Source organism: Giraffa tippelskirchi, chromosome 7 (assembly GCF_054371585.1).
Source record: "Giraffa tippelskirchi isolate mGirTip1 chromosome 7, T2T-mGirTip1v1.2.pri, whole genome shotgun sequence".
In the NCBI taxonomy this organism is placed as follows: Eukaryota; Metazoa; Chordata; class Mammalia; order Artiodactyla; family Giraffidae; genus Giraffa; species Giraffa tippelskirchi.
Genome location: NC_137281.1, coordinates 14,424,010 through 14,911,102, shown reverse-complemented (window position 1 = coordinate 14,911,102; position 487,093 = coordinate 14,424,010). Strand labels below are relative to the sequence as shown.

Sequence of the window (487,093 nt, the reverse complement as noted above, 5' to 3'; positions counted from 1 at the left end):
ACAGCATTTTGCCGGGAAAGCACGCGAGCCCCACCGGGCAAGGGGGCGGAGCTCAGACTAGCGCGGAGCTGCGAGTGACGTGCGTGCGCTGGCGCCCACCCAAAGGCCCTGCCCCCACCCCACGCCCCACTTCCCACACCTGAAGCCTCTAGAGGCTTGCTTCGCCTTCTCCCGCTTGGTGGCGCCCTGTCTTGGCCTCTCACGCGCTCTTCTGCTTCTTTTCTCCACGGGCCCCGCGGTTTTCCCGCTCTTCAGTTCAGAGACAACCAGAAGGGAGGGACAGAGAGACCCGCGTGAAGGGGTGGCTAATAATACGCGATCTCCTTCTGGACGGGAGGTTTCGTCCTTCCAGGCAGGGGACTTGGAATAACACCCACGACGGCGAGTGAACTACGACTCCGGTTTGGGCGGCGGAGGCGGGACGACATTTCCCAGCGTCTGTGCAGCGCTCCTTAGGCCAAGTCTTTCTCCGTCTCCTGGGGATGTGACGGCTAGAAGTTTGGATTTTTCCAGTGTGCTGCTGAGTCATGCAGTTTCCAATACCATCCGTTCCAAATTTCGTTAAGTTCCGCCTTTCACTCCCCGGCCATACGAGAGGAGGGAGAGGACGGCGCGGGGGGTGGGGATCCGGGCGGGAAGATGCGGCTGCAGCTCCGGGATGCTCATGGGGAAGCTCCTTGGGGTTTACCTGGCCATCAGGCCAATCCACCTGCCTGGTGTGGCCTGCGGCAAGTAGGTAGCTGTGAAGGCGGTGTTGGGAGTGGATGGGAACCATAACCCCTAACCTACGCAATGTTGGGAAACTAGTTCCAGTGTGCTTCTTGCGTAGCTCCTTGTGTTTCTTGGAGACGGCCAGGGAATTACAGCTCTCTGGAGACCCTGGGGAGAGAGGGAGCTTTCCCAGGAGGCCCCGCAGGGTCACCTCTCTCCTTAAGTAGTCCAACTGGACCCCGACCCAACCTCAAATCATTAAAAAATTTTTTTTTTTATTGTGGTAAAAGTCACATAAAACATACTATTTTAACCATATTTAACTGTATAGTTCAGTGGCACTAAGTACATTCACATTGTTCTGCAGCTCTCACCATCATCCATCTCCCCAATTTTTCACCTTCCTAAACTGAAACTCTGTCCCCATTAAACACTAACTCCTGATTCCCCCTTCCCAGCCCACCCCATCTCCCACCCCCAGCTGCTGGCATCTGCCAAGGTACTTTCTGACTCTATGAATTTGACTCTTCTAAGTATCTCTAGGTATAAGTGGATACAGTATCAAATGGTTCCCAGCACTTTTTTTTTTCTAAGTCCATTCACTGCCATACCCAACTTTTCAAATACATACTCCCATTCCCCTTCCCTCAACCAATAACCCTGCTTTTTTTTTTTAATTTATTTTTTTACTTTACAATATTGTATTGGTTTTGCCAGACGTGGACATGAATCCGCCATGGGTGTACATGTGTTCCCCTTCTAGAACCCCCCTCCCACCTCCCTCCCCATCCCATCCCTCTGGGTCATCCTGGTGCACCAGCCCCGAGCACCCTGTATTATGCATCGAACCTGGACTGGCGATTCATTTCACATATGATAATTTACATGCTTCAGTGCCATTCTCCTCTATCATAACCCTGCTTCTCACTTCACTGGGAAAATGTAAGCTCTCAGAAAAGAATCTCCAGACTCACCCACCTACCTACTAATCTACATCTGTGCCTATGTATGTACACTCCTCTAGTGCTCATCCCATAACTAAACCATGATTTGATTTAACTCTAGTCTCTCCACTTGGGCACTAGATCTCACCCTTTTATTATTTTAAAATTTTTAATTTATTTGGTTGCACCAAGTCTTAGTTGCAGCATGTGGAATCTAGTTCCCTAACCAGGGATCGAACCCAGGGCCCCTGCATTGGGAGCACAGAATCTTAGCCACTGGACCACCAGGGAAATCCAATCTCACCTTTTTTTGTTTATCAATTTCTCTCTCTTTTTTTTTTTTGGCCAAGTGTCTTGTGGGATCTTAGTTCCCCCACCAGGATTGAACCCTGGCCTGCAGTGAAAGCCACCAAGTCCTAACCATTGGACCACCAGGGAATTCTCTATTTATCAAGTTCTTGACTCCAGAAATTCCCTTACCTTGAAAAAAAACACACACACACGATTTTTATTTCCTTTCTCTCATCAACTACTGCCACATTTCTAGCAAAGCTACTAGAAAATATCTATATTTCTTGCTTCCAATTTCTTTTCTCTTGTTCTGTCTTTAAAGCAGTCTATTCAGACTTTTGTACTCATCACTCTACCAAAACTGCTCTTGTAAGGGTTACTAATAATCTTCATCTTGCTAAATATAATCACTGACTTTCAATTATTTTCTGCTTGACCTGTAAGCAACACTTGATACAACTGATCACTCCTTCCTCCTTGGTACACTTTCTTCGCTTAGTTTCTGTGACACCAGAGGTTTCTTGATTTTTCTTTCTACTCATTAGCGTTCCTCAGTTTCCTAGGCTGACTTCTCCCTATCCTTTTAATGTTAGAGCTCCTCAGGCTACAATCCTTGTTTCTCTTTCCTTATCCACATCCACTTCCTTGGTCATCTCATCCAGTCTCTTGGATTTTTTTAAGCATCGTCTATACACCAGCAATTGCCAAACTTATGACCCCACTACAAACCTATCTCCTAAACACCAGACTGATATCCAGTTGCATTCTGGACATCTCCTCTTAAATGTCTCATAGGCACATCAATCTCAATTCATCCAAAGCTGAATTCATGAACTCCTAATCTTCCTCCTAGTACCAACTCCTTGTTAATCTTCCCCAACTAACTTGATGGTGCCTCCAGCTTTCCAACTGGTCAAGTCCCAAACCTTGGGGTCATCTTTGACTCCTTCTTTTTCTCCTGTTCACATCCATTCTGTCAGCAAATTCCAGTGGCTCTACCTCTGCTGCTGCTGCTGCTAAGTCGCTTCAGTCGTGTCCGACTCTGTGCGACCCCATAGACGGCAGCCCACCAGGCTCCACCGTCCCTGGGATTCTCCAGGCAAGAATACTGGAGTGGGTTGCCACTTCCTTCTCCAGGCTCTACCTCTAGATGGGTCCAAAACTGCCCAGTACTCCCCACTCCTATTGCCTCTTTCTCCCTGGTTCAAACCCACTGCCCTCTTTCCTCTGAATTGTTGTAGTAGCCTCATCATTAATCTCCTTGCTTCCATTCCTGCCCACAGCCTCTGACTCCCTTACCACAATCTATTCTCCACACATAGGATGGTTTTTGAATATGAAAATTTCAATTGGTGGAGTTTTTTGGCCGAGATATGTGCAGCTTGGGGGATGTTAGTTCCACAACCAGAGATTGATCCCTTGCCCTCAGCAGTGAAAGTGCAGAGTTCTAACCACTGGTCTGCCAGGGAATTCCATGTAAATTAGATTTTTATCACTCATCTTCTCAGAACCTATGGTTTCCATCAAATGCAGAGTAAAAGCCAAAGGCCTTAAAATGACCCCAAAGTTGTTATAAGATATATGAACAATCTGTATGGTACCCCAGAACTGAGAGAGAGTACCTGGAGAAGAACAAATTTGGAAGAATGCCCCCTCTCCAAGGCAGTGGGTGGAGGAATACCTTGCACACACCAACAAGTCTTTTTAATCTAATTTCAGAAGTTTCATGCACCCCTGAAGCACATCCAGCTCTCATTTAGCAAAACGCTGCTCAATCAGAAAACTACATGGGAGAAACCTAAAGGATAACTGATTCAGTGTCTTCAACAAATCAATGGTGTGAAAAAACTAGAGAGGGAGGAGTGTAAATATTTAAGATTAAGAGTCTTCAGTTCAGCTCAGTAGTTCAGTCGAGACCCCCTGGACCGCAGCATGCCAGGCCTCCCTGTCCATCACCAACTCCCGGAGTTTACTCAAACTCATCTCCATTGAGTCAGTAATGCCATCCAACCATCTCATCCTCTGTCGTCCCCTTCTCCTGCCCTCAGTCTTTCCCAGCATCAGGGTCTTTTCAAATGAGTCAGCTCTTCGCATCAGGTGGCCAAAGTATTGGAGCTTCAGCTTCAACATCGGTACTTCTAATGAACACTCAGGACTGATCTCCTTTAGGATGGACTGGTTGGATCTCCTTGCAGTCCAAGGGACTCTCCAGAGTCTTCTCCAACACCACAGTTCAAAAGCATCAATTCTTTGGTGCTCAGCTTTCTTTATAGTCCAACTCTCACATCCATACATGACTACTGGAAAAACCATAGCCTTGACTAGATGGACCTTTGTTGGCAAAGTAATGTCTCTGCTTTTTAATATGCTATCTAGGTTGGTCATAACTTTCCATCCAAGGAGTAAGTGTCTTTTAATTTCATGGGTGCAATCACCATTTGCAGTGATTTTGGAGCCTAGAAAAATAAAGTCAACCACTGTTTCCCCATCTATTTGCCATGAAGTGATGGGACTGGATGCCATGATCTTAGTTTTTTGATTGTTGAGCTTTAAGCCAACTTTTTAGGAAGCATGACAATAAAATCCAGTATGTAGCCCTTGTTTGAATTGATTCAAACAAATTAAGCATAAAAGGACACTTTTGGGGACAACCAGGGAAATTTGCATAGAGTATTGGATAATAGTAAGGGATTACTATTTTGTTAGATGTGAAAATTTTTATATAGCAAAATTTTATTTTTTAGAGATGAGTATCCAAGGACTTAGGGTCCTTTGATATCAAAGACATCATGATGTCTGGGGTTTATTTTAAAATATTTCAATTAAGGAAAAAATAGATGAAGCAGTTTTTGCAAGATGTTTATAATTAAGTGATGGGATGATAGGGATCTGGGGGTTCATGATAATACTCTCTTCTACTTTAGTGATTGAAATTTTCCATAATAAAGAGAAAATACAAACAAGCCCTGGTCTCTGCCATTCTGGTAGAGGCAAAAGGATATCCAGGTCATGATAGCCATAGTCAGTACCATCCATAGAATTGAAGAGCCATCTATAGACTTCCTGACTCTGGGGCAACAGTTAAGACTATTTCTTGTCACAGTGTTTTATTTGTTGTTTGTTGACCAGAAGACCCACTGAAATCCTGCAAAATAGATTTGATAAGTATTACTATTCCCTTTCTGGATCTTTCTAGGAATTTGTCCTTTTCATCTGTGTTGTCACATTATGGGCATAGAGTTTTTCATATTAGTCTTTACCCTTTTAATGTCTGTTGGGTCTGTAGTGATGTCTCCTCTTTCATGCCTTATATTTGTAATATATATTGTCTTCTTTTCGACACAGATAAGTAAACAGAGGCCAGAAAAGAAAAATGATTCAGGTCAAGGCTGTAGAGCCAAGTGGACCATCCTTACTTCTGCTGCCTTGCCTGGCTGTTGGGTTGATCATCCTTTTTGAGACTCTGTGTCCCCAGCCCACAGCCTGCATATACTCCATGAGGCCTAGTATGTAATCTGATGTGGAAGAACCCAACTACATACTCAGGGCTCTTGTTACTCTTGGCCTCCAAGGTGAATCCAACTTCTCAAAATGTTCTGTTGCCCTCTATTCCTGGATTCCCCACAAAAGGAAACTCAGGTGGAGGGAATAGAATAAAGGAGAGGTTGGGATGGAGGGTGGCAAATGGCATAGATGGGCTACTTGCTAGAATCTGTTGGTTCGGCTTACCTGGAAAGAAGCAGTTTTGAAGTCTTCACAGTGGGAAGAGGAGATCGGGGAGGATCACCATTACTGTCAGTGACAACTTCCTCTACTTTATTAACTCTTTCCCTTTAACTTGTCCTTTTTTTTTTTTTTTTTAAGATTTACTTATTTATGGCTGTGGTGGGTCTTCGTTGCTGCACACAGGCTTTCTCTAGTTGCAGTGAGCACGGGCTTCTCCTTGTGGTGTGTTCTCTTGTTGTGGCATGTGGGTTTAGTTGCTCCATGGCATGTGGAATCCTCCTAGACCAGGGATCAAACCAGTGTCCCTTGCATTGCAAAGTGGATTCTTAACTCCAGACCACCAGGGAAGCCCCTCTTGTCTCCTTAATCACTAGAGGGAAGGATCATAAGTCCCTAGAATGTCCAGGGCCTATTAGAGTTTACACCTAATCTTTCAAATTTTCATTCTATCATCCTCCCCAAAACCCATGTCTAGGTTGGCAAAGGAAGTGAAAGACATAGGCTTCCCTCCTTTGCTTTCTGCTTTAACCTCAAATGGCCTCATCTTTTAATGCCATCCAGTAATGAAGTCACCAGGTGGTACTGGCTAGAACTTGAAGTTTTTCCCATATTCGGAGGATTTTCTTAACACCCACCACACTGGCTGTTTGGGAATTAAGGCATCAGCATGCAGAACTATGATCAGGGAACTAGAGTCTGCCTCCACTGTGTACCCCCAAAATCCAAGGGCAAAATGCTAGGTCTTTTGATTCTAAAATCCATTTTCTTTCCATTGTATCAATGCCTCTTATATTAATGCCAAATATACATTCATTTTTGTGCCAGGTGCTTCCCTTCTTCTGGTCTTTAGGGGAGAATGGTGGGGGGCAAGGAAGAAAGAGGACAAGCACAGACTCTTCTGCCAGAAGGCCGCTGGAGGGTGAGCACTGCTGGCTCTGGGGGAGTTTTCCCACTCTCAGGAGTGAGTGTCTGGTCTCCCTGGTAACCTTCCTAGAGAAGCAATGTTTGAGGAAAAAAGGACCCATCACGGTGCTTGTTGTAAATGAGAACCTCCTCTTTATTCCACGTATAAAGGCTAGTTTCTGGAACTGGCCAGGGAAAGAGCTTTGGCCTGGCTCTACCTCCCTGTGAGCCCTAGGGGTAAAGGTCTAGATCCTGGTGACAAGGCCTTTCTCTAGGTAGGAAAGAAAAGTCCCGCCCCTCCAGTCCCAAATCAGAGAGTAGGAGCAGCCACATAGGGCAGTTCGTTGGTGAGGTGTAAATCAGCTTCCGGCAGGCTCTTCCAGGCAAGCTCTAAGATCCCATACTGGGCAATGCCCATAGGGAGCATGGTATGCACATTGTTCTGCCCGGGGAGGGGAACCACCTCCTGGAATGCCAGAGGCTTTTTAGGGGCTTGAGAGCCACCACAGAGCAGGTGGTAGAACAACCGCTCCCCAGGGGCTAGCTCCACGGCCCCTAGGGCCTCTTTGTAAGTGACCTCTTGGAACTGGGGCTCCTCTCTCAGTAGCAGGTCCTGCATCAGCTTCTGGATTCGGGGAGACTTGAGCTGGTATAGGTCCATAAGACAGTTGAACTGTTCCATCCACGCAGCACTGTCTCTTGCATATCGCTCCTGCAACATCCGCAGAACATGGTACAGTGCCACAAACGTCTCCCACAGAGGCACTTCCTCCTTTACTTTAGAGATGGGTCGTGACTTCTTCTCCAACTTGGGCAACCTGCCAAACCTGCCCTTATTCTTAAAAGCCCAGAAGTCTTTCTGAAACATCAGCGCCAGGGTTTGTTTTTCAACAGGGTCCAGGGCACCTGTGAAAATGTCTCTTGTGGCAGAATCATAGTTTCGCATCTCCATCCCCCTGAGAGCAGTGGCTATCTGCTTCGCCCGCGCACTCCGGTAAGGCTCTCCCAGAAGATGCCAGTTGATAGCCTTCGGGTCTGGGATCCCTTTGGTAGCTAACAGTGACTTTGGTGTGGAGACAGCCAGACGTTTGAGCCAGCTCTCCTTTTCCCTTCCTTTGATGGGAGGGATCACTTTCAGGTATTTTGGACCCAGGGTCTCCTTACTGGGCTTGGAGACATGTGTGCCTCGGGATTCCATGATCTGCTTGTGATGGTACACGATGGCTTCGAGCTTGGCCAGGTGCATCCACTCTAAGTTCTCCTTTGCCGTGAGGTCTTTGAGAAGCTGGCACAATCGGTGGAAACTATCCCTGGAAAGCTGTTCTCCTGCCTCCATCTTTTCTAGGACATGGTGGATCCACTCTACATCCGAGACACTGACGTCTGTGTAGATTTCCTCAGCCAGGATTTTGGACAAAGGTAATTGTACCTCACTCTGTTTCTTCAGAAATGGATGACGCTGCAGGATCCACTGCCACTTGGCCCCCAGTGGTTTGCCTTGGAGTTTCTGAGCTTCTATGGTCTTCCTCAGTATGTGGGATAAATATGGGGTCTCTAAGTCAGGCTCCTGGGCCTCCAAAACTACATCCAAAACTTGTAGAGGTATGGGCTTATATTTCTTCAACAGTTCTTGTTTATCTATAAACCCTGCCCCTGGGAATACTCCAGGCTTCCCAAGTGCTGTGGCCTTATCTTCCCAGGATATTTGTTTAGTTAGCACTGGCTCTGATATCTTCTCTTTGCTTCCCAGAACGACTGAGATCAGTTGCTTGGAAGGGCTTTGCAGAACTTCCAGTTTTACAGCACTGCCTTTGATGTCAGGGATTCTTTTTTCAATAGAAAGGACTTCTTCTCTTCCTCTTAAGTGCTTTTTTCCTCCTTCTGGTAACTTAAATATTTTTTCTCTTTTAAAAATTGCTTTTTTTTTGTCTACCTCTTCTTCTAACAAGCTTCTGTCTTCTCTTTCCTCTTTCTCACTCAAATGTTCCATCTCTTCATCACTCGTGCTTTCCTTCTCAACCGCTTCCTCTTTCTCCTCTTCCTCCTCTTCCTTTTCCTGCACTTTCTTTTTTTTCTTTTTCCTTTTCTTCTTCTTCTTCCTCTCCTTCCCTTCCTCTTCCTCCTCCCCCAACTCCTCCTCTACCATTTCCTCCTCCTTCACCTCCTCTTCTTCCATTTCCTCCTCCTCCTCTTCCTCCTCCTCTTCCTCCTCCTCTTCCTCCTCCTCTTCCTCTTTCTCCTCTTCCTCTTCCTCCTCTTCCTCCTCCTCCTCCTCAGACAAACTCTCTTGCTCTATTTCATCTAACAGGCGTTCCATTTCTTCAGAAGAGCTCTCCTCACTTTTCACACTTTTCACCTCGTCCTCTTGACTGAGTATCTCTTCCTGTTGTGTATTGGCTGTCTTTAGCTTTTCTCTTTTTCTTGACTTTTGTTTAAGGAATGACTTTGCCTCTTCTTCCTCTGTTGTTTCTTCTTCCTCTGTTTCCTGTATGACATCTCTCTCTTGCCTGGCCAACACGCTTTCTTTTTCAGCCATATTTTTCTCCCTCTTTATCAATCTTCTAATTTCCTTGGCTAGTCTTCTCTGCCTCTTAGCCAGTTTCTTCTCATCTATGGTAATTTCTGGTTGTTCCTCAGAAAAATCCCAGTCCTTGGCATCAAGTTCATTCTGTACCTCGTTCAGTTCCCTTTCCTTAAGGATGAATAACCTCTTTAACTTTGTCATCTCTATTTCTTCCTTGGTTAGTTGCCTTTCTTCTTTAATAAGGCCTTGAAGTGTCTTTAAGACTTTGCTGCTCACTTTTAATGGTTTCCCGGAAATGCTCTTGCTTTCTTTAGCTAATTTCCTTAGTAACTTGGCTAGCTTCCTTTGTTCCTGGGCATATACTCTCTCTCCTCTGGTAAATTCCAGTTTTCCTTTGGCAATGTCTGTTAGCTCTGTGGCCAGGATCCTTTCTTCATACAGCAACATCTTTTCCTCTAGTGACAGTTTCCTCTTGATTAGCTCTAGTTCATCCTTAGTTGTTCTTTTCTCTTTGGAAGTTTCTTGAGTCTCTTCCTTGAAGAGAATTTCCTTTTCCTCAGCCAGTGTCTCTTTCTCCCAGGCCAGTATGTTCATTTCCATGTCCAGTGCCTTTTCTTCCCTGGTAACAGACCAGTCACCTCTGAGCTGGTTCAGTTCTTGGAACACTGCCCTCTTCCCCATGGCTAATTTCATTTTGTCATGGGCTACTTTGCGCTGTTTCTCAGCCAGGCTTCCCTCTAATTGGGTCAGTTTCTCCTCTACGGTGGCCAGTTTCTCCTTCTTCTGGAAGAGTTTCTCCTTTTCCTCCATCAGCTTCTTCTCTATCTGATCCAGCCTATTCTTATACATGTCATGCTCCTCCTTCTCAGGGACTGATTTCTTTCTGTTCTGGATGAGGTTTTCTTGGAGCTGGATTAAGTGTTCCCTCCTCTGAGCCAATTTCACCTTCTCCTGAGCCAGTTTCTCCTTCTCCTGGGCCAGATTCTTTTGCCTCCAGGCCAGTATTTTCTTGGTTTGGGGAAGTTCTTCCATGTTATGGACAAGCTTAGCCTTCTCCTGGGCCAGTTTCTGCTTATTCTTTATCAATTGCTCCCTTTTCTGGGCAAGTTTTGCCTCCTCCACTGGCAGTGTTTCCATGTTCTGGGCCAGTTTCTTCTCTTCCTGGATCAGTAGCTCTTCTTCTTGGGCCAGTTTCTGCTTTTTCTTCATCAGTTGCTCCCTCTTCTGGGTAAGTTCTTCCTTTTCTCCAGGAAGTTTTACCTTGTCTTGGCCTAATTCGTTCTCTTCTTGGATCAGCAGCTTTTCTTCCTGGGCCAATTTATGCTTATTCTCCATCAGTTGGTCCCTTTTCTGATCAAGTCCCTCCTTTTCCTCAGACAGATTTTGTTTGTCGTGGGCCAATCTCTTCTTCTCCTGGACCAGCAGTTCTTCCTCCTGGATCACTGCTTTCTCTTCCGCACCCAGTTTCTCTTCTTGCGATGCCAGTGTCATCTCTTCCTGATCCAGCCTGTCCCCTTCATTGATCAGTTCCTCCTCTTCCTGATTCAGTTCCTCTTCTTTCAAAGCCAGTTCCTCCTCTTCCCAGGTCAGATCCTCCAATTCCTGGGCTAGTTCCTTTTCTTGCCATGCTAGATCTAGCTCCTTCTGGGCCAGTTTATCCAGTTTCTGCATCATTATCTTTTTGACCTCAGCTAGCTTCCCTCCTTTCTTTGCTATCTTCTCTTCTTCTCGGGCCAGTTTCTCCAATTGCTTGGCTAGTCTCTTCCTTTGCTGGGCCAATTTCTCTGCATCCTGGCTCAGCATCTCCTCTGTTTGGGCTAGTTTTTCCTCATTCTGTATAAGCTTCCTCTCCATCTGGACCATTTTCCTGTCTTTCTTGGCCAGTTTCTCATACTCTTGGGCCATTTTTCTCTCTTCCTGAGCTAGTCTCCTCTCTTCCTGTGCTAGCTTCTCCTCTTCCTGAGCCAGCTTCCTCTCTTCTTGGGCCCGTCTTCTTTCAGCCTGGGCCCGTTTTCGCTCAACCTGGGCTCGTTTGTATTCTTGGTGGATCTGCCTCTGCTCTTCCATCATCAGCGCTTCTCCTTCTTCTTCTGCTGTGGCTTCTGCTTCTTCTCCTTTCCACTCCTGAGACGGTTCTTCCTCCAGAGTCACTTCCTCCTGAGTCGCCAACATCTTCTCCTTGGCCCTGGCTGACATCTTTTCCCAGATATGTAACCATTCATCCCATGTCCGCTTCACCTTGTCCCTTCTGGCTTCTCCCTCTTCCACATCCAGGAGCAGCTTCTCTTCTTCCTCAGGTAGTTTCTCTTCTTCCTGACGATGCTGGGTTTCCCATGTTTTCTTCCATTCATCCCACGATACCCTTGTCTCACCGAAAGCCTTTTTCCATTGATCCCAGGACTTCTTCCACTCCTGCCAAGACAGTTTTATCTCATCCTTAAGTGGCCTTCTTTCTTGCTCAACCACTTTCTCCTCTAATTTGGCCACCTCCTCTACTTCCTGACTCATGCCCCTCTCTTCTTTGGCTATCTTCTTTTTTTTATCCACTTTTATCTCCTGCTGGACTGCTTTCCTCTCCTGCTTAGAAGGCTTAGAGGATTTTTTCTCTCCTTTCTTTGATATTCGTTTTCCCTTGCTTAGGACTGGTTCTGCAAAACGAACTTTGTTTTTCTTGCCTTTTTTTGGACTCACGTGGGTTTCCCGCAGGTTCTGCATGTCCTTTTCTGTCTTTCCCTCTTCCATCTCTCTTGTCTCCTCTTCCATGCTTCCGATCACCATGTCCTCTCTAATTGCTGATCCGTGAATGAAAACTGGTTTCTCCTCTGGCCAGGCTACATCCCAGTCAAGGTCCTCAAGCAGTTCCTCACTGTCTTTCTTCAGCAGAGGGCAGATCTCCTGAAAGAGCTCCCAGCTGGGCTGTCGATCAGCCAGCATCTCCTGAGCCGTGCTCACTAGTTCATTGTTGAGAGCTTCTAACATTTCTGTCTGGGAACCAGATATCCTCAGGGTCATAAGACGACACAGGTCGTCCCGCCACATCGAGCTATCTTTAGACCTGAGGCCAGGAGGTCCAGCGGCACCCCGCCCTGTGACTTGCAGCACCTTCATAATTGAGTCTGTCCTTCCAGTATGTGGAAATCCCTCATCTGTAACTTCAGCGTCTGTTACTTTCCTTTTTCGCCTCTTCATGGTTTTCTGAGATACTGATTTCCGGCCTCTTTTGTCACGTGTCTTCCTCAACATCTTCATGGTCAAGGCCATGTGATCCTTTGAGGCATCTACCTGTGAAGGTTCTTGTTCATCATCTTTTGCAACCTTTAGTATACTAGAGGTTGAAGGCCTAGCCTCCTCCACCTCAGTGGGTGCAGCTTCACTCTGATCACCTTCACCCTCTAAGGGACCTGGCTCTGTGCCAGTTTCTTTGATCTTCTTGAGGCTCCGCAAAAATTTTCGGGCTATAGGGAAAATCAGGAGATGCAGATAAGGAAAGCATGGGAGGCTTAGATAACACCCTTCCCAACTGAGCTGAGATGAACTGACATAACAGAAGTAGTGACAGAGCGGGCTGAGGCCTTTAACAAGAAGGCCTTCTCCTTGCTTTATCCCCAGTGCCTTCCTTCCCTCTTCCCCTCTCCACCCCACCTCTGCCGAGTCCTACAGAGATAGGTTTTGGGGTCCCTCTTAATTTGGGTGGATCCCTCCTAGGATCCTTTCCTGTGAAAGGATCTTTCCACTTATCTCTGTTCCTCTATGATACCTCTTGTCTCACTTTAGCCCTAACTGCCCTGCCTCTTGGGGACCCTGGGGCATGAACCAGATTATCCCATACATACTGTGCTTTCTGACTACTGGTCGGCCCCGTCTTGGGCCTTTGCTGTGCTTGAAGGCAGCTTCAGGTTCTTCAGGGACAGTATCGGTTTGCTTGGAAAGGGAAGTAAGTTCAGAAGCCCCTGAGACATCTAAAGTAAAAGTAGGCTTTTCATCACCCTGGTATAAGCTCAGGTTTTCATTCAATCGCTGCACCACTTGAGTATGAATGATTTGGAGGTCTGGGGCTCGCAGTCCCAGCAGACGGTCCAAGGTTTCCTCCCCAACCATTTCCTGCCTATGAAAGTCAAAGGAGAGAAAGGACCATGCTGAATCAGGGATAAGAGGGAGAACAAGAAGGAAAGAACTGTTATAGAACTGGCAGGAGACTGGGGCAATGTAACTCACAGAGACAGCACATTTAGAGGAAATGATGGCCAAGAAGAAAGAAAAAGTCTAGGAAGTCAAGATGGCAATGAATGGAGTGACCTGCATGGGGGCTTCCGGGGTAGGAGAAAAGGGTGCAAGGGGTACTTAAAGAGGCAGGGGACAAACAGGAACAGAAGAAATGGAGAAAGGAGTGGGCAGTTAGGGGATCATCAGGATAGTCTAGGAATGGGAAAAGACTATGAACAAGGAAAAGAGACAGGAAGAGCTCATGAACAGAGATGAAGAGACAGTGAAGGAAGGGAGGGGGAAAATGGGGAAGAGGAAGAAGAAAATCAGAAGCTAGTAAAGAACGGAGGAAGGCACAAAGAACTTACTGCATCTCCCGGAAAGTCTCTCGATTCTGGACCAAGTTCAAGAGTGAGGTCTTAGAATGGATTCCAGTCTCACCCATGAGGCTCAGGGCCTTATTCCTCACTCTGTCATCTTTGTCCATTAGTCCTTGGGCCAGAGGCACGGCAAAGAGATGAGTAATAATTCCTAGACGCTTCAGCCCTTCCCAGGCCAGCTCTCGAATCAGTGGGTTGGAATTGGTTGTATCATCCAATAGACGGTGGGCTGTTTCAGAGCGCAGGGGTGGAGACACCTGGTAAGAGGCAAAGATCTGCCCGAGGGCACCAATACAGCACTGGTACTTCAGTGGAGGGGCATGGATCATAATACCGAGAATTGTCTCTATCAGACTATTGATAGCAATTTCACTCATCCTTTTTCCCAGCCAACTGCGGTTTGCTGAGTCTGTAAGAACGGTGTAAGTGATATCTTTGGACGCTCTTGTGAGGAGGAAGTCTTCATCTTCCTTTTCATGTATGTGTTGTCCCACATCGCTTATAGCTCTTGCCCGGCTGTGCCAGAAGAAGAATTGTTGAGACTTGTCCCATTCCAGCTCCCGCACAGGTGCGTGCAGGCTGCACTGCAGGTATATCGGGCTGCCCTCCGGCCAGAGACGGGCCCGGATCACCGAGTTAGGGATGTAGCAATCTGGAGCCAAGAGCCATTCCCGCCCATGACCAAAGTAGCACCGCAGTATCTGATAGGGGTTGAGTCCATCCCAGGTAGTCAGCTGTAGCTGGGGAGGAAGTATATAATGGGAATAAGGTGGTTTTTTCTCCTGCGATGCATCAGCTTCCTTATACCTGGAATCATGTTTGAAGGAAGAGAGTAGCACAGGGCTCCCTTGTTCGTCTTCTTCAATGACATGTGGCACATTATGATCAAAGGCAATGGCCCGATGATTGACAAGACTCTCCAGACCCACCAGTTGCTGCTGCCTGTGTCCAGGGTAGATATACTTGGGCACAAACATGGTCTCGAAGGAGAAGAAGAAGCTTGGTATGAAAGGCTTAGGGACTTCGAGCACTTCATCTGTCAGACCCATAAAGGAGAGACGAACCAGCAGGGTTGCAGGAAGCAGCTTTAAACAGGACACCAGATAAAGACTCTGGTTGAAAGTTACAAGCAGGTCACCCCGGTCATTTGCAAAGCAGAGTGGGCCAAAGTGCAGTGATGAGTCCAGCATGGCTATGAGTTTCCCATGGAAGTTCCAGATCCGGACAGAGCCGTCACTGCCACCCGTGACAAAAAGACTCAGGGACAGGCAGACATCAAAAGAGATGATGGTGCATTGGTGCAGAGGCAAGGTCTCTATGAACGTTGAGCCATCCTGTGAGCCAGAAGACAGAAAGTCATGGAACTTCCAGAGACGCAGGCAGTTAGTCTGGGTGATGGCACCCACTGACTTGGGCAAGAGTATCAAGTGTGTTAGCTGACAGCTGCAGAGAATGCTGGCAAGGGTCTGCAGTTTCACTCTGACCCCTTCAAGCACAGCTTCTGAGAGGTGTATGTAGTCATCCATTCCATAGGAACAGAGCAAAGAGTTTTCTCGGCTACCGGAGAGACCTCCGGGCAGTGTAGAGAGGGCTAAGACGGCCCCAAAGTGCATGTAGGTCTCAATCCGGGCACAGCTGTGCTGGGAGAGCACTCTAATCACACCGCTCTGGTATCCAGAGAACACGAGTCCTTCTAGACCCCGGCCCAGGTGAAAGTACCCATAAGCCAGGCACTGTACCAGGTCCTCAGAATCTGGTGAAGTGCATAAGAGATACTTGGCCATGCAAGGGGAGCGGGTGGTGTCAAAGACCAGCACATCTGGGCTGCCTGTTGCTACAAAGAGCTCCTCTTTATTGGGGTCGTAGGCCCAATCTGTGGCCTGGTCCAGGATTGAGAAGGGCCAGGTGATGACCAGGAGATTCCCCGTTAGCGGGGACAAGAAGCGCAGCAGGCCGTCCTCAGTGGTGCACAGGATCCGGAACCAGTTACTGCCACAGTGGACCCGGCGCACCTGCTGGGGAGCGGAGCCACAGACATTGAAGAGGCTATAGAAGAAGGGCAGGCTGCGCAAGGAGAAAGAGTGGGTAGTCTGGCAGAAGAAAGTGGTGCCATCAATAAACTGGAGCCGATACAGCTCCTCGCCCAGTTCGAGCCGCCGCAGCAGATTGCCTGAAGTCAGGTTCCACTCCTTGATTATGCCTTCCTGGCCAGCTGTGAGCAGGGTGTGGGCTTCTGGCCGGCTGCGGATACAGATCACCGAGGAGAAGTGGGCCTTGAAAGAGTGGAGGGAGTGGCCCCAATTGAGGTTCCACACTTGGATCTCCCCAGTCTTGTTTCCGGCGTAAAGAAAGCCCTGCTCAGAACAGGTGAAGCAACAGGTGATCGAGGAGCCACTGATGGTGGAAGGGAACTTCTTCACTTCTGCCAGGAGGCCACGGCCCTGGCGCTCCAGGACCCTCACCACATTCTCGCACATGGCAATCAGGGAGCCGTTGGGGCCGTTCAGCACGATGTCATGGACCAACTCGTCACCAGGCAGGGTGACCATGTGGGCTATGTGGAGACCCCTACCGCTGCGCCCAATGGTCCAGGTGACCACTGCCCCCAGGATACCCGACAGGAGCATCTTCATTTCTGGGTCATAGCAGAGGCAGGTGATGTTAAAGCAACAGGGTACTACCCCCAGGGATTTGAATGACCGAAAGTGGTCCCCGAAGAGCCGCAGGAGCAGGTCACCACAGTAGACCACGAGGATATGAAAGGAACCTGCGTGGACCATGGACTGGATGGGTGGCAGTCGATCTGTCATGGAGAACGTTCTCTTCTCCACCATGTCCTCAGTCTTGCTCTTCATCCATACTACAGCCTGAGAGAAAATAAGATGGAAACTATCTAGGATAGATAGTAGAAGAGGAAAGGGCAGAATAGTCAGCTATTTTTCTCTTGCTAAGGAGAAGTTGGAAGATCCTAGAGTGACTTTACCCACTGGTTTGAGGAGGTGGAAATACTGTAAAATCAGGAAACCTAGGACTCTTCCCTAACCTTGGCCTACTTTAGGAGAAGAATAAAATCTACTCAACATGGAGATGGTAACTGGAGAAAGGATGAAGGAGGACTCCTGGGTCCAGGTCATGTTCACTCAAAGGGTATATCTTCCTGGATTAATCTAGGATCAGAAGTTACATGGGCATGGCCCCCACTTAGAATGGGCTAAGGGGAAGAAAGACTGAAGAGCTTTACCTGTATTTCTTTTGTGCTTGTTGTCACCCAAGAGAGGGAAGAAAAGAAGTGGGCATCACTGAAGTAGTAGCATATAAGCGGCATGTTTTGAGGATGGCGAGAGTCTTTGAACAGGATCTGGGACCGGTCACTCAACACAACTACATCAGTCTTTGGGTCATCTAAATTTTGCTGGGAAGAGGGATGGCATTAAACTCAAGACCAGAAACACACATACACTAAATATGTTCTCACACAAGTCACAATCGAAACCATTGTCAAAGTTCTGCCTCAGCCCCAAGGATCACTCCTGTGACACCCACACATGCAGTTTATCACCTGTGGGGCACCTGCACTACACCAGCCGGGAACAAAGCCCTCAGCCCAAGGGCGAACCAAACCACCGCAGGGTCTGTGTGGGCATCGGGGGAAACTGATGTTTCTTCCAATGTGAAGTTAGCTATAACTGTCCTTGAACATTCTCCCTTCTGTCTAATAGGGTACACATGTCATAAAAGAAACATTTAACAGATTATCAAGGCAAGTACACTGCCATATACCCACATGTAAGGTAACAGGGTGTCCCAAAATTCACTGCAGCTTTATTAAAGCCTAAAATTGCACTAAGTAAGACTTTTAGGACACGCTACCTGGCCTTTAAATTTGACAGAGGACAATAACCTATCTATACACACACACATACACACATATGTATATATGATCCCATGGTGATAGAGCATGTGCCATGAAACATGCATCTGGCATCCTTCTACAAAAAGCCAAGCCACAGCAAACCTGAGGTTGGCAAACGTTCTCTCTGGTGTCTTCTTCCTTCTCATCTGGAAAAATCTCTCTTCCCAGAGGGTGAGTTCTTCTGACAGTGCTCCAAAGTGTTCACCTCTCACTATCAAAATGTCCCAGCAAGAGGTCTCTAGGCTCACTTGGAAGTTGATGGCTCACTTCCTGCTATGGGGATAGTTGTCCTTATGATCTTCCCTACCTGCTTCCTCTTTCCATAGATGATCTGTGCTTCTCTGAAAGGCTCATAACTGTTCTAACAGACAGGGGCCAATAACATGTCTGTCCTACTATATATTACCTTGCTTTTCTGTATCATGTCACTTAGAAGGTATTTAAAGTCCTTCCACAGGGGGATGAGTCTGGAAGAAGTCATCACGTCGATTATCTGCTGGTCCTCCTCAGGACTGCTGTTTAAAAACCTGTGGGAATCCAAAAGAGGCCAGCTTAGCCACAGCTGCTTTTTGAGAGCTGGAAATCAGAAGTCCAGAGCCATGAACTCATGTTTATTGGACACTTTTTGAATGTCAGGAACTATGCATAAGATGTACGATCTTAGGAGGAGAAGGGGATGACAGAGGACGAGATGGTTGGATGGCATCACTGACTCAATGACATGAATTTGAGCAAGCTCTGGGAGATGGTGAAAGAAAGGGAAGCCTGGCGTGCTGCAGTCCATTAGGTCGCAGAGTTGGACATGATTGAGCGACTTCACTTTCACTCTTCACTTTCATGCATTGGAGAAGGAAATGGCAACCCACTCCAGTGTTCTTGCCTGGAGAATCCCACGGACGGGAGGGCCTGGTGGGCTTCTGTCTATGGGGTCGCACAGAGTCAGACACGACTGAAGCGACTCAGCAGCAGCAGCAGCAGAGCGACTGAACAACAACAACAGCCCGGGGAGGTAGATATTACCTCATTTGAGAAAACTGAGGCTTGGAGAGGGTAAATAAAGGAAATGGGGCTTGAATCTTAGCATGGGCTGTCAGATCCAATAGGATATTCTAGGGGAAGGAAGCAGAGAAACTTAAAGGGGCTGGAAAGGAATACTGTCACCGGCAAATAGTTATTCTTTGCTGGTAGTGGGCTGTCAAGAGAGCTTTTTGCAAGGCCTAGTAGTTCCCAAAGTGTGGTCCCTTGACCTCCTGCACCATGATTCCTGGGGGAGAGGTTCGTCTTAAAATGCAGATCCTTAGGTACAGAGGTCTTCCTTGATAGCTCAGTTGGTAAAGAATCCGCCTGCAATGCAGGAGACCCCAGTTTGATTCCTGGGTCAGGAAAATCTGCTGTAGAAGGGACAGATTACCCACTCCAGTATTCTTGGGCTTCCCTGGTGGCTCAGCTGGTAAAGAATCCACCTGCAATGCTGGAGACCTGCAGTGGGTTCGATCCCTGGGTTGGGAAGATCCCTGGAGAAGGGAAAGGCTACTCACTCCAGTATTCTGGCCTGGAGAATTCCATGGACTGTATAATCCATGGGGGTCACAAAGAGTCAGACACGACTGAGCGACTTTCACTTTCAGGTACTGAAGCAGAACCATGGCAGTGGGATCCTGAGTCCTTCTCTTGTAACAAGCTCCCTAGGTGACTCGGTGGACGTTTAAGTTCGACTCCTGAAATAGGAAATCAAGATAAAAGGTGCCTAGGACTAAGAGTCAGCCCCATGTAGTCCAGCTGGAGAAAGAATCCAGCCACTCAGCCATGCAGGCTTGTGGAATCAAGTCACTTTCTTGTGTGTGATACATCTGCTATTCATCATCTTCCTCCCATTCCCTTCTCTCTAGCCTTCATGAGGATAAACCTCTACTTTTTCTGACTGAATGTGAATAAAGCCTACTTTTAACAAGTCCCCTTTGTCAGGGAGTCTATCATTACTGGTCTGACGATGGACTTGTTTTCCTCATTTGTTTTGATAACATGAAAATACCAGTCTCACCTACTTCACAGGGTTGTTGCAAGGATCAAAGTTGATAATTCCTGTGAATACCTTTTAAAGTATACTCTGAAGCAACAGACAAATATGACTGCTGTTTTTAGGCTGGTTTGGTTCTCCAGGGAAGTAGTTATTTCCTCCCAAGCTATGCTTTGTACTTTTCAGTTGCTCTGGAAACATTACAGCTAAATTTATAGTCTGGCCAGCAGGGGGCAGTGGAAGCCATCCTTGCACCCGCCAGATGAAGGAAAACTGGTGGACTTTAAAAAAGTAGTAGTCCCCAAAGGGCGATCCTCAGGACAGCAGCATCAGCATCACCTGGGAACATGTTAGGAATGCAAATTACCAGGCCCTACCCTCAACCTACTAAATTGTAAAGTCCTAAGGGTACGGCCCAAAATTGAGTTTTAAGCAGCCAATCTTAAAGTCTGGGAACCAGTGGTTTGGAGAACTCTTGGAATTCCAGGGCATTTGGCCTGGGCATCCTGAGGTAAGGTCAGCAGAACCCACCCTCTGGCATGGCTAAGCCTAGACTGTGTGTTTCCACAGAGACATGATGGCTAGATTTGGGGCAGGGGAAGCAGCAGGCAAAGCTTATCATCATCTCATGTGTAGGGTGGGTAAGAGCCCCCCCGCCCCGCAAAAAAAAAAAAACCCACATCAATCACTTCATGACTTCTCAAAAGAATTCTGAGAGGCAGATCCCGTCACCTCCATTGTATGGATAAAAAATGTGAATTCAGAGAGGTAAAGGATGCAAACAGAGCCACACGTGGTAGGCTCAAGACTAAGACTCAACCCACAGTTCAGGATTCTCCTATCCTTTCAGAGAAGCAGGAGGTTCTCCCAGCTGATGCTAAGTGAGCTCTCTGCCTCACAAACCCACTGATGGGAGCTGGGGACTGGCTTTCAGACATTAGCATCCTTTCTTCTCTCCCGAAGGCTGCGCGCTGCTCTCCTGCTGTATATCTTTTTCCATTCTATTTCCCTGTGACCCTGCACTTGCTGACCGCCTTTGAGGAGCCACTGTGACCTGCTGAAATGGGTCGGGGGGTGGCCCCTCAGGCCAGGGCTCCATAGCCCAGAACTACACCCGCCCCCGCAGCTCCTTCTTGAGGCCCCAGAGCTACTGAGAGAGTGGTCACTTGGAGTCAACAAATCCGCCATCACTGCCATCAGTTTCCAGTTTTCCTAATATCTCCTCTGGGTTCAGTTTCTCTTGACCAGCTTATAAAAAGCAAGTGGTTGGGACCCTTGGGGGCATATTCTTTGGAGGTAAGTAAGAAAGAAGGCCTCCAACCCCAAACCTCTGTTTCTTGTTATTTGGGGAAGTTTTGTTAGTTCATTTTTTTGTGGGATCTTAGTTCCCCGACCAGGGATCAAATGTGTGCCCCCTGCAGTGGAAGCATGGAGTCCTAACCACTGGAATGCCAGGGAATTCCCTGTTTTTTCTGTTGTTCTTTAGGCCACTTTCTCCCATCTCATTCACTGGTCTCCTTAGAGGAAACCTCTCCTATAATCTCCCACTTTGATTCCCTAATCCCGTTACCTGTCCTTAAAAGCAAGTCCAGAGTGAGCTTCAGATGCCTTAAGCCCAATGGTTTTGACTTTTTAATATCTTGGTAACTGAAAGATGATCTAATGGGAAGTCATGCGGCCAACCTAGGGGAGTCAGTATTTGGGGGCCGAGATATGGTAGGTAATACTGACTACGGAGACAAACCAGGTTTATTATTGGACACTGATGCTGGCATCACATCCTTTTTCTTAACTGCAGTCCATTCCAAGGTACAGTGCTGTTGATGGTGGTGGGATGGAAGGCCAGCATCCTGTGAGCCCTGCCTTTGTAATACAGAGAAATGACTCCAGGGGGCACTGCACGCCATTTCACTGTTGGGCCCTGTTTAAGAAGGAAAATAACAAAAGTGTTGTGTGTGTAACAAGGAAACCTGACCACCCTAAAGAACAGTGATGTGTGCTCCAGGCTGTGAGGTAAAGCCCTGCATGGATCCTATAGCCTCGCAGGTGGCTCTTATGTTTGGGGACAGTGATGCAGAAAGCCCAGCTGGCATCAGTTGAGTGTAAAGTCAGAGGGACTGTAAAGCCAGAGGGCAATCTCGGCTCATTCTGGTTTTTTTTGAATGACATTACTAATAAGGAGCTAAAGTCCATCCCCAAGGCCTGGGACTACTACTCTGGTCTTGTAAGTGATGTCACAGCTAGGGCTGGGACTGGAATGCATTTAACATACTTTATGGAAAGAAACAATTTTCCAGGCTGAAAAACATGTACTACCAGAGTGGGCAAGTTCCTGTTGGGTGAAGAGTTATCCATCCAGCATGGGAGTAGTGATAGCATCTAGAAATGATTAAGGTTGTAAAGTGGTAGCTAGGTATTTTACATATATTGTTTTAATACTATACAATAATTCTGTGACTTAGCTATCATCCTCCAGTAATTGATAGCTAAGTCATAGAATGGATATGGTAAAAACATTCAAAACATACTAAGGAACATATACTGAAAAGAAAGTCACTTGTCCTAGTTCCCCTTCAGAAAGGTAACCCTGGTTGTCTTTCTACAGGTGTTCTGTACACACACAAGGATGTATGTGGAAAAAATACTACTTTTCTTACACAAGTGTTAATATGCTATATGGTTGTTTAGTCACTAAGTCATGTCAGATTCTTTTGCAATCCCAAGGACTCTAGCCTATCAGGCTCTTCTGTCCATGGGATTTCTCAGGGAAGAATACTGGGGCCGGTTGCCATTTCCTTCTCCAGGGGATCTTCCAGACCCAGGGACTGAACCGGTGTCATCTACATTGGCAGGTGGATTCTTTACCACTGAGCCACCAGGGAAGCCCAGGTGCTATACACTGCATTTTTCTCACTTAATAATCTTAAAGATTAACTCATATGAAAACATATAGTTCTGTCTCATTTGTCAATAGTTCTCAGTTGCATGGTATTCCATCGTCTGGCTGAACTATCATTTATTTATCTAAACGTCCATTAATAGAAATTGGGCAGTTTCCAGCCTTTTGCTATAACCCATGCCACAAATGAATATTTTTGTTAATGCCTCACAGATTTAATTAACTTAAAATTTAAAACTGAAGCAATGTAAACCTTTTTTCATTAAACAACTTATTTTAGATATACTGGCTTAAATGATAAAATTTCACCTGTTTTTTAATGTAAATTTTAAAGTTGCAGATTTGGCTTGCATTGTACCTCTATTAGACAGTATTGCTTTAGATTATCACCTTCCGATGGTGGTCTGGACTTCAGTTCCTTGAGAGTAGGAACCGAATCTATCTTGAGTTCTCCCCTGTCCTGATAATCATCTAAACTGCCATGAAGTAGGTGCCTAATACATTGTTGTTGAATTAATGAGCAAATGAATCACCCTCTGCCCCTCTCTCAGGAAGAAGAAATAAATACTTCCCAGCTCAGTCTCATTCAGCATCTTCTTGGAAGGAAGGATGGGATGGAAAGGGTATTGACTGGGTTTTCTTGACCAGAGAACCTTGCGATTCCAGCTAGTTCCTTCGGTAACCCCTTATGGAGTAGCAGGAATGCCAATAAAAAAAGGTCGGATCCTTGATTATGTCGGCAAGTGGACTAAATTTGAACAAAATTTCCCCAGCCATAGGTACTCAACAAACACTGGTTACCCTAAGAATGTGCGATCAACGAATGAATGATGGGTAACATGGCCTCCGGGGCAACCCCCTGGGTGCTGGTCATGAAACTCCCGTCGAAGGCAGAGCTCCAGAGACTCCTACTACGGGGAGAGGCGACCAGACCGGAATCCCAACACATTCTGGCATCCCAGCTCTCCGCGTGGGAGGGAAGAAGGGCGTGTCCGCCTCTTCAAGGCTGGGGCCGCGCCTGTTACCTGCGACGACTGGGCTCCAGAAAAGGGACGGGTACGGCGTGTGTGGCGGCACTCCGAAGCTATGTGAGGGGCCAGACCTAGAATAGGAGCGCCAGAGGAGCGACCCTGGGGATGCTGCGGGAGGACTCGGCCAACAAAACGGTTAGCTCCCCAACCCCGCGCCCGGCGGACTGACCAAGGCTAGGGGTGTGAGCGCGCGTGCGCACTGGCGCGCGCCCGGCAGGAAAAAGCCCAGCGCGAGACCCCGCGCGCGCGCGCTTTCGAAAGGAAAAAAAAAAGTCTTTCCCGCGGGGGCCCGCGGCAATTTAGGCCGGAGTTGGCCGGCGAGCGCGCGTGCGCGAGCGCGCATAGACGCCTTTCTCCACAGCTCCCCTCGGTTGGGGGTCTAGCGCTGTGTTCTGCTGCTCCTGCTTCTTCAGAGGCTCGCGCCCTCGGGGTAAGTACCTCGCGCCTCGCAGAAAGGGAGAAAGAGGGTCTACTGAAGGAAGGGAGGAGGCGGACAGAGCTGGGAAAAAGGAAAAAACCGCCTTTGCAGAGCAAGGAACGCAGTCAACGGGTTGGAGTCTACAGAAGACACACCTCCATCCCTCACGCCCCTCGGGGCTGCGGAAGTACTCTGGAGACGAGCGGCACGGAGGCGACAGGTGGACTACCATTCCCAGAAGGCGGCGCGGCGCCGCGCCTACTGCTCCCGGCAGCACCTGCGCGTCAGGCTTTTTTCAGTTTGCGGCCGCCTACGGCGAAACTACAGTTCCCAGGAGGCCTCGCGCGAAGCGGCTTGGAAGTGGGCAGCCTGGAAGTCACTCGGGCCACTGGAGCTGGCGGCGTCTCCAGCAAGCGGCGCGGGTCTGGACGCCGCGGTCTTGGGGCCCGCGGGGCGGGCAGCCGGGACACCCAGGTATGTGGCTCCGGGTGCAGGGTTGGCCTTGCGCTAGGGTAGCGGGGAGTCGATGTCCAGTCGGACCCCGAGGGTCAGCGCGGGCGAGCTACCCGGCGGACGGCCGGGTGTGGGCACCGGCTGTTGGGGGGCGGCGGCGGCACTCTCGCCCTCCGGACCTGGCCGGACTCGTGCCCGCATGCTTCAACTTTCCAGACGAGCTACCCGGCGCTGTTGCGGAAAAAGCATGGCATGGGAGTCGGGTAGCAGTGGGTTCGCGTACGGGCTCTGCCTCTCGGGAGGTGCGATCTAGGGAAACCGCGCCGAACCTCAGTTTCTCCTTTCGGTCAAACCGGGGAAGAATAGTGTCTGTCTTATGCTGGGAATTCTGTTGAGATCCGATGAATAAAGCGTTTGGTACATAGAAGACACTTAGTACTTGCTTGCTTTATTGTTAGCTCCGGAGAAATGGGATGAAGGTATTATCGACTGAATGTGGTAAGTTGAGGGTGAGCCACATGGTTAGTACTCGGTGCAAGGTGGCTGTTGTTAGGCGAAATTATTTTGCTAAGAGCTTCGGTTTTGGAGGCAGAGCCAGGTTCAAATTTAGGTTCTACCTTTTACCAGCTCTGTGACCTTGGGTGACAGACTTCACTGCTCTGTACCTTGGTTTTCTGTCTACAAAATGGGTCTTTTTTAGTAGCAGCCACGTTGTAGAGTCGTTTTGAGGATGCAGTGAGAATACCATTTGTGAAATGCTTAGAGCAGCAGCTGGCACATAGTCAGCATTTAATAAATGACCGTCGATTCAGCATTTTCCCGGTTTCTCAGAGACCCCATGAGGGTGGGGCTATGCCTGTAGGCTTGCTTTTCTAGTGGATCAGACTTATAACTGATCTGGTTGACTTCCTCTCCTGCACCCTCAGGTTCCATCTGTGTAAAATGGGATAACAATATCAGCCTCAGAGGGTTGTAAGGATTTGCTGATACCGTGTTCCCAGTCCAGAGCCATCTCTCACTAAGTAGCAGCTTTTATATATTATAATTGTTCGTCTTCATGTGCTCCATCTGGCCCAGAGCTTGCCTAACCGTGGTGGGATGTGACATGACAGCCCTGAGCTCCCCCACGTGTTCACTCCCAGCCTCAGTGTCCCATCTGTGAAATGGTAGTCATAGGACATTTGTGCCAGGGTTGTTTCAATGAGAAGAAATGGCACTGACTAGCTACTATCAGCAGGCCACCCGCCTTCCCCCCAGCTCTCACACACTCCTGCCCCCAAATCAACCACTCTAGGGCTTTAAGTGTTGTACCACTGCTGCCCGCACTTGACTGTCTCAAAGCCCCATTAGCCCCCCGAGCTCCACCTCCACATGTGGGGCCTGTGCTCCTTGATGTCCTCTGCTGACTTGATGTCCCCTTGGGTGCCATGAGCTCCATATGTTAAATCGAAGCTCCTTTTCCTCGCAGACCCGGTAGTTACCACCTCGGCCGATGGGCCAAGCTGGAAACCTGGGAGTCCTTCTTCTCCCCCAGGCTTCCCAGATGCAGTTGATTGGCAAGGAGGATGGTGCTGTCATTCCATAGCAACCATTTTGTTGGCCTGTCTTGGTCTCTTGTCTTGTGGGCCACTGAAAGTCCCCCTTGGCTACTGAAGGTAGCCTTTTCCAACACGGTTGAGTTGTTTCTTTCAAGCCACCAAGGATGAATACATGTCAAACACTGTATCAGTAGGAGACAGAGAAGGCACTGCAGATGTGGCCAGATGGCAGTGGCCACAAGTATGGACTAAAAGCCCTGGCTGTCAGGGAGTCCATTTCTAGCGTGGCTAAGCTCGGCTGAGTTGCTTGCTTTCTTTCTGCAAAGTTACCCAGTGTCAGCGGGTTAGAATATCCTCTGTGCAACAGGCCATCCTGAGTGTTTTGGGAGGCAGCACACACACCCAGGAAGAGGCTGGGCAGGGAGTATGTTAGCTCTCCGTTTAGGGTGAGTCTGTCATCAGATCTGTCATTATAATGTCTTTTTTTTAAAAAAGATTTTATTTATATATCCTTGGCTGTGTTGGGTGTTCTTGCTGCACGTGGGCTTCTCTAGTTGCAGTGAGCAGGACCCAATATTGTGGTGCATGAGCTTCTCTTTGCAGTGGCTTCTCTGATTGCAGAGCACCGCTGAGTAGTTGTGGGCGCATGGGCTTAGCTGCTTCTTGGCATGTGGGATCTTCTCAGACCAGGGATTGAACCCGTGTCCCCTACGTTGGCAGGCGGATTCCTAACCCCTAGACTACCAGGGAAGCCCCTGTAATTGTAGTTTCATCTGGTGATGGGAACCTGTGGTCACAAATTTGTTTTGACCGCTAAAATTACTGAAGTGTGTTATTATTTTTTTATTAATTGATTGAATTTTTTTTTTTTTTTTGGTTGAGCCATGTGGCTTGTTGGATCTTAGTTCCCTGACCAGGGATCGAACCTGGACTTCAGCAGTGAAAACTCCAAGTCCTAAGAACTGGAGTGCCAGGGAATTCCCCCTAAGTGCTTTTTTTGCATCTGAGGAAATAAAAAAATGACTTTAAAACAAAAATCTTGGTCTTAATTGTTAGTGACAACAGCACATGGGTTTTTAGCAGTCTGTGTGGAACAGCTAGAGTTAAACATGAGCCTGTTTTTCAGACATTGCAGTTGTTAGGCGGTAAATCAAAAATGGAATTTAGAATGTGCAGTGATTGGCGCCTTTTTATTCCCCTGTGAAAGTTATTTTGCTTATATTTCAAACTTTAGTTTAAAAAAATGACCCAGGTTATGATAACAGCTTAAACTTGTTGTGTGTATAATTCCCCAAATCTAAATTAAATGTCTATATGTTTTGATAAAATAATTGAGCAGTCATTGCCTCTAAAGTAAAGGGTTTTTAGCAGTTAGAATGAGAGGCTATTAGGACCGGTTTGTGCATTTGTGCTTTCTTTAAGACACTGCCTCTATTTCTTAGGACTTCTCTGGTCATGGCCTTAATTTGTGTGTGTGTGTGTGTGTGTGTATGTGTGTGTGTGTCTGAGGATTGGTTGAATTTGGCTTTTAAAAAGTTATGCAAAGACATACATACTCGTAGTAACCTGTCAAACATTACAGAGATAGGCAAGGGAAATAATAACTGCCACCCTCCACTCCAAAATCCCATCCCCCTAAGAAAACCATTTATTCAGACAGTGAGTGTTTACTAAGTGTCCAGTGTCAGGCTTTGGAGATGTCGGAGAGAACAAAGTAGATTTGTTACCTTTGGAAATTTAGGGGTGGATGCTCTCACCTTTTTCTGTGCTCGTTGGATGTATGTATGCGTATAGTGGGGCATCATCCCTGGTGGCTCAGATGGTAAATAATCTGTCTGCAATGCAAGAAACCCAGGTCTGATCCACTGGAGAAGGGAATGGCAACCCTCTCCAGTATTCTTGCCTGGAGAATCCCATGGACAGAGGAGCCTGGTGGGCTATAGTCCGTGGGGTTGCAAAAGAGTCAGACACTACTGAGTGACTAAACAGCAGCAATGCGTATATTGACTGTTTTCTTTCTTCTCCCTCACCATTCCCCAGAAGAGGAGGGATCAAGCCACACATATTTGTAACTCGATTTATTTTAATATTTGATATCGCATATCTCTTCAAGTCATTACATACAGATCTGACTCATTCTTTTTAACAGCTAGACCCACGTTCTTCAGTGTGGAGAGACCATGCTCCACACTGCTGTTTCCCTATTACCGGACATTTAAGTTCTTTATGGGATTTCTTTCTTTTTAAAAATTTATTTGGTGGGCACCAGGCCTTAGTTGCAGCATGTGAGATCTTCAGTTGTAGCATGTGAGATCTAGTTCCCTGACCAGGGATTGATCCTGGGCCCCCTGGATTGGGAGCTCCTGGATCACCAGGGAAGTCCCTCTGGGTTTTTTCTTACATCCACAAACACACATCCAGTAAGCATTCTGGAACGTAGGCAGTACAGCATAGTGGCTGAAAGCATAAATTCTGGACAGCGAATAAGAGAGACAAGATCCTTGCTCTCCTAGGGTTTACATTCTAGCTGAGGGAACACGCAGTAAACAAGGTAATCTCAGGTGGTTTTGATTTCAGATGGAGGAAATAACAGCATGAGGGGATGGTGTAGACTGGTGATGGGAAAGGGCTAGTTCCTTTAGCTTGTATGACCCCAGAAAGCCTCCTAGGCCTCACTGAAGGGGAGTCATGTGAGCTGAGACTTGAATGAGCAAGAGGTACCAGCTGTGCCGAGAGCTGGGGGAAGACCATTCCAGGCTGAGGGAACAGGAAATGCAAAGGCCTAGGCGCGGGAATGTAATTGCTACAAAAACAGTATCATCGTAACTGGAGAAGGGTAAATTCCCACTGTTCAGGCTCATGCTACTTTAATTTTTGTAAAATAATAATAATGATAATAATAACTGGAGAAGGGTGAATTCCCACTGTTCAGGCTCATGCTACTTTAATTTTTGTAAAATAATAATAATGATAATAATAGCAGCTGACATTTCCTGGTACTTTACTCTGTACTCGGTGCTTTTCTAGGCATTTTGCACTTTTCCCCAATTAATCCTCACTCTAAAAGAAGGGGACGACAGAGGATGAGGTGTTTGGATGGCATCACTGACTCAATGGACATGAGTTTGAGCAAGCTCCAGGAGTTGGTGATGGACAGGGAAGCCTGGTGTGCTGCAGTCCATGAAGTCGCAAAGAGTCGGACACGACTGAGTGATTGAACTAAACTGAATCCTCACAAGAGTCCAGTGAAGTAGATAAATGTATGGAACTCGTTATAGATGAGGATGCCAACTCCAGGGTCCCAGATCTTGGCCCATATGCTACACTCCTCTTCCCAGGCCCTCTTGACCAGGCTGAGGCAAGTTTAAGAAGTGGGTGCAGCGTTTCCTTTCCACATTGTTTGACATGCAGAGCTCTGGGGACTATATTTAGTACCTCATTCATGTGGCAGCAGGAATGGTCTAGGGATGTGGCGTTGTTTCCACAGTAAGACACGACAGGGTCAGTTTCTGTAGGGATGTTTAGTTGGTTGGTCATTGGTTACTTCAAAAGTAAAGGCCCTTCAGCAGAGCCTGTCCTCAAATAAAACAAGATTGGTGGTGTGGCCGCCACGCCAGACGCAAGTTAGCAAGAAATGAGGTGTGGTGTTGAAGGAGTGCAAACAAGGAGCTGTCCCATTGAGCTTGCAAAGGGTGAGCTTTGCAAGAGGACTTGGACCAGCTGGGGAAATAGTGTTTCTAAGCACTGGACTAGTATCATGGACTGTTAAAGTTTTAAAATACCATCCAGTTATTAAAGCACTGATGTCTGGCCCAAGTAGGGGCTCCGGGATCCTGTTCCAGCCACCATGACTGTGTCCATTTTGATCTGGTATAGCTTGGACCTTAAGAGTTGTTCAATATTTTGAGTGAAGGGCAGACCTGGTTAGATGTGAAGATGGTGGTGGTTGCTTTTAAGACCAGGAAAAGCGTGGAGAGCATCTTTCATCCAGCCATCTATGAAGCATGTTTTTCTGCCCAGCCTGTGTGCCAGGCACCATATGTTAGACACTGACAGTATGACGTCACATAAGAAGGCTCTGGTTCTCCAGGGTTTGCACCAGTACTGTCCATTAGAAATATAATGCGAGCCACCAATGTGGGCCATATATGTAATTGAAGATTTTATGGGGATCACTTTTAAAAGAGTAAAAAGAACTAGGAAATGGACTTTAATAAGAAATTTTATTTACTCCAAAGCATATCATTGCAACATGTAACCAGTATAAAATTATTGAGATATATTACATCCTTTTTTTCTCACACTTCCTTCAAAGTACCATGTGAAATCTACTCCTTCAGCCGTCTCCATTTGCACCAGCCATGTTTCAGGTGCTCAGGAGCCACATGTATTGGACAGAGTGGGCCTCAGATGTGAGACTCAAGTGTAGATCAAGATTTACACTGATGGGTCAAAGATGCCATCCCTGTTTTATCTTGGTGAATAAGGGCAGATGAGTGATGAAAAGCATGCTGATCAGAGGCAGGCCTAGCTAAACTCACAGCTGTCATCCTTCAAAGGCACCTCGGGCCTGGTGTTGTGCTTGGCGCATGTCCCCTGTGTTCTGAGGTGGCCGGGACTCTGATCATCCCCACTAAACAGATGAAGCTGAGGCCTGGCAGCAAGAGGCCACTTGCTCACAGTTAGCAAGTGATGAGGGCAGAATTTGAACTCAGGTACAGAGACCATACTCTTAAATCTCTGTTGTGTCTGTGTTGTGTTAGTGTTTGAGGGAGGGTGGGGTCTGAGCTTTGAGCCACAAAAATACCAAAGGAAGGACTCATCACATAAAACAGACTCCCAGGGTTCATCAGCCTCAGTCCTCGAGTTTCTGTTGGTGCTGTAGTGCTGGTTTAGACCTGAGAGGTTGGCTGACCCCCTCCTTACATTGAGCCCCAGGTTTGGTGGCAACAGATCTTTCCTTCCCAGGAAGGGAAGGGGAGGGGTCTTCGGGGACTGAGGACAGTAGGCAGGATGAGTGAAGGAAATGAGAAAAGGACCCAGCCTGTTGAAAGTCCATTCTAAGCAGCTTCTGTAGGCATGAAGCCTCTTTTCTTTTCTTTTTAATATTTATTTATGTATTTGGCTGCATGAGATTTTAGTTGCAGCATGAGGGGGTCCTCCTTCATTGCGGAATGGGGGCCTGGTTGCCCCACAGCAGGTGGGATCTTATTTCCGACCAGGAATCAAACCCACATTCCCTGCACTGCAAGGCAGATTCTTAACCACTGGATCACGAGGGAAGTCCCTGAAGCCTCTTTTCTCTTTCATCTGCCTCCTCTCTCTGTCCCTCTTGACTGTGGCATCCTGAGGGAGCTTCGTGGCCTTTTCCTCTGAGCTCAGCGACAGCCAAGTTTACCCAGTGTGTGAGTATTGCCCTTGCTTGATCCAGAGGCATTGCTGGGTGGGGGCTAGCGGGAAGGGGACTCTCTCATCTATAGGAGTCATTATTCTAGAACTTCAGTTACTCTTTTGGTTCAGGATTCCCCCTCTCAGGAGCAAGGAGTGTCTGGGCCTTCTACCCAAACAAGGCAGGTGCTAGAGATTCCGAGTCTGTTCATGTGCCCAGATGACCTGTGCCAGCCCCAGTGGTTCCTGAGCGCCTTCACCTCTTTACCTCTCTTACCTCCTACTGCTGGACAGTGCCTGGCCGGTAAAAGATGCTCAGTGTGGGTTTGTTGGCTGAATTGCTGATACGAGCCAAGGTTCCCTGAACTCTTACTGGTACAAGTCTCTGCTCTGGGTGCTTTTCATGTAATATCTCATTTAATCCTCATAACTCCTCCATGGTGTAGGTATTCTTACCATTCACATTTCCTACGTAAATAGACTCAGGTCCTGAGAAGTGCAAATCACAAAGCTGGTGAGTATCAAAGTCAGGATTCAAACCCAAGCCAGTCAAGTCCGGGCTCTTTTTTTTTTTTTTTTTTAAGTTTCATTTATCTGCTTTTGTTTTTGTCTGCGCTGAGTCTTCATTGCTGCACACGGGCTTTCTCTAGTTGTGGCAGCTGGGGGCTACTAGCGGTGTAGTGGCTTCTCTTGCTGTGGGGCGCAGGCTCTAGAGCACAGATATCAGTAGTTGTGGCTCATGGGTCTTAGTTGCTGTGTGGCGTGGGATATCTTCCTGGACCAAGGATTGAACCTGTGTCCCCTGCATTGGCAAACGGATTCTTAACCACTGGTCTACCAGGTAAGTCCCTACGTCCAGGCTCTTAAACTCCCAGTCTGCAGTCTGTCCGTGGACGGCAGGTGGCTGAATGGGGTTGGGAGGCAGGGCCACACTGACGAGTTGCCGTCTCCCCACTCCACACGTGGTCTCTGGTCTGGGGTAGTCCTGCAGCAGGTCCCAGACCCCTTTGGCCCTGGAGACTTCACCATCACTCTGGCTGTGAGGTTTTTCTCTGATTGTGGACTTGAGGGACTCCTCCCTGGTGGTCCAGTGGCTAAGACTCTGTGCTCTCAATGCAGGGGGCCTGAGTTCTATCCCTAGTCAGGAAACTACATCCCACATGCCACAATAAGACCTGGGGAGTCAAATAAATAAATACAAATACATATTTTTAAAAAAACAACCAAAAATAACAAAAATGCACTGGATATTTGACATTACTAAGGAATTCTTGTTAATTTTTGAAGGTGTGATAAGGATACTGTGGTTCTGCTTAAGAAAAGGTCCTTATTTTGAAGAGTTACAGTCTGAAATCCCCATGAACTGTTAAGACGTCTGAGATTTGCTTCAGCTTAATACGGATGGGCAGGGAGGTAAGGAGGCCAAGTATATGGGCGAGGAAAGAGATGAAGTAAGATTGGCTAGGAGGCAATGCTGTTGAAGCTGGCTGGAGGGGAGTTCTTATGCTCTGCTTTTCACCTTTGTGTGTTTGCACCACGAACATCTCACCAAGAAAAATTAGAAGCAAGTATAACAAATGCCACTCAGCATTTGTGTGTTTCAAACTCGAGTGTAGTGTGGAGGGATTCCCTGCCTCTGCCCAGTCCACTTATATAATACAAAGGTGGTATTTTTTTTTCTCTTTTCATCATACGAGTCAATCTTTAGCACCTGGCTTTGGAAACCCCTTTGATAAAGTGGTGTCCTGCTGCGGCCCCAGTGGGGCTCCGTCGGCCACATGCTCCCCTGACTGCTCTGAGCACCATGGCGCTGGTTCTCTGAGTCAGCTCACAGAGGTCCTTCTTTCCCCAGGTCTGGTTCTCTCCAGCATCTGAGCATGGGGCCCCTCCTACATTTTTTCCAAAGACGAGTTCCAGCAGGAGGCCTCAGATCCTCCCCCCCATCCTCCCCTCAGGACAGATGAGCACAGATCCTTCCTCTGATGTGTCTCTGTCAGCTGCCCCCCCCACCCCCACCCCACATGGAACCACAATCCAGCATTTGGTTTTGCCTCCAGCGCTGCAGCGGGAGGCAGGGAAAGTGCCCCCTTTCAGTCCTGACTTTTGACAAAGCTGCAAGATGCAGCATGTGATGGTGCCATGGACCTGATGATATTTCTCATCAAGCCAGCAGATAAAACTACTTTAGAACATGCACACACACACACCCCCTCCGCCCACCCCTTCACATCAAGCAGAAAGGCTCCTGTTGCATTTGTTCTTTGGGGGGGGTCTCTAACTGCGAGTCAGCAAGGGGCAGAAATCCATGTGTGAAAATGGCAGGAAAAGCAGGCACCCTCGTTTAGGGGTTTCTGCTTGTGGTTTGCTTGCCAGAGAGGGGTAGAGATGTGTGATGTGAAGAGGAACTCGGGTCTAGCCTTGCTCGTGGCTGGTGCCATTGGCTCTGGTGATGGGCTCTTTCTCTGTATCACACTGTTGGTTTGCAGGGAGGAAGGCAGGCCAGGTCCTGCAACCCCCCACCCCCCGCAGGCTTTGCCACCTCTCCCCCCGACAGCAGTTCTGCTCTTAACTGTTCCTTTGCAGGCTCTGAAGCACGTCTAGCACGGAGAGCACATTAGGATCACTGTCACCAGTTTAGGCAGCCTGCTTTTTCCGGGTTTCCCGGTTTAGACCTGTATGTGTTGAATCTGAAGGTGGCAGACCCCAAACACTGATACTGATTTTTTTTTAATATTTACGTATGTATTTGGCTGCTCCAGGTCTTGGTTGTGGCACGCAAGATCTTTGATCTTTGTTGCGGCATGCAAACTCAATTGTGGCACATGGGATCTAGTTCCCCGACCTGGGATTGAACCCGGGCCCCTTGCATTGGAAGCACAGAGTTTGAGCCACTGGACCACCAGGGAAGTCCCCTGATTATGATTCTTAAAATTACTTATTCAAAGATACTCATCCAGCTGAATGCTCTTCCAGGTACTAGGTTTGTAGCAGTGAGCAAGGCAGACAAGGGTTCTCCCCTTCTAGGGCTCTCATTCAAGCCAGGGATTCAAACAATCAACAGATAAATAAGATGTATACTGTGTTAGGGCGCTTCCCAGGTGGCAGTAGTGGTAAAGACTGCTTACCAATGCAGGAGACATAAGAGACCTGAGTTAGATCCCTGGGTCAGGAAGATCCCCTGGAGGAGGGCATGACAGCCCACTCCAGTACTCATGCCTGGAGAATCCCATGGACAGAGGAGTCTGGTGGGCTATAGTCCATAGGGTCGCAAAGAGTCAGACACGACTGAAGTGACTTAGCACGCACACATACTGTGTTTGATGGTAATAAGTTCGAAGTGGAAGAGATTAAGAAAGGGGATGTGAGATATTAGGGTGGAGGATGTTGACAGTTTAGACAGGGTGCCAAGGGATGGCCTCCCTGGGAGTGACTTGAGATCAGGCCTGAAGGAGGCGAGGCAGCGTGAGCATTAGGGGTTTCTTGGCAGAGGGAGCAGCCAGTGCAAAGGCCCTGAGACAGCAGCTGGAGCAGAGTGGAAGGGGGCGTGAGTAGGAGGGCACGAGGGCACAGGAGTTCACAGATCTCTTGGCATCTAGTGCGGCCTCGTCTTTTCTCTGAGATGGAACCATATTGCAGGGTGTGTTGAGTTATTAAATTTCATTAAGGGACTTTCCTGGTGGTCCAGGGGTTAAGAATCTGCCTTGCAATTCAGGGGATGCAGGTTTGATCCCTGGCCAGGGAACTAATATCCTGCATGCTGCAACTAAAACCTGACACAGCCAAGTAGATACATAAATAAATATTTTAAAACATTTCATTAACTTTTGATTAGTGGCCACACGTGCATGGAACCAAAGGAACAAAAATAAAGCACCCAGTTCCCTTCCCCAGAGGCCACCACCATCCCTCGTTCTTGTTGGTGACCAGTTCCTTGGCACTGCATTATTTGAGTCATTTCCTGGCCTGCATTTGGTCGAACCATATGAAATTGCCTTTTTTGTGGGTCAAAAAGAATGGTTGAATATTACCAGTTTGTGAGATTCAGCCTGATAGCTTCCTTTCCATGGCCCAAGGAACTTGACCCATCCTTTCTTTGGAGCTTCCCTGGTGGCTCAGACGGTAAAGAAAATATCTGCAATGTGGGAGACCCGGGTTTGTTCCCTGGGTTGGGAAGATCCCCTGGAGAAAGGAGTGGCTACCCACTCCAGTATTCTTGCCTGGAGAATCCCATGGACAGAGAAGCTTGGTGAGCTATAGTCCATGGGGTCGAAAACAGTGGGACACCATGAACACTTTCTTGCCTTAGGGGTTGGTGGTCAGAGGTCGGGACCCCGTTGCTGCACTTGGATTGACTGGCCCAACAGTGTCCATGATACCAGTGTGTGTAAACCCCCTGCCCACCCATAGCCCCATAACCATCTTGATGTTAAGCCTGACAAGCTGCCTCTTCCTCCTGGGATGGTATCTGGGGGTGGCATTAGTCATTCTTTGGCTTTCAGCATCTTGGTGCCACCAGTTTTGAAATCACAGATAACTTCCAGAGGGAAGGGCACCCCTGGACTCTTGCCAGGTATTTGGCATGACTCACATGGCGGGACTGGGCAGAGTAGGTGGTAGAGAACGAGCCCAGAGTGTCCAGGAGGAGGTACTGGGACTGTGTAGGCTCAGGCTGTGGAGGGGAGGGCTGAAGAACAATGGTCTGGACTTGGGAGAAAGGCCTTCCCTCTCCTCTGGTGTGTCCCCTCCAGAGAGTTACACATCCTGAACCCCAGAGCCCTGGGCTGGGTCCCCCAGATCTTGCTTTGGGGGAGTTCCGCCAGAAAATCATTTCAGTTGGTTTGCCTTTGGCTGCCAACAATAGTAATAGCAACAGCAGCAGCAAATTTGGTTTTTTTTGGCCGTACCACATGGTGTGTGGAACTTCCCTGACCAGGGATCGAACCTGTACTCCCTGTAGTGGAAATGCAGAGTCTTAACCCCTGGGCCGTTGGGGACACACCAGCAAATAGATAATTTATACAGTGTCTGCTAGATGCTAGGCACTGTGCTAGGTGCTTCCGCAAAGTGACTCATTTAAACCTCCCAACAACCCTGTAAGTGCCCTTATTATTCCCCTTTTGCAGATGAGGCCAACTAAATAACTTGCCCAACAGCTAGAAAATGGTGACACGATTTGGATCCTGGTAACCTGGCTCCAGAGGCCACATTCTGAACTCTTAATCACTGTGCTCCTGCAGTGGTTCTCAAACCTGAGCAGGCACTGGTGTCCCCCAGAGGGCTGCTTAAAACACAAGTTGCTGGGCCCCACCCAGAGTTTCTGATTCAGTAGGTCTGGCTTGAGAATATACATTTCTAACAAGTCCCCGGGTGATACTGCTGCTCCTGGGCCTGGGAGCACATGTTTGAGAAGCACCGACCTACTGTAATAGGAACTTCAAGTGAAATTGGCCCCAAATCAGGAGATTGATGATCTGTAACAAGGAAGCCCATAGATAGGCAGTACCAGGGTAGAATAATTAAGCCTGTAAGGAGACCAGCCCTCTCCACTAGGTATGTCTCCTGTGTCCTCAGGCTCCCCTCTTGGCCACAGGATGACATCATTCCCTGACGAGGCGATATCCAGCAGCAGAAATATCCAGCCTCTGGAGGCTATATCCAGAGCATCTCTTAGGAGTGTGGAAACTCTTCCTAAAAGCCCCGCCTCCCAGAGCCCCCTCATATCTCATTGGCCAGCACTGTGATACCTGACCACACCTGAGCAAATCACAGGCAAGAGCCAATCAGGATTTACTGTCAGGGCTGGGGCTGAAGCACAGGACTATGTAGTGCTGTTTAGGAAAAGACTGGGAGGGGGGATGGATATTGGGTGGGCAGACAGTTGGATCTGCTGCAGATGTTAGGGGAACAAGGTGAAAGCCTAGTACCTATCCATTTTTGTGTCACTGTTCTTACCAACTTCCTTTTGTAATTACCTGAATCAGGACATGGCTTTTTAATTCTCTAATCATTTCCACCTTTAAGAATGTGTGCACAGAGTCCCTGTATCATAGGAGCTCTCAGTCCTGTCGGGAAACCAAGTATTTCATCTGAAGACTCAGGGAAACCCAAGCTGGGTGATGAGGCAGCAGTCTGAGGGGCAGTGTCTGTGCTCCGTGACTGCACGCACTCTGCTCAGCAACACTTGGGCCTCCTCTCTCTGCTTCTGACCAGTTTTCCTATTCAAGGTGCTCCTTGCAGAGGCTCAGTTTCCCCTGTGAGGACTGCCTTGTAGGGTGGTTGTTAGGATGAAAGGAGAGGATGTAAGGAATTTCCTGGCAGTCCTGTGGTTAGGATTCTGCAGTTTCACTGCCGGAGCTCAGGTTTAATTCCTGGTGAAGGAGCTAGGATTCCACAAGCTGGCTTGGTGGGAAAAAAAAGGATAGGATGCAGGTCAAGTGCTTACCCCCAGTAGCTGGCTCATGTTAAGTGCTCAATAACGTGGCCCCTGCTGTTAACATATTAAATTTTACTTACTAATTGAATAGGGCTTTTCTGGTGTCTCAGGCGTAAAGAATCTGCCTGCAGTGCAGGAGACTTGGGTTCAATCTGAGGGTCAGGAAGATCCCCTGGAGAAGGAAACGGGCAACCCACACCAGTATTCTTGTCTGGAAAATCCCATGGACAGAGGAGCCTGGTGGGCTACAGTCCATGGGATCGCAAAGGAGTCATACGACTTAGGGACTAAACAATGACAATTAATTGAATAGTATAATTTAATAATCCCGCCCTTTCCTCCCAACAACACATGAAAGTGACCATTCGTTTTGCAGACTGACATTTCCTGTGAGTGCCTGTCGCTGCTGCTTACGGACCCAGCATAAAGCTGTTGCCCTGTAGATCTGCCAAGCGACCGAGGAACGAAGTGCAGGCTGTGGAGCCACACCATTTGGGCACAAGTCCTGGATCCATCTCGGGCTCCCATGTGACCACTAGGCTTGCAGTATCTTGGTTTCCATATCTTTAAGGTGGTAATGAAACCGTGTAACTCAGATTGAGATTTGAACCCGTGAGCCCAGACTCGAATCCAGCCAAAATCCAGATGGGGACTTGAATCCACAGTCTTTTAACTGAGATTCCACACCTGGTCTCAGGACATAATGAAGCTCAGGTTCTTGATGTCTCCTTACAGAAAGAATTCAGTGAAAGACAAAGTGGTGGCTAAGAAGTTGATTTATTTAGAGAGAAACACACCCCACAGACAAAGTGTGGGCCATCTCAGAAGGGGAGAGTGGCCTCGAAATACTGTGTTGTTAGTTTTTATAGGCTGAGTAATTTCATAGGCTAATGAGTGGGGGGATTATTCCAACTATTTTGGGGAAGGGGTGGAGACTTCCAGGAATTGGGCCACCGCCCAGTTTGTGGTCTTTGATGATTGGCCTCAAAACTGTCACGGCACCTGTGAGTGTGTCGTTTATCTTACGCCTGTGTGTTACAGTGAGTGTTTACTGAGGCTCAGGGTCTAATGGAAGTTGACTTGTCCACCATCTTGGACCTGTTTGGTTCTAATCAGTTTATGATGTGTCCTCGGGCTGTGTCATTCTTACAAAGTCTGCCACCTCTCCTCTGAGGTTGATGGGAGAATTGCATTCAAGCGCACAAAGCATTTTTGAGCACTGCAGCCCCTGGCCCACAGTGAGCACTCAGTATATCCTCTGTATCTGCTGTTCTTTGAATATTTGTGCCAGTTTATTCACAGGGGACTATGACTTCTCTGGTGGCTCAGTGGGAAAGAATCTGCCTGCCAATGCAGGAGACATAGAAGATGGGGGTTCAATCCCTGGGTCAGGAAGAAGGAAATGGCAACCCATTCCAGTATTCTTGCCTGGAAAAATCCCATAGACAGAGGAGCCTGGTGGACTGCAGTCCATGGGATTGCAGAGTGAAACTCGACTTAGCAACCAAACAGATAAATAAGCTCCTTGAGGGCAGGGTCTGTGTGTTTTTTGTTGAAACCACTGTGTCCTGAGTAGGTGGATTATATATCTCTTTTGTGGATGAAAACAAGGGCAGTAAGTCATCCTTCTTTTGTTTTCCCTTCAGCTGCCCAGAATTTAAACTCCGTGACTGTAGTAACCTCCTGTTTTGAACCTGATTGAATTTGGGGGCAGCATGTGATGACTGCAGCTGGTGGTTATTGAGAGTTTTGTGCATTAGGGCTAAATGCTCTCTGTAAGCCCTCACTGACTCTTCACATTCACCCCATTTTACCAATGAGGAATCTGAAGCCCTGTTGAGGGTGGGGCACCTGTCTTTCCTCTGGAGGAGGTCCAGTGCCGAGGTTAACAACTGGAAACCCAAGAGTTGCTCTGCTTGGCTTAACTCTGCCCTGCCACTTTCTTGCTGTGTGACCTTTCGCCTGTGACATCTCTGTTCTTGAACTTTCTCATATGTAAAGTAGGAATGCTAATCGTGCTTACTCAGAGAGGACGGCTGTGAAGGCTGGGGGAGAGGGGAGATAATTCGCGTCACGGCAAGTGCAAAGTGTGTGTGTTGGGGGTGGTTCTGGGGCTGCTATTGTTGGGCACACCCTTTCCTCGGTGCTTCCCAGGCTGGCCGGAGGAGTCCGGTGGCCGCGCTTAATCATTAAGCTGCGCTGCTTCGGCGAGCTCGCTCCCCGTCCGCCCGGCGAAAAGGAGCCCATCTTTGGATCGTGCGGTTGTGAATGAAGCGGGCAGGGGAGGCCGTGGGCGCCGATCCAGCCCTGGATCGGTCAGCGAACAGGTGGCGCGTTCCTGGATCCGAGGTCACCGACCATCCGCCTTTGTTATCTTGAACTTTCACTCAAGCCCATTCAGGCTCCTCAGACCACGTGTCTGATGAGTAAGGAGCCCTTTTATTTCCCTCCCCCGAAGGGACCGCTGGCAGAACAGCCCGCCTTGGGGACGCGCGCCTGTTCGCCGAGACCAGCCTCCTGTCGGGGGGAACTCCGGTGGCCGCCGGGTCGTTGCTGCGGCTGTTGAATAAGTCGCTGTGAGGAGCTGGCACGGCAGGTTCCCGCTTCCGCATTCCAGACACCCACCGCGGGCGGGGGAGGTACCACCCACCGCGGGGAGGGCGAGGGCGGCCGCGAGCGCGGGCAGGCAGGTGGCCTTGGCCCGGCCCGGACCCAGGACGGGATTCGAGAGCCTGGAGCTCCTCTCCGGTTCACCTGCCGACTTTGTGATCCCGGCCGGGCTCGGACGTCCTTCAGGTGAGCGGTGTTGGTTAAGTTTGGTAGGAACTTGCAGAGAAAGTGAATAGTGTGTTTCCTTCTTTGGGGCATGAGACTGGTGGTTTTGTGTTTTTTTTTTTTTCCCCTCCTCTCCCATGAAATGTTTACCTGTCTGTTGCTAACTGTGAAGAAAGGGTGGGCGGAGTGTTGAGAGAGTGAGAAGGAAATGGAGGAGATTTCTCCCCGGAGGAGATTTCTCCCCGGAGAAGGCATGGGTGAATGCTGAACTCCGCCAGGATGCCACCTTCTGTACCAGTGGGGCACCCTAGCCTGGTCCAGATGAGCTGTGTGGTCTCAGGTGAGTTCCTTTCCCTCTCTGAGGCTCAGTTTCCTCATCTGATGAAGTGGTAAATAGGAGCAGTACCCACTCACCTTCCCAATGAATCATTGCTCACAGCCTGGGTGCTCACAGCTTGGGCACAGACTGGTGTTCAGTGTCAGCTATCCCTACCCCCACCCCAACTCCTAGCCCCCCTGATTCCCTGTCTGACCTTATCTTGGACTTCTCAGCTGCTGCTAACTGCCTCCTGCCCTTCCTCCCTCAGGGCTTTTGCCCGGGCTGTTCCCTTTGCCTGTAGCATTTCCCCCATATCCCCAAAGCTCCCACCCGCTTTGGGACTCGGCTCACATGTCACCTTCTCAGTGAGGCTTCTCTCCTCCCTCAGTAGCACCTTCTCCATCACACTCTAGCCCTTTACTCTGGGTTCGTTTTCTTCATAGCATGACCACTGACATGTTTATTCTCCCACCTCCCCTTCCATTGTTGTTGTTTAGTCACTAAATTGTGTCTCTTTGTGACCCCGTGGACTGTAGCCCGCCAGGGTCCTCTGTCCATGGGATTTCCCAGGTGCGAATACTGGAGTGGGCTGCCATTTCCTCTTCCATATAGTCTTGTTGACCCAGGGATCGAACCCGGTTTTCTCCTGCATTGGCAGGCGGACTCTATCCCTGAGCCACCAGGGAAGTCTCCTCCCCTACCGCAGGCCCCAGGAAAGCACAGGTACTTCTGTCTCTCTTTGTGGAACCTCCCTGGCATGTGGTAGGTGTGCAATACATTGTTTTATGAGTGGATTTAGGATCATGTCTGAGGAAGGGTGGCTGTTCCTATCTGGGTTTTGAGAATATCCTCAAACCTGTGGCTGAGCGTGGGGCGGTGGTGTGCGCACACCCTCTCCTTGGTCACCCAGGGTCCTCGGGCCTCCCTGCAGTGTCCAGCCCTCTGGCTTCCTGTCCGTCAGTCCCTCCAGCGTGTGCACCCTGGGTCCTGACAATGCCATGGGTGTATGTGGCATAGAACAGATGGCCTTGACCCTGGCCTTGGTCCTCATGAACACAGAGGATGTGTGCAGTTTTAGCTCAGGTGAGGAAGGCTTTGTTGAAGACACTGCACACACTCCCCCACACCCCCCACACCCCCACCTTCCCATATATATGGAAAGCTGACTCTATTATCAGGCCCTCTTGAGTGTTCCTGCAGTAGTAGGGGGTCAGGGAATACCTTGGAAATAAGAATGAACTGGCCAGGCAGAGTTTATCGGTCTCCCCGGCTTTAACAGGCAATCATTCTTGTTCTGGAGCTGAACAGGCTTTAATTAAACAGTGAGCTCCACGAGTCTGACCGTGTAAGAGCTGACACCTCCACATCTGTCTCCTGGCTCCCGGTGTCAGCAATTGATTCTGTAAAAATATCCCGGGCTGGGCTTCCCCAGGCTCCACAGAGTGAGGTCAGTGGCCCTCTTGGATTTCTCCCAGCAGCACGGAGGGCCTGAGGTGTGCTCGGCCTTCACACACATCCTCACACCTAGGGGCCTACTGCTATTTTAAGAATGTGCAAAGTGTCAGAGTTGCTGCTCCCGTAACCTCTAACTGTGTCCTCTGAGCTCCAAGTGCAGTGGGTTTTAGAGTTGACCCTCTTGCATAGTAGTGCTCCCAGCACTGCCTGAGCTCTCGGCACAGCACTTAGCTTCTCTGGGCCTCAGTTTCCCTATCTGGAAAATGGGAATAATTAATAGCACCTGCATTAAGTGAGCAGTTTAAAGTGCAATGGAGTGACCTAGTTAGCACTGTGTCTAGTGGATTGAGAGCACTCACTTAATGGGCATAATTATTTTTACGATTTTTTTTCAAGTCATTTAAAAATGTTTCCAGTCCCCTTTTTTGGGGTTCCTCTCTACTGCATCCCCATGCCAGCATCCTCCCACATCCTTCACCCATGGGAACAATCAAGCACTGTATGTATCTTTCCACGTGTTTCTCCACGGTTATATAATCCTATTGGGGGAAATATTACCCTATAAGGGATAATATTGCCCTCATTTTCCTGCAGGTTGCTTTTCTTACATGGCAGTACTGTGTGGAAATGGAGGCCCAAGTCCTCAGGTTATGCTCAAATTTGCTCTTGTTAATGTCTGTGTAACACATGGAGGTGTGGGTATACCAGAGTTTATTTGGCCCAGCTGTTACTGATGTGCATTCCTTTTGTTTCTAGGTTTTTTTTCCCCCTCTCCTTATTATTTTTACTGATAGCTTTTTAAAATTAGGTTGCAGACATCCTACCTGCTTAGCCACCTTGTGGCTAAGCCATCCCACCTTGTTAAGCTCTAAGCCTTTGAGAATGAACAGGAAGTACCATTAGTTTAATGAGGTGTCTTGCCCAGATAGGAGATGTATTTTTGGAGGGTTCTCACCAGGTCCAGCACAATGTTGAGCCATCTACTTTAAATGCTTTTTAATTATAAAAATGATTAATAGATTCCTCATCCTCTATACAGACTAGTTGTGCTTAATGAGTAATTATTACCAAATAAGAGACGGAGAAAGTTCTTTTTTTTTTTAATTAATGATCTTTGTTGGAAATCAGAACACACAAGAGATCTTATTAGAGTTTGTGATCTATTGGCAAGTTTCCTTTTAAGGTGGTACTTTAGTAAAGGAATATATTTGGCTTCCTGAAACTTGTGCAGTGGTGTACCCATTTAGAGGTCTGTTTCAGTTCTCTGCTACATAACCAGCCACCCCAGAACTTAATGCCTTAAGGGGATGGAAGTTTATTATTTCTTATCAATCTCTGATTGACTGAGGCTCATCTGGATGGCTCTTCTGCTGGTTTTAATTGGGGTCTCTCATGTGGCTAGAGTCAGAAGATGGATGGTTGTACTCACAAGGGCTTCTCTGGTGTTTCAGCAGTAAAGAATCCCCCAGCAATGCAGGAGACACTGGTTCAATCCCTGGATCAGAAAGCTCCCCTGGAGAAGGACATAGCAACCCACTCCAGTATTCTTGCCTGGGAAATCCTATGGACAGAGGAGCCTGGCGGGCTACAGTCCGTGAGGTTGCAGAGAGTCAGACATGACTGAGCTCAGAGCAGCAACTCACATGGCACCTTGGAGACGCCTGGCCCTCTCTCTGAGGTCTCAGAACCTCTCCTTCCACATGGGTCTTGTCATCCAGTAGCTGGACTTAGAACATGGCAGCCCAGAGCTTCCTAAGTCTTCTTAAGGCGTAGGTCTAGAACTGGCCCAGTGGCAGACAGAAGACGTGAGTTCTGGAAGGTATGGCCTACTGAGGGGCCGTCTTTGGAGACCACCACAGCCTTCATTTTCTCCCAGAAGGAAAAGTGCAGAGGTCATCAGGGCCAGGTGGTGTTGCTGTTTGCAGTACCCCAGTCTCTTATTTATCTGCATTGCTGCCCTTAGCCTCATAGTGAGAAGAAGGCTGCCCCATCTCCAGCCTCACATCCTTGTTAAAGGCAAAAAGAAGCAAAGCTCTAAGGAAAAGAAATAGCACCTTTGTCAGGAAACCAAAGCCTTCCTTGAAATCCTTAGCAGACTTCTGCCTCGCCTCTTTGGCTAGAACCTTGTGACAAGATCACGCTTTGCCAAAAGCGTGGTCTCCCTTGTAGATGTTTGGAGTTAGACTTATGATCATAGTAATAGCCAATCTCATTAAGGATTTAATTTGTGAAGAAGAACTAAAGAACCAGCTCATGTTATCTCATGGCCCTTTGAAGTAGGCACTGGTATCATGGACCCCCTTTTCAGGTACAGAGACAGATGTACAGAGAAATGAAATAACCTGCCAGAGACCTTATGGCTAAGGAGTAGTAGAGTTGACATGCCATCCCTCTCTGGTGGTCGGCCTCCAGAGTCTGGGCACTGAACCACTGTGCTATACTGCTCTAGTTTGTTTATGATTAACCCAACATTTCTTGTTGAAATGAGTGTGTAAGTGACAGAGATAGAAACCACTTACTACTCCATCCATTCCCTCCTACTTCATGCCTTATTGGTCTTATCTGTCAGTAACTTGGTGTATGTTCTTTTTCACCTCTTTCTATATGCATTTCATTTTTTAAAGGTGACCTTTGGACACAGAATTGGATTAATCATAATCCTTGGTGCATGATACACTGGTATTTTTGGTCTGTACAAAATGTTTATTACAATGAATAGCCATTAGCCTACTCCCTGCCCAAGAACTAGAACATTACCTACCAGTAATTTGTATGCTGCTGCTGCTATGGTATTTCCCATTCAGTTCCCAGACTGCTCTCTCAGCTGTGACCACCATCTTGAATTTTTTGTTTAACGTTATTTGTTTTGAAATAGTTATTTTTGAATGTCTACAACAATATCAAACTATACATAGTCTTCTGGGACTTGTATTTTTCTTTTAATATTGTGATTAATCCAGACCATTTGGTAGAGTGGTATTTCATTTTTTGTTGCTGTGTAATATTCCACTGGCCGAAGATACCACCTGTATTTTTAGTCATTTCTGTGGCAATGCATATATCATTAGTTTCTGGATTTGTTTTTGCTATTCTTGGGCTACTGTGAATGTTGTTAAACACATTTCCTAAGGTGCCTGAACAAGAATTTCTTTGAGGTATGTAATGGGCACAAGATTGGTGGCTGTAGGATGTGAGCATCTTTAATTTTGCCAGATATCATCAAACTGTTCTCAAATTCTCACCAAGGATGTGTACGAGTTTTCTGTTGTTCTGTATCCTGTCACAGTTGGTTTTATAAAGCTTTTTTATTTTTGCCAGTCTGATGTGAGATGAAATCTCATTATGGTTTTAATTTGTATTCCGCTGAGGACTAGTAAGACATTCTTTTCATTTATGTTTCTTCTTTTGGATATAGCCTATTCATCCTCTTTGCTTCTTTTTCTTATTGATTTGTAGTCATTCTTTATATAGTCTGGTTACTCATCTCGAGGCTGCAGCCAGACCTCATGAAACATTTATGATTCTCATGTCCCTGTTTCCTTTGTTGTCTCCTCGTCCACTCTCTCCCCAACTCCATGATGCCTCTTTGTGTACTCCTGCTCACAATGATTCTCCCCGGGACAGTCCTCAAATTATGGGTGTTTTTATACGTTTGCATGGGTATATGACTATACCTGTTCCACCCATTGTACCATAGCTTTGTGATCCCAGGTGTAGCAGGATTAGGTTCAGCTGTAGGTAATAGAAAACCACTTATAAAACAAACTGACAATGGCTTAAACAAGGTAGAAGTTTATTTCTCTCTCACGTAGAGGAGTCCAGTGATAAGGAGGCCCAGGCTGCACTCTAATCAGGAACCCAGGTTCCTTCTACCTTCATGCTCCACCATCCTTTTACTGTCACCTCATGGTTCAAGATGGCTGCTTAAGCTCCAGCCATTATATCTCAGCAGGGGATGAAGGTGGACACTTCTGCTTAATGGAAGTTTCACACTATAGTTCTGCTTACAGACTCTTGCCCAGAATTTAGTCACATATATAGTTATAAGGGAATCTAGAAAATGTATTTCACATGACTTTGTTCTTAGCTAAAAATCAGATTCTATTACTGAGTTAAAAGGGGAGACTAAATATTGGATTAGGCAGCCAACAACTTTACTAGTTCTGAAAAGTTCCCTAAAAATGGCTCTTAAAGGAGTTGCCAGACACCAGGATGGCGCCTCTAGATGATGCCCCTTTTGATTCTTTGATTTGTTACACAGATGTTTATTGAGCATCTGTTTTGCACAGGCACTATTCTGGGAAGCCAGTAATGAACAAAACAAGTGAAGTCCCCACCCTCACGGAGCTTATTTTTATAAAAGGGAAGATAGATAGTAAACAGACAAGGAGTATAGTGAATCAGAAAGAGACAACAGGTGTGAAAAGAAATGCAGGAGAAGGCATGGGATGAGGGTGAGTAGCATGTGTTGCTGTTTTATGTTTTTTATGTTTTAAGGATGCGTTTATTTTATTTTTGGCTGCACTAGATTTTCATTGCTGCTTGTGGGCTTTCTCTAGGTGCGGTGAGCGCAGGCTACTCTTCCTTGCGGTGTGAGGGCTTCTCATTGCAGTGGCTTCTGGTGGAGCAGTAGCGCTCGAGGCTTCAGTAGTTGTGGTTCGCAGGCTTCATTGCCCTGAGGCATATAACATCTTACCGTACCGGGGATCAAACCCATGCACCCTGCTTTGTAGGCATTCTTAACCACTAGACCACCAAGGAGGCCTTCATGCTGTTTTAGCTGGAGTGAGTGGTCAGGAAAGGCCTCCTTCATGAGATGACATTGAAGCTGAGATGAAGGAGGCAAATGAGGGAGCCATGTGGATCTCTGGGGGAAGAGCATTTGGGGCAAAATAAGGGCCAGTGAAAGGCCCTGGGGCAAGACAGCTACCCGCCTGCTTGAGGAGCTTTGGGGAGTGGTCAGCAGGGCTTGAGATTGATGAGGGAGGGCGGTGGTGGGAAATGAGAGGAGAGAGGTGGTGGGGCAGGTCGGTGAGGGGCGGGGGGAGGGGGCTTGTGGGCTACAGTGAAGACTTTTGGCTTTACCTGGGGTGACATGGAGACGCAGAAGAGATCCGAGCAGGAGGAAGATGTGATTTGATCATTAGCACTTGATAGTGAAAGTGATCTTTCTTTTTTCTCAGTTCAGTTCAGTTGCTCAGTTGTGTCTGACTGTTTGTGACCCGGTGGACTGCAGCACACCAGGCTTCCCTGTCCATCACCAGCTCTCGGAGCTTGCTCAAACTCTTGTCCATCGCGTCGGTGATGCTATCCAACCATCTCATCCTCTGTCATCCCCTTCTCCTCCTGCCTTCAATCTTTCTCATCATCAGGGTCTTTCCAATGAGTCAGTTCTTTGCATCAGGTGGCCCAAGTATTGGAGTTTCAGCTTCAGCATCGGTCCTTCCAATGAATATTCAGGACTGATTTTCTTCTCTGAGCACCCTACATTTGTCACTTCCAGACACCTTTTGAAAAAGTAAATAGCATCAGGGGGACTTCCCTGGTGGTCTAGTGGTTTAAAATCTGCCTTGCAATGTAGGGGACGCCGGTTTGAGCCTCAGGCTGGGAAGATCCCATATGCTTCAGAGCAACTAAGCCTGGGCAACTAAGACCTGACAGAGCCAAATAAATAAATAAATACCATCAACTCTTATTAACCGCTCTGGTTTTATATATATCTGCCACTGACCTCTCCCACTGGATTATTTTAAAGCTAAATATTTCAGTATTGATCTCTGAAAGATAAGGATTTTTTAAGGACATAATGACAGTATTACTATCATGATTAAAATAACTACCAGTAATTGAATGTCATCATCTAGTGTTCAGTTAGTGGTTCTTCTCATAAATATCTCTGTAGAATTGATTTGTTCCAGTCAAGACCCGACAAGGTCCATGGTTGGATTTGGTTCACATGCCTATTAGGTGTCGTTTAATCTATGGGCTCTCCCTCCGCCCCACGTATTTTGTTTTTGTTTTTTCCCTTTCAATAGTTTATTTGTTGAGAGAAGCCATGTCATTTGTCCTGAGATTTTGTACATTCTGTGTCTGGCTGATTGCATATGGGTGGTGGTATTTAATGAGTTCTTCTGTCCCTGTGTTTCCTGTGAATGAGTAGTAGGATTGAGACGGGAGCAGATTCATATTTGAGATGTGCACACACACACACACATTTGTGTGTTGCTGTGTTTGTATATACATTGTTGTTGTTGTTGTTGTTTAGTCATTACGTCCTGTCTCTTTTGAGACCCCGTGGACTAGAGCCCACCAGGCTTCTCTGTCCGTGGGATTTCCCAGGCACACCTTCTGGAGTGGGTTGCCATTTCCTCCTCTCAGCGATCTTCCCGACCCAGGGGTCAAACCCATGTCTCCTGCATCTCCTGCACTGGCAGATGGATTCTTCACCACCGAGCCACCGAGGAAGCCCTTGTATATCCATCAGGTCTGTAAAGCCTGATATCTCTTTCTGTGATATTCTGTAGAGTTAACTGCTGTAAATGACTGTTGCCTAGACCCAGGCTTTCACTTGGGGGTTGCAAAAATTGTGACATTGTAACTCAACCCTCCTCTTCACTTATTAGCCAGAATATTCCTCTAGAGAAGAAACCTCTCTCATCTATTATTCAGCTATCCCGAGGGTACTGACTCTTTTCAGGTTTTGTTTACATTAGAAATGAGTAGTGAACAACTGGGCTGGTGTCTAATCAGGTGGCTTTTCCTTCCGTGATTCTAGCCTGTGTTTTTGTGTTCATGCGTTTTGTGATATTTACTGGCCTCTGCTACTGCCCACATCCAGATTTGGGAACGAACAGATGAGCAGCAGTCACAGTCATCTCATTGTGTAGGCATGGCTGCCTCGGGCCTTACCTTTGACCAGGTGGAGCCCTGTATGCTTGTCAGTATAACCAGGAGGAGTCGACTCTAGACTGTTGACATTTTCTTTTTTTTTTTGCCCTCTCCTGCCCTGGCCATGTATTTCCAAACCAACAGCCTCTAGAGAGTTCTCATTCAGTGCCAAGGGATTAAATCTTTCTGCTTGGGGCAAGAGGTTTTTGAGCATTTGAATTTCTTCTGATGTGAAACTCCATTCTTAACACAAAAGAACAATAGAGGGCTCCTCTCCATTGGAAAGGCCAGCCCTTCTAGTAGCCTGGCCAGGGGCGAGCTCTGACCCCAGCCACTGTTGTCTGGGTCATAAATTCTTTAGGGCACTAGCCCGCTTGAAATCACTTGGATGCTTTGTGATCAGTTATGCACTGGGTACCTGAGGGTTTTCTTCCCTCCTGGAGATTACAAACACATTTATTCCCACTGGGTGGGGAGAGAAGATTTGATGTGGAGTGATGCAGAATTCATTAATTCCTTCAGCCCCTGACTTGTTCATGTGGCAAATATTTATGGAGCCTCACGTGTTCCAAGTGCCGGGGCAGAGCCTAGGAAGGCCCATACTCTGGGAGTTTACGTTCATGCTGAAGGACACAGGTGGTAAAGTGGTAAACAGACTGATCATATCCTTTCAGGTGAGGATGAATAATGCTCTGAAGTCATGGAAGCAGAATGTGAGCCGACACACCTGGAAGGTGGAGGGGGGCTGGGGGAGGCCAGATAAACTGGGGTGCTCGGGAGAGAGCCTGCCCGGGGTGGTGACACGTCAGCTGAGTTTGGGAAGGTACGAGGTGACAAGCCTTGTGTAAGACCCGGGGGAGAGCCCTCCCAGCTGAAGGGGCAGCGAGGGCAGGGGTGGGAGTGAGCTGGGTGTGTCCACTCTCTCATTCCCTCTGGCTGCTGTGACAAGCAGAGATGGCAGAGGTGGGGGCGGACGTGGGGCGATGAGGGAGGTGGAGTGAGCAGAGGGGTGTGGAGCCAACTTGAGTGGTCTCGCTGGCGCTGGAGAGAAGCGCACGGCCCCACAGAACGTGCCAGGAGATTGGTCAGAGTGGATGGTGAGTGGGGTGGAAGCTTTTCCAGGGGCTTTGGGCTTTGCTGGTTTGGGTGACAGTTGTAACAGTCCCAGGTACCCTCAATTTATTTAAGTTTTTTTTTTAACGTGGAACATTTTGAAAAAATATCCTTTTTGACATGTACATACTGCCATATTTATTTATTATTTATTTACTTATTTTTGGCTGTGCTGGGTCTTCGTTGCTGCATAAGGGCTTTCTCTAGTTGTGGAGAACGGGGGCTACTCTCTACTGGTGGCGCTCGGGCTTTTCATTGCAGTTGTTTCTGCTGTTGCAGGGCATGGGCCCTAGCTGCACGAGTTTTAGTATTTGCAGCAGGCGGACTCCGTAGTTGTGGCTCACTGGCTCTAGGACTCACAGGCGTCAGTAGTTGCAGCACAGGGGTCATATATTGTGGCTCTCCATCTCTAGAGCCTGGGCTCAGTAGTTGGGGAGCACGGGCTTAGTTGTGGAATCTTCCACTGTGCCACCAGGGAAGTCCTCGGGTTGTTTTTTTTTTTTTTTAAGTCTTTATTGAATTTGTTACAGTATTGCTTCTGTTTTGTGTTTTGGTTTTTCGACTGCCAGGCATGTAGAATCTTAGCTCCCTGACCAGGGATCGAACCTATACCTCCTGTATTGGAAAGTGAAGTCCTAACCACTGGACCACCAGGGAAATCCCCCAGGTTCCCTTTAAAATGGGCTGAGGGTCCTACTTATCCCTCATTTAACCATCATTTCGGTAGACTCTTAGTCCCCATTTCACAGATGAGGATACTGAGGCCCAGGGAGGTGAAGCCCTTGATCCTTGTCGCCCAGTTCCTTGGGGCCTGGGTTGGGAGCCGGGTGGCTCATCCCAGAGTCTGACCTTGGTTGAGCTACCTGACCACAGCTGTTAATTCATGATGTTGACAGAGTCTGTGCCTAGCAGGAGCCAAATGTCAGTGTCCTACATGTATGAAATCAGGACAGGGGATCAAGTCCACATCGGTGGCCCTTCCACCTTCCTGCTAACCTGGGTCCTGACACACCTTTTATTACAGTGTTTATTACAGGGCAGAAAACAAAGACTTTCTGGTTGCTGACATGTTCCTAATTTGACTTTGTAACTTGACACTCGGGCCAGATAAAAAGTGTATATAGGCCCCGGACTTCGAGCTTCTGAGCCTGCTTAACTGATGAGGCTGAAAGTCTCCCCAACCATCAGATCCTTCTTATCTCCCCCTCCAGCACTCCACGGGTCAAGGGGGCTCACTGCTTATGTGGCGTGTCCTGTGTGATGCCTCAGCCAGACTCACAGCTGTATTTGGTGTCCCCTAGGAGAGAGGCTTGAGACGCCCTCCCTGCCCCCACCCCGCATCATGGCTCCTGGAAAAAGAGTTTGGTCCTGCTTACCACTTACCCTTTAACGGTGCTGATGGACACTGATCATCTGCGCCTACCTGCATTTAGGGTGGGCAGCAAAAATTTTCTATTGATAGGTTTTTTAAAATTCTGTTTTGGGGCTTCCCTGGTGGCTCGGTGGTAAAGAATCCCTCTACCAATGCAGGAGATGTGGGTTCGATCCCTGATCCGCAGGAAGTGCCTAGAGGCCTTGACGCAGCTAAACCTTCCTCACCTCAATGAGAAGCCCGTGCCCTGCAACTAGAGAGTAGACCCTGCTCGCCACAACTAGGGAAAAGCCCTCATGCAGTAACAAAGACCCAGCACAGCCAAAAATAAATAAAAATTTTTTTAAAAATCTATTTTAAAAATATTGATTTAAAACTTACAGAAGCCGCTTGCTAGTTTTAACAGTTCAAAGAGCAGAGCAGCATGTAAAACATGGAAGCTCCACATTCCCATTGTGGCCCTAGCACCTGGCCTTCTCCTCGCCTCCCTCACTTGCCCAGAGGGATACCACGTGTGCCCTTCCTTGCTGTGTGTACGGGGGATTGTGTGTGCTAAGAGAGCGGGCTCTGGAGCCACAGTGCTTGGGTTCAGATCCCAGTTTTGCTATGTGTGGACTCGGGCCTTGACTTAATCACTCTATGCCTCAGTTTCCCCCTCTGTAAAATGGAAGTGATGGTCCTAACTTCTTGACTGAGGATTCATTGCATTAAGTATGTAGCAGTTAGAGTGGCACCTTGCACGTGACGAGTACTCACACGTTAGCTATTTTTATTACACAGGTGTATATGGGTATTGTTTTACAGACACACTTTTTCCATTAAAGGAAAGTATGCACTTTCCTTTAATAATCGATCTTGGAGAGCCTCCCATGGTACTCACTGGGTCAAGGTCAGCCACATTTTTTTTAATGACTTCACAGTGTTCCATCCTGTCAATGCCTGTGGTTGAATACACTGGTTGTTTCCAACCTTCACTGTTATAACTGAACATCTCACACACCAAAACCTTTGTTTGCTTCTTAGATTTTTCTTAAGACAAAGCTCTAGGGTTGCAATCACTGCCACAAAGTGAATAAACAGCTTAAAGACTTGTGATATTTATTGCTAACTTGTCTTCTAGGATCTCTTTATTAACTATGTGTATTCCTTGTTAGTTGCCTGTTTGTTCTAGGGTTTTTTTTCCATATAGATTTATAGGGGATCTTTACATTATTGAAGGTATGATTCTTTTGTTATATGTTGCAAGTTTAATTTTTCAATTAAAATAAATTATTTTTTGCCTGCCATGTGGCTCGTGGGATCTTTAGTTCCCCAACCAGGGATTGAACCTGGGCCCAGCAGTGAAGGTGCCAGATCCTAACCACTGGACTGCCAGGAAATTCCCTATTTTGTGAGTTTAAATTCCTACTCAGTTTTACTTTTGATTTTATTTTATTTTTATGTTGTTAAACATATCAAGACTTTTTTTTTTAAAGCTTCGTTCTTAAATTTGGGATAAATATATCCCTAGTTATTTTATGGCTTCATCTTTTACATTCAATATGTGGAATTTTTTCTTGGGGTTAGATGTGGGATAAAGATCTTAAACCCACCCTTCACCCACCCCCAAGCAATAGTTAACCAATCATCTCCTTCATATTGTCAGAGTAATACATCTTTCCCACCCATTTGAAAAACTTATGAGCCAGGCCCCAGTCTGTGTCTTAATACTTACCTCTCAGTCTCCTGCCATAACTCAATGAAGTAGGTTGGTAATATCGCCATTCACTGGAGGAAACCAAAGCACCCAGAGGTGACCTTGCTTGCTTAATGTCTCACAATGTGGATGAGGCAGAGCCTGGCTTGCAATCTTGTGGATTTATTCAGTAATGAGCTTCCTTATTTTTATTTTCAGCAGCTTTTCCTGCAGTTGCTTGGCAGACCTTCCTTTTATCCACTAGTAATAGCCATTTGCATTGCTCCTGTGCTATTCCCTGCCTCCTTGCCTTGGCCAGGACTTCTGTGACAGTGTTAAATACCAGTGGGGGGTTGCCGACATTGTGGGGGGCCCCAAACTGCAGGGCCCCCCTTGTTGGGGGTCTAGTTAGGCAGGGACCAGAAAAGTGGCAATGTCAGACAATGAAGCAGATTTGATCTGAGGTAGAGCTGATGTGATAATAATTGAAATTAAGTGCACAATAAATGTAATGTGCTTGAATCATCCTGAAACCAACCCCCCCTGCCAAGTCCGTGATAAAACTGTCGTACATGAAACCAATCCCTGGTGCCAACAAAGTTTGGGGACCACTGCAGTAAAGGACTCATCTGTCCCTGTGGCTGGGCCAAACCAGGGAAGAACCTGGCTAAGACTTGACTGGCTGTCTCCATCCCAGGACAGGGGGTCTGACTGGCCCAGCCTTGGTCAGGTGGCTCCCTCTCATCCAGAGCTGTGGCGAGGCAGTAAGCATGGTACTCACACCTCTTATAAGATGAGGGCTTTCAGAAGCCCAGCAGACCCGCTTCTTTGCACTCCTGGCCTAGGACATCATTCCTCTTCTTATATATGAACCATCATCATGCGGTGGTTATGCACATAGGCCGGATGACTTGGATTCAAAGCTCAACCAATTGCTAGTTCTGTGTGTTTACCTTGGTTTATCACTTCACCTCTCAGGGCCTCCCGATTCCTTACCTGTAAAATATGAATGATAATGGCTTCTACCTCATCGGGCTACTATGAGTATTTAATAAACTTATGGAGGGGACTTCCCTGGTGGTCCAGTAGCTAACACTCCACGCTCCCAATGCAGGGGCCCTGGGTTCGATACTAGTAGAGAACTGGATCCCGCATGCTGCAACTGAGACTCAGTGCAGCCAAAAAAACTTTAAAAAACTTATGAAAAGTATTTAGTCTGAGCCTGCTACATTGTAAGTGCTCAGGAAGTATTAGTTCTCATCACCATCATCATCCTTATTTATTTTTTTTTCTGAGACTAGGTAGGGTTCTATTGTTCAAGCTTGGGCTTCGGAATAAGGAGTCAGGAACTGATCTCAGCTTTCCCAACTAACTCGGTGACCTTCGCCGAGTGAGTAACTTCTGAAGGAGCTTTGGGTTCTTCATCTGCAGAGTAGGAAGAATCACAAGCTGACAGGGCTCCTTCCTTGGATGTTTCATGTGCTGTCTGTTGTTTGGGGCGATTGTGGAGAGGGAAGAGATCCCCGGTGTCTGGACTCAGTATAGCCCGAGCTCCTGATCACACACCCTACAAGTGTGACCTGGTGGTGAGGCTGATGTTAAGACCTGCCTCACCTCCTTCACAGAGGCTTGTGCAGGGCCTCTCTGCACGTGATATGACACCACACCTGTTCCCTGGAAGCCCATCTGCCACCCCTGGACTATGAGAGCAGGACTCAGATCTGACCCACCCATTCCTGTCCCCTGGCTTCAGCCTCAGGTGGGAGTACAGAACGCTCACCCTCATCAGGCTTCTTCTCTGTTAAAAGACAGATCTGGACAACAGCTTCTCAGGAAGTGCCATGTTTGTATTTGGTCATATCCCTTCCCCAGGTGGTGATTCTGAAACCTGGCTGGGCATTCGCATCACCTGGGAAATCTTATTAACAGTTGGGCTTTTCTGGCTTCTCTCCTGGAGCTCCTGTTTGGGCAGGTGTAGAAGATAACTCGGAGAAGGCAATGGCAACCCACTCCAGTACTCTTGCCTGGAAAATCCCATGGACGGAGGAGCCTGGTAGGCTACAGTCCATGGGGTCGCTAAGAGTCGGACACGACTGAGCAACTTCACTTTCACTTTTCTCTTTCATGCACTGGAGAAGGAAATGGCAACCCACTCCAGTATTCTTGCCTGGAGAATCCCAGGGATGGCGGAGCCTGGTGGGCTGCCGTCTATGAGGTCGCACAGAGTCGGATACCACTGAAACGACTTAGCAGCAGCAGTAGCAGAAGATAACTGTCTGCTGGTTTGGCTGCCCGGCAACCATTCACCATTTTTTGAGATTTTCCCTTGGGGAACTGCGCTTCTGCCATTCAGTCCATTTATTTACTGAGCTCTACTGTATATATGATGGTGGCTTCCCTTGTGGCTCAGCAGTAAAGAATCTGCCTGCAGTGCAGGAGACCCAATCTCTGGGTTGGGAAGATCCCCTGGGTTCAATCCCTGGGTCAGGAAGAACCCCTGGAGGATGGCACAGCAACCCACTCCAATATTCTTGCCTGGAGAATCCCATGGACCAAGGAGCCTGGCGGGCTATAGTTCATAGGGTCACAAAGAGTTGGAAACGACTGAAGCAACTGAACACGCACTGTATGTATGACACCAGTGACTGTAGCACTGGGGACCCGGCAGTGGATCAGACACTGAAAGCCCTGCCCTTAAAAATGAAATGAGATGATGGTGTCTCTGCTTTTTAAATTTTTTTCTTTATTGTGATAAAAGTCACAGAATATAAAACATGCTATTTTAACCATATTTAACTGTACAGTTCAGTTACATTAAGTACATTCATATTGATTTGCAACTCTCACCATCATCCATCTTCCGAGTTTTTCACCTTCCTAAATTGAAACTCTGTCCCCATTAAACACTAACTCCCATCCCCTCTCCCCATCCCCTGGAATCTACCACTGACTCTGTGAACTCGACTATTCTAGGTGCCTCCTGTAAGTGAAATCAAGCACTATTTGTCTGCTTCACTGGTGGCTCAGATGGTAAAGAACCCGCCTGCGATGCGGGAGACCTGGATTTGATCCCTGTGTTGGGAAGATCCTCTGGAGGAGGGCATGGCAGCCCACTCCAGTATTCTTGCCTGAAGAATCCCCAGGGACAGAGGAGCCTGGCAGGCTACAGTCCATGGGCTCGCAGACACAGCTGAGCTACTCAGCACACACATGATGTATATTGAAATGCATGTTTAAGGTCAACTTAATATATGGAGATAATTTATAACTTACAAGATATTATCATCTTATAAGTTACATATTAGATTAGATACATTAGATAGCAATCATTTTCTGATTTCAATAATTGTACTCTGATTAGGAGAACATCATTGTTCTTCGGAAACAGGTTCTGACTTGTGTAGGGGTTAAAAAGAAGAACCAATTCTTGGGAGAAGGACAAGCAAATCAGTATTGGCTGAGCAATCATAAAATGGACTAAAATATTTATCCTTTTTCAGTTTGGGGGTAATAGTCCTGAAGACTCAGCCATAAGGAAATGCTTTGTTTTATAGAATAGGTTTCTATTCAAGAAGTCAGTGTGCATATGCACAATTTTGAGTTTAAAGGTTCTAAAAACATTAGGAGGTAGGAAGTTTATAGATTCTTTTCTTTCTTTATACTTTTGTGTATTTCTCACATTTTCCAGAAGGAACTTTTGGAAATAGGAGTAAGAAGCAGCTTTAAGGAAAAAAAGCCCCTCCTCCCACTTGTGGAATGTTCTGGTCCATATGGTTTGGCTGTGGAACCGTGAGCAGGCACGGGTCCTTCTCATCGGCCCCCCTTCCTGCTACAGTGACTGGGTCAGGAAGGGGGGTCTCGTCAGACCACTCAGAATTAATACGTATCTTTTGCCGGAAAGCACCAGGAAAGAGGTATTTTTCTTTCTGCTGGGATCTGAAGTTGTGGGGCAGAAACCTAATGCCACTGGGGACCGTCTTTTCCAAGGGGTCAGACAGAAAGAAGATAGAAATGATTAGTTCCTGATAAACTCTGGAAGTAACTGGTGTTGGAATAACTCCTGCACTTGTCAGCATGGTGACCCAAAAGGTTTCTTTCTTTCTTTTTTTTTTAATCCTCCAGCCAGTTTGAGTTGGGTCTCAGCCACTGGCAACCCAAAGAGCTCTGTAAGTGACGAAATAATCTTAGTGGGCCCTAGAACCTGGAGCTTAAACATTTTCCACAAATGATTCGCGTCAAGTTTCAGAACCACTTTGCTAGGGTTTTCCGAACGGTGATTCTCAGACTTCAGTGAGCAGCAGACTTGCCTGGAAGTCTTGCTAAAAATACAGAGCCTCTCCTCTGTTCCTGACTGCTGGAGATTCTGGTCTGGAGCCTGAGGCCAGGGGATCTGACTTTTGAGCAACGACCACTCTGACAAAGGGTAGAGATCATGCCCAGTCTAAGGCTTTACCCCTGGTTGGGGCCCAGGGTCTCTCTCAAATGAATGAAAAGTAAAGTCTGAGTCTAGATCATCTTTGGAAAATCATTCCTCTCCTGCCTGTTAGCCAGCTGTGCACACTGCATGATGTTTTAATAAATCTAACCAAGGGACTCGGAGAAGGCAATGGCACCCCACTCCAGTACTCTTGCCTGGAAAATCCCATGGACGGAGGAGCCTGGTAGGCTACAGTCCATGGGGTCGCTAAGAGTCGGATACGACTGAGCGACTTCACTTTCACTTTTCCCTTTCATGCACTGGAGAAGGAAATGGCAACCCACTCCAGTATTCTTGCCTGGAGAATCCCAGGGACGGCGGAGCCTGGTGGGCTGTCATCTATGGGGTCGCACAGAGTCGGACACGACTGAAGTGACTTAGCAGCAGCAGCAACCAAGGGACTTCCTGGTGGTCTAGTAGTTACGACTTTGCCTTCCAGTGCAGGGGGTTTGGGTTCCATCCCTGGTCGGGGAGCTGGGATCCCACATGCCTCAAAGTCAAAAAAACCCCAAAACATAAGAACAGAAGCACTATTGTAACAGACTCACTTTAAAAATGGTCCACATCACCCCTGTGCCCACATCACCACTGTTGAGCCTGGGAACCTCAGCTACTGAAGCCCACTCGCTCTAGAGCCCACGCTCCACAACAAGAGAAGTCTGCGCATCGCAAGTAGAGTAATCCCCACTCACTGCAACTAGAGAAAGCCCACGCAGCAATGAAGACCCAGCACAGCCAAAAGTTTTAAAAAGTGATCCACTTCAAAAAAAAAAAAACTTAAGAAATCTAACCAAAGGAACTATGGTTAGATATGTGAGCTTCATTAGTGTAATGGTTTAACCAGCGTGGGACCCCTCAAGTAATTTGGAAACAGCTGGATATTGTGCAAGCTGAAATTGTTGCTTCAAATTCAAGGCAGTCTGCTCTTGAAGAAAGATTTTGGCAGTAGTGGAAAATGTTCCAGAGGGTAATTACTCACTGACTTAGTCTGAGGTAATTTATGGTGAATGCTTCCCTCACGTGTGTGTTGTGTGTGTGTGTGTACATGTGGACCCATACTTACTTGGAGGTGAAGGAAGGGCCATAGCCCTTTTACTTGGGTGGAAGGGAATCTTTTGAGTTGACCCATCAGGCCAGAAAATCCCTTTTCACATACCTACTTGTAGCAGCTTTGCTCTTGAGGCCCCTGAGAGCTGGGGGAAGAAGGATGTGGAGCCTGAATGAAATGCCCTGTTGGCCCTCACCCCAGGCACGTGTGGCTTTGCCATTGTCTAAAGTCTTCCACCCCCACAAGGATTTGTACCCCACGCTGAGTTCCTGTACCTCAGCCACCAGGAATTAGGGCGTGGGTTGGCCATGATTATGCAAATTTAAACTGATCATCTTCAGATATTTTTGTTTGTGTCCCCTCAAGAGAATTCTGATAAACCACACCTCCTTTTACATAATAAAGCTAACATCTAGAATGATTTTATGGTAACGTAAGATTTTTCTTATTTGTGGTAGAAAGACAAGAGTGCATATTTTGTAAGATAAGATAAAGATTGACTAATTGAAATAACTATTCTAGGATATGATTAGATAAGGTAGGTTTTTCACTCAAAACATGCAGACTCTGAAAGAAATCAGATTTGAGAATTTTTTCTGGTGGATTTCAAAAGGTTTGGTGGTCCTGCAAAACATTCCATTTACATGAATCAAGACCACTAACCTTCGACAGTTCTGAATTTAGGCAGTCCCAGCATGGACCAAAATATCCTGTTTTTAAGGCCAAGTTTCATATCTCACAGAAATATGTGTAAGTCAGGGAAAGACAGGCAAGTCTGGGAGCTTAAGGAGCTTTATTATTCATTAAAGACTACTTCTCTGAAACCAGTGTTTTGATGCTTTCTGTTGTTTGGAGGCTTAGAGATTTATACACCCCGTTGGGCAGTGGTTTTTGGGAAGAGGTGGGTGGTTGTGCAATGAGGGCTGGACAACTGAGAAGGCTGGCTGGTTCACAGATCAGTCTCAGGAAGGAAACCTGTGGCAGTTGATGTTCTCTTCCCTTAGAGACATTTGTGTTCTTGGATCACTTGAAAGTCTTCTTAAACCCCTGGGGAGAAGCACTTCCTCTGAGCATGAAGACTCAACTGAAAGAATTTCGCTATTTCTTATCTCATAGACAACGAAGTCCAGAGGTATCTAGGTTACCGAGAGGGTAGACTGGTTCACCACCGTCACCACTACTTCCATCATCATTGCAGATCCAGTTGATCTCATCTCCTGGCTCAGCAGGCTTCCTCCTCCTGCGTGCATGGTCCAGGGGGCACTTCTGCAAACCTGGGCATCCTGGCCAGATAGAATAGTGTATAAGGGAGAAGGAAGCTGGTATCTGTCCCCTGAAGCCCCAACCAGTCTCTTCTTGCTTCTTGTTGGCCAGCTGGCTTAGACCAGACCATCTCCTACAGAGAGGTAACAAACTATCATGTTAGTATGTAAAAATTCTAAATATCATTTCCCGATCACTAATTAATATGGTGGCTAAAAGCCAGTTGTCACATGCCTTTACACCGTGATTCCCCTCTGCTGCTGCTGCTGCTGCTGCTAAGTTGCTTCAGTCGTGTCCAATTCTGTGTGACCCCATAGATAGCAGCCCACCAGGCTCCGCCATCCCTGGGATCCTCCAGGCAAGAATACTGGAGTGGGTTGCTATTTCCTTCTCCAGGGGATGAAACCCTACCCAGGGATCAAACTCCCATCTCCTGCATTGGCAGGAGGATTCTTTACCACTGAACCACCAGGGAAGCCCAGTAGCCCTGGTATTAGACAGACCTAAATTCTAATCCCACCTCTGCCATCTTTTAGCCTTGATTAATTTCCTAGTAAAAACAGGATTAACTCTAAAGGTACTGAATCAGTATGGATAGGCTATGTTATGCTGCTGTAACAAATAACCCTAATATCTCAGTGACTTAAAAGATAGGGATTGTTTTCTTTATTACTACCACGTGTTCCTTATGGGTTGATAGTATTCCCTGTTCTGCATCATTCTCATTCAGAGATCCAGGTTCTGCCATCTAGAAGATGTTCACTCATGCAGGAAGGGGAGAATGGAGGGTTGTACATAGCTCTCAGAGGATCCCATGTGGAACTGACCCACATTGCTGCCGCTTCTATTTCATCAGCCAGTGAAATATAAGCCTTCAGTGTGGTAGAGAGGTGTAGTCATACCCTGTGCCTAAAGGGTGAATCAGAACTAACACAATTGCTGTGTGGTTTAAATAAGAAATTTGTGAAGCATTTAGCACTGTGTCTTATGTTAAATAGGAAGTGTAAGTGCTGTTTTGTTATGGTTGACAATGATGATAGGAGAATAAGTGGTTATTACTTTCATTCTGCAAATTTGCAGTGAGGTCTAGTGGTTGAGCTCTGTGACTAAGGTGCTGGCTTGGGTTGCAAAGTCAGTGACCCTCCTTGCTAATAACCCTGTTGTTGAAGAGTGGTTCTAGTAGTGAACTCCTGGGGACGTGGGGATGTGATGTTCGTGCACGGAAGGGACCAGTCCAGAGCCTGCCCTGGACACAACCAAGAGTAGATTGTTACTGTTGTTGTCACCCACATTGTTTCATTAGCTGAACCCGAATTATCCTACATAGAGTAAGTTTAAAATTACTTAGCTTTTCTCTTTTGCTTCTTTTCCCCTACACTCTGTTCACTCCACACATACCCTACAGATTTTTGCTTTGTTATTTACTTATTTATTTGGCTGTGTTGGGTCTTCGTTGCAGCACACGTGATCTTCATTGTGTCATGCAGGATCTTTCGTTACATAGCCTGGACTCTCCGGTTGTGGAGTGAAGGCTCTGGAGCACGTGGGTTCAATAGTTGTGGTGTGCGGGCTTTAGTTGCTCCAAGGCATGCGGAGTCTTAGTTCCCTGACCAGGGATCTAACCTGAGACCCTTGCATTGCAAGGCAGATTCTTAACCACTGGACCACCAGGGAAGTCCCAACCCTACAGGTTTTGATATGTCATTTCTTATGAATCATACATTTTAAAAATGATTAGCAATTTTAAGTTACCTTTATTGAGGTATAACTTTTTATACCTGGGTTCTGCCACTAGCAGTCTGTTTTTTAGGCTCTCCATGTTTTGACATGTTTTAGTTCACTCCTTTTGTTGCTGAATAGTATTCTATTGTATGAGTATACTGTCTTTTGTTTACCCATTCACCAGTTGATGGATATTTGGATTGTTTCCAGTGTTGGGCTAGTATGAGTAATAACTGTTACAAACATTCGAACATTCACGTACAAGTCTCTTTGTGGACATTTGTTTTCACTCCTACCTAGGAGTGAAATTGCTGGGTCATTTGATAACTCTGTGTTTAACATCTTCAGAAACTGCCAAATTGTTTTCCAAAGTGACCATACTGTTTTACAGTCCCACCAGCAATGTATTGAGGATTCCAGTTTTTCCATATTCTCATCAACACTTGTTATTATAGTCATCCTAGTGGATGCGTGGTGGTATCTCATTGTGGTTTTGATTCACATTTCCCTATCGACTAAGGATGTTGATCATCTTTTTATGTGCTTGTTGGCCATATTTATATTTTATTTGGTGAAATGTCTCTCTGAATCTTCTACTCATGCTTAATCTTGTTTTCTTATTTGGTTGTAAGACCTTTTTTATGTTGTGGATAACAGTCAGTCATCAGATATATAATTTGCAAATAATTCTCCCAGACTAGAATTTGTCTTTTCATTTTCTTAATGATGTCTTTTGAAGTGCAGAAGTTTCAAATTTTGATAAAATCAAGTTTATCAACCTGTTCTTTTATGGAACCTGCTTTTGTGTCATGTCTAAGAACTCAGCCTGATCCAGTGTCAGATTTTTTTCTTATATTTTCTCCTAGAAGTTTCATACTTTTAGTGTAATTTGACCTAAAACCCTATGATTTATTTTGATATCACTTTTGTGCATTATTTGAGGTAAAGATCTAAATTTATCTGTTTGTATGTGATTGTCCAGTTGTCCCAGCACCGTTGGTTGAAAGAAACCACATGATTGCATTGAGTTGTGTTGGCACTTTTGTTGAAAATCAGCTGACTGTTCATATAAAGATATATTTCTGAACTCTCAGGGTTTTGTTTTTTTTTTTTCGCCACAGCACATGGCTTGTGGGATCTTAATTCCCTGACCAGGGATGGAACCCGGGCCACTACAGTGAAAGTGCCAAGTTCTAACCACTGGACCACCAGGGAATTGTATTTGCAGATGTTAAACCAACTTTGCATTCCTGGGCTAAATCTCTCTTGGTCATGTTGCTAGATTTAGTTGCTAATATTTGTTCAGGATTTTGGTATGTATGGGCTTCCCTGGTGGCTCAGAGGGCTTCCTTAGTGGTTCAGACAGTAACGAATCTGCCTGCAATGCAGAAGACCCAGGTTTGATCCCTGGGTTGGGAAGATTCCCTGGAAAAGGGAATGGCTACACACTGCAGTATTCTTGCCTGGAGAATCCCATGGACAGAGGAGCCTGGCGGGCTACAGGTCATGGGGTTGCAAAGAGTCGGACACAACTGAGCGACTAATACTTGGTGTACATATTCCTGAGTCATAATAGTATGTAGTTGATTTGTTTTTTTATGATCTTATCTAACTTTGGTAGTAGGGTAATACTGGTTCCATGGCATGAATTGGAAGTATCCTCTCCTCCTATATATTTATTAGAAATTTATGAAGGAGTGATTTTATATCTCCTGTAAGCCTTTCACACAATTCACCAGTGAAAGCATCTGGGATGAACTTTTTTTTTTTTTAATTAGTTTATTTTCCATTTTTCAACTTCACAGCATTGTATTTGTTCTGCCATACACTGACATGAATCCACCATGGGTGTACATGTTTTCCCCTTCCAGAACCCCCCCTTTCACCTCCCTCCCCATCCCATCCCTCTGGGTCATAGGATGAACTCTTTTTTATGGAAACATTTTTAATTACCTCTGTAAAATCATTTTCTTGTTAGGTCTAGTCAGATTCTTTTTTTTTTTTTTTTAATGCAGGTTTTGATAATTTGTGTTTTTTTAGGGTTTTGTCCTCTTCATCTAAGTTGACTAATTTGTTGGCATAAAAGTTCATAGTATTCCCCTATATTCCTTTTAATGTCTGCAAAGTTGGGATATTTTTTCACTCCTTATATTTTCTTTTCTCTCTCTTTTTGGTTAGTCTAGCTAAAAGTTTGTTCATTTTGTTGATCTTTTCACTAAGAACCAACTTTTAGTATATGTGCTGCCAAAGCAAGCATAAGAACTAACTTTTAGTTTAACTGACTTTTCTGTTTTGTCAGTTTTTAATTTCATTGATTTGTTTTTTAATTGAATTATATTGACAATATAACATTATGTTAGTTTTAGATTTCAAATCATTACCATTTATATGTATTGTGAAATGATGACCACAGTAAGTCTAGTTAAATCTGTTATCATACATAGTTAAAATTTTTTTCTTGTGATAAGAACTTTTAAGATTTACTCTTACTAATTTTCAAATATGCAATGCAGTATTATTAACTATAGTCACCATGCATTACATCCCCATGACTTACTTCTTTTATAAATGGAAGTTTGTATCTTTTGACCACCATATCCCCACTGCCCACCTCTGGCAACCCCCAGTTTGTTTTCTATATCTGAGTTTATTTTTTGTTCGTTTGTTTAGGTTCCTTATGTAAGTGAGATCTTATGGTATTTGTCTTTTTCTGACTTATTTCACTTAGCATAATGCCTTCAAGGACCCATCTATGTTGTCACCAATGGCAAGATTTTATTCTTTTTTATGACTGAATAATATTCCATTGGGTGAGTATCACATTTTTTTGTTTTTTAAAGTTTATCTATTTATTTTTGGCTGTGCTAGATCTTCATTGCTGCTGCTTCTCTAATTGTGGCAAGCCAAGGCTACTCTCTAGTTGTGGTGCTTGGGCTTCTCATCTTGGTGAGTTCTCTTGTTGTGAACCACGGGCTCTAGGGCATGTGGGCTCAGTAGTTGTGGCTTCTGGGCTCTAGAGCACAGGCTCAGTAGTTGTGACACATGGGTTTAGTTGCTCTGTGACATGTGGAATTTTCCCAGATCAGGGATCAAACCTGTTTCTCCTGCATTGCAAGTGGATTCTTCACCTCTGAGCCACCTGGGAAGCCCTGTATCACATTTTCTTCATCCATTCATCCACTGAAGGATATTTATGTTGTTTCCGTATCTTGGCTGTTGTAAATAATGGCTGCATGAACATGGGGGTGCATATATCTTTTTGAGTTAGTGTCTTTGTTTTCTTTGGATAAATACTCAGAAGTGGAATTGCTGGATCTTATGGTAGTTCTATTTTTAATTTTTTGAGGAATTTTCTCATCTGTTTTTAGTTTCTTCAGGTGAAAGCTTAAATTATTGATTTGAATTCTTTCTTATTTTCTAATTAGGCATGCAAAGCTATAAATTTCCTTATAAATAACTGATTTGACTGCATTCCATACATGTTGATATGTTTTTATTTTATTCAGTTTAAAATATTTTTTAATTCTCCTTGTGATTTCTTCCTTAACTCCTGAGTTATTTAAAAGTGTCTTATTTAATCCAAATATTTGGAGGTTTATCAAAGTTCTTTATGTTGTTGATTATTGATTTAATTCTGTTGTATTGGAATAACATTCTTTGTATCATTTCAATCCTGTAAAAAATTAAAATCTCACAGAGAAATGCAAAAATACCATAGGTGAAACAAGTGGTTATCTTCATGCAGAAGAACAAAGTTAGATTCTTACCTCACACCATATACAAAATTACCTTAAAATAGATCATAGACCCAAATGTAAGAGATAAAACTGTTAAACTCCTAGAAGGAAATATAGGAGTATGTTTGTGACCTTGGGATAGGGTAGTGGTTTCTTAAATATCACTCCAAAGGTATAAGCAACAAAAGAAAAAATAAATATATTGGATTTTAATCAAAATAAACTATTTAATGTGATTCAAAGAACACCATCAAGAATATAAAAACACAAACCATAAAGTGGGTGGGAAATGAGCTGTTGATTGATTTGATGCTCCCTGTGTCTAATAACCTGTTTCTTTTTTCCTGCTTTAAAGATTTTATCTTTGTCTTTGTATTTCAACAGCTTGATTATGTGTTTCTAGGTGTGAGTGTCTTTTTAGTTATTCTCTGTGTAGTTTGTTGGGCTTCTTGGACATGTAGACTGATGTTTTTCATTAAATCTGAGATGTTTTTGACCATTACTTGTTAAGATTGTTTTTTTTTCCCTTCCCTTTTCTGTTTCTTCCTCTTTTGGAACTTTTATTATACCTGTGTTATTGTCCTTCCTTCATTTCTCCCCCCATTTTTTACTGTTTCAGATTGGATAGGTTTTGTTGATACACCTTTAAAGCTCACTGGTTATTTCTTTTGCCATTTCAAATCTGTTGAGCTCCTCAAGTGCAATTTTCTTTGCAGTTATTATAAACTTCAACTTTAAAAGTTTCTTTTTTTTTTAAAAAAAAGTATTTCTTTATTGTCTCTACTTTTAGTTCTTCAAACGTGATTTCCTTTAGTTGTTAACTTATTTACAGTAACTCTATTAAGTCTTTGTTTGCTAAGTCTAACTTCTGAACCCTCTCAAAGACAGTTCCTGTTAGCAACTGCTGCTTTTCCTGAGTGTGGGTCACACCTTGCTGTTCCTGTGCGTGTCATATGCTTTTGTTGTTGTTGAGAACTGCACATTTTAGATTGTATATTGCAGCAATTCTGGATTCTGATCCCTTTTTCCACAGACCATTGTTCTTCTAAAGTTGTTTTGTTCTTTTTATTCATTGAATGCCTTTCCTGGGCTAATTCTTTGGTGTCTCTCTCTCCTGTTGTATAGAAACTGATGCCCATGCTCTTTAAAAAAAAAAAAAAAGGCCTTAATTATAACCTTTACTTACTAGATGTTGTCCTAGGTTCAGAATGATTTGGTGGTGGTGGTTTATTCGCTAAGTCGTGTCTGACTCCTGTGACCCCATGGACTGCAGCCTTCTCTGTCCATGAGATTTCCCAGGCAAGAGTACTGGAGTGGATCGCCATTTCCTTCGCTAGGGGGTCTGGACCCAGGGATCGGATCCGTGTCTCCTGCTTTGGCAGGTGGGTTCTTTACGTCTGAGCCACGAGGGAAGCCCTCAGTCTGGTTTAGTGGCCAGCTAATGCTTGATCAGAGGTTGTGCTGAAAATCCTTGAGTCGGTAAGGCAATCTTTTATGTGGATTGGGTAATATTTTCAAAGTTTAAACAGTCTGTGAATTTGCCTCTGTTACTTCTTTACCCCTGGTCATCTGGTATCTTCTTTGCACAGTCTGAAGGGCTCGTGTTCAGCCAGGGATATGTGGATAGTGAATGCCCTCTCTTGTGTCCCTGGAGCTTGCATATGGCCTTGTATAAATATACATTCTTCAGACAGCAGGGATACCCAGGAGCTTACAGGCCCAGTATGGCTGTCTTATTCTCTGGATCTTCCTGTGAAAGTTCTGGTTAGTCTGCAGGTCCATTGCTTGCTCCAGCCTGGTTGTAAACACAGTTCTGCTGTGATGACGGCCTCTCCCATTTGTTTGCTACTGAGACTGCTACTGTTTTAATAATGCCCAGGGGTGTGGGGTTTTGCCTTGCCCCTCTCCAATTCAGTCAGCCTCTCTAGCAGTGAAGTTTTCATGGCTTGCTCTGCTTTGATTAAACTGTAGCGCAGATGGAGCATGTGATGGGAGTAACCTAAGTTAAATACCACATACCTCCACTGTTCTTACTCAGAGTTCAGCAGTTTTTCTTATGTAAATGCTTCTTAGGTTATTGTATGCCTTTGGGTGATTTCCGATGTCCTCAAATGTTTGTGTTTAGTAGTTTTGTCCACTTTTTTAAATTGGTTTTTGGGAGAAAGGATTTTCTGAGTTCCTCATTTCACCATTCCAGAAGTTTGATTGACACTTTTGACTTTTGATTTCCTATTTAACTTAAGACACCCACAAGTATTTGAGAATTTTGTAGATTTCAATTATGTGACCCTGGCTACTCCTTTTGATCTGCTGGAGAACTTTTATTTATTTATTTTAAAAGGCTGATTCATGTCAATGTATGGCAAAAACTATTACAATATTGTAAAGTAATTAGCCCCCAACTAAAATAAATAAATTTATAAAATAAAAATAAATAAATAAATAAATAAAATAAAATGCTTTTATTTATTTGGCTGCCCCAGGTCTTAGTTGTGGCATCGGGATCTTTAGTTGCTCCATGTCAACTCTCAGTTGTGTCATATGGGATCAAGTTCCCTGACCACAGATTGAACCTGGGTCTCCTGCGTTGAGAGTGTGGACTCTTAGCCACTGGACCACCAGGGAAGTCCCCATTGGAGAACTTTTTAAATTGCTTTTTTGTTTGTTTTTTACATTTTACCTGTTATCATGAGCGGTTGCCAACATGTAGAAGTACAGCATATATGATCTCGTCCTGACCAATCTCACCTCATTAGTGTTCTGATTGTGCCTGCTTCCCCTCCACCATTATTTTGAAACAAGTGTTATACATCATATCCAAACCACAGATATTTCAGTATGTAATTCTAAAAGGAGAAGGTTACTTTTTGAAAACATAACCACAATGCCATTATTACAACTAAAACAATTAATAGTAATTGCGTAATATCATCACATAAACTTGGAGAACTTTGAAAAATAAGATGCCCAATCCAATGAAATCAGGCTCTCTAGGGCTGAGGTCTCGGCATCAGGATGTAGGATTAAACTCCCCAGGTTTGTTCGCTTGTTTATTTTTATATTTTATTTATTTATTTGGCTGCCTCAGGTCTTCACTGCATCATGCAGGATCTTTCGTTGCTGTGCACAGACTCTCTAGTTGTGGCGAGTGGGCTTAGTTTCCCAACTAGCGATGAGCCCACATCTCCCACATTGCAAGGTGGGTTCTTAACCATTGGACCACCAGGGAAGTCCCCACTGCCCAGGTTTAGAACCGCTAAGTTAGATTTCTTTTTATCCTTTTGCAAACTTGTGTTTATTTCTAATTTAAATGCATTAGGATCAGTATGTTGTGATAGGAAAAATTCTCTTTGGGGGAATTTGAGAATTTTCTTAACATAGGGTCAGTTTTTATGAATACAGGGGATATTTTATAAAGAATGAATCTTATCTGCTTTCAGGTAAAGAGTTTTATATCAACCTTTAAAACCAAATTGCTACCAACAGGGACCTACTGTCCAACATAGGGAACTACTCAATATTCTGTGATAACCTAAATGGGAGGAGAATTTGAAAAAGAATAGATTCTTGTATATGGATAACTGAATAACTTTGCTGTACACCTGAAGCTAACATAACATTGTTGATCAACTATGCTCCAATAGAAAACAAGGAAACCAAGTTGCTAGTTAACGTTATCCAGCTTCTCTGTAGCCTTATGATTTGGCCACATGATCTATTGTTACTCTCCTGAAAGGAGTGTGTGTGTGTTTCCCACAGTCATTATGATTTTGTCTATCCTTATATTTCTAACGGTTTCTGTTTTAAGCATTTAATTTTTTTTTTTTTGGCCACGTGGCATGTGGACTCTTCCCCCAACCAGGGATTGAACCCGTGCCCCCTGCATTGGGAGCAAAGAGTCTTAATCACTGGACCACCAGTCCTGTTTCAAACATTTAGATTCACATTTCCTTCATAACTTTCTGCCACAAAAAGTTGAGGAAAACAACAGCAGACTGTCTCCTACCCACCCACCCCTCCGTTCCTGCATTTCCAAATCCTTAATTGTAGTTGGAATGTTCTCTGATGTCGGTGTCATCAAATGTGTCGGGCGACATCAAATGCCATTTCAGCCCTTCTCTAACAGGCCCTGTCAATCCAAGGTTCATCTTAAGGCCCCAGCCTTTGACTGTGCCTTAGAATGTCTGGACGTGGCCACCTCCTGCCCACCTCCAAAGCATCTGCCGCGTTTCTGATTTTTGTGCATGGTGGGCACTTAAGGGAAACATGTATATTAGAAACAGCAAGCTGTGTGCGATTTAACACCTGATTGTTCGTGGCCCGGGTGTGTGCTGGGCTCGCTCTCCACTCCCGCTGTTAGTACCATTTGGTCTAGACACAGAGTGTCTCCCCCACCCCCAATCCCCTGCTGTGTGATCCACGGCTCAGTGTTTTTCCCCCCCAAAATAAGTGCTAATTGGTTTTCAATTCCTCTTGGATTTTAATGCTGCCCACTTCAGCCTTGGTCCAGAAACACTGATCCATTTGAAGAGGTGCCCCTCAGGAGGAGGAGTCCTCATGGCAGGGAGCTGGCAGGCTCTGCCCTTCCCAGCTTGTCATGGTGGCTGTGGGCCCCTGCCAGCCACACGTGCCACCTGCTCGGACTCCTCAAGGGGTGTTCTGCAGAGACCTGCTCAAGTGGTGAGGACAGGTTTGGACAGAGCTTCTTTGCCTCCGTGAGTGGAGAGCGACTGGGCCTTGATGGGTAGGGGCTGGGGGAATATCATTCAACCAGCTTGGGGTGGTGGGATGGGGACTCCTGATCCGAGAGCATTCTCGTGTCTTCTGGACGACTCCTGCCAGAGGCCCACCGCCCTCCTCCTTGCCCATCTGGGGTCTGCTCTGCTCTCTGAGCTGCTGCCGTGCCAGCCATCTGGGGTGGGGAGGTGGTTTTGATCCGCCTCCACCCTCCTCTCTGGTGTTTACTTCTGTGCAGAATGCTGTCCGGGATTGCCCCACTTCTGGGCAGCCCATCTTCCCTTCTCACTCCTCCAGGCCCTGGGGGCGTGGGGAGGCTGATATCAGTCATGCTGATAGAGACCAGGGCACAGGGAGGGTCGGGGCCATTTCTAGACCGCGGGGTTGGGGAACAGAACGGTGGTTGGAAACATGGCCTCCCAAAGTAGACAGATCCAGCACCTCCCCCTCCAGCCGGGGCATTTGATGATGGTGACCCCAACCCTCCAGGCCTCAGGTTCCTCTTCACAGTATTAGTTTGCTTGAGCTGCCATAACCAAGTACCATGAACTGGGTGGATTAAACAACTAAATGTATCATCTTGCAGTTCTAGAGGCTACAAGTCCAAGATCCAGTGTTGGCAAGGTTGATTCTTTCACAGGGCCATGAGGAAAACTGTTTGCCTCACTCCTAGCTCCTGAAGGTTTGCTGGCAGTGTTTGGTATTTCCTGGCTTCTGGTGCCTCATTTTGAACTCTGTCTTCACTTTCACATGGTATATGGTGTTCTCCCTGCATGTATGTCTGTGTCCAAATTCCTCTTTCTTCTAAGGGCACCAGTCACACTGGGTTAGGGGCCCACCCAATTCCAGTGTCAGTTTGTGAAGTCAAAGTGTTAGTCGCTCAGTCACGTCCTACTCTACGACCGCATGGATGTAGCCCGCCAGGCTCCTCCGTCCATGGAATTCTCCAGGCAAGAATAATGGAGTGGGCTGTCATTTCCTTCTAGCATAATTGGTTACATTTACAACAACTCTGTCTCCAAATAAGGTCCCATTCTCACGTGCTGAAGACTAGGACTTCAGCATATGAGTTTTGAAGGGGACACAGTTCAACTCACACCAGAAGAAAAGCCGCTCTGATAATACTACCCATGCACTAGGGTTGTTAGGTTACTAAAGCACTCAGCTCAGTTCCTGTCACATACTAAGTGCCCAGTAAATGTTAGTCTTGTTAATAGGCTCTGGTGACCTCATCTTTCAATGAGACTATTGAAGTAGCCTCCTAATTGGCTCACTGCTTCTATTCTGGCTTCCTCGATTCATTCTCCAAATATAGAAATAAAGTCATGTTATATCCTGTACGTGCTTCCCCGGTGGCACAGTGGTAAAGGATCCGCCTGCCAGTGCAGGAGATGTGGATTCGATCCGTGGGTTGGGAAGATCCCCTGGAGAAGGAAATGGCGACCCCCTCCAGCATTCTTGCCTGGGAAATCTCAAGGACAGAGGAGCCTGGTGGGCTACAGTTCACTGGGTCACAAAGAGACACGACTAAGTGACTGAGCCCACGTGCATACCCCATATATAAACCCTCCAGTCCATTTCTGGTAGTCAGGAAACTAGGATCACGAGAAGCAAAACCCAATCCAAACTGGCCTGAGGAAGTTCAGAAATCATTGGTATGACATGATTTTTTTAGTTAGTTTTTATTGGAGTATACAGTAGTTGCTTTACAATATTGTGTTAGTTGGCATGACGTAATTGAAGTTCATTATGTCATGAGCTTCATGCTTTAGATGCAACTGGATCCAGAGCTCGAATTATGCTATCACCAATACTGAGTTTTTCTCCTTGATCTCTCAGTTGGTTCCTCTGAGCTGTTTTTACTCATAACAGTTCTGACACCAAATGTGTGGGTGTTTCCCTCATAACATCCAGTCCTTCAGCTCTCTGGACAGTAACCAGGTGTCCCACAACTCAATCCAGTTCTGAAAATAGCTACCCTGAGTTGGCACAGACCCCACAGGTGAAGGGCTTAGCTCCCAAGGGTGCCCCCACTTTGATGCCAGGTGCAAGGCCCGGGTGGCCCCCTGTCCTGCTGACCAACTGACTATAAATTGAGGGTTCCAGTGACTCCGGTTTATAGTTAAACCCTATAAATTGAGGGTTTCAGGTTTGATATTGGATTGGCTAAAAAGTTCATTCAGGTTTTTCCTTAAGATGTTATGGAAAAACCCAGTCGAACTTTTTGGCCAACTTAACTGTTTTCTAGATGGACTTCCCTGGTGGCACAGTGACTAAGAACCTGCCTGCCAATGCAGGTGAGACATGGCTTCGATCTCTGGTCTGGGAAGATCCCACATGCCTTGGAGCAGCTAAGCCCATGCCCCACAACCCATGAGCCTGTGCTCTAGAGCCCACTTGCCACAACTCCCAAAGCCCAAGTGCCTAGAGCCTGTGCTCTGTAACAAGAGAAGCCACCACAATGAGAAGCCTGCACACTGCAAGAAAGACCCAGTGCAACCAAAAATTAAAAAAAAAAAAAATCTGTTTTAAAAAAAAAGATAATTTGCTGTAACAGCTCACAGAAGACTGGAAAACACGTTATTTAGCTTTACCGGTTTATGATAAAGGATGCAGCACAGGATGAGTCCAGTGGAAAGGATGCACAGCGTGGAGTGTGGGAGGAGGACCACAGAGCTTCCATGGCTCCCTGGCACCACACTCCCCGTGCCTCCACCTGTTCACCAGCCTGGACGCTCTCCCAACCCATTGTTTAGGGTTTGATGGAGATCTCAGTATGTAGGCCCAGTTGATGAAATGACTGGCCTTTGGTGGTTATCTCAACCTCTAGCCCCCCTCCCTTCCTGTAGGTCGAGGGTTGAGGTGGACAGTTAACAACCCTTTGATGATGCCTTGGTCTTTCTAGTGTGACTGGCCCCCATCCTGAAACTCTCAGGGGCCTCTCAGTCAAGAGTCACTTTATGAGCATAAACTCAGGTATCGTTACACACAGCAAGATGTTCCGATCACCCCTGTCATTCAGGAAATTCCAAGGGTTTTAGAAGCTCTGTGTCAGCAACTGGGGACAAAGACCAAATATATATTTATCACAGTTCCAGTCTTAAATTGGTTGTTCTCTGATAGTTATGATTGCAACAACTCTAGCCTCAAATTATGAGGCTCAAGTCCAGCGGAAAAAGAGCTTTCTTAGGCCTTTTTTTTTTTTTTTTTTTTTGGTGTGTGGGAATTTCTACAAAGTTCTGAAGTTCACTGGGAGCCAGCAGAGGTCATGTCTGCAAGTATTACCTTCGGTATGACCTGGGGAAGGTGGGACGCCTTGATGAACTTAGTCCTGGGTCAGGGCTGGAGCCCCACTGACATCTCCTGGCCTGCAAGTGGGGGCGATATGGGCTCCAAGTGCAGATAAGGTGCTTTGTGGGAAAAGAGACAGTGGCTACCAGTGGGAGCAAAGAACAGTTACCTACTAATTTACTCCTGTACCAACAATAACTTTCAGAGATCCTTTTCATGGCCAGGACTTCCCTGGCTTTCCAGCGGTTAAGATTTTGCGTTTCCACTGCAGGGGCATGGGTTTGTTCCCTGGTCAGGGAACTAAGACCCCCTCATGCTGTGTGGTATGGCCAAAAAAAAAAAAAAATCCTTATCATGCCCTACAAGGTGCCCTACAATACAGCCCCTGCTGACCTCACTCACAGCATATGAGCCAGTCTTTGATTGAGTTTCTGAAGCAAGCCAAACTTTTCTATCCTCAGAGCCTTTGTTCATGCGCTTCCTTGTCCTTGAAATGCTTTTCCTGATGGCTTTTCTCCTAGCTTTGGTTTTCATCCTGAAGATTGCAGCTTAATAGCAAGGCTTCTAAGAGTCCTGCACCATCCTGATTCTAAACTAGGCCCCCTGTTATCCTTGCCTGGCAAATCTTCAGAGCAGTTATCATAATATTTAATTATACGTTATGTTTGCCTTCACATGTTTAATGCCTGTCTTCTCCACTGGGCTGTAAACCCCAGCAGGTCACGCCCAGGCCTGTTTTTTATTTCCTCATGTTGCATCTGCAGTATATGCTAGGTGCTTAAAAAGAAATCTTTATTAAATGAATGTGGTGGAAGTGGAAAGGTTTACTCATTTAAAATTATGATTAACCTGTCATTGAACTGGGACAGGAAACAGTGACTGACCGGAAGTTTTTTAAACCCTGGCAGTGAAATTTCAGAGTGAAAGTTTTACTAGTAGATTAAATGAAATGCCTGCCTCAGCTATATTTTTTTATAGGCCTCTGGGTTTTAAATGATACCCAAAGTGACCTTCTTTTTGGAGTCTTGGGGCCAGTTGAGATGGTCCATCTCCTGACAATAAAAACTTCACCACGTTAACTAGAGAAGGAGGAGGAACACACATTTTTAATTAGCCTGTTAGTCATCTTGTATCAGAAGAGGCCAGAGAGGGGGAAGCTAAAGTCAGGCGTTTTAACACTTGGTTACATTGTCCTGAATCTCTGCAGGCCATGGAGTCTCCTGCACTTGGAACCTTTTCCCATGTGGCTCTGTTCTCTGCTAAAGCCACAGTCAGCCTCTCGGTGCACAGTGGAGAGGTCACCAAACTGGCATGACAGCCACAGTGGCTGACCCCTCCTCTCCTGCAAGAGGCAGGGGTGGGGACACTTGAGGTTGGGGGGTGCGCCTAGTGGCAGAGTTAGCTTTGGCAGTCATTGAGTAAAGCAGAAGCACTTAGGGTCAGATGACCTTGAACTTCCTCTTAAGATGTCTAGTATCACTTAAAAATATGTGGGTTATTTTCAAGTATCTTTTGGTATTGATTTCTAACACAATTCCACAGTGACAAGAGAACAGACTCTGTATGATTTCAATACCTTTAGACCGTGAATTTTTTGCACCTTGTTTTATGTCCCTGGATATGTTCCAGTGTCTTTGAGTTTATAGTCTATGGGAACTGGAATCGAATTTGTACCCTACTGTTGTGTGAAAATTGTATAAATCTTCATTATGTTGAATTGGTTCATGGTGCTTTTCAGGTCTACTGTATACTTTTCTGTATATTCATTCTGTTAATTTTTGAGAGTTTGATATTGAAACACCAACTAAAAATTTTACTTCATCTACTTAAAAAATAATTGTAATATATAGTGGAACTGTATGTAACTTTGTTCTGTATTTTCCAAGTCTCCTGTAAATGTGTTATCATACTTTCACAATTTAAAACTTAAAAGCAAAGAGAAAAAAAGATGTTGGGTATTAGTTGAATATGGGTTTGGCTGCTGTAACAGACCCAGAATAGCAGTGGCATCAATGAGGGAGCAATTGATTTCTCTTTCCTGAAACATTTGAGAGTGAGCAGCCCAGGACTGACGAGGCAGCTCCACAGTCTTGAGGACCCAGGCTCCTGCCAGCTTTTTGCTCCCCATTCCTGGGATGTTGTCCTCATCTGCATGGTCCAGAAGGACTCCCCACCATCACCACATGTGCCTTCCAACCCACAGGTAAGGGAGGATATAAGAGAAAGGGTACCTCTCCTTCTTCTTAAAGCACTAGTTACTTCTGTTTTGAGAGAGAATTCACACACCATAAAATTTACTGTTTCATTTTTAAAAAAGTTTTTTTAATGTGTACCACTTTTAAGAAATTTATTGAATTTGTTATAATATTGCTTCTGTTTTATGTTGTGGTGTTTTGGCCAGGAAGCATATGGGAACTTAGTTCCCTGACCAATGATAGAACCTGTGCCCCCTGCAGTGGAAGCATGTAGTCTTAACCACTGGACTGCCAGGAAAGTCCCAAAACAAAATTTTTGAAATAGGAAGATAACAAATTTGTGATATAGTGTGGCAAAACCCAATGACAGGGCCAATAGCTACATGATTTCAAAGTACCAGAAGACACTGATACTGTTTTGAGATGTTTGTAAGATGTTTGTGTGGTTAAAAAAAACAACACCTGTGATTTCTATTGTAGGTGACAAATTCACAGGTATTGTGAAAACTACTGTGGTTTGCCTGTGTTCATAATGGAAGGAAATACTGAATTTCAGTTAGAAGCTAGTGAAAATAAAAGAGGTAATCTTCCACCTCTAAATTAATGGAGCTCCTGAATTCTATCACACTTCAATGAGCTGACCCAGAAATCAAGCACAGCTCTTCCACTTCTGTCCTGTTGGGCTGAACTTAGTCACATGACCACACCTAGCTGCAAGGATAGCAGGGAAATGTAGTCTGCATTCACATCAACCATGTGCCTGGCTAACATGTAAGGAGTTCAGTAATTAAAGGGAAAAGGGAGAAAGTGTACTGAGGAAGGTGTATTAACAGGAAGTTAATATTACACTACATCCCATACAGCTGATTTCTTGCCCAGGTTCAGAACATGCATTCTTCTTTCTGACAAGTGCCTCCTGAAGGAGCTGGTTTGCCTCAAGAGGCCATGTTTTAGGAAAATGTGCGTCATGAGACACTGGAATACTGCTCAGGGTGGTGAGCTGCTAGCTGAGCCTGCCTGAGGAAATAGTGTATGCTTGACTCCCCTCTCATATTCACACCAGAACAAATGCTCATGAAGTGGAATGCTGAACACCTGTCCCACCTTAATGATTGGTCCTTTGGAGGAAGGAAGGGGTCATGTGCATTGTTGAGTGTGTGCGAGGTAAACATTTGATACAACCTCTGGGTACCTCTGGGCTGCTCCATAAGATGTGCGGTTGGCTTTTCAAATGCTGAAGTGGATGTTACATTGAACGCTCGATCTTAAGTGTCAGAACTCATCTTAGATCACACAGGACTGGAGAGGGACTGATTTGTTGGCTCCGAGTCCAAGGATTTTGGCAACAAAGAGAGCGGACAGCTTAGGCATTAAGGGTAGGAAATTGCAGGTCCCATTGGGCCCATTGTCTCGGTCTTAGGGCCAAAGAGCAGTGATGCTGATCATGATGATGGTAACAGCTAGTCTTCATTGAGCGCTTACCGTGTGCCTCGAGTTTATGAGTGAACCATCTTATGAGCTGAATCCTGCTGTGTCCCCATTTTCCTGATGCACAGGGGTTAATTGGCCCGTGCCTGAGATCGTATAGTTATTTATTCATGGCAGGGATGGGATTTAAACACAGAAGGTGTGGTTCTGACCTGTGCTCTTAATTAACCCTACTGTCATGAGGAGAGAAAGTGAGCACAGGAGTAGAAAGCTTGAAATTCTGGAAGGAGGAGTATGTTTACTTTCATGCTTTCATTTCCCTCGTGTTTATTTTGTTGCTGACTTTTGAGTTGATACCACATTGGTACCGTCACAGACTCCCCTCCTTCTGCTGCAGCACCCAGGGGTGCATCCTCGCCTTCTCAGCTCCACCACTGAAATGCTTAAGTGACTCTGTTGATCTCGTTGCCTCCTTCGATTCTAGGCCACCCCTTCACCCTGGTTTTGGTTTTAACAGCCAGTGTTTTGCTGTCCTAGTTTTAAATGTGAATTTTTTTAAAAGTGGTTGATTTGTTACTCAGCTAGTATTTCCAGGGGTCAGATCTGAGCCACCAGACACAGGTACATCATTAAGCAAGTCCCTGCCTTCATGGAATTGACAGTCGGGAGGGGAGGCGAAAGACTCAGGCACTCAACAGATAACTTCACCAGCGCCGATTGCCGCAGTGACAGACACCATCAAGGAGAAATACAGGGAGCTTGGAGAGCATGTGAGGGTTTTGCTGGTGGCTCAGTGGTAAAGAATGCACCTGCTGGTGCAGGAGGCACAGGTTTGATCCCTGGATTGGGATGATCCCCTGGGGAAGGGAATGGCAACCCACTCCAATATTCTTGTCTGGAGAATCCCATGAACAGAAGAGCCTGGCAGGCTACAGTCCATGGGATTGAAAAAAGAATCGAACATGGCTTAGCAGCTAAACAACAACAGAGAGCATGTGAATGTGTGGAACACAGGTCCTGGGTTCGGGGAGGGTGGTGAGGAGGGGCAGGGCTTCCTGCGGAGGCATGTGTCTGTCTGTGCTGAGGCCTAAAGCTGAGTGGTGGTGTGTGGGCAGCATCTGGGCAGAGGGGAAGCAGACCACCTTCACGGTGAACTGGGAAGCCGGAGACACTGGTCATAACCTCACTGGACTCTGAGGAGACTGCTTCCAAGCAAGGCCCCTCTACCTACGAGTGAGACCTGCAGCCTAATCAGGCTCGGTTTCCTCATCTGTCAGATAGCAGTGACCTTGGTTATGGTGCCCACTTCATTGGTGGCTGTGAGGATTCAATGAGTGGCTGTATGTAAGATGTTTAGAACAGCTCCTGGCATGTAGCAGGGGCTCTCTCCGTGTTAACAGGTCATGAAAACTTGTGTGTTGTGGGACTTAAAACAGCTAATAGAAAATCAAAGAACCCAGCCTAGGGCCAGAATCCAAGCTCGGGAAGAGCTGGATGGGGGCTGCCAGGCCTGGGGACTTGGTATGGGTGTTAGGGCAGCAGCCACTGGATTCCATTCCCAGGAGGCCTTCAGGAACATATGGGGGTAGGTTTGGTCTCACACTGAAATGGCAGGGACACCACAGGAATTTAGGACCTGGGGACCAAGGATGCTGAATATCCTGCAATGCAGAAAATTAGTAACAAGAGGGCCACTCTCATGAGTTTGTGTCATCTCCATATATTAAGTTAACCTTAAACATGCATTCCAAAATACATCGTGCTTGTGCTGAGTTGTTCAGTTGTGTCCGACTCTTTGCGACCCCATGGACTGCAGCCTGCCAGGCTCTTCTGTCCATGAGATTTCCCAGGCAAGAATGCTAGAGTGGGTTGCCATTCCCTTCTCCAGGGGAATCTTCCTGACCCAGGGATCGAACCCTTATCTCTTGCATTGGCAGGTGGATTCTTTTATCACTAAGCCACCTGGAAAGCCCAGCAAAGGATTATGCCACCCAAAATGCCAGTAACAGTCCCACACCCCACCCCCTGGAGAGAGCTCTCACCTAATGAGTCCCCTTGGTTCTCTCCTTGCTCTCTGTTTCTCCTCCCTCCCCTCATCCCCTTCCTCCCCACTGTGGAAAGAGCCCCCAGTGCCCTGACCCACCAACTCCACGTCCTCAAATGTTCATAAGCTGCCCCTGCCCTATAGCACTTGGAAGCACTCTCTGACCATCTGGCAGAAAATGTGAAACCAAGTAAGTATTCCGGGTTTATCAGTCCGGTTCTTGGGTTGCAGGCAACAGAAACCAGCTGGGGCCACCTGCAGTAAAAGTGAAACCGGGGTCAGGCAGCTCGGGGGCGCCTCGAGGTGGGTGTTCAGGGCCATCTCAGGGGCCGAGGGACCAGGGGATGGGAGCTGTGAGGAGCTCTGACTCCATAGCTGGCCTCCCGAGGATGAATCCCAACCTCACTACTTACTCAGAGGTTTCCCAACCTTTCTGTGCCTCAGTTTGTCAGCTGTAAGACAGGGAATAAGAACAGAAGGATTGGGACTTCCCTGGTGGTCCAGTGGTTAAGACTCCATGCTTCCACAGCAAGGGCCGTGGATTTGACTCCCTGTTGGTGAACTGAGACCCCACATGCAGCACGATATGGCCAAAAAATAAGATAACAATGAGATAATAATTTTTTAAAAAGAATAGAAAGGTTGTTGTGAGGATATAAGTTACTATTTGAGACAGATTTAGAATAGTGCCTAGTACAGAGTATGTGGCTTTGATAAATATTACCTGCTTTTGTTTTTATTTTATTGCCATAATTACCGTCGTCATTATTTTTATTGAAGTCCAAATTCATGAGCAAGAGCAGCTGACTGGCAGAAGCTTGTGTGGTGTTGGGGGGAGGCAGGGTCCCATGATTGACAGCCCCCTCCTCCCCAAGCTAGGAGGAGCTGGGGAAGGAGCTCTTCTCCTAGAAGTAGGCTGCTGTCATTCAAAATTGGGGCAGGCCCAGACCCCAGATGTCCTCCAAGCTCAGTAATTTGACCCCATTAACGTTGGTTATTTGCCTGCTCTGTACCATGACCCGCTCTAAGGACAGAGGACACAGAGGGAATGATAATGAGCAAGGTCTTTTCCTGACAGGTCTCCAAGTTCAGAGGGAAGCAGCTGAAAAACAAGGGGCCTGGTTAAGACCAAGTACCTAGAATAATGCCTGGCTCTTCGGAGGTCAGCATATATTTGTTGAATGAATAAACACACAGGAAAAGCACAGGATTGTAGGAGCACACCACCAATGCATCTGCCTTCCCTCTGATTCCATCAGTTTGTTTGTTTTTGGCTGTTCTGTGGGATCTTAGTTCCTCGACCAGGGATAGAACCCCTGTCCCCTGCAGTAGAAGCTTGGAGCCCCAGCCACGGGACTGCCAGGGAAGTCCCCCATCAGTTAATTTAAAAGAAGCCCATGTTTGCACCTGCAGCCTCCAGGGCATGGTGCAGAGGGGTGTCTACCTGCATGCCCTGGCACACAGTAGACATTTAATAAATGGGCACTGAGTGGATGCATGTCGCAGTCCACCCCGTGTGACACTCAGGGACAGACCCTGTGCTGGGAAACTGTCCTCCTTCCCCGCCAAACAGGACATGCAGACGTGGCTCCAGGAGGCATCTTTGTGGAATGTGGTTGCTAATACAAATGAGCTTCCTTACGTCACAAGGCATCCATTATGTGGACAGTCGAATGACTCGCTGTGGGACTGGGCGGACTCTCGAGGGGAATTTTACAGCCGCAGTTATGTTTCAGGCTTCCCTTCGGAGGAAGGCTCTTCCCCATGAATGACTCTTAATGAGGATAATAATAGCCAGCACTTTCCAGGTGCCTGGCGCTGTGCAAAAGGCTTATTAACCCGTGGAAGCCTCCCAACTGCCTGTGAAGCCAGTACTGATGTTATCCCCATGGTGCTGGGGCTCAGAGATGGAAAATAACGTGTCTGTTGGGTCCACAGCAGGTGAGGAAGAGTTGGGATTCCAGCCATGGTCTCTAACTTCTGAGCATGGGCTCTTCACCCCATGCACAGCCTCTTTTCTTGTTTAAGTATTAACTTTAAGACAGCGCTTTAATTCTTACATGGTGTGCCATGTGCTAAGTTGCTTTAGTCGTGTCTGACTCATTGCAACTGCATGGACTGGAGCCCGCCAGGCTCCTTTGTCCATGGGATTTCCCAGGCACAAATACTGGAGTGGGTTGCCGTTTCCTTCTCCAGGGGATCTCCCTGACCCAGGGATTGAACCTGTGCCTGTTAGATCTTCATTGGCAGGCGAGCTCTTTACCACTAGCTCCACATTATTTAAAAATTAAAAAATGAACTTCCTGCCTTATCCATCTCTGAACCCTGCATAGAATCAGCCACTGTGACCTGTCTCCTTCCAGAAATTCTCTGTGTGTATACAACAAGCACACACACGGTAGCCATTCTCTATACCCAGGGCGTCAGACTGCAGACCATGGGCCACTCAGTCTGCTGCGTGTTTCTGGATGGTCCAGGAGCTAAGAATGATTTTTACATTTTTTTAATGGTTAAAAAAAGAAAAAAATCGGGACTGTCCTGGTGGTCCAGTGGTTAAGAATCCACCTTGGGGAGTTCCCTTGTGGTCCACTGGCTAAGACCCTGCACTCCCAGTACAAGGGGCCTGGGTTTGATCCCTGGTCAGGAAGCTAGATTCCCACGTACCACAACTTAAGACCCTATGCAGCCAAATAAATAAAAATAAGTATTAAAAAAAAAAAAAAGAATCCACCTTGCAACACAGGGGATGCGGGTTCGATCCCTGGTCAGGGAACTAAGATCCCACATGCCAGCGAGCAGCTAAGCCTGCCAGTACCACGACTAAGACCTGATGCAGCCAAATAAATTTTTTAAAAAATCAAGAGTATTCATGACATGTGAAATTAGATGAACTTCGGGTTTTAGTGTCCGTGAGTGAAGTCATGTTGGAGCACAGCCGTGCTTATATTGTCAGGGCTGCTCTCACACAACAGGGCAAAGGTGAGTAGTTGAAACAGAACCATGCGACACCCCCAGACTTAAAAAAGATTTACTCTCTGGCCATTGACAGGAAGAGGTGGCTGACCCCTGAACCACACTCTTTTCTTTCAGCAGCATGTCTTAGAGCCCTTTTCTTGTACAGTAATTGTGTTCCCTTCCTCCACACTCATTAGTTTATTTCATGGAAACAGGCAAGCAGTGGGCTAAGCTCCGGTGTGCAGCGGGTGGTGAGTTGAATTGTGCATCCGTTTCCGCTCACTCTGAGCATTTCTCAGGCAACAGCTGCGTGCCAGGCCCCTGGCTGGCAGCCGGAGGGGGTCCAGACCTGACCTCAGGGGTCCTGAGGGCCAGTGAGTGAGCCGGACATTATCGAGGAGTCCCACAGATGGATGTGTTCAGGTTTGTGGTCACAGTCCATCTCTTACCCTCTGCCCATCACTCCTGCTTTGTTTTGTTTTGTTTGTTTTAAATTTTATTTATTGATTGATTTTTGGTTGTGCTGGCTCTTCATTGCTGCGCGGTTGTGGTGCACGGGTTTCTCATTGCTGTGGCTTCTTTTGTCGTGGAGCACAGGCTCTAGGGCATGTGGGCTTCAGCCCTTGCAGTTCTCGGGCTGTAGAGCACAGGCTCAGTAGTTGGGGTGCGCAGGCTCCGTTGTTTCACAGCATGTGGGATCTTCCCGCACCAGGGATCGAACCCGTGTCTCCTGCATTGGCAGGTGGGTTCTTTAGCACTGAGCTACCAGGGAATCCCCCCTGCTTTGTTTTCAGGATACTTTTTAAAAAGTAGGTCATACATCTGTAAACTTCAAAAGTCAGTTCTGTGTGCATGCCTCTGTGCATGTGTGCGCATGTGTAGACGTACACACTGAGCTCTCTCCTACCCCTTTCGCTGCCTACCTTGTCCCTCCACCCCTTAAGTAATCATTTGTATTAGTCTCTTGTGTATCCTCTAAGGTTTCTTTATGCAAATGCAAATATCTATTTTTATCTTCCCCTCCTTATACAAAGTGCAGCCTACTCCACACCCTGTTCTGTACTTGGCTTTTTTATTTGATTTTTTGAAATCTTAGCAGCAGGTCCCGGAGCTCTCTTGTTATCCAGCCCAGTGGCTAAACATTGAAGGTTGGGTAGGAGTTAATTAAGGGAAAGAGAACAATGTGTAGTGGGGCAAAGGGAGGTGCGAGGAAGAACATTCTAGGCCAAGAGAAGAGTGTTTGTTGAGGTTCTGGGGAGCGGGGCTTCCTCCAGAGCAGAGACGAGGCTGTGAGGCTACAGTGGCGGGGAAGGGCCTGTTCTAGCTCCAAGGCCCTGAGGGTCGAGGGAGGGACCATGGCCTTGATTCTAGGAGCAGCTGGGTGTGGAGTTCTGCTCTGTTTCCTTCCATGCCCTGCTTTTCTCTGTGGCCAAGTACACGTGGCCTTTATCACACGTGGCCCAGGAGAGGCCAGTAGTGTCCTTGAGAACAGGTTATTGAGTGTGGTTAATAGTGAAAAGAAATGTCTCCTGCAAGCTATTTCCAAGATCTGTGATCCAGTGTCTAGGGGTTTACAGGCTTGTACCTCTGATCTCCGTGGTCCTTACCAATCATGTGATAGAGGTCAAGTGTAGTCACCTCTCAGCTTTTCAGTGAACATGGTCATGATGCTGAGCACAGGGGGTCTTTGGAGGGTAACACACTATGCTAGGCTCTCAGGTTGCCACATAGTAAGCGCTCAGTATGTGGTAGCGATAATTTTGACTATTTTTAATAATCAAAGGCAGCCTTGTGCTCATACTTTGTTAGTGTAGCTCACAATGAAGGCTTTATTAAAAAAATTTTGTTTTGGCCGTGCTGGGTCTTTGTTACTGCCTGTGGGCTTTCTCTAATTGTGGTGTTCGGGCTCCTCATTGCAGTGGCTTCTCTCTAGTTGCAGTGCACAGTCTGTAGGCGCAGGCTCAGTAGCTGTGACCCCGGCTTAGTTGCTCTGTGGCGTGTGGGATCTTCCCGGACCAGGGATCGAACCTGTGTCCCCTGCATCTGCAGGTGGATTCTTAACCACTGGGCCATCAGGGAAGTCCACAGTGGAGATTTTTGGTTAGGAAGCCTGGTCACGTGGGTTCTGATAGGTCCTCTGCCACTTACTATCTACATCGGGAAAGTTACTTAACCTCATTGTGCTTGACTTTGGTCGTCTATAAATGGAGATGATAATACCTGCCTTTTGGTCCTGTGCTGAGGCTGAAATGAGTTATCATTTGTATTGCACTTAAAATAGTGCACAGCAAGTAGTGACAAAAGGGGTTGCCAGCAATTATTATTACATCACTGGACACCTTCTGCTTTCCATCCAGAGGTCTGTATGCTGTATATTCGGGAGGAACTTGATGTCAGGGAGGACAGTACCACCACCATTTCAGGAGAGCACTGCCCTCTCTGCATTTGCAGTAACATCTCACTTTTTCCAAAGACCATCTGCCTGCAAATACCTGGAGAAGATTGTCTATTTAATCAGGAATGTAATTCCACCAGACTTCCTTTTATGTCTTTGGCCATATAAAGTCACGTGACCACTCTTAAGTGCAAGGGCAAGTGGGAAATAGTTTTCTAATTCTCTCTCTCGGTAGAATACAAATAACATATTCACAGGCAGGCTCAGTAAATATTTGCAAGCATAGAAACTCATTTACCAATCTAGCTATCATGAGACTTCCCCGGATTTTGCACATGTCCATGTTGTGGTCAGTTTGCAGAAAGTGACCCATGAAATGTGGCAAAACAATTGGCCCCCAACCTGAAGTGCTAGAAGGAAGCTTATGAGGGACACAGTGTTAAAGCCTCTTGAGTTGTAGCTGTCTAATCCGGGAGATAATTATACCTCCTAGATCAGTGTGGAGGGGCAGGCTCTGGGAACTGAGCCCAGAGCAGCCAGAGAAAAGCTGCAGAACCAGTTTCTTAAACTTTTGATTGCCAAGGGAGAAGGGAGGGGGAAGGGATAAATGAGATTGGGAGTGACACAAACACACATGTAAAATAGATAACTTGTAAGGACCTACCATATAGTACAGGGAACTCTAGTCAATACTCTGTAATGAAAAAAAAAAAAAAATTAAAAAAAAAAAAAAATACTCTGTAATGACCTAGATGGGAAAAGAATCTAAAGAAGAGTGAATGTGTGTATGTGTGATTCCCATGCCTGAGATGGTAAAGAATTTGCCTGCAGTGCAGGAGACCTGGGTTCGATCCCTGAGTAGGGAAGATGCCCTGGAGAAGGGAATGGCAACCCACTCCAGTGTTCTTGCCTGGAGAGTTCCATGGATGGAGGAGCCTAGTGGGCTGCAGTCCATGGGGTCGCAAAGAGTCGGACATGACGCTGCAACTAACACAACACAACATAATTGATTCAATTTGCTGTGCATAAGAAACTAACATAACACTGTAAATCAACTATACTCCAATAAAAATTTAAAAGAAAGGACCAGTTTCTTGCACAGGTCAGTTTTACCTGCTTCTCTGATGCCTAGTGAACAATCCCATTGGCTCCCAAAGGCCTCCCAGGTCATCTCCTCCCTTAGACTGGGCCTCTCTTTGCAAATGGCTAAACACCCTGGGGCCAGGGAGTGCCTACTGTGTGCCTGGTGCTGTCCAGTGTGCTGGAGATGAAGTAATAGTTGACATTTATTGGGTGCTCACCATGCCAGGCACTGCAGGTGCTTGGGTTAACTCATTTAATTTTCTCAGCAGCCCCATGAGGTGGGTCTTGTGTTCGGCCCATTATAGATGTATAAAAAACAAAATACGTGGGATTTGGAGATGTTTTTGTTTTTTCTCCTTTTTTCCCCCTTCATTGAAGTACAGTTGATTTACAGTATTATGTTAGCTTTAGGTGTACAGCACAGTGATTCGGTTATTTCAGATTATTTTCCCTTATATATTATTGAAAGATATTGAGTATAGTTTTCTGTGCTATACAGTGGTCCTTGTTGGTTATTTATTTTATATATAGTAGTGTGTATATTGGAGAAGGCAATGGCACCCCACTCCAGTACTCTTGCCTGGAAAATCCCATGGATGGAGGAGCCTGATAGGCTACAGTCCATGGGGTCGCTAAGAGTCGGACATGACTGAAGCGACTTAGCAGCAGTGCGTATATGTTTATCCCAAACTCCTAATTTTTCTCTCCTCCCCTTTCCCCTTTTAGTAACCATAAACTTGTTTTCTATATCTGTGAGTCTATTTCTGTTTTGTAAATTAGTTCATTCATATCATTTTTTTAGATTAAGTTTGTGGATTTTTTTAATTGAATTATAGTTGATAAATTGTTATTTAGTCACCCAGTTGTGTCAGATTCTTTTGTGACCCCATGGATTGGGATTTTCCAGGCAAGAATACTGGGTTGGGTTGCCATTTTCTTTCTCCAGGGGATCTTCCAAACCCAGGGATCAAACCCACATCTCTTACCCACGTCTCCTGCTTTGCAGGCAGGTTCTTTAATGCTGAGCCACTGGGGAAGCCCATGGTTGATATAACATATTATCAATAGTTCCAAGTATACAATGTAATGATTTTATATCTGTATATATTGCAAAATGATCCTAAAGTCTTCATTAAAAAACCCTTATTTTGTTTTTCAATCAGTAAGTCATGTCCGACTCTTTGCAACCCTATGGACTGCATCATGCCAGACCTCACTGTCCCTCCTATCTCCCGGAGTTTGCCCAAGTTCATGTCCATTGAGTCAGTGATGCTGTCCAGCCATCTCATCCTTTGCCAACCCCTTCTGCTTCTGCCTTCAGTCTTTCCCAGCTTCAGGGTCTCTTGCAGTGAGCTGTCTGTTCGCATCAGGTGGCCAAAGTATTGGCGCTTCAGCCTCCAGTCCTTCAGCATCAGTCCTTCCAATGAATATTCAGAGTTGATTTCCTTTAGCATTAACTGGTTTGATCTCCTTGCTGTCCAAGGGACTCTCAAGAGTCTTCTCCAGCACCTCAGTTCAAAAGCATCAGTTCTTTGGTGCTCAGCCTTCTGTATCATCCAAGCCTCACATCCATACATGACTACTGAAAAAAGCCATGGCTTTGACTATACAGACCATTTTTGGCAAAGTGATGTCTCTGCTTTTTAATATTCTGTCTAGGTTTGTCATAACTTTCCTTCCAGGGAGAAAGGGTCTTTTAATTAAGTCTTCATTAAAAAAACTCTTATTTTATATGATGCTTAATATTTTTAAATTATGAATATTTTTTATCTCAGAATAACATATGCCTTTTCACTGATGGCTTGTTTTATTATGATTGATTCTTTTTAAAGTAGACTTTACTTTTTATAGCAGTTTTAGAGTCATAGCAAAAATTGAGGAGAAGGTATGGAGACTTTTCATGAATCCATACCCCACTCTTGAGTAACTTCCCCCATTATCAATATCCCCCACCATAGTGATACATTTATTATAATTGATGAACTTACATTGAAACATTGTTATCACCCAGAGTTTATAGTTTACTATAAACTGTTAGGGTTCACTCTTGGTTTTATACTTTCTGTGAGTTTAAACTAATGTATGCTGTGAGTCTACCATTGTGATGTCATGCAAATTTTCACTGCCCTAAAAAATCCTGTGTGCCCCACCTGTTCATTCTCCCTCCCCCCAACCTCTGGCAACCATTGATCTTTTTACCGTCTCCATAGTTTTGTCTTTTCTGGAATGTCATATAGATGGAATCACACAGTAGGTAATCTTTTCATATTGGCTTCTTTCACTTAGTAAACATCTTTAACTTTCCTGAATGTCTTTTAATGGCTTGATAGCTCATTTCTTCTCTGTGCTGAATAATATTCCATCACATGTATATTTCCAAGTTTTGGCATTTGAGTAAAGCTGCTATAAACATTCTGTGTGCACAGAGGTTTCAACTCCTTTGGTAAATACTAAGGATCATGATTGCTGGATCATATGGTAGAAGTATGTTTACTTTCCTGAGAACCTGCCAAGGTGTCTTCCAAAGTGGCTATACCATTTTGTGTTCCCACTAGCAATGAATGAGAGTTCCTATTTCTTCATATCCTTGTCAGCATTTGCTGTTGTCAGTTTCTGGTTTTGCTGATTCTAATGGGTATGTGGTGGTATCTCACTGTTTGTTTCAATTTTCATTTACCTGGTGAAATGGAGCATCTTTTCATTTGCTTATTTGCCATCTGTATATCCTCTTTGATAGGATGTTTGTTAAAGTTTTGGTCTATTTTTAATCATGTTTTTCTAATTGCTGAGTTTTAAGAGTTCTTTATATGTTTTGGGTTGCAGTCCTTTATCACGTGTGTCTTTTGCAAATATTTTATCACAGTCTGTGACTTGTCTTCTCATTCTCTTAACGCTGTCTTTCATAAAGCAGAAGTAGTAAATTTTAACAAAATCCAGCTTATTGATTCTTTCATGGATTGTGCCTTTAGTGTTATAGCTGAAAAAGTTATTACTGTACCCAAGGTCATCTAGATTTTCTCCTGTGTTGTCTTCTAAGAGTTTCATAGTTTTTATTTTACCTTTAGGTCTGTGACCCATTTTGAGTTAACTTTTGTGAAAGGGGGAGGATCTGTGTCTAGATTCTTTCTTCTTTTATTTTTTTTGCATGTGGATTTCCAGCTGTTCCAATACCATTTGTTGAAAAAGATTGTCTTTGCTCCTTTATCAAAGATCAGTTGACTATACTTATGTGGGTCTATTTCTGGGCTTTCCATTCTGTTCCATTAATACAGTTGTCTGTTCTTTAGCCAGTACCACACTGTCTTGACTATTGTAGTGAGTCTTGAAGTCAGGTAGTGTCAGTCCTCCGACTGTTCTCCTTCGATATTATGTTGGTTGTCCTGGGTCTTTTGCCTCTCCATATAAACTTCAGAATCAGTTTATCAATATCTAGCAAGTAATTTGCTGAGATTATGTAGAATCTATAGATCAAGTTGGAAGGAACTGATATCCTGACCACATTGGAGCTTACTGTTTATGAACGTGGAATATCTCTCCATTTATTTAGTTCTTTGGTATCTTTATCAGAATTTTGTAATTTTTCTCATATAGCTCTTATTGGGGAATTTTATTATATCCTCACCTAAGTATTTCATTTTGCAGGGTGGTAATGTAAATGGTAATTATATTTTTAATTTCGGATTCCACTTGTCCATTGCTGGTATATAGACAAGCAGTTGACTTTTTAATATTAACCTTGAATCCTACAACCTTGCTATAATCATTTCCAGGAGTTTCTTCTTTCCCTCCTCAATTCTTCAGGATTTTTGACATAATAATCATGTCATCTGCAAACAAGGGCAGTTTTGTTTTTCTCTAATATGTATTTCTTTTATTTTCTTTTCTTGTCTTACATTAGCTAGGACTTCCAATACAGGGTTGAAAAGCAGCGGTGACAGGGGACATCCTTGTCTGGTTGTTGATCTTAGTGGGATCAACTAAGCTCAAGTTTTGAGCTTCTCACTAGTCAGTATGATACTATGAATATGACTTTTCTCTTGTTAGTTCCCCTACACCAGACATTTGGAGGGTGGAACCTTGCAGCTACTTCCTGTAGCCCAATCCTGACCGTGTAATTGATTTTAAAAACATGTCAACGAATGAGTAATAAATGACGCTAGTGGCACAATGAACAGCTAAACAGAACTTTACCTGCAGTTATCTTCTGGGCAGATAGAGGGTAGTGATTGTCAGCAGAGTCTAGAGCCATGAGCTGGTGTTCAAATCTGCCTCTGCTGCTTTCTTGCTGAGTAACCTTGGGCAAGGGGCTGCACTTCTTAGGACCTCGGCGCTCTCATCTGTGAAGTGAGGATACTAATAGGACCTGCCCCATGAAGTAGTTGTGGGGTTTAAATAAGTTGGGAGTGAAGAGTGTCTGGCACACAGGCACAGAGGTGAGCGTTAGCTAGGGCTGTCACAGTGTTATGTGGCAGTTTCAACTGTAAAGAGTAATTTGTGTCTTGGCTTCAAGTATGTGGAGAGACAAGCTCAATTCCAGGGAAATGAAGTTCAACCCGTGAACCTGAGAGCCAGCGATTTCAGCCCCAAATTGGCTGCTTGGCGCTGATGTGGAATTAGAAGTCCAGCCCTGATCAGTATGCTTGCTCATTAGTACAGGTGTGATGAAAGTTGGAATTTTGGGAGTTGTGTTCTTTGTGGAAGAAGTTGGGAGAAAGACACAGCCTGCTTGAATCTCCTGAGAACATTGAGGCACTTTCCCAGATGCCCTGTCATTCCAGTCTCAGGAAGCACTGCCGTATGCTCTGTGCAGGATGGTGCAGAGCAGTGGTTAGACAGAGCTCAGCACAGTATTCCGTTCTCGCTAAAGTGTGGCCCTGGGCAAGCGACATAGTCTTCCAAGCTTTGGTGTCCATCTCTGCAAAATGACAAAAAGAATAAGATGCTACATCCTAGGCCTGTTAAAGAGCTTTGAACTAGTAAAGCTCCTTGCAGTTTCTGTTCCTTGGAAGAAAAGCTGTGACAAACCTAGATAGCGTATTAAAAAGCAGAAACCTCACTTTGCCGACAAAGGTCCATCTAGTCAAAGCTATGGTTTTTCCAGTAGTCATGTATGGATGTGAGAGTTGGACCAGAAGGAAGGCTGAGTGCTGAAGAATTGATGCTTTCAAACTGTGGTGTTGGAGAAGACTCTTGAGAGTCCCTTGGACACAAGGAGATCAAACCAGTCAATCCTAAAGGAAATCAACCCTGAATGTTCATTGGAAGGACTGATGCTGAGGCTGAAGCTCCAATACTTTGGCCACCTGATGTGAAGAGCCGACTCATTGGAAAAGACTGATGCTGGGAAAGATTGAGGACAAGAGGAGAAGCGGCCAACAGAGGATGAGATGGTTGGATGGCATCACCTACTCAATGGATGTGAGTTTGAGCAAACTCCAGGAGACAGTGAAAGACAAGAAAGCTTGGCGTGCTGCAGTCCATGGGGTTGCAAAGAGTCGGACACCTCTTGACAACTGAATGACAATAGGCAACTCTGTAGCAAACTAGAACATCGTGGTCTTGGTGAACCCTCAAGAAGATAATATTTATTTCATTAACCTGAATAGAAATAAAAGATTCACCTATTCACTCAACAAATATATATATAGGACTTATGTTGTGTGCCAAGTACTGTTGTAAACCCCATGTCCACTGTGGACAAAACAGACATAGTCCCGTGTACTCCTAGAGTACCAGGTCTGGTGTGGGAGGCAGATTAGAAATAAACAGCATGTAGAGGTGATAGGTATTGTTAAACTAAACTAAAGCAGGATACTGAGATGTGAACAATGGTGGGAGGGGGACTTTTGCGAGTGGGGTCAGGAGATGTTGTTTGAACTGAGATTTGAAGGATAAAAAGGCGCCAGCCATACAAAGAAGTGAAGAAAGAACCAAGAGAACAGCAAATGCAAAAGGCCCTGAGGTGGGAATGAGTTTGGCAAGTTGGAGGAAAAGAAGGGAGGGAGGCATGGCTTGAGTTGGGTGGACAAGGGTGAGATGGTTGGGGGAGGGATTTGTGGGCCCTGAATTTGCTCCCTGAAACCTGTGCTTTCTTGCATCCCTGGGAGTGTTTGAAGAGAAGGGCTATGGAGAGCTGACTTCAGCACCTAGGAAGAGGTGTGGGGGGAAGCAGAGGCTTGGCTCATGCCTCAGCTCTTACCGACCTTCTCAAAGCCCTAACCCAGGGACTCCAAGCCAAGATGAAGAGACCTTTCACCCCGTGGCTGGCTTCTCTGACTTCCAGCCAAGAACATGGTTTACATTTTTTTCTTGTCTCCAATGTGGCCTAGCTGTGCTGTCAAGCACGGCAAAGCCTTGATGCTCTGTGCCCGAAGTCCATTCTCCTCTTCCACAAAGTAGGACAACTGAAAGCTAGCTGCCCTGGAGAGGTACCAGGAAGCACCCTGGCCAAACCCCCCTGCCTCTTTGGGGACATGGAGGATGCTTTGTGCCAAAGGGAATAGGCTGACAGGTCAGGTGCTCAGTCATGTCTGAAACTTTGTGACCCTGTGGACTGTAACCCACCAGGCTCCTCTGTCCATAGGATTTTCTAGGCAAGAATATTGGAGTGGGTTGCCATTCCCTCCTCCAGGGGATCTTCCCAGGGATCAAACCCGAATCTCCTGCGTCTCCTGCATTGGCAGGTGGATTCTTTACTGGTAACTCAGCTGGTAAAGAATCTGCCTGCAATGCAGGAGACCCCAGTTCGATACCTGAGTCAGGAAGATCCCCTGGAGAAGACATAGTTACCCACTCCAGTATTCTTGGGCTTCCCTGGTGGCTCAGACAGTAAAGAATCTGCCTGCAATGTGGGAGACCTGTGTTCGATCCCTGGGTTGGGAAGATCCCCTCGAGGAGGGCATGGCCACCCACTCCAGTATTCTTGCCTGGAGAATCCCCATGGACAGAGGAGCCTGGCTGGGCTACAGTCTGTGGGATCGCAAAGAGTTGGACACAGCTGAGCAATCTCTGAAGCCCTGTGCCCCAGGTCTTGGTGTGAGAGAGCAGTTTCAGCAGTGAGGACTCTGAGTTTCAGCTCTCGCTTTACCACCTATAAGCTGTATGATCTTGAGCAAGTAACTGACCTGTGCCTTGCCTTAGCTTTCTCATCTGTACAATGGGGACATCAGCTCCTGTGCTTAGAAACAGGCACACGGGATGGGCTGGCTATTGTTAGTATCACCTTCCAGTTTGAAGTCACAGTGAGATAAGTTCCTCTTTCTTCTTGTTTCCTGTGAACAGTTAAGACGCTCGGATGTTTTACTCCTGTTTCTCCACATCGGCCTAGTTCCTGTCCAGGAGCTTGGCATCTGGCAGACAGCATAGGCTCTGGGTGCCAAAGCACCCCTGCTTCTCAGGGACCAGGTTATTCAATGCCAAGGACCCAAGAGTTGATAGGATGTTTGTCACCAGAGGTGGGCGACTGTGTGGGGCCTCTACGGTGACGACTGCTCCTGCCTGCCAGGGAGAAGACTGCTTCCTCCAGGGCTGTGCTCTGGGCTTCTCAACCCTGAGTTTGAATTGGTACTGAATTGGGAAGGTGGAGCTGGACTGTCAAAACCTGCCCAGTTGCCCCACTCCATCCTGTCCCTACGTAAAAAGCTTGAGACTCAAGCATGGAAAATTTTTTTCAGTGCTTCCTAATTTGCCACCAAGATTCCCTGAATGTCCCATCACTGAATGTACCTGAGAATCTTGTTTAAAATGCAGATTCTGGTAGATAGCTAGTGGGAGGCTGCTGCATTAGCACGGGGAGCTCATCTTGGTGCTCTGTGCTGACCTAGAAGGTGGGACGGGGGTGAGCGGAGAGGAGGCCCAGGAGGGAGGGGATACATGTATCCTTACAGCTGATTTGTGTTGATTTGTATTGTTGGACAGAAGAAACTTAACACAACCTGGTATAGCAATTATCCTCCAATGAAAAATAAACTGAAAAAAAAAAAAAATGCAGATTCTGTTTCAGCAGGTCTGAGGAGGAGTGATGGTCTGCATTTCTAAGGTGCTCCTGGGTGTTACCGATGCCCCTGCTCCTTGGACCATGACTTTGAGGCTCACAGGCCTAGAAGTTGGCTTCACAGACTAAAGAATCTCAGATCACCACCACCGCACTCCCCCCACACACTGAATTCCAGTCTGCATCTTTACCAACTCCATTGGTGCTTCGACATCCTTTTATAGTTTCTGAGCCTGGAACCAGGGTTGCTCAGCCTCATTTGTCGACCTTTGGGGCCAGATCATCCTTTGTTGTGGGGCTGTCCTGTGCCTCGTGGGACATGGAGTATCGTCCCTCAGCATTGCGCACAAGATCCCAGTAGCAGGCACCACCCCCAGTCATGATGCAGATGTCCCGGGGTTGTTGTTCAGTCGCCAGGTCATGTCCAACTCTTTGCGATCCCCTGGACTGCAGCATGCCAGGCCTCCCTGTCCCTCACCGTTTCTCCGAGTTTGTCCATGTCCATTGAACTGATGATGCCATCTGACCATCTCATCCTCTTTTGCCTTCGTCTCCTTCTGCCTTCAATCATCCCCAGCATCAGTCTTTTTCCAAGTCGGCTGTTCACATCAGGTGGTCAAAGTCCCAGGGCAGGGGTGGCAGAACGCCTCCAGAAGCAAACCAGGGCCACAAGCTCTCCAGCTTGGCCATGCCTGGGAATCTCCTGGCCAGGAGGGCGCACAGATGTCCAGGTCCTGAGGCAGAGGTCACGGCTGCTTTAGTTCTGGGTGGGGTTGGAATTCATACAGAGAATAAACACACAAAGCGCCAGACCAGCCAAATCATTACAAGTGGACTATAATTACTGCTGTCTCACAGCTGGTCAGCAGGAAACCGAGAACCCTGCCCCAGCTCTAGGCTGCTGTGCCCTTCGCCACCAGCAGGCCTGTGGGCTCCTTTGAGAGAGCCTGCTTTTAAAAAAAAGAAAAAAATTGTGCAGCTGGTGGATGATCACAGGGTTTCTTAGAGACTGAATGGCAATCTGCCTTCCCAGTGGGCATGAATGTGTTTAATTGGGCCGCTCTTACTACAGCAGCAGATACCTTTTTTTTAAGTTTATTTTTAATATATATTTATTTTTTAATAGATTTAGTTTTATTTGGCTGCACCAGGTCTTGGTTGCAGCATGTGGGATCTTTTGTCTTTGTTGTGGCATGCAGTATCTTTAGTGATGGCATGTGGGAACTAGTTCCCTGACCCGGGATTGAACCCTGGGACCCTGCATTGAGAGCTCGGAGTCTTAGCTTCTAGATCAGCAGGGAAGTCCTATACAATAGCAAATATTTGTGTAGCTCTAAGCACCAGGTCCTATTCTATGTATTTTTACACAAGAACCCTATGACATTGGTACCATCATTATCCCCTTTTTCAAAAGTGGAACCTGAAGCACAGAGAGGAGAGGTAACTTGTCTGAGGTCCCATAGTGAGTAAGTGGCAAAGCTGGGATTTGCACCCAGGCCATCTGGCTTCAGAGTCCTTGCTCTTAAACACACTGTGGACATAGTGTAAGGTTGGAAAGAACCAGGATTGCTCACGGGTTGATCTGTTTGGGGATGTGAGGAAGCCCTGTGAGTGCAGAAGTGAGCAGTCCCAACTCCAGACCTTCAGGGAAGAGACAACTCCCCACGTCCCAGAACAGAGGCCATAGAGTACACCTAAAACTCATATACCATTGTTAATCAACTATTGCTGTTGTTTAGTCCCTAGATTGTGTCTGACTCTTTTGCAACCCCATGGACTGTAGCCCACCAGGCTCCTCTGTCCATAGGATTTCCCTGGTGAGAATATTGGAGTGGATTGCCGTTTCCTTCTCTGAGGGATTGTCTGGACCCAGGGATCAAACCTGCGTCTCCCGAATTGGCAAGCAGATTCTTTACCACAGAGCCACCAGGGAAGCCCCTAATCAACTATACTCCAATGTAAAATAAAAGAAAAAGTAAACTAATAGGAAAAAGACAAGATTATTCATTAAAAAAAAAAAGAGAATGCGTAAAGAAAATTAAAAAGCAAAGGAACACAATTATAGATGCTGCAGAGATTAAACATATTGTGAATAACTTTATGCCAGTCAAGCTCAAAATTCACAGGAAACAGATCCATTCCTAGAGATATGAAATGCACCAAAAATCACTCTGTAGAAATAACAAACTGAATAGTACTAACATAAAAATTACCCCAAATTAATTAGATATTGATGATTGTACAACATGGTGCATGTGGTTGATGCCGCTGAATTGTCTGTTTAAAAACCATTACATTGCAAATTTTATGTTATATATATAAGAAAGGTCATGAATAGGAGTAGAGATACAGACGTAGAGAATGGACTTGTGGACACAGCGGGGGAAGGAGAGAGAGGGACAAATTGAGAGAGTAGTCTTGAAGTATATATATATTATCATATGTAAAAGAGCTAGTGGGAAGTTGCTGTGTAACAAGGAAACTCAGCCTGGTGCTCTGTGATTACCTAGAGGGGTGAGATGAAGGGGGTGAGAAGGAGGCTTATGAAAGGGAACGTCCGTTTGCCTATGACTGATTCTTGCCTGGGAAATCCCACGGACAAAGGAGGCTCGCAGGGTCAGACACAGCTGAGAACACACACACATGACTGATGCACTTGAGTTCAGTAGGCTCGTTACTGAGGTAGGGGGACAGTGCAAAGCAGCAGTTACCAGGCGGTGTGCAGCTGCCGAGCTCTCTCCTGTCCTGGGGATTGGCCAGGGCTCCCGGTCACCGTGAGACCCAGTAACAGAGATGACAGTCCACTGTGAAGTGAATACTTGGAGCTAGAGACCGGTTTCTCTTAGGGGGCTTGCTGGGAATAGGGTAGAGATTTAGGACATGTGGAATTTGGGTGTGAGGCTGTGGATCCTTGCAGCTAAGGGCTTTGGAGTCACACAATCGGCACCTGTGTCCTGGTCTGTCTTGCACTAGCTGCGTGACAGATGGGACTGCACATCTCTGAATGTCAGGCTCTTTGTTTTTAAAGTATGCACCTTGGGAATTCCTTAGTGGTCCATTGGTTAAGACTCCAAGTTTCTAATGGAGGGAGCACAGGTTCGATCCCTGGTCGGGGAACTAAGATCCCACATGCTTTGAGGCCTGGCCAAAAAAATGGGGGGAGAAAAAAACAACAAAAAAAACCTCATCGAGGTTTGTATACGAAGGTGTGGAGGTGGGAAGTCATTGAGCCCAGAGCCCGGCACCCCATGAGTGCTGAGTGCACAGGCGAGATTATGTTGTGGGAGGCAGTGTTGCTGAATGGTTAGGGCAGGGCCTCTGGAGCCACCACTCCCAGCTCTGTGCCCTTGGGCCGGTGGCCTTAGCCTCCGTGGAGCTGCATTTGCTCATCCTAAAACAAGGATAATGCTTGTCCTTACCTCATAAGGATGCTGTGAGCATTGGGTGAGTCAGAACCTGTGAGGCAGTTAAATTAGCACAGGGCCTGGTGCTCTGGTGTTCGTACCTGTCATGGTTTAATTATCATTAAAAATGTGGGCCTGAAGCCTAGCAACCAGGTGAGGAGAAACCTTGCACAGAAGAATGTTATGAATGGGCTGGTTTTAGAAAACTCCACTTAGGTCACCCAGCTTCCCTCTAGGCACAAGAGACAGTGATGTGAGGCTCCTTTGGTTGTGTCAGGGCCTCTTCTCCTTTGAGACGGGAGTTGGCCTCTCAGGGCTGAATAACGTGAGCTAGAAGCAGGCAGTGAGAAAGCCAGGGAATGAAGGTGCGCCAGGGCCTCGGGCCCGAGTTCCACTCGGGTTCCATGAGGTGCTGGCTGTGTGGTCGGTTGTGAGGGTGAGAATGCGCTCCAGGATCGGCTGACCTGGATCCCAGCTCTGAGCGGTGTGACTTCAGGCGAATTCCTCAATGTCACCGTTCAGTTAGCTCGGAGGAGGTTAGTCGGCGCTGGCTGTTCTGAGGTCAGCAGGGTGGTGAGGAAGTTAGGAAGGTGGACTTGGATTCAGCCTTGGCTATGTCACGCCCCCGCTGTGGGACCTTGAGCAAGCGACTTAATCCCTTCTGAACCTTAGTTCCCTCGTCTGTGAAAGGAGAGTGACACTGCTTTACCTGGGGCCGTGTGAGGATCCTCAGTTTGTCTTTGTGTGTGTGTTGGACCCTCAGTCGTGTCTGTCTCTTTGAGACTCCATGGACTGTATAGCCTGCCAGGCTTCTCTGTCTCTGGAATTCTCAAGGCAAGAATACTGGAGTGGGTAGCCATTCCCTTCTCCAGGGGATCTTCCTGACCCAAGGATTGAACCTGGGTCTCCTGCATTATCTATATAAAGTCCTAAAGCAGGACCCAGTACAGGGAAAGTCCTTAGTGCACATTGGTGGCTGTTCTTGTTGTTATTATTATAAAACCATCCTGGAAGACAGTGTAAGTGAAAGAATGAACCGTGGATCCATTCCAGGGGACAGAGCCCTAGTGAGGGAGTTTAGGGCTCTGCATCTGAGCTTTGGTGTTTCTAGAATGTAAGTGAAAAGAATGTGCAAAGGAAGGGGGGTGGAGGGGTAGGAAACTGCTAACTAGGAATGATGTCTTACTGCCATAGGGACAGGTTTCCCAAGGTCGAATCATTCCACTAGATAATTTGAGGTGGTATGAGTAAATACCTTAGTTTCATAGTCGTACTTTTATTTTCATGCGTAACAGGAAAAGAATTTCAATAGCATATCAAACCCGGTATTCCATGGCTGTTACTGCTTTGTGTGAGGCTGGTGATGGTATGTAAGCCAAAATAAAAAGGAATGCAATTAAAGAAAAGTACAAAGTAAGTCATAGTACCAGTGGTCTGAGGATATGGCAAAAATGGTGAAGGTGCCTACAGATCCCGGCAGTCAGGACATGTGCGTTAGGAGAATGGGTCTGAGCTAGTTTTGTTGTTAGTTTTTTTTTTTCTGGCTGCATCAGGTCTTAGTGGCGGCATGCAGAATCTAATTCCATGACCAGGATGGAATCCGGCCCCCTGCATTGGGAGCATGGAGTCTTAGCCACTGGACCACCAGGGAAGTCCCGCCAGCTGGGTTCTAACCTTGTTTTTCAGTGTGGAAAGGCTGAGGCTCCCTCGGGAGGCTGCCAAGCTGTTGGGCCCCTTTCGCCTCTCTTCTCCTTGGCTCTTTCTTGCCCGTGAAGGAGGGGTTGCAGCCGCCTCAGAGAGGGGCCGCAGCCCTGGCAGCTGTAGCTCCCTCCGTCTGGAGTGGCAGGGCGGGCGCTGAAATGTACCAGGTGTCTGCAGCCGGCCCCTCCTCTCTCTGCCAGGGGATGTGGAAGCTGCGGTATGGCCACGAGCAGCTCACTATGATAATGGTAATAATCTGTAAGCAAGATTGAGTGAGCGCCCAACAACATCCTAAGTGCTTTACATGGGTGATGGCTTCACACCCCTGATCTGTGAGGCGATGTGTCAGTGAGGATACATCAGGCTGCAGGTAACAAGGTGCCTGGTGAGGACTTCCCCCATGGCTCAGTGGTAAAGAACCTGCTCTGCCAATACAGGAGACATGATTTTGATCCCTGAGTCAGAAAGATCCCCTGGAGGAGGAAATAACAGCCCACTCCAGGATTCTTACCTGCGAAATCCCATGGACAGAGGAGCCTGGAGGGCTACAGTCCATGGGGTCGCAAAGAGTCGGACATGACTGAGCGACTGAGCACCCACCTCACGTGTAGGTTTCAGGGCAGATTCTGCATAGTGAGTGTTCACCAGTGTGGGTAGGGAGTGTGCTGTGGAACCTGGAGCAGTGGCCTCCCACGTGGAAAGCCCAGGATGTTACCTTGCCAGGATCCCGTGTTCTCATCTGAACCTTGATTGCTTGCTTTCAACTGTCAGCTCTGGCACATAAAAGCTGTGTGTTGCTACTGCTGCTAAGCTGCTTCAGTCGTGTCCAACTCTGTGCAACCCCATAGATGGCAGCCCACCAGGCTCTGCCATCCCTGGGATTCTCCAGGCAAGAACACTAGAGTGGGTTGCCATTTCCTTCTCCAATGCATGAAAGTGAAAAGTGAAAGTGAAGTCGCTCAGTCGTGTCCGACTCTTAGCGACCCCATGGACTGCAGCCTACCAGGTTCTTCCGTCCATGGGATTTTCCAGGCAAGAGTACTGGAGTGGGGTGCCATTGCTGTATAACCCTGGACAAATAACGTTGCCTCTCTGTGCCTCGTCTACATTGGTACCAGGGAAAAAAGTGCTTAAGACATTGCCAGGCACATGAGAAGCATCAGTAAATATTTTTTTGTTGAGTCCACGAATGGAAGAGCCAAGTCAAGATACTTGCTGGTTGTCAAGGTTTTTGGAAACTGTATTGCCAAGAGCCCTGTAGAAAGACATTTTTCCGTCATACTAGCTGAGGTGACCCACTTCCCTTCTCCTTAGTCAACATGAGGTCTTACCTTTTAGGAAAAAATTCATTGTTATTTTGATTAGTTAAGAAACCAGCTTAATATTGTGGACACATAAGGACATGTCTGCATACTTCAGATATACCAACTGAAACATGTAAATGTGAAAGGACCTGATATCTAGGATTTACTTTAAAAAGCTTCAGACAAAAGGAAAAGGGGTGGGGGAGAAATAGGGAATAGATGAAGCTAATGGGGCAGAATTGATAATTACTGAATCTGCGTTTGAATAATTGGGAGTGCATCACACTTTCTCTCTCTACATTTTTAGAATATTAACAAAACTGAAAAAAACAGCCCCGCCCCCCAGCACACACACACACACACACACACACACAGCACCTAAAGCTTGAAGCAGGGTGAGTGAGACATTACTGAGCTCTGGCTATACAAAGGCATTTAGCAGGGCCCGGGGCCCAGGTGGGTTGGCTACATGGCAGCCTTACAGCCCTTGGTTACCCCTTCTCTGCATGGATCCTCTTCATGGGGAGACCGTTTTGGCTCAGCACCTGGAAGGATAGTAACTCTCAGACCCCAAGGCGCAATTTCTCATCTCCCTCCCTAAACTGGGCATTCTGAGACTTTTTCCTGAGTTGGAGGTTTTCCCTTCCTAGCCTGGAGGGAAAACAAACTCCCCAGTAATGAACTCCTGGGAAAACCCCCCGTGGTTGTGGGTCTGATTTTGCCGTGGGGTTAGAGGGAGTCACAGGGCTGCTTTCTGTGTGATGATGGCAAAAACATAAGTGGCTGATCCTCTGTGGTGATTCAGTGTTGACTCTAGCCCCACTCAGCCTCTGAACATGCCAGGAGCAGTCCCTGCCCACCCCTGTCAGACAGCTGTAGCCCCCAGCCCTCTCTAGATTCATGTGTAAATACACGGGGGGGCAGTGAGTTTTCTAAGCCTGTTTTCCAACCTCCTGGGAGGTGAAGTTTGGGAGGGGCTTTCACATCCCATCTGACACTAGGTGGGGTCTCAGTCAGGGGATTGTGATCCACCCAGGAAATGACCCCCAGTCCCCTCCAGAAAGGTCATCATTTAAGAATGTTTCTTAGCCCAACAGAGACCTACATGTGTGTGTGGTCAGCTCTAATTTCCAGCTATCTCACTTATGCTGAATTTCAACAATTTCTCATTTCCTTTAGGAAACAAAATGAGTCTGGAAAGAAGTATGAATAATCCTGATGACAGACTTGGCAGCAGGGACATTGGGAACCTTGCCCTGAAGCTCATAGTTGGTGTCATTGTTGTCAAGGTCTTGATAGTTGAACCCAGGGGAAGAGGATCCCTGGCGCCAGATGACTTGGGTTCAAGCACCACCACTTAACGGCTATGTGACCTTTGGAAAGTCACTTAACCTCTCTGCCTCAGTCTTCTCATCTGTAAAATGATAACAGTACCTGCCTTATGGGATTGCAAGGATTAAGTGAAACACTCTTTGTAAAAATGTTTGAAATGGCCTCATTGAAAGTCGTTGCTCAGTTAATCCTAGTGGTGGTGATTGTTATACCCCGTTACGGTCGTGCGGAGTTAGGATTGAGAACGACTGGTCTGTGGCCACTGGTCCCTGGTGGTCCCAGTGCAAGGGGCCCAGGCTCAACATTTGGTCAGGGAACTAGATCCCACATGCACATGCCCCAGCTATAAGATCCCAGGTGCCGCAACGAATAGTGAAGATCCTGCATGCTGCAGCTAAGACCTGGTGAAGCCAAATAAATGTATATATTTTTTAAAAAGAAGAAGAAAGAAAAAAGAACCACTAGTCTGTAATGGTGGTTCAGATGGAAGCAGAAGTTAGAGGATCAGAAGAAGGGGGCATTCTTCCTTCCCAAGTCTGTAGTTTGGGAAGACAGACTTAATTTCACCATTTAAAAATATTTTTCACTCGATGTTTAAAATCTAGAAAAGCACAGATGAAAGACTTAAAGGAAGAAAAACAAAATGTCTTCACTGCTCTATACATATACTGCTCATACTAGAGAAAAAAGACTAGAAGGAAATGAACTAACATCTTTATAGTTGTGGGGAGATTATGGGTAACTTTATATTCTTCTTGGCACATTTATTTTCCAAGTGTTTAATGTGTATGTGTAAGCATATATCACTTTCATAAGCAAAAATATTTTGAAAGGTAAAAAGGAATCATGTGAGCTGTGGCTTCTGGGGAAGCTAGGTGGAATTCTCCCAGAACGGAGCCGTCTGTCTAATGTTTGAGAAGCTTGTGTTCCTGCCTTCCTTGACAAGGTGTACTCCAACCCTATAACATTTCTACTCAGAAAATCCTTATTATCAAAGCTGATTCTTCAGCATCCAAGCCTCCACCTGCCCAGCCTTGCCCTAGGTATTCGAGCTCTCTCCCATCCTGTTCTCAATATGAAAGAACTCCAGGTTTTTTTTGGTGGCTCTGACATTGAGAAGGAGGCTCATTTTTAAACGGCCATGACCAGCAGTAAGTACCCCTTACATAGGTGCATCTCAGCTCACTGCTGTGTGGATACGGGTGCTTTCGTGTTAGCTAATGTTATGAATAACTATAAAATTGGGAACAAAGCAGTTGATTTATTTATTCAATAAACATTCATTGAAGACCTGTCCTGAGCCAAGTATCAATGAGCAAGGCAGACTCGGTCTGCCCCACCGCAGAAAGAGAGTGAAAGACCCAAGAAACACATGGCCACATGGCTAATCCCCAGCTTCTAAACATTCAGAAGAAGGATAAGATTTTTTTGAGCCATAGGACAGGCGCTTCCCAGAGGCTCCCCAAGGAAGTAGAGTTTAAGTAACATACTCCGGGTGCAAATGGAAAAAAATGAACTTGGTGTCCATCTCTAGATAACCCTCGCTTCCGAACATTTCCAGCTGTGGGCAGGGATCTCCAGATGGGCGTTGCCATGGAAGCATCTTCCAGTTCTCACTTCCTGGCTGAGTGTATTTCCGAGTTTCCCGCGCCCATGCCAGTTCCCAGCTGTGGACACAGACGTGGGGCGGAGGGGGGTGGGTGGCAGTCTGGTCTTCCTGCTGCCTCTTAGCTGTGCGGAGAGCGGATGTGGCTGGAAGCCAGCCCGGAGCCTCCTCCCAGCTGAGTTAGTTGTGGAACCTGCCGTGTCGTGGTTTCTCTCGCATCCGGGCTCTTTCCTTTGTCCGTTCATGGGACTGTGCCAGCATGTCCCAGCCCGTGTTTTGAAACTTTAGACCCCGGCTTGTATTCGATGGAGAAATGAACTCATGAGGGCTTCCTCTGCCACCCAGCTACAGAAGTTGAGGCTAATCTCTTTCATTCAAATTCCCTCACCCTCCCCTTGGAGGTTAGATTTGCCACCCTCCTGACAGAAACTGGGCTGGCTGTTTGTTCTTTGGGACTGTTAGTGAATAAAGGATTTGATGACCTAAACAAAGGAGTAGCAAAACAAGATGGGGGAGGGCTGTAGCTAATTGCTGTCTGGGATTGAGTCCTTTCAGCTACCCTTTGATGCTTTGGAATAATCATTGCTAACATGTTGAGAATTTACAATGTGTTAGGTATTCTTTAAATTGTTTCTAATCCTCTTAACCCAGTGAAGTGTTTATTATTATTATCCCCATTTTACAGCTGGATAAACTGTTGTTGTTCAGTCGCTCCGTCGTATCCAGCTCTTTTTGACCCCATGGACTGCCACACGCCAGGTTTCTCTGTCTTCACTATCTCCTGGAGTTTGCTCAAATTCATGTTCATTGAGTCGGTGATGCTGTCTAACCACTCCATCGGGGTAACTTGTGGCAGGGGGCAAATTATGTTGTCGGTCAAATTGCTTTATTGTTGTCTTAGAGCTCCTTAAGGCCTGCCATTTTAGCAGCTTTTTAGGCCAAAAAGGAAGATTTAACAAGAGGGTGCTAGGGTGGCCCAGAGAACCAAAGCAGGGCCTCGGGAAGGACTACGTACCAGTTACTTGGTTACAGGTAGCGGAAACACCAAGTCAGATGGGCATAAATCCTAGGGGACAAGATTAACTCACAACTGGAAAGCCCAGAGGTGAGACAAGCTTCTGGGCTGGTTGGCTCCAGAGCTCAGGGCCATCCCCAGCAACCCACTTTCTGTCCTTCCATTCTTTCCTCTGATGCCCGAGTCATCCTCAAACCTGGCTCTCCTGGAGGTAGCAGACTGGCTGCCAGCACTGGTCCAGGCTTTTGTCTTCTCATCCTTGGTCTGAGAGGTAGAGAGTGTCTTAGACCTCAGCCATACTACAAAGCTGCGGAGTTCCTGTCTGGTTGGATTAGCCCAGGTCCTGTGTCTCTCCCTGAACCAATCACTGTGGCGAAGGGCTGGGGCCACACAAACAGGCTGGTTGCTCCCACCCAAAACCACTCGTGGGGAAGGGCGGAGTGGGTGCTGGGCAGCAGTCAGCCTGTGGATTGGAACCAGCACACAAAGGCCACCAACAGGGTTCTCTTCCTCATTCCTGCCCCCTCCCCCATCTGTTTATTCATTTTCTCATATTCATAGTCTTTCTGCCTTTCCCTCTGCTCATTGACAACCATCTGCAGACCATGCTGTATACCTTGTAGTGGGCTCCCAGAGAGGCCAGAACAACCCAGGGTAGGGAAGGTGTCTCCCTTTGGACTCATCACCCAAGCCCAGGGAAGGGGTTCTCAGGATGGGCTTAGTTGAGGTCAAGTGCTCTCTCTGGACCAATCAGCTGTAGGCAGGGATGGAGTCATTGTTCCTTCTGTCCTCCCCTCACCCCACCAGGTGCCCTAATGTATCCTTCTCCCAGGACCTGTGGGCTAAGAGTCATTTAAGCAGGACCCCTGAAGACAGCTTCCCAGGTGGTGCACTTGTAAAGAATCTGCCTGCCAGTGCAGGAAATGCAAGAGACCCAGGTTTGATCCCTGGGTCTGAAACATCCCCTGGAGTAGGAAGTGGTAACCCACTCCAACATTGTTGCCTGGAAAATTCCATGGTATCAAAAAGAGTCGTACATGACTGCACACACACAGACACACATACATACACACACACACACACACACACACACACACACATGCACACCTGAGGACAGCAGTTAGGCCTCACTTCTTGACTGTAGTGACACTAAAACCTCATTTTATTTCCAAGCAGCTGGACATGAAGGGTGTCCCTGGCATTTTCCACATTCCTGGAGCTGTCCTCTTGCGGAAAGGCCAGCTCTTAAATCCCACCAGGCCGAGCATGCTGTGGCCCCTGCTCGCCCCTCGCCCCCAGTCTCATCCTGCAGGCCCCTCTATACTCCACCCTCCAACCATCTGGCTAGTTTTCGGTTCCTTCAGTGCATGACATTTGTTCCCTCTCCTAGAGAGGTTCCCCTTCTCCCCGGTCTTGCTCCCCACCCTCTCACCTCCGTTCTTGCCTCCCTGTGCCACTCCTCTCTCAGATTTCCCCTGACACGTTTCTGTAGGAGCTTACCTTGACCACACACCCTACTCTTCTTCCCAGAACTACTCAGCTGACATATTCAGGGCCATTCATCCTCTTAGTTTAAGGACCAAATCTATTTTGCTAAAGTTGTAACCCTTTCTGTCAAAGATATGCCTGACTAAGTTTTGCTGAGGGAATGAATGAAGCAGTAGTAACAGTAGTGGTCTTTTTTTTTTTTTTTTAATATTTATTATTTATTTGTCTCCACTGGGTCTTAGTTGCAGCATGTGGGATCTAGTTCCCTGACCAGGGATTGAACCCAGGCCCCCTGAATTGGGGGCTCGGAGTTTTAGCCACTGGACCACCAGGGAAGTCCAAGACTTGGTTAATTATGGCAATTGAACTCAATCTCTAGCTCCTCTCATCTCCTCAGAGGTTGGAGGAGGGACTGAAAGTTCCAACCCACTAATCCAAGTTGGTTCTCCTGGCAGCTAAGCACCTCAGTGGGTGTAGGGGTTTGGAGGGAATCCTTGGGTTTCCCCTAGGGACTTCCCACTAGTCACCCCATTAAAAAACTCAGGTGTGGTTGGAAGGGGCTTGTTCTGAATAACAGGACACTCCTTTCCCCTTTATCACTCTGTAGCTTCTTTAGGAATTTAGGACAAAACACCAATAATTTGAAACAAAAGATGTTCCCTTTGCTCTTATCACTTAGGAAATACCCAGGATTTTAGAAACTCTGTACAAGAAACATGAGTTTGAGCAAACTCCGGGAGATGGTGAAGGACAGGGAAGCCTGGCGTGCTGCAGTCCATGGGGTCACAAAAAGTCGAACACAACTGAGTGACTGAATTAAACTGTGCTGGAAACAAAGACCAACTACATTTCTTACTATAAATCACAACACCACAATACATGTATTCTATACGTTCTATGTGTATAGTCTACATATATTCAACATGGCACATAATAAGATAAATGCCAGTTAAGGTCATGCTGAGATAATAGTTTTCACCTCTCAGAGGCTTCCCTGGTGACTCAGATGGTAAAGAATCTGCCTGTAATGCAGGAGACCCAGGTTTGACCCCTGGGTCAGGAAGATCTCCTGGAGAACAGAATGGCTACCCACTCCAGTATTCTTGCCTGGAGAATCCCATGGACAGAGGAGCCTGGCAGGCTACAGTCCATGGGGTCGCAAAGAGTCAGACACGACTGAGCGACTAACACACTTTTGACTCCTCAGAAGGGCAGGAGCGAAAGGAGCTGCTGGCAGTGGGGTGGGGGAGCAGGAAGGCTGTCCAGGGCTGCCAGGGGTGGGGGAGCAGGACTGTTGTTTTGGAGGGACTTGGCAATGTCAGCCCGACCCTTGCACACCCCTTGAACTCCAGCACTCGCACTTCGAGGAATTTTTGCCTGAACAGATGTTCCCCAGTTTAAGAAGTGATCTCTGTCTAGCGTGGTTCATTGCAGCACCATTTGGCAGAGCAGAAGCTGGGAACTGCCCAACATGTCCCTCATTGTGAGGGGACTGGATGAATCAGTGAGGTTCATTGTACAATGGAACACTGTGCAACTTTGCAGGGGGCATGGGGTCCTGATGGAGAGTGCCTTTCGTGTCTGTGGTACACCGCCAAGTATGAAAAATTGAAGGAAAAGGAACACCATTCCTTTTACAAATGATATTCCATTGGGAAGGGCATTTTGGAACCTGAGGGGAAAGTGTAGGTGTTGCAGGAAGGGGGACCCCTTCCAGCGTCCGAGAGTGGGCTCTTGTCTAACCCTCGGAAATGAATTATCCGAGGAGACACACATGCTGATAAAGCAAGAGACTTTGTTGAAAAGGGACGCCCAGGAGGAGAGCAGGAGGTTAAGGGAACCCAGGAGAACTGCTCTGCTGCATGACTTGAAGTCTCAGGTTTTACGGTGATGGGATTCGTTTCCCAGTTGTCTCTGGCCAATCATTCTGACTCAGGGTTCTTCTGGGTGGCGCACGTGTTGCTCAGCCAGGATGAATTCCAACAAGGAGAATTCTGGGAGGTTGGTAGGACACGTGGCATCTACAGTGACCTTTCCAGAATTCTTCTGGTTGATGGTGGCTTGTTAGTTTCATTCATGTTCCTTACCAGGACCTCCTGTCATAAAATAACTCATGCAGACAATTGCTATGGTGCCTGGCCAGGATGGGTGGTTTCAGTCAGTGTGTTTCCCCTAATATACGTTTTTCGAAGATTCCAACCCCCAGGTAGCCCATGAGCACGAGTCACTATCAAAGTAGAGACCTTAGATTTCTATAGCAGGGGCTGTGTTCTTGGCTCTGTGCATGTGTGTATATTATGGATACAGCCAGCCAGCCATATCCAAGATTATGTATGTGTATGGGTATGCGTGTATATATAATTTCACTACTTTATTCAGGTCTCAGCTTGAATGGCCCCTCAGAGAGGCCTTCCCGAGAACCCTGTCTAAGACGGCTCCTGCTCTGTTTTCCTTCATAGCAACCGTCATCTTCTCTTCTTACACGTTTGTTTGCTTTCTGCACCATCCTCCTCCACTCTGAGAGCAGCAATCATGGGCCCATTCCTTGCCTTATCTCAGTGTCTAGAGCAGTGTCTGGCCCATAGTAGTTGCTTAATAAGAAGTCTGTGCTGAATGACTGTGAACGCGCCTGAAGAGTGAAAATTGTCCCCATGTTAGATGTGGACCTGAGGCCCACAGAAGCCTTGACCTTCTTTCATGGAAAAGACTGAGGGCCCACAGCTCTTCTGACTGAGGAAGAGGCAAGAAGTTGCCCTAGACTGCCTTTGATGTGGCTAAAATTCTCGCTTTACTTGCATTTCCACCTTGAGAGATACAGATGCAGGCCAGGGGGCTCTGCCTGTGAGGCACTGAGAAACGAGCCTGTACTGTTTTCATCTGATGCCCACTTCCCAGACAGTGTGGCCCATCTCTCCTCTCTGGCTTGCATTCGTGCCATGGAGAGTAGTTGATAGGGAGAGAGAATCTTCCAACCTGAAGGCTTCTCTCCTCTGGAGGACTCTTCACTTCCACCCTGTGCTTAAGATTATCAGAGTCCAGTTTGGCCAAAGGATGTCAGCAGATGTGAAGAGTTGAGAGCATTGTTTATGGTTTCTTTAGTGTTGGGGATATAACAGCTTTGCTAACATCTTTTAGGGCTCCCTCTGTGCCAAGCATTTTGCCAGTCTCTCAATCGCTTATTTAACCCTCCCAACAGGCTTGTTCAGGGGTGGACATGACCCACCCACACCACCCCCTCCTTTACTGATAAGCGGACTTGGACTCAGAAATATCTAGTCATGAGTCATGGGTCACATAGCTGCTGAGAGGCTGAGCTGGGATTTGATTCTGGCCCTCGTCGACCACCATGAAGGCATTCTCCCAGCCATGTGGCCTTACTGCTTTGGGTATTCTCCCGGTGGCCAGTGGAGGAGGGTCTGGTTTCCTACAATGAGATATGATGGATTGCCAGTCAGTCAGGTCACAAAACCCCACTGGCCAGCATGAGGCCTTGTTGAGCTGGAGGAAGTGGGTGGAGAGCCTTCTGCTTGTTTGTTTCTCATAGACATTTACCACACAAATGACCAAACTTCTGTTTCTCTTCAAGACTGGTTTTCATCTTAGGCAGGAGAGAGGGTGGGAGAGCAGCCAGGGAACCCTGTTAGCACCCCGTCAGATCTGTCTGTCCTGTGCTCCCTATTACCGAGTAGAAACCAAAGTCCTCATCGTCCCCACACAAACTGCCCCCGCTTGACCTGTGACTTCTCCTCCCACTCCTCACCTACCCAGCTCCTTCCATGGGCCTCCTCAGTGCTCCATAGACACCAGGGTACATGCCCTCATCAGGACCCTTGCTCTAGCTCTTCCTGCTACAAGGAAGGCTCTTATCTCATACCCACGCACTTCGCTCTCACATTATCTGCTAGGGCAAAATGTGCAAAGGCCCTGGGGTAGGAATAAGCTTGGAAGGGGAAAACAGGCCAGTATGGTGGGAGCATTTGGGTGAGGAGTAAAGTGGAAGGGGATGAGGTCCCTCGAGGCGCTGAAAAATTTTAAGCAGGAAAGAGATCTGGTCCTTGTTTGATTTGATCCTTCTGGTTGAGTGTGTGTAGAATAGAATCTGGGAAGGCAAGAGTGAACTCAGGGAGACCAGCAGGAGATGTTAGGGAGCTGTCCAGGTGAAAGATGGTGCTGGCAGCTTGGCCTGAGAAGAAGGAAAAGGGGATGCGGGGGGCTTTCCTGGTAGTCCAGTGGTTAAGTCCGCCTTCCAGTGCAGAGGGAGCTGGTCCGATCCTTGGTCAGAGAGCTAAGATCTCGCATGCTTCAGGGCCAAAAAACCAAAGCATAAAACAGAAGCAATATTGTAACAAATTCAATAAAGACTTTAACAATGAAACAAAATTAAAAAGGCAAAAGGAAATAGATTCAGGATGTGTTTTGGAGGTCCTGGCAACAGAGCTGGCCAATGGACTTGCTGTGGGGGTTGAGGGAAGGAGAGACATGGACTCTGCTGGGTGTCTGCATTGCACTTTGTTGGCTCGTCTCTGCTGATGGTCCCTCAGGTTGTCTCCCGTTTTCCCCATTCACAGAGGCCGACCACACCCTTGCTGGCCAGATCTCGAAGGATCAAGGGCAAGGGCATTCCAGGTGGAGGGAACCACTCCAGCTAAGGCTGGGACCTCTGTCGCGCCTGGCCCAGCTCGGGTCAGAGAGTGGGCTGCAGAATGGGAGCACAGGGCCTCAATCCACCACCTGAATCCTGTGGACCTGCTGCTGATTCGAGATGTGTTTTCATGCTCTCCCATCCCCCGCCTCCCCCTGAGTGGCTTTCTCATCTGGCCATGTCCAGTCCCTCCCCCCACCCCCACTCCCTGCCCCCCGACAGGTGAGTCCAGAGCTGCAGGCAGTGTGGCCGCAGCAGGTGTGTTCAGGTGGAGCGGCTGCCAGTGCTCAGGGCCCTCGCTCTCTACATGAGCTCAGCTTTGTCGTCCTGTCACTTGAGTCCTGGCGGGGCCTTTGGTTCTGGACCAGCCCTGCAGGCTGACGGGCCTGTAGGAAGGAAACGAGAAGACCTCTTGCTTCTCTGAGCTCGACTCTTCTGTATTCTGCATCCCCTGTTCCCTCCTGTCTTGTCCTCAGAAGACAGGGCCCCACGGCTAGCAGCTGCTCCTACAGCCTCCCTCGCCCTTCCTCAGAGGCTTGGGGCACTTGGGGGTCTCCAGGGTGCTCGCTAATGAGGCTGTTCAGCCAGCAAGAGTTTAAAACAGCATGACCTGCACCCCTGTGAGGAGAGAGCGTCCCTTCTGTCTCTGCCCTTGGTACCTTCAGGTCACTAAAGACCACCTCCCGCCCTGGCTGGGGTTTCTCTCTTGTGCTGTTGGGAGGTGTCAGCCAGACTGACTTATCAAAATTAGTATCTCTGGCAGTTTGCTTTCTGCCTGCCCAAGGGCTGTGGCATTAGAGGAATTGTGGATCTCACGAGCAGGTAAAATGTGACGTTTGAGCTTGTATTAGGTCAAAAAATGGGGGCTGGGGAGATGGACAGCCTTGAAGGAGAAAATTTAGGGCATTAATGAGCTCAACCGAGTCTTCTCCCACGTTGCTGGAGGACATGTGAATCATCGCAACCTTTTTAGAAGACAGTCTAAAAAAGAAACCTTATTTATTTTTGAGTGAGCAGTCCAGGCACGTGATAAAGCAGTCAAATGACAGAAAAAACCACGTATAGTGAAAATCAAGTCTCCCTCCCCAGTCCATTGTCACCCAGTTCCCCTCCCGTGAGGACACCCATTTCAGGTGTATTCTTCCAGTGACACTCTATACCCCAACAAACACCTGTTAAACACACAGCTCTATCCTTTGATCTCGGAAGCCATTGTCTAAGCTAACTGTGAAATACTCCATAAATAGCCTTTGATGCCTGTGAATCTACCCTGCGGAAAAAACGGCCCCCCATACAAAATGTTACTTATTGCAGCATTATTTGTGGTGGCAAAATGAAAAACAAAGCAAAACCCTGGAAGGAAAATGAACACCCATTTTTCAGGGAATAATTGAGTAAAATATGGCACCTCCACACTGTGGAATATTAGCTGCTAAGAAGAGCGGGTCAGAGCTCTCCTAGTTGATTTAGAGGCGATTCTGTAATGTAGTTAAGGGAAAGCAAGATTCCGAGAAGTAGATATGATATGATTCTGTTCATTTAAAATGCAATGAGAAAAATCCATATGTTGTGTATGGTTTTTTTAAAACAAAACAAAACATTTATGTATTTGCACTGGGCCGTAGTTGTGGCATGCGGGATCTTTAGTTGTGGTGTGCAAACTTTTAGCTGTGGCATGTGGGACCTAGTTCCCTGACCAGGGATCAAACCCAGGCCCCCTGCACTGGGAGTGCGGAGTCTTAGCCCCTGGACCGCCGGGGAAGTCCCTGTATGTTGTGTTTGAGTGGTGGCTATTGTACTCATGCTCTTCCACATCACACGGCCCGGCGCTCTGTTTTTGGGAGGCTTTGCAGTGTCCTCTGTTGTGGTCAAAATACACTCCACTTGTTGGACAACCCTAGAGGCCCCCTGGGGAGGGTCTCAAACCCACACCAGGAGAGCCCATGGATTTGGTGTTGGGAAAGGCACCCCTGGGCCTCTGTCGGCAAAGGAGGGGCTCATGTGGTATGTGGTGAGAAGTCACTTCTAAATGACAGTGGCAGGCTGTTTGACCTACTTCCCAGGCATTTGGTAGGATGAAATAAGCAGAGTTTGGTCAACTGTGTGAAGCATGCAGCGCCACCAAGTCTGCCCCTCATGAGAATAAACAGGAAGAGTTAGAGAAACGCCGAAGTCAAGGCCTCGGGTCCTGGGCTGTGATCCTGGTGAAGCTGCCCAGGGCAGGTGGCACAGGCAACAAGTTACCTCACGTCCACCCCCAGCCCACCCCACAGAGTCACAGGGTGGGACGCTGCTCACCCGCCCCCCCCCACCCCCCACCCCCACAAAACAGACCAGCCCTGTTGCTGGGGAGAGTGGACCTGGAAGGAAGCCGTGGGGAGGACACGGCCCCAAAGGACGTTGTGTCGCGCCACTCCGGGGGCTCTGTGCTGTGGTCAGCGATCGTGGTGGCCCTGGAGTTGTTCTCTCTAAGGCTCTGTCTGCTTCCCTCCCCCTTTCCTGCTCCTCGACCCAGAACAAGGATGCATTCCTCCAGGATTCTGGAGTCCTCTCAGGATGCATGTGGCTGTCAGTGGGTTGGGGGCTCATGACCCCGGTGAGTCACAGTTCATCTCCTCCTGGGCTTTACTGGGCAGTTGTTGTTCTGTTGCTAAGCCAAGTCCAACTCTTTGCAACCCTAGGGACTGTACCCCGCCAGGCTCCTCTGTCCATGGGATTTCCCAGGCAAGAGTCCTGGAGTGGGTTGCCATTTCCTTCTCCAGGGGATCTTCTCGACTCAGGGATTGAACCCAGGTCTCCTGCATTAGCAGGTGGACTCTTTACCACTGAGCTACCAGGGAAGCCCTCACTTGCAGTGGCTGTTGTTGATTGCAGCCTCCTCGCTCAGCGGACCACTTTTATCTATGGTGTTTCCTCCCTGCTCTTGACTGTGTTCCTTACACTTCTGTCACCACCAAACAGAAAGAGAACGCTTCCTGTTGCTGGATCAGCATCTCTTCCTCTGTTTCTTCTCCTACTGGTCATTCATCGGAAGTGAGAGCTCACTTCTCACTGCCTGATCTGTTCAGAGAAGGACGGACCTGATTGTTGCTGACTCTGAGTTTTTATCTTGCTCAGGGTGGGCATATATATATATATATATATATATATATATATATATATATAAAAGAGTATTCTCAGGTTTCTGATTTGGGTAGTTGATGGTATCTCATGGACCACTGTCCACCAGTGGATGGGAGAGAAGCAGGTACAGGTAAGGATATTATATATAGAGAGAGAGAGAAAGAGAGAGAGAATGTATGAAAGAATATATATATGATTGTACACACACATACATATGGAGAGAGAGAATTCATATCTTTATTGAAAATACAAAAATATGCCCTATAAAAAATCAGGCAGCGACTGTTCATTTATTGAATTCATTTAACAGGCATTTGCTGATCTGCTCTTCTTGTGCTATGCACAATTGGAATCTGGCAGAAAACCACTTTGGAAAAACTCATGAGACCATGTAAAGATCACTCTCGAATCTTCCTTTTCCGCTTCACCCCATTACCCCTTTCATGGCCAGGCCCTCATCAGGACTTCTCTGTCCTTGACCTGAAACAGATCATCACCAACCTTCTCTTCCATCCCGCTGCCCTCACCCTGCTCCCAGCCACCAGCATCTGTCCTTGGGTGTGACAGCAGCCACTTCACCCTTCTCCCTGCTTCTCTTCAACCCCGGCAGTCTCTGTGCAACAACCAGAGGGGTCTTTCAAATGTCAATCAGAACACACCATCCTCCTCCTCCTGGTCAGACTTAGAATAAAGAGCATATGGCTGGCTGGGGCTCACACAGCCCTTGAGCTTCTGTCTCATCTCCCAGCACCCCCTCCCTCCCTCACCACAGCGATCTGGGCAAGAGGGCCTCCTCTGAGTGTCTTTAACAAATTCCTTCATCTCCTGGAATATTCTTTTTTTTTTTTTAGCTTTCATTAGAGACTTTATTACCAATCTGGTAATTCAATCTGAGTAGCCCTTCGAGTGTCTTTTAATTGAGATATAATTCACATACTGGGCTTCCCTGATAGGTCCACCTGCAATGCAGGAGACCCCGGTTTGATTCCTGGGTCTGGAAGATTCCCTGGAGAAGGGATAGGCTACCCTCTCCAGTATTCTTGGGCTTCCCTTGTGGCTCAGCTGGTAAAGAATCTACCTGCAATGTGGGAGGCCTGGGTTCAGTCCCTGGGTTGGGAAGATCCCCTGGAGAAGGGAAAGGCTACCCACTCCAGTATTCTGGCCTAGAGAATTCCATGGACTGTATAGTCGATAGGGTCACAAAGAGTGGGATATGACTGAGGGACTTTCACTTTCCTTCTTTCACATACCATAAAGTTCACCCTTTTAAAGCGTGGTTCACAAGTGTGGTTCAGTGGTTTTTAGTATGTTCACAAGATTGTGCAACCATCACCAGTATCTAGTTCCAGGATGTTTTCATCCACACAGGAGACACCCTGTACCCATTAGCAGTAACTCCCCTTCCGTGTCCCCTACCTCCCAGCCCCTGGCAATCACTGGTCTACTTTCTGTCTCTGGATTGTCCTATGCTGGGCATTTCATATAAATGGAATCTCCTGATATGAGGTGGTCTTTTGTGATTAGCCTCTTTCACTTAGCGTCGTGTTTTCAGTGTTCATCTGTGTTGTATACACGAATCAGTACTACATTCTCTTTACAGCGGGGTAATATTCCACTGTATGGATGTGCCATGTGTTGTTTGTGCATTCTTCACTTGATGGGCATTCTGGGATATTCTTACTCCCATTCTTCACATGGCTTCCTTCTCCCTTCTTTTCAGTTTTGTGCTGAAACTCACTCAGGTTTCCTACATAGTACTTACTACGATTTGCACTTGTATATATATTTGTCCCCCTGTTTGTTTATCTTCTGTCCTCTGTTCCAGACTGTGAGTTCTGTAAGTGTGGGGACCCTGTCTGCTTTTTTTTTTTTTTTGGCTGCAGGGTCTTCACTGCTGCTCATCCAGGCTTTCTCTTGTTGCAACGAGTGGGGGCTACTCTCTAGTTGGGGTGCACAGACTTCTCATAGTGATGGCTTCTCTTGTTGCAGAGCACAGGCTCAGTAGTTGTGGCTCATGGACTTAGTTGCCCTGTGGCATGTGAACTCTTCCCAGACCAGGGGTTGAACCCGTTTCCCCAGCATTGGCAGGTGGATTCTTAACCACTGGAGCAACAGGGAAGTCCCGACTCTATCTGCTTTTGCTCACCCTGCCTCACTCAGTGCCCAGAATAGGGTAGTACGTAGTAGTTGCTGGATGAATGACTCAGTACATCTCATCCAGTTCTCATTTTATATCCTCTTAAGGCAAAATGATTATAATTCCTTTCTGTAGGAAATTCTGTATCTGGCTTTCTACTTACCTAGCTCTCTACTCTAAATAGTGGCAGGTTGCTGGAAGGATTCCTCTGGTGTAGAACACTGTCTCATCTGCTGTGTAAGGCCACAGTGTCATTTGAAACTGCACATGGCTGCCAGTAGCAGAGATGAGAAGTAACAATGGTGTAAACTCAATGGAAGGTGGTTTCTCTTGTGAGTAAAATGTCCTGAGATCTGCAGTCTGGGGCTGGGCTGGCAGCTCCATAGTCCTCGGGTAAGGCAAGATACTTCTATCTTTTTGCTTAACCATCACTGGCACAAAGCTTTCATCCTTAAAGTGGCTTCATGGTCCACTGTGACTGCTGGAGTCAAGCCAGTGAGTCTGTAATCCAGGTAGGAATCGGGGTAGAGAGTGTGGCACAAGAGTGTGTGTGTGTTAGTCGCTCAGTCGTGTCCAACTCTTTGTGACCCCACAGGCTGTAGCCTGCCAGGCTTCTCTGTCCAGGGAATTCTCCAGGCAAGAATACTGGAATGGATTGCCATTCCCTTCTCTAGAAGAACTTCCCAACCCAGGGATTGAACCCTGGTCTCCTGCATCTCAGGCAGATTCTTTACCGTTTGAGCTACAGAGAAGTCCACACAAGTATAGTCTAGCTCTTTGTTCCTGGTGAGCAATTTTCCTTGAAGTCCCATAACAACATCTCCCTACCTCTTGTTGACTACCCCTAGCTGCAGGTCATCTTACACTCTAGCAAAGTAATGCTCAAAATTTTCCAAGCTAGGCTTCAACAGTACATGAATCGAGAACTTCCAGATGTTCAAGATGGATTTAGAAAAGGCAGAGGAACCAGAGATCAAATTGCCAACATCTACTGGATCATAGAAAAAGCAAGAGAGTTCCAAAAAAAAAACCATCTACTTCTGCTTCATTGACTACACTAAAGTCTTTGACTGTGTGGATCACAACAAACTGCGGAAAATTCTTCAAGAGATGGGAATACCGGACCACCTTACCTGCCTCCTGAGAAATCTGTATGCAGGTCAAGAAGCAACAGTTAGAACTGGACATGGAACAATGGACTAGTTCCAAATAGGAAAAGGAGTACAGTCAAGGCTGTATATTGTCACCCTGCTTATTTAACTTATATGCAGAGTACATCATGCAAAATGCTAGACCGGATGAAGCACAAGCTGGAATCAAGATTGCCAGAAGAAATATCAGTGACCTCAGATATGCAGATGACATTACCCTTATGGCAGAAAGCAAAGAGGAGCTAAAGAGCCTCTTGATGAAAGTCAAAGAGGAAAGTGAAAAAGCTGGCTTGAAACTCAGCATTCCAAAAATGAAGATCATGGCATCCAGTCCTATCTGCTGCTGCTGCTGCTGCTGCTGCTGCTAAGTCGCTTCAGTTGTGTCCAATTTTGTGCAACCCCATAGACAGCAGCCCACCAGGCTCCTCTGTCCCTGGGATTCTCCAGGCAAGAATACTGGAGTGGGTTGCCATTTCCTTCTCCAATGCATGAAAGTGAAAAGTGAAAGTGAAGTCGCTCAGTCGTGTCCGACTCTTAGCAACCCCATGGACTGCAGCCTACCAGGCTCCTCCGTCCATGGGATTTTCCAGGCAAGAGTACTGGAGTGGGGTGCCATTGCCTTCTCCTATCACTTCATGGCAAATAGATGGGGAAACAATGAAATGGTGAGAGGCTTTATTTTCTTGGGCTCTAAAACCACTGCAGATGGTGACTGCAGCCATGAAATTAAAAGACACTTGCTCCTTGGAAGCAAAGTTATGACCAACCTAAACAGCATATTAAAAAGCAGAGACGTTATTTTCCCAACAAAGGTCCGTCTAGTCAAGGCTATGGTTTTTCCAGTAGTCAGGTATGGATGTGAGATTTGGACCTTAAAGAAAGCTGAGTGCTGAAGAATTGATGCTTTTGAACTGTAATGTTGGCAAAGACGCTTGAGAGTCACTTGGACTGCAAGGAGATCCAACCAGTCCATCCTAAAGGAAATCAGTCCTGAATATTCATGGGAAGGACTGATGCTGAAGCTGAAACTCCAATACCTTGGCCACCTGATGCGAAGAACTGACTCATTTGAAAAGGCCCTGATGCTAGGAAATATTGAAGGCAGGAGGAGAAGGGGACAACAGAGGATGAGATGGTTGGATGGCATCACTGACTCGGTGGACATGAATTTGAGCAAGCTTTGGGAGTTGGTGAATGACAGGGAAACCTGGCGTGCTGCAGTCCATGGTGTCATAAAGAGTTAGACATGACTGAGCGACTGAACTGAACTGAGCTTCGGGGAAGCTTGGGAGATGTAGTCTTCACTGAGCATCCCTAGAAGAAAGGAAAGAATGGCTACTCGCTGGACAGCTTGCACCAGAAGGTCCATTTCCTGCCCCTGGGCCCTGGCAGTCAACTTCTGCCCATTGGCCTGAGCCTTCAGGCCTGAGCCTTCCCTAAATGGCCAGAATCAAAGGAGTGCCTTTCTCTGTCTGATTGACCAGAGGGGGAGATTTTGAAGCCTCTTGAGAGCCTTTAGTCCAAAACACTGACGATGTCACCGGCATTAAAAATAACGTATTGCACCTTTTTGAACATTTAATACACCATCAGTTCTGCTCTAAACATTTTTCATGGAGTAATTTACTTCATGGGGCTTCCCAGATGGCTCATTGGTGAAGAATCCACCTGGCAGTGCAGGGGACACAGGTTCGATCCCTGGTCCAGGAAGATTCCCTAGAGAAGGAAATGGCAACCCACTCCAGTATTCTTGCCTGGAGAATCCTATGGACAGAGGAGCCTAGTGGGCTATAGTCCATGGGGTCTCAAAGAGTCAGACACGACTGAGCGACTGAACAACAACAAAAACAATTTGCTTCATCCTCATCTCCACCAGTTTCCAGATGGGGAAACTGAGGCACAGAGCAGTTAAATAACCCTAGACATTCTTGCTGTTAATATTTTCTTCTTCATTCTTCCCTTTCAGTGTATACAATGAACAAGAGGATTAAAAAATAAAGCCTGACCTATTTTGGTAGATTGACCAGTGTTCGGTCTCCCATCTGATGAGCTGAGTTCCAGAGAGTGCTTTGTGGAAAAGCACTCGGCAGTTGAAACCACATTGACAGGTTGTTTTCATAGGAGTGCAGGAAGGGGCTTAACTCTTGGCACATCCAGCAAATGCCTACTGACAGGAGGAAAAAGGATCCACAAGCTCTGCAGGATTTCCCCAGCCCGTGCCCTGCAGCCAGTAGACCTCAAAGCATTTCTGTCAGTGGGCAGGGCATGGCCTTTGAAACCATGGCCTCTGCGACGGCTCTTAAGGTCCATGGGGAGAAAGAAGGCCCTCCCCAGTTTAGATCCTTTGAGAATTAATTCAGGCACCAAGTTATCTTTCTGGATGCCTGTGATCTGGAGACAGTGAAGGACAGGGAAGCATGGCATGTTGTAGTCCATGGGATTGCAAAGAGTTGGACACGACGGAGCGACTGAACAACAGTAATGATCAGCCATGCTTGATGGAAATCTCTGATTCTCAGAGTTCGCCTCTGAATTGGGACTTTTTGAGACAGTGCCAGGCTCCTGTTAGTGACTCTTTACAAACTCTAGTTAGTGGTGTGATGGTGCCCTGTGATGGAGCCGGTGTTTCGGTCAGGAGTGCATTGGGCTGCAAGTATCAAGACGACACTGGTGGCATTGTCACTTCAGCACGTTGGAAGTGGTTTGTGTCTTATAACACCTACATGGAGAGGATGTGACTCAGTAACTTGGCAGAGTGAATGCCGGCGCTGTGCCCCATCATGGCCACAAGACGGCTGCTGCCCCCACCCTCCCCATGGGGCTGGGGCACCCTGAGAGTTCAGTCCTTCCCTTCTGGCAGAGTAGTGTTCTGGAGACGAGAGGGATCCTCTCAAATCCAAGTATCACATCCACGTTCCAAGCTGGAAAAAGGCAGACTGGTGTAGGGGCAGAGGGCCGTGTGGGTGAACCTCATTCTTTTCGTGAGGAGAGCAAACACCTTCCCAGATGCCCTGACTGAGAAAGTTCGCTTACGCTAGTGTGGAGATACAATTCTGCTTTATCTTCTAGATACACTTGTAATTTCCTTTTGCATTTAGGTCTTGGATCCATATGAAAACGATGTCTGAATGTGGGTTCAGGGCTGAGCCTTTTCTGTTAACTCTGTGTTTGGGATGTGGCATGGTTGGTGGTTCTGGCGCCAGACCCACTGGGTTCGATCCTTCCTGGCTGCACCACCTCCTTGGCTGTGTGACCCTGGGCAGGCTACCCCTCTGTGCATCAGTTTCCTGAGCTGTTAAAAATGGGGATGCTGGTAGACCCACCTTCACAGGCTTGTTATGATGGTTAAATGAGTTGATAGTTGACTTGAAAACAGTTCCCGGCATGTAACAAAAACAAAGCCTTACCCTTCAAGCAAGAGTGAGAATTCACAAGGTCTCATGGGCCTGGGGACTTGGCATGGAATCTCAGTCCCCAGTCAGTGGGGAAGGTGAAGCATGTCACTGAGGTCACTGTCTCTTTCTAAGAAATGGCCAGACTGTTCTCTGAAGATGACTGTTGCAATATACGCTCCCACTTGCAGTGACTTCCCCTAATTCCATAACTTCAGTACATTTGGTGGTGTCAGACTCTGACTTCTTAGCCAATCTGCCGTGCATAAGATGGTCAATCATGGATGCTTTACCTGAGCAGTTTCTCTGCAGAGGTATGTCATGTGCCACTCGACCAGGAGTTACTTGGGTTAGACTGGAGGCAGGACAGCCATGAGACGGTTCCCCCCACCCCACCCCACCCCTGGCACAGTGAAGACCTCAGAGTTCCATGCTCAGAGCCCAATACCAAGATGCTTCTCTGGGACAGGGTTGGGGAGGGGCAGAGGCTGAGGAGAGGACAGAAGATGAAGCTGTAAGATCCTCGTAGTGAGCGATCCAGCCTTGGTCATATTTGTGGACTGAATCTGTCAGTGAAAGAACCAGTGCTGAATCGTTAGTGTGTGTTATTAATAGAATATAGGTCATAAGAGGAAACATTTAATTACAAGAGGATCCCAGTCGCTGTCATACAAGATAGCAGTTGAGGGCCTGGATTTTCCCACGGCAAAGTCCTTTCTTCCCATAGCAGCTTTTTGTTGGCAAGCGGATAGAGGCTGTTCAGCGAATGGAGATTTTCCAAAGTTGCTGTTTCAGAGACAGGGTGGGGATGAGTATAATGGGAATCTTCTCTAAATGAAGGGTGATTGGACCACTTTATTAGTAGGTGAGTAGGTCCCTCATGCCCCCAATGTAAAGCTCTGGTAAAGTCTAAGAAGAAGAACGCAGCTTGTAGCTGAAGGCCCCTCCTGGACTTGGTTCTCGTTTACCTCGAATTGAAATGCCTAGACCAGCCACTTACTGACCTGTCTGCCACAATGACCGCCTGGTCAGGGGGGTGCCTAGAGGTTGGATGAACACTGGCCAGGATGTGTGTCTTGTTCAGTAAAAGACGGAAAGCTGCCATCTCTGGGCACAGGGAGAGAAAGGAGCTGGTAGGGCCTGGTCCCAGCCTTTGGGGCTGCTGATCCTGCCCACTGGGGAAGTGGGTGCCAGCACCAGTCACAGGCTCTCACCGGTCAGATTAGCCACCCCTTTACCCAGGTGGCACTAGTGGTAAAGAATCGACCTGCCAGTGCAGGAGATGCAAGAGATGTGGGTTCAAACCCTGGGCCAGGAAGATCCCCGGAGTAGGAAATGGCAACCCACTCCAGTATTCTTGTCTGGGAAATTCCATGGACAGAGGAGCCTGGTGGGGTACAGTCCATGGAGTTGCAAAGAGTTGGACACAACTGAGCACACACACACACACAGACTTCCTTCCTTGGTCTTTGTGAAGAGGTATGAGTGGATGACCTTTCCATGTGAGTTGAGATGGAAACTGAAGGGAAGAAGTGCAGGGACAGAAAGACCCAGGTGCATAGGCTGCTCTGGGGTCAGGAGAGCAGCGCCCGGGTTGGCTGGCCTTGCAGAAGCACCTTGCATGGAGCCATGGCTATAAAGCCGGCTTCACGGGATTTCAGTGAGGAACAAAGCCAAGGTCATTAACATGTAAGCGCCATGAAATGTGATATAAGAGATTGGTTTTCAGGATGTTGATTGTGGAGTAATGGAACTTTTGTCAGACACTTCCCTGAGAGCCCATTTTTAAAAACAGAAAAAAGTAGAGCTGCTGTAGGGGAATGGTGGTACGGAGGCCCCCTGCTGTCTCCCTAAAGGCTATACTCGGGGGAGTTCAGGGTGAAACCTCCTGGGGCTCTGAGGAGGCTCTGCGCCCAACTGACCCTGAGTCCCAAGCAAGACATCTCAGCATTCTGAACCTCAGTTTCCTTATCCACTAAGTGGGCAGATCAGACTAGCTTGAAGATTTCTTCACCCAGTTCCTACGAACAAAGGTTTCAGAGGTCTTTGACATCCCTGAGACAGTTTGGGGGGTGGAGGCAGGGAGGGGGCATTCCTAGAGAGACATGACATGGTTTTGTTTTGTCAGCTCCTCGGAAGGATTATGTTAATTGGAACACGAAGGAGCACTGTTGATTTCTGAGGTCCCTTCCAGTTCTAACAGTCAGTTATTTCTGTTGTAAATGACAGAATGAATCCTCCCAACTCAAACTGGCTTAAACTGCAAATGGGAAATTCATGGCTCTGGTACTTGAAAATCTCAGAGCTGGCCTGACCAGAGTCCGCACTCAGGTATTCTTGTCAGGAATCCACCCTACTCCACTTATGGATTCTGCCTCTTTTGGCTTTGACTTTATTCTCGGGTGACCATCCCCTCCCCCAGGGGGCAGAGAAAAACCCTCAGCAGCCCCTACCTTCCACCCTTTTCTTCCTCCCAGTAATCCAGCAAAATGTCCGGGCTCGACTGTGATTGGCCTTTCTTGGATCACGTGTCTCTCCCAAGAGCCAATAGCTGTGGCTGAGGGGAGGAGTCATCAGACTTGGAGGCAGGCCAGGATGCCCTCTGACCCCCAGGTTCTCTCATCCTGGCTTCTGTTTCTTGGTATAAACCCTAGGAAGCAAGGTGCGCAGCCCTGTGACTGTAGCCTCTGTGACAGGTGAGCCAGGGCTGTTGCTCTGGTGGGCGCTGGAATTGCTTAAGCAACTCCAACGGGGGTCCTTCCTTCCCAGGTGGTGTAAGAGGGGCTCTGGGCTGTCTGGGGTCCTGGCTGAACTCCTGGTGCTAAAGCCTGCCTTTGCTGCATTTCCACACCCCTTGGACATCTTCCTTTCTGCTGCAGCCCCTCCTGTGTATCAGGGACCCCAGACTGATGGACATCACAGCTTCCTCCATTTGACAGGAAATAGATTCTCAGCTCAGAGAGACGTGGCACCACCGCACGTCACTGCTGATGTGCCTTTAAAGAGCCATGAGCATCACTCTAGAGAAAGAAAGGGGGGAAATGAGTGGCAGAAAAGCAATTTCCGATGCAGTTAAAAAGGCACTGATTACAATTTTACAGGAGCTTTATTGCAGGTGCTTCCTGATCATCCCAAGAATTGTGTTAATGGAAAGTCTGGTGATAAAGGAAGGTTCTTCTTCTGGTTCCCTCCTGCCTTCCAAGCATGTTGAAAATCAAAATCATTAGTATTTCATAGACCAGCTTTAGGGACTGCAACCACCCAAGAGATTATTTCTGAGTTTTTACAGAGTGTATGTTTTTCTGTATTTGATGATTCTATGTATAGTAGCTGTTTCTAATTTTATTTTGTGCTTTCCAAAGTGTCTTGGTAGTGAGCTGTGGGAATTGTCAAGAACTGTACTCACTGCTTCCCTTCTGTGTCAGTTGAGAGTCATTCAGTTGTGTGAACAAGTAGAAATTCAGGTCAGCCTGCTTACATATGAGAGGAAATGTTTGAACTTGCAGTCTGGGACATTCTATGTATAACGACCTCAGGGGTGCCGGGACCCCATTTCCCTCTGTCTCCTGGCTCTGCAGTCCTCTGTTGGTTTTATTGTCAGATGGGCTTTGGGGCAGCTCCAGGTATATATCCAACTAGCTTAGCAGCCCAGGGATTTTCATATTATCCCAGCTCACGTCCTGAGACTCTCCTGTGGATCTCATCAGCTGGCTTTGGTGCCAGGGTCACCCTGAGCCATACCTGAGGTTAGGGCTCTGGAAAAGGGGGTGCGGTGACTTTATTGGCCAGGCCTATGTTTTTGTGACACCATTCCCTTCCCTACCAACCTATGGGTGGGGTCATCCTCACAGGAATCCCATGGGCTGAGTGAGAAAGATGAGGTTCTGAGGGCTGACCTGGAAATGGGAAGTGGGTACAGGGTGGACCAAAACCACCCAGTACCCAGGACCGCTTCCCATATGAAACTCAAACAGATCTGGATCTGCCCCACATCCCCTAGCTGTTACCTTCCCTGAACACCTACTCCACCTTTACCCTATTTCAGGACTAGCACAGGCATTCTTAGTCTTGGGTTTGTGGAGCCTTGAAGAATCCTTGGATGGAATTTAGAGGATCATGAAGTTGGCTGGGGAAAAATTACATCTTTATTTTCTCTACCATCTAACTGATATAATTTCCATTCCTTCTGAGCAAAGGCCACAAGCCACATTGTATTAGCAACGCCCATGACTTTGTCGCCACTCAAAAACTCAAAAGTATTTCCGTATCATGTTACTGTTGCGGACATTGCAGGCTATCATTTACACTCAAATGACTGTAGTTCCTGGACTCACTGCTAAGATCTTGTGATTTAAACCGTTCATTGTTGCTGTTGTTCATTTTCTCAGTCATGTCCAACTCTTTGCGACCCCATGGACTGCAGCATGCCAGGCTTCCGTGTCCTTCACTGTCTCCCAGAGTTTGCTCAAACTGATATCCATTGAGTCAGTGATGCCATCCAACCGTCTCATCTTCTGTCAGCCCCCTTCTCTTGCCCTCAGTCTTTCCCAACATCAGGGTCTTTTCCATGAGTCAGCTTTTCACATCAGGTGGCCAAAGTACTGGAGCTTCAGCTTCAGCATCAGTCCTTCCAATGAATATTCAGGGTTGATTTTCTTTAGGATTGACTGATTTGATCTCCTTGTTGTCCAAGGGACTCTCAAGAGTCTTCTCCAGCACTACAACTTGAAAGCGTCAATTCTTAGGTGCTCAGCCTTCTTTATGGTCCAGCTCTCAGTGGAAAAACCATGACTTTGACTATACAGACCTTTGTCGGCAAAGTGATGTCTCTGCTTTTTAATATACTGTCTAGGTTTGTCAAAAGCATTCATAAAGAAGCACAAAGATGACTATCTCAGAATAGGTTTTGTGTTACAGATATTTTGATATCTGAATATAACTGATTTCCTTTGTCATCTTGTGTATTGTATTTTGTATGTTTGAGCATGTGATTCTAAGAAAGAATCCACACCCTTCTTCACCAGGCTGCTAACAGGGGTCCCTGGCCTGAGAAAGGGTAAGAACTAAGAACTCCTTTTGGCTTCTCCAGCATCCGTAAGGGCAAGATTGTTGAAACTGTCCTAATCCTTAGGCTCTGGAAAGTAGGCCAGCTGCTTGCTAGGTTTCCTTCCTTGGAGGCTCGCTGAAGGATCTGGCTGGCATGTGAGGTCGGCCTTGGCGTGTGGATGGCATGTGGACATGGCAGCATCAGGGCAGGACGGAGAGAGTCCTTGCCAGCCTGCAGTTAGCCCTCTCTTCGTTGATCACCGTGACCACGTGGCCTGGCCAAGTGGTCAGGGACAGGCTGTGAGCAAGTGTGAGGGACCAGGCTGCCTGGGTTCATCCTCCCTATAGTGTACTTTTGACTGGCTGGGCAGCCTCAGCTAGTGGGCCCTTTACCCACTGTGTGCCTCAGTTCTCTCATCTGTAATATGGATGCAATAATGTTTTGTATTTCTTAGGCTTATTGGGCGGGGGTGGAGACATGAAATGAGCTGGCACGTTCTGCTGGGACAGAGCCTGGCACATGGGGAGTGAGAGTCTCCATTTAGCATCTGGGAAGGTTCTAGGTTGTCCTCTCAGGTCTCATCTCCCTGCCTTCATGCCTGGCCTCAACTGAAACGTGATGGTGAACCGTGCAGACGGTGGCTCCTCGACCCAGAGACATTCATTCATCCATGAACTATCCACTCAAAAATGCACACCCATACTAAATATTCAAAAACATAAATCAGTAATACAGAGTTACAAGTCAGGACAAGAACTTTTTTTCCACCACTCCTCTGCTCACAGTTGTCTAAAGGAGATGTCATTATAATGGGCTTTCATCTGTGCTCCTGATACCTCCATGCCCTCATCTCCAACAGGCACTCTGCTTCTGCTGCTCCTGAACACCCCCCCAACCCCAGCACACACACGCTCACGTGCGCACACACACTCCTGCCTCAGGTCACGTGCACCGGCCATCCCTGTGCCTGGAAGGCTCTTTCCCAGATAGTCACGCAGCTCATGGTCTCCTGTGTTCAAATCTTCGTCCTCAGGCCTCCTCTAACCTCTCAAGAAAAGCAGCAGCCCCCTCAGTCTTAGGCTCCATCAAGGCGCCTGCCACTCTCTGGCTGCAAGTTGTATTTGTTCAGTGTCTCCCTCCCCTGCTGCAGTGTCTGCTCCCTGTGGGCAGCGACCTGGTCCCGGTCACTGGAGTACCCTCGGTGCCTGGCATGCAGCAAGCGTTCGATAAATACTCATTGAGGGAGTGAATTCGTGAATAACGCATGGATACTACAGTAGGAAGGCTCATATTGGCCAAAGACATAACTTTGTGTTTTTTCCTTTGTGTCCATAGATGCACAGTCTTTGACCTCGGCTCTCCTGGGACCCATAAGGAGCACTAGTGTCCAGAACGTACCAAGGGTGAGTACTAAGGTTTGTTTGACTTTGGTTTGCTTAAGCTTTATAACTTGTGCATGCAAGAGTTTTTTTGCTTGTTTTTTAGTTTTGGATTTTTTTTTGTTTTTTCCTTTTTCTATTATTTCTTTAAAATTTTTATTTGGAAGAGTATCAAGGGAAAGACAGAAGTCTCCTTCACTGTCCCTCCCAACACCCACAGTCTGATGTCTTCCTTCCGAAGTAATGACTGTCAGTAGCTGGGTGGGTGTCCAGCCGGACCTCACTTCCTTTCAACTTTTTAATTTCCGTTTTTAAAATTTACACCAAGTGAAATTCAGTTTTTGGTGTGTAGTTCTTTGAGTTTAGGGAAATGCATACCATTGTGTAACTGCCACCACAGTTAGGATACAGAATGGCCCTGTCCCCCACCGTGTAGATGTGCTGTGTGTCTATAAGCTAAAAATGTCGTGCGAGTAGTTACACGAAATTAAAATATGTGTACACGGTAAGTACTTACCTGTAATATGAAGATTTCTAACGTGTTTTGTAGTAGATTTCTGGGTGTTTGGCTAGTGAGCACCCTTTTTGGTTTCTTTGGCCTAGACCAGATGAGGGGGGCCTTGGGGTGGGGGCTGTCCCAGCTGATAGTGGGGCATTCCTAAACAAGGACACCTACCTTTGTTGGCAGGATGCCACAAGGAGCTTGGGAGAGGAGGTGCTGTCTGACCCTTGAAGCACCAAGAGACCACAATAGTGTGGCAAGTGGGAGAACAGAAGATTCTGGCATCCAGGCTCTGGATGCAGATAGTGGTGTTGGCTGAGTTGCTGGAACCAGTCAGTCGAATTTGGGAACTGAGTGACTCTACAGATAGAGGGAATTTCCTGGCAGTCCAGTGATTAGGGCTTCAAGCTCTCACAGCAAAAAGCCCAGGTTTGATCCTTGGTTAGGGAACTAACATCATGTGGCCAAAAAACAATTTTTTTTTTAAAATTAAAAAATTCTAGACAGTATCTTCTTCCTTGTTTGTTTCTTGGGTCTCTTCATATTCCTTCATCCTGGTATATGGCTCTGTCCAGGTATGAAAGCTTGTTTGTGGGGCAGTCTCTTAAGACCAGATTTCCATTATGGGATGCTTCTTGGCCCCATTCTTTATTAACTTTTTTCTTTTAGAGGAATTTTAGACTTATAAAAAGCTACAAAAATAGTACAAAGAGTTCACATTATCTACCCTTCAACCAGCATCCCCTAATGCTACCATCTTATACAACTGTAGCACAGCTATCAAAACCAGGAAGTGAACTCTGGCCCAGTACTATGAACTAAGTTACAGGCTCGTTTCACTTGTTTTTTCACTGATGTCCTTTTGGTGTTCCAAGATCCTGTCCAGGATCCCTGACTGCGTTTAGTGGTTCCATCTCCTTAATCCTCCTCTAGTCTGCCTTGGTTCCTCAGTCTTTTCTTGTCCTTTTTGACTGTGACACTTCGGAAGATAGCGGTTCTGTTATTTTGTAGATTGTCTCAATTTGGGTTTCTCTGATATTTCTTCATGACTGCAGCATATGCATTATTTGGCGGAACACCTCAGAGGTGAGCACCCAGAGGTCCACGTGTCTCATCACTGGTGATATTAACCTGGATCACTTGGTCAGGTTGCTGTCTGCCGGGTTTCTCCACTGTCCAGTAACTGTTTTTCCCTTTGTAATTGATAGATATCTTGGGAGAGGTACTTTGAGACCACACGAGTTTCTCCTTAACCTTGCACCCACTCATTTTGGCACTGGTAGGGTGAATCTTGCATGCAAGTTATTACTGTGGTATTTCCCAATGATGATTTTTTTTTTAAGTCCTTCATTCCTTTTACATTTATGAATTGTCCTCATGATTAGTTCTGTAAGGAAGACCTGTCCCTTCTCCCTCATTTATCTCAGTTATTAACATATATTTGTATGGCCTTATGAAGTGAGGTGAAAGTCAGTCAGTCGTGTCCAACTCTTTGTGACCCCATGGACTATAGAGTCCAGGGAATTCTCTAGGCCAGAATACTGGAGTGGGTAGCCTTTCCCGTCTCCAGGGGATCTTCCCAACCCAGGGATCGAACCCAGGTCTCCCTCATTGCAGGTGGATTCTTTATCAGCTGAGCCACCAGGGAAGCCCAAGAATACTGGTGTGGGTAGCCCATCCCTTATCCAGCGGATCTTCCTGACCCAGGAATCGAACCAGGGTCTCCTGCATTGCAGGCGGATTCCTTACCAGCTGAGCCACCAGGGAAGCCCTAAGGCCTCATAGAGCCTCATTTTAATCTAGTGCAGCCCTTTTTAACATGGTAAAAGGGGGACTCCCTGGTGGCCCAGTGGTTAAACCTCTACGTTTCCAGTGCGCCAGGTTCTGGTCCAATCCTTGATAGGGGAACTAAGGATCCCACGTGTCGTGCAGCATGGCCAAAACATTTTAAAAAAGAAAAAAAAATTTTTTTTAATTTAGTATAGTCTAAGTTCCAGTTTCTGAGTGAATTCCTAGTATTGCCTCTCAAGCCACAGGAGGACCAGCATTGTTCCCACCTGGTAACCAGTACATCAGGGACTGGAGAGCAGGAGATGGGGTTTCATTTGTCCCTTCATTTGTTCCATTCATTCCCTCAACAAATAGGCATTTGAGCACCTACTGTTGTGTTCCAGGTACTGGGGATTCAGGAATGAACAAGACAGACAAAGTCCTTCCCCTGCAGGCACTGACATCCTACTGAAGGATAAAACAACAGACAAACAAGTGAATGTCGGGATAAGTACTATAAGGATGAGTAAAGCAGGAAAGGGGACTCACTGGGAGCAACTGAGGGTGATTTTATTTTATTTTTGGCCACACTTTGCGGTGTGTGGGATCTTAGCTCCCCAACCAGGGAGCGAACCAGTGCCCCCTGCACTGGGAGCACGGAGTCTTAGCTGCTGGATCACCAGGAAAGTCCAAGGGGGCGATTTTAGACCAGGCGATTCAGGAAGGCTTCTCTGAGGAGGCCCTGACCTAATTCTTGCACCTGCCAGCCAGGAGAGCTGAACGAATTAACTCACTTCTGAATAGGGTTTCGGGAATTGTGGCAAACAGGAAAACGTGTTCCCTCTTTGAGGAGCAGCCCCTACTTAGCTCTAGCCCATTTGCCGCCCTGTGGAAATGCTAAATCTTGCCAGATCTTCTGATATTTTTTTTCCCCAATAGAAGACAAAAATGAGGAATTTTTGCCAACCACCTGAACCCAAATTATGGTATATCAGTTAACTTTCAGAGATCAGTGGATGACTATCTTTTGTTCATTTTTATTGTGTTTATTCATTAAGTTACTTTTGTAGCAAAAGATACCAGTTTTGTTGTTTGAGTAAGAATGTAGATTCTACATATAAATATATGTGTATATATTCAAGTTTATTAAGCAAGTAATTGTATAATGGGACGTATTAATAGATGCAGCTGAAAAGGGAGGGTAGTACACAGCGACTCAGGTTTGGTGAATGCTGCCCTGTCTTGGCCTTCCATGCTTTCTTCTCTGAATCAGGAGTTCTCAGCCAGGGACGTGAACTGAGGCTGGCAGGCGGTTACCATGGCCGTGTGCCCTGAGCCATTTGTGTCATGATGGGTGCAGCAGCCTGGAATGGTTTCAGCTGCAAGAGCAGAAAACCCAGCTCACAGCAGCTTAAGCAGCAGCTTAATGAGGGTTGCTTTCTGTCCCATAACAACAAACCAAGAGGTACTTGGCTGCCAATGTTAGTTCAGAGGCTGAGTAATGTCTAAGCTGGGGCCTCGTTGAGTCCCTTGGCCTTTCCCTCGTGGTTCTAAAGTTGCTGCTGCAGCTCCAACCAGAACACGGAAGGGCACATCAATGCTAGCAGCCTGTTTCTTTCTTTTTTTCAGTTCTGAACTGCTCAGCACTCCCAGAATCCCCCTCCCCAGAAGATTCCACTTATGCATCCTTGGCCAGAAATGGGCCATATAACCTCCCCTAGTTCTAAACTATAAAAGTGTTAGTCACTCAGTTGTGTCTAACTCTTTGTGACCCCATGGACTGTAGCCCACCAGGCTCTCCTGTTCATGGAATTCTCCAGGCAAGAATCTTGGAGTGGATTGCCATTCCCTTCTCCAGGGGGTCTTCCTGACCCAGGGATTGAACCTGGGTCTCCTGCGTTGCAAGCAGATTCTTTACCATCTGAGCCACTAAGGAAGGTGAGAAGTTTCGTTTAGCTTTTCAGCATCTTCTGAGGAGGAAGCCAGAGAAAAAGAGAATCAAGAGTGTCAGTGAGTTAGCCAGCCAACAGTGTCTGGCTCCACAGGGGAAGAAAAACAATAATAATGAACAGTAATGGGTACTGACTCGGTGCCAAGCCCTGCTGTAAGCACTTTACATGCATGATCTCATTCACTCCTTCCACCCACCCTGTGATGTCGCTGCTGTGATCTCCCCACTGTAATGACTTAGAAACTGAGGCACCGAGAGGTGAAGCCCTTTGCCAAGTAGAGGAGCTGGAGTGGGAGTCTTTATTTTGTTTATTTTTTTTTAATTTTAAAAGATGATTTTAGTTTGGCTCTGCTGGGTCTTCGTTGCTGCAGGCAGGCTTTCTCTAGTTGTGGTGAGGAAGGGGGCTGCTCTCTAGTGTGGTGCATGAGCTTCTCATTGCGGTGATGTCTCTCGTTGCAGAGCATGGGCTCTAAGGCACACAGGTTTTAGTAGCTGCAGCACATGGGCTCAGTGGTTGCGGCTCCCAGGCTCTGGAGCACAGGCTGAGTTGTTGTGGCGCTCCGGCTTCGTTGCTCCGAGGCATGTGGGATCTTCCCAGAGCAGGGATCGAACCCATGTCTCCTGCATTGGCAGGTGGATTCTTTACTGCTGAGCCACTGGGGAAGCCCTGGAGTGGGAATCTTTACAGTGTCTTTAGACTGCTCACTCTTGGCCACTGCATTTGGTTGCTTCATAAAAGGTCCTGGGGTTCCAGAGTGCTAGCCGTCTGACTTCAGTTTAAATTCTTCTAGGAAGGGAGAAATCGGGCAGCATATTTGCTTTGGGGAAGTTTTGATCATTAAAAAGCTTCCTCGTGAGTCACATCCACTCTGTGTTCACATCTCAGTGGTTCTGGTCCCATCCTGGTGAGGGGCACTGGCCACACACCTTCCTCCTGAGGACTGTTTGTGGCTTGCAGATGGTGGAGTCGTCTCCTGACCTCCTTTTCCAAACAAGCTGTGCCTGTGCTTTCAACTCTTCTTCCCAGAATGGTACTTCCAGCCTTCCTTCCTTCAACACATATTTAATATGTGCCTCCTCGGTGCCCATCCCTATAGTGTAGTGGTGTGGGTGAGACGGCCCCATGGCTGAGTGGGCCCTGGACTCGGGGGGCTCCTCGTCCAGTGAGGGAGGCAGGCCCTCAGACAGTCACAGCCCAGGCTGTATGTGGCAAACCCAGGAGGTGATGGGAGCCCAGAGGAGGTGCCCAGACAAATGTGGGGGTCAAGGAGGTCTCCTGGGAGCAGCTAGGGCCCTTGAAGGAGACATAGAAATCATCAAAGAGCAATTTCTCTCTCTCCTCTAACTCCCCTTTCTTCAGGGAAACTCTTGCACTGCAGCTCTCATTGCTCCATCTCCACTGCCTTCCTGTAGGATGAAGGGTTTGGACTTGGGTTTCCATTCGTCCGTCCAGTGGACAGATCCCATTTGGGCACTGGGCTCCCAGGGCTGCCCTCTTGGATAGAGAGTATTCGGGGAAATCTCTGTAGATGCACAAGCCAGAGCGATGAGAGTGCTGAGAGGGGAGGCCGCGGGCCCTGGGAACTCTGAGGAGAGACACCCGACACTGCCTTGGGGCTTTGGGGCCAGCTTCTCAAAGGAGAGGAAACCTATCAGAGCGGGCTGACACGGTGGCCCGAGAGCACAGGCTCGGAGCCAGCCCACCTGGGGTCTAGTCTTAGCTTGATCACTGATGAGCCCCAAGTGGGGAGCCTAACTCTGGGAGCTTCTGTTTTCTCCTGAAATTGTCTTGGGAATTACAACATGACTATGAATGTTGGGGGCTTCCTTGGTGGCGCTGATGGTAAAGAACCTGCCTGTCAGTGCAGGAGATGTAAGAGATGCAGGTTCAATCCCTGGATCAGGAGGATCCCCTGGAGGAGGAAATGGCAACCCACTCCATATTCTTGCTTGAAAAATCCCATGAACAGAGGAGCCTGGCAGCCTATAGTCCATGGTGTCACGAAGAGTAGGACACAACTGAACAGCAACAACACAATGAATCTCAAGTACTTAATGCCTGGCCAAAGTAGTCACATAATAAATGAGATAGCCATGGTGGTGGCGGCGATGGTGGCCACTTTCATTCATTAGCCTTTACTGCGTGTCAGAAGTTAGGCATCCTTTAGTCCCCAGCCTAAAAGATAATAATAAGCACTCACTGCTGCTGTTAGGATTGTTTATTCCTCAGATACAAGTGTTTACCTTGCGCCTAGCTCCGAGCTAGCAGGGTGCCTGGACTATGCTCTGGAAACAGCTGAGACCTGGGCCAGAAATTTTATGGGAGAAGAGAGGAGTTTGTTCAGTATGTATTGGAAGCTGACAGCTTTCAGTCTCCCAGTCCCATTTCCATCTAGTCCCCGGGTCTTTCAGCGAGCGCTAGCCTCCAACGCATGGGCTGCCCTTGACCTCTGTGGCCAGAACGCATGGATGCTCTCTCTGCTCAGCCCATCAGCCGAGTCCCAAATTAGACCTGACAGTGTGATTTATTCTCTGGGATGGAGCCGGGAGGGCAGAGCCCCAGTGGGTGATTCCTAGGGAAGGTTGTCAGCCCGAATTAGCCCAGGCCCTTCATGCAGCCTTGCTGTTTCAGCTTCCACTAGCTAATAGGGTTTTCCAGGGTGTTGCTGGCTTCAGAGCGGCCTCCTCCCCATTCCCAGGGGCCAAGCCTTGGCTGTGATCCCTAAGGGGCTGTGTTTGATGAGGGCCCTGAGGCGGGCTGTGCCTGAAGGGAGTGGGGGCTCTGGGTCCTTTCATCTGCCGCAATAGGCACTAAAAGTGCTGATGCCCCAGGGAGCAGCTATTCAGTCTCCTCTTCTCATCCTTTCAGTGAGTCAGTACTGGCAGCTGAAGCCACCTCCCTGCTCCTCACCTCCCAGTCTGTAATCACAGTTGTCTCTGCCTTCATTCATCCACAGAGAATGCCAGTGAGAGACAAGATTCTGCTGCAGGAGCAAATTCACCCTGAGATCCTAGAGGGTGCATGCAACAAATGTCGACTTCTTACTCATGACCCAAGTCAGGTCTGCTGGGGGGCTTTACCTTGAACCTCAGGAACCCAAGACTGAGGGGGTGGGAGGCTCCCCTGTCTTGAACAGCGGGAACCTGCAGACACCAAGGTCACCACTGCAGGGCACGGGAACTAGAGGGTCACACAGCAGAGCTTAGATGCCAAGGCCAGAGTGACGCAATCCACCTCTGCACATCTGGAACTAGCTGCATGGCCTTGCCTAACTGCAAGGGGCCGGGATGTGGGTGCTCACGGGTATTCAGTGAGCAGTAAATATCTGCCACTGTAGGCAGGTGTGGTATTTATTAAGCACCTACTGTGTGCCAGCTCTTCTAAGGGGGCTCTGGAGATACAAAGGGGCCCCTGCCTTCTTGGGGCCTGTGGTTCCATGGAGGAAACACAGCCCCAGTAAGTAATCACTGAATGATCCGAGTCATTATCTCTGCACTACATGCCCTGATGGGGGAACCAGGAGAACCTATCCAAGGGGGACCTGCCCCGTTCAGAGAAGTCAGAGGACATCTCTCATACAGACTGCCATTTGAGGGGAGGCCTGAGGACGTGTGGCTCCCCACGTGGCTCAGTGATAAAGAACCCACCTGTCAATGCAGGACATGTGGGTTCAATCTCCAGGTCAGGAAGATACCCCTGGAGCTTCAGGGGTACCCCCACTCCAGTGTTCTTGCCTGGAGAATCCCAAGAACAGAGGAGCCTGGCGGGCTATAATCCATGAGGTCGCAGAGTCAGACACAGCTGAGCATGCGCACGCATGCACTGAAGGCTGTGTAGACCTTCGTGGATCAGGGCACATGCCCAGTAGAGGAAACAGCATCAGCAAGTTCTGGACGTAGGAAGGAGCTTGACTCGGAAGGAACTGGAAGGCAGCCAGCCTAACGGCATGATCCTGAGTTGGGGAGAGGAAGGTGGGGGCAGACCATGCAGGGTCTGCGTGGTTGTGGGGAGGAGTTCAGTGTTTGTTAACACCTACCTTTTGGAGCTGTTGGAAGAATTACATGAGCTCAATCATTCTTTCAGCAAAGGCTGATTTCAGCTCTTTGGCAGGCAGCGTTTCAGGTCCACAGGACATAGTGAGAACAAGATGGACACGTGTTCCTGTCTCATGTAGCTGGCATTCTGGAAGGTCGGGGGAGACAGATAAGAAGCAAGAAAAACAAGTAGTATCATTTTACCTGGTGCAAAAACTTCTGACCAGTGAAACAGTAATTTAATAGAGAGCATTTAGTTCAGATGCTTTTGGCCACGAGTAACAGAAAACCTGATTTGTGCCGACTTAAAACTGTCAAGAAATGTGTGGGCTCCCCAAATCTAGGTGTTCTCAGGGCTGAGGACTTGGCTACTCAATGCAGCGTGGAGAACCCAGGTTCACCCTGCGGCAGCTGGGCTGTCCATGATGCACCTGCCTGCACCTTAAGACAGGCCCCTCCCATGATCACTGAGTGACAGTTGAGACATCGCAGGCAGTCTCAGGGGTGGAAGCAGAAGCTTTTTCAAACTCTGAGTGCCCCAGGGATCTCCTTCAGCCCACCTTTGTGGGCTGTGAATTGTAGGGCCCATGGGAGAGCAGGAAGGCGGCTTCTGCTAGAGTCCAGATGGCAGAGGATGCAGGACAGAACCAGGGTCGGGGGAGTGGAGGGTGATGAGGGGGCAGGTTAGCAGGGAGAATGGCTGGGGCTTGCTAACAGCACGGCTGCTGGAAAGAAGAGATGCTGAGCACACACGCGCACATGCATGCACACACACACGGATGTCCGCCTTGCACTGTGTCCTTCTCCTGTAAAAATAATGGTGTATATTTGCATATTGCAGGCTCTGAGAAATCTTACAGGAAAGAAACCTGCTTCTTTGACGATGGAACCTTTTGCTTTTCTAAAAGGCACTTAATAACCTGTTCTGCAGAAAAATTTGAAAATTTTTGTTTTAATGGTGTCTCATCTTCGTGGCACCTTAGAGTCACTTGGGGAGCTTTAAGAAACCCCAAGGCCTGGGCCCCACCCCCAGAGCATTTCACTAGAGTCACCAAGGGTAGGACCAGGCGTGGGATGGTTTTTTTTTTTTTTTAAGCTTCCCAGATGTTTCCGGGGTGCAGCTGAGGGTGGGAACTATTGTTTTATTGTGTCCTTTGGTGAGCCTCACATTATAAAACTGTATTGTTTTTCTGTGTTGTCTGATTATCAAAGTAATACTTGCTTGTTGTTTAAAAAAAAAGAAAGAGATCAAAGGACCTAGAGTCTGCCAAGATAATCATTTTTTCAAGCCTGATGTGTTCCTTCCAGATTAAAAAAAAAATAAAAACTTGTACTTAAAAAAATATATATGTTTTGTATAAAATATTGTGTATGAAGTGTGTGAAGTGTGAAAGTCGCTCAGTCGTGTCTGACTCTTTACAACCCCATGGACTGTACAGTCCATGGAATTCTCTAGGCCAGAATACTGGAGTGGGTAGCCGTTCCCTTCTCCAGGGGATCTTCCTAACCCAGGGATTGAACCCAGGTCTCTCCCTCATTGCAGGCGGATTCTTTACCATCTGAGCCACCAGGGAAGACCAAGAATACTGGAGTGGATAACCTATCCCTTCTCCAGCGTATCTTCCCAACCGAGGAACCAAATCAGGGTATCCTGTGTGCAGCCTGAGCTCCCTGCTGAGCTACCAGCTGAGCTACCAGGGAAGCCCCCAATATTTTTTATATATATATATATATTTATATATACAAAAGCCCCTAATATTCTATATGTACGTATATATATATCCCAAAGCAAAGTGAGTGACTGAACTGAAAGCAAAGTAATTCCCCACCTTTCCAGAGAAAAGTTTTTTTTTTAAGTTTTGGGGTATACTTGAAATATTTAGGGATAATGATGACATAATCAGCAGCCTATCTATATTTTTCAACTTATTAATTTTGTGACACATTTAGAATCATGATATTAAAAATGTTGAATTCAAAATGTGGCTTAGATCCTCTCACTTCGTAAAATGTCACTCATACTATTCACAGACCTCCTTCTCATCACTGGAGCCCCTTTTCATCGATGCACGTTTCCAGAAGACACCATTTCCACCTGCCTCCAAAGTGCTTGTGATGTGACACTTCTTGAATATGTGTATGAAGTCATTTCTGGAAACTGTATCCTAAATAGTCTTATATCATTGGACAATTTTTTTCAAATTCCCCTTTTAGTTGTGTATTGGTGATCTCTAATGTGTAGCCAATAACTTTTACTGTGTTACATTAAGAAAGAAAAAAAAACAGATTTTTTAAAAGCAATTACAGAAAATGAATAAATGAAAAAATATGAACATATAAAAGTGGTTACATAAGCATTCATTTTTTGAGTCAATCAGACTAATGATTCCAATATGAATAATAAATGACAGTTTAGGAAAATGCAGTTTCATCCCACACAGCAGCACTTTGCCTCAAGATGGTTTTCAGTCTTACTTTACACAGCCTTTTTTTCAGTTTTCAAAATTCTAGTTTAAATGCCCCTTCCATGTATAGTAAGACTTTTTTTACATTGAGTATTTTGTTTAAATTAAATGATTTCTTTGTCCCTATCTTGGTTTCTGTCTTTAAAGGGCCTCTTTAAGTGACTTATAACACTTGGAATTGTGAGGTCAAGCCCCCCAAAACGGTTCCTGAGTCTGTTATACTATATCCCTCCTTTTTTATTGTTGCCAAAGCTAGCATCACTGAAATCTTGAGATGCTACTGTGGCTTTTTCCCAGATGGCACTTTGTTCAAAATGAAATTATGTGGAAACTCTTACTTCTGAAGATCATTTCTGAGGGGGGAAAGCTTGCTTTCTATTTGGGTAGATTTTATATTCAAACTAAATTGCTTAGGTTAAACACACAGAGTTCGCTCAGTGGTATTTCTATTTGATCTTCCTGCCATGAGCAGTAACTCCTTGGAAAGCCTGAGTTTTCTCTTTCCCAACTTAATCTCATTCGTTCATTCAATATTGATTAACCTACTATTAGCTACCCTAAGAACCAGGCTTCCCAGGTGGCTCAGTGGTAAAGCCACCTGTCAATGCAGGAGAGGCAAGAGACACAGGTTCGATCCCTGCGCCAGGAAGATTTCCCTGGAGGAGGAAATGGCAGCCCACTTCAGTACTCTTGTCTGGGAAATCCCACAGACAGAGATGCCTAGCAAGCTACAAGCCATGGGGACCCAAAGAGTGGAACATGACTGAGCGTGCACAAACCCACACACCCTAAGAACCAGTGAAGAGACGTGGGACAAAAGGCCTGTGTTGGAATCCCAGCCTCCTACCCGTGTGAGTGTGGCCACGGCACTTAACCTGCCTGTGCCTCAGTTTTCCCATCTGTAAACTGGAGATGATATCACTACCTCCCTTGTAAAGTGGTTGTGGGGATTCAGGGGTTTAATACAGATCCACAGTCCCAGGTGGAATGCTTTCCAACCAGGTTATCATCACTGCAGGAATAACAATGTGACGGATGCTCCCCGATACCCTGCTGGGTATAAGTTCTCGATCGCTTTTCTAAAACCCATATCATCCAGGATCCCAATACTCATTCGGCCTAAAAGGTTTGGAAAGGGCAGCTGTATCTATAAAACACTTACGAGTGCCTGGCACATAATGAGTTCTATGTAAATAGTAACCCTTCGTTGTGTGTGTGTGTGTTCATTTGCAAAGTCCTGTCTGTCTCTTTCCTATCTGATGGACTGCTGCACAGCCAGCTTCACTGTCCTTTGCTGTCTCCTGGAGTTTGTTCAAATTCCTATCTGCTGAGTCAGTGATGCTATCTAACCCTTCGTTATTATTATTGTTTAAATAATAACATTTTTAAAAAATAACGCTTTGTATTATATTAAGTAATAATATTATGATTTAAATAACCTTTCATTATTATTATGATATGAAGCACATACCTCACCATTCTTAATCATCACGTGGAAAAATGCACATGATAACCACGAGATGCCATCACACACCCACCTCAGTAGCTGAAATCAGAAGACAACACGGGAGGAGATGAGGTCAGAGTTACATGTGAGGCCTTATAGGGACCGAGGCTTTTTCCTGAATGTGTCATGGGAAGGTTCCAAGCAGAGGAGGTAGATGGTCTGACTCAAGTTAGCAGACTCCCTCTGGCTGTGCGTGGGAGTAGGGCTGGGAGCTCCTGCTTTGGTTCATGGTCCAGGCTGGCGGGGAGCCGGGGGAGGACCAGGGAAGTGGGCAGATACTCACTATAATTTGAGGGTGGGGCCAATACTAACTTTGAATGGACTGGATGTGGGGGTGAGAGAGGAGGGTGGAGGGTGGCACCAGGTGAAGAGTGAAGGCGTTGAGCTGAGAACCAGCAGAGTGGAGATGTGCAAGGAGCAGGTGAAGGTGGTGGGAAGACCAAAGATAGAGCTGATGGGAATGGATTCAAGAGAAAGAGAGTTTTAAAAGTATACAGAACAAATGATCATAAAGTACAGAGAGTTCTCACAAACTCCATCTCTCCCCACTATACTGCTACTGCTAAGTCTCCTCAGTCGTGTCTGACCCTGTGCGACCCCATAGATGGCAGCCCAGCAGGCTCCGCCATCCCTGGGATTCTCCAGGCAAGAACACTGGAGTGGGTTGCCATTTCCTTCTCCAATGCATGAAAGTGAAAAGTGAAAGTGAAGTCGCTCAGTCGTGTCCGACTCTTAGCGACCCCATGGACTGCAGCCTACCAGGCTCCTCCATCCATGGGATTTTCCAGGCAAGAGTACTGGAGTGGGGTGCCATTGCCTTCTCCACTATACAGTTTCCCCTTTTATTTATTCCTAACATTCCTGTTCGTGTGGTACATCTTTTTAAATTGATGAACCAGTACTGATACGACGTTATTAACTGAAGTCTGTAGTGTATAGTTAGGGCTCATGCCTCGTGTTCTACATGCCATGGGTCGTAACACATGTGATATGTGTCCACCATCACACTGTCATACAGGGTAGCTGCAGAGCCCTGTGCTCCACCTATTTGGTCCCACCCCTCCCCCAACCATCACCCCCCTCAACCACTATTGATCTCTACTAAAGAAGAACAGGACTTTTTATCTATCTGCCCAGCAGACATGAGCCTGTGAAAATGCAGCTCCACATGTTTTGTCTGTTGCTGTGTCTCTAGTGCTTCGGCCATGCCTGACACACAGTAGCTGCACAATAAGACTTACCTGGCGGTCCAGTGGTTAACACTCTGCTCTGGGGACGCGGGTTCAATCTCTGGTTGGGGAACTTGCTGCGCTGCATGGCCAAGAGATGAGAATAAAAAATAATATGCTCAGTTAGTGTCGTCTTGGATTGGAGAGGCATTAGAACCTGAAAGGGCTTCCCTGGTGGCTCAGGTGGTGAAGAATCTGCCTGCAATGCAGGAGAGTCAGGTTCAATCCCTGGGTTGGGAAGATCACCTAGAGAAGGGAATGGCAACCTTCTTCAGTATTCTTGCCTGGAGAATTCCATGGACAGAGGAGCCTGGCAGGCTACAGTCCATGGGTTCATAAAAAGGCAGACATGACTGAGTGACTAACACTTCTAGAACCAGAAGGAGCCCGTGGAATCAGGCTATACATAACCAGCGTGTGACACAAATGTGCTCTGTGGACCTGGGCTTCTGCTCCCCCGTGGGCTCCACTCCTCTCTACTTTGGAAATTAGGGGGCAGGAATAATCAGACTATACCCCCAACATCTGTGTCCCCCCTCACCCCCAAACTAACCATTTACAGAGTGCCTGGTCCCATGGACAGGACTGACGTGACCTCCCCATCCGTAAATTAGGGTAGTAGTAGTATTGACCTCACAGGGCTGTGGTGAGGGGTCACTGAGATAATGCTGTGAAAACATCGTAGGTGTTTAATAAATGTGATGAGCTGTTGTTAAAAATAATAATGTCACTGCCATTATTCTGACTTCATGGCACTCCCCATGTGCTGAGGGAAGATACATATCAGATAATCACTCAGATAACCACATAATTTAAACTGGTGGTTAAACTCTAAAGGAAAAGTTCAGAATGCCTTGACAGAGAGTTAACAGAGAGTTACTGGAATGGGGTTGGGAGAGTCTGAGAAGCCTTTTCTGGAGAAATGACCCATAAACTTAGACTTGAAGGATAAGTAGGAGCTCACCCAGGGGCGAGCTGGAGGCTGGGTGTTTTGGGGGCAGAAAGAAGAGCCTGTTCAGAGGCCCCGTGTTGTGGTGGAAGGGAACAGAGGCCCATGTGCCCTGAGCAGAGAGATGGGAGGAAGGGTCATTCCGGACCTGGTGAACGGTCCGTAACGATTTGTCTTCTTCCGGTGGCCCCTGAGATCGAGGAAGGGTTTTAAGGAAAGAAGTGATACCGGCTGACTTGGTTCTTTAACTCCTGTGTGCAATGCACTTTCACAGCCTGGCCTCCCAGCTACCTTCCTTCCCCCAACCCCCGGGACAGTTTATACCAGAGACTGCAAACCAGGATCAAGGTCAGAGGCTCCAACCCTCCCTGCCAGCTTGTGGCGCTTTGTGCGGCCTTCTGGCTGTTCGTCTGCAGGGCTAGAAGGAGCTTCACATAAGGTGCCCCGGTTCCAGACTCATCAGCCCTGCGGAAAGAAGCAGCTTGTGGATCCATCACAGGCCACAGGGAGGCCTGCGAAACAGGTCACCGCAGCAGGGCCTCTTCCTCAGAAAGGCTCGGGGCCTTGCTGACTCACCATCCCCTCCTCTCAGAGAAGGGACCTGGCCCCACCCGTTTCCCTGTTCCTTTTGTAAGATGCCCACCAGTATGCTTCTCTCAGTTCTCTCTTGTGGGCCAGGCCCTGGAGAGACCGGGGACAGCAATGGGGAGGAGAGATTCCAGATGAACTTGGTCTCCTCAGCCCGGCACAGGAAACGGCTATTTTGTGGCCCAAGAGTTTGGGGAGACCCCTGTGCCCGGCCCCTCCGTGAGGGCTCAAGTGATTCCTCCAGCCTGGGGAATGGTGTCAGATTTCTGGGATGCGGAGAGGTCCAGGTACCCTGAGCAACTCCTCTGATCCTGCCCTGGAGTCTCCTCTGCTGGTTTCTGGGTAAGTGGAGGCCTTGCTGTCCCCTCTTCTGCTGTGTCCCTGTCTGGCCATTCCCAGAGCTCCCAGAGGGGAACTCTGACCCATGGAGGGGGTTGGGGGGGGTCCTCTCTTCTGAGCACTTGGGGGCATCCTGTCTCAGGAAGCCCACAAAACTTTGAGCTTTGGCTTACCATTGCTGCCTGGGGTGTTGAGAGGCTTAGAGAGTCTTTTAAACTGATGGATTCCACACCCAGGGTCTGTGCTGCTAGGATCTTGCTCAGTCCCCCAACAGCCCTGGGAGATGGGTTCTCATAGCAAACCAATGAGGAAACCAGGGCACAGGTCTGTCAGGGCGCTTGCCTCAGCCCTTCAGCTCGGAAGTGGCGGATTTGAACCTGGTCTGTTTGGTTTCCTAATCACTGGCTGTGCCTCTGGCCAGCCTGCCCTTGTCATAGCACTCTGTTTATTTTCTTCTTAGCACCTACTCAGTTTGTTGACTTGTGTATTGCCTATCTACACACCCTTAGGATGTAAGCTCCTATTTGATAATACGAATTACACTTCTTGTTTGCTGCTCAATAAACATCTGTTGAATGAATGATGACAAGGATGCGGAGGAACTGGATCACTCCTACTTTGCTGGTGGGAATGTCATATGGTACAACCACTCTGGAAAATAGATCGGCAAATTCTTAAAAACTAAGTGGGCAACTCTCATATGACCTGGCCGTTTGACTCTTGGGCGTTTATCCCAGAGAAATAAGACTTGAGTTCACACAAAAGCCTATATACACAGTTGTTCACAGCAGCTTCTTCATAATAGCCCCACGCTGGAAACAACCTGGCTGTCCCTCAGCAGATGAATGGTTAAACTGTGCTACATCTATATAATGAAATACTATCAGCAGTAAAAGGGAACAAACTACTGATACACTTGCCAATTTGGATGAACCTAAGGAAGTTGTGCTGAGTGAAAAAAGCCAATCCCACATGGTTGCAAACAGTATGCTTCCATTTACATAACTTTTTTTGTTTTTTTACTATATATGCTATAATTTTATTTTTTCCCCTCATCATTGATAGTTATCTTTGTTTTTTATATATATAATTTTTTAAAGTTACACTCCATTTACAATTACTACAAAATATTGGCTATATTCCCCACGTTGTACAATACATCCTTTTAGCCTGTCTTACACCCAGTAGTTTGTACATCCTACTCCCTCATTCCTGTATTGCCCCCCCCATAACCACTAATTTGTTCCCTGTATCAGTGAGTCTGCTTCTTCTTTGTTATATTCACTAGCTTGTTGTACTATTTATGTATTTACTTTTGGCTGCTCTGGGTCTTTGTTGCTGTGCGTGGGGTTTCTTTAGTTGCAGCGAGAGGGGGCTACTCTCTAGCTGCAGTGCACTGGCTCAGTAGTTGTGGTGCAAGGGCTTGGTTGCTCCGCGTCATGTGACATCTTCCCTGACTGGGGACTGAACCCCATGCCCCCTGCCTTGGCAGGAGGATTCTTTACCACTGGACCACCAGGGAAGTCTGTTGTATTTTTCAGATCCCATACCTAAGTGAGATCCTACAGTATTTCTTTTGTCTGACTTATTTTGCATTGTCCTCCAAGTCTGTGCATCTTGTTGCAATGTGTAACATTTTAAAATGCCAAAATCATACAAATGGAGAACATATTGGTGGTTGTCAGGGGTGAGGGACATGGTTATGGAGGAGTGGGTGTGGTTACACAAGATAACACAAGGGATCTTTGGAGCTGTTCATATCTTGGTTGTATTGGTGGATACATGGGCACACACATGTGTTGAATGGGTGTAGAACAGGATTACACATACAAATGAATACAGGAAATTGGAATAAAGTCAGTAGATTGTTTCAGTGTCCATATGCTGGTTATGATACTGTGTTTCATTTTTGTAAAATGTTACCTTGTGCCAACCTGGGTAAAGTGTATGTAGTATCTCTCTGTGGTGGTGGTTTAGTTGCTAAGTTGTGTCCAACTCTTGCGACCCCTGCCAGGCTCCTCTGTCCATGGGGTTCTCCAGGCTGTATCATGTTTTACAAATGTAGGCAAGTCTGCAATGATCTCAGTAAAAAATGGCTATTTTTAAAAGTCACCAGTGAGACGGGAAAGATAGAGAAGGGGAAGTGGAGGATGGATCTCTCTGCAGAGACCAGGGAGATGGGCAGGCAGAGCACAGGGCCTGGAGGCCATGGGAGGGGTTTAGAGTTTACCCTGAGGTCAGCCCCTGAAGGGTTTCAGACTGGAGAGGGGCCTGGCCAGTTAAGTGATAACATCACACTTAGAGATTGCAGTCAGAGAAACGGGAGGACAGAGCCATGGCAAGGGGACCAGAATATGGAGGAAAGGGAGCTGGCTGGGGAGCCTTTTAGGGCTACAGCTGACGAGCCTCCATAGGAGCGGGTCAGTGATGACTCCTGGAACAAGGCACTCAGTTAATATGTTTGGTCAGCTAGCCTCCATGTCTTATTCAGAGTGTGTGTTACACGTGTAGACATGTGTCAAAATTATATATGTAAAACATACACACACACATACACAACATATGTGTTGTTGTTCAGTCACTCAGTCGTGTCCGACTCTTTGCAGCCCCATGGACTGCAGCACACCAGGCTTCCCTGTCCTTCACCATCTCCCGGAGCTTGCTCAAACTCACGTCCATTGAGTCGGTGATGCCATCCTCCCAGCTCGTCCTCTGTCGTCCCCTTCTCCTCCTGCCTTCAATCTTTCCCAGCATCAGGGTCTTTTCTAATGAGTCAGGTCTTTGAATCAGCTGGCCAAAGTATTGAAGCTTCAGCATCAATCCTTCTAATGAATATTGAGGATTTATTTTCTTTAGGAATGACTACTGGTTGGATCTCCTTGCAGTCCAAGGGACTCTCAAGAGTCTTCAATATCACAGCTCAAAAGCATCAATTCTTTGGTGTTCAGCTTTCTTTATGGTCCAACTCTCACATCCATACGTGACTACTGGAAAAAACGTATATGTTATTTATTTATTTGGCTGCTCTGGATCTTAATTGCAGCATGTGAGAACTTTAGTTATGTCATGTGTACTCTTAGTTGTGACATGTGAGATCTAGTTCCCTGACTAGGGTTCAAACCTGGGTCCCCTGCATCATCGGGAGCGTGGAGTCTTAGCCACTGGACCACCAGGGAAGTCCCCAAACTGTACACTTAAAACCGGTTGTGTTACTATATGTAATTATACTTCAATAATCGATGCATACATACCATCAAATCTTAATGATTAAAAAAAATAGCTCACATTTCTTAAGCCTTTACTCTGTGCCAGACTCCATGCTAAGCACTTTACACATATTCGTTCATTTTATCCATACAATTCTGTGAAGTGGGTACTTCTGTCCTAATTTTATAGATGAGGCAGCTCAAGTGAAATCACTCGTCCAGGGTCACAAGGCGGCCTCATGACTGAGCAGCCATTGGCACCAGGGCAGGCCGGCTCCAGAGGGCAGATCTCTTTGAGCCCCTTTCATCTCATTCAGGCCTTTCCCTTGATCCTAATGGAGTGATGGTACACCGCAGCCAGTGGGGTGTCCTTGCCAAGGTCCTCAGGCCGTGAGCCATTTCAGAGAGCCTAGCTGTAGTCATATCTCAGGGTTCTCAGATCCAGAAGTCCAGCCTTTGATTCAGGAACAGAGTCACTGCAGGAGAGCCAGGCTGGGCTTTCTTGTCCTTTCTCTCATCCTCAGCTGAGTCAGCTGGGGATTAACCCCCTGCTGAGTTCGGGACAAATAGAACATAGAAAACTGGCTGCAGCTTGGCTCTTATGAAGAATGAAGGAAAGGAATAACCCACTGCATAACGTTTCCTGAGCTCTTGGGCGCCAGGGACAACCGACAGCCTGTTTCTGCGGCATCCCGTGTGTGGTGTTGTCCCACCAGGCAGGGGACGCGCATCTTGAGACTTGTAAAACTTCTCGATGCCGCGTTCCTTCCTGTTGATGTCGCAGATGTCCCATTTCCCTCTTGCAGGATTTTCCTTTGTGAACAGTAGAAAAACAGCTGCCTACTTTGTGGTTTTAAGGATGCTTTCAGTTCCAAGTAACAAAAACCTTGGTATCATCTGGCCAAATGGTAAAGACATTTAATCCATCTTAGAAGTCTAGAAGTGAGTGGGTATCAGGCCAGGTAGGGTCAGCAGCTCAAATGTCTGCCATCTAGGTTCTCAACATTAGCTTCATCCTAGAGTGTTTCTCTTTCTCTTTATATATATATATATAACACCCATATGACTTCCCTGGTGGCTCAGACAGTAAAGCGTCTGCCTACAATGCAGGAGACCTGGGGTCAATCCCTGGGTCGGGAAGATCTCCTGGAGAAGGAAATGGCAACCCACTCCAGTATTCTTGCCTGGAAAATCCCATGGACGAAGGAGCCTGGTAGGCTACAGTCCATGGGATCGTGAAGAAGCAGACACAACTGAGCGACTTCACTCACTCACTTGCATGACCCATATGCCTCTTGGTCCCAAGATCGCTGCCAGTGACAGTCAGGGCCACCTGCTTTCCTGTCGACAGATATCAGGAGAGAGAAGAAAAAGAGAGCCCAGTCCCTCGGGGGTTATAAATACTTCCCTTTAGTCTAGAATTGGTCCAGCTGAGGTCATGTACTCTCCTCACCTGGCCAGTCAGATCACCAGAGGAATGCCATGCCCTGATTGCCTTTGACCAAGTTGGGGTGCATCTTCCAGGGGAAGAGGGGAGTGAGTATTGAGTAGACAACCAAATACTGGCCACGGCTGGGCAAGGCCTCCAGACTTGGTGACCGAGGCTAAGTTAACAAGTTGTCAGGCCCAACAAGTCGTGCCATTGGAGAACAAAGATTTTCTTTCGAAGAAGTGTAGTGATTCATACCCAGTTTCTGCCTCCTTTTCCACCCTCACCACGTGTACCATGTACTCAGTCCCTCAGTTGTGCCCGACTCTTTGTGACTCGTGGACTGTAGCCCACCAGGCTCTTCTGTCCCTGGGATTTCCCAGGAAAGAACACTGGAGTAGGTTGCCATTTCCTCCTCCAGGGGATCTTCCCGACCCAGGGACTGAACCCACATTTCTTGAGTCTCCTGGATTGGCAGGCAGATTCTTCATGTCAGGTCGGAAGCCCCCAAAGAAAGGCAGAGGGTTGGGTAACTTGCCCATGGTCACATACCTAGGGAGCAGTGTACCGGGAATCCACATATGAGTAATGGTAATAGCAGCTAACGCTTCCTGGTAGTTACCTGTGCCAGGCACTGCCCTCAGAGCTTTATATATGAACCCGCTTACTCTTCACGTCAACCCTCTGAGGGGAGGTACTTTAGTTATTTCCATCTTATAAGGAGGTGACAAGTCAAAGATAAGAATTAACATTTGCTTGCAAGAATGCTTTGTACCGGACTGTTTCAGATTTCTAGCTCATTAGAGCTGAGACAGATCATGGTGGCCACTTGACAGGCAAGAATACTGAGGGGAAAAAGAGGTTGACGGTGATAGCAGCTACCACCCATCCCTGGCATCAGGTCCTGTGCTAAGTGCTCCAGACGTATAGGTATCGACACTTCCTCTGGAATCCTATGAGGTAAGCCCTCACAGATGAGGAGACATAAGCTCAGAGAGCTGAGGTGCCCTGTTTGGAGCTGGAAGGTACTGTAGTTGGCACTCAGACTGTAGCGCCTGTGCTCCCAACAGTTGTCCGTGGTCACCAAGGACATCAGTGAGGATCAGTCATGAAATGTCACCTGTGTGCCTGCTGTGCCAGTCACTATGCTGGTGCTGAGACACAACCATGCACAACACTGGCATTGACCCCCTCAAGCTCACATTTAAGTAATTGGACACAAACAAGACTGATGTTCACCGTCTGTTCTGGTTGCCTGTTGCCTGTTACCATGTTGTTGTTTTATGTCTCAACCTGGTATATAAGTAATGCAGAGTTAACTCACAGTGGCTTATTGATCAAGAAGTCCAGAGAAAAGGCAGTTCTGAGATTGGTTCCACAGATCCACATGTCAGGGCCCCAAGTATGCACTCCTGAAATCATCTTGACCTTTCCTCTTGGTTGCAAAATGGTTGCTGTGGCTCCAGGTAACGTGTTCTCTCAGCCACAAGGCAGAAAGCAGGAAGCCAGCTAGGACTGCCATACTGCTTTTTTATGAGGAAGCGTTCCTACCTTCTAGCAGCCTTCTCAGCTGGAAAAGTGAATATTTAGCTTTTTCAGCCTCAATATTGGCAGGTTAACAAAGGAGAGGGGGTTTAAAATGTGGGGAGGCCAGTTGAGAGTGTTTGCTATGGCTTAGGGGGAAAAAAGTGAACTTTGCTTGCTGCTCAAGCCTGGCCCCAGGTGACTCTTCATGCCGTGGACATTTGCACATTTATTCTTGTAATGGAGGAAGAGCTCCTAGAGGTTAAAAGCAGGGACTCTAGAATCAGTCTGGAGGATTTGAAACCAGCTTTGCCATTAACCAGCTGTGTGACCTTGGGCAAGTTCCTTCATTCTATGCCTTAATTTCCTCCTATGTAAAGTGGGGTTAATAAAAGTACCATTCTCAAAGGGAATGGCAACCCATTCCAGTATTCTTCCCTGGAGAATTCCATGGACAGAGGAGTCCTGTCCTCTGCTCCTTTGGGAGCACCCACCACCAGCCCAGTTCAGAGCAAAGGAAGCTTGTGCTTCTAGTGAGGAGGGTAGACAAGCAAACTACTGAATGGAGAAGTAAATTGAAGCCAAATTTCCTGCAAAGCCAGTATTCTTCACTAAGATTCAAGGAGCTGTTGATACTATGAAGTGGTTAGAGTACAGGCTCACATTCCAGCCTTATCTCTTCCTGGCTGTACCTGACCTTGGGCTAGTGCCCCTTCCTCGAAGAGCTTCCATTTCCTTATCTGTAAAATGAGGATCTGGTTAGGACCTCATATCGAAACATAGTCTCTCTTGCACATGGGAAGGAAATGGAGTGTGGGTGGACTGGCACAGGGCCACTCGCTGGGAGAGAGGGCTCCTGAATCATTGTGTGGCTTTCAGCCTCACAGTCACAGTATGGCTGCCACACCTCCAGCTATGGCATCCACATTCCAGGAAGGAGAAGGATGCAGAGGATGTGCTCCTTTTTATTGGAAAGCAATAACTTTACCAGAAGGCCTCTTCTCCCATGCCCAGTGGACTTCCACTTAACCTCTTGTTGACCAGAATGAGACACCTATTTAGCCATAACTACAAAGGAACCTGAGAAGGCAGTCTTTTTTGGATGTACATCCCGCTGCTCCAAATGAATTCAGGAAGAAAATGGATTTGGATTTGACAGCCAGCAGTGAAGTCCATGGGCTTCCCTTGTAGCTCAGTTGGTAAAGAATCTGCCTGCAATGTAGGAGACCCAGGTTCGATTCCTGGGTTGGGAAGATCCCCTGGAGAAGGAAATGGCAACCTACTCCAGTATTCTTGCCTGGAGAATCCCATGGACAGAGGAGCCTGGCAGGAGTCGCAAGAGTCGGACACGACTTAGCAACTAAACCACCAACCACCACCACCAGTGAAGTCTATGCAGACACAAGTGTGAACCATTTAGCATGGGTACTTAGCACGGGAGCAGGCCTGGGTGGAGAGTCACAGTATTCTCACAACTGAGGGCCCGGATTCTTACTCTTGTTATGAAGAAACACCATGATTTGCGCCCAGTTTCCTTATCTACCCTTAAGGCTCCTTGCCTTAAGGTCTCCTGAGCAACACTTATAAAAGCCTGCCCAGGAAGGATTTTGAAATACTGCACATCCTACCCCATCAGAGGGTGGGGATTGGCTTTTCTTTGGAAACCTGTCACATTTCTTACAGCTGAACCCAGCCCTACCAGGTGACTGTCAGCCCAAACACATTGCCCTGTAATGGCTCATTTGCTCACCTCTGCCCCTCTGTAGTCTGAACAGCGTGGGGCTGAGAGCAGAAGTGGTGGCCTGCATCTTGGTGACCTGATCTAGCCTGTTCCCACCTGGTACTCAATCTAGGATTGAGTGCCCTGGAGTTCCTCCTGTGTGGGGAGGCAACCAGATCCTCTCCAGTCCACGCCCTTCCCCTTCTCTACATCAGCACCACCCCCGTTCTGGGCAAGGCCACTCCTGCCTTCCACGGGGATGGCTACCCCAGCTGCCAGGGGGACTGACTCTGCCACTTAACCGAGTTCATCATCTACATGGCAGCCAAGTTGGGTCACTGCCTTCTAAACCTGCCATGAAGGACAACTCTAGACTCCTCAGCACTCCGGGGTCTTTCCACTTGTTCTTCATCTCTACTCCTCACTTAACACCCTTCCTTCTCTGGTCAACTTCACATCCTTCAAGGCTTAAACGCCACCACTTCCGAGAAGGCGTCCTTGATCACCCACGCTGCAGCACCCTGTTCTTGTCCTCCATCAGCTCATTCTTTCTTCACGTCGCTTATTCTAATGTGCATGTTTGGTAAGGGCACTCAGTTCACGTTTATCTCCCTCTCCAGCCATGGGGCAGAGGGGGTCTAGTTCATTCACTGCTTTATTACAGAAACTTCAGGAAACATTCCTCTAGTGAAAGGAAATCAGTTAAATGAATGAAAACTTACTGCTTTGTTCCCCTGATTTTGAAAACATTTATCAAAGGTAATTGGGGACATACAGGAATGTTTAGGTATACAGAACACATTTTCAAAAATAACTGGGTGACTTCCCTGGTGGTCCAGTGGTTAAGACTCTGAGCTCCCAATGCAGGGGACCTGGGTTTGATCCCTGGTCAGGAACTAGATCCCATATGCTACAACTAAGACTCAGTGGAGCCAAATAAATAAATTAAAAAAAAAAAAATCCCTGGTAGTCCCAACTCCAAAACATAACCCTGGTGAAGATTTTGGAGTTTTTTTTTTCCGATTTTTTCTCTATGACTGCATCTGCATTTATAATAATAATAATAATAATGTGTGATGTCATAAGGATATATGGTAATATATTTAACCATTCTCCTGTTAGACATTGAGGTTGGTTCTTTTTTCTTCCCCCTTTATAACCAGTGTCATGAATTTTTTTCTTCATTTCTAACTGTTTCTTTGGGATCCATTTCCAGAAGTAGCTCTACTGGAGGGTAAGAACCTTTTTAAAAGCTGTTGCCAGGTTTCCTCTTAAAAGTTTCCACCAAGTGTGACCATTAAAAAAAATGGTTGTCCTGCAAGTGAGTGGCTCGTTTGCTGATGTCCTGGGCTCCTTTGAGCTCCCAGAGAGCCCCTGCCCTCGTCTGCTCACAGCCAGTGCCCCTTCCAGCCTATCTTCCTCAGCCTAGGCTTTGTTCTGAGTACCTATCCTGCATGCAGCCCTGGGAAAGGATGTTTGATTATGGTGTTGTTTAAACAGAGCTGCAGTCCTCGCTAGCTGTCAGCGGGTACGTGGGCCCTAGAGGAGGCTGTGCACCCAGTCTCGGGTCAAGAGCCCTTCAGAGCTCACTGGTACGGTGCAGGGGCAGGACCCCACCCAGCCCTGTGCCTGGAAGCCCTCCTGTATTTCTCAGGTGGGTGTCCGTCCCTCCCACTCTGTCCCCAGCTGTCACTTGATGACTTGTCCTGAAACTGATACTGTGAGATACCCCTCCTCTCCCTGCACCCGCCTTCCCCCCAGGGCTAGGAGGGAAGTACACGTTCCCTCAGCCTGCCCAGAGTGTTTGTGTACACACGGGTGAAGTGGCCCTGCAGGTTCTGGGAAGTGGAATCCTTTTACAGAGGAGAGTGAGCCAGGAGAGTGAGAACAACGGGTGTGTGTGTGTCCAGGTGTGTGTGTGTCCAGGTGTGTGTGTGTGTGTCCAGGTGTGTGGGTGTGTGTCCAGGTGTATGGGTGTGTCCAGGTGTGTGGGTGTGTGTGTCCAGCTGTGTGGGTGTGTGTGTCCAGGTGTGTGGGTGTGTGTGTCCAGGTGTGTGTGTGTGTGTGTGTTCCAGGAAAGTGAGAGCAACTTGTGTGTGTGTGTGTGTGTGCGCCAGGAGAGTGAGAGCAACACGGGTGTGTGTGTGTGTCCACGTGTGTAAGCCAGGAGAATGAGAGCAACTGTGTGTGTGTGTATGTGTGTGTGGCAGGAGAGTGAAAAGAGAGTGAGAGCAACTGAGATGTGTGTGTGCACGCACGCAAGCAACTGGGGTGTGTGTGTGAGACTGAGAGCAACTGGGGTGTGTGTAGGTGTGTGTGTGTATGCACCACCCACAAAGGCATAAAACTGATCCTCAGGTACTTCAGAGTGGGTCTGCAGAGATCAAACAGCTGAGACTTTCACATATATTAACCTGCTTTTTAAAATTACATAATATGAGTGCAATAATATATAATACTCATATTATGTAATAGAAGTACGATCTCATTTTTAAAAAGAATTCGTACAATGCAAAAGACTTTTTTAAAACTTTGTTACTGGGGAACGTAACATAGGCACAGAGAAGCACATAAGACGTAAATATACAGTTTGGAGAACAGTTATGAGGCAAGCACTCCTGTAACCCCCAGATCAAGGAGAGAATCTTGCCGGCATCCCCAGAAGCCTCTCCCTCCCCCAGAAGCCACCACTCTCAGGACTTCCCTGCTCACCATGTCTTGCTTTTGAAGTTTGGTCACCTGTGTAAACAACTCTGCAGATCATGGCTCCATTTTGCCTGTTTTTGAACTTTACCATCATGGAATCATAACCCATATTATGTCGTTCTCTGTCTGGGTTTTTTTTTCACCACCACCCCCCAGGATCATGTCGGGGAGCTGCATCCTGGTTTTGATGTCAGTGCATTTCTGGTATGAAAGCTCGTTCACACTGATGTACAGACAAGTCTTACAAAGGCTCTCATTTGTGCATTTTGTTTGATGAGTATTAGAAAAAAAAAATATTAACTTCAACACTGTTATTATTAAGGCTTTAGTGAGTGAGTTGGTTGAAAGGACCATCTTAAGTAAATAATAGCACACGTGGTCTGTTTAGTAAATAATAGCACAGGTGGTCTGTCAAGTACATAGGCCCAGGTGGTCTGTTTGGTGTCAGTGAAGGTGCGTGACTTCCAGAAGTTTGGGAGCTTTAGGGTCCAGGACAGGATGATCGCTTGTATGCATACCACCGCTCCCCTCCCTGGGGTAACCGCTTACAGCTGGAGCACAGCCTTCCAGATTTCAGCTCTGTGTGGACTTAGGTAGCTATATAGACATAGAATAGGTAGCTGGGGATTTTTTTTTTTATACTAATTTTTTTTTTTTTTTTGTAGAAGTGTGTGCCATTCTTCTAAATTACTTCTTGAAGTTTCTGAGTTTGTTCTCCAATTAAAATAGCCCATTTCCTTTTAAGATTGCACTTCGGGGTGGAGATGAGACTGGATATATGTACATATATGTATGTATATATGGTCTCAGGCTGCAGATGTTGGGAACTTGGAATCTGTAAGGAACTTAACAGAGGGACCAGGCAGAGACTGCCGGCCTGGGACACATTCCCCATGGTGAATTAGCACGGGATTGTGACTCAGGGATCCGACATGTGCAGGGCCGTGATGTGGCCATCTGTGCATGCACATGTGAGAGAGAGACACACACAGAACGAGGACAGGGACGTGGAGACGGGAACAGGGACGCAGAGAGGTGGAGCAGAGACACAGAAACGAGGGACGGAGATGCAGATAGACGGGGTCGAGGGCGCAAACTGAGACCAGTTCGATGGCTAACTTGCCAGGTGGCTGGTTGGTTAGTTGGTTATCTGGCTGAGTGACTGACTGGTTGCCCTGGTAGTTTTGGCTTGGGGTTTTCTAAATGGACTCAGGAATTCCAGGACTCCCTGGATTATGGAGGACTTGCCCTGATCTTGGAGCTGCTGTGGACCTGGGGACAGAGTGGTTGACAGTGGCTGCAGAACATCTTGGTGTCTGACCCTCCCCACCCCCATGAAGGTACTTTGAATGTAGCTGCTTTGTCTTCATTATTATTGTGTGTGTGTGTGTGTGTGTGTGTGAATCCTGGATGAGGATGTATGAGTGCTTATTAAGCACCGTTACTGTGGGAAGTGGGGCCTTACAGGGGTCATCTCGGGCTCCTCCAGCAGTCCAACAAGGCGACACTGTTAATCCTCTCCGATCTGTGTTGGTGCCAGGATTTGATCCCAGGAGATCTGACTCCAGAGCAGGAGCCTAATTTCTGCCATGAAATTACCCAGGAACAGAGGCCAGGTGTATACTGAAGACCCACCATGTTCACGGCTTCATGCCTGCTTTTTAGAGATGACAGTAGTTACGATGGCCGTAGAGTCACCCACCTGGGTTCAAGCCCCACCTTTGCCTTTTTCCTCACTGGATGATCTCAGACAGGTAACTTGCTGCTCTGAGCCTCAGTGTTCCTTTCTGTAAAGGGGGGAGAACAGTAAGGCCCTCCCCCTGGGAGGTGGTGTGGATTGAGGAGGGCCAGGCATGAGGCCAGTGCTTCTTAGCAGGGCCACCATTATTACATGTAGCTTAGGGGACTGAACCCTGGGAGCAGGCCTCCAGCCTGGGCTCCTGGCTCCATAAGAGCCAGATTTGGCTCCCTCTTTTGACAGCTTGTACTCATGTGCAGGGATCACCCTGAGTGATCTCGGGGCAGACGCTGGAATAGTGAGCCAGACCGAGGTTCAGACCCCCGCTCCTCTGACAGTGGGCAAGTAATGTCCCCTCAGAACCTTGCCTTCCCCATTTTGAAGTGGAGGTACTGAGAACACTGCCTCCCTAGGGTCATTAGGAAATTTAGGTTCAGAGTTCTGTGGCAAGTGCTCTGCAGGGAGCCTGCACTCTGGATGGGGGAGGGGTGGTTACTGGTGGCAGCTGGGCGCCACCCAGGAAACCAGGGCCCACCTCTGTGTGTCCCCCTCACCCCCTCCCTGCCCTCACACCATGGGGAGGCTTCCTGGTGTTCCTGGGAGGCTCCACTGCCCACCACCCCCACCGCAGAGCCGTCCTCAGGTGAGGACAAGCAGAGCCTGGCCCCCCAGGAGCAGGCTGGAAAGAACAGGGCTTTAACAGATGTTCCTTGACGAGGATTCCCTGGCTCTGTTTAATCAAGATTGTCAAATATTGATTTAATCTCCAGGCCCAGCAGATGTGATCTTAGCAGTGGCAATTAGCTGGGATTAGTTAGCAAGTCGGGCTCCACGCTGACAAGACATCATCTTCCAAAGGCAGCCTGACCTGGCCACAGGAGTGAGCCCTGCGAGAGGGGGACGGACTGATATTTAACCACCAGTCTGACCAGCAGCAGCCAGGAGAGCAGACTCAGAAGCAGGGTCCTGGAAGCCCCTGTGGGCCCAGCGTTGTCCGAAACAGTGATCATGAGAACACTTGGGGTTCAAGGCAGCAGCCGTTGACTGAAAAGCTTCAATATCAAAATAAATGGCACAGGGACTTCCCTGGTGGTCCAGTGGCTAAGACTCCACACTCCCAATGCAGGGGGGCCCAGGTTCGATCCTCGGTCAGGGAACTAGATCCCACATGCCACCACTAAGTTCCGGCACAGCCAAATAAATAAATGGCACGACCACACCAGTGCTTGTGGCATGACACTGGATGTATAAGCGGGACAATCCCTTGAGGGATGTCTGACTCCTGGAGAGGGGCTTGTGCCCCTGATTAAGTCTCCCCAGAAGGATCTCCCCCTGACCACAGAGGCCCCCAGCCCGGCTCTGTCACTGTCCCCTACTCCTCGAGCACGGCTGCAGTTCCTGGGTGGGCCTAGCACGTGTGCCTGGACTCCAGGAAGCATCCTTTTTTAATTGTGCGTTTCAAAGTCTCATTTCAAGCGAGCAGGACTGCACCCAGAATTGGAACAAGATGCTCAATCCACATGTGCTTCAGGGAGGTAGTGACATGCTCACCCGACCCACCCACCCCCCAGGCACTCGGCAGTGGGTGCCCCCCTGGCTCTGTGGCCACGAGGAAGGAGGGGCTTGTTCGAGGCTGGCCAGCCATGGGCCGGCTTCTGAGCCCAGAGGAACCAGAGTTCATTCCAAGGCCACATTTAGTCCTATTTGTTTGCTTGAGATATTATTATTACATAAATGAAAATGGTAATTTTCGTTGTTGTTTAGTCGCTCAGTCGTGTCTGACTCTTTTGTAACCCCATGAAGTGTAGCCTGCCAGGCTTCTCTGCCCATGGGATTTCCCAGGCAAGAATGCTGGAATGGGTTGCCATTTCCTCTTCCAGGGGATCTTCCTGACCCAGGAAATCGAACCCACGTCTCCTGCATTGGCAGGTGAATTCTTTCCCACTGAGCCACCTGTTAATATTTACATATCGCTGTATGCCAGGGTTATTCTAAGTCTCTACGTTCGTTAGTTCATAACGTCTCCAAGAGTTAAGCTCTATTATTATCTCCATTTTACAGATGGGGAAACTGAGGTGTCAGGCATCTAAGTCATCCGTCCAGGGTCTAACTAAGTGGTAGAAGTGGGAATTGAACCTGAATGGTCTTTGCTTCTAACCACTATGCTACTGCTGTCACATCAGAAAACATATCCGACATCTGGTGATAAGTAAGAAAAGCAACCATGGAGCTATTAACTCATTTATTTAAAAAAAGATTCCTCTCTGGATATAAGCACTTATTCCAGTTTAAGCATTTTGGGTAAGTGCTGTTTCCATTTCTCTGGGGAACACATGAGCCTGAGATGGGTGCCGCTTCCTTCCCAGAGGGGATCTAGGGGCAAGCATCCTGTCAGACCACAGGGGAATCTCCACTTGGAAATATGCATATTTTTCAGACTCCATGGCACTAGAGGCGAGGTTGAGCTGGGGTGGTTGTTGTTCAGTCACTCAGTTATGTCCGATTCTGCAACCTCATGGACTGCAGCACACCAGGCTTCCCTGTCAGCAGCATCTCCTGGAGCTGGCTCAAACTCACGTCCACTGAGTCAGTGATGCCAGCCAACCATCTCATCCTCTGTCGTCCCCTTCTCCTCCCCTCAGTCTTTCCCAGCATCAGGATCTTTTCCAGTGACTCAGCTCTTCGCATCAGGTGATGAAAGGACTGAGGTGGGAACTTGTGCTCAATCCAGGGGGTGGGGTGGCTCTTCCATTCTAACCACATGCATCAGGGTGTTTGTGGCGTCGCTTTCGCTCCACCCGTGTTTCCCTTCCCAGGCTCCACTTTTAAAACTGAAAACCTAATCCGAGCCTGAGTTGTCCCTCGCCTGTGCAGTTGTGAGCGTTTCCTTACTCTCAGAGAAAGGTCTGGAAGAAGACATGCAAGACCCATTCTTTCTAGGATTTGGATTTGAGACAGAGCCTCATAGGCATCTTGAAGAGGGCCTTGAACTTGCATGCTTGTAAAAGTTTATATATAGCCAGGGAGAATATTTTGTTTTTTTAAGTTTTCCTTTATCTCCATTCCATTTTACTCCTTAGAAGTAACTGCTTAACAGTTTGATGGATGTCTTCCTAGACGTTTTCTTGTCTATTTTATAGGATTTATGTACACACACAGTCACACTAACAAAATCTGCTCCCCCTTTCATTTAAACCTAATGGGGTGGGGGGGACTTCCCTGGTGGTCCAGTGGTGAAGAATCCACCTTCCAGTGCAGGGGACACAGGTTCAATCCCTGGTCCAGGAACATCCCACATGCCACAGGGCAGCTAAGCCCATGTGCCACAGCTACTGAGCCCGCATGCTCTACAGCCCGTGCACCACAACTAGAGAGATCGAGCGCTGCAGTAAAGACGCAGCATGGCCAAATAAAAAACAAACAAACCATACTTTCTAGCTGAGTGACCTTGGGCAAGTTACTAAGCCTCTCTGGACTCAGTTGCATTGGCTTTGTTTATTTATTTTTAATATTTATTTATTTGGCTGTGCCAGGTCTTAGTCGCAGCACCCAGCATCTTTGATCCTGTTGCAGCATGTGGGATCTAGTTCCCTGACCAGGGATCAGACCCAGCCCTGCATTGGAAGCGAGGAGTCTTAGCCACTGGACCACCAGGGAGGTCCATGCATTGTCTTTAAATGTCTTTAAAGGTCCCTCGGTTATTCCTTCCCTCACAGGCCGGTCACGAGGATGAAATGGGTGAATGTGTGTAAGCATTTCACCTGGTGCCCAGTAAGCACTCCATAAGTAGGAGCCAAGTTCATTCACTTCAGGCCATGGAGACGATTCCCCTGCATGACACAGCACTCCCTCACCGTTTATCACAGCAGCGGCACTTTCCCTGGAGTAAAGGCAGCCAGACACGCTTAACCCATCACCTGCTCCTGGGCACTGGGGCTGTTCCAGCGCTCCCGTATCACAGCAGTGGGGCTGTGTGAGCACGCCTGCGACTGAACCACCTTGAGCCTGTCTGTCAAGGTGCACTGGGGTGAACACCTGAGGAAGAAGGTCCTAAAAGGGGAATTGCTGGGTTCAAATAAAGCAATATGAGGACTTACCTGGTGGTCCAGTGGCTAACGCTTCATGCTCCCAATGCAGGGGGCCTGGGTTCAATCCCTGGTCAGGGAGCTAGATCCCACATGCGATAACTAAGAAGTCACATGCTGCAGCTAAGACCTGGTACAACCAACTAAATAAATATTAAACAACAACCAATATGCACACCTAAATTTTCAGTGTGTAATTCCAATTCATTCTTCCTATTCTTTCAAGAGGAAAAGACCATTAACTGATTTATATCATTAGAAACAGGATGAGGCACTGAGGAACTCTGACCTGTTTGGGTGAAATAGCTCTGTATGGCTGCCCTTGCCCATGTGGGGGCTGCCCTTGACTCCTAGGTAGGAACGTGGACCCCTCCTGGATGCCTGGGAACATTTAGTTAAAAACACCCATTCATGGGGCTCTTTGAAGTTAAATACTAAAGTACAGGTTCTTACCGTGTGATATTATGATATAATAAGAAAAATATTTTGGTCTTCATTCAGGTTTCTGGCACAAGGGCTTCTAAAACCCTTGACTGATGTGGGTGATACCATCTTTTTGTTATTCAAGATAAGCTCCTTTCAGTCATTACTTGAGTTTATGCTGAAGGGGTGACTCTTGGTGGACCCCTGAATAGCTTCAGGGTGGGCTGGTTGCTGGAGGCACCAACCACGTGCTTAGAGGGTTGACCTTTCAGTCCTACCCCCCTGACCTCTGGTAAAGGGAGAGAGGCTGCAGGTTGAGTTAATCACCAGTGGCCAGTGATTCAGTCAACCCTGCCTTCGTAAAGGAATCTCCATGAAACCCTGAAAAGGAGGGTTCAGAGAGCTTCTAGGTTGATGAGCTTATCCATGTATTAGGAGGGCACCGCACTCCAAACTCCCTGGGAACAGAAGCTTCTGCACTCGGGACCTTTCTGGGCTTCATCCTGTGTATCTGACTGTTCATGTGTATCCTTTTTAATAAGCCAGTAATAGTAAGTCATATTACTATATATAAAATAGATAACTGATAAGGACTGACTATATAGCATTGGTGGCTCAGATAGTAAAGAATCTGCCTGCAATGCAGGAGACCTGGGTTCCATCCCTGAGTCGGGAAGATCCCCTGGAAAAGGGAATGGCAACCCACTCCTGTATTCTTGCCCGGAGGATCCCATGGACAGAGGAGCCTGGTGGGCTACAGTCCATGGGGTCACAAAGAGTCGGACACAACTGAACGACCAACATTATGCCACTGTATAGCACAGGGAGCTCTATTCAGCACTCTGTAATAACCTAAATGGGAAAAGAATCTTTAAAAAAAGGAAGTAGTGTTTCCCTGAGTTCTGTGAGCTGTTATCACACAAGATGGAACATGAAGAAAGGCTCTTGGGAACCTCTGATCTGTAGCCAAGTCAGACAGAAGTGCGGGTAACCTGGGGACCTGCTTCTTGCTGTTGGGGTCTGAGGTGAGGACAGTCTTATCGGACTGAGCCCTTCACCTTTGGGGTCTGTGCTAACTCTAGGTAGTTAGTCTGAGGACTGAGCTAAGTTGTAGGACATCCAGTTGAAGAGTTGCTTGGTATGGAAAACCCACCCATTTGGTGTCAGAACTGCTGAGAGTACAGAACACATCACAGTAGTTTATGGCCATGGTCAAGGCCCTGCTCCTTGTTCTTTGGGCTGATGGAGCAGAGTCTCTGCTGTGATAACTTTCTAATGAGATTTCTGAGATTCCCATCCATCCCGTTTCCTAGGGGAGCTCTAAAGCGGTCCTGTGTTTGCTCAGATTTCCAATAAAGTGGGGAAAGATATAGGAGGAAGAAAACAGACTCCTAATCTGAAATCTGCTGAGCTGTTGCTGACATTCTAGAGCTTTGTCCTTATGAATTGATTCTGAAGATACATGTGTCACTCACGTATTCACACAGCACACTCATGGGACCTGCCATATCTTTTATTGAGAGTGTAGCAGGGAAGGAGTGGGAGCCAGATGTCAAGGTTTGCATCCCAGCTGCCCCACTTGCCAGCTTGTGACTTGGCCATGTTACCCTTGCCTCATCTGTAACATGGGCATGCTAGGCTCCCTACTTAATAGGATAATGATAACACACAAGTTAATATACCCCACGAGGGTAGCTCCACATGTGGATCCATCAGAACTCATAGTGTTAGCCTTATTGTTACAAACATCAGCACCATATTCTCCTTCCCCTCTTCCCAGCCCACGTAGCAAGAACACATATGTTAGATTCTAGTCCACCACAGACTTGGAGCTGTTCAAGGCCTGAGGAGGACAAAAGATATTCAGAGGCTTAAAAATCCAGTGCACTTGGGACTTCTCTGTGGTCCAGTGGCTAAGACTTCACGTTCCCAGTGCAGAGGACCCAGGTTCCCATCCCTGGTCAAGGAACTAGATTCCATGTGCCACAACTAAAACCCAGCACAGCCAAATAAATAAGTAAATATTTAAAAAAAAAAAAAAATCCAGTGGGCTAACTCTTACAGATGAATGTGTATGGAGCCCAGACCCTGGAGAGCTCAGCCAGGGGAGGACAGAGGTGAACCCTGCCCGGGGTGTGGGAGAGCTGATGGAAGGAAGCCATGGTGGGCGAGCAACACCAGGGCTGAGGGTTGTGAACTAGGCTCCCTGGAGCGGCAGTCCTCTGAAATACCTCCTGCAGTCATCACCAGTGCCCTTCGACCAATGCTGGTGTGTTCAGTTGCTCAGTCGTGTCTCTTTTCGACCCCGGGTACTGTAGCCCATCAGGCTCCTCTGTCCGTGACCTTTCTGAGGCAAGAATCCTGGGGTGGGTTGCCATTTCCTCCTCCAGAGGATCTTCCATCGCAGGGATCGAACCCATGTCTCCTGAGTCTCCTGCATTGGCAGGCTGATTCTTTACCACTGAAGCCACCAGGGAAGCCCTCTTCAGACCAGTAATCGCCACCAAAGGTGATCCTCTCGGCAGCATCCAGCCCTGTGGACCCCCTGGTCCTCCCCAGACCACATCCCCCTCCAAGCCCCCCTGCGTCACACTTGCCCTCCTGCCCCTCAGCCTGAGCCCCCTGGGACCGGTGTGCTCACTCCCTCTGGCACTTGCGGCCTCTCGAGGCTTGATGTCAGACCCTCCTCTCTTTGCTGTCTCCATTTTCTCCCTCTTGTCCTCAGCCCTGGCTGCATATTGGAGTGAGCTGCAGAGCTCTTAAAAGACGCTCATGCCTGGGCCCCACCGCCAGCCAGGTGATTCAGACACTCTGGGGAAGGAATGGGAGCACCTGTATTTTTACAAAGCTCCCCTGGTGCCTCTAATGGACAGCCGGGGGAGAGAACCATGGCCTCGGACGACCCCTTGTACACGGCCTCTCCCAGCTTTCCTGCCTGGACACGTCAGCCTTGCTCATCAGCCCTCCTGGAACACAACAGGCACCCTCTCTTGGTGCTGACCCCCATCAGAGGGCTCCCCCTCTCTGAGCATTCGGGGTGGGACCTCCCACCCTGTCACAGCACTGACTCGTTTATATGACTGACCTCCCTTTGAAGTTCCCTTGTGTTCTGTCTTTGTTTACTCATTCCTCTGGCTCCCTTCTACCAGAAGTACATTCTTAAAAGAAGGCGTGGTCCACCCTCTATCTTCAGTTCCTGCAACAGTACCACATAATAGTAGATGCTTTAAAAAATGTATTGAATAAATTAACAGATTTGAAGTGTTTGTGGAATGAATGAGTTATACATACCTAGTAAATGTTGAATGAGTGAATGTTTTTTAAATTTGTATTTGATACTGGAACATAATTGATTAACAATGTTATGTTAGTTTCAGGTGTATGGCTTAGTGATTCACTTTTACATAAACATGTATCTATTCTTTTACAAATTCTTTTCCCGTTTAGGTTATTACAGAGTATTGATCCCAGAGTTCCCTGTGTTGTACAGTAGACCCTCATTGGTTATCCGTTTTAAATATAGCAGTGTGTGCATATCAGTCCCAAACTCCCTCTCTCTCCTCCCCGCCCTTTCCCCCTCCTAACCATAACTTCATTTTCTAAGTCTGTGAGTAGGTTTCTGTTTTGTGAATAAGTTCATGTGTATCATTTTTTAGATTCCACTTCTAAGTCTCTGTCTAACATACTTACTTGGTATGATGATCTCCAGGTTCATCCATGTTACTGCATTGGCCTTATTTCATTTTTTTTAGTGGCTGAGTAGTATTCCATTGTATATATTAGCAAGTACCACAGCCTCTTTATCCATTCTTCTGGACATTTAGGTTGCTTCTGTGTCTTGGCTATTGTAAACAGCCCTGCAATGAACGCTGGAGTGCATGTATACTTCTGAACCATGTTTTCCTCCAGATATATGTCCAGGAGTGGGTTAGCTGGATCATATGGTAATTGTTTTTAGTTTCTTAAGGAACCTCCATACTGTTCTGCATGGTGGCTGCACCAATTTACATTCTCACCAACAGTGTAAGAGGATTCCCTTTACTCCACAGTGAAAAAGTTTTTAGTGCTTTAAGAATGTGGTAGATATTTGTTGTGTGAGTGAATGAATGAATGAATAAGTTTTAAGAACTAACTAGTTCTTACTGGTCAAATGAATGACTTATATATGCCAGAAATGGCTGAATCACCATTTGTTATATATGTTTTATTGTTGTTTCATCATGTAAGTAAAATGTCCAAAGGTAGAATTGGGTTGGCTTCAGGTTCAGGCTTGATGTTGAGACTCACATAGTGACTATAAGCCCCCAGATTGTCTGTAACCTCAGCCCCTTTCACAAACGATTCTCCCCTCATGATCACAAGATGGCTGCAGTGATTCCATCCTTCACATCCTCTCCTACTTGGGATAAGAGGAGAAAGCACAATCTTCAGCCCCAGCACTTCTAGCAAAGCCATCACTGAGTCTGTGGTTCTGATGGGGTCACGTGATTTGTTCCTGACCTTGAGAAGAAGCCCTTCTCTAGCCCATTGGATGGAGATTAGAGGAAGCAGATTCTCAAAGGGAATCTAGGCTGTTAGAAAAAGAAGTCATGGAGCAAACTACAAATGTCTTAACACTGGAAGACTTGTGTTTTTCCCTTCTGCTCTCCCCTGTGAGGTTCTGGTAGACATTGTGGCCCCACAGAGGGGGCCCTTCAGAGCCAAGATGCTAGGGCCATGGTGCTAGCCTGTTGGTCTGCTGTTCTAGCCTCCAGGCTTTGGGGGCCTGATAAGGAAGTGTCTTCTCAGCTCCAAGTTAGTTCCCCAGCATCTCACAAATGACAGTCTGGGAGCATTTACACAGATATACCATAAGTTGCCTGCTCTTCTAACAAACCCTGATGTTTTCAGGGAACCAGTGTGGCCAGCCCCAGATATAAGTCCTCCCTGGCCCAAGGGCAATCAGAATGGTCACAGATCTCGCTTCACCAGCTTCTCTGGCAAATAGAGTGGCCATAGTGACCACATTCTGGCCAATGAGACATAGAAGAAAGTCTGTGGAGGTAGGGGTAGTGTTCTGGCAAATGTCTTCATTCCTGATTAGAGCAGATAGGTAAGAAGAATGCTCTTACATCATCTTTTCTTTAGCCCTTGCCAATAGTGCAGCGAGAAGCATGACTGTGGCCGCCAGCTTGTGATCATGAGGCCGCAGTCAAAGCCAGCTGCGCACTGCAGGACAGCGGTGGGGGAGAAAGAGAAAGCGCATAACATCATTCACCTGGCCCAAGCCTGGAGCCACCATATCTGGCCTCCTCCTTCCATGAGATGATGAAATGTCTTCATTGCCCAAGACACCACTGGGTGATACCGTTATTTGCAGCCAAATGCCTCCCACCTGACTCACCCATTGTCGCTTGCTTCTCCTTGTGCCACTGCCCGGACCCCATTTGTTCCCCTCTGCCACTCGTGGCTGCCTTCTTTGCTCACAGCACCACATTATTAGTCAAGGTCCTCAGATGCCAGCAGCAGAAGCCTGGCTTGACAGTCTTGGGCAGAAGCAGATTTATCAGTGCCTCACAGAATCAGCAGGGGGCCAGAGGGGCAATCGTGGAAAGCAGGCAGGAGCCAAGCAACCCTGGAAGAAACCCAGGGACTTCCCTGGTGGTCCAATGGCTAAGACTCCACACTCCCAGTGCCAGGGGCCTGGGTTTAAATTCCTGGTCAGGGAACTAGATCCCACATGTTGTAACTAAAAGATCCTGCATGCCACAGTGAAGATCGAAGATCCAGTGTGCCACAACTAAGACTTGGCACAGCCAAGTAAACAAATACATATTTTTAAAAAAGAAAGAAAAGAACCCAAGCGTCCCTTGCAAGTCATGTGTAGGAAAAGCCAGATCCATATTCCCTATCACTGCAGGACACTCTCCAGCCTTTCATGCTCTGCTGAGGTCCTGTGCCCACCCCACCCCCCACACCCCCAGTGCGATTCTGTCATTGGGGGGAGGGGGACGAGCTCCTGCCAAAGAGACATGAAGGAATGGTGATAATAGCAGGGACCCTGAGCTAGAGGGTACTATCCCAACTTTACGGATTAAAACTGAGTCATGGTTTCAGTGACTAGTCTGTGGCACAGCAGTGTCTGAACCCAGGCAGGCTGGCTCTTATATTGTGAGGCATCCCCATCAGGATGATCAGAGGGCTTTTTGACAGAGGGAGCTCGACAGAGGCAGCTGGAAAGGGGCCCGTGTGTACTGGCCCCTGAGTCCCAGGGAGGCTGCAGGTATCACACACTCAGTCTGGGAACATCACGGGGAGACGCAGCGGCACCTGCTTGGGGACAGATTGGTGCAGAGAGACTGGGGCCTCGAGAACATCTGTGTGTTTTCACAGAGCAAAGCGAATTGGGGCTTTCTGACTGAGTGGGAACAAAATGCCATCAGCAAAGCCCATCTGTCAGAGGTGTTTGCATAAGCAAGTCAGGGTTGCTTTGCGGCCACTGTTTCTTCCCAACCAGCCCAAACAGGGCCTCTGAAGACTGATCCTCTGAACCCTGCCAGGCTGACCCCAGGACATGGCCAGGCTGCTGAGTGCTGCCAGCCTGGACCCCCAGCCTGGCCTTGGACCTGGGACCCAGCAGAGTATGGGGCTGCCTTCAGGCCCTCATTGCAGGCAAAGCTGAAGACCAGTCACGTAAAGTCATAAACCAGCAGCCTCTGCTTGAATCCGGCCCACATGCTGACTTTGTCGGCCCTCCTGGTGGTGTGTGTTGTAATACTGTTGAGAGGTATTCTGTTGACTAGGAATACATACAAGTAATCCAAATAGTCGCCAGCGGTGTGCAGGGAAAAATAAGGCTTCTTCCCACCCCTTCTTCAAAAACGCAGATCCTGGTGATACACAGGCTTCCCAGGTGGCACAGTGGTAAAGAATCCACCTGCCAATGCAGGAGATGGGGGTTCAATCTCTGGGTCAGGAAGATCCCCTGGAGAAGGAAATGGCAACCCTGGGAAATGGCAACCCTAGTATGCTTGCCTGGGAAATCCCATGGACAGAGGAGCCTGGGCTACAGTCCATGGGGTCACAAAGAATCAGACATGACTGAGCATGGGGATACACAGTAGCTCACATTCTTTTGCGGAGGGAGACAAGGGATAAATCAGAGAAATAAGTACTAAGGAAAATACATGAAGCAGGGGAGGGAGGGGGCTGGGAGTGGAGGGAAAAGATACCCAATTTCCCTCCCCAGAGGCAATCACCATGAGCAGTTTCTTGAAAATCCTTTTAGAGGTCATCTCTGCGTATAAATTTGTTGCTGTCATAGCTGCTGATTTTGTTTTTTCAAAACAGATCTCGCTTCACCAGCTTCTCTGGCAAATAGAGTGGCCATAGTGACCACATTCTGGCCAATGAGACATAGAAGAAAGTCTGTGGAGGTAGGGGTAGTGTTCTGGCAAATGTCTTCATTCCTGACTAGAGCAGATAGGTAAGAAGATGCTCTTACATCATCTTTTCTTTAGCCCTTGCCAATAGTGCAGCGAGAAGCGTAACTGTGGCCGCCAGCTTGTGACCATGGGAGATGTTACATACAGTTCAAGACTTCCAGTTTGTCTTGAAAAACCCCATGATCAGGCATTCACATTCCTGCAAGGCTCAGTTGCAGCAGCTGAGGCCCATCTGCCTCTTCAGAAGACACTTCTGCTGGCCAGGTCACCACAGCTTCACCTGGCCTCCATCTCCCTTAATCAGCCCAGCCCTGGGGACTTCCCACTTTCTTGCCCCTTCTCCACCCCTTCCCCTGTGTGCCTCCCTGCAGCTTCTTCAGGAATGCTCTCGTGCTCTTGGGGAACCAAGAAGAGTTTTGCTCCCCACCTCACATCTCTCCCCTCACCTAGTTCTCATTTTCTCAGAGGTTACAGGCTCCCCTCAGGAGGCTTCCCAGGTGGCGCAGTGGTAAAGAACCCGCCAGTCAATGCAGGTTTGATCCCTGGGTTGGGACGATCCCCTGGAGGAGGGCATGACAACCCACTCTAGTAGTCTTGCCTGGAGAATTCCATGGACAGAGGAGTCTGGCAGGCTACAGTCCATGGGGTCACTAAGAGTCGGACATGACGGGAGCGACTTAGCACACATAGGCTTTCCTCACTGTTTTCCTCTATGAATCTGCTTCATGCTTCCCACTCACTCCCTCTCTGCCAGCTAACTCCATACCTCTGGGCAGGAGTTGTGAAATGCTTCCTGCATGTGTGTGTGCATGCACGTGCACACACACACTCACACTCTCACACAGAAGGCCTTCAACTTCCTCACTCGGAAAGCACCCACAATTACTGACCACAGTGGCTGTGTCCAGCTCCACATTCTAAGGGACAGAAAAGTTGCGGTCCCCTTGAGTCAGATGCTAATCCAGCACTCTGCAGCCCTGTAAAGAATCAGTTCATTTGGCAGGAGGAAAGGGCACAGCTGCTGGGAGAAGCAGCAGGTTCTGCCGCAGGCCATGATCCACTTTGCCCTTCCTTCCTCACTGAGGGTTTCATCTTCCAGAAGCTCAAGGTGGAGACAAACGGAAGTGATCCTACAGAGGACTTTATATTGCCGGGCAGAAGGATGAACTTCCCTTCCCCAGAGGTCTGCAAGTCAGAACGCACGTACATATCAAGTTAGATAGAAGCTCTCTGTTCACTCATTCGTACACAAAAGAGTGAACGAGGGTCCTGGACACTTCTGGGAACTGGGGCTACATCAGTGAACAATAGGGACACCCCTGCCATTCTGGAACGGATCATTTAGTGATGGAGATGGCCAGTAAATAGATAATGAGCAAAGTAATTTCAGTTAGTGGTAACTGCCAAGGAAAAAGAAGAAAGAGTGACAGAGAAAGGCTTTGAGGGTGGTTTTGGAAGGCTTCATTAAAGAGTGAATGTCAAGTGAGGGAACCAGCCTGGTGAAAAACCGAGAAAGGATTCTCCACATATCCTGGATGGGGCTGGATGTGTTGGAAGAACAGACAAGAAGACTAGTGTGATGGGATCTTAGGGCTAGGGAGAGGCCTCAGGGAGAATGGCCAATCCTGTGGGGCTCGTGAGCCAGCAGGAGCAATTTAGACTTTTATTCTAATAAATTAGAAGCTACTGGGGCAATCTCAGTGAAGTAGTGATGGGAATTGGTCTACTGGCTCTCCTAGTATCTAGTAATCACGTAGATTTCCAGAGACAGTCCCTTCACAAAATCCACCAGTGCTCACGGTGATTCCTCCATCTTTTTCACTTCCTTTCTGGCGGGTGAATGGTCAAGTGGACTGGAAAACAGACAACGGTGCAGCCTCTGCATACAGCCACCAGTAGTCAGGACTCATGGCAGAGGGGGCGCAGGGGAACATGTTCGGGCACTACAGAGAATAGCCAGCCAGATCCTGAAAGTGGGAAACTCTCTGAGACAAGTGACGCTATTCCTTCCAGAAGTAAATATCATCAAGATAGGGGAGGGGGAGGTATAGAGTAGCAGAGACCTAAGAAATATATCTGCCAGAGCAGAGCAAAGATATTGTTTGGATCCTGATTTAAGCAAACCAACTCTCAAAAGACACTTCTGAGATGTTGGGGGGGAATGTAATTCAGTTGGGGTATTACATGACCTTAAAGAATTCTTATTTATCTAGATGGGTGTGATAAAGGTGAAAGTGAAAAAGTGAAAGTGTTAGTCACTCAGTCATGTACAACTCTTTTGCAGCCCTGTGGACTATAGCCTGCCAGGCTCCTCTGTCCATGGGATTTCGCAGGCAGGAGTACTGGAGTGGGTTGCCATTCCCTTCTCCAGGAGATCTTCCTGACCCAGGGATCAAACCCAGATCTCCTGCGTTGAAGGCAGATTCTTTATATTCTGAGCTACCAGAGAAGCCCCTATGATAAAAGGTATCGTGGTTATTTTTTTTGAAGGCCTTATCACCTAGAGATACAAGCTAAAGTTTTTATAGGTGACATGGCCCGATGTCTGGGATTTACTGTAAAATATCCTGTCAAAGGGCTTCCCTGGTGGTTCAGTGGTAAAGAATTCACCTGCCAATGCAGGAGACTCAGGTTCAATCCCTGGGTTGGGAAGATCCCCTAGATGAAGGAAATGGCAACCCAGTCCAGTATTCTTGACTGGGAAATACCATAGACAGAGGAGCCTGGCGGGCTACAGTCTGTGGGGTCACAAAGAGTCGGACACAATTGAGCGACTAAACAAAAGCAGTCCTGTCGAAAACAACGTGGAGGAGTAGGGGAACAGAGGGAAGGAATGAGAAATAGTTCATGGTGTTGAAGCTGGTGGGGTGTCTCCTCATGCTCTTCTCTCTGCTGCTGGGTACGTTTGAAAATTTCCATAATAAAAGTTGTTTTGTTTTGTTTTAATAAGTTGAAAAAATAAGTCATTCTGTGGCACGTTATAACCTCACATCTCACTTCTGTCTTTTCTCTCTTTTCAGCATGGCAGGGAAGGCCCCCCTGCAGCCCGCTGGCCCTCACACACAACTGCTGCTCGCTCTGCCCCGCTGACCCACTCAGTCTGGAGGCCCCGGGACAGCACCTGCCTCGAGAGGTTGTCCAGGCACGGTTGTCCACAGCGATGGTGGAGAATTGGACTCCACAGGCTCACAACCTTCCCGTCAGGCTTCAGGGGCCAGCATCCTTCATCCTAGGACTGGTGGCCCTGAACAATGGCTGAGGGCCAGGGGACCCCATAACGTTAGTCTACAGCTTTCAGGGGCCAGCAGCACTCCAGTGCCCGTGGACTATGACCACCTATCGGCCCATCCCCAGTGATGGTGTGGACCTGGCAGCCGGCTGTGGGGCCAGGGCGGCCGATGTCCTGCCCGGGCCGCACACGGGAGACTACGCTCCCTTGGGATTCTGGGTGCAGAACGGCAGCGTGCCCCAGCCCGTGGGCGAGAGCACGGTCAGCGCCCCCACCCGCCCCAGCCCCACCACCCCCGCCATGCCCAAGATGGGCGTGCGCGCCCGGGTGGCCGACTGGCCGCCCAAGCGGGAGGCCCTGAGAGAACAGAACAACCCCAGCCCCTCCCTGGACGCAGACGGCACGAAGGCCACGAAGGCGGCCCATGCCATGAGGAGCGTACAACAGAACGGACAGCCCCCGGCCGGTACCCCTACCCCGGCTTCCTCAGGGTCCAAAGCCTTGCACCGACTCGCCAGGAGGCGGTCTAAGGATGTGGAGTTCCAGGATGGGTGGCCCCGGTCCCCCGGCCGGGCCTTCCTCCCGCTGAGGAACCGCAGCAGCAGCGAGATCACCCTCAGCGAGTGCGACGTGGAGGACACGGCGGAGCCCCGGGCGGCCCGCCACACGGGGGCGCTGCCGCTCTTCCGCGAGTACGGGAGCACGTCCTCCATCGACGTGCAGGGCGTGCCGGAGCAGAGCTTCTTCGACATCCTCAACGAGTTCCGCAGCGAGCAGCCCGAGGCCCAGGGCGCCCCAAGCCTCACCGAGCTCCTGCGGGCCGATCCCGGTCCCCACGTCGCGGGGGGCGGCGGCAGCGCAGCCAAAGGGGAAGCCCGCAACGGGCAGCCCGCCAAGGACAGCCTGCTGCCGCTGCAGCCCCTGAAGGAGAAGGAGAAGGCCCGCAAGAAGCCCGCGCGGGGCCTGGGCGGCGGGGACCAGGTGGACTCGTCCATCTTCCGGAAGCTGCGGAGCAGCAGAGCCGACGGCGAAGCGGCCCGGTGCTCCGGCGAGGCCGAGGACGGCCGGAGCCCGCCGGAGGCCAGCAGGCCGTGGGTCTGCCAGAAGAGCTTCGCCCACTTCGACGTGCAGAGCATGCTTTTCGACCTCAACGAGGCGGCGGCCAACCGGGCGTCCACGGCCCAGCGGCGGAACACGACCACCGGGGCCTCGGCCGCCTCGGCCATGGCGTCCCTGACGGCGTCGCGGGCCCACAGCCTCGGCGGCCTGGACCCCGCCTTCACCAGCACGGAGGACCTGAACTGCAAGGAGAACCTGGAGCAAGACCTGGGCGACGACACCAGCAACGACCTGCTGCTCAGCTGTCCGCACTTCCGCAACGAGATCGGCGGCGAGTGCGAGCGCAACGTGAGCTTCTCGCGGGCGGCCGCCAGCTCTCCAGGCGGAGGCGGGGGTGGCAGCGAGGTCCGCCCACTGGAGCCCACCCTGAGCGCCTACCGCACCAACGCGAGCATCTCGGTGTTGGAGGTGCCCAAGGAGCAGCAGAGGACGCAGAGTCGCCCGCGGCAGTACAGCATCGAGCACGTGGACCTGGGCGCCCGCTACTACCAGGACTACTTCGTGGGCAAAGGTGACGTGAGAAGGCGGACGGGCGGGTGGGTGGGGCACTGTTCGTTTCTGAGATGCTCACTGCTCATTCATTCTCTATGTGCGTCCTGCCCTGGCACGGAGGATACAGAAAGAGGCAAGATCTCCTGCAGAGAGGGGATGGGGGGATGCAGTGAGCCCCGCCTCATGACACATGCTTCACTCTTTGAGCTGCGGGAGACAATAGATAGACATTAATTTAGCAAATATGTGCTGCGTTCAGCTACGTGTTAGGCACTTTCTAGAGCCAAGGTATACAATATTGACCAGGTTAAAGCAAAAACTTGGTCTTCCTAGCATACAGTGTTTTAGTGGGGTAAGACAAGCAATTGTACTAGATAAATATGTAAAGTATGTAAGGTGTCATCAGGTGGGAAGTGCGGTGGAGAAAAGTAAAACAGGGAGGCGGAAAAACGGTCAGTGTTGGAGGTTGCATTTTCAATAAGGAATGGTCAGGGAAGACTTTCTAGGTGGGCCCCCTTTGAGTACTGAGCTGCAGAAGGTGAGGGAGGGAGCCTGGCGGAGATTGGAGACAGTGTTTCTGGCACGGTAAACAAGTACAAAAGTCCTGGAACACTGGGGGAATAGGATGGAGGCCAGTGTTGCTGGGACAGAGTATGTGACAGAGTGTGTGACAGAGTGTGAAAGGAGACAAGATCACATGGGATTTTGTGAGCCATAGTGAGGACTCTCACTGTTACCCTGTGAATTAGAGCCAGAGGAAGATTCTGAGCAGGAGAGGGCCTTGATCTGACTCAGGTGTTCACAGCTTTCCTCTGGGGAAGGAAGCGGTAGGGGACAGAGGAACAGGGAAACCCAGGAGGAGTCTACTGCAATAGTCAAGACAGGAGATGGTGATGGGCAAGTCTAGGATGGGAGCCCAGGAGTGAGGAGGAAGCAGGCAGGTTCTGGATCCCCTTGGAAGGTGGAGCTGCTGATGTTGGAGGGTGTTAACATGGGGATCACACATGGTTAAACTCATTGATGCTGATGAGGCAATCCTCAGAGGCAACAGAGCATAGTGCAAAGACCACAAATCCAGGCAGCCACAGAGGCCAGGCAGGAGACAATAGGGGGAGGCAGACCAGGCAGAGGCTGTGTAGAGGGGAGCTCCTGCTCACTGTTGTCATCCAGGAAGTGTAGACAAACCCAGTGTTGCCATCCTTTCTAATTATCTAGATTCTCCTCAAATTCAGATTTTTTGAATATGGATTCTCCTGTGTCAATTCAGAATTGCTCGTAACTGCCAGTAACAGGCTTAAACAACATAGTTTTTTTTTCTCCACATAAAAAAGTCTAGAGATGTGCACCTCAGGGCTAGTATGGTTACTCCTCAGCATCAGTGGAATGCCAGCCTTAGTGCATTAGCCTCCAAGCCCTCACAGTGATCTCCTGATGCTCAAGATGGCTGCCTGAGTTCCAGCCACCACATTCATGTTTCCAGGCAAAAAGAAGGAGGAAAGGATTCAGACAGAATAGCAGATTTCCTGTCAAGTAAGCACTCTTCCCTTACCTTTTTATTAAGTCAGCCCCTTTTAAGAAGAGCATTCTCAGAAGTCCTAGCCCACTGCTTCTTTTTATTGGCCACTCCAGTCTGCAAGGCAAGCTGGGAAATGTTGGTAAGACATAACCTCTCTCTTTTCTTCCTCCAAGAACAGAGGGTTTCTCTTAAGAAGAAGGGAAGAATAGGTAATGAATAGGCAGCTAGTACTCCACAGCAACTAATTTAAAATTTTTTGTAAAGCAGTGTCCTAGTCAAACGCAACTAATGTCATCCCTCTGGGTCATCTCTCTGTCCAGAGTACAGTCTGTGGCGCTCCACCAGTGTTGGAGTCAGACAGCCTTGGGCTTGGGATGTATGTTTCATAGCTTAATAGCTGCATGACACATTTTACCCCTTGGACTCTGTGTCCTCGTGTGAGGAAAAGAGATGATTGTAGCAGTGTCATGTGCCCAGAAAAAAAGTGACACAGAGATTGGAAATTAAAGGATGAAAAAAGAAGTTCAGACAGTGCTAATCAAGAGAAAGCCAGTGAGGCAACATCAGTATCACACGAAATAGACTTCAAGGCTAACAGCATTTGTTAGAAGAACCAAAAGGACCATTTCATGTAGATTTTTAAAAAATTTACCAAGAAATTCTAAATAGTTGTGTATCTGGTAACCTGGTTGAGGGGTGTATAAATAAAAACTAATACGGCTACAGGAAGACACGAACAAATCCACAACCCATGGGAGAAGTTGACAGGGTCTTTCTTTGAAATTTACGAACCTAGTGGCCAGACTGTTTGGCTGATGGGATTTGAAAAATCTGGTTTTGCATTTATATTATATTAATTTTCTACCTAACCAGCAGAGAACACATTCTTTTCATTTAGCACATAGAAATATGTGCGTGGAAGGACTGTGGTAAGGATCAAAGAAGATTGTACGTCAAAACGCTCAGTTCTTCATCAGGCAGGTAGTAAGTACTTATCATGGAGCTTTAAAAAGAAGCTGTTTTCTTTCACAAAATAATTTCTTTGTAGCTCTGGAAGCTCAGAAATGTTAGTCACTGGTCAGTGTTTATTGAGTACCTAGTCTGTTCCAGGACCTCAAGGTACTGGGTATGCACTGTTGGAAAACAGAACAGCCCCTGCCAATGTTTCAGGGATAGATTGATATCTGTGGAGCACATTTATTCTGTTCTCTGACCAGTTGGGGAGATTGTGTAACCCACTGGAGGTGTTGTTCTGATTGGGGCCATTAATTAATGTTATTTGAGCTTTAGATAAGCTTTAATTCACAAAGAGCATCTCATGAGACTAGGAACCCTCTTTTAAACATGGAAAGCACTGGACTGGGAAGAAATTTCTGGCAGTGTGTAGATGCCGTCTTCATGGACTGAAGTTGAGACAGACTGCTGGTGGGCATGTACCAGAAGCAGGAGATACTTGGGTTAGACACCAGGAAGAACTGTGTGCCTGGAAAGATTGTAAGACAGCAGCATTTTTTTTTTAAAAAAAAAAGCAGAGACAGCTGTCATTTCAGAGAGAGAACAAATGACTTCCTCCATGACTCGTTAAAGGCTCAATCACCGTAAGGAAAAAAAAAAGAGTAATGTTGAAGTTTCCTACATCTATGGGAGCATGGCTCTGAAATGACAGCTGGGACTTCCCTCATAGCTCAGTTGGTAAAGAATCTGCCTGCAGTGCGGGAGACCTGTGTTCGATTCCTGGGTCGGGAAGGTCCCCTGGAGAAGGAAATGGCAACCCATTCCAGTATTCTTGCCTGGAAAATCCCATGGACAGAGGAGCCTGGCGGACTACAGCCCATGGGGTCAGAAGAGTCGGACATGACTTAGCGACTAAACCACCACCACCATGGGAGCGTGGCTAGATACAGGTGATGCTTAGGGCCTTGAATTATGGTCCTGTTCTGTGATGAACATCATGCCCTGAGGGTAGTAATAGCCAACACATCTCACTTGCTCCCTCTGTGCCTGGCTCTGTGCTCCACACTTACTAACCTATTTAATCCTCACAGTCATGCTGAGATGTGGATCCATCCTTCCTGTTCCCATTGTACTAATGAGAATGCTGTCAAGTGATGTGCGCCACATCTAATGAGTCCAGGGCCCGGATTTCAGCCAAGCAGAAGACACTTCAGACTAGAATCTTATTTTTTTTTAGACTAGAATCTTAACTGCTTCACGAGGGCTAATTGGCAGCTAAGCTGCGGAACATTTGCAAATACGAGATAATCACAACGAGAGGCTAAGTTTATTACAAGGCAGGCACCGCACTAAGTGTTTTTTTATTTGTAGCTTCAGTTTACGCTCACATCACCTCTTATGAATTGTGGGTAGCACTAGGGCCCCCTTTTTCCTAGATGAGAGCATGGAGACTCAGGGAACTTCTGTGACTGGCAAGAAGGTGCAGTAAGGTGGGCTTGACCTCTCATGATCTCTCCATCAAGTGTGGCTGCAACCAGGCATAAGGTTTGTGTGACCAGGACCCCACGGGTCACACAAGAGCCTTCCCCGGCTGTCCCCTCAGCAGGCCTGCCGTGGAACCTCACCCCTCCTTCCCAGAGAGCTGACTCTAAACTCCCTTGCTCTTCCTTCTCAGAGCACGCCAATTACTTCGGGGTGGACGAGAAGCTGGGGCCAGTGGCCGTGAGCATCAAGCGAGAGAAGCTGGAGGACCACAAGGACCACGGGCCTCAGTACCAGTACAGGATCATCTTCCGAACCCGAGAGGTAGGTCTCGTCACTCATGTTACTACGACATACGTCACAGCCACTCATGTCACTGAGCCCTTACTCGGGGCCTGGTCCTGTGAGCGAGTGCTTCCCGTGCTTCAGCTCCTATAATCCTTCCCACCGCCTCACAAGAGCCATCCCCTCAGTCTCCCCATTTTACAGACGAGAAGACTAAGACTCCGAGAGGTGTATAAATCAGTGGCCGAGATTAGAATCCGGTGGGTCTGACCGCAGAGCCCCGGATTCTGACATTTGCAAAAGGTTGAAGGTGGTGAGCATAAAAAATAAAGGGAGAACCGTAGGCGGTTCTTTCAGGATCGTGAGGTGTCCTGCAGAGTGGAAAGGCGAATGAAGGCCGCAGGTCTCAGGCAGGGCAGGAATTGGGGACTCTTAGGAGCGGGCACTGCTGTTGATGGGCTCAAAACATCCCAGCCCTGCTCTTTCCATTCAGAATAGAGGAGCCCCTTGTCCCAGCTTGGTCTGAGTCTTCCCCTGGAATAAAGGTCAGCTGTGGCTAAGGAATGAGGCCTGTTGGGGGCGCCCTGTGTGATTAGGTCAGTAAGTTTTAAGTGGCAGATAATCTACTTCTGTCTGGGGTTTTTTGTTTGTTTTTATTAGTTTGGCTCCCATAGACAGAGGAGCCTGCCAGGCTCGTTGCAGATTGCGAGATCTTTACTTGGGGCATGCGAACTCTTAGTTACAGCATGTGGGATCTGATTCCCTAACCAGGAATGAAACCCAGGCCCCCAGCATTAGGAGGGCTGAGTCTTAGCCACTGGACCACCAGGGAAGTCCCAGTTTCTGCCCACTTTAAGCCAGAAGTAGAATTCATTGGCTCATGAAACTGCAAGTCCAAGGGTAGGACTGGCTTCAGGCATAGCTGGATCCAGGCACTCAAATGACGTCACCAGAGCTCTGTCTTCCTATCTCTTCCACTCTGCCACTTTTTGCATTGTGGGTGTCATTCTCTTCTGTGACTAACAAGCTCTGTCCATGTCATGGGAAAACAGAGGCCAGCTGCTCAAGTCTTGTACATCTTTATACTTTCTCCTCCACACTCTTATCTGCTGGAGCTCTGGGAAGGACTCTGATTGTCTCTGCATGGATCACAAGCCCATGTCCCGGGCCAGTCACTGTCATCAGGGATGACAGAGGAATGCTCCACCCTGGGTCCGGGGACGGACAGGGCACTGTGGCTGGTGGTTCTGTCAGAGCCAACTGGCGGGTCCTCAGCAAAAGGAGAGGGGGACTTCCAAAAGACCCAAAGGAAGACTTTCCAGAAAAGAGGCAGTCATCAGCTGGGCTTTCCAGGTGGTGCTAGTGGTAAAGAATCTGCCTGCCAGTGTAGGAGACATGAGAGACGCAGATTCGATCCCTTGAGTCGGGAAGATCCCCTGGAGGAAGGTGTGGCAGCCCACCCCAGTATTCTTGCGTGGCGAATCCCATAGACAGAGGAGCCTGGCGGGCTACAGTCCATGGGGTTGCAAAGAGTCAGACGTGACTGAAGCGACTTGGCACGCACATCAGCTGGGCAGACCCCCAAAGTTAATCTCCCTCCCCGCATGCATTACCCCATCCCCCTTGCTCCTGGCAGACACGGGGACCAGCAGGCAGCCGCTGCCAGGGAGTTTGGCTGTGGGGCCGGCCAAACCTGGACCTCGTCCAGACGGCAGATGCCTCACTGAGGGCCGTGGCCCCATCCCCTCACGGAGACCTTCCCGCTGAGGGGGAACGAGAGGACACAGAGGCTTTGTGGCGGCACAGGGGAGGCAGCCCTGAAAACTTGGCGTCCCTCCCGCAGGTGGTCACCATCCCCTCTGTCTCCCTAGCACCACCCCCCACCCTGCCTTTCTGGCCAGATGAGCGCCAGGGCAGAATGTAAGATGACAGCTCACACTGCGTCAGTGTTGTTTGACATATGGGGAGCGGCCAGGTGAAGTGACAGGGGCAATCATATACTAATAAATAATACTGCAGCTGCTCTTACGTGGCAGGTTCACTTCACACTGTGCGTCAGGCATTTTCTATGCTTGTTACATACATTCACTCCCTTAAATGTCATGAGAGTTCTACAGTGAAGGCACTATACTCCTTCTCATTGTAATGATGAAACAGGCACAGACAGAGTAGGGGACTTACCCAGAGCACCCTCAGTGAGTGACAGGGCAAGGTGTCGGCTTATGCCCCGGCCGCCCCTCGGCCGCCTCTGGGGTTCCTCTGACTCAGCTCAGGCTGTATGTACCTTGGACCCATTCATGAGTTATGAACTCAGCTTCATGCCAGGGTTTTATTGTGTTGTTGGGTTTTTTTTTTTTCCCATAAAGACAGAATATGTAGAATGATTTTTTTTTTTTTAATGTACCTGACTTGGCTTTTTTGGTTTGGTCTTTTGTTTTGTTTTTTTGGGAATTTTTGGCCATGCTGTGTGGCTTGCAGGATCTTAGTTCCCTGACCAGGGATTGAACCCAGGCCTCAGTAGTGAGAGCACAGAGTCCTACCCACTGGACCACCAGGGAATTCCGCCAGAATTTGTTGTGCACACTGAGAGTGGTGGAGATGCTAGGTCAGGGCGTAATATTTTTCTGTGGTTCCTATTCAGTAGGTTTGAAACCGACTTGGTGCCTTTACTGGATTATGCCTACTTCCACACACTTCCCACCCCCAGTACCCATGAAAACTAGGCTCTGAGCCACCTCAGGCTGGACATAGGGTCCTTGGAGCTCAGGGACACAGGTGTGGAGTTCCTCCACTCGACAGAGATTCACTCAGCACCACCACCAGCCAGCCCTGCACTGGGCACTGAGGAAACTGCAGTAAATACAGCAGAGATGCTCATGGGACCATGGGGAAGGCAGACAATACGTAGATAGCCTAGTAAATTATACGGTGTGGTATATGATGACAAGGTGGAACCTAAAGCAAGAAAGAGATAAGTGTGGGCGTGGTAAGATTTTTAGACAAGATAGTCAAGGGTGGTGTCACTCAGAAGAGAACATTTGAGTAAAAGGCCTAAAGAAGATGAGAGAAGGAGCCATGGGGACATGTGGAAGAATGTTCCAGGTGGAGGTAACAACCGGTGCAAAAGTCCTGAGGCAGGAAAGTGCCTGGTACAATCACTTAGTGGTTGTGAAACTTTAGACAACTTCTCTCAGAGCTTCCGTTCCCTCCATGGGATCCCAGTCTCTCAGGACCGTGGCGTAGGCTTGGTGAGGTTGCCCAGATAAAGTAGGCAGTGCTGGGCCTGGCACTTGGGGAGAACCCACAGTTAGCCTTTGGCAGGGGTCTCAGTTTCCCATCCCTTTGTCACATTCCAATCAGCCCTGTTAATTTTGGCCCAGCGTGAGGTTCACAGCCACAGATGGGCCTTTCTCTGACCTCACACATGTGCAGGCCACATGGGTATTCAGTCCTGGGCCCAACCCCTTACAGAGCTGCCTGTTGGACACTCAGGCCTGAGGACCTTGTCATCTGCAGGAAGGGGCAGAGACCAGCGAGGTTTGCCTTGCTCCTTCCATAGGCCCTTCCTGGAACTTCCCTGGTGGTCCAGTGGCAAAGACTCCACACTCCCAATGCAGGGAGCGGTGGGTTCGATCCCTGGTCAGGGAGCTAGATTCCACATGCCACAGCTAAGAACCAACCAAACAAAGGCCCTGCCAGCTGTGGCAGCAGAGGAGTCACATAACCCAAAAGTAGGAAGGACAATAGTAATAAGAATAGTTAACACTTTTAACGCATATTCCTGACATGTCCTATTCCAAGTGTTTTATATTCATTGACCTTTCACATCCTCTCAGTAGTCCCTTGATGTGGGTTCCGTGATCCCCATTCTACAGATGAGGATTCTTGAGGCCTAGGGAGACAATCACTTGTCAGGGTCCACAGTGGCAGAGCCAGGGTAGGAACCCAGACTGCCTGCGTCCCCAGCCCATACTCTTAACCTCAAACCACTCACCACTCGCTGTGAAGCTGAGTTTGAACCCTGGCCCTGTGAACAGACAGCCTGGGGTTCGGTTGAGCTCTGCCACTCAGCAGCCTTGTGACCTTAGGCAGATGGCTTTACCCCTGGATGCCTCCATTTCTTCATCTGTGAAATAGACCTGTACTGTCTGTGCTGTCTCCAGGAAGGCGGGAAGGTTCCCCTGGACCTGCACACATGAGCTGGTAGCACATGGCTGCAGGGTAGCGAGTGCTCTGAGCGGAAGGTACTGTGATGACGCTGAGGTCGTGGCTGTCACTCTTTGCCGAGAGGTCAGAGGCCCATGCTGGGGCGTGAAGGTCAAGCTCACGAACAGAGTTCTGTCCTTCTCCTGTCACGCACTCATGTCTTGGGGGCCAGAGTGAGGGGCCCAGGCTGTTTTCCAAGCCAGCTGGCTGGCCCGCCCCAGATGGCCGCCCCCGGCCGCCAGGGAGACAGAGTGGGCCCACGTCTCCCAGCAGATGGGATGGGAGCGTTGGCAGCTCCAAGCTTCCCGCCAGGGCGGGAACAGACTGGAGCTGGGCTTCAGCACCACTCACCAGAAAGTCAGCCTCACCCGCCCTGAGCCTGGACAGGACAAGCTCCAGGTCCAGGCCAGGGCAGCCCTGCCCCGAGCCCCTGGCTGGCAGGACACAGGGACTGCCAGTAGCCAGGGGCCTCCTGGCCCAGTGGGTTCCCTTTGGCTCCCAAACACAAGTTTTTCACAGCCTTAGTTTTGTTAGGGTTAGAGGTTTGGATTCTTTTTCATTCTTTATTGAAAAAAGGAACAGTCACTCATTAAGGATTTAAACATATACACAGTAGAAAAGGAAGAATCTTGTATTAAGGGCAGAAAACAAGGGTAGCAGTGAACCTCATTTGGGACCTCACCTGTGTTCAATGGGTACCTCTGTTGGTGTGATGTAATCTCCAAAACATACTGTTAAGTGAGGGAAAAAAACAAACTGAAGCTTCCTAATAAGGTTAAATTTTCTTTACGTTTTTAACAACACATGTGGCTTTGTGTAAATACATTTGTGTACTGTGACAACAGCTAACGTACTGAGCGCTCACTTGTGCAGATAGAGTGGTAATAAGCACCGTGTAACTCTTTCGTACTGAGTTTATTGTTTTGACTGTGCTGGGTCTTCACTGGTGCTTTCAGGCTTTCTCTCGTTGTGGGAGTCAGGGCTACTCTTCGTTGCGGTGCACGGTCTTCTCATTGTGATGGCTTCTCTTGTTGCAGTTCCTGGGCTCTAGAGCACAGGCTCAGTAGCTGTGGCACACGGGCTTAGTTGGTCTGAGGCATGTGGGAGCCTCTCGGATCAGAGATTGAACCCACGTCTCCTGCATTGGCAGGCGAATTCTTTACCACTGAGCCACCAGGGAAGCCATTTGTATTGAATCTTTACAAGCCTTTATGGCAGGCACTGTTATTCTCCGTTTTGTCAATAAAAGGCCCAGAGAAATTCAGCAACTTGCCAGAGTCACACAGCTAGAAAAGGGGGAAGAGCCAGGATTTGAACCGAGGCAGACCGACTCCCAAGGACCTCCCAGGAAGAACTCCAGGAGAGTGGATCAGCACAGAGGAAGGCAGGGGTGCATGTGAGTCAGGGGCTGGCGGAGAACAGCCTGCGCGGGTGGGAACCTCCTTGCTGGCGTGGCCCTGAGGCCCTTTCACAGCTCAGTGAGATGATGCCAGGCGTCATCAAGGGTCTTGCAGGCCGAGCAGTGAGTGTAGATTTTATTGGGAGAGAGATGGACTGCTGTCAGCGGCTTCTGCACAGAGGAGAGACATGATCTGACTCAGGCTGCTACGGGAAGAATGGACTGGAGTCAGGGGGTGGCAGGGCAGGCGCAGGGAGACCAGGAGAAGGATGCCGTCACAATCCAGGTAGAACAGGACCAGGTGGAGGGCAGAGGTGGCCACACATTGCAGCCTGCCAGCGCCCTACTTATTATCCCTAGCAGAGAAGTACAATCTGGGAGCTTTTCAACTGGTGGCTTTTGGTCAAGTCTTCAGAGCCAGGAATGTGACGGTAGGCCACCTGTCTCCAGTATGGAAGAAAACGAGGACTTCTGGGCCACACTGTTTCTTGTCTCCAGCAGAGGGCGCTGTGGGACAGTGTGCGCAGGATTCAAAGGCACTGATCCTGTGGGTCCATGAGTGGAAATTCACAATCCCAGGGCCACCCAGATTGGCAGAGCAAAGCATCCATATCATGGCTTTTCATGATCTATTTCAAGACTATCCTGCCTATGATAAGAGAGAGTTGTTTGTTTATAACTGGGAACTCCCAGCCATGAGATCATCTCCTTCTTTACACGCATGCCTCTTGCCCAGGTCCTGTTTGGCAAGGGCAGGCTGTGTGATTAGAGGCAATGTTGTGACATGTTCTTTTTGCTGTCTCTTGCTTCTGTTGACTTAGGGTGAGCGTGTTTTTCCAGTTAACACTGAGCTGCCTCAGTCTTTTAAACTGTAGCCCCACGTGTGTTTCACGTGCTTAACAGCAGTCCCCTCGGGGGAGGATTTTTTTCCCTGTCCTGCTGTAGATCAGGGAGTCATCTTGCAGTGACGCTGGACCTGTGGTGCCTCGCCCAGAACATGGCGTAGCCTGGCGGCCAGCAGTGCTCTGTGGATGGGAGCCTGAGCTAGAGTCAGTGAGGGCGCGCAGCGGGGGCTCTCAGACAGAGCTGGCGGGTGTAAATGGGCACAGCCACTTGGAAAACTGCTTGGCAGTTCCATAAAAGTGAAAATTAACATGCCTGGTGACTCAGCAATTCCTCTCCTAGGTATAAACCCAGACGCAGATGTGTTCATGTGCTCTGGGAGGGGCTTCCATGAATGTTCCTAACAACACTGTTCACAGTTGTCAAACACTGGAAGCAGCTTCCACGCTCATCAGCAGTAGGATGGGTTAAATCCATCGTGGTAGAAACGGCAGCCTCGTACAGCAACCTGGTCCCATCTCCTAGCTGTGGCCTTGTGAGAAAGAGGCCAGATAGAAAGGGATACAAACACAAGAAGCTCAGAAACAGGCAGAAATAAATCACGGTGTGAAGTCAGGATAGGATTGCTCTTGTTCTTGTTTAGCCACTGAGTCGTCCCCGACTCTTTGCAGCCCCGTGCATGCACTATAGCCTGCCAGACTCCTCTGTCCATGCAATTCTCCAGCAATGCTGGGGTGGATTGCCATTTCCTTCTCCAGGGGATCTTCCTGACCCAGGGATCGAACCCACGTCTGGCACGTTGGAAGGTGGATTCTTTACCACTGAGCCACCAGGGAAGCCTAGGGTTGCTTTCAGGGAGGTGAAAAGGGACACAAAAGAGTGTTTTGGAGACTGGTAATATGTTTCTTCATCTGGGTGGTGATTACCTAGACATACACTCTGTGATAATTCCTTGAACTGTACTTAACATGGGTGGTGTACTCTTCTGGAGTACATTATATTTCAGAGGGGAAAAAAAGAGAAAACTCACGAGCTCTGGAGACGTCACACCTCGGGTGGGATCCTGGTTCAGCCACTTAGCTGCGGTGACCTTGGATAAGGCACCTAGCCTCTTAGAGCTTCAGTTTTCTTATCAGTAAAAGGGAGATAGTAACATTCCCCTCCTCCAACAGACCTATATGTATACTAGTAGTTATAACTACTATCATGCCTGAATACAGTGCAGTTGAACTATGCTTTCATAAATGTGACTTGTTATTGAGATATATATCTGTTAGAAACTACTTTGTCTGCAAAGTAACAGAAAACATGACTATAGCTAAAACAAATACGGGGTTATTTTAATTATCTAACAGGAAATCTGGAGGTAGGAAGTGGCAGGGACTGACTTCTATGTGATTTTGTTGTTGTTGTCTCATTCCTAATGATCCCAGAATGGCTGTCACAGCTCCAGACATCTTATCCTCATACCAGCGTCCTTAGGAAAAAATGAGCAGGTGGAAAGAGGCTTTTTAAACCAGGGAAGAAAAATCTTTCACCAGGAAAGAGAATCTGTCGCAGATGTCTTCCCCAAGCTGAATTTTCCTTCTCATTTCATGGCCTGGATCTAGTCATAGGGCCACCTGTAGGAGAAACTTGGAAAGCAGCATCTGAGGAAGGGGAATGCGATGGCCATGATTGGCTTGACTGAAGGTTTTGTTTTTTTAAGCAATTTAGACAATGTGTATTTCATAATTTACTGTTTACATTTCATCAGGATATTTGCTATGACAGTCCAGCAGCTAAAACATGTATCTTTGGAAAAAAAAACTTCGAATGCTTAGTTTCGTAACATATAAATATAATGCACATAACAAAGATATAGCAAGATACATCCCACAAATTGGAAAAGACCCTGATGCTGGGAAAGGCTGAGGGCAGGAGAAGGGGGTGGCAGAGGATGAGTTGGTTGGATGGCAACATGGACTCAGTGGACATGAGTTGGAGCAAACTTCAGGAGATGGTGAAAGACAGTGATGCCTGGACGTGCTGCAGTCCATGGGGCCGCAGAGTCAGACACCACTGAGCGACTGAACAACAGCAACAACCCAGAAATTGCTATATTCATCATTTCTGAAACACCTCTGTATTGGCCACCATGCTTTCAGCTCTAAGAAAACTTCAGTTTGTGAAGTACCAGGCAGTAACTGTCTTAGGTTCTGTGGGGCATATGGTCTTCTTCAGGCTATTGGACTCTGCACACGTAGTGTGCAGGCAGCCACAGGTAAAACAAACGAGTGTTTTTTTATTAGTTTGAATGTCACATAATTTTCACATCACACAATATTCTTTCATTTTTTCAACCATTTAGAAATGTAAAACATTGCAGGCAGTGGGCCAGATCCAAAGCACTTGTGGAAAAATGTACAACCCAACCAAAGCAAGGCACTGCAGCAGTGAAGTGAGGGGGCGGAAGCTGGTAGCCAACCTTTTATTTATTCATTTTGCAGCATAGTTCGAAAAATACAAATTATAATGATGATAGTATCTACCATAGAGCTCTTCCTATGTGTCAAACACTTATTCTAAGGACTTCAAAAATATTAACTCATGTACACCTCAAAGCAATCTTAACAGATTGTTATTATCACTTCTTTTTTATAGAAAAGGGAACTGAGGCACAGAGAGGTTGAGTGCATGCCTCATGCTAGAATCTGAGCCTGGGCAGTTGGAGTCCCGAGTCCATGCTCTTAACCTCTGTGTCTTGTTACTTCTACTAGAAAGATAAAGGTAGTGAAGACCATGTAGGATTCTCATATAATTCAGCTGCAGTATAAATTGCAGCCTGCTCTGCAACCTGCTAAAACAACACTTAACAGATATTTCTTTCTGTAGTATTACTTTTTTATTGTGTAGGGTGTTTTCAGCTTTTTTAAAAATTAACTTGTTTAGTTGCAAAGTCATTCCTGACTCTCTTGTAATCCCATGGATTGTAGCCCACCAGGCTCCTCTCTGTCCATGGGATTTCCCAGGCAGGGATACTGGAGTGGGTTGCCATTTTCTTTTCCACTGACTAAAGGTTTTAAAATCTGACTGCACATCAGAATTTCCTGAAAAGTATTAAAAGAGAGAGAATAGGTATGTAAATATACAGATATGTTAAGTGTGTGTATACTGCACACATATGTGCATACATACATACATGCCTGGGCCACAGCACTGACCAGCTGAATAAGAGCCGTTGGTTATGATTTTGACAGGAAACCAGTGCTACAGTTCGAGACCCACGATGGTACTGCTGTCTGGGGCAGGCAGGTGTTTTACCTAAGAGTGTGTGGTTATAGACTTCCGTGGTGACTCATGGTAAAGAATCCACCTGCAATGCAGGAGACTCGGGTTCGATCCCTGGGTCAGGAATATCCCCTGGAGAAGGGAATGGCAACCCGCTCCAGTTTTCTTGCCTGGAGAATCCCATAAACAGAGGAACCTGGTGGTCTGCGGTCCATGGGGTCTCGAAGAGTGGACATGAGTGAGCGACTAAGTACACGTGGTGATGCGTGTCCATGTGTTATTGTGATCATGACAGTGACAGTGTTTGTTCACGTGCTGACATCGTAGTGCCTGTCTTATTCACTGTACCTTTCATTACCTGACGTAATCCATCTCCCCACCTGCACATCCCCTCCAGGAAGACAGGGGTCTTTGTTTTTTCACCACATTAAAGAGGGCACTGGGACAGTATTTGTTGAGCAAACAGAGGCTGTGCCATCCACTGTCCCAACACTCCCTGGAAGCTGAGGTGGAGAGATAGGAAGTCACTTGGTCAAGATCTCACAGCCAAGGGGCAGCAAGTTCAAGTTCGTTCAGACCCAGTGCTTTCCGGCCCAAGAGTCCAAGCTTCTGACCATCACACGTCGCTGTGAAAACAGAACAGCCTCGTGGGCTCTCTCTCGTTCCTTCCCTCGTCCTGAGAGCCTCATCTCCCCCCCTTCTCCCTGGAGCAGCTCACCACCTTGCGGGGCTCCATCCTGGAGGACGCCACACCCACCGCCATGAAGCACGGGACCGGGCGGGGCCTGCCCCTGCGGGACGCCCTGGAGTACGTCATCCCTGAGCTCAACATCCACTGCCTGCGCCTGGCCCTCAACACTCCCAAGGTGACGGAGCAGCTGCTGAAGCTGGACGAGCAAGGGGTGAGCCGGGGCCCGGGAGGGGTGGGGGCGCAGGGGCAGCAGCCTGCAGCCCCACTGCCCAACCTTCTTCTGTCTCAGCCACTTTTTTTTTTTTTTTCCCTCCAAAGAACAGAAACCCACTCAGGCTAGTTCCAGTAAGAGGAGGAACCTTCTATCAAGTTCTAGGGCTGCCAGGAGCCAGCATGTGACTGCTGGGGCTCCCGGGGGAGATAGTCCAGGACTGAGGCAGCCACCTGGTCCCCGTATGTGTTGGTGCTTCTGCTCCCTCGCTGCATACTGCCCCCCCCCCCCCCCCCCCCGCTGCTCTGGCCCTCCCACAGCTCCCAGAGGTGCTGTTAGGATGCTGACCCTCAGTCCCAGAAGAGCCTCTCATGGCCCCATGCTTAGGTCACGTAACTGTCCGTGGTCCAGTGGCCAGGGCATCAGGGACACAAAACAAACATGGCTACCAGGGCTCACCCCCTAAGAAACGACGTCGACCCCACTGAGCCCTGCAGAATTGCCTTTTGCAGAACCTTAGCCAGTTCCAGCCCACCTACTGTGGGAAGCTGGCCAGAGTGACTGTCTTTCCTTCAAGAGAGTGGCGTCACCAGCCACCCTCCACGCTTGTGTAGAAAGCCTGGGCACGGTGGCGGGGCCCCTTGCAGTGCCTCTCTGGAAACGCGGAGAGGGAGACGGACAGCCGGGACACGCCCCCACACCTCTTTTCTTCTCCGGCTGCGGCACTGAACCCCCATGTAACCCCAGCAGCTGGGGAGAGCCCCCTCTGTCCCACGTCCTCCTCCATCTCTGCCTGGCCTGCCTCCCTGACGCCGCTCTCGCCTCTGCAGCTCTGCCGGAAGCACAAAGTGGGCATCCTCTACTGCAAGGCCGGCCAGAGCTCGGAGGAGGAGATGTACAACAACGAGGAGGCTGGCCCGGCCTTCGAAGAGTTCCTCTCCCTCATCGGGGAGAAGGTCTGCCTCAAGGGCTTCACCAAGTATGCCGCCCAGCTGGACGTCAAGAGTAAGTGGCCACAGTGGGTGGCCTGGCGGGGGGAGCCCTAACCTGCCCACTTATCCCATGGGCCGACGGTCCAAAGGCCTGGTGATACCCTGGGGAGGAGGCCGGGCAGCGGGCGCTCAAGGACTCAGCTGGTGACAGTGTGGGAGGTGCAGGCACTCTGGACAAGAATGTCGTATATTCTAGTAAAGCCTGAAGATGGTCCTGCTATGTGTCTCAGCACCTGCACTCCCAGACACGTGCTCTGAGATCCCAAGCACGTGCGCACGGGGAGGGGTCCTGAGGGGATCACAGCCACAGACACCTGCATGGTGCCCACTGTGCCCCAGGACCCCAGGGAACACAGTGCTCCTGGCTGGTCTCCCAAATCGCAGCCACCTGGAGGTCACCTGGCCCTGGTGCTGGCCAACCATGGCTTCAGTGACCTCACCTGTCACAGCTTCTCCCCTAGGATGTCAGCCCACAAGAACAGGCATTCCTCGGTCTATTCTACTGCTGCTTCCCTCTCACCTACAATTAAGTAAAGCTGGGGTCCTCAGTGCCCAAGGGGGCAAGGCATAGGCCTCCAGGGTGAGTGTGACACCCTGGGGTCAGTTGCAGTGCGGCCTATGGGTTCACTCAGACATGCAACAGAAACCAGCTCCTGACTGTCCTGCCCGGACAGGAAGGAGCAATTCAAGGTGATATAAGAAAATGTGGGGAACCTGACCTTGTATCAGGCCCAGGCCTGGACAACATGGTGTGTGACCTGAGAGGGGTGAGTTGGAATAAAAGAGACAAAGAAGGGACAAGAAATGCATTCCAAGAAAAAGAAACAGCACATGCGAACGCCCTGAGGTCCCAAGGCTTCAGGGAATAAATGGGAAGGATGAACTGAGGGAGGCAGCCAGGGGCCTCACATGCAGGACCTTCACTGCTAAAGATCCATGATTTGGGTCTCTTTCCCATGAGAATTTTGAAACTCATAAGAGGCAGCATTAAATACTATAAAGAAAACATTCTGGAGACTTTCCTCATGGTTCACTGGCTAAGACTTCACACCTCCCAGTGCAGGGAGCACGAATTCAATCCCTGGTGGGGGGACTAAGATCCCACATGCCTAATGGCCCAGAAAACAACAAAAAGAACAATGCATGGCATGTCCAAAAAGTTTTTAAAAAAGAAAACACTCTGGAGATAGTCAGATATCTGAGTCAGAAAACACTCAGATAGTCTGAGTTCCAGTTCAAGCCCCACCACTCACTGCAGTGTGTAAGCCCTGGGGTGAGTCACTTCATCCGTGTGCCTCAGTTTCCCCCTTGGAGTCCATAATCAGGTGTGTTTCTCCCCAGTCACAACACCCTGCCGTTAGAGAAGAATGTGTCTTGACACTCAGGATTATCATTTCCTTCTTCATAGTTTTGCAGTCTACATATGCATCTCTAAATAATGTAATCCATTTTGCCTGTTTGGGGATATAATGTGAATGGAATTATACAGTTTGTGCTCCTTTGTGTCTGGCATCTTTCGTCCGACATTGCATTTGTAAGATTTGCCCATGTGATAGCTGTGACTCATTCATTTTCATGGCTGTGTATTTTTCCACAGTATGAATTGTTTATCCCTGGGACTGACATATTGAGAACAGTTGTACCCATATCCTGGGGCACTCCTGTATGATTTCTCTAGGCTGTGATCTGAGGAGATAAAATGCTTGGGTCATCAGTGAAGCCTGTCATCAGGTTTAGCAACTATTACTAAAGTTTTCCGAAGTGATTGTACCAATTTACACACCTCACCAGCCGCACAAAGGGTTCTGGTTGCTCCACACCCTCACCAGCCCTTGGCACTGTCAGGCTTTGAAATGTTTACCAGTCTGTGGGTGCCTAATATAAGATTTCCTTTTTATCTTAATTTACTGAAATTTTATTGTCGTTGCTGTTGTTATTGTGGCTGTGTGACATGTAGGATCTTAGTTCCCCAACCAGGGATCAAACCCATGTGCCGTGCACTGGAAGGACAGAGTCTTAACTACCAGACCACCAGTCACATCTCTAAATTTACTGAGCTTTAAAGGGTGAAGTTAAATGAAAACATCGACTTAAAAACTAACACAGATGGCATGTGGGACATGGCAGGAGCCCAGAGGTCTTGGAGACGTGGTGCTTAACTGGTGTTTCTGTTTTAGCCGATTCCACGGGAACCCACTCCCTCTACACGACATACCAGGACTACGAGATCATGTTCCACGTCTCCACCCTGCTCCCGTACACCCCCAACAACAGGCAGCAGGTCAGTGGGGCCCAGGGTGGGGGCTCCAAGTGACTTCTGGTTGATGCCCAGCTGAACCCGAGGCAGCTTCCCTCCCCACAGCCTTTGGCTGCCCACCCGGCCCCGGCTCTCCTGGCGCCATCTCGTGTAGCAGGTGGAGGCCTCCGGCCCTGGAGACCCTCTCTACCGCGATCTCGTCACCTGGGGGTTGGAGACTAGGTCAGGCGTCATTTGATGTCACTTTTTTGTTCTGGCTATTCCTTGGCCACTCTGCTACCCCAGCTCCTCTCAAGGATCTCTTGAGTCATCAGGGGTCCTGTGGGGAAAGACCTAAGTGAATCAGTCAACATTATTTTGACTGAAAGTGACAGAGTACAAATTGAATGAGCAAAAGCAAAAAATGAGATTTACCGAGTTATATAATTCTCAAGTATAATTCCAATACTCTGGCCACCTGATACAAAGAGCTGACTCATTGGAAAAGACCCTGATTCTGGGAAAGACTGAGGGCAGGAGGAGAAGGGGGTGACAGAGGAGGAGATGATTGGATGGCATCACTGACTCAATGGACATGGGTTTGAGCAAACTCTGGGAGATGGTGAAGGACAGGGAAGCCTGGGCATGCTGCAGTACATGGGTTCGCAAAGAGTTGGACACGACTGAGCGACTGAACAACAGCAGTTCTCCAGTACTGGGAGAGGGCTGGCTTTAGGTATGGCTGGATCCAGGCGCTCAGAGAGTGTTAGGAGTTCTTCCCATGGCTTTAGGTATGGCTGGATCCAGGCGCTCAGAGAGTGTTAGGAGTTCTTCCCATTTCTCACCTCTGCTTTTCTTTTTAGTGGTTGTAGTCACAGATCTTCCCAAGGAGTGGCAGCCCTCACCTTACGTCCCACCAGCTTAGCTCCCTCAGGAGAAAGAGAGCTCTGCCTTGGAGGTGTCCCAGAAATGTTTCCAGGCTGAATCTCATTGCACCACTCACTTGCCAGGCTGAAGGCAGGGATAGAATGGACTGATTGGCCAAACCTGAAGCATGTGCCCACCCCTAGAGAGGGCCAGTGGGAGGTGCTTTCCCAGAGGGGATGGACACGGCTGCCTGGAGGAGGAGGAGATGCTGGGGGCACAACAGCTGCTGCATGCTGCCAGGGCCGTCTCTCCTGGACACGCCATGCACGTCCAGGAGCAGTTTGTCATGAGCAGAAACCCCACAGGCTTTTGATAGTTTAGGAAGTGTATGTATTTTTCTTCTCATTGGTACAGGTGACATTGTGGGGTTTCCCAGGTGACTCAGTGGTAAAGAATCCACCTGCCAATGCAGGAGACCTGAGTTCGATCCCTGGGTTGGGAAGATCCCCTGGAGTAGGAAGTGGCAACCCACTCCAGTATTCTTGCCTGGAGAATCCCATGGACAGAGCAGTCTGGCGGGCTACAGTCTTTGGGGTCACAAAGAGTGGGAAACAGCTGAGCACACGCACCATACCACCACAGGTGGCGGTGTACGTTTTACTGGCCAAAAACAGTCAAACATTAGTGATTTTTAGGAAATTCACCTAATAGCAGCTATATGAGCATTGCTCTCGCTGGACCTGAGTTGGCGTTCTTTCTCTGTCACTTCCTCGTTGTGTAATCTCACCTCACTAGGCCTCAAGTCCCTCCTCTGAAATGGGCAGAACAGTAGCACCCACGTCTTGAAGTCATTGGGAAAGGACGCTGCAGTTGTGTGTGAAACCAGAGCTCATGGCAGGGCCCAGCACAGGAGGTGCACAGGAAGCAGCTGAACCTACTCCTGGAGGCGTGGCGGGGAAAGCTTGGGTTGTAGGGTCAAGCAGAAGTGGGTTCGAATCATGACTCCTCCCTCCATGACTCTGGACTGGGGGCAAGACGTTTAACCCCCGTGAACCTAACTTTTCTCATCAACAAAAGGAGGTCAGATGAGTTAATCCCTCACAGGGCTTGTTGTAAAAATGAAACGAGGTTGCAACTTTGACATGTGTGTGTAAGACGCCTGGTTCAGGGCTGGTCACAGTAAAAGGGCACTTTAGCAGTTTAGTTGAATCCAGTGTAAAACACAGAGAGCTACCGGTTCAACAGTGTGCACCGTGCCGCTCAACGTGACCAGATTTCACACTCCGGGCCGCCTCACATAGAGTTGCATGCGACGCCCCCCCCCCAACCCCCAACCATTGGCAGGAATTCCTAATGGTTACGTGAAGACTAAACTTCTGTACCTAAGAACAATGTAGGACTTCCCTGGACATCCAGTGATTAAGACTCTACACTCCCACCGCAGGGGGTGCGGGTTCGATCCCTGGTCGGGAAACTAAATCCCACATGCCTGCACAGTGTGGCCGAAAAAAAAAAGAACAATGTAATTTTAGCAAGGAAGTAAAATGCCAAGAGTACATCATCGCCTTTAAAGATGACAGTTTTTCTCAGAGGCCATGACAGGCTGGGGGGAAATGACGGTGTTCCTGTGGGCTGGTCCGAGGCCACCGCCCCAGCCTTCCCAGCTTACGTAGCCAGAGATGGGCCCTGCCAGTGGTCTCGAGGCTGCCTCTGCCAGTGTCCTTCATGAATGTGAACTTGAGCAAGTCAAAAGCTGCCAGATCGTACTGTCCTCCAGCTGATGTTTATTGAGCACCTGCTTTGTGCTGGGCCCTTCTCTAGGCACTGAGGATAAAGCACCTGGCAGCGAACAAAGCAGACAGAACCTTTGTTCTGCAGGAGTTGCCACGTTAGTGGGGAAAGACAGACAAGAAACCAAAGGAAGAGGGGAAGCCACTTATTAATATGAGTGTGACGAGTAACAGACTGTTACTTAAGTAACAAAGGCAGAAAAGCAGATGGGGTGACATCATGGGTACGACAGACAGTCAGTGGAGGCCTCATGGGAGGGTGATATTTCAGCCCAGACCTGAAGGAGGGCAGGCAGGAGTGTGCCTTGTGGGGATCTCGGGGAAGAAATTCCAGGCCTCAGGATGGTCCTCGGGGGCCCCAGGGAAGGAAAGATTTCTGATTCATTCAAGGAGCAGCAGGAGGCTGGTGTGGCTGGGGCAGAGGGAACAAGGCGGGGCACAGCAGGAGCCAGCAGAGAGGTGACCGGGCGGGTCAGAACCTGGAGCCTACCCTGACGTTTTCCTCTCTCCCCCCGCCACCATCTCTCCACCACCAGCTGCTGAGGAAGAGGCACATAGGCAACGACATCGTGACCATCATCTTCCAGGAGCCTGGGGCGCTGCCGTTCACCCCCAAGAACATCCGCTCCCATTTTCAACATGTCTTCATCATTGTCCGGGCCCACAACCCCTGCACTGATAACGTCTGCTACAGGTACATGCCCCGTCCCGCCCCCTGCGTGCACAGGAGGTCAGGAAAGCTGGTTTCCAGCATCCAGGGAGCGTGGGGGTGGGGAGAGAGAGGGCACCGCTGGCCCAGGCAGGCAGCCTCCACGTTTCTTGTCCGTGCTTCAGTAGGGGAGCTCTACTCAGTCATTCCCACACTTCCTGAGAGAGTGGTTCTTAACCAGAAAGGGCCAGGTCATCCCAGTTTCGACAAAGAAACCATCAGGAATTTTTTTTTTGCCTGGAATCTTTTGGTTGCAAGTGACAGAAAACCCACCTCAAAAAGGCAGTCACAGGGCCCTCCTGGCAGTCAAATGGCTAAGACTGTGCGCTTCCAGTGCAGAGGGCACAGGTTCGATACCTGGCCGGGGAACTGGGATCCCACATGCCTCACGGTGCAGGCAAAGAACATAAATAAATAAATGAAGAGGCAGTCTTCTATGCTGGCTATCATAAACGACACATTCAGGCCCACCTGGAGGCGCTCCACTTCCCTGTACATCATTGCATTTGCCGGCAGCTCCAAGCTTCGCACCTTGCCAGCTGCAAACCCAGCAGAAAGAGAGCCTGCCTTTCCCAGAAAAAGAAGCCCCAGAACTGAGGCTCATTGACCCACGTGGGGTCACATGCCCATCCCAGAGCAAGACTAGCAGCTGTGCTGGGCACAGGGTGTGTGTCTGAGAGGCACTGGAGTATGGCCCAAAGGAAGACCAGAAGATGCAAGGATGGAGACAAGGTAGACAGGGGCGCCCCCCTCCGGAGGCAGAGCTGAGGGTTACTTTGGAGATCAATAAGTGACACGAAGGACTTCTCCAGTGGTCCAGTGGCTAAGGTTCCACGTTCCCAGTGCTGGGGGCCCGGGTTCAATCCCTGGTCAGGGAGCTAGGTTACTCATACCACAACAGAGACCCAGTGCAGGCAAATAAATAAATAAATATATTAAATAATACTGTGTTACAAGCTTCAGTCCCATTCAGCATCCTCCCCAAGCACCAGTCTCACCAGAGGACATGGCTGGCTCCCACAGGACAAATGGAAAGTGCTCTGGGTGTGGGGTGAGGAGAGTGCTCTGGTTCTTGAAAACCAGCCCATCAATAACCTGGACCCGGGCCAAGGTCTACATTGGTCCCTGGTCAGCATCACAGACACCAGGGCCTGGGCTTGGGAGTGTTAGTTTAGATTTAAAGGAAAAAATAAAAGTTTGAAATTAGATACAAAAGGTAAAACTTTTTTAAGTTAAAGATCAAAATTCACCTTTCATCTCTTAAGTTCTCACCATCCCATTGCCCTTGCAGAGGCAACCGCTGTTAGCAATTTCCTGATAACCTAGGCCCATACAGGCAGATGTGTGTGTTCATTTTCCACCCTTTTAATACGGGTGGTATCATATCCCACACACTGTTCAGTCAGCAGCCTTTGAGAACTTTGCACACCATCTGTATCTTTCCCTTCTTTATGACTGCTTATTATTCCACCACATAGATGCCTAAGAATCTCCCCTTATCCCTTAGCGACGGGTTTTGGGGTTCTTGTCACCTGTTGCTACATTCTCCCTTGCAGTGCTATTATTAACACATTCCCTCCATGTAGTTTTGTGAGGGAGGGGTGGTTGTTTGTTTTTAGCCACGCTATGCTGCTTGTGAGATCTTAGTTCCCTGACCAGGGATTGAACCCAGGCCCTCAGCAGTGAAAGCACTGAGTCTTAACCAGTGGACCACCCAGGAATTCCCCATAACCTAGTTTAGACTCTCATGGCACATGTGTCCAGACACAGCTGGGATAGGTAAGGTCCTCAGCATGGAGTTATTGGGCCAAACAATATGTGCATAGGTGCCCTGGGTGGACTCGATGGAATTGCCAGAATCTACCAGTTTCTTCTCATTTGACTCACTTGAAAAGACCCTGATGCTGAGAAAGATTGAAGGTGGACAGAGAAGAGGATGACAGAGGATGAGATGGTTGGATGGCATCACCAACTCAATGGACATGAGTTTGAGTAAACTCCAGGAGCTGGTGAAGGGAGGCTTGGCGTGCTGCAGTCCATGGGGTCGCAGAGTCAGACACGACTGAGCGACTGAATTGACCAGTTTCTTCTGTGAGCCAGATGTGTGAGAAGATGGAGGGGGATTCCAATATGCAGGAAGTGTTGTGGACCGCCAGGCTGGATGTGTTGCCGCTGGGAGCTGGCACACCAGGTGGAAGGCCTGCGGCCCCCTCCCTCACCCATTGCTTGTTCCCAGGACAGAGCACCAGCTCAGAGGGCTTGTGCCTCCAGGCTCCCTGTAGGCCTGAGGTTGCAAAGATAGAGTTGTTCTTGAGCATGCACACACATGTGCACACACACACCCTTACAGCACATCAGAGGCAGGAAGCTGCTGGGTGAGCCCTTCTCCCCTTTTTCCTAACCGTGAGCTCCCCTCTCCCACCTGGCTTATCACAGGAGCCTGCAGCCGACCTCCCCCCTTTCCAGGCCAGCCTTCATGTGGTTTCCAGAGGGATTTCTTTTTGTTCTGACGCACCAAGCTTTCTTTTTTTTTTTTTTTTCCAATTCAAAATATTTTCCTTATGCAACATTTCAAACGTTCTGAAAAGTACAGAGAATAACAGACACCCATGTGCCCACCACCAGATCTCACAGATGTTAACATTTTGCCGTCTTTGCTTCAGCTCTTGCTTTAATTTTGAAGAAAGAAAAGGTTAAAGATGCAACCAAACTGCCCCCTCCCACAACCCCTTTTCTCCCCTCCTCTCCTTCCGCACACACAGCTGTTCTCTGGACAGACCTTCCCCTGTCCCCTCTTCTCCCCATGACCCCAGACACATTTCTGTCATAGAAGTTGTCACACTGTAAGAACTTTTTTTTTTTTTTAAGATTTATTTTATTTTTTGGCTGTGATGGATCTTTGTTACTGCACATGAGCTTTCTCTAACTGTGGTGAGCAGGAGCTACTCTCTAGCTGCAGTGCATGGGCTTCTCCTTGTCGTGGCTTCTCGTTGCAGAACGTGGGCTCTAAGTGCATGGGCTTCAGTAGTTGCAGCTTTCGGGTCCTAGAGCACTGACTCAGTGGTTGTGGGGCACAGGCTTAGTTGCTCCAGGGCACATGAGATCTTCCCCGACCAGGGATCGAACCAGTGTCCCCTGCATTGCAAGGCGGATTCGTAACCACTGGACCACCAGGGAAGCCCCAGGAACAAACTGTTGACGTGGCTCTTGCCTCCCTCAAGGGTCACACCATGTCACACTCACCTTCATACATCTGTACTGGGCAGCCTTGTCATGTAGAGGACCCCAGAGATGCCCTTGACAACTAGACAGATGCCTGACCCAAACATCGTAGGTCCTGGGAAAATAGCTGTTGAATAAATGATTGTGAGTGTTCTAGAAATACTTACTGAGCTCCACTGACCAGGTGCCCCAGTGGTGACACCATCTCCTGGCTGTATAACATGGTACCACCTTTTCCCACTTCAAGTGCTCACTTACTGAATGGCACACCGGCACCCCCACAGCCTGTGGGCTGTGAACACCTCAGTTCCTCCTGCTGGGGAAATGAGGGACCAGCCGTTCTGATTGTTCAGAAACCTTCAGTAGCTTGCAATTCCATGATTCTTAAAATTATGAGTCAGGACTGTGGGAGAAGCCAGAATCTGTCACTGTGAGCAGTCAAGTCCTGAATGAAGAAGTTGCAGAGCTAGTCACAGCTGTAAAGCCCAGTCTGAAGGCACCATTAATTAGAGTAGAGAGACTGGCAAGGTCATCTTACACATCCCCTGGCCAGGAGGCAAGGCCACCCCCACAGGGTTTCCCACAGAAGAAAACCTGCCTGGTTTGTGCGGCCTTTGAAGGACCTCTCTCCCCGGGAAATGCCTTTTTCTGTCAGACCTACACATTGGCAGGAACCTGTTTCTTCTTGGTCTGTCCGTTCAAGTCTAAATCATGACTATAATCAGTACTGAACACCTGTGCCGGCCCTGGGGCATCCGTGAAGCCCAGGGTGGCACCTGTCCTCACACATTCCCGGGATGTGGCAGTCTCACTAAGCAGTGAGCTAGGGAGCACGGGGCTGGCCCTCCTGGGTCTGCAGGAGCTCCCTCCATGGTCTCTGCACACGCTCTGGCCCCTTCCTTCCCTTTCTTCATGGAGCAGCCACAGTGATCCTTGCAGATTGTCCATCTGGCACCTGTGTTCATCAGGGACCCACAGGAAGCAGGTGTCCCCCCTGCAGGGTTTTTTGGTTTTGTTTTGTTTTAATTTATTTGGCTGTGTCAGGGCTTAGTTGCAGCACACGTAATCTCCATTGCATCACATGGGCTCTTTCATTACAGTGCATGAACTCTTTAGTTGTGGCGCATGGGCTCAGTAGTGATGGGCTTAGTTGCTCCATGGTTGTGGGATCTTAGTTCCCCAACCAGGGATCAAACTTGTGTCCCCTGCAGTGCAAGGTGGATTCTTAACCAGTGGGCCACAAGGGAAATCCCCCACTCAGGGTTTTAACTGAGGGATTAATAAGCAGGCTGATAGGTGTGGGTAGGGCTTCCCTGCTGGTTCAGACAGTAAAGAATCTCCCTGCAATGCAGGGGTTCGATCCCTGGGTCAGAAAGATCCCCTGGAGGAGGGCATGGCAACCCACTCCAGTATTCTCACCTGGAGAATCCCATGCACAGAGGAGTCTATGACAGGCTACACTCAATAGGGTCACAAAGAGTCTGACAGGACTGAGCAGCTTTCACTAACAGGTGTGGGTAGGTTAAAGGAACCAATACAGGAAAGTGAGGCATCCAGGAACCAGCAATAGCAAGGAGCCATTACCCACCACAAGGGGTGAGGTCAGAGGGGATGGGAGACATTTCTGGAAACCAGGGAGAAGTATGGCTCTGGGAGAGGGGCCACCTCTCAGAAGCTGTGGCTGCTGAGCCTAGGACCGAGGACTGCAGCCACTGTCCTAGCTCGACAGGCAGGCAGCGAAGAGAAATACAGACTCCGCCCTCGCTCCTCTCCCGTGGCCGGGGGAACCGGTGAAGGTGACGCAGCCTGTGGGAACCCGCCTTCCAGGGCGCTGGGCGGGGCAGAAAATGGCAGAGGCTGGGTCTGGGGACGCAGATGGTGAATAGCGGGTCCAGATGGTCGAATGGGTGCTTGTTTTCACAAGCAGGATGCAGAGTGCTCGCTCACTGTCAAGGCCCTGCCTGGCCTGGTCCCTGGTGACCTCACCACTCGCTGGGCCCTGGCGCGCCAGCCTCCTCTCACCCTGCGTGTGCTCTTTCCTGTCAGGTCTTATACCTCCGATGCCCATTGCCTGCAGCACCCTCCCCTCTGCTCTTCCTGTGGCTCCTACTCAGCCTCAGATCCCAGCTTAATTTCTCTTCCTCGTAGCACCACACCCAGAACACGGACTCCCCGGGGCCCAAGGAGGGGGCCATCCTGGAAGTGCTGGTCAGACACATGCCCTGGTCAAGTTGGGTGAAGGGTCAGGAGTCAAAACCTAAATAAGCCTTACACCGTGGCTAGGTTTCATGAAATAGGTTTTAATCAAGAATCTCATTACTTTAAAAATTGTTTTACAGTATGTAGTCTCTCCCCAACACCATAATCACAAGCTGACATTTTTATAGAAGGTGAATGCAGTACTCTTTAAGAAAAACCTTCTTTTTAGTACTTCATACTGTTTTTTAATTGTCATTGTGTAACCAGCATAACTCACTCATGGTATCTCTCGAGGCTTTTTTTTTCCTTAATTGGCTACGTGATGCAGCAGGTGAAATTTTAGTTCCCCTACCAGGAATTGAACCCATGCGGTGGAAGCGCCGAGTCCTAACCCCTGGACTGCCAGGGGAGTCCCTGGAGCCGCTTTAAATTAAGTGTCTTCCCCTGCTCCCTGGGCGCTCACTCTGGCAGGTGCGATAGCCTTTCTGCCTGATCTGTGAAGTCATCTGCCCTGTAGCCACTGAGTCTCAACATTGGTCATTACAGCATCATAACTGAGATTCATCAGATCTGAACCTGACTTACCAGCCAGTCTCCTGCCTCCACCTGGGAGCCTCGGTGGATGGGGAGCCTGCATCCCTCTCCTCTGTTTCTCTGCCTTGCACTTCCCCTCCCCCAGGCTCACTGCCAGTTTCTGACCTGTCCAGGGTGGAAGCACAAAGAGGAAACAGGAAGCGGGAAATGATCACTGGAGCTGTGGTCACAGCTGCTGCAGGGACTCTCGAGTGCCTTTCTTTCTACCAGCTAAATAATTTCTGGGCTCTCTGGGCTCTTCGGGGGCTCCCTGCCTTCCTTCCAGATCTCCCAGGCAGGAGCAGCCACCAATCTCCTTCCAAATGTAAGGGTCACCAAGGAGGCCCCTGTTCACAGAGGGAATGGAGATGATGGGCCCACTTTCTCCGTGGATTTTCCTCCCAATAAGATTCTCCCTCTCTAGTTTGCATCATGGGGGAGGAGGTTCAGGAGTTTGGGGGAGAAGGTTTTTTTAGATCGTTTCTTTTATTCCTTCTCATTCAGTTGCAGTATGATTTCTGTCCTAACGGCAGCTCAGTTAAAACCAAAGTAGGGGACTGCCCAGGCGGTCCCGTGCTTAAGACTTCGCTTTCCAGTGCAGGGGGTATGGGTTCGACCCCTGGTTGGGGAGCTAAGATCGCACATGCTTCACAGCCAAAAGACCAAGGCATAAAACAGCAGTAATGTTGTAACAAATTAAAGATTTTTTAAATGGTTCACATCAAAAAATCTTAAACAAAAAAACCAAAGTAGGAAGGGTCCCATCCTAACTTCCCCTTGTAGTGAATTTTCAAAATAACCTTTGTAGAGATGATTTACAAAGCATGTTCATGTTACACAAGTGTCTGAAAGAAGTAAATCACAGAATGTTCCATATCAGTCTGACTTTGCTATAGTAACACTGCTTAACGAACCACCCCAAAAGTCAGAGGCTCACAAACATTATCATTTCTTCTCGGCTTACTCATCCGCGTGTTGGCTGAGGCCTGGCTGGCCTTGGCTACATGTCTGCTGCAGGCACCCTCATTCTCCTGGACCAGTAGACCCCAGAGCATGTTCACCTCACGGCGAGGGCAGGCACATAGGAGGCAAGCCTAGTGAACATGCACATTAGTGCCTTTATTCGAATGCCATTAGCCAAGTCAAATCACATGACCAAGCTTAGGATCAACAGGGCAGGGATGTACCTGTCCATAAAGGTAGAGAGGAAGGGATGAATCTTTGCAAAACTATAATTTACCACAAGCCTCTATGTATGTAAAACAAGAATAACTGAAGTTGAACAGTGCTAGGAAAATTATCCTTAGAATATCAGTGGATGTTCTAACATCTGCTGCATAGGAAGTAAAAGCGCATGTGTGTGCCCTAAGACTTTCTCCAGTTTCCAGTCTAGTCAGCTGGCAACTTACTAATTAGATGTAGACTTCCTTTCTTAGAAAGGAAACTCCTCTTTTTGATTGTATATTTTCTTTCTAAAGGGACTCTCAAGTGCCTTTCTTTCCACCATCTAAATAATTTCTCCCTCCTCAGTATGGCAGTGACCCGATCCAAAGACGCTCCTCCTTTTGGCCCCCCGATCCCCAGTGGAACCACATTCCGAAAATCTGACGTCTTCAGAGACTTCTTGCTGGCCAAGGTGATTAATGCCGAGAACGCCGCACACAAGTCTGACAAGTTCCACACCATGGCCACCAGGACCCGCCAGGAGTACCTCAAGGACCTGGCTGAAAACTGTGTCTCCAACACACCCATTGACTCCACCGGCAAGTTCAACCTCATCTCCCTGACCTCCAAGAAGAAGGAGAAGACAAAAGCCCGGGCAGGCGCCGAGCAGCACAGCGCCGGGGCCATCGCCTGGAGGGTGGCGGCTGAGGACTACGCTCAAGGGGTAGAGATAGACTGCATTTTGGGAATTTCCAACGAGTTTGTGGTGCTCCTAGACCTACGCACTAAGGAGGTGGTGTTCAACTGCTACTGCGGGGATGTCATCGGCTGGACCCCAGACTCCTCGACAATCAAAATCTTCTATGGGCGAGGGGACCACATCTTCCTCAAGGCTTCTGAGGGTTCTGTGGAGGACATAAGAGAAATTGTCCAGAGACTGAAGGTAAGGAGCCCCTCAAGGTGCAGCAGTTCTGTGGTCTGGCAGAGGCCTTAGGAACCGCTGAAGTGCCTCCCTGAGCCCAGTCAGTTGGACCAGGACGCTCGTCAGCCCCAAGAGAATCGGAATTGTCACTTTACACACCAGGGGTCTAGTGGGTTCTGAAGCCTGGGTTCTCGCTGGAGAAGGCTTGGGCCAAAGATCTGAGGCTCTTCATGTCATCAGCTTGAGAGGACAAAAGGCTTATTTACTCACTCTAGATGTTTAAACTCATGTTAAAAATGTAAGGATACTTTCCAGAAGAATTAAAATATTAGATTGGCCAAAAAGTTCATTTGTTTTTGTGTACCTTCTTACAAAACACTAAATGAACTTTTTGGCCAACTCAATAGAATGAAAGACTTCCAGACCTTTAAAATATAGGGGCGGAAGCAGGATATTGGGGGTGGGAGTGTAAAAAAGCGTAAGAAAAGAAAACAAAATTATGTGGCAGAAGTAATTCCACATCAGTAATCACAATAAATGTAAGTGGTTTAACATTCTCTGTAAAAGAACAGAGACTCACAGTCTAGATTAAAAAAAAAATCTTACTCTAACCTCTTGGCAGCTCAGGCTCAGACAGCTGCCAAACCAAAGGTAACAGATTGGTTTCAAGTCAGATGACAGTTTAGTTGGTAATGGTTGTTGGAAGCATTGGGCTAAAAAGTGCTAAGGCTACCTCAGAGCCCTGGGTGAAGGAACGCTGTGGTCAGTGATTGGCTCTCAGTGGGTTTAACAGAATGTCAAGCATGAAATAGAGAAGGCAGTACATCACGGGAGTTAACAACACAAGTTCTCAAGTCAGAAGACTTGGCTTCAAGTCCCAGCACTGCCACCTACCAACTGTGTCACCTCACCATGTTACTTAACCACTGGGTGACTCAGTTTTACTGTCTGAAAAATGGGAACAGTGACCATCCTACATCATGTGAAAGTTCTAAGGACTGGATGAGTTATGTTGCCCAGGCAAGCTGGCCTGATTTAAGAGGCTGTGATCTCCAGAGGCCAGTATCACAGCCAGTTCTCTTCACCCTTCTAGGCTTTTGCACTCGTTCCCTGAGTTCAGGTGGGATTGATAAAGACCAGCTTTCAGCTTCCCTGACTCCAAACTTCATGCCCCACCTTAAACTACAGCAACAGCTGGTGTGTAGATTTCCCACTAGGATGTGAGGTCCGTGAACAAGGGCCTCTGTTTTGCTCACTTGCTTATCTCATTTGTGTAGGTCAGGGCTGGCACATAGTAGGTGGTTATTAAATGCTGATTAGTTGATTAGCTGAATAAGATGATTGACCCCTGATTGTGTGCTCATGAGCGATGATCTCACAGCCCTCCACCCACCCTGTGGAGTGCAGGCACTGTTTTTACCCCATTGGACCCATGAGGAGCATGTGGCTCAGAGAGGTCACAGAGCCAGTAGGTGGCAGACTGGGATCTGAATCCAGATTTTTCTGACTCCAAAACCTATTTGTGCTCAAACTTGAGACTAATGACTAACTGATTACTCAACCTGTGAAAGTCAACATGTCTAAGAGCAAGCTCCTGATTTCGTTCCCCTTGCCTCCCGGGGTTCTCCTGTCGCATCAGAGAACAAGCCCATCACACACGAGTGGAATCATAAGCCTCAGCACCAGCCTCACTCCTCTGTCTCTCATACCGATGTCCAGTCTGTTGGCTCCACCCCCCGGAGGCAGACTCTGCTACTCCTGCCCCTTCTGCAGCCCCTCCTGGCCTGTCCATTAGCCTCCTCGCTGGTCTCCTTTGCCTCCTTGCTTGCTTCCCTGGGGTCTGTTCTCAGGAAGGTGTCAGAGGGATCTGATCATGTCCCTGCTCTGCTCAAACCCCTCAGCTCACTCCAGGTAAAAGCCCAGTTCCTTATGGTGGCCTGTGAGGCCCTACATGGCCTGGCTGGCTGTCACTCTTGTCTCCTTATTACTTTCTCTGCTCCAGGAACATAGACAAATATGTCCAGAGTGGGCTCGTCAAGCAGTCAGCCTCAGGGCCTTTGCACTGCTTGTGCCCTCTCGCTGGAACACGTTCTTCATCCCCACATGTCTCCTTCCCCTTCTGCATGTGTTTATTGAAAGGTCACCTGTTGGTGAGGCCTTGTTATCCAAAACTGTAAAAACCCCCTCCACAACCTGGCCTTGAGCTTATTCCACCCAGTTTCCCCGCTTTAATTTTCACAGTAGCACCTACCACCATTTGATGTGCATTTTTCCATGCTTGCTGTGTCCTCAGCACCTGGGCCGGTATCTGGCGTGCAGCAGGCACTCAGTGACTGTGGACTAAATGCACACATACGTGCTGTCTGTAGTGATAGCAAAAGTGGCCATTCACAGGGGGCCAACTATCTGACTCCTTGCAGCCTTGCACAACTTTGTGTTTCTTCTTCCCAAAACCCAGTGAGGGAGATACTATTATTAACTCAATTCACAGGACACAAGGGTGATGACTTCAAAGGAAAGAAGCGTTTTGACTCCCAAAGCAGAGGCCATGGTCTGGGATGAAGCCAGTCACGAGTTTCTCTTTTGAGGCATTAAACTGTAGGCTTTCCTTTCAAACAAATTTGCTTTAACTTTTTAATCATGGAAAATTTCAAACAGACGCAAAAGTAGAGAAACTCGCATAGCGAGCCCCTAGCCTTACCACCAGCTTCCGTAGTTATCAGCCCGGGGCCCATCTTGTTTCTCCCTTCCCTCCCTCCCTTCCCTTCCCCTGATAATTTTGAAACAAATCCTAGACATCCTGTCATTTCATCAGTAAACATGTCAATATTTATCTCTAAAACATACGGCCTCTGAAAAATAACTATTTTGCCTATTATATGTAAAAAAATGAATAGCAATTCCTTATTGACACGTAAACAAGTTGGGCCATGACATCACCCACTGGATCTCAGTAGGCGGTTTTCAAGGACAGAGTAGAAAAGAATGACGCACTGAGGAGGCACTTGGTCTCACGGAGCTTTGTCCCAGTTTCACATGTTTCCTCACCTCCCAAATTCTCACTGTCCAGACTAGCCAGGAACAGATGTGTTTACATCTTCAGGTAAGTCCTTCACCATCCACACTCGTTTCTTGCTACCCACACTCGGGAACGTCTGTGTGGATTGCAAAGAATATTTTTGTGTATGTGGATACATGTGTAAATGTATAAATATAAATGCACAGCATGGCTTGTGACATAAGATCCTTACTGTGCAGCTCTAACGAGTACATCAGATAGTATCATTTCTAACCAGGGAATGACTTCTCACAGGAGATATCAACTGTTACACAGATGCTTTCCTTAAGGCAGTTTTTAGGCAGGCAGATCTTGATGTAACTTGGTTAACAGCTCCAGTTTATTAAGTTAATCTTTTTATTCCAAAAAGAGGAGGGAATCCCTAAGGATATGCTGAAGCTCTAGGCGTTCTGTTCCGCGGCTTCTCCTATCTATGGTTGTACGTTAGTTAGCATCGCGAAAGTCTCCCACAAGTGAAGCAGGGAATAAATCGGGGGGAAGGCCCTCTCTGTGTGGTCTGGTTGGCTTCAGGATAGGGGACAATCTGAGGCAGAGGTTCGAAAGGGGTTTTTGCCTTACAGAATGAGGTCCTGAAGTAAAGAATATGGTGCCGAGCCCCCAGCCTAGAAAAGCTCACAGGGTCTCTGGTCTCTGGCTTCTCCAGCTTACTCTGGTTACGGTCACCGTATCCATCAGGGCTTCAGACAACAAAGGTTTATCTCACTCGTGCCACATGTCCGTCTCAGGTTGAGCTGGAGTCTGTGAACTCACAGACTCTAGCTGACCGAACACAATAATCTCTGGAATAATCCTAGTGGCCATGGCAGAGGGGAAAGGCCTGAAGAGGGTCTCGAATTGGCAATGAGATGCTCCAGCCCAGACAGTATGTCAGTCCCATTCACAACTCATTGGCCAAACCAAGTCTTGTGCATGCATGCTAAGTTGCTTCAGTCATGTCTGACTCTTTGTGACCCCATGGACTGTAGCCCTCCAAGCTCCTCTGTCTGTGGGATTCTCCAGGCAAGAATACTGGAGTGGATTGCTATTTCCTCCTCCAGGGGATCTGCCCAACCCAAGGATCAAACCCGAGTCTCTCGTGTCTCTTGCATTGGCAGGCAGATTCTTTATCACTAGTGCCACCTGGAAAGCCCAAAACAAGTTCCAAAGACCACCAACCATAGAGAGGGTGGGAGGGGGCGTGGGGAGAACACGACTCATGACCGCTGCCTCTGTATGAGGTGTCCATGTTTCTCCAGGAGTCAGGAGCCCAGGCTGGGACGAGGTGGGTGTCTGCGCTCCTGTACCCTGACATCACCTGGGAGGGTGGAGGGGGTGAGGGGGGCCTTTGGCCTCAAAAGGGCAGAATCTTCCCCCAAGAGCTGCCCCCGCTCCCTCCGAGCAGCTTGTGAAACTGGACCCTGTGTGTGGCCCACAGGTGATGACCAACGGCTGGGAGACGGTGGACATGACCCTGCGGCGGAACGGGCTGGGGCAGCTGGGCTTCCACGTGAAGTACGACGGGACCGTGGCCGAGGTGGAGGACTACGGGTTTGCCTGGCAGGCCGGCCTGCGGCAGGGCAGCCGGCTGGTGGAGATCTGCAAGGTGGCCGTGGTCACCCTGACCCACGAGCAGATGATCGACCTGCTGCGCACCTCCGTCACCGTCAAGGTGGTCATCGTCCCGCCGTTTGACGACGGCACACCCCGGAGGCAAGTCTGCCCCCCGGAGAGGTCGGCAGCCCCCCGCACACTGGCCCTCGTTGCCCTTCCTCAGCAGGCGGGGACAATGGTGTCAGGGTCCAAGCCAACATCTGGAACCCCTCCTGCAGGCGGTCCTGGTCTAAGCTCTGCACGTGCATGCTGTCCCCTCCAGCCCCCACCACAGCCCCAGAGGTGGGCACCCTCCTTAGTCGCAGGTAGCGGTCAAGTCCTTGCCTGAGGGAGTTCCCTGGCGGTCCAGTGGTTAAGATGCGCTTACACTGCAGGGGACGTGGGTTTGATCCCTACTTGGGGAACTGAGATCCCACATGCCTCGAGGCATAGCCAAAAAATAGTGGGGAAAAAAGACCTTGCCTGAAGGTACAATGTGCTTCATCATTTGTTCAGCACATATTTATTGAGCCCCTACTGTGTACACACTCCATTTGAAGTGTTGAATAGGATTTAGCAGCAAACAAAATAAAAGCACCCGTTCCCTTGGAGTTTGTGTCCTGACAGGCAGTCATGAAATAGGTGTGTAACACAAGACCAGGCAGTGATGAGTTCTGAGGAGAAAGAGCAGGGTCATAGAAGGGGCTAACAGGTGCTCAGGGAAGGCTCCTTGGTGGAGGCCACCATGTGGTTTTCCAGGCCAGCAGAACCCAGACCACGGACAGGCCAGGGCAGGGTCTCCAGAGTGTCGGCGTATGTAAGGGGGAGGATTCCTGCAGCACAGGGAGTGCGGTGTGGAGCACGGGGAGCAAGGCTGTGAGGTGGAAGAGAGGGACTGGGCGTGGGGGCAGACTGGGGACCCTTCCTGGACACAGTGCCAAGCTTGGGTTTTGTTCACTGGGAAGCCAGTGCAGGATTTGTTTCTTTTTGTTTTGTTTTAATGGAATATTTCAAATGTTTTTCTCTATTATTTATTTATTTGGCGGCATCGGGTCTTAGTTGCCACACATGGCATGTTTATTGTGGCACGTGGGCTGAGTTGCTCCATGTCTTATGGAATCTGAGTTCCCCAACCAGGAATCAAACCTGCATCCCCTGCTTTGGAAGGCGGATTCTTAACCCCTGGACCACCAGGGAAATCCCATATTTCAAGCATATTAAAAGCATGCTGAGTCCTCTGTTTCAACATTTGTCAACATGTAGCCAGTTCTTATTTTGTTTTTGTTTCTTTTTAATCCCATACCTCTCCACCTTAGATTATCTGAAGCAGCCTCACTCCTTCCACTGTATCTCTACCCCGTCAGGACCTTTAAAAAATTTAGCAGACCGCCTCAACTCCCCCTTCCATCTTTAACTTCTTGTATCAGAGAGAGATTTTTAAAAAGCAGTTGTTCTGTTCATCAGGCTCTTCCTGTGGCATTTGGTTGATGAATCTCTTTTTAAAAAATCTTATTTTTTTCTTAGTTTTGTTTTGGGAGGAAACCAGGTCACCTGTTTTTCAGTTTCCCGCTTCCTGGATTTAGCTGCTTGCATCCTCCTGGTGTCCTTTAACCTGTTCTTCTAGCTCATGTATTTCCCACAAACTGGAGTTCGGCATACAAGCTTGATCAGATTCTGGTTGAATTTCCTTTTGGTTTTTTTTCTTAAGATTTTTTTGATGTGGACCATTTTAAAGACTTCATTGAATTTGTTACAGTATTACTTCTGGTTATGTTTTGGTTAGTTGGCTGTGAGGCATGTAGGATCTTAGTTCCCCAACCAGGGATTGAACCCACGTTCCCCAGCTTGGAAAGCGAAGTCTTAACTGCCAGGGAGGTCCCTGAATTTCTTTTGGTCACAGTACTGCCCAGGTGTGCATCCATCAGGAGGCGCCACATGTCCGGCTGTCCCTGTGTGAGTGATGCTAGGGCTGGTCAAGAGGGTTCTGAGGGTGGCAGCCTGACCCAAACACTATACATTTGCTCTCAGCAGCCATTTGTGATCCTTGTCTGGATCCCCAGTGTCATGACGGGTCACACTGAAGTGATGTCCTCAGTTCTATCCTTCCTTCTTTATTTTTTAAAAAATGTATTTATTTACCTATCTTTGTGCTGCGTCTTTGTTGCTGCACACCAGGTTTCTCCAGTTGCCATGAGCGGGGTCTGTTCTCTAGTTGCAATGGGTAGGCTTCTCATTGCGGAGGCTTCCCTTGTTGCGGAGCACAGGCTCTAGGGCACGTCAGCTTCAGTAGTTGCTGCTCCCAGGCTCTAGAGCACAGCGTCAGTAGTTGAGGGTCACGGGCTTAGTTGCCCCTCGGCATGTCGGATCTTCTCAGACCAGGGATTGAACCCGTGTCCCCTGCGTTGGCAGGCGGATTCTTAACCACCGGCCCACCAAGGAAATCCTTTCTTCATTTATTGGCTGGAATTCTTCCAAAGAAAACATTCCTTCAGCAACCATTTGATTCCTCTGAGATATAATTTGTACAGGGAAGACAGGATAGATGTGATTCTGAAAAGAATGAATTGGTACCCTAGCAACCTCCAGCGATGACTTGGAAACAGTGGTTCTAGAATCACTACATCCCAAGTGCCAGAAGCACAGCTGCACAGAGGACAGTCCAGGCCTGGGCCCTCACAGCCCTGATGAATGGATTGGGGAAGACCACCAATAAGAAAGTAAGCCAGTGAGATGGTTCACATAGTCCAAGTGGAAATCACTGGGCAGAGTGGGAAGGCAGACCTGCCGGGAGGTTTTCTGCGTTTGAATCCAAGCTCCTCGTCTTATTAACTGTGACCCAGGGCGAGTGTCCCCCATCATTCTGTGCCTGTTTCCTCATTCGTAAGGTAGGGACATTAATGGAGCTTTTGCCCAGAAGTGGCTGTGAGGTTGGAGGAGGGGAGGCCCATCGAGCACACAGGACAGGACTTGGCCTGTAGGAGGCGCTCAGAAGACCCCAGCTCTGAGGTCCTGGATGTGAGGAACATTAAGGGCCTGGCCTGACGTTGGACTGGGTGGTCAGGGAAGGCCGGAGGGTGAGAAGGAACCAAGAGACAGGCCTGTAGGGAGGAGAAGGTAAGAACAAGAGGCCCTTGGGTTGTTGATGGACCAGAAAGAGGCTCACATGGCTGGAACAGGGTGAGCCAAGAGAAAGGCACGCAATGAGGGGATCCTGAGAGGTTATACACGTGACCTCCCAAGACCGGTGTGATCCCTAGTTTACAGATAAGAAAACTGACACCCAGAGTGGACCCCTGTCTTGTGCAGAGTTGCATGGCTACTAAGTGGCAGAGCAAAACTCAATCCAGGTTTCCCATCTCTGTGTATCCTGCTGCCTCTCAAAGCAGTCTCAAGCTGTTGGCCTGTGAGTCCTGGCTGCACTCTCCCACCTTCTTGAGTCTTGCTTGCTCTGAACTTGGTGGGGGACAGTTCTGGGCAGGGTTCAACCCTGCCACAACCCAGGGCTTGGCCAGCCAGGTGCCAGTCCCCTAGCCTTGGGACTCCAGTCAGGTCCCAGGTGTCCCTTCTCCCAGCCCTCTTCCGGGGCCTCCTCCACCCCTGCACAGGGCCAAGGCCGGGCCACACCCGCACCGAGCTCTGCAAGGGCAAGTCAAGCTGAGGTAACCCTTCTGCCTCACTGCATACACACACAAACACACACACACACACAGTAGCAGCCCGCCTATTGGATGACTCTCCAAAGCTCGGGAGCAGCAGAGGCCACACAGATGTCCTTGGACCTGCAGGTAGGGACCAGCCGAGTGAAAGGCAGCATCTGCGGGCTCCCTTCTCCAGCACTGGGGAAACGAGGCGAAGGAGGGTGTGACCAGACTGATGGGTTCCACTCCCCATCCTGTTTAGGAGGAAAGCTATCATCCGGCTCCCTTTACAAGGTGGCCTCCAAAACGGGACAGGTGTGGGTTGGGACTTGCATGGTGTGTGTAGCTCTTCAAGCGCAGAGGGGTCTGGCTGACCTCATTTACAGAGCTGATATCCCAGCTCTGTGGTTCCTCCAGCCTCTTGCTATGACCCTGGCCTCCTAGCCTGGGTGTCACGATAAGCTCTGAGGGGCAGCACGCCAGGATGAGCGCAGGCATTCTCCCTGCCACCGGCCAGGCTCTGTAGGGCCTGGGTTTCAACCCCAGGCTCTTTAGACACTGCATAGCATACAGGAGGTCATACTCACACCCCCAGACCATGAGGCTGGGGTTCTCAAGTGAGCCCTGCCCAGGTGGGCCAGGTACCCAGGAGGGACATCCTAGAGCCCCCGATGTGGTGTATCATAGTGACCTGGTGTGTTTGTACAGGCTCATCTCACTGTGTCTGTCCTGCCTGATGGGGAAGCTGATCCAGGACACCTTTGGCCCCTCATTTGGATTCAAGATATCTGAAGGGGAGGGGGTGCTCCTCCCTGAGAAGGGGAATTGAAACCCCACAAGTGAGTGAGTTGGAGAGAGAGAAAGGAGTCCCCATGGCCTCCAGAAACTAGGCTGTTGGGAATCAAAGAGAAGGAGGCAGATAGGAAAAGTGGTCTGTGAACCTGGGCATCCATCACCAGGCGTCTTCCGCACATGGATGAGAGGTTGGAGAGGGAATCTTCAGTGCAGCATTGTTGGTCAAGCAAAAGACTAGAAGAAACCTACATGTCCAGCCATAGGAGACTGGCTCAGTAAATCCCAGGTCATCCGTGTGATGGAGTAGTAATTGATTGTGTACAGAAAATGGAGTGAGCCAACAATATGTAAAAGCCTGGCAGCTGTGGGTGCTTCTGGTGGGTGTAACTGGTGGACAGAGATGCCATCTAATAACACTTAAATTTTTAAAAACAATCCCAAAACTGGATCAGTGAAAGGAGCTTCTTAAACTTTCTCATGTCAGCATCATCCCTGGCAGCTTGGTAAAATGCAGCTTCCTGGGCCCCACCTCAAAGAGGACTGTGATTCAGAGGAGCTGAGATGGGCCCAGCCATCTGCTTTCCTTTACTGAATGCTCAAGGTAATCTAGACGCTGATGGATCTCAGATCACAGGAAGGAATTTGTTCCAGAGTCCCTTGGTGGGTGTGGCTGGACTTCAGAAAATGGAAAGAAGGCTTCGGCTTTTGAGCTTGTGGGAATGGCAGGCAGAATCCACAGAATTGGCTGGAGAAGGCGACCATAGCAACAGCTCCTATGTGTTAACCACTTGGTATGCGCCAGACTTTCAACTAATGCTTACCACCACCCCCATTTTACAGATGAGGAAACTGAGGCTCTGAGAAGGAAACTTCTTCACCCAAGGCTACATAGGCCATAAGCAGCAGAGCTGAGATCTGAACCAGCTGCCTGCCTGCGGAGCCCTGGCTCTCTGTCACTCTTTGCTGCCCTCCGATGATTGTTTCCCTCTTTGAGGTTATGCCCAGGGACTCTTGGCCAAAGGTGGAGCTGTCAGTAACAGGCAGAAGTTACGGGCCCACGAATCTACCCACTGGCTCCCAAACCACTGTCCCAGTGAGCCAGTGTGTATGGTGGTTAAAGTTGTGGACTTTCGAGTCAGCTTACTAACTTTAAATCCAGTTTCTGGGAATTCCCTGGTAGTCCAGTGCTTTCACTGCCAGGACGTGGGTTCAATCCCTGATCAGAGAACTAAAATTCTAGAGCCACATGGCACAGCCAAAAAAAGAAAAAAATAAAAGAGGATAAATCAGTCAATCCAGTTTCTACCTCTTACTGGCTGTGTGACCTTGGATAGGTTACTTAACGTCTCTGTGCCTCAATTTACTTCTCTCTTCAGTGTATCTACTGATACTAACCAGCAACAGAGGTGAAGCAAAAGAGAGACTTTACTGGCTAATGCCCCTAAGAAGACAGGAGAGAGGGCAAGATTGAAATGTGGCTTTATGCAGGGTCTTGGACATCTTCATCAAGAATCTCTCACCTGTCTCATTTTCTGCATTGCTATCATTTTCAAGCCATCTCTTCCTCATCGCAGCTCCAGCTTAGGTCTCCCCAGTGCAGCAGCCCAGTGAAATAGATCATTTTCTTACCACCTCCCCCCCTTGCCCACCCCCACCCCCACCCCCTTGCAGCAGTTCCAGAATTGATGCTCACTGTCTTTGATTGGCTCAGCTTGGGGCACCTGACAATCCTGTGCCTGTCATCTCAAAGAGAGAAGTGCTTCTGATTGGCCAGCCTGGTCACATGCTCATACCTGGATCCAGGAAGTGGGATCCACCCCATCCAGAGCACACAGACCTGTTCTCAGGAGAAGGGGGTGTAGAAGCTAGGCGGGCAGGAGCAGCGGGTATGCACTGCCTGGGTCCACGGTGGTACCACCGCCACCTGGGCCTGGCGAATCTGCAGGTCCTGTTAGGTGTGTGTTCGCTGTCATTCCTCACCTGGCACCTGGTGAGGCGTGGGCACCTACTGACCCAGAGAAGCTGCTGGAAGGCGCTTCTGAATATCAGCTCCAACTCCAGTGCTGCCGAGGGCACTGTGTGTCTGTCCCAGGTGCCAGAGAACATTCCTGGGTCACTTTTTGATGCCTCCTTAGCAGGCATGGCCTGGGTCCACAGCCACCACGACCACCAGATCTTTTGCTGGATGACTCTGAAAGTGCCTCAGGCTCCAGGGGGCTCAAGAGAACCACAGAGGGTTGGCTCAGTGTGGGCCTGACAGCTTCCAGGCCCAGGGCTCCTACCAGCTCGGTTCTCACAGCCGCTGGGAGGTGGGTTTTGTGAGCACGGCCCCCTGCTCGGGCTCGGAGCCCCCTCCCACGCTGCACTGCAGCAGAGGCAGAGGACGCCAGCCCAGCCCGCGGAGCCCCCCACCCTGAGCCAGGGACATTGCAGCGCGTGTGCCAGCCTGGTCTAGGGGGAGTCACAGGCCGTTCTGCATCTATTTCAAGGTTCTGGATTTTTCGTGGCTTTTTTTTTTCTAACCACCCTGCAAAGTAGGTCACCTGCTCCTCTTCCAGCTGCCTTTGAGCTGCTTTGGAACAAGGCAGATACTGTCCTTTGATGCCGAGGGCATCCGCCTTTCTGGCCCTGAGTACTGCCAAGGGAGGGCGGGGGGGCCGAGCCATCCTGAGGAGGACACCGGCCAACTGGAGGCCTGGGTCAGGGCGAAGGAAGAGACAGGAGAGAGGAAGAGGAGGGGACGGGGAGATGAAGTAGAGTGTGCCCAGCAGTCGGGGCCACTGTGTTGGACCCTGTCTGGGTTGAGGACACAGAGCTGCTCCATTTCAGACCAGTTTGAAGGGTCCCCACTCGGCCTTTAAAATAGAAGACTGTTCAGATCTGGGCTGCGGAGCAGCAGCCCTGCGTGCTGGTGGGCCGGGGCCTTTCTGAGTAACAACGTTTTCCTTCCCAGGGGGTGGCCGGAAACCTATGATATGAATACCTCGGAGCCCAAGACCGACCCGGAGGGCCTGGCCCCGGGGGGCCGGCCCCCCTACCGCAGCAATGCTCCCTGGCAGTGGAGCGGGCCCGCCTCCCACAACTCTCTCCCGGCCTCCAAGTGGGCCGCCCCCACCACCCCTGGACACGCCCAGTCCCTGAGCCGGCCCCCGAAGCAGACCCCCATGGTCCCCTTCCGGGATTCCCAGCCCCTGCACAGCAAGAGGTAAGGACACCGCTACCCCCACCCCCAACCCCACCCAGGGGTGCCAGCCCAGCCCCCACCTCCCCCCTGTCCGCTGCCACCCTCTGCCTCTCTCTCTCTCCTCCCCTGCTGTCTGGTCTCCTCCTCTCCCTTTCCTTCTCGTTCTCCTGCCCCTCCCTTCCTCCTTGCCTTGAACTTGCCTTATGAGCCTCTGGAGCACGGACACAGAGCTGGGGCGCTCAGCGCCTGCGGTTGGAAAATTCACCCTACCATGTGTGATTAAAACCATATATTTGTTTTAAAGGTCAAGGGACTGATAAGTGCAAAATTTAAGAGAGTGATTACTTCTGGGGGAGACAGGGAAGTGGGGCAAGGAGGAGCCCACCCACGGGTACACATGGCCCCAGTTCTAGCTCTCGGGTCGGGTGGTAACTTCAGGCAGTTTGTTTTAGTATGATGGCATATACCTTACAGATAAGTGCTTTTGAATACATTATATTTTATTAAAAGGTAAAGAAAAATTTTTCAGAAATGAGCGAATCCAACTTGCAGAGGAGAGTCTTGTCCCAGGTGTGGGTGGCCCGTCCAGCCCCTGTCAGGCTGCAGATGCCGAGGGGTGGGCTCAGCTGTGGTGGGAGGGAGGGAAGGGGTGTCCTGGCCTCCTGAGCCCTTCACTCAGCAGCCCTGCCTCCATCCCCTCAGAGGAGAGCAGGTAAAGCCCACGGGTGTGGCTGGGTCGGGTGTGGCTGGGTCGCAGGACTGGGCCGGCTCTCCTCCTCGCTCACCCCCACCCCCTTCCTCTTTCCTGTCTCTGTTCCAGGCCCGTCAGCTTCCCCGAAACCCCTTACACAGCGTCACCAGCAGGGGTCGACAAAGTCCCTCCCTACCGACAGCCTTCTGGGAGCTTCTCCACCCCCAGCTCGGCCACCTACGCGAGATACAAGCCATCCCCAGAAAGGTCAGACTCTCTTCTCTCTTTCCCGTTAAGGAATCTGATGAAACCCAGCATCCTTCTTCCTCGGGAGATGCACTTACTCGACATACAGGTTTATTTGCCATTTTATGGGGCTCTTGGATTCCTCAGGGTCCTCAGAGGCCCGCTGGGATGGAGGGCTGTGTGTTAGGATGTGGGGCCACGCCGTCCTGGCCAGAACGCACCCTGCCGGTCCTCATAGCAGCATTTTAGTTGCCATTTTTCTCAATGCCTGAATCACTTGTCTGAGCACGCCCCTTCCAGCACAGCTGTTACCTGCCTGCAGCCTGCACTCCCCCACACCAGGCCCCCAACATTACCCAGTTTTCAGGGCCAGCCGGGCTTCAGTCCTGTCCCCTTCCCCAGCCTGGCAGCCTAGGGGATCTTCCCCACTCCTGCCTGACTCCCTGTGCCCTCGGAATAAACCCAGTTTTTCTAGCTTCCTCTCCAGCGGTCTTCCACTCCAGTGCCCAGGAACCTTCCTTCTCCTCTGGGGTGCCTGTCTGAGGGGTGGCCACACCACTGCCCTGTCCTCGGGCCAGAGCCATGCACCTCATCCTGGATGCCTCCCCTCCCCCGCCCCTCTACTGCAGCCCATCCCTTCAACCTCCTGAGCATCTCTGCCCCCGCCCCCTCCTCCTCTCCCCAGTGCCCTGCCCTGGCCACTCCCTGAGCCCTCAGCCTCTGTGCCACCTCCTCTAGTCCACTCCCCACTCAGTAGCCAGGGCGTCTTTGTCTGTCTGGCCATATCTATCCCCTGCTCCACACCCCACCCCTACGTGTCCCAGAGCTCTCATGACACAGCCTCTGCGCTTCACTGTGGCCACCGGGGACCCGTCCCCCTGCCCTGCCTCTCCAGCCTCGTGCAGTGCCCTGCACATCAGCCTCCCCAGCCCCTTCTCCCATCCAAGTAGTAACCAGGCCCGACCCTGCTTAGGTTCCAACATCAGACAAGATGAGGCGAGTTCAGGGTGGTATGGCCGTAGACTCCAGCCACTTCTGATCTCCTAGGCAGGCTGTGTGCTTTTCAGAATCCTCCCCGTGTTCTTCCCTCCACCCGGAAGTTCTTCATGATCTTCACCCCCATAGACTCCCTGGACCCCACTCTTCCAGCGTGAGTGCTGATGCTCCTCCAGGAAGCCTTCCCTGTACCCCCACCTCCCACACAGTGACATGCTGCCCCCTGTGCCCTTCACCTCCGTTTGTATTTTCCTGACTTCGGCCTTGAGCCCTCTCCGTCCTGCTAGCCCAGGGAAGGGTGTGTTCCTGCATATTCATGCGTGTGTGCATGAACAGGCCTGCTGCTCTCCAATATATAACACTTTTCTTCTTATGATCACCATCACACAGCTTATGGTCTGCTAGATCTTTGGTATATATTTGATGAAAGGATGGAGTGAATGAGTTAGTTTGTTTAAATAGCATGCCTCAGAATCACCCAGAGGGAGGGCTTGTTAAAATACCGATGACTGGGCCTCACCCTTGAGTTTCCAGCCTGGTAGGACTAGGGTAAGACATGCAATTCCAAGGCGGCCAGCCCAGGGAATGCACTTCGAGAGCTGCTACACTAAAGCACTGCTTGATTCTAAGCCTCTGTTGTAAAACTGAGGGAAACATCCTCTTTCATCTTCTGGTAGCCAGCTCTCAACTGCAGTGGGTCCCAAGAGCCCTCTGTGTTCAGGTGCCAGGAGAAATATTTGAGATACTTACCCCAGGGGTTCCTGTTATCAGCACCTGCTATGGTGAGAGAAGGTCTCAGAAGGGATGCACACACTGCCAAGAGCTCTGATAGACTCGGGCCTTGGAGGAGGGAGCTCAGCCCAACCCCAGGTCTAAGCTGGCTGCCCAAAGCAGGTGGTATTTGAATAGGGCTTTGAGAGACGAATAGGAGTTTGCTGCAGAGAAGAGGGAGAAAGTCATACCAGACAGAGCAGAGACCACAGACATCAGTAAGTAAGCAGAACGATGTGGAATGCAGGAGGAATGGAGAGGAGTCTGAGGTGTGGGGGCACTTGGGTGGCAACAGTGGGTGAGGCTGGAAGTGGCAGTTGGCATGGAGCCATCAGCCAAGAATAGAGGTGGTGGGGATGATGCCACTGGTAATTCCAAGGAGCTTTTCCCCCAACCCAAAGTCCTGGTATCCCCCTTCCTATCTTATTGTTTTTAAACTCTTTATTTGAATAATTATAGATTCACAAGTTTAAAAGAAACATGTAGGGCCCTCCTTGAATCCTTCACCGAGCCTCTCCAAATATTAACATCTTGCATAACTGATACAATATCAAAGCAGTTGACATTGGTACAGTCCACAGTGCTTATTCAGAATACACCAGTTACCTGTGTATGTGTAGCTGTGTGGAGTTTTGTCCACAGTTAAGACTCAACTGTGCCATCACCATGAAACTCCCTCCAGCTACCCCTTTATAGCCACATCTGTCCCCTCCCCCATCCCTCTGGCAACCAGTAATCTTTTCTGGGTCTCTTGTTTCATGAATGCTATATAAAAGGAATCACACAGTATGTACCCTTTTGAGATTCTTTTTCTCTCAGTTGAGAAGTCATCCACATTTTTGCATGTATCTGTAGTCAAATTCTTATTATTGCCGAGTTGTGTTCGGTGGTGTGGTACCATTGATGAATATTCAGGTAGTTTCTGGGTTTGGGCTGTGCAAATATTCATGCTCTGAACATGCGTGAAAATAAGTTTTCACTTCTCTGCAATAAATGCCCAAGAATGCAGTTGCTTGCCAAAATATAGAAACAACCTAAATGTCTGTTGACAGATGAATGGATAAAGGAAATGTGGTGTAATATACACAATGGAATATTATTCAACCATAAAAGAGGAAATCCTGCCATTTGCAATAACATGGATGAACTTTGAAGGCATTATGTTCAGTGAAATAATCAGAAAGATAAATACTGTACAATATCACATGTGGAATGAAAAAAAGTCAAACTCAAAGAAACAGTAGATAGAATGGTAGTTGCTTGGGGGTGGGGGAAATAGGACAGTGTTGGTCAAAGGGCACAAACTTTGAGTTATAAGATGAGTAAGTTCTGAGGATTTCATGTGTTGCATGGTGGCTGTAGTTAATTCTGTATTGTACACTGCTGTTGTACACTGTATTATACATCTGCTAAGTGGGTAGATCTTAAGCGTTTTCACGAAAAAAAAATATAACTATTTGAGATGTTAGATGTGGTAATTGTGGTAATCATTTTACAGTGTATACATATATCAAATCATTACATTGTACAACTTTAAGTATATTGTGATTTAATTTGTCACCTACACCTCAGTAAAGCTGGGGGTGTGGGGGGAGATGTTTCTCAAAGTGCTACTTACTCAACAAGTTGAGAGCATTATTATTTCAGGGAAAGGGTGTGCTGACCATTCTGTATTGTGTGTAGAAAAGTGTTTAGGAAAAAAAAAGAAAAGAATACAATTACATACTGTGTGGTAAGTCCATTTTTAGTTTTAAGAAGAACTGCCAAACTATTTTCCAGAGTGGTTGTACCATTGTACATTCCCACTGGCAAGCTGTGAGTCATCCGGTTTCTCCACGTCCTCATCACTATCTGGTGTCATCGCCACTTCTCACTTTAGCTGTTCTCATAGGTGTGTGATGATAGCTCATTGTGGTTTTAATTTGCATTTCTCCAATGGCTAATGATGTTGAACCTCTTTGTGTTTCAGTGTTTGTATATTCTAGACATAAGTCCTTTGTCAGCTCTGTGGTTTGCAGATACTTCCTCCCACCAGTCATTAGTTTGTCTTTTCATCTTGTTAACAGAGTCTTTCACAAAACAAAAGTTTTTAATTTTGGTGAGATGCAAATTGCAATTGTTTTCCCTTTATGGATCCTGCTTTTAGTGTTAAATCTTAGAACGCTTTCCTAGTCCTGAGTCCTGAAGGCTTTTTTTCCTAGAAATTTTTCCTTTTTTTTTTTTTTTTAGCTACACCTCTTGGCATGTTGGAATCCTAGTTCCCCGACCAGTGATCAAACCCATGCCCCTTGCAGTGGAAGCACAGAATCTGTACCACTGAACCACCAGGGAATTTCCCTCCTAAGAAATTTTTATTGTTTTATATTTTGCATTTAAGTCCATGGTTGACTTTGAGTTAATTTTTTAAAGCTAGTCTTTTCATAGGGTGAAAGGTTTAGGTTGAGATTCCTTCTTTTGCCTGCCAGTGTCCAGCACCACTTATTGAAAAGGCTCCTTCTCCTCCACTGTCCTGCTTTGCTCCTTAAAGCAAAAGCTCATTGGAAGGGGAAATCAACTGGGCACATTTGTGGGGGTCTATTTCTGTGTTCTCTGGACTGTCCCATTGAGCTATATACATGATCTCAGTGAGTTGTTTCTATCAATTCCATGAGGTGGGAAGCATGTCCCATTTTACAGAGGGAGAGGGAAAACTGAGGCTCAACAAAATGGATCCACTTGGGCGGGATCACTTTTCCAGGAACCTGGGCCTATGTGATTCCGAGGGACCAACTCTGACCCAGAGCTGTCCTCCTGCCTGTCCACAGGAATGGTCCCTTCAGGAGTCCCCACCCCCACAGTGACACTCGGTGGCTGTGATTCTGTGTTTCAGGCTCTCCGGCATTGGCAAGTGGAAAACTCTCACTTTCCCCTCAGATTCCAGCTCCTCCCAGCCCACCCCTCTCTCCCCAGGGCTCTCTGATGCTGCTCTCTGTGGCACTGGTCTCAGTATTTTTCATCTCTGACGGCCAGCCAGGTTGCAAGTCCTGCCAAACATTCCTAGCATACCTCAGCCCCTGAACCCCCCAGTGTTTCTCGTGGCTGGTCACCAGCCAGCCTTAGGAGGCCCTGGAGCAGCTTGAGCTGCCCCAGTGGCCTTTAGCCTTAGCTCCTTTCCCCGTTTCCTGTCTCACAGTTGACATCCTGGAGCCTGTGGGACCCAAGCCAGGCATTCCAGCCCAGCCACAGACATTTCCCCCTTTGGGACTCCTCTGTCTCCTGCTGTCTTCTCCTGCGGGCCTTGACCTGCCAGATTCATCAGGTTTTCAGGAGCTCAGAGACCCTCATAGACCAAACCTGTCCTGCAGCCCATCTTAGATTTACTGGGAGACAAGAGGACAAGAGGGCCTGCACTTTTATCAGCCATGTGGTGTGGGCCAGAGCTTCACCTCTCTGCCCCTAGGTTTGCTCACATGTAAGACGTCTGCCTCGGGGACTTCCCTGGCAGTCCAGTGTCAGGGCTCCACGATTCCACTGCAGGGGGCACAGGTTCAATCCCTACTCGGGGAACTAGGATCCTGCATGCTGCATAGCACAGCCCATAAAAGAAAAAAATTAGCTGTTTAAAAAAAAAACTCTTAAGGCTTCCCTGGTGGCTCAGTGATAAAGGATCCACCTGCCAATGCAGAAGACACGGGTTCGATCCCTAGTCCAGGAGGATCCCACAGCAGCGGAGCACCTAGACCTGTGTGCCACAACTACTGAGCCTGTGGCCTAGAGCCTGGCAGCCGCAACCACCAAGCTCACATGTCGCAACTGTGGAAGCCTGCTCGTTCTAGTGCCCGTGCTCTGCAATGAGAGAAGCCATTGCAGAGTGTGCCCCTGAGCAGCATTGAGAACATTCAAGGAGGGAAACTCTCGCGAGCACTCAGAACTGAGCCCAGCACACAGGAAGTGCTCTGTGAGGGTCCTGACTGTCACTGCCATGAGCACAGCTATGCCGGCCATTGCAGATGCCATCCTCATCCTCAGGAGTTTGCCACTCTTGTGTGCAAGATGAGCAAACGTCCAGACTTAGCCCAGAGCTAGGACAGAATTGTATGCCCAGCTCAGCACCCTACAGGGCTGGCCTGGACCCCAGACATTTGCTTATCGGGCTACCTGTCTGGCTTTTTTTTCCCCCTTTGTTTTCCTCTGCCAGTTCCATAAAGAGTGGTCTATCAGTTAGGAGGCATTTGACATTTTGGAGGGGGGGGTTGCTACTCTGGGTCTTCATTATGGTGCACAGGTTCTTCATTGCTGTATGTGGACTAAGTAGTTGCAAGGCACAGGCTTAGTTGCCCCACGGCATATGGGATCTTAGTTCCTGGACCAGGGATAGAAACTGTGTCCCCTGCTTTGGCAGACAGATTGTTATCCCCTGGACCACCAGGGAAGCTGAAACATTTGACTTTAGACAGAAAACCTAACTCAAGAAGGCATGAGCATTAAGGGGATTTATCATCATCACGTAATAATTCCAGAGGCAGGTGGCTCTCGGGCTGGTCAGTTGTATAGCTTCTTCCTCAGGGACCTGACTCCACTCATGACCCACAAGGGCTGCTGTGGCCCCAGGCAGAACTGGTGCCCTGCAGGGGAAGAGGGAAGAGCTGCTCTCTGTTTCTAAGGATGAAGGACCCCGGTCACTTGCCCACCCCTGAACTAACCCCCCCCACAACTGTCTTGTGTGCTTAGTCGCTCAGTCACGTTCGACTCTTTGTGACCCTACGGACTGTAGCCACACCAGGCTCCTCTGTCCATGGGGATTGTCCAGGCAAGAATACTGGAGGGGGTTGACATGTCCTCTTCCAGAGGATCTTCCCAACCCAGGTTTCCCGCACTGCAGGCGGATTCTTTACCGTTTGAGCCACCAGGGAAGCTCAAACCCTCAGAATTTGCTCAAGTCATGTGGTCGAGGGTTGGCTGCCAGAGCAGCATCCGGACTCCACCAGCAGGGACTAAGAAGGTGGTGCCTCCTAGAGTGGCAGCCAACAATGGCTGCATCGTGTGTCCACCCTTTACCCAGTCATCCTATAAGGCACCATCCCCAGCTCCACCCATCAGTATAGGAGACGGACAGAGCACGCTGGAGCCCTGCCCTCAGGACTCCACATCTGTCTTGGTACTTTCCTACGTGGCAGAGTAGGAAGTTCAAAGCAAAGATCTTGGCAGCCCAGGCCTGCTTCTGGGGAGTTTTGCCCAGAGCTGTGCACGGTGAGATGCTGGAATGTCCTAGTTTCATCAGCTTGACCAGGATTTGGCAGTGATACAGGTGGCCCCAAATGGGACATATTCAGCAACTAAAGAATGGTCAGCGTAGGCCAGTCAATTTGCATTGGGATGGGAAGAAGGCTTTTTAGTGAAAGAATTGTATGAGTGAACAAAGTACAGGTTTTCTTGATAGAGGACAGTTAGCTGAGAGATGAAGCTGGAAACATGTTTAGCTAAAGATAGTCCATCGAGGAATTCCCCAGTAATCCAGAGGTTAGAACCCTGTTCTTTCACTGTCAGAGCCTAGGTTCAGTCCCTGATTCGGGAACTAAGATCCCACACCATGCTGCCAGAAATTGTCTGGGAGTCACATGCGATGCTTTTATTTCATTGGCTGAAACTGCAAGGGAGTCTGGGAAGTGTAGTTTGTTAACCCATCACATTGCTGCCACCAATACAGTTTGGATCCTGCTACCATGGTGGAAGCAGAGAATAGACATTGAGGGAAATGCCTGCAGTGTCTGCCACTTGGACCTCCCTCTTACAAACCTAGCAACTACCGACCATTTTCCTTTAGCACTCAGGATTTGATTCGGGCGTTTTGAGAAAATGGAATAAACCCATCAACACTTCAACTTCCAGCAATACTGGAGTCACATTTTACCAGGAGGCTGTTCTACGGCTTGCATCAGCCATATATATACATTTTATCTCCTCCCTTTTGAGCCTCCCTCGCACCCCACCCCCAATCCCACCTCTCTAGGTCATCACAGAGCACCAGGCTGAGCTCCCTGTGCTATACAGCAGCTTCCCACTAGCTACCTGTTTTGTGCACACTAGCGTACGTATCTCAGTACTGTTCTCTCAATTCGTCCCACCCTCTTCTCCCACCACCCCCATGTCCACAAATCCATTCTCTACATCTGTGTCTCCATTCCTTCCCTGTAAACAGGTTCATCAATATCCTTTGTCTAGATTCCATGTATGTGCATTAATATATGATGTTTGTTTTTCTCACTTCACTCTGGTATGACACTTGCATCACTGTAAACAACCCAGTTTTGGTCTCTTTTATGGCTGAGTAATATTCCATTTTGTACATACACACACACGTATATACACCACATCTTCTTTATCTTATACACCACATCTTCTTTACCCATTCACCTGTCAATGGTGTCTTTTTTTCCTGGAGGCATTAGAGTTCAGGGCTTGGAGAAGTGGGGATAATTTGTGTTCTCCTGGCAGGTGAGGAAAGATGAGATTTCAGAAAGTCCAGTGCACCTCTGTAGCACTCCTCTGCTGCCTGTATACGTGAAAGCCAGGAGCTTAGAGTTGGTTTTCAGAGACAGCCCTGGCTTTGGACTGGCAGGGTGACCCCAGAGAAGTCAGTTAACTCTTCTTTTGGATTTTGGGCGAGGGATTCCAGTTTATTACCCTCTCAAGTTGCAAGTGCAGGCGTAGGAAACAAGTGAGGAATCACAGTATCAGCTTGATTAATGGAGGTTCAGTGACTCCTCCAAAGTCCAGGGCTTGTGTCCGTGGAATGCTTCTGGCTGCAAGTAACCAAACATTGCATGAATTTGTCATCTCCCAGAAAAGAAGGTTCAGAGGCAGAGCAGTTCCCAGGGAGGTTAATCCAGCACCTTGACAACATTATCTAGAGCCCAGTGGTTCTTCCTGCCCCCTCTCGTCCACACTCAGCATTGGCCTTGTTCTTAGACTGGTTGGGAGAGGGCGACAGCTGCAAGTGGTGTCATATTTGGACCCGACAACATCAGGGGTTGAGAGGCCATCTTTCCTTGTCATCTCCCTTTGGAGCAAGGAGACTTTCCCCACAACCTCTTAGCAGACTTCCCCTATCTCAGTCAGGTTATGCTGGTTAACAGACACCTGATAATTTCAGTGACTTAAGTCAGTGAAGGGGTTTCCCAGGTGACCCCCGATAAAGAATCTGCCTGTTAACAAGTTTGATCCCTGGGTCAGGAATATCCCCTGGAGAAGGAAATGGCAACCTACTCCAGTATTCTTGCCTGGGAAATCCCATGGACAGAAGAGACTGGGGGGCTACAGTCCATGGGGTTGCAGAGTCGGACACTACTGAGCAACTAAACAACAACAAATCAGCGAGGGTTTATTTTGCACCCACACTGCAGGTCCACCACCGAGTGGACCTCTTAGGACCCAGGCTCCCTCACAACTCACTGATCGTCACACAGCACCAACCAGCCAGTCTCAAAGGGCTGCAAGTGTGGTCCTGCCGTGTGTTTGTCAGGTGAAGAATCAGAAGTATTTCACGGGCGTCTTAATAACTCAAACCCTCTCACATGTCCTCTGCCTTTCCTAACCAACCCCAGTCAGAGAGAGGGTTTCTGCCATGATGGATTCTGATCTGAGATGGAATGGGTGTGGGGGAGGCGCCCACAGGCTCTGGGTTCACAGAGAACGTCACTGGGACCCGAGGCCACAGAGAACCTTTGCCAGGCCCTCTGTTAAATCTCAGGCCTTGCCTGTGGGTCTGGAGGGCCCACTTCCAGGAGAATCTCTTTGTTATTTCATCCTTCCACAACCCTGTGTAGCACTTGCCCAGCCTAGGTCACGCAGCTAGTGAGGGATGGAGCTGGGGTTGGGCCCAGACCTGCCTCATGCTGACTCCCGAGCCCTCAGTCTCTCCCCTGCAGCCCCTTCCTCCAGCAGAGAGACAGACAGACTCACTTCTGGCCCCTAAGCCAGTTGTATCACATGTCAGTCTCAGGCTATAAGCTCTGGGCACACAGGAACACATTCAGTCCTACAAGGAAGGACTTACTGCAGTTGCCTCTTGACAACTTGGGAAACTGTCGGAGCAAGGAAGTGATTGAACCTGGCTGGGCAGGAGGCCGAGGAGAGGTTTGATCCCCCAAGTGGCCTGCTTCCAGGCTTCCTGGACCTACAAATGGCTGCCTTGTTCTGCTCTCTAACATCAGAGAGAGAGGGAGCCCAAGACCAGCCTAGGAGTAGGGGTTGCTGACAGCAGCTCATCCCATTCCATAGCCAAGAAACGGAACCCCGGGGGACTTCCCTGGCAGTCCAGTGATTAGGACTCCGCGCTTGCAATGCAGGGGGCGATCCCTAGTCAGGGATCTAAGATCCCACGTGTCGTGTGGTGCAGCCAAAAAAAGAAATGGGACCCTAGAGGAGCCTAGGGACCTGAATGGCTTCTGCCCCGCCCTTTGCTTGAAGACCCCACCTGGCCCTGCGCGCCCTGCCACCACCGGCTCCCTGGCATGCTTCCCGGACAGAGCTCATTCCTGACCCGCCGTTAATAGCACGTTTTCAGGCTTACTCATCCAGCCTCCCAGCCTCAAGGAGCCTCCCGGGTATTTAAAACCCCCAGCGAGCAAGTCTCGAGCTCAAGTGGTTTTTGACACACCAGCCCTTCACCCTGCGCCCGCCTCCTCTCGCTCCCCTGCAGGTACACGGCCGCCCCACACCAGCTGCTGTCTTTCGATCCCCACTTCAGCCACGACGGGACATCCAGCGGCGACTCCTCATCAGGTGGCCTGACCAGCCAGGAGAGCACCATGGAGCGTCAGAAGCCAGGTAGGGCCCCCCCAGGCCAGCCGTGCCCATGGCCTCACCCGGCATGACCTGTTACTCACAGTGTGACGGGTGAAACCCCTCCCCCTGTCAGTGATGGATAAAACACAAAAGCAAGCTGTAAGTGCACCATGTAAGGTTAGAGAAGTCACCTGGGCGAGCGGTAGGGACCAGAGAGCTGGATCCGTGTCCATCCAGACAGGGCATCAGCAGGCGGGGTCTGCCGTTGCTGTCAATCAGGAACTGGAGCACAGGTGTGCAACACGGAGGAGGGGACTGCCAGGGGGCATCTGAAAGTGGTCCTCTGGGGGTGGGGGGCTGAGAGAACTGGCAGTGCCCTGAGAGTGCTCATTACAGAAAGCCTCCGATGCTGTTTCTCAGTTTTTCTGCTGAGACACGAGCCCAAATGCAGAGCACCTAGTGTGATAATATAATCACAAAGTGAACACACCCCTGCTCCACACCCAGGGAGAGAGAGACATGGCCAGCCTCCTGGCAGGCCCCAGCCCCTCCCACTCAGCACCCGCAAAGGCTACCATGTCCTGTTTCTCGGCCAGATTTAGTCTTGCCTGGTTTTAAACTTCACGCATATGGAACATAGATTCCCACTGGACACACTGTGTGTGTGTATACACGTATGTGACTTCTGTTGCTCAGTACTGTGTTGGTGAGGGCCAGCCACATGACTGTAGCAGCGCAGTTCTGAGTAGTATATCCACTGTCTGAATGATCCACAGTGTCTTACTCCATCCTAGCTTTGAAGGACATTGGGGTTGGACCAGTTTGGTGTTGCTTAGAACAGTGCAGCCAGGAATATCCTTGTACCTGCCTTTTCTGAAGATGTGCTCACATTTCTGCAGGGAATATACCCAGGAGTGGAATTGCTGGGTTATGCATTTAACTTTCTAAGAGATTGTCAAACCAGTTCCCACTCCCACCAGCGACAGAGAGAGAGAGTTCTTAGTGGCTCCGGTCCTCACCAGCCTTTTTCATTTCACCCTTCCCGGTGGACACATAGTGGTGCCACATTGTGTGTTTCATTTGCATTTTTCTGATGCCTGGTGAGACTAAACATCTCATCTGTTTACTCTCCTGTGTATAAGTATTAATCATGGCATGTACTCCTTGGATGAATATCTTCACCGTGATGTCTCCTACCTAACAAAGCTGTTCGCCCCTTTGAACTGTGAGAACCAGCAGGTGATAGGTGGGTTCAAAAGAAAGAAAATCAATGAAGAATCAGAGGGTGCTGACGTCGGAAGGAGAGGAGATGGAGATGTCCACACAGTGGGTGTTTGAGACTATCCAGGCAGTTCTCATGGGGGTTGACCATGTCTGCACATCACTGGCTATTCCCCAGGTGCTATGGGGCAAGGAGAGGTTGCTGCCCCAGGGTGAGCAGCCTGGAGAATTCCTCAGCACCTCCACCCCATGGTTCTCTCCCTCTGTATGTGTGTCTCTTTTTCTTTTTAAATTTTCTTCCTTCCTCCCTTCCTTCGTCTTTTGGCTGCACTGGATCTTCGTTGCTGTGCACAGTCTCTCTCTAGTTGCGGAGAGCGAGGGCTACTCTTCATTACAGTGCACAGGCTTCTCATTGCGGTGGCTTTTCTTGCTGCGGAGCACAGGCTCCAGGCACACAAGCTTCCGTAGCTGCAGTGCATGGGCTTCAGCAGTCAATGGTTCTGTTAAACCAGGGACAACAGTTGCACTTCAGCCAAGCAGGTTGCCCCCTCCCCGACCGTGCTTTCCCCACGTCCGCTGCCTCTGGGGCCTGCAGACACAGCTCTCTCCTCTGCTCAGCACACTTGATCCCACCCGCAGGTCTGTGATCTCTGCTCCCACACAGACAGATTCACTTCCTCCTCCCCACCCAGCTGAGAAAGAGAGAAACCTGTTGCTGGGAGTCGTCATCACACCAGGGTGTAAGTGGAGAGGAACTTTCCCAGCGTTCACTATTCACTATGGACTCCACATAAGGGGGTCACAGAAGCTCTCCATGGGCCTTCCTTCCTTCCATCTTCAGTCCCCCATAGCCCTACTCCCCTCTCACCACCTTGAGACCTTGTAAGTTGGCCGACATTTCCCTTGCACGCTCACAGGTCAGGGTGATCTGTGCTCAGAAGTCACCATAAAATCCAGAGTGTATTCAAGTCCCGGGTGAGGGGATCCAGCGGAGGGGATGGATGTGGGGCGTGCCCAGCCCTGGTCAGATGACTGTGGTCACAGCAGCAGTAGCACAGTTTCAGGTGCTCCACACTCCCTCCTGTTTAATCATCTCAGAAACACAGCAGAGGGGCCGCTGTGACCACCCCACTGGAGAAACGAGGAAGGTGAGGCCCCGAAAGGGTGTCCCTTGTCCGAGGTCCCGGCTGGTGAGTAGCTGCATTGAAATTTGGACCAAGACCTACTGGTTCTATAATAGAACCCCTCCTTGACCCACGCCTCCTGCAGATACCACCATAGTCCCTCACCCACAGTGTGAGCTGAGTATTAACTGGAAACAAGCACAGTGCCTGGAGAGTGATTTGTGGTGTTTGAGGAGGTCTCTGAACAAATCACATTTCAGGAGAGGCTAGAAGAGTGTGCGGGCGACAGCTGAGAGGAGAACATTCCAGGGAAGGGGAACTGCTGAGTGAAGACCCCCGGAGGGCAAGGGGTCTGGTGTTGGAGAAACAGGAAAGAGGCCAACGGGCTGGAGAAATATTGGGAGACGAGGCCAGGGAGGTGACGGGGACAGTGGGGGCTTTGTCCTTCACTCAGAACCATGGGGCTCAGCTCTTTTGAGCAGAGGGGGATGGGATCTGACTCAGGTGTTCACAGAGTCCCTCTGGCTACAGATTCGCATGGGGCAGGGCCAGTGGAGGGGGAGAGATGGGCAGGTTCTGGATACAGTCCTTTGGAAGTAAAGTTAGGATTTCCTGAGGTTCAAGGATGATAACTGGTTTCTGACCTGAGCATCCAAAAGGACAGAGGAGACGAGAGATGGAGGTTTAGGGGAAGATAAGGAGCTGGCTTTGGCCATGTCCAGTAGGGGATGCCCGGTATACACTCCATGGAGGTGTGTGGGCAGCCGTTTGTACAAGTCTGAAGTCGTGGGGAGATGTCCTGCCAGAGACAGAAATGTGGGAGCCATGGTGTCCTAGGTCGTAGAGAAGCTGGGTGTGACTGCCACGGGCTTGGCTCTCTGCAGAAATGTGGTCTGGCATTTTTGGCCCTCCTCCCAGCAGACCAGTGCTTCCTGGGCGTCTCAGATGCTTCCAGGAGGAAAAGCATCTCTGGAGGGTGAAGTAGGTGGACCTAGTGGGCAGTGACACCCTCAACTGTGTCCAGTCAGGCTGCTCTGTCTGTGTCCCTGAGTGCCCTGCCTGGCCCTCCACGCCCACCTTCCCCAGCAGGAACATGGCCCCAGAGCCCCCTAAGGTTGCAACAGGGGCAGCGGTGCATGTACGGTGCTGAACTCAGGCTCTGATGGGCCTGGTGGGAAGTTCTGAGTCAGCTGTATGACCTTGGCATGACCTCATCTCTCCCAGCCTCAGGTCCTTCTGCAGTGGACACCCTAAGTGTCTCTCCTTGCGGGGTGGTTTTGGGATCTAGTGAGATCACACCTGTCCAGCCCCAGCACAGGACCCAGCCCATCATTAAGAGAATGACGGCTCCAGCTTCCGGAGCGCTTACTCTGCACTGTTGCTGGTGATGTCGTCTCTGGGGAAGCACAGAGAGGGTGCCAGGGCTGAGAGCACAGGTCTGAAGCTCTGTGTGACCTTGGACCAGTTATTTAACCTTTCTGAGTCTTGATGTTCTCCTTCATCTATTAAACTGGTACTGATGTCACCTCATAGTATCACTGGGTAGTTATAGCAGGGTAATGCAGGCAGAGCGCTTATGGTAGTACTGGACACAGAACATGTGCTTAGTGATAATTATCATTATTATCAGTATTTTAACTACAGCACTGATCGAAAGTGTGAGCTCTGGGGTTAGACCACCGGGGTTTGGGTCCTCTGTTAGCGCATTGTGCGTTTGTAAGTTTGATAGATATTAATTAGCCTTCCATTTAGATTGTGTGTATGTATGTGTGTTAAACTTTTTATTTTATATTGGAGTATAGCCAATTAACAGTGTTTTAATAGGGACTTCCTGGTGGCTCAGTGGTAAAGAATCCACCTGCCAGTGCAGGAGACACGGGTTCGATCCCTGATCTGTGAAGATCCCACATGCCAAGAGGGCACTAAAGCCGTATGCCAAAGCTACTGAAGCCCACACTCTAGAGCCCATGCTCTAAAAGAGAAGCCACTGCAATGAGAAGCCCACGCACCACAACTAGAGAGTAGCCCCTGCTCGCTGCAACTAGATAAAGCCTGCATGCAGCAGTGAAGCGCAGCCAAAAGTCAAGAACTTTTTTAAAAAGGAACAATGATGTGATAGTTTCAGGTCGACAGCAGAGAGACTCAGCCATATACATGTATCCATTCTTCCCAGAGGTGGTGTGTTTTTTTTAAGATCTGATGCTCCGTTCAGACACGTTGACCAGCCTTGGGAGTTTAGACTAATTTACACCCATAGCAGCCATCATGATTTTCAACCTGTTTCACCTTTGAACCAGCCATTTCACTTGGAGAATTCTGTCCCAGACACAATTCCACATTTGCTCAAAGTTGAATGTAGAGAAAAGGCCACCAACATGTTAAGAAAAATTGAAAATAACCTGAATATCCATCAGTAGGAAACTGGTTAAATAATTGATGTCCGTTCAATGATGGAAAACTCTACAGCTGTTAAAAATAAGATAACTTCCAGTTCAGTTATGTGAACGTGTATCATGAAGACACACAGCAAAAAGCAAGTGTTCAGTGTATTTATCTGTAAAGTGAGAGAAAAATTGTCAGACAGTGCTTGTTACGATTCTGCTTCCATTTAACCGAAAAAATTGTGCATGGTTAACCAACAAAGGGATGCTACCTTGCATATATAAAGAACCCTGTTCAGGGACTTCCCTGGTGGTCCAGTAAGACTTGCACCACCACTGCAATGGGGGAGGAAGTGTGGAGGGGGGAGTGGTTCAATCCCTGATCAGGGAACTAAGATCCCGTATGCCATGTGATGTGGCCAACAGAAAAACAAAAAAGAACCCTGCTCACCAGAAAGTGGTCAGTTCCATAGAAAAATTTGTAAAGAGCGTGGACAAATAATTTATCAAATAGAAAATCCAGGTGGCCAAGAAGGACGAAAATGTGCTCAACCTCCTTTGCGGATGGAGGGTTGTTATAATAAGGCTTCACTAAGTTAATAAGCCATGCAAAGCACTGGCATGGTGCCTGGCACTTAGTAAGTGCTCAGTAAATACTCTGTTCATGAGTGTTGCTAGACGCTAAGACCTGAGTGGATGGGGGTCATGACCGTGTCATGGTCACAAGCTGAGTAGACAAGGTGGCGGAGGGATGGAACCATCAAAACCACATGTAGTGCCAGATTCTCCAGGTGAAGGCCTGAGTCACTTCTGACCGCCGGTGTGTCTCCTCTTGCACTGCAGAGCCTTTGTGGCATGTGCCCGCCCAGGCCCGGCTCTCAGCCATGGCTGGAAGCAACGGGAGCAAGCACGCCTCCAGGCAGGACGCAGCAGGCAAAGATTCCCCCAACAGGCATTCCAAGGTGAGTCTGGGCCCCGCCTGCCAACCCTGGGGAGCCAGGGCCGTGGGAGCCAGCTGCCTGTCCCGCCCTGGCTGCCGACGCCTGGACGGCTTCACAGCTTCACCTGGGCGTGCTCCTCCTCCGCCCCCTGCCACTCCAGCAGAGGGGCTAAATGCCTGGTCTGGAATTAGACCCAGCCCAGTGGTGCATCCTGGCTCTCGCCCCCACCATCCATCTCATCTTGAGCAAATCACTCACCCCTTCAAGCCATGATTTCCTCATTCCATCAGCTGTGGTGGGTGTCTTCACCAGCTTGGGCTGCCCTAACTAAAACACCGCAGACTGGGTGACTGATAAACAACAGTTACTGATTTCTCCCAGTTCTGGAGGCTGGGAAGTCCAAGGCTGAGGCGCAGGCAGATTCAGTGTCTGATGAGAACCTGCTTCCTGTTTCATGAACAGCCTTCGCCTCACCTCATGTGTGAAGGGAGCTCTTTGTGATCTCTTTTATAAGGCTATAAATACACATACATATGGATTTTATAACCCCCTTCATGAGGACTATATAAACATATAGGATAAATATGTGAAAATATATAGGGGTTTGTAATCTCATTCATGAGGGCTCCAACCTCATAACCTAATCACTTTCCAAAGGCCCTCCCTCCTAATACCTTCCCATCGGAGATTAGAATTCAGTGTATGCATGTTGGGGGACACAGACTGTTCAATCTTAAGCAATAGGTTAGCTGTTTTCCAGGTGGCTCAGGGTAAAGAATCCTCCTGCCAATGCAGGAGACGTGAGTTCGATCCTTGGGTTGGGAAGATCCCCTGGAGGAGGAAATGGCACCCCACTCCAGTATCCTTACCTGGAAAATCCCATGGACAGCAGAGCCTGGCAGGCTACAGTCCACGGGTTCACGAGAGTCGGACATGACTGAGCGAATGAACAACAAACTGCCGTAACAGACAGTCCCCAGGTCCTAGTGACCTCACACAAGAGAAGTTTATTCCCCTCTAATGCAGCAGTTCATTGTGGGTGTTCAGTGAGTCAGTTTCCGCAGAATTCAGGAGCCCAGGCTCGCTTCCTCTTGTAGCGGTTCCTCGGGGCACCAGAGCCCTCTACTGGGTCCCTTCCTCTTTCCAGCAGGTGAGGGAGGAGGGAGAAAGGACCTTTTTTGGCTCAGACCTAGACAAATGGCATAAGTGATGTGCACCTATAGTGTTACGTTGGCCAGGATGCTGTCATGTGGCCACGCATCACTGCAAGGGGAGCTGGGGGATATAGTCCTGTGTGCCCAGGAGGAGACTGAGAACTTGGCAGTCTCTTCACATCCATTCATTCAGTGAGTGAGTGATGAGCATGTACCATGGTCCAGGTCCTGGGACCCCAGGGATGAAGAGGACAGATGAGCCCCCGTGCTCACAAAGCTGACATTCCAATGTGGGCAACAAGCAGTCAGCAGAGAAACAGATTCATTATATAATGGTAAGAACTGATTCTTACTGTGAAAGAAAAAGTCCAGTTAAGGGAGAAGAGAGTGTCAGGCACAGCTGCTTTAGGATGAGGTGGTCAGAGAAGGCCTTCGAGGAGGTGACCTATAAACAAAACCTTGAAGTAAGAGGCAACCCGTGAAAATCATCTGAGGGAAATGCATTGCAAGCAGAGGAAACAGCAAGTGCAAAGGCCCTGAGAGAACAGTGCGCCTGGCGTGCTCAGAACAGTGAGGTCAGTGTGGCTGAGACGGAGTCATCTAGAGAGAGGAAGAAGGAGATGAAGTTAGAGACTGGAACCCAGAGCCAGATCATACAGGGCCCCAGAGGCCATGGGGAGGACTCTGGCTTTTCCCAAGTGAGAAGGAGGGTTCTGAGCAGAGAACGGACGCGAAGGGACATGCGTGTTCACAGCCTGTCTCTGGCTGCATGTAGGGCAAGGCTGCAGGCCGGGGATGAGAGGAGACAGACAGCAGTAGGGAGACGGGAAGAGGCTGCTGCCATCATCCAGCAGGAAGCAGTGGCGGACAAGACCGGGGTGGAGTCCTGAAGGGAGGCAAGCTGGCAGGTTTGGATCTGTTTTGAAGACACGGGCAACAAGATTTGCTGTTGGACTAGATATAGGTGTGAGAGCAAAAGCAAGGTCCAGAGTGACTCCACAGCTCTTGGGTAAGGACAGCCGAAAGGACGGAGGTGCCCTTAGGAGACAAGGAAGAGGCGAATTCAGGAGGGAAGGCCAGGAGCTCAGTTCCAGACACACTGAGCTTTTTGATGGCAGCACGTTATGTAGGCAGTGTCATTTATCCCTCTGAGCCACCCCATGAAGCAGGGTTATTATCAGCCCATTTCACAGATGTGGAAACTGAGGCACAGGGAAGTTCACTCAGTGGCCTGAGGTACCAAGGTCAGTAAGTCAGAGAGCCAGAGTTCAAAGCTGTCTGACTCCAGGGTTCACACTCAGATGTGAGGCGAACCCCAGTGGGAGGGTAGGTTGCCCCCCACCGCCTGTGGTCTAGGAATGATGATATAGTTCTCCTGCCTTCCAGGGGGAGCCCCAGTACTCCAGTCATTCCAGCAGCAACACCCTCTCCAGCAATGCTTCCAGCAGCCACAGCGATGACCGTTGGTTCGACCCCCTGGACCCCCTGGAGCCAGAGCAAGACCCTCTCTCCAAGGGCGGCTCTAGCGACAGTGGCATCGACACCACCCTCTACACCTCCAGCCCCAGTTGCATGTCTCTGGCCAAGACACCTCGACCAGCCAAGCCGCACAAGCCCCCAGGAAGCATGGGCCTCTGCGGGGGTGGGCGCGAGGCCACCGGGCGGTCTCACCATGCAGACCGGCGGCGGGAGGTCTCACCCGCCCCAGGCGTCACTGGACAGAACAAGGGCTACCGACCGAAGCTGTACTCCTCAGGCTCCAGCACCCCAACAGGCCTGGCCGGGGGCAGCCGTGACCCATCCAGGCAGTCCAGGTAAGGCTCCAAATCTAGCCCAGGTTCTTAAGGGGTCCTGACCACCTTCCCCCACAGTCCTGATGGTGGAGCTCCCCTCCCCAGAAATGTGCTCACAGATGGGTGTGCTCACACATTAGTTTGCTTGCAGATCTGGGATACCATGGACCACCCCTGGCTGCCCATCCACTGGCCTTTAAGGATCCCAGTAGAAGAAGGAGAATCCCTGACTGTCTCTGGTCCACTCTGACCCTCAGTCTCTTTTCTTTTTCTCTTTCCCAAGACCAGTAGTTTTTATGCCTGCTGGGAGTCACACACTGTTTCTATTAGGCATGGATTTGGCTGAAGGTAATAGAAAACCAGACCCACAGAGGCTTGAACAAATAGAGATTTAACAGTTCCCCATTGGGAAGTCCAGGGAGGGCCTTGAGGCCTGGCACCCTGTGACTTCCTGCTCCGTCGTCATCCTCGTACTGGCTGTGACTTCCTGGTCTCCAGATGGCTGTGGTGCCCCTGGGAGGCCTGGGGGCAGAGAACAGAGGGAAGATGGCAGCATCCGTGTTGCTCTCTGACTGTGGAAAAACCGAATGCTTTCCCAGAACCCCTTCCATGGGCAATGTCACCTGGCCATGTTAGCTGCAAGGAAGTCTGGGGAATCTTGGCTTAGCCTTCCAGCCTCCATAGTAAAAGGCAGTGTGGACCCCAGATGATCTCCACTGGAGGGCTGTTCAACACACATTCCCCTAACCTACTGGGCGGGGCCTACGAATGTATATTTGTACAGAGTTCTGTGTTGGTCTGGTCCCCAGACCGTGCTTTGAGAACCCCCAGTAGAGAGGCAGACAGGGGAATAAGTGAGAGTGAACAGGCACTGACTAACCAACAACCTGGAGTCTACACCGCATGGGCGTGCGTGCGTGCTCAGTAGCTTCATTGGTGTCTGACTCTCTGTGACCCCGTGTACTGGAGCCCGCCAGGCTCCTCTGTCCATGAGATTCTCCAGGCAAGAATACTGGAGCGGATTGCCATGCCCTCCTCAAGGGGATCTTCCTGACCCAGGGATCCAACTCATGTCTCTCTTAAGTCTCCTGCATTGGCAGGTGGGTTCTTTACCAGTAGCGCCACCTGGGAAGCCCGTGCACCGCATGCACTTTGAGAATCTGATGGAAGCCATGAAGTGCCTCCCAAAACAGTCATTCTGCCGTCACAGGACTCACCCTGATCCAGGGGCCCTCCAAGGTCTGCGGCCTTAAGTGTGGGTCCACCTTCCCAGGTCCACAGTGTGGATGCCTCCCTTCCCTGCCCTGGCCACACCCAAGCAGGGGCCAGGACCCCATTAGGGATCTTCATCTCCCTTGGCTTCCTGACGCCTTGGCCAGTCTCCAGACCTGTGCTTCCCTCCACACAGAACACATGTGCCTGGCAGTGGCCTCGGACCTCCTTGACCACAATCCCCAATGGACCTGGGTCTTGGTCTGTATAGAAATGTCTGTTTTTATTTTTAAAGGTGAAGCAGTACTTCTCTGGTGCTCCAGTGGTTAAGACTGCTTCAAATGCAAGGGGCACAGGTTGGATCCCTGGTCAGGGAACTAGATCCCATAGGCCACAAGAGATGGTCAAAAAAAATTTTTTTTTCATTAAAAATTTTTTTTAAAAAGATGGAGCAAAAATCTCCCTCGAAGTTCTTAGTGTGATGGTGCGAAGTCCTTTAGTCCAATCTAGTCCATTCAGAACGTTTGAGTGCTGCTCCTTCAAGGATCGCATGACCTCGCCGTGGTTCTGTTCTCAGCAAACTCGGGTTCTGCTGCTCGTTGCTCAAAAGCCAGTGTTTGAGAGACTGGCGTTGGCTGGAAAGAAAAATATACAGTAGTCTGAGGGTCCTGGAGCTTAGAGGTTCAAGTATAACTATATTCTCAGACCAAGGGGTTCCTGACACTCTGGCCGATTTGGAAACCTCCATGTCCGAGAGTGCCCCTGTGTCAGTGCTGTCCCTCACCCTGGCCCCGGTCCTGCTGGAGTCAGGAGCCAGGAGAAAGGTGAGTGTGGAGAGGAAGGTTCTCCCGGGGACTTAAGTCTCTGTCACAGTCTGCCTCACTAGACAAACCTCTTTTTTTTATTTACTGGCTGTGTCAGGTCTTAGTTGCAGCACACATTATCTTTCGTTGAGGTCCTCGGGCTCCAGAGTGCTGGAGCTCTCCAGTTGAGGCACATGGGCTCAGTAGTAGTGGCACACGGGCTTAGTTGCACCTCGACACATGGGATCTTAGTTCCCAGACCAGGGGTCAAACCCACATCTCCTGCATTGCAAGGCAGAATCTTAATCACTGGACTACCAGGAAAGTCCCTAGATAGATAGATCTGAGTCATTTGAACTCTCGGGCTCTTTTGAACAGCTCCTTCATTCATTTATCTACCCATTCATTTCATTCACAAATATCTCTCAGGGACTTGTTTTGTCCAAGGTTCTAGGCTGAGAGCTGAGGAGAAGGGACAAGCAAATTCAGATGAGACACCTAGCCCTCCCCTCACCCACCATCCACTGAGGGAGACAGACTAGAATCAGGTCATCACTGAGACATGTCTAAGGGCACCCACCAAGAGGGACTCGCTGCCATGGGGTGCCCAGGCCTCCCCTGCTGGGCACAGGCCTGTAGTAGTAAAGCTGAGTAGCTGAAGGTTTTTGAAATGTGTGCTATAAAAGCAGCAGTGCTGGGGAGTAGACCGTGGCTGAGGCAGGAGGAGTGGGTATAAAATTACCCTGTGTCTGAGAGAAGGATTTGCTGAACCCAGAAATGAAGGGAGTAAAATGGGAGAGGCACTGCTTCAAAAGAGGACCCTGTGGTTGGGAGCTTTAATTTGCATGCAGACAATTGATGCTAATTGCAAATCATTCTTATCTACTCATTAAAGCTGCTTCCTGAAGTTTTCTCCTAGGCAACCAGGCTTTAGTGTGGAGCAGCCTTTCCCAAAATGGGGTGCTCAAGGTAATTTGGGTGGTGCGAGGAGGAAAATGTTTTATTTAAAATGGATATTAGGAAAAGTGTTATCAACCCATCCCCTGATTTTACAGATACTGCCTTGGACAAGTTAAGGAAAATTAAATGAATTGATTTAAAGAAACAAATGTATTCACAGTCAATGAGACTGTGGACTGCAGAGTCAGCCCACTGGGGTTTGAGCTCTGCCTCTGCCTTGTCTTGGCTGTGTGGCCTTGGACAAATGACTGAACCTCTCTGGGCCTCAGTTTCCTCATCTGTACAATGGGGGCCCAGTTACTGTCCCTAGCTGATGCCCTGATGCTGTCATTAAGGTCCTGACACTGTCCCTAACTAAGGACCTGAGCTATTGCTAACTGATGTCCCAAACTGCCCCTAACTAAAACTTGACCCTGTCACTAATAGCCTGAAGCTGTCCCTAACCACGGCCCTGATTCTATCCCTAACTAAGACCCTGAGTGCGTGCTTAATTGCTAAGTCATGTCCAACTCTCTGCGACTCCATGGACTATAGCTCACCAGGCTCTTTCTGTCCATGGGATTCTCCAGGCAGGAATACTGGAGTAGCTAGCCATTCCATTTTTCAGGGGATCTTCCTGACCCAGGAATTGAACCTACGTCTCCTACATTGGCAAGCAGATTCTTTACCACTGAGACACCTGGGAAGCCCAGCTGAGGCCCTGACTGTCCCTAAAGCCCTGAGGCTGTCGCAGACTCAAAGCCTGACTCTGTCCTGACAACCTGAGCATCAGCATCTATTTAGGGACAGAGCCATTAGTGTTCAGTCAATGCGGGCAACAGATCCACCTCCAGTGACAGCCCATAGTGGTCATGGCCAGGGTGAGGAAGCCCTTGGGTTGTGGGAGCCCAGAGGAGGGGCCGGACCCAGTATGGGGGGAGCTTCCCTGGAGGAAAGAGGCTGAGCTCCTGGGAATGAGGAGGGCAGAGTGTTCCAGACAGAGAGGGTGTGCGGGTCCCACCTCACCCCGCTGGCCTTCCCACCGTCTTCCCAGAGGGTCCCTGAGCACCTGTGCTCAAGGGGCCCACATGTGCCTCTGATTGCCGCTGGCCCCACTGCCCCTCGCTTGGAGAAGCTCTGTGCTTCTGCTGTCATAGGCCCATTCCCTGGGGCGGGGCCGGAATGATAGCCTGCTGCCCAGTCGATTCCCCACAGGCAGGCACTGTGGAGCACTCCGTGGCTGCCCGTGTATCTGCTTCCGGGGCCTTTGTAGCCCAGCACTTCTTGCTCATTCACGTAGCAGGCACCAAATGTATGCACAGGTCTCCTGGAACAGACAGGGTGCTGGGGAAGACAACAGGCAAATAATTACAAAAGCAATGAGTGAATTATGCTAGGGGAGTGCCTGCAGTGCAAACCTCCTGGGATCTGAGGGGATGTGGTACATGGCTGGAGGAGTGTCTGATCTAACGGGATTGGTAGGGGGTAGCAGGAAGGGATAATTTTCCTGAGGAGGAGTCATTTCTTCCGAGGACGAGAGGGTTAAGGAAGAGGGAGCAGGTGAAGTAGTTTCTGGGGAACTGATGATTTCATCTTGATGCAGTTACGTGGGCGTTTGCTTTGTAACTGTTTGTTAAATTGTACATATATGTTTTGTACACTTTGCTATATGTGGGCTATTTTACAATTTTGTTTAAGAGAAAAAGGAAAGATGATGTATGGAGAAAGTGTCCCTATGAGCAGAAATAGCATGTGCAAAGGGCCTGGGGTGGGGAGGAGGGTGGATGCCAGCAGGTCACAGGCCCCTTGGCTCAAAGATGGAAATAGGGAGGGCAGCTGATAGGAAGTTAGGGAGGTTGGCAGGGGCCAGACCACGCAAGGCCCTGTCAGCCACAGTACAGAGTTTGGACTTAGTCCTAAGAGCTGTGGGCAGCAAAGAAGGGTTTCAGCAGAAAGGATGATACAGGCAGATAGATGTTTTGAAAGATGGTGCTGGAGGCAAGATTGGAGGAGAAGTGTCAGGGATGGGTCTGAGGCTGAGACATCAGTGAGAAGGGAGGAAGGGGGCCTGGACCAGAGGGCAAAGCAGCTGTGGATGTGTCAGCAGTGGTACTGCCAGGATGTAAAAAGGGAGGAGACAGAGGTCCAGGACAGTGCTGGTGACTGCTTATGTCAGGAGGCTACTGCAGATGAAGGTCTTGAGATTCTTGAGAGAGAAGAGAAGACTGGGGCTAAGCAGTCCCGAGAAGAATGTTACTCTTCTTTTTGGTTGTGCTGGGTCTTCATTGCGGCACAGCTCGCGGGGTTTCTCTAGTTGTGGCGCACGGACTCTCTAGTTGTGGCACACGGGCTCTAGAGTTCATGGACTCAGTAGTTGTGGCACGTGGGCTTAGTTGCCCCATGGTATGTGGGATCTTAGTTCCCCAGCCAAGGATCAAACCCATGTCCCCCGCATTGGAAAGCAGATTCTTAACCACTGGACCACCTGGGAAGTCCCCAGAAATGTTATTCTTACGTTTATTGTCATTTAGCCACTAAGTCATGTCTGAGTCTTGTCTGACTCTTTGCGACCATATGGACTGTTGCCCACCAGGCTCCTCTGTCCATGGAATTCTCCAGTTAAGAATACTAGAGTGGGTTGCCATCTCCTTCTCCAGGGGATCTTCCTGACCCAGTGATAGAACTCGTGTCCTCTGCGTTGGCAGGCAGATTCTTTACCACTGAACCGTAGGGGAAATCCCTATTCTTAGGTTTACTGACTCTAAAGCACCTACTGTGTGCCAGGTACCGTTCCAAACACGGTGACAGAGCAGGGGACAAAGTCGAGTCCATCTTTTGTGGAACTGACACTCTCCTGGAGAGAAAGCGAGGCAGACAGACAGACAGCTGAGCAGCCATGTTCTGTTAATATGCCAGGTGGAGATAAGGTCTGGGAAGAAAACCAAGCTAGGCAGAGGTCCCGGAAGGCCTCTTGGAGGAGGTGATATTTTGCAGGAAGCATGGAAGTGATCCAGGCAGGGGAAATAGCAGATGCCGAGGCCCTGAAGGTAAACTCATTTGCAGGGTTCTAGAGATGCTCTGCTGGCTAGACTGTCCGAATGGGAGAATAGCAGGAGGTCTGATTGGCATGGTGGGCAGGGACCCAGCTCTGGCAGACTTACCAACCAAGGTCAGATGCTGGGTTTTGGTTCTGAGAGACATGGGAGCCACAGAACATAATCTGACTTGTGTTTTAAGATCATTGTGGGCTCCTCAGGGGAATGTGGGCTGTCTCGGGGGTAGTGGGGATTGAGTTTGCCAGCACAACTCAAGGACTGACTGACTGCCAGGGAAGGGAAGGGCCCCGCCATGCCCAAACCCCCCACCCGCTCCCTCCGCGCTCCAGCCGTCCCGTGGAAACCACTGCAGCCTGTAGCAGCTTGTGCCCGTGGATGATTCCAGTGACTTCACAGACTCTCCCCCCAGACATTCGTCATGGGAGCCCGGCTTCCAGGCACGGGGCCAGGCGCCAGCGCCTGCTGCGGGCATGGCGGTGGGCTGAGCGATCCCAGGCGGGCAGCCACCTGGCCCCCCGCCCTCTCTCAAGGCAGCACACGCTCCAGAGCCCCCTGGGCTTCCAGAGCAATTTGTCGGCACTGTTTAGAGGCGAGAAGAGGCTCTCGGCTCCACGTGGAGCTGACACGGCCAGGCGTTCCTGGGCGGGCAGGCAGGCAGGAAGCCCACAGCCCTGCTTCCGCAGGCAGGGCCCTTGTCTCCGGGATCCCCTCCTGGGGGCACAGCCCTGAAAGGTAACTTGAGGCCTTCAGGGTCCACTGGGCCCCACCCCGCTGGTGTAGGCTGGGAAGCCAGGGTCAAGGGGAGAGACCTAGTCGGAGAGTCACGGTGAGCTTGGGAAGAGGAACTCAGGCCATCTCCAGAAGCTCCAGGGAAAGAGACCGTGCAGAGATCATGCGATGGGGCAGGGGGAGTGCAAAGGCCCTGAGGTGGAAGTGTGTCTGGTGTGTTTGAGGAATAGTGTCCATGTGACCAGAGCAGAGTGAGTGAGAGGGGGAGTGGAAGTTGCTGAGGGCAGAGAAGGGTCAGCCCAGATGGTGTGGGCCCTGTGGACCCGGGAGGACTCTGACCCTGACCTGAGGAGGGTGGTGATGGCTCTCAGCCTCTGGCTGGGTCTGGGGGCGAGGGCAGGAGGAGAGGCCACTGTGGTTGGAGGTGGGGTGGATGTGGCTGGTGGTGGTTGGAGTCCCCATTGATTTTGCACCATGGAGTTTTTGCCCCATATTGTTGCTGCTTCCACTTTCTGAAGACCTGATGTTTTTGCTCCCAGGCTGAAGGGCAGAATATTGCCACATGTGGCTCCTACACTGAGCCTGATTCATTCCAGCCACATGCAGGGACTCATTCAGCTCTCAAGCCCCTGCCAGACACCAGGCAGAGAAGGCCCCACAGGGGCCCCCCTGAGGGTATCTGCTGCTGCTGCTGCTAAGTCGCTTCAGTCGTGTCCGACTCCATACGATCCCAGAGATGGCAGCCCACCAGGCTCCTCTGTCTCTGGGATTCTCCAGGCAAGAATACTGGAGTGGGTTGCCATTTCCTTCTCCAGTGCATCAAAGTGAAAAGTGAAAGTGAAGTCGCTTAGTCGTGTTCAACTCTTCGCGACCCCATGGACTGTAGCCTACCAGTCTCCTTCGTCCATGGGATTTCCCAGGCAAGAGTACTGGAGTGGGGTGCCATCTGGTGAGCAGCATTTCCCAGGCTCTGGCCTCTGACTACCTGTGTCCAGGTCACAACTCCACCACTAACCAGCTGCGTGGTCTCCACCAGGCTCCTTAGTTTCTCTGGGGCTCAGTTTCCTCGTCTGTAAAATGGAGGTGAAGATAGACTCTGTGGTCCAAGGCTGCGAGGATACACCCACACGATGGATTTGAAGCAGCCGACACAGAGCCTGAGAGATAGCTGGTCCAAATACACCAGCTGCTGCTGGGTTCGGGTCTCATGTGTTATGTATTTGTCATGACTACCGTTGTCATCGAAAGTACAGGTTGGTAGTTAAACAGAGCATCTCTTGAGCCAGACTGCCTGGATTTATATCCTGGTTCTGTCCTCAACCAGCTGCATAATTTGAGGCAAGTTATTTAATCTCTCTGGGCCTCAGTTTCCCCACTTGGAACATAGGGAGGGTGGTACTTCCTGCCTCATGGGGTTGCTGGGGCAACCAAATGAAGTGATGCCTATGAGATGCTTGGAACAGGGCCTAGCTGTGTACACAGGCTCAGCGCCGGCCACTGCCATCACTACCACCTGCTCCGTCAGTGCTCTTCCTCCTAAAGGCAAAGGCAGGACTTCCCCAGTGATCTAGTGGGTAAGAGTCCACCTGCCAGTGTAGGGGACATGGGTTCTATCCCTGGTCTGGAAGGATTCCACGTGCTATGGGGCAACTCAGCTTGTGCTCCACAGCTACTGAGCCCCCACTCTAGAGCCTGCGAGTCTCAAGTATTGAAACCTGAGTACTCGAGAGCCCGTGCTCTACGACAAGAGAAGCCACCGCCACTAGAGAGTAGCCCACAGTCACCGAAATTAGAGAAAACCTATGCACAGCAACAAAGACCCAGTGCAGCCAAAAAAAATAAGGCAGGGGCACAGCTCCCTTTGTGCCTGTTGCCCGCCCGGTGCCACCCATCAGCCTCCTCAGGGATGAACAGACCAGAGCATGGCGCACTCCCAGGCAGCTGTGCAGTTTCTCCATCCAGCCTACAGTTTTTCAGCTTTCACTCCAACAAAATCTTAACTGCTCCCCCTGAGATACAGCACAGGTAAATGCCCAGCCTCTAGGGGAGGATGGGGTGAGAGTACAGAGCAGAATGTCCCCTCCCCAGCCCTGGCTGAGCCCGGAGCCCGGGCATTAGCCCCTGGACACACCGCATCCCTGTGTACCTGCAGCTGCAAGAGCACGTTCCAGTGCCCAGGCCTACGCTGAGCACTTTGTGCAGATGTGAGGCAAGTGTGTCGTTGGCCTCAATTCTCAGAGGAGGAAACTGAGGCTCATCGAGGGAAAGGGGCTCCAGCAAAGATCACAGCATGTCAATCAGGGCTGGGATTGAACCCCAGGTCAAGTAAGCAGCATGGCCCATGTTCTCATCTGCTGAGCGGTGCTGCCTCGTTTTTCAAGCTGAGGATTGGGGAGGGCACCTGGCCTTGCAGGTGCTTCAGAGAGAAGGTGTGTTCACTCTGTTCATTGGCAGGTGGGGTAAGAATTCCACCCTGTACTTGGCACCCAGCGCAGCTCATAGTCCAAGGGGAATGTGAGAAGAGACACCCATCTGAGCGGGCCGGGTCAAGATGCACGGCATATTCAGAATAATTCTTTGTGGCCCTGCTGTGTGGGGGGGCACCCATTCATGCCTGAGGCTTGTAGAGGTTGAAAGCAGGGACCGTCATGGGAATGCCTTTGGCTCCAAGCAACAAGAAGTCCCAGCTCAATTGGACCAGGAAGTCTGTTACCTCTGAGAACATGAAGTCCCACACCAGGGAGGGCCCCGCGATTGGGGAATTTACTGACTCAAGGATTCAGGTTCTTTCCCTTTCTTTGTTCTGTCTCCGTCGGCCTGCAGACTGGCTCCCCTCATAGTCTCAAAGTGACTGTCCAGATAGTCACGGTGTCAAGTGGAAGAAGAGGTGACGTTTACTACAAGTGGTCTATGTTTGTTAGTTTTCTAGTGAAGAAACCTTCCCCAGAAGTCACCTAGCGGACAGTCCACCCACGCACCTGATGCTTCACTGTCCACAATAGATCATAGACCCACCCCTGACCCATCCCAGACAGGTGGCATCCACCATTCAGGATTGTGCCCTGGGCTGGGTGCCAGGTCGCCTTCCTTGAGGATGAGTAGAACCAGCCTTCATGTACAAGATGACGAGTGGGATGACACTCAGTGCCTGCCACGGACTGAGGGAGCAAACCCGTCCCGGATGGGGCAGTGGATGGGGCCAGCTGGCAGACACAGAGGAAGGCGTGTTCTTTTTCTCTTCCTTTTGGCCATGCTGGGTCTTTGCTGCAGCACACAGGCTTTCTCTAGTTGTGGCATGGGGCAGGGGCTGTCTAGTTGGCAGCATGCAGGCTTCTTGTTGCAGAGCATGGGCTTAGTTGCCCTGTGGCTTGTGAGATCTTAGCTCCCCAACCAGGGATTGAACCTGCGTCCCCTGCACTGGGGGGCAGATTCTTCATCACTGGACCCACTCTTCCTTTTATTTTCTTTATCATCTCTTGTTTTGTTTTTTTTTTTTCCCCCAGCTCATAAAAGCTGAACATGCCTGATGACAGGGTAGAGAAATATGTACTGTAGAAATATAAAAGTTAGGGTTAAAACCAGTTAATATATATTCATAGAGTGGACCACCTGCAGCCATTGAATGGAGAGGGTTTTATGTGGACTGACATGGAGAGAGCTCCAGGGCATCGTGTTAAGGTCAAAGCAGGTGCAGAACAGGCTCATGATAGGCTGCCATTTATGTTAAAAAGGAAAATTGGGAGGCTACACACACACTGGGCTCTCTGTTGACGAAGAAGAAAGGGGAAAAGTCAAGGTTGCCTCAAAGGAGACTGAGCTGTCAGGTGGCACTTTGATTTCTCCCCTGTGCTGTGTATGTGGTTTCATCTCCCCCATCATTACTGCCTCCAGAGATAGTCAGTTAGTGTGCACTTCTCCAGAGATTTTTCTCCAAATCTGTAGCAGCCCAGGTCTATCAAACATAAGACCCCCCCAAAAAAGCCCAATAAACATTCAACAACATATGTACATTTAGAAAAAGAAAAGGCACGCTTTACATGATGCCTCATTTCCACTTCCTGTAGCTCAGGCATCTGTCTTCATCCATAAACAGAAGTTGACCTCATTCTTCACACTAGCTGCATAGTTTTTGATCATATGGATATGCTTGGGCTGATGTAAGAATTCAGGCCATGTCCACCTTTTTCTTGTTTACACACAGCATTGCAGTGACCATTCTTATATGTGCCTGCATGTCCTTGTGCAGGCTTTTCTGTGGCGTGGATTTCTGGGAGGTCAGATGCTAGACTGACACTACTCACATCCTTCAGTTCAGCTCAGACACTGTCTCTTTGGGGAAGCCCTTGTGACCTCCCCAGATAAAGTCCGATCCCAATGTTACATGCTCCATGACTCCCTGGACAGCCCCTCACCAGTGTGCAACCTTGGACCTGTTGACAGATGTTGCTAAATTATAGAAAGTATATATAAGTCAGTCAGAGCTTGCATTTTAAAATCCATTCTGACAGTCTGCCTTAGGATTGGGATGTTTCAGTATTCACATTTAATGAAGTTACTGATGATAATTAGATTTGCCTTCGCCATTTTGCACTTTGTTTTCTATGTTTACTGTCTTTCTCACTCCTTTGTTCTTCCTTTACTTTTGCCTTTTGTGTTAAATTAGTTTTAGTACACCATTTGGATTCCTCTTGACTTTAATTAGAGTATGCATCTTATCAGTGTATTTCAGATTAGTGCTCACTGAATACCAACAAAATACAGAAACTTTTCTCCAATAAAGCCCCATTCCTTTCCCTCTCTGTTGTGCTATTACTGTCATACATTCTACATCCATATATGTTATAAATCAAACAATATAGTGTTATTATTGCCTTATACAGTCTTACATGTAACTTTAGAAGTTAGAGAAGAAATAAAACCTAAATATGCTGCTGCTCAGTTGTGTCCAACTCTTTGTGACCCTGTGTCTATAGCCCACCAGGCTCCTCTGTCCATGGGATTTTTCCATGCAAGAATACTGGAGTGATTGTCATTTCCTTCTCCAAAATATTCTATGAAGTCTTTTATTCTAACCCAGAAACTTACCATCTTGGACCCTTCACTTCTCCATGTGGATTCGGGTCATCACCTGCAGTCATTTCCTTTCAGCCCAAGGAATTATTAGTTATTAGGCAGATGTACTAGCAATGAATTCTCTGAGTGTGTTTATCTGGGGACATCTTTATTTTGCCTTCATCTATGAAGGATAGTTTTGCTGGACATAGAAGTCTTGGTTGAAGGTTTTTTCTCTCAGCACCTTGAAAATACCACCCCATTCTTGGCAACCCACTCCAGTATCCTTGTCTGGAAAATCTCATGAATACAGGCACCTGGTGGGCTGCAGTCCATGGGGTCGCAAAGAGTTGGGCACGACTGAGCAACTAACACACACTTCCATTGGTTCAAATGACAGGTCAGCAGTTAATTGTATTGATTTCCTCTGTATATGATGAATCTTTTTCTCTTGGTGCTTTCAGAGGTTTTATCTTAGTGCTTGACTTTCACTCATTTTTCTGGATGAAGTCTTTGTGTTTATCCTGGTGGGGATTTGTTGAGTTTCTTAGATGTGTAGATGAATGTTTTTTTGTCCAGTTTGAGAAGCTTTTAGCCATTATTCCTACAAACCTTTCTTCTGCCCCTTTTTCTCTTCTCCTTGGAACCCTCAGTGAGGTTCTATGGTGGCAGAACTTGCTTGTTCTTTGAGCTGGGCAGGGGGATGGGAGGAGCCCCAGGCTAAAACGTCAGATTCCCTCTGTTCTTGCCCTGAAGTTCAGTTTTTCAAGAAAATAAACAATACTTGGATTGTTGCATGTCCTCAGTCAATTTCCAGAGTCCTGAAGCGGTTGTTTTTGTTGATTTTGTGCTTGGTGGGGAGAGAATTTGCCAGTCCTCTCATTCATCCCTAGTCAGAAGTCCCACCCTTTAATTTTGCTAAATTGACCTTCAGTAAGTTTTTATTAACTTGTACTCCAGGGACATTAATTTCCCCATTAAAGACCTCTTACTTGAAGTGGAATTAGAATTTTATTTTAAAGTTTTAAAAGCTGATTTGCTTCAGTGGGATCAGCAGTTGGGTCCCCAAGAGTTGGGTCCTAATTAACCACATGAGGTTCATTGTAGTATTAACTCCACAGGAATCCAGCATTTGGAATATCGAGCTGTGGTTTTAGATTAGATCAGCTGGAGTGGTGTCTGATGTGTATTAGTGCTCAAAAAATATTTGAGTGAAGACACTATGTGGCAAGGCATAAGTTTAACAAAAATAAGTTACGGAACAATTTATTAGCACAGTCTCAGTATATGAAAACGTAATTCTCACAACCTTCAAAAAAAAAAAGGCTCCTGTTTTCCAGTTGTATACACATTTTTCTTTTTGTCTGTTTTTCTTTTTCTTTTTGTCTGTTTTTCTTTTTCTTTCTTTCTTATTTTTTTTTTTAGCCATGCTGTGCTGCTTGTGGGATTTTAGTTCCCTGGCCAGGGATCGAACCCAGGGCCTCAGCAGTGAAGGCGAGTCCTAACCACTGGACCACCAGGGAATTCCCAACATGTGTGTTTTAACCATAGGAAGGGGTTAAGAAAGAAATAGAGTGAACTGTAAATCATGGTTACCTCCAGAAATGGGTCGGCGGGACCCCCACCTTCAGCTGTGTAGGTTGTGCTCAGGAGACAAGGAATCTCCGGGGGGTGGGGAATCATCCACCCACAGAGCGTGACTTTTTTAGATACCCATAGAGGTACAAACTGTGCTAGGAGGACATCCCTGGGAGGGGATGGGGGCTATGAAGGCAGCGTTACCTTTTCTCCACGAAGACATCTATGTATTAGAATTTTTCACAGCAGTATCTCTCCTGTGTGAATGAACTTTTTTTTTTGTTTGTGTCCCAAGAGTAAACTTAAACAGATTGACTTTTCGAAAAGTGAGACAGAACTGTTTTACTTCTCTAATTTTTACATTGCAGCGACATGGGCTCAAGGGCCGGCTACCCCGCTCAGGTTCACAAGACAGCCAGCACCGAGACCCCGCAGCCCTCACAGCTGGCCCAGCCCAGCGCCTTCCAGCTCTCCACCTCTGTCCCCAAGTCCTTCTTCTCCAAGCAGCCCGTGCGCAACAAGCACCCCACGGGGTGGAAGAGGATGGACGAGCCCCCGCCACGGCCACTCCCCTTCACTGACCCAAAGAAGTAAGTGCCTGGGCACCTGGTGAGCCAAGCTTGGCATCTCGGGGCGGGGGGGAGAGTGACCCCTCGCTCCCTCATATGTTAGTCACCATGCCGGTCTACACACTGGGCATACAACTTCACACAGGCAGACAGGGTCCCTGCCCTCCAGGGGGCCCTGCTGGTTGGGGAGACGGACAGCACATAGGGTGACTAAGAAAAGTGTGCAGAGTCAGATGGTGGCTAGCATTGTGACACATCTGGATGAAGAACCTTCCAGGCCAAGGGAACAGCAACTGACAGACCCTGAGGCAGGAGCAGGCTTGGTCTGTGCGGGGGGAAGGCCAGTGTGGCTGGGGCTATGTGAGCCCATGAGGTCAGAGAGGCAATGAGCACAGACCGTGGAGGGTTCTATGGGCCCCAGATAAGGGCCTGGGCGTCTGCTATCAGTCAGGGGGAACCACACAAGGGTCTGGAACAGCGGGGGACAGACCTAAGTTGGGTGTTCACAAGGCCCCTGTGGCTGCATGTGGAGCATGGCCTGCAAGGGGCCAGGAGACCAGGGGGCGCTGGTTTGATGGTCCAGGCAGGACACAAGAGGCCTGGGGTGGATGGAAGCTGGGGAGGAAGGAAGCAGCTTTGGGATAGATTCTCTGAAACGGGAGCCAGCAGGTTCCACTGGCAGATCGGATGTGGTGTGAGAGAAAGAGCAAGGTGGAAGGTGATACCAGGTCTTTCAGTCTGAAGGATGGGCAGACTCTCCTTGAGCTGAGATGGGGACTGAGTGGGGAGCGAGCTCAGGGTTGGAACTGTGGAACGACCTGTAGACCGTGGTTATCTCCAAGTGGGGAGCTCCAGAGCTTAGGCCTGGACAGGTTACCCTTTTTTTTTTTTTTTGGCTGCACTGGGTCTTGGTTGCTGCACGAGGGCTTTCTCTAGTTGCAATGAGCAGGGGCTACTCTAGTTGTGGTGCACAGACTTCTCATTGCTGTGCCTCTCCTGTTGGAGCACAGGCTCTGTGGCACATGGGCTTCAATAGTTGCAGCTTGCAGGCTCTAGGGTACAGGCTCAGTAACCCTGAGGCACGTGGGATCTTCCCAGACCAGGGATTGAACAAGTGTCCCCTGCATTGGCAGGCAGATTCTTAGCCACCGAACCACCAGGAAAGCCCACGGTCGGATTACTTTTGTGATGCGCGATAGACATGGAGGAGGCAGTCGGGTAAGGAGTCTGGCGCTCCGGGGAGAGGTCAGGCTGGAGAGAATGGGAGTATTGTCAGCATAAAGGCTGGAGAGGAGGGGGATGTAAGCCTCTGCCTGAGATCCCTCACTGTTCATACTAGGAGGAGGAGCCAGTGAAGGAGGAGCTCAGACGAATGTGGGGTCTGGGAGCCCAGGGGTGACAACTGGGAGCAGTCGGGGAAGTGAGCATGGGGTTGAGCCTCACAGAGGTGACTGGAAGATGCCAGAGAGAAGCCAGGGCATAACGGGAGACAGCTGGTTTGGGGCATTTTGCTCTGAAACCAAAGAGAGGAGAGGAGAGGTCAGTTAAAAAATGGTTCTTTGAATTTGGAGGTTTTATTTATTTTAATTTGGCTGCACTGTGCAGCACGTGGGATCTTAGTTCCCCAACCTGGGATCAAACCCATGCCCCCTGCATTGAAAGTGTGGAGTCTTAAGCACTGGACCACCAGGGAAGTGCCAATTTTTGAAGTTAAACAGTATGATGATACTAAAAATTTATCCAGTACTCACCACGTGCCAGTTTTGGTGCTGATCTCTAGTCCATGAATTGATGCACTGAATCCTTCTCAACAACCCTTCCATGAGTTGTTTTTTGTTGAATCAGTCATTCATTTCCGACTCTGCGACCCCACGGACTGCAGCACACCAGGCTTCACCATCTCGTGGAGTCTGCTCAAACTCACATCCATTGAGTTGGTGATGCCATCCAACCATCTCATCCCCTGTCAACTCCTTCTCATCCTGCCCTCAATCTTTCCAAGCATCAGGGTCTTTCCCAGTGAGTTGGCTGTTCGCATCCAGCCGCCAAAGTATCAGAGTTTCAGCTTCAGCGTCAGTCCTTCCAGTGAATATTCAGTGCTGATTTCCTTTAGCATTGACTGGTTTGATCTCCTTGCAGTCCAAGGGACCCTCAAGAGTCTTCTCCAGCACCACAGTTGGAAAGCATCATCACATTCTTTGATGCTCAGCCTTCTTTATGGTCTAACTCTCACACCCATAAATGACTACTAGAAAAATCATTTCTAGTGATTTTTGACTAGACGGACCTTTGTCAGCAAAGTGATGTCTTTGCTATTTAATATGCTGTCTAGGTTTGTCAAAGCTTTTCTTCCAAGGAGGAGGCATCTTTTAATTTCATGGCTGTAGTCACTGTTCCCGATGCTCCATGAGGCAGACCTATCATTTGCCCAGCTTTACTGCTGAGGCCCAAAGGCTCACAGCTGGGAAGGGGTGGAGCTTGGGTCAGAACCCAGAAAGCCACGCCCACGGCTCCTCTTCAAGTGGGGGTCCCGCCCTCCTCCGAGCTGTTCTCTGTAACGTCCTCTCTCATGACCTGGAGGGGGCTGTTCAGATGTGTGGTGACAGAGCTCATAGGGAGAGAGGTGTCAGGAGACAGAAACAGGATCCCTGGAGAGGTGGGCAAGCAAGCAAGGCGAGAATCCGGTTCATGCTCCTCTTCACGCTCCTCGCTGACAGCCAGGGGCCACTCTGCAAACTAGATTTGATCCTTCGCTCCCCTGACTAAAACCTCCAGTGGCTTGCCCTGCTCCCAGGACTCATGATAAAAGGCTCTCATTTCCTGAATGCATATATCGTACCAGGCACAAGAGCACCGTGCGCTTTGCCCAGACTCCCACCTGGACCCTGCACAACGCGCCCATCACCCCTCTGCCCTTGTTTCCTCTCACGCTCCCCCGTGCTTGCTCCATCCCACCCACCCGGCCTCTCCCGGCTCCTCGGTCTTGAGTCCCACCAAGTGCAGGCCAACCTCAGGGCCTTTGCAGTGGCTGTCACCAGTTCCCAGAATGCTCTTGCTCCATGTCTTGTGGCCGAGGTGGGATTCGGGAGCTTGGTCTGGTGCCACCTCCTCGTTCGGGTCTCCCCAGCCTTCCGTCCCTGCTGCCGTCGCTCCATCCCTGGTCTCTGTTCCACGGACCGTTGCTCCACTGGAAAGCAGGTGACGGTCTTGGTCACAAGACACGTGTGGCCTGACACTGTGTGGGCACTCCATCAGTGAGTGGAATGTCTGAGCCTCCCATCTTGCCCCATTCTCACTGTAACCCCATATAGTACGGTAAAGCCCTCACTTTTCAGGGTGGCCAGGAGGTCCGGCCCTGCTGACCCCACTCTGCTGCTCCGCGAGGGCAGCGCCCTGGCCTCCCCAGCGTGCATGCTGTTCCTTCTGCCTGGGCCCCCCCCGACCCACCTGGCTCCGTCCTGCCCACCTGGAGTTTGCACCACAGACCAGGGGGCTCAACAGCACAAGTGTCTTTCCTCGGAGTTCTGGAGGCTGGAGGTTGGAGCCAAGGTGGCAACAGGCGTTGGTTCCCTCCACGAGCTGAGAGGAAGTGTCTGTACCACGCCTCTCTCCTGGCTTCTGGTTGATTCACCAGCAACCTGTGGGGTTTCTTGGCATGTAGATACATCTGGGTGTGTGTCTCTGTGTCTACATCTCCCGTTTTTGTAAGGACACCAGTCGTTAGATTAGGATTGATCTTAATTGCCTCATTTTACCTTGATTGGGCTTCCCTTGTGGCTCAGATGGTAGAGAATCTGCCTTCAATGCAGGAGACCTGGGTTTGATCCCTGAGTCAGAAAGATCCCCTAGAAAAGGAAATGGCAACCCACTCCATTATTCATGCGTGGAGAATCCCATAGACAGAAGAGCTGGCAGGCTACACAGTCCATGGTGTCCCAAAAAGTTGGACACGACTGAGCGAGTAACACTTTGACTTTACCTTGATTACCTCTGGAAAGACACCATTTCCTCATCAGGCCAAATTCTGAGATTCTAGAGGTTGGGACTTCAATGTATCATTCAGAGGAGACCCATAACACCAGCCCTCAGATCTCACACAGACCTGCCATCCTCAGAGAAACTCTTCCAAACCCCACACCAGGCTCATCCATCCTATGGACCCCACACTTCTTCCCCTGCTTGGCCTCTGTCCAGAGCACATCACACCGTCATTTGCTAGAGATTCAGTTCTTCCCTGTCAACCCGCTGTACTGGGTACTGGGACAGCAGACCCACCTGAGCCCCATCCAGGACAAGGTATGTAGTAGGCGCTCAGAAAATATGCCTGGCAGACTTCCCTGGCGGTCCAGTGGTTAGGACTCCACACTTCCACTGCAGGGGCACAGGTTTGATCCCTGGTCAGGGAACTAAGATCCTACATGCCACCGTGGCATGGCTGGAAAAAAAATATACCTGGATAGGTGATAGCCGAAAACAAACAGCAGCCCCCCTTTTCCCACCATGAGAGCCAAAGAAAGCCAAGCATTGCATAAAAATATGTAAACTAAATATATAAAATACTGGGGGACACAGAATAGTTTTGTGGTTTCTTATATTTATTAATTTGGTTACAGATACATTTTTAAAATCACGTGCTTTAAGTAATATGTTAACTTAGAATTAATGCTTTTATCCACACGCTTTTAAGAAAGCTGCTTTATTCAAACTCTGGCCGAGCATTTTGGAAATATCTTTGTCATTGTTAGAGACACTTCTGAGTCACCTAACCTGGTTTTCCAGAAAACATTGTCTTTACTTCCAGCTAAAGTATTTGAGCCTAAGCATGTTTTTTTTTTTTTAAATCTGTGTATAATTCTGTTGCTGAAATTTTATCCCAAGGCATGAGAACTCATTTGCATAACTTATTTACCTACTTTTACTGATACCTCCCCTGCCAAGTGGGCTTCCCCAGTGGTGCAGTGATAAAGAATCTGTCTGCCAGTGCGAGAGATGCGGGTTCAATCCCTGGGCCAGGTAGATCCCCTGGAGGAGGAAATGGCAACCCCCTCCAGTGTTCTTGCCTGGAGAATCCCCATGGACAGAGGAGCCTGGTGAGCTATAGTCCATGGGGTCGCAAAGAGTCAGACATGACTGAGCGACTAAGCACGCACACACACACCCCCCTGCCAAGTATTGTCATAAGCCCTTTACCTTCTTTAACTCATTTAACCTTCACTATGAACAGTGAGGTGTAGGACTTTGTATCCCGTTTTCCAGGTAAGAAAAATTGAGGTGCAGAATGGTTAAGTCACTTGCCCAAATTCACTCTGTTAGTTAAGGCTAGTCACTGCAGGTGTCATGGTTGTTGGTTTTGTAACTTGTTACCACAGAGGTCACCATATATTTCTTTTAATATGTATCTTTATTTATTTACATATTTGGCTGCCCCGGGCCTTACTGGCAGCACATAGAACCTTTGGTCTTTATTGTGCGTGCAGAATCTTTAGTTGCCGCATGTGGGATCTTGGTTCCCTGACCAGGGATCGAACCCAGGCCTTCTGCATTGGGAGCTCAGAGTCTTAGCCACTGGACCACCAGGGAAGTCCCATAGGTCACCCCTATTATGAGTGTGTCCCCAAAGGAGTAATCACCAAATCTGCCTCCTTTCTCATTGATTCTGGTCAGGGACCTTTAACACATCCCCAGAGGGCTGTAAATGGCTGTGGCCAGCACAGGGGTGCTGCCTATAAGCCAGACTGTGTGGTTAGGGCTTTACAGACCTCCCAGGTCCTCCCGGCAACCCCATTTCTAGCAAAGGAAACTGACTCTCAGTTAGAAGTGCATAGCCTGGGTCACCCAACTGGAAGTGGCGGAGCCAGGATTCATACCTAGAAAGAGAACTGGCTGGGTGTTTCATCATGAGGAAGACTCAGGCAAGGCTTGCATCCAAGGCTGGGGCTCGCACCTTCTGAGGACTGCCTTCTCGGAGGAAACAGTCGCCTGTACTGGGGTGCATGCTCTATCGCACGAAAAGCGGAGTGAGCTGGTGAAGGAAGGAGGAGCTGTACCCTGAGGGGACCCAGGGCGCTGAGGCGGAAGCCCCCTGTGCCTGGCCCCTCTGCTGCAGGCCCCGATCAACCCTGTAGCTCTGCCTCAGGAGAGGGCCGAACAGCCCCGTTTTGACCGCTTTGTCGCGGGACACTGAACTCACCAGCCTGCCTTCTCCGGACCAGGAGAGCAGCACAGTGTGGGGGTCGGGTAGGACTCCCACGTTGGCGGCTCACCCCTCCCTCACTTAGTTTTTCTCTCTTTAAACTGGCGTGACATCCTCCCCACCTCCCAGTTGTGAGGACTTCCTGAGATAACCCCTGTGAGGACCCCATCACCAAGGTTGAGCTGCACAGGGCTGAGCAGGGGAGGGAGTGGCCAGGCTGGAGCCCCACAGAATAGGAGGTGGAACCCACAGTCATCAGCCCCCCTTCCTCAGCCATCCAGGGCACCTCCTCCCCACCAGGCTGGTCTCAGCCTGACTGAAAGGCTGGCATGTGGTGGCCCTGCTGCCCCTGGTACCTGCAGACAGGGCCTGGTGAGGAGGAGGCATGCCCTAGGGAATAGCCTGCTTATTGCTTAAGGTGGAGCAGTGATTGTGGGGGATGAGCCCCCAGGTCACATCTGCGGACCCAGGCTCCAAATCTCCTCATCCATAAAAAGGGCAGTACTGGGACTTTCTTGGTGGTCCAGTGGTGAGGACTCCCACTTCTACTGCAGGGGGCATGGGTTCAATCCCTGGTCAGGGGACTAAGATCCCATATACTGCATGGCGTCGCCAAAAAGTGAAAAAAAATGAGCAGCCTGGGGCCTGAGAGAGAGTGAGTGCTCAGGGGGCGAGCTTTGCTGCAGCTGCTGTTACTGCCTCCGCAATCAGGAGCAGTCCCCCGAGTCATGCAGTCACCGTGTCAGAAGCCCTCAGGGCATGAGTGCTCTTGTTGGTAAAGCGAGGCGATGGAAGTGATGGCCGTGGGGAAGGAACATAGCCCCGTGAGACACTCCAGCCCCGGGGTGGGGACCCACACCCCCAAAGCCGCCGTGACTACGTCCCAGGCACACTGAACACTGCGTTCGTTCATCAAGAGCAAATCTCAGGCAGCTCAGAGCACCGGGCAGGTGTGGCTTCCAAGCATCCTCCACTCACTGTGCCTCGGTCCCCAGCCTCTAAAGGAGAGGACAGGATGCCTCCCTCCCAGAGGTTGGCACAAGGAGTCAGTGAGGCCTCGGGAAGGGCTGCTCAGCGTTGGCACTGGCATCTAGCGGTTGATGCCTGGCCTACAGGCGCCCTCCTTCCTCGAGTTTAGGGGCCCTGGGTTCAGCCCAGCACAGCCACGGAAGCAGCAGCATCCCCACCCCACGGCAGGGTCGACCCCCACCCCCGCCTGCCTCTCCCAGCCAGCCTTCCAGGAAAATCAGCCTGCCGCCCAAGGCGCAGACCCGATAAGTGTCCTCGCCAGCGAGGCTGGCAGAACCCCCAGCTCAGGCAGGCCAACCGACCGTGGCGCTAATTAGCTTAATTAACCCGGCCCTGAGGGAGCTGCCCGGGTTGGAGGCCAGAGCTCCCAGTCATCTGGGATCAGGCCCAGCCAAGTCTGAGCCTTTGGTCGCCTTCCACTCCTGGCCTGGACATCACGGGAAAAAGAAGTTGCTGTCGTCCGGCTCCTAACCGCAGGGCCTTCTTTGTCATTTTTCTGTCTCCCTCTTTCTTTTCTAACATGAGTGGTTTAATTCCCCAGCGTGGCAAATGCAAGTTCAGACAACACGGGCAAATTAGGGACTCTGTCCAAGGCTGTCAGTCAGAACTCTGAGAGAGGGTACCTCCTTCTGGGTGTTTTCTTCATTTGTGTGTTAGATGGTAAAACATGCAGAGGATAAAAACCAAACTAGTTCAAAAGGGTGTGCCGTGAAAACCAGGCCTCTATCCCTTCCCTGGCCCCCAGCCATCTAGCTCCCCTCCCCAGAGCAACCATCGTTTCATTTCTTGTCCATCCTTACAGAAATGTTCTGAACACGACTGAGCACACGTGAGTGTGTGTGTTTCCTTCCCGCCTCCTCCCTTTTTTTTTATCCGTGGGGTCACCTCCTGTCTGTGCTCCAGCCTCTTTCACTTGCTCTTTTCTCAGCTTGGCGACAGTTCCATATTAGATAGAACACACAGAAAGTGATCTCATTCTTTTTAACAATCAGAGTCGAGTCCATTTTATCCTCAGAGGTCATTAGATTTAAACATTTATAAAGACCAGAGATCTTGAGAAGAAGGAAAAAGATCAGAGGTGCACGAATCCAGTTTTTTTTCTTTTAACCTGGAATTAATGCCATCTTAAATTATTGCTTAGAATTTTCAGTTTAGACAATACATTAGGAAATCCTCCCAGAAGAAAGCAAATGAGGACAAAAATGATGGGTTTGACTCTCCAAACTGAATTTCATCATATTTTATTCCTTTTAGATATGTCACAGCTGCCCACTAACAGTGTCAGGCCATGTGAAACCTGCAGTGGATAGACAGATGTGGAGCTGAGCGTCAGAAAGAAGGTTCTAGCAGGATTTCTTCCAGGGAGCCAGCCCTCCACTGGAGAATCAGGAGAGCCCCACTCAAGTCCTAGGAGTCTCAAGAGCTGGGAAGATATTTTCAGCAAATGAACCCAAACAGAGCAAGGAAAGAAGGAATGCTTGTGTTCTCTTGGCTTGACTTTTTAAAGTATCTCTATCCTTTTATTTATTTTTGTTGGTTGTGCCAGGTCTTCATTGCTGTGCGCTGGCTTTCTTCTAGTTGCAGCAAGAGGGGGCTACTCTCTACTTGCGGTGCGAGGGCTTCTCATTGTGGTGGCTTCTCTTGTTGCAGAGCATGGGCTCTAGGGTGCGTGCGCCTCAGTAATTGTGGTACACAGGCTTAGTTGCTCCATGGCATGTGGGATCTTCCCAGACCAGGGATCGAACCCGTGTCCACAGCATTGGCAGACAGATTCTTAAACATTAGACCAGCAGGGAAGTCTGCTATACTTTCTCCTGTTTTATGGAAGTCATTTAAGCTTGCTGGGAAAGGAAGGGAGAAGGGAAGGGAGGTTGGAAGGAAGGAGATGGGTAGGGAGGTCGGCTGATGGGTTGGAAGGAAGGTCAGTTCTGTGTGATACACATTTAACAACAAAGTTGGTGTGCCTGCCGGCCTCGTCCCCAACCCTGGACATAAACACAGACTGCGGGTGAGGTGGGAGGATTGGGACCCCCACACAGTTACACAGGACAAATCCCTGTGAGATGAGTACAGAGAAGAAGTAGCACAGGAGAGTGTGATGTAGCTCACCTGGGCTGGGAGGGAGCCAAGGAAAGTGGAGTGGTCAGGGAAGGCCTCTCTGAGGAGATGACATTTGAGTCAAGCTGGGTGGATGAGAAGCTGCCGTTTACGGGGAATGCTGGGGAGGGTGCTCTGGGCAGACAGAACAGCCAATGCAAAGGCCCTGAGGTAGGAACTTTCCTGGCGTGTTTCAGGAACCTTGGGAAGCCTGTATGGGAGGAGATAAGGGCTGAGGCGGAGTGGAACAGATTGTTTTGGACCTGGTGGGCTGTGGCAAGGAATGTTTTTAGAAAGCGAATCCCTCCCACATATCCACCTTAGGAGGTGTGAGTTTGGTAAACTTGAATAGACCATGCTAAGCTGGGGGTGGGGGGGCTTCCCTGGTGGCTCAGACAGTCAAGATTCCTCCTGAAATACAGGAGACCTGGGTTCGATCCCTGGGTTGGGAATATCCCCTGGAGGAGGGCACGGCAACCCACTCTAGTATTCTTGCCTGCAGAATTCCATGGACAGAGGAGCCTGGATACAGTCCATGGGTCGCAGAGAGTCGAGTCGGACACAGCTGAGTGACTGAGCACAGCACAGCATAGGCTGTGTGTGAGATTTGTTTCCTAAAAATGCTTTCACACCATACGTACCACTTTTTTTTTTTTTTTGGCTGCACCGGGTCTTAGTTGTGGTACACAGGATCTTTAGTTGTGGCATGCGAACACTTAGTTACCACATGTGGGATCTAGTTCCCTGACCAGGGATCGAACCTGGGCCCCCTGCATTGGGAGCGTGGAGTCTTAGCCACTGGATCACCAGGAAAGTCCCCATAACCGCTTGTTTATTCCCATGACGTATCTGGGCAAACCTCTTCCCATGTCATGTGGACCAAGTTCTCCTGTCTTCAGCAGCTAGAGGGGATTATTCTGGGGTGCCACTGTCCCTCCCTGTGGGGCCTCGCCCTGCCACTACTGGCCAATGCTGTCTCCTCCGTAGTCAGGACCTCATGAAGCATCCCCATACAGCTGGCACCTTAAAAGGGACACTCCCAGATGTAGAACTCCTAGGGTGGAGAGAGTGCACGGTTTTACATTTTCAGCAGGTCATTTGACACCCTTCCCAGAGGGGAGCCTCGTGGACAGCGCCCCTTGTGCAGGGGATTCTGGGAAATGGGAAAATCGAAAGGGAAGCAGGAAAGGTGAGGCCCCTTCGAGCTCCCAGGGAAACAACATGTACTCTGGGGGGGAGGGAGTGTCTTTCTTTCTTTGTGTCTGTTTCTCTTTGGGATAGAAAGCTTTTCGTTTGCCCAGAAAGCATACTTCCCTAATAATGACAGAGCCAGAATTACCCTAGCCCTGGAATTCTCATTTGAGAAGGAATACGACCTAACAAGAAAAAAAAATTAACCACTCTCTCTTCCTTCCTTTGTTGAAATACCAAGGCTGACAGCTGAGAAAATAAGAGAAAAAAAAAACAGACTTCAGTACCCTCAGGAGCCCAAGATACCTTATTTCTTCCTGAGTTCAAAGACTCTTCTCTTTTTCTTTCTTGAGTTACACAATGATGAAGTCTAGGTGTCAGCTCTTTTTAAACTAGTTTTTATTATTATTTTTGTTAGAATACATGATGATAGCAAAACAAATTCAAGCAGTTCAGAAGGGTGTCTGTATCAGATGAAAAGTGAAAGTCTCATTTTTCCACCTTCTAATATGACTCCTACTTCCCAGAAGTAATTATTGTTCATAATTTCTTCCAGAATTTTTTTTTATGTATAAAAGCATTTTTAAAAATACTAATTTATTTGGCCATGTCGGATCTTACTTGTGGCACATGGGATCTTTGTTGGGACATGTGAGCTTCTCTAGTTGGGGTGCCTGTGTTTCTCTTTAGTTACGGTTCCTGGGCTTAGTTGCCCCACAGCATATGAGAATCTTAGTTCCCATATCAGGAACTGAACCTACGTCACCTGCATTGGAAGGTGGATATTTAACCATGGGACCACCAGGAAAGTCCCTATAAAAGCATATCATTAAATCCAATGTGAGTATGTTTCACATACTATACATCTTTCATACACCATCTCTTTGATAGAAACATGACAATCCCGTGGGCTCTGCAGCCCAGTGGCCTGGACTGGAATCCTAACTCCTCTGCTCCCAGGCTTTGTGACTGTGGACAGTTACTTTAACCTCTCTGTATCTCAGTTTCCCACCTGTAAAGTGGAGATGCCAATTAACAGTGGCTCCCAGGGAGGGCTGCTATGTAGATTTCACAGATTAGCTCACATGGAGCCCTCAGGCTGGTAGATAGCGCCTGGCTCTGTGCTCCTGTTAGCTGTCATTATTTCTTTCCTAGTGGGGTGGCAACACCTCAGATGAGGGATCCAGTGTTGCCTGGAAAAGTAGGACCTGATCCCAAAGGCTAGGCTAGGCCAGACTCAGGAAGCAAGAGGAGACTGCAGGGGAAGTCCCAGGAGTGGAGGACAGAGAGCCCCCAGGAGCCAGCCCGGGCCAGGGAGCTGGGATGACAGCCTGTGGTGCCTGCAGAATGGGGAAGGAGCAATAGGAGAGGACTGTGTGCAGCTCAGGGTGCCCAGCACCCCCAGGGAAACAGTTAGAAGAGCAGCTCTCATTTCCCCAGCGTCCGCTCTATGAGGTGCTGGCCAGGCAGTTTGCAGCAAATTCCAAAATGTGGTAAGGTCACTGTGTTTTCACAGTGTGCAAACCAAGGATCAGAGAGGTGGTGTGACTTGCCCAGGGTCCCACAGCAGGAAAAGGCAGAGTCTAGACTCAGACCCAGACCTATCTGCCCACCAGGGCTCCTGCTCTTAACCCCAGACTGTGCCTCAGTGACTTTTAGATCATAGAGTCTTCTGGAAGGCAGCCCTCGGTCAGCTTTGCTGAAGAAGAGTGTGATGATCAGACTGACTCTGGCTCACAAACCAGCTTCTGGAACAAGAGTGGAAATTGCTCAATCATGTCTGACTCTTTGAGACCCCGTGGACTATACAGTCCATGGAATTCTCCAGGCCAGAACACTGGAGAGGGTAGCCATTCCCCTCTCCAGGGGCTCTTCCCAACCCAGAGGTCAAACTCGGGTCTCCCACATTGCGGGAGGATTCTTCACCAGCTGAGCCACCAGGGAAGCCCAATGGGAATGGGAGACCCAGTAGAAAAGCGAGATGGTAGCAGTCCAAGGCTGCTCCAAGCCCTTGTGCCTCGTCTCTAGGTCCTCCCAGCCACCCCGTGATGTGTGCGCCCACCCCATGTGATGGAAAGCAAAGTGAGGGAGACCTGGTGCCGGGCCCTGGAGTGCCCAGGCCGGAGGTCTGCTGTCTGTGGCCCAGCCCTGGCCCAAAGGGACCGGTCCCCCCCCAAGGGATTCTAACTCTGTGGGACCCCCTCCCTCTTCTGTGGCTAGAGTCCCTGGTCCTTGCCACCTCTGTTTCCCACCTGAACAACTCCGGAGCTTCCTCACTGTCTCCTTGTTTCCATGAGGGTGATGTCTCTGTCCGAAACTCTTCTAAAGCACAAATCAGGACCAGGCACTCACCAGCTCAGACTCTCCAGATGCAATCCTGAGACCCCTCTGTGGCTCATAAGTTCCCAAACACCTGCCCCAGCCCCTCCCAGGCCTCACCTCCTCCCCCTCACAGTCTTGCCCCCCACGCCTCTGTAAACTCACCAGGCTTGTTCACACCTCTCGGTCCAACACTCTGCTGTTCCCTCTACCTGGCATCCTCTTCTGCCAGCAGACTCCTGCCTTCTTCCCTTTCTGCTCAGATGTCATCCCTTTAGAAAAGCCTGCCTTGGGACTTCCCTGGTGGTCCAGTGGTTAAGACTCCATGCTTCCAGTGAAGGGGACGCGGGTTTGATCCCTGAACAGGGAACCAAGATCTCCATGCCATGTGGCACTGCCAGAAGATGACAAGAAAAGCCAGCCTCCATCCCCAGCGACCCCTGTCCTTTTACCCGGCTTTATTTCTCTTCAGAATACCTCTCTCCACCTCGCGTTATGGGGTGTCTCTCCCTGTTCATTCATTCATGGTCAGTCTCTGACAGGTCAGCTCCACGTCCACTGCTGTATTCCCGCTGCTGAGCACACACAGGGCACAGTGTGGGTTCCCAGGATGCATCTAGGGGATGGACAGGTGGCAAGGATAACCCAGGTCTCTCCTCTGTCCATCTTCACCGGGTGACGTGGGGAAGCCGCACTCACTCGCCCAGGGGCGGTGGGCTCCCTGGGTCAAGACGGCTTTGAGAAGCAACTCGAGCCTCCCGAGACCCTGACCGTGACCTTCTCCTTCCAGGCAGGTGGACAGCAGCACAAAAAACGTCTTCGGGCAGCCGCGGTTGAGGGCCTCCCTCCGAGACCTGCGCTCCCCACGGAAGAACTACAAGTCCACCATCGAAGACGACCTGAAGAAACTCATCATCATGGACAACCTGGCGCCCGAGCAGGAGAGAGACACCAGCGTAAGTAGAGGCTGCCCCTGCCGTGCACACACCCACGCACAATGGGCGCAATCAGACAGGCCGAGGGGCGGGGCCGGGGGCGGGGCAGCTCCCTTCACTCACTCCAGCCTCTTCCTGCCCGTGGCTTGCACCGGCCTGCTGGGGTGTGTGTGCGCCCCTGCAGACAGGAATCAGGAGGTACATTGGTCAGGGATAGGATCACAGCATGAGCCAGCCTGGCAGGCTCGCGGGGGCTTTATCCCCACTGGACCGCGTGCAGCTGGCAATGGATGCTCATATTGGCTCTCACGTCCTTCTCCCCGAGCACAGGGTGGAAGCAGCACCCGCCTGCCCAGACCACAGGACCAAGAGTGGAGGGAGTGCTCAGGGGGCACTTGGGCTCCTGTGACCCAGAGGTGGGGGGAGGCCAAAACAGCAGGCATTCTCTGTCCCTCTCGTCTCTGCCTCCCCTGGTGGACCAGGCACTTGGGCAGGTGCGCTCTTGTTGGGACCTGGGTGGCCCCAGTCTCTGCAAGGTTTCCTCCCACCAGCTCTGGGGGGAGCCAACACTCTGTCCCAGGTGGTCCCCACCAACGCCTGGGTCTCCTGCTCTAGCTGAGGTCACCCCACCTCCCCGGGGCATAGAGAGTGTGGTCGGCCCTCTGGATCTAGGTGGACTGCAAAGAGGGGAGGAGGAATCCTCAGGGAGAAATGGTGTACTTTGGGCAGAAATGGATGCTGGGTGGGTCTGGACTGCAGATGGTAGGGAAGAAGCATCTGAGGGCAGTGACCGTGGGCCTGGCTGTGACCACACCGTTGTCCTGGCAGCAGTCGCCACAGAAGAGCCTGCAGCGGACGCTGTCAGATGAGAGTCTGTGCAGTGGGCGTCGGGAGCCCAGCTTCGCCAACCCTGCCGGCCTGGAGCCGGGCCTGCCCAGCGACGTGCTCTTCACCAGCACCTGCACCTTCCCCTCCAGCACGCTGCCCGCCCGCCGCCAGCACCAGCACCCCCACCTGTCCGGCGGCCCCGGCCCCGTCCCCACCACCGCTGGCAACAGCTTCCCTGAGAAGAAATGTGAGCCCAGGAGCCTGGAGGCTGGTTGGGGTGGGCAGTGGGGGGCAGAAGGGCATGAGCGTGCGGATCACCTCAAGGTCGAAGGCCATGGGTCATCAGTGTCAAAGTTAGATGAGGGTGGGAACTGAAGTACATGGGAGCTTCCAGGGCCCCAGTGATTCAGCACACTGGGTGTCACCCTCAGAGCAAGGGAGTGTTGGCCAAGCCTCAGTCACCTAGGAATAGGGGGCCCCAAGGTTTGGGGTCATCTGAGACCAGAGAGAGGATGTTAGTCTCTCTGGCTGTCTCCAGACTGGAAGCTCATTACTAGGGCCCTGAGAATCAGGGTTTCCATTATATGCGCCCCTTCCCCAGCTCCCTGTTCCAGCACCAAGCAGATCACCTCATGAATTTTTTTTTAATATTTATTTTTATTTATGTATTTACTTGGCTGCTCCGGTCTTAGTTGCAGCACGCAGGATCTTTAGTAATAGCCTGTAAACTCTTAGTTGTGGCATTCAGGCTCTAGTTCCCTGACCAGGGATCAAACCCAAGCCCCCTGCACTGGGAGCGCAGAGTCTTAACCACTGGACCACCAGGGAGGTCCCTGCCTTCACATATGTGACTTCCTCCAGGCCTGCCAGCTCTCGAAGGGAGGGGATACAGTGGCATGACCACCATCAGCAAATATTTACTGAAGGGAGTACTGTGTGCAGGGTGGTGTGCTGGCTGGGTCGGCTGTGCCTTCAGTTCACCCTGTAATCCTCTGTCCACTACCTCACAGGCTCTGAGACTGAAAGGCAGAGCAGGAGTCCAGGCCAGGCCCCCAGCAGTGCCTGACCTGAACAGATGTTCATGGCCCTTCTTTACCCCACTTGGCATGAAGCATCTGTTGCTTGGTTGAGGAACATGGGCAGGTTGAATGGGGGCCACAGCCACCCTTTCCGGGTGTATGTGTGTACATAAAGTACATCATTACTTTGTCTGGTCGCCACAAACCTTGACTTCAGAGATGTGCCCACCCCCAGGTTTCAGCTGAGGGGCTGTGCCCTGTCGCATCTGATGGAGCCCTTTTGTACACCACAGGGGACAGGATGGAGGAGGCTTGGGGACTTTTCTTGAGGGGTTCTGTCTCCCCCTTAAAATTCTTCCCCAGTTCCTCATTGACCTCATATCTAGGTCCATATTCCTTGCCCTGATATTTTGGGGCTCCACCCTAGGGCCCTTCCTCAGTGCCTCCACTTCACGGTACCCTCCCTGAGAACCTCCTGTCCCACACTTTCTCTCCTCAGGGTATTCCACGTGACTGTTCCCTCTGCCTGCCATGCTCTTCCCCCAGCCCCATGCTTGGTACCTGACTCCTGCTTCTCCTTTAGGGCTTTGCTCAGGTCTGGCTCTTCCCTGGAGTCTCCTGTAAGCCCCAGGCCGGGTCCTCTCTCCCGTCTTAAACTCCAGAGCCCCTGGCCTGCCCCTCTGTTGCCTTCATCCCACTGTTTCTCGAGCCACCGGTCCGGGCCAGGCTCTGCTGTAGGCTCTGGGCACCCAGCAGTGGGGGGCACATAGCACCCCTGCCCTGGTGGCATTGAGCTTCCCGGCGGTTTCTCTTGCTTCCTTGAGCTTCACTCTGTGTCTCCTTCATCAGCCTCTCACCTCCACTGCCCTGTCTGTGCCGAAGCAGGGCCTGGCACGAGGAGGCATTTGACACATGGTAAGAAGGCAAGAGACAATCCAGGGCAGGGGTGGTGTGCACAGAGATCACAGACAGATAGAGTGCCTGCCTGGCTCTACCTATCCTTTCAGTCATGACAGAGATGCTGCCTCCTCCAGGAAGTCCTCTCTCCCTAACCAGGCTGAGTCAGGCACCTCCTCTGGGCACCCCCTGTCCCCAGCTCCCTCCCATCCCATCATGCTGTCTCAGCCTTGTGTTTCCCCATCACAGCCCCACTCTCTCCCAGCGGTTGCTGTGTGGAAATGAGTCTGTCTCCCGCACTGGACTGGGGACTCCCCAGGAGCGATGCCCAAGGTTGTCTGGGTCTTTACGGTGACCGCAGCCCAGGGCCCTCTTTCTCATGAAACACACGCATACACACACACCCCCCCGTGCCTATCTGACTCCCCTGTCCTCCTGAACCTGAGAGTCCCATCTGGCCAAGGGCCCCAGGCCTTTCCACGTCTCCACGCCTGCTCGAGAGCCCTTCCCAAGCCACATCGGGGCTGAAGAGGTGCCATCAACCCGGGCCTGGGCTCCACTGATGAAGAGCCCTCAAGGCCAAGGAGCCTCTCACGAGGCAGCTCCTGAGATGACTTGCGTGGCAGAAGCAGCTGCTCCCACAGCCCCCACCCGCTTAGCCGTGAGACACTAGGAGGCTGGAAACGGGAGTGTGGGGGGCTAGGGCATCCTCCTGCCTTCTCATCCATTCCGCTGAGCGTTGATTCACTCGCCGACTAGCACCTCACATCCTGAGAGCCGGGTGGCCCGAGTTTGTGGTCAGGTCCTGACCTCACAGCTGTAACCTCCCTGTGCCTATAGCATGTAGGCCAAAAATGCACCCACCTCACTGAGTTAATCCAGAAATCAAACAAGCTAATCCCTGGAAAACACCAAGCTCAGAGCCTGATAAGCAGTAAGCGCTGGAAAACACAGTAGCTGTTGATGTGTGTGTCTGTCAGTGTTCTGTCACCAGGAGCGAGCGTTCTAACCTCTCATCAGTCAGGTTTGTGCCTCTGAACTAACACATGAACAGGGAGCCTCTCAAGACCAATGCCGCGTGGGGCTGGGCTTAGAGCAGGGTCAGCGTCAGACCCCACATGTCAAAATCAGGTGCCCCCGCCAGCAAGAGAGAGGGTGCAAGGCAGCTGGCTTCCTCCTCTGAGCCCCAGTCACCCCCTCATAGTAGCTTTTCCCTCCTGGCTAATGTGGGGGGTGGGAGCTGAGAGATGATTGCTGTAGTACCCAGTGTGGTGCCCGGCGAGAGGATGAACCTGGGGTACGTGGAGCAGGCCCAGCCTTTCCTGCCGGAGTCTCCCCCTGCCCTCCCCTGTAGGGTCTGTGAGGCCTCGGTGAGTCAGGGCCTAAGCCCGGCAGGGGCACTCCCTCCATCTCTGCAGCAGATGCCACCGTTGACACGCTGCTTTTGCTTTCCGTCCCTTCCAGCACCCTGAGACTCTTTCTCTGCCTGTCATGTCAGGCCTGAACCCACCAGGTCTCCCCACAGTGACCCTAAACACCAGCCGTACCCCAAAGCCCCACATTCTGTCTGCAGCCTGGCACTCTCCCCTCTGCTCCAGACGCACACGGCCCGCACCCCACCCACGGCTCCGTGCGGGTGTCTCAGGCAGCTCACACTCACACCTCCAGAAGCCTTACTTCTGATCCCGCCCCCAGTCCTCCCCAACTCAGCGCCAGCTCCAAGGTTCTGAAGTCCTCCCGGAGCCCCCTCTGTCTCACACCCACGTCCACCCTCAGGGAATGCTGTCGGCCCCACCTGCCAGGCAGATCCAGGACCTTATCCCTCCAGCTGTACCGGGTCCTGTCTGCCTTCATCTCCCTCCTAGACTGTTCCAGAAGCCTCCTCACAGCCTCCCTGATCGCCCCACACACAGTCTGTCCCCCACCCAAAGCCGGAGGGACCCAGTGGACACCTGTGACAGCTCAGAACCCTCCTCTGCCTCCATCTCACTCAGGGAAGCCATACGGTTCTTGTCATAGCCCCCAGGGCCCTGCCCCATCCAGCCCTGTCAGCACCTTCTGTCCCAGCCGGGCAAGCCTCCTCCTTTTTTTTTTTTTTCTTGTCTGTGCCAGGTCTTAGTTGTGGCATGTGGGATTTAGTTCCCTGACAAGGGATCGAACCCGGGCCCCCTGAGTGGAAACAGAGTCTTAGCCACTGGACATCTAGAGGAGTGCCCTCTGCAGTGTCTTAAACCTCCAGGCACGTTCCTGCTTCAGGGATTGATTTCTCACTGGCTGGTTCATCTGCCCAGAATGCTCTTCTTCCAAGATGTACCCCCTGACCACCCCCCACGGCCTCGCCTCCTTCAGAATTTTGTACAAAAGGCCATCTTCTCCATGAGGCTTCCCTTGGCGCCCTGTTTCAAATCATACCCACACAAATATCCAAGACTCTACCCCCTTACCCTGCCGGTTGTTTTCCCTGGCATTTATCTTCTAATAAATATAATTTATTCATTTAATTATATATAACAGTGTAACAGTTATGTAACGTTACATAATTGTATGTGAAGTGTAAAGTAACGTCTTCATTTCTTTATTTCTCCCACACTGTCACTCTCACCCATCCTCTCCCCACCCAGCCACCATCTCAGCCTCCGAGCTCTCACTGGCCGACGGGCGAGACCGGCCCCTGCGGCGTCTGGACCCGGGGATGATGCCACTCCCCGACACGGCTGCTGGCCTCGAGTGGTCTAGCCTGGTGAACGCAGCCAAGGCCTATGAAGGTAGGCGCCTTCCACCCAACCCCACCAGATCCCCACCGCTTTCTCTGTTCTGGAAGGATGCACAGAGGGCCTTGGAGCTTTTTTTTTTTGTAGCTTCCTGTATTCTATTTAACTTAGCCCTCTACAGTGCTGTGCTCAGTCGTGTCCAGCTCTTTGCAACTCCATGGACTGTAGCCCACGAGGCTCCTCTGTCCATGGGATTCTCCAGGCAAGAGTACTGGAGTGGGTTGCCATTTCCTCCTCCAGGGGATCTTCCTGACCCAAGGATCAAACCCATGTCTGTTGCATTGGCATATGGGTTTTTTACCACAGAGCCACCTGGGAAGCCCACTTACCCTCTCTGTCAACATTACCTTTTTTTTTTTCTTTTTTTTTTTCTTTTTTTTTTTTTCTTTTTTTTTTTTTGGTCAAACTGGGGCTTTTTCTAAGAAGGAAGATGTGTTTTCTTTTTAATTTACTTTTTAATTGGAGGAAAATTGCTTAAAATATGGAACACTTCACAAATGTGAATGTCATCCTTCTGCAAGGGCCATGCTGATCCTCTCTGTCGTCCCAGTTTTAGTGTATGTGCTGCCAAAGAGAGCATGGCCTTGAGGCTGTAAAGGGGGACACACTCAGGGTCCAGAATCAGGGGAGGGCGGGGTTCACATCCTCCCTGTCGCTTGCTCACTGTGCGGTCCTGGGCAAATGTCTTCACCTCTCTGATCCCCCCAGTTAGCTTGTCTACAAAACAGGAATGAGACTGCACCCACTGCCTAAGACCACGGGGAGGAATCTATAAAAACTCTGTATAAAACCTGTCATCACAGAACATACCATCAACAGACAGTGCTGTCTGTTATGATTTTAGTGCGGAAGTGTAGTAATCCCAATTGTACTTAGATGTGCTTTGGCTACAAGTGGCAGAAAATCCAGTGACTTAAACAAAGTTTTATGCAGTGAAAATTCCAAGGGTGGGCAGTCAGGCTGGCGGGCAGTAAAAATTTCTGGGGTGATCACTTCTGATTAGCATCAAACTCCTTCCCCCTCGGCTCTGCCATTCCTGGGGGCCTTACCCTCACAGTTGAGCTGCTAGAGCTCTGGCCATCATGTCCAGCTCTGCCCAGGAGGGAGACACAGACACCCACCCCACCCCACCCCCACTTGAAGGATGTTTTCCATAGCCTCACCCTCCTCCTGCACTTACTTCCCATTGGCCTGAGTGTCATGGCCACACCTTGCTACAGGGCAGGCTGGGGAATGAGGCCCTGTGCACGGCTAAAACCTGGAATCTATTATTATGGGGAAAGAGAAAACAGACCATAAGACAACTGGCTGTCTCTGCCATTTCCATCCCATGTGTCCTTGGGCAAGCAGCTTTACCTTTCTCAGCCTCGGTTTCCTCATCTGTGAAACCCTGACAGATAAGAATATATTCCTCTGGCTCATTTTTCATCTTTTAGGCCTCAGCTTTGCAGTTCCTCCTCCAGGAAGCCCTCCCTCATATCCCTTAGTCTGGATTAGACACCACCTCCCGTTTCCCATGGCCCTGACCCCTCGGCCTGTGCCCTTGCTTTCTTTTTATTTAATTAATTAATTTGGTTGCATCAGAGCTAAGTTGTAGCACTCAGGCTTCTCTAGTTGTGGCTCATGGGTTTAGTGGCCCCAAGCATATGGGATCTTAGTTCCCTGACCAGGGATTGAACCTATGTCCCTTGCAGTGGAAGTAGAGAGTCTTAACCACTGGACCATCGGAGATGTCCCCTGCAATAAGCTGTTTTTAAAAAGTAAAGGAGAAGGGGCTTCCCTGTTGGCTCAGTCGTAAAGAATTCACCTACCAATGCAGGAGACGGTTTGATCCCTGGTACAGGAAGATCCCAAATGACACGTGGCAAATGCCATGCGCCACAACTACTAAGCCTGTGCTCTAGAACCCGGGAGCCGCAGCTGCTGAGCCCATGTGCTGTGACTACTGAAGCCTGTGCTCCTAGAGCCTTGCTCCGCAACAGAAGCCACCACAAAGAGAAGCCCTTGCACCGCAACTAGAAAATAGCCCCTGCTCACAACTAGAGAAAGCCCCTGCACAGCAACCAAAACACAGCACAGCCAAAAGTAAACTTTTTTTTAACGTGAAGGAAAAGAGTGATCAGGAGAATTAAAAACCAAAGAGATCTCAGGGCAGGAACCCCAAGGTATGTTGAAAAATGTTGAAATGGGTGATAGGTTCACAACCCATGATGCGTTTTTCTCTGCTTTGGGGCCTGTTTGAAACTGTTTATATAAAAGCATTTTCAAAAAGCATAAATACTGAATCCAAGATAGAAAACAGCAGCTATAAAGGATGTTATTTGGAGAATTGGGGAAATTTCAAGGTGATTGTCTATTAGACGATAATAGCATGTCAGCGTCAACTTGCCTGAGGACGAAGTTGTGTCAGGAATGTATAGGAGCATCTTTTTCCTTTCTGGAGATGTGTCGTGAAGTACTCAGGGGTGAAGTACCAGGATGTTGGTACATTCCCTTCCCCAATAGTTAGGGAAGGAAGTACGCACAAACGCAGGAAGTAAGTGCGGCATAACTGTTAACAGTGGGTGGATCTTGGGGAAGGGCATTCAGGTTTTCACTGTGCTGTTCTTGAAGCATGGAGTTAGAAGTAAAGGAGCCCGCCTTTGCCTCCCTGGGAGAGGCACAGCCCCTCCTCTGTTTGTTCTGTCCTAGGACTCACTTAGTGAGAAAGTGTTAGTCACTGTGTTAGACACAGTCGTGTCCTACTCTTTGTGACCCCCATGGACTGTAGGCCACCAGGCTCCTCAGATTGGGATTCGCCAGGCAAGAATACTGGAGTGGGTTGCCATTTCTGTCTCCAGGGGATCTTCCTAACCCAGGAATTGAACCGGGGTCTCCTGCGTTGGGCTTCCCTTGTGGCTAAGCTGGTTAAGAATCTGCCTGCAATGCAGGAGACCTAGGTTCGATCCCTGGGTTGGGAAGATCCCCTGGAGAAGGGAAAGGCTACCCACTCCAGTATTCTTGTCTGGAGCATCCCATGGACTCTACAGTCCATGGGGTTGCAAAGAGTTGGACATGACTGAGCAACTTTCACTTTCATTCCTGCATTGCAGGCAGACTTCTTTACCCTCTGAGCCACCAGGAAAGCCCCAGGACTCATTCAGCCAGCCACTCTTTGGATGCATTCAGACTGTTTTCGATTTCTGCCATCGCAGAAGGACCACCTAATGGTCCCATGTGAAATTGCAGGCACTGACTCAGGCCCCGCCCCCCGAGCCAGTCCCGTGTCTGGGGGATGGGACCTGGGCGTCTTTGCTTTGACCACCAGCCCCATGAGACTGTTTCTCTCTTCCATATACCTGATAGTCTCTGTTTGGCTTTTTAAGTTTCACAGACATTCTCAGAGTTAGGACATAATGAATCCCTATGTCCTCATCAGCCAGTGTCAACCCCATCCACTTCCGGCCATTTTCCCTCTCACCATTATTGACAAAACCGGGCCATTTCAGCTGAATTGGGGCGGCTCCTTGCCCACACTGCATTCAACTCCTTTCTCTGTCCCTTGTATTTTGTATAAACTGGTCTTCGGGTCTGGAGGCTTACTCAGAAACAGGACGGAATATTGTGTTTGTGTCCTGACTTGGTTTGGTTTTTTGGCAAGAATCCATCCTGTATGCCTGTGTGATCTAAGCGCGTGTGATGGGGAGTGTCCTGGGGGTTTGCAGGAAGGGATTGGCCGTTGCAGGGGGAGGGGTGGTGTGAGGAGGAGCTGGGAGCCCAGCCGACCACCGCGCCCCTCTCCCCCGCAGTGCAAAGAGCTGTCTCGCTCTTCTCTCTCAACGACCCAGCTCTGAGCCCGGACGTCCCGCCTGCCCACAGTCCTGTCCACAGTCACCTGAGCCTGGAAAGGGGGCCCCCAACCCCCAGGACCACCCCTACCATGAGGTGAGATTCCCCTACCCCGCCGTCCAGGCAGGAGGCACCCTACAGGTCCCTCCACCCCCTCAGCAGTAGCAGGAGGGTCGGCCACTAACAGACTTTGGACTCATCCACTCGCTGGGGCCCAGCGGGGACTGAGCAGTGTCGGTCCTGACCTCGCATGGAGGCCCTGTCTCCTCGGTGGAGACAGCACAGTGATCATTGTTCTGCTGCCAGCTTTGAAAATCGATAAGCGGTACCCCCAGTCTTCCCTGCCCACTGCCTCACGTCCTCCCCCTCTGTCCACCCCGCTCCCAGCCTCCAGCCTGCCCTCTCTCTGCTCCTGGGTCTCCTCCTCTGCAGGTTCCTAAATTACATGCCGGTGCCCCTGACATTTATCTCTCACCTCGACCCTGGCAGGCCCCAGACCGGACTGTCTGGGAACCAGCAGTGACTGAGGTCCCAGCCTTGTCCTCACGAGGCTTCCGGGGGTGGGGAGGCGAACGGGGACGCAGGCCTCTCCCATTTGTCATCTCACATTCGGTGCAGCGTGTTTGAGTGCACTAGCTTGGCAGAAAATAGAATCACAAAGAGGGAGAGAGGATGGAAATGGCAGGCTTGCATGTCTGTGGATTTAAATAGTGCATTTCACACCCAGCTGCATACTTCACCGTGCAGAGTGACGTATGCGACAGTAGTGTGCTCTACTGTATGGGCAGTTGAAGCGATTTTAGGGGTGGTTTTGACTCTTCTTGTTTTTCACTTCACACCCTGGCTTTAGAGTTCAACCTCCACCAAAGACTGGCCCCACTATCACACCAGAGCTGGGCGGTTCCGGGACAGGTCGCTGCAGTGGGGTTGGGAACAGAGTGCGTGTAGAAATGCCGGGACCTGTGGCTTCTGTGCAGACTCCTGGACGCCTTTTGCCCTGAGCTGCTGACCCCCTCCCACCTGCCTCCAGCCTCCCCCTGCGACTGCAACTCCCCATGATGTAGGACCAGCAGGGAGGAAAGAGTGGTGGGGACATGGGGATGGGCAGCAAATCCTTTCCCCTTCTTGGGCAGACACCCTGCCTCCCTTCTCATCCATCCCGGGTGCATGCGTTCCCACCATGCCCAGAGGAGCCTTCTGCAAAAAGAGACTTTCCCGTTCTCCAGGGGCCAGGCAGCCCCAGGATGGGGGACCCCACTCAGGAGGAGCCACAGACTTGGGTCCTGGGTACAGCGTCCCTGCCTCAGCCGCTCAGACTTCACACATCACCGGGTGGGCTCTCAGGAACCCGAACCGGGGCTGTTACCATCATCTATCTGATTACTAGTCCTGCCCCCCAGGCAGGCCCTCCTGCTTGTGTGCCCACTTACACACCCCGAGTGCCAGTTCCATGCTAGGGCTTGCTTGGAGCTGGGTGGGTGGGTGTGGGGAGGGGGCTTTGTACCACGCTGCCCGAGGTGGTGGGAGGTGGGAGGAATTCCTCCTGCAAGCGCACACTTGGTCCCTCTGCGGGAGGACCGCCGCTCACTTCAGGCCTGGTGCTCCCACGCCCCGCCAGGTGAGGAGCCTGCCCCAGGCGAAGTGCAGCCTTCACCCCCCAGGCACCCCTGGGGACTCCAGCAAGGAGAGGACTCCCCAGAGCCTCAGGGACAAGAGGGGCCTGTACCCCGGGCTCCTCCCAGCTGTGGGTGGAGATCCTGACTCCACCCCCTGCCTTTGCAGCGAGGAACCGCCCCTGGATCTGACAGGCAAGGTGTACCAGCTGGAGGTGATGCTGAAACAGCTGCACACGGACCTCCAGAAGGTAAGGCTGCCAGGCAGCTGCCTCACATGGCACTTCCCAGATGCCTGGGAGGTGGGCAGCAAGGCTGGGGCTCCCATCTCCACCTTCATCCCGTCTGTTCTAGGAGAGGCCACCCAGCTCTGAATGTAGTCATGAGCGAAGAGCTTGACAGTAGGGAAGGCTGGTAACGCACCCAGAAACTCTTAGAAGGAGAATAAGTTGGTCCAACCTTTTTGGAGGGCATTCAGACCATATTTATCAAAACCGTAATTGTGTACCTTGTCAACCCAGCAGTTTCACTGTGAGAATTTGTCCAATAGAATTCCAAGCACAGGCACAAAGAGACCCATGAGCAAGGGTCTTCACTGCTGTACCACTGGCCATAAAAAACTGGAGCCAGTGCAGCTGTCTGTTCACAGGAGAATAGTGACGTAAAGGGCAGGACAGCCATCCAGCGGAATAATCTGCTGCAAATTAGTCATGACCGAAATCTATATGTTCACTGACATACAGAAGAAGTCCAGTAACTCAAGGAGAAAACTCAGCTTGCAGCAGACCTGTTTCCTAGAACACTGTAACACTTAAAAAATGTCTCCCAGCTGTGGGTCAGAGGGCTGTCTAGAAGGTGACATTCCAGATTGTTCCTTATCTCCAGAGTGTGGGATAGTGAGGAAAAATAAGTTTGGAAGAGACTCTCCCTTGTTGTTTTACATACTTCTGGGTAAAGGGCCAGAAGGTGGCCAAGTATCACATGGAAGCCTCAAGCACAGGAATCGTGGGGGCCCGGGTTCAAATCCCACCCCACCATGTAAGGCTGTGTGACGCTGCACACATCGCTGCATGAGAAGGTCTGGTCTCATTTCCTGGTCTAGGAAAATGGGGGTCACAACATCTCACAACCCTTGGGTGGCTGCAAGGCCACCCAATGAGGTGATCATAGTAACTGTCACACAGTTTACTCCACTTCAGGCTGTGTGCTGAGAGCTCAGTATGCGTGACCTCAGGGAAACCTCTCAACCGCCCCTTTTGCAGTTTTCTTGTTTTGTTTTTTTTGACCGAGCAGTGGGGTTTGTGGCATATTAGTTTCCTGACCAGGGGTGGAACCCACACCCCCTGCCTTGGAAATGTGGAGTCTTAACCACTAGACCTCCAGGGAAGTCCTGTCAACACCCACCCCCCTTTTAGAACTGGGGAAACTGGGGCCCAAAGAGTTTGACCCTCTCTGGGTCAAATGGGCCCATGAGGTGATGCGCCTGAGGTTACTCAGCTGCTGAGAAGCAGAGCTGGGGTTTGAACCCTGGCAGCCAGGCAGGGCTCACAGGCCCCGGGGGGCCGTTCGGCATGCGCCCCGCTGACACCAGCCCCCGCCCCACAGGAGAAGCAGGACAAGGCGGTGCTGCAGTCAGAGGTGGCCAGCCTGAGGCAGAACAACCAGCGGCTGCAGGAGGAGTCGCAGGCCGCCAGCGAGCAACTGCGCAAGTTCGCCGAGATCTTCTGCAGGGAAAAGAAGGAACTCTGAGGTGGAGAGGCCACCACCCCCACCGGCCGCCCGGGCGAGCGAGCGTGGGCTCCTGCCCTCCTCTCCCTCGGCCCGGCCCCTGGTCGCAGGCGTGACCAACATACTGCAGCCAAGGCCCCACCGCCCTTCCAAGGACACGGACGCTTGGAGCAGCTGTGGGGCCTGAGGGAGGCCTCCCCGGGCTGTCTGCTCCTGGTCCTCGAGCCCCAGAGGGCAATGTGGTCTCTGGCCTCCCTCTGAGCTGCTCTCTCTGGTTCCTGGGGGCTGGGCCCCTGCCCACACCACCCCCATGGGGCCCGTCCCACCCTCCCCACCCAGCCTCTTCCTAGGACCATTCCATCGGAAGCTGTAGGAAGGGGCGGGGAGGGCAGGAGCGAGTCTCCAAACCTCACAGCTCCAGGAGTTCACAAACCAGGTTTCCTCACTACATCCAACAGTATCTGGGCTGGTGGGGCCATGACCCCTGCATGAAAAATCACGGTGGGAAACCGGCCGCCGGCGTGGAAGCGGGGCCAGGGCTCTCCATCCTCGGTGCACTGGCTCCAAAAATCATGGACTTTGCCCCCTCCCAACCCTATCCTCCAAAAAACAACCAGGAGCACTTTGTTAGAGTTTCATTTATTTTCTTGAGGGGAGGGAATCCCAGGATGGAAAGAGGAAACGCCAGCATCCAGAGTTAACTTCTCTGAAGAGGAAGCTATTTGCACACTTGGGACCATTTCCACAGTCTTTTTTGACCAGTCTCCAGACTGCCAGAGGCCGCGGCGCCTGGGCCCCTCCACCTTCGAGCTACTGACGCGGCCGGGCCCAGCAGCCCACCGCTACCCCTCCATCAGCCCCAGCCTCTTCTGGACACCAGGAGGGCCTCCACCGAGCCCTCAGGTCAGGGCTGGAGAGAAACAGCCTTCATCTCCTCTCTGCTTCTGTTTTCCCTTTACAAACCCCCCAGCCCATCTTGCAGGCCCCCCAGCAGTGACATTGCCCCCACCCCGGGGAACACTGCAGTGCGCACCCCAACTAGATGCTGGTTTCCAAAGGCAATAAGGGGCAGCTGGCCGGACAGCTGAGCCGGTGTGGTACTACGCTGTTCACCCAGGAAACAGAGCTTTTTTTTTTTTTTTCCTTTAAAAACAAACTATATATATATATATATTTATTTTTTCATGTAGAGTTGCGCCAGAACAAGTCTGTACGGTCACACAATCTGTGGATTCCCCCAACCTCAAACTGAGGATCGAGGCTCGTTCCCCGCTCCCAGTGGGCTGGGGCTTAGCAGGGGAGACTCAGAGGGACAAAAGCCCGGGGACCCTGCTCCACGCAGCACACTCCCGACTGGGAGGCCAGCACCAGGCGGCCCAGCCCCACGTCCAGAGACCCCCTACCACCTTCTCCCTGGGGCCAGAAACCTCAGGGGAGGAGGCCCACACAGGACACAGACTTTTAAGGAGCAGGAGAAAAGGACCCTGGTCCTGCCTCCCCGCAACCAACCTCTGGCCCCTGAAGCGACACTGCAGTCCCACAAGAAGAGCCCTCGGACCTGCCATCTCCTCTCCCCCAGAAAGGGTGGGGGGAGGGGGCAGCCTGCGGGGTCCTCAGCCCTGGCCAACTACTGTGATGTCTCTGCCCCTCTTCCCGGATCCCTTCTTGGAAGGGTTCTCCAGGACCACCCACCCTACCCCCACCCCTTTCCTCCTCAGACCCTAACCTGGAGCCTGCCCCACCCCCACCCTCTTTTTTTAAGTCATCTCCTCCTATCTTCAGATCATTTGAATCATCTTGGGGACCTAATCATGTACATTGACACGTGTAAATTAGGATTTTTGGTTTTGTTGCCTGTTGTTGTTTTTAAGGATCTTTGCAAAGCACATCTATTTAATTCGAGTTTGGTGAAGATAGCAGCAGGGTTTTTTGTTTTTGTTTTTTTCCCCCGCCTCTTTTTTCCCCCCAGTATGTTGATTTGTTTCATCTGGATTTTTTTTTTTTTTTTTAATTCTGTATTGTCTTTCCCTCCCCACCTCCCCTCTTCATTCCAGTCTTGAGATTTTCTGGCATGTTTCTGGAGGTTTCAAAGGAAATAAATGTTTCATAGAAGTGGCTTGTGTGTTCACTATCTGAGCAGCCCCGCGGAGTCCTGACAAGACGGGGTGATCCAGCATCAGCCTTTTGTCCCCCTTGTCCCAAACACCATCACCCCCAGTGCGCGCACACCTCTAAGAACCCAGGAGCACCATTCTCACCAACTTCTCTTTCTCAAAACCCAAGCGACAGAAATCCAACACTCAGAACGTAAGAAATGTAGTGAAAAGCAGGAAGTACTAACCCTTGGACTGCCAGGGGATTCCTCCAAATGTAAGAAATTCTTAAAAAGAGACAGGTCCTACCCTCACAAGTCATATACTGGCGGCCCGAAGCCCAGACCTGGGGCTTCCCTGGTGGTCCAGTGGTTAAGAATCCGCCTTGCGATTCAAGGGACGCGAGGTCAATCCCTGGTCCAGGAAGATCCCACATGCCTCAGAGCAACTAAGCCCGTGCGCTTCACCTACTGAGACTGCACTTTGGAGCCCAGGAGCCTCAACTACCAGGCACTGCAGCAAGAGAAGACACTGCAGTGAGAAGTCTGCACACCACAACTGGAGTAGCCCCTGCTCTTTACAACCAGAGAAAGCCGGAGCGCAGCAACGAAGACTGACCCAGCGCAGCCAGAAGTAAATGCATTGAGACAAAAATAAATATTTTTTAAAAATAACGGTCAGCTTGATCTTGGCTGGCCTTGACCTGCAGCGGCTTGAAGCAGGATTTCTGTTCCCAGAGATTGAGGTCGGGCCACTGCAGTGAAAGCGCTGAATCCTAACCACTAGACCACGCGGGACAGTGGCCAGTGAAGGCCCTGGTCTGTCAGCTGTGTAGAAATGAATTTCCACATAGAGACGGAAAGTACTGAAACAAGTGTTCATTAGGAGGAAAGTACAGTCCACGTGGATTAGACGCACGGATGGGCTCGGAGAAAGTCGCACCCTCCTGGTAGTTTGAATCACTTTTATGGGGCATTTCTTCAGGGTTTCCTCTGGCCAGTCATCTTGCATTGCCTGGTTACGAGTCCCTCTTTGGTTTATCCCAGGATCCTCTCATGCGTGCCCAAGCATCTCAGCCAAGATGGATTCCAACAGAGAGGCCTATGGGTAGGAGTTGACATCACTTACTATGAGGTGACACCCCCTCCCTTTTGACCTCCAAGGAGCCTTTCTGCGCATGTGTAGTGGGGAAAGTCTACTTGACTTGGAGAATAAAGAGTGTGTGGTCTATCTTTTATCTGGGCAGGGTCCAGCTCTTCTCTCTCTCACTATTTAGAAGGATCTGTCCACAGGGGAGAAGCCAGCTGTTCACCCTGGGGCCCATCTAGCTCCTGCCTCATGCTTTTTAAAATCTGGAGGTGGTACAGAAAGAAAGCTGGATTTTGAGCTTGGTAACTCTGTCCTCAAACTGTTGAGCTGCAAGACTCCGAACGGAGGGGCCTCTGCCTCCCAGCTGGGCTGTCGCCCCAGGCCACACCCTCCAGGCGGGTGCTGGCTCATTTGCACCCCCACCTCCGTCCCCGCCCTGTCCTCTCTCTGCCAGTCGTCTAGTTGGTGGTTTGGAGTGAAGAGCAGCTGCTGCTTCCAGTCCTGGAGCTCTGGGCAGTGTCAGTGCCTTGGAAAGATACTGGTGTCCCCTGGGACCTCAGCCCTGGGCCAGACCCTCCTATAGGGGCTCTCCTGGCCGGGAGGGGTCCTAAACCCCTGGCCCCAGATCTGCAGCTGCCCTGGCAAAACTTTTTTTGCAGTTTGACCCGGGGGTCGGGGTCAAACTTATTTCCAAATCCCAAAATTTCATGTGAGAATCCCATTGTCCAGCCTCTTGTGGGAAGTCTGGGTCCAACTCCGCCTGGATCCGAGAAGCAATCCCACTACCTCTTGACAGGCCTGGCCCCACAGCTGGGGCTTTCTGGCCCACCTGCCCATTTACCTGTGCTGGACTTTATCATTTCTGAGCTCATACCTGATGCTTCTCTAACCCAGACCCCCGCCCTGCAAAAAAAAAAAAAAAAAAAAAACTCTTTCCCAAACGGGTACATATCTTTTTTCCAGAGGAGGTGGACCAACTATTTCCACACCTCCTAAAAATTCTAGAGTGTTCCAGACGCCCTCCCTGTCTCCACCCTCCTTGAGGCTCCATCCTCAACCCCGGCTCCCCTCCCCCACCGGCACGGAAACGGTGGAACAAGCTGTTCTCACATCCTCTCCTGGCGCCTGTGACACTCACCAACTTCCAACACCCCACAACTCACACACGCCAGCCTGTGCTCTCGCCCGAACTGCGCCCTGCGCGTCCCTTCCCCGGCTTGCCCCACTTTTCTGCTTCCTCTGCCTGTTCCCCACCAACCCCCCCCCCCCGCCATCTCCCCCCAACCCAAGCAGGCGCCCTCCCTCCCCACCCCCAGCCTCTCCCTCAGCCTCCCACCCCACTTCTGGCTCTCTCCTCACCCAGCCTTTGAATCCTTTCCTGCCTTTGGCGCTCTCCAGATTTGTCTATTGTCTCCCTCTGTTCTTTACATCCTCTTCCCTATGAAGTCTCATCTCTGTATCATTGTCCTGGGACTTCGCCTGTCCTGGATGCTGACTTCATGTCTCTCCCCAAATGTACCTCCTCTCTCATTCTCTTTTGCCCTCTCCTGTTTGATGGGCCCTGGTTCTCTGCCTTCCCTCGCCTTCCCTTCTGCTTCTCTCTCCAAATCACTGACTACTTCCTCCTTTCTCTGTCTCTCCCCGTGCGTCTATTTTTTATTACTGTTATTTTCTCTCTCCCACTAAATCTCCATCTCGTCTGTTCTCTTCCCCCATAATTCCTGTGGCTCCTTCATCCACATCTCTCTCCCAGACCTATGTCTTCCCTCTCCTGCTCCTTTTTTCTGATTTTCTAAAAATGTGTGACTCTCATAGCTGTCTCTCTCCTGACCGTTCTTGTGTCCTGGTTCTCACTCTTCACCTCACCTCACCCAAGTCTGTCTTTCCCCTGATGTCCCTGGATCTGCACCGTTCTTTCCTTTGCCCCTTCCCCTCTGTCCTTTGCCCCACAGCGGGGATGGGGAGCTCCAAGGGATGTCTGGTCCTAGGGTGAGGCCCTAGGGTGGTACCCCTGCTCCCTCCCGTAGCCCCGAGGGGAGGGCATCTTCATCGCTCCATCCCTTCCCTTCCCCCAGTCCCCAGCTTCCCGCCTCCCTCCCTCACTGCTTCCCTCCCTCCCTCACTGCTTCCCGCTGCAGCTGCAGCAGTCGGTTGCCAGGGCAACCACAGCTGGCTGGGTGGGAGCCCCCTCTTCCCCATCCCCCCCCTTCGGCTTTCTCTTCCCCTCCACCCCATCCTCCCCTCTTCTCCTTTCCAGTGAGGCTGGGAGGAGCTGGGACAAAGCCAGAGAAAGGCTGGGGTGGGGTGGGGGGGGTGCCGAGGGGAGCCGGGAGGGAGATGGAGGTAGGGGCCCCGCTCCAGCTGTTCACCTCTCCCCTCGCGAGGCCCCATCTCCCCTTCTCGGTGACGCCCCAAAGCAGCCTGGAGAACGAGGCCGACGACATGGGCAGAGGGGTCAGCCCCACTTTAATACACAGAACAAGTTAATTCACAGCAGAGGCAGGCAATAAAGGAGACTCGTTGACAAGGGGGGGTGGGCACGCCTGGATTGGGGGGAGACTCCCCCAGGCTCACCACTTCCCCCACTTGCAGTCTCGATTTCCCTTTTGTTTTTTTTAAACCCGAACAACAAACACACACAACCACAAGAAACAACCACGCCCCCTCGCGACCCGAAAGTGGCCAGCGAGGGTGGCAGGAGGGGGCGGGGCGGGAAGGGGGAGAATCTAGTCCGTTGCAGAGTCTGTGCTTCTCATTCCAGCAGGCGCTGGGCAGGGGCCCGCCTCGTCCCACCGGCGACGGCCGGCCAAGGCCGGCAGGCACGGAGTGGGCACGGGCAGGCAGGGCTCTCGGGGAGGGAGCAGGAACGGAATTCAAAACCATGGTTCACGTCGTCATGCAGTATCCACGGTGGGCACCGAGAGGGGGCGAGGGGTGGACACCACACCCCCCGGCCTGGGGCACAAGGAGGGGATGGTGCCCATCTTGGGTGGGGAGGTGGGACAGCTGCAACTCCAGGGGCTGGGGGGAGGGGCTGCCAGGCAGGAGGCTGGCATAGACTGGTGCCCAGTAGATGCGCTCAGCAGTGCCCCCTCCACCCAGCCAGACCTTATAGGACTCTTTGTTATATATTAATTTCTTTCTTTTTTTTTTTAAGTTTTTGACTTTTTCTTTAGAAAAACGCTTTGTCCGTGCCCCCAGCCGGCATCCACCACCCCTCGTGCCCGCCTAGAGGCGGGGTATGGCTTTGAGGGGAGCAGAAGGCCCTGGTACCCATTTGCCAAGGGGGTGAGGAAGGAGGAGGAAGGGAGAGGACCCTGCTGGGCCCACCAACCCACAGGGCAAACATTCCACTTGCGCAGAGGGGAGGGGTGGCCTGGCCCCCTCTCTGGCTCCCCCGGCCCCCCCCACTGTGGGGCGTTAAGGATGGGGAGAGAGTGGAGGAGCTCTGAGAGGAGAGGCAGGTAGGCAGGCATCACCCCAGAGGTCCGGGCGAGCCAGAGCCAGGCCTAGGTGAGGGTGATGTAGGCAGACGCCTTCTCTTTCAGGTGCCGAAGACAGAGGTGACAACTCCAGCTCCCTGTGGGGCAGGCGCAGGACAGGGAGGTCGGCCAGGTCTGGGCGGGGCTGCCCCCACCCCCACCCCCACGTCAGACCCTCTTCTCTCACCTTCTGGGGGCTCCGCCATGGGGGGACTCAGGCAGTACATGTGGTAACCCCGATCGCAGTCATCACAAAACAGCAGCTGGTCCTGGGGGGTGAGACCCGCCCAGCTGGCACCCTGGGGGCATGGGCACCAGAAACCGGGGTGGGGGGCGGGGGCAGGGGCCAGGTCAAAGGGGCTGGGGGAGGCGGTCCCTTGCAAGACACAAAGGGCTCTGAGAAGGTCATCTTTGCAAAACCCTGCTGGGCCCTGCCAAATGCCCTTGAGGACCATCAGTTTGTGGTTTGTAGTTTGGGTTTAATAGGATTCTGTGTGACACTGAAAATGACGCTGAGATGGTCTAGAAGCCATGGGTTCAGGTCCCAGCAGAACCATGTCCCTAGCTGGGTGACCTCAGGCAAGTGTATTCCCCTCTCTGAGCGCAGTGGGAACGAGAGCACCTACCTCAGGGCAGTTGGGAGCACTCAGAGAGTGAAGAGTGTTAAGTGCCGGGTTCAATTAATGGCCACTAACAATAATAATAATACACATTACTGGTGTTCACCAGGGAGGGCGCTCCAGGGAAAGGCCTTAGGCCCAACTGGCAAAGGGAGGGGTGTCAGGTGGGGAGGCCTGGGGGCAGGTGCCCAGGGGAGGGAGCCTGTGAGTACTCACGTCGTTCTCCGAGGTGCCACACAGGCTGCAGGACTTGCACTCAATGCACTGCCAGCGGTAGGTGCGCACAGCCGCCGTCATGTTCACCGTGAACTGTAAACACGAGGGGTGTCCTGGGGGCCGAGGAGCAGGGATGCGGTTAGGGGTTGTCGTGCCCCTGATGGCTACTGACCCTGGGGAAGCCCCTGGGGGCTCAGCACCACCCCCTGGCTCACAAGGCTTCACCCCGCCCAGCCCACGGTGCCCTGTGCCCGTTCCGCAGGCAGCCGGGGCCACCAGTCTCCTACCCAGCCACCATGGCAACCACACTCTGCTCCCCAGGACACCATGGCAACCGCATTCCATTACCCACGGTGCTGTGGCAACCACTTTCTACCACCCACAACACCAGGGCAGCCACGTTCTGTTAACCGCTGTGCTGAGGCAGCCACATTCCATTAGCCACAGCAGAGTGGCCAACCCGTTCCCTTAACCGCAGAACGTGGCAACCACAGTCTCCCAGCCACGATGCCATGGCAACCGCCTTCCACAGAGGGGTCCCCACACCCTGGTTCCCTGCAGCCCAAGCCCATTACACACGACACCACTGCAACCACACCGTTACCAACGTGACTGTGGAGTGTGTCAACCCTCTGGTCCTCCCACCACCCCGGCGCAGACCCGCAGCCACCACCCCAGGCCACCTCACCACCAATTGCCATGACAACCTTATTTCACTACCCATAATACCATGACAACCACAATTCATTAGACACCGTACTGAGGCAACCACAGTCTCTTACCCACAAGTCCACCTTGGGAAACCACATTCTATTAACCACAACTCCATGGCAAGCGCCCTCTGTTGTCCACAGCCTCCAGGCAGTGGCAATCCATTACTTGCCATCACAGCCCACTACCCCAGGGTGTTTTGGCAGCCATCTTTCACTGTTCCCCATGCCAGACACACACGTGCCAGTGCCCACAATGCCATGACAACTGAGTCCCATTGTTCCCAGAGCCTCCCTGACCCCACTGAGTTTCCCACAGTCCTCAGCAGTTGAGTCAGCTCTGTTTATCCACCAGGATGCTCTGCATTCCCCCCAGTTCTCTCTCCTCAGCTTCCTACCCTCCAGATCTGGAGTCTCTCCACCCTGGCCCCCAGAAGCCTCAGGTGGGGGGGCATCACCTGATCGCCCACAGTCAGCACAGGAGATGAGGTCCTCAGGACACCCCGTCTTCTTGGAGCCCCCCAGGCAGAAGTCGCAGTAGCCGTTGGGGATGACAGTGCCGTCAGGCGCCTTCTTGGCTGAAAGACAGCAGGCAGGGGTTGGCGGGGGCAGGAAGGGACCCTCAGTCCAAGGCTGCTACAGAAGTAGGGGCGGAGGGAGGCGTCCCTACCTGTGTGTTTCCTCTGTGACTCAGGGACCCAGGCCAATTCTTTGTAAAACTCTGGGGGTGGGGGGACAGAGAGAGGGGCTCTCACCACAGGCAAGGCTCCACCCTGCCCTCGGCCTCAGCCCCAGGGGTGGACCCCTTGTCCAGGCATGGAGGAAGTGAGGAGAGGGAGCCGCTACCCCAAGCTGCGTCCGGCAGCAAAAGAGAGTTGCAGGGAGCCCAGGTAATTCTCATCAGGACCCCCCAACTCTCTGAGAACAACTGACAGGTCCTCTTTATTAGGTAAAAACTTGGCAGGTACAGCTTTAGGAAAAGCCCCCTGCTTCCCCTGCCCATACGCACTTCTGCCAGGCAGCCACCCCCAACTAAGCCCCAACTAAATAAAAATTAGGAAGAGGCCACTGGCCACGATCTGGTATGGAAACAGACACTCAGAAGGAAAATTCTGAACACAGAGGTGCCTGGGTGTGTAGTAGGGGTGGGATGAAGAGACTGCTCTCTCCCACCGAGGAACGGGTGGGAGGATGGTTCCTCCACTAGCAGAGCCTCTCCCCGAGCCTTCCCCCATCCCTCAGCTGTCGAGGTTGGCACTGGATTGGCATAGGCGGATGCCAAGGGTTCCCAGGCCACAGCCCCTGCCCCTTGGCCGAAGCTTAGCAGAGAAGGGAGGGAAGGGAGGCAGGGAGGGAGGGGAGTCATCTATCACCCCCCTCCCCAAGCTCTAATTGAAACAATAAATCAGACCCAGAAATATTACGCCCGGCCGGGAGCGAGGGAGAGATGGTTGGTTGCCATGGCAACCCCAGAGCCAGCATCCCCATGGTTGGTGGGGGGAGGGGACCGCTGAGCTGGAGATTTTCCAGAAATGTCTAATGTGCCCCCTCCCTCCCAGGCTCCTTAGCCCCCACTCCCAGGGCCCCTCACCACCCCACGCCCTGCCCGCCTGCTCACGTTTATGGTTGTTTTTCCGGTGGAAGGGCAGGGCGTGGCGTTCGGCGTTCTCCTCCCCCTCCTCCTCAGCCAGGTGGGTGTGGGTGTAGTGGTAGCTGAGCCCTGGCCGGTTCTTATACCGTTTCCCACAGACTGGAGAGTGAGCAGGGAGGGCCGGTCAGCCCTCCAGCCCCTGCCGCCTCCACCCTGGCCTCCAGGATCACACCTCCCCCCTCTGCCAGGGTCCAGAATGGGAGGGAAGGGGGCCAGTGGGGAGCAAGGTCTCTGGGTCCCACTCTCTCTCTCTCTCTCTTCCCCCCTCTTCAGAAGGACTCACTATCACAGACATACGGCTTGTCTCGGTCCTCCAGGGAAGCGGTGTCCTGGCGTTTCCGGAGCCCCCCGATGCCATATGCCTGAGGGGAAAGAGTCAGGAGTGAGGGGCCAAGAAAGGGAGGGAACTAAAAGAATTTTCACCATTTGGGCCTGAAAGCCCAATCACAGCTCTGCCACTTCCTAGGTGTGAGTCTAGAATAACTCTCTTGACCTCTCAGAGGTTCCATTTTCTCATCTGTGCCACGGATAGGAAGATAGCTCTAACCCACTGTACAATCTCTGTTTTGCAAATGGCTTAATATGCCCAAGCCTCAATTTCCTCATCTGTAAAATGGGTATAAAAATCCCCTACCTCTTCAGGCTGCTCTGAGGGTTAAATAAGGTAAAATTGGGGCAGGGTCTGAACACTGCACAAGCAATCAGTGGAACCTGCCTTGAGGGGAAGGGTGATGGGGGGAGGTTTGGGAGTGATACCTTTCCTTTGGCCCTGTTCTTCCTCCTGGGCATGTCATCCTCCGGGTCTTCCACTTCAAGATCATGCGGAAACTCCAGCAGTTGCTGTTTCTGGGCACCAGGAGAAGAGAGACTGGGGTCAAGAAACGGGGTATTGTTCTGCTTTGGGAGGTAGTTCTGGGCACAGCAAAGATCAGGGGTGGCAGGGCAAGTTAGGAGGTCTTTCCAAAAGAAGATGAAGTGTGGAGGGATGGAGACAGGATGCTCAAAGGTCCTAGGGAATCAGGGGAGATTTCAGATGAGGAGCAAGATGGGCCAGGACACAGGCCGGGTGAGAGGGCAGCCACAGCCTCTGGACGGGTGGGGGAGTGGGCAGTCCTACCTGGCAGTCCATAATGGTCTCCTCCTCCTTCAGCTCTATCTTCTTCTCCCCTGTCTCGGCACACAGGAGAGCCTCAAGGACTGGCCCTTCAGGGAGGCCACCCTCCTTCTTCAGTGGCGCTTCACAGTCTGGGGACAAGACCATGGTAGGTAGGAGGGGGGTCAGGTGGAGAACTTGTCCCTGGAGGACTCCTCGGACTGCCCAGGTTGGGGAATCATACTGTTTTCTGGAGGAAAGAGGCTCAACCACCAACCACACTCAACCAGCAACAGACTCAAATACTCAACCATCCATACCTCCCTCAATACCTCCACACATCCTAAGGATGCCCAGACCCTGGGGAAGACACAGTCAGACCATCAGAGACCACTAAACATACTCAGGGAGAGACATGGCTGGACCCTCCTATATAACTACATAATACACATAGGAGATCCCACCCAGAGCCCCACAACTGGAGAGAACAGACATTCAAACAGGACACACATGGACATACACAAGGGAGATACAGACAGATCATCTGAGACAGTCGGACACACAAAGAAAGAGATACACCCAAACACTCAGATACACCCAGACTCACGGAGGAGACATATCCAGACCCTTGGGCACACTCAGAGACACTCCGAGAGAGAACATTAGACCATCAGATAAACCCAGACCACATGGGGAAAACACAACCAAACCCTACCAAACACCTGAACATACTTAGGGGAGAGAGAGACACACCAGAGAATCACTCAGATGGATACACATACACACAGGTGATACAGACAGTCCCTCTGGGACAATCAGACACACCCAGGAAGACAGAGCCAGATGGACACGCCAATACACCTGCCTGGACCCACACAGATCCTTGGTTATACCTGGGCAAGGGAAGAGAAACAGCCAGTGACTCTAATAGTACTGGACACATTTGAGAAGTGATAAAGACAGACACTCATGAAGCAGCAGACATGGGCAGAAATACACCTAATACACCAAACAGACACTCAGGGACGAGATTCTCCCAGACATTCCAGAGCATCTGGTACTCAAAGACAGAGAGACACTCAGGAACAGATAGACCAGACACACTTAAGAGGAAATAAGCCTGGAAACACCTGAAAAGAGACACAGACACCAAGACACGCTGTACTACAAATGGAAAAAGTTACAACCAGAGACTCTGACACACCCAGACACACTCAGACATCCACAGGAAAAAATAAGCAGATACTCTGATACATCCCAACTCACAAGGGAAGAAATATACAAGGATGGGATACACCTGGACACACAAAACAAATACCACACTCTGTCCAGGAATACACCTGGGTCTAAGTAGAAGATGCAGTCCAAAAAACTCAGGGAAAACTGGAGAGTCTCTGTACTACCCCCAGACACACACCAGCAGACACAGCCAGTCACTCAGACATGGGCCAGGAGGGAAATAAAGGCAGATGCTCAGATGCACAAGAGCATCAACACACTGATCACTCAGTGGTGTGGGCACCCACGGGGCCATCCCAGGCACAGAACGGAGCCCCACCTACCGATCTTGTACTCGCAGGGCCGGAGTCTGGGGTCTTCCAGGATGTTGAGCCTCCGTTTCTTTCTCCAACAGCGGGCTGGGTACGTATAGATCTGTCCGGGGGCCAAACCTGGAGTAAGAAGGGCGGTAAGAACGCGGCCGGGAAGCCGCCGCCCCGTCCCACCCCCGCCCTCCCGGCCGGTACCCGGGCCGCGGTGGGTCTTCTCCATCCAGATGTAGCAGTTGTTCTGGGCCACGCCGGTCTGCGAGTCGAGGAAGGGCAGGCGCAGGCTGCGCTCGGCGCACAGGCGCGCGTTGTAGCTGCGGCAGTGCTCGATGGCCTCGCGGTAGAAGTCCTCGCCTAGGCTGCGAGGGGAGGGTAAGCGGGCGGGCGGCTGTCAGCAAGGGCAGGCGCACCCGGTCGCCCAGCACCCCTCCCCCAGCCCACCCGTCGGGAATGGGTGGGCCGACTCCTCCAACCTCACCTCTCCCCTCCGGTCGGGACCCAGGAGCCCCCAACCCGGGACTCAAGCGGGCCTCGAGCCAAGGAGTGGATACAATATAGAAACAGATAAAGATACACCAGGACACATCCATTCAGGCACATATCCAAATCCATAATACAAATGTATCGCACATAGTCGCACAGGATTCACACACAAAGAGAGACATATCCCGAGACTCACAAAGGGAGAAAGAGACACATCTCACATATGGGCACACACAAATATCTACTGAAAAACACAGATCTCTCAAGTCTCATAAGTGTAGAAACAGACAGATCACACACGTGTCCATGCACAAATATACATCACATATCCAAAGACACACAACATAAACAATCACCCACAGAAAGACACACAACATGTAAACAGATTACACACCACAGACACTCACACTCACTCATGCATCCGAAGACACACACAGGTACACAAATGTTATGACAAAAAATGTTTAACTACCCATATAAGCACTTACACACATATCCAAATACACAACACAAATCACACACAATTCAGATACACTATTCAAAGAAATCACACAGATTCACACAGGATACACACACAGTCACAAAGATAAACAATAATATAGAGACCAACATCTAAAATACACAAAGATACACATATACTCAATGTAGAAACAAATCCACCCATATTGACACAAAAATTTGCACATAAATACAGGAATACCTACATATCCAAAGACACAGAACACAAGTGATGCACAGTTTCAAAGGACACGCACACACACTTAAAGACTCAAATATCCAAAGATACCTAGAGTAGAATAAAAGAAATCAAATACACATCCACACACATATCCAAGAAAAAAACCACCAGAATCCGAACAAGTGACACACACTCCATATCTCAAGACAAAGATACTGTGAGCTTCACTCAAGTTTACCAAGGTCCCCGCGCCCCTAGTCTATTTCACCCTCTCCCCAACCCCGGGGGTCTCAGGGCGGGACATGACCCCCTTTCCCGAAGAGGACTCGGAGTTCCGCACACTCTCCGCTCCTCCAGCAGCAGCGCGTCGGACACGGTTCTTGCCAGAGACCCACAGTCACACACACTCGCAACCCCGCGCAGCCCGGCCCACGGTGACAGCCCCCCAGACACCCCATCGGCCCCACCCCCAGCCGCCACACACACACACGCCCGCGCGATCCGCCCGCGCGCCCTCCCCCGCCTCCCACCGGCCCGCGGCACCTCAGGGGGCCGGGGATGACCGTGGCCATCTTGCTCCCCGGGTCCTGCCCCCAGCAGGTCCCCGCCGGGCCGGTCCTCCCAGCGCTCGGGCGGGCGCTGAGGCCGCCCATCCATTCATTCCCGGGGGGCGGGAGCACCGGGGCCACAGCCAATCAGGACGGCGGGGCGGGCCCGCCCGGGCCATGCTGGGAGTGGTAGTTCCCCGCCTGGGCTGGCGGGACCCCACCGGGAAGCCGGTCAGAGGTGGGGCCCGAGGCACGCACAGCCACTCACGCACGCTCACCCGTGCACACCTCGGAGTCTCGCACATGGGTCTACACTCACGCGTGCACACCTGGGCTCGCACACACCCACACACGGCGGCTTACACACACATTCACACATATACTCACAGCCTCCCACGCAGACTCACGCACACTCCCTCTCCCACACCTTCGCACAGACTCGCATACATTTGCACTCACACAAACACTTGAGTGCCAGGAGAATTAGAGACACCGTACAGATGCCCACGCAAACGTCCCGCCAACGCAGGGCTCCCTGACACCGCCCCCTCCCCCCAGTCCCTCCTAGCTCCAGAGAACCCTCTCGGTCCCCGGTCTCTGGTCCCGGTCTCTGGTCACCGTCGGGGCTGTCTCTCTCACAGGGACCACGCCCGACTCAACCCTTTCCCAGACCTGAGAGCAGCCGTGCTAGTTAGGCGTGTGCTGTAGCCACACTTCCTGGGTTCAAATCCTGACTCTACCACTCGGTGGCCATGTGACCCTGGGCAAATAACATCTTTCTGGGAATGAGTTTCCTCATCTGTAAAATAAGGATGATGCCTCACTGGATTATTGTGAGGATTAAATGAATACGTGTTGGGGTGTGCATGTGTTAAGTCGCTTCAGTAGTATCTGACTCTTAGGGACCACCTGGACTGTAGCCCGCCAGGCTCCTCTGTCCGTGAGATTCTCCAGGCAAGAATACTGGAGTGGCTTGCCATTCCCTCCTCTAGGGAATCTTCCCAACCCAGGGATTGAACTCTTTATGTCTCCTGCATTGGCAGGAGGGTTCTTTACCACTAGCGCCACCTGGGAAGCCCTTAAATATTGGTAATTGCTTCAAAAGGCACCTGACAGGGGACTTCACTGTTGATCCAGTGGTTGAGACTCCACACTCCCACTGGAGGGGGCACAGGTTGGTTGGGGAACAAAGATCCCTTATGCCATGCAGTTTGGCAAACAAACAAACAAAACAAAAGGTACCTTGCAGGTAGTAGGTGTTCAATAAATTCATTCATTCCACAAAGAGGACCTGATGTGTACTAAGATGTAAAATGGTGATAGCTAACCATTATTAGAAAGAATAACGCTTGGCATATGTGTGTTAGTCACTCAGTCATGTCCGACTCTTTGCAACCCATGAACTGTAGCCCACTAGGCTCCACTGTCCATGGGATTCTCCAGGCAAGAATATTGGAGTGGGTTTCCATTTCCTCCTCCAGGGGATCTTCCCGACCCAGGGATCAAACCTGAGTCTCCTGGATTACAGGCAGATTCTTTACTGTCTGAGCCACCAGGGAAGCTTGGCATATAATAGATGCTTACAAAATATTTGTTAAGAATAAATGTATTGAGTAGCCACCAAGTGCAGGCACAGTTCTTTAACAGAGATTCACCCGTCTGATCCTCATAATGACCCAACAGGGTGATATTATCATTACCCCCATTTTCCCGATGAGGAAGTAGAGTCGCATGCCCTCAGCCCCTGGTGGTTGCTTGAAGGTGAGACTAAGAGAAGTATTCACTCACCCAGATGTCTGTACCACGTGGGTCACCCTCTTCTTTCTGCCACTGTCACCCACACTGACTCCACCCTAAGGGATGCCCAGAGAGGAAGCTGACCTATGGAGTCACAGCACTTGCCAAGTCCCACTCACCCACACCAAACCCACACCCCCATCCAAAGTTCCTGTTCAGGTTTGAGCCCTTGCATGGATGAAAAGGCCCCCAAATGTCCTTGTCTACCAGGGGGCTCTCCAGCAGACGAAAAGGCCTTAAAGCCCTCACCTCTTTTGTCTCTTGATGCCCCCACCTACCTCCCTGATGAGAGAGGTTCCCTCCAGGTCTTCCACACCCATGCGCACTTCTAAACACACACATACAAACAAACACACACTTCCCTGGTGGTCCAGTGGTTTAGACTCCATACTCCCCAGTGCAGAGGTCATGAGTTCAATCCCTGGTCAGCAGGGCATGACCTCAAACCAAAAATAAAATACACACACATACCCCCCTCTAGTCTTAGAGCCCTTCCACAGGCTCTCCCCCATCTCTCCCAGGTAAGGCCTTGACCTCCCTTTCCTCAAACCCCAAAAGCAGGGAGTGGGTCTCTGCTTCACATCTGGCCTAGAGCAGATGGCAAGGGGGTGAGGCACCCCACTGTGTGTCACGGGTCACACAGTGCCACAGGGACACTGGCACCTCACAGTCACTCTGGCCTCCAGGTCCCCTATGGTGGCCACCCCGATCTCATCCACAGTGAGCCCTGCCCCCCCAACCCACCAGCTCAGCTCCAAGAGCCCTTGCCACCTTCCTCTGTCACCTCCCACCAACCTCCAGTACATCCTTACACTTGCTCCCCACACCTCTAGCCTCAGGCACCTGGCTCACCCCAGAACCATGGCATCAGTTTTGCTCAGCTTGGAGCCTGAGTGCAGAACACTCCATCAGCTCCCTGGGGGCCCTTGTCCACCAGTGCAATTTGACCCACAGGTGACACCTGGAGAGGGGTCTCTCTCCCCTTCCTTTCCCCTAGTCACCCTCACAGACCCCTCAGCCACAGTCAAGCTCCCCTGTCCAAACAGTCCTCCTGTCCCCATCCCCCCATGCCCTGTGTGGAAACTGGGCCACAAGTGAAATCAACATTGATACTAAACAGTAAAGAATCTGCCTACAATGCAAGAGACCCGGGTTTGATCCCTGGGTCAGGAGGATCCCCTGGAGAAGGAAATGGCAACCCACTCCAGTATCTTTGCCAGGAGAATTCCATGGACAGAGGAGCCTTGCACGCTCCAGTCCGTGGGGTCACAAAGAGTCAGACACAACTGACACTTTCACTACATTTAGTCAGAGTCAGGCTCAGTACTAAGTACTTTACAAACATCACAGCAGCAACCATGAGATAATAAGAACTGTAATGATGCCCCAGTTCACAGATGGTAACACTGAGGCTCAAGGTGGGGAAGTGGTTAGTGCTCAAGATAGGGTTCCAATGCAGGCAATCAGAACCCTCCAGAGCCCATTCCTAAGGGGACTGGATTCTCTCAGGAACCGGCCCCTCCCCTCCCCTCACCTCCTGTAGACCCCTCAGAAGGTGAAAGCAAAGAAGGCTACTGGCACTCCCACCCCCAAGCTTACTCAGGTCTTCAGGCCCCCGCAATGGCTGCCGCACACCTACTCCAAGAGGTCAAAGTGAGGAGGTCTGGATACCCATAGATCCACCAACCTGCCCAGGAGCCCTGTGCCAGCCAGTTTGAGGGTGTCCCTGATAGGGGTAACACGTCTGTGTTGAAGAATTAGAGCGAGAGGGAGGCAGAAGTGTCACCGTTACACACCGTCTCACGCCTACCCCAACCCCACACACGCCCTCCAAGCCGGCTTGGCTCTCCGCAAAGCCACACGTGTAGGCGCGAGCTTGTAAGGCCCGGCCCCCCTCCTGGCCCAACTCCCCCCACCATCAGAAACTTGAAGCTACTGGGGGCCTTAGGTCCGGCCACCCCAGGCACAGCCTTTCCGGAGGGCGGGGGCGGGGGGGCGCCCCGAGCCCCTCCCCCACCCCAACCCCCAGCACCGTAGCTCAAGGTCAAGGTGGCGGAGGCGAGGGGCTGTGGGGAGGGGGGAGGAGGTCGCCCCGGCCCCTTTGTGCGGCGCCGCGGGCGTTCGCCCTCCGCCTCCTCCCCGCCAGGCCGGGGAGCGGGGGAGGGGAGGGCCGCGCGCGCCAGCCGGGGAGGGAGAGCCGGAGCGGCCGCGCGCCTGTCACTCCCAGCCCGCTGTCACCGCCTGGGGAAGGGGGCGGGGAGCACTGGGACCCAGGAGTTCGGGGTCCCGAGGAAGGAGCGAAAGAGACGGAAAAAGAGGGAAGAAGTGGAGAGAGCAAGGGCTGGCCAGGAGAGGAGAGAGCTGGGAGAGAGCTTAGGTTTGAACCCAGGCGTCCAGGATGCCAGCCGCGGGGCCCGGGAGGAAGCGAAGCTCGGAGGAGGCACGCGGACAGGGAGAAACGGAGGGAATCCCCGGAGACTGAGGGCGCTCCCAGCACCTTCTCCCGAGGCATCCGATCCCCAAGGAGATAGGAGATGCTCTCATTACATGTGTACAGGCGGGGAGAGGCAGGGAACCCACAGTCTAAACTGGCCGGAGCGTCGGGGCTTATGTCCTGAAGACCCGGGAAGAAAAAAAAAAAAAGGGAAACAGCAGGGATCGAATCGGGGACCCCCGACGTCTCAGCTCCCACCCTGAGGCCGCGCAGACCGAGGTCCCCGGAGAAAGAGAGGGGAAAGAGAGAAAGATGCTTTTGAGGAGGTAGAGACCTGGGAGACTAGGGTCCGGACTTAGGCATTCGTACTCCCAGCCCCAGGCAGGGGCAGACCTGGCGCCCCCAGAGACTCGGAGGAGGAGAAGGAAGCCCCTACCCCCACTCTGGGTGGGGAAACGGCCTCCGCCACCCCCAGCCCGCGCCACATTCCTTCACTGACAGCGACAAAGAAGAGGCGCCCCCGCGACCCTGGAGTGGCTCCTGCCCCCAGTCCCAGGGAGGAGACAGAGGGTGGCGACTCCCCCGGGGGGTCTGGAGGACAAGCTGGGGGCCCCATTCAACTACCATCCGCCCACTGCGTCCCCCTCCCCAGCGAGGGCGGGGGCAGGGTTCGGGTAGGGGGCGGGATGGAGGGACGTGGACGGCGGGGACACTCACGACTTGAGCGGGTTCTGAATGGCGGTGGCCATGGCCCGCTCGGCTGGGCCGCCTCCGGCCCGGGGCGCCGCTGCCGCCGCGCGCGGGCCCAGCCCGGCCTGCGCCGCCCGCTCTGCCGCCCAGCGCGCTACGATTTCATTCATTCTTGGGGCTGCAGCGCGAGCGGAGCGGGGCGGGCCGGGGGCGGGGCTCGGCCAATCCCCTCACCTCCCGGCGCACGACGGGACGTGGAGTCTAGGGGCGCGCGGCGGCGCCCGAGGGCGCCCCTGTCCGAACTACACGTCCCAGGGGGCGTCGGGAGGACCGTGTACCCATTGGCTACTGAGGATACAGGGCGTGGCTGGGCTCGCCCCAGAGCATCCTTTCCTCCCTGGAGTGCTCCCTTCCCAGCTCCGGCTCTCCATCCTCCAAGAACCACGGGCGCGCGGAAACGGGCGGTCGCTGATTTCTGGGTCTCCCTGGGTATGTGGATGACCCCAGGATCTGTCGTGTAATCTTGTCTTTGCCTATTTGTCTGGGTGTCTCTTCTTTTGTAAGTCAGTCTGTAAATAAGCACAGGGGTTAATCAATGCCTTTGTTCACTTATTAAGTGCCAGGCACTCTTCTAGGCACTGGGGAAACAGCATGAACAACAGACAGAATTGCTGCCCTCAAGGAGCTGAGCTGTGAGTGGAGAAAAACAGATGATAAACAAGCAAATAAGCTGTTAATTTTAGAGAGTGATAAGTGCTATAAAGAAAGTGGCTTCTCTGAGGAGGTGACATTTGAGCTGAGACCTGAGAAGCTGCCACCATGCAATACATAGAAGCAGGAAAAGCTTGGCAAGTTCAAAGATCAGTGTGGAAATCTAGTGTAAATGAGTAGCGTGAGTGAGGGGGGGAGACAAGGTTAGGGAGAGAGCAAGGAACCAGATCATGTAGGGCCTTGTAGGCCATTATAAAGAAAATGGATTTTTGTTCCAAGTGCAATCAATCATCCTTGACTCTTCTTTTTTCACACACACCCCAAGTCCATCATCAAATACTGTTAAGTCTACATTCACAAAATAGATCCAGAATCTACCCACCCTTCTCCCTTCACAGCCTCCATCCTGGGACTCCTCCTCCCATCATCTCCCCCCTGGACAGTCCCTGCCTCTTCTCTCCAGGGTAGTCAGAGTGAACTGCCTAAAACAGCTGGCATCACCACGCTCTCTGGCTCAAAACCTCCAGTGACTTCTTTCACACTTAGAATAAAATTCTAAGAAGTCCTCACTATGCCCTCAGGGCCCTACTCAACAGGTCCCCAATCTCCATCTCATTTCCTCTATTTATTTATTTAGGCTGCCAGGGGTCTTAGTTGCAGTTCCCAGGATCTTCATTGTGTGGCATGCAAACTCTTAGTTGTGGCGTGCATGCTGGGTCTAGTTCCCCAGCCAGGATGGAACCTGGCCTCCTTGCATTAGGAACACAGAGTCTTACCCTCTGGACCACCAGGGAAATCTCCCCACTCCTCCCCACCCCAGTTACATTTCTGATCTCATCTCCCTTCTTCTTTTCCTTGACTAACTTTGGTGACTCATTGGAAAAGACCCTGATGCTGGGAAAGATTGAAGGCGGGAGAAGAAGGGGACAACATGGTTGGATAGTTGGATGGCATCACCAACTCGATGGACATGAGTTTGAGTAAGCTCTGGGAGTTGGTGATGAACAGGGAAGGCTGGCATTCTGCAGTCAATGGGGTCGTAAAGAGTCGGACATGACTGAGCAACTGAACTAACTAACTTTGCTCCAGCTGCGCTGGCCTCCTTATTCCTGGAACATTCCAGCTCCACTTCAGCCACAGGACATTTGCACTTGCTGTTCTCACTGCCCAGAATGCTCCTCTTCCAGGCATCTGCATGGTTACAGCCCTGATTTTATTCAGGTTTCTGAATTAATGTCACTTCCTCAGAGACAACCTCAGCTAAAACAGCAACCCTGAGAAACTCTATGTCCTCTTAAAAGCTTTTTTCCCCCCTGGGCCTTCCCTGGTGGACCAGTGGCTAAAACTCCACTCTCCCAATATAGGGAGTCTGGGTTTGATCCCTAGTCAGGGAACTAGATCCTGTATTCCGATCTTTGCCATATGGAAAAGACCTTGAAGCTGGGAAAGATTGAAGGCAGGAGGAAAAGGGGATGACAGAGGATGATTGGTTGGATGGCATCACCGACTCGATGGAATGAGTTTCAGCAAACTCCGGGAGATGGTGAGGGACAGGGAAGCCTGGCATGCTGCAGTCCATGGGATCACAAACAGTCGGACATGACTTAGTGACTGAACAACAAAATGCTGATCCTGTGTTGCTGCAACTAGGATCTGGTGTAGCCACATAGATTAATACTTTTTTTTAAAAAAAAAGCTTTCTTTTTCTCCTAACACTTACAGTAATCCATCCTCATGCTATAGACCTATTTACTTACTTGATTTGTTGCCATCTCCACCCCTTTGAATACCAGCTCAATGAGGCAGAGATTGTTATTTAATCCACTGCTCTCTCCCTAGTGCCTAGAATAGGGCCTGAAAAATAGCAGGTGCTCAACAATTATTTGTTGAATAAATAAATGAATCAATTAGTCATTATGCTCCATGTCTCTCCCCACTGTCTGGCTCTGGGGAGGGCAACCAGCAGGGAGAAAGAGAGTCATGTGGGCTCCAGGCTGTGCCCTCCCACACACATAGACACTTAGACAATCTGAAGGGGACCAGGGTGGTGGCCGGGGGGCGGGGGCGGCATTGTTGAATTAAGACAACCTTTCCAGAAGAGGGTCTGGAGCTGAAGCTTCAAGGCAAAAAGAAAGGAGAGGTTCATTTCTACAGTATCATGCCCTGTGTGGGCATGCAATGATGTGTTTGCACTACTTATTTATGTATTGGCTGCGCTGAATCTTTGTTGCTGTGTGCAGGTTTGTTTCTAGCTGTGGTGAGTGAGGGCTACTCTCCGGTTTCAGAGTATGAGCTCTAGAGCACAGGCTTGCTAGTTGTGGCACATGGGGTTCGTTACTCCGTGGCTTGTGGGATCTTCCCGGACTGGGGATCAAACCCGTGTCCCCTGCATTGGCAGGCAGATTCTCAACCACTGGACCACCAGGGAAGGCCCAGCAATGAAATGTTTGATGGCTCTGACATAGGCTCTGCCTTAAGTTTGCAGTCCTGTGGGGTAACACACCCCTCACTATACAATGACAGCCAAGGGTCGGGGGAGCCCACCCTTGGCTACATGGGCTGGGGGAGCCCGGAGGAGGCTCCTGACCCAGTCTGGGGGTCAGGAAGGGCTTCTTGGAAGAAGTTTCAGGGAAATCTTTTAAGTCTTGACCCTCTGATCTCTCCAGACACAAGGCAAGTCCCTGTCCTGACCTCTTGTGTCCCTGATGCCTGATCTTCCTGTCACTCAAGTCTTGGTAACAAGCAATTTCCGACCTTTAGTCACTTCTCCCAACCTGGAACCCAAAGATTTGACCACCAGAGGGCACTGTGGCTCCAGTTTTTGTCTGGGAGGGCTGTTCAGGAATCCTCAGATCCAGGAGGGACATTGTAGGGGGCAGTGGAACCAACCAGTGGACACATTGGTCCCCCTACTCTGAGCCTCAGACCCTGCCCAGGACCTGGTCATCAAGGTCTGAGCCCCTCCCTGCAAAAAATCCTGTGGAATCAATGTGTGTGTGCAAGATAAGTCATTTCAGTTGTGTCCGATTCTCTGCAACCCTATGGACCATAGCCGGCCGGGCTCCTCTGTTTATGGGATTCTCAAGGCAAGAATACTGCAGTGGGCTGCCATGCCCTCCTCCAGGGGGTCTACCTGACCCAGGGATCGAATCCACGTCTCTTGTCTCCTGCATTGGCATACAGGTTCTTTACCACTAGCGCCACCCGGGAATCAATAGGAGTCCCTCTGTCCCAGACCCTTGGGAGCCCAGCTTGGGCCTCTGAGGGGACACTTGCTTAGCCTCCCTGATCCTTCTTTCCCACTATTCTTCAGAGGGTACAGCCCTCCCCTAAGCTGCCCTTGGGATGTTCAGGCATGACCCTCGGAAGTCTCCTGCCCAGATGGGGATATTGAGGTATACAGGAGGTGTGGCTGGGAGGTGGGGGAGGGTGTCACACAACACCAGGACAAAAACAATAACAATTAATAATAATAACCACAATACAGGACTTCCCTGGTGGCGAAGTAGATAAGAATCCGTCCGCCAATGCCAGGCACACAGGTTCCATCCCTGGTCCAAGAAGATTCCACAAGCCACGGAGCAGCGAAGCTAGTGAACCACAGCTTACCGAAGCCCTCGGGCCCTAGAGTCCGCAACAAGAGAAACCACCACAATGAGAGGCCCTCACAGTGCAACCAGAGAAAGCCCACAGGCAACGATGAAGATCCAGTGCACCCGGTAAACAGGTGAAAAACAATACATAAGGCCCCATTATTGAGCGCCTCCTGTGTATCAAGACCTGTCCTGAGCCTTTTACAGGTTCTCATGTTGCTATCATACAGACCACACTTTGGAAGCAGGACTCGTCACCTCAGAGTCGGACAAGACAACCTGGGGTCAGAGAGACAACACCCTTATCAAAAGACCCCACTCATCAGGGCAGGAAGATTTGGGACTTCTTAAATTAATTTTTATTGGAATATAGTTGCTTTACAATATGATAGTTTCTACCATACAACAAGATGAATCAGCTATATGTATACCTTTAATCCCTCTTCGTTTGGGTTTCCTTCCCATGCAGGTCACCACAGAGGACTGAGTAGAGTTCCCTGTACTATATAGGTTCTCGATAGTGATCTATTTCATATGTACTAGCGAATATAGGTCAATCCCAATTTTCCAATTCATCTCACCCTCCTTTTCCCCCCTCGGTGTCCATATGTCCATTCTGTATATCTGTGTCTGTATTTCTGTTTTGCAAATAAGATCATCTATACCATTTTTCTAGCTGCCACATATATGTGTTAATGTACAGTATTCTTTTTCTCTTTCTGACTTCACTCTGTATGACAGACTCTAAGTCCATCCATGTCTCTACAAATGAACCAATTTCATTCCTTTTCATGGCCAAGTAATATTCCGTTGGGCCTTCCACCATGGCTCAGTTGTAAAAATACTGCCTACAATGCAGGAGACTCAGGTTTGATCCCTGGGTCAGGAAGATCCTCTGGAGCAGGAAATGGTAACCCACTCCAGTATTCTTGCCTAGAAAATCTCATGGACAGAGGAGCCTGGTGGGCTACAGTCCATAGGGTTGCAAAAAGTTGGATATGACTAAGCAACTAAGCGGGCTTCCCTTCCCTGGTAGCTTAGCTGGTAAAGAATCCGCCTGCAATGCGGGAGACCCCGGTTTGATTCTTGGGTTGGGAAGATTCCCTGGAGAAGGGATAGGCTACCCACTGTAGAATTCACGGGCTTCCCAAGATCTGGGTTTGGTCTCTGGGTTGGGAAGATCCTCTGAAGGAGAGCACGGCAATCCACTCCAATGTTCTTGCCTGGAGAATCCCCATGGACAGAGGAGCCTGGCGGGCTATGTTCCATGGAGTCTCAAAGAGTCAAATGTATACACAAAAGAACTGAGCAGGAAGAAGAGAGAAAGCCCTTAGTGGTTGGCACATTTTAGCACACAATAAATATTGTCTGTGATCCTCACAATACCAGTTCCTGTGCCTGCATACCTCCTGAGTGCCATGCCCAGGATGAGTGTTTTACATGTGTAAAACACATTTCTCAATGGCCTAGAGAAATGTGGTCTCTGGATAGAGACCACAAAGAAATTATGAAATCTAGACTTGGATTCATGTGTGCTGACCTAAACCACCCTCTGTGCTGCCCTAATGGGCACTTTTTAAATTTTTTATTTATTTATTTATTTGGTGTCAGGTCTCAGTTGTTCCATTGTGGCACATGGGCTCAATAGTTGGGGCATGTGGGATCTTTGTTCCCAGACCAGGGACTGAACCCATGTCCCCTACATTGCAAGGCAGTTTCTTTACCAGGGACCACCAGGGAAGCCCCTTGATGAGCACTCTCACCTCCACTGGTCACCGTGCTAATGGGCACACTCATGTGACCCTCACAACAATCCTGAGACAGGGAATAAGGCAAGGCCGTATCAGATAGGACCATAAAACCTACGGTAAGGGGTTTGGGTTTGATTCTGAGGCTAGGGGGAAGCCAGTGGAGGGTTTTCGGCCTGATCTCCTTCTGTTTTGGATAGAGCCCCATGGCTGCAAGTGTGGGAGAGACTTTGGGGACAAGGTAGGAGGTGGGACACTGGGAGGGGGCTTCGATGGCTTGGGTGTGAGGATGGAGGCCAGTGTGGGGGTGACAAGGTGATGAGAGGCAGCAGAATGCAGCTGCTGTAACAAATGACAACAAACTTGGCAGCTTAAAACAACAGGAATTCTGTTTTTTTAACTATTTTATTTATTTATTTATTTTTGGCTGTGCTGGGTCTTCGTTGCTGAGTGGGCTTTTCTCTCGTTGTGATAAGCAGGGGGCTACTCTTCCTTGCGGTACCCGGGCTTTTCATCACGGTGGCTTCTCTGGTTGCAAAGTGTGAGTTCTAGGGCATGTGGGCTTCATCCTCCCAGACCAGGGGTCAAAACGGTGACCCCTGCATTGGCAGGTGGGTTCTTATCCACCAGTACCACAAGGAAAGTCCCCAAAACAGAGATTAATGCTCTCACGGTTCTGGAGGCCAGAAGTCAGAAATTGGTATCACCGAGCTGAAAACAAGGTGAGGGCAGGGCCACATTCCCTTGGAGACTCTCGGGGAACATCTTTCCTTACCTCTTCCAGCTTCCGGGGTCTGCTGATGCTACTTGGTTTGTGGCCTCCAGTCTTAAAGCCTCCATCTTCACATCGCCTCCTGTGTGTGCCTCTCTCTGCTTCTGCCTATAAGGACACTTACAAGTGTCCTTATTCAGGGCCCACCTGGGCAATCCAGGATAATCTTCCCATTTCAGGATCCCTAACTTCATCACACACTCTGTTTCCTTATAAGGGATTAGAACCAGTAGCTTTGAGGTACCGTTATTTGGCCTACTACAGCAGAGTGGGTGGAATTTGTAGATGGATAATGTACGGAGGGGGATTCCCAAGTGGCTCAGTGGTAAAGAATCTGCCTGCCCAGCAGGAGACGCAACTTCGATCCCTGGATCGGGAAGATTCCTCTGGAGAAGGAAATGGCAACCCACTCCAGTATTCTTGCCTGGGAAATCCCATGGTCAGAGGAGCCTGGTGGGTTGCAATCCATGAGGTCATAAAGAGTTGGACACGACTTATCGACTAAACAACAACAGCAGCAATGATTTATGGAAAATGAGGGAAAGAGTCTTTGGAATGGCAAGGAGGACACTGCGAGGTGAGTGGCCTGAGCAGATGGAGGGATGGAGGTGCCATCCCCGGGATGGGGCTGGAGGGGGAGGGGAGGTTTGGGAGAACCCGGGAGCTCAGCTTTGGAAGCAGAAGCCTTGAGTCTGAGTTGGATGTCAAGCAATGAAGAGGGGTGGCTGGATAAGTCTGGAGGCTGGGTTAAAGAGAAAGAGACTGGATGCATAAAGAGACTGGATGAGCTCTCCAGAGAGAGAAGAGCACCAAAGTTACACGACCAGGGTTTTTCAACAAATAACTTGCTTTAAAGAAAAGGGCCTATTAGGGAGTGTCGTTGAGCTTTTGCATGCAGGGGGATCCGTATGTACCTTGATGTCTAGCAAAGCCCATAAGGCCCTTTTCAGAATCAAGTTTACAAAGGTATAACATCCACAAAGTTACAAAGGAAACTTTTTGTATTAACATACAGTTTAAAAAATAATTGTGATATTTGTGTTTATTAATTAATACAATAAAGAAGAACCTGATAACTCAGTTGGTAGAGAATCTGCCTGCAATGCAGGAGACCCTGGATCAATTCCTGGGTCAGGAGGATCCGCTGGAGAAGGGATAGGCTACCCACTCCAGCATTCTTGGGCTTCCTTGGTGGCTCAGCTGGTAAAGAATCCACCTGTAATGCGGGAGACCTGGGTTCGATCCTTGCGTTGGGAAGATCCCCTGGAGAAGGAAAATGCTCCCCATGCCAGTATTATGGCCTGGAGAATTCCATGGACTGTATAGTCCATGGGGTCACAAAGAGTTGGACACGGCTGAGTGACTTTCACTTTCTTTCTTTCAAAGAATAAGATCTGGCTGCAGATCCAATGGGGCTTCTCAGGTGGCACTAGTGGTAAAGAACTTCCTGCCAGTTGTAGGAGACAGACGCAAGAGATGCAGGTTCGGTCCTTGGGTTGGGAAGATCCCCTAGAGAAGGGCATGGCAACCCTCTCCAGTTTTCTTGCCTGGAGAATCCCATGGACAGAGGAGCCTGGCGGGCTACAGTCCATGGGGTCGCAAAGAGTTGGACAAAATTGAAGTGACTTAGCATGCAGATCCAGTAACTACCATAATTTCTAAGCACTGATGAGTAAAACCAGTGTTTCAAGATATCTACAACTGTTACGTGCTGTAAAACAGCTGTGATTTATGTGGGTGATGAAGTCACAGGTTTTGCCAATAGTACTGATTTGTTGCCAATGTTCATAATTGACAAAAATATCAAGTTTTAGTTAGAGGTTTGTGAAAACAGACATTTCAAATTTTTCCCACCAACAATGATAGAACTCTGGACCCCTTGGAGGTCCCGGGACCCCAGGTTAAGAATCCCTGTAGATTAAAAACACAACCTGGGACTTTGCTAGTGGTCCAGTGGTTAAGAATCTGCCTGCCAATGCAGAGGACACAGGTTCAATCCCTGGTCCGGGAAGATTCCACGTGCCACAGGGCAACTAAGCCCATGCTCTAGAACTACTGAAGCTGGAGCGCTCTAGAGCCTGTTCTCCACAAGAGAAACCACTGCAATGAGAAGCCTTAGCACCGCAACTAGAGTAGCCCCCACTCACTGCGACTAGAGAAAGCCCGCCTGCAGCAATGAAGACTCAATGCAGTCAAAAATAAATTAATTAATAAAATAATTTTATTTCTTTTTCTTATATACTTGGTGGCCTTGGGTCTTAGTTGCAGCTCATGGGCTTTGTTGCCCCATGGCATGTGGGATCTTAGTTCCCAGACCGGGGGTTGAACCGGCAACCTCTGCATTAGAAGGCATATTCTTAACCACTGGACCACCAGAGAAGTCCATTAAATAATTCTTAAAGATACAACGTGTATAAGAACAAACATATGGATACCAAGAGTGAGGAGGGTGGAATGAATTGAGAGATTGGGGTTGACCGCCTTGGCAACCTACTCCAGTATTCTTGCCTGGAGAATCCTATGGACAGAGGAGCCTGGCAGGCTACAGTCCATGGGGTCTCAAGAGTTGGACACAACTTAGCGACTCAACCACCACTACAACATATACTACTATGCATAAAATAGATAACTAATGAGAATCTACTGTACAGCACAGGAAACTCTACTCAGGGCTCTTTTGTGACCAAAATGGGAAGGAAATACAGGAAAGAGGGGATATATGTTTATGTACACCTGATTCACTTTGCTGTACAGCAGAAACTAACCTAACATTGTAAAGCAACTATACTCCAAAAAATTTTATTTTTTAAAAAACCCCACAATGTGTGGATCTTGCATAGATCCTGATTTGACCACACCAACTTAAAAAGACACTTCCAAGATAACTGGGATATTTGAACATAGGGTGTGTATTATAAGATATTAAGGAAATATTGTTCATTTTTTATATGATACAGGCATTGTGGTTATGATTTTTGTCACGTTATTACTGATTTGAGATAGATGGTGAAATATTTGAGATAGAAAGTTACAGCTAGGGTTGGCCTATTGTGTGTGTAGCTTAAAATTAGGCTTTGTTTTAAAGTATTATAGCTAAAGGGGAGTGAGGGAATTTTCTTGAATGATGGTGATGTCCTGTTTCTTTGCATGTGTGTGTGTTCTCAGTTCAGTTCAGTCGCTCAGTCGTGTTCGACTCTTTGCGACCCCATAGACTGCAGCATGCCAGGCTTCCCTGTCCATCACCAACTCCCGGAGCTTGCTCAACCTCATGTCCATCGAGTCAGTGATGCCATCCAACCATCTCATCCTCTGTCGTCCCCTTCTCCTCCTGCCTTCAATCTTTCCCAACATCAGGGTCTTTTCCAAGGTGTGTGTTCTATTTCTTATCAAAGATTGGGATTACACTGTTACAAGCATTTGTCAAAACCCATCAAGTAGCACACTTGAGATTTTGCATTTCTTTGTGTACAAATTTTACCTTTAAAAAGTAAATAGGGCTTCCCCCAGTGGCTCAGTGGTAAAGAATCCGCCTGCCAATGCAGGAGACACGGGTTCGGTCCCTGATCCAGGAAGATCCCATATGTCGCAGAGCAACTAAGCCTGTGCGTGTGCCACAGCTATTGAGCCTATTCTCTAGAGCCCAGGAGCCACAACTCATGAAGCCCATGCGCCCTAGAGCCTGTGCTCCACAAGAGAAGCCACCGCAATGAGAAGCCTGCGTGTCCCAACTAAACAGTAGCCCCCACTCCCTGTAACTAGAGGTGAGCCCAAGCATAGCAATGAAGACCCAGAACAATAAAAAATAAATAGTTTTTTTTTTAAGTAAATAAATCTTGAATGCTAGGTAATGATATGTGTATTAGCTTCCTAGGGTGGCCATAACAAAGTACCGCAAACTGGGTGGCTTAAAAACAATGGAAATTTATTCTCTCATGATTCTGGAGGCCAGAAGTCTAAAATCAAGGTGTCTGCCTGACCATGCTCTCTCAAAGCTTCTAGGAGGGGCTCTTTCCTTGTCTCTTCCAAGCTTCTGGCTGTCCCAGGAGTTTCTTGGTTTGTGACTGCACCATTCAAATCTTCGCCTCTGTCTTCACATGGCCTCTTTCTGTGTCTCTGTGTCTGCAGGTGGCTGTCTTCTTACAAGGACACCAGTCATACTGGGGTAGGAGCTTCTAGCATGACTTTCCCTTAACTAAGTATATCTGCATCTTTCTTTTTTTTTTTTGCCATGCCACAAGGCTTGTGGGATCTTAGTTCCTCAACCAGGGATCAAACCCGGGCCCTTGGTAATATGAACTCAGAGCCCTAGCCACTGGACCACCAGGGAATTCCTTGTCTGCATCTTATTATTTGGAACTAAGGTCACCCTCTAAAGTGCTGGGAGTCAGAACTTCAATGTATCTTTTTTGAGGGAATATAATTCAACTTTTACTAAAATGCTTGCTGAAAAGTTTAGAGGGAGAAGGTGGAGCTTTGAAATGCATTCAAAAATGTGATGGGTGGATGGTAGGATGGAGAGAGGGAAAAAATGAGTGATAGTGCCAGTAGATTAAAATGTTTTTGATTAAGACTTCCCTGGTGGTCCAGTGGCTAAGACTGCATTCCTAATGAGGGGGCCTGGATTCCATCCCTGTTCAGGGAATTAGATCCCACATGTTCTAAGAGTTCGCCTGCTGCCACTAGGACCTCCTGCAGTCAAATAAATAAAGATAAATATTTTCTTTAAAAAATGCTAATGGTAGAGTCCAGCTGATGGGTGTGTGGGTATTCCCTGAAAAATTACTTCAACTTTCCTGTATTTTTGAAATTGTGGAAAAGAAAGTGTTTCAGCTTAAAAAATAAAAAGGGTAAGGAGGATAATTAAAATACGAATCACTGTGCATTGATAATTGTTGGAGCTGAGTAACGGCTAAACAAGGGTTCATGCTATTCTCTCTATCTTCTATGCTTGGAAATTCCCAAAATAAGTAAGTAAAATTAAGAATTCTGTTTAGCGAAGGAGTTATGAACAAAATTAATAGACAGGTAAGTGAGAAGTACCATCTCTGAAACTGACAAAGGATTAATAAGAATATTCAAAGAACCCTTAAAAATGAACAAGACAGCCACTTCCCCTGACAAAAAAAAATCTGAGCAAGCAAAGGATGTGAGCACTTAAATGTCAGAAGACCCAAACACCTGTCAAGCACAAGAAAATGTTTTCAAAACTGTTAGTGCTCAGAAAAATGGAAGTTAGAAATAACTGGGATATGAGTGTTCAAATTCCTTCCAATTTTTCTATACATTTGAAATTTTTCATAATAAAAATGGGGGAAAAAAAAACAATGAGAGATCATTTAGCACCTAGTCGTCGTCGTTCAGTCACTAAGTTGTATCTGACCCTTTGCGACCCATGGACTGCAGCACACGAGGCTCCCCTGTCCTCCACCATCTCCCGGAGTTTGCTCAGATTCTCATCCATTGAATCAGTGATGCCATCCAAACATCTCATTCTCTGTCGTCCCCTTCTCCTCCTGCCCTCAATCTTTCCTAGCATCAAGGTCTTTTCCAATGAGTTGGCTCTTCGCCTCAGGTGCCAAAGTATTGGAGCTTCAGCATCAGTACTGCCAGTGAATATTCAGGATTGATTTCCTTTAGGATTGACTGGTTTGATCTCCTTGCTCTCGAAGGGACTCGCGAGAGTCTTCTCCAGCACCACAATTTGAAAGCATCAATTCTTAATGCTCAGCCTTCTTTATAGCACCTACTAGACAGACGAAACTCAGAAAGCAGGATCATGTCAGGTGGTAGAGGAAGTGTAGAGACCCAGAAACCCTCACTCGTGGGGCGGGGCGGGGGGGGGGTACTATTAGGGGAAACACTGACTGAAACTGCCCACTCTGGCCAAGCACCATAGTAACCATTTGCATGAGTTTTATGACAGGAGGTCCTAGTAAAGAACATGGAACTAACAAGCCACTACCAACTGGAAGACTTCAGGCAAAGTCAAAAGGAGACACCACATGCCTCACCACCTCCCAGAATCCTCCTTGCTGGCGTCCATCTTGGCTGAGCAATGCTTGCACCACCAGGAAGGACCCTGAGTCAAAATGATTGGCCAGAGACAACTTGGAAACTAACCCCATCACCATGAAACCCGATACTGAGACTCAAGTGGCAGAGCAGTCCTCCTGGGTTCCCTCACCCTCCTGTACTCCACCCGGGTGCTTCTTCCCAATAAAGACTTTTGGTTCATCAGCAGGTGTGTCTCCTCAGACAATTCATTTTCGAGGGTTAGACAAAAGCCCCCTTTTGGGCCCCCTCCACTGATACAAGATCTAGAGTGATTCCCCCACATTCTGTAAACAGCTTCTCTATGAGGTTATCTTATTCAGGTTATCTTTATCTGATTGGCCTTATGTTTCCTCTTGGGGCCATGATTGATACAGCCAAGTCCGCCTCAAGCCAGTGGTACACTTAGAGGTCCACACACAGGACCAGGAGTACAGTTGTACAAGCATCATTGGTTCTTTTGTGTCTCCGGTGACCCAGTCCTTATGATGATTTCATTACCATGACAGTTGATGCAAGCTGCCAGCAGACTGTGTATATCACAGCCACCCAAGTCAATCTGTTTTCTCATTCCAGCTGCTTTCTTAAATTGTGGCCCATGCTTGGGCACTTACACATTCAGCATGTAAACTGAACTTACAGCCAATTACTGTATTTGTTCCCAGGGGAAAGTACCCTATGAGGGTGTATGCTTAGCATTCAGTCCTTGGGGGTCTCTGATCTGACCAGATAGCTAACCCTTAGGAAAGATCCTGTTTTTTTAGACTCTCAGACATGGAGAATAGACTTGTGGTTGCCAGTGGGGAGGGGAGGGATGGGTGGATTGGGAGTTTGGGATTAGCAGATGCAAACTATTATATATAGAGTGGATAAACAACAAAGTTCTATTGTATAGCACAGGGAACTCTATTCAATATCCTGTGGTAAACCATAATGAAAACAAATTTTGAAGTTTATATATATATATATATATATGTATATATATATATATATAAATCACTTTGCTGCACAACAGAAATTAACACAACAGTGTTAAACTATACTTAAACTTAAAAAAAAAAGAAATTCCTCCTGGTCACAGTGATTGGTTCAGAGACAGGACAGGACCTTGCTTTACCAATCATGGTTGTTCCCTGGGATTTTTCACAGTGGACCTAAGTAGAGAGGTCTTTAGTTCAGGTACACCATGAAGTCTGTGGCTTGCAACCAAAAAATCCTGATGGACACAGTCTAAGTCTCAAGTCTCTTATTTATCCATTCATTCACTGATTCAGCAAATGAGTGCCAACTATGTGTCCATGTTGGGCTTCCCTGGTGGCTCAGATGATAAAGAATGCACCTGAATGGAGGAGATGCAGGAGACGCAGGTTTGATCCTTAGGTTGAGAAGTTCCCCTGGAGAAGGGAATGGCAACCCACTCCAGTATTCTTACCTGGAGAACTCCATGGACAGAGGAGTCTGGGGGGCTACAGTCCATGGAGTTGCAAAGAATCAGACAACTGAGCAACTAACACTTTCACTTTTACCGTATGTCCATGTTGGGCCCCAGGGCTACAGCAGTGAGTGAATCACCACCCTCATGTTGGGAGTATGAGAATGTTCAGTCATGGGAGACTGCATTCTTTGCTACAGGGGGGAAGCAGGTCTTAGAAAAAGTCAGAGAGACAGCCCAGTCCATGTTTAGTAGAGTGGCAGCTGTCTTGTGGTTAAGAGTTTGGGCTCAGGAGTCAGACTGCCTGAGTCTGACTCTCTTCACAAATGACTGGCCCTCACTGTGCCCCAATTTCCTCATCTGTAAAATGGAATCATAATAAGACACACTTCATCCATTTAATCATCTCTTCTATAAATATTTACCAAGGTCCATTTCTCCACCTGTCTGGAAGGATGTTGTTGTTGAGTTGTCAAGGAGAAAAACTACCATGGCTTCCAGTTCTTTGACAAAACCTCAGATGTGTGGCCTTCTGGCCAATATCTGCGATTTCATATCCTTGGATTATTCACTGTCTCCTTGGGAGTTGCAACTTTCTATAAGCTTGCTGTGGTTGAATAAGGAAAGAAGGTATATGCAGAGTTCTGCAAAATTATAACTTCATAAAAGCTTTTGAGATCAGGAAGACTGGTATCTTTCAGAGTGCAATGGGATTTTGGAATAGAAAGAATTTCTTTGGGTGGCGTTCCATGGAAGTTTGCCACTTGCCTGTGTTCCTGAACTACGAACTATGAATATCTGGGCTAAGGAATAGTTTCTCTAGATAAATAAATGATTACCAAATACTTTGCAAAAAAAAAAAAAAGAGTTTAACAAGTACCTATCCTGTGTCAGATGCTGTTTTAAGGATGAAGAACCCTGCAGGAAAAGAAAGAAAGAAAGCAGACAAAAATCACTGCTCTCCTGGAGCTGATATACGAGAGGGAATTGTCGACTTAAAAGATGCACAACCTGAGAGTTGCAATTTAAGTTTTATTTGGGGCAAAATGAGGACTGCAGCCCAGGAGACAGCGCTTCAGATGGCTCTGAGAGAGGGCTCCAAAGAGTGAGTGGGGAAGGTCAATATATAAGATTTTGGTGAAGGGGGAGTTCAATGAAATCAAGCGCTTACTTTACAAAAGGTTTTCTGCTGGTCATGAGGAGTCACCATGAAGGGATTCAGTGCTTTTCTAGATACAAGGGTTTCCCTGGTGGCTCAGTGGTAGAGACTCTGCCTGCCAATCCAGGAGACACAGGTTTGATTCCTGAGTCGGGAATATCCCCTGGAGAAGGAAGTGGCAACCCATTCCAGTATTCTTGCCTGAGGAATCCCATGGACAGAGGAGCCTGGCGGGCTATGGACCATGGGGTCCGAAAAAGTCGGACAGGACTGAGAGACTCAACAGCAACAAAAAGGATTAGGATCATGAAATCAGTTCCTGAGAATATCTAACTATCTAAAGACCTGTTCACCAGTTTCCCTGGAGCACAGAGTGTCTTACTCTCCACCCTGAACTCCCTTCAGGGAGTGTCAAGGTCAGTAGCTGCAGTAGCACAGGGAGATGGCAAAGGCCCTTGTTGTTCAGTCGCTGGCAGTCTGTAGTTGACAGGTGTTACCTGAAAAACTGAGTTCACCTCCTGGTGGGTATTGAGCCAAAAGATACGACTAAGCCAGAGCAAGGGAAAAGGAAGGATTTATTATGACTTTCATTCCAATCCCAAAGAAAGGCAATGCCAAAGAATGCTCAAACTACTGCACAATTGCACTCATCTCATATGCTAATAAAGTAATGCTCAAAATTCTCCAAGCCAGGCTTCAATAGTACATGAACCATGAAATTCCAGATGTTCAAGCTGGATTTAGAAAAGACAGAGGAACCAGAGATCAAATTGCCAACATCCGCTGGATCATAGAAAAAGCAAGAGAGTTCCATAAAAACATCTATTTCTGCTTTACTGACTATGCCAAAACCTTTGACTGTGTGGACAAAAACAAACTCTGGGAAATTCTTAAAGAGATGGGAATACCAAACCACCTGACCTGCCTCTTGAGAAATCTGTACGCAGGTCAGGAAGCAACAGTTAGAACTGGACATGGGCTTTTTTTCGGCCAGAACCGCCATCTTCCAGTAATTCACCAAAATGACCAACACAAAGGGAAAGAGGAGGGGCACCCGCTACACGTTCTCTAGGCCTTTGAGAAAACGTGGAGTTGTTCCTTTGGCCACATACATGCGAATCTACAAGAAGGGTGATATTGTAGATATCAAGGGAATGGGTACTGTTCAAAAAGGAATGCCCCACAAATGTTAACCATGGCAAAACTGGGAGAGTCTACAATGTTACCCAGCATGCTGTTGGCATCAATGTAAATAAACAAGTTAAGGGCAAGATTCTTGCCAAGAGAATTAATGTGCATATCGAACATATTAAGCACTCTAAGAGCCAAGATAGCTTCCTGAAACGTGTGAAGGAAAATGGTCAGAAAAAGAAGGAAGCCAAAGAGAAAGGAACTTGGGTTCAGCTGAAGCGCCAGCCTGCTCCACTCAGAGAAGCACACTTCGTGAGAACCAATGGAAAGGAGCCCGAGCTGTTGGAGCCCATTCCCTATGAATTCATGGCCTGATGGGTGTAAAAATAAAGATCTGGACTGTCAAAAAAAGAACTGGACATGGAAAAACAGACTGGTTCCAAATAGGGAAAGGAGTACATCAAGGCTATATATTGTCACACTGCTTATTTAACTTACATGCAAAGTACATCATGAGAAAAGCTGAGCTGGATGAAGCACAAACTGGAATCAAGATCACTGGGAGAAATATCAATAACCTCAGATATGCAGATGACACCACCCTTATGGCAGAAAGTAAAGAACTAAAGAGACTCTTGATGAAAGTGAAAGAGGAGAGTGAAAAAGTTGGCTTAAAACTCAACATTCAGAAAACTAAGATTATGGCATCCAGTCCCATCACTTCATGGCAAATAGATGGGGAAACAGCAGAAACAGTGGCAGACTTTATTTTGGGGGGCTCCAAAATCACTGCAAATGGTGACTGCAGCCATGAAATTAAAAGACGCTTACTCCTTGGGAGAAAAGTTATAACTAACCTAGACAGCATATTAAAAAGCAGAGATGTTACTTTGCCAACAAACATCCTTCTAGTCAAGGCTATGGTTTTTCCATCAATCATGTGAGGATGTGAGAGTTGGACTATAAAGAAAGCTGAGTGCCAAAAAATTGATGCTTTTGAACTATGGTGTTGGAGAAGACTCTTGAGAGTCCCTTGCACTGCAAGAAGATCCAACAGTCAATCCTAAAGGAAATCAGTCCTGAATATTCATTGGAAGGACTGATGTTGAAGCTGAAACTCTAATACTTTGGCCACCTGATGCAAAGAGCTGACTCATTTGAAAAGACCCTGATGCTGGGAAAGATTGAGGGCAGGAGGAGAAGGGGACGACAGAGGATGAGATGGTTGGATGGCATCACTGACTCAATGGACATGAGTTTGAGTAAACTCTGGGAGCTGGTGATGAACAGGGAGGCCTGGTGTGCTGCGGCCCATGGGGTCGCAAAGAGTCGGACATGACTGAGCGACTGAACTGAACTGAACTGAACAGCAGTAAGGAGAACACAAGGGATCTCTCCCAAGACAGTGTCTCCTCAAACAGTAAAATTGGGAAAGTTTTAAGCTAAGGGTGCTTGCATACTCAAGAAGGGATTTGGGTGGCCAACAGAATCCAGGCTTTAGTTGATTAAAGTTACAAAGGTCAGAAAAGGTCAACGTCATCATCCCTGAGGTTCTGATCTGGCGGTTGAGCAATTCAGGCTAATCTTTACCATTGAAATAGAACTGAGAGTCTTTACCACTGATACATTATCTTTGCTATTGTTACTTGTCTTGCATGCTAACCCTCCTTTGTTTCTGCATTCTTTTATTCCCTAAAGGGATTACTGAGAACTATTCAAGGGCAAGCCTTGTGGTTGGGCTCAGATCACAAAAGGACTTCTCAGGTCAAAAATGGATTCTCAGGCTTCCATGGTGGCTCAGTGGTAAAGAATCTACCTGCCAATGTAGAAGACAAGGGTCCAATCCGTGGTCCGGGAAGATTGCACTTGCTGAGGAGCAACTAAGCCTGTGTGTGCTCCACACCATTGAGCTTATGCTCTAGAGCCTGGGAGCTGCAACTCCTGAGCCCACACACCCTAGGGCCCCTGCTCCACAGCAAGAGAAGTCACCGAGATGAGAAGCCTGAGCACCCCAACTGGAAAGTAGCCCTTGCTTGCCGCAACTACAGAAAAGCCCACGCAGCAACAAAGACCCAGCACAGCCAAAAATAACTAAATAAATGAATGAATTTGTTTTTAAATGGCTTCTCTTGTGTCAGGAAAGCCATGCCTCATTCTCTTTCTCCAGGGACCCTCTACCCTATCTGCTTACAAGAGGAGACAGACAAGAAACGTATGTTTTGAAGTTTCATGGAGAATTGTGCTTGTGACCAAGATGGAATAACAGGGACTGGATTTGTTTTACTGCCTGAGGCAAGCAAAATCACAAAAACAGACAAATACTGGAGGAGAAAATGGCAACCCTCTCCAGTAGTCTTGCCTGGGAAGTCCCATGGACAGAGGAGCCTGGTGGTCCTGTCTGTGAGTCTCTTCTGTTTCTTTGCTGTATTCATCTGTTGCTGCATAAATGCCATTTATTTATTTTTGGCCGCACCTGTTGACATGTGGGTGGGATCCTATTTACCTGACCAGGGATCAAACCCAAGTCCCCTGCATTGGAAGTATGGAGTCCCAACCACTGGACCACCAGAGAAATCCCCAGAGTTTGCATTTCTCTGGTTTTGCAATATGGCTAATATTTGGTAGAGCAAGCCCTCTTCTCTTTCCTCTCCAATGCTGACTTAGTTATTCCTCCATACAGCTTCCCAGGTGGCCCTACTGGTAAAGAACCTGCCTACCATGAAGGAGACAACGTGATTCGATCCCTGGGTCATGTAGGGTATAGTTCAGGCGAGGCAGAAAAGGAAAGACGACCTCAATGGAAGTAGGTTACCTTTATTCAGGCAAGGAGGGGTGACAGTCAGCCTAACGACCGGGCTGAGTGCCGAGAGGGATCAGGGGGGCTCCATATTTATAGGGGGTTTATGGAAGGTTTCTGGACAGGGGGTGATAAGTCTTCTGGGCAGGTGTAGGGGGTGGAAGGTTTTCAGACAGGAGGTGATAAGTCTTCTGGGCAGGTGTAAGGGGTGGAAGGTTTCTGGACAGGGGGTGGTAAATCTCAGATAGATGCAACCAGCCTGGAGCATCAGGGTGGGACCTAAAGTTCTGTTTTGTTTTCTCTGAAGTTAGATGATTCAGCAAGGGCCTTTGAGACTTGTTTTCTTTTCTAGGCCCAAAAGACTCCTTCAGGTCGGGAGGATCCTCTGGAGGAGGGCATGGCAACCAACTCCAGTATTCTTGCCTGAGAAATCCCATGGACAAAGGAGCCTGGCAAGCTACAGTCCATAGTGTCTAAGAGTTGGACACGACTGAAGTGACTCAGCATGTATGTATGCATTCCTCCATACAAATTTTAGAATAGCTTTTATCAAGTACCTCAAAAAAATCCATCCAGAATTCTGATTGAAGTTGCTTTGAATTTATTGACTAATTTGGGGAGAATTGACATGTGGATAATACTAAGATATCTTATGCAAAGGCATGGATAGTCTCATTTTTTTCCACATTATCTTCTATATCCTTTATTGGCATGTTGATGCTTTTTCCATCAAGGACTTATATATCTTTAAGGTGTTAAATCAACTATAGTTTTTGTAGTTACTGAGAGCCAAACAAGTTTGTTTTGCTTTTTGATGCTGGATCTCTGGAACACATTTTTTAAATAATGTTTTATTGGTTATGGCAGTGTTAGTGAAATGACATTGATTCTTGTAGGCTTATCTTGTATCAACCATGATACACCTTTTGTGAATAGCCTTACTGCCCTCTTTATTATAAAGGCGAGTAGTATTTCTAAAACATTTTAGCCAATTAACAATCATATCATTAGTGTGATCCCATTTCTAATATTTATCATTCTATTAGGAAAGCCTCTGGTGTTAATCAAAGATGGGCGAGTGCTTTGCAGTAGCAATCTCTGCTGCTGCTGCTGCTGCTGCTAAGTAAGCAATCTCTGCAGCCAGCTCTTAATTAAATGCTGGCTGAGCCCCATGGAGTAACTGACCTTTGGGGTGTAGTTTAAAACAAGTCACGTAGCCACGAGGGGGCGCTAAGGCTTCACGTCTAGGAGGGCTACTATGCGCGGAGACTGTGGTCACCAGGAGGCGCTGTTATTGGCCCAGTACCTACCGGGTTCCAGGCGCTGCTCCTGACATTAGGAATACCGCTGGGTCTGCTGCTGTTGCTGCTAAGTCGCTTCAGTCGTGGGTCTAGGGAGCTAATATTCTGAAAGAGGGGGAAGGTAGGGGGCTTCCCTGGTGTCTCAGTGGTAAAGAATCCGCCTGCAAAGCCGGAGACGCAAAAGGCACAGGTTCGATTCTTGGGTTGGGAAGATCCCCTGGAGGAGGGCATGGGAACAAAACACCTCTTCCATGGACAGAGGAGCCTCATGGGCTACAGCCCACAGGGTCACAAAGAGTTGGACACGACAAAAGCGACTGAGCAATCGACCAGGGAGGGTAGACAGAAAATAAACTAAAATTTCAGGGTGTGATAAATCCTGTGGAGAAAATTTATTGTGACAGGATAGCGATAGTGTGGCTCCTTAGATAAAGGGCTCAAGGACACCTGTCTGTAATTACATCTAAATGATGAGGGATTCTGAGTAGAGTGCTCGGGCAGAGAAACATCTGAGAGTCTAGGAGGGGAAGAGCCTCCTGGAAGTGAGAGTGAGGGAGGGAAAGAGGAGGGATGAAGGCAGAGTGATGACAGGGCCAGAGGGGTGGAGAGCGGAGGGTGGAGGGTTTCTCTTCTGAAGCCAAAAGAAGCCCATGGAGGGAGCAAGGTGGAAGGAGACTAACAAATAAGAGGGACTTCCCTGAAGGTCCGGTGGTTTGAGCTCTGCTTTAATTGCTGACCCCCGGATTCAATCCCTGGTCGGGGAACCAAGACCTCACAACCTGAGAGGTGAAGCCAAAATTAAAAAAAAAAGAGAGAGAGAGAGAGTGAGAAAAAGCATTATTTGGCTGATAAGTGAGAAACAAGATCACAGATCCCTGGGAGGCAGAGTGAGGAGGTGAGTGTGGCAATAATGCAAGCCTGGTAGGCCAGGTAGTGTGTCTTTTGTGACTTTTCCTTAACACAGGGGCTGTGATTCAGTGTCCCCGGGGACATTTTGCTGGCCAGGGATGGTGGCTGTAAGGAGCTAATGGTTCAGTCTTCCCCCCAATGATAAGGTTGATCATAAAGCTTATTATGTGCCCTGGCGCTAGTCTATGATCGAAGCATTTAAACTTCACAACCACCCTGGGAGGCAGGTACTATTATCATCATCTTCATTTTACAGATGTGGACACTTGGAGCATGTGGACACAGAGGGGTTAAGTGATCTGCACTAGACCACACAGCTACAAAGTAGAACAGATGGCCTTTGAATCCAGGCATTAACCCCAGAGCTCATGCTGTTACCCACCATGCTATGCTGCTTCCCGATCCTTTTGTTGTAGCCATGTTCTCAAATTGTATTGCCCTTTATTTTATGTTTAAAAATTTTTTGGCTGCACCACACAGCATGTGGGACCTCGTTCCCTGACCAGGCCCCTGCATTAGAAGCATGGAGTCTTAACCACTGGAATGCCAAGGAATTCCCTGCATTGCCCTTTGGATAGGCTATTTCAGAGAGCTGTTAGCAGTCACTAGCACCTTAGTATGAATTAGTGCACCTCTTCTTGCCCCTGAAGAACTGCAATTTATGTTAAAGCTATGGCTTATAAGGGCACTGTAATGAAGTAGTTGGGTTCTGGAGTCATAATGCCTAGGATTGAAACCACGTGCCACTTCCCAGCTGAGTGACTTGGGGCAGCTGACATCACTATCTGGGCCTCAGTTTCCTCATTGGTGAAGTCCCCACTTTACCAATGAGGAAACTGAGAGGCCCAACACATGGCACACCCAAGACTTTGCTTGGATGCCAGGAGGGATTCCTCCCTCACACTCTGTATCCAGTTGTGTGGCGGGGAGACACTGGAAGCCTGAGGTCTGTCTGCACAGGGACAGCAAGGTCACCTGAAAGGCTGGACAGACCAGGTGCTCCTGGATATTCCTCTTCTCCAGGGTCAGCTTCTCTTCCTGCCAGACAGGAACTCAGACCCCTAGGAAGGGCACCTAATCTTGGCAGGGCTGCTGGGTGGCACTGAATGGGCATAGGGGTTGAGGCGCAAATTTTGGTTAGTAGGGGTGAGATGGGAGAGATGCTTTGTCCCTACAGGCTAGGGATGAGTCCAGACACTCAGCTCCATGACCAGCGCTGGATCCAGAGAGGGCCAGAAGGTCACAAAGCAGCTCTAGCCCGACCCCAGTGCTAAACACAGCCACAGCCACACCCCCATCTCTGACTGTACATGGTTGGGACAGATGGTACAAACAGAACTATTGTTAAAATAATGAAATACTTCCACGGTCTTTGGTAAATAGCCGCTATTCACTTGATACCCTGGCCCTTCCCCTAAGACTCTTCAGGGCCTCCTATCCCCAGCATGAGCATGCCCTAGCCGAGTCGGCTTCCCTGTTTCAGTTCTGAAGGACTTGTCCATTCTGACTGATAGATGGGCCTGCCAATTATTTGGTATCTTCCCTGTCTCAGAAAGAAAGGGAAGTCGCTCAGTCGTGTCCGAATCTTTGCAACTCCCATGGACTGTATGTAGCTCACCAGGCTCCTCCATCCATGGAATTTTCCAGGCAAGAGTACTGGAGTGGGTTGCCATTTCCTTCTCCAGGGGATCTTCCTGACCCAGGGATCAAACCTAGGTATCCCATACTGCAGGCAAACGCTTTACCATCTGAGCTACCAAGGAAGCCTCTTCAGCCCCAATGTTAATCCCTTCACCCACCAGTTCAGAGTCCTCAAATATGGGTACCCCTTTCATGCAAACTCCTACACATCCTTCAAAGCCCTGCCTAAGTGTCACTTTCTTTGGGAAGCACTCCTAGATTTCTTCACCACCCCAAGAGCAAACGGCTCCTCCCACTCCCTAGGCTCCCAAGTATCTTGAACCATTCAGCACACTTTGCTCTAATCTCCTGCCCGCAGGCTCTCCTTCCCCACCACCTTGACACCAGGGACCATTTTCTGCTTGTCTCTGTGGCCTCAATACCAATGGCAGTGCTAAGCATCCAATGGTGGTGGTTTAGTCGTGTCCGACTCTTGCCACCCCGTGGACTGTAGCCTGCCAGGCTCCTCTGTCCATGGAATTTCCCAGGCAAGAATACTGGAGTGGGTTGCCATCTCCTTCTCCAGGGGATCTTCCCGACCCAGGGATAAAAGCATCCAATGAATGTGCAATAAAATCTATGGAGAGGATGAATGGTTTGTTCCGGGTACACTGCAGTCACAGCAGGCACATTCAGTCCTGGGCATCTCCTGTGGTGGTCCACAGGTGGTCCTCCCCACAGGACCCCCCTCCCACCACTGCCCACATACGGAGGCCCTGCTGGCTGGGGCTAGGCCAAGGCTGGGGGAGGCGAGGACAGGATGTGAGCCCCAGGGGTGGAAGGTCAGCAGGGCCTGTTCTCATGCTCTCTGGCTGAGGAGCTGTTCTCCATCTGTCCCGGCCAGCTGCGGAGGCCGGGGGCCCGAGGAGACGCAGCGGGAGAGAAGGAGGTGGGGGAGGCGCTCAGGGAAGCCCACAGTAACCAGGGAGAGGAAAAACAGGCACGCGGTGTTATTGTTACGGAACCATTAAATACAACTTATAAACAAGCCAGGACGGCGTTGAGTGGCGGGGAGACGGAGGAGGTCACGGAAGCCAGAGAGGGTCAGGGCGGCGCGGTCCAGGCTCGGTCCTGGCGGGGGCTCAGGCTGCCGTCGCCGGAGGGGCTGGGCTGACGGAGGCCTGGCTGCTTGTGGAGGCCTCGCAGCTTCACCAGCAGCTCCTGGACGAAGTCCTGAGGACAGGGCGAGGGGGCTGAGAACACAGGGAGGGGTGGGGCACCCCCTGGCCAGCCCAGCCCTTCTGACCTGGGACCCCTCTTTTTCCGGCTCTCTGGTCAGTGAGAGGGGATGGAGGCGGAGTTAAGGAGGGGCAGAGGCTGTAGATGGAGAACACGCCGAGGGAGACCGGAGACAGGGAGACAGACAGAAATGGAGAGAGATGCAGAGAAGAGGTGGTGAGAGAAACGAGGGGACGAAGAAAGAAGCAGAGCCACGGGGTGACATGGGGTTATTTCTCAGGCCAGGAGATTACCAGGAGGAGGGTCCCCAGGGACCAGAGGCCTGAGCCGGCTCCAGGGCAGACAGACACACAGTGACGTTTGTCCCTCAGGCAGCCCAGAGCTGGTCAGAGAAACACGAATAGTTTTCCCTTTTAAAGCCGGGAAGGAAGTGGGAGGGGTTGGGCCGCTCAGGGCCTGGAAGGCTGGGGGGCCCCTGAGAGGTGGGGAAGGGAGCCCCAGGGTGCTGCAGGCAGGGACGGGGAAGAGAGGCAGAGACAGGAGACAGATGGGGGAGCGTCTCAGCAGGGGGAGATAATGGAGCCCCAGCGGCAGATGGGCAGAGAGGGGACAGGAGTGAGGAAGACAAAAAGACACCACTGAGATGAGAAAAGGGCCCTGGGAGAAGCAGGGGCCCCAGGGTTCCCTCTGCGGGTCTGGGGCCCCACCAGCTTCCTCCCTCCTCCCAGAGACCACCCACCCCACTCCCACGGGTGCAGGGGACAGAACAGGGCCTAGAGTGGGGGACAGAAAACTCACCTCTGTGGGGTTTGTGCACGACTTTAGGAGTCCCTAAACACCCCCCCCAACAAAGAAAAAAATAGTAAATGACCAACACCTACACCCCTCCAACCCAACAAAGCCCCAAGGCAGCATGACAAATGGACGTCCAGCTGGACTTCCCACGTGGCTTCAGGGAAAGAAATAGATCTGAGCATCTCAGAGAGCTACTGGGGGCTAGGGATGAGTCCAGACACTCAGCCCCATGACCAGCCCTGGATCCAGAGAGGGCCAGAAGGTCACAAAGCATTTCCTCCCTCTAGGACCATAGAGGCCGGAAGAGCAGGGACACTGAGTGCAGACTGCGGGCTCTGACTTTCAGCTCTGCTCCTGCTGAGCTGTGTGACCCTGGGCAAGTGATTAGATGTCTCTGGGAGTCATTTTCCTTGAGTTGAAAATGGAGATAATAGTAGGATAGTAGTGCAATGGAGATAACAGCCCCTTTGGAGGGTTTTATGAGGATTAAATAAGTTACTAAGCTTAAAGCAATTGAAACAGTGCCTGGCACTGAGGGAGTGCTCAATAAACACGTTAATTATTGATACAATTTTTAGGGAGATGCAGGGGAGGGGGCTAGGTGTGGCTTTCCCTTCCACCTACCTGGATTTTCCGGCTTCTCTCCTCTTCACTCTCTAATTCCAACAATTCATCGATGTTGACCTCATCAGGCATGTCTGCCTCCTGAGCAGAGAAGGAGGGGCAGTCAGGGTCCCTTCCCTCCCTCCTTTATCTTCGTCCCAGGCTCCGGAGGAGCCCCAGCCGCCCCAGGGCCCAGCTGGCGGGTTCTGGAGCAATAATGTGGTAGTCAGGGACAGCACCGCCAAGGCGGGACATCTGGGTGTGGTGGTGGTGGGGGGGGAGTATGACAGATGGGTTGACAGAGGCCCCAGAGCCTGTACCAGCTCGGATCCTGGCCCCTGGGTCCCGGGAGTCGCAGGCCTGGCACTGCGCTCCTGCCTTGGCCCCAGTTTCCACAGTGGGAAACAGGCCTGGTCGAGTCTTGGAATGTCAGATTCTGGGATTCTGGAGAGGGGCTGGCTCTGTCCTTTCAAGGAAAAGTTTAAGCACTAGGTGGAGGGGAGGGAAGCTGGCAGGCTAGAGCCTGCTGGGGATGGCCCCTCGCCCCAGGGGACGGGGGTGGGGGGTTGGGGTCACCCCCTGGGGCCCTAGCACAACACTCAAGTCCCCAAGGTGGGTGGGTCGCTGGGATGTCACGAGCCCAATTTTGAGCGGCCAAGAAGGGGACCCTTGGGTGGCCTCTCCGGGCAAAGGGCCAAATGCAGGCTGGCTTGGTACCCCTGTGGGGGACAGATCCCAGCTGTCTGAGCAAAGAGATCCTAGAGGCTACAGTCTCTCCTCCCCCAGCAAAGTCCAGCTGACTCCACTGTGGGCTTCAGGCCTGGGCAATCCGGGGATGGTGTGTGGCATGGAGTGTCCGTAAGTGTGTTACCCACCTGCGTGAGTCTCTGTGTGAGACCAGGGCCGACAGGAGGGTGCAGAGACGTGTCATGTGTGTGTGATGTTCTTTGTGGCTCGTACAGGGGTCTGTGGTCCTAAGGGTGGGCGGTGGGTGACTCTGGCTTAGCTGTGTTTGTCTCACTGTGGCATAGGTCCATCAGTAAGTGACCACAGCTTGTGTCCCTGAGAGTCTGGCTAGCTGATGCCACCTACCACTAGCCACTGTCCATCAGTGTGAGCCCACACGTGTCTGAGGACAGAGGGACCTCGGGTCACTGCAAGAGACTGTGGCGTCTCGCACCTGAGGACAATCTCTCATCATCTGTGTGAGTGTGTGTACCTGTGACCCTGCTCTGTAGCACGTGCGTGTTGTACAAACGTGACTATAGACCATGAAATGTCATGTCTGTCTGTAGCAGTGGAGGCTGTAGCATATGCCGTGTGTGTTCACGGGCAGATGCAGTTTCTGCCTTTGTGTGGCCGGAGGAGCCCATGGCTTATGCGGTTTACTGTCTGGGTGTAGCTATAATTTCTGTTATTTTATGTCTGTGCGTGGCTGCAGCATCTATCATTGCGCTTGCAAAGTGATTATCGTTTTTTTGCTTTTAGGAGATAATGGATGGTCGTTACTTGAATCACTGGGTGTCAGGGGTAGCTGTTGTAGCTTGCACCGTCTGAGAGTTGCTACAGCTTTGCTGTATATCTATGAACAGCCATGACTGGAGTCCTTTTGTGTGGGTATAGTCGTGTTGTATCTGCATGTGGCCATGGCCTGTGTTGGGGTGACGGGGAGAGCCTGCGGCAGTCGCATAGGTTGATCTGTAAGTGCCCACCTCTTGTGTCCTGGGGAGGCTGTATGGAGTTGTTGCTTCTGTCACTGTGTCTGCGAGTGGCCACAGCCCGTCACTGAGCCTGTCTGTGAATGCCGATGCTTCCTTTGCTGTGTGCTGTGGTTGTATCTCCTCCAGACACCATGTCTATGTTTGGTTTTAAGACAGCCCCCTGCCCCCACCCTTTCTCCAGATAAGGTCACTCCAGCTCCCATATGCTAAAGCCTGGAGTTTGGACCCATGTGTGTGTCTGTGTGCACAAGCAGAGTGTCATGGAAGGTAGACGGCGTGGCCCAGGAGTCAAGGAGACTGCGTTCTCCCGTGCAAAGGAGGCTGCACCAGGGTGCATCAGCGAGAACAAACAACCAGAGTCCCCGCTCTCCCCCTACCCCCGGGGTCTCCCCATCTGTGCCCCCCACCCCTCTCCGCCTCACCCTGCCGCGGTACAGCTCCTCCAAGCGCCCGTCGATCCACTTCTCCACGTCCAGCCGCCGCTGCAGCTCCCGCCGGTCATACTTGACGGTGACGCGCGCGTGCCGCTTCTGCAGCCCTCCAGGGCTGCCCCCCGGTCCCCGGGCCCGCGATGGAGCCTGCAGCTTGCTCAGCACCCGCTTGCCCAGCCGCTGAGCTGCCATCGCGGTCCTGGCCCCGGCCCCGGCGCCGCGCTGTGCGCTTTCGCCGGGCGCCCAGGGGGCCTCTTACGGGCCGGGGCGGGGCCGGCCGGGGGCGGAGGCTCGGACTCGCAAGGGGGCCGGCCCCGCCCCGACCGCTCCGGGCCTCAGTTTCCCCGCCTGCAGCGCGAGGACTGGCCGCAGCGCCCTCGTGAAGCCCGGGGCTGTTCCTGGTTCAGGTATGGGCGGGGTCCGGGAGCCCCAGGCCCGGCCGAGAGGCTGGGGCTCCCGGGACCTGGATCCCAGGGGCGGGGCGGGGCGGGTACCGGGATGGGCTCTCGGGGACCCGGCCTGTCTTCGCCCCCTGGTGGTTGCCAGGGACAGTGCGGGAGCCCCTATGCTACCTACTCTGTTTGCAAAGGAAGGTCAAGCCATAGTACTCACGGTAGGTCTTTTGACCCCTCTTTCATTTATTCACTCATCCATATATCCATTTGTTCATATTCACTTTATTCAACAAATATTCTTTTGACATCATGTCATCTGAGCTGTTAGCCCCCTCCTCCACCCCCAGCCTTTCTTTCTCCCCCTCATATCAGTCTCGTTATGCCAGAGAGCATCCAGGGGTTCTCTGTGTCCGTGGTGATCACCAGGTTCCCCCTCCTCAACCTCCCTGGGCACCGAGGACAGAGCGGTGAACAAAACAGACAAGCCTAATCCTCATGGAGTCAACATTCCATGAGGTGGAGACAAGCAGTGACATAATAAGTAAGTACAGTATATTACACAGTTTGTTAGAATATGATTAGTTTATGGAGAAATATGAAGCAGAAAATGAGGAATGGAGGAGGGTGGAGTTTGCACGTTAACAAGGGTGACCAGAGAAATTTCTTACCTAACAAGTCTTCCCATCTTAATTGAAAGCAGCAAGAATAACACTTCAAAACTTAAATTTGGCGAGACGTCCCCGGTGGTCCAGCGGTTGAGAATCTGCCTGCCAGTGAAAGGAACCCGGGTTTGATCCTTGGTCCAGGAGGATTCCACATGCCATGGGGCAACTAAGCCTGTGTGCTGCAGCTGGTAAAACCCGAGTGCCCTGAGAGGCTGTGCTCCGAAACAAGAGAAGCCTCGGCAATGAGAAGCCCGTGCACCGCAGCGAGAGAGTAGCCCCCACTTGCCCCAACTAGAGAAAAGCCCATGAGCAGCAACAAAGACCCAGCGCAGCCATAAATAAATAAACAATTTTAAAAACCCTTACATTTGGCCATGTCCTTCCCCTGCTTAAGATTATCCATACTTAGGCAATGGTTAAATATGACACCAAAAGCAAAGCAACAAAAGAAAAAAACAAATAAATTGGACACCATCAAAATTTAAAACTTGTTTTAAAGAACATCCAGAAAGTGAAGAGACAACCCACAGAATGAGAGAAAAAATTGCAGATTATATATTTGATAAGGTACTTGTATCTAAAATAAATAAAGAAGTCATGTAACTCAATTATAAGATGACCCATTTTAAAAATAGACAAAGGATATGAATAGACATTTCTAGAAAAAAGATATATAAGAGTCTACACCTGAAAAGATGATCAACATCATTAATATCAGGAAAATGCAAATCAAAACAACAATGAAATACCACTTCACACTCAGTAGGATGGCTATTGTTTTGTTAATGGAAAATATCAAGTGCTGGCAAGAATGTGGAGGAATCAGAACCCTGATACATTGATGGTGGGAATGTGAATGGTTCAGCCACTTTGGAAAACAGTCTGGCAGTTCCTTTTTCTTTAAGATTATTAAAAATAAAAAAATAGAGATTTATTTATTTATGGCTGCACTGGGTCTTCATTGCAGCACACTGGCTTTCTCTAGCTGAAGTGACTGGGGGATACTCTTGCTGTGGAGCAGAGGCTCTGGGCATGTAGGCTTCAGTAGCTGTGGCTTGCGGGCTTAGTTGCTCAGAGGCATGTAGGATCTTCCTGGACCAAAGGATCAAACCCGTGTCCCCTACACTGGCAGGTGGATTCTTACCTGCTGGACCATCAGGTAAGCCCCTGACAGTTCCTTAAAAGGTCAAACTTAGAGTTACCATATGATCCAGTAGTTGCTTCCTTAGTATACCAGAGAGTTGAGAACATATGTTCACACAAAGATTTGTACATGAATGTTCATAGCAGACAACAGGTGGGAAAAAACCCAGCCCATCAACTGATAAATAAAATTTGGTATATCCATATGATAGACTCTTATTTAGTAATAAAAAGAAATTAAGTACTTATATATGAACCTTGAAAACATGCTAAGGCAGAGAAGTGAAGTGAAAGTCACTCAGTCGTGTCCGACTCTTTGTGACCCCATGGCCTATACAGTCCATAGAATTCTCCAGGCCAGAATACTGGAGTAGGTAGACTTTCCCTTCTCCGGGGAATTCTTCCCAACCGAGGGATCAAACCCAGATCCGTCTCCTGCATTGCAGGCAGATTCTTTACCAGCTGAGACATGAGCATGAGGGAAGCCCAAGGCAGAGAAACCAGATACAAAAGGCCACATGTTGTATGATTCTATTTACATGCAATGTTCAGGATAGGTAAACTCAAAGAGACAGAAAATAGATTCATGGTTGCCTGTGGCTGAGAGGACTGGAAGAAGGGGAGTGACTGCTAAAGAGTAACGGGCTTCTTTTGAGGACGATGAAATTTTCTAAAATTGAACATGATGATAGTTGCACAACTCTATGAATATACTAAAGACCATTGAATTGCACACATTAAAAAGGTACAATGTATGCTATGTGAGCTGTAGCTCAATAAAGCTGAGATATCTTGAAAAACCAACCAAACAAAACTGTCCATAGCTCCTGATTGTTGTGGGACAATCAAAGCTCTGCCAAACACTGTCCCACCCCAGCACCTTTGCACAAGCTCTTCCTCTATCATGAAAGCTTTTCCCTAGAATGATGTCACCAGGGCTAACTCCTTCATCTCCCTCAAATGTTACCTGTGCAGTGATCTTCTCTGACCATCCTATTTCATATTGCAACTCCCATGCCCCCTACCTGGCTGTATGTTTTATCCATAATGCTCACTGCCTTTTAACCTTGTATATAATTTACTCATTTTATTTACTATCTTTTTTCACAGCTAGTGGTGTACCAAAGGGAGGGAAACAGGAATGGTCCAACTTGGGCATAGGAAAAAAGGGGATGCACGGTCTGTAGAGAAATTTTTAAGGTTTATTTAAGATTTATTTATTTATTTTTGGCTATGCTGGGCTTTCTCTAGTTGCAGCAAGCAGGGCCTACTCTCTAGCTGTGGTACACAAGCTTCTCATTGCAGTGGTTTCTCTTGTTGCTCTAAAGAACTGGCTCAGTATTTGCAGTGCATGGGCTTAGTTGTTCCACAGCTTGTGAGAACTTCCTGGACCAGGGATTGAACCTGTGTCCCCTGCACTGGCAGGCAAATTCTTTACCACGAGCCAACCCTGTAGAGAATTTCAAAATAATAATAAAACTGATCAAAAGTTGAAGAGGTGGTACATGTATATGATGGAATATTGCTCAGCCATTAAAAAGAATGAAATAATGCCATTTGTGACAACATGGATGGACCTAGAGATTGTCATACTGAGTGAAGTAAGTCAGACAGAGAAGGAGAAATACCATATGACATCCCCTATATGTGGAATCTAAAAAGAAATGATACAAATGAACTTATAAAACAGAAACAGACTCACAGAATTAGAAAATGAACTTATGGTTGTGGGTTAGGGGGTGGGGGAGGGATAGTTAGGGACTTTAGGAAGGTCATGTTCACACTACTATATTTAAAATGGATAACTAACAAGGACCATAGCACATGGAACTCTGCTCAAAGTTATGTGCCAGACTGGATGGGAGGGGATTTGTGGGGAGAACAGATTCATGTATACGTACAGCTGAGTTCCTTCGCTGTTCACCTGAAACTACCACAGCATTGTTAATCAGCTATAACGCAATACAAAATAAAAAGTTTAAAGTTTGGGGAAAAAAATGTTGGCCAAGTTTATATTATGCCATGCACTGACAAATTCTAAACAGTATCAGTGATAAAAGAATCATTCCACCCCCAGGAAAAAAATTGTTTGGAGGTCTACTGACTGAATAATTAATGCAATACTGTTGAATTTGTTTTTTAAAACTGTTGACCTTTAATAATATATTGGTAAGTTTCAAATTAGATATTTTTATTACTCTTATCCTTTAGTAAGTGTTGTACATGTATTAGTTTTTTATTGCTGTGAATAAATTACCACAGATTCTGTGGCCTAAAACACCTGTTGGCTCAGTGGTAAAGAATCTGCCTGCCAATGCAGGAGACATGGTTCGATTCCTGGTCTGGGAAGATTCCACGTGCCGCAGAGCAGCTAAGCCCATGCACAACTACTGAGCGTGTGCTCTAGAGCCTGGGAGCCACAACTACTGAGCCCATATGCTGCAACTACTGAAGCCCACATGCCCTAGAGCCCATGCTCTGCAAAAAGGGAGGCCATCGCGATGAGAAGCCCGTGCCCTGCAAGTAGAGCATAGCCCCCATTGCTGCAACTACAGAAAAGCCCACACAGCAATGAAGACCCAGTGCAGCCAAAAATAAATAAAATTAAAACAAGCAAACAAACAAAAAGCATTTGTTTATTATCTCATGGTTTCTGTGGGTCCAGTCTAATTATGGCTTATCTGGGCCTTCTCTCCAGGGCCTCATCAGGCAGCAATCCAGGGGTCAGCCAGTGCTGCCATCTCATCAGAGACTCCACTGAGAAAAGATGTGTTTCCATTGGCTGTGGGGATGCGGTCTTCATTTTCTAGCTGGCTATCAGTGGGAATGGCTCTCGACTCCCAGAGGCCACCTACAATCCCTTACCATGCTGTCTTCTACATCAATCTTCTCACAATGTGGCGACTTCTTTCCTTCAGAGCCAGCCATGGACAGCCTCTCAGTCCACGGAGACCGAGTCTTACATAATGTAACGCAAACCTCCTTTGCCATATTCTATTGGTTAGAAGCAAGTCCCACGTCCTGCTCACACCTGAGCAGAGAGGATTATAGGGGGCTGTTCGCCACAATAGTCTAAAGGAAGGTTAATATGGCGAACTCTCATGTATACTGTTGACCTCCGACATATATAGACTGAGCTATGTGTGCTCATTTTGAAAATAAGTTCATAACAATTTGGAATCATTTGGCCTTGTATCAGGCACAGTTTGAGTCTCCAATTTCTCTGATTCTATATAGTCTTGCATTTAAATAAGACATTAGAAATTTAAATAATAGCACAATGATTGTAAAGATGGAGAAACTATTGTCATTCTACATGTTCTTTTGGAGTTTTTGTGTTCAAAAATTCAAAAGAGTGAACAGGGTATGAAGTGTAAGACATAATATTTTTATTTGATAAGTACAAACTTTCATTCATACATGAAATATTTTACTGAATTTAAGTAATATCTTTAAAATGGAAATTTATTAATTTTTAATTTTAAAAATGAACACATAAAATAATGATACTGAAATTAAATTACTGAAATTAATTTTTTGGTAGAGTGGAGGAGGTATAAAAAATTATCCACCCCAGGGGCTGTTACAGAACTGAATGTGGGTTCATTGGCCTGCCACACAGCAAAGCCAATTTATTGACACTGGGTCGTGGTAAAGAAAAGTGCAGCATTTATTTGCAGGACAGCAAGCAAGGAGGGGCTTCCCAGGTGGCTCAGTGGTAAAGAATCCGCCTGCCAATGCAGGAGACACGGGTTCAATCCCTGGGTCAGGAAGATCCCCTGTAGAAGGAAATGGCAACCCACTCCAGTATTCCTGCTTGGGAAATCCCATGGACAGAGAAGGCTGGAGGGCTACAGTCCATGGGGTGGAAAAAAATTGGATGTGACTGAGCATGCATGCATGCATGCAGGGAGAAGGGGCAGCTCCTGCTCAAAAGACGGATCTCGTTGAAGGCTTTCAGGGAGGGGTTTTTACAGGTAACATTTGGGGTGAGGGTTGTAGTTTGTAGACTTTCTTCTGATTGGTTGGTGGTGAGGTAACTGGGTGATGTTTCAGGAATCTTAATCATCAACCTTCTGGTTCCAACCAGTCTGGGGTCTACATGCCTGTGGTCAGCATTTAGTCACTGTCCTCCACCTGGGTGGGGGTCTTAGCTTCTGCAAACAAAACTTAAAGATATGTGTCAGATTGTTACCTATATCCCTTGAGGAGGAACTAGGACTCTGTTTTATCACTGAACTGTTGTTTCTTGCCTGTTTCCTTTGTTTCCATTCCCTTACTTCCCTAATTAGTAACTTTTGAGTTGACTCTTTGGAACTCAAGGAAGGCCTAGGAGACCAAAGCTTTTTTCTACAAACAAGAAACAGGGTCCTGCTCAGTTTCAATTCCCTTTTTCTTTGATACTCTTCAATCCTGAAGGGCACAATGGCAGGACAAGAAAGGGAATAAAGTTTTGGATAAAAAGGTTAATCATAAACTCAGCAGGGGAACTCAGGATAGGGGGCTCAGTCTCAGTGTCAGATATGCTAGTTGCATCACTGTTCTCAAGTAGAAAGTGAGTTCCAACAGGTCAGACATTTTGCTTTGTTCACTGTTGTATCTTCTCCAGCATTTACAACAGTACCTGGCACATAGTGGGTACTCAAAGAAAATATGAATGAATGAACAGGCCTATGTCTCCTCTCCAGCCTCACCTCCCACCACAGTCCTCTCTGTCCTCCAGCATAAACCTGGGTTTAGTGGGATGTGGTGGGGATACTGGGTTCAAGTGCTTAAGAGATCTTGGGCCTCACATTCAGACTCTTGGCCTTGAGTCCCAGGGCCTCACTGCAAGATTAAAGAAGATGGCAGGCATAAAACTTTGTTTAAGGTAAACACCACTTAGTTAACCCAGTTAAGACTCTTCAGATACTATTATGTCAGGCAGTGGGTGTGGCCCTGGCTCCTGTAACACACTGACATCTTTCTTGCTTCAGGACTTTTACATTTGCTGTTTGCTTAGAATGTTTGTCCATCAGCTCTCCTTATCCTCCAGGGTTCATATCTAAACCACCTCCTCCACTGTTATTTTCCATCCTAGCCCCCAGTTCATTTCCTTCATAGCACTGTTACGGTATTTTAATAATATATTTATTTCAATTATTCATCAGCTGTTCTCTATTCCTATGCTTGCCCTATTCCATCCTCCTTTCGAGATGTAGCTCACACATGCCTCTTTCAGGAAGCCCCCCATGGCCCCGAAGCTGGTCAGGTGCCTCCTCTGGGTTTCCCTCCTTTCAGGTCTGATTACTCTGCCTGTGCTTCCCCAATACTGCCCTGACACCTATCCGTCTCTGGTTAATTATCTGTTTTCATCTCAGTACTGGAAATCGCGAAGGCAGAGTCTGGGGCTCTTGTTCACTCATGGGTTTATAATCTCCTCTGAGAGCCCTCTCTGGCCGTCTCTTACACTGAATGGGGAACCTGTCTGGGCTCCCAGGTCTTCCACCACGCAGCCCCTGATCATTCAGCCTGTGTTTGCCCCATCTCATCCATAATCACTCTGTCCTGTGCTTCTGTCATCACTCCGCTGCACAGTTTCTGTCCGGTGATGCGGGGAGTGGTCAGCGCTGGGGAGGCACTCGGTGAACGTTGGAATTTAGGAAGAAGAAATCCCTTGCCCTCAAAGGAGGGCTGAAGCAAGCTGGGCAAAAAGCCCACAGGTTTCCAGTAACAGCACGCCTGCACCCTCGTTTCCAAGAGGCCCAGTCCAAGAGCGAAGGTGCTCGGACACGGTCAATAAGCAGACGCCTACGGGCAGCAGGAGCCCTACGTCTCACTCTGTGCGTACCGCCCCAGGCTAGGCCTCACGCGGGGCGGAGCCAACATAAGCCCCGCCCTTACCTCAGCGCCAGGGGCGGGCCCAGGTGCGCCTAGGGAGGAGCACGGCGGCTCAGGTGCAGGCTTCCTGCGCCTGCGCTCTACACGTCCCGCCTCACCAGGTGCGCCCCGCCCCCTACCTGGCCTTCCACCTTCAACAGCTGCTTCGGGGTGGCCGCCATTTCCTCTGGCGCCCACCGAGGGTCTGGGGGTGTGGTGGGGTTCTGAAGGGTAGAGGGAGTCCGGGGCCAGTGAGGAGCAGAGGAAATCCTCGTGGGCACAGGAGGCAGAGTATCCGCACACCGAAGGACCGAGAAAGGGGCTTCCTGGAGATTTCCTGTGTGGCGAGGACAGAGGCGCACCGCGCAGACCCCTACGAGCGCCCGCACCCGAACGCAAGGCGCTCCAGTGCGCGTGCGCGTGCGCGGCGAGGGTCTTCCCGCACCTGCTCGCGAGACCCCAACGACCAGAGGCTCTAGGCCTCTCGCCTGGGCTGCCGGGCGGAGTCCGTCATGGCGCAGCTCTCCGAGCCGAGGCGGTGCGGGGTGCTCCTCGCCCTGCTGGCATCGCTGCTCCTCTCCCGGGCTGAGGCGGCCAACGAAGAACGTGGCGTCCACGGTGAGGGCCCGGGCGGGTGTGCTGGGGGTTGTGGAGGGTCGAGAGGCCGAAGGCGGGACGTTAGGGGCAGGGTGGAGGGGCTAAGTTGGGGAACGAGGAGGGCCTGGGCGAGGTCTGAGCAGGGGTAATTGGCGACGGAGGACGTTTGGGGGTGATTGGGTGAAGCTTAGGGGGGTGTAGTGGAGCCCTGCTGGATTGAACCTTGAGAAAGAGATTTGGGAGACCCCGGGAGCGAGGGCGGGTGGCAGAGCCCGGTCTGGGAAAAGTTTCCTGTAGAGGAGGGAGGAGACTGGCTAGGGCTGTTCACCAAGAAGGAGTGGCAGTGGCCTTTCCTGTGGCAGGAAGGAGGCGAAGGACCGCACCGAAGACCAGCCTCTTCCTGCCAGCGAAAAAAAAGCCCAAGAAAGCCCGGGGTGGGGGGCCAGCCCCTGAGAGCAGGGCTTGGGTTAGGGGACCTGTTGGCCTTTTAGCCTCTGGGAAGAAGCCTGCACCCTATATTTTTGGATATTGGACTGCGGCCTCCTGAGAAATCTTTCTGGGTTCAGTTGCATTAGAGCGCCTCCCAGAACAAAGGTGTTTCTCAGTGATATTCAAAGGAAAAGAAAAGCAAATATGTTGGGAGGGAAAACTTGCATGGGTTGCCAGGGGCGAGGATGGAGCGCCTCTTGGCTTAAGAATATTGGCATTGAGAAGCTGGGCTTGAATTCGTCCTAAGAGGTTGGTGGAGGGTAAGACCCAATTTAAATCTCTAAACTCTACAGAAGTTCGGCCTGAAAGGTCTTTTTGAACAAGTGTTGGTTTAACCTTACTTCCTCAGACAAGCACAAGCAGATTTTGAAAATAATCCTCCTGAAAGAAGAATTGGTTGATTCAGCAAAACTTCTTGAGCCCCTGCTATGTGTCAGGGGGCAGTGCTGGGAGCTGTGACACCATTTGTGACTCAGACAAGCCATGTCCCTGCACTTAGAGAGCTGATACTCTAGTGGGATAGACAGAGACAGGGAGTAAACATTTAAATAAAGCGCACTCACTGCAGTATTAAATTACTAAGACGTAATTGAACAGGAAGAAGCAGACAAGCAGGGATGATGGGGGCCACTTTAGCTCATGTTCTCAGGGGAGGTCGCCCTAAGGACAGTGACAGCTGAGCTTCACAGCTGAGCAGTGAAGAAGGAACAAGTGGCAGCGATACAGAGGCCTCAGGGATGATTGTCCAGTTGGAAGTAGTGGAGTACAGAGGCCTTGAGGCTGGAATGAGCTTGGTGGTATTTGAGGAAAAGACTGCCAGTGCGACTGGAGCAGGGGTGTGTTGGGAGGGGGAGGTGGGAGATTGGAAGAGGAGGCCAAGTGAGGAAAGCAGACAGGGACCAGGTGACTTTACAGGCCAGCATTTTGGATGGAAAGAGAAAGCAGGGTGTTTGTACACCAAGTCATCAACCTGTGGTGACTTCTGAAGACTGTTGTTTTCCCTGTGCCCAAGGCAGAGAGGAAAAAGCAAGTTGAGGGCTTGTGGGGAGAGATTCAGCTCCAGGGAATTAGGAATGCATGTGTTGATCGTTCTTGTGATCTGAACTAGAATTTGTCAGCCTTTCTGGACTTTTTTTAGATACACTCCTCAGTCTGTGGAATTCTCCAGGCAAGGATACTGGAGTGGGTAGCCATTCCCTTCTCCAGGGGATCTTCCCAACCCAGGGATCAAACCTGGGGCTACTGCATTGTAGGCTAGATTCTTTACCATCTGAGTCATCAGAGAAACCCATACCTTCCAGTTACCTGGCCTGGGATTTTTATCAAAACTGAGTTTGGGGCTCACATCTATTGCTTACTTTGAGCTCTTATGCATTATTTAATCCTTTAAACAACTTGGTGTGGCGGTGAAGATACAGATCTTGCCTAAGGCCACACATTAGTAATTGACAAAGCTGGGTCTGATTACAGAGACCTTTTCTGCTTGTTCCCAGTGGTTTCCCCAGCTGCTGTAGCTGGCTGGACCTCCTGACCTTTCAGAAGAATTCCTATCTGGCTGGGTAAACTAATGCCCTTGCTTATCTGAAGTTCTGTTAGTATGAGAGCTTTCAACAGCTTATTTGGAGACAAGAGGTAGTTTTTATCCCTCTGCCCACCTTCTGATTGCTTTGATTTTTCTCAGGAAGCAAAGTTGTCCACTAAGAGTGAAGTGTTTCTCCAGACACACACAACTGCACAGGTACCTCCAGATGAATATAATGGAGGGAGGGAGAGTGTGTAAGGGGGTGATCATAATAGTTGGTCAGGGAACAATCTATGTGAAGATATGAGGGGGCTGAGGGGTAGTGCAAAGGTGGTAGGACCAGTGAGTTATTGGACCTGAGGTTTTGAAAAGAATGAACTAGGAAGATAAAACTACACTGGGCAGTGAGGGAGACCCATGAAGCTGAGGTTCTGAAGGGTCTAGGTGTGACTGTGGGAAGGAGTGGCTGCGAGGAGGACAAGATCACTGGAGGAGAGGAGGTCTAGGAACCAAGAGGCCAGGATGATTGGAGGAGCACCTATCTGTGTACAGAAATCACCAAGGATGGTGATAAGAACCACAGTGGAAGTGACAGGGAGCTAAAATCAATGGAGACACAAGGGGGAATGAGCTAGGTCAGCAAATGATGCACAGGGTGGGGTATAATTTACTCTGGTGACGAGATTCATAACTGGGGTGTTGAGGGTGGAGGGAGAATGGTGTAGAAGCAGTGCCCACTTGCAAGGGCACAGGAGAAGCTATCTCTTCAGGGATGAGCTGGGTTCAGTTAGGGTAAGACTGTTCAGAGAAGAGACTGAGGGAATGAGAGGTTTTGCTGAAGATAGGCCATAAGTATCAGAGACTCCAGGAGTTTGGGGAAGGGAGATGGCAACAAAACAGGATGCATGGGGATGAAGGGTAACTCGGGAACCTGGGGCTGATCTAGTGATAAGCAAGTGGTAGAAGAGTCACATGGTGTGGAGACGGACAGTGTTGGTGAGGCACTGGGTGGCAGAGGGCAGATAGGAAGGGGTGTGGAATGTAGTGGGCATTTGGAGGCAGACCTCTGCAGTGGAGGTAGGGGACAGCTGATACACCTCCGGGTGTTGGTAGCATCCAGGGAGAGGGCCAGTCTGCCGTGGAAACACACAGATTATAAACTGGCTGTTGAGACTTCCCTGGTGGTCTAGCGGTTAAGACCCCGCACTTCCCATGCAGGTCTGGGTTTCAATTCCCGGTCGGGAAACTAAGATCCCACATTCCATGTGGCACAGCCAAAACAATTTTTAAATAAAAAATAAATAAAACTATTAAAAAAAACCCCACCAAACTGGCTGTTCCCAGGAGGCCTCAGAGAGGCTTTATGTGACTTGTACTGTTTCTAGAATTGAGAATTTTTTAATGAAATATTTTGATTTGGGGCTATGCCTAAAAAATATGAAGATCTGGTGCAGTGTTCCCACATAGCCCCCTGGGGTAGTGCCAAGTACTTCTTCTGGAAAGGACACAGACTGCTCTCTGTGTTTATTCACTTGGCCTGCCTTCTGCACCTTCTGAGTGTTTGAGTTGTGACTCCCACATTAAGAATATGCACCATTTAGTAAACAAAGGTAGATAAAACGTAATAGTTTATAAATTGTACACTGCAGTGTGTGTATGTGTGTTATTATTCTCAGGGAACACCCCTTAACAGGTGGCCACAAATGTGCATGATTTTTATCTCTTCTTGGGTGATAAGTCCTGGTATTTGGAGTGCCCACAGATATATAATTTTGGTCAATACAAGAGCAAATAGTATATTCCTTTTCAGAATAGACCCTCAAAAATTCCTTTTGGGAGTGGTCAGTTAAATATAGTTCCTACTGCCAGTAACTTATACGTGAGAACTTGTGTTAATGGTTCCTTGGCTCATAGCCCTTTGTTGATTGTTCTTGGGAATTTCCACTGGAGACAAGTGTGGCAGCATTCATGTGAAAGCCTCCAGCGCACTTTGAAGTGATCTTCTGTTTATTTTATTTTGTTTAATTTATTTATCTGTGGTTGCACTGGGTCTTTGCTGTTGGGCCCCGGCTTCCTCTGGTTGTGGCAGTTGGGGGCTTCTCATTGCCGTGGTTTCTCTTGTTGCAGAGCACGGGCTCTGGAGCATGGGGGCTTTGTTGCTGCGTGGCTTATGGGATCTTCCTGGACCAGGGATCGAACCTGTGTCCTCTACATTGGCAGGTGGATTCTTAACCACTGGACCACCAGGGAAGTCCATGATCTTCCATTTGCATCAACTTCTTGAATTAATTAGTTTCTCCAGAACTTTGACTGAAAGAGTGAACTTTCCAGTAAGTCTCCAGTAAGCATATTAATCACCACTCATTTCTCTTCTCACCACCACCATGGATAGTTGTAAACTGGATAGTCAAAGAGAGGATGAGAGATAAGAGTGAAATTGTAGCTGGTGTTGGTGATCAGCTGAGAGGTCTCCAAAGTGGCATCTTACACTATTTTCATCCTTCATAGAAGCGCTTCTTCTATTTTCAAGTAAGACAGGTTGGTTCCAGGACAGTTTGAAATAGTTATTAACTGATTTATTCAACACAAACACCCACCAAATACCAGGCACAGTTTTAGGCCCTAGAAACAAAGCACTGAATGAAACAGATGACAACCTCCCCCACCCCCGCCCCTAATCCATGACAGTTACATTGTAATGAGAGGAAGACAATACAATAAATAAACAATGAATAGATATTTGGTAATGAGTACTATGAAGAAAAGTATGGTAGGGAGGAAGGATAAATTGGGAATTGGGGATTAACAGATACACATTACTATATATAAAATAAACAGCAAGGACCTACTGTATAGCCCAGGGAACTGATGGTACTGAAGATATTCAGGATCGTGTAATAACCTACAGTGGACAAGAATCTGAAAAACTGAGTCACTTGGCTGTAAACCTGAGACATTGTAAACGACTATACTATTAAAAAGAGAAGAAAGGGAAGATAAGGTTTGGTGTGTTTGGTATTAAAAACATGGCCTTTGCAGCTGAAATGGTGACAATACTTAAAGAACGTCGAAGGGTTTGCCTTCAGGCCCACTGAGGGAAAGTGGACCCTTGCCCTGGTCAGCTTTTGAGAAGTCAGCCTTTAGTAGAAAAAGCCAGCCTGTAACATGTTCCTCATTATACCTGTCTCCTGAGTGAGTCATTTGCAACACTCAGGCTTGTCTTCAGGTAGTTGGCCCGGCAGCCAAACCTCTGTTTATCATATCCTGAGGCTGACAGGCCGAATAAGGGATGAAGTAGCCTGTGATTCATGTGAGGCAGGAGAGAACCCTGAAGGGGTCACACTGAAGTGACTTAATTAACCCCAGGAAGCTTTCATGGCCCATTGGTCATTGACTAATAAGGAGTTCACAAATGACCACAGAAGCATTAGTGATGGACCTTTTGTAATGCTGGTCACAAATGTTGTTTCACTTGTTTCTGACAAGATAGTTTTGAAAACTCGAATGAAGGGATGCTGAGGCCCAGGAACTTTGAAGTTAAAGTTACTTGGAAATTTATTTGAAGCACATTTTTCCTTACTAGAAAGCCATTTTAGAAATGAGGCAAGTGTTTGAGATGGATCTCACCAGTGGGGTCCTGGGTCCCTGGCTTCAGAAGCCTGTGATTCTTTATGTTTATTCCAGGGTCAGTCATTTAGAATCTAGGACATGTTCGGGAAGAGGAGTGGAATAATAGATATTATAATAGTTTTTGTCCTTTCAAAGGGCTACACATATGTCTGTGGTGTTGAAATTTAGTGGGGTGATTAGGGAAATTGTCTTAAAAAGTCTCCAGGGGTTGGGGGTGATAATGGAAAAAAAGGTTGGGAAACGTTGTTCTAGGTAGACAGCCCATTAGTTGTAATCAGTTTCTGAAAAATGGTCCCAGGTTTTAAAAAAGTTAAGAACCCCTGAATGTGAATTAACAGTTCAAAGTCCATGAAAGACTTTGAAACTACGTTTCAAATTATTCAGATTGACCACTGTAATTCTAGTTACGGATTTAGGTAAGGGTAGAATTTGTAGTCCTGCTTGAGTGATGAATATGAAGTGACAGTGGGTAGGAGTGGTGGCTGGCGTTGTGATGATGGTTTATGGAATGTAAACCTTTATATCTCAAGATTTTATATCTAAAATGCCAAGATTTTATATCTAAAACAAGATTTTATGAGTCTTACAATGTAAGTTGGGTTTGTCATTGTAATGTTCTCTCCTTATAAATACATAGGGGTTATTTTAAAGTTTCTGAATTACTTGTCCTAATAATGACAACTTCCAGGCACCCAAACCTAGAGGAAGGCATGGGTAGTTAATAGCTTTCTGTACTAGACGCAGAAGTCCTCAAGTACGTAGAACCTATCCAGCTAACCAAAACAGGTGGATTTATAGATCACCTTGAAATAAGACTGATTATAAAATAAATGTCAACTTTGGGATTTGGGCCAGCAGAATTAAAACGGGTGAATATCTGCCTCCCTGGTATTCAGTACCTCTTCACTCACATAGAATGTAAGTCTGTCATTCCGTGGTGAAAAGATAACTTGAAGTCGAAATAGAAGATAACTTGAAGTCGAAATAGGTAAGCAACTCATAGTTTTTCTTATTTTCTTCTCTCCGACGTCTTAATCTCTCGATATTATAGTGTTGCAGGACTTTACTGCAGTGTTGCAGGACTTTATTTCTTCAGGCATGGCAGGTGGTTGCACAGCAGAAAAACAGAGGGAAAGAGTGATGGTTGGATTGCTTTGATCAACTCACAGACTGGAGTTTATACTTTGATTTTCCATATCCCCTCTCTCCTGTCAGTCGCCACCAGTCTGGTCTTCATAAAAATATGCTACTTACTCAAAGCTTTGTGCCAAACGTTTTAAGCATTTATACTGGAGTAAAAGATGCCTTTAATTTTTACAACACTCTTAATGATTGGTCCCAGTATCAAAGAAGTCCCTTCCATTTGAGTCGTTTTTAAGAAATGCATCTGCAAGCCCACAGAATTTATCTCAGTGGGACATATGGAGGGAAAGCCAACTGAATCTCTGCTTTATTACTCACCAGTGAATTCAGGTTACATTGAGCAAATGCCCTTTCCCAGACAAGCCATTGCAAGATAGCCTCTAATACATGATGCATTCCACAGCAGTAAGCAAAAGTCTAGGTCTCACAAGATGGGACTTACTGCTAACAAACTTGTCAAAAAACATTTTTATATTAACTAGATCTAGCATGGATATTAATCACACAGAGAGGCCTTCAACTGGGGCTGAGTTGTATTTGTAAGTCCTCAAGTTGGTTCTCTTGCTAACATTCTCAGTTTTCGCCTTAACCCTGAAGGGATTTTTAAAGAGAACACTCTCCTGTCTACTACAGGAAATATTTCTGACACAAGATGTGTGGGTTTTTCCACATCAGGCAATTCTCAGCAGACTCAGACTGGGTGTCTGACAGTTTAACTCAATTCTGAAACTGCTGGAAGTGAGCACAGATCCTGCAGGTTAAGGACTCAGTCTCATGAGACTGCCCCTCTCCCTTCAGATGCCAATCAAAGTCCAAGGTCATCTTCTGTCAGTTTCACCAACTTGAAATGTTCAAGGGTTCCCATGACCCTCTCAGATCCAGTTTGCTAGAACAGTCCACAGATTTCAGAGAAACACATTTACCAGTTTATTATAAAGGATACAAATGAATAGCCAGACGAAGACAGAGGTCTGGAATGGTCCCCAGTGTATTAGCTTCTGTCCTTATGGAGTTTGGGGTGAGCCACCCTTCTGGCATGTGGGTGTGTTCACCACCCCTTCAGTTGGGGTATTTTATTGAAGCTTCATCATGTAGACATGATTGATTATTAACTCAGACTCCCTGGAGAATAGGGGGTGGGGCTGAAAGTTCCAACCCTTTAATCTAGGCTTGGTTTTTCTGGCACCCAGCCCCCATCCTTTTTGGGGGCCGGGCTGCTGTGCCACACAGCTTGTGGGATCTTAGTTCCCCAATCAGAGATTGAACCCAGACCCACTGCAGTGAAAGTGTGGAGCCCTCACCACTGAACTGCCAGGGAATTCCCCCAGCTTCTATCCTGAAGCTCCTGAAACTTTCTAGGGCACCCCCAGCCACTAGTCATCTCATTGGCATACAGTAAGATGGTCGTGCCACTCCAGAGATTGCTGTGTCAGAAAACCGAGTATGAGAGTAGAACATGGTCCGGCACTCAAGAAACTCCGAGGATTTTAGGAGCTCTCTATCAGGAACATGGGGAGAGACCGAATACGTATTTCTAATTATGTCACAGATATGATAGGTCTGTAATCAGAGCTTTGCCTTATCAAGCCTCCCAAGAGTCTGATTTAGAAACTCCAAGCCTCTGAAAAAAAAATTTTTTTTAATTTGCCCGACCTAAATTATCAGAGAATACAGGGCTTGCTGAATTGAAGAATGCTGGGTTTATGCATTTTCCAGCTTTATTGAGAGGTTTACACGTTTTTGTTGTTTGTATTATTGGTTCCTTATTATCAATGAGGAAATGCATGTACAGGGAGGTTAGGAAAGCTGCCCCCACCCCTACACCCCCAACCCCAAACAGTGGGGAAGTAAGAGGCAGCCAGGGGCTCCTACACACACTGGTCCTTCACCAGGACAGCTTCCCGCGGGCCCTGTCCTCTAATCTGTCCCCTGCATTTTGGCCAAATGACTTTCCTTATTGTGTCACTTCCCGATACCAGAGCTCTTCCTCATTTCCTTTGTGCCCTGTGTGGCTTACAAGCCCTTTGAATTTAGGGTGTGATTGCACTAGTTTACCTTGTGTGGTTTTCTTTTTTTCCTTCTTCTGTCCAAGCCAGTCTTGTGGCTCTAACTTAATCGTAAACCCCTGGATGTCAGGGCTACATTCCCAGTGGGTGCCTTCTACGTAGGCTGGCTATTCAGCTCAGTTTACCTTAGAGGGTTCCAACTTATGCCACTGTACGTCCCAGGGTGGCTGTTAAGAACACCCCTTTTCACTCTGAAAAGTGTCTTGATCAGAGGATAAATTGTATGATCACTCTATTTACATAGATGAGCAATTAACCAAACGCTGTGTGCTAATTTGTGTTAGCGGCCCTGTGGACTAGGCTTCCAAGCTCCTCTGTCCATGGGATTCTCCAGACAAGAATACTGGAGTGGGTTGCCGTTTCCTCCTCCAGGGGATCTTCTTACATCTCCTGCATTGGCAGGTGGGTTCTTTACCACTAGTGCCACCTGGATGCCCCATAACCAAACACTGGTGTGCCTAGTCACTCTGTTGTGTCCGATTCTTTATGACCTCATGGAATGTGTAGCCTGCCAGGCTCCTCTGTCCATGGGGATTTTCCAGGCAAGTCTACTAGGGTGAGTTGCCATGCCCTCCTCATGGGGATCTTCCCAACCTAGGGGTAAAACCCAGGGCTCCTGCATTGCAGGCGTATTCTTTACCATCTGAGCCACCAGGGAAGCCCAAGAATACTGGAGTGGGTAGCCTATCCCTTCTCCAGGGGATCTTCCCAACCCAGGAATTGAACCGAGGTCTCCTGCGTTGCAGATGGATTCTTTACCAGCTGAGCTACCAGGGAAGGGTAGTTGCTTACTATTCTCAAGATACTGGGGAATTTATTTAGTACATTCAGTTTTATTTCGTTACCATGAAAAATGTAACAAAAATTTAACCCAACAGAAGGAGTGACTGTAATCCACTATCCAGATAAAACTCTGAAAGAAAATAAGTTGTGCATTCACAAAACTAGAATACTCAAATTATCCTAAAAGATACAGATGGGAAAAAAAACTGGAAAAGCTTCTGCCTCCTTTAGTCTCTTTTCCCTAAAGGTATATTCACACACATATCTAAATTAAAAGTTAAAAAAAAATCATAATATTGCATGTAAACCATTCTTTTGCTTTTGTCTCCCTAGTTCTATACCAGCATATACGTAGTGTGTGTGGATGTCTCACAAGTTACTTCACCAGCATGAACAGGGTGTTCATGAAAATTCAATGATGAATTTTCAGCTATTCTAGGTTTGTGCGTGGCAAGCCCTTCGTGGGTATGGTAATAGTTGCCCCTGTTCTTAGAAACTCAAATTAATGGCTTCTTCCTAGTTTGCTTTTCGGTACTGAGGAGGGAAGTGTATTCTGTCCTCTTTTTTTTTTTGGTGTAAAAATAATATTTTCACATGTCTGAGTATTATTGTAGCAAATCATTTCCTGTTGGCCATTATCCTTTGAATTCTAAGTGGCTTTCATGAAACTAGTAGAGCTGCTTTTAGTGACGGAAGGGTGTGTTGTCATAAGAAATGTGAGCCCTCAGAGTCTATGTGATAGTTTCTGACCACACGTATAGGACTTGCTGAGTTCTGTGACATGACTGTGGAGAAGGCAATGGTACCCCACTCCAGTACCCTTGCCTGGAAAATCCCATGGACGATGGAGCCTGGTAGGCTGCAGTCCATGGTGTCGTGAAGAGTCGGACACAACTGAGCGACTTCACTTTCACTTTTCACTTTCATGCATTGGAGAAGGAAATGGCAACCCACTCCAGTGTTCTTGCCTGGAGAATCCCAGGGATGGCAGAGCCTGGTGGGCTGCCGTCTATGGGGTCGCACAGAGTTGGACACGCCTAAAGCGACTTAGCAGCAGCAGCAGCAGCAGCAGTGACATGACGGGGGGAGGGGTAAGTGTGGAAAATCTGAGCAGGGTGTTTTTATAAACACTCTTTAAAGAGCTGGTTGGCAAACTCCAGCTCATGGTCACTGCATACATACAGCCTGCACACTGAGTATGGCTTCTGCTCTTCTTTGAGGGGGAGGTGGCTGTGCCGGGTCTTCATTGTGGCACTTGGGCTTTCTCTGGTTGAGGAGCACAGGTCCTAGGGTGCTCGGGCTTCCGTAGTTGCCACACCTGGGCTTAGTTGCCCCACAGCATGTGGGGTCTTAGTTCCCAGACCACAGGATCAGACCCATGTAGCCTGCATTGGCAAGCAGAGTCTTAACTATTGGGTCACCGGGGAAGCCCCTTTAATAGTTGAAAAAGAGCACAAGAATATTTTAAGGTATAAAAATTATGTGAAATCAATTTTTATTGAAATGCCAGTCATGGTCATTTATTTACATATTACCTTAGGCTCCTTCCGTGCTGTAATGGCAGAGTTGACTAGTTAGACTGTGTGACCCATGAAGCTTGAGATAAAGGCAGTCCTTGGTTTGCATGGTTTTCAACATGCACAGATTTCAGTTACTAATATTTACAGTGAATACTTGGGTCCTGAACAACTTTGAGCTGCTAGCTTTTCAGTCAAAAGTCACGGGGTCCATGATACACATGCATGGAACCTGGTCACTGCACATGTGTTATTCAGTTCATACACGGCAAAGCATGTAGTTGTGTTATCTCCTTGCTCCATAGAAAATGCGACAGTTTACAAAAATGGTTGATCGATAGAGGAAATTGGGCCAAAATGGACCAGAGTGTAGCAAAGAAGAAAAGTGATAATGCTGGAAGTGAAATTCCGGTCAAGCATAAGGGGAGTGATCAGAAGATGAGCCAGCTGTGGGAGTGTGGGCACTGCCGCCATCCGAGACCCGTGTGCAGCCAGAGGAGCTCACAGACAGACGTGAAAAAAGTAGTTGTGACGATAAACGATGGTGTTCCTGTGTGTGGAAGTAACGCTGGCCAAACCTTGGACAGAATCCCAGGCAACTGTCAGAGCAGTTTCATGGCATTGATAGAGCAAAGGATAAAAGGTTGGAAGCTGACCCAAACCTAGAGAGAGGTATGACACTTACTCTAAGGTGAACTGAAAAGAAACTGGCTTCATGTCAGTACTTATATGACTAAAGACCTTCACAAGTACTGTTCACACTCCTCTTGGTGAGTTTGCTTGCTTCCTTGCTTGCTCAGTTGTGTCCAACTCTTTGCGACCCCATGGACTATACAGTCCATGGAGTTTTCCAGGCCAGAATACTGAAGTGGGTAGCGTTTCCCTTCTCCAGGGGATCTTCCCAACCCAGGTCTCCAGCATTGCAGGTGGATTTTTTACCAGCTGAGCCACAAGGGAAGCCCCTTGGTGAGTTACTTATTTACAAAGAAAATTAACACTTCAGTTCTCAAGTTTCTAATGTTTTAACTTACAGTGAACTAAATAAATACTCATTTTGTTATTTTTTATCCTATACGTTTATAACCCACAGTTTTTTTTTTATCTTAAAGGTCATGGAACAGCTATAATTTTTTCCATTGCTTTGCCTGATTTCACACTATTCTGGCTGTATTTACTATTTGGCCCATCTTTAAAAAGTTTATTGACGTTTGCTGTAGAGAAAACACAGCGGGGGAAGAGAAGGACCATTTCATGAGTGGCTCCGAGCTTGTGACATCATCCAGGACTTTCTTTTTTTTTTTTGAACCAGGGTTTTCTTATTAGGAAAGAGTGAGGCAATAAGTTGGTGTTTTTCAATGTATACACCCACAGGAGTAAAAAGTGTATCAAGGACTAGATCCCAGGAGAGTTATTTTTGCTTGTTTTTTAAGTAAACTGACTCTGAATGGGTATAAAAAACATGAATAAAAGAAAATGCTAAGCTCAAGGTGGTTGTTAATTTAGGGGAGAGAGAACAAGTGGGATTGAAGTGAGGGGGTACACAAAGGGCTTCCGCTCTATCATGTTTTGTTCCCTTAAAATGTTAGAATTTCATAAAGCTGAGAAGTCGGTATACCAGTGTTGTGACATTTTCTGTAGTTTTCAAAATGTTTGAAATATATTAAACTCTTCAGTAGGGACAAGCTGTAATTGTGCATTTCTGAAGAATGATTGGATACCATCTTCTGAAGCCTGTAAAATTAGGTTGGGTTAGTAGTGCCTGGAAGCTTAAAATGTCTGTGATGTCCTTGTTAGAAGGTAGCAGCAGGTCATTCTAGCACTTGAGTGACACATCTGAGCCATTGGCTCATTAGTTTGGTTAAAGCTCAAGTGACTTCAGAACCAGAAAAACCTGTTTTCTATGACAAAGACCTGTCTGTTGGGCAATTTTGTAACAGCTAATGTTCAAAATGCCTGCCAGGGTTTTGTAACTTAGATTCATATTTCAGATAATGTGTGACTTTAACCATTTTTGATGCTTTTCCAAGACAGCGTTACTGTTTCCCAAAGGCAAGAATTCCATTTTTACATATTCTGAAGCAAGTGTATCCAAATTTGGCACCCCTCAGCTTTTCCCCCTATTTTATTTTTCTTCCTTTTTACCCTCTATTTTTTCCTCCGTTTTGAAAACGTACGGAACATATTTAATTTTGCACTAGTATTTTTGAGCATAGAAATAGGACTTGAAACACGTTTTTCGTGATTGTTCCCCAAAACTATTCTGAGACCAAAATGTCATCTCTTAACAGTAACAGTTATTAGGGAATAACTTCCTGAAACTCGTCCAGCCAAGTCCCCTCGGCCTGGGGCAGTTCTTTGGTATGGTGCTATCAGTGACCCTGTCACTGTGACCATAAAAAGACCTAGCAGAAGGCCTGGCCTTGGTGAACCCTCCAGTTGTGATGAAGCCTTGAGGAATGTTTTGGCTTTTAGGCAACTTCAGTTTCATGTTTTTCCCACTGCCTGTCACTATAGTGACTTTTTCTTTCTTTCCATCGAAGGGGTCCTTATGTTTGTGCCTGGGCAGTCTGATCAGACCAGTCTGGTTTCAGATCCAGCTCAGCTGCTTGCTTAGGTTAACCTGCCCAGAGTGTTCTCATTTGTAAAGGGAGGTGGGTGTTACTGCATGAGTCACAGTTTTTATAATGAGTATTAGAAATAGTGCACATAATGTGCCCTGCATCTAGCTTAGTGAAGGCAGTGAAATGGGGTGTCAAGAAATAATCCATGTTCTGCATTTTGATTTTAAGCTGAGTCTACCAAAGATAGTATTCTGACTTTTTTGAAGCTTTTTCTAAGGTCATGGAAGTCATCTTACATACTAAAGTATTTCTGGCTTTTTGTACAACCTTTTTGGAGAACAACAGAAGAGAGAATGCATCGATGTGAGTTGGAATGAGGTGAAGAACATGTGGCTTGTGCGTCCTAAAGGAACATTCTCTCCTTTGAAACAAAACCAAACAAAAACAACCTCCCTTTTCACAAGATCATTTCCTTAAGCCTAGAGAGTAAAAATGTGTACTGTAGAAGCTGAAAAGCAATTTAGTTGGGAAAGGCATGCAGTAAAATGGACTCTTCTCCCTTTGACAAGGAGCCTCCCTCCTCACAGAAGGTACTGTGTCTTGACACAGTAATTGTGTGGTTAAATTTCATCTTGGTTGAACCTAGCTTTGGCCAACTAATCTGCTACTTAAAACTCTTGTACTCTAGTCAAATTTATTTTAAAACAAGATTAGCTTCTTTCTGTTTTTATTATAGGAATTTTCAAGTGTACACGAAGTAGTGGAAGCAGGTGTATGAGCTCCCATAGACCATCACTCAGCTCCAACAATTGTCAACATTATGTCTTTCCATATATACTGCGTTTTTAGTGCAGCAGGTGTGTGTGTTAGTCGTTCAGTCGTGCCTGACTCTTGGTGACGCTATGGACTGCAGCCCACCAGGCTTTTCTATCCATGAGGTTTTCCAGGCAAGAATACTGGAGTGGGTAGCCTTTTCCTTCTCCAGGAGATCTTCTGGACCCAGGGATCGAACCCGGGTCTCCTGCACTACTGGCAAATTCTCTACCCACTGAACTTCTCTTAATAAAGAGACATTTCTAAATTCCCCGGGACAAAAATGAAGCCACCCCCAGCCCCTCCTACCCCACCCAAGGAACCTGAAAATAAGGCTGCTCCCAAAACTTAAACCATGAGATCAGTGTGTGATCATTGACAGCAGATGTGAGCAGCTGAAACAGATGGCCTCTCAGTCCCACAAAGTTCGTAACAAAGGAACCATCACATCTACAGAAAGAGCGTTCCAGTCGGGAAGAGGCATCAGTTCGTGGTGGCAGTCAGAAAAGTAAGTGTTCAGACGCAGACCTTGACCGCGCTCTCTTGACCGAAGCACGTCCTGAGCTGTCTCCTGAGAGCCTCTAGTCTGCCTGGTAGATCCCAGTAGAGTGGATCTTCACAGGAATCCTGCAGAAAACTGCCTTACTCAGACGCCAAGTGACCTGCTCCTTGTCAGCTGGCTTTCCGAGGTGGTTTGTTGGCACACATCCACCCTGCTGGACAGTTATTTTCTCCGTATCTTCAGTGTGCTTTGTTAGCAAGATCAGCGTCCCTGCACCTCTTCAGCCCTGGGGCACCAGGAGTAGCTGTCTGAGCCTGCAAAGAAGAGGCCAGATTCCAGGCAGTGTTTATTTCACCAGGGTAACTGCCATCCGTCCCTGGATAAGCTTTCTCCCTCCTCCTCTTTATGCACCCTCAGGCTTCTGTACCTGCACAGAACATCTGGCAAAAGTGTCTGGCATCCTTGCTTATGAAAAGCCACCCAATTCCCACTCGCTGTACTGTGGTTGCCCTGCTGCGTCCGCTGCTGTGGCGTCTGACCGTTCCGGGCAACCCTGCCTTGAGCTCCGTTCGGCCCCTCTCAGGTGTGTGTTTCAACTGAGACATGATTCACGTTCTGCACAGTCAACCCGTTTAAAGCATACAATTCCTTTTTCCGGTGTTTTTGTTAAAAGACCATACCCGAAGCTGTTGAAAGTTTTGCTTTTGTTTTAGATTTGACGGGTTTGTTAACAAAAGAAACCTTTATTTATCACACACAACAAACAATTTCAGTATTTAATAGAGGGTTATTTAACTTAATTTTACTTTACAGTCATTAAAAGAAAAGAGAAATAGAAACAATGGAGAAGAGTAACAGTGTGTATGTACATCACCAAATTGGGCCCACCAGCATTCAGACTGAAACAGCGCTGGGAAGGCCCTTGTTAACAGTAGCCTGGAGACGGCACATCCACTTTGTTGATGAGGCTGCAAATTGCAGTTTTGGGGGCTCCCACTTATAATCCCAGGCTGCAAATTGATACCCTGGTCAGTTTGCCTACAAAACTGTAGCTCTGGTTTTAAGTTTTACAGTGCTTTTTGTTTCACCTTGTGAGTCACAAGATTTTCCAGACCCCAGGGGGCTGGCCAAGACCCACTCCCTCTCTCATCTAAAGTGCCTCTTGACTTGCTGGTAACAGTTAGTGTTTTTGCAAGCAGGCGGGTAGTCCAGGCAGGGTCAGAAGTCAGTCAGAGGCCTGCTCTCCTGCTGCTGAAGCCTGGACAAGACTACTTCCATTTTCATTTCCCTAATAGCTGCTCGGGAAGCAAGGACACCAAGCAGTCAGTGATCCCCAAGGCTCTCAGCTTGGCAAGGCATGGATAGGCAGTTGCCAAACCTTGGCGGCAGTTGGGTGCCTCCGCTCTAATGTTTTCAGTTTGGGGTCATAGGGGATCCTGTCTGGGTCCTCTCCAGCTTGTCTTGTTGATAGCAGTGCTGCTTCTGGCCTTTGACAGCCTGGTGGGTTGGGCAGAAACATACACCAGAAAACTCTTCTGCTGCGTCTTCCCTGGGCCTTGTTGATTGTGTTTGTTTGTGACTTTTGGCACATTGTCAAAAGTACCTGTTCCGGGTGCACACCCAGCTGGTTCTGGTTGATGCAGTTATATGGACAAAAGATGTCTGGGCCTATTTAAAACAACAACAACAAAACTGATTTATTGTTTACATACCATAAAATCAGTTGTTATAGGCATACAAACCAATGGTACATTTACAGAGTTGTACAACCATCCCCACAATCCATTTTTAGAACATTTCCATCATCCCCATTTGCAGTCACTCTCCAACCACCACCCCCACCCCCCAGCACCAGGCAAACAGTAATCTTACTTCCTGTCTCTCTTGATTTGCCTTTTCTGGACATATTGTATGATTCCATTCATATGAAGTGTCCAGATAAGGTACTTTTTAGCTGATGATTTCAGTGATGGTCGCTTGCACATTAACAAAAGATTTTTTTTTTACCTCAGAGTATGCTTTTTCTGCTGTGCTAGTTACCTGTGATTTATTGGAGTTCCTTGGGGATGTTTGTTTGTTTTGCATAGTACCAACCTTTTTTGTCCATAGATAGATGTTTTGTGGAACGTTTGGCTTCCTGCCCATTGTTGTGACGTATTTTGGGAGATGCAGGAGAAGCACAAATCCTGCTCTCTGTGCTTTGAAAGGCATCTCCTTGGTGAGATAAACCTAGCAAGGCTGAGAACAGCTAGGGAGGAGTCATTGGCAACATATAACCCAAGTTTTGGGCCCTGAGATGGTTTTATTTGAGATGTTTATGAAGCACCCTGTGCTGGGCTTGAGGCAGGTTACAATTCCCTTATGCAAGAAGGCAGAGATGTAGGACTTCCCTGGTGGCTTTGGACTTCCCTGATGGCTCAGGTGGTAAAGCGTCTGCCAACAGTGTGGAAGACCTGGGTTCGATTCCTGGGTCAGGAATATCCTCTGGAGAAGGAAATACAACCCACTCCAGTACTCTTTCCTGGAAAATCCCATGGACAGAGGAGCGTGGTGGGCTACAGTGCATGGGGTTGCAAAGAGTCGGACACGACGTCACTTCACTTCACTTCAGAGATGTAGCAGACCAGGGTGGAGGGAGAGGTGATATGGGCTTGTGATCCCAGAAAGGGGTGGTATGGTGGTGCGGAGCAGACATTGAACCACATGGTCAGGTGACTCCCTTTTCAAGTTGCTTTCAATCCTCCTAATTCCTCCAGAAGAAAGGGTCATTCTAGTAAAGGTGTTGTCTCCAGCACTTGTTTATCTCTCCCTTTTCAAGAGAGAGAGCAGAGGGATTTCCCTGGTGGTCCAGTGGTTAAGAACCTACCTGTCAACACTGGGGACATGGGTTCGATCCCTGCTCTAGGAGGATCCCATATGTTGTGGAGCAGCTAAGCCCATGCACCACAACTACTGAGCCTGTGCTCTAGGGCCTGTGAGTCCCGACATGAGACGCCCAAGCATTGCAACTAGAGAGTAACCCCTGCTTGCCACAACTAGAGAAAACCTGTGTGCAGCAACAAAGACCCAGCTCAGCCAGAAACAAATTAATATTTAATAAGAGAGAGAGCAGATATCTAGGCTTTCTGTAGGCAAATGTATCTGGTTGGAATTTTACAACTTTGTTCTATTTCCCTTGTACCAAAGCAGGGCCAGATTTGGGGGCACCTTGATACTGTGAAAGATTGAGGGCAGGAGGAGAAGGGGACGACAGAGGATGAGATGGTTGGATAGCATCACCGACTCAATGGACATGGGTTTTGGTGGACTCCGGGAGTTGGTAATGGACAGGGAGGCCTGGCACGCTGCGGTTCATGGGGTCGCAAAGAGTCAGACACAACTGAGCGACTGAACTGAACTATAACCCCGAACCATCAAGATAGGAACCATTATAAATGCTGGAAGAAAGGAGCGACCTGAGTTGTCTTTGAAGGGTTGGCAGTGGGGGGAGCTAACATTCAGGAGCTTCTTTCTGAGGCTCTGGTGGTAACTTGACTATGAAGTGGCCAGTCTTGGCAGAGACTAGGCAGGAAAAGTTAGGAAGCGTCCTTCTGGGGTGCTAAGAGCACCGTGCTGTGCTCGTCCTTCCTGACCACACATCGCCAGCTCTAGCCTTTGAGTGCTAAGCTCCCCTTGGCCTGGTGAGACAGGAACATATCCAGAAGGATCCTGCAGCCTGGGGTTTTGCCTCTGGAAGTCCTGCTTCTGTACTGGGGGTATGTGTGTGAGATAACAGGGCAGGGACAGTATCAGCACACAGCTGACATTCAGTGCAGTCTGGTAGTTGGTATCTTTGTTGTTTGATGACGCCTTTCTTTCCTACACAAAGAAGGAATCCCTAAGCAAGTCTGATGGTGATGCTTTAGAAATGGCTCATAGAGGAGCTGCTGGAACATAAGGCTCTGGAAAGCTGTGGGCCTCTTCCTCCAGGGCTGTGCATGTTCTCTCTTGCCCGAATTGCCCTGCTAAGCTAACTGGTCTCTGGTTGTGTTTTAGATTTTTGCCACCTTCCCAAGAAAGTGGGAAGATGCCGGGCCTCCTTCCCTCGGTGGTGGTACAATGTCACTGACGGATCCTGCCAGCAGTTTGTGTATGGAGGCTGTGACAGGAATGACAATAATTACATGACCAAGGAGGAGTGTCTTGCAAAGTGTGCTGGTGTCACAGGTAAGACAGTGCTGTTGGGGAGGTTTTATTATCTGTTGTTGTTTTTCGGTCATTAAGCCGTGTCTGGCTCTTTGAGACCCCATGGACTGTAGCACGCCAGCCTCCTCGGTCCTCCACTATCTCCCGGAGTTGGCTTAAATTCATGTCCACTGAATTGGTGATGCTATCTAACTGCCTCATCCTCTGCCCCCTCTTCTAGTTTTGCCTTCAGTCTTTCCCAACATTAGGATCTTTTCCAGTGAGTTGGCTCTTTGCATCAGGTGGCCAAAGAACTGGAGCTTCAACATCAGTCTTTCTAATGAATATTAAAAGTTGATTTCCTTTAGGATTGAGTGGTTTGATCTCCTTGCTGTTGAAGGGACTCTCAAGAGTCTTCTTCAGCACCACAATTCGAAAGCATCAATTCTTTGGCATTCAGCCTTCTTTATGGACCAACTCTCACATCTGTATGTGACTACTGGAAAAACCATGACTTTGACTATACGGACCTTTGTCAGCAAAGTGATGGCTCTGCTTTTTAAAAAAAAAATAATTATTTATTCATTTTGCTGCATCAGGTGTTAGCTGCAGCATGTGGGATCTAGTTCCCTGACCAGGGATCAAACCCAGGACCCCTGCACTGGGAGTGCTGAGTCCTAGTCACTAACCACCAGGGAAGTCCCTATCTCTGCTTTGTAATATGCTGTCTAGGTTTGTCATAGCTTCCCTTCCAAGGAGCAAGCATCCTTTATCTAGAGATAAGCGTCTGTTATCTAGAGGCACCTTATTAACTGGGTCGTAGGTGTCTTTTGCTCTTTGTTGGCTCTTCATGGCTGAAACTGGGAGATGTTTTTAAAAGCAGAAGAAACAGGCCCAGTGTGAAGGTCACCCACACACGGCAGTATCCTTCCCCCTCTTCCCAGAAAGGGAAGAGTAGGCTGCAACCTAGAGCCAGGGGAGGGGGGATACGACTGCTTCTTCCCCCCAGCTTCCTTCCTCCCACTAGTGAGCGCTCATCGCATGCCAGGTCTGCTCAGACAGGCAGCCCCCTTGCTCCCTGGGCCTTTGGGTTATTTTTACCTTTGGGACAAATGACTTGAGGAGCTCAGCCAGCCAGCCGAGTAATGAATCAAGTTAAAACTAGAACACACTTCTGGAGTCCGTCCTTGTCCCAGCCTTCAGTGAGGACTTCTGTGCAGTCATGTTGACCCTGTGAGGCTCCCAGTTTAAATAAAAACCTAAGCCCCACCACAGCATGTGCCAGCTCTGAACAGAGCCTCGGGGGACTCCTTGAGACCTGATGGCAGTGAGACGTTGGCCCTCCGGGGCCTGATCCCTCCCAAGTGTTCCAGAGACCCGAGGATTTGGCCAGCCAAACGGTCTGTTAAAGATTTTCACTGGCTGCTTCCTTAACATTGTCGTGGGACTTCTTACATCCTTTCCTGACAGCTTGGCATCGCTGGTAGCACCTGGATTATGATTCCAGGTCAGAAAGTGCTTGTGGCGCCCTCAGCGCTCACAGCCCCACCAACCCGGGAGCCTGGGCCAGGTGTTTGTATCTCCTCCTGCACTGGTTGTACTCTGTTGGCTTTGAGCTCTGCATTCAGAAATCACATAAGTGAATTAAAATTATGTGCATAAATAGAGGAAAGCAGCAGTGGCCTTGGCTGTGGCCTGAGGTTTACAGCAATGCCCAGGCACATGAGCCCAGCCGAGACCCAGTGCCTGGAGGAGCATTTTACTGATCTTTGTGTGCCCAGCGAGTGCTCAGCGCTCAGCACGTGTTCGGAGAGCCAAGGGACTGGTACTATTTTTGGATTGTGAATGAGCCCCTCATCTTTTAGGGGGTGACTGGCAACCTCACCAAATGGTGAGGGAGGAAAATACCATTTATTGTATGTAATTTTCTGTCATAGCTGTGATTCAGTGTCGGGGAAGGAATTAAGGGGAAATGTTTTTTGCTACCTTTCCTGTCCTTTCCCTATCAAGAGTTCACAGTATGGGACTTCCTTGGTGGTCCAGTGGTTAATACTTCACCTTGCAGTGCAGGGGGCACAAGTTCAATCCCTGGTTGGGGAGCTGCGATCCGACATGCCTCCTGGTCCAAAAAACCAAAGCACATAAAACAGAAGCAGTATTGTAACACATTCAACAAAGACTTTGAAAATGGTCCACATTAAAAAAAAAAAAGAGTTGACAGTAGCAAATGTACATGCTGTTCTGGTTACTCCTTGGCTTGTCAGGGGGAAAGTTAAGTTTTAAGAACACAAGCAGTGAACAGCGGGCATAAGATGGAATGTCTCTGCTAAGGGCCATGGGGTGTAGTGTTTTGCTGTCAGAAGGCAGACAGCTGTCTTCCTAAAGGTCAGAGTCTGGCCCCAGCCTGGAGGTCTCAGAAAACCCATTTGCTGGCACCTGAGCAGGGCTGCATGTTCTGAGGCGTTCTCTCAGGAGTCTGCAAGGAGAACTGGAACTGCCAGGGCGACAGCTCGGCAACAAGTCACTCACTGGAGTCTTTGCCAGCAGATTCCGTCCCAGGCAGGCAAGCTCTGTGGGGAGCGAAATGATAATGAGAATGACAGTTCATTAACAACTAATTAATTAATTATAATGAGAACCAAAGCCACTGAAGGGACCAGACTCTCCCTCCCGTTTAGTCTACGCTTTAGTCTGCATAGACAAAGCTCAGCCAGGTTCCCAGAAGATTGCTTGATGAGGGGTGGGGCGGAACCAGGGGAGCTGGTTTGTATGCGAGTGTGCAGTGGCATCAGGTTAGACCAGCCCCGCACACGGGGAGGGCTCTTCCCTCCTGCACCCCAACAGCCCTCCCTTTTTTGCACTTTCTTAAATGGCTAGCCTCTCCACCCACCCTCTTAGTTTTGTGTGTGTGTGTGAGAGAGATAAAATATACATAGCATACAGTTTACCATGTTAACAGCGTTAAGTGCACGGGTTGGTGGCAGGAAGTGCATTCCCAGTGCTGAGCAAGCCCTTCAGTTTTTAATTCATTTCGTGAGTTAATACGGTTCAACAGGTTTTTTGTCCCTGGAAGCCATTCTGTCTTTTTATAATGTCGCTTCACACATCTTTGCTCTGATTTCCAGCTGGTTGATCTTAACGTTTAACCCGCAAGAACAGTCTTGGTTCCTTATTTTCCAAGTTCTGGCAGGTTTGTGGTCCAGCATGCACACTGAAGGGCCCACATAAAGGAGAAATGGGAGTCTCTGTGAGAGGCCCAGAGGACCAGGCCTGCTCAGGGATGCAGCCTGTTTCATTTCACCAGCGATCTTAGAGGTGCCCTTTCTCACTGTGCTGTTTGTTTGTCCCCTTGCAGAGAACACCATCGATGAGTGGACCAGGAATGAAGCAGATTCCTCTGTCCCAAGTGGTAGGTTTTTAAAAAGACCCGGATGGAATGAGGGCCATCCAGATGGTAATGTGAAAGGACATTTGTCATTTGGGAGTTGTACCAGGGCTTCCTCCTCCTGGTTCTATTGATGCAGAATTGGCAAGCTGGGGCTGCCAGCTTCTGGCTCCTTGCCGCCTCCTCACGCTGGGGAGTGCACTCTGTCCTGCAGACAGGAAGGGCTGAGGGGTTCCACTCTCCCTCCTGGGGGACGGGGGTGTGGCTACTGCTGCCTGCGGCTCAGGCCCCAAGTCCCCACTCTCTGCCTGCTCTGCTGTCTTCACTGCCCGATCCCCCCTCCTTGCCGCGTCCTTCTCCTTTGCTCTCTGTCATCCTTGCCGGTCCGTCTCCCTCCCTGTGCTGAATCCTCTGTCCTCTGCCACCCCCGCCTCCCTTCTCACTGCAGTCCTTGATCTCTTTGTGTTAGTTTGCTTTGTAGTTCTGAGAACAGCAGTCCCATTCCTTCTTTATGCTTAAAGAACTCTGCCTCGGGAGCCTGGGTGAGTGGTCCAGACGCACTAGCAAGGCCAGTCCCCAGGCAGTGGGTTCTGCTGGGCGAGTCCTGCTGTGGAGGGAGGGAGTCCGCCCCCACCCTCTTTGAGGATGGCCCCAGTCAGCCAGTGGCCATACTGGTTGCAGTCTTGATTCTGGTCCTTTGACTCTGGCCTCAGCGCCCACATGCAAGTAAGCATGTATTAGTTTAGTAGTCAACCAGTTGGCACAAAGCTGAGAGTTAAGGTTAGAGGCACTTTACAGTTTCGCTAGGCTAGGATTCCTGTGACTGTCCTGGCCACCACTTTGCCTGGATTCATTGTTTATTCCCAAACTGGCCTCTGCGAGGTCATCCAGAGCCATTGAGCACTGAATTCATAACTGATGTCTGTCCTGTTTCAGAAGAAAATTTCCCTGAGAATAAGTGACCGCCTATGCCTCTGGTCTTTCTCCTCAACCCAGAAACTGTGGCTGGGATTGGTTTCCGTAGTAACCCCTGAGCTGACAAGCAGGGCTCCCCATCCAGCCATGGTGCTGTAGGCACTGTAGAGCGCATTAGGACTGAGAGGTGATGGACCAGAGCTGCCTACAGAGAGGGGACTCCACTCCCTTCCTTCTGGGTGCCAGAGTGTCCACACTCCCTCAGTGGGCCCCTTTCGACTCGGCCCCAGCTAGGTCATGTGTCCTGTGTCCATTCTGGCCTCCCTGACATGGAGACATGGATGTTTGTGTTTCAGTTCCCAGAAGGCAGGACTCTGATGACCTCTCCGGTGATATTTTCAGCTATGAAGGTATAACTTTTTAAAAAACGTTTTCTTACTTAGTTGGGAATTGAGACACACTTGAGGGTTTCTATTAAGGATATTGTAGAGCAGGGCTTCCCGACCTTTCCCGGGTGTTAGGACTCACGAGGATGCTCTGGGGCAGCAGGAAGCAGGATGAGCCCACAGCATACCCTTGGAGAAGTTTGCCCTGCCTGCCAGCAGCTGCACTGTGGCGGGTAACTAGCTCTGCCTCCGAGCCCTGAGACTGAAATGAGGGGCCTGGTTCAGACCTCTCAGAGCTCACACAGGTTGAGTGCCTACAACAGTGACTGACATAGGGTAACCTCCATAACTGTAGTCTGGTTATGCTACTATGTAAAGAGAAAACTATCTGAAAATGTGGGCCAGACTGGCCATGTCTGCAATTAACCAGTTTCTGTTAGCAGAAAGAGATTTTCCCCATGGGCCAGCAGCCGTGTTGGGAGCATTCCAGCTCCGGTCCCCTCTCCTGGGCCCTGCTAATTTGTGCCCCTCGGGCTCTCTCGCTCGCAGAACACTGCATTGCCAAGGCTGTCACTGGGCCTTGCCGTGCAGCCTTCCCACGCTGGTACTTTAATGCTGAGAAGAACTCTTGTAATAACTTCATCTATGGAGGATGCCGGGGCAATAAAAACAACTATCGCTCCAAGGAAGAGTGCATGCAGCAATGCTTCGGTGAGTCTGCCTACTGCCTCAATCCAAGACACAGCCACGGGCAGAGGAGCCCTCCTGAGAGGACCCCAGTTCCTTTCCTCGTCCTCTGGACTCTTACCCTCACTCTCTTCTGGCTCCCTAGTTGGGGGGGGCGGGCGGATGGCTTTGGCCCCAGCTGTTGGGCATATGTGTCCTATGTCCCTACTGGGGTGGCAAGGCGTCAGAACCCTCTGAAGAGCTGGAAGAAGTCGCTTAGCTAGAGCTCCCTTCGAAGGCCCAGGACCAAGGAGAAGCCTCTGGTGGCTGCCGCTCTGAGCAAAGGAGGGCTTGGAGCTGACCTCAGGGTTGTGTGTTTTCTTCCAGGCAAGCAGTTGTATCCTGCCCTGCCCCTCGGCAGTAAAGGTAAATGGCCTCTTGACCCCCTCCACCTTCCTGCCTTGACTGAACTCGGCTGTGTCTTTGTGGCCTCATGTTGTCTTGGACATGTCATCCTTCACTGTCCACATCTTTTGTTAAAAAGTCACATTTCTGCATGAGAATGGCTGGGCAGCTTGGAACATGCAGTAGATGTGTGTCCCATGGTGTGGCGTACATAAGCAGGGGTTAGGAGTGAGGCTGTCTCTTCTCAGCAGCCACGAGGGCGACTGGGGGACCCTTCCTCCTGCTTAGGCATGTGGGATTTGCCGCACACAGGCCTGAGATTGACTCCAGGTTTGGGGGGAGCTTTGCTGCCCTGGGGTGTTCATCGTTGGTCCTGGGTGACACTGAGGAGGGTGGACAGCCCTCGCTGTTGGGCGTGTGGGTGGGCCATGGCCCTCACCAGCACTGCTGTCCTCACGCAGGCTGATCTGGTGAGGAGGCTGGGCCTTCTCTCGCTTTTGTTTCTGATTCTGAGCCTTAATCATGGATGGTAGCATTTGCACAAAAGACCTGCCACGCTGGTTTGGCCTCTTTCCACCTGTTTCCTGTTCAGGAGTCCAGGCCTGGCCTGTGTGTCTGCCCTCCTTTAGAAAAAGAGGAATGAAGCTGGAACCTGGTTGGCCAGGCATCGGGGTCTGGAGTGTGGGAGATGGGGAGGGAATTGACCCTGTCTGGTTCTGCGGCTACATGGGGAGAGGGAGCTGGGCAACTGCCACCGGACCACATTCCTTAAGGGGGGCCTCGCCTGAAGAAAAAGCATCTTAACTGACCAGTGGGACTGCAGTGGGGCAACCACTGTCAGACTTACTTGGGCAATTAGGAGTGTGAGGGTCCTCTCCTGGCCCTGATCCGAATAGACCCATGCCCATCCCTCGTTCTACAGGCCACCACCCCAGCAACCTGCAGGGCCACATCTTTCTCTGGGCTGGTTGGGGGAGGGGGGTGTTTACACACCCGTGCCAGAAATGGGTGCTTTTCCTGTACAGGTTGCCCCAGAGAGGTGGTAGGGAGATAGAGTTGAAGTGAGGATTTTTTTTTTGTTCAAAAAGAAGAAACACAAATAGCCACTCTGTCTGTGTGCACCTAGCATAACACCTCTATTTTTTAGAAACCTATTTCTCAAGACTATAGGGACTCTCTTGAGGACTTGACTACTGGTCAGGCGGTGTCAGTTCTCCAGAGCTTCCTGGGTTGCTGCGGGGGGACATGTGGCCCAAGGGGTGTTGGTCCTCCTCCTGAACTCATGCAGACACCGGCTGTGGCCCCTTAGTCCCCCTGCCCCCAGTTCTGAGGCCTCTCTCTCATCCGCAGTGGTGGTCCTGGTGGGGCTGTTCGTGATGGTCCTGATCCTCTTGCTGGGAGCCTCCGTGGTCTGCCTGCTCAGGGTGGCGCGGAGGAACCAGGAGCGCACCCTGCGCACCGTCTGGAGCTCTGGAGACGACAAGGAGCACCTGGTGAAGGACAGTTACGTCCTGTGAACCCCCGTTGCCAAGGGGCTGCCCCCCTCCACCCCCTGTTGATGAAGAGAATCTGGGAAGGGAGGGGAGACAAGTGTCGAACGCACGTGTGCTTTTTCAAATAGAGTGATTGATTTGTATTTGCACGATCATTAGGGCTTTTGGTCTGTTTTTTCTTCCAGAAGGTGAGAGGGCTGCTCCCCGGTCCCCCGGATGGGTGTGCTTTAGAAGTCCTCTTAGCGAAGGACTGTGCACGGTGCAGGTGGTCTGGCCTCGATCCGAGTCGGTTCCTCTTCAATTTCTTTCTTTGCTCCAGGTGTAGTTTTCTTTGCTTATGTTGAATCCTGTTGCCTCCTTTCCCATCACAAAAGTGATGTTTTCAGAGTTTGTTTGTTGTGTTTTTTTTTAAGTAAGCAGAAACATAAGTCTTTTTTTTATTAGGATTCTGAAAGGAAGAAAGTAAAATGTACAAGTTTAATAAAAAGGGGCCTTCCCTTTTAAAAAAAAATTCAGCATGTGCTTTCTTTCTTTATGGGACTGTTAATATAAACTCTACCAAAGAATCCACAGGACATGAGATGTCCCCATCCAGGAACAGACTCTGTAAGAAAACAACATCTTTCAGATCTTTTTGAATGAAATACATCTTACATTACAACTGAGTGCTCATAAAATTTCACCAGACAACACTTAGCCTTACACCTGTGGTAAGCTCTGATGTTTTCTTTTTTTTAGCTCTGATATTTTCTTATTCCATTTCACTTTTTAAAATTTCTGATCATACCATGCTGTTTTTTTTTTTTTTAATGGCTCATTTTGGCATCCATGATCTTCATCTTTCCTGCATGTCTGCAATCATCCCCAGGCCTCACTCCATGACCCAGCATAGAAATGGGGACAGGGCATCACCAGGCTGAACTCTGCCTCCAGGCTTAGTCCCAGTTCTGCTGCCTGTCTGTGGTCACTCCCTTCCTCTCAAAGCCCCTTTTCTCCTCACCCTTTTCCTAAACACGTAGTCCTAAACATGGGGCAGCATCTGGGCAACCCATGGGGTCAGGCAGGTGGACTGGGGCCTCCACCTGCCTCAGTCACTCAGGAGGCAGGTTCCCAGCCTGGGAGTAGGTAGAGGTGCTGGACCTGGCTGGGGGCCCATGCTACCCAATACAACAGTTCCAGATCTTGCTGTGGCCTCTCCTTTCCTTGACCCTTCCTAGAAATCCCTTCAGGCCAAAGGCCACCCTCTATACTTATACTATACAGGGCAGACCTCCTTTTATTGTACTCCGAAGACACTGCAGCCTTGTTAGATAATAGCGTTAGCATTTTAGCACATTTAAATTAATGTATATACATTGGTTTTTTTAGACCTAGTGCAATTGCACGCTTAATAGACTGTAGTGTAAACATAACTGTTAAATGCACTGGGAAGTCAAAATTTTCATGTGACTGGCTATATTGTGATAGTCTGGAACCAAACACACAGTATCTTGGAAGGATGCCTGCACATTGAGGGGAAGACTTGTGTCTGTTAGGGCTTAGAAATCTATTGCAGAAGCAACTGGGTAAATACCTCATCCACTGCCAGCCTCTCTGGTCCATGCTAGATGTTGCTCCTGGATTCTGGTATTCTCCCTGCCAAGGCTTCCAGGCAGCCTGGCACTCCAGGCACTCACTGCAGTTGACACAAGAGTTGGTGAGCAGGTAAAACCTACTTGCCATGTCCCAGACAAATTAGGACCCCTCAGTGCCTCCAAAAGAGTCTGTGGTCCAGGGAAAGAGGGCTGAGGCACTGGAAAGAGACCCTCCCCCCACTGCCATCAAGCAGGCAGGTCACTTAACTCCTTTGAACCTCCAGTTTCCTCACCTGTAAGATGGGTGGATGGGAAAGTTGCACGAGATCACAGGTGTCAGGTCACCCATGGGAAGTGGTGGCCACCTCTGCCCATCTACCTGTGTCCTCGTTCCTCCTTACTTGGTGGTTCTCCCCTACACCCACCCTGCCACCTCACGGGCAACCCTCAGGTCCATTCATGTGTCCTGTCACCTTCAGGAGCCTCAGACCCACAGATGCCTCTGGCCTAGCAGAAGGCCTTTCTCCACCTACTTGGACAAGAGTTGCCTTTCCTTCATATCTTAGTCATATGAAGGGGAAAAAGTAGCATGTTGGATTTTAAAAGAAACCGTTGGGAATCACTTTTAAATCTACTGCAGTAACGAGGAGATCATGAAGTGAATTCTGACACCATCAAGGCCAGTTGAGCTTCCGAAGATTTTTCCTGTGTGGTGCCTTTATGTTTCTGATGCAGATGTTATCTCTGTGACTCACTTCTGCCCAGATTTGTCCTGTCCTGTCTCGCGGTTTGGGAGGCCCTGTAGCCTCACTTGCTCCTGGCAGAGTGACAGCAGGGGGCCTTTGGGCCCTCTTGGTCTGCCAGGGCCGTCTCCCTTCTGTAATTTAACATGTTATGGTGCCACTGTTCCAGTCTGGTTGGCCGCCTCCTGCCACGCCACTGTGGCCCCTGAAACTAAACTGCCATGTTTTCCACTTTATAGACCATTTACAGGCTGACGTTGGTCCCCTTTTTGTTGCAAAAACTGCCTAACAGTAGCCGAGTAGCCAAGGTGCTCAACAGACATTTCATGGCCTTTGTTATCCTCAGACAGGCTGCTGGCATCATTCAGAGGTGGAATGGATTTCTAAAAAATCAACAAAGATGTCTCCCCTACTTCTTGGTCCATACACTTTAGTAAGGCAGTTTGGTCACTGAATGTGGTTGTCATCAGAAAGAGTTTTTTCTCTCAACCATCTCCTGGGTAAAAATCAGGTCAAAAGGGTTGGGAGTTATGTAGACTATTTTGAAAAATGTGGAATCCTACCCTCATCAGCCCTGTGTATGACGCACCTTCCCCTGAACAGCAAGCCGAGGTGCAACCTCCACCAGGTGGCAGCTGATCAAAGGGAGCCTCAGAAATTAATGCTGGTTCAGCCCCTGAGATTCCTTCTTGGACGACAAGTCCCAAGTCATGGGGACAATGGCCGCTTGGTTGCTGAGCGCCCTGCCTGCCATGTCTCCCTCCAGTGGCCCACGTAGTCTCTGTAAATTTGTAAAAATATTTGTTCCATTCACATCTGACCTTTCCAAACAAAGGTCTGGGTTGAGTAGGAGATGATAGAAGAGGTAAAGCTATACCCACTGGGACAAGAGTCACGCTGATTCTTTGTCTTTGAAGGGAGTACAACAACCTGGCATCTGGTATGCATGCTAAGTTGCTTCAGTCATGTCCAATTCTTTGCAACTCCACAGACTGGAGCTAGCCAGGCTCCTCTGTCCATATGATTCTCCAGGCAAGAATACTGGAGTGGATTGCCATTTCCTTCTCCAGGGGATCTTCCTGAGCCAGGGATCAAACCTGAGTCTCTTGCGTTGGCAGGCAGATTCTTTACCATCTGAACCACCTGGGAACCCTGGTGAGGGAACACCTTAGACCGCAGGAAGTGGGGGTGGACAGGAGGGGTGCCATCAGCACTCTCTTCTCTAGACCCTGCACCTCAGCCTGCCAACCCATCACCTGGTCCAGCTGAGCCCTGCAGCCGGCATAGACCAGGCCAGTCCTGAAATGTTCTATGACTGATCACCACCTGAATGTAGGTCCCACCCTTAGACATTTACAAACATGGACCTGCTTAGCCCTGTTCTAATCTAGCTGATAACAAAAGTACATACTTCTAACGCCCAAGTAGCCCTGGGCTGTGCCATGTATGGCGGTTGAGGCTGCAGCTTCTCACGGCACTGGCCATGTGACTTAACCAAACCAGTGGTGAACTGGACTGCTCTGTGCCCAGTCCTGCGTGTGTTTGCCTCCGGGAAAGAATGAGTCACAATACCTCTCTGTGGGGCATGAGGGCTGCTCTGGGGCCTTGTAATTATTGGCAGTGACACCGAAGATCAGCAGGTCAGTCTGAACTCCCTCGTGTGGTTCCTAATGGAGGAGAGACTAGCCTTTGATTACGACCTGGCTGGCTGTGTCCTGCTCGGGCACAGCTGGATGAGGCTGGCACGCCGGATGGCAGGTTGGCCTCATAACAGGAGTCACTGCTGCTTGGTGTCCTGCTGACGGTAATTAAGTGCCTTATGAGACAAATGGAATTTAGCCCCATCCTCAGTCCAGTTGGGCTTCCCTGGTGGCTCAGGCGGCAAAGAATCTGTTTGCAATGCAGGAGACTTGGGTTCGATCCCTGGGTTGGGAAAATCCCCTGGAAAAGGGAACCGCTACCCACTCCAGTATTGTGGCCTGGAGCATTCCCAAGGACAGAGGACCCTGGCAGGCTACAGTACATGGGGTCGCAAAGAGTCGGACATGACTGAGCAACTTTCACTTTCAGTCTGGTTAATCAGAACAGCTGACAGAATGGCATACTTGCGTGAAAATTCACTAGAAGCCAAGAGAGGTGCATTGTTTGGACAGACGATCCTCCATGGAGATCTCCTGCTTCTACAAGTCTTAATGGGTATGTCAAGAACACACAACCGTGACAGCTGCTTATCTGGGGCATTCTCAGAGTTGGATTTGTGGTGAGAGCACCTCGAGGGATGAGGTGAGGCAGTGGCTCCTTCGAAGACAAAGAGCAGGCTTGCCTACTGCCTGCTGTAAAGTGGCAGGTTCTCCATGCTCAGCGACCCTCTCTTGTAATGCAACCAGTCACCACATGTGCAGGCTCCATCTGGACCTCTGCTTTGCCCCCCTGGGACAAGGGAGGGCAACACACAGGTTGATGCTTATGCTGCTGCTGTAATAAAGCCTTCTGTCTCTGACCCAAGAGTCAAAAGGCTTCTGCTAGCATTTTGGAAACAGTTACAAGGCTAATTTATTGTCACTTAGTCACGTCCAACTCTTTTGCGACCCCATGGACTGTAGCCCCCCAGGCTCCTCTGTCCATGGGATTCTCCAGGCAAGGATACTGGAGTGGGTTGCCATTTCCTTCTCCAGGGGATCTTCCTGACCCAGGGATCAAACCCAAGTCTCCTGCATTGGCAGGCAGATTCTTTACCACTGAGCCACCCGGGAAAGCCCGCAAGGCTAATTTATTAACTTGTAAATGAATAAAATCAAACCCCAGACACAACAGTCAGCTGGGTGTAGACCAAGCTTGGGTCTCTCCAGCTGGGCCATCAGCCCCTGGGAACCTCCCAGAGGATGATCTGTTGTGATTTGCTGATTACCAGTATTCTAGAACATCCAGGGCAGTGTTTCTGTCTTGTGGGAAAAGAAATTGAGACCCTGCATACTGTGTGCATAAGGTCATCCATCTCCCGGGATGTGGTTAGGTTCAAAGAAAACATTCCAGGACGGGGATTATGATGTTTATAGGACTGGGGCGCGCTGGTTGTGTAAGCTTCAGGAAGGAGACAAAACCAGGCTTCCAGCAGTTGCTCTTCCAGCTAGATGTGTCCGTCCACAGACGTGTAGGAGCACAAGACCCCCGGGGAGGACTATCGCCCAGCAATCTCCTCAGTCCTGTACTCCTAAAGTTGGCATCCAGAAATCTCTTCCTAAACTGCAGTGACTAAGTAAAAACTTGAGGGTTGGAGTGACTCTTCGAAGCATGTTTGCTGGTGAAATGTTGGCGAAAGAGTAAGCTGATCTAGCTGTGAATGACATGGGGATCGCAGGCCAGCTGGGAACTGTGTCTTTTTCCTATAAAAGAGAAGGCATTGCTTGTACCCTTAGGACCAAGTCATTTTAGGCGAAAACAATGAGGAAACAAGCAGGGGAGAGCAGTACCATAGGATGCCAGGGGCAGGCAGGGCCCGGGGAGGACAGGCATAAGCTCCTGTCTCTGCTCCTTTTAGCCATGGAAGATGAGAAGTGAATGGCAGGGAACTCACCTTCCAAAGAGCAGATGGATGTGCCCTTCTTACAAGCTCATGCCTGTGTTTTTCATCCAAGCCTTTACATCCACCTTCCCAGCTTAAATCTCAACCTGCCATTTGTAAACCCTCCAGAGTACACGAGTAAGGGTCTCTCACTGCCACTGACAGGGAGTAATGATAGATGGGCTCCTTATCCCATTTCTCTTCCTTTCAGTAATAAAAGTCCTCAGATTTTAGCGGGGACGTGGCTGCCCAGCTAGGAACTCTTATTTCCCTGTCTCTCTTGCAGCTGAATGTGACCAGGTGAATAAATTCAGACAGAAGGGGTGTGTGATGCCTCCAGGTCACTGGGTCTTTAAAAGGAAGTGGTGGGACTTTCCTGGCTGTCCAGTGGTTAAGACTCTGTGCTTCCACCATAGGGGGTGCAGGTTGCAATCCCTGTTCAGGGAACTAATGCTGTGTGCCAAGTGACACAGCCAAAGAAAATGTCACAATGTGTTTAATGTATATATGAATGGCCATTTGAGATTAATCAAATTCCTACAGAAAAAAAAAAGGAAGTGGTGTGCCTTCCACTGCCCTTCCCTTCCTGAGAAGCAGATGGTGGGTACCAGCCTCCCCAGAGGCCTGGGGGGGCGGCATCCTGGAGGGATGCAGAGCACCCAGACAGGGAACCTTGTTCCTGGATGACCTCACAGAGCCACCCGTCACCTGCTCTGGACTCCCACCAGCTCAGGCTCTTGTGGGAGAGAAAAGTAAAGCTCTCTTGTCAAGCCTCTGTCTTCAGACACCCTGCGAAAGCTGCCACATCCTAAATGTACTGTAATGAAGCGAACAGGTGGGGGTCTGGAGGCCCAGGCCAAGGTCTCCTGGGACCCACTCACCCCACCATTTTATTTAGCACAGCTTACCTCGTCTTGGGTCTGGAAGGCCTCACACTGCTGCCCCGCTCCCTACTAGCCCAGTATCCTACGGTTCCTTTAGGACTCAATTACATATACCGTGTGGATTGTATTACCAGTTTCCTGAGGAATCATGAGACTGTGTGTATGGATCACAGTAAAAACTAACATTTATGACTTCCTTCTTGGTGCAGTGGTTAGGAATCAACCTGATAATGCAGGGGATGGGGGTTTGACCCCTGGTCCCAGAAGATTCCACAAGAAAAGGAGCAACTCCACAAAGCCTGTGCTCCACAACAAGAGAAGCCACTGCAACAAGAAGCCTGAGCACCTCAGCCAAGAGTAGCCCCCACTCGCCACAACTAGAGAAAGAACGAAGACCCAGTGTAGCCAAAAAAACAAAACCAAAGAAGCCACTAACATTTATCAAATATCTGTTTACTTTGTCCCAGGCAGGCTCTGTGCAAAACCATTTGCTTTGTGAGGTAAGTTCCATTTGACAGAGGAGGACAATGAGGGCCAGTGACTGACCAGATGGTCCACAGAGCGGAAGGGGGTACAGCGAAGATTCACCAAGCTCACAGCCACTCTAGGCTTGCTCGAACCTGCCGATACCACACTGCCCAGCAGCAGGTCGCCTAATTCACCAAATGATAGGGAGCACCGACTGTGAGTCACACCGTTTGGCACTGAGCAAAGCAATGAAATCCCCACCCTCCTGAAATTTATGTTCTGCCAGGAGAGACAGACACTGTCTCTCATATCCTGCATGTGGTTGTCGGCAAAGCCACAATCTCCGTTCACCTCCTCTTCTCACTCAAGGACCAAAGATCTTTGATTCACAAGACATCCCCCCGCCCCAGCCTCCCTGCCCTGGTTGTCATCTGTCCTCACCTCCCACCTCTTTCCCTCCAGCTCTTCAGGCTCACAGGCACATTCCTGCCTCAGGGCCTTTGCACTGGCCATTCCTTCTGCCTAGATATGCCCCCATGTGCTTGTGGGGCTTATTTTCTGACCTTCAGATCTTAACTCAAAAAAGACTTCAATGTGGCTTTCCTGGTAACTCTATCTGAAATCCAGTGTCTCCCAAACATACTATGTAGTTATTACCAATTCCCTTTCTTACTGTATTTCTCTTAATACATATTACTTGAAAAAAATAAAGCTGTCATCAGCTATATAAAACCCATTTCAAATATCCAATTCAAGGATTTTTAGTAATTTTACCAAGTGGTGCAACTATCACCATAGATTTGTTTTAGAACATTTTCATTGCCTTCACCCAGTAAGATCCCTCATGGCCAATTTAGAGCTAATCACCATTTCCACACTCAGCTCCCAGCAACCACTAATCGACTTTCTATCTCTGTAATTGTCTTTTCTGAATACTTCATATGAATGGTGTCATATGACACGTAGTCTCTTGTGTCTGGCTTTTTTCACCCAGCATAATGTTTTTGAGGTTTATGTAGCTGTAGCTACATAAATGCCAGTAGTTCATTCCTTTTTATTGCTGAATAGTATTCCATCATATGAATGGATCTATCACGTTGTGTATATCTATTCACCAGCTCTGGACAGTTTCATTTCCAGCTTTTTCTAACATACTCTCTGTTTTGCCATGTTCCCCCCACTAGAATGTCAATTCCATAGGGCTGGAATTTTTGCTGGTTTTGTTCACTTCTGTGCCCCCAGCATTTGAACTGTGCTGGACATAGAGTAGGTACTCAGTAACTTTTATTATAAAATTTATTATGTGCTGAGGGAATCAGAATAAAGATAATCTCAGAGAGTGGGAAGCAAGGGCTGTCTATGCTGGTCATCGAGCCAGGGGAAAGGGGACGGAGTGACAAGGCACCATAGAGTTGGCAGTCAGGGCAGGTTCCTCTAAGGAATGGACTTTGGAGCAGAGACCTGAGTGCACACGGCTGATAACTGCATGTTTGTCATTATCCTCAGGTCTAAGTACCAGCCCTGCCCACCACTTCTGCAGGTCCAGCAGCCAGGTGGGGGGGAAAGGCTGGGCTGGAGAGGGACTCCCAAGGACACCTAGCCTCACAGCAATTGGAACAGATGACACAGGCCCCCAACTCCTCCCTGAGCCTAATCTGGGCCCCACACAGTGTGGAGAGGGAAGGCTGGGCTCCTGTGGCTGTCCCTGCTACCAAGTGCTCCCTCCCCCAGGGTGAGACCAAGGGGCTACACTTGGACTTGAGCTACACTTGGACTTGGACCTGCGCTATACTGCCTGGGTTTGAATCTTAGTTCTAATCTGTTCCTTACTGTTTCTGCTCCTCAACATCTTTTTTTTTCTTTTTTTGGCTGTGCTGGGTCTTCACTGTGGCACAAGGGCTTTCTCTATTTGCAGCATATGGACTTAGTTGCCATGTGGCATGTAGGATCTTAGTTCCCTGACCAGGAATTGAACCCATGTCCCTTGTATTGGCAGGCATATTCTTAACCACTGGACCACACCCCTCATCATCTTAACTGGTCCCTCAGTTTTCTCCTCTGTAAAATAGATAGCCACCATACCTACCTTTTACTTAAAAACCAAACACTATAAGCACTTACTGCTAGTAACTGTGTGCAGGCATGGTTGTAGGAAACTAATCCGTTTGATTGTTACATCAAAGCCATATGGTAGTTATCATTTACAGATAAGGCAGAGAGAGGGGAAGTAACTTCCCCAGATCATTCTGTTGTTTAGTTGATAAGTCGTGTCCAACTCTTTTGCAACCCCATAGACTGTAGCCTGCCAGGATCCTCTGTCCATGGGATTTCCCAGGCAAGAATACTGGAGTGGGCTGTTAATTCCTATTCCAGGGGATCTTCCTGACCCAGGGATTGAACCTGCATCTCCTGCATTGGCAGACAGATTCTTTACCACTGAGCCACCTGGGAAGCGCTACTAGGTAATATAGATGGACTTCAAATCATGAGACTGGTTCCCAAGTTCATGCTCTTCTTCCTTTCAGACTCTGCTTCTCACCAGGCCAGAGGCAATGTTATACTGAGTTAATGTACAAAAAGTCCTTGGAACAGTGCCAGGCACAAAAGTACACAAGGAGTGTCAGTATTATCATGGTACAGAGAGCATGCGGAGGCACCCTTTCTCTTGTTTCTTCAAGTGCAAGCATCTGACCCTTTAGGGGAAGGTAGCTGGATTTCCCTGGTGGCTCAGACGGTAAAGTGTCTGTCTACAATGTGGGAGACCCGGATTTGATCCCTGGGTCGGAAAGATCCTCTGGAGAAGGAAATGGCAACCCACTCCAGTACTCTTGCCTGGAAAATCCCATAGATGGAGGAGCGTGGTAGGCTACAGCCCATGGGGTCACAAAGAATCGGGCAGGACTGAGCAACTTCACTTTCACTTTTCAACAGTGCTATTAGTCCCCTCCCCAGAAATCCTCACCGGCCCACACTCCTCTCCCACCCCCGAGTCCCTTGGACTGCAAGGAGATCCAACCAGTACATCCTAAAGGAAATCAGTCCTGAATATTCATTGGAAGGACTGATGCTGAAGCTGAAGCTCCAATACTCTGGCCACCTGATGCGAAGAGTCGACTCACTGGAAAAGACCCTGATGCTGGGAAAGATTGAGAGCGGGAGAAGGGGACGACAAAGGATGAGATGGTCGGATGGCATCACCGACTCAATGGATATGAGTTTGAGTAAGCTACAGGAGAAGGTGAAGGACAGAGAACCCTGGCTTGCTGCAGCCCATGGGGTCGCAAAGAGTCAGGCACGACTGAGCGACTGAACAACACCACAGGGTGGGTGAGGTGGCGGGGAGCATAGCAGTTAACTGTCCACCCTCCCCGTTTCCCAGAGGACCAGTTGGGTGGTGCTGGGGAGGGGCAGTGAGTCAGGGTTAAGGACTTTGAACAGAGGTCGGGTGGGGCTCCTCAGAACTTCCTGGCAGGCCCACTGCCCCTCCCCAAGGCCCGCCCCCTACCCTCGCAGCCCTGCTCCAGAGCTCTGGCTCTGCACACACACCTTCTCTCACTACCATGGAGTTCGACCTGTCGGCAGGTGCGCTGCTGTGGAGTGGGGAGCTTGAGGGCCAGAATCCAGCCCAAGGGTCTGCCTCCAAGGGGGGGGGATTTTCTACACATGCGCCAACCCATCCAATGTCTCTTCTCCCTGCAGCCGTGGAGTCCACCTCCAAGAAGCCCCAAGGGGCAGGCAAGGTGGGAGACCCCAAGCACAGCCCCCTCAAAGTTCAGGGGGGGTCAGCTGATAACCTAAAGGTAAGTCACCTCATTCCCGGGAGTTGCTTTTGATCCCAGGACCCTGCTCGGTCTGGGGCCTCCGACTTGGGGGGAATGGGAGCTGGGAAAGGGGTCCCCAGCCTCACTGGTGTGCCTCCCAACTAGCATCACCACGGCCACGGCCAAGGGAGCACCTCAGATTCTAGCAACAGCTCCAGTGATTCGGAAAATGAGGCGAAGGTAAGAGGCTTCCCCCTCCGTAGCGGGTGCCCGGCGCCCCAAGTGAGGGCGGAGTCCCAGCCCGGAACGCGGGCTGAGGACTCACCTGCGGAACCCTCTCCCCTCCCATCCCCACCGCCCCCGGCCCCACAGTCCGGCTCGGAGCCGCACAAGAGCGCCTCAGGCAAGGTCAAGAAGCCCAAGGTGAAAAAGGAGAAGAAGAAGAAGGAGGAAGGGAAGAAGGCTTCCCACTGATGGGTCTGGGCGGGGCTCATTAAACCTTTGCTCGGCCTCCTGGTCGCTTTCTGTTTGCGAGGCACCGTGAGCGGTCCCCGGCCTCCTTCTCCCTTCCCGGGCCGGGCCTGCCCCCTGCTGGACACCGCGCGCCAAGGAGAAGCTGCCCACGCCGTGTCCGTCACGGTTTATTGTTTCTGTAACAGTGGCCGCCCTGCTGGGGGGCGGCCTGTGCAGCTGGAGCTCTCAGCACCTCGGCGAGGGCGGGGAGGGTGGGAGGGGCTCGGGCTGCGGGGCGCCCCCGGTGGCCGGCAGGTGGCCGGGAGATGAGCTGTGGCGGCATCGCCGGTGGGGGTAAGGAGGCGGCGGCCGCCGGAAGCAGCAGCGGCGCGAGGCGTTGCGGGGCCGCCCTCACCACACCAGGTGGAAGGTGAGCCAGTACATGAGCAGGGGCTGCGCCGCCGCCACGGCCATGGTCAGGTACATCCGCAGCTGGTTCCGCGCCCCACGCACCGGGATGCCCTCGGCCGCCGCCTCCGCCAGGATCTTCAGCCGCAGTGTCCGGATCTGGGCCGGGGAGGGAGATCACTCTTGAGCCTGGCCTCCTTCGGGACTCCAGGTTCCCCACCCTTCCTTCATAGAGTGGGTGGGCTCAACTCTGCTCCTGGGGAGCCTCGGGTTTCTCCTACATCTCCTAACGCACGAGGGGGACCTCCTCGCCCTCCCAGGCCTTGGGAGAAAATGTGAGAGAGTTCCAAACTCAACTGCCAAGCGAGGGCCTTAAGTTGGTGAAGTGCCCTGCCCAAGGGGATGGCCAGGCTTGGCCCTTTGGCCATCATCAGCTCGTGCTGCACTTGATGATTTTTCAACACAAGCCAGAAATGCCATTTTTTTCTCCCCAACTGTTTTGTTTAAACCGCCCTAACGTTGTAAATAATGACATGTAAATTGAAGTTTATCTGTGGGGCAGATCTGGCCCACCAGTCACTAGCTTTTGCTTTCTGCTCCTCACACTTTTCATACTGTTCATGGGGTTCTCAAGGCAAGAATGCTGAAGTGGTTTGCCATTCCCTTCTCCAGTGGACCACGGTTTGTCAGAACCTGCCACCATGACCTGTCTGTCTCGGCTGGCCTTACATGGCATGGCTCATAGTTTCATTGAGTTACACAAGGCTGTGATCCATGTGATCATTTTGGTTAGTTTTCTGTGATAGTGGTTTTCATTCTGTCTGCCCTCTGATGGATGAGGATAAGAGGCTTGTGCAAACTTCCTGATGGAGGGACTGGCTGTGGGGAAAACAGGAGTCTAGCTCTGGTGGGCAGGACCATGCTCAGTAAATCATTAAATCCAATTTTCTGCTGATGGGTGGGGCTGTGCCTCCTCCCTGTAGTTTGGCCTGAGGTGGCCCAATCCTAGAGTCTGCAGTCTTTATGGTAGATTATAGGCTCTATGGTAAGGATAAGGGTGATCTCCTCAAAAAGTACTTATGCCAGCGTGCCGCCTCCCAGGACCGCTGCAATCAGGGCCCTAGGGCAGGCCACTGTCGACCCACACCGCCTCTGGAGACTCCCAAACACTCACAGGCAAACCTGGCTCAGTCTCTTGTCACCCAGGAGAAGGGGGCAAAAGAGGATGAGATGGTTGGATGGCATCATTGACTCAATGGGCATGAGTTTAAACAAACTCCGGGAGATAGTGAAATACAGGGAAGCCTGGAGTGCTGCTGTTCATGGGGTCACAAAGAGTCAGACATGACTGAGCAACTGAATCACCTAACAAACACTTGCTCACACTAATACTCTCAGCACCCTGAAGTGGAATTATTATCATCCCCATTTTACAAAGGGTTTCCCTGGTGGCTCAGTGCTAAAGAATCTGCCTGCCAAGCAGGAGACAGGTTCAATCCCTGCGTCAGGAAGATCTCCTGGAGGAGGAAATGGCAACCCATTCCAGTATTCTTGCCTGGGAAATCCCTTGGACAGAGGAGCGTGGCAGGCTATACAATCCGTGGGGTCACAAAGAGTCAGACATGACTTAGCGACTAAACAACAAAAACCTTTTCAGAAAAGGGGAAACAGGTTTAAAGAGAGGAAATGAGCTGCCCAGGATCCAGAGAGGCCTGGGGTCAAAGCCAGGCCTGGTGGATCCCAGGGCTCCTAACCAGCACTTCTATTCCAGCTGGAAGGACTCTCAGGACACTACCTCAAGGACACTACTCTTCATCCTAAAGGAAATTCTGGTAGGAAAGCCCACCGTACAAGAAAAGTGGAGTGAGAGCCTACCGGCTGGCTCCTTCTCTCCCTTCAGCAGCCCCCCCCTTGGACACCCCCTCTTCTGGGAAGCTCTCTGGACCCCCAGGCTAGGGCAGCCACTCCAGGACTCCTCAGTTCACCAGTATGGCTATGGGTCTAAACTCCCATCTGATATCCCTTGCTCGGATGACCCCAGGGACCCCCAACTCTGTCCAGAAGGCCTGTGCCCAGAGTTCCACCCTCCTTGAGCCCCAGCTCACCATGAACACAAAGATGGACACACAGCACCAGCCCAGCACCAGGTAGTAGCCGATCTTCCCAAAGAGCAGGCCCATGAGGACCCCGCCAATCATCCTGTGGGGGTGGGGGGAAGGCTGGTCTGAGGATGAGGCTTCGGGGCTGGGGGCTGGCAGCGGGGAAGCAGAGGGGGTACTCACCCAACATACTTGTAGCCCAGGAAGGCCACCAGGTCGATAGTGCTGAGGTCTGTGTTGACAGTGACAAGGTAGAGGCTGAGCAGGATGGCTAGCACCTCCAGGGTCAGCCAGGCCAACGCCGAGCTCGCCTGCAGCCCCAGGAGGTCTGGAGAGAACCTGCCGACACCCGAGCTCTGTCAGCCAGTTGGCTGGCTCAGACCCTCCTGGAGTAGGGGGGACAGCCTCTGGTGGCAGGGTGGCTGCTAGAGACCAGGCAGGGACCAAGATGGATGTGGGCCCTGTCCTGGAAATCCCATCCCTAGTGACAGACAGCCCAGAGAGGTCAGGCTGGGCTGGGGGAAAGCACAGGGCGGGGCAGGCGTGTGACCCTGTTGGGAGGGAGGGTGTCTGAGAGGAGAGGGCACTTGAGCTGAGGCTTGAAGGAGTAAGGAGCTGATGGGGGAAGAAGACCTCTGCCATATCCCCAGGGCCTCAACAATTCATGGCCCTAATGACAACGGTTTTCCATGCCACGAAGGTAATGAACAGGGGTCTGTGATCAAGAGGTGGGGGCCTGACCCAGGCTGGAGGGTTGGGAGGCTTCCCTGAGGCAGTACCAGCACAGTGGAGACATGAGGAGTGGGGAGGAAAACACTCCTCAGCCAAGGGAACCGGGTGTGCAAAGGCCCTGGGGCGGCAGCCCAGGTCCTTGGCAGAAACAGAAAGAGGACCAGAGTGACTCAGCAGAGTGAAGGGAAGGGGCAGAGAGAGAATGCATGTGGGCAGTGACAGGCTCAGGAGCTGGGGCTTGGTCTGGGGACAGCTTCTGAGCAGGGGGGCAAAAGGTGGGGGTTGGCATGGCCAGGCCCACCTCTCAGACAAGACCTTCCTGTTGGAGTTGGGGTGCCGGGGGTGTGTGGGGGCTGGGCAGTTAGTTAGGAGAGACCAGGGAAGGCTAGATTCAGTGTTACCCGCCACAGGGTGGGGTGATGGGCTGCACATGAGTGGGAAAGAAGAAAGAGGTGGAGGTAACCCTGAGGGTACACCGAGGGCTCTGTCTTGGGCCAACTGGGTACATGGTAGGACTGTTCTGATCCAGGGGAACCAAAGAGACCTTCTTGACTGTCCCCCCGGCACCGCAAACCCCACACCACTCAGCTGACCCCAGCCCTCTCTTACCTATCCTGGGTTCCCAGCGCCAGGCCAGCCACCAAGATGTAGGTGATGAAAGCCATGGCTGTGGGAGGCAGACACACAGACACTGGTCAGAAGAAGAACCATCGGGGCCTCCGGGCACCTAAACGTCTGCCCGAGACAGGCCCGCCCGGAGGGAGGAGGTCGCCGGGTGGAGGTGGGTGGGATGAAACCTGGAATGTAGAGGTCAGGAGCGTTGACGTCAAAGCGGGGGGCCACTGGCGTGTCCTGCTGGTACTGCACCTCCCAGTCCTGTGGGGAGAAGGCAGGACCTGGAGCGGGGTGCCTGCCACCCTGCAAGCCCTCTTGGGGCCCATCTATCCGGCCTGCTCCTCAGTCTCCTTCACCCCTGCCCATCACATGCTTTGGGGGGCCAGTGCTCACCTGGTGCAGATAGGGAAAGACGAGCAGGCCCAGCTTTTTGCCCACGTACATGGTGTCCACAGCGAAGTAATACTTGAGCTTGGTGACAGGGATGAAGCGGTCGATCTGGGGAGGCAGAGCTCCAACCTGAAGCCCTGGCCCCATGGCCCCTGCCTGCCCCCCCACTCCCACCAGCCCGGCCCACTCACGTTCTTATCCACCAGCTCCTTGCCCTGTGCAGCGAGGCTGCTCCCATAGGCCATCGCCATGTTGGACACGGGATCAGCCAGGAAGGCCCCCTGGGGCGAGGCGGAGGCTGTAGGGTAGCCCAGGCCACCGGGTGCCCGCTGGGCCCCATAGCCCCGGCTCTGGGCTGAACTCGTGTCATCAAAAAGTTGGTGGGGGTCAGCCATCCCTGGCTGGGACACAGGAACCCTCCGCTTCGAGGCTGCAAGGGAAGAGGGGTGGGAGCCTCATTCATTTGTTAGGAGCTCTCCCTCTGGCTCCTGCCACAGTGGGGCACTGGTTTTGATGTCAGATGGGTTGTCTAACCAACTGTGGTGTTGGAGAAGACTCTTGAGAGTCCCTTGGACTGCAAGAAAATCAGTTCTGAATATTCACTTGAAGGACTGATGCTGAAGCTGAAACTCTAGTACTCTGGCCACCTGATGCGAAGAACTGACGCACTGGGAAAGACCCTGATGCTGGGAAGGACTGAAGGCAGGAAGAGAAGGGGATGACACAGGATGAGATGGTTGGATGGCATTGCCGACTCGATGGACATGAGTCTGAGCAAGCTCCAGGAGTTGGTGATGGACAGGGAGGCCTGACGTGCAGTCCATGGGGTTGCAAAGAGTCGGACACGACTGAGCTGAACAGAACTTAGGGATGTCTAGACAGGTCTGGGCGGCCTCTGCCATCCATCCATCCATCCATCCTTCCAAATAACAATAATGATGATGATGATAATGACAATGATGGCTACTATGTACTGGGGTTGACTGTGCACAAAATCCTGTGCTAAGCCTTTTACAAGCAAAGTCTCTAGACAGACTGTCTCTCTTCCTGTTCCCTCTTAGTCATTCAGCTCCAACCGCAGGGGCCTCTTTGCTCACTGAACACATCAGGCATCTTCCCTCTTGGGGCCTCTTCACAGGCAGTTCCTCTGCCTGATGCTCTGGCTCCACCCTCAGGACTCCCTCTTCTCCTCGAAGTCTTGGCTCCATGGGACCTTCTCCAACCATCCTGTCTACAATTGCATCTCCCTTGGTAACACCCCCCATTCCCTTTCTGCACTTAATTTGTATCTATAGAACTCAGCGCCAGCTGACATACTAGCTGTTTAATTTCTCTTGTTCACTGTCTCCTCCACTCCAATGTGAGCTCCCCAAGGTAAAGAGCTCTGTCTTGTTCATGGCTGAAGCCCTAGCCTCTAGAACAAGGTTGGAGTAGATGCTTGATATTAAAAAAAACAACAACAAACGGAGGAATGAATACATGCCCATTCCTATTTTACAGATGTGGAAACTCAGGCTTAGAGAGGCTAAATGGGGACTTCCCTGGTGGTCCAGCAGCTGAGATTTTGTGCTCCCAATGCAGGGGGCCTGGGTTCGATCCCTGGTCGGGGAACTAGATCTCATGTACAGCAACTAAGACCTGACACAGCCAAGTAAATAAATAGATAAATAAATAAATAAAGAGAGGCTACATGGCTTGTGCAAAGGGAGTGACAGAGCAGGATTCCATCCCAGGTCAGCCTGTTAAATATTATAACTAAGCCCCAACTGACCACTGAAATCACATCAGGCCATGTTCTAAACACTGTGGATGAACTCATTTAATCCTCGAAAACAACCCATTCTGTGCTGGTGATACTATCATCCCATTTTACAGATGGGATGCCCCCAAAGGGGTTCAGGTCCTTGCCCAAAATCATACAGATAGCATGAAGCAGAGCTAGGTCTCAAGTTTTTGAAAGGTCCCTCTGCTTCCTGTGGGGAACAGGCTGGGGAGGCCGGGACAGGGAGAGGAGAGGAAGGAGCCTGAGGAGGTGGTCCAGGTAGGAGAGATGGATGAGGTGGGCGGCAGTGGTGGGGGGTGGGCGGGAGGGGCAGCTTCTGGATGAATCTGGAGGTAGGAGAGGCAGGATTTCGGGAAGTGTGTTTGGCTGGGGTAGGGTAAGGAAGAGGGAGGACTCCACGCTGTCTTCCCAGATTCTGGTCTGAGTGGGTGGGGTGCTGTCTATGGAGATGGGGAATATGAAGAGGGCAGATCTGAACCCAGTGCTCCGGTTCCAGCACCCTGACCCAAAGCGATGCCTCCACAGCAAATTTACTGAGCACCTCCTCTGCGTCAAGTGCCATGGTGGGAATAGGGTGGTAAGATTACAATGGGATGGGGGAGAGGGGTCAAATAATCCACATCATGGCTTTCTCCACATCTCCGTTTTCTTTTCGGTGGAAAGGTGTGTCCACTCTCCGGGGCAAAGTGACACTCATAAACTGCTCCGCCCCTGGCCTAGCCCATAGAAGAGTGATCCATCTCATCACTTGTCATCAGTTATTAGCCCCTCAACTTTCCCTCTTCATTATGTGTAGCCTGAAAACAGACCCAGGGAAGTCCTTGATCTCAAAGCCAATAGCACCGGCCCTGGCCCACTTGTCCCTGAACACCACTTCTCCTTCCCTCTCCCACTTCTAGCCAAAGGTCGGGTTTCCTGAAAGCTTTGGTATAAGCCCTTCCTTCCTCTTTGTCACCACCTCTGACCTTGGTGGGGTCCTGCTCTCACCGGACCCTTAAATGCCCCTGCACCACCAGGCCAGGGCTGTTACTCCTCTCTGCTCGGACTCAAGGCCCTTGGCAGCACTGAGGCCCTTGCCACAAACGCCAACCTCTGACTCAGTATCTACTTTCTTGGCTTCTGAGACACCTTTTCCTCTCTCCTGTCAGAGTCCCACAAACATCGATTGAGCCCCTCAGTGTGTTAGGCTCTGCTAGTAGGCAAAGTGGACCCAGCAGTGAACAAAAGGGAACAAGCTCATGCCTTTATGGAGCTGATGGTCTGATCAGTCCCTCAGTCACTGATTTCTCTCCAGCTCCCTGAACTGTGTGACCCAATTTTTCACCCTTACCCTTGCCTTCTGCCTCTCACCTAGGGCAATCTCACCACACTCCTGGCTTTCAGAGCCACCCACCTGATGCCCTGGGCAGTCTTTAGCCACCATATCCTGCTACAGCCCTCTGGCTGCCCCTGGACCTTTACCTCTGACATCGGTTCTCACCCACTGTGTCTCAATGTTACCCTCCTTTCTCAGATTCTGTCATCTTGCAGCTGACTTAAATGTCCTCCTACCAGGTTCCCCTGTTCATCCTTGGGCCCAGCAGAGAGTATTTCATGCCCTCTGCCTAAGATCACTGCCCATTGCGCTGAGAATAAAACCCAAATGCCTACGAGGCCCTGCATGACCCAGCCCTGCCAACCACCCTGGTTTGTTACCTCTCTTGGGACTCATTCCACCTGGCTACACGGGCCTCCACCTCTCCGGCCCTGACCCTGCCAAGCTCCTCGCCTCCTCAAGCTTTTGAACAAGACAATGCTATCACCCTGGAACATGTTCCTACAATTAACACCGGCCAATAGAGCACCTGGCCTCAGCTCAAAAGACTCCTTCTCAAGAGATCTCCCTTATCCTCCATATGAAGCCCTAGACCTACCTTGTTCTTTCTCATAATATCCAGTGGTTCTTTTTTCTCTTTTAAGCAGTTAACACAATTTCTAAATCTATCTTCATTTGTCTACTTGTTTACTCAGCACAAGCCTCCCAGGCTTTTCCCTCTCATCACAAATCCCCTTCTCTTTTTTTTTTTTTTTTTTTTTTTTTTTTTTACAAATCCCCTTCTCATTCCCCATCATCAGCTGTATCTTTTCCAGGAAGCTTCACTGACAAGGCAGGGCTGGGTCAAGTTTCCTAATCTGGCTAACACACACCTCCATCCCAGTCATAAGCTCTCTGACTGTGCTTCCCCTCGCCCAGCCCTGAGCCCTATGCCTGCACATAGCTCCATCACACTAGACTGTTGCTGCCTGCCGCTCTGTACTGGTAGCTCCATGAAGACAGGAAGCAGGACTGATGGGCACGTCTGTGTCCCCAAGATCCCCTACTACAGGGCCAGCCAGGTATCTTAACAAAGGTTGAAGGGAGGAATGCAGGCATCATGTCTTGAGGCCTCCTCAACTCCCCCCGCCCCATCAATTTCCAATGTACTCCCTTTACAGTTCTAATTACTTCCCAAATTATCTTGCTGACTAGTTTACTTTCGAGTTTAGTCTTCCCACTAAATTCTGCGCTGTAAGTTGTCAAGTTGTAGATTACCACTGGGTATTCAAATTCCACCAGCACAGGGCCTGGCACAAGGGAGTTGAAGCAAGATAGGCTGAATGAATAAATGAGATGCATGGACACTCCTGGAGATGAAGGGGAACTTAGAGATAGAAATTCACAGACACGGGAAAACAGCACAGTAAATCCAGGTTCAAATCTTAAATGAGGAGTAAACACGGCCCTCTGCGATCACGTAGGGCTATAGGGCTATAAACGCTGTCCTATGGTGCGTGGGCAACCGCGCAAGGCCACGGAAGGGTGGAGAGCGGACAGAGGGCTAACTACAAATGAATGGAAGTCGCGTTTTTCTGCACATCACACAATATCTTGCCCAAACTTGTTTTCTTCTAAAGGAATTTCCTAGAGAAAAGAAGAATCGACCCCAACGCGCCCCCTACCCGGACCTGGCATCCCTGCGCTGTGCACACCTCGTAGCTCCCTGACCTTGTGACCTCTGACCTGTGGCGACCTCGCCAACCGCCGAGGCAGCCCCGCTACGCCCCGCCCTCCCGATCGCTTCGGTCGGCCACGTACGCCACTTACGCTGCCGGGGGGTCCCCGCCGCCGCCGAGCCTTCCGGGTTCATCTTTCGCCGCCGCAGCCACCGCCGCCGCAGCCACCTCCCCAGCCACGGTTCGAAATGTGCCCGCCCGGCTCCCGTAGCCACGCCCTACCGGCAACACGGCAGCCAATGGACGTCTCGATCGCGCAAAGGCCACGCCCTCTCACGGAGGCCTAGAGAAGTTGGCTGTAAGAGGAGAGTTTGGAGGCCGGTGACGTAAGGCAAGAGTCAGGCCTGCAGGGCCAGGAGGGCGGAGCCGGGAAGAATCCGTGGAGTGGGAGGTGTCGTGCATGCTGGGAAATGTAGGTGTCGAGCGAAGAGGCCAATGGGAAATGGAGTTCTCTGTAAAAAGCGCTCAATTTAGCTCCAGAGAGCATTGGGGAGCCAGAGAAGGGTATGGAGCACAAGGAGGCCAATTTGTATTCCCCAGTGGCTAAGTGGAGTTGTGCGGGCTCTAGGGCTTATACAGTTTTGCCAGACTCAGTATTAAAGTGATTATTTAGAGTGAGAAAAGGACATCCAACAAGTTAGATGGGAAGAACCAGTTGTCTTTTCTTGAGGTGTATTGTTAAAAAAACAAAATTAAACCGAGAAAATATGAAGACCTAATGGGCTTTATTCAACAACTTATGAATTAGGCAGCATCACATCTAGTAAATAGGAGGGAGTTTGTAGGAGTTGTACAAAACGGAGGTTTTTTGTGAAAGAGGCAAGGAAGTTATTAACAAAAGAAAAGAAAGAATTGTTTCAGGCCAGATCACCTTCTTTTGCGGGGAAGGTGAGAATCTATCTTGTAGAATACTTCTACTTTTGTAGGTGGGAGTTGGGGGTGGGAGTGGGGAGTGTAGAAATGGAGAGGTCCCACAAGACAGATTATCTCACTGGTGCTGCCCAGGAAATTCCAAACTGGCCGATTAAGATTACCTTCCTGGGGAAGGACAAAATTGCAACTAGGTCAGATATTAAAATCTAGCTTGGTATCATGGGGCTTCCTTGGTGGCTCAGCTGGTAAAGAATCCGCCTGCAATGCAGGAGCCCTGGGTTCGATCCCTGGGTTGGGAAGATCCCCTGGAGAAGGAAAAGGCTACCTACTCCAGCATTCTGGCTTGGAGAATTCCACAGACTGTATAGCCCATGGGGTTGCAAAGAGTCGGACATGACTGAGCGACTTTCACTAATGTGTTGGTATCATGGGCTTTAGCACAAGTGACACATTTGGGGGTCTCTGGCTTTCTCTTTAACAATGTATTTAGACATTTCCTCAAAAATTCATAAAAATGCTCCTGTGTTGCAACCTGGTTTCCCTGGTTTGCCAAAAACACTATGACTCTCGGCAACTGAGCACACACAGGCACACCTGCTAGTGAGGAGCCCTGAAAACTGTTATCTTAGTCTCTCCTGTGTCTGCCCTCTGTCTCTCCCTGCCTAACTCTGTCTCCTCCTCTTTCTCCCCCTCAGCCTCCCCTTTTCTGTCCCTCAGTTCCTCCAGTTATCTCAGGCAAAGATAATGGTAGAAATGACTTCTGAGGAGTGATAGTATTCCGGAAGGATGTCAGCAAGTGACCCTGTCACTGTGGCTTTCCCTTTCCTCCTGTGAGACATTGTCTCTTCTGGGGAACTTGAAGACTGTTCTGGTCTCTCAGTTATGAGTCCTGGCTTCTCAGTCCTGTAGACATCGCCATCCCAGCCCCTGTCACTCTGCTTCCCTCATCACAGCCCCTGACCCTCTGGTCTGTCACTCTGTTGAAGTGCTGGGAGCCCCCTGAGGGCAGGACCCAGGATAGCCTTGGTCGCTGCTGTTGCCTTGGCATCACCCAGCAAAGGGCCGGGCACAAAGTGGGTGCTCAGCAAAGATTTGGTGAATAGCTAAGGATCCCCAGTCTGTGAGGGCACAGGTGACACCCGGCCCTGTGGTGTCCCCTCCAGGTGGATGCATTCCCACTCCAGAACGCACGACTTGACGAATGGATCGAGAGCTGGATTTCAGTTTGTCCCCGGTCTCCTCAGCCAAGCTCCCGGGTGCGGTGCAGTCGGGCAGCGACTCCTCGGTCCGCGGGCGTAAAAGAGTTCCGATTCTCTCTGGCATAGGGAGCCGTCCGTTCGGGGGAGGAAGCACCCTACTGGTCTCCTAGGTCCGGGAGCGCTGGGCTCCTCCCCCGGCGCCCACACCTGGCGGTGGGGCGTGCCTCAGTTTCCTCCACCCCCGCCCCTCCCCTCTTTCCTCTTCTTCCTCTTTGGGTCGCTGGTGGCAGCGCGTCGAGCACTCCCGGAACTGAAGCCGGGCGCCGGGCGATCGGGAGGCGGGGGCCACGTCAGCGGGGCGGCGGGGGGCTCCGCGGGCCGGCCGGCTGAGCCATGCGACGGGGCGCGCTCCTGGCGGGAGCCCTGGCAGCATACATCGCGTACCTGGTGCTGGGCGCGCTGCTGGTGGCCCGGCTGGAGGGGCCGCACGAAGCCCGCCTCCGAGCCGAGCTGCGGATGCTGCGCCAGCAGCTGCTGCGGCGCAGCCCGTGTGTGGCCGCCCCCGCCCTGGACGCCTTCGTGGAGCGGGTGCTGGCGGCCGGACGGCTGGGGCGCGCCGCGCTCGCCAATGCCTCCCGGTCTGCCAACGCCTCGGACCCCGCCTGGGACTTCGCCTCAGCTCTCTTCTTCGCCAGCACGCTGGTCACCACCGTGGGTACGTGAGCGCCGCCCCGATCCCCCGGCCCACGAGGACCCGGCACCCCCTGCTCCCCCTCGCCTCCCTAGGGACCCCAGAGCCACCACGAAATACCCCGATGCCAGCAGATCATTCTCAATTGACTCTGAGCCCAGGATCCCCTCAAACCCCCTCGATAAGAGCCTGGGACCCACACTTGTGGGATCCTCCACCTTGGGGAGTTCCCATCCAGGCCTTTCCTCCCAGTAGGAAGTCCCCCAGTTCGCTTGGGATCCAGGGCCATCCTCAAAGTACCTGCTGGCAAGCATCTAGGGCTCCCTTCCTCTGCCTTAGCCACCTTGGAGACCTGGGTGCAGTCCCCTCTAGGCCTAGAACAATCCTCAGAGAGCTCCTTTGAGAACCCAGGGCCCTCTGCCTGAGACCCAGGACCTCCACCCTTCTCTCTGGCTCAGACCTCCATCCCCTCCAACACTGTCTCCTGATTCTGCAAATACATCCTTCTGGGATGTGTCCTTCCGGAAGCCTTACCCCAATCTCCTCCCGACCCTGGTGCCCCAGTGAGGACCCTGAATCTCCAGACCCTCTCCAGGCACCATCACTAAAGACCTTACTGCCAGTAGTGACCCCTCAGCAAAGATCCGGGGCCCCCATCTCATACTTCCACCCCTCTGGACCTAGACCACTCCCCAGCAAGGGCCCCTGCCATCCTCCTGACCATTCTCATACTTCCCTGCAGGTAGCCCTGACTCTAGACACAGGACCCCTCTTCACATATCCCACTCCATCTTGACATCTCCTTTGTACTGGAGGAGTCCTCAAGGCAGGGCTTTCCTTCCAATAGGGACACCCCTGTTCCCTCTAAACCTGGGACTTCCAGTTCTGCAGCCCTCAGCTGTGGAAGTGTGGGAGAGAACTCGAGCACCTCCCAGGAAGAACCACTGACTTTCTAACCGGAAGGTCCCCACCCAGGACTCCCACCCCTCCAGTTCCAAAACAGCTCCAGCAAAAACCCCTAGCGTTTTTCAGACCAGGGACTTCCCATGGGGGCCTCTGTTTATTTTGACCTCTCCGCCTGGCATGTGGGATTTAACCCGTGCCCTCTGCAGTGGGAGCTCGGAGTCCTAACCACTGGACGACCATGGAATTCTATAGGGGCCTCTTTGAATGTGACAACCCTAGCTGAGACTCACCAATCTCTGGTCCCTGATACCCTTCGTAAAGCCCCAGAATACCTGGGACCCCAACACTGGTCACACATGCTATCCTTGAGACCAGAATCCAGCACGCCACCCAACCAGTGTACCAACCCAGAGACTCTACTCTCCGAACCTGCTACCCCTGCTCCTAGACTCCCCCTGTCCACCCTGAATTTCCCAAGAAAGGGAACCTCCTTGGGACCTGGGACCCCTTCAGTCTCCTCCAGACCCACAGCTGGGACCTTTTGCCCCAACTCTGTCCCAGCCTGCTTTGGACTCTCCCTCCATCAAGGATGCCTCAGGCTCTTTGTACCCCAGAACCCTCCCCACTATTCACTCAAGACCATCACCAATTTCCACCTGGACACTCTCAGCCAGGACATGAGATACACACCCCCTCCCATCATCCCCTTAGCATTATCTCCTCCCATCATGTTGCCTCAGGTATCCTTGGACTCAGAAGCCCCCTCTCCCTGAGAACCGCCCCCCCTCCAATCCCATTTGTAATCCCACTAGTGCCTGTCTCCCTTGCTCCTCTGGACCCAGGACCCCAGCCCCAAACCAGGATCCGTTTCAAACCAGAACGCTGGCCTCTGATTTCAGATTACTAACTGGACCCCACAGATCCCCTTCTCTGGACCCCTACAGCCTCAAGTAGGACCAACACACACCCCACCCCTCAGCCCTACCTGGGAAATCCCTCACCTCAGTACCCCTCAGATCTGGAAAATCTCTTTGTTTGTCAGGCTCTGCTGGTCCTCCCACAACCCCTCCCCAACCCCCAAACTTCCTCTTTGCCTCTTTGCTAGGATTTGGTTTCTCAGGTGGCTCAAGTGGTAAAGCATCTGCTTGCCAATCCAGGATACTGAGGAGATGCCGGTTCGATCCCAAGGTCAGGAAGATCCCCTGGAGAAGGAAACAGCAACCTACTCCAGTATTCTTGCTTGGAAAATTCCATGGACAGAGAAGCCTGGCAGGCTACAACTGTCCATGGGGTCGCAAAGAGCTGGACGTGGCTTAGCGATTGAGCATGCTAGGATTTGGACTAGGGGAGGGGTCTGGGGCTCAGCTAGCCCAGACTCCTAACTCCCCTCCCTGCTGACAATAGCCTTTGCCATTTGTCACTGTGAGGGCCTTTGTCACTGTCGAGTGGACCAGCAAACCAGGCCACAGCAGCCGGGCTGGATCTCACAGACACTGCCCACTTGCTGGGTGGGCCTGCCCGACTTGCTTCGGGGCTTCACTCTCCCTCTGTCTCCTCCTAGATCCTGCCTTCTGAGAAGTCATCCCAGGCAGGACAGGTGAAGAAGCCAAACTCAAGGCAGGCACAAGTTCAGATTCCTGTTCAGCCACTGCTGATCTCTAGTCCTCTGTGCCCTCCATCATCTGTAAAATGGGGATAATCACACTCCCTACTTCACAGTAATAGTAAGACCTGATAGAAGACTTAACCACACCACATATGGACTTTAACTCACTCATCACAATAAGCCTTGTGACTCAGGTGCTGTTTGTGGTCCTATTTCTTAGCAATAGAAACTGAGGCCCGGAGAGGTTGGACAACTTGCCCAAGGCCACACAGCTAGGAAGTGTAGAGTGCAGATTTGAACTGAGGCTGTCAGGCCTCAGAGTCCCATGCTCTTTTTTTAAATAAATTAAAAAAAAAAATTTGGATGCACTGGGTCTTTGTTGTGGCACGTGGTCTTTCTCTAGTTGCAGTGTGCAGGCTTCTCTTGTTGTGGCACTCAAGCTTATCTAGTTGCGAAGCACGGGCTCTAGAGCACACAGGCTCCGTAGTTGTGGCACATGAGGTTTGTTGCCCTGTGGCATGTGGGATCTTAGTTCTCCAACCAGGGATCGAACCCAAGTCCCCTGCATTGGAAGATGGAGTCTTAATCACTGGACCACTAAGGAATTCTCCAGAGTTCCATGCTCTTAACCAGTGCACCACACTACTTCTTAGGCTTCCGTGAATGATGAAGGGCGATACGTGTATATCGTAAAAAAATTTCTGACATTCCTTAAAAATGGTAAGTTATTGCAATAAGGAAGAGACATTGATCTCAATTCAGAGTATAGCAAAGACAGCTGGAGATTTAGAGCTGAGAGTAGAAGGAGGGGATTAATGGATGGAAAAGTACTAAGAGGGGACATGGACAGTAGGGGGATTCTTGCTAAACTGGCTTAATAGGATTCTTGTTAAAGACCACCAAGGACTTCAATACAAGTGGTGGATAATGAGAAATTTGATCAGTTGTCAAGTGTGGGGGATTCTCCCTAAATAAACTTAGTGTTATTGGTATTGTTGTGTCCATCTCTTTGTGACCCCATGGACTGTAGCCCATCAGGCTCCTCTGTCTGTGGAATTCTTCAGGCACCAATACTGGACTGGGTAGCCATTCCCTTCTCCAGGGGATCTTCCTGACCCAGGGATCGAACATACATCTCCCGCCTTGCAGGCAGATTCTTAACTTAGGATTCCTGCTAAAACCGGGCTTAGTCATGAAGAGAACTCAAGAGGAGCCTGACTCAAGCTTGGTCAAGCAGGAAGGCTGTGTCCGTGAGACATGCCAGTAATAATAACCGAGACTGACAGAGCCTCAGTTATATTAGTGCTGTTGGTGAAGCTGGGAGCCCTGAATATATCTAGAGAAATGGAAAACCCAACAACATTCAGAGAGGTCTCTCCCACAGCATTCCTGGGCTTGTCACAGGCCCTAGTCTTCGGAGGAAGACCTGAGGCCTGGAGCTAATCCAGGCAGCCTTGCCGCGATTGAGGCCAGGGCTGGAGGAGTCGGCCCGCCTGGAGCTGGGAATGTGGAGAGGGAGTGAGCATTAGTCTTGCTGACTCTTTCCATGCCTGTGCTAGGTGCCCTATCCCAACCTGTACTCAAGGAAGGGATCATTTTGGGGCCATTTTTAAGTACTTGAGGAAACTGAGGCGCTGAGAGAAGTCACTTGGCCAATATCACGCAGGGACCAAATAACAAAGCACTGCTTTGGACTCAACTCTTGGAAGTAGCAAGTTGAGACTCATAGCCCCCATTCTATTCTTTCTTTCTATCTTTCTTTTTAAAATATTCACTAAGTTTTTTAAAAATATTTGTTTATTTTTTTGGCTGCACCGGGTCAAAGTTGGGGCACAAGGGATCTTTGATCTTCTTTGCAGCATGTGAACTCCTAGTTGTGGCGTGTGGAATCTAGTTCCCTGACCAGGCATCGAACCCCAGCCCACTGCATTCAGAGTCCACAGTCTTAGCCCCTGGACCACCAGGGAAGTACCCCTACTCTATTCTAACTCTATGATTTTTCTGTTTATAAGGATTTCATGTCATTTGCAAACCTGTCCTTTCAGCAAAGCTGCTGGAGTTTCTCCATCAAAATCCTTATATTAATGAATCTTGGAGCCATAAGTGATAAATCTCAAATAACAGTTGCTTAAATATAATGGAAGTTTATTTCTTGCTCATGTTCAAGGGAGTCAGTCCAAGACCAGAATGGTGCTGCATGGTCAGAGACCCTCAGGTTTCAGTATAACTCTCAGGCCAGGCACGGTTTCTATTCCCAAGCTCATCTCATGGTCCCAGATGGCTGCTCAGCTCCAGCCTTCCTATGTGTGATCCAGTCAGCAGGAGGAGGGAATAAAGAAGGGAGATAGGCATCTTCCTATCTTTCAGGACACTTCCTGAAGTTGCTTGCTTCTTTTGTCAATACCTCCTTGGCCATAAATTATTCCAGACCACACCTAGCTGCACTGGAAGAGGGAATGTCTTTATTCCTGGAAGCCACGTGCCCAGCAAGATCTAGAGGATCCTTTATTTTTCCCTAGGTTTTTTTTTTTTAAACTGGGGCGAAATACACATAAAATTTACTATCTTAACCATTTTTAAGTGTACAGTTCAGTGGTATTAGGTATATTCATATTATTGTGCGACCATCGCCAGCACCCATTTCCAGAACTCTTTTTACTTTTATTTTTTTAATATTTATTTATGTATTTAGGCCGCATCAGGTCTTTGTTGCAGTGTAGGGGTTTCTCTTTAGTTGTGGTACACAGACTTAGTTGCCCCGAGGCATGTGGGATCTTAGTTCCTCAGCCGGACCAGGGGTTGAACCCACAGCCCCTGCATTGGAAGGTGGATTCTTAACCACCAGACCCCCAGGGAAGTCGCCAGAACTCTTTGGATCTTGCAAAACTGAATCTATACCCTAGTATATACTAACTCCCCATTTGCCCCTCTCCTCGACTCCTGGCAACCATTGTTCTACTTTCTGTCTTTGTGGTTTTTTTAACGTTTATTATTTTTAAAAATTATTTCATTTATTTGGCTGTAACCAGATCTTAGCTGTGGCACACGTGATCTTCAGTCTTCGTTGCTGCCTACAGAGTCTTTAGTTGTAACATATGGGATCTAGTTCCCTGATCGGGGATAAATCCAGGCCCCTGGATTGTGAGTGCCCTGAGTTTTAGACAGTGGACTGCCAGGCAAGTCCCCTGTCTCTATGATTTTGACTACTCTAAGTGCCGCATGTAAATGGAATTGCAGAGGCTTTGTCTTTTTGCAACTGGCTTATTTCACTTAGCATAATATCCTCAAGATTCATCCATGTTGTAGCATGTGTCAGAATTTCCTTCCTTCAAAAGGCTGAATAATATTGCATTGTTTGTACTTACATTTTGTTGATTCAGTCACCCGTTGGTGGACACGAGGGTTGTTTCCACCTTCTGACTACTGTGAAGAATGCTGTTATGAACATGGCTATGCAGGTATCTCTTGAGCCCCTGCTTTCAATTCCTTTGACTACATAAAAGCCAGGGGAAGACTTCCCTTGTGGTCCAGTGGCTAAGACGCCACGCTCTCAATGCAGGGGGCCCAGGTTCGATTCCTGGTCAGGGAACTAGATCCCACATGCTTCAACTAAGAAGACCTGGCTCGGTCAAATAAATAAATACTTTTTTGTTGTTGTTTATTAAAACAAGACAAAGCCAGGGGATCCTTTTGTGTGGAAGACGGGCTCAGGGGAAAGCCTGCTCGTATGGGCAATGCTTTCGCACTTTCTCATGGACCACAGGGCTGGATCTGTAGTCTTTTGGGCAAGATATTTTACTGTCAACATAAACCAGGCCCCTTACCACCTCAGTCATATCTCTGACCCTATGGTTCGATTTATTTGGGAAATTACACATTGCCAAAGTGAGCCAGTTTCACCAACACCTGAATTCCCCTTTGTCGTATTTGTGTTTGCAGAACTTACACTCACACTGACCTTCCTGTGTTCCCACAATCCTCCAAGAGCATGGTGGGGCTTGTCACACCCATTTAAAAATTTATTTATTTCTGGCTGCCCTGGGTTTTCGTTGCTGCACATGGGTTTCCTTTAGTTGAGGAGAGTGGGGGCTACTTTCTAGTTACGATGTATGGGCTTCTCACTGTGGAACACGGGCTCTAGGGCATGTGGGCTCCAGTAGCTGTACACAGGCTTAGTTGCCTTGCAGCATGTGGGATCTTCCCGGACCCCTGATAGAACCTGCGTCCCCTGCGTTGGCAGGCGGATTCTTAACCACTGGACCACCAGGGACTTCCCTGTCCTGTCCATTTTAGAGCAGAGGAGTCTGTGGCTCTGAGCTGGTGTAGAGTCTGCACTCTTCATTCTTTCTTTTGACTATTGATCAAGTGCCCACTCTGTGCCAGATACCAGGGCTACAGCAGGGAACAAAACAGAAGCTCCTGCCCACCCAGAGCTGGCACCTGGGGGGGAGACAGACAGTAACCAAACAAGTAACGATACAGTATGCTGGAAGGTATTCAGTGCTATGAAAACAAACCCCAGAGAGCTGGGTACAAGGGTGTCACAATTTAAATTGGTGAGGGTGTCATTGAGGAGGTGATATTTGAGCAAAGACCTAAAGGAGGAGAGGGAGGGAGCCATGTAGATACCTGGGGGAAGAGTGTTCCACTGGGAAAGAACAGCCAGTGCAAAGGCCCTGAGGTGGGCGCGTGCTGCCCTGTTGGATTGTGTGGTGTCCCATGGGTCACCAGACAAAGTCCTTTGACCTGAGATGGAGCCACAGGAGGGCCCTGAGCAGGGGAGAGACATGACCTGACTCCCATGTTCACAGGGTCCCTCTGGCTGCATGGGGGGAGAAGGGAGACCAGGGAGGAGGCGGCCGGTAGACAGGACCAGGATGGAGCCTTGCTGTGGAGTGAGGGGGGGAAGCGGGTGGGTTTGGGCTCTGTGCAAAGATTGAGACAACAGAGTGGATGTGAGTGACAGGGGAGTCGAGGATGACACCAGGCTGTCAGCCTGAGCCATGGGGAGGGTGGAGGTACCATCACCGGAGATAAGAGAGTCTGGGAGGGGTGGCTTCGAGGCTGAAATTAGTCCTCAGTTTAGGGCAATCACAGACCCCAGGGTGGATGCTGAGTGGGCAGAAGGATTTCCCCCTGACTCCCACAGGCTACGGGTACACGACGCCGCTGACTGATGGGGGCAAGGCCTTCTCCATCGCCTTTGCGCTCCTGGGCGTCCCGGCCACCATGCTACTGCTGACCGCCTCGGCCCAGCGCCTGTCGCTGCTGCTCACCCACGCGCCCCTGTCCTGGGTGAGCCGGCGCTGGGGCTGTGCCCCCCGGAAGGCAGCCCGCTGGCACCTGGCCATCCTGCTCGGGGTCATGGTGACCGTCTGCTTCCTGGTGCCAGCCGCCGTCTTTGCCCACCTTGAGGAGGCCTGGAGCTTCCTGGACGCCTTCTACTTCTGCTTTATCTCTCTGTCCACCATCGGCCTGGGTGACTACGTGCCGGGAGAGGCCCCCGGCCAGCCCTACCGGGCCGTCTACAAGTTGTTAGTCACAGGTGAGTGGGGTGACTGGCTGGGGACTGAGGGCTGGTGTGAGGGGGACCTGGCCCCGTCCCGGAGGGATGGGGCATTGAGAGTCACAGCCCCATCCTGGGGGGTCCCGTAGCCCCATGGCCATGACCTGGGCGGTCTGGGTCCACTCATCGCCTCTCTGCCGTCTCTGCAGTCTACCTCTTCCTGGGCCTGGTTGCCATGGTGCTCTTGGTGCAGACTTTTCGCCGTGTGTCTGACCTTCACGGCCTTACAGAGCTCATCCTGCTGCCCACTCCGTGCCCTGCTGGCTTCGAGGAGGAAGATGACCGGGTGGACATCCTGAGCCCCGAGCCCGAGCCACACCAGCAGCTCACCGCCGGCTCGCACGTGGACTATGCCTCCATCCCCAGGTAGCTGAGGCAAGTGTCGGGGCAGCTGGAGACCGAGCCTGCGGCTGAGGGGCCCTCGGGACTGGAACTGATGGACTAGCCTGTCTACAAGCACATGCTGGTGTTCCTGAGGCCCTGCCTCCACTGTCTGCCTTTTGTCTGACTGGCCTGAACACTGCCCAGATCCAGGAAGCAGCACTGCCTTGTTTCCCCTGCTCCTCCTCTCACCTCCCTGCACACTCTGTGCTTCCCTGACTTTCTCACCGTCTCTGTGTTTCTCAGTCTTTTCCTCACGCCATCTGCCTCTCTCACTTGAGTAGCCACTATCACCTGCTGATTCTCCCAGGCTCTGGGCTCAGACCTCATTTCAGGTGCTAGATTGATCACTTCACCTCGGGCAAGTGACTGGCCCCCTCTGAGCCTTGATTCACCTCGTGGGTCAAGTGGAAAGAATATATTCCCTCATTCAAAACTCCCTCCTCTGTGCCAATCCGTGCTGGGCAGTGCTGGGGCCACCACAGTGATCCAGATGCTCTGGGCCCTGCTCTCATGGAACTCGCTGTCCTGTCTCCCATACAGTGACAGTTCATAACAGGCAGGACTTCATTAGTGGGGGCAGGGGGGAAGGTGGGCAGAGTGGTCAGGGCTGGGGTAGAGGAAGCACAGAGAATGTACCCAATCCAGCCAGGAAGGTCAGAGAGCACTTCCTGGAGGAAGTGGCAACTGCACTCAGATCTGAAATCTGAAGAGTAGTCAGGCTGGGGAAGAAGGTATACCTGATTCACTTTCCTCTGGTGTGTCCAGGGAGCTAGACATATTTGGATATGCCTGGGGTAGGCCTGCATAACAAGGTCTTCCAGGAAGCTGAGATGGGATCCTAGCCCAGTATGGAAGGTGCTGCTTTTAGTGAGACACCATCGTAACAGCTGTTCCTGTTTACCAAGGACTAATTACATTACATGCCCTGGGCTCTGGAGCCAGCATGTGTGTATGTTAGTCGCTTAGTTGTGTCCGATTCCATGACCCCATGGACTGTAGCCCGCCAGGCTCTTCTGTCCATGGGATTCTTCAAGCAAGGATATTGGAATAGGTTTCCATGCCCTTCTCCAGCTGGAGCCAGCCTACCTGGGCTCAAATCCCTACTTGGCAGTGTCCTGCCTGTGTCTTTGGGTGGTCATTTTGCCCCTATTTCCTCAGTTTTCTCATCAGTAAAATGGCAATAATAATAGTTCAAAAGATGGTTTCACAGAGCCTGCCATGTTATTCTGGGATGATTTCTTTGGCTAGGCCCTGTTCTGGGTACTTTACATATGAGGAAGACAATGCAGTATTATCATTGGATGTGGGCACATTGTAAGTGTCCTTAAATGACCATCTTGGGAACTTGGCTTCTTTCTTGAGGGCACTAGAGAGCCATGGAAGGGATTTGAGCAGGAGAGGGCCATGTTAGGTTTGGGCTTTTGCTGCTGTGTGTTTGTGGGGTGGGGGAGGTGGGGAGACTGAGGCTGGGGCAGGAATGAAGCAGGAGACAATGGGACTGGGTGAGGCCAAGGGAAGGGGAGGAGGGGGCAAGTCAAGGGATGCTCAGAAGGCCAGGTGGATGGGGCATAAGCCTTAGAGACTTGGGAGGGACAAGGCTAGGGAAAGGTCCAACAATGCTCAGCTGCCCCCAAGGTGGGGGACCTGCGAGAAAGAACAAATTTGCAGGGAGATGTTGAGGCTTGTTTGGAATATGGTGGCTGTGAAGGGCTAAAGGGACACCCAGGAGAAGGCAGCAGGGAGTCAGAGGACCCTCGGAGCAAGTACTTAGTGGGTGGCTGAGGCTGGAGACAGATGAGGAAACCAAGACTATGAAGGTGGGTATGACAGCCCTGGGTGGGAATGAAAAGAGAAGACCAGCCTTGAGAAATCAGCCATAGGGTATTTATATATATTTTTTTATATCAGTAAGGAAAGATTTGGGTTGCAGGTAACTGAAACAGTGAGATGGTTGTATATTATATATCACCCGAGTTGGAGAGACCTCTGGGTATGATACAGTTCACAACTCCAAGAGGGTCTTGTGGCCCCTGGTTCCTTCTCTCTCTGTTCTATTACCCTCAGCTGAAGGCTTGGCTCCCACATGGGCTCTCCTCATGGGCACAAAGTGGCTGCCACAGGTCCAGGCATCACAATAAGACATGTTAATTTTTAGCCCAAGAAGAGGGAAAGGGGTTTGTCTTCTCATGGTGCCTCTTTGGAAAGAAGGAAACCTTTTCCCAGTGTCTCCCAGCAGACTTCCTCTTCCATATCATTGACCAAAATTGGCTCCTGAATTAATCATCTGCCAGAGTGATCATGGCATCACTATGATTAGCTTGAATTCCTCAGGATTCCCCCTGCCACCAGGGACTGAGGCTGGGGCTGAGGTTTTAGTTTGCAGGCTGGTAAATACTTGAACAATACTGGGCTCCTATTAGAAAGGCAGAAAGTCGGGAGAATGGGAGCTATCATGAACTAGTCAGCCAGGATGATGAGATATAATTATGCAGGTTGGGACCCGCATAAGTGTTGCCTGGCTGGCAGGGTGGAAACAAATTGGGGCTGAAGTTCAAGGCTGAATATGCCCAAAGGGGACTTCTTTTTCTTTTTTTTCAGGAGGGACTTCTTTTTCTAATTAACATAGTCCCATATGGTGAGCAATGACCCCTCAACCAAAGAGAAGAACTTACAAAGGAGACAGAAAGGAAGTTCAAGAGAGGAGTAGGAAAACCAGGAGAGTGGGAAATATTGGTAAGAGATGAGAGACTTAAAAAGGGAAAAACCAACATTGTCAAACGATGCTAAGAAGTCACACAAAATCATTTTAATAACATGAGAGAGAACACTTATATAGGATTCACTACCTGCCAGGCACTGTTTCAAGCTCTTGATACGCCAGAATTTATTTTATGCTCTCAGCAACTCTGTGAGTCAGGTACATTCTCCATATTGCAGATGAGGACAGGAGGCCCAGAGAGGTTAAATAACTTATCCAAGATCACACAGGAAGTGCAAGACTGGGATTTAGACGAGGTTTTTTTGTTTGTTTGTTTGTTTGTTTGTTTTGGTCACCTCATCCCATGGAGGCGCAGAAACATCCACTGTCTAGTTCTTTCTCAATCTCCCAGCCTTCCTGGCTCCTCAGCACAGTTGTTGACCCTGCTGCTAAAGTCAGCAGCTGGGTGAGAGGCAGTTGCTTGAGGGAGGAAGGTGCCTGCGTGATCTGTCTTCTGCTCCTCACCACTTCTCCTTCCAAATTCCTTCCTCCAAAAGAAACCAGGCCCTGCTCATTTCATATATTAAAAAAAAAAAGTGCACACTTAAAAATGGAAAAAGTAGAAGAATATCCAGTGGAAATAAGTCTTTCTCCTGTATGTGGGCTGCGATGACAGATTTTCTCAGGTCTCCTAGGCATGTACCAGCAATATACCTGTGTGTATATGTGTGTCACTAATTTTTTTTCTTTCACTCTGCAAAAGTGGTACCTGTATGGTGAGGTAGTTACACACAGATTCTGGAGGCAAAGTCCCTGGGTATAAATCTGAACTCTGTCATTCCCAAGTCTGTGGTTTTGGGCCACTGATTTCACCTTTCTGTGCCATTTGCCAATCTGTGAAATGGTATAACAGCACCTACCTCATGGACTTGTTGGAGAATTAAGCAATATCTGTAAAGCTCTTAGAACAGTGTCTGGTGCTCAATAAAATATCGGCTCATTTCTGCACCTTTTTCATATTATATGTCTCATATATGCATATATAATTTTTATATGCTTTTCTAATATTCTCTTTCTGCACCTTGCTTTTTTTTTTTTTTACCAACTCAGTGTCATTCAGAGATCATTTCAGAGGCACAGAGTAGGTCTCATATCCTTTTCTTTTTTTTTAAATTTATTTTTACTTGGGGTTGCACTAGGTCTTCATTGCTGTGTGGGCTTTCTCTAGTTGCAGCGAGCAGGGGCTACCCTTTGTTGCAGTACATGGGCTTCTCATTGCAGTGGCTTCTCTCATTGCAGAGCACAGGCTTCAGTAGTTGTAGGAGAGGGGCTCATTAGTTGTGGCTCATGGGCCCGAAAGCTTGTAGGCTTCAGTAGTTGCAGCACATCAGCTCAGAAGTTGTGGTGCATGGGCTTTGTTGCTCCTCATCATGTGGAATCTTCCCAGACCAGGGATCAAACCTGTGTCCCCTGCATTGCAGGTGGATTCTTATCCACTGTGCCACCAGGGAAGTCCCTTATATCCTTTTTTATGTCTGTTGTGCCTCCTCTAGGACACACGTCCCACAGAATACTGGAATGGGTTGCCATTTCCTACTCCCTGGAATCTTCCCAACCCAGGGATCGAACCCATGTCTCCTGCGTCTCCTGCAGCTCCCGCACTGGCAGGAGGATTCTTTACCATTGAGCCACCAGGGAAGTCCAAGTTATTTCCATGTTTCATTAATGGACATGTGGGTGGCTGCCAGTCTTTTGCTAGCATAAATGAAGCTGTAGGGTGTACCTTGGGCATGTAAGTAACAGAGGCACTTTCTCCTGGTGTGGTTATATTCCAGAGTCAGGGGGTACCATGAGGACACCCCAGTCTCTCTGCCTCTGTGAGTCTAGAAGGGCTCAGGTACACAGCTACTGGGTTTCTTCCCTCAGATGAAGTCACCCTCCCTGGTCTGTGGGGATGGGCTAGGGGGTGGGGGGCACAGACTTTCATCAGCTCTTTATTTACATGGAACACCTATTCTGCGCTGTGTTGCACAGAATTGGAAACAACAGTGATAGACAAAGCCCCAGGCCCTGCCCTCACAGAGCCTGCGATGAGGTGGGAAACAGAGACCCATTCCCAGGCAGCCATAGCCTAGTGTGGTCAGGGGAGGGATGAGGGCTGCTCCTGTATCACAGACAAGACATGAAGGAAGGAAAGTGGTCAGGTGGTGACAAAGTAGGGAATAGTATTCCAGAAGGGGTTTATAGTGTTTGCACAGTCTGGAGGAGAGCCAGCATACTGGATCAAGAATATTCAAGACTAGGCTTTGGACCACAGAGAGAGAAAACAGATGAGTGGATAAGAGGGACAACAGGCATCAGTTTATGCAGAGCTCTGGAAAACAAATGAGTTTGGATGTTTCCCTGGGGTCCTGGGGAGGTATGGAAGGTTCCCAGGGTGTTGTCCCCAGACCATTAGTATCAGCATCACGTGGAATACAAATACTCCAGCCCCATCTCAAGACTTAAGGGAATCTAAACCCTGGGGGTGGAGCCTAACAACCTGTTTTAACAAGCCCTTCTGATTGAGTCTAATGCACTCTGAAGTTTGAAAACCACTGGAGTTTAAAGTCAGCTTTGCAGTCCATCAAAAAGTCATGGTCTGGGGAATTCCCTGGTGGGTTCAGTGGCAAGGACTCCAGGCTTCCACTGCAGGGGGCCCGGGTTCAGTCACTGGTGGGGTAACTATGATCCCAGCGGCAAAATAAAATAAAATAAAAAGACGGTCTGAGTCCTTAACTGTTAGGCGTCAGAGTACCAATGAAAACTGTTAACTTATTGAATATTTATTTGTGCCAGGTACTCTTCACTTGTTATCTTATTGACTTCTCAAGACAACGCTATGAGATGACAGCCTTTGTCTTTGTTCTGCAGATGAGGGTGTTAAGCCGCAGTCAGATTAATTTCCCACACGGAGCCCTAATTTTTTTTTTCACTAGAATTGTGATATCAAAGTCTGATTGGGTAGAAGAATAAGTAGGCCAGAACCACCAACAGGAACTCCTTGAAGGCCTTCCTATCACAAACTTCGTCCGCCGCTCCCTCTGCGGTCTAGGGCCCGCTCGAGTGTTGAGTTTCTCCCTCTCTCTGTCCCTCAAGCCTTAAGCGCTAGTCGGGAAGCGCGTTGCCACGGAGACACGCGGGTGAAGCAGGCGTGCCTCGCGAAAGGCAGAAGTCGGTTGTGGAAGTGTAGGCGGCCATTTTGAGACCGGGCAAGAGGGGCGGGACCGGAGCGGCAGAGTGACGGTTGACCGGTTTTAACTTAGTGACTGGTACCACCGGGCAGGGAGAAGAGGGAGGTGCCTGGGGCCTCCCTGGGAGGGATGCGGGAGGTGGGGGCGGGGTTAAGAAGGAGAGGAGAGGGGCGGGGGGAGGCCAGGCGGGGAAAGGCTGAGGAAAAGGAGGAGAGTCCAGGGACTGGGCACAGGAGGGGCGGGGTGGAGAGAGGGCGGGGCAAGGAGCCTGGCGAGGCCAAGAGAAGAGGCCGGGCGATGAATAGGGGCGGGGCTAGAAGAGGCGGAGCTTAGAGCTGGGCTATCCAGGGCATGGAAAGAGGAGGCGAGAAGAGGGGAGGAGACAAGGCACCGCGGTTCAGGGGGAAGGTGAGGACCAAGAAAGTGCTGACAGACAAGGCAGCGCCGGCGGAGAACGAGGAGGTTCAGGGCGAGGAGAGGGTGCGGAGCGAGCGGAAGGCCAATGGCAAGGAGAGTTCCCAAGGCAAAGAAAGGGTCTCCAACGAGAAGGGGCGGGGTCATAGGAGGGAGCGGGGCAAGGAACGGGCTTGGGAAGAACATCTCCCCCAGGATGAGCGGGGAGCGCGGTTCGATATGGGGAGGGACATGGCGCAGAAGCCGAGTGAGGGGCAAGCTACAGGCGAGAAATCGAAGCGAGGACAGGGGAAGAGGTGGGGCGTGGGGAAGGTACAGGTTCAGGGGAGGGGCAGGTCTAGAGGCAGGACCTGGTACCTGGGCAGGGCCCGAGCACGGAGAAAGGGGCGGTGCGGAGAAATGTGGGGGCTCGGAGCAAGAAGTGGGGGCGGAGCCAGGCTCAGGTTTGCGAGGAGAGGAACTAGGGGCAATAGGTGGGGCATAGCTAAATCGAGAAACAGAAATAGAAACCGACTGAAGAGTAGGGGTCGGAGGCAGAGCAGAGGCAGAGCAAAGGATAGGGCAAGATTAAGGGGTGAGGCTGGGAGACGGGGCGAAACCAGGGGTAGGGGCATGGCCAGGAGCAACAGTAGGGGAGAGCCCTGGAGTAGCAGCAGAGGAGGGGTCCGGAAGAGCAGTAGTTGCCGGGCCGAGGTTTGGAGCATAAGTGGAGCCAGGAGCAAGAACAGGAGAGAAGCCAGGAGCAAGAGCATAGGCGGAGCCAGGAACAAGAGCACAGGCGGAGCCAGGAGCAAGAACAGGAGAGAAGCCAGGAGCGAGAGCAGGAGAGGAACCTGGAGCAAGAACAGGCGAGAAGCCAGGAGCGAGAGCAGGAGAGGAACCTGGAGCAAGAACAGGACCGGAGCCAGGAGCAAAATTAGGAATGGAGCGAGGAGCAAGAATAGGGGTGGGGCCAGACATCTGAGCAGAGGCGGGGCCAGGAGCAGGGACTGGGCGGGGCGCAGAAATAAGGCGGGATCTAAGACGGCGCCTACCAAGAACAGTCTGGCCGGCTGGTGACCTCCGCCTTCTCCAGGTTGGAGCCACGTTGTCCACTTGCCCGAGATGTCCCTTGCTGGCCCTGCTCCGTGGCCGAGGCTCCGAGTCCTGCGGGCGCTGTGGGCACTGCTGGTGGTGCTGTTGACAACGTGGAGGTTGTGGGCGATACAGGAAACCCAGGAATGCACCTGGCAGGTGGTCCTGAACAACTTAGAGTCAGTAGGCAAGAACGAGGCGATCGATCATTTTGTCGATCAAGAGCTGTACACAGTGGACGAAGTGTTCGACCTGCTAGTGGACGCGCCCATCGACCGGGATGAGGTGAGGGGACTGGGGGCTGGCGAATGGGAGAGGTCCTGGAGCTGCACCCTTCTGGGCTCTGGACATTTGCTCACCATCTCCTTGCAGACATACCTGAGCTTTCCTTACTATCTCAAGATCAACTACTCCTGCACAGGAGAGGTGGTGAGTGGGTGCGGGGGCGGGGGATGTTCATTCTGTTGGGGCCTCAGTTTTCCCCCTTTCTAACATTTAAATAGACATGGGACCATTGAACCCTAGGGACCTTAAAGATTCAAGAAGATTCCTGGTATCTCACCAGGCACATAATTGGTGCTTGTTAGCTTTTAATTTCCATTAAAAAAAAAAACACAGAGCTATAAGGACTTCCCTGGTAGTCCAGTGGTTAAGACTGAAAGCTTCCACTGCAGGAGGCACAGGTTGAGCCCCTGGTCAGGGAACTAGGACCCCACATGCCAGATATTGGGGTCAAAAAGAAAAAGAAACATAAACATTTTCCTCATAAAGTGAAGAAAATATTTTTTAAAATTGAGATAGAATTCACATGTCCTAAAATTCACCATTTTAAAATATTCAATTCAAGAATTCCCTGGCGGCCCAGTGGCTAGGACTCCCGGCTTGGTGTGCAGGGAGCATAGGTTTGATCCCTGGTTGGGGAACTAAAATCCTGCAAGCTGCCCAGCACAGCCAAAAACAAAAACAAACAAAAAACAGTTCAATAGCTTTTTGTATATTCACAAAGTTGTGCAACCATCACCACTATCTTGTTCCAGCACATTTTCATCACCTCAAAAGTAAACCCTGTACCCCCACCCCCCCCACCCCCAGCCCCTGGAGACCACTAATCTGTTTTCTACTTCTGTGAAATTGCTTATTCTGGACATTTCATATAAAGAATGGAATCAAGCAATATGTGGCCTTTTGTATCTGACTTCTTCCACTTAGCATGTTTTCAAGACCCATCCATGTTATAACATGGATCAGTATTTCCTTTTTATGGCTGAGTCACCGATGCAATGGACTTGAACTTGGGCAAGCTTTGGGAGATGGTGAGGGACAGGAAGGCCTGGCATGCTGCAGTCCATGGAGTCACAAAGAGTCGGACACGATTAGGCGACTGAACAACAACAATATTCAGTTGTATGGATGTGTTACATTTTGCTTAGCCATTCATTAAGTGATGGCGATTTGAGTTATTCCCACTTTAGGGGTGGTTATTATGAATGATGCTGCTATGAACATGTGTATACAAGTGTTTGTGTAAGCATCTGTTTTCAGTTTTCTTCAGTATATACCCAGGAAAGGAATTTCTGGGTCACATGATAACTCTGTTTCACTTCTGAGGACCTGCTGGGCTGTTTTCCAAAGCAAATCCACGTCATTTTACATTCTCATAAACAGTATATGAGGGGTCCAGTTTTTCTATATTGTCATTTGTCATTGTCCGTTTCTTTGATTCTTGCCATCTAGTATGTATGAAATGGTATCTCAGTGTGGTTTTGATTTGCATTTGCCTCATAACTAATGACGGAGAAGGCAATGGCACCCCACTCCAGTACTCTTGCCTGGAAAATCCCATGGATGGAGGAACCTGGTAGGCTGCGGTCCATGGGGTCGCTAAGAGTTGGACACAACTGAATGACTTCACTTTCACTTTTCACTTTCCTGCATTGGAGAAGGAAATGGCAACCCACTCCAGTGTTCTTGCCTGGAGAATCCTAGGGATGGGGGAGCCTGGTGGGCTGCTGTCTATGGGGTCACACAGAGTCGGACACAGCTGAAGCGACTTAACAGCAGCAGCAGCAGCATAACTAATGATGCTGAACATCTTTTCATATGTCCATTAGCCATTTATCTATCTCCTTTGGAGAAATGTCTGTTCAGATCCTTTGCCCATTTAAAAACTGGGTTATTTGTCTTTTTATTGTCACATTATAAAATTTCTTTTTATATACTAGAAAGTAGTTCCTTCTCAGATATATAATTTGTAAATAGTTTTCACATTCCATGTCTTTTCACTTTCTTAATGATGTCCTTTAAAGCACTAAAGCTTTACGTTTATTGAGATATAATTCACATATCATACAATGGCACCAGAGTTTTAAATTTTGACAGAGCCCAATTATCAATTTTTTTTCATTTATTGTTGGTGCTTTTGGTGTTGTCTAAGGCTTTACCTAACCAGAAGTCATGCAAATTTACTCCTATGTTTTCTTCTGAGAGTTTGTTTGTTTTAGCTCTTATGTTCAGGCCTTTGATTCATTTTGAGTTAGTTTTTGTATATGGTGTGAGGTAGGGGTCTAATTTTTACCTGTGAATATCCAGTTATGCCAGGACTGAAAAGATTATTCTTTCTTCATTGAATTGTCTTGACATCCTTGTCAAAAATCAATTGACTATTAGTATAAGGGTATACTTCTGGATATAATTCTATCCCATTGTTCTATATGTCTGTCCATATCCCAGTACCACACTGTTTTGATCACTGTAGCTTTGTATTAATTTTCAAATTGGGAAGTTTGAGTCCTCCAAGTTTGTTCTTCTTTAAGATTGTTTTGGCTGAAATAAGCAGAATGTTGTGGTTTAGAACTGAAGTTCTGAAGGCTACAGACCTGGGTTTGAATCTGCCGTGGACTTGTATTTATCTGGAGGAAGTATAGCATGATAGTGAATCCTTTGAGCTCTGGAGCCAGGTTGCCTGGCTTCAAACCCCAGTCCTGCTCATAACAGCTGAGTGAGCTCAGGAAAGTCACTTAACTTCTCTGTACCAAAGTCTCCTCATCCTTAACAAAGCTGCAATAATGATCATACCCACTTCATAAAATGACTAAATATGTGTGAAGCACTGAGTACAGTGGCTGGTTCATAGAAAGTGAATGCTAGCAACAAGTTTCTAGAGTGTGACCTGGGCAGAGAGTTGACTCCATCAACCTTCTCTCTTTATCTGTGAAAGCCTGATAGTCATTCCTTACCTGTTCATGCAACACCTACTCTGAGTCAGACCCTCTTTTTTTCTTTTCCACAATGGGGTGGAGAGGCGGTACAGTGATAAACAATGTGGCCTGATTTTTCTTCTGGATTCAGCCCACCAGGCAAGCAGACAATCAACAAGTAAATACAGAAAACAATTTATTAGTGTAATCAGTGTAAAGATGAAAATAAAATGAGGTGATGGTGTTAGCTGGGGTGGTTGGGGAAGATCTCTGAAGAGCTTGAGCAGAGGCCTGAATGATGAAAAGGGAGAGAACCGGGGAAAACATTGGAGCTGAGGGAATAGCAGGCGCAGCAGCCCTGAAATAGGACCGAAGCCGGTGTATATAAGGAACCACTCAGAGGCCTGTGTGTGGCTGGAGCAGACTGAGCGAGGGGAACAGTGGGAGGGGAGAGTGAGACCCCTGGCTTTCTCTCTAGTGAGATGAAGCCATGAGGTTTTGAGCAGAGGAGGGATGTGATCGGATTCAGGTGTTAACAGGCTGAATGGGGGGCAGAGCAGGAGCAAGGAGAGAGTGAGGAGGCTGATGCTTGGTCCAGGCAAGAGTTAAGGGTGGACAGCACCAGGGCGGTTGTGGCCACTATAGCCCTGATAGGGAAGAAGTCCCCAACCCACCAGCACCTGCTCCCCTGTGATTGGAAACCAGAGGCGGGGCTGGGGCAGGTGTAGGGAGATAGGCTGAGAAGGGATAGGCTACCCACTCCAGGATGCACGGGCTTCCCCGGTGGCTCATATGGTAAAGAATCCTCCTGCAGCGTGGGAGACCTGGGTTCCATCCCTGGGTTGGGAAGATCCCCTGGAGGAGGGCATGGCAACCCACTCCAGTATTCTTGCCTGGAGAATCCCCATGGACAGAGGACCCTGGCGGGCTATAGTTCATGGGGTTGCAGAGTTGGACACAACTGAATGACTAAGCACAGCACAGCACATACCCTAGAATACATGTCTTCCTCCTTCCATCTCCACTCTAAGTCAGGGGTCCCCAACCTCTAGGATCCAATGCCTGATGTTCTGAGGTGGAGCTGATGTAATAATAATAGAAATAAAGTGCACAATAAATGTAATACACTTGAATCATACCGAAACCTTCCCCCCACCCCCAACCCTTGTCAGTGGAAAAATTGTCCCCACTAAACTGGTCTCTCGTGCCAAAAAGTTTGGGGACTGCTGCTCTAAGCCCTGCCCTCCCTTCTTAGCCCAGCCAGGATCCTGGCATTTCTGGGAGGTTGTCCCTGGCCGCCTGGTCACCCTCGTCCCTAGTTCATCTCTGTCTAACTGCCCCTGCTTGCTTGCTTGCTAAGTCACCTCAGTCATGATTGATTCTTTGTGACCCTATGGACTGTAGCCCCTTCAGGCTCCTCTGTCCGTGGGATTCTCCAGGCAAGAATACTGGAGTGGGTTGCCAGGCCTTTCTCCGGGGGCTAACTGCCCCTTCTTACCCCAGATCCCAGTCCCTAAACCAGAAGCCCCAAGAGTAACAATGGAGTCCCTGAAATGAGGGAAGAGGCTGCTAGTAGTTGTGGGTGCCCCTCCTTACATTTTTATCCCATGCTTTCTTGCCTATGCATTCCCTACGTCTAATTCTGTCTGAGGACCTTGCTCTGGGCTCACCTCCTCCGAGAAGACCTCCTGACTCCCTCCCAGCTGGAAACACCTCCGCCCCTCTCCTAGACTGGTCCCATCCCCCTCCCGAGCCCCAAACCTAGACCATGTTCTCTGACCTTCCCACGGTGGAGAGTCTGTTCTCCTGACCCAGCCTAGGAAGAAGGCAGGCTAGTAAATGTGGGGTCAAGGCAGGGGGACCCACAGGCTCTCTTAAGGACACCCCTGTGGGGCCATCTCGCCCTCAGTCGTCTGAGGCCTTGGTCCGCAAGGGCCACCTGACAGGGCTGAAGCCGGTGGTGCTGGTCACCTTCCAGTCCCCAGTCAACTTCCATCGCTGGAAGATAGAGCAGCTGCAGATCCAGATGGAGGCAGCCCCCTTCCGCAGCCCAGGTGGGCCTGGAGGGTCACAGCCCACCGGGTGGGTCGGGGCGTGGCTGTATGGGGCATGGCCAGGGAACCTCAGCAGGGTTCATGGCCTCAAGGGGCGGCTAGGAACATCAGAGGGGCCTATGACCTGGTGGGGGTGTGGGGGTGGTTGGGGGAGTCACAGGGGTCTCTGACCTGGGAGGGGGGTGACCAAGGAGGCCTCAGCAGGTTCCGGAGCCCAGATGGGGCCACATAGAGGCCCCAGGGGGATCCGTGGCTGAGAATGGAGCATGCCGAGTTGCAGGGGGGGAATCCCAGTGGTCTGTGGCCGGGGTGGGGGGAGGCTACTGGAAGGCCCCAGCAGCCTCAGTGCCCACTGCCTGTCAGCAGAGAGATGTGACGCGGAGGAGGTGTGTCTCATGAGCTGGTACACGCCCATGCCCATCAAGAACGGCAGTGTGGTCATGCGTGTGGATGTTAGCAGCAATGGCCTGGGGCCCTTCATTCCCAATAAAAGGTGCCGTTTCCCAATCCCGGGCTGGGTGAGGCGTGGAGACTCTGGGAGGGGCTTCCTAATATCCGGATTCCCACAGAAGACAAGAGGGGTCCTCAGGGAGGGAAAGGGGCAGGGAAGTAGCTGTGAGCTCTGGCAGCAGCCGGAGCCCACACCCGTGCTTGCCCCACACCCACCTCCAGGTTTCAGGTGAACATCAATGGCTTCCTGGAAAGACAGCAAGACCACGTACTCCAATTCACTGTGGGAAATGAGGTGAGGGGGCCCCGGTAATGGGAAGGGCCCCGGGCTCCATGCTCTGCTATGTACACGTAAGTCTTGACAGTGACCTGTGAGAGAAGGTCCTCTAGCATACCCATTTTAAAGAGGAGCAAACTGAGGCCCCAAAAGGGTGGAGCCATTTGCCCACAGACTTGAAACTGTGTCTGCCTGACTCCTGCACCCATATTCTTAATCACAGTGCATTCATTCATTCAGTGGGCACTTCCTGAGCACAGAGTGTGGCACCATGGGAACATAACAGTGAACACACAGACCCAAATCCCTGCCCTCTCTTTGAGCTGACAGTCTAGTGGGAGAGACAGACACCAGACCAGCACACATGAGATCAAGTCAATTCCACAGCAGGTTAAAATGTGGTCAGTGCGCTAGAGAGAATTCAGAGTGAGGGGAATTAGGTCTCTGTAAGAGGGGGTGGCGGGGACTTCCCAGGTGGCTTATGGCTAAAGAATCCACCTGCCAGCGCAGAAGACGCAGGAGACATGGGTTCGATCCCTGGATCAGGAAGATTCCCTGGAGTAAGAAATGACAACCCACTCCAGTATTCTTGCCTGGGAAATCCCATGGACAGAAGAGCCTGGCGGACTGCAGTCCATGGGCTCGCAAAGAGTTGGACACAAGTGAGCACACACACAGAAGGGGATGGCAGTGTTTAAATGGATGCTCAAGAAAGGCGTAATTGAGAAGGTCGACATTTGAGTACAGTCTTGGTGGAGGAGAGGCAGAAATTACGTGGTTACTAGGAGAGCATTTCGAGCAGAGGGAACAGTCAGTATAAAGGCTCTGAGAAATAGTGAGGAAGCCCACATGACCGGGAGAAAGTGAGCAAGGGGGAGAGTGGCGGAGGATGAGGTCAGAGAGGTGATGGAGGCAAATTGCAGATGGCTTGTGAGTCAGGGTAAGTTCTTTAGGTTTTATCTTAAATAAGACAGAACCGTGGGAAGAGAGGGGGTTGTTGAGCAGCCCTCTGGCCCCTGCCCCGCAGCTCTTCCACCTGATACCCCGGTACTTTGTGAATGTCCCGTCGAGGCCGCTGTGGTACACTGTGGACCAGACACCCGTGCTCATCCTGGGTGGCATCCCTGAGGAGAAGGCCATCCTACTGACCGACACAAACTTCAAGGACTTCTTTCTCGTGGAGGTGAGTCACCGCATGGCAGATGGTGGGCTGGGCTTCAGCTCCTAAAGTGGAAAGGGGCCCAGGGCCACGGAAGGAGTCCCCAAAGGCACACCAATGCCCAGGAGAGGCAGATAGACTCTGCGGCCAGGCAGCCTGGGTTCAAATCCTCATTCTGCTGCCTCCTGGCTGTGTGATGTTGGGCAAGTCGCTTCACCTACCCTGGCCTCAGATTCCCCATTTGTAAAATGGGAATGATATTTATATTTACCTTACAGAATCATTAAGAGAATGTCACAAATGCATAGCAGTCAGATCCAGAATGAGTAATATGGGAGTTGAAGCTATTATTATTTATAAGTCTGCCATTTGTAGTTCTGAAATCCCAAATCTTTGAAATGGCATTTTCACAATTCAAGGCTAAAATACATTTGTCGAGAAACTCTGACTTGAGCTAACAAAGACTTCCTTTTTTTATCTTTATGCATTCCATTTAATAATATTCTGATGCTGCCCTGCAGAAATATTAAGGAATTTGATTATGGGGTGCTGCCCCCGACCCCACTGGGTGTTTGGGTGGCATATTTGTGCCATAGTGCGTGCTCAGTCACTCAGTCATATCCAATTCTTTTGTAGCCCTCCAGGCTCCTCTGTCCATGGGGTTTTCCAGGCAAGAATACTGGATGGGTTGCCATTTCCTAATCCAGGGGATCTTCCTGATCCAGGGGGCTCCAGCATCTTCTGCATTACAGGTGGATTCTCTATTCCTGAGCCACTGAGGAAGCCTCATTTACGTGTCATCTTACCTTGTAAACACTGGAAAATTCTGAATTTCAATATACACCTGGCCCCTAGGGTTTCAAATTCGGCGTTGTGAGCCTATATTACTTCCAAAACATGGAAGTAGTGTCTCAAGCAAGGTTCTTTCAGTGTGAAAGACAAACACGTTTGGGTTAATCACAGTTGTAGGCAGAACTCCAAACCAATTTGGTTTCAGCAGAGAAATAGGATTGAATAGGTGCACCCAACTGCAAAGCCCGAATACAGAGCAGCCTGCAGGCCTGGCTTGATTCAGGGTTCGAATGAGGACTCCAACTTTCAGCTTCACTTCTTCTGGATTAACTCTATCCTCAAAGTGATTTGTATCATCCCAGCTCATGGGCAGAGAAAGGGAGCACCTCTTTCCCAAATAGATTTTTTCCTGAAATTTATTTGCTTGGTCCTGATGGCCCCAGATTGGGTCATGTGTCCCAAAAGAATGGAGCGTGCCAGCTGGCTTAGCATGAGTCATGAGATCGATCCTAATGAGGCTGGTAGCCGAGACAAGAGACAGTGGAAGGATGACTCCCTCAGAGTGAAATCAGGATAGTTTTGCCACAAGCTGGGGGTAAAAGATGCTGGTTGTTAATTGTGTCTAAGATAACAATGTGCACCACAGCAACCCCAAAAGACTGCTTGAACCTCCTCCCATCAAAGTTGAAAGTGCCATCCATGATTTTTTTTTTTTTTAATATTTGTTTACTTATTTATTTGGCTGCATCAGGTCTTAGTTGCAGCACGTGGGATCTTCATTGCATCACATGGTATCTTTTGTATTGTGGCTCATGGGATTAGTTGCTCTGAGGCTTGTAGGATCTTAGTTCCTCCACTAGGGACAGAACCTGCGTCCCCTGCTTTGAATGGCAGATTTTTAACCACTGGACCACCAGCGAAGTCCTCCCACACATGGATTTCTGACAACCCCACGTGGATTAATGTTCTCTCAGTTCCCTCTGGCTCTGAATTCCTGCTTCTGTTGAACTCCTTCTGTTTATAGAACATCTCTGGTCTACAGAGCTGTCCTGTCAGCTCTCTCTCTGGTTTTGACCCAGGTCTTTGCAGACCTTGTTCAGTTTTCACACTCCTGACCCAAACACACCCACAGGAGAGATGTAGCCAATGAATTCTGCTGAAGAGACTTGGAGGGCAAAGGAGGGGAATTATGTCATGAGAATTAAAAGTGCAATTTGAACTTCAGGCATCCTTCTTTTTTTTTAAATTTATCAAGATGAAAATCATAAAATTCATGAAATTCACCATTTTAAAGTGAACAGTGTAGTGCCATTGAATACATTGGTATTGTGCAATCACCAACTCTATTTCCAAAGAATTTCCATCACTCCAAAATCAAAGTCTATTTATTCTCATTTTTTTAACCAGAAGGACTTTTCCCACATTGCTGTCTGCTCTATTTTCCTTCTTTCTTCCTGTTTCACACCTCAGCCCTCCTGTCGACTGCCCCTAGAATCTCATAAGAACAACCCCTGCATCCCCCCACCCCCTTCATACACACACACACTACGCAGTTGTCTTCAGCCCTGTGTTGGTCAGGTTTAGATGCTGTAACAGGAATTCCCCAGAAGCCTAGTGATTAGGATTCCAGGCTTTCACAGCTGTGGCCCAGGTTCAATCCCTGGTCAGAGAACATCCCAGAAGCTGAATGGTGCATCCAAAGAAAAAAAAGATGCTGTAACAAAGAGACCCCAGAGAGAGAACAGCTTAAATGGATGCTATTGCTCATTTGCCAAACAGTCCCCAATTCCTTTTACTTTCCTGCTTCACCATCCTCTAGGCCCCAGGTGTTGATCTTACCCGTGTGATTGGAGGTGCATCATGCCCGTGTCCATATTGCAGCCAGCTTGGAAGGAGAAAGAGCAGAAGTGAAGGGCAAGCTATTTTCTCTTAAGCAAGTTTCACTTGCACTCACATTCCATTGCTGAGGAATTAGTCAGTTGGCAACATCCACTGCGAGGGAGGCTGGGAAGTCTAATTTCCACCTGGCTGGCACATACCCTGCTAAAACTCCATTACCAAAGAAAATGGGAGAAATGGAGTTGAGCCCAACTAGCCACCTGCCAAAAATGGAAGAGGGAATTTGTTAGTTCATATAACCAAAAAAATTCAGGACTTCAGGTCCAGTTTGATCCAGGATTTTTTTTTTTAATATTTTTCCAAAGTCTTTATTGAATTTGTTACAATATTGCTTCTATTTCATGTTTTGGTTTTTTGGCTGCAAGGCATGTGGGATCTTGGCTCCCTGGTGAGGGATCGAACCCGAAACCCCCACACTGGGAGGTGAAGTGTTACCCACTGGACCACCAGGGGAGTCCCTGATCCAGGATTTTAAACAGTGTCACCAAATCTGAGTCTCTCCAGTTCTCCGACCTGGTTCCTCTGTATTGACTTTCAGTTCAGTTCAGTTCAGTCACTCAGTCATGTCCAGCTCTTTGCAACCCCATGAACTGCAGCACGCCAGGCTTCCATGTCCATCACCAACTCCCAGAGCTTGCTCAAACTATTGACTTTATGCTCAAACATCTCTGGACTTGGAACTGCAAAGGTTGCATTTTCTCAGGCCCACATCCAGTGGGAAATATCTTTCCCATTATCTTCTAACCTCCAAATCACAATATTCCTTCCACTTGGTGTGGCTCACCATTCGCCCACCTTGACTCAGTCATTGGGGTCAGAGAACTCCAACAGGCTGCTGGTTGGGGGAAATGAGTCAGAACTCTCAAACACTGCTCAAATAAGAAATCCAGCTGACTCACAGCTTTTCTTTTTCTCAGGCATGTGGAGGAAGAGGGGAGGTGTGATGATCTTCTAGTTTAACAAAGAAATTTTCCAAGTATTTCTTCCAGAAAACAGAGGCAGCACTGTAAATATTAACAGGGCAATATATTGTGATATCCAATCAAAACGACAGATTGAGAGGGTGCAGGTTAGTTTGCCCAGGCATAGCAACAAAGTCTGTGGTCTGCAGAAATCTCTTATGTACTGAATAGGGAGGGAAGTAAGAATGTTCATGTTCCTCTTAATTTGGTGAAATTTCCCTTAGCAACAGAGCCTAGAGTTTTATTTTGATTTATACTTTTTAAAAGTAAAAAATTATTTTTTCTTGTCTTCATTGCACATGTGGGATCTTAGTTCCCCAACCAGGAATTGAACCCATGCCCTGGACATTGAAAGCTCAGAGTGTTAACCACTGGACCACTGGGAAATCTCTGATTTTTGCTTTTTGTTGGAAAAGTTAGTAGAAAATTCCACTTTCTAGTGGGAAATTTCAGTCAAACACAAAAGTAGAATTGTATAATGAACACAGCTTCAATAATTAACATTTTGCTTTTTTTTTTCTCTACTTTTTTTTTTTCCTAGAATGTTTGAAAGAAAACTCTAGCCATTATACCATTTCACTTGTAAATTCTGGGAATACTTGAGGAAATATCTCTAACACATTAGGACTTTTAAGAAATAAAACCACAATGCCATTATCATGCCCAGCAAAATTAACAAGCCCCTAATATTGGGTTGGCCAAAAAAATCATTTGGATTTTTCTGCAACAGCTTACAAAAAATCCAAATGAACTTTCTGGCCAACCCAATATCATCTGACCTGGTCATAGTCAAATTTCCCCCATTATCTAAAAATGTGTTTTACAGTTGATTTGCTTGAATCAGGATGTGCATGTTGCATTTGGTTGTGAAGTCTCTTAATTCTCTTCTCACCTGTAAGTCTGCTCTCCCCCGATCCACAACCATCAATCACCTTTTTTTTTTTTTCAGGTAATTTAAGAAGCCAGGCCTTTTGTCCTATAGAATTTGACTGTTTACTGCTTTTTTTTGGCTGTGCTGGGTCTTCATTGCTGCACATGGGCTTTCTCTAGTTGTGGTTAATGGGGGCTACTCTTCACTGCAGTGCATGGGCTTTTCATTGCGGTGGCTTCTCTTATTGCAGAGCACAGGCTTGAGGCATGTGAGGTTTAGTAGTTGCAGGTCAAGGGCTTAGTTGCTCCATATCATGTGAGATCTTCCTGGACCAGGGATTGAACCCATGTCTCCTGCATTGGCAGGTGGATTCTTTACCAATGAGCCACCAGGGAAGCCCTGGCTGTTTTCTTCTTCATAGAATCAATTAACTTATTCCTCTGACCTTATGTATTGAATATTAGTCTCAGGGTGCCATAATAAAATACCACAGACTGGGTGGCATAAGCACAGAAATTTATATTCTTGTAGTTCTGGAATCTGGAAGTCCAAGATCAAGGTGTCAGCAGGGTTGGTTTCTAGTGAGGCCTCTTTCCACGGCTTGCAGATGGCTACCTTCTCGCTGTGCCCTCATCTGGCCTCTTCTCTGTGTGCATGAGTGGAGAGAGAGAGATCTCTGGTGTCTCTTCCTCTTCTGATAAGGACACCAGTCCAATAGGATTAGGGCCCCACCCTTATAACCTCGCCTATAACCTTAATTATCTCCTTTAAGGCCCCAACACACTCATGTTGGGGGATAGAGCTTCAACATGTAAATTCTATCTGCAACACCCTATATTGCCTATAAACTGGAAGTGAGTTCTAGAAGCTTGGTTAAAGTTATACTCAATCTTTTAGGCAAGAGCCCTTCATTGGTGATGCTTTCCCACTGTTAATGATATTGCCAGTGTTAGTGATTAGTCAGTGAGTTCAGATAGCCAGTTGTTCAAGTAGAATAGGATAGGGACTTCCCTGGTGGTCTGGTGGATAAGAATCCAACTGCCAGCAGGGGACATGGGTTTGATCCCTGGCCTGGGAAGATCCCACATGTCGTGGGGCAACTAAACCCATGAGCTGCAACTACTGAAGCCGGTACTCTAGAGCCCATGCTCTGCAACAAGAGAAGCCACTGTAATGAGAAGCCCTCGTACCACAACTAGAGAAAGCCCATGTGTAGCAGCAAAGACTCGGTGCAGTCAAAAATAAATAAATATAAAAAATACAGAATAATATTACTGAAATAGGCCTTAGGCCAAGCATGGAATCTTTTGGATCCACATGAGGACAATCCTGACTGGCCTGGGGGACCAGGTGTGCTGAGCCCTGTTGAGTACATGGAGCACTGCCCAACTCCAGGGAGCACAGAAAGCCCCCACTGGCTCTGGCCTGGGTCGCCTGCTTCCAGGGGAAGTTTGTTGGGGGAAGTTTGGCCACCAAGATGCTGCTGCACGGTGAGCAGGAAGGGGGCCATGGGGGCAGCCACATGTGTCCATCCCAAGCAGTGGTCAGAGCAGGCGCCTCCCCACAAGGCGGGACACGGGAGTAGAGATCAAGGCCACCTGCTCACCACTGGTCCATTCCCCTGCAGTTGAGCATTGACAGTTGCTGGGTAGGCTCCTTCTACTGCCCCCAAGCCAGCTTCACCGCCACCATCTACGATGCCATTGCCACTGAGAGCACCCTCTTCATCCGGCAGAACCAGCTCATCTACTATTTCACAGGCACCTATACCACACTCTACGAGCATAATCATGGCAGCGGTGAGGGATCACTGGCCGAGTCACATACCCGGGTGTCCTGGGCATCTTAGGCCATGGGAACTGCCTGTTGGAGCCCCGGGGAGGGCACTTCAGTGACTCCATCACTGGAGGCACCTGGGAATGGAATTACCATGGGTGGGGAGAGGGGGATGTAGGAGGGACTTCCCAAGCTCCTGAAGCATCATTCCCACCCTGTAGGCACCTCCTGCTACCCTCTGTATCTTGGGGCAAGGCTTTCATCCAGACCTTCCCAGGAGTCTTGAACCGACTGAGGGCAGAGAGAGGTGGAGAGGGAGGGAGCAGAGAGAGAGAGAAAGACACACGTGCATGCGCACTCATATGCACACCAAGTGAGACATGTGGGGCCCTGGGAAGGGGCAGAAAGACAAAGAGAGAATCAGAAATGGGCTGTTGGAAGGGCAGAGCCATAAAGTAGATTGATCAGGGAGGAAAAGAGAGACTTAATTTTTTTTAATTTATTTATTTGGCTGCATCAGGTCCTCGTTGCAGCATGTGGGATCTTTAGTTGAGACATGTGAACTCTAAGTTGTGGCATGTGGAGTTAAGTTCTGGGGGTTGAACCCCACCCCTCTGCTTTGGGAGTGCAGAGCCTTAGCCACTGGACCACCAGGGAAATCCCAAGAGAGACTTTGGATTCAGCCTCGTGTTTTAAATGATATCAAAGCCCTAGTTCTTCTTACCCCCCTGCCCCTGCCCCATGTAAATGAGCAATGTGAACTTACAGGATCACAGAAACTTACACTGTAGCCCCTATTTCATTAGTTAGTGAGTGTTCCCAACAGCTTTATTTTTCTCACTTTCTTTCTCAGGGAACTTTGACAGTGGGAAGAACCAGGTTAGAATAGATGTAAGTCAAAGAAAGGGGTGTTTATTGGCTTAGACAGCTAGAAAACTCAGGAGCATGTTGGTTTCAGGGATAGTTGGATCTGGGGGCTCAAGATTCCAGGCTCAAATGTCTATGCTGGCCCCCATAGAGAAATGGGTTCGAGTCCTGGCTAACGAGTGCATCAAGAGGTTGTGCCCTGTGCATTTCCATAGCAATGGCTCCGAGTATGTGATGGCCCTTACCACTGGCAAGAATGAAGGTTACGTCCACTTTGGGACCATCACAGGTAAGGTTGGGGGTCTCCAGCAGCCCAAGAGACCCCTCTGGACCCTCTCACTCCTAAGAGTTCTGACCCCAGGCCCTCAGCCCTTACCATATTCCTTCAGGAGGGGTCCCAGGCTGTGAGTCGAGATGGGTTTATGCCTTTGTAGTGGCAGGGCTTGGGGTGGGAGGAGGTTATGTATCTTTCACAAAGTGTTTGGTTTCAAAGGGCAGAAGCCCAATTCAAAAATCATTTAAGCGTAGAAAATATGTAGACTTATATAGATGAAAAGACCCAGATGCAGCATCAGGTATAGGCTGGATCCAGGGCTTGCAGGGTGAATCATCAGGACTACCCCTTGGCAAGGGAGTATAGCCTAGGAATTATAGCATGGGTTCGGGAGAAAGACTGCTCTAACACACCCAGCTGAAGTCACCTGTGAGTTTGGACAGGTGACTCAGCCTCTCTTTTGGGGCGCTTATCCTCATTTGCAAAATGAGGCTGAGAATACTAATACCCACATCATCGTGTTAATCTCAAGGTTAAATAAGTTGACATATATGAAGGTCTTAGAGCACTAGGGACATGGTGGGTCCTATTCAGGTGTTTATCATTATTAGCCCTGTGATTTGGCCTCATTTTCAGATAGATACTCCCCTCACAGGGGTTAGAGATGGCATCCAGGAACTCGGGGCACACATCCCCTACTGGTTTGAGTCACCCCTAGCGAGTGACAGCAGACTCTTTCCCCATTGGCCTTAGCACAAATCTCAGGGTTCACTCTGACTGGCCCATTTCTGGGTCATGTGCTCAGACCTGAGCCAATTGCTGTGACCAGCAGGCAGACATATTCTGATAGGTCAGTTGTGAACAGACAGAAAGGCCAATTGGGAGAGAGCTGCCCCGGGGCTAAGAAGGAGGCACAGGTATTCAACCCTGGATAACTGAAGAGCTGATGTGGTGGGGTGCCAGATGGGCTGGGAAGGACCTGAGCATTGACCTGCTCTGCTCCTCAGATGGCCTTGTGTCCTTCAAGTTGCTGCCCAGGCATCGATCCGTGTGCAGTGCAATTCTAGGTACCCTGTTCCCACATGGGTCTGCGGGGGCAGGGAATAGGGTGGGCTTGGGAGGGTTGGGGGGCAATCGGGGATGTGGGAGAGCAGGGAAGGGTGGGAGAGGCCACGGGAAAAGACGAGCAGTTTCTTGGGGACGGGTGGAGAGTCACCAGGATAGGCGTGGCAGTCACAGAGAGCATAGAGGGGTTCAGGGCCAGGGGGGCTTCTCTGGACCTCTGCCTTCTCTCCCCAGTCGTCAACTGCTCCATCACCTGGGCCGTATTCATTGCTGGTGACTACAATCTACTGATGCTGGTGGAGATTGTAGGCCCTACCTCCTCGAAGTATTTCCAGGTGGTCAGCTATGACCTGGGTAATTGGGGCACCACTGGGGGCTGCTAAGCAGGAAAGGGCAGGAGCTGGGGTTATGAACTGCTGCTCCATCCTGTGGCATCTGTGCTCAACAGATAGTGGAAAGGAAATGTGGCTCCTGCCACTGCTAGGTCAGGGGCAGTGGTGGAGAACAGGCCAAGTGGCCTGGGAAAACTGAGAGGAAGTCAATGAGACTGGAGCAGAGGGGGAAGGGGAGGGAGGGAGATTGGAAGCATGAGCAGATGCGAGACCTGGGAGGGCCTTGTGGCTCACAATAAGATTTGATGTGAGCTGATGGAGTGAGAATAGGGCTGCTGCGTACAGTTGTTTAGGGCTTCCCAGGTGGTACTGGTGGTAAAGAACCCGCCTGCCAATGCAGGAGACAATAAGAGACATGGGTTTGATCCCTGGGTTGGAAAGATCCCCTAGAGGAGGGCATGGCAACCCACTCTAGTATTCTTGCCTGGAGAATCCCATGGACAGAGAAGCCTCTAGGGCTACAGTCCATAGGTTTGTATACTACTGAAACAACTTAGCAGGTGTGCATGTACAGTTGTTTAGGCTGTGTCTGGAGCTCCCCAGCCAAGGAATCAAGTCCTCTGCCCTCACAGGACTGTATCTTCTTGGAGGAAGTGCCTTTTAATAATTCACATGAAGAAATTCTAAGGACTAAGGGGCCTGGTGGGCTACAGCCCATGGGGTTGCAAAGAGTTGGACACAACTTAGCAACTAAACAACAGCAACAGCAGTGGGCCCAAATGGGAAGCTGTTGGGATGGGGTTGGAGGCATTGGGGAGCTAGAGACTTGCTCAGTTGCAGATCTTGAAAGCTCAGGGTCTCAGGAGATTTTGCTGTGTTTTCCCCACCTGTAGTCAGTGATTACCTGGTTGTCCTCTACACCATCCCGGAATTCATCCCTGACGGTAGGAGGGGAAGGCAGAGGGGGCTGAAAAAGTGGGTGAGTGCCAGGAGAGGCCCAAGCGACCCCACCTCACTGCTGTGTCCACTTTGCCTGTGCCCCTGCCAGCTCGAGGCCTGGAGTTCCTGATGATTCTAGGGACAGAGTCCTACACCAACTTTCCGATGGTCCCCAAGGGCATGTCCTACAACCCGTATAACAATTTGCTGTTCATCTGGGGCAACTTCCTCCTCCAGAGGTATGGAGCTGGCCTCCCCAGCCCCATGTAGGGTGGGGCTCCTTTCTGAAGTCACCAAATTTTCAGGGTGTGTATGCCCAAGGCCAGAAGTGATCAGAACCATGATGGGGGAAAACATGGGCTGGGGTGGGCAGAGATAGAATAGAGGAAGCTGATATTTTAAAGCTGGGAGTCCTTTAAAAAAAAAAGTTTTATCCTTATTTATTTTTGGCTCCATTGGGTCTTGGTTGCTGTGCATGGACTTTTCTCTAGTCGCAGCAAGCAGGGGCTATTTTTCGTGATGGTGCACGGGCTTCTCATTGCAGTGGCTTCTCTTGTTGCAGAGCTCGGGCTTTAGGCATGAGGGTTTCAATAGCTGAGGCGCTTGGCCTCATTAGTTGTGGTGCACGGGCTTAGTTGCTCTGCAGCATGTGGGATTGAACTCACGTCCTCTGTATTGGCAGGCAGATTCTTAACCATTGGACCACCAGGGAAGTCCCAGTGGTGGGAATCCTTTCTTAAATGAAACCTGCTGTGAGGACCCCCAACCTGTGTGAGCAATAGAGGGACATTGCTCGGGGAGAGGGTAGGATGCTTTTCACCCTGCAGGAAGCTGGAGGACCCAGAGCCAATTCTGTGGGGTGTTGGCAAACTGCCAGTTTGGTCGACCGCTCCTGTTTACAGATGGGCAGGTCAGCCAGAGGGTTTGGAGGTGAGGGGCAGAAACTAGAGTCCCAGGCTTCCTTTGTGCATTCTCACCAGGCTGGCAGAGAAGCGAGTAGACGGTTCCTGCGGTGGCATGTCAGGACTAGTCAGGGAAGCAGATAGTCTCCGGGCCTCACCTGGGTGCCCTGACCTCCCACCTCTGCCTTTTCAGTTTTAACAGTGAAAACTTCATTTACCTGGCGGACTTCCCCAAGGAGCTGTCCATCAAGTACCTGGTGAACTCGTTCCGTGGGGACATGGCCATTGTCACAGAGAACGAGGAGGTGGACTGCCCTGCCCCTCTCCCCACTTCCTTTCTGCCCAGCCCCAAAGCCCAGGGTCTCCTTTCTCCTCCCACCCCCGTCAGGGTAAAAGGCCCCAGGAGAGGGAACATTCTCAGGGACCCTGGGGAATGGAAGGGCAGCAGAAGCTCCATTTATAGCTGAGAACCCTGGAACTCAAAAAGGATGTGTCTTTTCCAAAGTTACTCAGCAGGGTAAAGGGCCTGTGCTCAGAGTCAGGAGGGGATGTCCACAGGGGGCCCTCTTTCATTCTGTCATGCAGCTCAGCACACCTGATCCAGTGCTGGAGACATAGTGGCCAGTGAGTCAGCTGTGGGTCCTGCCCTCACAGGGTCCCAGTCCAGTGGGGAGGATGGATTCATTACCAGACAGTGACAGTTCAGAGCAGCCAAGGCTGCAGTGGGGAAAACAGCACCTATGGAAGTTCAGACCCCGTCTGGGGGTATATGCGTCAGGGAGGGCTTCATAGAGAAGGCCACATGGAGGGGGGATGTGCTGGAGGCTGGAGAGGATCCTCCAAGCTGAAGCTAAGGAGGAGGTTTGGTCGACAGCCAAATGTGTTAGGGGATGAGAGGGTGTGCATCAGTGCAGAGGTGGGAAACTGAGGCCAAGGGGATGCTGAGACCCTGAAGGGTGCAAAGAGCGAGAAGGGAGACTTCCCTGGTGATCCAGTGGTTAGGACTTCACCTTCCATTGCAGCATGTGTGGGTTTGATCCCTGGTCAGGGAGCTGAGATCCCACATGTCTCAGGGCCAAAAAACCAAAACAGAAAACAGAAGCAGTATTGTAACAAATTCAATAACAACTTTGAAAATGGTCCACATTAAAAAAAGAATCTTAAAAAGAGTGAGAAGGGAAAAAGAGGGCTTAGCCCTCAGATCCCCAGCCTTCAGGCAGTGTTATATTAGGAATGGTTACATTGCAAGTAATAAAAACTCAAGTAGACTGAAACATTGAAGAAATTTATAATGGGGAGTGAGGGCTGGAAGCAGAGGTGGTTGGGTCTGAGAAGTAGAAAGATGGCTCACTTCGTCCCAGCTGGAGGTGAGCATCCAAGACTCACCCCTCAGGGAATGGGGTCCTCACCCCTCAGAGGGAGGGGTAGGGGTCACAGCACCCACAGGCCTCACACACACACACCCGGCTGTCACACTCCTAGATCTGGTACCTCCTGGAGGGCAGCTACCAGGTGTACCAGCTATTCCCGTCCAAGGCCTGGGAGGTGTACATCAACCTCCAGGTTCTTCAGCAGTCCTCTCTCTACGCCCCCAATGAGACCATGGTCACCCTCTTCTACGAAGACAACAAACTGTACCAGGTGCCAAGGCGGGGGCATGGCGCAGGGGAGACATGGGGCAGCCACAGGGTGGCTGAAACCAGCTCATGTGGCCCATGCCTTCCCATTGCAGCTGGTGTACCTAATAGACAACCAGCAGGGCAGGCTTGTCAAGAGGCTCATGCCCGTGGAGCAGCTACTGATGTACCAGAAGATGAGCAATGAATATGTCTTGGAGCAGCAAGGGTGAGAAGATACTGAACCATAGAGGTGGTCAGAGAGCCTTAGGCACTGCTGTGTGAAGCTCCCATTCTGGGGTGGGGGGAAGGGAGACCAAGCCATCCCTGGTGACAACCTTTGGGCTTAAAGGAGGAGAGGTCTAACCCAGCCTGGGGGCAAAGCACATCAGGGAGGGCTTCAGCGAGAAGAGGTGCATGAAGGGTGAGGAGAACTGACCAGATAGTGGATGGAGAAGGGTGTTCCAAACAGGGGGAACCACTTGTGCCAAGTGGAAAGGAGACTGGGTGATCAAGAACTGAGAGGGAGTGTAGTATGGATAGAATGCATTGCCAATGAAGTGCCCTGGAGACCAGGCGGAAAAGGTGACCCTGGTGGTCATAGGGAGGAACTTGAACTTCATGGTCAGATTTTACATCCTTCTGCTCACCTGCAAAGGAGCCCAGGGAGGCAGCTGGGAGTGGTGGAGGAGTGAAGTGGAAGAACCCTTAGAAGGTTGAGTACCGTGGAGGGGTCGGGGAGAGTCTAGGATGAGGTCCAGGACTCTGTTCTGAGGGTTCGAGGGACAAGCAGATAAATATGTCCCGGGCTGAACCTGAGGAGGAAGGTCAGGGATTGCGTAGGTCAGGATCAGCCTTGCGTAGTCAGCAGTGCAGGGGTGGGAAGCAGGCCCGCGGAGGTTCCTGGTACGGGGATCCCTGGAAAGTCAGCCTCCGTCCTCCACTACCGCCGCTCAGGAGCCACCTGACGCTGTCCTTCTCCAACTTCTGCCCCTTCACGGTGATGCGTCTGCGGGAGCTGCCCAACCCGCAGATCTACACGCGCCAGGAGCGCTACCGCGCGCAGCCGCCGAGCGTCTTGGAACCCTGGGGCTTCCACAGCGAGAAGTCGCTGGCTGTCTATCAGGGCCTCGTCTACTACCTGCTTTGGCTGCACTCGAAGTACGACAAGGTGGGCGCCTGGCTGTGGCCGGGGCCGTCCGGGCCGGGTCCTGCCTGAGGCGGTATCGCAGGGGCTTCTACGCGGGAGAACCGCGGCGAGGGGCGGAGGAGAGCAGAGCCGCCTCGGTGCTTCTGAGGCTGAGAGGGGCCCGAGGAGGGGATCGAGCTCGGCTCAGAAGAGATGGCTTTGGGCTGGGGGCGAGGGTGGGCGGTCAGGCCGAAAGCCGGGCTTGGGTGTCTATCTTTCAGTTTGGGTCAGGGGCTGGGACTGAGGCTGGGTACACTGCCTGCCTGGGCAGGCCCCTTGACATACCCACCCCCTCCCCTCGGTCCCTGCGATCCCTTCAGCCATACGCGGACCCAGTGCACGACTCCACGTGGCGCTGGTGGAAGAACAAGAAGCAGGACCAGGTGCGTGGAGAGGATGGCGAGTCGGGGGAATGGGCTGAGCTTGGATCTCCCCTCACCATCCCCCTGTCCTGGCACTGACTTTGCCCCGCACCCCGTCGCCTAGGATTACTACTTCTACCTGGCCAGCAACGGGCGGAGCGCCGGCAGTGTGCACGTTGAGATGACCAGCTACGAAAAGATCTACGACCTCAAGGCCGAGAACGAGCTGCCCGAGCGCATCTTCCTGGACAAGGGTACCAGCTACAGCTTCTCAGTCTTCCTAACCGCCCGGAACCCGGAACTCCAGCACGGTCTGTGGGCGGGGCCTGGGTGTTGTAAATGGGCGTGGCTTCGACTGGGTCACGCCCCCAGCCTTAACCCCGCCCTCTGCTCCAAGCAGGTCCCTCCTTCCAGGTGCTGAGCCCCGTGGATCTGGCTGTGGTGCTGGCGGACCCCGACTGCATCGAGGCGGCGGTGAAGGAGAAAGTCCTTGTTAATCTCAACTCGGTGCTTTTCTGGGTGAGACCAGGTGGAGAAGAGGCGGTGACGTGATGGCGGAGCTACTGGGGCAGTGGACCTGTTAGAAGCCCGCGGTTATTTGAACGGTGCCTGGGTCCTCCCGCTGGCCTACTGACCCCTTTACTTCTGACCCCACCCCCAGGTTACGCTCAGTGATAAAAGGTCTTGCTTTGACCAGGGCATTAGTGGACATCACCTCATGAAGACCTCCATGCTCGTCAAGGTGTGTGGTCCAAGCCTGGAGGGCAGGGATGCAGATGAGGGGAAGGACTAGGCCAAGGGGTCCCATCTCATCTCCTGCTCCTACTTGCAGGTGTTGGGCTCATCTGGGCACTGCTTCCAGAACCTGAACCAGGAGCCCCGCGTGCAAGTATTGGACTTGGGGTCCTGGGCCCTGTGCTAGGAGGGAAGAGTGTGGGTCAGTCTCAACAGGGTGGGATCTGAGGGCTCTAGCTGGGAATCCCATGAATGCCTTCCTAATTTTTTCTTTCTAATTCATTTTTATCATTTACCCCACCCAGTCACCCCCTTCCTCCTTTAATCCATTCATGTTTTCAGAAAGGGCTGCACTGCGTAGATTATATTCAAATTTGTGTGTTCCTTCTGATACTTTTCTTCTAGGGGAAGTTAAGTATGTGTGACACAGGGCTTGTTTTTCCAACTGGTCCAAAAGTGGCGTGTGAACAAGCTTGGCTCTCCCCTCATGCCTTGCTCTTCCTTTGCCCGCTCACACGTGCTTTGTTCAAGCCTTTGTGTCCTTGATTCTTCACCTGCTATGGAGGCAGACAGTGAGGCTCCGAGAGATGCAGACATCTGCTCTGAGTAACCCCCGGAGCTAACAAGTGGTAGAGGAGACCTTGTTCTCACTCAGTTCCCTGCCCACTCTCCAGGAGACAGACCCTGGTGCTTCTCTTTCCTGGGTTGGTATGAGTGCATGCTAAGTCACTTCAGTCATGTCCGACCCTTTACGACTCCATGGACTGTAGTCTGCCAAGCTCCTCTGTCCATGAGATTCTCCAGGGAAGAATACTGGAGTGGGTTGCCATGCCCTCCTCCAGGGGATCTTCCTAGCCAACCCAGGGATAGAACCCTTGTCTCTTATGTCACCTGCATTGGCAGGTGGGTTCTTTAACACTAGTGCCACCTGGCAAGCCTGAGTTGCTATGACCCAGGGGAATTTAAAAAAGGGACTTGTAACAGCTCCCAACTCCTTGGATTACATGGGATATTCAGGGTCAAATGCAGGGAAGAGTGACCACAGCCCAGTAACTGTTTCCTGCTAAACTGAGTTCAGTTCAGTTCAGTCGCTCAGTCGTGTCCGACTCTGCGACCCCATGAACCGCAGTACGCCAGGCCTCGCTGTCCATCACCAACTCCCAGAGTCCACCCAAACCCATGTCCATCGAGTCGATGATACCATCCAGCCATCTCATCCTCTGTCATCCCCTTCTCCTCCTGCCCTCAATCTTTCCCAGCATCAGGGTCTTTTCAAATGAGTCAGCTCTTCGCATCAGGTGGCCAAAGTATTGGAGTTTCAGCTTCAACATCAGTCCTTCCAATGAACACCTAGGACTGATCTCCTTTAGGATGGACTGATTGGATCTTCTTGCAGTCCAAGGGACTCTCAAGAGTCTTCTCCAACACCACAGTTCCAAAGCATCAATTCTTCGGCACTCAGCTTTCTTTATAGTCCAACTCTCACATTCATACATGACTACTGGAAAAACCACAGCCTTGACTAGACGGACCTTTGTTGACAAAGTAAAGTCTCTGCTTTTTAATATGCTGTCTAGGTTGGTCATGAATTTCCTTCCAAGGAGTAAGTGTCTTTTAATTTCATGGCTGCAATCACCATCTGCAATGATTTTGGAGCCCCCCAAAATAAAGTCTGGCACTGTTTCCACTGTTTCCCCATCTATTTCCCATGAAGTGATGGGATGGATGCCATGATATTAGTTTTCTGAATGTTGAGCTTTAAGCCAACTTTTTCACTCTCCTCTCTCACTTTCATCAAGAGGCTCTTTAGTTCTTCTTCACTTTCTGCCATAAGGGTGGTGTCATCTGCATATCTGAGGTTATTGATATTTCTCCCGGCAATCTTGATTCCAGCTTGTGCTTCCTCCAGCCCAGCGTTTCTCATGATGTACTCTGCATAGAAGTTAAATAAGCAGGGTGACAATATACAGCCTTGACGTGCTCCTTTTCCTATTTGGAACCGGTCTGTTGTTCCATGTCCAGTTCTAACTGTTGCTTCCTGACCTGCATACAGGTTTCTCAAAAGGCAGGTCAGGTGGTCTGGTATTCCCATCTCTTTCAGAATTTTCCACAGTTTATTGTGATCAACACAGTCAAAGGCTTTGGCATAGTCAGTAAAGCAGAAATAGATGTTTTTCTGAAACTCTCTTGCTTTTTCAATGATCCAGCAGATGTTGGCAATTTGACCTCTGGTTCCTCTGCCTTTTCTAAAACCAGCTTGAACATCTGGAAGTTCACGGTTCACGTACTGCTGAAGCCTGGCTTGGAGAATTCTGAGCATTACTTTACTAGCATGTGAGATGAGTGCAATTGTGCGGTAGTTCAAGCATTCTTTGGCATTGCCTTCCTTTGGGATTGGAATGAAAACTGACCTTTTCCAGTCCTGTGGCCACTGCTGAGTTTTCCAGATTTGCTGGCATATCGAGTGCAGCACTTTCACAGCATCATGTTTGAGGATTTGAAATAGTTCAACTGGAATTCCACCACCTCCACTAGCTTTGTTCGTAGTGATGCTTCCTAAGGCCCACTTGACTTCACATTCCAGGATGTCTGGCTCTAGGTGAGTGATCAACACCATTGCGATAATCTGGGTTGTGAAGATCTTTTTTGTACAGTTCTTCTGTGTATTCTTGCCACCTCTTCTTAATATCTTCTGCTTCTGTTAGGTCCCTACCATTTCTTTTTTTTTTTTTAATAAATTTATTTATTTTAGTTGGGGGCTAATTACTTTACAATATTGTAGTAGTTTTTGCCATAAATTGACATGAATCAGCCATGGGTTTACATGTGTTCCCCTTCCTGGACCCCCCTCCCACCTTCCTCCCCATCCTATCCCACTACCATTTCTGTCCTTTATCGAGCCCACCTTTGCATGAAATGTTCCCTTGGTATCTCTAATTTTCTTGAGGAGATCTCTAGTTTTTCCCATTCTGTTGTTTTCCTCTATTTCTTTGCATTGATCACTGAGGAAGGCTTTCTTATCTCTCCTTGCTATTCTTTGGAACTCTGCATTCAGATGGGAATATCTTTTTCCTTTTCTCCTTTTTTATTGTAGCTTTTTACAAAAATAAATTTTTTTAATCTTTGGTTGCACTGAGTGTTCCTTGCTATGTGCAGGCTTTCTCTAGTTGCAGCATGTGGGGGCTACTCTTCACTGTGGTGCATGGACTTCTTATTGTAGTGGGTTCTCTTGTTGCAAGACACAGGCTCTAGGCACGTGGGTTTCAGTAGTTGCAGCAATTGGGCTCAGTAGTTGTGACTCCTGGGCTCCAGAGCACAGGTTCAATAGTTGTGGCACTTGGGCTTAGTTGCTCCGAGGCTTGTGGGATCTTCCCGGATCAGGGATCGAACCCATGTATCCTGCATTGGCAAGTGGATTCTTCACCATTGAGCCACCAGGGAAGCCCCAAGATACTGTAAGTTAAGAGGTGGTGTGCACTAGGAGGAAAAAAAAGCAGGCAAGAGGCGTAGGTAGGGAAGCCTTTTCCATAGGAGGGCTCGGGGAAGACCCAGCTGAGGAGGAAATATTTGAGCAAAGACTTGAAGGAAGGGGAGAAGTGAGCATGCAGTTATGTATCAGAAGGCATGCCAGTGAGAGGGGACAGAGAGCAGAGGCCTGGAGATGGAAGTATGTTTCCTGTCTTAGACTAAAGGAATAGCAAGGAGCAGGCATGGCTGGAGCAGGGTGTACAAGGAGGACGGTGGAGAGAGATGAGGTTGAAGAAGTGTTGGGCAGGTCACATGGGAGGAATCTGAGCAGAAGAGTGACTCAAGTTTCACGGAGTCCCTCTGGCTGCAAGTGTGGGACAGCCTGGAGGGGAGAGACGGGAGCAGGGCCAACCCAAGTAGGGCAGAAGAGTTGGGGGAAGACAGTGGCTCTATCTTGAAGTCTAGAGACAACAGGATTTCTGAATGGACTGGATGTGGGGTTGAGAGAAAGAGAGGTTTCTAGGATGAGACCAAGGCTTGTTAGCTTGAACATGGAGGGATGGAGTGTCGTGAACAGAGATGGATTGTGGATAGACTGAATCTGAGAAATCTTCTCAGTGATTCAGTGGCTGATAGGTGTAAAGTCTTTGGCTCAGGCTCAATCTGTGGCCAAAACCCCTCTCCACAGGAGCCAGCAAGCCCAGACTGCAGTCTCTAGATGCCCATGTCCTTCTGACAATGGGGTGAAACCCCTGGGCCCTAACCCCAGAATGGGCCAGGAACCTTTCATTCCCAAGATCCTGAACTCCCATCCTGGGCCCTACTTCCCTCATGTATCCCATGCTTCCCCTACGTCTACTGTTTAGGAAATCAGGCTCCACCGCAGCTCTTCATTGTCATATTATTTTTGGCTATGCAGGCTTGTGGGATCTTAGTTCCCCAACCAAGAATTGAACCCAGACCCTTGGCAGTGAAATCAGAGTCCTAACCACTGGACCACCAGAGAATTCCCTTAGCTTCAGCCAGTTAAAGTTCAGCTAGGAGCTGGCACTTCCCTCGTGGCTCAGACTGTAAAGAATCTGCCTCCAAGGCAGGAGACCTAGGTTTGACCCCTGAGTTGGGAAGATCCCCTGGAGGAGGAAATGGCAACCCACTCCAGTATTCTTGCCTGGGAAATCCCATGGACAGAAGAGCCTGGCTGGCTACAGTCCATGCAGTCGAAAAGAGTCTGACACAACTGATTGACTAACACACACAGAGGAGCTGGCTGCTTCAGAGGCGTAGGTGTTAGTGGTTTTGTATGTCTTATTCTGAAGGCAGTTGGTAGCTACCTGACTCAGTTTGAATCCTGGCTCTACCACATTCTCAGCTGTGTGACTTGACTTCTCTGTGCCTCACTTTTGCCATCTCGTTAAATGGAGCTGTTAATGGTCTATATTACGCAAGGTTGTTTTGAGGATTAAACGAACTTGAATATGTAAAGCTCTGCGCAGAATCCCTCCGTGCCTTGTGCACAGTAGGAGCTATGTAAGCGCTTGCTGTTTTTATTGTTTTAACGATAATAATAATAACCAGCTTGGCCCTCTAGTGAGGGTGAGCCTGGCAGGTAGTGGTGGTGTGTGGGGGGGAGGGGTGTCCCTCCTGCCAGACCCCCACGACCAGGCTTTTCTCCTCCCCCTCAGAACAACCTGATGGTGCCAGTGCTTATCGGCTGCCCGCCAGGTAAGCGCCTGGCCTTCGACATCACCTATACGCTGCAGTACAACCGCATGCAGAACAAACATTACTTCGACTGCGTCAAAGTGGACCCGGAGATGCCCTGCTTTCTCTTCCGAGACAGTGGGTGTCCAGCGTCCTCTCCTTTACCCTCCCCGGCCCTTCCTGCCCGCCTGCTCACTGCCCCCACCCATCCTCTGCCCTTCCTTTGGGTCATTTCATCTCTCCTCCTTCCCCCTTCTCATTTCTCCTGCCGGCCTCCACCCCTCCGACCCCACAGCCTTCTACCCATTCTTCTTGATCCAAGATTTGGTGACGGGCGATTCTGGCAGTTTTCAGGGCAGGTAAAGTGGGGGCCAAGCCAGCGGCTGACGGGAATGGGCTGGGGGCAAGGGACTGGGGGCTGGGTGGCACGGAGAAAAGGGGGTGGTAGAGGTGAGGCAGGACTCCAGACAGCCCCTTCGAACCTCTGCTCCCCACAGCTACGTGCTGAAGGTGGTGGGCGGCGGGCCCACCCTTGATACCATCAAGGAATACAGCGAGGAGGAAATCTACCGCTTCAACAGCCCCCTGGACAAGTAATCCCTGGGGGACCAGGCCCATAATCGGCCCTTCTCCCCCTGCAGGCCCCCTCCAGCTGCCCAGCCACAGACCAAACCTGGGCTGCAAGCTGTACCCACCGGGCCCCGCCCACAGCGCAGGCTCCCAGGCTCCTGCAAACTCTAGCCCTCCAGTGGCATGAGGCTCCACCCACTGAATCCCCGCCCCCTTCCCCGCCTCCTGTTGGGGCCTCGGTCCGCTGAGGCCCCGTCCCCCACTGAGGTTACCCCTGCCTGCGCAGGACTGGCAGCCTCATCTGGACCACGGAGAACACAACGACCACCGAGGACATGGCTTTCAACATCATGTCCCACAACAGTTTAGGCATCGAGTGAGTGCCTGGGCCAACTGCAGGCCCCCTTCTCCCCCACCTGCCCACATTCTGTCGGGCCTTTCCATCCATTCTGCTTCTGGGAGACTCCTTGGTCCTCAAGCTACACTGACTGTCTTTGTGTTGCTCAAATGAGACTGACTTTGACCTTTATGGAAACTGGACCCTCTGTCCACAGGACTAGTCCCTCTTAATCTTTTTTTCAGGCCTTAGTTCAGATGCCACTTCTTCCAGAAGGACTTTTCTGACTGTTCTAGGTGGGAGAGTTGGCTCTCACATCCTCCTGTACCTTCCCTATTCTCACCCTGACCCTTCTGAGCTGTCACTGTCTTCTGTGGAGTCTGTCTCTCTTATAAATCCAGGTCCAGAATAGATAACATAGTATTTGTTGAATGAGACAATGAACAAATTCATTCATTCTTGGTAGGCATTTATTGACCTTTGAATGGAGGTATCAATGAATGAATAAAACAACAAAGTAATAAGTTAGCATATAGTAGGAATTCCCTGGCCGTCCAGTGGTTAGGACTTTATGCTTCCACTGCTAGAGGCCTGGGCTTGATCCCTGGTTGGGGAACTAAGATCCTGCAAGCTGTGTGGCATAGCCAGAAAAAAAAAATTAAAAAATTAGCATATAGGGCCTCAGTAGCTATTTTTTTTAAGTTCTCAAAATTTTTATTACAAACAGAACAGTGATAGAACATAAGCTTACATTTGTTGTTGTTTAGTCTATAAGTTGTATCTGACTCTTTGCCACCCTGTGGACTGTAGCCTGCCAGGCTCCTCTGTCCATGGAATTTCCCAAGCATAAATAACTATTTTTGATTCAATGAATGAAAGAAAATGATGCCATGAGCAAATAAAGGAAACGAATGAGAACAAAGTAACCGACTTGCACCTAGTCAGTATTCAACCTGCATTTATTGACTATATGAAAAAAGGAATGAAGATGCGACTTTGTACCTAGCAGCTGCTCCAGCTCCATTTGTGCCATGAAGGAATAAAGGCAGCAAAGAATAAATGAGGAATTGGCACATCATAGGTATACAATCCATAATCTAGATGAATACATAATAACAGAAGAATTGACAACTCCCCTAAAGAAGGGAGAAAAAGAACGGATAGACGAACAGCCTGTCTCTTGGTAGGGGATCAGTCAACCTTACCAGCTAAATGAGTGAAGGTGTGAATCAGGAAGGGAGGGAGGAGGTTGCACCAAGGTAGTGCTCATCCAGAACTTGTCACTTGTCGGGTAGAGAGGAAGATCAGGGCTTGTCACGCGCTAGGCATGATTTGTACCACAAGTGCCTGAACTTGCTCCCCCAGGTGGCTATGTCTGGAGAACTCCCCATGCCATGACACCATTCCCCACAACATCTTCGCCCCCGAATTCTTCTTCAAGGTGTTGGTGAGCAATAGGTGAGGTACACACACAGCTGAGGTGGGATCGGGGGCTTCCTGGGGGAGGTGCCCACCTCCTACCCACCCCATCCTGACCCCCATCCCCCACCAGAGGTGTGGACGAGAGCACCTATTGCGACTACCAGCTCACCTTTCTGCTGCACATCCACGGGCTCCCGCTCAGTGCCAGGCGGGCCTTCCTCATCCTCCTGGTAAGTGGCTGCTCTGGAGCTGCCCTGCCTGGTGGAGGGCCAACCCCCCCCCAGACCGCCTACCATTGCCTGTTGGCCCATTTCCTGCAGGTGTCAGCCAGCCTGTTTGTCGGCCTGGTGATTCTCTATATTGTCTGCTGCCTTCTGTCGCCCTACATGGTGAAGGTTTGCAATATCCTCCGCTGGAAGATCAACAGCATCATTGGCTTAGAATCTTACTACACCTGCAGTACCCCCTCCAACAGCAGGGCCTTCACCCACTCCGGGACCGTGTCTTGGAGGAGTTCCAGGTTCAACTCCAGGATTGTCTCCAAGGGGGAAGAGGAGAACAAGGCTGAAACTAAGGACGCCTTGAAGAGGAAGTCCATCACCTAAGCCTCTGGCCTGCCCCAGCCACCACCCACCCTTGTCTCTTATGTCCTGGGTTGCCTTGGACATGCAACCCATTGCTCGCTCATCCTAGGCCTTTCTCCCTGTTTTGCTTGAATTTTCACTTCGCATTTCAGCATCAGCTATGGGACCTTGTAAGGACTCATGTTCAGTTAGTTTGTACCACCCAGCCGCATAGGTTATTAAAACATCAAAATCCTCCTGTGCCAAGCTGGTACATTGTGGCTTCTCTGTGTGCCTGCTGGCTCAACTCCTCCCCAGAGTGCCCGAGACCTCCCTACAGTCCAGCAGGGTCCTCCATGACCCAGGCCCATTGCCACGGCCTGCAGTCTGTTCTGACTGTTCAGTGCCTAGGTCTAAAACTAATTGTGAAAGATTTTGAATGGCAACACCTATCTAGTGTCTAGTTTAAGGAGGGGGTCTCTGGGGAGGTTTAGATTTTCGTTTTAGTTGCAAGTAGCAAAAATTTCTGTGGTCCACATGGAAATGGTAATTTATGGACTTTGTTAAGGTGGGCTTCAGGTATAGTTTGATCCAGAAGCTTCAATGTATATAGAATTCTGGCTCCATTTCTCTAGCTTTCCCTGCCCTGCCCTCATCTGAGGGTGGTCTCTGACCTCAGGCCAGTGCATCTCACAGTCTGAGGCAGCATATCCATATGTTTTATTATCCAGAGAAAAAAAGGGGCTGGAGTCCAACATTCCCAGGCAAAAGTCCTGTTGGTCACTCTGATTGGATGGGGTTGAATCATAAACTCAATACTTTGCCACTCACTCTGCCAGAAAGATGAGACCTTGCTTGGCTTAAGCCCTTCAGAACCCACCCCTGGAGCTGAGGGTTGTCAATCCCATCCTAATCTCTTGCTTATGTATGGGGAAGGGACATTCTTGTAAGGAACATGTGTGTCAAGAAGGGAAAAAGGAGGACTTCCCTGGTGGTCCAGTGGTTAAGAATCCGTCTGCTAATGCAGGGGACATGGGTTCCATCTCTGGTCCAGGAAGATCCCACATACCTTGGGGCAACTAAGCCCATGCACTCCAACTATTGAGCCCCCACACTCTAGAACCTGGGAGCCACAACTTCTGAGCCCATGCGCCACAACTACCGAAGCCCGCACGCCCTAGAGCCCGTGCTCTGCATCAAGAGAAGCTACTGCAAAGAAAAGCCTGCATGGCACAAAGAGTATCCTCCACTTGCCACAACTAGAGAAAACCCACACCCAGCAACGAAGACCCAGCACAGCCAATAAATAAAAATTTAAAAATAAAAAAGAAGGGAAAACGGAGACCAAAAGTCAAAAAGCAAATGTGCCTGTGTCCTCCACTTCCTGTCCACCCAGTAGGCTCCACTCCAGCCCCTCCCCAGAGGTCTTGGGTGGAGTGACTGTGCAACTCCTCTGATAAGCCCCTCCACTCCTTCACTGTAGAAGCAGAGCCCCAGGGGACACATCCTCTGAGGGGTCACCAGGGCAGACAGCTAAACCAGCTTGTCATGATGAGGCAGCATAGCTCTAGAGCAGGCAAGGCCACTGAGGTCACGTTATAGAGTTTCGGAATCATCAGAGGAACATTCATAGTGGAGAAACTGAAGGACTTGGTCAGATGCAGAAGGATGCTCTGGCTGCCCTGCTGAGGACAGCTTAGCTCTTGAGGCAGCAGGCCAGGGACCGGTGCAGGAGGGGGTGGTGCTGGACCAAAGCCTGGTGTAGGAAGGAGGAGAAGGGGCAGGCGGGAGGGATGCTCAGGAGGTCTAGTGAACAGGCTCTGAGGCTGGCAGGCCATGGAAGGGGAGTGGGTGCTTTTAGGAAAAGGTCCAGGCCTCTACCCTGGGGACTGGGGAACAAAGAGGCTATTCCTGAGATGAGAACTGGGGAGAAGGAACAGGTTAGGGGGAGACACTAAGACCATTTGGGGTCACGGTAGGTGTGGGAGGTCCTAGAGACTTCTAGAGGAGTCTATTCAGGAGGCTGCAGGAACCTCAGGTCTGGGGTTAAGCGGGGAGGTCAGCGATGGCCAGGCAATATGCACAATAATCAATGGTACAGATTTATCAACAAAATTCATTGCACTAATGCAAATTAAGGAGAATGTGACCAGACATCCTATTTTGACCTAAGTCCATTCAAACTGCTGTAACGGAAGACCATAGACTAGGTGGCTTACAAATAATGGAAATTTATTTCTCATACTGCTGCAGGCTGGGAAGTCCCAGATCAAGGTGCTGGCAGACTTGGCGTCTGGTGAGAACCTGCTTCCTGGCTCATGGATGACCATCTTTTTACTGTGTCCTCACGTGGTAGCCACCAGGTCTTCCCTGGTGCTCAGCAGTAAAGAACATACCTGCCAATGCAGGAAAGGTGGGTTCAATTCCTGGGTCGGGAAGATCCCCTGGAGAAGGAAATGGCAACCCACTCCAGTATTCTTGCTTGTAGATTCCCCATGGACAGAGGAGCCTGGAGGGCTACAGTCCATGGGGTTGCAAAGAGTTAGACATGACTGAGTGACTGAACAACAGTGACAACACATGGTAGAAAAGATGAGGAAGGTCACTGGGGTCTCTTTCATAAGGGCATTAATCTCAATTATGAGGGTCCTCGTAATTTTTTTTTTGAGTTTTTCAATCTCAAAAACGATAGAATGATCTCTGTTCGTTTCCAAGGCAAACCATTCAATATCATGGTAATCCAAGTCTATGCCCCAACCAGTAATGCTGAAGAAGCTGAAGTTGAACGATTCTATGAAGACCTACAAGACCTTTTAGAACTAACATCCAAAAAAGATGTCCTTTTCATTATAGGGGACTGGAATGCAAAAGTAGGAAGTCAAGAAACACCTGGCGTAACAGGCAAGTTTGGCCTTGGAGTACAGAATGAAGCAGGACATAGGCTAATAGAGTTTTGCCACGAGAACGCACTGGTAATAGCAAACACCCTATTCCAACAACACAAGAGAAGACTCTACACGTGGACATCACCAGATGGTCAACACCGAAATCAGATTGATTATATTCTTTGCAGCCAAAGATGGAGAAGCTCTATACAGTCAGCAAAAACAAGACCGGGAGCAGACTGTGGCTCGGATCATGAACTGCTTATTGCCAAATTCAGACTTAAATTGAAGAAAGTAGGGAAAACCACTAGACCATTCAGGTATGACCTAGATCAAATCCCTTATGAGTATACTGTGGAAGTGACAAATAGATTTAAGGGTCTAGACCTGATAGACAGAGTGCCTGATGAACTATGGACAGAGGTTCGTGACATTGTACAGGAGACAGGGATCAAGAAAATCCCCATGGAAAAGAAATGCAAAAAAGAAAAATGGCTGTCTGAGGAGGCCTTACAGATAGCTTGGAAGAGAAGAGAAGCGAAAAGCAAAGGAGAAAAGGAAAGATATTCCCAACTGAATGCAGAGTTCCAAAGAATAGCAAGGAGAGATAAGAAAGCCTTCCTCAGCGATCAGTGCAAAGAAATAGAGGAAAACAACAGATTGGGAAAGACTAGAGATCTCTTCAAGAAAATTAGAGATACCAAAGGAACATTTCATGCAAAGATGGGCTCGATAAAGGACAGAAATGGTATGGACCTAACAGAGGCAGAAGATATTAAGAAGAGGTGGCAAGAATACACAGAAGAACTGTACAAAAAAGATCTTCACAACCCAGATAATCACGATGGTGTGATCACTCACCTAGAGCCAGACATCCTGGAATGTGAAGTCAAGTGGGCCTTAGAAAGCATCACTACGAACAAAGCTAGTGGAGGTGATGGAATTCCAGTTGAGCTATTTCAAATCCTCAAAGGTGATGCTGTGAAAGTGCTGCACTCGATATGCCAGCAAATTTGGAAAACTCAGCAGTGGCCACAGGACTGGAAGAGGTCAGTCTTCCTTCCAATCCCAAAGAAAGGCAATGCCAAAGAATGCTCAAACTACCGCACAATTGCACTCATCTCACATGCTAGTAAAGTAATGCTCAAAATTCTCCAAGCCAAGCTTCAGCAATACGTGAACCGTGAACTTCCAGATGTTCAAGCTGGTTTTAGAAAAGGCAGAGGAACCAGAGATCAAATTGCCAACATCCGCTGGATCATTGAAAAAGCAAGAGAGTTCCAGAAAAACATCTATTTCTGCTTTATTGACTATGCCAAAGCCTTTGACTGTATGGATCACAATAAACTGTGGAAAATTCTGAAAGAGATGGGAATACCAGACCATCTGACCTGTCTCTTGAGAAACCTGTATGCAGGTCAGGAAGCACCAGTTAGAACTGGACATGGAACAACAGACCGGTTCCAAACAGGAAAAGGAGTACGTCAAGGCTGTATATTGTCACCCTGGTTATTTAACTTCTATGCAGAGTACATCATGAGAAACGCTGGGCTGGAAGAAACACAAGCTGGAATCAAGATTGCCGGGAGAAATATCAATAACCTCAGATATTCAGATGACACCACCCTTATGGCAGAAAGTGAAGAAGAACTAAAGAGCCTCTTGATAAAGGTGAAAGAGGAGACTGAAAAAGTCAGCTTAAACCTCAACGTTCAGAAAACTAAGATCATGGCATCTGGTCCCATCACTTCATGGGAAATAGATGGGGAAACAGTGGAAACAGTGTCAGACTTTATTTTTTTGGGCTCCAAAATCACTGCTGATGGTGATTGCAGCCATGAAATTAAAAGACGCTTACTCCTTGGAAGGAAGGTTATGGCCAACCTAGATAGCATATTTAAAAGCAGAGACATTACTTTGCCAACAAAAGTCCGTCTAGTCAAGGCTATGGTTTTTCCAGTGGTCACGTATGGTTGTGAGAGTTGGACGGTGAAGAAAGCTGAGCGCCGAAGAATTGATGCTTTTGAACTGTGGTGTTGGAGAAGACTCTTGAGAGTCCCTTGGACTGCAAGGAGATCCAATCAATCCATCCTAAAAGAGATCAATCCTGGGTGTTCATTGGAAGGTCTGATGTTGAAGCTGAAACTCCAATACTTTGGCCACCTCATGCGAAGGGTTGACTCATTGGAGAAGACCCTAATGCTGGGTAGGATTGGGGGCGGGAGGAGAAGGGGATGACAGAGGATGAGATGGTTGGATGGCATCACCGACTCGATGGACATGGGTTTGGGTGGACTCTCGGAGTTGGTGATGGACAGAGAGGCCTGGCGTGCTGCAATTCATGGGGTCGCAAAGAGTTGGACACGACTGAGCGACTGAACTGAACTGAACGAGGGTCCTGCCCTCACGATCTAATCCCCTCCTGATACAGTTGTGTTGGGGGTTAGGTTTCAACATAGGAATTTGTGTGGAACTCAAACTTTCAGTCTATAGCAGATCCCTTTTCTTAGATTAGCAAGTAATCCTCACAATGTTCTATTAGGAAAATTCTATCATTATCCCCATTTCATAGATGAAGAAACAGAGGCTCAGGTGTGCCACCTGTATAATTACATGAATAGGTATCTGAAAAAGCTTTTTCTAAAATTCAATATCCATTTCTTGTATTAATCCTAAATCAAATAGAAATAGAAGGAAGCTGAGCAAGATTATCAAATTCAGTTCAGTTCAGTTCAGTTCAGTCGCTCAGTCGTGTCCGACTCTCTGCGACCCCATGAATTGCAGCACACCAGGCCTCCCTGTCCATCACCAACTCCCGGAGTCTACCCAAACCCATGTTCATCGAGTCGGTGATGCCATCCAACCATCTCATCCTCTGTCGTCCCCTTCTCCTCCCGCCCCCAATCCTACCCAGCATTAGGGTCTTTTCCAATGAGTCAACCCTTCACATGAGGTGCCCAAAGTATTGGAGTTTCAGCTTCAACATCAGACCTTCCAATGAACACCCAGGATTGATCTCTTTTAGGATGGATTGATTGGATCTCCTTGCAGTCCAAGGGACTCTCAAGAGTCTTCTCCAACACCACAGTTCAAAAGCATCAATTCTTCGGCGCTCAGCTTTCTTCACCGTCCAACTCTCACATCCATACGTGACCACTGGAAAAACCATAGCCTTGACTAGACGGACTTTTGTTGGCAAAGTAATGTCTCTGCTTTTAAATATGCTATCTAGGTTGGCCATAACCTTCCTTCCAAGGAATAAGCGTCTTTTAATTTCATGGCTGCAGTCACCATCAGCAGTGATTCTGAAGCCCCAAAAAATAAAGTCTGACACTGTTTCCACTGTTTCCCCATCTATTTCCCATGGAGTGATGGGACCAGATGCCATGATCTTAGTTTTCTGAACGTTGAGCTTTAAGCCAACTTTTTCACTCTCCTCCTTCACCTTCATCAAGCGGCTCTTTAGTTCTTCTTCACTTTCTGCCATAAGGGTGGTGTCATCCGCATATCTGAGGTTATTGATATTTCTCCCGGCAATCTTGATTCCAGCTTGTGTTTCTTCCAGCCCAGCGTTTCTCATGATGTACTCTGCATAGAAGTTAAATAAGCAGGGTGACAATATACAGCCTTGACGTACTCCTTTTCCTATTGGAACCAATTATCAAATTACCTGATTACTAAAGACAGATGGCAGATGGCAGTTAAATGCCAAAGCCATTTTCAATAAAATTTTATAGGTAGAGTCCACATACATGAAAAACAGCTAATAAACATGTTCAGTAAAGTTGAAGTACACGAAACACAAAAATCAATTGCATTTCTATACACAAGCAATGAATAATCTGAAAAAATTTTTTAAAAAACAATCCTACTTACAACAAAAAGAATAAAATATTTAAGAATAAATGTATACAAGGAGGAAAAAGACTTGTGTACTGAAAACCACAAAATATTGCCTGAAAGGAATTAAAAACTTAAATAAATGGAGAGACATCCCATGTTCATGAATTAACACTGTTGGCAATGCCATCCGTATTAGTTTGCTAGGGCTGCCATAACAAAACACTTTTTTAAGATCAAGGTGTTTCTGATTGGTTTCTGAGGCCTCTCTTCTTGGCTTGCTGATGACTGCCCTCTCATGGTGTCCTCACAGTCTTTCTTCTGTGTGGTCATGTCACTGGTACCTCTTCATGTGTCCAAATGTACTCCTCTTATAAAGCCACCTTTCAGATTGGATTAGGGTCCACTGGGCCTTGTTTTAAAATATGTATTTCAGGTCTCAGTTGCCGCACCCAGGCTCAGTTGCCACCCAGCATGTGGAATCTCAGTTCCCTGTGTGTTGGTCGCTCTGTCGTGTCCAACTCTTTGCAACCACGTGGACTGTAGCCCACCGGGTTCCTCTGTCCGTGGAATTTCCCAGTCAGGAATACTGGAGTGTGTTTCTATTTCCTCCTCCAGGGGATCTTCCTGACCCAGGGATCGAACCTGGGTTTACCCACATTGCAGGTAGATTCTTCACCATCTGAGCCACCAGGGAAGCCCCTGACCGGGGATCAAAACCATCTCCCCATGCATTGCAAGGCAGATTCTTAACCACTGGACCACCAGGGAAGTCCTGAAAATAATCCTGAAAATAATCCCCTTTTAAAAGGTCCTATCTCCAAATACCATCCTGTTCTGAGGTACTGGGGGTTAGAGCTTCAACATATACATTTTAGGGGAATACCATTTAGTCCATAACATGACCCATAGTGCTATACAGATTCAGTGCAATCTCTATCAAAGTCCCAATGGCAATTTTGGACATCTTAAAACTCATATGGAATTGCAAGGGACTCCAAATAATCAACACTATTTTGAAACAGAAGAACAAAGTTGGAGGACTCATACTTTCTGTTTCAAAATTGCAAAGCTACAGTAATCAAAACAGTGTCTCTGACTGGCATAAAGACAGACATACAGACCAGTGTATTGGAACACAGAGCTCAAAATAAACCCTCACATATAGTCAATTGATATTTGATCAGGTGCCAAGATCCATCCAAGGAGAAAAGACACTCTTAACAACAAACGGTACTGGGAAAACTGGATGTCCACATGCAAAGGGAAAAAGTAGACCCTTATCTTATGCCAGGTACAAAAATTAGCCAAAATCAGACCAGATTTCTAAATTTAAGGGACTTTCCTGGTGGTCCAGTGGTGAGGACTCCCCACTCTGAATAAAGGGAGCCTAGGTTTGATCCCTGGTCAGGGAACTAGATCCCACGTGCTGCAACTAAGACCCGGTAGAGCCAAATAGATAAATAATTATTTTTTAAAAAGAGGAAAAGACAATGATTTTAAAACAGAAGATTTCTAAATTTAAGAATTAAAACTATACTGGGAATTCCCTGGTGATCCAGTGGTTAAGACTCAGCACTTTCACTGCCGTCGGCCTGGGTTCAATCCCTGATCAAGAAACTAAGATCCCACAAGGCATGCAGGGTGGAAAAAAAAGTTAAAACTATTTAAAAAATAGGGGGAAATCTTTGATATGTCAATGGTTTCTTAAATATGACACCAAAAGTACAGGCAACATAAATTGAACCTCATCAAAATTTAAAACTTTTGTGAATCAAAGGATGCCATCAAGACTGAAAAACCCAACCCATAGAATAGGAGAAAATATTTGTAAATCATGTATCTGATAAAGCGTAGAATATAGAGAATGAAAAACTTCTGTAACCATAAGCAATTCAATTAAAAATGGCAAAAGACTTGAATAGAGATTTCTCCAAAAAAGATACGTAAAATAACCAATAAACACATGAAAAGATCATCAATTTCTTAATGAAAAGATCATTTAAAACACATTCAACATCATTAATTATCAGGGAAAGTCAAGTCAAAACCACAGTGAGATATCCCTTCACGCTATTAGGATGGTTATAATAATTAAAAAATGACAACAGATACAGCTATTGGCAAGGATATGGAGAAACTGGAACCCTCCCTCGTATGTTGCTGGTGGAAATGTAAAGTTGCTTAGATGCTGTGGAAAAGAGTTTGATGTTTCCTCAAAATGATTACCCTAGACTTACTGAGTCATTCAGCAGATCTATTTCTGGATATACAACCCAAAAGAATTGAAAATATGTTCTCATACATGTTCACATCAGCACTATTCACAAAGTCAAAAGGTGAAAACAGCCCAAATGTTCATCAACGGATGAATTGATAAGCAAATGTATATCCATACAATGGAGTATTATTCAGCCATAAAAAGGAACGAAGTATTAATATATCCTGCAACATCTATTAAGGTCGAAACCATAATGGTTTTTGTGAAAGAAGCCAGACATCTAAGGTCATGTATTTTATGATACCATTTATATGAAATACCTAGAATAGGTAAATACACAGAGACAGAATGCAGACTGATCATTACCAGGGGTGAGGAAAAAGTAGGGAATGGAAAACAACAGCTTAAGGGGAATGGGGTTTCTTTCTGTGATGATGAAAATGTTTTGGAGGTAGATAGAAGTGGTATTTTTTTTTAGAGGTGGTATTTGCAGAACATTGTGGATATAAGTGACACTGAATTGTTCACCCTAAGATGATTAATTTTATGTCAGTTTCACCTCAACATGAAATATATATGTATATATATATACAAAATGTATACAGAAAACAGTATGATATTTACCAAGAATAAATATTTAAAAAGCAGTATGGGGCTTCCCTGGTGGTCTCGTGGCTAAGAATCCACCTGACAATGCAGGGGACACCTGCCAAACCAGGGGATCCAGAAATATCCTACCTGCCGCAGAGCAACTAAGCCCATGCACCACAACTACTAAACCAGCACCCTAGAGCTCTCGAGTCACAACTACTGGCCCACGTGACACAACTGCTGAAGCCCGAGTGTCCTGGATCCTGTGGTCTACAACAACAGAAGCCATTGCAATGAGAAGCCTGTGCATTTCAACAAAGAGTAGCCCCGGCTCGTCACGACTACAGAAAACCCCTACAGAGCAATGAAGAGAAACAAACAGACAACAAAAAGACAATATTGTATTTATGAAGAATAACTATAGACCAGTAGACTATAATAAATGACTTAACATGTCTGATTACTGAAGAGATTTAATATAAGATATAAATGCTTTTCATATTGGTGAAAAAGTGATAGCTTATTTAATAAATGGTTCTGAAAAAAATTGCCTGTGAGGATGATATCAAATGTAGATTTCACAACATACGCAAAAATTAATTCAAGTGTAATAAAATTACATGTGGAAAACACAAATACTTTGCCAAAAGTTTTGGAGAATGTTTGTTTTACTCTGACATGGCAAGAACTTCTTATGCAAAATAGAAAATACAGAAGTCACAAAGGGCAAAAACCAGTCATAAAGGGAAAGTTTCATAAATTTGACTATGCAAAAATGAAAACTCTGCATGGCAAAAGATGGATAAATAAATTATATCTATATATTCAGAAAATAAACAATAGGCCAAAGGAAATAGTTGCAACGTATATGATAAAATGTTTTATCTCCAATATGCAGAAGGGACTATAAATTTTTAGAAAAATGCAATAATCCTGCAGAAAATTTTAGAGAAGAGGAAATTAAAATGTTTAATAAATGAAGGAAAGGGTCTCAATCTTATTAGTAGAGAAATCCAAACTAAAGCAACAACAACAACAATAAAAAACTAGTGCTTGTCCTGTAACAGACTGGTAAAAGGAAAAAAATAAGTTCTAAAGCCTAGTAGCAGTGATACCATCAGCACTTTCATTGCTAGTGGAACTGTGAACTGCTACAACTTTGAAAAACAATCTTATGATGTCTATTAAAATGAAAAATACACCTATCTCAACTCAGTAATCTTAATTCCTAGGATCTGTCCCTTAGCACTAAAACAAATGTATTCAAGCAAATGCATGTAAGAATCTTTAAAAAAACAAAAACCTGCCCACCCATTTTATTGAGAAATAATTCACATACATTCCTGTATGTTTAAGGCATACAGCATGATGGTTTGATATGCATATAATGTGAAACGATTACCACAATAGGTCCAGCTAGCACCTATCTTCTCACATAGAGATGAGGTAGGAGACAGAGGGCCTCTGGGCTGGACACCTGGTATTTGTCAAGCGGACTAAAGTTCAAGCTTTGTTCTCACCCAGACACTCCAAGGACAAAGCTAGTGGCAAAAGCTGAGCTTTGCTAAAGCAAAGAGACAAGGTGCCCACTCCTGAGGTCAAAAAAGGCTTCCTGACCACACATGCACAGGAAGACTTCTTGGGGGTCAAAAAGGGAGTGGGCACCATCCCATAATAAGTAAGGACATGCACCCATAGGCCTCTGTGGTGGGATCCATCTTAGAAAAAATTTGCGCAGGCATCTTGGGGAGAGTCCAAGAACCAGTGAGATGTGAAGAAAGAAATAAGATAATTGGCCAAAGGTAAACAAAGTCGGATAAGACTGAGCGACTGAACAGAACTGAAACAAAGACCAGGAAGGACTGTCTTATATAAATGATTTACATTACCTCTTTACAGTGCTCCTTCTCATTCAGGACACCCACACTCCTCTCCCTAGCTTCTGACTTCAGACTTACTGCACTCTCCTCATTAGAGAGGATGCCCATACCATTTCTCCCCAGGTACATATCTCTGCCTCGTTGTTTAGTCACTAAGTCATGTCTGACTCTTTGCTATCCCATGGACTGCAGCATGCCAGGCTTGCCTGTCCTTCACTATCTTCCTGAGCTTGCTCAAACTCATGTCCATTGTGTCAGTGATGCCACCCAACCAACTCATCCTCTGTCACCCACTTCTCTTCCTGCCTTCAATCTTTCCCAGCATCAGGGTCTTTTCCGATGATTCAGCTCTTCAAATCAGGTGGCCAAACTATTGGAGCTTCAGCTTCAACATCAGTTCTTCCAATGAATATTCAGGGTTGATTTCCTTTAGGACTGACTGGTTTGATCTCCTTGCAGTCTAAAGGATTCTCCAGAGTCTTCTCCCACACCACAATTCAAAACCATCAATTCTTCAACGCACAATCATTTTTATGGTACACCTTTCACATCAGTGTATGACTACACAGACCTTTGTCGGCAAAGTGGTATCTCTGCTTTTTAATACACTGCCTAGGTTTGTCACAGCTTTTCTTCCAAGGAGCAAGTGTCTTTTAATTTTATGGCTGCAGTTAACGTCCACAGTGATTTTGGAGCCCAAGAAAATAAAATCTGTTAGTGTTTCCACTTTTCCCCCTTCTATTTGCCATGAAGTGATGGGACTGGATGTCATGATCTTAGACATCATGGACTGAAGCCTACCAGGCTTCTCTGTCCATGGAGTTCTCCAGGCAAAAAATACTAGAGTGGGTTGCCATGCCCTCCTCCAGGGGATCTTTCCCACCCAGGGATTGAAACCACGCTCTTTATGTCTCCTGGTTCTTTACCACTAGTACCACCTAGTTTTTGACTTACTGCACTCCTCACTCTGGATGTCTAAACTCCTCTTTGGGTATGCATTTTTGCTTTGCTTCTGTCTTAAACAAACAACCTGTTTCTCTGTGTGCCCACCTATACATGTTTCCAGGAGGCAAAAATTGTAAAAGCAAGTACAAAGTCTCAGTACCTGTTTTTACAGTTTTTGCCTCCTGGAAACATTCTTGCTTTCAAATGGGAGAAAAAGCCAGGGCCACTTTGCTTCTACCCTCTAGACCCCGGGTAGCCTAAGGGCTAGGACCAGGTTACCCAGGTCCAATCCCCTGGCAGAGAACTAAGATCTTTCTTCAGGACTGCTCACTGCTCTCCCTCTGAGATTAGATATAGTAAAAAGAAAGAAAAAAGGCAAAACGTTTCTCTGTGTGATGAGAACTTGTAAGATGCAGTCTCTTACCAACTTTCCTATATATCATACAGCAGTGTTAGCTGCAGTCATATGTTGTACATTACATCCCAATTATTTATAATTAGAAATTTGTACCTTTTGACCACCTTTCTCCAATTCCCCCTCACCTCAAGAATTTTTATTGCAACATTATTAAAAATGGAAAACAAATAAAAATAACCAAAATGTGAATGGGAGCCATTAAATGAATTGTGTAGTCACACTGGGGGATATTATGCAGTGTTTTTTTTATAGTGTCAGAAATATGTCCATCGATCTCCAGAGATGTCTTAAAGTTCAGTTGCTCAGTCATGTCCGACTCTTTGCGAACCCATGAACTGCAGCACGCCAGGCCTCTCTGTTCATCACCAACTCCCAGAGTTTACCCAAACTCATGTCCATTGAGTCGGTAATGCCATCCAACCATCTCATCCTCTGTCGTCCCCTTCTCCTCCTGCCCTCAATCTTTCCCAGCATCAGGGTCTTTTCAAATGAGTCAGCTCTTCGCATCAGGTGGCCAAAGTATTGGAGTTTCAGCTTCAACATCAGTCCTTCCAATGAACATCCAGGACTGATCTCCTTTAGGATGGACTGGTTGGATCTCCTTGCAGTCCAAGGGACTCTCAAGAGTCTTCTCCAACACCACAGTTCCAAAGCATCAATTCTTCAGCACTCAGCTTTCTTTATAGTCCAACTCTCACATCCATACGTGACCACTGGAAAAACCATAGCCTTGACTAGATGGACTTTTGTTGGCCAAGTAATGTCTCTGCTTTTTAATATGCTGTCTAGGTTGGTCATAACTTTCCTTCCAAGGAGTAAGTGTCTTTTAATTTCATGGCTGCAATCACCATCTGCAGGGATTTTGGAGCCCCCCAAAATAAAGTCAGCCACTGTTTTCACTGTTTCCCCATCTATTTGCCATGAAGTGATGGGACGGGATGCCATGATCTTAGTTTTCTGACTGTTGAGCTTTAAGCCAACTTTTTCACTCCCCTCTTTCATCAAGAGGCTCTTTAGTTCTTCACTTTCTGCCATAAGGGTGGTGTCATCTGCATATCTGAGGTTATTGATATTTCTCCCAGCAATCTTGATTCCAGCTTGTGCTTCTTCCAGCCCAGCGTTTCTCATGATGTACTCTGCATGTAAGTTAAATAAGCAGGGTGACAATATGCAGGCTTGACGTACTCCTTTTCCTATTTGGAACCGGTCTGTTGTTCCATGTCCAGTTCTAACTGTTGCTTCCTGACCTGCATACAGGTTTCTCAAGAGGCAGGTCAGGTGGTCTGGTATTCCCATCTCTTTCAGAATTTTCCACAGTTTATTGTTATCCACACAGTCAAAGGCTTTGGCATAGTCAATAAAGCAGAAATAGATGTCTTTAGCATATTGCTAATGGTGCTTTTTAGAAAATATGTATAGCATTAATATGATGCAGTTTTTCCTTAAAGACTTTTTTTTTTAAAGACACAACTTGGGAATTCCGTGACCGTCCAGTGGTTAGAAGTGGGTGCTTTGTGCTTTCACTGGGACGTCCCAGGTTCAATCCCTGATTGAGGAGCTGAGATCCTCGGCAAATGGGCTGGGCGGGGCGAACCGCTGGTGAGGGGGCGGGGTAGGTAGGAGCCCAGCGGAGCGTGGATGAAAGACACAATTTATTTACACACTCGTTCATTCATTCAACAAATATTGTCTTCCTCGTGCTGGGAATACAGCAGTAAATAGAAATGATAAATGTCCTTACCTCTTATGACGTTTTAAATGATGGAAGACAAGAGAATTGAGAAAAAGTAGATGTTAAATAGACAGGTGTGATGTAGATGGAGGAATCAGGGGTAGGGATTAAAAAAAACTGGGGAATTCCCTGCATATATGGTGGAATTTAAGCCATTAATACTGGATGATTTTTGTCAAGTTTATGCGTATTCGTACAAGCTTGTTGGAGAAAATGTGGAAAGATGCATTGAGAAACTAGTGAGAAAGACCTAGAGTCAAATCTCAGCCGCTAGTCTCTTGGAAGTTTACCCAGTCTCTCAAAGCCTGTCTGTAACATGGGAAGAATAATACAGTTATTCAAATGGCTCCACCGCCGCCACCTCTTGGTGTAGAAAGAGGTGCCGCGCAGGTGAAATCTCCAAGACACAGAGCCCCGGATGAAGCCAGTGCGGCCATATTGACTACGGGAAGTGCGGAGGCGTTGCGACCGTTGCCATTTTCAGTTAGGGCATGGGGCTATTTCCCTTTTGAGTGACAGTAGCGGAGGCGGAGCTCCGGCTGATATGTTCTTTAAGGGCCGGGCTCCGAGGGCACCTCGCCGAGAGCGACTGAACGCTAAGCCCGGCGGGCGGAGGCATGCCATCGTATCCCCGCCCCCGATTTTGGGCTCCACCTCCCGGCCCCACTTCCGCCGGGTGAGTGTCGGTAGGCGTCGCTGCCGTAAATCGGGCTGTCGGTTTGCCGCATCACGGAAGATGGCGGCCACGGCTGTGAACGGGGTGGCTGGTGGCTCGAGCTCGGGGCCTTCGGCGGCTTCGGGCGCGATCCTGCAGGCCGCGGCCGGCATGTACGAGCAGCTCAAGGGCGAGTGGAACCGGAAAAGCCCTAATCTTAGCAAGTGCGGGGAAGAGCTGGGCCGTCTCAAGGTAGGGATCGGCTGGGGGGTGCTTCGAGGGGTCCAGACCCAACCGAGTTTCGGGCTCAGGGGGAAACCGCGGCGCCGATGGGACTAAGGCGGACTAGGCTATCTAATAGGGTGAAGGATTCAGAGGAGCCGACGTGCGGTTTGGAGACCTGAAGATGTGAGAGGGACCTCGAACGGACTAAATGTGGCCCCACGGTGGGCGGTGATGGAGAGAATGTTTCTGGCACACCCGAGTGAGAGGTTAAAATTTTGGTGCTTGGAGGCCTAGCTGGTTGGAGTGGTAGGATGGGGCTCTCAGCTTTTGTGATATAGGGTTGTGGTCGCCACCAAATGGGAAATGAGGACTGGACAGGGAGATGGAAGAACGAGGCTGAGATGATGGGGTTCGTGGTTAAGACCAGGCTAGTTGGGGTCCGAGAAATGTGGGGCTTAGGGATAGATCTGTGGAGAGAGGGGCCCAGCTAAGTTGTGAGGGCAGGACTGGGTTGCTTCAGGCCAGATGGAGGGGGTACAAATACAGTGGGCTGGAGCACTTTGCTGAAGGGGGTGTATCTGATAAGAGATGATATGTGAGCTGGACCATAGGAAGAGATTAGCCCCCTTTCCTCCTGGGTGTAGGTTGAGGAGGGTAGCTGGTCCCAGCCCAACAAGGTGTGGGAAAGTGTTGCCAAAGAACCAAAGGTGCTAGTGTCTTCCCACCCCCTTGATTCCTCTAGGTCAGGCATGGAGTGGGTCTCCCCAGTGGGTCTATTAATACTTGTAACAGGAAGTCATCCTAAATGAGCCCACATCATGTGTCCAGGCCCCGATCTGATGGCTTTATGAGGACTGACTCCTTTAGTACTCATAACAACCTTATGAGTCAGGGATGATGGCTAGCTCCATTTTCTAGATGGGAAAACGAAGGCCTAGATAAAAGTAAATAACTCATACTTAAAGTCCCATCTTCTTTCCTTCCTTCCCCTGCCCTCCTCTTCAGCTGGTTTTGTTGGAGCTCAACTTCCTGCCCACCACAGGGACCAAACTGACCAAGCAGCAGCTCATTCTGGCCCGTGAGTGTCACTGGAGTTGATGGGTTTATGGACTTGGGTTGTGGCAGGAATGGTAGCAGTGGTGGTCAAGGTCGGGACTCTGGTCACCTCCTGAGAACTTCCTCTGTTGCCTACAGGTGACATACTGGAGATCGGGGCTCAGTGGAGTATCCTACGCAAGGACATCCCCTCCTTCGAGCGGTACATGGCACAGCTCAAATGCTACTACTTCGATTACAAGTGAGGATGGACCTGGCCCCTAATTTGGGGTGTGTGTATGTAGCGGCTTCCCTGGTGGCTCAGTGGTGAAGAATCTGCCACTAATACAGGAGATGGGCAGATCCCTGGGTTGGGAAGATCCCCTGGAGAAGGGAATGACAACTCATTCCAGTATTCTTGCCTGGAAAATCCCATGGACAGAGGAGACTGCTGGGCTACGGTCCATGGGGTCACAAAGAGTTGGATGCAGCTGAACACACAGTAGTGTGTGTTTTGGGGGGGAGGGTTACATGGCAGCTTTATATCCTTGTTGCTCTAGCCACTTGGGACATCTTCCTTCACCTGGGAATTCCCCCTTTGCATAGCTGTGTGCCCAGAAACCTCAGGGTTCCTGGTTGGCTTGGAGGTCCTCAGTCTGGGATTACATCATCCAGTCTCAGTTGACCTCTGGTCTGTCTCCTCCTTCACATTCCTATTCTAAATTTCCACTCCCCAATGTAGCCACCGTCCCATTTTACCTGCCTTGATCCCAGCCTTGCCCTCTTCCATTGATCCCTCCATGGCAGCTGGTAGGATCTTCGTGACACTAAAATTTGACCATGTTGATTACTTAGAACCTCTCATGACTCTTTGTAGCACTCAGGTTTCAGACCAAGTTCTTTCCCATGGTCTCCAATGGGGTATCAGCCTTGACTCCTCTGTCTGTGTGTCTCCCATCCCAGCCTTGTCTCTCCTACTGGACTGTGAGTCTTCTAGAAACAGAAGGGTCTTGGTCACTGCTGGGTCCCAGCACAGCCTAGTATGGAGCCTGGCCCAGAGCAGAGACTCACTGACTGCACGTTGAATATGAAACTGAATGGCTTCATAACTGAATGGGGTTTCCATGGAGACTGGTGGTTAAGGATTTGACAGGAGAGCTAGAAAAACAGAATTTGAAGCTATTTTCCCCCCTTCCTGATTATATGATCTTGGGCAAATGGCTTCACCTCTCTAATCCTCAGTTTCCCCCCAGAAGTAAAGGTAATGCCTATTAATATAATCATAGTTAGCACTTCTGTGGTATTTGTTGGGGCCAGATATCGTTCTAATCACTGTACCCAGGTTAAATAACTTAATCAGCTTACCCTGTTTGTTTAACCCACCTCTATGAGATGGATACTGTGATGATACCTGTTTTACAGTTAGGGGGACTGAGGCTTAGTCACTTTACTGGAGTGAGGTCACTTTCTAGGGCCCATATGATTGTGACTTCTTTATGTCTCTTTGAGCCTCAGTTATATCTGAAAATCCAGGAACTAGTGTTCCTCCAAGGAGAGAGCATTGGGCAGTCATCAGGGTGGATCCCTGGAGCCTGTAGTGTGGGGAGCTTGGTTGGCACCTAAGCCCTCCTTACCTTGGATTCCTACCCTGGTCCTTAGGGAGCAGCTCCCAGAGTCAGCCTACATGCACCAGCTCTTGGGCCTCAACCTCCTCTTCCTGCTGTCCCAGAACCGGGTGGCTGAGTTCCACACAGAGTTGGAGCGGCTGCCTGCCAAGGACATCCAGACCAACGTGTACATCAAGCATCCGGTGTCCCTCGAGCAAGTGAGGCTGAGGAAGCGGGAGGGGAGGGCCTGGCTAAAGGGAGCGGCACAGGGAGAGACACTCGAGGGTTTCCTGGAAGACTAGGCAGGGCTCAACCTGTGGACTCACTTGCTCATTTGTCCAACAAATATTGAGCCTTAGCCATGTACACAGGCACTGTGGTTGGTTTTCTGACTGTACAGTGAACAAAACAGATCAAATCTCAGATCTTAAGAGGTTGACATTCATGTGAGGAAGCAGATAGTAAACAAAATGATTGTGTGTGTCTCTGTCTGTGTGTATGTACCAGGGAGGGCTTCCTGGAAGAGGAGGACCCCATCTGCATGAGGATTGGTGACTCTATGGCAGAGAGTGTTCTGGCAGAGTGTAGATTATGGAGGCACTGGGATTACAGTGAGGCCTCAGTGGGGATGCCTCTGTGCTGCCTCTTCCTCACCCTCTCTTCTTCCTGACCCGTCCTCTGCAGTACCTGATGGAGGGCAGCTACAACAAGGTGTTCCTGGCCAAAGGCAACATTCCTGCTGAGAGCTACACTTTCTTCATCGACATCCTGCTTGACACTATCAGGTGCATGGGGGGCCAGGGCCCTGCAGAGTGTAGAAAGAGCTTGGACTCGAGAGTTAGACAGCTCTGTGTTTGAATCCCATTTGGGCCACTTGTGATCTGGGGAGGCTGGGCACATCAGTTTCCTTTTCTGTGAACTGGAACTGGTTGTGAGATGGTGGTAAGAGCCCTCATCTCACTCTGGGCCATGTGTGTGTGTGGGCCTATGGAATTCGACCCTAAGCATGGGCTTGATGCCCAAACAGGCTCAGCTCAGCGCTCAGAGACCCTGCTGCCTTTCTCATGGGAGTACTCCTTGAGTCATCTGGCTTCACTTCACGTCACCTAAACTGTGGAACCTCAGTTTTCCGTTCTTTAGAATAGGGCCACCAAATCCTGCTAGCTCCTTGGAGGTTGCTGTGTACACAGGTGGCACTGCATGGGCAGATGGGCATAACGTGTACAAGTCCAAGTGTCCAGGTGGTGTCAGAGTTGGTTCACCCGGGCAAAGCGCCAGATTGAGTTGAGGTTTCATTCCTCCAGTGACAAAGCTGGGCCCAGAGGTGCGGGGAGTGAGGAGGGGCAGTTTAGTAGGTTTAGGTTATTTTTAACTCTGAAATATTTCTACTCTCTGTAATGCACAGGGAATAATATAATGAGTGCCCACATACCTACTACCTGGCCTAAGAGATATTAATAAAATACCTCACAAATGGGCATGCTCTTCCTTGTCACTAGTTTTGGCCCAGAGCTACCCCTTTCTCCCGTTTCAGTGGCTTGATGTCTTCCTGTTTTTTACTTTAGTGTTGACCTCTTAAAATAGGTACAAAGAACCCCCTTGGGATTGGATCCTGTGGGGAGGGTGTTAGGTGAAGGGATCCCCTTATGTGACTCTGAGGCTCAGTTTCAGACAAGCCTGAAGTCCTCATGGCTAGGAGTGAGAATCTGAGCCTGGGCCCAGGAGTCCCAGAGACCTGAGTGTGTGCCCTGCCGTGGCCCTAGCTTTGCAACTCTAGTCAAGCTACTCTCCCTTGAGCTTTGATGGGATAAGCGGGGTAGGTAACATATTTCAGCCATAAGTGCTGAACTGAAGGGCCGGGCCTTGTCTGTGCACAGTAATGAGACTCATCTTCCCCCAGGGATGAGATTGCTGGTTGTATTGAGAAGGCCTATGAGAAAATCCTCTTCACCGAGGCCACCCGGATCCTCTTCTTCAACACACCCAAAAAGATGACAGACTACGCCAAGAAGGTGGCTGGGGTGGAGGTCAAGGGACCATGGGGTGCACTCACTAACAGCAGGGTGGGATGGCCTGGAGGGACTGGAGCAAGACTCCAGTTGTGTGACCTCAGGCAAGTGGCCAAACTTCTCTGAACTTCAGTTTCCCTATCTGTAGAAAGCGGCTAGGGTTTCACATGTGGGATGAGCTGAGCCCAGCACCTGGCACCAGCCGGAGGTGGAGGCTGTCCACTTGGTGGTGGCTGTCCGTATCAGAATTCCTTGGAGAGTGCAGCTTTTCCCCACAAGACTTTGGTTCATTGGCTCTGGGGTGTTTGTGTAGGAGCAGGGTCCCTGGAGGTGCTGATGCTTGTGGTGGAGTAGCCCTGGTGACTGACGAGGGTCACGATCAGACTGGAATAGGTGAAACTGAACTTGGGTGATGGGGATAGCTGATACCTAATGATCGTTTACCCTGGGCCAGACATTGTTCTCAGCATTTCTGATTTCATTTGAATCCCCACAACAGACCCAGAGAGGTGTCTAATTAGGGTCCCAACTCAAACATGGAGAAACAGGGGCACAGAAAAGTGAAATTACTTGCCCAGGGTTGTGCACATTAGAGCAGGGTTGGTGAGGAAAGTGAGCCAGGGCCTACATGGGTAAGTGCTGGCCCGGGGGGCTGAGGAGGGTGTGTGTGATCACCCCACCCATCTCCCATCTCTCCTTTCTTGCAGCGAGGGTGGGTCCTGGGCCTCAACAACTACTACAGCTTTGCCAGCCAGCAGCAGAAGCCAGAAGATACCACCATCCCTTCCACGGAGCTGGCCAAACAGGTCATCGAGTATGCCCGGCAGCTGGAGATGATCGTCTGAGCCCACCAGGCACTGGGGTGGGGCAGGGCTTGCATTATTTAAGGCAGTTGCAGTGCAGAGTCCCCCCTAATAAAGATGGATTGCCATTTTCTTTCTTAGGCCCTTGTCACCCCAGGTGGACTGGTAGGGACATAAGTTCTTATCTCTGAAGAACTTGGAAGTTTGGGGGCCCAAGGAAGTCTGAGATAACCCTGGGTCAGCCTCTTTCCGGTGGCCATTGCTCAGAGTCTCCAACACAGATGTCCACTGCAGAGCCCAGTGGCACTGTGGCCTGGGGGAGGGACAGGCTCCAGTAGAGGGACTATTGCAGCTCGCTGTGGGCACTCAGAAAGGCCAGGCCAAGGTACCAGTGTTTCAGTGAAGGGGGCGAAATGTCCTGATATTGAAAAATACTTGCAATGAATTAAACCAGTTTTTAAAAATGACATGCTAAATCGACCTCTGTGGAACAAAAGGCACAAGGCCCTGGCCTGGGTGGGCCTTCATTCCCACTCTTCTGAACCAGTGCTGTGAGGTAGGACCTCTGTACCTCCTAGCCTATGTTTCCTGCCCTTGAAGTTCTCACGGTGTTGAAGGCAGAGTCCAAATTTGACTGAGCCATTTGTGGGATGTGGGATATTCAAGATTTTCCTTGAGTCAGTTTCTCCAGCTGCGCAGTGGGAATGATCATTCCTGCTTTCCAGAGTGATTTGCCCTGAACCCTGAGCTTGGCATCAGATCGATTGGTTGGAAATGGGGTTGATGGTATTAAGGGGAATGAGAACGTCTCACCTGTGGGCTCATCAGCCCACATGCTGGATGAACAGAGCCTCCCTTATTGTTGGTGTGGGTCCAGCTTCCTGTTTCCAGAATGTGGTGCTTTCAGGGAGACTTCTGCCCCATCTCACCCCTCCAACCCTTAGCTGGTGACTGACAGGCATCTCAGCATCTGGATGGTTATTTTATTGTCAAGGACGGGGAGGCAGAGGGCATTGAGCAGACTGCACTCAGTTGGAATGGGTAGCCTGCAAGTCATAGTGCTCCAGCCCGGCTACCAGGGAGCCGGCCAACTTGATGGTGGCGACCCAGGGTGGCTCACTCAGGTGGTTGGTGGGCGTACTCAGCCTACAGGGAGGGTAGAATCATCAGGACTTGGCTGTGTGGCCAGGCCTTTACCCATTCTAGGCTCCACTTTTTCCATCTGTATAAGAGACCATGACTGAATATTCCAGAGGGAGTTTAGATCAGGGCTGTATCCATGTAATAAACTTAGTAGGAAAGGGGGCTGAGGACTGGTGATAATGGTTCCCCCAACTCCCCCTCCAGGCCCCAGCTGAGCCGCAGAGGGTCTCCCTGTGACTCAGGACCCAGGGTCCAACAGACCCAGATAATGACCAGATTCTGAGATTAAGGGGTGAAGGAGAGGTAACCGGAGGATGCAGTGTCTCCTCTGAGTCTGCAGAATCAACGGTAATCTCTGCAAGACAAGGACTGGGACATCAGCGCCCTCTGGTGGTCAAAGACTGGAGAGGTCAGGAGTCTGAGGGACTAGGCTTCCTTTGGAAGCCTGCATTTAGAACCATATGGTTCCAGAAGACCATCTTCTCTTCTGTCCCCGAAGAACTTGGGACATGGTCTTTCTTGATGTCATCGAGGACAGGGTCAAGGCAGTGAATAGGATCAGGCCAGCTGGGGCCAGTATCCCTGATGGCTCCAGATAGTAACAAGGGAGGTTATCCATCAGAGGTCTGGATACTAAGGGGCAAGGTGTTCTCTGTCAGGGAGCAGTGCTATCAAGGCTCCTATTGGTTCTGAAAGATTGGAGTTCAGCTGGGTTTGAGATGCAGCCAAGGGGAGGGTCTAGGGGCAGCTGGGGTCAGGAGGCCAAAAGGTTGAATGGGGCCCTCCAGGAAAGTGCAGTTCAGGACTTGGAGGGGTATCCCCTCCCCTCCCTCCTCCCTGACCTCCCCTCACCAGGCAGACACGTTTCTTGGCAGGCGGCGGTGGCGTGGCTGGTGGCGGCAGTAACACTTGCAGGGACAGGAGTTAAGCACCTGGAAGGGTGGCCAGTGGCGCGCGGCGCCCGAGTTAGCTGTCCCCGCCGGAAGAGCTCCGCTGCCACCACCCCCTGCACCACCGCTGTCAGTCACAGTAGTGCCTCTACGTTCTCGGGGACCATCTCCGGGCGCGCCATCCTCACGCGGAACCGCGCGGGCTGCACGGGGACCTTTGTTCCTGCGCGTGCGGGTCTTGACGGGCGCGGGCGCAGGTGGCGATGGCTTGGCCACAGTGGGAGCTGGAGCCGGGGATGGGGCGGGGGCCGGGGCTGGGGCCTGGTCGGCAGCCAAGGCGGAGGACAGAGGGGGAGCCGGGGCGGGAGTCACGGCCGACTCCAAGGGGCCCGGGCCCGGGGCGGGCGGGAGCGTCTCGGGCAGCGGCGTTGGCTGGAGCACGGGCAGCTGCGGTGTGGGAGGTGGAGCTGGAGGCGGCGTGGGTGGTGGCGTGGGCGGCGGCGGCGGCAGCTCGGGCGGGCCGGGAGACCCGGGGCGCACAGGCTCGCCATTGGTGGGCGCCGGGAAGATGAACATGGGCGGCGCCAGCAAGGCGGGTGCGGGCCTCCGGGGCCCGGGAGCAGGATGCATTTGCCCTGGAACGGGCGGCGCGGAGCCCCAGGGCCCTGAGAAAGCTGCTGCGCGCCGCCTGGGAGCCCCGACGCCTCCGCCAGCTCCATTGAAGCGAAAGTGGCGTTCAGGGCCATCAGGAGGGCTCACCCAGTCAAATTTGGGCTTCGAGCCAGGGAACGTGGTGTAAGGTGGCGGCGGAAGGGTCCGGGCGTGGGACGCAGGTGCCGAGGGGGTTCCAGAACACCCCTCGCCGTCTCCATCACCGCCCTCTGCTTCCTGAGTTCCCCGAGGGACCTCTCCCGAGGGGCGAGAGGCTCCAGGAGCCAAGGGCCCCTGCTTCAGGACCTCAGCGTAGGAGATGGCGCTCGAGGCGGCGAAGAGTCCGCCGCCGCCGCCCCCGCGAGAGGCTTTAGCGGCTAAAGAACTCGACGCTGCCGCAGGGGGCAGCGGGGGCCCCGACTTGAAGGTGACTTTACACAACAGGCTCAGGCCGGGCTCGGAGGCCGCAGGCCGGGCCATTTCGCCCTCACCTGCTTGGGGAGGAGGTGCCCCCCTGCGGGCCCCGCTGGCCGTCTGGCCCTCGCTGCCGAGTCTGGCCTGGCTTTCTGTAGGGGTTGCGGCGGGTGTGGCCAGAGCCGGAGTGATTCTGCGGTCCGGGGGCTGCCGGTCGGAAGGTGGCGGTAGTGGCGGCTTCCGAGGCTCCAAGGGCAGAGGAGTCGGAGATGGGGCCCCCGGGACAGGGTCAGGGTCCTCTTCGGTTAGTTGCCGGGACAGAGGCGGCAGTGGGCGGAGGCTCAGAGGGTCGCCCTGGCCGCGATGACTCGCTTCCAGCAGACCGCGGATCCGGGGCACCGGAGTGCCCGTGGGTTTTCGCCACTTAGACGGCGCGGGCAGCAGGGTCCCCAAGGGGGGCGGGGGTGGTGTGGAGACCGCGGCCGCAGCCGCCTCCTCTGAAGGGGGCGTCACTGGCGAGGGCAGTTCTAAGGTCAGGGGCAGGGGTGAGGGTGAGGCCTGGGGCTCCGGGGGTACCAGGAGTCCCGGGGGCGCAGAGCTGCCAGGGAACCAGACGCCCAGCCCGCGAGCCAGGCGCATGGCCGGGGAGGAGGGGGTCACCTCGGGCTCCACCAGGGATGTCCGGCGGGAGTCGGAGGACCGGTCCGAGGCCTGCTCTTTTCGGGAGCCCCCGCCCGCGGACGGCTCCGACTGCGAGTTCCCCATTTCTGACGGAGGTCGGGGACTGTGGTCAGAAAAACTAACGCCAGTCAATCTGCCAGGGCTGTGGGGACCCCCCTAAGCTGGCTGAACTTGGTCCCATCCACCAGCACGGGCTCCACCCTTGTTCCTCAAGACCTACTCAGTCACTGGTTTCTCCCCGCATTCCTGTTCCCTGACTCTTGACGTTCACTCCTTCTTCCTCGTGGCCCCATACAGCTAGCTGCTGCTCAGATACTTAGTCCCCCATCCTCTTGGTGTACTAAGGTCGGGTCCCTGTCTCTCTGGCTGGTCCCTCATATCACATCCCTACACTGTGGCCACGTTTCAGATCTCTAAGCTCCAAGACATACGTCTTGCCTGCTTCCCTGGCAATCACCCAGGCCGCGACACTCATGATGTTGACCTCTGTAGCTTATAAGGCCTACAAAGAGCTCAAGCTTCTTTCCCAGGACTTTATCGGCTCCTGAGGCCCAAGCCCCGCCCCCGCCTTCTGGTCCCGCCCCCGATTGTCAAAGAATCGGGCCTTCTCAAGTCCCCTCCCACACCTGCCCCAGGTCTGGCCCCGCCTCCGCTTAACAATTCCTGGTATTCTTGTCAGTCTAATCCCTCAGTCATCACCTTTAACCCTCAGATCCCTCTCTCTGTGTTGATCATTTGGTCCTGTCCTCTTCCCAGCTTTAATCCTAAATTTCTTTTCCCGATCCTGGTCTAGAGGCAGGCCTCACACTCAGGCCCCACCCCTTTCCCCAAGCTCCTCCTTGGCTCCTCCTTCGCTCGGAGGATGCCACTCACCAACTCCTCCAGCTGACCAAAGTTCAGACCGCGGCCCCCTGGGCCCAGGGCAGGGCAGGGAACGGCCGTAGCAGAAAATAACCGAAAAGAACGGGGGTGCGGGTGAAGGCAAGTGGGCGAGACAGAGAGGGCGGACCCCGAGATCTAGGCCCCGCCCCCGAGCTCGAGGCTCCGCCCTCCTGTGAGCCAGCCTAAGCACAACCCCTTACGAACCTGTATCTCCCTTTGAAATACTCCGGTGTCTTCTTCCCCGCCCCCCAGGCCTCGTAGTCCTAGGCCTCATCTCTTTAGAACGTTCTTTTAGCCCCGCCCCTTTACAATGCCCCGCCCCTCCGTTATTACCTCTCCCGAAGCCCCGCCCATTACGAACTCTGCTACGTAGCTCCTCCCTTTTGGAACTCTCGGTCGTCCGGCCCCTAAAGACAATTTACTTATAAGCTCCGCCCTTCTAAGACCTGGCAACCTCTCTTCCCGAGACCCTCTCCTTCCTCGGGCCGGCCTAGAAGGCCCTTCCTCGGTGGGCCCGCCCCTTCCCTGACGCACGCGCTCGTCCGCGCCTTCGGCGTCCGCACCCTCTCCTTCTCTAGGCCCTCCGACCCCGCCCCCTTGCGAAGGCTCCCTTCTCGCCCCACCCCTTTTCGAACCCAGTCAGGCACCCAGCCCCTCCCATTTAGAACCGCAAACATAGACCCTCGCCTCTTTAGAATCTTGAGACCAGGCTCCGTCCTGGACCCTTTTCCATATCCTCAGGGGCCAATGGCGCGGACGGGTGGGAAAGTAGGGGATCCTTTCTGGATCCTGAGAAAATGCGGGCTGGGGGCCTGTTCGCTAGAGCCAGTGCCGGGCTCTAGGACCCAGCGGGCAAGTGCGCCTGCCTCGCGCTTACCCCTCCCCCAAGCCGCCCCCTCCCCCCCACCCATCTTCCAGGTTCCCCCTCCCTCCCCCTTCGCCCCGGCTCCCGGTGCCCGTCTCTAGCGCCGCCGGAGCCAGCGAGGGAGCCGGAGCGAACAGGAGGAAGAGGAGGAGGAGGAGGCCACGTCGCCACCGCTCGGAGCCCGGCCGGAGCCTCCCAGGCAGGTGCCGAGGGGGGCGAGGGGGCGGGGGCTGACAGACCGCCTGTCACGATGAGGGGGCGGCCAGGACCGCGCTGCGCCTCCTGCCCACCGGGGCGCCCCCCAGACCCTGGCTGGAAGGAAAAGGAGGTGGGGGCCCCTGAACTGCGCGGCAGCCATTTGGGGTATCGGTCACCATTTAGGGGGCCTGGACTTCCTCCGAGGACTCCCCATTCATAAAATTCCGTACTGGACCCTCACCATTGAGGAACTCAGGGGACCACTCCCCCCCGGGGAACAGCTGTGTGAGGAGCGTAGCGCATCCAGAAATCCCGGCGTCCCATCCCAGTAGGCCCTGGAAAAGACCCCTGCCCTCTTTCTCTGCTTCACCTGTTGTCGGGGGAGGCGGGCGGACAAAGAAAGCAGCGTCACGTGACTGCTCATTCACAAAATCCCATCCCATTGAGAAAAGGGGGCTGGGGGCGCTGCAGCCTCCCCCTCCCCTCCCGAAGGACTGAGGAAACCCGGCAGCCTGCTGGTGGGGGAAGGGGCTAGAGCTCGTTGCTGGGGTCCCTAAGGCCGGGGCTCCAAGGTCCCTGCGCTAGGTGATAGTGAGGGGTTGGACGCTGATCCCGATTATGGGCGGAGGGCTAAGTCCCCTGAGCTGGGGGGCGGGGTAAGATGGTTCTGAAGGATGCTGGGGCGGGGAGGGAAAGGAGGAGGGATCAGTTCCTCCCCCAACCCCTCACCCCGCAATCTCTCCCCCTTGCCTTTCCTCGGCAGGGGCCTGAGGGAGCAGGCTTGATTTTTGTGAATGAAATGCTCTCTGGATGTCTCTCGATCTCCCGTTTCTGGCTTCCTCTGCCTCCATCTCCCTTTCGGCCTGTCTCTGGCCATTTCTGGTTCTCTCCCTGCTCCCTGCCCATCTCCCGTTGCTGGGTGACTCAGTGAGCTTTGCATCCGGTCTCATTCATAAATCCGGGAAGGGGTGGGGGGGAGGAAGAGAGCCTGGGTTTCTCACCCAGCCAGTGGCCTGGGTGGCAGGGTGCGGAGGCAGTGTAGGGGGGACTGGAGCTGAGTTGATGGGCTCTAAGAAAATACATATGCGCAGGCACCCAGCTGTGAGGGGGACGATGGGTGGGGCTGTGGGTACGTGCTGAGGGAGGAGAAGGAGACAGGGTTGATAGGGGATGAGCAGGAGGAGGAAGGGAAGTGGAAGAGCAAAGCATTGGGGGTGAGGATGGGGAAGATGGGGAAAGGGAGGCAAGGTGAGTATGGAGAAAAAAGGTAGATATGGAGAAGGAGGTAGGCATGGGAGAAAAGAGATGGCAAGAGGAAGAAAGAAGCCATGCTGGAAGAAGGTGGGCATAAGAGAGGTGACGGGTATGGGCAAAAGGTGGGCATGGGGAAGGAGGTGGGTGTAGAAGGTAAGGGGAGTATGGGTGGCTAAGGAGACAGTAGATCGTGCTCTGAGGGATGAAGAGGGGAGGTGAGGGTTGGGGAAACACTGACTCGGAGAGCAGGAATGACGCTCACTGACCATGTTGTCCCTGTCCCCCTACCTCCTCCAGGTACATGGTTCGGGTCCGAGCCGTGGTGATGGCCCGAGATGACTCCAGTGGGGGCTGGCTGCCTGTGGGGGGCGGGGGCCTCAGCCAGGTGAGCGTATGTCGGGTCCGAGGGGCCAGGCCCGAGGGGGGGGCCCGCCAGGGGCACTACGTCATCCACGGGGAGCGCCTCCGGGACCAGAAAGTGAGCCACCCTGGGGCGTGGGGGTGGGGTGGGGGTGTGGGGAGTAGGGGGATGGGGCTGGGAATGCAGAGGTGAGGTCAGGTCATCTCCCAGCCAAATCAAACCCGGGTGTGGGATGGAGCTGGAAGTGACTGTCCTCTGGATGAAAGTGGGTAGTTTGGGGACTATTGGGGGTGTCAAACAGGTCCGGTCCCCTACCACTGCCTGCTGGACGGCCACAGCAGCCTGCTCACTGGTCTCCTTGTCCTGCTCCTGCTCCCTCCCCCAACCTCAGCCTGTTCCACTGGGGCTGGGCTAACACCTGACTCAGATCACATCCCTCCTCGGCTCAGAACCCTCCCCGTGGCTCCATCTTGCTCAGAGATCCTCACCACGGGAATTTTACACCACCTGCCCCTCTCTGCCCTAAGTATATGGAGGCCTTTGGTGGGGGGACCATCTGGAAGTGTCACATAGGGTTTACCATCCTGTTGTGGGTTCAGCAGGAATATTCTGGGCTGTCTGGCATGAAATGGAAAGAGATTGTTGACGTTTCAGCTGGGGATGTAGTAGAAAGGTTTGGATTGGTTGAAAAGGCTTGGGGTAAGGGTTGCATTTCAGAGCAGGGGTTGGAAGGAATAGTGTAGGGGGATTTGAAATGGTGTGGAAAAAATACGGTGATGTTGGGCAAGAAGATGGGAGAACATCTAGGGTGTTGACCAGCATCTGAGGGGAAATCTGTGGGATTTTGCTAAAAAAAATTGGGGGGGTAGTATTTGGGGAGATTACTGGGGCATCAGAAGGGGATTAACAATAACATTTTGAGATGTTCCGTAAAGCTTGGGGAGTACAGTTGAGTCGAATGGGCGATACTGGCTATCAGAAGGAGGTTGACATTTTTTGAGGCATCCAATAAAATTTGGGATGCCTACCGAGATGTCAGAGGGAGGGAGGTATTAGGAAAATGTAGAGATCAAGGGTTTGGGGGAAAATATTGGAGTATCAGAGGTGTGCTCAATATTGGGGTGTGATCGGGGTTCAAGGGTACACCTAGGATGGGGAAATGAGATTTGTGAGGTGCTCTGGCAGGAAAGGAATGTCTGACCTGGCCCCTTCCTGCCTCCCACTTCAGACCACCTTGGAGTGTACCCTGAGGCCAGGCTTGGTTTACAACAAGGTGAACCCCATCTTCCATCACTGGAGCCTGGGTGACTGCAAGTTCGGGCTGACGTTTCAGAGCCCAGCCGAGGCGGATGAGTTTCAGAAGAGCCTGCTGGCAGCGCTGGCTGCTCTGGGTCGAGGTGAGTGGTTCAGGTGGTGGGGGCTGGAGCCTGGGCTTGGAGGTGGGGGGTGGGAGAAGCTTGGCCCAGAGAACTCACTGCTCTGCCTCTCTCCCTACCCCAGGCTCCCTCACCCCCTCCTCCTCCTCCTCTTCCTCCTCCCCTTCCCAGGACACTGCAGAGACCCCCTGCCCTCTGACGGTGAGTCTCCTGGGTGCAACGCTGCGGGAGGGCAGGGGGCTATTCTATTCTGCAAATATTCTTGAGCACCTACTGTGTATCTGGAACCATGCCACGTGCTGGGGACACAAATTCGGCCGAAAACGATTAGTGTCAATTTCAATCCCAGTGATTTTAGTTTTTCTGTTCTATCATGATTTACCCATTCATCCAAGGGTATTTATTGAACACCTTCCATAAGAAGTGTTTTAAGCACTGGGGATACATCAGTGAACAGAATAAAGTCCCTTTCCTCATGGAGCTTCTATTCTAGTGTGGAAAGGCAGAAAGTTTTTTTAAGGTACACTATAAAAATGAATAAATATTAAAAGTAAATAGATGAACAAATCAATGGGAAATCCAACCTTCTAATTACTCAAGGTACAAACCTTGGAGTCATCCTTGATTCCTTTCCTTTTTTAATGCCCCCTCATCTAGTCTGTCAGCACATATTGGCTCCACTTTCTTTTTTTAAAAATTTGGCCTCACCTCACAGCACACAGAATCTTAGTTCCCCAACCAGGGATGGAACTTGGGCCCGTCAGTGAAAGCACCAAGTCCTAACCACTGAGACCTCCAGGGAATTCCCTGGCTCTACTTTCAAAATGATCAGACTGTGCCTCCAACATGGTGACTGTTCAACCTCATCTCCTAACTGGACTGTCTCATCAGCTGCTCATCATCAACTACCCTCCTCCTCCATCTCCTTTCCCCCAACACAGCCAGAGGGACCCTATTGACATCTAAATCTGATCACGGATATCCTCCACTTAGAACCCTTCCAGGGCTCCATCTCACTCCTGATAAAGGACAAAGTCTCACAGAGGCACATAAGACCCCACACCAGCTGGCCCCCTATTACTCTCCCTCATGCTCACTAGGCTCCAGCCACATTGGCCTCCTCATTGTTATGCCACAAGGGAAGACAGATTCCTGTCTGAGGGCTTTTGCACTGGCTGGTCCTCTTGTCTTGGAACATTCCTAAATTTCCCCATGGCTTATTCTCTTATTTCCTTCAGGGCTTTACACACGTAGTCTCCTTCTCATGTCTGCTCCCTGTTGTTATTCATTCACTCGCTAAGTTGCATCTGACTCTTTGCGAACCCGTGGACTGTAGCCTGCCAGGTTCTTCTGTCCATGGGATTTCCAGGCAAGAATACTGGAGTGGGTTGCCATTTCCTACTCCAGGGGATCTTCCCAATCCAAGGATCAAACCTGGTCTCCTGCATTGGCAGGTACATTCTTTACCACTTAGCCACCACGGAAGCCCCAAGGCCCTCGCTGAGAAACTTGTTTAAAACTGCAATCTCCTAATGCTCCTTATCTTTTTCTTTCCCCCATCTTCTAAGATATTTTTATTTCCTCTCCCAATAGACAATTTTCTTATCTATGACTTTACTATCCATCTCCCATGCTAGAATGGCTGCTCCAGGAGGGCAAGGATCTTTTGTTGCTTTCTTGCTGCATCTTCAATGCTTAAAACAGTGCCTGGTAGACAGTAAGTGTTCAGAAAATATGTGTTGAATAAATTGATTGAATGAATAAATGCACATAATGTCGGATTCGATTTGGCCCTTGCTGGGAACAGTGGGAATGTCTCAAGAACACGTGGAGGAACAAACCTGGTTCCCTGGGCAGAAAGGGGGGCTTCCCAGTATAATGGGAGATGCAGAGGGGTCTACAAAATTCACACAGACTGATCCCATTTATTGAGTGCTTTCTCAGGAAAGATGCTATGCTTTCTGTGCTCCATCTCATATCCTCCCAATGGCCTTTACAAGCCTGGCAATTCATGGGTGCTCAATGAATGTTTATTGAAGATAGTAATCTGTTGAGGTAGGAATGAGTCCCAAATCATAGAAAGGAATGGAGGGTCTGAGAAGTGATGTTTCAACTTGTAAAGGACAGAGCTTGGTTTGGACGGGAAGGAACACATTCTAGGCGGGCGGAACTGCCCCACTAAAGGTGTGGTGGTGGGCAGGAGGCAGGAAGGCAGCTGACAGCCAAGGGAGAGGGGTTCTGAGAAGGGAGGATGATTTGATGTTCTGTAGGTTGGTGAGCTGAGCAGATAAGAAGAGGGAGTCCAATAATCATAACCATTTCCAGCTCTTCCTGTACTTCAGGCATGTTTATGCCTTTTAAAGTGGGTCCTAACCACATCCTTATGAATAGACAATATTATGATCCCCATTTTACAGAGGAGGAAACTGAGGCTCAAAGAGCTGAGCTCACTTGCCGGAGGTCACACAAGCAGTCAGTGGCATTGCCGGGGCTTGAACCCAGGCCTGTCTGGCCGCAGAGCCCTCGCTCGCAATGGGAGGGGGTCTATATAAGGGCATCGGCTGTGCCAGAGGTCCCGGCTCTGAGGCCGCCAATCTCCCCCAGTCCCACGTGGACAGCGACTCCTCCTCCAGTCACAGCCACCAGGAGACTCCTCCCAGCGCAACGGCGGCCCCCATCGTCACGGTGGAGTCAGCTTCCGCCTTCGGGCCGGCCACGCCCCTCCAGCGCCGCCGCTCATCAGCTCAGGTGGGGCTCCCTGGAAAAGGGGGCCGGGCCCCGGGGTCCCGAAGTGGGCGGGAGCTGAGGCTGCAGAGGGGCAAGAAACCACAGATATGGGATGGCTGACCTGTCTTGTGACGAGGGAGCTTAGGCCTGGGTTCCTGGGAAGGTTGGGTGAGGGCTTCCCGCGTCTCCTGCGCTCTTGGAGATTGGAACGCTCTGAATTCCAGAGGGGTTTGGGGGACGACCTGGACAATGAATATATATTAGGGGGTTGGTGGCACTCTTGGAAGGAGTTCTTTAGTACTTAACTCAAGAGAAGTGAGACTCAATATCCAAGGGGTAATAGGGACCTGGTGACCAGACTCCTGCGGGAGAAGGAGAAGAAGGAGAAGGTGGCCGGGATCCAGGGCTCTTGAATCTGAGAAGTGCTGGGTACAGGAACCCTGGATCTTGAGGGAGGACAGGACTGACAGCCTGGACCACTGGGTCCTTAAAGTTTGGGCTTGTGCCTGGAGTCTTCTGTCTGTCCCTGGGAGTGGAGAGGGCTGAGGACTTAGAAGTTCGGTACCCCAGGCAATCAGGATCCCAGTACAGGATGCTAAGATAAATGAGGCCTGTGGCTGGGTCTTTGGATTCTCGGGTCTTCTAAGGCCGGGATGGATTGTGGTGGCATGTGGGGGATCACAGAGCCCGTTAACCTGTTCTCCTGTATCTTGGTCCCGCAGAGCTACCCTCCTCTCCTACCGTTCATGGGGATTCCAGAGCCTTCAGAGCCCCTGGCTGGGGCAGGGGGCCCCGGCTGGGGCGGCCGCGGCTATGAGGATTACCGGCGCGCGGGGCCGCCCGCGCCCCTCGCCCTATCCACCTGCGTCGTACGCTTCGCCAAGACCGGCGCTTTGAGGGGCGCAGCCCTAGGGCCCCCAGCAGTCCTACCCGCCCCTCTCACCGAGGCTGCGCCTCCAGCACCCCCGGCTCGCCCACCCCCAGGCCCCGGCCCGGCCCCTGCGCCAGCCAAGGCTTCCCCGGAGGCGGAGGAGGCGGCGCGCTGTGTGCACTGCCGCGCGCTCTTCCGCCGTCGCGCTGATGGTCGTGGCGGCCGCTGCGCCGAGGCCCCGGACCCGGGTCGCCTGCTTGTGCGCCGTCTCAGCTGCCTGTGGTGCGCCGAGAGTTTGCTCTACCACTGCCTGTCGGATGCCGAGGGCGACTTCTCGGACCCGTGCGCCTGCGAGCCGGGCCACCCGCGCCCCGCCGCGCGCTGGGCCGCGCTGGCCGCGCTCTCCCTCGCCGTGCCCTGCCTCTGCTGCTACGCGCCCCTGCGTGCATGCCACTGGGTCGCGGCGCGATGCGGCTGCGCCGGCTGTGGAGGTCGCCACGAAGAGGCTGCGCGGTGAGGACGGCCTGATGGGTCCGGCAGCCGGACCGAGGACCCAAAATTGAGGGTCGAGGACCCAAAATTGAGGGTCCAGGACCCCGGACTCCTTTCGGACCCCAAACCCAAACCTAGGCACACCCGGAACTTGGAGCTTGAGTTTGGATTGAGAGACCCCAGACCTGGAACCTGGACCCCAAATGTAGGACTGAGAGATCCCAGAACCAGCATCATTGGGAAGTCTGTCCAAGAGGTTCCAGGCACCCTGAGTTCTGGCGTCCCCGTTCTCCACCCCCACTCCAACCTAGACTAAGGAGATTCCAGGGATCCCCAGACTCTTCACCCCAGGCAGGCAGGGAGAACACGGATCCCTGAGAGCCGGGCTTATCCTGACTCCTTGTTCAAATTACCAACCTAGACCCCTGTCATGCCTGGCACCATGAACCCTCAGATTACAGCCCCATAATTAGGAGTGGCCAGAACCTGACCCTACCTGTATACAATTACTCCCAGATCTTAATCATAGGACCTGGAATCACCCCCCAATGATTCTTGAATGCACCTAAAACCTGGGGTACCTGTATCTAAGATGTTCTTGTAGCCCCAGGACTTCTTAGATACCAAATCCTCTTAAGATGCCCTGAGTCCTTGGATGTGCTCAAACGGATATTCTCTCATCCAAATGACTTGGGAGATCCAGCTCAGAGCCCTCCTTCCCACGTGCACATGGCCCAAGATCCAGAAGTCAGACTCCGAGATGCTCTGTGAGCCAAGGATCAAAGACCTCTGTAGACCCACCCATCCCAAGCTGGTGTTCCCAGGAATTTTAAATTCCATACATAGAACTCTGAAGTCCTATATATGTAGGACTGATGTAGGACTGAAAGCCACCAGTACCTCAGGGTCTAAGACATGGGTCCCAACCCCTCAGATACCCTTCTGCCAAACCTCCTTAGACTCGGATTTCAAGCCCCAGATCATCCTGGAATCTTCAGCTTCTTTGTACCCACATATTCCCAGTCCCCAAAAGGCTAGGAGCCCAGTTCCCAGAAGATGGGACATTCATGGCAACTCAGACCTCTGACCCCTTGCCCCTGAGTGGCCCCAGGAGCACTCACTCCAAGACCCTAAGGTGCCATTGACCCTCCAAATTCAGAACTCAAGCCTACACAGTATTGGGATTGTCCCTGACCCAAGACCTTGGTCCCTCCCATGCCAGAGACAAATCTGAGGTGCCCTAGGACTTTCACACCTTCATATCCCAGATTTTTTGGATTCCAACCTCTCTAGCCTGATATTTCCCAGGCCCAGCTTGTGCATCTCCTGAGACCTGCTGCCCATTGAATCCTGCCATCCACAGGCCCCTGAAACCCCAAGGTCCCAGACTCTTGGAATTCTAGTCCCAAGGGCCTCAGCCCAAGCTCGCAGTATCAAACAGAACTACCCCTTTACCCTAAAGGGAAAAAAAAACATTTTGAGCTAATGTTCCTGGATTCCAGGACCATCCAAGAGCTCCCCTGCTCCAATATCTAGGACCTAGCATTGCCATAGATGAGTGTGCAGGCTGTTCACTAAACAAAGGCTCACAGCCAAGGCTGTGAGCAGGGCTGGCCATGCTGTGCCCTCAGAGGAAGGTGTGCATTTGCGTAAATTGCACAAAGGCAACTAGATATGGCTCTGTTGGCACAAATGCCCATGGGTGCACACTCACACCTACACACACCCACACCCACATACTTCCCAGCCTTGCAGACTCTCTCCCAAGCCCAGCCTTGAGTCCTGGCCTTAGTCCAAGCCTTTCATGTTCTGCCCCTCTGTTAACCCTTTCACGTCCATTTCATAGTTGGGGGTTGTTTCGGAAAGTTTGAAAGCCTGGTTCATGGCCTTCTGAGACTCCTCTTCTGGGGAAAGGGGATTCCAAGATCTCTTTCTCTTCAGTGGAATGGGACTTCTAGTGTACCACGGATCTGACAGCCTGCACGGGGGAGATCACGGTCTTGGAGCAACACAATCTCAATGTTGTATGGGCTTGGGACCTACATCTGGTCCTAGGCATCTTGAAGTGTGCACTTACCTTTCCTCATTACCCAGACCTGGATGGCCTTGTGGGGGTTCAAGGGATAGGTCAAGGGGGCCAGAGGGATGGATCCTCCTGTCACTTCCTTTAAATTATTAACTATTTATTACATCCGGAACCTGTGAGATTCAGCTCTCTCAACCAGACCCTGGGGTGGGTGAGAGAAAAGAGGAGTGTCCCTCCCATCCCCACTCTGCCCAGCTCTCATCAGTGTCAGACCCACCAGAGCTGAGGGTGGAGGGATGGGGGGCTGGGGCAGCCTGGGTCCCCATCCCCCTCTCTGTGCCTCGGTCTCCTCCCTTCCGTGGTGGGCGGGGGGAAGCTCCATTCTTAACCTACCTCGTTTTGGGGAGGGGTGGGACGGGGGACCAGAGTGCTGTAAGGTGCTGTGGGATCTGTGGATGAAGTGGTGGGGGCTGGGGGAAGGTTCCCTGGCTCCCACCTCCCAGCACCGCCTCTCCCAGGTCTCCCAGTCCTGCTCCCTGCTAATAACCCACCTCTGATCCATGATTACTCTTCATCACCCCTAAATCAGGGGTGCATGGAGGGATGACCCTGGGAGCCAGGAAGACCTCAAACCCTGGAGCCCCCAGGCCCAATTTCCCAGCTGCTTGCCCCTCTGATTGGATGCTTGGCCCCCAGGCTTGGGGGAGGCATCTCGACATTTATCTTCCTGATCTTGATTCTAAGCCAGTCTGTGACCTCAATATTGTTATCAGTGCAGGCTGAAGTAGTGGGGGAGGATGGGGGCCGAAGACCAGCCTTGTCATCAGGGGAGGGGGCATGAGATATCGGCTCCAAGAAATGTCTGTGACAAAGTCTCAGCCTGTGTTCTTTATTTGCATTGATGCACCCCATCCACTCACCTTCCTGAGCCACCAGGCCAGACAAATCCTCCTTTCCCCTTCTCATCCTTCAGTCCCAAGCAGACCCTCTGGCTGAATTGTATACATCCAGCACTCTACAAGCACATTTACTGAACACCTGTTATATACCAAGCCCTGTTTTAGGTGCTGGGGATAAAACAGTGAACAGAAAAATTCTTTCCCACAAGGAACTTATGAACTTTATAGTGAAGGAGACAACATGTGAAGGAGATAACGTTAGAAATGATATATGCATGCATGCTGAGTTGCTTCAGTCGTGTCCAACTCTTTGACTCTTTGTGACCCTATGGACTGTAGACCATCAGGTTCCTCTGTCCATGGAATTCTCCAGGCAAGAATACTGGAGTGGGTTGCCATGATCTTCTCCAAGGGATCTTCCTGACCCAGGGATCGAACCCACATTTCTTATGTCTCCTGCATAGGCAGGCGGGTTCTTTACCACTAAGAAATGATATATCCTATAAAGAAAAAATAAAGCGAAGATGAGGGATACAGACTGTTATTGCCACAGTAGTCAGGGAGGCCCCATGGAGGAGGCTGGCATTTAAATATAGCCCTAAAGGTGAGGGAGTCCTGGAGATGTCTGTAGGAAGAACATTCCAGGTAAAAAGGACAGTCATGCAAGGCCCTGAGGGAGGAGCATGTCTGGTAAGTCTGAGGGACATCAAGGGAGCTGTAGAGGGGAAGGAGCAGGAGAAGGAGGGTGCTTAGGAGATAGAAAGGTGAAAGAAGGGGAAAAGGTGACAGGGAAGGTTTCTGGGACCTTGCAAGCCACTGCATGGACTTTGCTGCTCACCCTGAATGACATGAAGCTACAGGAAGTCTCCAAGCATGGGAGCTTGGAGCTTCTATGTCACAACAGATGTGACCTGACTCAGTTATTCACAGGTTCCCTTTGGCTGCCTGTGGGGACAGATCCTGGTGGGCTGGTGGTAGGGAGAGGCTTGGAGACAGGGAGGAGGCTGCCGGGATGGTCCAGGGGAGACAGTGGTACACAGGACCAGGGTGAGAGGAGTGGAGGAGGCTGGGAGAAGTGGGCAAGATACTGGATCTGTTTTGAAGGTCGAGTTCAAGTTAGATATGAAAGTGAAAGTCTAAGCTGCTTAGTCTTAAAGTCATTATCCTGCCTTCTTTATCCTAAGAGGTGGTGGTTGTTTAGTCGCTGAGTCGTGTCCAACTTTTTGTGACCCAATGGACTGTAGCCTACCAGGCTCCTCTGTCCATGGGATTTCCCAGTCAAGAATACTGGAGTGGGTTGCCATTCCCTTCTCCAGGGAATCTTCCCGACCCAGGGATCGAAATTGCCAGGTCTTCCAAACTGCAGGCAGATTCTTTACCATCTAAAGCACCAGGGAAGCTCAGTTTAGATAAGGAGTACATCATAAAAAGAAGAGTCAAGGTTATGACTCCATGGCTTTGGCCTGAAACAATTTTTAATATTTTATTAAGGTCAACAAATGCTGCCCCCTCACTCAGTACTCAGCTGTGGAGTAGGCAAGACTATGGAGGAACCAGATTAAGGGCAGACTCTCCCCCTAAGAATCAGGTTCTGGATCTTTTTCTCCTCTGAGTCTCTACTCCCAGTCTATTCTCACTCCCAGTAAAACTATCTAGAAACTACTGGAGATCAGGACAGAGTTGGGAAGAGAGTAAACCTGGAATAATATGAACAACAGCTACAAAAGCAAGAGCAGTAATAGCAATAGTAATAGGTTAAGTGGTTAAAAGCATGAACTTTGGAGTCAGATCTGAATTTGAGTCCTGGCACCACCATGCAACTCACTCTGTGATTCATCCTTTCTGCACCTCAGGTTTCTCTTCCATAAAAGAGATAAAATACCTAGCCTAGTACCACACACGAAATGTACTAGGTGGCATACGATATCTTAGTTCCCAAATCAGGGATTGGACAAGTGTTCCCTCCAGTAGAAGGGCAGAGGCTTAACCACTGGACAGCCAGGGAAGTCTCTATGTTAGTCATTTTTGATTGAGTACCTCATAGATGTCTGCTAAGCACTTACATACAGGACTAATCCTCACAAACAACTGTAAGAGATAAGCGTTATTACACTTATTACACAGATGTCAATCAACGTAGCAGGAACACAACGATGGTGAATGGTGGAATCAAATCCTAACCTTTGCCTGCGGACCAAATTGCTCTCGTAGAGTGCAGTCTCTTAATCACCATGGTATATTGCCCTTACTCCCTCTCTGAAAGGCTTAGTGAGGCAGAGGGGTGAAGGTGCAACTGCCGCAATGTGATCGATGAAGACTAACTAGGCTGTGTGTGTGCGTAACTGGGATTCCTGGTCCCTGACAGAATTTCAGCTCTAAATAGGAAAGGAGGAAACGGGTTTCTGGACTTGGAGCGGAGTTGGGAGAACAATATTTGGTATGGGATGCTTTAAGAGCAGAGGGCATTTGAGGCAACCCGAGGAAAAGTTGCTTCTATGTCGCAGCAGGAGCGACACCGATGGTCTGTCGCGACAGCCGGGATCCAGAACGCCTGCTCTGGATTTTTACAAAGCCGGGGAGTTTTCCAGCGCCCTGACTGGTTACCCGAAGGGACACGCTCTAGTATTCGGCTAAGGCGGCTAACCTGGGGGCGGGTTCTACCTCCTTCTACACCAATTGGAATGACGTAGGCCCTTAGCGAAAAGAGGCTGATTGGCCAGTTATAGGGGCCGCGCGCACGCCGCTCCTGGGGCGGAGCCTCCCACCGACCGGCAGGGGGCGCGCGCCTGACGAAGAGGCGACACTCGCATGGAGGGGGCGGAGGCCGAGGAGCTGGAGTGGGCCGCAGTGGCCCGGGACCTGGTGGCCCTGGGGTAAGGGGAGCCTGGTGGGGCTAGGGGTGCAGGAAGGGGCAGGTCTGCCCTCAGAAATTCCTACTAACCTCTCCCACCCTCTCCCGCACTCTCGGCCGCGCCGCAGGTATGAGGGTTGCCCCGGGGCGGCGTCGCCGGGCACCTCGTGCCCAGACTTCAGGGTGCTCTGCGCGCGGCTGGCGGCGGAGCTGGCGACTCTGGGTGCCCTGGAGCGGGAGCGAGAGGAGGGCACGGAGGCGTTGAGCGCCGACGACGGTACGCATGGTGGGAGGCCGGGAGGTTTGGAGCCTTGGGTGCCGCCGCCACGCCCTGACCATCTCCCGCCTCCAGGAAGTCCCGGCGCTGAGGAGGAATTCCTGCGGCAGTTGGCCGGCCTGTTGCGGGAGCTGCACTGCCCGGACCGCGAGCTCTGCGGCGGGGACTGCGCGGCCTCACTGCGGGAGCCAGACGCGCGCCTGCGCCTGCTGCGTGAGCTGGGGGGCCGGCCGGGATGCGGAAGTGGGCGAGGCTACAGCCCCGAGGGGGGCGGGCTCCGCGCGTTGAGGTGGAGCCAGGATTTCCCCCGCCCCTAGGGGGCGTGGTCATAACTGAGGCTTTCGAGCCGGGTGGAGACGGGTGAGGGCGGGTAGGGGCGGGCTAAGGGCTCTGCGGTAGACGGGTTAGGGTTCTGATTGAAGTTCTTGAAGCTCAGGTAGATTGGGTAACACGGAGTCAGACAGGGTGGTTCCGAAGTGGGCAGGGTTTGAAATCTGCAGAAGTAGCTAGGTCTCGAAGTGGGTGGAGCTTATTCGGGTGGTGGAGTCAGGGCTCTAGGTGGGTGGAACTAGGAGGCGGGAAGTTTCGAAGCCGCTTGAACTTTTCGACCCTGGTAGGTGGGGTGGCGGCCCTCCTTGATTGCACTGTTCCTTTTCCCTACTTTTAGGTTTTCTCTGCTCCGAGGTCCAGGCCGCCCGCCTCCTCCACCTGCGCTCCCGTCTGGATCCCAGCCGCGGGCAATCCTGTGGGGAGGGGGCAGAGGAGGGATCTGGCATGGTCCAGGAACTGATTCTTACTCTCCAAGCCCTGGGGCTGCCCAGACCCACGCGGGGGACCCCAGCCTGTCAGCTGCTTCGGGACGTGCATGCCAAGGTAACCAGAGTCCTCTCCACACCGGGGCCAGCCCACCTTCCTCGTAGGGGGAGAGCCCCCTCTAAAAGAGGTTCCAGGAGGTGTCCCACCACCTCTGATGTTTTCATCAGCAGAATTGTGACTGCCATTCTTGGTTCTATGGCTGGAGTCCTCAGGGTCATAGGGAACTGGGGTTCACGGAGGAGTCTATCCGATTTCTGCGCAGTTAACTCGCTTCCTCCTTCTCCCATCAGATCTCCGAGCTGCTGCCTTCCCTGCCCCCAGAGTCCTTGCAGCCCCTCCTCAGTCACCTACTGGACGCACCCAGATGGGTAAGGCTGTGTATGGCTGTAAGTGAACAGTGTTCTCATCCAGATATGGGAGTGAGGGCGACCCCTGGCGTGACTGAGACTTTTCCCCCCAGGAAGCGTTGGCGTCTCTGTCCCAAAGCACGCGGGATCAGTACGGCTGCCGCCGGTCCCTCCTCCTCAAGCGCCTTGACCTCACCACATCTGCTTTCCACTGGAGTGATCGGGCTGAGGTGTGCGCAGAAAACCTTGGCGGGAGCAGTTGTGGGAGCTGTGGGTGCAGCGGGGAGGAAGGGAGGGCCAGGAATATGACCCTTTTGCTGATTCTGAGGCCTAGGACTTTTTAGAATCCTGTGAGATTGGGGATCTGGAATCTCTGGGCCCCCAGGGCATTCTAGAATTTCCTGGTCTGAGCAGGGAGGGTATTTAGAGCAATACTCCTTATTAAAAGATGTGAGGGCCCTCCCTGGCAGCCCAGTGGTTAAGACTCCATGCTTCCCTTGCAGAGGGCAGGGGTTCAATCCCTGCTTGGGGAGCTAGGATCCCTCGTGCTGCATGCTGCGTGGCATGCCTCCTCCCTAAAAAAACATACATAAAAGATGTGTGAGGCACATAACATTGTAAGTCAACTATACTTTGATAAAACAAACAAAAATCGTAATGAAATATTAAAAAAAAAAAGATGTGGCCCTGAGTAGGGAAGAGAGATGCTTTCAGGATTACAGGTCCCATCTTGGGGAAGGCTCATGGGCATGTTCTCCCACTACCTCGTAGGCCCAAGGAGAGGCCATGAAGGCAGTGCTGATCCCCATTCGAGAGGCTCTGACCTCAGAATCAGATGTCTCCATTGCACATGTCCTGGCTGCCCGAGCTGATCTGTCTCGCCTTGTCCCAGCCACTAGCAAGACTGCCCGCCGAGGGACTTGCTGTGCTATCAACAAGGTGAGCATCTGAGGGTGGGGAAGGTCACCAACACCTTTGGCCTTCAAACTGGCCTTTCAGCTGCCTCTGCCCTGGATGAGCTTGTCCTCTCCTGCCTAGGCTGCTGCTCTGGCCTTCTCCTTAGGTTCCTGGCCTCTGGACTCACCACCTTTATCCTTCCCTTTCCACATGGCATTTAGAAGGAAATTTCTAACTCAAAAATCTGACCATGTCCTTCCCCAGCTCAAAACCATTCTGTGGCTCCCCAGTGCCTTCAAAACAAAGTCCATCCTTTTACTGAGTCCTTGCCCACCTCTCCTGCTTTGGCTTAAAATCCTTTCCTGTCACCTCAGTCTGTCTGTTGTTTTGGGTTTTAACCATTTTTAAAAGCAAAACTACCCTTTGTTCAAATGAAGAGGCTCAAATTTAGCCTCATACTTCTCTATTTAAACAGTTTTAATATGACTTGGGCTTCCTAGCTGGTGCTAGTGGTAAAGAACCTGCCTGCCAATGCAGGAGACATAAGAGACACAGGTTCAGTTCCTGGGTCAGAAAGATTTCCTGGATGAGGGCATGGCAACCCACTCCAGTATTCTTGCCTGGAGAATCCCATGGACAGAGGATCCTGGTGGGCTACAGTCCATACGATCACAGAATCGGATCTGACTGAAACGACTGAGCACACATATGATTCTTAGGGCATAAAGTCTAGCACAGCAAAAAGTGAAGCAAAATTTTAAGTTAAGAAAAAAAACCAAAACACTGATTTGCTGGAAATGTTATACAAAGCCCAGATATGAAACAGACAAAAGCTGAAGTGCCCTCATTCATATTGCTGGGGATGTCGACCTCTATCATCACCCTCCCCTTTATTCCCCTTTTGCTGAGGCCTCTTGACTGAAAGATCTAGGACTGTATCTCCCACCATGCAGCCCTCACCACTGTACCATGCAGCATGCAGGATCTTAGTTCTCTGACCAGGGATCGAACCTGTGCCCCCTTCATTGGGAGTGTGGAGTCTTAACTACCGGACTACCAGGGAAGTCCCAAAATCTGCCCTTCCCTTCCTGCTGTTCTCTTGGGTCTCTGGTCCCCTTGTCCAAGATATTTTTCTTCTCTGAAACTCAAGTCTAATCACCTCTCAGGTGCTTATGGGCAGCGTTCCAGACCGGGGGGGCCGCCCAAATGAGCTGGAGGCTCCCATGCCCAGCTGGCAGAGCAGAAGAGAGGACGGAGGCGGGCGGAAGGCAGGCCGCCAGTGCTGGGGCCGCAAGAAGAAGAAGAAGTAAAGGGGGACTGATGATTGCGGGGAGGGTTCCTTCATGCAATGCTAATCTCTGAGGAGTCACTCTGAGGGTTTCTCTTGGCACCTGGCATCCCAGCCCCATAACCCCTGTTCCTGAGGCCCCAAAAGTCCTCCCTGCATCTGCCATTCAACACCAAGGACCATGTTCTCTGGAAAATAAATGTAATTTATGACAGCCCTAGGACCTGTCTCTGTGGGGGCCAGGTCAGGGGTGCTCAGGTTTGAGGTGAGATAGGAGGTCTCTGTCCCCTGGGTCTGAACAGGCCCCTGCTGCTCTGACCCTTGAAGTCCCGTGCTCTTCAGCAACAACCTTTTCTCCTGTGGGCATGGGGCAGGAGACAGGAAGGCATTGGACAAATATCTGTCAGTAACCACTGTGTGCCAGCCCTGTTCTAGGCATTGGGGATACAAATAATAAAACTCCCTGGTCTCCTGGAGCTACCTTTCTGGTGAGGAAGGGCAGACAAGAAAATTTAGTTTGTCAGATGAGGAAGGGGCTTTGGAGAGAAATAAAGCAGGCAGGCAGGATCGAGGGACCATGGGGGGATTGCAGCTTTGTGTGATCCAGGGAGGCCTCACTAAGAAGGTGATACTTGAGCTAAATCCCAGAGAGGGAGCCACATGGACCCCCTTCCTGGCAGAGGGAGTGTCCTGTGCAAAGGTCCTGAGGTTGGAGTATTTTGGGGCATGATCAGGGACCATCGGGGCCAGTGTAGCTGAAGCAGGATGAGTGAGGGGGTGAGTGTAGGAGGTGAGGCTGGAGAGGTGACAGGGGCAGACCATGTAGGATGGGGCACAGTGGAACTCTGGTTTCCCTGAGTGAGATGGAGCCACAGGAGGGCTCTGAGCAGAGGAGGGATTTGATCTGACTTAGGTTTCAGAGGCTCCCTCCCTGTTCCACCCTTTCTCTGGCCTTCTCTCCCACCTCAGAGATTGGAACTCTACCCACTGTCCCCTCCCGCTCCTGACCCATGCTGACATCAGTGCAGTATATTGGTCAGTAGCTTCCATGTGAGAGGCAACAAACTGGATATGAGTCCTAACTCTAACATTCAGGAGTTCTGCCCCCTTTGGTGAGCAGTTTGACCTCACTGAGCCTGTTTCCTCATCTGTAAAATGGGAATTTAAGGACTTGGCAAGATGATGATGTTGTTTAGTCACTCAGTCGTGTCCAACTCTTTGCGACCCCACGGACAATAACCTGCCAAGCTCCTCTGTCCATGGGATTCTCCAGGCAAGAATACTGGAATGGGTTGCCATTGCCTACATCCAGGGGATCTTCCCAACCCAGGGATCCAACCCCAGTCTCCTGCATTGGCAGGTAGATTCTTGACCACTGAGCCACCTGGGCTAGGTCTAAACGTGTGCAACACAGAGCTGCACGGATATCACATGCAAGAAAAGGGAATACAATTAACAGCCACTCTGATGCAAAAGAAGAAAATAACTTTCTTTTGGAGTAAGAGATGACAGAAGCTTCAACAAAGGCAGTGTAGATGGGAAGGAGATGGAATAACAGGACTTGAGACTGTGGAGGAGGAAGTGGGGAGAGATGAGACCAAGGCAACATCTAGGAGTTCAGCTTGGAGGACTCAGTGGGTGGTGAGGCCTTCGCTGGCAGAGGGACCTGGAAGAAGGATGACATGGGGTGATGTGGGAAGTGTACAATGTCCAGGTTCACTGTGGGGAAAGCCTCACTCCACCGTGTCAAAGCGAAGTTTCTTTAGCTCATTCTGAGAGTTTGCCATTTTGATTAGTGGAATTTACTCCACTATTTATTAATAATGTCTGATCTATTTGGCCTTATTCTTGACATCTTATAGTTTTCTTTCTGTTTTTCTTCCTGAACTCACTTTTTCTTTTATACTAGTGGTTACCCCTTCCCCTCCCCACCAACATACTGAAATTGCTCTCAACGTTAAAAATTAACCCATACCTACACCCTCCTACCCAAGCAGTTGAGGACTTTTGCATCGTTTCACTTTCCTGTGCTTCCCCAAGTCTGTCTGGGTTCCCCCAGGCAACTAGGCTGGTCTCCCTGTATCCAGCTGGGGTAGGGGGCAGTTCCTCCTCACCGTCTCTGGTTCCCAGGAGGGGTGTGGGGACTCTGTCTGGGTCCAAGCATGGCGAATGTGGCACCCAGTCTCAGGTTCCAGGGACAGCGTGTAGGAGAGATTGTCCTCAGACCCTGTGTGTAGGGGTGCAGATGGGAGGGACGTGGGTATGATGGGAAAGGCCTCATGACCTCAGAATGAATCCCCATCTGTCCACCAGGACCCCGTTCCCAGGACTGCCACACCCTGGGTCTTACCACAGCTGGCCTGAGCAACTGGAGTGGGTGGAACAGAGGCTTCTGGGGAACTCGCCTCGCCCTTGGCTCCTGGCCTCTTCTTACAGTCCACCTTCACTTGGTCTCTGCAGTGTCTGTGGCAACACAGCCCACAGTCTGGGGGAAATTCAGAGGTTAGTGCCAGAGGCCCAGTCCACATGCCCCATTCTTCCAGCTTGCAGGTCCTAGATCCCCTTTCTCTACTGATGCTCCACTCACCCCGACAGCGGTAGCCTTGCTTGGTGACACCCCAAAGCTGGGAAGAGAGAGCAGAACAGGTTACCTAGACTAGGAAAGGGAAGGCCATGGTTGGGGATAAGGGCTGTCTGGAAGAAACCATCCAGGTTTTGGAAGTTCCCAAGGCTCGAGGCCTATGTGGGGTCTGGGAGACTAAAGGAATTTGAAGGTTTATCTCAAGTTTGGAGAGTCACCAATGATATGAGAATCAGACAAATCTGGAGTTAATAAAACATAAATTCTATGGGCAGGGGTTGTGTCTGTTCTGTTTCCGCCTGTCCCCCTCCATCCCCGCCCAGAGCCTGTAACTGCGCCTAGCACCCTGGAGGTGCTCTGTGTCTATGCAGTGAATGAAAAAGTGAATTTGGAAAGCAATCCAAGGTTTGCGAATCAGTCTTGGTTTGGGAGTGAGAGATCTGTCCATTCCACAGATTGGAGGACAGATTTCCAAATCCAACTGGTTTGGGAAATTGTACAGAGTTTGAATCATCCGGGGCCTAGAGACTTGGGAGCCTGATTCAGTTTGCAGATAATCTACCCATCCAGTCCAGTGCGTGGATGCTCAGTTGTATCTGATTCTTTTCGACCCCATGGACTATAGCCCACCAGACTCCTCTGTCCGTGGGATTTCCCAGGCAAGAATACTCGAGTGGGTTGTCATTTCCTCCTTCAGGGGATCTTCCCCACCCAGGGATCAAACTTGTGTCTTCGGTGACTCCTGCATTGGCAGGCGGATTCTTTACCACTGTGCCACCTGGAAACCCCTTATTATCCAGGGTTTGGCAATTATCCAGGATGGAGAATGTCTGGGATTTGGGCATTATCTAGATTTCAGAATTATCCAGGGTGCAGGGAATATCTATTATTTAGGGTTTCTGTGAAGTGTTTGTTGTTGAGTCTCTCAGTTGTTTCTGACTTTGTGACCCCACAGACTGAAGCATGCCAGGCTTCCCTGTGAAGACTATTTGAGGCTGGAGGATTTTCCTGCATATGAGGATTATCTGGGGCTTGGGGATTGTGAGCGCCACAGGGCAGGGTTGGCTTTCCCAGCCCAGGCTATGAAGAGTTAAGGCGCTCCAGGAGGGGTCCCTCAGGGTGACGGTGGGCGGAATGCTCACGAAGCCACTGCAGCTGTCACAGAAGGTGGGCTTGCGGAAGGTGACCTCCTGGAAGGTGTGCAGGAAGGCCAGGCCCAGCTTGGAGCAAATGGCGCTGGCCCGGAGCAGGTATCCTGTCAGCTCCTCACGGCTGAAGGAGCCACTCCTGGAGGAGAGACTGTGCTTCAGCAAGCCTGGCCCCTTTCTCCCAGACCCAGGAGCCCTGGCTACCCCAGGTCCTCATCTTAAGGGAACCCAGGAGTCGGAAGCACCTACCCCTGGCGGGGGGGTGGGTGAAGCCCGTGGCAGGCAAAGGGGAAGTTGCCTGAGAGTCGCTCAAAGTCCTCCTGAGAGATAGTGCCACGGCCTTCAGGGTCATAGTTCTTGAACACAGACTTGGGAGGAGCATGGGAAGGGGAGAGCAAGGTCAGGTCAGGGTCCCCACCATCTTATTATTTTTTTAATCTTTTGTCCACACCCCACAGCATGTGCAATCTTAGTTCTTTGACCAGGGATCAAACCCGCGCCCCCTGCATTGGCAGTGTGGAGTCGTAACCCCTGGACCACCAGGGAAGTTCTCGGGGTCACCACAGTCTTAGACCCTCCTCTGGCTCAGGGCTCCTCCTCACCTCCACCAGCTGCTCCACATGCCGACCCAGAGTGACTGTGTCAGGCTTGGGCGTCACACCAGGGGCCCACTCCACCACCAGGGGCGCCTTGAAGGGGGAGGATGGCTGGAGCAGGGACAGAGGAGCACAGTTAGTCAGGGCAGAGGCTTGGGCTGGAGGGCAGAGGTCAGGACTGGGGTCTCACCAGACTCTTGGGACAGCGGGGCTCCCGGGCATAGGAAAGCTCATAGATCTCGTCCTCCGTGTAGAAGAGATCCAGGGAGAGCTGGGGATGGGCAGGATGTTAAGGACCCTCGTCTCCATCCTCCTCCTTGCAAGCTAGGACTGCCCGGACCCCCAATCTCCTCCTCTTTCCAAAACCCCTCTCTCCTGGGACCCCCATGGTCCTCTCTCCCACTGAGCCCCCATTCACTCTCCATACCACCAGCCTCCTAGTCCAGAAACACCATCTTCTCATTGAGGTTTTTTTGATCCTATTTAGAATTGCAAGCCTCTATCACTTTCCATTGTCTGCTTCTGCTTTAATTTTCTCTATAGCACCTATTATCTAAAAGACCATATGATTTACTTATTTACTTTTTTCACTGGCTATCTCCCCCACGAGGAAGTCAGCCCCACACGACAGCAATTTTTTTTTTTTTTTCTGATGCGCACACTGCTGTGAGCCTAAGTGCCTAAAGTAATGCCTGGCTCACAGCCGGTGCTCAATAACTATTTGGGCTGATGGCCTCAGAACCAGCAAAGCATAGCAGCTTAGGCACCAGTCATCAGAGGGCAGGACCAGCTTTAGAGGCAGGCCCCACATGTACAAGGGCCTCCGGTTCATTTAAGGCCCTGCTGTCACCCTCTTGAAATTCTCAATAATTTCAAACAAGGAGCCCCACATTTTCAATTTGCTGGTGGTCCTGACTTAGGATCTAAAAGTCAGCTTTTCAGTCTTTGACTACACGGTCCTCCAAATCCCAGTCTCTGTCAATTTATCGCTCTTTAGAAAGAAATCCTCTATCTTCCTATCTATATATGTAAAATACAATATAGCCAGAACTGCACACTCGCAGTCTTGGGACATAGTGTGATGGTTAACATACGTTAACACTCATGTTCTGAAGCTGGCCTGCTGAGAGACAGGGGGCGAATGACCTCACCTCTGTGGGCCTCAGTTTCCCAGTCTGTAGAATGGGCAAATAAGGGTCCCTTCCCTGTAAGGGTGGGGGGATAGAATGAAGTGCTCTCTGGGGACTGTTTAACATGGTGTCTGGCACACAGAAAATGATTAATAACTTAATATCTTTTTGCTTAGATTTCTGAATATGTTATAGCTTGGAATTTTGATCTGTTGGTGTGAGAAGCTCAGAACTTTGAAGTCTAGGAGTACAAAAGCCCAACGCAATTCTGGAGCTCAGATCAATGGATATTTGAGTTCCTTGGTGAATTGGGGGGAAAACGCATTTTTTTTTTTTTTTTAGTTCTACCAGTTTATTGCTACCAACCCATTTCCCTCCACCCTCATGCACGCGTGCTCAGTCATGTAACCCCATGGACTGCAGCCCACCAGGCTCCTCTGTCCATGGACTTTTCCAGGCAAGAATACTGGAGTGGGTTGCCATTTCCTTCTCCAGGAAAAACGCATTTTAAAAAATTTATTTGGCTGTGCAAACTCTTAGTTGCAGCATATGGGATCTAGTTCCCTGACCAAGGATCAAACCTGGGCCCTCCTGCATTGGGAGCTTGGAGTCTTAGCCACTGGACCATCAGGGAAGTCCCTCAAAATACATTACTTATATAGAGCTCACTGTGTTCCAGATACTATTTTAAGTACTTTGTGTGAACTATATGAGTGATATTTACATGAATTATATTATTGATTCTTTTCAACCACTCTCTGAAGTAGGTTCTATTAGTATTCCCATTTTGCAGTTAAGGAAACTGAGGCTGAGGAGTTAAGTGACTTGCCTGAGATCACACAGAAAAAAACAAAAAAAAACTTACAAGCTCTGGCTTCAAAGCCCATGCATTCCAGTGCTATTATACTGTTCTGTCCTGACCCTCATCAACCAGGACCCTAAATCTCAGGGCCCTACAGGCGCAGTCTCTGGGAGCTCAGCCGGGGCAGCTTAGGGCAGCTCACCGTGAGCAGGTGCAGAAGGTCCTCACTGGCACTGCACGGGGGATGCTGTCGCTGCAGGGCTGCCAGCTCCTGCAGCCGCAGGTAGAGGCTGTTGAGTTTGGTCAGGTGCAGGCGGCCGTCAGGCAACCTGTCAGGCTGTGCCTCGTTCAGGGCCACCAGATCCTTGAGGTGCACACCCAGGACAGGCAGCCGGAATTCCGGGCAGCCAGCCCAGGCGCGGCGGTAACAGGCGTAGTTGTTGTGGGCTGCCAGGAGCTCTGTCAGCTCCAGCAGGGCCTGTGTGGGAGGGGCATGGAATGGGGGAGGCTGGCTCTGTTCCCCCAGCTCCCTGAAGGGGAGTACCCAGCAGCCTCTGGACGCCCAGGGGCCCAGTGGCATTTTGGACTTCTCCTTAAGCCCCTCCATGTCCCACACTGGCTTCAGCACTACCCAGACTGCTCTTTTTCTTGGGTCTCTGTCTCAGAAAGGCCCCACTATCTCCCATTCCCCAGGCCACAGAGATTTTTCAAAAACCCAACTCTGAATATGGGTGCTGTCATCTTTCCTAACTCCCCACTGCCCTCCAGATAAAGGCCAGACACCTTAGCTGAGCTTGCAAAAGACAACAGGATCCTCCCCGCCCCCCATCCTGGGGCATCTCTAGCCTAATATCCTGCCATGTCCTGACCTCAGCCACACACCAGACTCATGGATGATGTACTCTCCTTAAGACACTTTCAGGACACCCCCAACCCATGCTCCTCCCATGGGTAGCCCAAATGTTGGTATCCTTGGGAACATCATTTCACTCCCCACCTAGACTGCAAATTCTCTGCTAGCATCTCTCATCTGTCTCCCTCCAGTGCTACTCAGTAGAGAGAGGTCAACACCATGGTTGAAGAGGGAGGAAGAGTGACAGAGGAGGACAAAGCCTGGGGGTCTGTGGATTTGGAGGAGCAAGGTCTCCAGGTGGCTCCAGGGCTCCTGGGAAGGGATGGAGGGGGTTGGGAAAAGTGTGGGGGTTCAGGGTAATTGATCACGGAAACTTTGGAGAGGGCAGTGGGAGTTCACCTTGGTGCTGTCAGGGCTCAGATGGGCATGGGAGTCCTTGAGTCTGGAGATGGCGCTATGACAGAGGCCGCCAGTGACTGCCATCAGCGTGTTGAAATTGTGCAGCTGGAGGAGCCTCTAGGGAGGGAAGGTGATGCAGAAGTGGTGGGTACCACACGGAGGACAGGTAATCTGGGGGTTCAAGTGACAGCATCCCCCCAGCTGAGATGAAGTCTTAAGCATGTGGGGGAGAGTGCCGTGTAGGCATCAGACAGGGGAGATGTGTCAGGCAGGAGTGGGCTGCAAGCAGGTATGTGGGCAGGGGTCACAAAGATGATAGACTAATGTGAGGTCAGATGAAAGTGAGGGGAGTCAGGCGAGTATGGGGAGTTGGACCGGTGTGGGGACTCAACAGGTCTGTGTCAGGCGTGGAGGATTCAGAGATGTCAGGCGTGGAGGATTCAGAGATGTTAGGGTGTCGGGCAACTAGGCGGTCTGTGTCCTGGGAGTCAGACAGGTGAGGAAGGGGCAAGAAGGCCTGTGCTCTGGGCAGGAGTTAGGGGCCGGGCAGAGGTGAATGGGGCTAGAGTGATATGGAGGGGTCAGGTAGATATGAGAGGTGTGGGGTCAGCCAGTCACCAGGAGCAATAACCTCACCCTCCCCTTTTTCAAGTTTTAGAGCGGAGGTCGCTGGGGGGAGAAGGTGGGGCCAGGGAGGAATAAGATGCTCAGACTGAGGAGACCCCAGGCAGAGGCCAGAACCTCTAAGTCTAGCGGGCCAAGGAGGGGAAGCAAGGCGAGGAAAGACGCCAGAGGAAGGGCGTGGTCTGCGAGGAAGTACGCAAGGGGGCGTGGCCACGCTGGGGGAAGGAGGGCTTCCCTTTTCTCCAGAAGGGAGGGAACCTGGCGGGGGGAGGGGAGAAAAGGGGAGGGGGAGGAGGGAGCGGCGGGGCCTAGGGAGACCTGAAGTGATGGGACCGGATGCTGTCACTGTCCTGAAGGGGCAGCTGGGGCCTAGGGACCGGGGCAGGGGATGACGCAAAGGTGGAGGCAAGAAAGAGCCTCCTCTTCCACTGTCCTGGCGACAGAATATCTGGGCATAAGGCTTGGGTGACGGGGTCAGGACGAACGTCGTCACCTGCCACGTCTGGGACCAAGGAGTGGGGCCATGGCGGGTTTGCGTGGTGAAATCGAGGCCAGGGAAGAAGTGCCATCACAGTCCTGAGTTAGAACGATGGGACTGAGGCCTCTGGGGCATGGCCAGGATGGGACGAGATGCGACAGGGCGGGGCCAGGAGATGGTGACGTCGCAGCCCGAGAGCCCCGTGGGGCAGGTGTTCAGAAGGCGGGCCTCACCTGTGCCACCTGGATGAACTTGTCCATCACCTGCGCTCGCTGTGCAGGCCCCGGACGGCTCAGCACCATGACCTGCACCCAGCGGGACACGCTGTTGCTGAGACCTACGGATCCCTCCAGGGTCGGGCAGCCCCGCACAGAGCCCTGCAAAACGTAGTTCCGCAGGTCCTGGGGCTGGGGGAGAGGTGGGCGTCAGGGTGGGCCCTGGTGCTCAGGCCCTACCCCTCACACGCCCATCCCCCAAGCAGTCACGACCTCCGATGTCCTAGCCAGGCCATCACATGTCCCTGACATCACCATGGTCCCCTCTCATCTGAGGAGAAACATTTAAAGAAAGTTGGGCACTGTTCTGAGCCCTCTGTCATAACCTTACAACAAGTTGATGAATTGAATACTATATGATTCCCATTTTACAGATGAGGTCATTGAGGCACAGAGAGGCTAAGTAATTTGCCCAGGGTCATACAGGCCCAAGTCACAGTGGGAATACAGTCTATTGCTCTTAATAATATACCTGACGTATATAGAAAAGGATACAGAACTAACTGCTATTTGTTCTGCACAAGGGGTACATTACATACCCACATCCACTGCAGTGTGTGTGTGTCTGTGTGTGTGTGTGTGCGCGCGCGCGCGCGTGCGCGCCTGCCTACAGTCAGGAAATTTTCACATTAAGGAACCAGATCCCCACCTACCCTCAAAATGGTGTCAAGATGGCAATAACTAAATACATATATAGTTTGAAGCATTTTACATGATCATTTGGGTAGGTAAAATATGTCAAACTATGCCAGTTTCAAATGGTTCAACTAGATGGCATTTACTTTGGATCAGGCACTGATCCTATGAAAATGAGAGTGTTACTCGCTCAGCTGTGTCTGACTCTTTGTGACTCCATGGACTGTAGCTCGCCTGACTCCTCTGCACATGGGATTCTCCAGGCAAGAATACTGGAGTAGGTTGTCATTTCCTTCAAAAGGGGGAATTCCCTACCCAGGGATAGAACCTGGGTCTCCTGCACTGCAGGTGGATTCTTTACCATCTGAGCCCCCAGGTACCTATGAGGCAGGAACTAAGTCCCCCTTTTACAGAAAACAGGCGAAAGCACAGTGTATTTAAATGCTTCTCAAATAAATGAACAATTAATAAAAATATTTTGAGCACTTATTATGTGCCAGGCACTGTGACAAGCCTTTTAAAAATATTTATTTATTTGGCTGCACCGGTTCTTAGTTGCGGCATGTGAGATCTAGTTTCCTGACCAAGGATTGAACCTGAGCCCCTTGAATTGAGAGCACAGAGTCTTAGCCACTGGACCACCAGAGAAGTCCCCTGTGATGAGCATTTTTAAATGGACATATTAATTTAATTTCCCCAATGAGCCAATGAAATATTATGACCTCCTTTTTATACATGAGAAAGCTGAGTCCCAGAGAGATTGAGAAACTAGTTCAAAGTCACACAGGTAGGAAGGGGCTGATGAACCCTGCGGGCTCTGTACTCAGCCAGCTTAACTCATTTTCCTGTACCCTCTAGCACCCAAGTTTGACAGTTTGGGTCCTCTCAGTCCTGCCTGGCCCCAGCCAGGCCCCGGTCCACCTTAAGCCATCCCCAGTTGGGAGGAGAGGGGTCCTTACCGTGATAGCCTGGAAGGACCGGAACTCCAGGTAAGTGAGGTGCTCTGCCAGCTCCCCAGTCTCCAGGTGGTCGAAAAGCAAGGACACTTTGCGCTTTTTGCCCAGGCCTGGGCTGCTCATGGGGTGTGGGGGGCCTGGGCCACCCGGGCTCAGCCTGGGGGCAAAGAGAGGCAGCGTATTAGAGGGACTCAGGGTGGGAGGAGTTGGGTGTGGGTGGGGAGGGGAAGGGGCTGACTCACCGACTGGAGAAGTCTCCTAGACTCTGCTGGACTGAGTTACCCTCCTGCTCCACAGTGGCCCAGAAGCGGCCTATAACCTCTTCTAACTGGGGGTCCTGGTGCATCGTCTCAGGGTGTTGGGTCAGCCAGTACCTGGGGGGTGGTTCAGAGGTGGTGAGATGGGGCTGGGGGGAGGGACGCAGGTCTCTAAAAGGGGTTTCGGGCTGAGGGATCTCTAGGTGCTGGGGTTGGGGGTGGTGACTCTAAATATGTGCAGGGGGGTCTCTGGAAGGCCAGGGTTCAGAGAGGCACCAGGCTGGGAGGAGCTCTGGGAGTAGGACTGGGAGCCTCTTAGTACAGGCTGAGGGATCTATGGAGGATAGACCGGGCAATCTCTGGGAAGTGGTTCAGAAGCACAATAGTGGGGGTGAGTCTCAGGGACTAGGCTGGGAGCCTATGGGGTGAGATTTTGGGGTAACAGGGTGAGTGGAATCTTAGAAGCTAGATGGGTATATGGGAGGTTTCAGGAATTTCAGGAATCTGAGCTGGAGGTCTTGGGGTACCAGCTGGGAGAGGATCCATAGGATCTGCTCAGGGGTCTCCAAGAGGTGAGGATTCTAAGGAGGAGAACTGGAAGGTTTTAGGAAACAAGCCAGGGGGTTCTCAGAAGTGGGATGTAGGGGAGTAGGACTGCATAGTCTCTGGGAAGTGTTTTTTTGGGCGGTGGCAGCAGGGTGAAGATCCTGGGTCATTATGGGCATGGAGTCTTGGCCCAGGCCTACCTGACCAGGTAACAGATCTGCAGCCGTCTCAGCTCCTGCGTGCTCCCTGTGGCCTCCTGGTACTTGAGTTCCGGTCAAGGCTCGGTCATCGAGCATCTCAGACCTGACTGCTCACCCCATCCCCACAGGCTCTCATGTCTCTGTCCTCCGCCCTCCACCCACTGCTTATGGCCCCGGGAGGATATAAGGTCAGCAGACGGGCAGCGAAGTGGGCAGAAGGCAGCACCCAGCTGTGCATGGCAAGTACCATGTTGAGAACGTGGTCCCCGCGGCGCAGGCTGCCAGCCGAGTCTGCAGGCAGGAGAAGGGGACTCTGGGTCAGAATGGCCCCTGTTGGACAGCCTGGTTCAAACCCCAGTTCTACCATGACTCCGTGTGTGAGCTCGGGCACACAACCTGGCCTCCTTGTGCTCCAGTTTCCTCGTCTGGACTGTGCATGGACCAACATCGTGCCTGGCAAGTCATGCTGAAGATGGAAATAAGAGTCAGACCCCCCCCACCCACCGCCCGCTGCCCCGTCCGTGCAGGTCAGGAAAATGAAACACAGGTATCTCTTGTGTTCCTACTATAGTGATTGAGATTCATTCCACATACTCCTGCTCCTGTTTTTGTACCCCTCAAATTGAACCCGGAGAGAGGTGGGTGCTTGGCCCAAGCTCAGACTTGGGGGAGGCTGGCCAGGGAGGGGGAAGACTCACCAAAGGACTGAATGCATTTCTCCAGCAGCTCATCTTCACTGCAGCCGCCCTCATTCAGCATGCCCAGAGCCATGGAAGCCATGACCTTGCTGATTTCCCGGGGGCTGGGGCATGTCTTGTGGCGGCGGGCCTGTCGGGGCCGGCCCCGCCCCCCTGTCTTGCCCGGGCATTCCTGCTGGGACTTCCTGTGGGAATATCCCCTGGGGATTCATGGGAGCCCCTTCCTTCAGGCAGACCCCCAGCATTCTTCTTGACCCCAAAGCCCCAAGGCATCCTGCGAGAAGCTTCCGAAAGGCAAGGGGCTGGCATTAGTCCTGACCTACATTGGATCCATAGGAGAAAACCCCAGTAGTCCAGATCATGGGAGCCATCTCCTACAGGTAAACTCCAAGGGAACCAGGGGGAAAACCCCTAAGGCTACCCTGATTGCCCCCCAAGGGAATCATGGGAGAAGACCCCCAAGGACTAGTAAGGACCCACCAGGAATCATAAGAACTCTCTCCACCGGCCACTGCCCCCGAATTCCCCTTGACTGTGTGGTCCCAAGACCTCGTAGAAGAGACTTCCTGTTGGCAGACAGGTTACTCCAGACCTCCCAGGGAATCATGGAGAGAAGACCCCCAGAACTATTCTTGGCCTCCCTAGGGGGAATCATGGAAGGTTCTGCCTTCAGGCCCGCTCCTCAGAATTCCCCTTTGCAGGGCTTCCCTGTTGGCTCAATGGATAAGAATCCACCTGCCAATGCAGAGGACATGAGTTTGATCCCTAGACCGGGAAGATTCCACATGCCATGGAGCAACTAAGCCTGTGTACCACAACTACTGAGCCCATGCACCACAACTACTGAAGCCTGTGTGCCTACAGCCCGTGCTCTGCAACAAGAGAAGCCACTACAATGAGAAGCCGGAGCACCCCGATAAAGAGTAGCCCCCTGCTCACCGCAACTAGAGAAAGCTGATACAAAAAAGCAATGAAGACCCAGTGCAGCTGAAAATAAATAAATTAATTAAAATTATTGAATTTAAAAAATTGGAAAAAAGAAACAGAAAAAAGAATTCCCCTTTGCCTTCCAACACCCATCCCTCATCCCCTGAGCCCTCAGGAGGGAAGCAGACCCCTGAGATTTCATTTCTCTCTTCTCCCCCTCTCCTTGATCCCCACTAAGGTGACAGACCCTTCCCCCAAGCCAGCCTTTCAGCAGGACTGGAGTCTCAGCTATAAGCCTGGGTCTCTAGATGTGGAGCCTGGAGAGAAGATATGGGTGCAACATGGCCTCACCAGAGCTCTTCAGAGCTGGGCGCGGTCCCTTGGGCTGAGGCAGCTTCAAGAAGTTTAAAAATAGCCCTCACTCTGCCCTGCGCCTCCCTGAGGCTCCTGTTCTAGTTGGGGAACGAGGGTAATGGGGAGACAGGGGTGGTAGAGGAAGGAGGGAGGAGAATCCAGGCAGAAAGTCTTGGCTTCCACGGGAGTCAGATAAAAGCGGGTTGGAAGGACTTCCCTGGTGGTCCAGCAGTTGTCTCTGTGGTTCCACTGCCGGGGCACGAGTTCAATCCCTGGTTAGGAAACTAACCTCCCGCATGCCTCGAGGCCAAAAAAAAACAAACCAAAAACTGGGTTGGAGAAATTTGTGCTACCTGTGTAACTTTATGTTAATGACATCATTTCTCTGGACCTCAGTTTCCTCATGTGAAAAATGAGGGTCATCTTGGGACCTTCCCCAGGAATTTATTATGAACATTCAATGCCCTGCTCTTCAAAAGTGCTAAACAAGGGATTAAGTTTGCTGACGCTGTTAAATGGCCAGGGGTAGGAAAGTTAGATTTGAGATGCAGAGAAAGAATGTGATGGAGCAAACTGAAAGCCAGGCTGGGGGGATGGGGGGTGAAAACAGAAATTGGGAGACCCCCATAACAAGGGCACTGCTATGTCCCTGGAGCACCCTGAGGGCTCAGTAAATCAGTACTGAATGTTGTCGAGTAACAGCTGGCATTATTGAGCACCCACTGTGTACCAGGCAGAGAGGTAAACACCAATCTATTGATCAGGGATTCTCAAAGGAGGTCCAATCCCAACAGCATTACCTGGGAACTTGACATAAATAGAAATTCTCAGGCCCCACCTCAGACCTACAACATCAGAAACCTTGGAGGTGAGCCCAGAAGCCTGTGTTTTAGAAGGCTTCCAGGTGGCTCTGATGTGTGCCCATGCTTGAGAACCGCAGGTCTAGGGTGTACCACTGAGGGCTTATGAGCCCGTCTGAGGAGGGACTATGATTGCTCTACTGACTGAAGAAGAAACTGAGGCACAGAGTGGGCAAGTGACTGACCTAAGGTCACACAGCCAGAGAATGAGGCAGCTAGGTCTCCACCACTAAACTCCTGGATATTATAGGGGAGGGGACCCTTTGCCATCAGAGACAAGCCGGGGGAGGAAGGAGGAGCTGCCCAAGCCAGCGATGCAGCCACCATTGCCTCTGTGGGGACAGGAGGGCAAGCTTGTCCGGGTTATAGGAAGCCTATTCTAGAACCTGCGGGCATAACCAGCTTCTAGGCCCTTACCTTCAGACTGTCTGCCCCCCACCTCCCCCGTAGTAGCATCGGGGGACAGCCAGGAGTCGCTTAAGAGGCAGGGAAGCCGCCTTGCCCCTTGGCAAACTCCCCTCCCCTACGGTAGGGCCCTGCAGGAGTCTCGAGTTTCCAGTCCAGGGGGCAGCCAAGAAAACCCCCGGGGAGGACAGACACCCAGCCTAGGGAGCCAGGATAATTGAGGGGCGTGAAGGGTGCGGGGGAGAACGGGATCAGAGCAGCTGGAATTCCAGCAGAGCAAAGATAAGACACAGCCGCCCGAGCCAACAGCTCGAGCCTGAGCTTTCTCTGGACACCCCGAAGCATCTTTCCACCTGGCGCCCCCTGCTTCTGCGGCGGCCGCGAGAGTAGCTCGACACCGTGCCCCGCTCGTCAGAACCTCCCCGACCTTGCCCTGCAGCCCGAGAGAGACCCAGGGGCTTAGGGAGCTCCCGGTCTCCTTGGGGAGGGTCCTCTCACCTCTTGCTGTCTTTTCTGTTCATGCTTCCTGGGGGGGAGGGAGGGGTCTTATAAGAGTGAGGCTCAGCTCCTCCCCCCTCACCACTGCTCCAGCTTCTTAGCCCCTTGGGAGCTGGGGCCTCCTCGGCGCTTGGGAAGGAAAGAGGAACTGCCCCTCCCCACCCAGCCCCAGGCCAGGGGGAAGGAAGAGGCTGGGGAGAGACCAAAGGTCCCCCCTCCCCCACTTGGGGATCCCTTCAGGCTGAGGTTTCCGGTGCTGCCGGCCCCCACCCCCAATCACCCGGCGGGCTCTCTCTATCTCCCCCATCTTTCGATCTCCAGACCCGTGATTCTCTGTTCTGTCACTGTCATGCTTCAATGAAAGCCCCTTTTAAAGAAAATATGCCTAATATGACACATTTATGTACACACACTCAAAAGAAAAGTCTGTATTTCTGTAAGGAAGTACTTATGTGTAACGATGCACAGAAGTTTGATTGGAAAGTCACAAGACAGGGTATTTTGTATATTTCTTCTTCTGTTTCTTTTATTTCTAGCTTAGTTTTAATGCCATTTATGCCCCCAGAAAACATTTGCACTCTATTCCTTTTATGGTAAGAAAACCTCATGTAGCACCTACTGTATGCCTCACACTGTTGTAAGGGCTTGTGTTAACTCATTTAATTCGCACACAATCTTAAAGATTGTTACTATCAAAACATTGCAGATGGAAGCTAACCCCCTGGAAGCCTCCACCCCATCCCACTGTCCCTCTTGGGCAGGGCTGACACATGGTTGGCTTTCATCTGACCTGTTGGCTGCGAGTTTGTTTAAATACACAGAAACATGCTCATAGAAACAGACTTTTCTTTTGAGAATGTGTGCTTTTTTTTCGTTTACCTAAATGTGTCATGCTTGACATGTTTTTAAATGGAAGTACAAAAAAGAGTCAAATCATAAGTGTTTAGGTTGCTGAATGGTGACAAGCCGGACACGTCCATGTGACATTCACACAAATCAAGGGAGAGAATGTTTCTGTTTCCCATAAGCCCCCTTGTGTTACCAGCAGCCTAATTTCTAGCAAAGTGGTTTTGCCTGGTTTTGAGCTATATATAAACTGAATCAACTATTGTGTCTGGCTTCCTTCATTTAACACCATGTCTTTGTGATTCTTCTGTATTGTATTTAGTTATAGCTCATTCTTTTGGTTGCTGTATAGTCTTCCATCGTGTGATTAGCTCATGATCTGTTGATTGGTTTTCCTGTCATGGACATTTGAGTTGTTTCCAGTTTGGGGCTGCTGTGAATAATGTTGCTGTGATCATTCTATCCCCTGTCTTTTGGTGAACCAAGCAGTGCGTAGTTCTGTAGTGTAGATACCCAGGAGTGGAGTAGTAGTTGCAGTATGATTCTGCCAAACCTAGTAAGTGAGTCCATTCAACCAAAGCTCCCATGTAAGTCTATTTTTAAAAATATTTATTTGGCTGCACCAGGTCCTAGTTGAGGCATATGGAATCTAGTCCCCTGACCAGGGATTGAACCCAGGCTCCTGCATAGGGAGTGCAGAGTTCTAGCTATTGGACCACCAAAGAAGTTCCTAGAAGTCTATTTTTGTTCCTTTCTTTTTTCCCCTGAGAGAAGTCACCATGGATTTTTTTTTTTTTTTCAGACTGGAACATTTAGGCAAGTACAGAGTGCATTCTATTTAACTTTTCCATTCCATGCCATGTGATACGGTTTCAGACCCTCTCCACCTTTTTTCTCCTCCTGCATTTTCTCTTCTCTCTCCTCTGATCTCAAGGATGCTCTCTGTGATGTGCTGTTTGTGACTCTCAGCCAATCTCCTCAGCCCCTGCTTCACACAAGGTGATGTAACGGCCCTGACTGAACTGAGCTCGTAGTGAGAAAGTGTCTCCAGGCCTCCTGGACTCAGAGGAGGATCAAGGAGTGAGATCGGAAAGCTCTGGGCACTGGTGTATATGTGTGCCACCCCCATGGCCCTCAAGGATGGTTAATACCAGCAATAACACCAGCAACCACAAAGGAAAAGACTTCTCAAGCAAACCACAAAAAACTTATGAGGCAGAAAAAGGGTGCATTTAATAACATCCAAATAAAGATTTCTTTTAATTGAGGACACCGTGGAACACATATCGAATGACAGAGAGGTAAAACTATATTTAAAATGTCTAAAATCGATGAGAGGAGCTTCCCTGATGGTCCAGTAGTTAAGAATCCACCTTCTAATGCAGGGGACGCTGATTTGATCACTGGTTAGGGAACTAAGATCTCACATTCTGCGGAGCAACTAAACCTGCATACTCCAACCACTGAGCCTGTGTGCTCTAGGGCCCATGAGCCACAACTAGAAAAAGCCTGCATGCTGCAACAAGACCCAGCAAAGCCCACAATAAAAAAGTGAAATCAATGAGAAGAATATCCAGAATGTATATAAAAAGGGAACAGCTGCAAGTCAGCAAGAGAAAAAGATAGCCATTCTGGTAGAAAACTGGGCAAAGAGGATGAGCAGGTGAGGAGGAGACCCAAACTCTGACAGGCACCTGAGCAGATGCTAGGAATTATTGGTAAGGGATCAGGGAAGGGCAAATTGAAAGAACAGTGAATCATCCTATTGATCTGGCAAAAATTAGGACTTGGAAAAATGCCAAGTAGAGGTTGGGACTGGGGGGACCTCAGGATCCTCCTTACACTGATAGCAGACAGCCATTCCTGAGGGCCACTTGGCACTGAAAGTGAAAGTGTTGGTCACTTAGTCGTGTCCAACTCTTTTCCACCCCATGGACTGCAGCCCGCCAGGCTTCTCTGTCCACGGGATTCTCCAGGCAAGAATACTGGAGTGGGTTGCCATTCTCTTCTCCAGGGGATTTTCCTGACCGAGGGATTAAACCTGGATCTCCTGCATTGCAAGCAGATTCTTTACTGCCTGAGTCACTAGGGAAGCCCCAACTTGGCAATATGGTCAAATCAAACATGTACATGGAGCTGTGACTCCCTCGCTTAGCTCCTGGATGTGCATCCCTCGGTTCCACCTGGGGACATATACTAGGACGTTCACCGCAACGTTATTTGGGGAGAGCTGGGGGCAACTTGGGTGTTACCTCCCCAGATGAGAGGGTGAATAAACAGAAGCAGACAGTCACCAGAAGGTCCTGCAAAACTCCCACAGGCATGGACAGGGTGTCCACAGAGCAACATGGGTGGGTCCTAAAACACGTTATGATGACTAACAGGAGAAAGAAATACTATTAATATCTTATGATATAATGCCCAATGACACAGAATAATTTTCTGTTGTATACACAATTCTAAGGAAAAACTTAGATACTTAATATACAAATGTGCATTATATAGTGTACAATAGATAAACATATAATTGGATAACATAATTATATTAGCCTAAATATCTAATTATATAATTATGCATTATATCATCCAACAATGTGGTACAAGCTTGTGCGCCGTATAGTACAGTTGTATCAGTAAATTGGTATTTAACTATGTAACATGTAGCAGTCTGTTATACACAACTCTCTAGGTATCAACATAATTTTATTGAACTGCAAGATATTGTTTTGTATAGCTTAACAGATACCATTTCATGTTAATAATAATATTTTTTTTTCACTGCACCATATGGCATGTGAGATTTTAATTCCCTGACCAAGGATCGAATTTGTGCTGCCTGCAGTATAGGTGCAGAGTCCTAACCACTGGACCACCATGGAAGTCCCAATAATAATTTTTAAAAAATATTTATTTATTTGGCTGCACTGGGTCTTAGTTCCAGCACGCAGAACCTTTTAGTTGCGGCATACAAACTCTTGGATGTGGCATGTGGGATCTAGCTCCCCAATCAGCGTTTGAACACTGGGCACCCTGTATTGGGAGCACAAAGCCTTAGCTACTGGATCATCAGGGAAATCCCCCAATAATAATTTTAGTAGATCCCTATATCAATCAGTTACCATGTGGTAGGCTCTAATTGGTTTCCTCATGGAATCTTCACAATCCTAAAAGGAGGGTACTATCCCAAATTAATCTAGTGGACAGATGAAGAAACTGAGGCCCAGAGGCAAGAAGTTAACTGCCCAGCAGTGTGTGTAGCATCTGCTTTGGGACTTTAGTCCCCACAGGAGCAGGAAGGAGCTGGTTGCCCCCCTCAGGGTTCCCCAACTTACAAAGTCCAGGGCACTCATCTGCATAAAGAGTGGCCCAACTGGTGGCCATGGGGTGGCTCTGGCAGCCCCTGGGGAGATGAGGATTAGTATTCTGGGGATGTAGCCTGGCCCTGCTAAAGTGTCGTTTTGCTATAACTAAGAGATTTTATGCAAATATAGAGACAGTATAGTAAAGTGGCTAAGAACCCTGGCTCTGGGTTCAAATTCCTGGCTCAGCCTCTGTGTGACCTTGGGCAGGTTGCTCTACCTCTCTGTGCTCAGCTTATCTGGAAAATGAGCACCATAAAAGTACTGACTTCCCAAGATTATTGTGA

The 487,093-nt window shown here is 49.7% G+C and overlaps 14 protein-coding genes, 4 long non-coding RNA genes, 1 other non-coding gene and 2 pseudogenes across 119 annotated transcripts; 11 read left to right on the top strand and 10 right to left on the bottom strand.

Moving 5' to 3' along the window:
• Positions 1-6,705: 6,705 nt before the first annotated feature.
• On the bottom strand, positions 6,706-24,236 carry WDR87 (WD repeat domain 87). 4 transcript variants are annotated; one of them, XM_081516642.1, is made up of 7 exons: positions 23,313-23,708; positions 23,080-23,196; positions 18,002-18,122; positions 16,924-17,094; positions 13,671-16,549; positions 12,933-13,204; positions 6,706-12,554 (listed from the first exon to the last, which is right to left on the bottom strand). In XM_081516642.1, the coding sequence occupies exons 3-7, from the start codon at positions 18,074-18,076 to the stop codon at positions 6,886-6,888; spliced, it is 9,066 nt and encodes a 3,021-aa protein (XP_081372768.1). In that variant the 5' UTR covers positions 18,077-18,122; positions 23,080-23,196; positions 23,313-23,708; the 3' UTR covers positions 6,706-6,885. The 4 variants fall into 4 exon arrangements, with proteins under 4 accessions (XP_081372768.1, XP_081372767.1, XP_081372765.1 ...); XM_081516641.1 differs by having other exon boundaries at positions 23,537-23,708; XM_081516639.1 differs by lacking the exons at positions 23,080-23,196; positions 23,313-23,708 and adding an exon at positions 24,116-24,236.
• Positions 24,237-24,316: 80 nt separating this feature from the next.
• SIPA1L3 (signal induced proliferation associated 1 like 3) lies at positions 24,317-273,776 on the top strand. 2 transcript variants are annotated; one of them, XM_081516644.1, is made up of 22 exons: positions 24,317-24,434; positions 126,415-126,482; positions 169,069-170,907; positions 175,034-175,164; positions 185,557-185,745; positions 186,576-186,750; positions 188,915-189,018; positions 192,167-192,324; positions 199,864-200,440; positions 204,913-205,187; positions 212,454-212,705; positions 213,505-213,642; positions 224,069-224,196; positions 229,724-229,842; positions 232,362-232,789; positions 246,506-246,727; positions 260,326-260,491; positions 261,302-261,545; positions 265,836-265,979; positions 269,774-269,909; positions 271,596-271,677; positions 273,032-273,776. In XM_081516644.1, the coding sequence occupies exons 3-22, from the start codon at positions 169,377-169,379 to the stop codon at positions 273,173-273,175; spliced, it is 5,343 nt and encodes a 1,780-aa protein (XP_081372770.1). In that variant the 5' UTR covers positions 24,317-24,434; positions 126,415-126,482; positions 169,069-169,376; the 3' UTR covers positions 273,176-273,776. The 2 variants fall into 2 exon arrangements, with proteins under 2 accessions (XP_081372770.1, XP_081372769.1); XM_081516643.1 differs by having other exon boundaries at positions 261,299-261,545.
• Positions 80,068-85,841, bottom strand: LOC145515660 (uncharacterized). Its single transcript, XR_014060959.1, has 2 exons — positions 85,775-85,841; positions 80,068-80,413 (listed from the first exon to the last, which is right to left on the bottom strand). It is a non-coding gene; the product is annotated as an uncharacterized LOC145515660 (long non-coding RNA).
• LOC145515661 (uncharacterized) lies at positions 257,599-260,519 on the bottom strand. The gene is made up of 4 exons (XR_014060960.1): positions 259,988-260,519; positions 259,701-259,893; positions 259,469-259,538; positions 257,599-258,964 (listed from the first exon to the last, which is right to left on the bottom strand). It is a non-coding gene; the product is annotated as an uncharacterized LOC145515661 (long non-coding RNA).
• On the bottom strand, positions 266,461-266,565 carry LOC145515925 (U6 spliceosomal RNA). Its single transcript, XR_014061130.1, has one exon. It is a non-coding gene; the product is annotated as a U6 spliceosomal RNA (small nuclear RNA).
• A 2,334-nt stretch (positions 273,777-276,110) lies between the features above and the next one.
• DPF1 (double PHD fingers 1) lies at positions 276,111-292,626 on the bottom strand. 15 transcript variants are annotated; one of them, XM_081516649.1, is made up of 12 exons: positions 292,314-292,474; positions 285,854-286,014; positions 285,671-285,778; positions 284,133-284,260; positions 283,772-283,861; positions 283,299-283,377; positions 282,983-283,114; positions 282,035-282,085; positions 281,823-281,942; positions 280,655-280,767; positions 280,006-280,087; positions 276,111-276,348 (listed from the first exon to the last, which is right to left on the bottom strand). In XM_081516649.1, exons 1-12 carry the CDS (start codon positions 292,454-292,456, stop codon positions 276,320-276,322), a joined length of 1,236 nt encoding a protein of 411 aa, XP_081372775.1. In that variant the 5' UTR covers positions 292,457-292,474; the 3' UTR covers positions 276,111-276,319. The 15 variants fall into 15 exon arrangements, with proteins under 15 accessions (XP_081372775.1, XP_081372778.1, XP_081372781.1 ...); XM_081516652.1 differs by lacking the exon at positions 292,314-292,474 and adding an exon at positions 287,361-287,485; XM_081516653.1 differs by lacking the exon at positions 276,111-276,348 and adding an exon at positions 278,780-279,916 and having other exon boundaries at positions 280,006-280,117; positions 292,314-292,444.
• A 14,457-nt stretch (positions 292,627-307,083) lies between these two features.
• LOC145513716 (cytochrome c oxidase subunit 6C pseudogene) lies at positions 307,084-307,387 on the top strand (annotated as a pseudogene).
• A 1,364-nt stretch (positions 307,388-308,751) lies between these two features.
• On the top strand, positions 308,752-309,258 carry LOC145515655 (large ribosomal subunit protein eL21 pseudogene; annotated as a pseudogene).
• Positions 309,259-311,681: 2,423 nt separating this feature from the next.
• PPP1R14A (protein phosphatase 1 regulatory inhibitor subunit 14A) lies at positions 311,682-320,527 on the bottom strand. 3 transcript variants are annotated; one of them, XM_081516633.1, is made up of 4 exons: positions 320,291-320,527; positions 318,169-318,249; positions 317,548-317,580; positions 311,682-316,743 (listed from the first exon to the last, which is right to left on the bottom strand). In XM_081516633.1, the coding sequence occupies exons 1-4, from the start codon at positions 320,489-320,491 to the stop codon at positions 316,615-316,617; spliced, it is 444 nt and encodes a 147-aa protein (XP_081372759.1). In that variant the 5' UTR covers positions 320,492-320,527; the 3' UTR covers positions 311,682-316,614. The 3 variants fall into 3 exon arrangements, with proteins under 3 accessions (XP_081372759.1, XP_081372760.1, XP_081372761.1); XM_081516634.1 differs by lacking the exon at positions 317,548-317,580 and having other exon boundaries at positions 311,682-316,763; positions 318,165-318,249; XM_081516635.1 differs by lacking the exon at positions 318,169-318,249.
• Positions 320,528-328,391: 7,864 nt separating this feature from the next.
• Positions 328,392-355,909, top strand: SPINT2 (serine peptidase inhibitor, Kunitz type 2). Of its 3 annotated transcripts, XM_081516631.1 has the most exons (9): positions 328,392-328,979; positions 343,406-343,990; positions 344,402-344,567; positions 348,020-348,190; positions 351,504-351,557; positions 352,805-352,858; positions 353,384-353,545; positions 353,888-353,926; positions 355,256-355,909. In XM_081516631.1, the coding sequence occupies exons 3-9, from the start codon at positions 344,453-344,455 to the stop codon at positions 355,420-355,422; spliced, it is 762 nt and encodes a 253-aa protein (XP_081372757.1). In that variant the 5' UTR covers positions 328,392-328,979; positions 343,406-343,990; positions 344,402-344,452; the 3' UTR covers positions 355,423-355,909. The 3 variants fall into 3 exon arrangements, with proteins under 3 accessions (XP_081372757.1, XP_081372756.1, XP_081372758.1); XM_081516630.1 differs by having other exon boundaries at positions 343,406-344,567; XM_081516632.1 differs by lacking the exons at positions 343,406-343,990; positions 344,402-344,567.
• On the top strand, positions 331,299-341,591 carry LOC145515654 (uncharacterized). Its single transcript, XR_014060958.1, has 2 exons — positions 331,299-331,604; positions 340,414-341,591. It is a non-coding gene; the product is annotated as an uncharacterized LOC145515654 (long non-coding RNA).
• On the bottom strand, positions 355,512-366,979 carry LOC145515653 (uncharacterized). The gene is made up of 9 exons (XR_014060957.1): positions 366,890-366,979; positions 360,624-361,098; positions 359,821-360,145; positions 359,288-359,510; positions 358,597-358,882; positions 358,305-358,496; positions 357,266-358,211; positions 356,972-357,073; positions 355,512-355,846 (listed from the first exon to the last, which is right to left on the bottom strand). It is a non-coding gene; the product is annotated as an uncharacterized LOC145515653 (long non-coding RNA).
• On the top strand, positions 365,330-366,899 carry C7H19orf33 (chromosome 7 C19orf33 homolog). Of its 2 annotated transcripts, XM_081516637.1 has the most exons (4): positions 366,114-366,211; positions 366,329-366,429; positions 366,556-366,630; positions 366,763-366,899. In XM_081516637.1, exons 1-4 carry the CDS (start codon positions 366,190-366,192, stop codon positions 366,862-366,864), a joined length of 300 nt encoding a protein of 99 aa, XP_081372763.1. In that variant the 5' UTR covers positions 366,114-366,189; the 3' UTR covers positions 366,865-366,899. The 2 variants fall into 2 exon arrangements, with proteins under 2 accessions (XP_081372762.1, XP_081372763.1); XM_081516636.1 differs by having other exon boundaries at positions 365,330-366,211; positions 366,556-366,899.
• A 36-nt stretch (positions 366,980-367,015) lies between the features above and the next one.
• YIF1B (Yip1 interacting factor homolog B, membrane trafficking protein) lies at positions 367,016-376,099 on the bottom strand. Of its 3 annotated transcripts, none has more exons than XM_081516624.1 (8): positions 375,986-376,099; positions 371,279-371,517; positions 371,091-371,195; positions 370,880-370,958; positions 370,692-370,749; positions 369,534-369,689; positions 369,357-369,450; positions 367,016-367,410 (listed from the first exon to the last, which is right to left on the bottom strand). In XM_081516624.1, the coding sequence occupies exons 1-8, from the start codon at positions 376,035-376,037 to the stop codon at positions 367,255-367,257; spliced, it is 939 nt and encodes a 312-aa protein (XP_081372750.1). In that variant the 5' UTR covers positions 376,038-376,099; the 3' UTR covers positions 367,016-367,254. The 3 variants fall into 3 exon arrangements, with proteins under 3 accessions (XP_081372750.1, XP_081372751.1, XP_081372752.1); XM_081516625.1 differs by having other exon boundaries at positions 375,995-376,099; XM_081516626.1 differs by lacking the exon at positions 375,986-376,099 and adding an exon at positions 375,856-375,907.
• A 2,172-nt stretch (positions 376,100-378,271) lies between these two features.
• KCNK6 (potassium two pore domain channel subfamily K member 6) lies at positions 378,272-390,834 on the top strand. 2 transcript variants are annotated; one of them, XM_081516629.1, is made up of 4 exons: positions 378,272-378,690; positions 386,328-386,723; positions 386,894-387,119; positions 389,727-390,834. In XM_081516629.1, the coding sequence occupies exons 1-3, from the start codon at positions 378,369-378,371 to the stop codon at positions 387,112-387,114; spliced, it is 939 nt and encodes a 312-aa protein (XP_081372755.1). In that variant the 5' UTR covers positions 378,272-378,368; the 3' UTR covers positions 387,115-387,119; positions 389,727-390,834. The 2 variants fall into 2 exon arrangements, with proteins under 2 accessions (XP_081372755.1, XP_081372754.1); XM_081516628.1 differs by having other exon boundaries at positions 386,894-390,834.
• Positions 390,835-393,002: 2,168 nt separating this feature from the next.
• Positions 393,003-424,593, top strand: CATSPERG (catsper channel auxiliary subunit gamma). Of its 50 annotated transcripts, none has more exons than XM_081516597.1 (29): positions 393,003-393,137; positions 394,549-394,832; positions 394,920-394,976; positions 399,654-399,798; positions 400,165-400,291; positions 400,471-400,543; positions 401,553-401,708; positions 407,836-408,007; positions 409,003-409,140; positions 410,133-410,192; positions 410,425-410,544; positions 411,416-411,466; positions 411,571-411,700; positions 412,557-412,668; positions 413,846-414,004; positions 414,096-414,208; positions 414,937-415,150; positions 415,489-415,551; positions 415,655-415,784; positions 415,931-416,049; positions 416,192-416,272; positions 416,363-416,419; positions 421,416-421,572; positions 421,730-421,793; positions 421,932-422,027; positions 422,291-422,380; positions 423,707-423,799; positions 423,894-423,993; positions 424,084-424,593. In XM_081516597.1, exons 2-29 carry the CDS (start codon positions 394,578-394,580, stop codon positions 424,366-424,368), a joined length of 3,417 nt encoding a protein of 1,138 aa, XP_081372723.1. In that variant the 5' UTR covers positions 393,003-393,137; positions 394,549-394,577; the 3' UTR covers positions 424,369-424,593. The 50 variants fall into 50 exon arrangements, with proteins under 50 accessions (XP_081372723.1, XP_081372705.1, XP_081372703.1 ...); XM_081516579.1 differs by having other exon boundaries at positions 415,655-415,841; XM_081516577.1 differs by having other exon boundaries at positions 415,655-415,841; positions 415,928-416,049.
• Positions 424,594-439,348: 14,755 nt separating this feature from the next.
• Positions 439,349-445,639, top strand: PSMD8 (proteasome 26S subunit, non-ATPase 8). Of its 2 annotated transcripts, none has more exons than XM_081516568.1 (7): positions 439,349-439,514; positions 440,724-440,796; positions 440,913-441,015; positions 442,413-442,578; positions 443,045-443,145; positions 444,261-444,372; positions 445,077-445,639. In XM_081516568.1, the coding sequence occupies exons 1-7, from the start codon at positions 439,383-439,385 to the stop codon at positions 445,212-445,214; spliced, it is 825 nt and encodes a 274-aa protein (XP_081372694.1). In that variant the 5' UTR covers positions 439,349-439,382; the 3' UTR covers positions 445,215-445,639. The 2 variants fall into 2 exon arrangements, with proteins under 2 accessions (XP_081372694.1, XP_081372693.1); XM_081516567.1 differs by lacking the exon at positions 439,349-439,514 and adding an exon at positions 439,568-439,745.
• A 499-nt stretch (positions 445,640-446,138) lies between these two features.
• GGN (gametogenetin) lies at positions 446,139-451,274 on the bottom strand. Of its 16 annotated transcripts, XM_081516554.1 has the most exons (6): positions 451,138-451,274; positions 450,521-450,622; positions 450,167-450,240; positions 448,931-449,054; positions 447,168-448,797; positions 446,139-446,318 (listed from the first exon to the last, which is right to left on the bottom strand). In XM_081516554.1, the coding sequence occupies exons 3-6, from the start codon at positions 450,185-450,187 to the stop codon at positions 446,201-446,203; spliced, it is 1,893 nt and encodes a 630-aa protein (XP_081372680.1). In that variant the 5' UTR covers positions 450,188-450,240; positions 450,521-450,622; positions 451,138-451,274; the 3' UTR covers positions 446,139-446,200. The 16 variants fall into 16 exon arrangements, with proteins under 16 accessions (XP_081372680.1, XP_081372675.1, XP_081372679.1 ...); XM_081516549.1 differs by having other exon boundaries at positions 447,168-449,054; positions 451,138-451,259; XM_081516553.1 differs by lacking the exons at positions 450,521-450,622; positions 451,138-451,274 and adding an exon at positions 450,368-450,454.
• Positions 450,541-460,881, top strand: SPRED3 (sprouty related EVH1 domain containing 3). 4 transcript variants are annotated; one of them, XM_081516564.1, is made up of 6 exons: positions 450,541-450,897; positions 452,448-452,628; positions 453,740-453,908; positions 454,012-454,088; positions 456,492-456,635; positions 457,337-460,881. In XM_081516564.1, the coding sequence occupies exons 2-6, from the start codon at positions 452,452-452,454 to the stop codon at positions 458,000-458,002; spliced, it is 1,233 nt and encodes a 410-aa protein (XP_081372690.1). In that variant the 5' UTR covers positions 450,541-450,897; positions 452,448-452,451; the 3' UTR covers positions 458,003-460,881. The 4 variants fall into 4 exon arrangements, with proteins under 4 accessions (XP_081372690.1, XP_081372691.1, XP_081372689.1 ...); XM_081516565.1 differs by lacking the exon at positions 450,541-450,897 and adding an exon at positions 451,344-452,237 and having other exon boundaries at positions 452,448-452,535; XM_081516563.1 differs by lacking the exon at positions 450,541-450,897 and adding an exon at positions 451,344-452,237.
• A 2,809-nt stretch (positions 460,882-463,690) lies between these two features.
• FAM98C (family with sequence similarity 98 member C) lies at positions 463,691-470,225 on the top strand. 7 transcript variants are annotated; one of them, XR_014060955.1, is made up of 8 exons: positions 463,691-463,775; positions 463,882-464,030; positions 464,106-464,243; positions 464,698-464,903; positions 465,137-465,214; positions 465,307-465,423; positions 465,965-466,700; positions 468,652-470,225. XR_014060955.1 is itself a non-coding variant. In XM_081516539.1 (8 exons), the coding sequence occupies exons 1-8, from the start codon at positions 463,711-463,713 to the stop codon at positions 469,740-469,742; spliced, it is 972 nt and encodes a 323-aa protein (XP_081372665.1). In that variant the 5' UTR covers positions 463,691-463,710; the 3' UTR covers positions 469,743-470,225. The 7 variants fall into 7 exon arrangements, 6 of the variants coding, with proteins under 6 accessions (XP_081372665.1, XP_081372664.1, XP_081372669.1 ...); XM_081516539.1 differs by having other exon boundaries at positions 465,965-466,132; positions 469,692-470,225; XM_081516538.1 differs by lacking the exon at positions 468,652-470,225 and adding an exon at positions 467,257-467,592 and having other exon boundaries at positions 465,965-466,132.
• RASGRP4 (RAS guanyl releasing protein 4) lies at positions 468,847-482,709 on the bottom strand. Its single transcript, XM_081516537.1, has 17 exons — positions 482,602-482,709; positions 479,558-479,742; positions 479,032-479,150; positions 478,860-478,921; positions 478,099-478,230; positions 477,860-478,013; positions 476,223-476,396; positions 474,888-475,004; positions 473,838-474,113; positions 471,894-471,974; positions 471,710-471,814; positions 471,357-471,475; positions 471,102-471,246; positions 469,966-470,002; positions 469,729-469,863; positions 469,493-469,605; positions 468,847-469,044 (listed from the first exon to the last, which is right to left on the bottom strand). The coding sequence occupies exons 1-17, from the start codon at positions 482,622-482,624 to the stop codon at positions 468,988-468,990; spliced, it is 2,034 nt and encodes a 677-aa protein (XP_081372663.1). The 5' UTR covers positions 482,625-482,709; the 3' UTR covers positions 468,847-468,987.
• Between the last annotated feature and the right edge of the window lie 4,384 nt (positions 482,710-487,093).

What these genes read in the sequence shown, in the direction of transcription:
- WDR87 (XM_081516639.1), bottom strand. Translation starts at nt 24,192, where the DNA reads ATGGTAGTCCACCTGTCGCCTCCGTGCCGCTCGTCTCCAGAGTACTTC. An exon ending in GAGGGGCGTGAGGGATGGAG is followed by an intron (nt 18,123 to 24,115) that starts GTGTGTCTTCTG and finishes GGATTCCCACAG; the next exon opens with GTTTTTAAACAGCAGTCCTG. An exon ending in ACCAGTAGTCAGAAAGCACA is followed by an intron (nt 12,555 to 12,932) that starts GTATGTATGGGA and finishes TTTTCCCTATAG; the next exon opens with CCCGAAAATTTTTGCGGAGC.
- SIPA1L3 (XM_081516643.1), top strand. Translation starts at nt 169,377, where the DNA reads ATGACCACCTATCGGCCCATCCCCAGTGATGGTGTGGACCTGGCAGCC. An exon ending in CCCCCAACAGGCATTCCAAG is followed by an intron (nt 229,843 to 232,361) that starts GTGAGTCTGGGC and finishes CCTGCCTTCCAG; the next exon opens with GGGGAGCCCCAGTACTCCAG. An exon ending in CAGCTTCCCTGAGAAGAAAT is followed by an intron (nt 261,546 to 265,835) that starts GTGAGCCCAGGA and finishes CTCCCCACCCAG; the next exon opens with CCACCATCTCAGCCTCCGAG.
- DPF1 (XM_081516645.1), bottom strand. Translation starts at nt 287,470, where the DNA reads ATGGGCGGCCTCAGCGCCCGCCCGAGCGCTGGGAGGACCGGCCCGGCG. An exon ending in GTCATCCCCGGCCCCCTGAG is followed by an intron (nt 286,015 to 287,360) that starts GTGCCGCGGGCC and finishes CTCCCCTCGCAG; the next exon opens with CCTAGGCGAGGACTTCTACC. An exon ending in GTGGCACCTCGGAGAACGAC is followed by an intron (nt 280,118 to 280,654) that starts GTGAGTACTCAC and finishes CCATGCCCCCAG; the next exon opens with GGTGCCAGCTGGGCGGGTCT.
- PPP1R14A (XM_081516633.1), bottom strand. Translation starts at nt 320,491, where the DNA reads ATGGCAGCTCAGCGGCTGGGCAAGCGGGTGCTGAGCAAGCTGCAGGCT. An exon ending in AGAGAAGCCGGAAAATCCAG is followed by an intron (nt 317,581 to 318,168) that starts GTAGGTGGAAGG and finishes GGGGGTGTTTAG; the next exon opens with GGACTCCTAAAGTCGTGCAC. An exon ending in CGTGCACAAACCCCACAGAG is followed by an intron (nt 316,744 to 317,547) that starts GTGAGTTTTCTG and finishes CCCTGTCCTCAG; the next exon opens with GACTTCGTCCAGGAGCTGCT.
- SPINT2 (XM_081516630.1), top strand. Translation starts at nt 344,390, where the DNA reads ATGCACCCTCAGGCTTCTGTACCTGCACAGAACATCTGGCAAAAGTGT. An exon ending in AAAGTGTGCTGGTGTCACAG is followed by an intron (nt 348,191 to 351,503) that starts GTAAGACAGTGC and finishes GTCCCCTTGCAG; the next exon opens with AGAACACCATCGATGAGTGG. An exon ending in GTGCATGCAGCAATGCTTCG is followed by an intron (nt 353,546 to 353,887) that starts GTGAGTCTGCCT and finishes GTTTTCTTCCAG; the next exon opens with GCAAGCAGTTGTATCCTGCC.
- C7H19orf33 (XM_081516636.1), top strand. Translation starts at nt 366,190, where the DNA reads ATGGAGTTCGACCTGTCGGCAG. An exon ending in GGAGTTCGACCTGTCGGCAG is followed by an intron (nt 366,212 to 366,328) that starts GTGCGCTGCTGT and finishes TTCTCCCTGCAG; the next exon opens with CCGTGGAGTCCACCTCCAAG. An exon ending in GGTCAGCTGATAACCTAAAG is followed by an intron (nt 366,430 to 366,555) that starts GTAAGTCACCTC and finishes CCTCCCAACTAG; the next exon opens with CATCACCACGGCCACGGCCA.
- YIF1B (XM_081516624.1), bottom strand. Translation starts at nt 376,037, where the DNA reads ATGAACCCGGAAGGCTCGGCGGCGGCGGGGACCCCCCGGCAGCGTAAG. An exon ending in TCTTTCCCTATCTGCACCAG is followed by an intron (nt 370,959 to 371,090) that starts GTGAGCACTGGC and finishes TTCTCCCCACAG; the next exon opens with GACTGGGAGGTGCAGTACCA. An exon ending in CTGGGCTACAAGTATGTTGG is followed by an intron (nt 369,451 to 369,533) that starts GTGAGTACCCCC and finishes CCACCCCCACAG; the next exon opens with GATGATTGGCGGGGTCCTCA.
- KCNK6 (XM_081516629.1), top strand. Translation starts at nt 378,369, where the DNA reads ATGCGACGGGGCGCGCTCCTGGCGGGAGCCCTGGCAGCATACATCGCG. An exon ending in CACGCTGGTCACCACCGTGG is followed by an intron (nt 378,691 to 386,327) that starts GTACGTGAGCGC and finishes TGACTCCCACAG; the next exon opens with GCTACGGGTACACGACGCCG. An exon ending in CTACAAGTTGTTAGTCACAG is followed by an intron (nt 386,724 to 386,893) that starts GTGAGTGGGGTG and finishes CCGTCTCTGCAG; the next exon opens with TCTACCTCTTCCTGGGCCTG.
- CATSPERG (XM_081516569.1), top strand. Translation starts at nt 393,411, where the DNA reads ATGGAAAGAGGAGGCGAGAAGAGGGGAGGAGACAAGGCACCGCGGTTC. An exon ending in CGTGTGCAGTGCAATTCTAG is followed by an intron (nt 410,193 to 410,424) that starts GTACCCTGTTCC and finishes TTCTCTCCCCAG; the next exon opens with TCGTCAACTGCTCCATCACC. An exon ending in TTCAACAGCCCCCTGGACAA is followed by an intron (nt 422,028 to 422,290) that starts GTAATCCCTGGG and finishes CTGCCTGCGCAG; the next exon opens with GACTGGCAGCCTCATCTGGA.
- PSMD8 (XM_081516567.1), top strand. Translation starts at nt 439,575, where the DNA reads ATGGCGGCCACGGCTGTGAACGGGGTGGCTGGTGGCTCGAGCTCGGGG. An exon ending in ATCCTGCTTGACACTATCAG is followed by an intron (nt 443,146 to 444,260) that starts GTGCATGGGGGG and finishes ATCTTCCCCCAG; the next exon opens with GGATGAGATTGCTGGTTGTA. An exon ending in TGACAGACTACGCCAAGAAG is followed by an intron (nt 444,373 to 445,076) that starts GTGGCTGGGGTG and finishes CCTTTCTTGCAG; the next exon opens with CGAGGGTGGGTCCTGGGCCT.
- GGN (XM_081516545.1), bottom strand. Translation starts at nt 449,426, where the DNA reads ATGAGTGTCGCGGCCTGGGTGATTGCCAGGGAAGCAGGCAAGAC. An exon ending in GCCAGGGAAGCAGGCAAGAC is followed by an intron (nt 449,055 to 449,382) that starts GTATGTCTTGGA and finishes TTCTGACCACAG; the next exon opens with TCCCCGACCTCCGTCAGAAA. An exon ending in CCAAGAAACGTGTCTGCCTG is followed by an intron (nt 446,319 to 447,167) that starts GTGAGGGGAGGT and finishes CCCTCCCTGTAG; the next exon opens with GCTGAGTACGCCCACCAACC.
- SPRED3 (XM_081516563.1), top strand. Translation starts at nt 452,170, where the DNA reads ATGGAGAAGGAGGTAGGCATGGGAGAAAAGAGATGGCAAGAGGAAGAA. An exon ending in GCTGGCTGCTCTGGGTCGAG is followed by an intron (nt 453,909 to 454,011) that starts GTGAGTGGTTCA and finishes TCCCTACCCCAG; the next exon opens with GCTCCCTCACCCCCTCCTCC. An exon ending in GCCGCCGCTCATCAGCTCAG is followed by an intron (nt 456,636 to 457,336) that starts GTGGGGCTCCCT and finishes TTGGTCCCGCAG; the next exon opens with AGCTACCCTCCTCTCCTACC.
- FAM98C (XM_081516538.1), top strand. Translation starts at nt 463,711, where the DNA reads ATGGAGGGGGCGGAGGCCGAGGAGCTGGAGTGGGCCGCAGTGGCCCGG. An exon ending in CGCGCGCCTGCGCCTGCTGC is followed by an intron (nt 464,244 to 464,697) that starts GTGAGCTGGGGG and finishes CCCTACTTTTAG; the next exon opens with GTTTTCTCTGCTCCGAGGTC. An exon ending in TTCGGGACGTGCATGCCAAG is followed by an intron (nt 464,904 to 465,136) that starts GTAACCAGAGTC and finishes TTCTCCCATCAG; the next exon opens with ATCTCCGAGCTGCTGCCTTC.
- RASGRP4 (XM_081516537.1), bottom strand. Translation starts at nt 482,624, where the DNA reads ATGAACAGAAAAGACAGCAAGAG. An exon ending in AACAGAAAAGACAGCAAGAG is followed by an intron (nt 479,743 to 482,601) that starts GTGAGAGGACCC and finishes ATATTCCCACAG; the next exon opens with GAAGTCCCAGCAGGAATGCC. An exon ending in GCAAGGCTACCGCTGTCGGG is followed by an intron (nt 469,864 to 469,965) that starts GTGAGTGGAGCA and finishes AATTTCCCCCAG; the next exon opens with ACTGTGGGCTGTGTTGCCAC.